The sequence below is a fragment of the Microchirus variegatus genome, assembly GCF_963457635.1.
Source record: "Microchirus variegatus genome assembly, chromosome: 16".
NCBI classification, from domain to species: Eukaryota; Metazoa; Chordata; class Actinopteri; order Pleuronectiformes; family Soleidae; genus Microchirus; species Microchirus variegatus.
This window is the reverse complement of record NC_139817.1, coordinates 9,290,071-9,864,527: the sequence shown is the minus strand read 5'-3', so window position 1 is coordinate 9,864,527 and position 574,457 is coordinate 9,290,071. Positions and strand designations below refer to the sequence as shown.

At 41.0% G+C, this 574,457-nt stretch overlaps 23 protein-coding genes across 27 annotated transcripts; 12 read left to right on the top strand and 11 right to left on the bottom strand.

The window, feature by feature from the left end:
• Positions 1–7,209: 7,209 nt before the first annotated feature.
• Positions 7,210–8,856, bottom strand: nrarpa (NOTCH regulated ankyrin repeat protein a). Its single transcript, XM_083902212.1, has 2 exons — positions 8,726–8,856; positions 7,210–8,528 (listed from the first exon to the last, which is right to left on the bottom strand). Exon 2 carries the CDS (start codon positions 8,024–8,026, stop codon positions 7,688–7,690), a length of 339 nt encoding a protein of 112 aa, XP_083758338.1. The 5' UTR covers positions 8,027–8,528; positions 8,726–8,856; the 3' UTR covers positions 7,210–7,687.
• Positions 8,857–17,682: 8,826 nt separating this feature from the next.
• exd3 (exonuclease 3'-5' domain containing 3) lies at positions 17,683–55,456 on the bottom strand (the record flags this gene model as incomplete). Its single annotated transcript, XM_083902299.1, has 20 exons — positions 17,683–18,035; positions 18,813–18,879; positions 45,748–45,879; positions 45,957–46,010; positions 46,121–46,339; positions 47,128–47,297; positions 47,410–47,593; positions 48,076–48,185; positions 48,271–48,469; positions 48,547–48,694; positions 49,371–49,537; positions 49,685–49,723; positions 49,805–49,878; positions 50,006–50,112; positions 50,194–50,333; positions 50,415–50,468; positions 50,562–50,747; positions 50,856–51,017; positions 51,942–52,006; positions 55,387–55,456. The coding sequence occupies 20 exons, from the start codon at positions 55,454–55,456 to the stop codon at positions 17,683–17,685; spliced, it is 2,700 nt and encodes an 899-aa protein (XP_083758425.1).
• Positions 55,457–56,675: 1,219 nt separating this feature from the next.
• On the top strand, positions 56,676–63,744 carry cdc37l1 (cell division cycle 37-like 1). The gene is made up of 7 exons (XM_083903279.1): positions 56,676–56,983; positions 58,661–58,960; positions 59,084–59,177; positions 59,645–59,760; positions 60,094–60,216; positions 60,326–60,493; positions 61,757–63,744. Exons 1-7 carry the CDS (start codon positions 56,876–56,878, stop codon positions 61,871–61,873), a joined length of 1,026 nt encoding a protein of 341 aa, XP_083759405.1. The 5' UTR covers positions 56,676–56,875; the 3' UTR covers positions 61,874–63,744.
• Positions 63,745–64,409: 665 nt separating this feature from the next.
• On the bottom strand, positions 64,410–70,167 carry ak3 (adenylate kinase 3). Its single transcript, XM_083902959.1, has 5 exons — positions 69,842–70,167; positions 67,472–67,591; positions 67,155–67,327; positions 66,758–66,876; positions 64,410–65,268 (listed from the first exon to the last, which is right to left on the bottom strand). Exons 1-5 carry the CDS (start codon positions 69,987–69,989, stop codon positions 65,157–65,159), a joined length of 672 nt encoding a protein of 223 aa, XP_083759085.1. The 5' UTR covers positions 69,990–70,167; the 3' UTR covers positions 64,410–65,156.
• A 1,113-nt stretch (positions 70,168–71,280) lies between these two features.
• rcl1 (RNA terminal phosphate cyclase-like 1) lies at positions 71,281–79,724 on the top strand. Its single transcript, XM_083902548.1, has 9 exons — positions 71,281–71,468; positions 72,316–72,387; positions 72,621–72,796; positions 73,797–73,871; positions 73,966–74,090; positions 74,289–74,414; positions 74,913–75,069; positions 78,190–78,293; positions 79,510–79,724. Exons 1-9 carry the CDS (start codon positions 71,339–71,341, stop codon positions 79,661–79,663), a joined length of 1,119 nt encoding a protein of 372 aa, XP_083758674.1. The 5' UTR covers positions 71,281–71,338; the 3' UTR covers positions 79,664–79,724.
• A 138-nt stretch (positions 79,725–79,862) lies between these two features.
• Positions 79,863–84,553, bottom strand: anxa3b (annexin A3b). The gene is made up of 13 exons (XM_083903055.1): positions 84,539–84,553; positions 84,407–84,454; positions 84,234–84,321; positions 83,369–83,463; positions 83,149–83,262; positions 82,531–82,621; positions 82,303–82,382; positions 81,536–81,592; positions 81,356–81,449; positions 80,845–80,940; positions 80,709–80,767; positions 80,277–80,399; positions 79,863–80,151 (listed from the first exon to the last, which is right to left on the bottom strand). Exons 1-13 carry the CDS (start codon positions 84,548–84,550, stop codon positions 80,092–80,094), a joined length of 1,017 nt encoding a protein of 338 aa, XP_083759181.1. The 5' UTR covers positions 84,551–84,553; the 3' UTR covers positions 79,863–80,091.
• Positions 84,554–87,668: 3,115 nt separating this feature from the next.
• LOC310937908 (ER degradation-enhancing alpha-mannosidase-like protein 3) lies at positions 87,669–95,145 on the top strand (the record flags this gene model as incomplete). The annotated part of the gene is made up of 20 exons (XM_083902297.1): positions 87,669–87,766; positions 88,086–88,131; positions 88,728–88,828; positions 89,311–89,350; positions 89,480–89,592; positions 89,965–90,118; positions 90,238–90,372; positions 90,510–90,615; positions 90,796–90,893; positions 91,063–91,188; positions 91,310–91,393; positions 91,512–91,595; positions 91,716–91,840; positions 91,953–92,148; positions 92,281–92,435; positions 92,517–92,634; positions 92,861–93,034; positions 93,229–93,394; positions 94,208–94,399; positions 94,907–95,145. 20 exons carry the CDS (start codon positions 87,669–87,671, stop codon positions 95,143–95,145), a joined length of 2,550 nt encoding a protein of 849 aa, XP_083758423.1.
• Positions 95,146–98,917: 3,772 nt separating this feature from the next.
• On the top strand, positions 98,918–124,699 carry npdc1a (neural proliferation, differentiation and control, 1a). The gene is made up of 9 exons (XM_083902237.1): positions 98,918–99,169; positions 111,721–111,861; positions 120,035–120,142; positions 120,233–120,454; positions 121,928–121,994; positions 122,969–123,059; positions 123,171–123,256; positions 123,387–123,486; positions 124,088–124,699. Exons 1-9 carry the CDS (start codon positions 99,064–99,066, stop codon positions 124,157–124,159), a joined length of 993 nt encoding a protein of 330 aa, XP_083758363.1. The 5' UTR covers positions 98,918–99,063; the 3' UTR covers positions 124,160–124,699.
• A 4,654-nt stretch (positions 124,700–129,353) lies between these two features.
• pou5f3 (POU domain, class 5, transcription factor 3) lies at positions 129,354–131,433 on the top strand (the record flags this gene model as incomplete). The annotated part of the gene is made up of 5 exons (XM_083902695.1): positions 129,354–130,112; positions 130,217–130,328; positions 130,566–130,696; positions 130,923–131,087; positions 131,179–131,433. The coding sequence occupies 5 exons, from the start codon at positions 129,354–129,356 to the stop codon at positions 131,431–131,433; spliced, it is 1,422 nt and encodes a 473-aa protein (XP_083758821.1).
• Positions 131,434–134,811: 3,378 nt separating this feature from the next.
• On the bottom strand, positions 134,812–137,854 carry LOC310937907 (alpha-(1,3)-fucosyltransferase 7-like; the record flags this gene model as incomplete). The annotated part of the gene is made up of 3 exons (XM_083902296.1): positions 134,812–135,897; positions 137,004–137,101; positions 137,809–137,854. 3 exons carry the CDS (start codon positions 137,852–137,854, stop codon positions 134,812–134,814), a joined length of 1,230 nt encoding a protein of 409 aa, XP_083758422.1.
• A 2,651-nt stretch (positions 137,855–140,505) lies between these two features.
• Positions 140,506–142,282, bottom strand: LOC310937906 (alpha-(1,3)-fucosyltransferase 7-like; the record flags this gene model as incomplete). Its single annotated transcript, XM_083902295.1, has 2 exons — positions 140,506–141,502; positions 142,272–142,282. 2 exons carry the CDS (start codon positions 142,280–142,282, stop codon positions 140,506–140,508), a joined length of 1,008 nt encoding a protein of 335 aa, XP_083758421.1.
• A 5,010-nt stretch (positions 142,283–147,292) lies between these two features.
• clic3 (chloride intracellular channel 3) lies at positions 147,293–150,315 on the top strand (the record flags this gene model as incomplete). The annotated part of the gene is made up of 6 exons (XM_083902294.1): positions 147,293–147,328; positions 148,052–148,161; positions 149,324–149,449; positions 149,627–149,733; positions 149,825–150,000; positions 150,151–150,315. 6 exons carry the CDS (start codon positions 147,293–147,295, stop codon positions 150,313–150,315), a joined length of 720 nt encoding a protein of 239 aa, XP_083758420.1.
• Positions 150,316–151,439: 1,124 nt separating this feature from the next.
• On the top strand, positions 151,440–197,980 carry pnpla7a (patatin-like phospholipase domain containing 7a). Its single transcript, XM_083902986.1, has 35 exons — positions 151,440–151,556; positions 152,344–152,395; positions 152,546–152,620; positions 153,038–153,125; positions 153,586–153,668; positions 153,777–153,877; positions 153,989–154,129; positions 154,221–154,380; positions 154,618–154,698; positions 155,245–155,373; positions 155,536–155,616; positions 156,330–156,459; positions 156,542–156,613; positions 156,991–157,067; positions 157,187–157,342; positions 157,586–157,663; positions 158,234–158,439; positions 159,229–159,360; positions 159,551–159,674; positions 161,207–161,320; positions 161,646–161,712; positions 161,884–162,033; positions 162,290–162,353; positions 162,578–162,746; positions 165,041–165,223; positions 165,362–165,480; positions 165,606–165,762; positions 167,168–167,284; positions 167,468–167,537; positions 167,856–167,972; positions 168,105–168,253; positions 168,415–168,567; positions 168,743–168,862; positions 197,165–197,249; positions 197,821–197,980. Exons 1-35 carry the CDS (start codon positions 151,546–151,548, stop codon positions 197,904–197,906), a joined length of 3,897 nt encoding a protein of 1,298 aa, XP_083759112.1. The 5' UTR covers positions 151,440–151,545; the 3' UTR covers positions 197,907–197,980.
• Positions 197,981–226,581: 28,601 nt separating this feature from the next.
• nsmfa (NMDA receptor synaptonuclear signaling and neuronal migration factor a) lies at positions 226,582–261,839 on the top strand (the record flags this gene model as incomplete). Its single annotated transcript, XM_083903009.1, has 15 exons — positions 226,582–226,652; positions 239,247–239,302; positions 239,533–240,444; positions 241,085–241,151; positions 243,748–243,816; positions 248,552–248,604; positions 250,761–250,850; positions 254,667–254,797; positions 255,138–255,221; positions 255,702–255,735; positions 256,356–256,426; positions 256,547–256,626; positions 256,804–256,906; positions 260,449–260,524; positions 261,742–261,839. The coding sequence occupies 15 exons, from the start codon at positions 226,582–226,584 to the stop codon at positions 261,837–261,839; spliced, it is 1,995 nt and encodes a 664-aa protein (XP_083759135.1).
• Positions 261,840–275,643: 13,804 nt separating this feature from the next.
• camkk2 (calcium/calmodulin-dependent protein kinase kinase 2) lies at positions 275,644–288,799 on the bottom strand (the record flags this gene model as incomplete). The annotated part of the gene is made up of 17 exons (XM_083902683.1): positions 275,644–275,716; positions 276,630–276,683; positions 276,888–276,991; positions 278,353–278,484; positions 278,584–278,671; positions 278,788–278,861; positions 278,937–278,990; positions 279,100–279,299; positions 280,040–280,128; positions 280,216–280,237; positions 280,642–280,678; positions 281,470–281,603; positions 281,771–281,822; positions 283,235–283,288; positions 284,223–284,270; positions 287,238–287,564; positions 288,575–288,799. 17 exons carry the CDS (start codon positions 288,797–288,799, stop codon positions 275,644–275,646), a joined length of 1,767 nt encoding a protein of 588 aa, XP_083758809.1.
• Positions 288,800–294,065: 5,266 nt separating this feature from the next.
• snrpd3l (small nuclear ribonucleoprotein D3 polypeptide, like) lies at positions 294,066–296,919 on the bottom strand. The gene is made up of 4 exons (XM_083902755.1): positions 296,815–296,919; positions 295,376–295,515; positions 295,076–295,268; positions 294,066–294,183 (listed from the first exon to the last, which is right to left on the bottom strand). The coding sequence occupies exons 2-4, from the start codon at positions 295,499–295,501 to the stop codon at positions 294,119–294,121; spliced, it is 384 nt and encodes a 127-aa protein (XP_083758881.1). The 5' UTR covers positions 295,502–295,515; positions 296,815–296,919; the 3' UTR covers positions 294,066–294,118.
• A 1,856-nt stretch (positions 296,920–298,775) lies between these two features.
• adora2ab (adenosine A2a receptor b) lies at positions 298,776–304,185 on the bottom strand (the record flags this gene model as incomplete). Its single annotated transcript, XM_083902293.1, has 4 exons — positions 298,776–299,758; positions 300,893–300,996; positions 302,727–302,858; positions 303,986–304,185. The coding sequence occupies 4 exons, from the start codon at positions 304,183–304,185 to the stop codon at positions 298,776–298,778; spliced, it is 1,419 nt and encodes a 472-aa protein (XP_083758419.1).
• Positions 304,186–313,430: 9,245 nt separating this feature from the next.
• Positions 313,431–398,077, bottom strand: bcr (BCR activator of RhoGEF and GTPase; the record flags this gene model as incomplete). The annotated part of the gene is made up of 23 exons (XM_083902417.1): positions 396,328–398,077; positions 348,038–348,222; positions 339,319–339,423; positions 338,651–338,836; positions 331,697–331,804; positions 329,870–329,930; positions 329,717–329,769; positions 329,297–329,437; positions 323,052–323,173; positions 322,566–322,731; positions 322,335–322,454; positions 322,012–322,087; positions 321,764–321,868; positions 321,363–321,437; positions 320,420–320,517; positions 319,685–319,816; positions 317,122–317,181; positions 316,711–316,820; positions 316,393–316,532; positions 315,355–315,489; positions 315,162–315,267; positions 313,616–313,778; positions 313,431–313,520 (listed from the first exon to the last, which is right to left on the bottom strand). The coding sequence occupies exons 1-23, from the start codon at positions 397,958–397,960 to the stop codon at positions 313,431–313,433; spliced, it is 4,170 nt and encodes a 1,389-aa protein (XP_083758543.1). The 5' UTR covers positions 397,961–398,077.
• A 3,447-nt stretch (positions 398,078–401,524) lies between these two features.
• On the bottom strand, positions 401,525–422,910 carry atp2a2b (ATPase sarcoplasmic/endoplasmic reticulum Ca2+ transporting 2b; the record flags this gene model as incomplete). Of its 4 annotated transcripts, XM_083902216.1 has the most annotated exons (24): positions 401,525–401,653; positions 404,005–404,125; positions 404,399–404,516; positions 404,638–404,771; positions 404,904–404,989; positions 405,339–405,541; positions 405,644–405,864; positions 405,987–406,198; positions 406,287–406,410; positions 406,496–406,714; positions 406,889–407,008; positions 407,096–407,227; positions 407,308–407,410; positions 407,506–407,594; positions 409,736–409,902; positions 410,132–410,273; positions 410,369–410,524; positions 411,014–411,099; positions 411,990–412,070; positions 417,584–417,722; positions 419,598–419,702; positions 421,715–421,797; positions 421,911–421,928; positions 422,777–422,910. In XM_083902216.1, 24 exons carry the CDS (start codon positions 422,892–422,894, stop codon positions 401,640–401,642), a joined length of 2,991 nt encoding a protein of 996 aa, XP_083758342.1. The 4 variants fall into 4 exon arrangements, with proteins under 4 accessions (XP_083758342.1, XP_083758339.1, XP_083758341.1 ...); XM_083902213.1 differs by lacking the exon at positions 401,525–401,653 and having other exon boundaries at positions 403,856–404,125; XM_083902215.1 differs by lacking the exons at positions 401,525–401,653; positions 419,598–419,702 and having other exon boundaries at positions 403,856–404,125.
• Positions 422,911–426,620: 3,710 nt separating this feature from the next.
• Positions 426,621–428,860, top strand: pus1 (pseudouridine synthase 1). Of its 2 annotated transcripts, XM_083903060.1 has the most exons (6): positions 426,621–426,838; positions 427,050–427,276; positions 427,364–427,501; positions 427,695–427,797; positions 427,945–428,645; positions 428,744–428,860. In XM_083903060.1, exons 1-6 carry the CDS (start codon positions 426,775–426,777, stop codon positions 428,774–428,776), a joined length of 1,266 nt encoding a protein of 421 aa, XP_083759186.1. In that variant the 5' UTR covers positions 426,621–426,774; the 3' UTR covers positions 428,777–428,860. The 2 variants fall into 2 exon arrangements, with proteins under 2 accessions (XP_083759186.1, XP_083759185.1); XM_083903059.1 differs by having other exon boundaries at positions 427,945–428,748.
• A 658-nt stretch (positions 428,861–429,518) lies between these two features.
• On the top strand, positions 429,519–434,081 carry noc4l (nucleolar complex associated 4 homolog; the record flags this gene model as incomplete). Its single annotated transcript, XM_083902737.1, has 15 exons — positions 429,519–429,671; positions 429,785–429,905; positions 430,134–430,240; positions 430,449–430,556; positions 430,675–430,824; positions 430,922–431,024; positions 431,120–431,154; positions 431,244–431,294; positions 431,379–431,490; positions 431,626–431,686; positions 431,790–431,900; positions 432,026–432,189; positions 432,280–432,362; positions 433,646–433,759; positions 433,860–434,081. 15 exons carry the CDS (start codon positions 429,519–429,521, stop codon positions 433,977–433,979), a joined length of 1,593 nt encoding a protein of 530 aa, XP_083758863.1. The 3' UTR covers positions 433,980–434,081.
• Positions 434,082–437,703: 3,622 nt separating this feature from the next.
• rimbp2a (RIMS binding protein 2a) lies at positions 437,704–492,401 on the top strand (the record flags this gene model as incomplete). The annotated part of the gene is made up of 25 exons (XM_083902993.1): positions 437,704–437,844; positions 443,010–443,153; positions 467,201–467,290; positions 469,437–469,538; positions 472,731–472,835; positions 473,775–473,825; positions 475,488–475,692; positions 476,835–476,992; positions 477,092–477,171; positions 477,271–477,380; positions 479,149–479,970; positions 480,277–480,300; positions 481,304–481,455; positions 482,015–482,236; positions 482,471–483,112; positions 483,286–483,441; positions 483,780–483,926; positions 485,037–485,139; positions 485,467–485,595; positions 487,080–487,249; positions 488,058–488,226; positions 488,321–488,421; positions 488,556–488,627; positions 489,422–489,586; positions 492,174–492,401. 25 exons carry the CDS (start codon positions 437,704–437,706, stop codon positions 492,399–492,401), a joined length of 4,488 nt encoding a protein of 1,495 aa, XP_083759119.1.
• Positions 492,402–507,143: 14,742 nt separating this feature from the next.
• LOC310937903 (transmembrane protein 132D-like) lies at positions 507,144–543,671 on the top strand (the record flags this gene model as incomplete). Its single annotated transcript, XM_083902292.1, has 10 exons — positions 507,144–507,213; positions 511,590–512,502; positions 520,708–520,854; positions 527,280–527,451; positions 530,392–530,535; positions 534,211–534,419; positions 538,764–538,947; positions 540,029–540,142; positions 540,258–540,452; positions 542,169–543,671. 10 exons carry the CDS (start codon positions 507,144–507,146, stop codon positions 543,669–543,671), a joined length of 3,651 nt encoding a protein of 1,216 aa, XP_083758418.1.
• Positions 543,672–574,457: the final 30,786 nt, after the last annotated feature.

The window sequence follows — 574,457 nt, the reverse complement described above, 5'->3', positions numbered from 1 at the left end:
CCTGATACAGGCCGTAGGGTGGGGAATGGCCAGGTTGCTGCGTGCATATGTGTGTGTAAGGGTGTTGTGTGGAGGGAGGGATGTCATTGGGCGGGGGGGGGGGGGGTGGGGTGTAGGGGTTGCAGGGTCCAGTCAATGGCGGTCCGTCTGGCTGGTGAATAGCGACTAAAGCAGGCCCCAGCAAGCGAGACAAAAGAGCCGGGAGGGAGGGGACGGGGTCGGGGTGTGTGAGGGAGCTGCAGGGAGGAGGGGAGGGGGTGCAAGAATGAGGCAGTGAATGGAGCGCCTTGTCACTAGCGCTATGGAAAAGAAGCACAGAATGAACTGGGAGAATGAAAGAAAAGTTCAAAAAGGAGCGGAGGGCAAGGAAAAGACTGGCCCGACCACCTGTCTCTCTCTCTTTCTCTCTCTCACTCACTTTTACTCACCCCTCCTTACTCACAGGCAGACTTTTTTTTAGCGAGGGAGGGGGTGTGATCGGTGGACGTGTTTAGTGACAGACATGTTTTGATTTTTCAGGGAGACTGTGCAGGATCAGCAGGATTTTTGGCTGCTCATTGTCATTCAGCAGAACCAGGGCCAACTGCCACCAATCCGTCACGTAAGAGCGAGAGCTGGGGGCTTTTAAATCTGTGTTTCTAAATATGTGCTGCAACATAAATGAGTTAGGAGATCATATGGAAACCTGTCATTGTTGCCAACATAACCAAATGAATAAGCCATAAACCATCACCCACCTGTCCGGAGGAAAATAGGAAGCAAACCCCACTATTTATGTGTAATTTACACCAGATTATTAGATGTAGTGTGTGGAAATATAAAGCTGAAGTGCTAAAAAGCAACCTCAGTGGATTAAAGCATGCCTACGTAACTAAGTCAAGTGGTAACTCCTGACTTATCCTGTGCCCATTTGTTGAATTCTGGACTATATTCGATACCAAAGTATGCCTCAGATGAATAATTTAATCATTTTATCGCATCAGAGAAGGAGAATAACGAGCATTTGTTTGAACTTTGCAACCGTTCATGCAGCAGACCATCAGAGCATTACATAATATTGAATTATTGTGTTAGTCTGACTGAAACCAGACTTTTACGATACATAGGAAATTTATACTAAATCAAATTTCTCAGCACAACACCCACATAATGCGATTCAGTTGGACTCGATCCGGTCTGGCCTCTCTAGTCTGCGCATGCTGGATTAAAACCAGGACATAATTGGAGGAGAGAAGTAAATAAGACAGCAGTGACAAAAACATGGCAACATTCAGGCCAGTGCATTTTTGGACTGGTGAGGGGAGCAATTTGTGCTCCATCAGCTTAAATGTATAATCGTTTCCAACCATTTCTTGAGGCTGACAGTGTGAGTATTTTCTCAGTATTTTCATATTATTAAAGGCCAAGTTTCATGTGTACAATCTAAGGTCATCGGAGTGTAATGTGAAGGACAAAAGAGAGAGAGAGAGAGAGAAAAACCACATTGTGAAGCCTGGTTCTTGATAGTGGAACGACTGTTTAACGTTTCTCTTAGTTCCTCTTTACGCGGCTGTCATCACTCAACACTTTCCCGCAGCAATCATGTCAGTACGAAGCCACTTTGAGGAAGTCACTCTCGCGCGGATCTCACAATCACAGCTTGTGTCATTGTCACACACACACACACACACACACACAGGCTGCCTTTTTTTATATATATGTATAAATATGCCCAACCGATTTAACGTGTGTTTTACACGTGTTACCACATGTTCTGTTAATCTCGCATCTAAAAGATGCAGAGACTTCTGGCGTGTAGCCCTTCAAAATGTGAGCTCGGGTATGATGAATATTTTATGAGCCACTGACTTAACGGTCTTTTGAGCAGAGATGAAAGATAATCTAACAGATGCTCTTGATTGCAGCTGCTGTTACATCAACGCTCCAGACACAGTTGAACTGTGAAATACATACACAGGAATGTAAGTATGTGCCAGTTTGGCCCCCCCCCCCCCCCGTTTTTCTCTAATGGAGTGATTTCTGATGTCGGTTTTTTTTTTCTTTCTTTTTTTTCCAGGACGCAGCTTTCGACAAACAAACTCTTCAGTCGATATTTCTGTCTCCTCTGCAAAAAATTCCTCCCCAAAATGCCTTGTATTGTCTGGCGCACGAAAGCAAGCAGCTCCATGCAAAAAAAGAAAAAAAAAGCCAGACCAAGACGAGCAAGGGAAGCCAAGGCACATGAAGAACCTATTAGGGGGCCTAGCAGCCAGCAGCAACCCTGGGAGGCCTGCCAACTCAGTGTGTGAACAATGGGAACCCAGCTCAACAAAAACATCCTGCAGAAGTGAGAGACTGGAAGGGAGGGAGGGAGAGGAGGGAGAGGAGGGAGGGAGGGATAAGCAAGCAGCAAGCCGGATAGCTCGTTTGGCCCGCCATGGTATCAAAACACAGAGGGCCTGCACTTTATAGGAGCTAACTTTCCTGGTGTTGAGTTTGTCCATCTGACAAAGAAACACACCAGCTCGGGGCGCACTCGATGTGGTCAGCGCTGAGGTCACAGATGGTTCAAGCTGTGGCCCCGCGACACGAGAGCGAGGCTTTTTGACAGCTGCTCTAACAATAGCCGCGCAAACTTTAGCTAAAAAATCCGAACTTCACGTTCATGCTATGAAAGGCTGTCGCAGTGAGTGAACTGCTGCAGGTTGACACCCAACTGTTGTTGTTGTTGCTGCAACGTGTGCAGGAGTGGCGTGTAGAAAGAGCGTGAAGACATACTGCTTTTCCCACGATCCTCGCACACAGTCATGCATCATCATCATCGTTATTTTTTTGGAGAACATGACTCAGTCCCAGGTGCTGACACTTGGGAGGAAATCTCCCCCCCCCCCAAAAAAGTAGAAGAGGAATTAAACTAAAACTGAACAACTGTTAAAGTTCATCAGGCCTCACCTGAACTATTATATTGACATTTGCTCCTCAGTAACGCACACGCACACACTTTTCTAAAGCATTCTTTAGTGAGGACACTCAGACACTCCAACTCTAACCAACAAACATGGCTTTAAACACAGTTTTACTCTCTTCTTGCCATTAGAATTGTATTTTTATGACTTGTAGCTATGGATTGTAAAATATTCACTATCTTGCACCAATGTCCATCACGGAAATCTACACTTTTATCCCATAAGTACAGTCGTCTACTGTTGCATATTTGAATTAACTGACCGGCAGCAGTGGATTACAAAGTTATTATTATTTTTACTTTGGTGCAGGGAGTGAGCAGCTTACAAGGTGTGGTTTTAAGTCAGAAATGTCTGTCTAATGGAGAGATAAAGCCTCAAACACAGTCCTGGGATATCATAGACGTGAGCAGGTCTATATTTTATGTATGCTATCTGTTTTTTTCCCTCCTCACAGCAGCCAATATTCATATCAGACTGGTTCTAAGCACCTCGTACACATAAACTAGCCACTTAAAAGTGCACATTTCACAAGGATACATCACATACAACACAATCACAGGCAAAGCAGGAGACATGCACTGCTCTTTTTCTTTTCTAATAACGCCGTAAGGAGAAAGAATAGTAAATAAAAAACATAAATACTAACAGTCGAGCAAAACAGGCCGCGCTGACATGTAGTGCAGTGCTTGTGCACAAGCGAGGAGTGTGTGTGTGTGTTTGTGTGTGTGTGTGTGTGTGTGTGTGTGTGTGTGTGTGTGTGTGTGTGTGTGTGTGTGTGTGTGTGTGTGTGTGTGTGTGTGTGTGTGTGTGTGTGTGTGTGTGTGTGTGTGTGTGTGTGTGTGTGTGTGTGTGTGTGTGGGGAGGTTTTTTTTTGAGTGTGGGGGTAACATAAAACCAGCTCTCCCACAACAGACACAGGGGAGGGGACCCTTCTTTAAAACTGCGCCTACCCACAATGCACCAGGCTCTTTTATCCCGGCAGTGAAAGGATGAGGCCAGATGAATGACAAAGGGAGAGAATGGGGATCTGGGTTGGGCCCGGTTTGGAAAACAGGGAGGGAATAGAGAGAGGGAGGGGAGGGTGGTAGGTTGTGTGGGGGGGTTGGGGGTGTTTCCCCAAAACCAACATTTTATATGAAAATGCAACTTGTGGTTTGGAGATAAGAAACGTATGCGTAGACAGCGGATTTGAGTTTAATGATTTCTTTACTGGCTTGTACACAAACGTACAAAAATAATACAGCACTCATCTCCACATGACGTCACGTCGTCATCATCATCATCATCACAGTGTTACAAACGTTCAAAAATAAAAAGAATACAAACAAACAAATGGACAAAAAAAAAAAAAACCATGATGGAACATCTGCATCACTCTTGCTGTTTCCCCCCTTGCTTGAAATGAAGCAAGACCAGAAACACAACTTGGTCCAAAATAAGTCAGCACTTTTATTTTTATTAAAAAAAAAAAAAAAAAATTCATGTACACCAATCCGGCAGCTGGCTCCTTACGTCATAAATGTTATGACCCTGGAAAAACCAAGCGACCACACACAACCGTGCAATTTTTAATCTTGTTACAATGATCTTACCATCAAATGTATTATTCCCCTTTCAAAAAAAAACAGGAAGACAGCACTTCAGAAAAGAAAGTGCCCCGAGACATCATCATCATCATCATCATCATCATCATCAGTGTCGATATATATATCCATATGTATATATATACACACACCCACATCACAGAGATACACGCATCTTTGTTTTTTCCACAAAGTTGACACACACACATTTAGACATCATCACCTGGAGCATATATTTATACAATAGTATTTTTTTTTTTGTCGTGTTTGTTTATCTTTTTTTTTTCTCCCCACCCATTCAGAGGAAGTGGGGAAAAAAAACAACTTAATGTCGACACATAAAAGCCAACGTTTCAACAACAGTCATCATCAGTGCAATATTTCAACCAAAAAAAAAAAGAAAAAAACAAACAAAAAAACATCAAGTTTAAGACAAGCGATGCATATTTCATGTGTTGCCTGATACCAATCTATACCTTGATGTCGTGGATCTATCGCTTCAGTTGCTTTGTTGTTGTTGTTGTTGTTGTTGTTTGTGGAGTTAAAATGGGGGAGTTTGTCAGTCTGCGTGACTGTAAATATATAACGGCCTCTCACACACACTTCTGATAATAAAAAAATAACAACAGCTTCTCATGAGGTGAACCTGTGCTGCTGTGAAGCTTCTGTACAACACAATAACATCCGACATAAACAACACAACAACACACACACACACACACACAAAATGAAACATACAAGCAGCATTGATACAAATGTTAGGGTGGCCATGAGTTTATCAAGGAACCAATTTTCTCTTTTTAACTTATGTTTTCTCTGTGGCCTCCTGCAACAAGTCATGTGATCTTCATCGTCCAACAGTATTAGGGTCCTGCTCAGTAGTAGTAACTATTCCCAAAGCCTTGGCTCCTGCAGTTACCCCGTAAAAACACTGGGGGCGCGCAAGGCTCCGCATTTTTTTTTTCTCTTTTTTTTTTGTGCAATAAAACTCCCTGCATTTATAAGTCATGCGAAACAAATCCTTATTTTGTTTTATTCTAATATTGCCTGATATGTTTTTTGTTTGTTTGTTTGTTTTTTAAAGAAGGTGAAAAACAGATGATGAAGACACAGAGAGAGAGAAAATAGAGCAAAATGGAGGTTTGGAGAGGAGGAAAGAGACAGAAAAGGGACAAAAATATACATATATATATCATGCTGAGAATTGGTTTGGTTGTAGTGTGTGTGTATGTGTGTGTGAATGTGTGTGTGTGTGTGTGTGTAAATTAAACTGTCCCCAATGAGGATGCAGGGGCTGCATCTTCTGATCTGTGTCTGTCAGGCTACTTAGAACAAAAATAAGAGTCAGTATAGTATAGAATAATATACTGTGGATGATCACAAGACAAACAGGGGAATCTCTTCAGACTCCAAAACAAAAACAAAACAAAGAAACGTGGCAGAGTGGTGAGACAGCTGAACAACTTTGAGAATACTTTATAGTCGAGGTAGCTGGCAAAAGGCAACCAAACAAAGTCCTTTAAATGGGAGAGAGGAGGTGGAGGTGGTGGTGGTGGTGGGGATGTGGAGTGGAGGAGGAGGAGGGGGGAGAAAGTCCTCTTGAAGGTCAACAGGCTTTAACAGAGAGGGAGGGAGGATGGGGTTTGGGCAGGTTTTTACCTCCACACAGGGGACAGTTTATATACTACGAGTCTGAAGCAGCTTGAGTCACGCTATAGATATTCTCTCACACTCATAGATATTTATATATAGTTTTTTTTTCTTTTCTTTAAAGATGAACCACAACATACTCAAAAAAAAAAAAAAAAAAAAAGCATCTTCTCAATGTACCTTCATAAATAAAGAAAAAAAAAACCCAGCCTGCTTTCACAGTGATGACTAGGATGTTAATAAAATACTGAAAGGAGATTATAAAGTGATTTCCAAATGCAACTCCCTCCCTCTCTCTCTCTGCCTCTCTCATCTATCTTTTTTTGATACAAAGCGAAAGCAGCGGTATTTTCTTTTTTTTTCTTTTTTTTTTAGTAACACAATGACCATTGGCAAAGTAGTCAGCACTGGCCTGAAAGGTTGGACGCCAGCATGGCACGATCTGCTTGCAGTAAAATAGGCACAGCGCGTCTTAACTTTTCTCTTAACCAAAAACAAACAAACAAACAAAAAAAACAAAGTAAAGCTATTGTGTACAGTACTTCACAACATCGATGAAGTCAGTTGTTGTTACATAATGATTACACATCTGGAAAAGCGTGTTGGATAGCCATAATGCCGCTCTTTAAAGTAAAAAAAAAAAAGATTCTTAAAGGAAAATAATAAGACCTCTGGTAGCCAACAGAGGGCAACCCTTCTTCTCTTGTTCATGTGTCTTCCCTTTCAGATATTCCAGCATGCAGCCATGTAGCATCAAGTGCCGTGTTTCATATACAATAACTTAAAAAAAAAAGAAAAAGAAAAAAGGATTTTACAACAAGTGAACAACGAGGAGCAAAACAGGTCAAATATGCGCCTCTTCCACAAAGACTGTAACTGAGGATGATGGGAGGTCATGGATGATAATAATAATAATAATAATAATAATAATAATAATAACACAGCACATAATAAAACAATAAAAGAAAACTGGGCCATCTGCACTCTTGAGTCCAAACACACACACATAAACACACACACACACACACACAAACACACACTCACACACTTGATTCACAGACACTGTCTGTTCTTACAGTGGAGCACACGACCGAGAGTAGACACATTCAAGAGGAAAGCTTTAGTACCAACAAACTCACCGCGATGGCGTTGAGATTCGTGTTGACGCGATGTGAAAAAGTGTGGACCATGTGTTGGCTTCACTCAGGAGTGCAGAGAGAGAGACACTGAGCCCTGTTTGGTTTTTACAGTGAGGGAAGAAGGTTATTGTGCAGGCCTGTTCTGTATTTCCTTTTTGTTGTTGTTGCTTGTGTTTTTTTTTCTTAATATAATTTGGCACATCTATGTAGATGATGGCAGTTTGAGCCTGGCTTTCCCATGTGTTGCAGTTTTATTTTCCCACTTGTGGCTGTTGTTGTTTTTGTGATTTCTTTTTTCTTTCTTTCTTTTTCTTATTTGTTTTTTTGTTGTTGTTGTTTTTTTTTTTTTTTACCTGACAGCAGAGACAGATCACCGGGCGCCAGATGAGTACTTGGCCTTGGTGATGAGGTATAGCACAATGTCTTGGTGGCCCCCGAAGGCGGCGATGTGTAAAGCGCTCCACCCTTCCCTGTTGGCCAGTCGTATATCTGCGCCAAACTTCACCAGCAGTTTTACCAGCTCCAGGTTCCCGTCTATGACGGACTGGTGCAGGGCCGTTTGTCCCTCCGGCCCAAAGGAGTTGACGTTGAACTCGCAGTTCGTCATGTTCTGCAGCAACGAGTGCAGCTCCTTGGTGTTGCCCTTCTTTACCGCCTCCTGGAAAACCCTCTGCGGCGCGGAGCAAGTCGACACATCCCCCTGGCTCATGGTTGCAGCTCGCTGAACGGTGGCGAACCAGTAATCCTGCCCTGGACACTAAAGCTGACGATGATGATGATGATAATGATGTCTTCTTCTCCCTGTTGAGCGTCTACGGTCTGGTAACAATTCCACTGTTACGCACTGGATTGTAGCCAGTTATTAAGGCACTTTTAAGAACTAGTAAAGGAGGGGGAATTAATGTATATATCCCAAAAAGGACAATAGAGGAAATAACACACTCGGTGTGCAAAAAAAGTTAATATTTGAGAGATCCTAAAATCCCTAAAACATTAAAAGGGGGCTCTCAAGTGGTCCAGGAGCCTGTAGAGTTAGTTTCCCCTTTGTAGCAGCAGCAGGTAGCCTAAGGCAGGGGATGGAGATGTCCACTATCTCCACAGGGAAGCCTCCTCCTCGGTGCTGGGTCCCCGCAGGTTTTCCTTAAACGGTCCCACCTGTTTCCTGGCTGCGCGTCCCGGTTCTGTGTCGCTGCTCCTGTGGCCAGGGGTGTCTGAGAAAGACAACAAGAACAAGAAAAAAAAAAAAAGAAAGTTCCTCGTGAATCCCGAGACACCACACATTCCGACACATCCAAGAGTAAAGAGCGCGGAGCAGCTCCGTGCGCACGCTTTTACGCACGCACTCGCCGCTCGAGTTCGCCCTGGATCGTGTGTGGAAATGTAATCCGCTGCAGACTGTGTGCCTTACCTGTGACAGATGGACGACGAAAACGATAGAAATCCACCGTGTTGGCCCTGCCTGTGTCCTCCTCCGTGCGGTCCGTGCGAGTCTCTGCCCTGCGCTGCGCTCTGGGGGAAAATTTTACGCGTCCTTTATATGCATGACAATACCTTCCCAAAGAATCAACTGTGGAGGAATGGGCGGAAACCCGGGGAGGTTATAGGCTGCCGGCTCGGCTAGTGGGAGGGGCCAGGACCCTGTGAATTCAGAGCAAAAAAGGGGGTGTGGTGAGGTTCCACTGAGGAGAAGGTGGGGGGGTGGGTTGGGGTTGGAGGGGGGTGAGAGCCAAATGTTGCTGCAGAAATATTAAACAAGCCGCCCGCAGCAGTATGATGGTGGTGGTGGTGGTGAGCTCCATATCCGATCTCCAGTAGCCCGACCCCGGGAAGTGGACTCAAAGCCAGAGGCTGATGCTGTCAGAGCAGTGAACCGCTGAGAACACGGACACCAACAACAAGAAGTTTGAAAAAACAACAAAAAATAGTTCAGTTTTTTAAATCTCATTGACAGAGGATGGAAATATGGAATCCATGGCTGCAGCAGCGAGGGTTTTACGCACAGTGTAAATACAGCAGTAATGAAGATTCTTTTTTATTTACATCCATTTCTTTAAACACCTTTAATAAACAGCTATATTATTATATTATATTGGGATGAAAGAAGGTGAAATAGGTTGAAGAGGGCACATAAATTAAATAAAACAAAGATGCTGATTTAAGTTTTTGTCAAAAAAAATGTAAATGGTTGTATTCTTAGAAGGAAGAGGCCAAAAGTTTGAACACCAGAATCCCCTAAAAGTCTCAGTGAGTCACCAACATCATGATTAAAAGCCGTCAAACGGACCGGGGGTCTCTCCCTGTGTCTCTTTCTCTCCACATAAAAACACATCCGTGGCGGCTGTTGTTGAAATCACAAACTGCGAATATATTCCAGTTGTTTTTTTTAAAATGACTAAACGACGTGGGACTTCAAAATAACAAAAGCCCTGCGCCACTTCCTTTTTGCAAGTGAAAAAAAAAAAAAAGGTGACGCTGTGCGCAGATTGACGCGCCGCTCAGCTGCCTCCGCCTGCACCGTGGGAACTGGGCGCCTGTGCGCGCGCGCGTGCGTGTGTCTTTGTGTGTGTGTGTGTGAGTGAGGACAGAGAAGTGATGATGAGAGACACAGATAGAGAAAGAGAACGCAGCTCTGCAGACATGTGAACCATGTGAACGTGTGATGTTTGCGCACAGGCAGAGGGGAAAACGGAGCGAGATGTGCGCGGAAACCGCAGCAGCAGGTACTCATGTCTGCCCCTCGCGGGGCCGTTTGCTCCGTTTGAGCATGTGTGTGTGTGTGTGTGTGTGTGTGTGTGTAACACTTCATAAACCGCTCTCTGCTCTGATGGTTTGGCAGGTTTCACACTGTCCTCCTTTTCCCACACTCTGAACTGTACATTTGGCGCACGTCTGTGGCTGAGTGTGCGTGTGCGTATGTGACAGTGCGCCGACCTGTGTGCGCGTCAGCGTGGGAGAGACGGCATCAGAGATCACACACAATCGAGGTCGCAAACGAACATATATACACGGTACAGCAATCACGTATATGTACTTTACTTTGTTGTTTATGTTTATGGCAACTTTTACTTTAACTCTAAATTTTTCTGCTCTTGATGTAACTGCTTTATTGTCATTCACAGACTTCAACATGGGGTTAAGCGTCTTGCTCAAGGACAGACAAGCAGGGCCAGGAATTGAACCCACAACCTTCCATTTGAATGACTCAAACCTTACTCCTCACTTTTGTTTTAATACTTTTACTTCTAAAAACACCTTAAAAATGACATTTCATATCAGATACTTGTCATGTCATACTTTAAGACTTTTACTGATATTATTTCTTTTTAAAGTGACTTCAACTTCTACTAAAGTAATTTTCTGGTCATATACTTGTACTTTTATATATAATAAATAAATAAATAATCGACACATTCAAGCCCAGTCATTCCTCTGCAGACTCTTTCAGTTTAAAGTCAAAAACTGTGTCACCTGAAAGTTCAAAACCACGTCAACTTTTACCACTGAAATGATTATGAACCGTGAGAAAATAAACACACACACACACAGAGTGAGAGAGAGAGTGCAAAATCTAACCATTTCCTTCACCTCCATCCTCAAAAAGAAAATCAACTTTTTGAGTTATGCAGCTCACACACAGACAAACAAACAAAAAACATACACCTCCTTAGTGGAAGTAAAGAATTATACAGTACATGTCTGCTCTGTGTTTTTAGACAATCTGCTTTTTCTCTAGGAGGCCGTAATGGAGTTGGACATATTTTACTTTGAAGGTTAAAGAATAAATCTGGCTCAAATCAAGTCATAACTGGACTCATTATGTGTGTGTGTGTGTTTGTGTTATTTGTCATATGTCCTGTTGTGATGTTTTCTCGTTTGTGTGTCGCATGTATTTGCATCTTTTTTATCATGCATCAACTATAGGGACTTGAGTTGTGCATCAGCAACTCTTTGTGCCGCACATCAGCTCCACGTGTCTGTCTTGGAACCATGTTAAACAGCATTGTCCTTATGACAGAAACACATAAAGTTATTATTTTATTGGTCTTGGAATAGGTGGGATAAAGGCACTTCCTCATCCTTCAAGACACCTCATCTCTTTTTTTTAAAGTATACTTCTGATTACATCATTCTCTGTAAGAGGACACCACAGATGTTTTTAAGTTGTCTCTGCCTTTATGAAGCAGAGGTAAAAAGACAATAACTCTAACTTGACTGTAACCACTTCTCATTTATGAAATAATTACAGTCTGAGTTATTTTACAGTGTTGCCATTTCCGCAAGCTTTTTATTTCCCCACGGCTCTTGCGTCGTATTGTTTTATATTTGTTTTTTCATCTCTTGAATGTTCCTGTAACTGTGGCTATATTTTGGTTTTGAATGCCGACCTGAGCTGAAATATCACCTGACACCTGCCTGTCAGTCAAAGGAGAGAAAATCCTACTTCTAACTAACATACAGCGTGATAGACATTATTTGTGGTCATGTAGAAATGTCCTTATTTCTGAAGGAAAATCACTTTTTTTCCCATGAATATAACATTAAATGAATCATAAATACACTCTATACATTGTTTATGTGGTAAACGACTATTCTAGCTGCAAACGTCTGGTTTTTCATGGAATATGTACATAGGTGTATAGAGGCCCATTTCCAGCAACCATCTCTCCAGTGTTCTAATGGTAGAAGGCTATTGGATGATTAGAAAACCCTTGAAAACCCTTGTGCACTGATGTTAGCACAGCTGAAAACAGTTTTGCTGGCTCTTTGACGAAAGGGCAAAATTATTATTTGGAATAAAAATCATTATTTCTAATCTCGTCAATGTCTTGACTATATTTTCTATTCATTTTGCAACTCTTTTGATGAATTTTAATGGAAAACACAACAAGAACATGGTGAATAAGTGACCCCAAACTTTAGTGTACATTTTCGAGAGGTGACTGTGAGTCATAGGTGCATCTGCAGGTGACTGTGTGTGTGTGTGTGTGTGTGTGTGTGTGTGTGTGTGTGTGTGTGTGTGTGTGTGTGTGTGTGTGTGTGTGTGTGTGTGTGTGTGTGTGTGTGTGTGTGTGTGTGTGTGTGTTCTGCCAAGATTTTGTTTGTTCCTGTATAATGAGTGGCCTGCAGCTGCAGATCCTCCAAAACAAGGACGTTGAGTGGCTTTGAGTTACTCATAGATATGTGGTGAATATGTGCAGCGACCACAGCACATGTGTGTGTTCTTATTTTTAAACAGCACAGAGGACGCTGTAGTGTAACATACTAACGTGCATGATGGTGCTGCTACTTTCAGATAATTATTGGTAATATTAGACAGGATATATAGGTGTGTACTTGTTTTTCTATCCTCCTTAGGTCCTTTTCTGTCATAAATATTGACCTTGTCAGAACCAGTCGTCCTCATGGAGACCAAAAGCTGGTCCTAAAGAGGCAGAACCTCATTTATGAATACGTTTGAGCCAATATTTGATTTGGTTATGGGTTAAGTTTGGGTTTTTACTGGTCAGGGTTAAGGTTAAGGGATAGTGCTTTCTTTAGGCTGCCACATGAATGGAAGTCACTGCAGGGTTAGTCCTTAAAAGGATAGCTGCGCGGACCTGTGTGTGTGTGTATGTGTGTGTTTAAGGTTACTGAATGGTGCAGAACATCTTCGAGAAAATTAGAAACATCTGTCCGCTATCAGAGCTTTGGCTACAGTGCGTCTGGACACTTGGAAAACATTTGCGCAGACCGCAGGAGCCAAAAGTTTCTGCGAGGGGATGAGTTTCTCCCCCAAACTCTGTGGCATTTGCGCTCCAGTACCACCCCCCACCCCTCCAACACCACCCCCACCCCAACTCTCTCTCTGTCTCCCTGTCTCTCGCCCCCAGCTCCTGGCTCCTGTCTCTTTCTAATGTTTGTCTGGAAAGTTTCCAAACCAGAAACATTGTTGAGAAATCAAATACTTTGATTTCAGATAAGTTATGCTTAAGTATCTGTTACCACGCTACTCGTGTCAGATAAACAAAAAACAAAAAAAGGAAAAGAAGAAGAAAAAGTTCACTTCTGAAGGACCAAAAACGCATTCCAAGCTGCGTAAATGCGCACGCTGTTACGACACTTTTTTTTTGGGTGACCTGGGCACAGAGGGTGCGCCAACCTAATACGCGTCTATTCTGGTTGTATCTGTGCAGTCGTATCTCCATTCCTTTGCAGCGTGTTGATAAACAAAACGTGTGTTGTTGTTTTTTTCCTGTTTTTTTGTTTCCAGCAACAAAGAAAGAACGCGGAGTCATTTTTTTTTTTTTTTTTTGCGTGTGTGTGCGCGCAGGGACGCGTTTTGGCGCCTGGAGCCGAGCAGCCTGAGCCAGACAAGCCAGGAGGAGCCTCTCCCCGTACCGTCGCGTCCCAGCCTGGGATGTTGTGAGCCTGCATGTCGCTGGAGACTTAGAGGAGGAGTCCGGGAAGAGAAAGAGGGAAGAAAGAAAAAAAAAACGTACACAGAGCACAAGATAAATGTGAAGCTGTCATGTAAAAATGTCTATTTTTCATCATTACGCGCTTTGGCAAAAATAATTTTTTATCATTCATGCCAGAGAGAGAGAGAGCGACAGAATGTGTGTGTGTGAGAGAGAGAGAGAGAGAGAGAGAGAGAGAGATGACGTTTTACCGAGTGGGCGGGGCCTATGCATCCAATTCATTCCGGGTACCACGTGTCCTCAGAGCGTGGGAAAGAGGCGAGCTTTTCTTCCCAGCAAAGAAAGAGCAAGGATCAAATAACACGGTGCTGCAGCAGAAATCTCGCGCTCTTCTCTGAGAGAGAGAGAGAGAGCGAGAGAGAGAGAGAGAGAGAGAGAGAGAGGCAGGGGCTGCGACCACCCGGACCAGGACGGGACAGGCCAAACAGAGGGGGCCTTTATTTGGGAGCTTGGGTTTCGACTCAATTCAGAGCAATAAAAATACTTACAGGGAGCTTAATGTTACTGTATTCTTTAAAAAAAAAGAGAGAGCCGTGGCAGCCAGCCAGGATGCTTTCTGTGCTCCTGTGTATGTATGTTAGAGCAAAGTACAGGGACAGGACCACTCATAAATACAGCTACATCACTAAAGAAAACAAAAACATCCAAATGCTGGGTGAGAATGCCACTTCCCCCCCCCCTTCCTCTCACACCTGGAAGTCGGATGTGGAATCACTGAAAACAGCTGGAGATCAGCTTTCCTGACATGCATGAGTCAGTTAAACAGAACTGAACTCTCATCATCACTTATTTTAAAAAAAAGTTGCCGATATTAAATTCTTGTGAAAGATGAATCAGTTATTATGAGGCTTTCATCAAACAACATCACACTTCTGTGTGTGTGTGCGGTGGAGAACACCTGTGGTGTTTGTGTGTGCACGCCTTTTTTTTTTTTTGATATTTAAAGAAATCAGGAGGAACATAGTATGGTTCCAGACCTGCTAATAACCCAGTGTTTCACATGCAAATCAAAACAAAAGAACCCACTCTGATTCCCTGCATGGTTATCACGGTAATGAATTAGTTTTGTTTTTAGAGCAGATTTACTTAGTTTCAGTGTTAGTTTGAGTTTTTTTAGGTAACGAAAAAGGTGATAAGTATTGTGTCTCTATCGTGTGTCAAATCCAACCTTTCAAAATTGTGGAAAAAAATAAATTTTCACTACAATTTTAGTTAGTTTTAGTTAGTTTTATGAACACACTATTCAGTGTTAGTTAGTTTGTTTTTTTCTCTCGTGTTTAGGGTTAAGTTTAAGGTTTTCAGTTAACAAAACATTTTTTTTCAATGTTAGCTTTCATTCACTATAATAACCAGAGCCGGACAGTAACAGAGTACATTTACTTGAGTACAGTACTTAAGTACAATTTTGAGGGATCTGTACTTTACAAGAGTATCATTTTTGGGGAGTACTCATGACTTTACTCGAGTACATTTGAGAGGCAAATATTGTACTCTTTACTCCAATACATTTCTATCCATAACAGTGAATACCCGTTACTTCTTCTATAAAAAAAAACAAAAAAAACTCCATGGTCAGATTAAGTTGAGACGGAACAAGAACTGTGGCAGTAGTAATGCAATATTTAGAAAATGTACTTGTACTTTTACTCAAGTAATGAAGCTGTGCACTCTGTCCGACCTCTGATAATGACCTTGATTTCCAGGTCAGGTTAACTCCACCAGTGAAACTAATTTGTTTGTAAAGAAGCTGCAGATAACTGTTAACGTACAACTTATTAATATTCATAGAGTCGTGCTGAATGAGAGGACAGATATGTCACAATATGCCAACCAAAGCTTGCGATTATGCATCGGTCGATGTCAGCGACAACAAATTGTTGTATTAGTGGAACAAAATTGCCACTGACGCCTCTAATTTGTCTGAATACCATCGCAGTCCAGTCTATTTGACATTTAAGAATCGTGATTTAACCCGTCATACTTTCACAGGACGAATATAAAAGACATTTTTGTTTCCCCGAGACAAAGTTGAGTTGCGACAACCTATAGATGTGAGATATGTTAGCGCAGGGATCAGCAGGTTCACACGTCTCGCCTCCAACACCGAACAATGAACAGTGAGCGTCACCGTCACACGGCCACATACGCCCACTGTTGTTACATTATTCTTCAGAAATGACAATACTTAATAATGTCTCCACTGATGACTGCATTATGGGCGGTGTAACATTACTTTCCTCAACAAGAAAAAAAGCTCCAATGCCTATTTTTTTCGACTTCAGTTCAGCTGATTCAACATTTAGAGACCTTTTTTTTTTTCACTGAAGCTGTGTTTCCATTGAGCAATGGGTAGCTACATGAATAGCATATCATAGCATGTACCACACAGTATATGGCACATTCTGGGTGAGTTATTTGAGAAGTCGAGATGTGTTGGAAAATTGCACGATACAATGTGGGCAAATGAATTTACAGTAAAAAGTAGCAGGATGTTTTTACTATCGACAGTCATTTTGGAATCCTAGGTCGGGGGTTTTGTGAGGTTGCTGCAACTTTTTTGAGTTGGAAATGCAACCTGAGAGGGTGTGCCTGTTGAAAATTCCGACTAGGAACACCGAAATTCCGAATTCTGACGACAATAATTTGTGTTTTCCCGTTCCATTCGGCCCAATAGTGACGCTTCTCTATCGACCGCTCAACAGGCTCCTATCTATCCAGCTCCACCCTTTAGGTGCCAGATAACTATACAAAAAAAAAAAAAGTGAGGCAGTAAAGATTGATCATTTTGGTTACAACGACAAATAGCTGCACTATTTGGTGGATAAATGTTAAAAAGTTTATTTCAAGACCTTCAAGATTAAACAGGAGCAAATGTTTGTTGTCCAGTGCTGGCAGATTATCCTGAGATTTACTCTTTACCTGAAAACACTCTGTGTTTCACGAAAGTTAAGCGATCAGTAAAATAACACAGAGTGCACATCTGGTTTCAAGAGCGCTAAAAAGACTCAAACCCGGCTCTCCGCTGCCGTCTCGAACAAAAACGCATACGCTTGTGTAGAATTTTTTCCACACACGACGTCCTCAAATGCTCTGAGGCAGTCTCATTTTCTGCAATTACACAAATCCACCGTGGGATTTATGAGCAAGGGAGAGTAAAGGGAAGGAAGGTATGAGAAAGTATGGATGGATTCAGGTGGTGTGTGTGTGTGTGTGTTGGGTTACTCTGTGACCTGCCAGCTCTGGAGCCTCGAGGCAGAAAACCCCCACACAGACAGACACCATCAGTGGAGCTTAAAAATGATCTCATCAGTCTGTCCACTCATAGAGTTTTTACTCTCTGCAAATGACTACATAAATGAAATCAAAACGTAAAGTTTATTGACACATATCCATCTTTCACCGAACTAATTAAAAACATACTGTATATACATGTTATCACCGGGCGCGAAGCTATACAGCACGACAAAATACAGCACGCACTACAGCTGACATCGTCTAAACAGAAGCTTTTAAATCAATGCAATAAAAAAAAAGAATGATTCAACAGATGGAACATCAGTGCATTAAACTTAAGTGTTCTGTTGAGGAACTTTTAAACTGTAAATCACAATGTTACTGGTTATAAAAATGTGATAATCACTAAAAATTAAAATAAAATAAATATAAACACAACAGATATAAAGGGTTCTTCTACTGAAGACACATAATCTGAGCCTAAATGTACAGTCTTTAAGGCTGTTTTATTAAAATGATGACAAATTAAGAGAAAACATAACTGCTGTTTCTTCTAATAATATCCAGCAGGCTGTAAACAGTTTTTGATTAGGCTGTATGAATAAGGAACTGCATTTCAGGACAGCTGTGTGCAATGTGTGCAAAACTTAACCGTTAACTCTGTATCTCTATATCAGCCGTGCTGTGTCACCGCATCGGCGTCCCCGTCCGCTATCTGCAGGACCTCCTGGAACATGGAGAGCACGCGGCCAAAGTGAGAGCCTTCCCAGAACACCTTGCCACATCTGGTGCACACATAGAAGAGCGCTATCCTCTGCAGGAGGGTCGGCGGCACGGTGTGGAGCTGTACGGGCGCCCCCCCGGGAAAGGTCAGGGTGTCGGGGTCCAGCTCTGAAAGGAGGGCCCAGCGACACTGAGGGGCATACCTTGGGAGTCCAGGGGTCGCGCCGGTGGTCAAGATGTCACCGCAGTTCTCCTCTTCCTGTTGTGAGTGGTCTGTGTTGGTGTCTGGATCCTGCAGGAATCCTGCAGACAGACAGACGGAGCATGACCATTTAGTGACTTCTTAAAAAAAGTAGGGTTAATGGCATGTAAATACATCCTGTAAACAGGAAGCTGAGTCTCTGCTCTGTAGTAGCTTAGATTAGTTTCTATTGAAATACAACAATGATGAATAAGTAAGCAAGGATTTTTTTTTTTTAATTAGACCTGAGATCGAGGTAAAACTGAAACTGAGCACTTTTTTTTGTTTGCTAAAAGCTAAGACAGTCGTGGCTGATGAGAATCAACCAGGAAGTCAGTGACGGGAACAGCATCATCGTTTCTAAAGGTCTCAGACTTTGCCTATCTTTACTGAAACTGATCTCAGGAGTTTCTAAATGAAAACAGAGCCAGGAGTGTTTTTAACCCTTTAACACCTACACCTCAAAATGTCCGTATGGACTTTGGACCTTTGGTTTGTATGGAGTAATTATTTGAACCATAAAAGGGCCAGAATAGTCCTGTGAGTAAGTGCTTTTGCACATTTTTCCAGAATAACATTCCATATGTGGCGGTTATTTACAATTTACTGCATGTTAATGATTTAAAATGAAGAAAAACTCTGTAGTTTTACACAAACACCAGAGATTTGCGTGTTAAATTTGAAATTTCAACAGTATAACACATATTGAAACCACGTACAGGCTTTTTCCAACTTCTCAGCTTTCAGAAACTGTTTTTTTTCTATACGTCAACAGAAATGAAGTCGTATGGTATGAAGCCTCTGCAGTACGACCAATGTCAAGAGAAAATTGTGCTGACCTTTCTGCCTGAGCATCTTGACCATGTCCTCCCTGGGCACTGCCACGTACTGGTCACTGTTACAGGCCTGCACAAAGAGGTGAAAACAGTCGTCAGATCCAAGGTTGGAAGAAATGTTTTCAAGAGCTTTCACAGATGAAATATGTATTTTTACTTCTTTGAGAGTGGAACGGCTGGTGTGTGTCGGGCTTCAGACACATCACACATATTGCAGCATATTGAGATGAAGATGTCCATAACACTGTGGTAACCACCTTCACGTTCAGTTCAGAGAAGGGTTAACTAGTGTTTTACTTCCACAGAGCCAGATAACTCGGTGTTGACCCATTCAGACTGATGGCAAACATACCCCCCCCCCCCCCGTTTGTTGCTTTGGTGTGAAGGGGCCTAAGTGTTAGCGAAAGATCAAATCAGTGTGTGAGTGAGTGTGTGTCTCGACAGCAGCTACGCCTCAGTAACTTTCACATGTCCGTGCCGTCCTTCTCCCTCTCCTCAGTAAAGCAAAGGTCTCCCCGGTGGGACATTAGTGACCTGTCGTTTGCCGGCCCCTAACATTGCAAACACACACTCGTCTGTAAGCCATCCTGACAGCGTGTCAGTGCTAAAAGCCTTGTCAACACACCTGAGCTCCACCCAGCAAACAACATTCCACTTAGAGGTGGGCTGCAAATCAAACCCAGGCTTCACGGGGCCTCACAAAAGCTTTGAGCTTTCACACTCAGAGCCAGTTTGTCTGTCTTTATCCAGAAAATGTATAATGACGGCGACGACGGCAAAATCAGAGGCATACACACGGCGACCCGCCCCGCTGCAGAGTTACGTCTTCGCTGTGTGTGCACATGCGGAGCGGTGTGTTTGCCTCTGCGGTGACTGAGGTCAGGATACGAGAAAGTGGCTAGACACTGGAGGTGTGGGAACGGCAGAGGTGTCATCTCCTGTCTTTGCCTGTGGGAATGAAGCTCATCTGTCCCTCAGTGGAATTCTGTGCTCTCCTCTTTTGCAGTCCGACTTAATCCCACAACACGCACACACACACACACACACACGCACGCACACAGGTTTGCACAGTTATTCTTCTAAGGACACTGTATTTAATTTCATTCATTTCCGAGATCCGAGCTTAGCATTATCCCTAACTTTAACCATAACCAGTTAATGACTAACCTTAACCACAGCCAGTTCCTCAGAAATGAGGTTCTGCCTCTTTAGGACCAAACTCTGGTCTCCTTGAAGACGAGAAATATACACACCTATCTTTGTGAGGACACTTATTACAACAGTTTTCGCAAAGCAAACAAAATATCCATCTAATCATTGCAAAATATTGTATTTTATTATTTTTACTCCCTGATTTGCGCTCTCTGATTTGGATTTGTTCTTTGCACACTATGATTTGTTCTTTGCGCTCCCTGATTTCTTCTTTGCACTCCCTGATTTGTTCTTTGCGCTCCCTGATTTCTTCTTTGCGCTCCCTGATTTGTTCTTCGTGCTCCCTGATTTCTTCTTTGCACTCCCTGATTTGTTCTTTGCGCTCTCTGATTTGTTCTTTGTGCTCTCTGATTTGTTCTTTGCACTCCCTGATTTGTTCTTTGCGCTCCCTGATTTGTTCTATGCGCTCCCTGATTTGTTCTATGCGCTCGCTGATTTGTTCTTTGCGCTCCCTGATTTGTTCTTTGCGCTCCCTGATTTGTTCTTTGCGCTCCCTGATTTGTTCTATGCGCTCTCTGATTTGTTCTTTGTGCTCTCTGATTTGTTCTTTGTGCTCGCTGATTTGTTCTTTGCACTCCCTGATTTCGTCTTTGCACTCCCTGATTTGTTCTTTGCGCTCCCTGATTTCTTCTTTGCACTCTCTGATTTGTTTTTTGCACTCTCTGATTTGTTCTTTGCACTCTCTGATTTGTTCTTTGCACTTTCTGATTTGTTCTTTGCACTCTCTGATTTGTTTTTTGCACTCTCTGATTTGTTCTTTGCACTCTCTGATTTGTTCTTTGCACTTTCTGATTTGTTCTTTGCGCTCCCTGATTTGTTCTTTGAGCTCTCTGATTTGTTCTTTGAGCTCTTTGATTTGTTCTTTGCAACATGGTTTTTTTGTTTGCGATTCTGACTGTGGGCGGGCCATAGGAAGCTGCCTGCTGATTGGCTACTGACTTTTGGAGTCACAGCTCAATGGACCGGAAGTAGTCTCTGGCTTGTAGTCACGGTCCATCTGGAACTCGTTCCCCAAGTGTTTTCCCCGTTGACATCCGACAAAATAATTGGATCTAACGTTTATAATCTGACAAACGTTAGATACTTACGATTATAAGTTCCAAAACAGATCTCTGACTTTATGAGGACAGGCTAAAATCTCCTTTTCACCTCAAAATGACCCGACTAAGGTAAAGTCTGATAGTCAAACTAGTCCGCACATAAGTTAACAAGCAAACATACAATAAATCCACAGACAAAACACTTCACATGTTCACAACTCAAGTACATTACAGTGTGCACACAAACCCACATGCATACAAATGCTCAGGGACCGTATTCACGGCTCACACATACGAGTGTGGCGGCGGCGGCAGCCAGGAAAACAGACCCAGCTATTTGCTCAGCTCAAAAGTTTCCCAGAGTTGAGCAAGCCAGAACCTGCTCTGAACTCTCAAGGCTAAGCCACGGACAGACAGGCACACACGCACACAGCCTCGCACACACGCAACCTGGATGGAAATAATTCTGATGGTAATTAATCAAAACACAGCGAGATAAAATATGCAGAGATCTATTAGACACACACACACACATACATGGACTCCAGTGTGACATTGCACAGGTCGCAATGACATATTTAGTGATGCAACACATTTGTGGTCAGACATTAATGGCTCTCGTGGAGATGACAAAATGTGCTTGGCTACTGTGGTGAGAAATTACACGTGAATGAACACAGATGGTTATCCTGCGGCTTCACCTAAGCCTGGAAACTGGGTCGCACTGGACGACACTGGCGACATTTGTTTTCCCTGTTTTTGACGTTCTGCAGAAGATAAAGACACAATTTTAGGGCATGCGATTGTCACAGCAAACACACGAGGCTCCAAGGCGATGTCGAATCCATTAAAAATGTGTCGCGACACAACAAAATCATCATGATAAAGAGCAGAATGTGGCACTCTGTGCAGGCTGGTGAGCTTTAACTGCTACCATGTTACTGATATGTGTATTAATGTGTGTTTTTTGGCGGCTCGTCCCTTCCCTTGGCATCTAAACATGCCAATTTGAAATCCAATCCTCCGCTTTAAGGCGGCGTTCTTCTCGCAAAGTACGAGCACAAAATAGCTTGGTAAAATCCACAATCGTGAATAACAAAATAATGCTTTTCTTTTTTATTATTATAATTATTTAGGCTTCCATAGGTGTTCAGTATTTGCTGTATTTCTTCATGTCCTAACTCTGTGCTTTGTTCTTTCTGCATTCTCACACTCCGTGTGGCCGCTGCAGAGAAAGAATGCTCCTTGCCGTGACAACAAAGGCTATCTAAAGTGTGATACTGTGTTTCAAAGGATGGGAGGTGGTGGAAAAAAAAAAGAGGAGAGAAAGGGGGATAGTGGAAAGGAGGTAGGAAAGAGAGGGAGGAGGGGGTGGGTGGCTCAAACACACACACACACACACACACACACAGCGCAGCGGCTCTGTAGGCAGCTCCCATGGGAAAATGTTTGAGGGCCGATGTAGGTCACATGGTTGGAACAGCCAATTGGGCACTGGTGATTTGATTCAAATTGTGGTTAGTCAGGTAAGGGGCAGCGTGGGAACAGAGAAGAAGAGCAAGTACTGCATCATCATTTTCCTTTGAAAAATGCTGTCTTTTTCCACTCCTGATGAAGGTGAAAAATATTCTATTGTCCAAAGTTGCTGTGGACTGAAGCATACACAACACAGTATGTGTATTTTTAACCCTTTTAAATCCTTATTTTGGACTGTTTTTTTTTTTTGCTTATTTTAACCATAAAAGGGCCAGAAAATGTCCCATGAGTAAGTGCTTTTGTCCATTTTTCCAGAATAACTTAATATCTGGGAGTTGTTTACAAAATACTGCACGTTAACATAGTGTAAATAGTGTAGATTTGACATTTGAACAGTAAGAAAACATAGTCAAAATAACTCATGTTTGAGTCTATGTCTCAATGTGCAAAAACAGGCCAAAAAATGGAAACTATGTACAGGCGTTTTTCCAACTCTCTCCTCTCTGCTGACAAAGATTGGCTGATTCGCCGGCTTCCTGCAACAGCGCGAGCGAAATTACCGTAAAAACCACAATGTCGGCTTTGACTTGCAACGTCTCAGACTTGCACAATTGTGTCATCTGCGATACGCTTGGTGTTAAAGGGTTAAAGAAACGACACTAAATCAAAAACACCTCGCTCTCATTAACCAATGCTTGGCATCTTTGCTTCCCTGTCGTCTTTGTTTTATATGTGAAATAATGAAGGTGTGACTCCGCTGTAAGAGAGATGGTATGCTAAACTGGAAAAACCATACGGACACAGAAATGTAAAGAGATTCAAGCAATGTCTTTTCCCCCTCGTTTTCCCACAGTCATTTTATGTGTTTTGAATGCTTTTCAACTACTAGCAATCTACTTGTCTAGTGATTTCAATTAGAAATATTTAACTTTGAGTGCTCTCCCATTTCAAGAACTTAATTTCAGTGCTGACGAGTCGTTGTTTGTGTTGTAGTGTAACATTAAACCTGAAGAGTATTTGTCAAACTGCCAGAAGCCAAAGAATCGAGAGCAGATAAGGAAATTAAGTTTTGTTTTTATACATCTCAACCAGTAAATATATACATTTGAAATGCAACTAGATTCACATTTTTAACGAAGGGCTGTGTAGAAAAAAAATGGATGTGATATAATAAGTAGGGAAATTACTCAGTTAATCAATCCAGATGATGAGAAGTTTGTCGGATTACTGAAAAAAACTAATATTCTAGCATATTTAGCAGCACAAAAAGCATAACGTTCCATCCAGTGGTCTATAAAGGCTATAATACTTTTTAAAGGGCATGTATTTGAAGACAAGGTAACTGCAACATGTGAGTGCAAGTATATTCAATTGAATCAAGTTTTTTCTACAGCCAGGTGAAACCTTTTTAAAACTCTGTTATGACATAATTATCATTCTTGTGCTGCTCACGAGCTGTTTTTTTTTGTTTGTTCTTTCAAATTAAAGTCCCGGTAAATATCGGTTAAAGGGTTTTCTCTTACTGCAGTGACCTAGTAAATGTACTTTCCCACAGGATCCTGACAGTGTCTGGCCAGTGTCTCGGCGCAAAAAGTCTGAAGTAATTACCAGCTCTGTTAACTAACCACTACCACCTGACAGCAAACCTGAACTTGGACGACCACAACTGAGCCTGTCTGGGCTTGACATCACACACACCTTCCTCTGACTCACCTCACTCACTCACACACACACACACACACACACACTTTCACATTCCACAAAAGCATGGAGAAGATGTAAAAACTCTCTCTCATACACACACACACACACACACACACACACACACACACACACACACACACACGCTTGCTTTAATCGTGTTGCACCCTGTCATTTCACCTGCATGAACCAACAAATTATAGAGAAGACATTATTTCCTTCCTGACATTAAAGTCAATGCAAATCATCCACTTAAGTTGTAAAAGTGAAAGCTTTTTGGCATATGTGCACACACACATATACATATATACACGTACACACTCCCCACTTCATGAAGGTACACCTGTTCATCTCCTTTGCTAACTCAAATTATGCACGCAGCGATATCACCTTCAGCAATTCAGTGCGTTCAGGCACGTGGAATTGGACGAAGCAACCTGCTGAATTGAGCATCAGAGCAGGAATGAAAGGTGATTTAAGGGAGGAACTTTGGTATGTTTGACAGTGGAAATATCCATTGAGGACTGCCACTTCTCTGCCTCATTTGACAGCAGAGATCAGAGGAGAATGTCCAAACTTGTTGGATATGAACTCAAACAACCACTCGTTTCCATCAACGTCTCCATAGACGATCCATGAACACTTCCTGAAGCAGATGTGTGTTAAAACAGCAGCAAGAGATCACACCGGGTGTCACTCCCGCCACTTTATTAGGTGTCTCTTTACCCAATAAAGTGGCCAGTGAGTGTTTTGTACATATATTCCAATTTAAAAAAAAAGGGTCTATGATCATTATGTCTGTCACATCCATCCTACATTGCCCCTTTTAGGTAGATAATGTCTTATTTTTGACACTTAAAGGTGCCATATGTAAGAATGTAGCCAAAAACGTTTACCACATTCAAATTCAAAATACCGAGGTCTTTTAGATTTCGTTTTCTGACATAACTGGCAACCCGTGGTTGGTTTTGCAGTCTGCAAAATATTTTTTTTCATGCAAATATTTTGGCTGTATTGTTGTTGGTGAGTTCAGTTTGTTATATGAACATTATTCCTGAGTCTCTGTGACATATTAGGAGGATTTTATGGCCAGTTGCTTTAGATTTATTAAATAATGCACCAAAAAGTTATATTCTTGGCTCCACAGTGCAGCACAGAGTTCTACACAAACTTCCAGCCTCAGAGGATTTATCTGTCCAGTGGATACATGTTATATATGACGGCAATGTGCCTGCTAGAGCCTGCAAATGATCACTTTTCCAAATGCTAACTGCTGTTAGCTCCCAGTAGCCTCTGTGGCTGATGTCATTTCCTGTGCCTTAAGTTTCGTTTTCCTTTTTTTTTCTTTAAAGAGATGCTACTAAACCGAGCGTTCTGAACAGGGCTGTTTTGGCAGGGTGATTGAACTGCTGTGGTGCTTCATCCTTAAGGTATTTTGACCAAAGCATGTCACAGACATGTTCATTAGGACACAATGGAACTAGTTTAACTTGGAGAAATAGGGGATAATATGGGACCTATAATATACTTTTTAGGTGTTTGTGTGCTGCATTGTGTTTGTTTCATGTTGGTATAACTTTAGATTGTGAAAATGAATATTGTGATTTTGTGCACATATTGTAGTTGTAACTACTGATCAACAGATGATGAAGAGATGACCAACATATTATGTCGAACAACTATTGGAAATTGAATGCATTACTTGCTCAAGCTCTTTTTGGTTTTTTTTCACCCACCACTCGGTCCCAACGTTTCTCCTCTTTTCTTCACCCCGTCTTTTCCCTCTTTATTAGAGCTCATGAGTAATGAAGAAGATAATCGTCTGGAGTCCGGCAGATAACCGTCTAGCGGTCACACAAATAGCACTAAAGCTCTCTGTTGTTTTGGCACAGTCAGTTCATTCGGATTTCTTCTTTTTACCCACTCAACCTTCAACCTTCAACCTCCACCTCTATCTCTCCGTCTCCCCAGTTAAACCTGTGTCTTCGCTCTTGTTAAATGCCGTGATTGAAGCGTTCTCTACCCCCTCCTCACCAGTCTCCAGCTCTCCTTCTCTCCGGTTGTCTCTCACCTCTAACCTCTTTCTTTCTTTCTTTCCATCTCCAAGTACTCTGTTTTTTTCGGGTTTTTTTCCCCTCCGTCTCTCTTCAGACACCAGATAGCTGGGGCCAGCCTAAGCCAAACAGCTCAAGAAAACAGCATGCTGAAAAGACCCATTGACAAAAGCGTTCAATGGGCGATGGATTTTAAAGAGGGATAAAACAGCTTGTGTAAAAAAAAACATAAAAAGCTGGATTAAACCGAAAGACAGCCTCTATTGATTTCTTGCGTTTTATGGGTTCAAATTAAAACAACCAGTCTAAACAAGTTTTACAGACGACGTGATCTGTGACACGAGGCATTCATCCCTTTGCACGACTGTTTCACAACTGTAATATTATTTGATTTCAGTATCAGTGTTGGGCTGTAAAGACTCCAGAGTTCTGTTATCAGGGGCTTAACCTCTGAATATAATGGCTTTGGAACGGCCTGTGTCCAGTCTCAGTACAGAAAATGAACCGGCAACAGTTTCTACAATTGATTAATATTAAAAAGGACAACAAGCTGTGTTTTAAATCATATATGGACCATTTCTAGTCCAGTTTACATCTTAAAAATGTAGAGAAAATGTAAATAAAACTTAACCATTTAACACCTAAGCCTCAAAATGTCAATCTGGACTTTTCTTTTGCTGATTTTAACCAGAAAAGTGCCAGAAAATGCCATGTAACTAAGTGTTTTTGCCCATTTTTCCAGAATATCCTTCAATATCTGCCAGTTATTTATAATTTACTGCATGTTGAAATAATGTTTTAAGGTTAAAAATGCTTTATTTAAAAAAAAGACACTGTAGTACATGAACATCATGTTTTGCATGTTAAATTTGAAATTTGTAACCGTACAAATCATATTTAAAATAACATTTGTTAGAGTCTTTGTTTCAATGTCCAAAAACAGGAAACTATGTAGAACTCTTTCCTCCCTGGTGACAAAGACGACAGCTTCCTGAAACAGCGTGAGCGAAATTACCGTGATAACCACTTCAACTTCTCGCGTAATTACGCTAAACGTGTCGTCTGCGATGCGCTCGGTGTTAAAGGGTTCATTTGAGCACTCTCTGGTTTGATCTTGGGGGAAATCCCATGTAATAAAAAAAACACAACTGTGGATTGTATCACACCCTGCTAACAAGGATCAGGTGAGTGGAAGTGGCACCTGCTTTACTGCACGGAGCTGTGTGAAACTTGCTTGCATCCTGTTTCCTTTTTTGGAAAACACAATTGATGAGGGAGCCAAATGGTGGGTTTTGTGCTCCTGTCATATGTGTAATAAAAAAAACCCAACAACAAGTGGTTCTCTCAAATGCAGAGCAAATGCGTCGTCACCATTTGTCTCTGTCTAGTGACGTTTACACACACACACACACACGTTTACATCCTAAAACTGTCTCATTGGGCTCGTTTTTTCCCAGGCCTTCACTGCACCCGATCAACCCTATATTACGACATCCACAACATGCGCTAACAGTTCTCAAACTGTCACTACGCCCACACACACACACACACACACACACACACACACACACACACACACACACACACACACACACACACACACACACACACACACACACACACACACACACACACACACACACACATACACAGCCCAAACAGAAATTCCTCCCACTCAACTTGAATCCATCAACCTGAACTACCATATGCGCACACATGCATAAACAGACAGTCCCGTCATGGGAGAGCCACCGGCAGATTCCTTTGCTCAAACATTTATCGCTGCTGGTGCATATTTCACCCCGGAGCCCCCATCTTTCCCTCTTCTCTCATTTTTCCATCTTTCTCATCTCCTCCTGATGTAGAGGCACGCAGGCATGCAGGGAATGTTATTGTAACGCAGGGTGAATCACCCAGTACCGTAAATATTGACAGTGCTGACTGCGGCTGCTGCTGGTTCGGTCTGTTCTCTCCCTGAAATGCGTCGAGAGAGGAAAAAAGGAAAGTGACTCTGGCACATGGTTTCTTGACAGACAAGGTGTTGGAGTCTGGGTGAGGTACCAGCAAATCGTTTTTATAAGCACGGCTTAAATGGCAGAAATTTGAATGCCTGCACAATTGAGGAAGTTCCTAAAGTACAAACACAGTGAAGTCACCTTTTAAATGTTAACACTAACTGTTCTCATGCTTACTGTGCCACAAGACTGGAACAGTTTTTCATATTGCATCATACATTTCCAACAGGAGACAGATCTGGACTGTAAATAGGACATTTAAGCGAGCACACACACACACACACACACTCTGTCTACTAAGCCACACTGTTGCAATGTGTGTAGAACAAGTCCTGGCTTTTTTTCTGTTGAAATAGACACAGGGATCCTGGTAAAAGACACAAACATATAGCACACTACCGTTCAAAAGTTTGGGCTCACTTAGAAATGTCCTTATTTTTGAAGGAAAAACACTTTTTTTCAATGAATATAACATTAGATTAATCAGAAATACACTTCTATACTTTGTTAATGTGGTAAACGACTATTCTAGCTGCAAACGTCTGGTTTTTAATGGAATATGCACATAGATGTATTGCGGCCCATTTCCAGCAACCATCTCTCCAGTGTTAGTGCTAATCGCGTTAGAAGGCTATTGGATGATTGTGCAATGATGTTACCACAGCTGAAAACAGTTTTGCTGGTGCAAAATTATTATTTAGAATTTCTAATCTTGTCAATGCCTTGACTATATTTTCTATTCATTTTGCAACTCTTTTGATGAATAAAAGTGTGACTTTTAATGGAAAACACCAACAAATTGTATAGGTGACCCCCAAACTTTTGAACGGTAGTGGATCTCTCTCCCAAATTCCAATATAAGCCTCTGCATTAATGGCACTTTAAGCAGACCACGCATGCTGTGGGCGGTAACGGACCCCCATACCATCCCATGTGTTTGTTTTTGCATCTTTCGTTGCTAACATTTGCACTTCTTTTAGTCTATCTCATCAGATGAGAACTCACTGAACTGTGCAAAATTGATATCATGGTTTCCACAGTTTCAGGTTGCATGTCTTGCTGCCAGAGGGCTCGATGTTCACACAGCACTTTCTGTCTTTTCACAACAGTATGTCCTGTAGTCCTGTAGAATTGGTTGTAATGTTGCTCTGAGCAAAATGACCTTTGACCCGACACATTTGACAGATTTCACAAAATTTGGAACCAGCCTTGATTGCAAAGACTAAACCTTTAATGTAAGCTCCTTTTATACCTAATTTTCATATCCTTGCCTGTTACCACACAGATACATGCCTACTTTTAAGGAAATGGGATTTGAAGTTGTTTTTCTACAGATGCACAGAGCGAGAATACTGTAGATGTTAAATCCCGATGTCGTTTTCCTCGGAAAGAAAGAGAGCAGCATAGAAACGCAGCAAGCACTGCAGACATGAGGTGAAATGCATGAAGAAGAAGCAAGATAAACAACACTAACATCAAGGTGAATGGCAGCTGCAAACAGTGAACCACGACCTCAGACAACACCAAAGCTAAGAGTTGTTAGACTTAAAACTTATAATCAATGACAGTCACTGCTACAAGACAGCATGCTGACAGTGCAGCAGCTGGCATGTGTTGTAAGCAATAGCAGCTATTTTACAAAGTGTTACTGGTATTTTGATAGACGTGGGGCACAATCAAAAAGACTGGTGGTCAATACAGAACAAAGGAACACAAAGCTGCGTTCAGATGTCATTTTATTAGCACCAGCAGTGGTCGACCGGCAGCGTGAGATTCTGAAGCAGATAGGAACAACATTACTGCTTCAAACATCAAACTCCAGACCACAGTGTGCTACACAGACACACATATGGCTGCCTAACACACATCGCAGGTTTTATCAGGACACTCACGCACGCACACACAACTCACAGTGGACAGGCTATGGGAGGTTGAGATGAAGGCAAATAAAAGAGGAGAAAGGGCTCGGGGTTAAGTGGCAGTAATGATGCAGGATAAGGCATCGTGCGTGAGTGTGTGTGTGTGTGTGTGTGTGTGTGAGAGTTCAAACTCACTTCAAAGCATCTCTGGCAGCCTTGTTCATGTCAACATGGGACACAGGAGAAGGACACGGCATTGGAAAGGCATTGAGGTAGAGAGAGAGTGATTAAAAAAGAAAGAGGAGTGGAGTAGTGAGGGTAAAAAAAAAAAGGAGGAAGTAGATGATGGCGAGATTGGCGAACGATGGTTGCGGAGAGAAAGGAAGACCAATAACAGGTTAAGGAGAAGTGGGTCGGAGGTGAGGGGTTAGGGTGTTTAGGCCGAGGAGGGCAGAGCACTCACGGTGAAGGGGGTTCACCTCCAGTGTGAATGCAATGAGGTGAAACCACTAGAAAGGAGGATAGAGAGAGTTCCTGTGACATACACCCTCTTTAATTCCGCTTTCCCCCCCCCCCTCCTCCTCCTCCTCCTCTCCCCTCCCCTGCTCAGTTCCCTTCCCTTCCCTTCCCCTCCCTCCACCGCTGCTCCCTCTCTGCGACCAGCCACAGCAAATTCCCTAGGGCCAGGGGCAGTCCCCTTTCAGTCTCCAGTGACACAGTAATTAGAAGTGTGGGAACTGAATCCGTCCCTCTTTCTGAGCCCCGCACTCTCTCACCCGCACACCCCCCCCCCCACTCCTTTCGCTGTGCCCCCTCCCCCCCCAAAAACAGCTCCCAGCCCCAAAGTACTTCCTTTGCCACCTCTGTTTTTGTATCACACCTCTATTTTTGATCTCAGGAAATGGTGTATGACCTCAGAATGACATAGGTGAGAAATATGTAACGGTCTTTATGACAATATATCTATAATTATAATACGCCCTGTGTCTGTTATAATGCTCGCAACTGATGTTTTTTTGGGTTTTTTTTGAGTGACACTTTTAAAAATACTGACTGACATATCACCTCCTGACAGACTCAATTAAAAACCATACATCTATCAAAGACGACGCACACTGACTCAATCCTCACGGGCCACCTGTGATGTTCATGGGAGCTACACATCACACACACTCACACACACCAACGCACAGCCCCATACCCTTCATTCACCCCCACCCCAACCCCCAGGCCCCACTTCACCCCCACCTCCCCTGCATCTACAGAGTCCCCTATCTCTTCGAACAGAGCAACGCTGTCTCTCCCGCTCTCTGTCAAGCCCACCACCACCACCACCACCACCACCACCGCTCCAACCCCCATTCGCTATCTCCGCGGCGATAACCATGGGAACAGCAGCACTGTGGGAACAGGCCACCAGTTGACCAAAATAGACAGCAGGAAAATGGAGGGAAAGAAAGAAAGAAAGAAAGAAAGAAAGAAAGAAAGAAAGAAAGAAAGAAAGAAAGAAAGAAAGGGCTCCCTACGTCCAAGGAGTCCTGTGAGTGTGTGTATGCGTGTGTGCAGGAGATCCATGGGATCATCCAGACAGACAGGTACTCAGGCACTCCAGTCACCTCTGGTTTCCACTGGCAACAAAGAGGAGACGCTGGGCGGCTTGAGTTGCTGCATTAATTCATTAATGGATATGCAGCTTTGCTGGAGGTCGGTGGGACACGCTGAAAGCTCCCCTTCTCACACGCACACACTTCAATGGTCCAAGAGTTCGCAGATAGCGCAGTGTCCCACGCAACAACAAAAAAAAAAAAAAAAGAAAAAAAGACTACACCCTTGACCACAAACACCCACACCCAAACTGCACACTAATACTACACCATCACACACCCAGGCACACCCACAAACATGCACCTCTAAACGCTCACTTGCAAACACGCAAGCACTCAGACTTGAAAGTTTTACACGACCTCAGCAGTGAGATGACTGCAGTGGTTCAAAAAAATAAAAAATCAGAGTAATGATTCATAAACGACCTCCATCCAACACAAGTCACAGAACACTCATAGCAGAAAGTGATTAACATAGAAGAAGAAAACGACAAATAGAACACGTTTAAAGATCAATAAATCCTTCATAGAGCATGACGCTATATTATGGCAGGATGTGGTTGTGAAGCAGAGACTCAGCCACAGAGCTTGTGTGAGTGCTTTGGCAGAAAATGCACACGTTTGAAGAGAGAGATTTTTTTCCCCCCACTGCAACAGTGTCACAACTGTGCAAGGTGCAGCTATAATGTTTTACAGATGTGCGCAGATGAGATCAAAATGGCAAGTATACGTGGATTGGCTGCACCGATTACTGGTGTAACGTGATATATATATATAATCTTGAGGTGGGATTACAGCAGCTGTGACATTCATTCCCAGGTTGATGTGTTAGAACGGAGAAGTCATTGCTGCATTTATTATACGAGTGGTAAACATAGCTTGGATCAAATGCTGCCTTGATTTTAATCTCAGCTGCACACATGTCAAGTTTGCGGATTGTGTCTATATTTGGTCGTCAATGCTTTGACATATCTGTGGACAAAATGTCAATTTTGCAAAAACAAACAAATAATGTTTATGATGTTACTTTCTGATCAGGGCTGGTGTCTCTTGCTGTGGCCATATTTAGAAACTAATGTTTATTTTGCTAAAAACACAACAAAATGTACCAGAAGCTGTGATTATTTTTGTTTGCTATGTTTGTATTTAGTCCATAGGCAATTCTGCGTACACACAAATATGCATGTATAAAAACATTTCTTCGACGTCACATCATGAGTTAAAATGTTGGCATGCATTTCCTATGAGAAACATCAGATGCTGGTTCTCCTTGGCCTAAAATAGGAGGAGGAGGAGGAGGAGGAGGAGGAGGAGGAGGAGGAAATGGGGAAAGACGCAAGTGGCGCATCATTGGTCTTTTTTTAAAGTACCTAGTGTCCATCTTATTTTCCATTCCATTTATATCTCTTGTGTCTCCCAGTAGAAATTACTCTTACTTAATGTCGCGTTATTAACCCAAAATGTGAAGTTTTTCCCTCTTTCTGCATTTTGTGAAAACTTGTTTTCTATACTGCACGCTTAGAAATAAAAGTGCTAAGTAGAACCATATAAGGTTCTTCGTGCTTGTCCTCAAGGGAAAACCCTTTTTGGCTCCAGGTAGATTCAGGAAAGGGGTTTTAAAGGGTTCTCTGGATCAAAATGGTTCTTACTGGAACCATTAGTGTTACCAAGAACCCTTGAAAAAGCCTTTCTTCGGGAAAGGGTTTTTCAGAACAGAAGCAAATGGTTTCAGGTAGAACCTCAGCGCTTGTAGAAGGACTCTTTTGGAACCCTTATTTCTAAGAGCGTGGACCAACCTTCCTCCCTATCATTTGCTTTATGCATGTTTTTCACATACGACCTCTCTGTATTCCTTCTGCCACCTTTAGATTTGTTAATTTAGCAATGCTATCATGGCAGTGCAACAGTGCAATTATTTCTCAATGTCTTTATTGGACTGCATCCAGAAAGTAAGGTATATGTATGCAGTTTTAAAGTAACACAAAACCTTACACTTGAACAATAACGCCACCCTCGCTCTCTTAAACCTGGAGTGGAACACTAATTAATAATATTTGTAAAACCTATTCATTCAGGACCTCTCCCCCACTTGTTTCTTTCACCACAACCTGTCTAGGCAGATGGCTGCACATGTTTGAGTCTGGTTCCGTCAGATTTCTTCCTGTTAAAAGGGAGTTTTAAATAAAATTAAATAACTCCTTACATTCTCCTTTCTCGTCTTTCCAATTTCAATCAATTAAACTACCCCTCTCAATCCATCTACACCCCCCCCCCCTTTGCTCGTCCATGCTTTTCCCAGGCCAAGTAGCCTGACCTCTCCAGCTTTCTACCTCTTTGCTCCCTGGGGGTGGATTGGGGGGTGTCTGCCTGTGGCCATTCCCACCCTGCAAAGAAACTTTCACTTTAATCTGACTCTGTGAGTAACGGAGGAGAAAAAGAGAACAAAACAGAGCAAGTGTGTGTGTGTGTGTGTGTGTGTGTGTGCCCGCTAAAACTGAGCTCCCAAAGCAAACAGACTCTTAACCTCCAGATAGCATCACATCACGCAAACTGTAGGCTTTGGGCAGCGCCACTGAAAGACATAGTTTTAGGTTTTAAGGCTGAACTGGCTCCTACATTCCCACAAGACCTACACATGCACGTACAAGCAGCAAAAACAAGGACACACATCAGACATTTCAAGAATGTTGTAGGAGACCTACATTTTAGCGCATACACTGTGGAAAACACACACACACACAGTCACAATGACACCATTCCCAGTTTTAAAACACGGGAGACGAGTAAAAAAACAGAAAACTTAATCAAAGTAGTAAAACATCATTACGGAAACCAACCTCCAAACACAACAGATGCACGCACACACACACACACACACACGCAGAGTACAGTGGTGGAGTTCACAAACCACAGACAATGTGGGGGGTTAGCATCTATTATCTCTGTCTCCAAGAGGTTTAAATTTAATTGTTGACGCAACTCGTTCTGTGAAACTTCACACACACACACACAGCGTGCACATACTGAGGGTGTCGAAAGAAAAAAAAAAATCTACTCAGCCAACAGCGGAGAGGGGTTATTGTGTCAGTGGTTCCCAGTCTAGCCTTATCAGTAGCATTAATCACATTGTCATGACACTGAAGGTGTAAATCAGCTGTTTAATGATGGCTAGCACTAAAACCTGCAGGGCTCTGATTCCCGTAGACCAGGATTTGCGATCCCTTTTTAATCATCTTACAAAATGGGGAAACATCCACCACTTATTATATCTCAAACAAAACTAATCAAACTGTTTTATATATATATTTATATATATATAATGTGTCCAAAACTGACAGAAAGACACATGTGATCACACACCCCTACTCTTGTGTGTGTGTCTTTAAACACAGACAACAGACCACACACATTCAACACTCAGAGACACGGGCAATCATGAGCTAAAAGGTAGCTAAAATTATGCAGTCAGTAACCTAACATTAGCAAAACACAGCAGGGAAGGATAAATATGATTTGCTTCCTACAACTCCTGTTACGCCACACGGGATGTTATTTAAACCCACACACCTGTCTAGGGAAAAAAGTGTCTCTTTTCGACAAATATTGTTTTATATCGGTTAAATTTCTGCTGTAGCGCTGCATCGATTAATCTGTTGATTATCTTCTCGAGAGTTATGTGCTCTGCACAATGTCAGAAAATGTTCAAAAATGTTGACTGGCGTTTCACCAAAACCACAATTTGTTAATGTTCTCAAATGTCTTGTTTTGTCCACAAACCACAATATTCAGATTTAATGATTTCGTTGTCATATGGGGAAAAGAAACCAGGAAATATTCACATTCAAGCAGCTGAAAATTTAAAAAAGGTGTTCACTCTAAAACGCCAATGAATTATAAGTTTAAAATCAACTCATTGCTGCAGTTATGTATACCAAGCTTATACATTGCTGTAGTCTTAGGCAAGGTTCAATAGCGTGGTTTTTTAACATAGTTCAACTCAAATAAAAGTCCAAGTCGCAGTAAAACCAATCAGAAGACTGACCCCAAGTCAGCCTGTTAAATTGTGAGCCTTCACAAAAAACTGTCTCTTGTGTTTTTGGCTTCAACTTACAGTAAAGTAGCTCTAAACAGCAATCAAATCACAGTATTAAAAACACTTTAACCTGATGTTTTCTGCAGAAATGTCTAATCTTTAACTTATAATTTAAGAAAGAATGGCTACTGCATGTGGAGGACTGGTATGTGCAACCACAGTGAGCCCATGTGTCACAGAGATGTGATGACAACAGCGTTAAACCTCTCAGTACTTTCTCACTGGCAGGTAGTAGCATGGCTGACTCGAGTTTTTTTTTTTTTTTATTGCACCAGTTGTGTGCAGCGCAGGTTGACTGAGCACAGGAGGTTTGCAGTTTTGCAGCGAGTGTTGAGTGTGGGAGAATGATGTACGATCCACTAAGCTGCAAAGACCGAAGATCACATTTCACTCTCGCAAGGGAAACCATTATACCATGGCCACAGAAACAAAGAAAGTCTAACCAGAAGAATCTGGAGGAGGGGGGGGGGGCATGGATGTTAGGGCTCGTTCTCACAATATTTTTTGTAGTTTCCTATTAGAAAACCATTTTATCAATGTAAAATGTGTGGTTCAGAATAGAATATGTGTTTATTTACTCCCAAGGAGGAAATCAGTTGTTAATATATACTTTCATATTTTCTCTGCATCACACATTTGACCTACGGCTCTCGGCGTAGATTAATTATATTTCAGCCAAAGTTCTGCATGTAAACAAATGCCGACAACAAAGTGAAGGATAATGCATTTTTAATGGACTAATGTCTGCATTCTGTGTGGTACTGTTGTCATTAGTTGACCTTAGCTTTGTTATTATACAGCAAAAGAATTCTGCCTCCCTTAGGAGACCGTTGAGAAGCAGAGGGCAATCGCTCTGAGCAGTGCAGTCTGGCTGTGCGGCTACTGTGCTCTGCAAAACACGAGAAAACTTCCTCTTTCTGTGTGCAGCTCGAGAGGTGGGCATCAGTAAGTGGTTCCCTCTCTCCCCTGAGCGGCAGGGGAAAGTAGACCCTCTCGAGTGCCTCTTGGCTTCCCCACCTCCCCCATGAGCCAATAACACAGTCAGTCAGAGACTGAGAGAGAGAGAGACACACATTTATACATACACACACACACACACAGTGTGGTTTCTCCTCTGGAGGGGAACATAAACAGGGCCGTCTGTCTGCAAGCGGAGAGCTAGTTCTCATGACATCACCACCCAGCAGGAATGCTCTGCTCTGCCCTGTCAAAACTCCTCCACCGGCCAGCAAATCACACACACACACACACACATGTTGAATGATTTATGTGCGTCTACATTTTCCTCAAAGAAATGTACCATATACACAACCATGTGCAGCCATTTTCTGTCTTTTGCAATTTTCTTTGTATTGTTTTTTCTCCCCCCCCCCCCCCCTCACGTCTCCCTGCTCACAGACCTCCTGTTCCTCTGCATCTCCTCCCAAATCTTAATCGCACTGTTTTTCTCATTGCTTGCAATTATTTCTCGGTCATATCTTTATTGCCTGCGCTGTTCGCAGTGTCAGACCACACGTAGACCGCAGAAACAGAGAGCAGCAGGCATGAGAGGGAAAAAAATGTGATAGCTCCAGAAAAACCGCATTGAGAATAATGCTAAGTAACCTATGAGAAACTTATGTGTGTGTGCGTGTGTGTGTGTGTGGATGCATGTGTGTGTGGGTGTGGGGTACATGGGAAATTACGCACTACTTCATTGTATTAGTGTTTGGAGGAAAAGCCCTATTGAAGCTCTCCCTCCTTCCTTCTCACCTCTCTTCCTCCCTCTCTAACTCTCTCCTCCCTTTTCCATCACTCCATCACTTTCTGCCACCTTAGCCATCTACCCCATTCCCCCCCCCCCCATTTCCCCCTTTGCTTTCTTATTATTACCCCCTTTCTTGTTTCCGTCTCTCCACGTCAAGTCTGTCACTGTCATGTTTTCTTGAAGTTTCTCTATCTTCTCTTTTTTTCCTCTAGGTTTCTCTCAGGCTTTTGGGGAAAGCAGGGCAGGAAGCAGCTTGGCTCTCAGACAATGGAACACATCAAAAAGCACCAACCAGCCTCACCAACTTCTCTCTCTCTCCCACACACACACACACACACACACACATACACAAACACAGAGCAAGACAAACAGGACATTCCAGCTGCCGGCTGCACCGGATTCCTCGCCTTGGCTAATCTGAAACGGAGAGTGAGACTGGGAGTGGAGCAGAGCAGAGAGGCAGGGTGAGAACTATGGGTGAGGTAAGGGAGTACGGGAGCGATGGAGAGTGACAGGGCAACGCAGAGCCGACATTCAAACAAACACCTTTTCGGTTTTAAAAGCTCAGGTGTTGAATGGTTTCCGTCCAGACGAGCATTCAGCAATCTCACGTTTGTGTGCATATAGCCATACAAGGAGGAAATATGACAGAAAATGAGTGAAGGAAAGAAATGTTGGGGAGCTAAAGAGGGAAAACCATGAATGGGGGGTTACACAATGCAAAGCGATTTTAAAAAATGTGTTATTGTGGTCTGTTTAATTGTGGTATAAAAGTGTTTTTTCCTGTAAGTAATATGATTTTATATAAAACTCACTTTTAACAGGAAGAAATCTGACAGAACCAGACTCAAAAATGTGCAGCCATATGCCTAGACAGGTTGGGGTGGGGGTATATGAGCTTAATAAGTTTAACGCTTCTGTCATCAGTAACCACCTCTAGAAGGAAGAAAAGTGTTGGCATGGATGCAGGAAGAACAGAGAAAGTCAACAAACACAGGGAAAGCAATGGTGGAATAAGATAGATGCACTATTTGCAATAATAAGTAAAGGTCCAGTTCAATTTCCACCGTGCAATAGATTTAAAATATGATGGAGGATTGCCACGCAACACTATCAATACATGAACTACGTTATATTCTACTGTACAAGTGAACAGAAAACATTTTTTTAGATTTGCATAAAAGAATAAAACAAAAGCAGAACATTTTTATTGTAGCCTTTGCTACTTGCCAATTAAGTAGATTCAACCCATAACTGCTACTTAGAAAGATTTCATTGTTTGTGCAAAGTATGCTTTGTCTGTCAGAGACTGAGAGAGAGTGAGGGGTGTGTTCACAGTAAAACTTTATGACAGACATGGAAGGCAATTATGTGATTGGCAAACCAATGGTACTGGGTAGAAATCTTAATCCACCATTAGAGGTGTTGTTTTAGCAATGATAATAAAGAAATGCATATTTCTGAGTCACTGTATTGGAACACAACTATAAAATATGGGAAACATGTACGCAATTCTACCTGTTGTACAGTGTGTACTTTCTCTTCTTTTCCTTCTGTATCCCTTTAACTATGTCTTCAGGCATCTGATGCTGCTTCTTCCGTATGTCTTTCCTTCCCAAACCTCACGTGTAACATCAAAAGGAAGGCGAGAAACACTAGAAGATGTTTTTTTTGAAATCAGACAAATCTTTAAAATGATGCCAGACCTTTGTTTAAATGCTACACATTTACCACAGCTGCTACCACCACCACGCCAATCACAGAAACCTCAGCAGCATTTGAGCAAATAAAACTGGCACACACGCACACACGCACAGATTCATATCATGCATGCCCACTCACACACAGGTGTCATTACACTGCTATGCTATCCTGGGGCCAACCTGACTGTGGGAAAATAGAGTAGGCATGATTTCTTTAAGCCAGACACTTGAGTGACTGATGGCTCATCATCTTCCTTATCTATTGGTGTGTGTGTGTGTGTGTGTGTAAATGCTATTGTGGCTGCTCTGTCAGCCATGAGAATAAAATTGAAAATGACTCAGGGACATCCCACAGGTTACAGGCTGCAGGTTTTTCAGGGGGATTTTCAAACTGCTTCGAAACAAAATCAAACGCCTGCTTCTCAACTGTCAGATATTTACTGCGTCGTAAAAAGCAACTTTGAAATGTAAACAAAGGTCAAATGTATGTTCAAAACGTTATTTTTTTTACATGTACAGTTGAGCTAAGACTGTAGTCTGACTAGGACAGGCCATCGGACAACTTGCAGAGTCTGATTGAAACATGCGGAGGAGAAAATGTATTTATTGGCTGTGTATGTGGCGCCGTATCTGTCAGAAGTTAGTGTGCATTGAATTAGTTTCCTATTGACCTTTAGGTCACAGAAAACCAAAAGTGAACGGTGAGATGGACTCCAGTCCAGTGTACATGCAAGAATAATTGGACTATGAATCGCATTATCCAGGTATGTTAGTCCGACTAAGACTAGCTCTGACTAACATGACATAAGAAGCATAGCTTGTTTTTGGGTAAGAGGTTCACTGCTAAGACAACATTGGAAAAATGCCTTTAGTGTATTTGATTCACGGTGCTGAAATGTTAACATGAGGACAAACATTCATGCTTTAATCTCATTTCTTTTGAGATGAAGGCTTCATTGTTCATTTCACCTAGTCCAAAGTATGTCTTTCATTACCGTGACTGACATTTTCCCCTTCGATTTCAGTGACTTTTACAGTGCTTCCCAGTGAAGCAGACAGGAGTACTTTCATATTTGCGATGAATGACTCATCTCCCCAGAAACACGACACCCTGTGTAGTTAAGTGAAAGCTTAATACTTGTGGTCATGTCTCTCTTGCGTATTCATTCATAAAGTCGTGCCTTAGAGTGACACAGCTATTATAATGGCTCCCCTGCGGACAGAAAGACAGACAGACAGCACGTCCCCAACCCTCCGGAAAAACAGACAAAGGACGTGGATGTACATGGCTGACCATCAATCACTCATAACTGTGCCCCGCTAACTGTCTACATGTGTGTAAATCAGACAGAGCGGTGGTGAGAGTGACCTGTGCTATGTGTGCCGCACCACTTTCTCCAAGCGCGTGCGTTCACTTTTCTCAAACTGTGCGAGCTCATGTGTGAGTGCGCGCACGAGTAACAGGAGAAGCGGAGCCTTCGCCACACACAGTGGGAAATATTTGAGATGGTTTCCCTCGGAATGTCTTGGCGTGCCTATGGAATGCCCTCCCCCTTCCCCACCGTTGCCTCCTCCCCCCTCTCTTGTTGTCGCTCCCCTCAAGTCTCCCGAGAGCAGGAGGAGGAGGAGGAGGAGGGAGAGTGGGAAATAGGAGGGACGCGCAAACTAACTCGACTCCTGTTTTGTCACCACAAAGAGCGGTGCATGCACAAAAGACATCACTGTGTGAAAACACACTGAAAACTTATAGAAACGGGACATTCTTGTGGTTATCTGCAAATGCTATGTTAAGGTGTGAGGAACATGCAAGTCGATAAGAAGCACAGCATCCTCTTTCTTTTCACACACACACTACTTACACCCTGATGCTGACTAACTTTAACTGCACACTCGCATACGGACAAATAGATACACACACACACACACACATGCGAGCACAGAGCCAGTGAAGGGTAACTTTAAACGTGTCTAAACCGCTCACATTCCTGTTTCTTATCCTGCGGCTCTCTTTGTAGATCAAAGCGCATACAAGTTTCTCGATCACCTCACCCTCCTCCACCCCTTGGCTCGTCGTCATCCTCCTCAGCCACCTTTCCTAGACACTCTTTCCCTCGCTCTCTTCCTCACTCGCTCGGTTAAGTCGAGCTACGACCACAGCTGTGACATTTAACTTGGACGACTGTCCTTCTTCAACCGTCCAAATATGTCCAACTCTCCTTTGCTAGGTGACAATACGTCACCTTTATTTAGGTAAAGACAGGACATGTTGGACACAATTCTGTGTCTTTCTACTGTCCATTAACTTCAAATTAGTTCGGCATTTTCTTCCTCCTCAATCTGTATTTCATTTTTTTTCTGGTTGAACATGTACATGCAACAGCCTCTGCAATAACTCCTAATCGCATTATCTGGGTGTGTTAGTTTAGACTTTGTAGTACAATTTTACATGTTTATGTGTATTTAAAAGTCCACTTTTAGTAGGACAGGCACTCTCATTGGATTTATTTCCTCTCACTCTCACAGAAACTGATCGATTCAACTCAACAGCTAATCCGTGCATTACTCTCCATCTTACCAACTTGCTCCTTTTAACTTTTTCTCACTGCTATTCACATTCTCTCTCTCTCTTCATCTGTTTTTACCTCGCTGCCTTCACCTCTGTTCTCACTTCTCTCTCCCTCCCTCTCCTTTTCCTCTCGCTAACCACTCCATCTCTCCCACCCCTCCCTCTCATGGTGTGGCGGTTCCTGTTGCTCTTGTTTTCACTTCCCCAGTAGTCTGGTGCGTGGGAACCAGCGTTTCTGCAGCAGTAGTGTCTACGAATGAGTCTGAGTGTGTGTGGTTTGTGCACTCAAGTGCTGTGTGTGTGTGTGTGTGTGTATTAAAGGTGCTGAGGAACTTGTGCGTGCATGAGCGTGGTGTAGTCAGTGTTTGTCAATTTCTGGGTTTTGTAAATAGAGCAGTACATGTGTGAGCGTGAATGTTTATCTCTGAGCAATCTCTGCTACCTCTGCGTGTCTCTATAAAAGGCCAATGTGTGTCATCTGATGGCAGAATTGCGTGTGTTTGCGTGTGAGTGTTTAAAGTATAGATGCAGCATAGTCATTAGCGGTGGATATAGGATACATCTGGATAAGGGAACTACGGTGGACGAAGCGCCACTCCACCCTCGTACCCTTCCCGTCCCTTCGCAGGAATTAGAGTTACCATACATAAAATAGTTCACAGTCACAATGTTAACTTAAGAACCTGTAGTTTTCATTTGTGCCAGAGGAGACTGAAAGCTATAAATGTAGCTGAAATCGATGAAATGAGGAGCCAGTTACATTCATGATAAGTCAGTCACCAACAAAAGGTGTCTTTCAATGTTTCTCTACGAATTACTGTGTATCCACCGTGTGCAGAAAGCCTCTGCCATGCCAGGTTGATCTCTTTTGTGGGCCTATTGATACACAGATAAACCATTTCCCCGCACGCATTCAAGTTTGCCGTTAATCTCCTCTCCGCTGTGCGCTCTTCCTTCGTGACTTTCATCAGTGGTGTATGTGCATGAGACAAAGGGAGTGAAACTAACCCATCCATTGCTAATCACAGAGCCCTGCAGTCAGATAACAAAGGGGTTAACTTCGCCTGGGTGGGCTATGGAGCAGCCCCCAGGGCAAAGCACACTCACTCACTCACTCACTCTCTCTCTGTCTGTCACTCACACCTATCGACACAAATCATCCACAACTACTTTTATAATACACACTCCTTTCCAACAACACAACATGAAGTGCATCTTTAAGATTACGTTTCTCCAATTTAATCATGTAAATGTGGCCTTAAATTCATTAAAATCTACACTTTAACATAATCATTGAATATTTAATGTATGAAAAGTGTCATATTAAGAATACTTAAAAAGCTCAAGGCAGTGGTTTTTCCACTTAGTTCCTGTTATCTTCAAAGCAGATGTTTTTTCTCCAGTTGATGGTGCAAAAAAAGTGGACATTCATATTCAAGGTGTAAAGTGATGGTAAGGATCTAAGGCTGAGCTGCTAATGATTTTTGAGGTCACATTTGTCCTTGCGTTGGTCATAATATATCAAAGAGACTTCCCCTTGAAGCGGTGTGAGACACATAGGTGGGTGACCATTTGGCTGCTGGCTGTTCCAGACTGATTTTTCTGGTGTCATCATCATCATCATCATCATCATCATCATTGTGTCAGCAGGACAGGAGGTCTAGTCTAGGTGGTCCAGGTTGTGTCTGACGCAAATGAACCCAGTGGCGTATCTTGACACATTTGTGGGCCCCCGACAAGGAGCATACCAGAACACCCAAGTTAAGAAAATGTCCTTCACTGCTACCACACACAAACACAGCCGTCGTCAAGAGTACGCACAGGTTTCCCTAAACAGCCACCCAGGGAGATGTCTACAGGTCAGATCCAACTTTTCAATTAGAACAATGCTTTACACTGTTTAAAACTCTCTTCTCGCTCCTTCTATAACGTGCACTCACATATTTTTTGTTTCCTGGCATGGTGAAAAATGTATTAGAAATCGCCTGAGGTTTAATTCTCCTCCCTCTTTGCAATTAATTTGTCTTGTTTATGCATTTATTTCTCCGTGTCAATACTTGTACAGATCAGGTTTCAGGTGGCAGGAGGGCTGAGCAACGTATTGCAGACATCCAGCTTCCCTGCCTCATCCTCCAGCTACTCCTGGGGATCCTGAGGGACTTCCATGCCAGATGGGCAATGCATTCCCTCCAATGTCTCCTGGGTCTGGCCCTGGGTCTCCTGCCGATTGGAAATGCACAGAATACCTCCACAGGGAAGCAAGGAGGAAGTCTACTAGTCATTTAGCCACTACTGGCTGCTTTCAGCATGAAGGTACAGTATATCAGGTCTTTACAAATGCGCAAGCCCAGAAATGCATTCTGCAATTTACTCACAATCATATTATTGCTTCAATAATCTGACTGTTAATCTCTCATTCCATTTTAAATGTACGAATAAATACAACCCCAAGGCAAGTAGAGGAATTCTCCACTAACTTCAACTCTTTTCAACTCTAAAAGGAGGAGGAGGGGACATTACACATCAAAAGCCAGAGTGCACCATGCCAAGACTCTCACCTTTGTCTGCTGCCTCCACTGACAATACTAAAAAACAAACAAGTGCAATAAAGGGTGTTAATTTCCCCTTTTTCTGCATTTCCTCTAATCGTATATTATTTATTTATTTCTCTCTCATTCAGGATTGCACAATTCACCGCGGCGACCACAGGCTTTGTTCTCATAATTAAGGAACTGGACCAGTTCAGCAGTTTCAAAAGCCACAGAGATATTGCTCGAGTATGGGAATGAAAGCATTCACCCTTTGTTTTGAGTATGTAATCATAGCTCTTTTGCAGTGAATACCTAAAACACTGTTATGTTTGTAACATGGAAGGATTTGGTACATACATTTTTGTACAGATGGATTTCTTTGTAACATGAATCCCTGTATTTCTACTATTCACACCATAAAAGTTGCAAAGATTTTTTTTCTTTTATGATTGCAGCTGTTCAAAATGTCAAGAGAGGTCAAATATTTTTCACAGTACAGGTGTGTAAAATGCCCACAAACTCCATTGCTCTAATTGATCTTCATGGAATGTACGTCATGCTCACTTGAGGACACACTCAAGACCTGTGGATGCAAACTTTATCCTGCGTACTGTATCATAAAGCTCCACGTCTGCATTTCTGCATGTACGTGCCTGCGGTTCTGTTCATATCAAACTGAAGGTTCAACACATGCGTACTCAAGCTCACAATCCACTCCAGAAGCAGCGATTTATCTCCTGGAGTTCACCCTCTTTCGTATGTCTTTGCATTCTGCAAGCACAGAGCTACACATGTGTGGGCACCACTGTACCTCCTCACATCACCTCAAGTTTCCATGGATACACTACCGTTCAAAAGTTTGTCTTCCCATTTTAAGCAAACATCTCTCCAGTGTTCTAATGGTACATTGTGTTTGCTAATCACGTTAGAAGGCTATTGGATGATTAGAAAACCTTTGAAAACCCTTGTGAAATTATGTCAGCACAGCTGAAAACAGTTTTGCTGGTTCTTTGACAAAAGCAAAGTTTGAAGGGCAAAATTATTATTTATAATCTTGTGAATGTCTTGACTATATTTTCTATTCATTTTGCAACTCTTCTGATTAATAAAAGTGTGACTTTTAATGGAAAACACAAACAAATTGTATAGGTGACCCCAAACTTTTGAACGGTAGTGTACGTCGTCTTCATTGATGGAAACTGGGCAGGAAAGTGCAAATGGAGGTGTACTCGTGTTTGTCCGCATAAGGCGATTGACAAAACTGACGTCACGCAGACCCTAGCGGACCTCTGTGGACACAGACCGTATGACCCCGGCTTTAATGTGAGCTTTCCTACCTGGCAACGGCTGAATATATCGCTGGGAGTGGGCTGGACATTGAAGTGTCTGAGGACTCGGACAGCCTGGTCTCTGGCCTTTTCTGAACAGTCAAGTAACAGACAGCGACCCTCGCCCACCTGGGAACGCAACTGTCGACATGGAAAGAGAGAAGCGGGTTCATGTAAAGAACACAAAGGCATATAAAAAACGATTTGTTATTACTTACACTTTGGAACGGCTGTCCACATGTGAGTATAACGCGGCCTTCCACGTGTGCCAACTAACAGACAACAAACACACACAAAAATACATTAATATTTGTGTTTGTAGAAGACTTTGTCATCTCTCAGTATGCGTTTGTTGCCTCCGTTTCTAGCTCTAAATCCTCACCTCCGCCGCTCGTCTGTGATCATCGGTGCTCTCCAACATGACCACATCAACGCCTAAGCAGCGCAGGTACCTCCCAAGTCCTTGTAGCATGTTGTCACACACCACCCGCAACTGCTGTGGGGGCAGCAGGGGGGCATTTTCAGAGGGGTTCTCGCCACACAGGAGGCCTTTCTCTGTGTCAGAGCGAGGGGGACTGACCCTCTGAGCCCCCTGACATTCCTAAATGGACAGAGACAAAAATGTGATACTTAACTGATCCCCACAGGGGGATTTTCTTTTCACTCACACCACAGTGCAGGGAGGACAAAGCACAGGGGTGAGCTATAAAAGTGCCCCCCTTGGAGCTGATAGGAACTGCTGAAGGGTCTCGGTCAAAGACATATTGTCCCCTCCCTGCAGGTTGGAGGTTTGTATTCAGAAGATCTGAGTTTTTGCATCCCTAAGAATTGTTATACATATAAGAACAATAGGTTCTTTATAAGAGAAAAGGACTGATTCTGATTCATGATCGCTGCCTGTGAAAAAAGAATTATCTCATAGACTGATCTTTAGGTTGCACTAAAGTGCCCTTTATCATAAAAAAACTCCTTAAGTTACCAACAAGTTTTCTGCAGATTCCTGTGAAAAACCCAAAACCAACACAACACTTACTCAGAGTCAGATTCAAACAGCCAAGGTCAGGTCAAAAACAGGTTAAATCATAAAACGATTCTGGTTTCCACATTTTCTTTTCTCATAAATCAAAGTTCCCACTCCTCAAATCAACCTGTCAAGCTACAAAAACATCCATCTGTCTGACATCTACCTCAAAAAAGTACAAAGAAAGACAGATTTCCTCAGCTTCATGTTCTCCTCTTTGCTTTGACCGAATAGGAAAGTTGTTTTTTTCCCCATACGACTTCACATCCTACACTTCATAGCATTTGGTGTTGATAGCAACCACATAAAACTAAATGAACCCTGTCAATAACATCATTCGCTGTGGAAAATGGCAAGAGAACCCTAACCTCTTGGCCAAGAGTCTGTTTCTTCTGTTTCTTCTCCTTCAGTGTTTTGTCTTCTCCGCTCTTTTCTGAATGGCTTGAAAAGACGCTGCTCAGGTCAGCTGGCAGCCCGAAGTGAGCTGCGTTGCTGGAAAGGACAGAGTACACATCCAGCAAACAGCAGGCATCTGCCACTGGAAGGTTTAGAAACGCAGAGGGAAAAAGAAAAAGGGTTTGTGATATTCTATTATGACAAAACCAGGGACCATCTGTCTCTGTCATTGTGCATCTTGCATAATCGCTTACCTGCATATCTAATTTGGCTGATGCGCAGCGGACGTTTCTCCCAGTTGGACATCTGCTCCATTTTGTCCAGTGGTTTTCCCAGGACCTGTTGTACCAGTAAACTGAGGCCTTTTTCTGCTGAATTCTCTCCAACAAGCACTTCTTTAGAGCCATTCTGAATCCTCCTCCCCTTACTACTCTGCATCTGTACAAAGAATTACAAAGCAAAGTTCGACATTTCTCCCAGAACCAATTATTATTTAATAATTTCCCTGCTCTTGCACGCAAGGCTCCAACAAATATACCTTTTAGTGTAATAGTCCCTTCCTATTCATGTCCAACAACAACAACCAAACATTCCCTGTGATTCTTTTTTTTTTACGAAATGTGTTTTGCATTCCTCAAGTCCTGCAACATGCAGTCTGCTCCAGCAGATGGTGAAGAAACCTCATCAGTTACTGGCCGTTGTTGCAATTTCCACATTCCTGTCCCCCTCAGAGACCGCTGTGAGCTCAGCTCGTACATGCATCTCAGACTAAACGCTGGGCTGCAGCTTCCAAATACAGCAAAGGACAACACTCACTTTAACGACAGAGTTGACATAACCTCGCATAACCCCCTAATCATTTAAAGAGGACCATTAACCTAATTGTGTCTTTCTCAGTTGGAATGACAAGATACAATTACCTTTTGATGTACTCGAAGAAGATCAATCACCCCCTCCATCTTCAGAGGCTCCTCTAAAAGCTGGTGCCAGGTGGCCAAGAGACACTTGAGATCCCCAGCCATACCATAACCTAAATTTTAAATAAAAGGAGAAAAGTGAGTGACAAAAATGCTTTAAATGAATTTGATTAGACCTTTATGGAGACTGCTGCTTACCCAGTTTAGAGATATTTCTTTGAGAGAACAAGCTCCGGATGAAACTAATAGTATCTGGGTGCTGGCAGAATCCGTTTGCACAGAGGTCCAATAAGAAAACCTGGTCAAACACTGCAAGCTGTATCAGAGCAACTTGCTGATTTGAGAAGCAACCAAATGTCGGCTGCCACTCCATGTCAACTCCAACTGTAACACCTTCCTAAAAAAGGATAAAGAGGTAGTCATTAAGTCGTGAAAAAAAAGAGGAAAGAGCTTCCCTCTCTTCTAAGAATCTACCTTCAGCAAGACGTTTCGACATCTCTGAAGATCCTCTACCGTTTTCACAAAGTGAACCTTGTCTTTGGCGAGCGGCACCTGGTAAAACCTCTGACAGTGAAGCGGAGACGGAATCCAGTCCTCGGTTTGTGCTGAATCACATATCTGTCTGAGCACAGGAGAGAAACTTATTGTGAGTTATTGTGAGTGCGCACATTGTATCACACTTGTCCCACCCTTCAGTTTGTGTCTCAATGGCAGATCAGATATGTGGCGTAGTAATTCTACGTAGTAAGTAAGTAATTCTGTTTCACACTGGTGATAACAGATTGAACCAAAGTGAATTGCAATATTATAGTTTGAAAGAAAGACGTACAGTTCAGGAATAACTTCAACTACACATACACTACCGTTCAAAAGTTTGGGGTCACCTATACAATGTTTCCAAGTTTCCAAGATTAGAAATAATGATTTTTATTCAAAATAATAATTTTGCCCTTCAAACTTTGCTTTTGTCAAACAACCAGCAAAACTGTTTTTAGCTGTGCTAACATAACTGCACAAGGATTTTCTAATCATTCAAAAGTCTTCTAACGCGATTAGCAAACACAATGTACCATTAGAACACTGGAGAGATGGTTGCTGGAAATGGGCCTCCATACACCTATGTACAATTTCCATTAAAAACCAGACGTTTGCAGCTAGAATAGTCATTTACCACATTAACAATGTATAGAGTGTATTTCTGATTCATTTAATGTTATATTCATTGAAATAAAGTGCTTTTCCTTCAAAAACAAGGACATTTGACCCCAAACGGCAGTGAACTTATTTAGATAACTTACTGTAGATGGGGTGGTAGACTCTGTTGCGTGTCCCATACCCCGAAGGGAAGCCGATTTCTGGGGATGTTGTATTTCAGTGACCACTGAGATGCTGTCCTGCGGTCACAATACTGCACCAACAACTCCACCAGTTTAATCTGCAGCTCGTGGTCATCTGACACTACAAACTAAACAGAAAGAATACACGTCTGCACCATGTACTAACACATACATATATATACATATATATATATATATATATATATATATAATATATATAATATATAAAGAGGAGTTGAGGTCATTGTCATGTCAAAACATAAGCATAAACTGACCTGTACATGGTCACTCCAGTTCTCCTCGGTCATGCCTTTCTGAAAGTTGAACATACCCTTATTATATGTCCCTCATTAAATGAATCACTAATATTGTAATTTTGCAGTAACATCCATTACCTCCACAAACCTCTTGTACATGAGGAAGCGTAAAGAGTCCAGTCTCCTCTTGTGCAGAGCATTGGGACAAAGTTCTGTGCCAAAGACACAAGATTACCATCATTTCTGCCTCACACACAGATAAATACATACATCATGAAAACAGGCACATGTGCCTCATCACACACACACACACACACACACACACACATACACACACACCTTGGTCAATGTTGAATTTCTCAACAAGTCGTACGACGTGTTTGGAGAGGATTTTGGGCTTGATCAGGCCCATGCAGTGTTTGGAGAGTGAGAGGTGAGGAAACCGCCTGGGCAAACACATGGGACATGATCATTCAGATGTTACTGTGTATACAGAGTCACGCTATGCACTCACACACATTCCATACCTGCTTATCTCCTCTACAGTGAAGCTGGGGTGGCACCAGGAGTCGAGCAGCGCCACAAGCTGTTGCTCTAGATGACGGTGGCCTGTGACGAACGACTCTGCCAACGACAGCTTATCCTGCAGGATTAATGGTACGCACATCTGCAGGAGAAAATTATGAGAGACAGTGAGTCGGTGAGTGTGCCAATAGACAATATCTCCATGCACAAATAGTTGTCTCACCTCTTCCATATCCATGTCCTTCTGTAAGTTAAATTTTATGCAGAGCACAGCTGCCTGTGGAAAAACATAAATAAGCATTTGTTTGTTTTACAGCTATGTCTGAAATATTTCTGCCGTAAAAATGTCTAAAAAAAAAGAGGCACCCACCTCTTTGTAGCAGTGGATAGTCTGCAAGCTCACAATGTGCAGCCGGAGTACTGCCGGGTCCAAGGACGCGAGGTGGTAGATGTTTATAAGGTTCTCAATAAAGCCGCCATGAGTGTCAGTCAGTAAACGCAGAGCACGATTCTGAAGCGTCAGTGCGTCGCATTCTGATTTTGAACTTAGGGTCACCTGGGTGGAAGAGACAATAATGACTACTTAACTTCATACAGAGATTAAAAGCGTGAACTCAGTGTCTGTGATACATCTCTGCAGTTTCTTTGACGGATCTCAACTAACCTGAGGATGCTCCTTCACCCACGTCTGGAATTCCACGAGTATCTGAAAGGCAAGGGTGTGGCTCCGACCCTTCTGTTTGCCCGGACAGCTTTCCAGGATTGTTAGCAGGGCCTCTAGAGGCTCGTACAGCTCTGAAAATCCCTGAATGGCTGCACAATGTAGCTGTGGGGAAGTAGAAAAAAACATATAAGGAAAAGCTGAATACTATATAAAAGCCTATAAACGTGGTATTTTCTGTTAAAACAACGATAATCTCTGGTGTCTCGTGTTTCATGAGATGGGAATCTCAAAAGAACCGCGAATGTTGTCGACTCCTTTACCTCCTATATAATTTAAGTTTTAATCAAACACATTTCTAAGAGTGTTTTCAAGAGATACCAACTTTGAAAAAGTAGACACTGTTTACAAGCTCCAAAACTAACTCTAATGTTGAAGCCTTGACAGTCAGGATTTGACCAACACCTATTGGACAATACTTGCGGTCAATCACACTGGTATCCATCCAGGACATAAAACTATCAACTTTTCAGTAAAATGTTTACTTTTTTCTCGTAAATCTTTTTCAGCAGTTGCGTCACAGTTATTGGTTGAATTAGGTTAGGTTTGGACAAGCTGGGACACATCAGAATGTGAAGAGAGAGAGCGTTTATGTCCCTCTACTGACCCTGCAGACACAGGATTATGACACATTTTAGGTCTCGGGCTTAGGACTGCAAACTCTGGCATTACGAATTTCCTTCATGAGAAAATAATATCTGTGTGAGAATGCTTCACACTGTGTCTTAATTTGCAAAACAGATGTTATCCACTCAATATCCTCCTCACACAGATCTCAAGTTCATTCGGTGCAACACAAATTCCTTCCTTCCTACTGACAGACACTCTGGTTTCCTCATTAACTCACACATGCACGCATTCACTCACACAGTGGTGAGCTTCATTTAAACATGTTAGTAAACTCTGTCTCTCTTTAATTCATGTGCGTAGTTTTCCTTTTAGTTTCACAAGGACTCTCCAATCTCTCCATCTCCACACAAACTCAATATTGCATGTGTGGAACTGATAAATGCTGTGAATGTGACTGACCGACTGCAGATCTTTCCCGTTCCATAGTTCGAAGAGTTGGTCTCTCAGCACGGCAGGGTCAAGACCTGGGGGATCATATACACACATGCACTGATGAGGTGGAGTTTCACTCCTGACCTTTGAACTCTGTCAGCCCATCAAGAAATCTAACCTCCTGGCCATTTCTTTCATTCTTTGGTCTTTGGTTCCATTTTGGGTCTCATTGATGCTCATCATTGGGATCTTCTGATTCGAATTTGAGAAAATTATTTAAAACCTCCAGAGTTTAAGCTGGAAATGACATATTTTTTAAAGATTTATGCTATAGATATCCTCCACACACCATTTTAGTTTGGAACAGATCATAACAACAATTCTAAAACTCCTAAATGGATTCACCAATGCCCTTAAAAACTGGGTACCAAAAAGACAAACTCCTGAAATACCTTGCTTTAGTCCCAACCTAAATCTTAGCTTATAGGTAATGCAATATACTTGGAAATGCTGTTTGTTAAAACGGGCATAGCTGAGCAGCCATAACGTCAAATATTATTTCTGTAACAGGCACAACAGAGCAGCCGTATCATCGGATTAACAGCTGAGGCTGGATGGATAGTAGAGGAACGCAGCATTAGCTCTGCATTCCAGCTGAATCTGCAGCCAAAATACTCTAGAGACTCTCGGGGGCCATTTTTTTGGGGAAGGCTACAGTAGGTAAAAGGGCTGTTGCAACCAGGAGATGCATGCACGTGTGTTTCATGTTTTGTGTCCATCTGCCTTTGCATATGTCTCTCTGAGAATTCCCAAAAGATTCAGCTTCATTCTCTGTCGTTCTTGCTGTGTGGGCTTCACCGTACCTGCCCCCCTACCTCCCCTCCTTCCCCGGGCTAGTTTTCCTGTTCTCCTCTCCCTCCCAGCAGCAGCCTCTCTCGAATTTTGTCTCGGATTTCCCCAGGAAAGGGCTATGCAGTGGTCATGGTGTAAAAAATACAGCCTTCCTGATGCATAGCCTGGGAAAGCCGACCAAAAGGCCTCTCCCTTACTCTACATAGGCCTCTTTTTTACTACATCTCTCTTTCATAATGTCTCTTGAAGACCATTACAACGTTTTACCTTTAAGTGCAGGGGAATGTTGTATTTATCATCCAGGTGCACCCTCTCAGCTTCGGCTACAGTAAGCTTCTCTTTTAAAAAATCACAAATTCTGTCTCAATTCCTTTTCTGTTCTTTTTTTTTACCACATTTCCCTATTTTCAATGCAACTTTCTCTGCTCTTTGTTTCTCAACTTTGAGAATGCAATCGATTTGTGCACTTTCACTTCCAAACAAGCCACACATTTCCAAATCATTCACTATTTCCAGTTCCTTTGATGTTGCTTGGGAAATCTGCTTTTTTATTTTTTCAGAGGAGGAACCTTTTCATGTTTAGCTACACTTCAGCATCTCACCATGATGTCACTGCTTTGCCAGCAACATTACAGCATGCCGTGGAAAACGGTCAACACCAGTGTAGACCGGATTTGTAGAGATTACAGAATAGACTGATGTACAAAGGACACAGCTATGTTCCAATAAAGGGTCCTTCAATTTCAAACATCTGCATGACAAAGTTGCCTTTGCTTTTCTCCATGACTCTCTGGTGATATAAACCCTACTCTAACCAATTCATTTCGGTAACGAACATGCATATGTGCACAGAGACTCACACAAAAACAAACAGCACAATCCACTTCAGTTTGGCCTCACTGTTTGTGTGAGGAGCAGACAGAGAAGTAGCAAAGAGGAGAGGAATGTGGAGCAAGTAGTTTCTTTATAATCGTGAATGGTGGGTGAATGACAGAGCTAGAGGCTCCCCATTCATTACAACATAATAAGCCCATCACTACATACAAATACATGGAGACACATACAGTGCATGGACTCAATCAACCCTGAGAAGGTAAAGGTTTCTCTTTTATTCTTTGATGCCAAAGAATTTGAAATATAAGAAAAATACTGTTTTCACTAAGTGGATTTTGAAGTAATCTGACACCACCCTTGTCTGCCACTCTTGGGGAAAAAAACTAAGAGTGACACTTAAATTTCAGTAAAATTAGACAGAGATTAAATCAACGGGCCTGGGCTAAAAACTTGTTGCCAGGCAGCTGCCAAAATAAAGGAAACACAAAGATCAAGTGTCTAAATGTGGCATTTGGTGTCACTGCCGCCACCAAAACAGCGTCAGTGTGACTTGGAAGTGGTTGTGCAAGTGGCTCAACTGCATTGGAAAAATGCCATGACATTCCTCCGCAAGTGTTTCTCTTGTTTTCTATTTTGTTGTCGGTGCTCATATAAAAAAAAGGGGGCTTTCAACAGGTGCTATTACAGATTCTTGAAAATGAGGAGAGTACCAGCTGAATTTGATTCCTATTAAAACAGTGTTTATGTGATATGTTAATTACCTCTCCAAAATCCACTCACTCACTGCAACTTGTTTTACATGCCAGTGTGGACTGACACATACCTACAAACTCGACAATGAAAAAGACAAGGATGCCAATTGCACTTTAGACTTAGGGAGTTCTTCATGTTTTGAACAAAGGCAAACAAAGCTAGGATTAAATGATCTAAGATTATTTATACAAGAACTGAAATGTCTTACTGAGAAATATAAAACATAAAACAGAGGCCAGAGGTGATTTAACTCATCAGCAGCTTAACTGCAGTTAAGCTTACACATATATAACAACTGTATAGCTATGTAATCTGATCTAATTGACAGACTTTTGTACCTGTGGCGTCTGTACATTTACACTGCTCGTATGCTTAAAAAGGGACAACTGTAATACCAACCTGTTGCCTCTGATGTAGAATGGCTCATTTCTGTCCACGGGATCTTGTGCTGTCACTGTAGGGAAAGGTATACAATACTAATTCAGTGCTGTGTAAATAGGAGATCACGCTCACAACATTTTTTCAAACTCAAATGTAAAAATATAGTTGAAAACTTGTATTTTTGCTTTTCATCTTCATCACCACTTTTGCCCAAGAAAAGGAAGTAAGGATACACCATCTGTTAAAATGGCTGAAGCTCTCAACACGTGTAGTTTTGTACATGCCTCCCGACCCAAAGGATTGTCGCAGAATTTATTTAGATGTGTTATGTTATAATCTGCACGGATCAATCGGACACTTTTCAAACTTTACATGGACATGAGATCTGCTCAGTGCCTCATTATGATTGTGAACCAGTTTTGCTGATAAGATAACTCCACAGACACACAGACAGAAACCTGTGGGAACAGCAGCCTGAGAAAGGGCAATGTGCCAGCTGGCTGTGAGAAGAGATTTCATACTGAGGATGTTTTTTTAAAGCCTGAAGTATGGTTGTTTCTCCCTGTCTGAACGTCTGCAGGCCCTGGAGGAGGGATTTGGCACTCAGCACCGTCCCAGCAAAATGCACACGATGATGGGATGGTGGAGATACCTGTGGGAACAGCAGCATGCAGAACCAACAGCACCTGCAGTGAAGTGGTTTTGTTATATTTTACCCCCATCTAGCGGTGACTAAGCGCATAACACTTCCTCTGTGCTTATCCAGCAAACCAGAGTTGGTCAAAGCCCAGTCAGGTACGAAAACGTTCTTTCCAGACACCCGAGCATACGTTGCTGTACTCCTGTAGGTATTTATTCGGTAAAAACCAACCAACCGACACAATGGAGTTAGTAGGTACACGAATTAATATGAATTATCGGGACTCATTTGAAGCTAGCTCACAGAGCTCTATGCTAGGTTGTTCTGTTTCTCAGTGCACACAGTTGATTGTATTGGTTTGTGTGTCTTTGTCACCCAGCAACATATATTTAATTCCACTACAGTAAAATTATATTAACTCACAAAAGCACTCACCGTGTACAGATTTCTTCCGGTTTAGCTTTTATCAAGTGGACTATTGCCCAGTGCATCAGGTAGTCAATCGTTTTTCCAATTTAATAATTATGCCCAACGTACAAAACTGGCAGGCACTGGCAGGCAGCGCTTCCCCTTCAAATGGTGCTCTAATTACCACAAATTTACAGTCATTATCATCTGAATCACAACGTAGCTCGAATAGACATTGATTTAGCTTATGAGAAAAGTATACACCGCACATAAAGGTGCCTGTAATACCAAAACCAGGGCTAAATTTTTAACATACTCTAGTTCTTGATCGAGGACTTGTTTTTCACAGTAGTGCAAGTTATGCAAGTTCAAAATACGCTGTTGCCCTCTACTGGTCACAGCTATTATTGTTGTTGTTATTATTATAATATAGTATAGTATACGTGCGATTGCCAATGATTTGTCTGTGACAATTTTTGATTTTTGATAGGTTTTTGTGTGAAATACAAATGTATTATGCACTGTATACAGTATATGTGTAACAAAATATCTATTTTTTTATGTTTCTGTAATGTTTAATACACCAGTATGTAGATACTTCTTAACCGAAATATACTTTGAATGTTAAAATGTCATTATTATTGTTACCCATGAACTAAAGCCGTTACTACTACTAATGCACAGTATTATGTCTTAATTAAAAAGAAATGATATGTATATGTGTGTAAATATGTATATACACATCATTTGTTTTTTGAGAGAGATTGTGATTGAGTGTGTCACGTGATCACACTTGTTTACCACGTGTTCTGTGTGTCATTTGAAAAAGAAGAAACGGTGTGCAGGGATGTTGTTATAGTTGGACCTAGTGTGTTCTGTTGTTTCATGTAAAGTCTTGCCCCCTCTCTGCCCCCGACACTCGGCGGTGCCTCGTATTCCCCCGTCGACCCTTTTAACCTTCCATATTTAACTCTGGCTCACAGCCTGTCGCTAAAAGCAGCAACTCTGTCTGAGACTCTCTACAACCACAGCCAGCTAGCATCTGCTAGCGGCTGCTGCCACAACAGAGCTAACGGCGAGTTGCCACGCAGAGATGGAGTGGCAGCCGGGCAACGGAGCCTCGTTTTACCCTGGCGAAGAGTCCAGCAGCGACCCGGCTTCCTTACTCAGGCCCCATAGTGATGTTAATTCCCACCAGCAGGTAAATAGTTCATACCAGTAGTTAGGTTGTTAGCTGAAGCATGCTAACTAGCTAAGCTTGTTTGGGGATAAGTGAAGTGAGTTTGCGCTAAGCTACATAGCTTTTCGTATTTAGCGACACATTGGTTTCTCTTTGTTTCTAAATGGTGTCGTACTTTTATTCTGTTGTTCTAATGTTTAACCGTAGCAGTGGTTAAATTGACTCTTCGGTAAGCTTGGCAGGGGCAGTTACAACATCTATTGTAAGTACCCCAGTGCTTGCTAAGGCTTCAGGTAAACTGTTGAGTGTTTACCTGTTGGCACACGTTAACAGACAAATCACGCAAACAAATCAAACACGAAGAAAAGCAGGTTATCAATTGGCTAAATGACTGAAAGTGAGAGAGAAACATGAGCAAGAAGACAACGTCAAACAAAAGCAAGTAGGAATGATTAACATGTAAATGAAAAAAACAAGATACCAACGGTTTAAAGAAGCACAACGGATATATTAACAAGATGCAGTGGCATCAGACTTTAGGAAAAGTTTGAAGGTAATTACACTGTTCAAATCACAGGGGAAAATGTTAGTTGGTCATCGAAGAATATCGAGCAGGCAGTTGTAAACACTGTCAGACACATGACACAGAATAGCACATACTTATTTACTCAATAAATAAATATTAATAATAAAGATGGGTGATGATGATGATATTTAGAAGAGCAGGGATGACGGGAAGAGATGTGAAGTCGAGTGTGGTGAGAATGGGCAAGGTAGAAAGTGTCTGTTCAACTGTCTTAAGGTTACAGACAGAATGTGACAGGCCACTTGCAATGATACATCATTATGGCTGCTAACTGCCATTAATGATTGATTGTTTAGAGTAGTCAGGATGTGCCTCTTGAAACTGGAAAGAACTTCCAGTGTCACCATCTTGTCTGGACAGCTTGCTCATGGTGGATTATGGCTTTATGTTGCATTGCTGTCTTCTCATGCACTCCTCCTTTTCCTAGAAGACCATCCATGTTTGTTTTATGGTTGTTGAGATAAAGGCTCCTTGCAGGAGGATATGAAGTTGCAGCTCACTTTACCCTTCCCTCACGTCCAATACAAATACAGTGTTCTTTGACACTGTCAGAAAAGACATTTGGCTGTTTAGGCAGCCATGAAGCCATGGACAAGATGGAAACAAACATTTCATTTATTTTTAGCACTCTTGCCCCACCCTGCTCCAAAATACAGCATGGTTGTGGTGATGGAAGATTAAAAGCCAATGGACCTGCATTTAGTTTGTGATTCAGCCGCAGTTTATAGCTGTCAGCTGTTCACTCAGGGAATAGTTAGTCATTCTATAATGAAGAGTAGAGGAAGCGCTCGGAGTGCAAACTTGTGCCAGGGCATTTCAATGTTGTGATATCAACTCAAAATCATCAATCTAAATGACAGAGGTTTGGCAAATGTTGAAATACTCCCCCATCTTGCAAAATGTCTGCCTATGGATCACCATTGACATCAGATATTAAATAGGTTGCCCTTAACAATCTCTGCTTGATTTATTTGTGAATACTTTATTACATTTGGCATGTTTTTATTACAATTTATATTACAATTGTTTAACACACTTTCTTCTTGTACAAAGCATGGGCCACTTTGATTTGAGTCAGGCACTATGTCGTTTCTCATTTCTCTCTCTTTCAGTCACTCTCATCGCCTCTTTGTGACTGTCCCATGGCGTCGCTGTGCCAGAGCCAGCAGCGCTGCATGAAGGCGTCCATCGTCTCCAGCTGGAGACTGGCCGAGGCGCAGGACCAACTTTGTTCACTAGGGGTCCACAGCTCGGAGTCCCTGGAGCAGGAACGTGCTCGGACACTTGTCTGCCCGACGGAACTCACACACACAGAGGAGGAGTGGCGTCGCAAGGAAAGCTTGCTGGAGGGTCGGGAGCCCAACCGCAGTCCTGTTCTCGGAGCTGTCGGAAGTTGGGATGTTTTTGATAAGGTAACAGATTTTGAGAATACATCTTACTGTCGTCTTTTAACATTTATTTTTTACTTATTTCTTATGTGGGTACCTGCTTTCTGGTCACTATGAAACATCGTAAACTCTCATTTACTCTTTCAGAGTATCATTAATGTCCAAAAGCAGTCTGTTGAAATGGATCAGGACAGGTGCACTACATTTCTCCAGAAGTATGACAAAGAGCTCAGGCATTTTGGTAAGTCAAACACTAAATGAGATTTAATAAATGGGCCTCTTGCCATCAGTTTCATGGTGAAATAGACATGTGCTATGTGTTGCCTTTTAGCTACACAACTTAAGGCTTGGGGATTGTTACAGGTTAAAACAGGCTTTCTCCACTTGACTTCACTGAAAGAGATCAGATTATGTTATCGCTTGTTGCAGTGAAAACAAGCCTGCAGTCCAGTTTTCACTGTGTCATAGAATTTCATGTTAATTTGGATTTAAAAAAAAGGATCTGTTGGCGACTAACTTGAATTCCACAGTGTGGAGTGATGTGTCTATATACAAAGTTAACAAATTAGTCATGGCACATGTTGGACATTTTAGAATATGATCAGTAACTCTGATGTACTCGACTTTTTTGTAGAATATGTTGCCTGGTCACGCATGAATTAGGACTCCTTAAAACAAACTAATTTCAACTTTGTGTACATTTCTCAGGTATGTTGAGGCGGTGGGACGACAGTCAGCGATTCCTCGCAGACATGCCTCAGCTCATCTGTGAGGCAACGAGCAACTATTTATTTCTGTGGTGCATGAGACTACAGCAAGAAGGGGTAATGTACTGGGAAGAGAGGGCTTGTGGGTTTTTTGTGTATCGTTGGAAAAATCTGCAATTATATATTTCATGGTGATGAACATGAACAGCTGGACAGGAAAAGCTGTGTGAATATTAACCAATGTGTGTGAGAATGTGTACTGGATTTTCATGACAATGATCCCACTTTTACTGCACACCATTTAAGTGTTAGGTAATCAGATATTGCCCATGGTCCAGGTTCCATATTCGTGTTTTGAAACACGAACCTAAAAATTGTTTTATGGAACAAAGTGCCTGTGTTGAGAGACGCGGTAATTCTGAAATCATTTCTCTGTTAATGGTTGAGCAGAAGGAGGCACTAATGGAGCAGGTGGCTCACCAAGCCATGGTCATGCAGTTCATTCTTGAGATGGCTGTGAACTCTCAGCAGGATCCCAGAGGCTGCTTCAGACAGTTTTTCCACAAAGCCAAAGTAAGTGAGCGAGTGAGCAGCACAACTTAATTGTGCACATAGTACTGGATGTTAATGGAGCGCACAACACCATTTGTTTACATAATATTGTTTCTTTAATGCTCCACAGGAAGGACAAGATGTCTACTTAGAAGTCTTCCATTCAGAGCTCAATGCCTTCAAACACAGAGTTAAAGAATATGCAGCCAGGTGTAGAAGTGATACTCCACACAATGCAGAGCAGCAGCACACAGGAGGCACAAACTACATACTTGACCCCAAAGACTCTTTACCTTCAGTAAGTGTTTCTTTGTTTCTACCCTGGCAGTTACAGCAGTAGCCCTAGACTTGATGAAGTCAAAATTAGTTTCACATTAAATGTAGTGCTGCAAGTGTTTATTGATTATTAATTTGATGTTGAATATGTATATTTTTTGTTTTTTTTAACACATAAAGATTGTCCTATATGACTAAAACAGTAGGCTAAATAGGCTGCTACTACCCTGACCTCTATGCTTGTGGCCTCTCCAAATATAATTGTTACTTATTTTGCACAATGAACATGAGCATGCAAGTTATCGTATTCATTTCACTAAAGAAGAGAATAAATAAACTCTGCATTTGAGCACAAGTAACAATCGGTATGTGTTATCAGCACTCAAATATCGTGCATCCCTCCAAATTTTGGTTTGTGGACAAAACAAGACACTTGAGGTCACCATTTGGAGTTTCAACATTTTCTGCACCAAACGTCTAATTGATTAATCAAGAAAATAATCAAACATATTCTTTGATAACAAAAACGATTGTTATTTGCAAGCCCTAATTAACCATACTAAAGGTGCTGTCTTGTGCAAGTTATGATTTCTAATCATTCTTTGATTGTGTGATATCACAGCAGTGCTTTCCAATAATGTTGGTGCACAGGCAACATTCAGATGAAGTTGAGCATCCGTTAACTGGCTCATTCCACAGGCCTCTGCTCTAAACTTGGTCTTTGTAGTTTACAAAACACTGTTGTGAGGCAGACAGACACCCCTCCCCAACCCCATGTTGGCCCCCACAGCTTGACAACCTGCCAAACTTCTCCTCAGAGAAAAGAGAGAAAAACCCTCCTCGCCCTCCTCTGCTACCACAGAGGGATTCATTCAAGCTTGAAACTTGATTCTCATCCTGGTTTGTGGGGACACATTATACTGCTTGCCTTTTTCTCCTAATGCAACGTCTTCCCTCACCTAGAGTTGAATGTACTGTCAGACCCTGAGGACTGATTGGATGAGAATATGTATCACAGCAGCTGTTAGTAAGTGTGTGCCCTCACAGGTTTTACTTATGTATATATTCATGGTTATATTAGAGCAGAGAGGTTTTGTGAATCAGAATTTGTGTCAGTTCAGATTTGAAATGTAGTTTATACCCCGTTAATCCTGTGCAGCTGTAGGTTAATCCCTACTCTCCAGCTCTGTTTGGATCTTGCTTTATTGTAATTTATGATATCTGCATGACGTCTGATCAGTCATTCTCCTCATTTGACCCCGTTGCCTTCGTCTTCGTCCACCAGGTGGCAGAGTTCTCTGTGAAGCGTTGTTTAGAGACTGGACTGTGGACAAGCACAGGCAGGTGGACCAAGGATGATGCGACAGAAACGGAAGACATACGAATGATGGAGACCTCCTAGTGAATGTAGGATGAGCCCCTGCTTTTCTTCCATCGCCATCGTCTCCCTCTCTCAAGGAACGACCTGAGATTCAAGCCCTATTTCTTCAGCGGAGCAGGCTCGTAAAAAAAACAGCATCACAGAGCAAATATAAACAAAGACGTGATGTGTTTGTAGCGCCGCATTATTCAGGGGAGACCTGTTAGAAATAGTGTTTTACTGGTGGCAAGCATTTCACAGTATTAACACGAGGAAGTCACAGGCCTCTGGCATTTGTTTCAGTGTCTTTTGCACGTATGGGTTGCCATAGCACTGGTTTCATAACTCACTCTCAATATCTGTCTGGTTATCGGAATGGCACTGATTGTAATGCCCAGATAATCAAGCAGGAGTAGACACAAGTTTTTAATCTGAATCAAGTTACACCACAAGTCAGCCAACCAAGGTTCAGGAGTGTCCCCATAGGCCTCAACATATCTCAGTCAAAAAATCTAGTCACTGTTTGATTCAATTTGAGATACTTTCCATTAATGAGTCACCAGTGTTGATGCTGAGCGATTATATCAGGATGCGTCTGCTATGTTCAATGAGCAGCAGGAGGTCGCAACTCAGACACAGGCTGTCCGATAGAAGGAAAAATAAACTGATCTCTCACACAGGCTCTGCAGACAAAACGTTATCCAGAGGACACGCACACACGCACTGTACGTGGGATAACAAATGTGCGAGTCGCTTGAACCTGGCATTAAACAAATTTACCCGATCTACTGAGTAAAAAAGACTCTTTAATGCCCGGTTGAGCTGATGTTCAAACGGCTGGTGAGCGGAAAACGGCTGACGCGGCTTGCAACGTTTCTGCTACGTGACCATGTCTACTATTTTCCATATTGCCATTGCAAAGTAGGTTTTTGATCTACTCGTGAAATCTCTCACTGTAAAGTGAGTATAATATGAAGCCTTAAATGTCATGTTAAGTTTGACAGATGCATGACTGCCAGATAAACGACTGTTCCCATCACCTGCAATGCTGACAATTGTGCATGTGTGGTATTTTGAATTAGGTTTTGAAATAAAAACTGACGTGAGGTCAAATTCATTCACTCAACTTGCTTCATGCTAATCTGCAAAGAGCAAATAGAAAGTGTACTTAAGGCACAGATAATACATTTCAACCTTGGCTGCAGGTGATTAAAGTAGGAAAAAAACTCCTTATATTTTTCTTCATGATAAGTTTTCCTAAGTCTGTATGGGCTTTGTGTATTTATTCTTCTCTGGTTCCCTTTTGTGCTAGAGTAAAACTAACTTATATATTTTTTTATCGGCTACTGTTGTTTTTTTTTTAACCCAGCATCCCTAAACAGAGTGTGAGACGGTTTGCTTTAATCTCTGTGTTCATGGATGTACACACACCTGAGTAGGTGATTTGAAAAACCTTGTGTATCAAGGAGAGAGGGGAGGAGGGGGGAAAAAAAGGGCTGCGCTTCGCTAAGAGGCTTTAACTGTATATTTGTATGCAGAACGAAGCTCTCTGCATCTGAATGTGTCCTGCACTTTATATTTCTCTTTTCAAAACGCGTTCAAGTTCTGTCACTTTTGCTGTTGTCAATGCTCCCAGTCATCTAGAATTTGTTTTACAAGCCTGAAAGCAGCTTGTGGATTAAATTGAGACATTTTTTTTTTTTTTAATTTTTCAGTTCTCATCGTTTTGTTATTTTTCTAATTAACTGTAGTCTGTATGGCTACTTTAGAATTCTTCCTTTCACAAGAGAACAAAGGAATTAGTGTCACAATTTGTTGAGCAATGTGTTCCGTTTTGTTTTTTTTGTTTGTTTTTTTTTACTGCAGACTGTGAAATCAGGAAAATACAACTCATTAAAGTACAATTCATCGCAGACTTGTGAGTCATGATTCTGCGGCGAAATTGATGAAAAGCATGAATACTGTAAACAATGCTAACTTAAATGTTTTGTTTTGCTTTGGTCCACAGTGACATCACTCAACTATTGTGCTTCAAAGTCTTCAAGTGTCCAGTTATCACATAAAACTTATTGTAAGGGTCTGTCTGAGCTACAAGCTGTTGGGAAATATGGATGTATCCATGGCAGCATTTGGCCACCATGGGTTAAATTCAGCAACATTTATTGGTGAATGTGCATATTAAATGTTTTCAGGCGAGTGCATACAAACAACCCCAGATAACAGTGCGAAAGGTCGGGGTACACCCTGGACAGGTCACCAGTCACTCACTCTCACATTCACAGCTATCATGTCCAGTTAATTTGATCCCCAATCAGCCTGTTTTTGGACTGGGAGGAAGCCATAGTACAGATAAAGAGAGAATCCACGCATACGTGGAGAACATGCTCACTCCACACAGAAATAAACAATTGATGTGAGGCAACAATGCTATCCACCGCGGTCCATATTACATTCCCCTGTGATGCAATAATACACAAAATACAGTAATTGGTGGTGAGAGGTTTATTTTGATTCATAATAAATAATCATGGTGTGGTTTATTTTCTGTGAAGAGGGAATGTGCTTTGGATTTGGTGAACATGGATTATAGCAAAGTACAAAAACAGAACTTTTTAGATTAAGCGTAAATGAACAAGATGGCAGCCGTCTGTATATTGCACTTGAGCGTGTTGAGCAGTATCTTACACATGGCTGATGGAAAAAGAAAAAATGAAGAGGCAACAGATTAAGACTTAAAGGAGGTTTACATATATTTTTACATGGTTTAACATGGTTTTTATATATATAAAAAAACTATCAATAAAAATGATTTATCAGTGTGATCAGATCACAGATCAACCAATCAGTGGTCCATACTACATTCAAACTACATTTCCAAAAAGCAGCCAAAGGCACTCGATTGCAAGTGTGTATTTTAAAGATAATCAAACATTTTCCCTTTTTTTATGGTTAATATCTCTTTGCATCAGAAACAGTCATAACAAAGGCAGTTTGCCAACAAGTGTTAAAAGTCCTCACAAACCTAAAAGTTAAAGATGTGTATTCATCGCTTACATTGTCATTCTGCTACATCTTTGTGTTCCACTGTGGAAGATCTTACTATTAAATTCACTGGTGTCTTGTAGTCTTTTTAAAGGCACATTATAGGTTCTATCAACTAACATTTAAACGATTCAACATCTGTTGTCTCACCCTTCCCACCTGTTACCTACTGCATGCTTGCTCCTCCTCACATTATACTGCTTTTTTTTTTTTTTTCAGACGGCTCTCGTCGTGGTTTTCCACTGGTAAACGTCATCGGCCTTTTTCGCCCTCGGCTGTGTTTCTATGCAACATTCTCATTGATGGAAGGTAGTTTTTTGTGTAGAAACGCCTCAATGTGTGGCCAAATCTTGTTGGTTTCTGTCCCAGAGAACGACTCGAGCACCCCTTTACTCCTGGAAAGGCAAGAAACAAAATGAAGAAATTGTTTTTACTATCACTATTTGACCCGTTTCTTATTCATTCATTCACACCTGGTATTTAATGGGAGTTCTCAACACATGGCACACAGCAATTGGAGCTATTTATTGGCCAAAAGAAGCATATAGTGGACATGATGTAGAATGTTGCAGTTGCCCCATTGGATTACTTTGTAACCTTTGCCGCTGTGTTGCAGCTGCTACTAATATTTTGCACACCCACGCTTATAAACCAGCTTGAGAAATCCCTCAAATCTCCTTCAACCTTTGTCCCGAATGATCCGATCATACTCGGACAAAGGATCGGATCATTTATTGCATGTTTAAAAAAAACATGCAATGGTTGTTTGTCTCTATACATACAGTATATGTGTGTATGAATGATTGTGGTGCCACGCTTCTGTCAGTCTGCACCAGAGCAGCTGTGACTTGTGTAGCTTACCACCACTAGTGAGAATGCGTTAATGTAGAATAATGGGTCATTTGTAAGCGCTTTGGGTGTCTAGAAAAGCGCCATTATAAATGTAAAATGCTAAATGCTCCCAATTTATCCTCGGATCTGATCACAAAAGCCACATTCGGAAGTGGTGTGAGGACACATCTTCAGCTGACATCCTCTGACCTCTGACATCCTCAGGCTGTAGTTTCACAGTATTTTTTTTTACTTCCCCTGTCTCTCCCTGTCACTCGAGCAGACACAAACAGACAGCAGACACTTCTGGTATCTACATACAAATCACTGAGGACCAATTCACTACCAGGTCTGAATGGGACCAATGATCTGCCTCTATATTTGGGCCTGACCTAGGCTACATGTAGGGCGTCTCCCCATGTCAGACCCATCTTTTTTCATCTTGGAACTCCTGCGGGGTCAAAGGCCAGAGGAGGTTTTGGATTGAGATGAAGGTAAAAGATCAGAGAAGGTGGCAGTGATGCTACTTTCTGGATAGGTGGGTTGGGTGTGGGGGCCATCAACCCCACTCCTTAAATTACCATCAAGTCGCAGACGCATTGCTGACCCTGTAGCTCTTTGAGAACATGCTGAATAGCAGTCACGTGATCCTTTTCAGAGAATCCTCTTTTCCATTAATCTCCTCCTGTATCTTTCTGTGCTTAAATTAAATCTTTGATATGTACTGTAGTAAAATTATAAGAGGGTCACTTGTTAATCATTTCCCTGAAACATCAAACATTATGATGCACAGGATCCAAAGCCTCACATATCTAGTTGCTTTTTGGTTTCAGTCATGCACACAACTGCGGTGAACGTCCAGTGCTATTCATCTGTAACTTTCACAAATTTTAATTTTATTTACGTGAAATACGTTTCACTCAGACCTGATATACAGTCAAATATCTACCCCTTTTTGCCTCTTCAATGCAAATTAAATGTTTGTAATGATGTGACGGATGAGTAGATGCGGAATGTAAGTGGTTGGTTTTAAATTTTCCTTTGTTTTCCTACCTGTAATACTCTAAAACAGGTTCTGTCTGGGTTTGATAGGACTTCAACCTCCGTGTCACTGTCTCTGGCAAGTCATCCTCCCTCTGGATCAGGGGCTCTCCCGTCATGTCATCGAAACCCTAGAGAGAGAAAACATGTTGACAACAATTTCTTCAGCTTACAAGCTGTAAGTCTATTTTTAAAATACAGTAATAGTAATGCAAGTTGCTATGAGCTAAATTACTGAGCTTGCTGCACAGTGAAGGGCAGTATGAGAGTATGTTTAGATGAGACACAGCGCTCTATCTGGAATGTAAACACTGCTCGAGAAACCCAAAATGGTGCCAAAGGCGCTCCACATAGACATGAAACCTAAAGAATATAAATGACCTAAAGTAGAGAGGATGTATTTGTTTACAGGAGCTCGAGGTGGATTAAAATCTGTGTTGTAGACTCTGCCGCTGGGAAGGTGAGTCCAGCGACTGGTCAGCCTCTGTCTGATGGTGTCGAAGGGAACGTCGAGGTTTACGACCGTGTCCACGACGAACGCGTCATCCAGCGCCTCGGCCTGGGACACTGTGCGGGGAAAACCTGGCAGAGAGAGACAAGAGAGACGTAATGTAATGAATAGTCTCGGTGAAGGTCGAGCTTCTAAGATGACAGTGGTTGTGACTACATTTATGTGACGATGACAGCGTCAGAGTTTGCAGTGGACTGGTGACGCAGCAAACCTACCGTCGAGCAGCCAGCTGCTTTGTCCCAGGGCTCTCAGGTCGCGGAAGATGAGACGGGACATGACGTCATCGGGTACCAGCTGACCCTGATCAATACAGGCCTTCAACAGCAGACCGAGCTCTGGCACACACAGGAAAACACAAACGGGGTGAGACAGAGACACTCATATTACAATGTTTTTTTTTTTAATCAGAAGATGAAACCTGATGGCCAGATATGAAATGGTATTTAGCTTATGTTTGTAATGTGTCCATCGTGCATTAGCTCAGGGTGAAAACATGGCCAAATCACCATAAATATCACGATAAATGTCAGTATTGCTGCATTGTGAGAGTTGAAGAAAGCAGTTAATTGTGGTTTTTAATGTATTCATGAGCAACACTTCTGAGGGAAACGTTCAGGCTTAAAATATAAGTTACATCTCCTTATATTGGAATACATTTTTGTAAAAATTATTATTATTATTTTCATGTCTTGATGGCAGTTTGTTAATTATTTGCCTTGTGTGGTTATAAAGCAGTTGCTCAAACAGCTAAAGGGAAATCATGCGTACACTGTGCCTTTAAGGAGGGACTCGGGCTCTTTTTTTTTTTTTGCTACAAAGCTGCTAAGTTAAAATTCAAACAGGATTATCAAGGGTTTACTTCCACTGGCCTGTGTCCAGCTGAAGAAAGGAATTTCCTGACAGGCCACACGTAAAAAAAGACCATACTACTCTACTCTTAAGTCACCCAGTCAAGGAGCAAAGGGTGACACTGGCAATCAAACTTGATCTGAAAACCACGTTATTACACAGAGAAAATAACAAGGAATTTAGCCGGAAAGTAGTTCTGACATCCCGAGAAAAATGTGTTTCTTTTCGGTTTGGTACACGATTCTGTAAATGTCAAGGCGTGTTTACAAAGCAAAGATATTGCAGTCACTGTAGCAAGGCAAGTGCTGGTAAATTAACAGATTGATGAATGTGTTTCACAGTTTCACTCATTTTGTACTCGTAAAACTTGATAGAAACACAGTAGCAGTGTAGGCCTTTTATTTTCTAAACTTTTTGTCAAAGAAATTTTAATCCCAACTTCCTCTGTTGTTGTGGTTATGAGACATGCATCTCAGATCCACTGTCCGATGATCAAATAACACATTTATCTCTGGAAATCAGTAAAACTAAACAACTGTATATTGTTTGGGTGAAGTGGCCCATTATTCATTTTCTGAACGCAGACTGTGTGACTGATTTATCTGCAGAGCTCACACCCGAAACAAAAAAGGAGCCTTCCAAGTGATAAGGCTGATGACGCAATCACGTGGAAGTGGTAGGTCACAGGTTCAGACCCAAGGAACCGTTGTGGTCGGAAAAGGGAAAGCAAGAAAAACCGCTTTAACTGCCAACTCCTCAGCTGCCAAGAATATCGAGAACTTAGTAAATTGGGCTCAGACATGTTCACAGCGTAAAAAAACTACAACAGGGAGTGGAGGAAGGAGGGAGCTGCATGTGTGCATGCATGTGCAGCAGCAGGTTTTGCAGGAGTGTAATGCAGCTGTAATAACACACGTGACACCTCTGCTCCTCACAAGGAACAAAGGTGCACTTCTGCTCCTTATCTTTACACCTCTATCAATCTCCAGCCAAGGTGTTGTGCCTCATTTCATAAACCAGGTAAATGGAATTAGGTCCATTGTTTCCTGTATAAACATTAAACAGCACCACCATAACCATTTTTGACCTTGACTTTAAGGTGCCATATTTAAGAATGTGGCCAAAAACGGTTACTACACTCAAATTCAAAATACCGAGGTCTTTTAGGGTTTCGTTTTCTCCGCCACTGTAGCTCAGACGTAACTGGCAACCCGTGGTTGCTCGGCAGCTGAGACTCTACTGACTGCAATGATTGGTAGAGGGCGGTAGGTGGCGCCACATGCCACATTATTTCAAAACATAAACATGATTTACAGTCTGCAAAATATTTTTTTCATGCAAATATTATGGCTGTACTGTTGTTGTTGGTGAGTTCAGTTTGATATATGAACATTATTCCTGAGTCTCGGTGACATATTAGGAGGATTTTATGGCCAGTTGCTTTAGATTTATTACATAATGCACCTTTAAAGGAAGAGAGTGCAGCCTGTGTGTGCTGCTCTGCCTGATTCCTCTGTGATGTAGTAGATAAGAACTTAAAGTGAAGGAGTGGTTCTCTTATCACAGCAGCCCATGAAACGAATTCAGTGAGTGGGAAAAAAAAAATTGTTTTCAGCTCAATAATTTTCATTTCAAAATGAAAACACATATGTGCCTATATTTTTACTTAAAAAAACAAAAAAAACATGCATGCTGTGTTTCAGTGAGTGTTTTCTGAGAGGACACATGTGTCTTACCAGTTTTGGCCTCGATGTTGCGTCGCAAAATGTCCCCACTTGAAAGGTGTTGCAGTCCAAAACTTTTGATTATGCGCGCAGACACAGTTCCTTTCCCCGAGCCCGGTGGTCCCATGATGACGGCACGAAACAGCCTCTGTAGAACCATCACTGCAACGAATAATGCTTAATTTCTACGATTGCAATAGTCGGACTATGTCGCTCATAAAAACCTCCCCCTTCTCAGAGCTGGATTCGCAGCCAAGTCCTGATCGAAGCTGGTTTACTTTCCTTCCCAAGAAAATGTGCGACGTAACCAAGAGTGGGCGCGTCTTTTCCTGCAAGTCTGTGGACCTTGGATTGTGTGGTTTTTTTCCCCTGCGAGTCCTTCAGAAAGCAGAAGTGAGAAGAGGAAGGCGAGGGAAAGAGGGAGGAGGGGGAGGAGGGAGCGAGAGCTTCATCGGAGCCACAGGCGGGAGATGAAGATGCAGTTCCCCGGTCGAGATGCGCCTTTTTCTGCCGTGCATTGACAAACTTCCTCGCCTGTTCGCTGTTCTAGAGAAGTCATTATTGTATAATACGGTTATGCAATTGGTCGAACCTTCCTGCCTGCAGGCGGGGAAAGAAAGCGAGCTGGCGGCGTTGCGTTGGTAAATCCTCACCGAGCGTCACTCAGCGCACGCACGCACGCACGCACAGCCCTGCAGATCTGCAGCCTTGAAGTGAAGTGTGAACAATAAATGTCATCTGCACGTATGAATTACATATGTTTTCCATATCCTGCAAAGATGTGCATAGTGCATGTATTTCTACTCACGTGCTCATGTAGTTGATTCTAGTCTATGTGCACCACCTTAAGATCAAATGAAAAAAAACATGAAAATAACAACAAAAAACCAAATTTTTTACACAAATCAATTTCATACAAAGCATAAATTCAAGCGAATAGAACTATACATACAATACTAGACTTGTTTTAATCTCCTGTGTATATATATGTGTATATACACATATATGTATATACAGGCATACATGTATATGTATATATATATATAAGAGACTAACAATTTATTTAGGGGAATCAGATCAGTTAGTTAAGACTACCCAAACAATCTGTATTGTGTCAAGACACTCAATTGCACAACCCTCTTAAACTATCTAAGTATTTTAAAAGCGTCAGTCGCCTTAGTTCATTCTGTGTAACACCTCTTTATCATTTTACAAAGCAAATATGCAAGTAATGCTCTGTGTCAATGTTGTTTTTCTCCTTGTTTACATTTTATCATCGCGCTGTGTTCCTTTAAGACACGATGCTGTTGGTTTTTTTTAACCACGCCCACTCTGTTTTCAAAAATTTGGATTTGTTGCCATCTAGTGGCAAACAGTGATAACGCGGACGTTTTAAAAAACCTTATTGGTCTTCGTGCGCTGCCGTCCCCCTCGTCTCCGCGCACGGAACGTCTTCCCGGACAAACACACGTGGATTTCCCACTGACGCCAAGCAGAAACAACAATAACATGGCAAGTCACGGACTCGTCTACGACGGCTGCAACTTCTTCAGACAGCGGCTGGTTTTGTCCACGCTCAGCGGGAAGCGTGTCAAAATCAAGAACGTGCGGTCCAGAGAGGAAGACCCGGGCTTACGCGGTGAGTCGCTGCTTCACTCTGCATGTGGCGTCGCAGTTAGCACGGAGGCTAAGTGCTAGCTGTTACGCAGTTGGGAGTGAGGTTCATCACTGGGCGTCGGGCGTGGAGGAAACGATGAGGCATCGTTGGTTTTGAATTTAAGATGAAATTAACTTTTCACAACACGACACGAAGCCGTGTGGTGTTTTATCTCATCACAGGAGACTAAACATCGATGTCGCTCTGTAAATGTGTGACTTGTGGTTTATTTTCCTAAGTTTCCAATGTAAATACTGGAACTCTTCGCTCCATATGTTTTTGGGGAAACGACGGAAAATGTAAAAACAGTGCATTCGTTTGCGTTATTCTTCATAAATTGCATTAACTTAAAGCATTCCTATGCACAAATTGTACTTGTTTCAGCATATTATCCTAAAATACAAGATTCAGGAACTACGGTTATTTGCATTACTTTTCTGTGTTTATTTAACTGCATTTATATGGGGTTGTTTTCTGTTTAGCTGTTTTATGCTAGTATATTATTAGATTTATTTTGTAGCAACGACATGTTCTTATTTTTGTTTTTTGTTTTCTCTTATATTTACGTGTGTATTTCGTAGGGATGGCACCACGACACCAATATAATAATAATAATAATAATAATAATAATAATATAAAAAACAATAGTTTATGTGGAGAACATAAAAACCAAATGCATCCTGTATTCATAATTTAAATTGTAAATAAACCAGCGTACAGAGAATCGCACTTCGCCAAATATAAACGCAGTTAAGTTTGTTGTTTATTTAAACCGATTTTGCTCTAATTTAACCTTTTATATATTGATTTTGTCTGTTGTCTTGTGCAGATTTTGAGGCCAGTTTCATCAGACTCCTAGACAAAGTGACCAATGGCTCCAGAATAGAAATAAACCAAACAGGTAAATGTTATCTCTTCAGACAATGACTGCTGTTGTCATTCTCTTTGCCACTGACTATGTGATTTATATAATAACTGTTTGCTGTGAGCTGGTAATGGCAAGTCTTAGTCATGAACTGTAAACCTGAAATTGTGTTGAGTGAAATCTCAGTTGAATGCAAGAATTGTGGCACCACAAGCTTAAATCTCCATTGTTTCTGACTCGAGCTGTTGTCATGTTTCTGTCCTCTCCAGGCACTGTGTTGTTTTACCAGCCTGGCTTGTTATATGGAGGCTCAGTGGAACATGACTGTAGCACACAGCGCTCCATTGGCTACTATCTTGAGGCTTTGCTCATGCTGGCTCCGTTTATGAAGACCTCACTGAAGGCCACTCTGAGGGGCGTCACCAATGACTCAACTGACCCGACTGTGAGGACACGCACACATCAGTCTGACCGCTGTCTATCTCAGGGGTTCTCGTACTTGTGGAAGTAATTCCTGCTGTGCTGTGAAATGACCTTTTGCCACTGATGATGACCACTCATACATTTTTTTCTCAAAGGTCACAGAAAGTCAGATGGCAGATGGTATTGTTTCTCTTTGCAATGTTGCGTCATACATTTAATATCTTATCCGACAATTATGATATAAAGGTGTTATTTTTATTTTTTTTTCCAACTTGTTTTGGATCTATGCTAAAGGATCTTGCAAACCCCTCTCTTTTTAGAAACCACTGGCGAATACTTTGCGAGCACTGTCTTTTGTTTCTCATTTTTGCACTTCTGGTTTGAGTTTGACTGTGCTGGCTCATGATCACACAGGGTGGAGCTGGAGCATGCTGCATTTTGCAAAGAATATGTAAACTATGTTGTGGTTAAGTGCACACCTCCCAAATCCAAAGGGACACTGCCCTCTTGTGCACACATCATTATGTGCAATTATATGCCAGTTTAAATGCTGCTGAGAAGAACGGGTAATTCAATAGGTGAAGACCATAATCGGGTTTATGTAACAGTTGATCAATGTTGAAGAAACACTGAAACAGTGTTAAAACATCCTCGCCTGTTCAGTTCACATTGTGAATTTTGAGACTCCCATTTTGTCTCCAAACTCCTTTGCCTCTGAGTTTGCTTACATCTTGTTACTGCGGGCCAGTCTCCAGCATTGCATCATCCATTTTGTGCTTATGGCATTGTTTCAGAGAGACTAGAGCCAATAAAATAGACTTTAGAATGAAGAAGTATGAGCTTGGAGACACTGGAGTGAGGTGTTGCCATAGAAACACCAAGCAGTATTTTAGCTTGTTACCAGGTTGACTAACGAAACATTGCAGACTTTGTCTTGGTCTTTTTGACAAATGTTTGTTTATTTTCCTAAAGATGGTTGCATTTAAAGGGGTTTTAAATGAGTAAAACGATGTCTCTTTCAGGTCGACCTGCTGAAGACCACAGCACTGCCTCTGATGAAGAAGTTTGGCATTGATGGAGAGGGTTTTGATCTTAAGGTTAGGACATGTTGGCCTTTGATAAGCTTTATATCATTTTAAAATGTTATGTATACAATATATTTAAAGACCTGTCTCTGTGTTGTTTCCTCAGGTGGTGAAGAGGGGAATGGCCCCTGGTGGCGGAGGAGAGATAGTTTTCACATGTCCTGTCCGCAGGACCATCAGACCAGTGCAGCTGACTGACCCGGGAAAAATCAAGAGGATCAGAGGAGTTGCGTATCCTTAGAGTTGATTAAGACCGAAGTGGTTTTGAAATCAATTTGTTTGGGAAAAAGGTCATAATGGCTTCAGCTTTCAGTTGAAAAATCATTGACTTGACATGACATGACATGCTCAAACTTAAGTTTCCTCAAGTTTGAGCATGTCATATTTTTTATTATGTGAGTTGCCAAAGCCTTGACTCTCTGAACTCAGATATTCGGTGCGAGTTTCTCCTCAGATGGCCAACAGAATAGTGGACTCTGCCAGGGCCGTCCTCAACCAGTTCATTCCAGACATCTACATCTACACAGACCACATGAAAGGGGCCAACTCGGGCAAGTAAGTGTCTACACTTTATTAGGACATCTAATAACGTGCCGGCACCCACGGAAGTGTTCATACTCCACCTTGGCTATAATGAGTTTGTGTTGTGTCTGTTCAGTCTCATTTGAGATAGTTCACTGGAAAACTTTTGAGATGGTTGTGAATGAAAATCCCAGAAGATCTGCAGCTTGTCTTTAATCCTCTTATGACTGTCAAGATAATAAAGCTGCCTGGATTTATATTGATTTTATGGCTGTAGTATTGTCAAGACAACTTTCACTTTCGATATGTGGCGGCAGTTCAAGCCTTCTTCCGGTTTATCCTCCACATGAGGGTCGCGCGGGGTGCTGTGCCAATCTCAGCTGACATAGGGCCAAAGGTGGGGTCACACCCTGGACAGATCGCAAGCCCATAGTTTTTGAATTTTCTAGATATCACAAACAGTCTAGGAGTTACGGTAATGAGAAGTACACATGCCAAATCCTTCAATATCTGATGTCTGTTAACTTTTAGGTCTCCAGGGTTTGGCCTGACGCTGGTGGCAGAGACACTGAACGGCTCCTTCTTCAGTGCGGAGATGTCGTCCACGCCACAAGGACAGGGTGACCCTGTGCTGCCAGAGGACCTTGGTCGGAACTGTGCCAAGCTTCTTTTAGAGGAAGTGCATCGGGTGAGAGCAGCACACGCCTGTATTTACAGTACACACATTATTGGCACACACACCTGACAATGAGTAACAATATGATGCTAATAACAAATGAGACGGCTGAAATAAGTTTTTGTTTTGTGACTCCATTGGAGGAAAAATATTCATTACTTGTGTAAGATGATATCAGGATCCTGCAAACAGCAGCTGGAGAATCGGTTCCCTGTGGCTGCAACAATTCAGAATTCTTGGGGAATACCTGACAGACACAGACAATACTCTTAATGAACCCAGCAAGCCACAATGACTTTCACTGTCTTTGTTTACCAGCATTATCTCCTCGTGACCGTTAACCTCAGTCTGGAATTCATGTGACAAACTGTGGGTAGAACCACTATGTCGATGGAAATGAAAGAGAACTTGTATTTAAAATGGTGAAATTTATTACAGTTTGATGAGGCTGTGTGTGTGTGTGAGCTTTCTGGTTTTTCTGCTTCTTAACTGTGAATATCTTCTGGTTTCTTTGCTCCATACAACAAAGAATACATCATTCACACGTTTTGTTTGATTGCTTTGTTTCAAATTGTGTTATTGTTTAGGAAATTATTAATTGTTTAGTCTTTAATGTTACAGAATGTAGAGGTCAAATGCAAGTGACTAGATGACTCCGTTCATTGGGTGGATCAGATGCATCGTGTCCCTTCATTATAAATAAAATAAATGTATAAGTGGACATTTACAGGCATGTTTGTCCACTGGGCTAAAACAAACATGTAGTGTATTAACACCTTGTATTAAGTGACTTTATTATTATAAACGCACAAAGGCACAAACACACAGCAAAAAAAAGAGCCCACTTCATCAGAATATACAATTAAATCCATTGACTCTGTGACTTCACTTTGCCTCCGCATGTTTCTGCCTTTCAGTCACTCATAGGAGCCATGTGAGTCCAGTTAGCTGGTCAGGGTAGTGCTGATTAACTCTGAAAGAGGAATATTGTTGGGTGCATCCTCTTAACTCCAAGCCACAGAGTGGGAAGCAAACGTCTCTGTTTAGCAGACTTTGAGGATGGTGAATTAATATTCTGGCAGTGTTTCATTCCGTTTTTTCCCCATAAAGTTACTGCTGGTGAACAAACGGGTAGATTTTTCATTTTGGAGAAATTGAACAGTCACTGCTGATTTTCGTACCTAACTGTGATTTCTACTTTTGCGACTAGAAGAAGACAAACATGGATATGTGACTCCTGCTTGGATTTTTAATTTATAAAAAGGAGAAGAACTTGAAAGGAAAAGAAATTGGCTGGATTCGCATGAAAGGGCATGGATGTTCTGTGTTTGAGCACACGTCTGTTTGTTCTCTGGTTAATCAGTACCGTCTTCTTGTAGTAAACCAAAGCTACATGATGGACATTTTGTTTTTGGAGGCAACATCAACATTGGACAGAAGCCGATGTAAGTGGTGCCATCTTAAAGATTTAGGAAAATTTAAGACCGTGTTTTGAGAATGAGGTTTTTTGTATTGCTTTTTTAACAGTTACATTCAGATTTACAGCTACTGTTAAATAAGGCGTAGTGGTTATTTTTGTCTGAAGGGCAAAGGTCTAAATTTTGATAGTAAGGCTTAGATTATATTTCATTACTTTTTTTTTTTTTTTCTTTATTGAATTCTATGAATTGTGATTAGTTGCTCTCACTATATTCAGAACACATCAAGTTGTTTCTCCTGCAGTAATAAAATACAGTATTTGGGCCTTTACGTCATCATATGTCAGACTAACAAATGGAAAAAACGTAAATTGCTCCTTTTTTAACAGTGTACAAGTAGCTTGATTTTGTCTGCATCCTCATTCTCTGACCGGATTTGAAAGGAGGTTGTCGTTTCCTTGAGGGATTCAAGGGACTTTTCTTTTTTCATGAGGCCTCGTGTCTGGTTGGCTGCTCCTCTCTCGGGACATGCTGTGTCCTTTTGAAAGGCAGCGTCTGAAAATTACCTGACAGAAATTGAATGAATGCATGTTGTTTTTTTATTTGGCTCAACGAGGAGGACATGTTGTGGAAAAGTTGGAATAGATTATTGTAATGTGCGTAGTCCAGATCAGCAACACGGCAGTCTGAGGTAAGGTGCTCAGGTGCAACACTTTGTCAATAGCCAGTCTTTCTAGAGAAAAATCAGTGCGGCTAGACAAAACTTTGCTTATAAATGTAATTATATTGGATACCACTTGTTTTGTTAGGTCAAATACTTTGAGTGTTAAATGCTAGAACTCTTTCATGTATCTAGACAGTTGGAAGTAAACATTTGAAAGAAATAACTCTGCAGATGGACGTCTTTATTGGAGTAAATTAGTTTATCATTATTGACTTTTTCAGCATATGAGGTGTTGGATAAATATAAAAAAGTGTTAACAACTCTCTGCTTCACCAACATTAAAAGCAGTGTCTCCTTAGATTGTTTCCATGGTCCCAGTGATTGAATTTATGTAATCGAATCATATTGGTGCTGACAAGGTTGTCACGAAAGCACAAATGGTTAAATGGTTGTCTCACAATGGATGCACACTGTGGGCATAAAATGGAGAATGTCTTATTAAAACTATGAGCAGATAAGCAGGTTTTAAAACGCTCTTGGGTGTGTCCAGTCCCGCACAGCCTCTTCATATAAACTGGGGGGAGAATAGCACGTAATTGTTGAGTAATCGTGATGGCATGTGATCACTTGGATACAGAGAGTGGATCCTCTGTCCTCTAAATATCTCGTATGTCCAAGGAAATGGTGGAATTCAGCTGAGGGGCACATTCGGAGGTCAGGGCTGAGGGAGGAGGAAAATGTATCGCAGTTGGGTAAAATTATAAAAGAAATATACAGTCATATATTGCCCACTCAAGAGAAGCTACCTCAGAGTGATATACAGTCACTGACTTGAAAAGAATAATAGCGGTAAGATCTTTTAAATTTGATTCTGCTTTCTGTTAATATCTGTAAATAAAAATAGCCTGTGTCAGTGTTTTCCTTTCATGACCAAGGGTTACTGAGTTCTCCTGAATCATCTCCACCTCTGCGACGGACATCAATGTTGTTTTTGTTGCTAAAACGCGTCACCCCCTCCCCCCCTCCCCCCTCCCCTTTCTCTGTTTTTAGGGTGGCTGCGTGGATTCGTCCAATCAGAGCCTGGCACTGCTCTTGATGACCCTTGGCCAACAGGACGTTTCGAAGGTTCTGCTCGGTCCTCTCTCCCCGTACACGTAAGTTATTTTCTCAATGAACTTTACAAAACTGCCGAGTTAATGAACACATTCACTTTGCTCCGGAACGCACATGTAGTTATTCTTCTACTAGTCCCTCGAGCTGGGAAGTGACTGTGATCCAGAGTTCTTGTTGATTTTTTTTTTCTTTATTGTATAGTTCTTTTTTGTGATTTTTTTTTTTTTTTAAGATCAAGATTCAGTCAAGTCCAAGTTAAATTTTTGACTGAAATTACAAAGGTGCTTGGTCAAAGTGTCAAAGAGATTTTTCTATAAATATGTATTTCAATGTTTATGGACAAAGGAGACGGACATAAAAGCAAAGAGCTGATTTCAGACGTGATCATCATCATCATCATCATCATCATCATCATCATCATCACCGAGGGACGAGGAGTGAACTATGAACTGTCCATTTTCAGTTATCATGGTACCGGTGCTGTGTCCCTCTCAAGTACAGTACTATGATAACTGAAGATTGGCAGTGCCATCACAATGCATTCCTCCTCTTATTCGGGTAACGTGAATGACAGAAATACGAGCTGCTAATGTACCTCTCTAATGCTGCTTTGAGAAACCTCTGTGGTGTTTGTTTAAACTGTATAACCATGTGTTTGTTGAAAAAAATGTCATTGTATAGACGACATTTGAGACCACATGGAGTAAAACCAACATAAAATGAACTGAATTTATTGATAGAGGGAATATATTCAATATAAGACATAGGAAATCCCTCTCCATGGGGATATAAAAAGTTAAAGAAAAAAAGCCATTCCATGAGCAGTAATGAATAAAAATGAAACTGAAATGTAATTTCCTACTATCGTGAATTTATGCCAGAAAGAGCTGAGGCCAGAGGCGAAACAGTTTGACCATCTGTCCCATTCTGATGAACGAGACAAAGGGTTTTTATTTTATTTTATTTTTTTAAAATTAAGAACTTAATGGTCAAGATCATTCTGGGTATCACAAATCATGTGACATGACATTAGTCTAATTGGATAAAATGTTTTATTTTTTTTATTCATTGCATACAATTGAGTAACATGTCATTATATAAATATTATTATTATTATTATTATATTTTAATATATAAAGAAATCTAATCAAAACCTCAAAAATATATTTGAAGTTATTTGATGTAATTCAGTTACAGAGATGTGAGATGTTTACAACTGTAAAATAACTTTCCCCTCTCACTCTCTTGTTTCTCCAGGATTGAGTTCCTCCGACACATTAGAGATTTCTTCCAAATCATGTTCAAGATCGAGGTCCAGAAGCCTTTAGAAGACGAAAGGAAAGGAGGAGACAAGGTCCTCATGACGTGTGTAGGAGTCGGCTACAGCAACTTGAACAAAACTCTTAAATAAAATTTATATTTTTTTATATATTTATATATAAACATCATTGTGTTTGTTGCCTTGTATCTTCACTCGCATTTAAAGTTATGACACTGGGTGTTTGTGTGCACATTGCCGTTTATTAGGACAATTTGTGATACAGTAAACGATGAAATGCATAAAAAAACCTGTGGTTACAATATTTTCATTAAGACATGAACAGCATCTTCATATGACAAGGATGTTAAGACTCCTTAAGTGTTTTCATCATTCACTTTTTAAGTTGAAACAAATGCCTGATTAAACGTTAAAAAAAAAAAAAAAATCCAGATCAGTTATCAAAGTTCAGGCAATGTATCAGACGAATGAAAGGTTAGTGACCGAGGGGGGAGGTTTTTTTTCTACTCTTCTTAGGAGTAAAACTTCACTTCAAACCATGTGTTCCTCATCAGACGAGTTTAGTCATCTTGGCCGCAGAGAGTCTTGAGGGCGTTGCCGTAATCGCCCGAAACTTCCGACTGCACAAACATAACGGAAAGGAAAAGGGTGAAAACGGGAAGACGTGCTTGTGGTTTACGAGACGTAATGATGTAAACAGAAGTCATGACGGTGACGTTTCAATCTTAGCTATGTATGTACTGACCTCTAACTGGGAGTAGAGGGTGTATCCAAACAGCTTCTTGTACTCTGCTCTGATGTCCATCAAATCGATCTCGGAGCGACTGACGATAATCCTGGTCAACACAGACTCTGTGGTCCCGGCACCCTGCACACAACAGGACAAAGAAGAGGCGTAAGTAGATCAATTGAAACACATTCTACCGTCTCAGCAATCACTACTATTGTTTACTTTAAATAAACAACCATGTATTGTGCTTATCTATTGATGTAAAAAAAAAAAAAGCCTGTTCCACAGTTCAACCAATGTTGCACTTTTAGTCAAAGCACCAGCAGCAGAACAAAGGCTTAACATTCCTTTCCACACCAGAGGTGATCAATGCAACTGTCTGCATCGCATAAAACAAACGCACTTTGCAACCAAACGGTATGTAGATTTTGTGCGTGTTCAGCTTACCGTCATGCTCTTGAAAAGCCTCTCAGCGAGGTACGCGGGGACGTTCTTCACACATTTAACTACACAGACAAATAAAGAGGGTTTTTTTTAGTGTCTTATTAGAATAAAATAAAGTTAAGGCACAAATTTCTCTCACCAATAGCCACGAGCAGCTCCTCCAGGTCTCCAGACATTTCGCCCTCGATGCTCTCCTGCAGAGTCTTTTTGCTGATATTCTTGTACTCTATCAGAGCTGTGGACACATAATAACAAAAGACTTAAACACCACTTTTATTCCCTGTTGAATCTGTAACATGGAAGTAAACATTAGCTCAGTGAGTGTGTGATTGAGGCAATGTTTACCTCTACTGCCACCGTGAGGTGAACATGTTTGTCGTTATCTTGACTCATGAGATTGTGACTCAATAACTGCGAAACTTACTAATGCTGATGTTCCCATGGACCTTTTGTGTGTTTCTGTGATGACTAATACTGTATTGTACCTGCTTTGCATCAGCATGTTGGCGCACTCACATATTTGCATGGAGCCAGAGCTCAACCTCAGAGATAGTTCACTGTCACATGATTATTATTACACGGTCTTCATTTTTCTGTCTTTCTTTCTCCCCTTAAATTCATTTCATTAACAGAGAAAAAGTGTGACCCACTCTGTCGCAGCTGGGGGACACTCCTGTGGCACAGGACGTCGATGAACTTGGCCTCGTCGGTTCCCCACTTCTTCTCTCCTGCTTCATACAACACCTGGGTGAAATGAGATGGTAAGAGTGAAGGAGGGGGGACAAAAGAACTGAGAACACAAATTAATGATTTTAATTTAGTGAATATACCTTAGCATCTGCTTTAGCCTTGGCTTTATCCACACTGGTGCTCTCATCTCTCTTCCCCTGTGAGGATAAACAGAGGGAGTTGCCTTATTGAATTTCATCTTAATCCCGTCATTGCAGTTCAACATATCTACAATGCGTCTGCCAAAGATGAACAAATATTGTAGAAAATATGGATGTCCCGATACCACTTTTTTGGGTCCGATAACCGATATCAAAAACTCGAGTATCTACCGATACCGATATTATTCCGATACAGTCATTTTAGGCCATTTCTGAACGTATGAAGCCGCTAACAACACGTGTGCTGAGTCATTTCAAATTCATAATTCTCCAACTGTCTCACAAATATTGTTCTCCCAAAGACAAAGAAATAAGCAGCCCAAACATGACTCGGCTAAAATGGTTTTGCTGATATTTATCGGACAGATACCAATACTAACCGATACCGATTCCCATCCCTAGTAGAAAATAAATTTTCTCTCGACTGCACATGTGATTTGTGTTTTTATTTGGTCTCTCATAAAACGTTCTAGTTGCAGTTCAATAGTTTTGATTTATTGTGTAGATTATTTTTGATAAATAGAAAAGGGAATGTTTATTTTTAAAATTTTTGAGCCAGGATAGGTAGTCCTGGTAACCTGACAGCTGCTACACTCCTACTATCATAATTTCTTTTGGGTCTGGATTCTTATTTTCTGGAAATAGCTTCTGATAACTCCAACACTCTTTTATATTCTGCGTCGGGTTGGTTTTCTTTGTATTCATACCTCAGCCAAGATGAGCAGCGCGTTGCCGTAATCTCCAGACACCTCCGACTTGAGGTCATCAATCAGAGATTTTCCAGTTTCTTGGACGGAAAAGCACAAGGAAAAGAATTCAGACACATAGCAGCATGAACATCTGCCCTCTGTTGTTTCGCAATAACTTGAGTCAGGAACTAGTCGGTGAAATAACATGATGATGATGATGACGATGATGATGATGATGATACAAACCTGCCTGGTATGCTTCAGACAGGGCTTTTATCTGTCTGTTGGATCTTGAGGAAAAGATTTCTGTCAGCGTGCATTCTGTGGTGCCTGCACCCTGTATGTGACACACACATTATATAAAGTGATATCTTATAGGTTCTTAGAGCAAATTCATGAATCTAGGGATGCATGATATTGGACTTTTTGCCGATATCAGATATATTGGGAGCGCTTGGTGCCGATAACCGATACTCAGTCTTGTATAAAGTATCTAAAAGGGATACTTGAGTAAAAGCATCTTACCAGAAAATGACTTTGGTAGAAGTTGAAGTCTCTTTTTTTATAATATTACTTATGTAAAAGCCTTAAAGTATATGACATTTACTGTACTTAAGTATCAAAAGTAATTTTCTGATATAAAATACTGTGAAAAAAAAAAATATATATAAAATAATACTTGTAGAAGGCACCAGCATCAAAGATAAGGATGTAACATCCTATTTTTTATTGTCATTAGTGATAATATCAGCAGATATTGGTGTGTTTGCCCATAAAGCCAGTATCTACCAATACTGATATAATGCATCCCTACTGTTTTTTAACAAAATTACACTTGTGTCTCATTAGGACAAACAGTCTCACCTTAATGGCTCTGATGACTTCACGACAGTCATACACACCAGGAGCTGTAACCAAGGCTACCAACAGGTCCTCAAACTCTCCGTGGGTCTCACCCTCCAGGTCATCTGCTAATTTCTAAAAGAGAAGGTTTGATGATGAAACACACAAATATTACTCCACCTACCTCGCGTTTTCTGCTTGTCACATGATGAATATTTGGAATAAACGTGCTCTGATTTACCCTTCCTGTGCTTTTCTCGTAGGCCTTAGCGATAAGCTGGCGCTGGGCATTGCTTCTTTTGGTCAACACCTCAATGATTATTTTTTCTGTTGTTCCTGTAAAGAAGAGGACATTCCCGAAATAAGATATATCTCTCAGAGATTTGTTTGAATTTCTTATCTTACTTTCAGGTTTTACTTTGACAGTAAATTGGACATTAAAGAGGACGGTGGTGGTCACTTCTGTGTTATTTTATGGAAGAGACAACAAACTGATTCCTTGAGAAAAAAATTATTATTAAACAATGACAAAAATAATCCCTGATTGCAGCCTGAAGACTCTTCTTCGCCTCCTTTATTCCCTTTCTCCCCCACCCCTGTGTCCCCCAATGATTCCTTTCACCCCAACCGGTCTAGGCAGATGGCTGCACATTTTAGAGTCTGGTTCTGTCAGGGATTTCTTCCTGTTAAAAGTGAGTTGTTTTTTTTTTGATCTCCACTGATGTCTCATGTTTGCTCATTGTGTGAACTGTTGAGTTTCTCTTCTCCAGATAATACTGTGAGGGTTCCTGCCCTGCTATGTACAGAGCCTTGAGGTAATGTATGTTGTGATTTGGCGCTATACAAATAAAACTGAATTGAACTCACAAAGTGACAGCGCACTCATGTGTCACACAAGGTTAGCAATTATTTTTTTCTTCCTTGCGGGCTGAACCTACACCCGCCGAAAAACATTTTGTCCAAATCTGTCCTTTACTTGTGATATGATGCTGATCATAATAAAATGCAGCCTCCTTGGCAAAGATGATGACATATTTACTCAGTGAAATGTGATTTAAAGGGCTTTACATGATATAATAAAACACCCAGAAGCCGTCGTATCTTACCCAAACCCTCGATGGCTTTTCTCAGTGCAGCCACATCCTCTTCAGCTTTGAAGTTTGGCTTGTCCTTCACAGTTCCTCTTGTATTGGACTGACAGGAGGCAAATAAACATGTCATAAAGTAGTAGCACATAACTAGAACCTCCAAGAAAAGGCTTTTATTGTGTCTCACTTACTGTCACAGTCAGAGAGGAGGGGGAATCTAAAAGCAGGTCCAAATCGCCCTACAATTAAAATCAACAAATGTGTTTTCCTCATTCTGTATGATGATTGATATACATTAAATCATCACATCACTCGATACTCACCCACGCAGACATTGTTGTGTTTGTAGAGAGAGTCCTTGAACCACAAAGAAGAAGTATAATGTCGTATTAATATTTAATAACACTGTATAGTGATGTTATATAATCCTGTCTTCTACTGATTCTGCATATCTTATCTTCATCGTCATCTAAACTTTCACTGCCGGTGTTTTAGGTTTCCATTTCGGGACAAGATAAACACATCCTCCCCGTTTTTTCTATGCGCAATTACGCAGCAAATATTTGCGTTTGGCACTTTCAGGAGGAACGCGCTGGCCAGAATTAGAATAAATCAAACCTGTGTCATCAACCAACGTCGAGTGCTGTGAACTAAAAGCGCATTTTCCCCAACATCAGCGTGGAAACAAAACAACCATAGGAACAAACAAGCATGTACGTATACGTGCGTTATTGTTGTTCGTTTTTAAAAAATGGTAATGAATGAGTTAGATTCCATCTTACCTAAACGAGAGGATCAGTGTCAAAGCAGGATTTTCACAGTTTGAGGAAAAATCGCCACACCTTTCAGGAAAAGTTAGACAGGAAACGCCCATAGAGGGGAGTAGATTCATGGAGACGTTTGCCATAAGCTCCTCCTCATGTGTACACAGTGACTGTGTTGCCATGTCACAGTTTATATTGCAACAGTGTATCCCCAGCTCACCACAAAGTAACTGTTATTTTTCTTCATTTTACAATAGAACATTGCAAAATCTTCTACTACATCCATTGGATTTCAGTAGCTTCTCACAAAGCTCTGTGACAGCGGGAGTAAAGAAGTGGTGTTTGATTATAGGGCAGGGCAATATTAACCATGACTGTCTCATTGTTTACAGTCTGATTATCACTGTATGTCTCATCTACTAGAGGCAAACCAAGCCCTTCCTTTATAGGCCCAATATATTTTAGTTTCATTATATATATATATTGCCTTTTACCACAGTTCTCAAACTGTGGTACCTGTACCACTAGTGGTACGCAGTTTTCCTCTGCTGGTGGTGCTTCGTGGAAAATACTGTTCTACTGTATATACCAGGGTATGTGACCAAAGTGGAGCTGAGGATTTTTGACCAGAGGAGGTAGAAAATGAAACAAATGATAAAAAAGAAAACAATTTCAATAATATTTAAAGCTGCAGGCAGCATTGTGCAGGCCCTTGCAGTTGCTGTCCTGCCAGCAGGTGACACTATGCCTTTGAATTAGTTTTCATGTGCTGATGAATTGACGATTGTCTCACGCATGAGGTTTCCAGCAGTTCGGCCAATGTACGACAAAGTTATAGGGCACTTCCTGTTTCGTGGCAAAATGGCTGCTACATTCCAAATGGCTGACTTCCTGTTGGGAGAAATTTATGTTCGTAGACGTGTTTAGGGTCGATATCTTGTGCTGCATATGAAGTTTCAAGCTGATCCGTCGCGAAGGTACACTGCACTTTCTGTTATGTGGGGAATATTTGAAAATTCACCCGAATTCCGATGGTTGCCGTGGTCAGGCCTTTTTGAATCTGCAATACTTTTTTCATCTTTGATGTGTCTAGTACAAATTGACAGGTTTTTTTGTTTTGTTTTTAATGTAGATACGATTCCTTTATTTACAAAACATCCAAATCGTTGCGATGGACACCAAATTTTAAATAGCTGACTTCCTGTTTAATTTAGGCAATGGTGCCAATTGAGTTTTTTTGTTTGTTTGGGCTGTGATGTTCTGCCTAGTTTCATTAAAATTTGATGCAACTTGTCACTAGCATTGTCCACCAGGGTTTCCACTTTTGGAGGGTGCTACTGAGCCATCCAACACTTTTACTGTTACCTTTTTATATATTAACACTCCCGTTAAAAAGTTTGGGGTCACCTATACAATTTTTTTGTGTTTTCCATTAAAAGTCACAGTTTTATTCATCAAAAGAGTTGCAAAATGAATAGGAAAATATAGTCAAGACATTGACACGATTAGAAATAATTATTTTTATTCAAAATGCGTGTATTTCTGATTACTTTGATGTTATTTTCATTGGGGGGAAAAGTGCTTTACCTTAAAAAAAAAATAAGTGACCCCAAAGATTTTGTTCCCCAACTCTGATTGGAAAACCTGGAAAACAGACCTGTCAAGGATGTGACGCCGTTTGCCCTATGTCAGCTGGGATAGGCTCCAGTGTGCCCCGCTACCCTCGTGAGGAGGATAAAGCTGGATGCAATGAATGAATGTATGGAAAATATGGGATTGAGGTATGTGGAAATTCATGTAGCACTATGAGTAGGAACCACACCCACTTCTGCATCGTGAAGTCGGCGACACTTGGGAGTACCACCCCATCTGTGACTACTACGGAAGTGGCTCATGTTTCCAGGGGAGGAAACATTCGAGCTACCTCTACTGTCGCCGCCGGGTAGAGAAAAACATTTTGACCGTAATTTGACAGTTAGGTAGCGGTGTCGTGTGGCAGTGTTTTTTTGACGACGTGTCAGCGAATAATGCTATGTGTGCGACACAATCTTAACACAAACGTCTTAAGCAGCGAACGCTGGTTGTACTTGACGTAACCGAGCTGACAGCACAGTTAACCGGCAGTTAGAAGGCAATGTTTAACTCACTAGCCTCTTGCTAGCTGGCTAGCGATAGCACTGTGATCGCTAGCGAGGGTTAGCACGCTGTCATCACTTTGGTAACTACACTTATTGGTTTTAAAATCTTAAAATCTATTTACATTGCGGTATTTATGAGATACATTTTAGTCCTAATTGTGCTATGTCATATAATCTCTTCTCTACAGGTTAGCGTTAGCAGATGTTGTTTACCGAGGACCAGCTGACTGCTGTGGTTTCGCGTGAGTGAACATGGATAGCGGTCAGCAGCTCTGCTCTGCTTTGTTTGGCATGTGATGATCGTAACAAGACTGGATCGACTGCAGCACGACCACAGTGGTGATATGGGACATGGAGCTGGGAGGTAGCTAGATGAGGACAGCCGACTCTCCACCAAAATGCTCTCTCTAACACATGCGGACAGCTGTGCCTGCTGTTGCACTGTGTGATTCTCTGAGGGGTTTTCGGACAAAGGATAGGAGCGTCTGTGGCCACGTAAAAGCCTGACCTGAGGCCAGAGTACACGAGGAGACAAACTTTGCAGGGTCACGATGATGATACTGAAGACCTTACTGATCACCAGTCTTCTTAGCTGGGTGGTATGTAAAGAGAGCCAGAGCATGACACCAGAGGAGATGACAGTTATCAGGTGATTATTGTTTTGACCTGTGTTTAAACACCTACTTTCTGACCTAATTCACTGTATAAATTGTAGTATGTGCATGATTTCTGACTAAAATACTGCAATTTTTGTAACACCAAATGTCTTTTTATACATTTAAACCGCCCATTTCATAGCAATGTTATGTTGAATGTTTTTTTTTTTTATTATTATTATTATTATAATTAAGATCCAGTGTATAAGAATGAGTTTATGAACAACCTCCATACCCACTTCCCACTTACAAACATATGTATAGGTAGTGTGTTCGACTTCTGATTGATTCATATTTTCCCCTTTTTTGTAGGAACAAGATAATTGAAATGTTTGATCATGCTTATGGGAGTTACATGGTAAGTGTGTCATAACGGCCTCCTCATTTATATTTGCATGTAGCTGTATTGGTGCAGGATTTGGTTGCAGCTGCTGTGTCAGCCTGGCGTAACGGTTGCCAGCAGCAAATAACGTTTCCTCAAGCAGCACAGATATGTCACATTTCAAAGAGGGTGAGGTATTTATGCTATTTAAAAGCAGGAGAAAGTAACACTGTGTTCCATAGTGTGTGGTGAAAGAGGGAAATGTGATAATTCATTTACTAGAACAAAGTCATATAATAATTCCTGTTTCCCTCTAATACCCATAAAAGTATTCTAACAAAGTACTCTCCTTGGTTGGAAATTATATTTTAGCTGCTCTGCATGTTTGTAGGTCAGGTGTCTGTTCAGAGTCCATGTTATTTACATTCAAGCCACCTGTTTATTTTTTACCAATATAGGCCGAAAATTGTAATGGAAACAAAATCACGTCCCATGTGTAATGCTGCAGTTGCGTATGCTTTGGTTTTTGTCTCTCTAGAGAATTTTAAACCCTACAGCATATTTCCTTAATGACCCCATTCCATCATCTGCAACATGAAACTTGCCTTGAAGTCACATTTTTTTTATTGCAGAAATATGCCTATCCAGCAGATGAGCTTATGCCTCTAAGCTGCAGGGGGAGAGTCCGTGGCCTGGAGCCCAACAGAGGGGACATAGACGACTCCCTGGGAAAGTATGTTCATCATCTGCTGGCATGTGGAACCTAGCTAGATCCAGCTGGATCAAGTCATGTTTTATAAATGAAAGTTTGCATCAGTTCAGACCGAACCCATTCTCAGGTGTATCTTTTTGAAGTCTAGTTAGTGGCTTTAGTTTTTGTTTCTTCTTGAAATTGTGCCTATTTTTAAACTCTTAATTTGCTGATAATAAAAACCAGACAAGTATGTCCTTAAGTTGACATTGTTTTCAGGAAGGCACGGTGTTGATGCTAAATTTAAACTTCTAAATGTGGAATTTACAAGACGACAATAAATTATGACTTGGAATTATTACACAAATAAGGATTTTAGTTGTTATTTGTCATAAGATTGTTATATTTTACAGTATGTGGTTAATTACAAATATTCAGCTGGTTCAGTAGCAAAGTGCACAACTACTCCACTGTGCTATGCCACATAGTATAATACAACACTCCTGCTCTTTCCTGCTCTGTAGGTTTTCTCTGACTCTGATTGACACCCTTGATACCCTGGTGGTGAGTATTTGCTTTTCCCGTCTGTCATCGCACATGTAGTTCTGCTTTTGTTTTGTGCATATTTCAAATGTTTCCCTCACCCTTTTTTAACTTAGATGTTATCATGTGTTTCCACTTGTGTATGAGCAGGTTTTAAACAAGCTTGATGAGTTTGAGGATGCAGTGAGGAAGACTGTGAGGGATGTACGCCTGGACAACGATGTGGTGGTGTCCGTGTTTGAGACCAACATCAGGGTTTTGGGGTATGAAATATGTTTGTGATTTATTTAGTTTGGTACAGTATCAGGATTGTTGAACCAGAGTGCTAAAGCACACTTGTGTGCCATGAGAGATAAATTATCAAGTTCACTTATTAGTCTGGAAAATTAATCTGCAAGCATATCTTAAAACAAGATGTGAATGAAATTCATACAGCTCTGAGTGACTTGTTGCAGTGCTGGTGGTAGGCCAATGGGTGGCAGTAGTGTGCCAGCCTAATCTGACATTATTAATTTTCATATATTATTTTTTTTACTCCACAGCATGTACTACTATATAAATTACTGTATCTTATTATGTCAACCAAAAACCTTCTACTAATTTGTTACTCTTTCTTCTCTGTCATTTTCTACCAGAGGGCTTTTGGGGGCTCATGTAATGGCTGACCTGCTGCGGCAGCGTGGGGACAGGATGCAGTGGTATCAAGATGAGCTCCTACACATGGCTAAAGAGCTGGGCCATCGATTACTGCCTGCCTTCAACACCACAAGTGGCCTTCCCTACCCAAAGGTACTGTGGATTTTGTGTCAGATCTTTACTAGGCAATTGTAACTGAGAGGAATGGTGAATGGTTACAGTAATAGTTATGAAGAACATATTTCTGATTGTATGACTTTTTGTTTTCTCAGGTGAATCTGCGGTATGGAATATTGAATCCGCTTTCTCGCACAGGCACAGAATCAGACACCTGCACCGCCTGTGCAGGAACAATGATTTTGGAGTTTGCAGCCCTCAGCAGAATGTCAGGAGAGACTGTGTTTGAGGTATTACTTTCTACTGCATCTCCGTTGTGTGTTTCATTAGTATAATTCCTTTTTTTATGGGATGCGTTTTCTTCTCGTACAAAAACTTTGGCTCGGATTGTTTTTATTATAAGTGATTGATTTTTACTGGTTTACAGGAACATGCGAGGAAGGCAATGGATGTCCTCTGGGAAAACCGACAGAAAGGAAGTGACTTGGTGGGAACTGTCATCAATATCCATAACGGAGAATGGGTTCGCAGGGGTGAGCCAATTCAAACTCATACTCTATAGCATTATTATTTTTTTTACTTTTGTAACCGAAAGACGAAGTGAAAACCACACATTTTCACAAACAATTGAAAAACACATCCATAGTATAACATAGTGTACACCTGAACCCTTTTTCAGTAAACTGACTGTCCTCTCACTTCTATGTTTGCAGATAGTGGAGTCGGTGCTGGTATTGACTCTTACTATGAATATTTGATGAAGGCCTACATTCTTCTCGGAGATAATGTTTTTCTGGAGAGGTTCAACATTGTAAGTTCTCCGTCACTGAATCAAAGTCTTTGCTTTTTGCACCTTCAGTACTCCTGCACCCCACTGCCACATTGATTTAGCTTGCATTGTTTGAATCAACAACCTTTTCAGTGTTTCCTTATCGGAGTTTCATGGTCTTTTTTTTTTTTTTTTTTTTTAACAACAACAGCACTACAGTGCCATTATGAAGTACATCAGTCAGCCTCCCCTGCTGCTCAATGTGCACATGCACAACCCCACCGTGAGCGTGCGCAGCTGGATGGACTCCCTCCTGGCTTTCTTCCCTGGCTTACAGGTCACACATAGATGATTCATGTCCATCTATTAGCACATAGAGTAGTACCGAAGAGGTCGATTGCAAGGAAGTGCTGACGAATGCTAAATATTTAATTCAGACATTTTTCTTTTCAACACAGGTTTTAAGAGGAGATCTGAAACCTGCCATTGAGACTCATGAGATGCTTTATCAAGTCACCAAGCAGCACAAGTTTCTTCCAGAGGTAATTATCATCTGCTAATGTTCCTCTTTAAGAATTTTTTTTTTTTTAATTAACACTGATTTTGTATACACATTATATGAAAACAATTTGTCTCTGTCTTTGCTTAATCTCCCTGCAGGCTTTTACTACAGAGTTCAGAGTTCACTGGGGCCAACATCTATTGAGACCAGAGTTTGCAGAAAGCACCTACTACCTCTATAAGGTGATGAAGCTGAGCCAAAACATTGTGATTATCAGATGAAGTTATTATGCAATAGTGTCGAACCAAACTGAATGTACAATGTCAGACATTTGATCTGAGTTTATCCTCTGATTTCTGCAGGCCACTGGTGACCCCTACTACCTCAGAGTGGGACAGTCCATTGTGGAAAAGCTCAACGCCTACACCAGGGTGCCTTGTGGATTTGCTGCTGTGCAAGATGTCCGCACAGGAGCACATGAAGACAGGTATCATGCGAGAGAGATATTATTCCAGACATATTACCTCAGGAAGGTGTTGTATATTAAAAAATGTTTTTCCCCTCTCTTGACTTGTATGTGTATGCTGACGTGTATGTAGGATGGACTCCTTCTTCCTAGCTGAGATGTTTAAATACCTCTACCTGCTGTTTTCGGAGAAGAGCCAGCTGCCCATCGACATTGATGACTTCATCTTCACCACGGAGGCTCACCTCCTCCCTCTGTCTCTCTCTACCACCCAGCCGCCCTGCCATGGCAACATTACGGGAAGCGCTTTGGATTCATCGCTAACACAGGTACACACGGTGTAGTTCAGTGTTTCATTTTGAATGATGCAGTTATAGTTTAATGTGTCTAACGTTACTACTTCAGCGCTACCGAGTGTCACTAGTGAAAATGTTTGTTTAACCGTGAGTCATGTATTCCAGACTGTTCCTGTTTTTCAAGATGAAGATCCGTTCACACACTCCTGCCCCAGCACAGAGACGTTGTTCCCCAACAACCCTTCATTTGCAAAAACCATCCGCGACAGCTACAAGTATCTCACTGGGGTGGGAAGAGCCTTCCGTCCCTTACCCATCAGGTCTGTCTGCTCACAATAAACGTTTGATTTTAGCAACCTGCCAGGCCTTCGTATTCTGATTTTCAACACATGTGTTTACAGGGAAATTGAACTGCCACTCCATGATAATGGCTTGGAGCCAGTGGAGTTTTTGAAAAGCATGGGCATTTCTCTCACTCCACTGACCGAGGTCACAGTAGGAAATGCTGGAAGTCTAAAGGTATTGTTGTTCTCTCAGTAAGACTTGATGTTTTAATTAAATAATCTTCTTAGCTATGATGCACTGTGTGTTTACTTGCCAATGGAGTACCCATTTAGCTTTTTTTTAATGGTTTTAAAGGATTACTAGCAAAGTTAAAAGGATGAAAAGTGGGTCAACTAAAATGTAGATGACTGTGTGGACTACTGCATGCATTGTTTTCAGTCCAGTTCTCTAATCTCTCCAGGAGCATAAAGGAGTGTACCGGGTAAAACTTGTGGCAGAGGTAAGCCACACACCAGAGGAAGAAGTGGTAGGGCCTCATGTTGTTCAGCTCATATCGCCCCCGTTTCTGGGTCGGACAGTCCTGACAGCAGGACCTGCCAAGTTTGGAATGGACCTCTCGAAACAGGAGCACGGGGTGAGCTTCCAATGTTAGTCTAATATCCAAGCTCAGGAAACAGTTGCAAAATGATGTAATGAAATCACATTTAGGCAGAGAGGTAATAATTGGTGAGAAGGCAAACCCAAAAATAGTTTTAACTTGTAATAACATGAACAGATTTCCTCCTAAACTGTGTAAATGTTAAATGATGCTTAATTATTGTGTCACAGGTGAAGGGCAGCATTGTGAAAGCTTCCCCCTACACTGCCTGTGGGCCAATAGACAATGCAGTTGAAATGAATGGCCACATCGCCTTGGCAGTGCGTGGTGACTGCATGTTCGCTGTGAAGGCTCGTCGGCTACAGGAGGCCGGAGCCATAGGACTCATAATTATAGGTAAGGAACTGAATTAAGGTTAATATTTCTTGGCCCAAGGAACTAATTACTCATAAAAGAGAATACAGAGTTCAGAATACTGTCACTAGACCTGACAGAAATGAGATAGTTGTAAAAAAAATGTTATGAGGTGTTCATACATCAGCATTGACTTGACAACCATGCTGCCAGTTTAGTGAACCAGCCTTGGACTTTGACATCACTCTCAGTGATTAACAAGATCTCAACAAAAAGCTTACATAATAAGATCTACACCTGCTTTTTGTCTACAATATATCTTAATATGTTTGTCTTTTCTTGCTGGAAACTGAAGGTGGTAAACTACTTCCTGTCCTACACCAAAGTCCATAGAGAAAATGAGAAAAATTGAAAATTTTAAGCTTGCAGGGACATGGTAGTAGCTGGTCTGCTGCTACCTCTTTTGGTAATTATTTCCATTAAGTAAACCCAAACAAAGGAACACTAAAGTCACAAATTAATAAAAACATGTGAATTTACTGATAGAGGCAGCCGTAGATTAACATATCCTGTTTGGCATAATGTAAAATCACTATTTTTCTTCATGGACTTTAGCGGCGGAGTGTGCAAACTTTAGTTTCCAGCAGACATATTTATTAGGTATTGTAGACTTAAGCAGGCATAGATTTATTGGGCCCCTCAGCCGTCTTATCTGTGAGAATGAGTGTCTAGTTCCCAGGCTGGTTCACAGACACCATAAAGGGCAGCATGCTCAGCAAACACAGTGCTGATAATGTGTCAGTACCTCATACCTATGCCTTCAGTTCCTGAATATTCCCTCATAATTCATTCCAGACCATCACGAGGGGAGTAATAGTGAGGAAACGCCCCTCTTCCAGATGGTTGGAGATGGAGACTCCACTGAAGACATTACCTTAGCTTTGGTCTTCCTGTTCAGCCGCGAGGGTGCCATGCTCACAGCCGCCCTGGAGGAACATCACAATGTGGACGTGCTGCTGCTGCCCAAAGAAAAGCAGATGGGACATGGTGAGCTGGGTTCAGCATGGCGGTATATATTGGATTTACCATGTTTTGTTTGGGGGGGGGGGGTTTCAACAACAATGGGGGCTATTGACAAAGAAATAAGCTGTCACTTCATTTCACAAGCAGAAAGAGAGTGAAATTGGCATGTGTCAGTTCCTTAGTTTTTGGCAGGGATTGCTCATAATCTGGGATGTAGGGAGTTTGTTGTATTTTGACCTTCTCTTACTCTTTGTGAATCAGACATTTTAATAATATTGTGTTCTGAATAATTTAAAGGCTTGTGTTCAATTTTGCATGCAGTTCAGTGCTTCAGATCTCAGAAGACACTGAATTTGTATTTGGAGATTACTTTCCCACTGAGGCCAGATCAGCCATATATTGATCCACTTGGCTGTACAAATGGTGTCTCCGAGCTCAAATTCAGAATTTAAAATTGCACTCTCTGATATTTTTTGTTCTTTCCTCTGATTTCAAGTTTGCCTTTCATTGTCTCTCCTCCTCGTTGTCCAGATAAGATAGGAAAACACATTGGCCTTAACATCAAACTCCGCCTTTCAGAGGAGGGAGAGCAGGGGGAAGGTGCATCCAGAGGCCCCACGCTGGAGTTTTTCCTGGAGAAAGCGGAGGAAGGAGAGTTGGAAGGAGAACAATCGTTGCAGCAGCAGCAGCTCTGCACAAAGGCAACAGAGAGTCACAGGACTGAATCATGTTCAGCCGATTCATCTCATTCCACAAACTCTGATCCTTGATCATGGCAGATCATGAAGGACCGTCTGTGTCAGAGAGGCGCGTGCCTCCGAGCCCCTCACTGCCCCGTATGGAGCCCTAACTGTACAACCTGCACGTTTACAGCCAATGGAAGAGAGTCGAGCACGGTGACGGCCACGCTCACATCCTGCCTCTACTCTGAAACATAAATATGACTCTGTGCTTATTACACAGTTGGACAAGTGTAGCGTTTATTCTGTGTGGCACAGGAAATAAGAGGTTTTTTTATAATCTCATGAGACTGAATTTGATAGTTTATAGCCAAAAACTGTAAGAAGAGATGACTTGGTTGGTGCCTGTAGTATTTCAACAGAAAGCATTTAGGACTGGTGGCAATGACAAACTGTAGATCAGCAACATTATTTAATATTACCTCAGTTAAGGGAGAACACACATAGGGAACAAAACATATTCTGCCGTGTTTTTGTAATGCAGTGTCAGTGGTTTTCAGTTTAGACTGCACTTTCCACGTCGAGTACTGTTCAATATTCTTTAATTATCACCACTAGGTGGCGTTTGTAACCATGAACTAATAATACGTTGTTGGACGAAGTAAGAGAAATGGGGCCAATTTGTAAATTGTATGTAACTTTTTAATTGTAAGCACATTCAGGGAATTTTACGAATGAATGCAGGTAAATGAATCAGTTGTGCGTTTGTGTGCGCATGCGTGCGTTTGAGGTGTGTATAAGTATTTCTAAAACATCATTGCTCTCATCTGTCTTTTACGAAGTTATCATGTGAAGAATCAAGATTGAATTTTTGGAAACTCTGAGTAGATTTTTATTCCCTGTATAATCAGGATTAGTTTCCCTGTTTTTTTCGTCCCACAGTCCAAAAACATGCAAATTTGCGGATTAGGCAAATTGGACACGAATTTAAGTGTGAGACGACCCTCATGTGGAGGATAAAGTGGTAGAAGCTGAGTGACTGAGTAATCATGATTAAGTTACAATTAACTGTGTCATTTAAAAACACCACAAATAATGACCAAAGCTGGTTTTCTTGAAACTCTACATGTCCAGTCACACCTTATTTAGCTCCAGATGCAGCATCCCGACTGCTATGCACTTTGAAACACGGGTATGATCATCTGTGGCAACAGAAAGGACGATTCAGCCTGATTGTTCGTTTGCTAGTGTGTGTGTATGCGTGCGTGTGTGTGTATATATATATACAGTAGTGATGTCTGTCATGGCTGGCTTGAAGGCCAATTGGATAGTGCACATTGTTTTAAAATGTTTTAAAATTAAAAAAGAAAATATACCCACTTCCCTCATTCACACTCAAATACTCAAATGGGCATTATCACACTCTCAGTTAAAAGTAGTTTTATGCAGCAGTTTATCTAATTTAATAGGTTTTCATATTAATTTGCTTAATTCTCGCTAATGTTGCATTTTTATTGTTTTGTGGTCCATGAAATGTGAGCTGAAGTTTGTGTTTCCCCTGCATCTCTGGACCTTATTCCTGATGCTGCTCAAACTGCTCCACAGTGATTTTTTTTGTTATTGTTTTCTTTAGCCATGATGAGACACTGCCTAGCCGTATACCTCAGGACTTCATTGTGTTAATGTGCTAATGAACTTTTTTTTGTTTTTACGTTACGTTCTTACTTTCCTCTGTTTTCTTAAGGCTTTCTGTTGATCAGTGGCTGAAGTTCAAACTGTGCCAAAACAGATGCATGACAAGACTCTGAGCTGAGACAGTCTCGTCAATAAAATCCCAAATTCAAACCTCTAACCTCTTTTTTTTTTTTTTTACCAAGATGTTTTTTTTTTTTATAATTTCTTTATAAATCAGGGTTTTTTTATGTTTGTTTGACGAACAATGAGGGGTAACTTGTGTCCATAAAGCAGTAGTATTTCAGTAAATGCACCACCACAACAATAATGATGACATTACTGATAATGACTGTGGTGATTCTGACAAGACCAGTGGCAAAAATGCCAGTAAATGTGAAGTGAATCAGAGTGACTGGATGTTTGTGGGGGAAAAAAAAAGATAAAGCTCACTGGTGGTGATGTCACGTGGTGCATTAAAATCCATTGTTGCGCTTTAAATCTCAACAACAGTTAATCCCTGGAGGATAAATGAACCATGTCAGCAGACTAACAGACAGAGCCATGCTTTTAACTGATGCTGACCAGCTACAGGTTTGTTGTCTGTGTTTTTTTTTAATATTTATTTTATGTCCAGCTCTGAGCAAACAAACAGTCTGGGTCCGTCACCATCTGCCTGTTCCTTTTGGATGCGTTTGGTGAAGAATAAAAGAGTTAATGGATAACATGGACAACAATAGAGAGCAATTATGTGTGTTTATTTAACATGTATTCATATCATGCCTCTTTAAGTCTCCCGAGGCATCATTTTACTGCACCTGCTTCACCTTAAAGAGTCCAAACCCTCACTCAATCTGCACATTATCTACAATGGGTTGCATTACAAGCAGCTGAGTGGCCATGCGATTTGAAAATAAATATGTCAATTATTGGTTGATAAAAACCACCAAATCACACTTTAAACTGGTTTTTCAACATCATCACATCCTGTGTTGAACCCTGTCGCTCAGGAAAGTGCTGCGTTCAGGTGCTGTGAGGAAAAACTGTCTTCACAGCGCTAGGCATTGCTCATTTTAAAATGTTGTTTGATTTTAATGTGCACATTTCAATGGGTGTTAAAGATAACAATGTTAAAGTGAAGATTGAGTACCTCACGTTTTGAAAAATTGCAGTTTATAATTTATGAATCATTTGTTGTGTGTGTTTTATCGCTTCAACTTTTTCGTAGCCTTACAAGCCTTTTATTTATAGTTTAGACAAGGGTCTTGCATTATGGAGGTTGCCATGTTATTCTCTTCAGTGTAATTGCTTATCTGTCTTTTTAATGAAATGTTGTGGTTGTTTGTGACTGATTTTGGCCATTTTCTGTATCTTTTTAGGATATCTGACAATTGAAGACTGAAGAGTGGGGCTCCTTGTGGCTTATTGGGCCCCTGCATGAGAATGTAAACACCGCTTTAGTAATCCAAAACCTGATTATGTTGCAAGCAATGTTTTTTTATCAGATAAATCAAGCGACTTTTAATGGTCTTTCTTTTTTTCTTTCTTTATGGATTAGATATTTAGATATGGATGGATGGGTCCCAATTTCGTTTCTTTTGTTTTCTTTAAGTAAATGTTTTATTCTCTCATGGATTAATTCTGTAAAATGGTATTAGGTTATATTATATATATGTATTAATATTAGGGCCAGAATAAGAGAATAAAGTCATAATATTAAGTCATTAAAACGACAACTTTTTTTCTTGTACCTGTTATTATTACTACTTTATTCTCGTAACATTACGACTTTTTCTCGTATTATTACGACTTTATTCCCGTAATTAACTCCCCCCCCCCCCCCTTAGTATGGCTCTAATACTCCGTCGTAATTCTGCAATACAAATACAAAAATGTTTTACTTTTATTTATTTATTTTCATCTTTTTTTTCTTTTTTAACTTTTCCTCTTCTTTTTTATCTATCTTTCTGATGAGATGTGCAAAACAAATAAAGATATTTTTTTCTTTCTTTTTCTTGTCTTTATAGGAAAATGTACGAGTGGACCGTGAAGGCACCAGATCAAACACACGCACACACGCACGGAGACACAGAGACACGCCCCCTCCTCCTCCTCTGCCCGGAGCAGAAGCTCCTCTATCTTTAGCACCACCTCGGATTAAACCGTGTTCAGAGGGACTGTGTTTGTTCTGTGAACGGACGCTACCCCCGGTGCGACCTGTCCTGACTTATCCTTGCTCCTGTGTGTCGCCATTGCTCTCGCATAAACTAAAAAAAAACTCCAAAACAAAAGCGATGCTGGACTGATTGACAACAACCACCCTCCGTCACACCGAGGATGCTGCTGCTCTCCAGCCCGCGGAGCGAGCACCTGCGCGGGGCCTCGCTGCTGCCGCTCACCGTGCTCCTGCTCGGCGTCGTCTCCGTGAGCCTCGCTCTCCCAGGTAAAATACACTCACACAGAAACACGACGTCGTTATTTTTAAAACAATATGGTTTCATTTCTAAACAATAACATTGTGTAACTATTGGTGGGAGAAAAGCAGCAGCTTTTTATTCTCCAGAGAACAGCACAGACCTTTTTTGATTTGTTTTGTAGAGACGCTGGTTGTGACAAGTTAAGTAACAGAGTAAATAAGTGTATTTTGGAAGGAAAAAACCCAAATTTCCCCCCCAAAAATATGTTTTTGTTTTTTATTATTAATATAATTATTGTATTTAATTATTAATTAGTAACAACTATTTAAATCATGAACAAAATATGACTTGGTTTGGTTGTTTTTCTCAATGATAAACAGTCATTATACATCAGAAAAGTGTCTAGTGTGAGTCGTGTAGTATACTTTTCCCCTCAACAGTTAAACTCTATTTATCTGTACATTCACTGGCCACTTTATTAGGTACACAGAACACCACAGGTGTGGTCTACCGCTGCTGTAGACCACAATCTTTGAATCTGCCGAGTATTTTCTCGGTTGACTGGGTAAATGTTTTGGCCCATTTAAATGTCAGCAAATATTGAACAATGTTGATCAGTTCCCAAATGGGTTTGTCCACGAACCAAAATGAGTGTTTTATTTATTATGGAGCAAAACAAACCCATTCCCATTTAAGTAGTAGAAAAATCTAAACACATGTTTAAATGATTAAGAAACCCCTTTTAAACTGATGAATGAATCATTGTAGCCCTAACTGAGTGTATGTTTGTGTAATTGTTCTCTTTCCATCATTTAAAACCAGTCCAGCCATCATCTCATCTGACTATTTTTGCCCATGAGAACTTGAGAACACTGGATATGTTCACTTTTTTTGGCCCATTCTGTGTAAATGGTAGATGTTGATGGTTGTGGGTGAAAATCCCAGTCTACCAGCAGTTTCTGATGTACTCAAACCAGTCTTTCTGGTGCCTTTTAATCACCTATATTCACAAAGCGTTGAATGGGTGTACCTAATAAAGTGGATGTTGGGTGTGCAAGCCGTTAACTGCTGCACAAATGTTATGAAAAAGAGAAATTGGTCTTCTTTGAGTAACTGTTGAATCTGGAAGCCGGACGTGCGTGTGTGTGCACATGTGAATGTGATGTGTTTTTTTCACATGAATTTATCACTGCTGCATGTTTGCAGAGCAGATAACCTTCGTCTCTCTCTCAGCTTTAAACGCAGAATTGCTGCGACAGAACCCGCATCTGAACCGTCACGTTTGTAATCCTTAGTCTTTATCCGAGAGAGAGAGATAGAGTGAGACAGAGAAAAGCTGCCTCACACAGACACTACCCTGCTTTAGCCTCCACACACATTTATTTGTGTGATTATAGATGTTGATATTTGTCAACCAGGCGTGAATCATCCGTCCCTCGCGAATGAAATGTTAAAGGTGTGCAACCTTGTTTTTGCTCAGAGGATGTACAGAGGATGTACAGGCGGTGACGAGGGTTCTGTTCTTCCTCGTCTTCGGGGGAAATCTGAGAATTCTGGGTGGTTTATCGCGGTTAACCTCCTCGTCGTGTATCGTTATTACACCTATGAAAGCCTCATTGTTTCCTCTCTCAAGTGCTGAGAAAAGAGCGTAGAGATTTTGGCGCTACATGAAAGACTGAGGTTACACATAACGATATAATAATTAAAGGTGCCATATGTAAGAATGTGGCCCAAAACGGTTACTACATTCAAATTAGAAATACAGAGGTCTTTTAGGTTTTCGTTTTCTGACGTAACTGGCAACCCGTGGTTGCTCGGCAGCTGAGACTCTACTGACTGCAATGACTGGTAGACGGCGGTAGGTGGCGCCACATGCCAAAGCATGATTTCAAAACATAAACATGATTTGCAGTCTGCAAAATATTTTTTTTAATGCAAATATTTTGCCTGTACTGTTGTTGTTGGAGACTCAGAGACTCACATTATTCCTGAGTCTCTGTGAAATATTAGGAGGATTTTATGGCCAGTTGCTTTAGATTTATTACATAATGCACCTTTAAATGTCCACTCGAGAGAATTAACTACTATTGACAATTTACAGCATTCAACAGGACATTGTGAGTCAATGAAAACGTATACAGCCACATTCACACAGTGGCTCCCAGTGATTTATAGATGATTAAAAAACATTCCCTGAGACTAATTCCTTTACGATTTAGCTGTTTTTGCAAATTGTTCTCACCGAATGAAGAGGCAAAGTTGAACCCTTTTTATTCAGTTATAGTATTTAGTTATATTAAGTATTTAGTACATAGTTATTTTTTAATTTTATTTCACCCCCGGTTAAGAATTCACAGCTCATTTGTGCCTCAGTGTAATTAAAGTCAAATTATGCCTCCGCTTTAAAGATCATTAAATATATGAGAGGCATCTACACGTTATCAAGAACCAAACATGAAGTGCGTACTTCAGTCGGGTGTTTGATTCAGCAAACATGGACACGTCATCATTTTTGGAGATCTTCCAAAATCTCCATAAAATGAAGTCCCATCTGCTGGTCAAGATACGGCGTTAATTGTCTTCACCTGGTAAAAAGAGTTTATATTTGTACGTTCATCTTTTCCGTCTCTTGCGCTAATCTAGTTCAGCCTCAGCAGAACAGAAGGTTCAGGCACCAAGTTTGTTTTTCCACAAACCAGCGATAAGATCAGTGCTGTTCCTTTTTTTTTTTACGGACTTTTAGTCTTTTTTTTTTTTTACCACCTTTACCATCTACAGTGTCACACTCTGTCGCTCTTTCACACACACACTGAACATGCAGTATCTAATAGTCCGATCACATGGCAGCAACTCAATGCATTTAGACATGGAGACGAAACTGCTGCTCTGCTGCGTTACATGCGTGTTGAAAGTCTGATTTTTAGTCAGATTAAGACAATAATTAGTTTTTCTTCATGTCTTGTAAACACGTTAGTCCGACTAAAATCGAGCTTGTCTTAGTCGGACTATACTTAGATAATGCGAGTCATAATAGGGTTACTCCTGCAGGTATACGCTCCAGAGTTTTAGTGCGTGTTTCATCAGTTTCTGTGAAGTCATTTGAATACTCCATAATGTCAATTTGCATATTTTTTAAAACAACAATCATGATATTATCTTCGACAACATATCTCGTCCACCTCTACTGTCTATGTTTTTGGTCATATCATCCCGTCCCTCAACAGATCCCCTTGTTGAATCCAGAGGTCAGAGGCGAAAGATAGAAAACCATCTCTGAAAGCACAACGTGGTGAACCACAGCACTCGGGTGCCACTCTTGAGACTTTATTAGGCCTCTTATGTACCTAATAAAGTGACCAGTGCATGTATAATGTAAATCAGATCCTGGCTTCAGTGTTTCTCACTCGCCGTTTTTTTTTTTTTTTTTTGCCCTGCAGTAAAATGAGTCATCTATGTTGCAGCGGGGAGTGAGGGGCAGTGAATATTCAGGTGGAACGGCACCTGTGTGCACACTTCAGTGGACACGTTTCCATGACTTCAGAGGACATTTACTTTGACTTACATTCATTTCCTGGAGACTTTAACCATAACTACGACTGACCCAACCCTCAACCTTAACCATAGCTGCCCTTTAAACATGTCTTTGTGTTAAAATGTCATGGTTAACATGTTGGGGACTTGCTTTCTGTCGCCGTAATGTCCAGAAAACATATGTAGTGACAGTCTGGCTGGAATGAGGAACAAGGTATTGGATTAACGAATTGGATTTTTTTTTTTTTTTTTTTTTACTAGACATTGGCATTTGCTTTACTGGCACTTACTGTAAACATTGTCAGAAATGTTAATTTATAAAATGTACTTCTTCAAATGTCTATATGCAGTGTATGTAAACTCATGTAATCTCTGTGCTTCCAGGAAGTAATTTAGAAAATGCAGTTTGAAGCAGCTAACAGGCTGGCTGGTTTCTAATGGAGCTGTGATGTTGCTCGTGTGGTCTGTGACGGGGGTTTTTGAACGGCCTGTGTGTTTCACCAGAGAGAAAAGGGAAAATCACCACAGGATTATGTGGTGATAATTTCCATCCTTTTTGAAATGATGCAACAGCCAGAAAAGATGTGCTGATGTCGCCCACTTGCTCCTCTGTGGTTTAGAGAAAAAAAGGGGTGGTCGGCCCAGGCTTTGCTGCGGTGGCTATCTCAAACCACCGGTCTCTCGCTCTTTCTTTCTCTCTCTGGGCTTCTTCATTAGAGAGTGTACAGTTGGCAGCAGAGCTCTCCTGGAAATGAGAAGGCCACATTAATCAACTTAGGGGACATTTGTCCCGAAAGCAGTTTCAGCCGGAATGAAAAGTGCTTCTGTCTTGACCACCAGCGGCCGCGTCATTGAGCACATTTGTAATGGAAACAGGCAAATCAGGAAAAATAGCCACATTACTGTGTCAGTTGTTTTCTGCGCACACACTGTTTGCACTTGCGTGTAGCCACATCCTGACCAAGAGCGACGGCGTGTGCGTAGTCTGATTTAATAGAAGCACGGATGACACTCTTTTTTTTTAATGCTCATTCTGAGAAACATGTCTGTATGTATGCCAGTAATTTGGCCAGGACAGAGATTATATCAAGTAAAGGTGAAATATGGAAGAAACGTAATTATATCAAGACATAAAATAACCGTGAAATCTAATTAAAGATTGAGGAAACATGTTAAATTGAAATACTGGCTTCACTGATGATACGCCTTTTCATTTGTAGGACACACAGCGTTTTGGTTTGGTGTTTTGATCTGTCACGCCATCCACCGCCACACGTCTAATCAAACATTGAGTAGCAGTACGAATTAGGGGATTTTAATCTAATCATCCACAATTCTGAATTGATTCATAAACTTCAAAAAACGATTTTTTGAAACCCCCCCCTTTTTCTTTTAAGTTTCTATTTTGAAAAGAAACACCAGTTTGTGTTATTTGTGTACAGTTTATTTTTGTAACTTTTGTGAAAAAAGGGCAGCTAGCCTAAGCTTTTTTTTATGCAAGTTATTTTTATAAGTATATAATAAGTAAGTTTATATTTGTTTTGAATGAATAAATGTTAACTTTTGTCTTAAGTTTGCCCTTGTGTGATCACATTATCTTATACAAACTGTATTGTTTTGATGCCTTAATTTGCCTTAACACACTATGCATTGTATCCATTTTTGAATCGAGAATCGATTTTGAATTGAATCGTGACCCTAAGAATCGGAATCGAATCGAATCGTGAACCAAAGAATTGGAATCGAATCGAATCGTGAACCAAAGAATCGGAATCGAATCGTGAACCAAAGATTCACATCCCTACCCGCGATTACAACACATTCAGTCGTATTTTAGTTCAGTGACTGTGTCAGACGGAGAAGTACTGAACTAATCGCAGCTGAGAGTGAAGTGCCATTTCTCCACAAAAATAAAACGGGTGGTGGCACAGTCACAGTATGAGCATGAACATAGTGTAACACAGAGTATAAGTGCATCTCTGTATTTCCATATTTTGGAAAATATGGCAACCGCTGTCGTGTAATTTTTTTAAATGTGGTTTGCAGTAACAGTTTTACAGTTTTTAAAGCGCATTTACAGTATACGCCACGTTCCTTTTCCCAGCCTTGTACAGTCGAGTTCAGCCATTGTTGTGTTTGCTGTGGGTTGTGCTGCTCTGTTCCACTCCAATCTGAATGTTATGACAGTCGTTATCATCCATTGTCTGACATAAGTGAAGTTACTGCAACAGAAAAGACGGATGCAAAGAGCGGTTATGCAATGTTTCCACAAAGGTAAAACATTCCACTGAGGCTGAAATTCTTTTAATTTTTTATTTTTTCAATTTACTTTCTTTTCACCTTTGCGTTTCTATACGTAGACAGCGAACATTGTCTATTTCCTGCCTGGGCATAACAGTGTGTGTGTGTGTGTGTGTGTTTAATGTGTGTCAAACCGGTGCTATGTCATGCCCTATTTTCAACCCACTGTGGCAAAAGAAATTTGCACGTAGGAGTCGCTGCGTAACACATTCATTACCCGAAACAGATTAGATAGACTGTTTCCGCTGATTGAATCTAAATCTGATTTTTGTGTGGTTTTCTGATGTAGATTAGCATTATTATTGCGAATTTGAGTATGTGGGTAGTTGTTGCAACCGTTTCCACCATGTCATTCAGTAGAGTTAACTCAGCAATTTTCCTTCTTCCTTTGGCACTTTTTATACGATGTTTTCTTTTTGAGAATTGTCAGTTAAACCTGTTTATTGTACACAAAACTTTCTTCCTGTGTTATTTAACAAGGCCTGACAGCAGGATGAAGTGACTGAGGGGCTTTTAAAACGTTTAAAATGGCAACTTTTAACATTTTTACTGATTGGTTCAAATAGAACTTCCATGATTATTCAGTGATGTATATTTTAATTTTGAGTTTTTGAGTTTAAATGTGAATATTTTCTGGTTATATATAACGAAGAAATTATTAAAACTGAATCATTTTGGTGTGGACAAAACAAGACATTTGAGAACAACGTCATTGCAAAGGTTTATGTTTTAACATTTTCTGGACCAAATAACTAAACGATAAATCATGATAATACCCCAGATTTAGGTATAGAATATCTTCAGAGAGGCTAAATAACAGTATATTCCTGTCTCAAAGTTAAATAAACATACACACAGCCATTTATTTACATAGCCATTTGCGACTCCTGTTTCTTCTCTCTCCTCTGCACTTTGTGGCCCTAAAGTCACACAAATCCCATCCCAACAGTTTTGTTGCTTTCAATAGTCTTTAAAGCTGAGATATATTGATATTCTACATATTGCCCTTGTGGGCAAAGGTTTAAAACCCCCTATCACTGTAAATCTAAGTATCTGTTCTTTTTACATAAAAGAAAAATAAATTTTTTGTTGTTTTTGTCTCATTGCACTATAATAACCACTATATTGTTACCTTGATAGACTGACCAGATTATTGTCTCTGATAAATGTTCATTAAAATTCATGAATTGAATTACAAGACAAATTTGAAATGGAAATGTCTGCGATTTTTCTGCTAATATTACTGATTTGAATTGCTGTGTAACTTAATGCTATAGTCACATACATGTTACAAATGGTCGTCAGTACAGCAGTGTTTAGAGCTCATGTAGCCCGGTGACATTCCTGGGTCAGTTTATAGCCAGACAGAGTGAGGCCGTTGGAATTTGACTGATAACACCAAGAAGCGCCTATTAAAGGTTTTAGGAGTGGAAATCTTCTGCTCAGAAAACTCAGTTGTTAAGCAGTTTGACAGGATAAATGCTTCTTGACCTGTTCGCCCCCTCAGTCAGCTCTGATAGTTTTGCTTGACATAGCCAGTATTTTACTCTTTATCCTATTGCGAGGATTAGAACTTACAGATAGTCATTTGAATTATTAATAATAATAATACACCTCCATAACTTTACTATGATGCAAAATATGATACAGCAACATGGGGTGAAACAAATGATGCAGCTGCATTAACAGTGAAATGATCGGCTGTCTGACGATAACAAAGAGCCGTGTTAATCAGCTGATGCTACTGAAAACAAAGCGGTAGAAACACTGGCTGGTTGGCATTTTGTTTGATTATGTTAGTTGAGAGTGAGACACGGTGAATAAACACAATCCACCTGGAAGCACACACACACACACACACACAAAGCCACGTAAATGCAAATACACACACTGAATATTGGTTATGTATTAGTGAGTAAGAGCTCTCAGCCCTGCACAGCTCTTTAATGTTTCCACTTGATTTGAAGTGTTTGGCTTACTTCCTGCCCGCTATCTGTGGGTCAGGAAATGCACACAATAGAGGACATGACCCTCCTGGCATAAACCATTTCCTGCTCCCTCTCTTATTCCCTCTCTCACACACACACACACACACACACACACACACACACACACACACACACACACACACACACACACACACACACACACACACACACACACACACACACACACACACACACACACACACACACACACACACGTTTGTGAAGCTGTTTTTCTAAGGACACTGTATTGACTTCGTTTGGGCAGCCTAAACAAAGAAATATCCCTGACCGTTAATGTCTAACCCACACCTAAAACTAACCACAATTCAGATCTTAGTTCTGCCTCATTAGGACCAGGTTTTGGTCTCCATGTGGACTACTGGTCCTGTCAAGGTCAGTGTGCTTACATGCATGTTAAAATTCAGATTTTAGTCAGACTAAGACAATCATTCGGTCATGTAAACATGTCAGCCCAACTAAAATGGAGCTAGTCTTAACCGTAATAGCATACATGGATAATCCGATTCATAGTCCGATTAATGCTGCATGTATACGCTTAGTCAGGATGTAGTCAGACTTGGCGTCCTACGCACTAGCTTATAGAGAGATACAGTGCCACCTACAGAGTCAAAGTCCAGCATACACAGCCAATACATCGATTTTCTCCTCTGCATTAATCCTCAGATTTGGCAAGTTGTCCGATTGCGTGTCTTAGTCAGACTACGGCCTTAGTTTGATTAAAGTGTGCATGTAAGCATACTGTGTTTATGCCAGAAAAGGTCCCAAAGAGGAAACAAATAGGAGTACACAACCACACACACGCATGCTAATGCGATTACAGCCTGGGTGACATTTGTTGCATCTCAGGAGCAGCTTGAAGAAGTACAAGTGAACGGTGACATGAAAGTGTGCATTTGCTTGCAGAGTGAGTGTAGGTGTGCACCAGGCTTCTGTTTGCTTCTCAGATCTTGCTGGCAGAGCTGCTGTCGACTACACAGCCTGGCAGCAGCAGATGGTTAGGAAAGTCATCTTTTCCACCCGTTCCAAGGACTGTAACGTCTAAGTGCCGGAGTTGCATAATGTTGTTTTTTTTTTCCCACACTTCTACTGATACCAAACAACCTGATATACTGCAATAACACCTTTTTTTTTTTTTTAAATTGTCATCTCTCTCTCATCTTTCACTCTGCCTCTTGTTTGCAAGGCCGCCTTCAATGGCAACTTCACATTGATTTGTTTGACTCCTTCAGCCTCATTCACACTGAAATTAGAATGAGTTCAGATGAAATTATCATCCTGACGCGACTCAGATATAATGTTTATAACGATCACGATCTTTGTTTAACGTCTTAACTTCACCATCCTTGAACTATGGATGTTGTTTACATAATCCTTTAAATGCTGTAGTTGATATTTGAAGTTTACTGCAAAGCTTCACTGTGTCGCTAAACCAGCTGAACCTCACAGTCCGATTAAGTCGAGGAGTGGAAGTTGTTTTGTTTGTCAGTTGCAGCTGAATCGGAAAAATCCCAACGAGAACGATCGAGGATAGACAGGAAAATGAAGATGGAAGAGAAGGTTTAAAGGTTTTTATAAAGGGCAGCAGACATGATAATGGCGCCATGTTTTAGAAGACGTCTTGAGCCTTAAAGGTTTCCTTAATTTTAAGCTCTTGCTCTTCATCTTATTTTTAATGTTATTATTATGTATTTTAACGGTATGGTATGAATATATTGTGACATGAATATCCTGACCAATATGCTTTTATTTGGCTACTCTGCATTTGTAAGCTTTCAGAAAAAAAGATCTCCATATAGAGGAATTAAAAAAAAATGCCTCAAAATTATGTTACTAATGCCACTTTTTTCAAGTCACACATTTTTCACAATATTTCTTATTAATTTAAAGCCAAAATGTGTGAAAAATTAATATTGTCCTGGCCTATGCACATCATATTCTACAGACATCTTTGTTTCTCAGAGTAATCATTTTTTAATATTTCCATTCACTCTCATATCGTGGTTCATTTAGATATTTATCCAGAATGGCTCAGCCCTATACTCGTGACTCCTCGTCACCAAGCTGACGACCTCTCTTCCTCCCGTCTCCGTGTCCTTGACTCAAACTGAAAGACAAACAAAGCTTCTCAGATTACACGAGCGTCACAGCACAGCACAGCACAGCACAGCACAGCTCACCTCCAGAGGCGTCAGTGACTTAAGCCGATGTGGACGCCCATGTGTGCTCTTCTCCGTGTGGTCTTATTTAGATGTTTATCAAAACGGTGTGTCCTTCTTGCGTGTGTTTGTGTAATTTATGTGTCCTATTTTATCCCTTGTGATTTTAAAGGTATTGGCAGATATTGAATATACTGTCTATAAGCCTTTCATATGTACTTTAGGCTAGAGCCACACTTTCCATGTTAGGTTTAGGGACGTGGATTATGGCTATTGTAGTTATGGTTGTGGAGAAATGTTAGCATCAGTCTCCCATCTTGTAGTATATACCTACGCATTGTTGTAGATTTCGATGTCAGGATGTTGAATGCACTCAAAAAAGTGTTGCAGGCTCTTGTTTCATTTCACCTTGGTTCTATGCTTATAACTGTGATTGAACTCTAGTTGCATGCATCTAAAAATTTCTAAAATTTAAAAATAAAAATAATCCCTCGTAACATAAGGAACAAAGTTCGTTCCTTATCTTTTCAATACAAAAAGTCGTTTATCTTTCAAATACATTACAAATCCTTGTTTTTTACGGAACGGTTGGTAACCCAAAGTGTGCATGTGATGCATTTGATTATATATAATTTGTTTTTTTAACAAAAATAACTGACATACTTTTTGATGTATCATTGCACCTATGGAAAGGTGCTCTATAAACACAGAATTGAAGTGTGTGGGAAAGTAAACCTACTTGATTTATAGCATCTATGTATCTATCTATTTGTCTGTCTATTTCTGTGCACACCACCATGACAACCTTGTGTTTTTGTATGCGTTGTATAAATAAAGTGGGGTTGGATCATCTCACAACATTCTACTTCCCCCTCTGTCTTCTTATCATCACCCACTGTGCTGTTCACCTTTACTTGGCCCACTCTGCTGCACCTCCTGGCTCATTAGCTGCTTTGTTAGCGTCTCCGTATCTGCTCTCCGCTACTAAATGAGCCTACTGTGAGCATGTGACCCACTTCTGCCTGTGTGTAATGTATATGTGTGTGTGTGTCTGGGCTCCACATTTCTGTTACACTGGCAGTAATCAGATGAAGAGATTATCTAAGCTGGTTAGATGTACATCTGTGTTGGAGCACCTGTAGATCATTGTGGTTTAACTCCGGCCTGTATTGACATAGAGGTGGAGTTCACCTCATTGTAAAATACAGAAAATTGCTCAGAATGTGCCCCTTTTTTTCCCCGTGCAAACATTTGTCCTATCTGACAATGTGAGGAAGGTCTGATAAGGTGACAACAACATTTACTACATTATTCAAAGGGTTGCTGGTTCAAATCCAAGGGCTGGGCAAAGTTAAGAGCTCCAGCATCAAAAGTCACTTCTGAAACTTTTTCGCTGGAGCTTTATTTCAGTCGTATTCCGACCTGTTTTGAAGCCGTAGCGCTTTACAAACACACTGTTGCTGTTGTCTGTACATTAAACAGCTTGAGAATGTTGCCAGGCAACACGAGAGCTAAACAAGGCTATACTGACATACACGTAAAGAGTCGTGTGAAACCGATGGGCTTATTCAACCTTGCGTGAACTCATTTGACACTGGTTTGAATGTAACAGACCTTTAACAGTTGTTTTAAAGTTGTTTCTAGAACGCTGTCACCAGAATATTGATTGATGGGACCGCATCACAGCCATCTTGGCTCCCATACTGTACACTGGTTACCTGTCACTTTCAGAATTGATTTTTTATTATTGGTGTCCTTTAAGGACCTGCAAGACCTTTTCCCATGTGATTTAACAGAACGTTTAATGCCATATACGTCTTGCCACTCCCTGAGATCCTCAGATGCCTCCTCAATGGTTGTTCCCACAGTTATTCTGACACTTTTTGAAACTATTTGATTAAGCTCCTGTTATCTCTTGCGTTTTTACTTTTTGTCGCTTTTGTTATTTACAAATTTTTTCTCCGCTTTGTGTTTTTGCTTTGACAGCAACAGGCTCTTCAATAATTCAGTAACACAAATTCATATCGTGATGTAATGTTCATGAATATCAGTATAACTAACATTCTCTGTACATATACATATACATATACATATACATATACATATACATATACATATACATATACATATATATATATGGTATGTATATATATATATATGTACGTATATGTATGTATGTATGTATGTATATACATGTGTCTATATATATGTTTATTCATTGTGCAGTGTTTGTTGTGTCTGGTTTCTCCAAATTTCACCCAACCCCAAATTGAATGTATAGAGCACATTTTTATTGTGCTGTAGAGAATGTCCTCAGTAAAACTCTGTTAAGTAGTAAACATAAAAACGACATAAAAATGTAAGCGGTATGCAATGATTGAACCGTTATTTATACAGATAATCTCATTGAGACCCTTCATCATCTTCTTCTTATTGTTGTTTTTTTTTTATAGTTATTATTTTATCATTTCTTTCTGTTTCTTATTTTCATTTTTGGTATTTCATCATCTCATCAAACATCAATCTCTGCAATGTGGTTGAGATACTAATGATGATACTCTTTTTCACTCTCCCCCCCAGCTTCCCCAAAATGTCCTCACCATATCGACTGTGCCAGAGCGAGACGCCACTTCTGTCGTACTGGCTCCTCCCACTGTGGCTCCTGTCTCGACCCGTTGCAGGAGAACGATGAAGGACTTTGTGTGGAGCACGAGCAGCTCGGTATGTGGGGGGGAAAATAAGATGACAAACTCTTTGACTGGATTCATGTGAATGTGAATGTCCTGTGTGTAAGAATTAGTGACTGGTGAGACAGAGAACTACGGTGGCCTTCACATATTACTGTATGTGACTACTGTCACTTATTCATACATGGTATATCTAATTTCTGCTCCTAAATGTTACAACCTGGACATTTTAAAGAGATAATCTTATCTTAAATCAAATTTAAGATGGTCTGTCCTGGAAAAACAGGAGCACTTAATGATCAATGATATTAACATATATACATTTTATTTCTCTTCGTAGGTGTTTCATCGTCAACACAACTTAACACAGGCAACATATACGCGTGTAGTATTAGATACAAAAACATAGTTGTGTTAATCACTTTGTTTTCTGACAAAAACGTTATATAATATCTATCATATAATATATTTTTTTTAATCTTGCTAATATCCTTATGAAATCAATATCGTCATTGAAGTTTGTGACGGGTAGTTGGACAGTAGGTAAAGATGCCACTTTGTGCTAAGAAATATTTATTATTAATACTTTTTTAATACTATTTCCTGACACGCTTTTGCTGAGTGAAAGTAGATTAAGCTTGTCAAGAGCTAATCGAAGACTAAGGAATAAACAAGTTGTGTGATGGTTACATTACATTAAAGCAGTAACAATTTACTACTTCTGGTTATATATATAATAAGTGACTTCGTAAACCTGTCTGACTTTCTCTCTGGGAGCCTTGAAATGCTATTTTTTTGAAAATGGGCCACCCTTGTGTGCTTGTGTTGATGATCAATACGCTACATTGGGAAAATGATGATAGCTCAGATGGTTGTTTTGAGATAGTTTTATAACTTTTATTTTCTTGCCTCAGTCACCCTGGCTTTCTTCATTCTGTCTCTTGTGTACATTTTAATGTACACTTAGTCAAATGAATTTAAAAGTGTGTAAACACTAACAGAACATATGCCATCTCTGTTGCTCACATCTCTCCTCCACTCTTTCGCTCAAATGCCCATTTCCTTTCCCTGTCAGTATCTCATAAGTATATTTTTCTTTTTCTCTTTTTTATTTTCTGCTTGGCTCTCCATATCTGCGACAGTCATGGTGCAGTCTGATCCTCAGTGCTTTTTAATCCAGTCCTACCCCTGCTGTGTCTGCACCACCCACACACACACACACACACACACACACTGCCAGCTTTAATCACTTAGATGACATGCATCTCTCTCCCTCAGTCCCTCACTCTCTCTCTCCGTTGCCCTTCATCTCCATCACTGACTCTAAAGGCTATTCAGTGAGAGCGAGCCAAGCTGCAAAAAAACGCATCCAAGGTTCCTGATTATGGTGGCGTGGCATCGCACTGCTGCTGACGCGTACACAACGTTTCAAGGCTGCGCTCCAGCAAGGATGGAAAGACGGAGAGTGTGAGAGGGTGTGTGTGTGTGTGTGTGTTGGGTTTTCTGCGCATAAATGTGTATGCATAACTGTGTATTTATGTCTGTTGGCAGGCGTGTGTGTGTGTGTTCTCTGCAGGTTTAATAATGGAGAGGGGTCTGCAGCATGAGAGGTTACTGTATGAACCCGGCTTAAGTTATTGGCAGAAGCATCAGATACAAAAAAGTTGTCATACGTAAAGACAAAAAACAAAAACTCATACTCGTACACAAACCAGTAAAAAAAGTGAGGATGAATAATAAAATGTGAAATGTCCTTGAAACCCCGTAAAAGTTTGAATTAAATAGACTAAAAGGACATGGGTCATTGAAAATGCTTGAATTGTGTGCAAGAAAAAGGTTAGTTTTAGTTGTAGTTGACGCGTGATTCCGTGCAGAACAACGAGCGAGTAAAGTTAAGCAAGAGAGCCTGGGGAATGCAAATTCCAAAGATCTCCGTCTCACCAAAGAAACTGACAAAGACTGACTTTGACCAACAACCCAAGGACAATCGCTTAAAACAAATCAATAAAAGTGGACGCCGTGGGCGAAGCGGCTCTTACAAGTTGCCCCCCCATCTTTAAACTGTGTCGGCACATTCAGTCCTTGAATTTGAGGGAAAAATGCCCTGGAAAGTCCTTGAATTTGGGGGAAAAATGCCCTGGAAAGTCCTTGAGTTTGATGATGCATGTGTTTTTTTCAGATGAGCCTCTCCGCTAAGCTCCCTATAGTGGTTACATAAACCCCCTGACAGAAATGATGAAATTATGCCTATTTCGGTCTCGTAAACAAACCATGTTGTCGTCGTGTTCTCTTTGCAAATTAAGACTGGAGAAGTGTTAATTTGAGAGGACCCCTTTTTCGCACCACTTAAAGGACATATGTAATGTAAATTATTGAATTTATCGATTATTACTTGATTATAATATAATAAGTAATCGTCAACAATCGGTTTTTGTGATTTTTCTGCTTCCGTATTGTGAATATTTTCTGTTTTCTTTGCTCCATATAACAAAGGAATCATTTTTGTGACATAACAAGACGTTTGATAACATCATCATTTCCAGATTTGGTAAACACTGATCCACATTTGTCAACAGTTTCTGCCATTTGACGGACCAAACGAGTACTCGATTAATGAAGAAAATAATCAAAATAATCAAAATAGTTGCAGCCTTACATCCTTAATTTGCATACAAAAAGATGACAGTGCAAGACGACAACCTCATAGAGGAAAATCTAAATTATTTTTTACTTTAAAGTAATTTTAACACTCCATTAATGTTACGTTTTTGTCGATCTATAAAGAAGACTGGAGAGACTTCTGTGTTTTTAGTCTTAACTCCGCAGTTGTAATTTGTTTCACAGTTTCTGTTTCTTTTCTCAAACTCTGCGTTTGCTTTGCCCCAAGGTCCTTATCTTCAATATTCATGGCTGCAGTCACTGCTGGTCCACCACATCTTCTGCTTGAAAGTAAATCGATGCTCCTCTTTCTAATTTCCTCTCTCTCTCTCTCTCTCTCTCTCTCTCTTTGTAACGGTCAGGAATTCAGGAGTACGTACACTCAGTCGAGAGAGGATGACAGTGTGCAGCGGGTAAACCAGTGAGGAATGAGTGAGCACTATTTCATTGCAAGTAGGGCCTGCTTGTATTTGACAAAGAGGCGTGCGCTGCCATTGGTAAACATACAGTAAGCCTCAAAGCTATGTTCTCGCTCCAGAAGTAGCATTAACACACGGCGAGTGGCTTGTTGTCGTGACAAACAATTCAATTTGTCACTTTGCTGAAGACAGACCTGTTTCCATGTTAGCAGGACGGCTATGGGACACAGTCATTTTAATGGGTTAAGACAGCGTTTCCCAATCCTGCTCCTCGGGATTCAATCCCCTGCATGTTTTAGACATTGCCACTGCTCCAACACATATAAATGGTTAATTATCCAGTATAGTTACAGTGTGAGGGTCATGTAATCCATAGGCTCTATGCATATTATTAAGAGGTTACATCATGGATGTTAAACAACAATGCCAGACAGCATTTCAAGCCGCAGTTTATTATTCTCACTCTCTTTGTTCTTTGTGAACAGAAATGATGTAACATTATTTCTATACTGCATCCTTCATCTGAAAATCAGGCGCTGTCGAGCAAAATTATCGCAGCTGACTGGGTTTTGCGTCAAATGTGCTGAACGACCAGGATTTTTCTGAGCCGTGGATTTGACCTCTGACACTTTTGTTGGGCGCACACAAGCTGCTGTGTGTTTTCAGTCAAACTCCGACCGTCTCGTTTTACAAGCTCGATGTTGCCGTCTGTCTTCATGTAAAACGAATCACTTGTCGCCCGGGCAACGCGCGATCTAAACACCACTATGTTGAGAAAGAGAGAGAGTCGTATTGTTCTGATTTAGAACAATCCAATTAAATATTTAAATGGCAAAGAGTGAAGATTCAGGAACGGGTAAAAAGCTAGATTTTAATTCATCTCTTAAATTCTGAGGCAGAATGAATAATAATAAAATATATCAATTTCACGGTATGATAGGACCACAATCACATCCCTGCAGATGACATTTCATGCACATTTCAAAGCCACGTCTTTACAGATTTGATGAAAGAGCAGCAGCTCTTATCACGTTCCTTCCTTTCTTAATTATCAGACGTACTGTCTGTCTGGAGGGCTAAAGCCTTTCACAACGTCTGAGGTCTGAGGCTGAGATGAGGCTTTGAGCTCGTTACTGTCCACAGACTCTCTGGACTCTTTGACCTGGTTCTTGTGTTGATGCTATAAGAGGCTTGTGGGGTTTGTTTTCAGGGTGTAGTGCGTATATTTCCACACTTTTCTGTTCACTTTCAGACTTTTTAATACCTAGTATTTGTCTGTGTGACAGACGCAGCCTCACTTTTTTATTCAGAATAGCTTTTAAACCCAGTAGTGTGGTGACAGGTTTATTCTTTTATGTGCTCTAGTTTATGCTTTTATTTTGTAAAGAACTTTGGTCACCTGTGGGTTGTTGCTTTTAGACTCAAGCTTTTATCAATATTAATATTTTTTATAATTTCAAATATACACAAGAGAACGATGTAAAACAAAATACATGTTATATTGTTTTTCCTCTTGATTTATATCTCTATATTTCACAGCTACTTGAAATTCCACATGTAAATGTTGTGCACTGCTCATTATTATGAGGAGGAGGAACTACAGTCCATCGCTCACAGCTGCTCATACAAAAACACGTGCACAGTGACACCTAGTGGTGGTGGCACAGAATGGAACAGCTGGCTCAGACAGGTATTTTGTGTTTCACTCTGCAAAAATGAGAACACTTAAGAGTTTTAATGTTGTCTCAACATAAAAAAACCTGTCCATATATTCACTACTCGTTTTTTTTGTCGATGCATGTTACAGAGAAGTCAACTACATGACAACAACACAAAAACTGTCTTTATATGACAACAGACACACTAATAAAGTCTGTTTTTAGCTGTGAACTATTTCGCTGATTTTCCTTTCAAACAGTTCAATCTAAAACCAGCGAGTTAGTGTTTTTATTTCTTAAGTCAAGAGAACTACATTGTTTGAGATAAATGACCCACTAGAGGGCAGCAGGAGACACTTTAGTGTAACTGAGTGTGAGTTGGACTGAAGCCACACAGGTTTCAGTGAGGGGAACAGACTAAAAGCTTAACATGACATGTTTTTACTACAGGTGTGGTGGGTTTAGTGGAAACAATGAATTGTTTTATTTTTGCGTGACATATGTGTTCTGTGGTTAAATTGCTTCACATTATATTACAGATAAATGAATGATTAAAAAAGTAACAATCACCAGACAGAGCACAGTGAAATCTCCCGTTCTCCAAAAGAGACACAGACTGAAAAACTGAAATGTGTAAAAGTGACTTTTATCTTTGAAGGGGAAGGCTGGTGGGTAAAGAGTGTGTGTGTGGGGGGGTAAAGTGTGTCTCCCCCCCCCCCCCCCCCCCAAAGAAATGTGAATGGTTTTTAAGTAGGACAAGAAAAGCAGCACAGATGTGTGTGAGCCACAGTCCCTGTTGAGATGTTTAGTGTTTGTTTGTTGTAACCAACAGCCCCCCGGGCGCCTCTCAAGAGGTTATGGGTCATTATCAAGCCAGTGACAAAACTCTCCTCCACACGTAGAGGTGTGCGTGCTTAGTCAGTGTGTGACAAACTACACGCCTGCTCACAATTGATCACTTTTCTTAGTTGAATTATCAGCGTCGGGCCTAGTTTTCCTTCACCCACGGCTAAGTCCTCCTCCCCTCGTTCACTTTCATTGAATTCCTTGCAGATTTTAACTTCACATGATGACTGGCAATAAATCTCTCATGTGTCCTTGAGTCACCTCTAAGAATTTAAAGCGGCGTTTTAAGACGCGCTCCTGGCTTGCACTCGGGCACGATTGGAGCTCTCAACCACCTGCAAAGTACAGATGGTGCAGCCCGCCTCCACAGACACCTGCTATGAAGTGCACTAAATGGCCATTAGTGAAGGGGGGCATGGAGATAACAAAGCAGACAGTGAAAGTGGTGGCATCTCATATCGTACACATTAGCTCAGCCAGATGGCCGGCCTTCTGGAGTGAGAGTGACACTGTAATCATTATAAAGTCATGTAGGTGGTGGCGATCATTTGGAATAATCCGATGTTCTGAGTTTCGCTGTTTTTAATGGTGAATATCTATGTTTCTTTTATCATGCTGTAACATCCTGGACAACTTAAACATGTTACAACTTACTTGACAACACATTAGTAGCAAAGAGATTAAAATATATACATTTTAACATGAAATGGGAACAGGACAACAGATATGAGCTTGGCAGGAAATACACTCTTAGAATTAAGAGTTCCAAAAGTGTTCTTCTACGAGGGCTGAGGTTCTACCAGGGTTCTTGGTAACATTAATGGTTCCAGTAAGAACCAATTTAATTATCTCAAACCAAAAAGGGTTCTCCTATGAGGACAAGCCGAAGAACCTTATATGGTTCTACTTAGCACTTTTATTTCTATGATTGTTTAAATTCAATGACAAATACATATATAACTATAATATGTGAATGTTTTGCATGTACAGGAAAGTAGAAGTATATAATATATATGGAAAGCACTGCCCACTGAACTCAAAACACAACTTTTTCAAATGGAACTGAAATACTTTTTAAAAGCTAATCTACATGTATACACATTCAGCTTTCTCTCATGATTTACAGCCTCACTGCACTGTCAATGATTTACCTGATTTCACAGGCTTTAACGCTGATAGTCAACAATCATGTACCATATTTTTGTGCTTTACTGTTTGAGGTGTAATTGATACATATAAATGCTGTGTTTATTCTGGTAAACTGGACACTCTAAATTGAGTGTGAGAGCGGATGGTTGTTTGTCTCTATGCGGTGTACCTCACCATTCGCCCCCCATGTGGAGGATAAAGCGGTAGAACATGAATGAATGATACAGTGACGTACTGTGGACGTACAGCATTCAGGAAACAGGAGAACATTACCTCCATTAACACTGAGCTACGGGATCTTTTGTGAAAACTAGTAGCAACTCGGGCTCCGTGAGGCAAAGGATTGGCTGATTGCTCCTCCTGCCCCCCCACGGTGCTTCCTCCCCATGGCCACACACACCATCACACACTCATCTCCGTGGAGACCACAGCAGAACTGCAGGAATGTGGTTCACTGTCTGGCCCGAAGGGCTGTAAACAACACTTTAGTATTGTCCCCCACTCTTTTTTTCTTCTTTTTTTTTTGTACCAGTCCACAAACAAACAAGACGCGCTCAGGCACACTCCCAGTCCATCACTTCAGAGGCAAGAGCCTGAAGAAAGGATACATGTCCAAAGCATATGGCTGTCTCTCCCCTCTGTTACAATGGTCACATATCACTTACAGTCCAGACAACAAGTTTATATGCTTTATTTTAGCAACATCTATTGGTGAAGTTGAATGTTGCAGCTGAAAATCCTTCCTTTCTAAGCGTTTAGGAGAAAAACTACGGTAACCTTGTCCATTTAAAAACATGGTGGTCCATCATGATGGCCTCCACAAAGAAGGCCCACTCCTGCTTTAGAAATAAATGGCTAATAATAATTTTATATTACAAAAACTGACGGTTTCTCTCTCATTGTGACTCTTTTTATTATTATCATTTTTATTATGGTTACACTTACAGTAAATCAGCATGGTGTTCACTATTTCTCCTATTTTCTGGTATGTCTAATAAAGGCTAAGTGAAAGTTTTGAACATTTTGAATTAGAAATGTGTATACCACTAAAAGACAAAAATAGAATATTTGAACAATTATTGTTTTTTATGAAATGACAACCTCAGTCGCTCCTGTTTGGTCCTGGTTAATGTGTAAATTATGTTTATTTCTTCTGTTTTGATTATTGATTAATCTGTTTGAAGCTTTTTTCATGATTAAAACAAATGTGAATATATTCTTCATTTCTTTGTTCCCATATAACAAAGAAATCATTAAAAGTGAATTATTTTGGTTTGTGGACAAAACTAGGCATCATCATTTCCAGGTTTGACAAACACTGATTAAGATTATTTAACATTTCCTGATATTTTATGGACGTTGTTGTATTTTAGCTTTATTCACACTGTTGCATTTCTACTAACAGTTACTGTCACGGCCAGTTCCATTAACGTAGAAGTTCATCGGTTTAACGTTGTTTCTTGTTTGTCTTTTAAAGGGTCATTCTACCGTGACCTGGATGAGGAGATCGATTACCTTGAGTCTGTCCTCGATAAACAGGCATTGACTGAGACAAAAGCCCCCAAAAATAAAACCAAACACCCTGGTGAGAACCTGCAGACTATTCTATCAACAAAAAACTTACTTAAAGAGTTTGTTTTTCATTTCACTTGCTTAATATCTTTCACTCTCTCAGCTGCCGTCGTCGCCTCTCGGACAGATCCCACCAAACAAGAACAGAAAAGCCCCGTCCTTCCCGCATCGGCCCAAAAACTCCATGCCGTCACTGGAGCTCCCAACGACCCTAAAGCGTCCGCTGCTCCTCACAAACTGACTCCAGTGCCCAGAGCCACCAAAGCTGATGACCGGAGTGGTCCAATACTTGTGCCACCATCCATGAACGATGGACTTTTTATCCGTAAGTGACACTGCATACAGTGAAATGTAAAAAAAAAAAAAAAAAAAAGGCTTTATGAAAACCAGAAAACAAATATTTGGCAGATGTAGAGAAACATTTTCTTCAATGAGCATAATAAAGAAACAGAAGTAGCAGCTTATTTAGCCTGCTGTTGTAGCCATTAGTCATATTTGTCTTATTGAGTTTGCCGATATCGGAAAATACACCTTTAAGCCAACATCTACAGATACCAATATTGTGCATCCCTGCATTTATCCGACTAAAAGCAGACTTGTAAAAGACATGGTAACATGTTAGTACAAAGGAAGCTGAATTCTGAAGTGAATTCTGAGAGTTGTGCTGCTACTACTGCACTTACATGTGCCACGCTTCATAATCCGATATCAGAATCTGAATACTTTATTAATCCTGGAGGAAGTTGTGTTCCTCCATGCCAGATTAAGAGAATACACATTTACAAGAAAGAAAAGTACCAAATAGTACAACAACATGTAAGTTATACAATATAATAACAGAGCAAGAAGCATGTATGCCATATTATGAAAAATAATTCCATGCCTTTATATAAATGGAGCAATATATATGTACACTACTGTTCAAAAGTTTGCAAATTTTTTTCCATTAAAAGTCTCATCAGTCACATTTATTCATCAAAAGAGTTGAATGAATAGAAAATATAGTCAAGACATTGACAAGATTAGAAATAATGATGTTTATTCAAAATAATAACTTTGCCCTTCAAACTTTGCTTTCGTCAAAGAACCAACAAAACTGTTTTCAGCTGTGCTAACATCATTTGCACAAGGGTTTTCTAATCATCCAATAGTCTTCTAACACGATTAGTAAACACAATGTTCCATTAGAACACAGGAAATGGGCCTCTATACACCTATGTACATATTCCATTAAAAACCAGACGTTTGCAGCTAGAATAGTCGTTTACCACATTGTTAATGTGGTAAACGACTATTCTAGCTGTATATGTATAGAGTGTATTTCTGATTCATTTAATGTTATATTCATTGAAAAAAAGTGCTTTTCCTTCAAAAATAAGGACATTTCTAAGTGACCCCAAACTTTTGAACGGTAGTGTAGGTAAAATGAAATAAAATACCCCTTATGAAACAAGCCAGGGCCTAAACCCAGAAATGATTGAAGCAGCTGGTAAACAACATCAACAATACCTTGATGAAATTCAGGCCACTATATTTTTCTCAGGATTTGTATGCTCTGTCACCTTAATGAGTTTGATAATTCCAAGACTTGGACTGGCTCTCGACATGCTAACGACGGACTAGCCTCATGCTAAACCAGAAATCACCAAATACTACCAAGCTGAAAAGAGGAGGTGACACAATAAATCTATTAAATCAGTTCCTGTGAAAACATGGGTTGTGGTTTCCTGTTGTTTCTTGGTGATGTGTTCCATTTACTGCAGTGAAATTTCATCACTCGTCTTTTCTAATTTTGCAGTTGTCGTCTCGCTGTGTGTGGTAGTGGGCGCTGTGGCAGTGATCCTGGCAACTGCATGTTACATTAAGTAAGTCGGGACAACATGAGGTCACGTTTCTTGTTTCACAACATGAGCTTGTGATCAGTCTTCACCTCACACGGCCTCTATAGCTTGTTTTTTTTTCCCTGTCTGTCATGTGCATCACATAGAAAATGTCAGCATATTTGTTACCACAGTTGTTTTATCTTCAGTTGCTGCTATGATTTCCCCAGATGTTTACACACTTTGCCCTCATTAACATGAACATTCAGACACCACTGTGGTTTTTCTGAAGAAAATAGATTGCTGTTGCTAGAATTGACAGTTAGCGAAACTAAATGTCAACAGTACGAGACGAGTACACGCATTTGTCTTCGCAACGAGCTTGTGATTAAAGACGACGTCCACATTATTGTTGTAAGACAGGGGTCTCAAACTGGCGGCCCGGGGGCCACATGCAGCCCCCCAATCGATTACATGCGGCCCCCCCCCCACTTAATATCATGTTATAATGAAAACATGGCCCACGACTTCACTGTCTTTGCTTTGCTTGCAGTGTTTTTTGTAACAGTAATAATAAGACATTTGGTCATAATTATCCCATTATTAAATGTATCATATACAACATTCAATTACATATATAAATACGGTTGTTGGGGCCAGAGCCACGAATGGCAGTAGCCGAAACGGCTCCTTGTATGAATTTTAATTACAGTTGTCCACGCTATTATTTAGGCATCATAAATAGTATTATTAAGTATATGTGTGATATTGTGAGCAGTTTTTTTTCCCACTTTTTGTTCAACACAATAGATGCGCATTGGCCCCCAGGTCATTTGAGTTTGAGACCCCTGTTGTAAGATGTTTTAAACACTTTGCCTGATGAAGATACCAAATATTCAATTGCTTACAAACAAAATTGGCCCTCGACCACATTTACTTGCTGATCCCTATGCATTGAACTCCTGAAACCAAAGGATCAGCCCAAACTCAGATTCATGATGCCCCCCCCCCCCCCACAGGTTGCAGAAGGACTCACGCCTGGCTCAGAAGGTGGACTACCCCGCCTTCAGTCAGTCAGGCATGCCGCCTGCTGCAGCCAACAGTACATCGGTAAGCACGCGTGGCCCTCGACATCACCTTTGTTGTTCCTGTTCCCTCTGCAACAACCACAAAAGTATGTATGACTTACTTCAGCTTTCATGTGTCACACATGTGTTTCAGCCCCAGACGGGAGATAAGACTCTGGCCCAGAACGCTCAAATGTATCACTATCAACACCAGAAGCAACAGATGCTCTCCATGGGAAAGTACGTTTTTTTTTGGTTTAGTCACTTCCTCTATCAACCACATCCTTTGGGCTTGTTTCCTCATCATCACAGTACCTCAGACATCTTCTTCTTTTGTGTGTGTGTACGTGACCTTTTTCTGCCTCTGCAGTCACAAACCTGAGCAGAAATCAGGTGACAGCGACCACACGTCGGATGAGGAAGAAGTGGGAGGAGACTTCACAGTGTACGAGTGTCCTGGACTTGCACCAGTGAGTATCAGAAGCCCCACTTTTCCACCGATGGTCCCAGCTCGACTCGCCTCGACTCGATTCGGCAAGGTTTAGGTTGGTCTTCTGCAACAAAATAGTCCCGACTCAACGTGGGCGGAGACATCACTGCACGGCTGCATGAAACTGCCGTGACTTCATTTACGCGCGACGCACACATAAACGAGTGACTTGTAAAGCAGTTGCTTTCAGCGCAACTGAATCATTAGAATCAGTTAATTACAAATATTTGTTAGGTACGTACTCTATTTCACAGCCACTCGCCAGTCACAGCAGTGCTGTCACTAAATACACCAGACTCCTCTGTTAAATATTGCGATTTTAGACTTTTCGCTGGTAATTGTTGGAGATTAGGACAAGGAGATACCAGGTACTATGCAAGTGGAAACGCAAAATAACCACGCGGTGCCGAGGCGAGTTGAGTCGAGCTGGTGGAAACACAACAAAACACACACACACACACACACACACACACACACACACACACACACACACACACACACACACACACACACACACAGCCTGCATATTTAAAGCTAACTTCTTGCGGTGAGACTGATCATCTATTTCTTCTTCTTGACAGACTGGAGAGATGGAAGTGAAGAACCCTCTCTTTGATGACTCAACTTTACAATATCAGGGGAACCACAAGTGAATGTGTTGGACACACACTCGTACACAAAACTACACAAACTCGTGCAGACATAAGACACAGCTTGATCAAGGCAGAGGAAGGGCTTTTTAAATTGATTCTTGTCTTGTGTAGATTTTTCTCTCGCTTCAAATTCACAGTATGAAGGATTTCCTTTTTAATTCCTGTTTTTGGGCGGCATTCCCAAAATGTTTTCCTCCTCCTCGTGTACCTTTTTGTTCTCCTTCCTACTAAACTTAACCCATGCAACTGATTTAAAATGTCTTGCCATATAAGCTGCTCAAAAAAGATTTTTACGGTGATAGTAAATAAATAAATAAATATATATATATATATATATACATGAAAATATTTATCTGAAGATATATACGTTTGTTTGCATGGTTTTACTATGTTTGAATCATGGCTAAGCTTCGAGTCACTCTGGTGACTGTTGTTTGTGTTTGTGCGTCTTTCCTCTTACCGGTACCAAGTTAACCTTGTGCTGCAAACGTGTGCATTCAAAGAGTGAAAGTGGTTCACCTTTTATAGATATTTGTACACGCACACCAAGGAAATAAACAACTTTTTACCACACGTGGAAAATGACTGTTATTGCCGCAATATTGTTTAAAAGCATTTATTTGGTCGTGATGTTGAAGACGAGATACAAGAATAAGCCAGAAATTAAGCAATACATAAAGCAACAAAACGACAACAGATAAATTACAACTGTTTTCTAATCAGTTGCATTCTGTGGTAAAATCCCCCCGTTCTTGTATATTAATACTATCCTTCTATCATAAATACAGATGTTTATAAATACAGATACCATTTATGTGCGTGTCCTCATGGAGACCAAAACCTGGTTAAATGTAGGGCTCAGATTTGAATCGTGGTTAAGTTAAGGGTCAGACGTTAACTGGTTATAGTTAAGGGCAGGGATAAGTGTTTTGTTGCTGCAGTGTCTAAACAAGAATAGCTGCTTGTGTGTGTGTGTGTGTGTGTGTGTGTGTGTTTGTGTGTTGGGGACAGGACAGGCCAGTCTCCTGTCCCTATTGAGCCACATAGGGCCATTAAAGCCCTTTGTGCTGGTGCACAGTGGAAGGAAGGCAGCTATTGGCCCTCAGATGAAAACCTGTGCGGGTGGAGGGTCTGTGAAGGTGGGTGTCAAAGGCAGGGCCGTTAGGAAGAAAATCAAAAAGCCATCAGACTTGTTTGTGGGAGACAATTGTGTTGCTCAACGGGGGGGGGGGGGTTGCGGCGCTTGAACTCCTGTCTTATAAACAAAAAAATGTCCATTTGGTTTGGGAGAGCATATGTGTTTTTTTGATTACAGTTTGATAAGGAGCTTTACAGCCTCGTGAGCAACTGAATTAAACTCCAGGTGAGCGGTGCAGCTAAGCCAACGTGTCGTTTTCACAAGTTTATTAAAAAACCTGAAGAGAAATAACTAGACATTTGAGGCAAAAGAAAACAAATTCTTGTAAACGAGTTACACCCAAAGCTTATTTTAGATCTTCAGTTAGTATCACACACACATACAGACGTACATATATCACGTATACACCCAGTAGAATTCTTCATTACCAGCACTCAGCCCACGGTACGGTCGTGACTTAACCACTCGAAGGGTGGATGTGCTAATACGGTGAAGTTGGGCATCCCCACCAGTTCAAAGAAACTTGAAAAGTCATTCCGCGTCGACAACTAATCGTCACTGAAAAACAGGAAACAAACTCGTGTTATATTATTTTACAGACCAGTCGCATGCCCATTTGGTGTATAAATACAGACCATAATACCAACATCTTCTGATTTTAGTTGGTGAGTGACGAAGATAGTTAGATGAAATGTAGTGGAGTAAAAGTTGCTGGAAATATAAATTAAGTCAAGATAGTATGACAATACTGCATTTTGCATAATGTACCTTGAAGGCCACCCACCTTGAAACGTGTCACTTAACTGTACTTTTTAAATTTATTTTAGTCTGCTTCTCTGTGACTGTTGCCGTGTCAAACCCCCCCCCCAGGATTTCTTATATCTCAAACTTCCCCCTCAAAGTCTGTTTGACGAGCTGATCTGAGGGTATAAGTGAGCTGCAGGACCTCTGAGGTGTTTTTTAAGGGAGGCCTCTTTCAAAGAACTAAAGACAAGATCTGAGACATCTGGGTTAGGGGAAGGAGGAGGAGGGGGTTCGAGCAAATCCCCTGAAACTCACACACACACACACACACACACACACACACACACACACACACACACACACACACACACACACATCCTCCTCACTGTACCCAGCTATTCAAGTCTGTCCTGCACCAGCCCCCACCACCCCGAGAGTGCTGTGCTCTGCTGTCCCTTTCTCTCTGAAGCACCTCCTAAAGTCTGTACCATCTCTCTTGCTGTCTGTCTTTTGCATGACAATCGTACCCCCAAGTCCATGGTCCAGGACAATGCTTGTAGGGCTCAGGTTTGATGTCTTTTAAGCCATTGACCAGGCCTCCCCAGGCCTTCTGGTCCTGGACACACATGGCTTCTTCTCTTTTTTTCTCCCCTTTATCTATGAGACTTTAAAATTAAATAAATAAATACATTTCCTATATTTCTACACTGTAAAAGTATTTGAGTGTACAATTGCAGTAAGTGATTGTCACATTTAACAAGTATTTGCTGCAAATGACCGTGTCCTTAATAAAATAGATAGATAGCAGTGTATTATCTTAGCTTGCAATGTCTTCGCTTAGCTAACTTTAAGCTAATAGATAGATAGATAGATAGCAATATATTCTCTTAGCTAGCAATATCTTCTTGAAGTTAACTTTAAGCTAATAGATAGATATATAGATACATAGCAATGTATTCTCTTAGCTAGCAATATCTTCGTTTAGTTAACTGTAAGCTAATAGATAGATATAGCAATGTATTATCTTAGCTAGCAATATCTTCTTTTAGCTAACTTTAAGCTAATAGATAGATAAAGCAATGTATTCTCTTAGCTAGCAATATATTCTTTTAGCTAACTTTAAGATAATAGATATATATATAGACAGTTAGCAATGTATTCTCTTAGCTAACAATATCTTCTTTTAGTTAACTTTAAGCTAATGGACAGATACATAGATAGATAGCAATGTATTCTCCTAGCTAGCAATAGCTTCTTTTATCTAACTTTAAGCTAATAGATAGATAGCAATGTATTCTCTTAGCTAGTAATATCTTCTTTTAGCTAACTTGAGCTAATAATAGCAATAGATACTGACATTGTCCAGCAGCTCTTGACATGTAAGCATAAAAACAGAGAAGAAGAAAAAAAACCTAATGGCTGCTCTAACATTTTATTGTGAATCACTGCAAAAGAATGACCTTGTGCCACACACATTACTGTGATATTGCAGTATTTTCCTCCAAAATACTAAATTTTCATTGTGAACTATCATCATCACATTATTTCAAGGGCCTGTGACAATTAATAAGATAACACTGTGTCTCCAAACCGCCTTTGATAAGAACTTAAACAGCTTAATTGTTCATCTTCCACCTTAATAGAAACTCAGATATTTTTTCAAAATCTCCTACAGCACATACTGTAGCCTATCTATTATTTGATGATTGCACCTGCAGACAACAATGAGGTCCTCAGACCTGTTTCTGGACCTTCGGGGGCTTCTCAGTGTCAGACCAGAGTGAAACTTGTGTCTGGTGTTTGTTTCAGAGGACACACACACACACAAGGGGGGAGGTGGATGAGGAGGAGGTGGAGGAGGTGGGTGTGGGTGTGGGGCGGAATCAAAGAGTTGAGACTTATTGTTTCAATCTGAAAAGGAGCTAATAGTCGACCATCGCAACCCGGGATCTGAAATCCACGGGGTGCCCCGGGGCCAGGTCGTACAATGGCACCCTCGCTCCCTCCCCGCAGTGCGTCTTCCTGCCGCAATCTGCGGCCAACGACTCGCGCTGGGGGAGCGCATCTGCGCCGGTGAATCGACCATCCAGGTCCCTTTGAATGGCCACCGATCAAGGAGGGGAGAGAGTTTCTGAGAAGTTCACCTGAAAGCTGTTGGTGTCTTTTTGTGTGTGTGTGTGTGAGAGACTTATCCATGGTGTTTGTTTTTAAAGTGTGATGCGGAAAGAGCTATAAAATAATAAAAATAAAAAGTCTAAACACACACTGATAGTGAAGTTTATACAATGCAAAATAACTTACTCTAAAATTCCTAAGTTATTTTTTGCACATATGTGCAAATAAAAACAATATATCTGTAAATATTATTAAAATTGTACCAATACTTAATCATTTACTAAACATAATAGTGGAAGACAGAACATGCACATAGAGGAGGGAAAAAAATACAACACATGCAGTTTTTCCCCCCATAAAGTCCTTAAATGAGCTTTTATGTGAAACTTGGCTGACATGAACAGTCCTTTCCTCTCCTGATCACTGTGATCCCTAATTTATGAGCAGCAGAACAAACATTCTTTGTTCCCCATTCATTTATTCAGTCACTAGTTTACTCAGATTTATTCACAATTACAGTGTCACTGTATTTTATTTATGTGGTTAAATGGATTGGGCCCACGGTGATTTTAATATCAAAGCCATGTCTTTACAGATAACTTTAATGCATGTATGAGCTGAGTTACATAGTGTTACCATGTAGTCCCTGTTTAGCAATGTAAATATGCGTTTTTCCTGAGTTTGTAATGTTGTAATTTCCCAAACAGAGAGCAAAAAAGTGGGCTAAAAAGTTTCTGTGAGAACACGCCCACCGCTTGGGTGAGAATCAAGGTCATTCACAAACTCACCGTCAGCTGTGCGTAATTGTCTGCGCCAGCCAATGAGAGGAGAGATACGGCGCACCGTAACACCCGCAGCTGTGATTAGGAAAACCTGTGGAGCCCTGGCTGGAGACGAGCGTGTGAGTTTGAAGGTGAAGGGAGTTGGAAGGCGGCGTGTGAGGCAGGATTTTCATGGAGTAGGCCGCCGCTGGTGTGTGTTGGTGTTTATGTTGTGCACCAAAAACGACAAGGCCTTTTGCGGAACTTTCCCCTAAAACGGACTCTAACTCAAACATTGGAGAACTTTTTTAAAAACAACCCTTTTTTGGTTCGTGCGTAAACCTGAAAACCACTTTTTTTTTAAAATATATAAATAACTTTCAGTGTGAGGCACGTGCCAATAGATAGTTAATAGGGTTTTTAAACCGTTTGGAAGATGTCGGAGAGATCGCAGAGTCCGGAGTACCAAAGCAGGCCGTATGACTTCAGCCGCTCCAACACTTGCGCCCAGGTCCTGGGTCAAGACGTGCTGAGCAACGCTGCGTCATTCCAACTTTCCCACGGCGTTTTGTCAGACCCGAGCATCCTCTACAACAAAGCCGCGTACGGTGCCATCACATCGGCCTCTGCGCAGACTATTTTCCCCTTCCCAACCATGACCAGTGACTACCGGGGATCTGACTTGCAGGCAGGAGATTTTGGGCAACCAAAGCACTGGTATGCCTTCGCTGCACCCGAGTACACCGGCCAGGTACCCGGCGTGACGGCACTGACCCAGCCTACAAACCTCAGCCCCCCTATAGCCGAGACCCGGGAGCAAATCAAACACCCTGAAATTAAGACGGAGAAGGACACCGGGGATGACTACTCAACCGAGATAAAGGCTCAACACTACCCGGCCCCGCCAACCTCCGCCGCGATGCCGCACGGAGTCTTCTACCCCGCGGCGTGGAACCCGTCCTTCTGGCCTGGGATCGCGCACATCACCCCGCCTGGCAGCAACAATCCGAACCCCTCGACGTCTTCCGCATCCTCCCCGTCCATGTCCCCTTCGCCCCCCAGCAACGGTCTTCCAGGAAACGCGTTTTTCAGCGTGAGCGCAACTCAAGCTGCCCCGGGGCCCCAAGCGCCGAACGTGGCCTCCTCCACGCGAAGCAGTGGCTCTTCCAGCGGCGGTTGCAGCGACTCTGAGGAGGTAAAATACTTGATGGCTATTTTGAAATTTGAGTATTAATTTTGCAGGGAATTTGAGTTTTCCATCTCTTAATTCCTTCATTAACATGTGTCTTCCTCACACAGGAGAACCTGTCCACAGAGGAACTGGAGCAATTTGCCAAAGAGCTGAAACACAAGCGCATCACATTGGGTTTCACTCAAGCTGATGTTGGCCTTGCCCTGGGGAACCTTTATGGTAAGATTTGCTGCCTTGTGTTGAGTTTGTGTGGAGCTGGTTCATGAATCTATGGGCTGACATGGTGCCAATAATGCATTGTGTCAAAGTGTGTTTGAGGTCAGTGGTTTGGTGTGAATTATTCATTTGTCATCGCAGAAATGTTTGTTTGATGACAGCTCCAGACCCCCCTCCTCCACCAGTCTCTTCCTAAGTTTGTTGTGGGTAATATATCTATTTTTTGGTGTTCTCCTGCAGGCAAGATGTTCAGCCAGACGACGATTTGCCGCTTTGAGGCTCTCCAGCTCAGCTTTAAGAACATGTGCAAGCTCAAACCTCTTCTCCAGAGGTGGCTGAATGAAGCTGAAACCTCAGAGAATCCCCAGGATGTAAGTTTGGAGCACTCACACACATCTGTCAGCTAGTTTACAAGACAAACAAGATGATCAAAATAGGATTGTTGGTCTTTGCAGGCCAAGCTGCCTGAACCATCTGCCATCTAGTGGTGGTATTGCGCACTAGTTTTAGTTGGAACTTGTGACCTTTGTAGAGCTTACTGTACCGTCCTTTGTGCACGCGACAACACTTCATTATAACTCATTTCCGATCTCTTAGATGTACAAGATTGAGAGAGTATTTGTTGACACCAGAAAGAGGAAGCGGAGGACCAGCCTAGAGGGCGCCGTGCGCTCTGCTCTGGAGTCTTACTTTATCAAGTGTCCCAAACCCAACACCCAGGAGATCACGCAGATTTCAGATGACTTGGGCTTGGAGAGAGATGTAAGTGCGACAGCAAAGACGCTCTCACTACTTAAACAAAATCTTTATTTTGGGGGCTTGTTTTTTTTAAATAAAAATTTGTTCTCGGCAGGTGGTGCGCGTTTGGTTCTGCAACCGAAGACAGAAAGGAAAGCGTCTGGCTTTGCCGCTGGATGAGGAGTGCGAATATTACGAGCAGAGCCCGTCCCCACTGAACATGGTCCCATCCCCCATTCCCAGCCAGAGCTACGCTGTTTCCTCCTACCCTGGAGCCCCTCCCCCCCCACTGTACATGCCCCAACTTCACCGACCTGACGTCCTGAAACAAGCCCTTCACCCAGGACTTGTGAGTCACATGACGGGATAAACGCATTCAAAGTCCTGGCCCAATCCACAGACTGTACCCCCCCCCCCACCCAAACTCTTTTCTAACCCCAACTCATCTTCCAACTGAAGAAGGGGGTCACATTATCCCTGAAACTCCACATCAAAATCTGGACTATTTGTTAAATGCGGCTTCTTGTATTTTTTGGATTAAGCAGATTAAATTATTCCATAGGCTTTAATAGTTGCATTTTCTTCTTACAGTATAGTCCAGTTCCAGAGTGACGATGTAAATACCAGCAGGGGTTAAAGAACCAGGGTTATCTCCTCCACTTAAGCTAAATCCTAGGTCGGTATATGTGGTGAAGATGAAATGTGAATCTGGGTTAACAGGGATTTAAAAAAAAAAATGTAAGTAATGGTTCTTTTAAATGCATAATTCCTCTTATAGTATGAAAACATTGTCCATCTGTAAAAAGCAGCTACATTATTGGTCTAAAATATCTTCCATTGAAATGGGGAAAACGTAGAATCTTTTTACGGTGAATTTTACCATGAATTTTGCACAAAGTGGCTTTTCTAATGTTGAATATTTTCTTTTTCTCTTTTTTAAAAATGTCCATGTTTGTATACCAAACCCAAGTTTTTGTAAGCGTCGACATCTTGACTGAACTTATTCAGGAGCGATCGAAGATGATCGGTGTACCAAACTGAATCAAAGGCAACATTTAAGGGAGTGTGGAGAAAAGTCTTGTTGGCGACTTAGCTGCTAAATCTGCCATTTGCACACACGGTCAGTTGAGTTTCTCTCGACGTCTCTTGTGAATGATGGCGAGAAACGTCTGGCCAGACTTGATCGGCTGTTTTTCAAGGTGATAAAAAAATGTGTCCGTGTACCAGATTGTGTTAAAGTGTTCTTTGTTATGTCGGAATAACTAAATCAAATGTTCACTGGAAGTTGCTTTTTAGTTGTATGATTTTTATTTTTCAGAAACGGGCATTAAATGTCTCAATACTTCACAGTGACTGAATTCCCTGAAGTGACAATGAGTTCTTGCACCAACTGACATGGATGTGAAAAAAATATTAAGACGTATCAAATGATTTTTTTTATATACATATATTTATATATAATGCATTGTTTTACCTGGCTATACTAGCTAAATCATTTACTTTTTGCTTACACTGAGATATTTTCACTAAATCCTAAATGTATAACTGCATCAATAACACTCATTTAAAACCTATTATTTGAGAATATTTGCAAACTACTGCATTTTCTTTTTATTATCAGTATATCTTTGCACATTTTTACAGAAACTCATTACATTCACTTGAAATTTCTGACCAGTTTTTCTGTCTAATGTTTTTTCCTATTTTTCTGAGGAGTTTCTTTCCTGATTTATCGAGATACTCCGCCGAGAGAACCTCCAGCATGCAAATGACTCCTGCCGGAGTCACCAAAGTCCACGGGTGCCTTTGTAAAAGTCAACAAACAAGATGAACAAGATCAAAGTAACACTTGATTAACCCAAACAAGCCGTTCATGTTACCATTCAAATCGAGCTCTCAATAAAGGAATTAATGCGTTTATTGTTTCAAATACTCTTAAAACTTGGCAAAAAAAATTACATAAAACAAAAAACCAACCATGAAAGAAAAAAATACTCAATACTCGACAAACCCAACATTTTTTCAAGTGAATGCAATGCTCTTCCAGTTTCTACCAAAGTAAATTATCTTTTTTTTAATTGTTTTTGTGCCTGGAATATTCCACTCAAAGTATGCAGAGACCAAGGGTAAAGGTTATTTCCTGGGTATATATATGTATATGTGTGTATATGTATGTATGTATATATGTATATATGTATGTATATATATATGTATGTATATATATATGTATGTATATATATATGTATGTATATATATGTATGTATGTGTATATATATATGTGTGTGTGTATACATGTATGTATATATGTGTGTGTATATGTATGTGTATATGTATATATATATATGTATGTGTATATATGTATATATATATGTGTATATATGTATATATATATATGTGTATATATGTACGTATGTACATATATATGTGTATATATATGTATATATATATATGTATATATATGTATATATATATATGTGTATATATGTATATATATATATATGTGTATATATGTACGTATGTACATATATATGTGTATATATATAATATATATGTATATATATATATGTGTATATATATAATATATATGTATATATATATATGTGTATATATATAATATATGTATGTATATATATATATGTGTATATACATAATATATGTATGTATGTATTATGTATGTATGTATTTACATATATATGTGTATATACATAATATATGTATGTATGTATGTACATATATATGTGTATATATATAATATATGTGTGTATGTACATATATATATAGTGTAAAAGGTAGGACTCCAAACTGTACTTAAAATAGCTTTCTGTGAATTCTGGCGTTTTTAATGAGAAAAGAAGAACATTTTAATTAAACAGTTGAAATGGCCAAGCATTAAATTACAGCCTTGGACAACCTCAAAGGCAAAAATATTTTATATCATTTTATGTCATTCACTGTGTTTGTAATCATCTGTTCTTCTACTGCTTTGTCCTCCACATAAGGATCACGAGGAGGTGTTGTTGCCAATCGCAGCTGACTTGGGACGAAAGGCGTATCTCACCGTGGACAGGTCGCCAGTCCATCACAGGACCACACAGAGACAAACAGCCATAAATGTGTACCAACACTTTTAAGGTGACACATTGGAAATTTGACACTCATCTATAATCATTGGGTAATTCCCTGTGTGGAAACGGCCAATTCTACTGTGCAAATTCTATTTGTCACCTTTTGTGCAAACTGGTAGAACAGGTTTAAGTAACATATTAGCTTTCATGATTTCAACTAGTTTCTGTTTAACCACGTTCTCACGACTCAGCATCATTTATACATAACCAGCAGCCTGCAGTTTCGTTCTCGTATGTCTGGTGTGACTGTGGTTGTGGCAGTTATTTCCCAACACTAAATGACCACATCTAACAGTTCTTGTAAATAAGATGCATACAATTGGATAAAGTGTCTGTCGGTGTGTGTTTTATTATCTTGAAGTAGCCCAGCAACAAAATAATAAATGCATGATTCGTAAATTAAATGCAAATAAATAAAATGTGTGGTTTAATTTACACTTTGTCATATAGTATACCGTTTCCTTTTTTAATAAGCTTTCCCAGCCTGCCCGGGGAGCCAGGGCCCACACTTGGGGAATTACTGCCCTACCTCAATAATGTTTGTATTTTTTCTTTTCTTTTTAGGTTCCGCTAAATCAGTAATCCAGGTTGCGCTGACTGCAAAAATGTGGTTTAAATCAGAGTTAGTTAGCATTGACCCAGTCCGTGAGACGACTGTAAACTTTATGCTGAGGTAAACTGTCGTAGTTCACGCAGGTTTTACACAGTCTCTCTCTCCATTCTACCAACCGTTTCACTTTCCAGTGTCGTTTCCAGGTGAAATATTCACTGTAGCGTTTCTTGTCCTTTGCCAGCTCCACCAGGTACCTGCCCAAATCTTTCACTGATGCAAAGTCATCGACGTGGATGAAAGAATTAGGCGGAGCCACAGCTTTATAGTCGCTCACTGATGGACCCAGGACGACAGGCACCGCCCCTCCATGATAAGCGTTCCACCACAGCTTCTCCGTGATATAATCTTTGGCCACAGAGTTCTCAAAAGCCAAATAGAAGTAGCAGCGTGAGATTGCGGGTAAGAGGTCACTGCTGGGGAGAATATTGTTTGTCCATTGGCCATAAACCTTCACAGGAACCACAGAGAGGAGCTCACGGTACACTTGGCTTCTCCTGTGGTGGCTTTGATAGTTGCTGACAACCCAACAGACAAGAGAGTTCTTGTTCAGAGTGACATCTTCCACCAGTTGTCCCTCAGTCTCCTGAGGTACCACCATGCCATACGGCAAAACGATATCAGAATCCCTCCTGTAGGTCATGGTCATGTTGAAGATGTTCGCATACTGCTGCAAGTTTCCATTGTTAGCAGGTGACTCAAGGGACAACCAGGCCCACCTCTGACCCGGGGGCCGCGGAAGGTCTAAGGGCAACTTCTGGACGCCCTGAATCAGCTCTCTGTTGTGGAAGACCACCACGTCAGCTGACGAGAACATGGAGTGCTGGTCCACCAGTCTACAGCGAGGGATGCGGTAGAGGTCCCAGCACACGTCACCCTTCAGGGGTGCTGCATGGCCAAAGGGCCAGTACCACAGCAAGATCACATTGGTCACATTGCCCTTGCGGCTATGGTTCCAGAAGACGGTGTGATTCATGGTTGTTGGAGCCTGGGATCCACTCAAGTATCCAGTGTAGACAAACAGCAGGAGGAGACAAAGAAAGGAGAGGATGATGTACTTCTTCACTGAATGTAGAGTCTTTTTGATGTTCGAGCCCTCCTGTCACAAAAGGGAATTGACAACTTTGATCAAACAACCAAAAGAGAGTTGCGTTTCTACCTACCTAACTGTATTTAGAGGGCTGATTTTATTGAAGAGCTACCCCCATATTAAGACTTAGCATCATGGAATGACCTCATTCTGACACATACAGGAACAGGAAATCCTGTTATATATTTGCTTACATTTACATATAGTTCAGATCACTCATGCTGTTGTGTTTGGGTTTAAATCTACTTTTAATCTTTATTCCAAAATCAAATTTTCCCATTTCGGGGGTTTTGTAAATTAAAGGTGCCATATGTAAGAATGTGGCCAAAAACGGTTACTACTTTCAAATTCAAAATACCGTGGTCTTTTATGTTTTCGTTTATTGACGTAACTGGCGACCCGTTGTTTGCTCTGCAGCTGAGACTCTACTGACTGCAATGATTGATAGACGGCGGTAGGTGGCGCCACATGCCAAAACATGATTTCCAAACATAAACATGATTTGCAGTCTGCAAAATATTTTTTTTTAATGCAAATATTTTGGCTGTGCTGTTGTTGTTGGTGAGTTAAGTTTGTTATATGGACATTATTCCTGAGTCTCTGTGACATATTAGGAGGATTTTATGGCCAGTTGATTTAGATTTATTACATAATGCACCTTTAATATTCTATTCTATTCACTCAGCAAATCTATATAGAATGTCTGTTTATTTTACATTTGATTACACAACGGCGTATAGAGGCAATGTACAGTAAGATAAGCTTTAAATTGTGAAAGGAATAGCTTTACCATTGTTATCAATTGTTATCAATCTCCCTAATCTCTGATGATATATCGTGGTCGTCTTAATCCAGTACATTTCTCAAAAACCTCTAAAAATATGCGGGTGATCCCATGGAGGGAATAACCGAAAGACACACACACCCCCCCTCCCCCCCCCCCCCCCCCCCCACACACACACAGTACATTTCTCACAGGCAGCTCCTTTAAACCACAACACTTTCGGAATGCTGTTCCGTGGTTGTCACACCACAAGTTTATCTTTTTTACTTAACATTCAATGATTCATTTGCCTGCCTAATCTGTGATAATCTCATGCGTCTGTCTCACTCACCATGAACCGCTCCATGTCACTCCTCGACTTTCCAGGACGACAACTCCACTCCACCCAGTCAAGTGTAAGAGCACGTTTTCCAGCTCTCAGCGCTATTCCTGTGTGAGTGTATTTCTATTTCCTAAGTCAAAAAGAAGAAGAGGAAGAAAGATTCAGAGAAACTACAAATGAGTAAATTCCACCGGTCATGGGTGTGAAGGATTTGTTTGTGGGTCCGCTTGTGTCACACAAACATTTTGTGGAATTTGACAAATGCTTCATTTGACCACAAACTGATGTCAAAGTTAATCAGAATATGATTCAACAGTGGTGCGCACAAGCGAACCGGAGAGGGTCCACTCTGTCCGTGCAGCATTACGTCCTAAATCTACTTTGTGAAGATTCATTTTCAAGGACGCATAAGAGCCGACACACAATGAACAATTCACATTTAGCAAAAAGCTGTAAGAGTTATTTGGAAAAGAAAGGTCAGCTAATAAATAAAGCATCATTCTACTCAAAGCAGAAGAGTTGCTGCACAGAAGGATAAGACTTCTCTTTACTCCATAGCAAAAAAACAAACAAAAAAAAAAAACATATGAATTATATTTGAACTTAGAAATTGAGTACATTTGTTCTGTGTTGAGCCGCACACAATTTTGAAAGTGCAATTTGAAACCCTGCATTCCTTCTTCTCCTTTATTGACCCAACAGTAGCTCTTTTGTTTTCATTTTCCTTTGAAAATGATGAATTTGCTCAGCTCAATTTAATCTCAGTTACATTTCAGATGCGTTCTAAAGTGCCGTACGAATGGACGTGTCTTACCTTGAGATATCCTCTGGATGTCTTTGGTGATGACCACAATATCCATGTGTTCATATATATACATATGTATATATGAAACATGAGGGAATCCACCTATGATGGGATGTTATCACTGCCATTTATCTTCAAGCGAGCTCAGTGTCACTGTTGAACACACAGGATGTGGTGACATAGTCTCTCCTAACTCCTCCTCCTCCTAACGACACAGCAGCATGTGGGACTGTGCTACAGTATCACTGTGTCACTACAGTTTACGTTTGTAAATTTGAACAAGTGAAGCAAACAGATTATTTCACATGTCAAGCCACGTTGAAACTGCCAAAGCTTAATTCACTTACCTTGTCAGGAGTGATTTGCACTCATTTCAGTGAGCTGCTGATATGGAAATGTGAAGCATCAAAAACCAAATGTTTTCCTCTTCGGAGAGCCGAGATATACCCTGTGATGTGATTTGATTGTTGTTATCAGCGTCCACCACCTTCAGTTCCCGGCTCTCCATCTCGCAAACATGGCTCTTTTTGGTCCTCAAGCTCTTTGGCATAATAATATGCCAAAGTATATTTTTGTAAAATATTATTAATGATGCTATGATATTGTTTTTTTAGTTTTGCTGCATGCACACGCTGCTGTAAAAAAAAGAGAAAAAGAAAGAGGAAGTGGATGCACCAGAGGAACTCTCAGATCAGGGAGTGATCACAGTGAGGCTCTATCTGTCTAATTATCTTGAAAGTCATGTTTCCATGACCAATGAGGTCATTTGATTGACTGACTCGGAAATTTGACATCCGTCTCTCCCTCTCTGCACGCTTGCCATCGTGTTGTCTAAATATTGTCCTTTTGTTTGTTTTCAGTCCAAGTAGCTTCACGATCATTGGCGCAACATCATCTCTCTGAGTCGTAAAAACACTGTTAATATTTAGCCTATATGTTGTCACACGTAGTTGTCTAACAACTCCTCATCCACGGCAAGCTTGAATTAAATAATCTGCGTCTATAGCTTCACCGTAAATAACGTTTCCGATATCATTTACGCAGGTTGGAGGATGTGTCAATATCATTCTGCACGGTGAAATCAATCATGGTAATGCAGGGGTTTGTGTTTAATCTATTTTTACATCCGTGTTGTTGCTCAGATGCCTCCCTCCCCCTCATAGACGGTCTTGCCCGATACGGTCAAAGAGTCACAAACTTTGATGTTGTTGTTGTTGTCGTCCACGAGAGTTCGGAGCTGCCCTGCCATAAAAATCTGCTACACCCACAGAGTTTCTGTTTATAAAAATATGCTTTTTCTTGAGTAGACTGCCCTTAAGGACATTATCCATAACTCACACAAGTGTTTCTTTTAAAAATGTTTAGTGGAAAAAACCTGTTGAATAAATGAATATGAATGACTGACTTGGAAAAAATACACTACTGAGACATCGTGTGAAGTATCACAGAGGAGTGATGGTGTTGTGGGATGTTGCTTATTGTGGAATTACTGATTTAAGGTAGAGATAGAGAGGTCCTGCCTCAGGTGGAGAAGTTTAATCGTGCTTTTCCACTATACAGTTCCAGCACGACTCAGCTCAGTTTGTTTTTTTGTTTTTTTTACTTTTCCATTACTGATAGCACCTGGTACGTGGTACTTGTTTTAGTACCTGCTCTGGCGAGGTTCCAACCAAGCTGATACTAAAATGTGACGTCAACAGAACTTAAACCGAACAATGCCGCACTGTAGATCAAAAATTCGATGTCTCAAAAAATTCACTTGCAAAAATTCAGTCGCAAAAAATTAACTTGCAAAAATTCAGTCGCAAAAAATTAACTTGCAAAAATTCAGTCGCAAAAAATTCACTTGCAAAAACATCAGTTAATATCCGGGTCACCAGAGAGAAGCAATCGATCCCTGTCCCTGAATTTTTTGCAACTGAATTTTTTGAGACATCAAATTTTTTTACACTGAATTTATTTCAACGTTGAAAAAAAATCAATGGCAAAAAAAAAACAGTGCTTGAAATTTGATGGTTTTTAAAATTCAAAGTCTAATTTCGATGCAAAAAAATTCAGTGTTAGAAATTCGAATTCAAACTCAGATGGCACTAATTTACTTCCATAAGATTGCCCTAAGACTTTGGATATGGGTTGATCATGGCCCGATGGTGTGTAGAGAGGAATTCTATGTTTCGCTGATTTATCACGCTACACCAGGCAGGCAGCGGCTCATCAGCAGCAGCTGCGCTGTCTGGAGCGGGGAGGTTGGGAGTGAAGAGGCTGTCCTCACGGTGGGTGAGACATTTTCACATGGTTCACCGCAGAACACGGTGTTATACTGAAACAACGAGGTGTCCATTCATGCGAGCACATATTTATTTTTCATTAGCATGCGTCTACTTTGCAGCTAACTTGGCGAACCTGTTCCCAAAGGTAAGCTAGCCAGGCTACAATTAGCATTAGCCTTGGGCTAACGTAATACAAACACTGTGCAACCTCATTAGACACAATGCAAATGTTTTGGCTGACAGTCACAAACCAGCTAGCTATCCTAATGCTAATCGAAAATGAAAACATTTGCATTGTGCCTAATGAGGCTACACAGTGTTTGTATTATGTTAGCTTTTACGTTCCTTATCATGCATTACCATAACTGAAAAATCCTACCACTATAGGAATAAAATACTTTCTACGGGCACTGCACTAGTGTGGTTTAAATCAGAGTTAGTTAGCATTGACCCAGTCCATGAGACGACTGTAAACTTTATGCTGAGGTAAACTGTTGTAGTGCACGCAGGTTTTACACAGTCTCTCTCTCCATTCTGCCAACCGTTTCACTTTCCAGTGTCGTTTCCAGGTGAAATATTCACTGTAGCGTTTCTTGTCCTTTGCCAGCTCGACCAGGTACCTGCCCAAATCTTTCACTGATGCAAAGTCATCGACGTGGATGAAAGAATTAGGCGGAGCCACAGCTTTATAGTCGCTCACTGATGGACCCAGGACGACAGGCACCGCCCCTCCATGATAAGCGTTCCACCACAGCTTCTCCGTGATATAATCTTTGGCCACAGAGTTCTCAAAAGCCAAATAGAAGTAGCAGCGTGAGATTGCAGGTAAGAGGTCACTGCTGGGGAGAATATTGTTTGTCCATTGGCCATAAACCTTCACAGGAACCACAGAGAGGAGCTCACGGTACACTTGGCTTCTCCTGTGGTGGCTTTGATAGTTGCTGACAACCCAACAGACAAGAGAGCTCTTGTGCAGAGTGACATCTTCCACCAGTTGTCCCTCAGTCTCCTGAGGTACCACCATGCCATACGGCAAAACGATATCAGAATCCCTCCTGTAGGTCATGGTCATGTTGAAGATGTTCGCATACTGCTGCAAGTTTCCATTGTTAGCAGGTGACTCAAGGGACAACCAGGCCCACCTCTGACCCGGGGGCCGCGGAAGGTCTAAGGGCAACTTCTGGACGCCCTGAATCAGCTCTCTGTTGTGGAAGACCACCACGTCAGCTGACGAGAACATGGAGTGCTGGTCCACCAGTCTACAGCGAGGGATGCGGTAGAGGTCCCAGCACACGTCACCCATCAGGGGTGCTGCATGGCCAAAGGGCCAGTACCACAGCAAGATGGTCACATTGCTGCTGCTGCTGATGTTGCTGCTGTTGCTGCTGCTGTTGTTGCTGCTGTTGTTGCCGCTGTTGTTGCTGCTGTTGCTGCTGCTGTTGTTGCTGCTGTTGCTGCTGTTGCTGCTGCTGTTGTTGGTGCTGTTGTTGCTGCTGCTGCTGCTGTTGTTGCTGCTGCTGTTGCTGCTGTTGCTGCTGCTGTTGTTGCTGCTGTTGCTGCTGCTGTTGTTGCTGCTGTTGCTGCTGCTGTTGCTGCTGCTGTTGCTGCTGTTGCTGCTGCTGCTGCTGCTGCTGATGCCTCTATGGTCATAATTCCAGAAGATGGTGTGATTCATGGTTGTTAGAGCCTGGAATCCATTCAAGTATCCAGTGTAAATAAAGAGCAGGAGGAGGCAAAGAAAGGAGAGGATGATGTACTTCTTCACTGAATGTAGAGTCTTTCTGATGTTCGAGCTCTCCTGTCACAAAAGGGAATAGACAACTATGATCAATGGGAACCAAAAGAAAGTTGTGTCTCTATCTTAAGGCCCTGGTATACATCTGCGCACATCGCATATCACGGACCCTGATATACTTGCGCGTCAGGGTCCTGTAGTATCTCACGACACCATCCAATGTTGGTACAAGTCTGGACGCAGGGAACAGGACGCATTCCTAAGAAGAGAACGATGCTACAGCTCCCTCGGACGCATGTGAAATGTCAGTCGGTTCGAGGATCGCCAAGTCGAGGCTTGGACGACTTCCGTGGGGCGGATATTCAGTTTTCCACGCGCGCTCTGTGCGGAAGTGTACCAGGACCTTTATTGTTTTATGTTAAAACCATAAAGTGGCAGCCAATACGGTGCCCGCGGGCTCACTTCACCTCACTTTCATGTCTCCGTATGATCACTCACAGTAAACTATCATTGATATTGTTTATAAAAACAGATAATCGTTAGGAGTAAGCACTGGAATTAATGTGTAAGCATAATATTAATAATTTAAATGGTAAAAAAAATATGGTAGCCCTCCATATTATTCTCTACGATTCAGGTAGCCCTGTGTTTGCGATTGTTTTTACCTAAAGGTTAGTTTACACATTTTACAGCTCCAACAGGTTGCTACCACACCACAACAAAAACTTGACTCTTTCACTCAAGTTCATTTAAGTTAACTTACTGCTGTAACATGGTTATGCATTTTATCTGATATTTATTTCCCCAGTCATCACAGCAATGCAGTTTGCACTCACCGTAATCTGCTCCATCCTACTCTTTGACTTCCAGGACGACTCTCTCCACCACCCAGTCAAGTAAGTGCCCGTTTTAACGTTAAGATTCAGAGAAACATGCTCTTGTTTGGCGCCGGGTGGTGCACACTGACTTTCTCTCTCTTCCTTTCTCTCCACCTCTCTCTCTCTCTGCCAGTCTCTTCCTCATTTAGGTTTCCTGGAAGATGCTTATGATGACTGTTTCCATCTCAGCTGGTGGAGAGAGAGAGAGAGAGAGAGCGGATTGGTTCCTGGTTGTTGAGGCAGGTGCTCATCCTCCAGGGGTTCATTATATGAGGAAGGCCTTTCTGCAGCAGGTTGTTTACAAATATAACCTTACTTTTCTTCTCCGCCCGACGCCTTGTACACAGTTGCATGGCTCCGACAACAGTTTACAACTGTCCAGACTTTTACTAACCTGCTTACTACAGCTCAGTAAACTCCCTGTTGGGAAGGGTAACCAGAACAAGTACGGCGGGATCAATTCGAGTGTCTTTATAAGGTTTTATTACTAACACTTCTTCGCATCTTAACGTCATAAAACTATCTAACAGATCATCGCCAACTGGTAACTCTTCGACGAGGAGAAAATGTCCACAACAATAGCGGCACACTTCCAATGTTTTTGCGTAAAAAGAGAAATCAAAAACAAGGTATTGGAGTTCCCGTGGAGCAGGGCTGTCAAACTCAATTACAGAGGGGGCTGAAATGAGCCAGATGAGGTCAAATAACAAAAAGTTCACAACAGGTGATTTTCCATTGCTGTATTTAAGTAGAATAGAACGGCACATACTGACCTGCAGACTGACCATGCCCTCTCTTTTGCTTCTTAGCTAAAAGAGAGGGAGCCAAATGCAAAAGAGGGGCTGTGTTTTCAAAGTCCACATATCATTTATTTATTTATTTATTTATTTATTTTAAGTGTGGTACTTGAGTTTGACAACTGTACTCTAGAGACAACCCAGCTGAAGGCCACAGTTTTCTCATGGTGCTTTTCCTGGATCAGCCATCTTCTCCCTAGAGATGATCATGTGGAACAAGATGTGCTGGTAACAATCCAAGATTATTATTATTTTTACTATTGCTTTTTTCTTGTTTCTTTTCCCAATTTTTTTGCCGCACGCATGCTCTGCTGTATAAAGAGGAAGCGTTGAACGTGGGCTAAAATGGTTACACAGAGAAATTCCACGTCAGCAAATCATCACAGTGAAGCTACTGTGCAGGCAAATGATAGTAATAATAATGTAATTTAAACAATCATGGACAAATATGACAAGAAGCTCGTTTATGTTATATCCGGGGAAGGAAAAGGAAGGTTCAATATGTTTTTAATGAATATTGTTCACACAGTTGTGGCCAGTGTTGACTCAGTTGCCACACCAACAGGATATGGCTATTTTCCAAAGCAAACCTATTTGTCCAGGTAATGTATGACATGTTGATTCCACCACGATTAACGCATTAAGAGGGTGGTGTTTGTCTAATGGTCTGGAAGTCGATTTTTTCTACTTGGTAAATGGTCTGTATTTATTCAGCGCTTTTCTATTATTGATGACCACTCAAAGCTGCCTTAACAGTTTTGACATTCGCCCATTCACACCCACGCGGCACGTTTTCTCTCGCTCATCTTTTGTACCCGTTGCCACGCATTCAGGAGCAACACGTGGTTACGTGTTCTGCTCTAGGACACATCGGCATGTAGCGGATACTGGGAATCAAACCCACACTGTGAATCCCGCAGTTGAGAGACGACTCACTCTACCACTGCGCTACCGTCGCTTATTTTTTTTCACATAAACTTGACTTTCACTCCTGTATTGGATATGTGTGAACTTGTATATGTGTGTCTTCAGGACCAGTAGTCCTCATGGAGACCAAAACCTGGTCCTAACAAAGGAGAACTTCTTTTCTGAGGAATTGGTTAAGTTTAGGGCTGAGATTTGGGCTAAGTTTAGGCAATAACTGGTTGTTGTTAGTAAGTTCTTCCAATAAGTTCGGACAGGCTAAACACTAATGCTTGCACTCCAGAGTTTGATGGTTCTTTAACACAGATTGCTATCCTTCATTCTCATCCTCCTTCTTCTCTTTAACGGTTCTTCAATCTACAAACATCTTTATCACGCCATTTCCTCAGTCTCATCCTTCTTAATTGCAGCTCAAAGCTCCTCAGTGCAGGGGGCTCAGTCCTTCACATCGATAAGCTGGTTGCCAACAACCAGTAAACCCTATCTTGCAACATGGAGAAAATGCTAGAAAAACATTTATGAGGAGACTCCATTTAGCAAATGTGGGGAAGTGACGCACTTCAAAGTTCCTCTTCAATGCAGTGAGTGTCCTAAGACACTGTGTCTGCACTCCTCCTCCTCCTCTCTATCTGTAACATAACAGAGTCATTCTTACACTCTAACATGAAGCTGGCTGAGGCTTCAGAGAAAAAATTATTTTTCCTCAAACTGCTTAGTGTCTTCAGAATATGTGAGTGGTATTTGCATGCACTTATATTTGTTATCTTCTCACATAAACACATCTTCTAACAGATGTAATGCTGCAAATCACAGTTTGAAGTTCTTTACCACGGATCATTGTCCTCCATTCTCATCCTTCTTCTTTCCCCATTCCTTAATCCATCTGCATTTGAATTCATGGAGACCAAAACCTTGTCTTAGTGAGGCAGAACTTAATCTCCGAAGGACTATTTAAAGTTTAGGATTCAGCTTTTGATTGTACTTTGATTATGGTTAGGTTTAGGTCATTGACTGGTTATGATTAAGGTGATTAATGCTTTGTTTGGGCTTTTCAAATGAATGGAAGTCAATACAAGTAGTTGTGCAAACCTGTATGTGTGCGTGTGCGTGCGTGCTTATTGTTTACATACTGTTGTTGCATAATGGTGAAGTAATGCTAATAGTGAAGCAAGTAGCTTTTGCTTGATGCCTTTGAAGTCACAAAGGTCACAAAGTTTTAAAAAAAAGTTGAGGAATCTGAAATGATTAACAGGATTTGAACATAAGGTGTCTGTAACATGAAAACACAAACCAACTGTCTAATGGTGCCATTGTGACTGAGTGAGGCGAGTGAGGCACTTTTGTTCTATTGCTCACTTTGTCCAACAGAGGGCGCTGCCAGCTTTTCCTTTTTTCTTCTCTTCCAATAACTTCAGGCCGTACACTAAGAGGTGCAATGCTGCCCTCCACAGTTTCAAGTTCTTGAATCACATCTGTGAGCTTGTATATGCAGTATATCAGATCCCTTTAAACCTTTATATATGGATATATATATCCACACACACACACACACACACACACACACACACACACACACACACACACACACACACACACACACACACACACACACACACACACACACACACACACACACACACACACACACATATATCTAATTGGAAAACGAGGTTTTTTTTCCTAAAGATTTTTGTCATTTCAGTTTTATATGATCTACAAACATAATACACTTTGCATGCTTTCTTATCCTTTATAACCGGACATAATGTAAATGATTTTATTTGTAATTTTGTATTTTAATGTTTTAATGAATTGCTTTCCAAATGGCGCTGTGGAAAAGGCCCACACAAGCCCACATCTGACAGGGAAGATAGCCAATACTGCAGGGTGGCACCTGGGGTGGTGAAACAGTATTGTGCAACAATTGGGAGCTTGGACCCCCCCCCCCCTCCCATTATTAATGGATATTTTGCACACTGTATATATATGTATATAGACCATAGAGGGGAGAACAGCAAAATGTAATACTGACATGGTGCAGCCCTTCGATCCATTTTGAGAATTCCACAGCACATAGTTTGCCTGAGTGTCACACCCTGGTGGTTGTCCAATTGAAAGTTATACCTCCACTGTTTTGCCTCATGCCGTTCTTTATCTCTTTATCGCATTCCTCTCAGCTCACATTGTTTATTTCTCTTTGTGTCAGGTGTAGCTTGGACGCGTTTCCCTTCCTCTCCTGAGGCCAGTCTCTGTCTCACACACACACACAAACCTTTACTGTCCCCAGTAAATTCCTGCTGAATGAGGAAGTCTGTTTATCTGCAGACATGAATGCTGATCGGCAACTAAGTAGGTCGTGGGATGCACACACAATCTCTGTTCAATAAAAATAGAGCGTAATGTAATATAATAGTATTGATAATTGAGATGGGGGTGTGGGTGGGGATATTTAACATCAATTTAAATAAAGATATATAAGGAAACAAATGTGGGTTTGGACGGACTGAAGAAGTAAGAGTTCTAGAGTCTCATATTTATTTGATAGAATCTACTGGAAGCAACCTGAGAGGCTGAGAGGAGACATCCGGATTTGCTGGTTGGACCGGAAAGGCCAGAGAAGGTGTAGGCCGCCTCCCGAGGCGTGACAGGTGTGGTGAGAGACAAACAAAAAAAAACAGACAGACACAGGGAAGACAGGAGAGGGAGGAGAGGGCGAGGTGAAACCGTGGCTTTTTAAATAAGCAATTATAGGCAAAGTGAGTAAACGTGAACGAGGAGACTGTAAAAAAAAAAAAAAGGAGTCATCACCCAGTTTCCACTTCATATTTCTGACTTTGCCTTTGAATCAGAGGTTACAGGGTTACAAGACAGCGACAGAGGGACAGAAAGATGGCTGAGGCCCCGAAGATTGAACTCTTTGTCAAGGTAAGACCCACAGTTATTATGTTGTGTTTTAAGATAAAAACAAAACCTATTTAAAATGTTTGTTTTTTTAAGTCAACTTGCAGTTATTTTTAACTAACAAAACCTTCACTCATTAATGTCTTTATACTGTGTCTGGCTGCTTCTAAATGTGAAAAAAACTCTAAGAAGGGCGTCTGTTGCAGTATTTTTTGCAACGTAGTTGGTAGATTATCTTTTATCTGTATCCTGATGTTGTATCAGGACACGCTATTTGGAAAGATGGAAAGATGAAAGTGTGTTTGTTGCATTATGCCAGTGTCTAAACGATTAAACCAAGTCTGTGGAAAGACACTATATGTAAGTATCTTAAGTCATTACTTAATCTGGGTGGAAAACAGCCTCAGCCCTCCATTTAAAATTCCTCAGCAGTTGCTTTCAGACTGCCACTGCGGAGCAGAGCAGAGCAGAGCAGGCTTGACAAGAATATCAGTGCAAGTAATCACAGTGTGGTCATACATACTACAGAACAAATACCAGAGTGTGCCATCTCAAAGACTAAATCTGTTTCGTTCTGATTCAAACGATACGAGTGCCACTGTCACTTTGTTCCTTCCTGTTCTTTGGGGGATTTTCTTGAGGGAGTTTGTGTCTGGGTCTTTCTGTGTGTGTGTGTGTTGATGTCCTGCAGCTTTCAGTGGGTGTGACACTTAATAAATGTCCTGTGTGTGTGTGTTTGTCTCTCAGGCCAGTATGGATGCCGAGAGTGTGGGAAACTGCCCTTTCTGTCAGAGACTCTTCATGATTCTTTGGTTGAAAGGGGTCAACTTCACCCTCACTACTGTGGACATGAAAAGGTGAGGACACTTTTTCCTTCTCCTTTTACTTCTTTGCACCTATAGGTTGTACTCTCGCAGCGCAACTTCATCAAATGCAAAACAACAGAAAGCCTTGCACCCCCCCCCCCAGCATGTCGGGGAGTGACCACAAAGCCCTAGAGAGAGAGACCAACGTCTTCGTCTAACAATTTCCAGCAAGCTGTTCACTGAGCAGTGTAATGCTGCCCTCCACAGTCCGCAGGTTTTTATCAAACAGATTTTTAATACACCACTATGGTTGCCGTGGTAACTCACATACAGCTCGAAGGAAGGTGAGGGCGGCATCTCACCTAAGCTTTGACCTGACATGCTGTCCGATCAAACCTTTCTACCCTTTAAGCTGCATTATTGGCCAGACATTGGTCGTATAATGACCTAAACAAATGTTCTTTCTGTAAAAAGGAAATGTGTGTAGTTATGGATGAGAATTGCACTCTTATTGTTGTATGCACACACAGAAAATGGAATGTTCAGAGAACACCTCACAGTTCTTTTTAATAATTGGAATAGATGTGTGTTAATGATCAAACCTTTCAGAATATACACTCGGAAGGCACAGTGTGTAAGGATTTAGGAAACATCTCCTGTAGTGGTCAGCAATTGGTGGCCGCCAGTATCAGTATCTGGGCCAATAAAAAACACACTTTTGTTGTCATGGACAGCCAGGTTTGAGGAGTAAATGTAATTTGTCCACATTATTGTTCCCTTAAGGCAGCAATCATGAGTTTTTATCTCTGACTGAAGACGTTTCTTGGCACTTTGCCCAAAGAAGATGTCATGTTTTGGCCCAATATTCAAATGCTTACAAAAACAATTGGCCCTCTACCACATTTAATCGCTGATCCCTGATCTACTGGTTATGTTGCATGTTACAGCCGAGTATCTCTCGCTTCACCATTCCTTTCCAGGCACGTAGAATGATAAGTGATCATTAAAAGTCAAAGAAAGAAGACCTGCTCCTGGTGCAAATATAAAGAGCTCATTCTGTGGTAATTCAGGCGATCACGTTGTGTTTCTGCCCAAAGGAAACAGTTTCATCTCCATCTTACACACTGGACCTTCAACAACAACAAAAAAAAAATACAGTACTTAAAAGTCCTGATGATAAGATAAAAATTGATTTCCTGCTTCCTTATTGCAGGGCACCTGATGTGCTGAGAACGTTGGCTCCCGGCTCTCAGCCTCCCTTCCTTCTCTACAACGATGAGGTCAAAACTGATACCAACAAGATTGAGGAGTTCCTGGAGGAGGCCTTAGCCCCACCACAGTGAGCAGACTGCGTCATATTTCTCAAATTTTTCACAATATCTCTCTCTCACACACACACACACACACACACACACACACACACACACACACACACACACACACACACACACACACACACACACACACACACACACACACACACACACACACACATTTTTTGTTCTTTCAACGGCAGGTATCCAAAACTGTGCTGTCGATACAAAGAGTCCAACGGTGCCGGAGAAGACATCTTCCGGACATTCTCAGCATATATAAAGAATCCCAATCCCAGAATAAATGACAGTGAGGACGTTGGTTCTAAAATCAATTTAAAGTCATTTCTGTATCATGTGTTGCCACAAATGGGAGACTAAATAACGTGAATGTCTTTCAGCGCTTGAGAAGAAATTTCTTTCCAGTCTGGTGCGGCTCAGCAAGTACCTAGAGACCCCTCTTGCGCACGAGCTGGATCAGAGCCCAAATGCCCACGAGTCCTCACGCTCCTTCTTGGATGGCAACACCCTCACCTTGGCAGACTGTAACTTGCTTCCCAAACTCAACATTGTTAAGGTAAGGAGACTTTAGCATCAGATGATATAAAAGCTTTTTATTTTTATTTTTTTCAATTAAATTTTGATACAGTCCCTTTCTGGATTTTTTTTTTTTTTTGGGATCATTAAAAGACCATTGATATGTTGCCCTCTAACATTTCACCCTCAGGTGGTGTGTAAGGAATACCGAAGCTTCAACATCCCTAAAGACCTTCGTGGTCTGACACGTTATCTGGAAAATGCCTACAAAAAAGACGAATTTAATCTCAGCTGCCCCAAGGACAAAGAGATCCTCAATGCTTATCAGTCTGTGGCCAAATACCTGAATCATTAGACCAAGAGGGCATTAATCAGAACAAAGAAGAGCAGGAACACAAATGACAGAGAAAAGGTGACAAAAATACCTCAAATAATGCATGCGATTTAGGTTTTGTGTCAAATTTAATTTGGATGTAAAAAAAAATAATCATAATTTTTTTTAGATGGACAGCTCAGTGATTTGCATTAAAAGTGCTGCTGTTATTTAAGAGTTGATGACGTTTTTTGTATTTACTGGATGAACTACTGCATGCTCTAATTGTACTGGATTTATTTTCTAAGCCCCTGTAAGAGAGAAAAAAGCACTGTAAATCCCACAGAGTTTGCTGTTGTGTCCAATTGTGCCTGTGTGTATTGTGTCGAAGCTATTATTAGTTGTTGATTGCAGTTAATCAGTTAGTGTTTAGTGGAAAAAAACCCAACGAAGAATATGAGAAAAGAACTGTTTCAGATTCTGAATTGATTGAATAAAGTGAACAATTTGATTTAATTTAATAACGAATAATGATTAAATAACTTTGGGAAAGAAATTACATGCAGGTGAGTTTTATTATAAGGCTATGTTTTATATTGTTTAAGCAAATATATGAATCTTATTATCATATTGGTTTTTTTCTGTCAAAAAGTTGTGTGAAAGTTGCAACACTTTATACATTGTTTTAGTGAATGCAAAGGTGTGTATGCACTGTGTGTCTTTACCTATGATGATATGTCTGTTCTTTTACCAACTCGTAAAAATGTGTTACATGATATGTTCCAGTGTGTACCAAAAAAGTGAAATAATATAATGGCAATTTAATAAAAGCATGAAATAAAATAAAAACAAGGATGTGTTATCATTGAATTGTGACATGAATAATATATATTTAACAACTGTGTAAAAAGTAATAGCAGATGATTTGCTGTATAAAATTAATGTACAATTTTAAATGTACCTTTGTGTGTGTGTGTGTGTGTATGTGTGTGTGTGTGTATATGTGTGTGTGATAATGTGAAAACATCTACATGAAGTCTATAGTAGATGTCGATGTAAACAGGAAGACTAAGACTTAGACGGCTCCTGATTGGACAAATGCTGTGAGTGGTTCCATGGTAACAGCAGAATTCAGGAACGCTATTGGTAGAATATAGAATAGTGGGCGGGACCAGGCACGTGAGTGTATACAGAAAACTTTGTTAGCTGACGGCTAACTTCGCTCCATCGTCTCTTCCCGAAATGTCACCGGCTTGAAACAGTCCGACACAAATGGCTAGAGAGTAAGACACGTGTTGTTTTGTACAGTATGAATGTCGTAATACTTTTATTCAAGTTGACTGTTGTTATTTGTAACTGCTGGTAGGACGGCTAACCTGAGTGAAGCTAGCTGCTAGCTAATATCGCTCCAAGCTAACCTTAAACTGTAGCTAACATTGTGGAATATGTCAGGGAAATATTCGGAAATAAATCACATTAGATGCATTTTACTGTATTGTTGGTTAATCGAGTCGTATGTCGCCAACTTGTTGCGTTACGGCGTGCTTAAATTCAGACGGGAAGTCGACGAACGAGCACAGCTGGTGGTGGGGCTGCTATTTATTATTATTATTAGTAGTATTAGTATTGTTATTATTATTTTTTTAAACAAATGCATGTGGTTTTCATTGTTTCCCCCTTTTTTCAAACAACTTCCATGTGTCCTCTTCATGAAATTAGAGCCGTTGTTTTTCAGAGAAATTGCAGTTTGCATTCAAACACTGCATTTCAATATCACAAATGACTATAACATGACAGTTGGAAATACTAGTTCCTGAATTTTTAAATATTCCTGCACCACATATAATAAATACTTTAAATCCTGTATGTTCACTCCTCACACTACATGTCAAAGAGAAAAGAGTAAAGAGAAAAATCAAGGGAGTGATTTAGAAGATTTCTGCTTGTGAATATACATTTGGCCTAAAGGATAATAAAGCTCAGGTATGTAAAGTCATACCCTGCACAGTGTCTCTGTGCTCTTTGGCCCAAATGTTGTGGCGATTCTAAATCACTATCATTATCTTACAGGATGGAGTGCCCTGATGAGGATGATGGAGCCATGTGCAGATTGTCCACTTCAGTAAGCACCTTACTTTTCATTCAATACAATATGCAACAACAGACATAGCAACTGATCATTGTTATGATAGCCCATGAGTAGTTGATTCTGTGTTATATTTATAATTCATTGGATTATAAAGAGATGATGCTAACCTAACTAATGTTTTAGATGCTGCTGAAAAGCAAAAGTGAAATTGCGGTTCGGGTGCAGCAGTTCCTGGAGGAGAGGATGCAGACCACCATGGTAAAACATATTGCTTTTGATTTCAACAAACTGAATTGTCAGAGTGGGAGACCTTTTGCCCACATGGGAACGTTTTATAGAAGTTATTTTGAATGGCTCGTGATCACATGGACTGCTCTTTATACCATTTAGGCAGTTTTCACTTCCTCCAATTAGTGAGTTCAGCAGACATGGCTCAGCATGGAACAACTGATTGTGATGACTGATCTTTTTTTTTACTCCACCTTTGTCTACATTCAAAAAGTGTTTTGTCTTAACTCAGAGACTTAGTTTGAAACAACTGATTAAGTATTTGTGGAAATAATCAGACGGATGAATCGATAATGAAAATTAGTTATAGTCTTAATTCTATTTTATTTATGTTGTAATGTATTTTCATGTAACCACGCTGTTGTTGCAATGCTATTGTCTGTCCAGCTCACAGGTGTACTGATTGGAGCTGCAGTCGCAGTGTCACTTATTGGCATTGTCGTACTCTTCCTATACAGGAGGTTCAAGCTTGCTCGTGAGTCTTTCAACCTCTCTATCTATTGAAATGCAATAATTATGGTTGTGCCAGTTGACAATGTCCACTGAGTCAGCCAGTGTGCACAGACAGGCACACCTGAAATTTAGACCTGTTGTGACGTTAATTGTTTACAGGTGATGTGACACACCATGAGCACATTTGTTATTTTAAGGGGCATTGCTCATGCTATTGACTTTTGCTAATAATTGTTGACGTCATTGTTAACTGAAACTGTACCCTCTCCACCCTGATTGTGTTCTTTCGCTGTACACATCATCGTGTGTCATTTTTGTTGACGTCGCCCCAAAATAGCAAGCAACCTTTTCTTTTCTTCTTTTTTTTATCGTATTGTGTACTTAACATGATACAGCTCTCTAAGGAAAGAGTTGTTTTGTTTTTTTCACATTGTGATCTTGCCAGAGATTAACATTTAGTTTTTGGCTTTTTTTCTTACCAGGTAAACAGCAGCCTGGTGTACCTCAGTATCGCTTCAGAAAAAGAGATAAAGTGCTTTTCTACGGAAGGAAGATAATGCGAAAGGTTTTCACCATTTCCCTTTCTGTCTGTCTCAATCTCATTGAAATGATCAATCAATGTTTGATCTTCTTCTCAAAGATCTTCTTAAATCCTACCTGTTTTTGTTTTAAGGTCCAAACATTGTCTCTGATTCCTCCCGCCACGTCCACCTCAGTATCAAAGCAACCACAGCGCATCCGCAAAAGAACTAAAGTCCTAAGCATAGCTCGCAAGTATGAACTATTAATCCTTGTTTCAAATTCTACATTTAAAATATTTCTTGAAATGTGTTTGAGACTTGTTCATCGCATTAAGTACATTTTTCTTTTGTATATTTTTAACAGAATCCTTAGGATCCGTAAAGACCCTCCCACCCTGCAGCCTAAGGAACCTCCTCCCTCACTGCTGGAGGCGGACCTGACAGAGTTTGACGTGCAGAGCTCAAACCTGCCCTCTGAGGTCCTGTACATGCTGAAGAATGTCAGGTAGACCGTGATTCCAAAACTTTCCTGCAAGATTTAGCCTTTCCATTTGTTTATGTTTGGCATTATTTCTTTGTTCTGCAATTTGCTGTAGGGTCTTGGGTCATTTTGAAAAGCCCCTGTTCCTGGAGCTTTGTCGCCACATGGTGTTTATTGAGCTGCAAGAAGGAGAAGGTCTGTTTAGGCCGGGAGACGATGATGATAGCATTTATGTGGTCCAGGATGGACGACTCCAGCTCTGTATTCAAGAAAGTGTACGTGGATAACTATCATTTTCAGTTGATTAAATTTATCTGGGTTATCCCTGTAGTCATTTTGTGCATGTTCACGTAACTCCTCTATCATTTGATTCATTGTTTGTAGGACATTTTATGTTGTTGTACATAGGCATAATTGGTGATTTTCCAAATAAAAGTACATGGACAGGCCACAAAAATGTGTCTCTACGGAAAAGCCAATAAAATATAGATTTCCTGTGTCTTTCTTTCCAGGATGGTACAGAACCAGTTGTGAAGGATGTGCTCCCAGGAGACAGTGTCCACAGCCTGCTCAGTATTTTGGACACCATTACTGTGAGTGCCTTATTTATCCTTTATCTTCACATCAGACTAACTTCTGCTGCTTCTGTCATATTTTGCTATCGTGCGTCTCTGCTTGTTATCTTTTCCACTGTCCATATTTCCAGTCATATATCTAACTTCAAGGCAGTTCTTTTAGTGATCCGTTTATCCCATTTATTTCTGTATCCCATCCTGTTCCCATCTCATACTGCCATTTGATCATCCATTCAGAGGAAACGTTCTATAGCATCACCCTTTCACCTCCAAGATTGAAAGGGTGATGTGGTAGTATTTTTTTTGAATAAAATGCTGGAAATTGAATATTTGATCACTAATCACAACATTCATGTAACTGAATCTTTTCACTTGAGCCACCACTTCAAAATTGTATGATACTACCTGTTTTATTTAGTTATATTACTCCATGGGTAACTCTAATGTGTAATTACTAGTAACTCTGAGGTCAAAAATTTAAATAAGGGTGTGGTGACTATTGACTACTATTGCTCTTTGCTTGCTTTAAAAAACAATTAATTATGTATTCATTGCCTTCTCCAGGGTTATCCAGCTCCATATAAGACAGTCTCGGCACGGGCTGCAACACATTCCACCATTTTACGCTTACCTGCATCGGCCTTTGAATCCGTTTTTAAGAAATACCCAGAGACACTTGTGCGCGTCATACAGGTAACAGATACTGTAAAAGACCAGTAATGCAGTGTTTTCAATTTACAAATTACTACACACACCTAAATCAAACACCATCATTTCTTATTTGGATGTAAGCACAGTGTGATTTTATATATTCTGTTCTGTTTACTTCAGTGTTTGACTCTGTGTCTTTTGCAGATCATCATGGTGCGCCTCCAAAGAGTCACCTTCTTGGCGTTACATAACTATCTGGGTCTAACAACTGAGCTCTTCAATCCGGTAGGAGGGTCAGACAGAGAGGTTGGCATTGTATCTCCAAGCACCAGCGGTTATGAATCCGCACATAAACAAGCACAAGCACAAGAACACACACACATAATGGGTCACACACGCGCAAGCCAATTTCACACAACATTAAGCACAGCATCATAACTCAGTCCTTCATAACACTCAGTGAAAATTAATAAAAATGATTACAACTCCTCAGGAGAACCAGCAGCCTTCAAAACCCTGTCTCTCACTCTGGGATTATTTTCCAATTATGTCCTTTGTCATCAAAATAGTTTAAGTAAAAATGAAATACTATAAAGGTTAATATGAAATGTACGGCTGAAACTAACAATTAGTTTCATTATCTATAAATCTTTTGATTATTTTCTTGAATAATCAGATAATTGTTGATGTCTTGTTTCACAGGGATAACGTCCTCAATGTATTGTCTACAAAATAAAGAGTGTTCAATTCACTCTACAGGCGAAAAAACTCATACACGTATTCACATTTAATAGGCTTAAATTGGAAAACTATCACAGATTTGTTATTACAAGTACATAACGTTGGAAAACAGAATTCAAAATAAAATCAAACCAATTACATCTTTTCCAAATATTTAACCATGCACTACAGAGATCTGATCGTAATCTCTGACTTTCTGTACTGTTAGTCTTACAAACTGAAACGCTGACACGATTGTTCTTTTGCCCAATTGACAGGACAGCCTGGCTGTGGCCTTAACCAATATAAACAGTGTTATGGGGGAGACAAACACTGGGAAGAATCCTCGTCGTCTTCACTTTCAGGATGATTTACCAGCCGGGACCACGGACAGCTCTACAGAGACAGGTCACACAATCACACACAGTTGTAATTTTGCTTAAAACTGTTATTTGTGTTCTATAACTTATATTATTTTTGGATTAAACAGAGGGTGGAAAAGACAGTCCTTCAAACAGCTACAGGAAGTTGCGTTCTCTCTCGATGCCTCTCGAGTGCACAGGTAGGTCACCGTCTTGGAACAGAAGCCACTGCTAAATGTCTTATGACTGTACTAATTTCCCTTGTGTCATCATCAGAAGGTCACAATGATAAGTTTGAATCAAAATTTCCTTCACAGCCTAGCAAAGAAATGTACTCATACACACAAACATGCCGTCAGCATCTGCACAGATGATGATGATGATGATTTTATTATCAAATAAACATGATGTCCATGTGTATATGAATACACAAGATACATTTAGGATGCATTGTAATGCTGGGTGTGAACAGTCCTACTTAAGGCTGTCTGCATATGAGAGATCATTGAGAACGGATGTTAATACCAAGTCTGAATGAAGCCACAATCAGACTGATTCATAGTCCTCCCCTTTACAGGTAATGACCTGAACATGGCCTGTGAAAGAGCTCGAGTCACGATGGACGAGTCTCCATCCGTCCCCGTCAACCTTAAGGTAAAAATCCTCCACCATCACACTGTGTTGCATTGAATCAAGTGTGAACACCATATCCCAGTATCCTCTGGGGCTTATGCTGCCTCTTGTCTCATACAGCTTGTCTTATTTTTTTTTAGTCTAGTCTGAAGAAGACTGTGACAATGCTGCACACGCCCTCTGAAGTGTTTCACTACACAGACAGTGGGGGGCACTCTGACGCCATCCACCTCAGTAAGAGCAGCACTATCCTCCAGGCTGCTAAGAAGGACCTGCTGGGAATCATCCAGCTGCAGGTGGGCGGATGATCGCAGAAAATTAAAATCCACTGGCAGAAATATGTTGGAGATTATCATTCTGTAAACAAAGACATGTTCATTTTGCCTGTACAGCATGTTGCACTCTGACATATTGTGTGGTAGGGATCTGATGGTAGATTTACACAAGCAAAGTTCTATTTAACACAGATATTCTGAGTAGTTTGGATATTTTGTGCTACAATCTCTAATACTAAGTGAAAAGCTGTGTTTCTTTTGCAGGATCCGACTCTGCTCGAGGGCAGAGTGACACTCCATCATGTCAAAGCTGGTTCTGTGGTGGCTCGGCAGGGAGACCAGGTTAGAACCACACGTTTTTATTTAAAAAATTGTAATATTCAAAGTGAGTGTTGTCCGTTTTTGCTTTAAGTTTCGGTTATTTTAATGCAGGTGGTCCATAAGAGGTCATATAAATAAACACATTTTTTGTCTTGTAATTAAGCTTCAAATAACTGTAAAACATTAATGACTAAATTTTATACCGAAAAATCTTTCATTCATTCTTTTGATATTAATGTATTATTATGAGTAATTTATGAATAATAATACAGAGCCCTTGTTTTGTGGTCCAAATACACTGGACCATTATTCAAGGTTTCAAAATGTTCCTATTGATTTGGCATCAATTCAGTATTCAATATCCAAAAATATATATATTTTTTTCAACTGTGTTGGAAACCATGACACCCTCATCCACTTGTTGGACCATGCCCTAAACTCATATATAATTAAAGCTTTAAGCTTTCGGCCTTAAAGTAGTTTGTTCTGTAAAACCAGAAACTTCTTACTGATGATTTGTTCACATTTAAAAGAAACAGAAGAAAAAAACTTACACTAAGTCTTTGGATCATTCTCTCCTCGATGCTTTAGGAGGTGAGCATCCAGTTTGTGATTTCTGGCCTGCTCCATGTTTACCAACGGATGATTGACCGCGAAGAGGAGACGCGTCTGTTTGTCACACACCCTGGTGAACTCGTTAGTCAACTGGCGGTTCTGACCGGGGAGCCACTCATATTCACTGTCCGAGCTCAGCGAGACTGCAGCTTCCTCTCCATCTCCAAGACCCACTTCTATGAGTCAGTCACACAGACATATATGCACACACATGCATAGACTGTAGACTTAAGTTGCAGTACGTAGCTTTTTGTTGTCGTCAATGTTATTATTCTTGCCTCTATTTGTTCTACATGAACAGAAACAGTGCCACAACATTATTTGTATGCTGTGTCTTTATCTGAAAACTGGTTCTGTCAAGCACTGTCAGACCTGAATGAGGGAGCATTTATGTGTATACAGCAGCAGACCAGGGGAGGGAAAGAAGTCTGTCAAACTGCTGAAAGACTGGGATCTTTGAGCAGTTGATTTCACTTCTTTGTGTTTTCAGTGATAAACCTGTTTGCAGCCATCATGCTTTACTAGTTTGCCTCCTTTGGTCCTGATATAAAATGAATCACTTCCTGTGTGGAGTGCTGAGATGTCACTGAGTAACATGAGATTGAAACACACCACTATACTGAAAAACACACAGTCGTGTGGAGCTGATTGACAGGGGCTCTGTCTCAGTGTAGTGTTTCATGCTTGTCTACTCGATCTGACGTTCCATTCCAATAGCAGTGGTTTCTCACCATGTCTCATAACCTCAAGCAAATTTCCTATGGTTATTGTCTTCTTCATTGTGTCTTTCACCAAAACGAGAGAAATTTAGTGGACTCAGAGTAGGCCTCAACCGCATTGACAATGGTTTGAATGTAACTGACGTTTAGGTTTAAAAGTTATGCATTACATTTTTTTAAACAGATTTATGCATCAAACAAAAAAAACTAAGATAGATATTCAGATTTCTTTAACTTATGTTTCTCCTGCAGGATAATGCGTGTGGAGCCAAAGGTAGTGCTGAATGTTGCCCATACAGTGGTGAGGAGAATGTCATCTTTTGTCAGACAAATAGACTTCGCTCTCGACTGGATGGCTGTGGAAGCTGGCAGGGCTGTCTACAGGTATTTTGCTGGTGACTTTGTAGATTTGGGAGGGGGGGGGGGACAACTTTTAAAACACTGTTGCTGTCACATGGGAACAGTCACTTTATTTAATATCCAAAGTGGCAGCAACTAAAATCATAAATCAGCTTTTGGGTCATAAGCTTGTTTACAGATGTGAAATGGATTTTATGTTATCAATATTTTTCAGGCAGGGGGAGAAATCAGACAGCACTTTCATAGTACTGAGCGGTCGACTGCGCTCTGTAATCATGAAGGAGGATGGCAAGAAGGAGCTGATAGGAGAATATGGACGCGGTGACCTGATTGGAGTGGTAAGGACCATGACATGGTGGGAGAGTAGGTTCTAAATATGTGTGTCTGGTATATTTTTTACGTCTATTATCTTCATAAATATTAATGACTGTATATCGGCATAATAACTGAAGTTTTTCTTTCAGTTTTATTCTATTTGAATTTACATAATGAAAGTCTCTTTACATTAATAGCAGTTAATCTTCACGTTCATAGATATTCACTCTTTGTTGATGAAACAGATGCTGTCAGATTGTTCTTCCAAAGCATAACCAATAGACTACTGCCACTTCCACTACCAACACACCTTACTGCTAAAAGTTAAATTATCCCTACAACTATATTAATCCCTTAATCTGTGCTATCCATAAGCATATAAATGTGGGGAAAACGATGGACAACACCCTTGAACTCTGATAATGAAGCACATTAATTTGAACTCGGATGATAGTTTGCACATTCCTTCCTTCATTTATTTATTTATTTATTTATTCATTCATTCATTCATTCATTCAGCAAAGGCACTTTACCTCAGGCTATCCAGACAAATCCTAACATTTACTCAGTATGCACCAGCATCCCTATGCTGAGTGGAAGTGTAGGTGTGCAATCTGCAGTGGACCAGCTGTTTCACATCTGGTTTGTCTTGATCAAATCTTTGTTAAAAGGAATTATGTTTCCAATACATGGAGTATATCTCGCAATACCAGATTTGAATGGGTTAAACTGTAAAAAAAAAAAAAATCTAATTTAGGTATCAGTGCCAGTTTTTTTCCCACTTTCTCATTGGCTGGTGTGGCTGGATTCTGCTGTGATGCTTCTAATAAGTCCTGGCTTGATGGATGCTATGGTTACTGTTACCTGGAGAAGCGAACTTGCACTGCAGCTGCTGTGATGGTGGGAATAAATGTTAAAGAGGTGGTTAACATGCAGAGACATATTTAGATCTTTGTTTGACGTCAAGTGTGAATGATGAGATGGAGAGATCTTTATTTATAGCTTCCCTCTTCTTCCCCTCCCCCCTTGGATTTAACACTGAAACTTTTTAAATGACAAAACAAGGCTCACATTAGATTCATACAGTATTTGTGTGTTCATCCAAGATTGAGCTGGTAGTACCTGGGTTTGTACAGGTGCTTGAAATCATTGTTTAATATTGTATTTTTAAAGTTTGAAAAGTGTTTTTTGGTTAAAAATGTTCATAAATTTAAGCTGTATTTTGTCTGAGTAGGTTGCTTTAGGACGGAGAAAGTGAAATATGTTGTAAAAAAATTAAAACCGCTCAACCTTTTAAGCTACTCACAGACACGTGACACATTTGTGTATGTTTTCCTTTCATTACTGTTAAGAATATGAATTTAATTAAAATAATCTACCATAGCCATAACAAGCTGAAAAAGCTTGAATATGAATATTACAAATACATAGGAAGTGCTTTAATTTGACCTAAGAGAAGAACCCTTAATTACTTATATTACATATTTCTCAGGTTTCATCCTCTTTGTTTTCAGATCAAAACAAACATGTGATGTACCCCTTGTTGTTGTTGCAGGTGGAAGCACTGACCCATCAGAATCGAGCCACCACGGTGCACGCTGTGCGTGACTCTGAGCTGGCCAAGCTACCAGAGGGAGCACTCAGCTCCATCAAGAGGAAATTTCCACAGGCAAGTTTATTTTTGAAAAGAGAAAGTCTATGTAGTTATTTTCCTACAGCTCGAGTTGAATCAATCAATCAATCAAATTTTATTTATAAAGCCCACAGTTTACAAAACGAAGTTTGTCTCACGGGACTTCACAGGGTTGATTGAATGAACCTTGCTCTTAAAAATCAACAGTTGGTCCAGGACCAGCTGAAGACTAATTATTCAGTCTTGGTTCCAGAGCTGTTTCTGCTTTATTTTGCTGGACAAAAATGACATTTTAAAGGAAGTATTGTGGTCTACATGAGAAATTACACACGGCTGCTTCTGAAATGTTTGTGCATCTCAGGTCGTCACCAGATTGATCCACTTACTTGGGCAGAAGATCCTCCAGCAGGTCAATGGTCCTCTGACAGGTGTGTGCAGTGGGACTATTATGTTTGATCTTGGCTTTCCCTGTTGTGACAGCTGCGCACATGTTGTGTTTTCTCACACTTACCGTAGCTTAGGCTTCTCCCACAGGTTTTGGTGTGTGTATCACAGCTTGTTGTTGAAGTAGAGATTGACTAATTTACACTGTCGTCCAGCTCGCAGCCTGGCTCTCCACACCCCAGGCAGTAAATGGGATGCAGGGAACCAAGCATCCAATCTGTCAACTGTGACGGTCCTGCCTGTATCGGAGGAGGTACCACTCACTGCCTTCACCCTCGAGCTGCAGCATGCACTACTTGCAATAGGTAAAATTAAATTAAGATGAATTAATTTATCAATTATATATATTAGTTGTCAGGTCTGTGCTTGGACTCGTCCCAAGAATGTTAAATGTCCTATAACATTTAACTTGAGACCTTTTAATAGGAAGAGGGACAAATCATTTTTGTATGTTTCTTGCTATGCTTGTATTTTTTTTTTTTTTAAATAAGTAGCAGCACCTTAAGACAAATGGATTGCATTGAGTGTTTGTCACCAAGTGTTGCTGTGTTTGACATACAGGCCCCACTCTCCTGCTGACCAGTGATATTATCAAACAGCGACTTGGAGCTGCAGCTCTAGACAGGTACGTTTAGAAGTGATAGTCTTAAACAAACATTTTAAAATCCTCTCTATTCCTCTTTCCTACTGTTGTCAGGAGCATTTTATGTTTTCTTTGGGCTTTCTTACTGACTCACTGATTTTATTCAATTGAAGTACACTTTATTGGCACAGGAGGGAAATGGATCTACTGTGTGCTGCCAGTGAGGCAGTGCTGTCTTTCATTAATAAACTCGTCTCTCTCTTCAGTGTCCATGAGTATCGCCTGTCCAGCTGGCTGGGCCAACAGGAAGACATCCATCGTATAGTTCTTTACCAGACGGACTACACGTTGACCCCATGGACGCAGCGGTGCATACGCCAGGCCGACTGCATCATCATTGTGGGAGTAGGGGAACAGGACCCTGCTGTTGGGGAGGTGAGGAGTAAAGGGAGGTTGAAAGGAGAAATGAGTGTTGAATTATTGACAGGTCACCAATCCATAATTGGCTCACAAGTCCTGAATTTGATTAGGTTAAGAGATGCATCTCTGAATATTAAACACTGACTAATCTTTCCTCTAAAAAAGACAGAAAGTTTCTAATCCTAATTTGACTTCTTTTTTTTTTTGTGTGTCTGATAAATTAGTAAAACCCCAAATATATTGATTATTATTAATTAAAACCAAAGCTGCAAATCATCCATTTTGAGAAGAAGTGAATGTTTCACATATTTGTTTTCATAAACTACAGACAGAATGAATTTGGGGACGTTCTTGAATTTTGTTGTTGTCAACCTAGGCTGTTGTTATCATTTCGAATTCAAGTCTCGGTGATCTCATCAAAGTCTGTGGATCAATAAGCATGCAGTATCCTGTAAGACAGTGGTCTAACAGTGCTTGTGATTGGCTGCCTCGCAGTGTGCAGGAAGTGATGATCAGAGAAGAGGAAGACAGAGTTTCATGTGAGTGTCGTGATTTGAGAAGCCGGTGCTTGTTTGTTGAATGAGAGAAGTCGAGAAGATCTTGAGTTAACGGATTTGTATTTTGTATGGAAAAATTCATAGTTATCAGATTCCAGATACAATACAATATTATAAAATGTTAAACCAATACCCAGACCTATTTTCAACAAATCCCAGGAAATTACCAAAACCAAAAATGCTGTAGTCCGTCTGTCAATCTGATTTTTCATTCCCCTTCTTTGCCAAGACCACTCGTACCTGCTTAGACCATTGTTATTCTTTTGGTGTCCATGAGTTTGGTGATGATCTGATGGGGTCGAGATAGTGAATGAGTTAAGAAAAAAAAAAAGAAGAAGAAAAAGCGGCAGCACTTGAGTATTGTTTGTGTGCTGAAGGAACATGTCACCCAGTGCAACTCAACAGTGAAAATCTATGGCACAAAGAAAAAATACAGAAGAGAATTGTTATGTAGTGAAATATTGGAATTTCCAGAGAAATCCTCATAGATATTAGTGTATTATCCATCTGCAGTTGTGTTACTAAGCATGAATTTGAATGTCTTTTGTGATATTAAGGCCATTTTCCTCTTGAATGTTGCTCATACCCCCCGAGGTCAACCGACATAATGGTCATACTGGCGGTTAATGGTTCATATTTGACCTTCGGGAATAGGAAAAATGAACAAAGACTGATGGATGCGGCGAAAGAGTGGCGGGGTCGGAGAGAAGGGGAGTTCATGTCCAGATGATGGAGGACAGGTAATTGCCTTTATGTGGAAAAATGGCCATAGAGGGAAGACAGGAATGTGAGCCCGTGCTGTATAATGGGAGACGGTGGGAGAAATGGAAAGAGGGATCAATATTAGGCCAGGCATAGAATGATTCATTGCATAGGGGTGATTTTTTTTTTATCACACACCCACACCCTCTCTCACCATGCACAGTAGCTCGACACCTTTGGCAGATGTCATGCTCATAGATCTGACCTTGCTCTTAGTCTATTCATTCTTTTTCTTATTAAACTGCTCATTTAAGGACATACGATAAAACTGCCTCAACTGGGAAATTGCACCTGTAAAATTAAATGGACTATTACAAATGTCTTTAAAATTAGGGCCACATAGCACTCTTTTTGCCTTTGCAGCAAGAAGACCTGAGTTCACGACCCGGTTGGAACAAGGGCATGAAGTTTACATGTTCTCCCCATGTGTTTTCTCTAGGTTCCCTGCCACAGTTCAAAAACATGCATTTGGCAAATTGGACACTTTGAATTGACTTTGGGTTTAAGTGCGAGAGTGCATGGTTGTTTGTTTCTATGTGGTACTGTGAAGGACTGGTGACCTGTCCAGGGTGTACCCCGCCTTTCACCTTATGTCAGCTGCAATTTGGCCCACGACCCTCGTTGGTGGATAAAGTGGTATAAGATGGATGGCATTTAAAATTAATCTTCTTGTCCATCCTGTTTTGCTGTTATTGCGCATCATTCTAGAGGTTAGCTGTTCAGATAGTTACAGTAGTAAAACTGAACTGACTTTGTGACTTGATCCTTGATTCCTCCCTGAATTTATTACAAAGGCTAAACCTGAAATTTTAATCACATATCTCTACAAGTGCTGATATTGTGCTCACTTTGACCCAGAGTAATGCAGGTATTCACACATTGTTTCCAGGCCTAGTGCTTCAAATTATCTTGATTCCTTCTATTCAACTACTGCACAATAGCCTCCCTGAAGAAAAGTAAGAAAAATCTGTGCTCATGCCTTTGCTCTAGCTGGAGCGTATGTTGGAAGGAAGCGCAGTTCGAGCCCAGAAGCAGCTGGTGCTGTTGCACAGAGAAGACGGCCCCCCACCCAAAGGAACTGTGGACTGGCTGAACATGCGAAGTTGGATCTCCAGACACCTCCACCTCTCCTGTCCCCGAAGGGTGTTCTCTAAGAGGAGTCTGCCCAAACTGGTACAGATTTTTTTATTTCTCTTATTTTTCACCTCCTGTCTGATCCCATATGTATCTCTTTATCTTTGGTATTGTCATATTTTTGTATATTCTGCTCTTCTTCACCCTCTCTTCTGACATTCATTTCCCCTTTTTCAGTTGGAGTTGTATCAACGTGTGTTTGAGAAGCCAGCAGACCGCCACTCTGACTTCTCCCGTTTGGCTCGAGTCCTCACAGGAAATGCTATTGCCCTTATTCTGGGAGGAGGAGGAGCCAGGTAATCCTCTCTTTGTTATCTTAGCCAGTCTTTCTTTCTAAATTCACATGTGTAATTGTGTACATAATGTTATAAATATATGTACATTGAAAACTGCATGTTAATTTTTGCACCTTACGGCTCAGGGGTTGTTCCCAAGTGGGAATAATGCGAGCTCTCTGTGAAGCTGGCATCCCAGTGGACCTCATTGGTGGTGTTTCCATTGGTTCCCTGATGGGGGCGCTATATTCTGAGGACCGCAGCCACAGCCGCATGAGGATGAGGGCCAGAGAGTGGGCAATGGTGAGAGTGGCAAAGCAGATGAGAGCAATTTGTTGTCTGTCTTAATTTGGCATGATGTTCCTTTCTCCTTACTGTTATGTGTTTTTCCCACTATATTAGTCACGATGAAATATAAATGTCTGAAAGCTACTGTAGGATGATGGTGACTCACAGTCACATCTTAAGGATGTTGCATAAAGTCATGCAGCTGTCAGTGGAGTTTGGACTGACAACCCACACGTGTTTTCTCCTTATATGGCCTTTTCTAATTATCTCTAAACATCCATCCAAATAATTGTGACCAAAAAAGATCAGTATTCTGTTATTGAAGAGGAGGACCTGAGTTCAAGTACCCCTTGTGTCTCTTGGAAAGGACAATTTTCCAATTTGGTCTTTCCACAGGCAGCCTGTCTTTGTGAAAATATTTTTAACATCAAATGTTTTTTCATTCTAACACAGTTTAGACTTAAATTCAGCTCCAAAATGAACTGTACTGGTTAACCTTGAGAGGAATGTTAGTGTGGACTATACATCGGTGGATGATTTACATATTAAACACGTGTGCAGGACCTTTTCAGCTGTGATATGACGTTCATATCACTTTTTTTTTTTTTAAATACTGTGACCATCCATGATGGTTAATTTGACACACCTGCTGTCTCCATGTCTGCAGACAGAGCAGGTGTACTATCTGTCCTCCCACAGTTTACTCAGTCCCTCCTCTTCTGGCTCTGCCCTTGGCCGTGAATTCTCCTTGTAGATGCAGCTGGCTAGGTTGCTGCTGCTTTAATACCAAATTATAAGAGCCACTGTTGCAGTAAAACATGGTTGTATTTTAAATGATTTGAGCTGAGACAAATTACTTTAGTGCTTTTAGGTCCAAATTGACTTAAAGGAGTTGAAAAGCATACAAAAAGGTATGGTTCAGGAAGAGTTGTACTTAGCGTCTTAATGGGCCATTTATACAGCAGGCATTTTGACAGGGAAATCACGGGTATAAATAAACAAAAATAATTAATGGCGGTGCTTCATTTAGCTTCCTTAGTAGTCATTTTGAGCTGACTTACATGAACTGAACATAGCCTAATATGATCAGTGACACCTGTGTCTTTTGTGGTAAAACACAAAATGGGTGCTGTGTAAAGGGCCTGTTAATCGTGGATTTGTTCTGAGCCTAACAAAATAAACTATTTCTAATTCCCTTTTGAAAGCCAGATAAGCTTCCATCTTGTATTCTAGTGAAGTTGCCAGGTGTTAGAATTAAGATATTTCTGAGGAACAGTTCATACAGCAGACCATCTGTCAACCCGGGTTATGTCACGATAGTAATATAGTGTAAAACAAAACAAAAAAACAGAGGCAAAAATATCAAGGAAAAAGACAATTTTTTAACCTTTATTTTTTTTATTTTTGTCTTTGCTTGCAGGAAATGACATCAGTGTTTAAGAAGGTTCTTGACTTAACATACCCAGTCACCTCCATGTTTTCGGGGGCTGCCTTCAACTCCAGCATCAGCAATGTCTTCAAGAGTAAACAGATTGAGGTGAGTGAGATGATATTAAACGAAGAAGAGAGCACATTGCACACTGACCTATCATTGTCCTATCACTGACCTTTCAGTTCCTCGTGATACAGAAAATTCTGGTGGTAATGCAGGATACACAAAGTGTTTCAAGAGCTTACATTATTTTGTTGATTTGTTTTCATGTAACCTTTTTGTATTCAGGACCTTTGGATCCCATATTTCAATATCACAACCGACATCACTGCCTCAACAATGAGAGTGCACACTGACGGTAGGAACAGTGTTCTTCCTCTTATGTATATATCTTTTTTAATGGGTCTTTAACTTTAACTAAAAAAAATGTTATACCTGAAATTAAATTAATATATTGTTGCGCCTCTACAGTACCTCGGTCAACATAAACATATTTGTTTTTAGTTAGGACTGTAGTATCCATGTTCCCGGTAGATTTTACATATAGCACCTTTAAGTGGAATCTAGCTGCCCTTCATATAGTTTCAGTTCATGTGTTTAATTTTCTGTTGCTTTCACTTTAAGACATAGCATTCACTTGAGATAATACTTAAGAGTTGACTGTTTATTTTTTGAGGCTCCCTGTGGCGATACGTCCGTGCCAGCATGTCCCTTTCTGGATATCTGCCTCCCCTCTGTGACCCCAAAGATGGACACCTACTGATGGACGGAGGCTACATCAACAACTTGCCTGGTTTGTTTCACTTCTTGTACTTAATAACCTCACTTTGTCTCGTCTAGTGTCTATTTTATATTTAAATGTTTAATTTTTCCAAAGAAAACTTTCCCTTTTTTTTTGTCACTTTTGCGCCTCGTCTTCTCTCAGCTGATGTGGCTCGCTCCATGGGGGCCAAAGTGGTGATAGCTATTGACGTGGGCAGCCGAGATGAAACCAACCTCACTAATTATGGCGACTCGCTCTCAGGCTGGTGGCTGCTATGGAAACGTCTCAACCCCCTGGCTGAGAAAGTAAAGGTAATGGATTGATTAAAAATAAAGACACAACATACTGCGCAGGGATGTGTTTAAAAATAAATGAGTTCTATGAATAACAATGATGATGATATCTTGGGAGGTGTTTTTATTTTCCTTTTAAATCAATGATACATATGTTCATCTCATCACTCGTGTCTCAGGTGTTGAATATGGCAGAGATTCAGACACGGCTGGCCTACGTGTGTTGTGTGAGGCAGTTGGAGTCTGTGAAGAACAGCGACTACTGCGAGTATATAAGACCTCCAATTGACCGATACCGTACACTGGAGTTTGGGAAGTTTGATGAAATTGCTGTGAGTCTCAGAAAGTGTTGTTTTGTGACTCGTTTCTATTTTAATTTCTACTCATTTGCAAGCTATACTCTCTCCCAACTCTTAGTTTAGCCCCTTCATGAATTATTGTTAAAACACTAATTTCACCGACTTCCACTAAGTATTCTGAATATTGCATTTTGTCTTGGTGATGTAGGAGGTGGGTTACCAGCATGGCAAGACTGTGTTTGACGTTTGGAGACGCAGTGGAGTGGTGGAGACGATGTTGAAAGACTGGCACCAGGAGGAGTTCCACAACACTCAGTGCAAGAACCATGTAAGATTGAAAAGAGAAACACCCCATGATGTTTTCTGATAGAAAACAAGAGTTGTCAATCAGTATTACTTTAGATTCTGATCACAACTTTCACCCTTTTTATCAGCAAGAAATTAAATAAAAACAAAAAAATAATGCAGGAAAAAAATCCATTAATTCAGTCAACAGTAGTAGTACCCTATTATGCCAAATAAGCATAAGACTAATGTTATAAAATAAGCAAGCACCAGACATCTTCACACATTTCTTCATGATGCATCTTCTCATCGGGATTCTGCGACCACATGGTTACACTACACTGGCTTTATTTTTCTCTCTCTGTTATTGTGTCAATATTACATACTGATCGTCTGCTGCAGTGCATCATGTTTTAGGTTTTGAATGAAGCTACTGTTAAAGTAATAACATCAGCACTATCAATCAGTCTGCAGTTTTAAGTAGAGAGAAATAGATTTGCCTGATACCAAATGTGCCCCTAGCAATGTCAAAGCACAGCAACAATGTAAAGAGAATGAAGGGAAGAAAAGTAGGATTCATACTCAAAGGCATCACGACAAAAGCCCCAAAGCAAAAAACAAGCAAATGCACCGAAACAACACCAGAGTGAAGGCTAAAGCCACGGTGACGGTTGTAGATTTGAAACAATACAGCACAAGACTGTTGTATAAATAAATTCCCATTCTTTAAAACAATAGCCCTCCCACACAGACGGTTAATGAGTCTATTTTCAGATGCCATCGGAGGGTGCAACTCTCTAGGGAAATAATGCATCTCTTCACATGATGGATGTTTCACAGCGCAGTATGTTCAACAGTGTTGCACAAAATGCAGATCAAAACTGGTGGCAGTGAGTTTTTGTTCCAAAATGACTTCCAATTTAAAGTGACAAACAGTAGCACTGTATTTGGTCCCTTCACTAAAGGCACATTTAACTTTAAAATCACTTAATTGTGATCGGATGTGAAAGGAGAATAATCTGCATGAGAAAGAGTCTGCATCAAAGCGCTCACTGATTTCCTCTCCGTTTCCTGCAATTAGTACAAAATTTTGTACGACATGCTAACCTATGATGTTTTTGACCAATTTTGGACAAATACTATAGTATGCAGTGTTGGACCAATTTTGGACGACATACCATAGTATGACTTTTTTGACGAATTTTGGACGACAAAACGTCATACTATACTAGGTAGTACGTCATTCTTATACTATGTCGTTTTTGATTCTGACAATTTTTTTGAAAAACGTTTTTTTGGTCCAAAACTTGACAAAAACGTCACACTATACTATGCAGTACGTCATACTATACTATATCTCCAAAATGTGACCATTTTTGGAGAAAAAAAATTTGGTCCAAAATTGGACAAAAACGACATACTATACTATGTCGTTTTTGATTCTGACAATTTTGTTGAAAAACGTTTTTTTGGTCCAAAACTTGACAAAAACGTCACACTATACTATGCAGTACGTCATACTATACTATGTCTCCAAAATGTGACCATTTTTGGAGAATAAAAATTTGGTCCTAACTTGGACAAAAACGACATACTATACTATGTCGTTTTTGATTCTGACAATTTTTTTGAAAAACGTTTTTTTGGTCCAAAACTTGACAAAAACGTCACACTATACTATGCAGTACGTCATACTATACTATATCTCCAAAATGTGACCATTTTTGGAGAAAAAAAATTTGGTCCAAAATTGGACAAAAACGACATACTATACTATGTCGTTTTTGATTCTGACAATTTTTTTGAAAAACGTTTTTTTGGTCCAAAACTTGACAAAAACGTCACACTATACTATGCAGTACGTCATACTATACTATATCTCCAAAATGTGACCATTTTTGGAGAAAAAAAATTTGGTCCAAAATTGGACAAAAACGACATACTATACTATGTCGTCCAAAATCTGACCAGTTTTTTGAAAAACGTTTTTTTGGTCCAAAACTTGACAGAAACGTCACACTATACTATGTAGTACGTCATACTATACTATATCTCCAAAATGTAACCCTTTTTGGAGAAAAAAAATTTGGTCCAAAATTGGACAAAAACGACATACTATGCTATGTCGTTTTTCATTCTGACCATTTTTTGAAAAAGGTTTTTTTGGTCCAAAACTTGACAAAAACGTCACACTATACTATGCAGTACGTCATACTATACTATATCTCCAAAATGTAACCCTTTTTGGAGAAAAAAAATTTGGTCCAAAATTGGACAAAAACGACATACTATACTATGTCGTTTTTGATTCTGACAATTTTTTTGAAAAACGTTTTTTTGGTCCAAAACTTGACAAAAACGTCACACTATACTATGTAGTACGTCATACTATACTATATCTCCAAAATGTGACCATTTTTGGAGAAAAAAAATTTGGTCCAAAATTGGACAAAAACGACATACTATACTATGTCGTTTTTCATTCTGACAATTTTTTGAAAAACGTTTTTTTGGTCCAAAACTTGACAAAAACGTCACACTATACTATGCAGTACGTCATACTATACTATGTCTCCAAAATGTAACCCTTTTTGGAGAAAAAAAATTTGGTCCAAATTTGGACAAAAACGACATACTATACTATGTCGTTTTTGATTCTGACAATTTTTTGAAAAACGTTTTTTTGGTCCAAAACTTGACAAAAACGTCACACTATACTATGCAGTACGTCATACTATACTATATCTCCAAAATGTAACCCTTTTTGGAGAAAACAAATTTGGTCCAAAATTGGACAAAAACGACATACTATACTATGTCGTTTTTGATTCTGACAATTTTTTTGAAAAACGTTTTTTTGGTCCAAAACTTGACAAAAACGTCACACTATACTATGCAGTACGTCATACTATACTATATCTCCAAAATGTGACCATTTTTGGAGAAAAAAAATTTGGTCCAAAATTGGACAAAAACGACATACTATACTATGTCGTCCAAAATCTGACCAGTTTTTTGAAAAACGTTTTTTTGGTCCAAAACTTGACAGAAACGTCACACTATACTATGTAGTACGTCATACTATACTATATCTCCAAAATGTGACCATTTTTGGAGAAAAAAAATTTGGTCCAAAATTGGACAAAAACGACATACTATACTATGTCGTTTTTGATTCTGACAATTTTTTTGAAAAAGGTTTTTTTGGTCCAAAACTTGACAAAAACGTCACACTATACTATGCAGTACGTCATACTATACTATATCTCCAAAATGTAACCCTTTTTGGAGAAAAAAAATTTGGTCCAAATTTGGACAAAAACGACATACTATACTATGTCGTTTTTGATTCTGACCAGTTTTTTGAAAAACGTTTTTTTGGTCCAAAACTTGACAAAAACGTCAGACTATACTATGCAGTACGTCATACTATACTATGTCTCCAAAATGTAACCCTTTTTGGAGAAAAAAAATTTGGTCCAAATTTGGACAAAAACGACATACTATACTATGTCGTTTTTGATTCTGACAATTTTTTGAAAAACGTTTTTTTGGTCCAAAACTTGACAAAAACGTCACACTATACTATGCAGTACGTCATACTATACTTTATCTCCAAAATGTGACCATTTTTGGAGAAAAAAAATTTGGTCCAAAATTGGACAAAAACGACATACTATACTATGTCGTTTTTGATTCTGAAAATTTTTTGAAAAACGTTTTTTTGGTCCAAAACTTGACAAAAACGTCACACTATACTATGCAGTACGTCATACTATACTATATCTCCAAAATGTAACCCTTTTTGGAGAAAAAAAATTTGGTCCAAAATTGGACAAAAACGACATACTATGCTATGTCGTTTTTCATTCTGACCATTTTTTGAAAAAGGTTTTTTTGGTCCAAAACTTGACAAAAACGTCACACTATACTATGCAGTACGTCATACTATACTATATCTCCAAAATGTAACCCTTTTTGGAGAAAAAAAATTTGGTCCAAAATTGGACAAAAACGACATACTATACTATGTCGTTTTTGATTCTGACAATTTTTTTGAAAAACGTTTTTTTGGTCCAAAACTTGACAAAAACGTCACACTATACTATGTAGTACGTCATACTATACTATATCTCCAAAATGTGACCATTTTTGGAGAAAAAAAATTTGGTCCAAAATTGGACAAAAACGACATACTATACTATGTCGTTTTTCATTCTGACAATTTTTTGAAAAACGTTTTTTTGGTCCAAAACTTGACAAAAACGTCACACTATACTATGCAGTACGTCATACTATACTATGTCTCCAAAATGTAACCCTTTTTGGAGAAAAAAAATTTGGTCCAAATTTGGACAAAAACGACATACTATACTATGTCGTTTTTGATTCTGACAATTTTTTGAAAAACGTTTTTTTGGTCCAAAACTTGACAAAAACGTCACACTATACTATGCAGTACGTCATACTATACTATATCTCCAAAATGTAACCCTTTTTGGAGAAAAAAAATTTGGTCCAAAATTGGACAAAAACGACATACTATACTATGTCGTTTTTGATTCTGACAATTTTTTTGAAAAACGTTTTTTTGGTCCAAAACTTGACAAAAACGTCACACTATACTATGCAGTACGTCATACTATACTATATCTCCAAAATGTGACCATTTTTGGAGAAAAAAAATTTGGTCCAAAATTGGACAAAAACGACATACTATACTATGTCGTCCAAAATCTGACCAGTTTTTTGAAAAACGTTTTTTTGGTCCAAAACTTGACAGAAACGTCACACTATACTATGTAGTACGTCATACTATACTATATCTCCAAAATGTGACCATTTTTGGAGAAAAAAAATTTGGTCCAAAATTGGACAAAAACGACATACTATACTATGTCGTTTTTGATTCTGACAATTTTTTTGAAAAAGGTTTTTTTGGTCCAAAACTTGACAAAAACGTCACACTATACTATGCAGTACGTCATACTATACTATATCTCCAAAATGTAACCCTTTTTGGAGAAAAAAAATTTGGTCCAAATTTGGACAAAAACGACATACTATACTATGTCGTTTTTGATTCTGACCAGTTTTTTGAAAAACGTTTTTTTGGTCCAAAACTTGACAAAAACGTCAGACTATACTATGCAGTACGTCATACTATACTATGTCTCCAAAATGTAACCCTTTTTGGAGAAAAAAAATTTGGTCCAAATTTGGACAAAAACGACATACTATACTATGTCGTTTTTGATTCTGACAATTTTTTGAAAAACGTTTTTTTGGTCCAAAACTTGACAAAAACGTCACACTATACTATGCAGTACGTCATACTATACTTTATCTCCAAAATGTGACCATTTTTGGAGAAAAAAAATTTGGTCCAAAATTGGACAAAAACGACATACTATACTATGTCGTTTTTGATTCTGACAATTTTTTGAAAAACGTTTTTTTGGTCCAAAACTTGACAAAAACGTCACACTATACTATGCAGTACGTCATACTATACTATATCTCCAAAATGTAACCCTTTTTGGAGAAAAAAAATTTGGTCCAAAATTGGACAAACACGACATACTATGCTATGTCGTTTTTCATTCTGACCATTTTTTGAAAAAGGTTTTTTTGGTCCAAAACTTGACAAAAACGTCACACTATACTATGCAGTACGTCATACTATACTATATCTCCAAAATGTAACCCTTTTTGGAGAAAAAAAATTTGGTCCAAAATTGGACAAAAACGACATACTATACTATGTCGTTTTTGATTCTGACAATTTTTTTGAAAAACGTTTTTTTGGTCCAAAACTTGACAAAAACGTCACACTATACTATGTAGTACGTCATACTATACTATATCTCCAAAATGTGACCATTTTTGGAGAAAAAAAATTTGGTCCAAAATTGGACAAAAACGACATACTATACTATGTCGTTTTTCATTCTGACAATTTTTTGAAAAACGTTTTTTTGGTCCAAAACTTGACAAAAACGTCACACTATACTATGCAGTACGTCATACTATACTATGTCTCCAAAATGTAACCCTTTTTGGAGAAAAAAAATTTGGTCCAAATTTGGACAAAAACGACATACTATACTATGTCGTTTTTGATTCTGACAATTTTTTGAAAAACGTTTTTTTGGTCCAAAACTTGACAAAAACGTCACACTATACTATGCAGTACGTCATACTATACTATATCTCCAAAATGTAACCCTTTTTGGAGAAAAAAAATTTGGTCCAAAATTGGACAAAAACGACATACTATACTATGTCGTTTTTGATTCTGACAATTTTTTTGAAAAACGTTTTTTTGGTCCAAAACTTGACAAAAACGTCACACTATACTATGTAGTACGTCATACTATACTATATCTCCAAAATGTGACCATTTTTGGAGAAAAAAAATTTGGTCCAAAATTGGACAAAAACGACATACTATACTATGTCGTTTTTGATTCTGACAATTTTTTTGAAAAACGTTTTTTTGGTCCAAAACTTGACAAAAACGTCACACTATACTATGCAGTACGTCATACTATACTATGTCTCCAAAATGTAACCCTTTTTGGAGAAAAAAAATTTGGTCCAAAATTGGACAAAAACGACATACTATACTATGTCGTTTTTGATTCTGACAATTTTTTTGAAAAACGTTTTTTTGGTCCAAAACTTGACAAAAACGTCACACTATACTATGCAGTACGTCATACTATACTATATCTCCAAAATGTGACCATTTTTGGAGAAAAAAAATTTGGTCCAAAATTGGACAAAAACGACATACTATACTATGTCGTTTTTGATTCTGACAATTTTTTTGAAAAACGTTTTTTTGGTCCAAAACTTGACAAAAACGTCACACTATACTATGTAGTACGTCATACTATACTATATCTCCAAAATGTGACCATTTTTGGAGAAAAAAAATTTGGTCCAAAATTGGACAAAAACGACATACTATACTATGTCGTTTTTCATTCTGACAATTTTTTGAAAAACGTTTTTTTGGTCCAAAACTTGACAAAAACGTCACACTATACTATGCAGTACGTCATACTATACTATGTCTCCAAAATGTAACCCTTTTTGGAGAAAAAAAATTTGGTCCAAATTTGGACAAAAACGACATACTATACTATGTCGTTTTTGATTCTGACAATTTTTTGAAAAACGTTTTTTTGGTCCAAAACTTGACAAAAACGTCAGACGATACTATGCAGTATGTCATACTATACTATGTCTCCAAAATGTAACCCTTTTTGGAGAAAAAAAATTTGGTCCAAATTTGGACAAAAACGACATACTATACTATGTCGTTTTTTTATTCTGACAATTTTTTTGAAAAACGTTTTTTTGGTCCAAAACTTGACAGAAACGTCACACTATACTATGAAGTACGTCACACTATACTATATCTCCAAAATGTGACCATTTTTGGAGAAAAAAAATTTGGTCCAAAATTGGACAAAAACGACATACTATACTATGTCGTTTTTGATTCTGACAATTTTTTGAAAAACGTTTTTTTGGTCCAAAACTTGACAAAAACGTCACACTATACTATGCAGTACGTCATACTATACTATATCTCCAAAATGTGACCATTTTTGGAGAAAAAAAATTTGGTCCAAAATTGGACAAAAACGACATACTATACTATGTCGTCCAAAATCTGACCAGTTTTTTGAAAAACGTTTTTTTGGTCCAAAACTTGACAAAAACGTCAGACGATACTATGCAGTATGTCATACTATACTATGTCTCCAAAATGTAACCCTTTTTGGAGAAAAAAAATTTGGTCCAAATTTGGACAAAAACGACATACTATACTATGTCGTTTTTTTATTCTGACAATTTTTTTGAAAAACTTTTTTTTGGTCCAAAACTTGACAGAAACGTCACACTATACTATGAAGTACGTCACACTATACTATATCTCCAAAATGTGACCATTTTTGGAGAAAAAAAATTTGGTCCAAAATTGGACAAAAACGACATACTATACTATGTCGTTTTTGATTCTGACAATTTTTTGAAAAACGTTTTTTTGGTCCAAAACTTGACAAAAACGTCACACTATACTATGCAGTACGTCATACTATACTATATCTCCAAAATGTGACCATTTTTGGAGAAAAAAAATTTGGTCCAAAATTGGACAAAAACGACATACTATACTATGTCGTTTTTGATTCTTACATTTTTTTGAAAAACGTTTTTTTGGTCCAAAACTTGACAAAAACGTCACACTATACTATGCAGTACGTCATACTATACTATATCTCCAAAATGTGACCATTTTTGGAGAAGAAAAATTTGGTCCAAAATTGGACAAAAACGACATACTATACTATGTCGTTTTTGATTCTGACAATTTTTTTGAAAAACGTTTTTTTGGTCCAAAACTTGACAAAAACGTCACACTATACTATGTAGTACGTCATACTATACTATATCTCCAAAATGTGACCATTTTTGGAGAAAAAAAATTTGGTCCAAAATTGGACAAAAACGACATACTATACTATGTCGTTTTTCATTCTGACAATTTTTTGAAAAACGTTTTTTTGGTCCAAAACTTGACAAAAACGTCACACTATACTATGCAGTACGTCATACTATACTATGTCTCCAAAATGTAACCCTTTTTGGAGAAAAAAAATTTGGTCCAAATTTGGACAAAAACGACATACTATACTATGTCGTTTTTGATTCTGACAATTTTTTGAAAAACGTTTTTTTGGTCCAAAACTTGACAAAAACGTCAGACGATACTATGCAGTATGTCATACTATACTATGTCTCCAAAATGTAACCCTTTTTGGAGAAAAAAAATTTGGTCCAAATTTGGACAAAAACGACATACTATACTATGTCGTTTTTTTATTCTGACAATTTTTTTGAAAAACGTTTTTTTGGTCCAAAACTTGACAGAAACGTCACACTATACTATGAAGTACGTCACACTATACTATATCTCCAAAATGTGACCATTTTTGGAGAAAAAAAATTTGGTCCAAAATTGGACAAAAACGACATACTATACTATGTCGTTTTTGATTCTGACAATTTTTTGAAAAACGTTTTTTTGGTCCAAAACTTGACAAAAACGTCACACTATACTATGCAGTACGTCATACTATACTATATCTCCAAAATGTGACCATTTTTGGAGAAAAAAAATTTGGTCCAAAATTGGACAAAAACGACATACTATACTATGTCGTTTTTGATTCTTACATTTTTTTGAAAAACGTTTTTTTGGTCCAAAACTTGACAAAAACGTCACACTATACTATGCAGTACGTCATACTATACTATATCTCCAAAATGTGACCATTTTTGGAGAAGAAAAATTTGGTCCAAAATTGGACAAAAACGACATACTATACTATGTCGTTTTTGATTCTGACAATTTTTTTGAAAAACGTTTTTTTGGTCCAAAACTTGACAAAAACGTCACACTATACTATGTAGTACGTCATACTATACTATATCTCCAAAATGTGACCATTTTTGGAGAAAAAAAATTTGGTCCAAAATTGGACAAAAACGACATACTATACTATGTCGTTTTTCATTCTGACAATTTTTTGAAAAACGTTTTTTTGGTCCAAAACTTGACAAAAACGTCACACTATACTATGCAGTACGTCATACTATACTATGTCTCCAAAATGTAACCCTTTTTGGAGAAAAAAAATTTGGTCCAAATTTGGACAAAAACGACATACTATACTATGTCGTTTTTGATTCTGACAATTTTTTGAAAAACGTTTTTTTGGTCCAAAACTTGACAAAAACGTCAGACGATACTATGCAGTATGTCATACTATACTATGTCTCCAAAATGTAACCCTTTTTGGAGAAAAAAAATTTGGTCCAAATTTGGACAAAAACGACATACTATACTATGTCGTTTTTTTATTCTGACAATTTTTTTGAAAAACGTTTTTTTGGTCCAAAACTTGACAGAAACGTCACACTATACTATGAAGTACGTCACACTATACTATATCTCCAAAATTTGACCATTTTTGGAGAAAAAAAATTTGGTCCAAAATTGGACAAAAACGACATACTATACTATGTCGTTTTTGATTCTGACAATTTTTTGAAAAACGTTTTTTTGGTCCAAAACTTGACAAAAACGTCACACTATACTATGCAGTACGTCATACTATACTATATCTCCAAAATGTGACCATTTTTGGAGAAAAAAAATTTGGTCCAAAATTGGACAAAAACGACATACTATACTATGTCGTTTTTGATTCTGACAATTTTTTTGAAAAACGTTTTTTTGGTCCAAAACTTGACAAAAACGTCAGACTATACTATGCAGTACGTCATACTATACTATATCTCCAAAATGTAACCCTTTTTGGAGAAAAAAAATTTGGTCCAAATTTGGACAAAAACGACATACTATACTATGTCGTTTTTGATTCTGACAATTTTTTTGAAAAACGTTTTTTTGGTCCAAAACTTGACAAAAACGTCAGACTATACTATGCAGTACGTCATACTATACTATATCTCCAAAATGTAACCCTTTTTGGAGAAAAAAAATTTGGTCCAAATTTGGACAAAAACGACATACTATACTATGTCGTTTTTGATTCTGACCAGTTTTTTGAAAAACGTTTTTTTGGTCCAAAACTTGACAAAAACGTCAGACTATACTATGCAGTACATCATACTATACTATGTCTCCAAAATGTAACCCTTTTTGGAGAAAAAAAATTTGGTCCAAATTTGAACAAAAACGACATACTATACTATGTCGTTTTTGATTCTGACAATTTTTTGAAAAACGTTTTTTTGGTCCAAAACTTGACAAAAACGTCAGACTATACTATGCAGTACGTCATATTATACTATGTCTCCAAAATGTAACCCTTTTTGGAGAAAAAAAATTTGGTCCAAATTTGGACAAAAACGACATACTATACTATGTCGTTTTTGATTCTGACAATTTTTTTGAAAAACGTTTTTTTGGTCCAAAACTTGACAGAAACGTCACACTATACTATGTAGTACGTCATACTATACTATATCTCCAAAATGTGACCATTTTTGGAGAAAAAAATTTGGTCCAAATTTGGACAAAAACGACATACTATACTATGTCGTTTTTGATTCTGACAATTTTTTGAAAAACGTTTTTTTGGTCCAAAACTTGACAAAAACGTCACACTATACTATGCAGTACGTCATACTATACTATATCTCCAAAATGTGACCATTTTTGGAGAAGAAAAATTTGGTCCAAAATTGGACAAAAACGACATACTATACTATGTCGTTTTTGATTCTGACAATTTTTTGAAAAACGTTTTTTTGGTCCAAAACTTGACAAAAACGTCACACTATACTATGCAGTACGTCATACTATACTATATCTCCAAAATGTGACCATTTTTGGAGAAGAAAAATTTGGTCCAAAATTGGACAAAAACGACATACTATACTATGTCGTTTTTGATTCTGACAATTTTTTGAAAAACGTTTTTTTGGTCCAAAACTTGACAAAAACGTCACACTATACTATGCAGTACGTCATACTATACTATATCTCCAAAATGTGACCATTTTTGGAGAAGAAAAATTTGGTCCAAAATTGGACAAAAACGACATACTATACTATGTCGTCCAAAATCTGACCAGTTTTTTGAAAAACGTTTTTTTGGTCCAAAACTTGACAAAAACGTCACACTATACTATGCAGTACGTCATACTATACTATATCTCCAAAATGTGACCGTTTTTGGAGAAGAAAAATTTGGTCCAAAATTGGACAAAAACGACATACTATACTATGTCGTCCAAAATCTGACCAGTTTTTTGAAAAACGTTTTTTTGGTCCAAAACTTGACAAAAACGTCAGACTATACTATGCAGTACGTCATACTTTACTATGTCTCCAAAATGTAACCCTTTTTGGAGAAAAAAAATTTGGTCCAAATTTGGACAAAAACGACATACTATACTATGTCGTTTTTGATTCTGACAATTTTTTTGAAAAACGTTTTTTTGGTCCAAAACTTGACAGAAACGTCACACTATACTATGTAGTACGTCATACAATACTATATCTCCAAAATGTGACCATTTTTGGAGAAAAAAAATTTGGTCCAAAATTGGACAAAAACGACATACTATACTATGTCGTTTTTGATTCTGACAATTTTTTTGAAAAACGTTTTTTTGGTCTAAAACTTGACAGAAACGTCACACTATACTATGTAGTACGTCATACTATACTATATCTCCAAAATGTGACCATTTTTGGAGAAAAAAAATTTGGTCCAAAATTGGACAAAAACGACATACTATACTATGTCGTTTTTGATTCTGACAATTTTTTGAAAAACGTTTTTTTGGTCCAAAACTTGACAAAAACGTCACACTATACTATGCAGTACGTCATACTATACTATGTCTCCAAAATGTAACCCTTTTTGGAGAAAAAAAATTTGGTCCAAAATTGGACAAAAACGACATACTATACTATGTCGTCCAAAATCTGACCAGTTTTTTGAAAAACGTTTTTTTGGTCCAAAACTTGACAATAACGTCACACTATACTATGTAGTACGTCATACTATACTATATCTCCAAAATGTGACCATTTTTGGAGAAAAAAAATTTGGTCCAAAATTGGACAAAAACGACATACTATACTATGTCGTCCAAAATCTGACCAGTTTTTTGAAAAACGTTTTTTTGGTCCAAAACTTGACAAAAATGTCACACTATACTATGCAGTACGTCATACTATACTATATCTCCAAAATGTGACCATTTTTGGAGAAGAAAAATTTGGTCCAAAATTGGACAAAAACGACATACTATACTATGTCGTTTTTGATTCTGACAATTTTTTGAAAAACGTTTTTTTGGTCCAAAACTTGACAAAAACGTCACACTATACTATGCAGTACGTCATACTATACTATATCTCCAAAATGTGACCATTTTTGGAGAAAAAAAATTTGGTCCAAAATTGGACAAAAACGACATACTATACTATGTCGTCCAAAATCTGACCAGTTTTTTGAAAAACGTTTTTTTGGTCCAAAACTTGACAAAAACGTCAGACTATACTATGCAGTACGTCATACTATACTATGTCTCCAAAATGTAACCCTTTTTGGAGAAAAAAAATTTGGTCCAAAATTGGACAAAAACGACATACTATACTATGTCGTCCAAAATCTGACCAGTTTTTTGAAAAACGTTTTTTTGGTCCAAAACTTGACAGAAACGTCACACTATACTATGTAGTACGTCATACAATACTATATCTCCAAAATGTGACCATTTTTGGAAAAAAAAAATTTGGTCCAAAATTGGACAAAAACGACATACTATACTATGTCGTTTTTGATTCTGACAATTTTTTGAAAAACGTTTTTTTGGTCCAAAACTTGACAATAACGTCACACTATATTATGCAGTACGTCATACTATACTAAATCTCCAAAATGTGACCATTTTTGGAGAAAAAAAATTTGGTCCAAAATTGGACAAAAACGACATACTATACTATGTCGTTTTTGATTCTGACAATTTTTTTGAAAAACGTTATTTTGGTCCAAAACTTGACAAAAACGTCACACTATACTATGCAGTACGTCATACTATACTATATCTCCAAAATGTGACCATTTTTGGAGAAAAAAATTTGGTCCAAAATTGGACAAAAACGACATACTATACTATAGGCCACATTATACTTCTCCGACTGCGTATGCGTTATCCGTCTGCGTCACCACGGAGACGCCTCGAGCATTTATACTTCTGCGTCGTGGTGACAGACACTCGCTGCAATTTCCCGCCCGATCAGTAGGGGTCGCTGCGCAAGGTTGTTGTGCTTCTGGCTACAGTGAGCAATGGCGTCCGAGAAAGAAAGAGAGAGAAAGACTGTTGTTGTTGAAAAAGTGGCCGTTTCTCACTTTTCTGTGTCACGGAACGCAGTTTTAAGATAATTTGAGGCGAGAAATTGGCCATTTAGAGTCTAAACATGTGCTGTGTGTGTTAAGATATGACGTATTTATAGTTCGGCAGCGGCGTTATCGGCGGGGATCAGCTCCGCCTCTGTCAGGACGCCCGGAGCGCACTGAGAGCCGGCACAGAGCAGCTTAGCTCGGCCTGTCCTGAGGACCAATCGCAGCTCTTGCCGTCTCCGTAGTCCCTTGACGGAGTGACGGACACTTAAAAAATATTTCGTGCAGACGGAGACTACGCAGAGGCTCTTCGACAGTCTCTGCGTCGACGCAGAGTCTCTACGTAGCCTACGCAGAGCACTTTACGCAGAAGTATAAATTGGGCTTATGTCGTTTTTGATTCTGACAATTTTTTTGAAAAACGTTTTTTTGGTCCAAAACTTGACAAAAACGTCACACTATACTATGTAGTACGTCATACTATACTATATCTCCAAAATGTGACAATTTTTGGAGAAAAAAAAATTGGTCCAAAATTGGACAAAAACGACATACTATACTATGTCGTTTTTGATTCTGACAATTTTTTGAAAAACGTTTTTTTGGTCCAAAACTTGACAAAAACGTCACACTATACTATGCAGTACGTCATACTATACTATATCTCCAAAATGTGACCATTTTTGGAGAAGAAAAATTTGGTCCAAAATTGGACAAAAACGACATACTATACTATGTCGTTTTTGATTCTGACAATTTTTTGAAAAACGTTTTTTTGGTCCAAAACTTGACAAAAACGTCACACTATACTATGTAGTACGTCATACTATACTATATCTCCAAAATGTGACCATTTTTGGAGAAAAAAATTTGGTCCAAAATTGGACAAAAACGACATACTATACTATGTCGTTTTTGATTCTGACAATTTTTTGAAAAACTTTTTTTGGTCCAAAACTTGACAAAAACGTCACACTATACTATGCAGTACGTCATACTATACTATATCTCCAAAATGTGACCATTTTTGGAGAAGAAAAATTTGGTCCAAAATTGGACAAAAACGACATACTATACTATGTCGTTTTTGATTCTGACAATTTTTTGAAAAACGTTTTTTTGGTCCAAAACTTGACAAAAACGTCACACTATACTATGCAGTACGTCATACTATACTATATCTCCAAAATGTGACCATTTTTGGAGAAAAAAAATTTGGTCCAAAATTGGACAAAAACGACATACTATACTATGTCGTCCAAAATCTGACCAGTTTTTTTGGTCCAAAACTTGACAAAAACGTCAGACTATACTATGCAGTACGTCATACTATACTATGTCTCCAAAATGTAACCCTTTTTGGAGAAAAAAAAATTGGTCCAAAATTGGACAAAAACGACATACTATACTATGTCGTCCAAAATCTGACCAGTTTCTTGAAAAACGTTTTTTTGGTCCAAAACTTGACAGAAACGTCACACTATACTATGTAGTACGTCATACAATACTATATCTCCAAAATGTGACCATTTTTGGAGAAAAAAAATTTGGTCCAAAATTGGACAAAAACGACATACTATACTATGTCGTTTTTGATTCTGACAATTTTTTTGAAAAACGTTTTTTTGGTCCAAAACTTGACAAAAACGTCACACTATACTATGTAGTACGTCATACTATACTATATCTCCAAAATGTGACCATTTTTGGAGAAAAAAAAAATTGGTCCAAAATTGGACAAAAACGACATACTATACTATGTCGTTTTTGATTCTGACAATTTTTTTGAAAAACGTTTTTTTGGTCCAAAACTTGACAAAAACGTCACACTATACTATGCAGTACGTCATACTATACTATATCTCCAAAATGTGACCATTTTTGGAGAAAAAAAATTTGGTCCAAAATTGGACAAAAACGACATACTATACTATGTCGTTTTTGATTCTGACAATTTTTTGAAAAACGTTTTTTTGGTCCAAAACTTGACAAAAACGTCACACTATACTATGCAGTACGTCATACTATACTATATCTCCAAAATGTGACCATTTTTGGAGAAGAAAAATTTGGTCCAAAATTGGACAAAAACGACATACTATACTATGTCGTTTTTGATTCTGACAATTTTTTGAAAAACGTTTTTTTGGTCCAAAACTTGACAAAAACGTCACACTATACTATGCAGTACGTCATACTATACTATATCTCCAAAATGTGACCATTTTTGGAGAAAAAAAATTTGGTCCAAAATTGGACAAAAACGACATACTATACTATGTCGTCCAAAATCTGACCAGTTTTTTGAAAAACGTTTTTTTGGTCCAAAACTTGACAAAAACGTCAGACTTTACTATGCAGTACGTCATACTATACTATGTCTCCAAAATGTAACCCTTTTTGGAGAAAAAAAATTTGGTCCAAAATTGGACAAAAACGACATACTATACTATGTCGTTTTTGATTCTGACAATTTTTTTGAAAAACGTTTTTTTTGGTCCAAAACTTGACAGAAACGTCACACTATACTATGTAGTACGTCATACAATACTATATCTCCAAAATGTGACCATTTTTGGAGAAAAAAAATTTGGTCCAAAATTGGACAAAAACGACATGCTATACTATGTCGTTTTTGATTCTGACAATTTTTTGAAAAACGTTTTTTTGGTCCAAAATTGGACAAAAACATCACACTATACTATGTAGTACGTCATACTATACTATATCTCCAAAATGTGACCATTTTTGGAGAAAAAAAAATTGGTCCAAAATTGGACAAAAACGACATACTATACTATGTCGTTTTTGATTCTGACAATTTTTTTGAAAAACGTTTTTTTGGTCCAAAACTTGACAAAAACGTCACACTATACTATGCAGTACGTCATACTATACTATATCTCCAAAATGTGACCATTTTTGGACAAGAAAAATTTGGTCCAAAATTGGACAAAAACGACATACTATACTATGTCGTTTTTGATTCTGACAATTTTTTGAAAAACGTTTTTTTGGTCCAAAACTTGACAAAAACGTCACACTATACTATGCAGTACGTCATACTATACTATATCTCCAAAATGTGACCATTTTTGGAGAAAAAAAATTTGGTCCAAAATTGGACAAAAACGACATACTATACTATGTCGTCCAAAATCTGACCAGTTTTTTGAAAAACGTTTTTTTGGTCCAAAACTTGACAAAAACGTCAGACTTTACTATGCAGTACGTCATACTATACTATGTCTCAAAATGTAACCCTTTTTGGAGAAAAAAAATTTGGTCCAAAATTGGACAAAAACGACATACTATACTATGTCGTTTTTGATTCTGACAAGTTTTTTTGAAAAACGTTTTTTTGGTCCAAAACTTGACAAAAACGTCACACTATACTATGCAGTACGTCATACTATACTATATCTCCAAAATGTGACCATTTTTGGAGAAAAAAATTTTGGTCCAAAATTGGACAAAAACGACATGCTATACTATGTCGTTTTTGATTCTGACAATTTTTGAAAAACGTTTTTTTGGTCCAAAACTTGACAAAAACGTCACACTATACTATGCAGTACGTCATACTATACTATATCTCCAAAATGTGACCATTTTTGGAGAAAAAAAATTTGGTCCAAAATTGGACAAAAACGACATACTATGACTATGTCGTTTTTGATTCTGACAATTTTTTTGAAAAACGTTTTTTTGGTCCAAAACTTGACAGAAACGTCACACTATACTATGTAGTACGTCATACTATACTATATCTCCAAAATGTGACCATTTTTGGAGAAAAAAAATTTGGTCCAAAATTGGACAAAAACGACATACTATACTATGTCGTTTTTGATTCTGACAATTTTTTGAAAAACGTTTTTTTGGTCCAAAACTTGACAAAAACGTCACACTATACTATGCAGTACGTCATACTATACTATATCTCCAAAATGTGACCATTTTTGGAGAAGAAAAATTTGGTCCAAAATTGGACAAAAACGACATACTATACTATGTCGTTTTTGATTCTGACAATTTTTTGAAAAACGTTTTTTTGGTCCAAAACTTGACAAAAACGTCACACTATACTATGCAGTACGTCATACTATACTATATCTCCAAAATGTGACCATTTTTGGAGAAAAAAAATTTGGTCCAAAATTGGACAAAAACGAAATACTATACTATGTCGTTTTTGATTCTGACAATTTTTTGAAAAACGTTTTTTGGTCCAAAACTTGACAAAAACGTCACACTATACTATGCAGTACGTCATACTATACTATGTCTCCAAAATGTAACCCTTTTTGGAGAAAAAAAATTTGGTCCAAAATTGGACAAAAACGACATACTATACTATGTCGTCCAAAATCTGACCTGTTTTTTGAAAAACGTTTTTTTGGTCCAAAACTTGACAAAAACGTCACACTATACTATGCAGTACGTCATACTATACTATGTCTCCAAAATGTAACCCTTTTTGGAGAAAAAAAAATTGGTCCAAAATTGGACAAAAACGACATACTATACTATGTCGTTTTTGATTCTGACAATTTTTTTGAAAACGTTTTTTTTGGTCCAAAACTTGACAAAAACGTCACACTATACTATGCAGTACGTCATACTATACTATGTCTCCAAAATGTAACCCTTTTTGGAGAAAAAAATTTGGTCCAAAATTGGACAAAAACGACATACTATACTATGTCGTCCTAAATCTGACCAGTTTTTGAAAAACGTTTTTTTGGTCCAAAACTTGACAAAAACGTCACACTATACTATGCAGTATGTCATACTATACTATGTCTCCAAAATGTAACCCTTTTTGGAGAAAAAATTTGGTCCAAAATTGGACAAAAACGACATACTATATACTATGTCGTCCAAAATCTGACCAGTTTTTTGAAAAACGTTTTTTTGGTCCAAAACTTGACAAAAACGTCACACTATACTATGCAGTACGTCATACTATACTATGTCTCCAAAATGTAACCCTTTTTGGAGAAAAAAAATTTGGTCCAAAATTGGACAAAAACGACATACTATACTATGTCGTCCAAAATCTGACCAGTTTTTTGAAAAACGTTTTTTTGGTCCAAAACTTGACAAAAACGTCACACTATACTATGCAGTACGTCATACTATACTATATCTCCAAAATGTGACCATTTTTGGAGAAAAAGAATTTGGTCCAAAATTGGACAAAAACGACATACTATACTATGTCGTCCAAAATCTGACCAGTTTTTTGAAAAACGTTTTTCTGGTCCAAAACTTGACAAAAACGTCACACTATACTATGCAGTACGTCATACTATACTATGTCTCCAAAATGTAACCCTTTTTGGAGAAAAAAAATTGGTCCAAAACTTGACAAAAACGTCAGACTATATATGTCTATATGTAGTACGTCCTACAATACTATGTCGTCCATAATGTGACCATTTTTTGAAAAGAAAAAATTGGTCCAAAATTTGACAAAAACGACATACTATACTATGTCGTCCAAAATCTGACAATTTTTTTGAAAAACGTTTTTTTGGTCCAAAACTTGACAAAAACGTCACACTATACTATGTAGTATGTCATACTATACTATGTCTCTAAAATGTGACAATTTTTGGAGAAAAAAAATTTGGTCCAAAATTGGACAAAAACGACATACTATACTATGTCGTCCAAAATCTGACCAGTTTTTTGAAAAACGTTTTTTTGGTCCAAAACTTGACAAAAACGTCACACCATACTATGCAGTACGTCATACTATATACTATGTCTCCAAAATGTAACCCTTTTTGGAGAAAAAAAATTTGGTCCAAAATTGGACAAAAACGACATACTATACTATGTAGTACGTCCTACAATACTATGTCGTCCATAATGTGACAATTTTTTTGAAAAACGTTTTTTTGGTCCAAAACTTGACAAAAACGACATACTATATACTATGTCGTCCAAAATCTGACCATTTTTTGGAAAAACGTTTTTTTGGTCCAAAACTTGACAAAAACGTCATACTATACTATGTAGTACGTCCTACAATACTATGTCGTCCATAATGTGACCATTTTTTGAAAAAAAAAATTGGTCCAAAAATGATCAAAAACATCATAGTATAGTATGTCGTCCAAAATTGGTCAAAAACGTCATAGTATAGTATGTCGTCCAAAAATGATCAAAAACGTCATAGTATAGTATGTCGTCCAAAAATGGCCAAAAACGTCATAGTATAGTATGTCTTCCAAAAATGGCCAAAAATGTCATAGTATAGTATGTTGTCCAAAATCTGACCATTTTTTGGAAAAACGTTTTTTTGGTCCAAACCTTGACAAAAACGTCATACTATACTATGTAGTACGTCCTACAATACTATGTCGTCCATAATGTGACCATTTTTTGAAAAAAAAATTGGTCCAAAATTTGACAAAAACGTCATAGTATAGTATGTCGTCCAAAAATGGCCAAAAACGTCATACTATAGTATGTCGTCCAAAATTGGTCAAAAACGTCATACTATAGTATGTCGTCCAAAATTGGTCAAAAACGTCATACTATAGTATGTCGTCCAAAATTGGTCAAAAACGTCATACTATAGTATGTCGTCCAAAAATTATCAAAAACGTCATAGTATAGTATGTCGTCCAAAAATGATCAAAAACGTCATAGTATAGTATGTCGTCCAAAAATGGCCAAAAACGTCATACTATAGCATGTCGTCCAAAAATGGCCAAAAACGTCATAGTATAGTATGTTGTCCAAAAATGATCAAAAACGTCATAGTATAGTATTTCGTCCAAAAATGATCAAAAACGTCATAGTATAGTATGTCGTCCAAAATTGGTCAAAAACGTCATACTATAGTTTGTCGTCCAAAAATGATAAAAAACGTCATAGTATAGTATGTCGTCCAAAAATGATCAAAAACGTCATAGTATAGTATGTCATCCTAAATTGGCCAAAAACATCATAGTATATAGTATGTCGTCCAAAAATGGCCAAAACGTCATAGTATAGTATGTCGTCCAAAAATGGCCAAAAACGTTATAGTATAGTATGTCGTCCAAAATTGGTCAAAAACGTCATAGTATAGTATGTCGTCCAAAAATGGCCAAAAACGTCATAGTATAGTATGTCGTCCAAAATTGGTCAAAAACGTCATACTATAGTATGTCGTCCAAAATCTGACCATTTTTTGGAAAAACGTTTTTTTGGTCCAAAACTTGACAAAAACGTCATACTATACTATGTAGTACGTCCTACAATACTATGTCGTCCATAATGTGACCATTTTTTGAAAAAAAAAATTGGTCCAAAATTTGACAAAAACGACATACTATACTATGTTGTCCAAAATCTGACCATTTTTTTGAAAAACGTTTTTTTGGTCCAAAACTTGACAAAAACGTCATACTATACTATGTAGTACGTCCTACAATACTATGTCGTCCATAATGTGACCATTTTTTGAAAAAAAAAATTGGTCCAAAATTTGACAAAAACGTCATACTATTGCATGTCGTCCAAAAATGGTCAAAAACGTCATACTATATAGCATGTCGTCCAAAAATGGCCAAAAACGTCATTGTATAGTATATCGTCCAAAAATGGCCAAAAACGTCATAGTATAGTATGTAGTCCAAAAATGGCCAAAAACGTCATAGTATAGTATGTCGTCCAAAAATGGCCAAAAACGTCATAGTATAGTATGTCGTCAAAAATTGGTCAAAAACGTCATAGTATAGTATGTCGTCCAAAAATGGCCAAAAACGTCATACTATAGTATGTCGTCCAAAAATGGCCAAAAATGTTATAGTATAGTATGTCGTCCAAAAATTGGTCAAAAACGTCATAGTATAGTATGTCGTCCAAAATTGGTCAAAAACGTCATAGTATAGTATGTCGTCCAAAATTGGTCAAAAACGTCATAGTATAGTTTGTTGTCCAAAATTGGTCAAAAACGTCATACTATATAGCATGTCGTCCAAAAATGGTCAAAAACATCATACTATAGCATGTCGTCCAAAAATGGCCAAAAACGTCATACTATAGCATGTCGTCCAAAAATGGTCAAAAACGTCATCGCATAGTATGTCGTCCAAAAATGGCCAAAACCGTCATAGTATAGCATGTCGTCCAAAAATGGCCAAAAACGTCATAGTATAGTTTGTCGTCCAAAAATGATCAAAAACGTCATAGTATAGTTTGTCGTCCAAAAATGATCAAAAACGTCATAGTATAGTATGTCGTCCAAAAATGATCAAAAACGTCATAGTATAGTATGTCGTCCAAAATTGGTCAAAAACGTCATAGTATAGTATGTCGTCCAAAAATGATCAAAAACGTCATAGTATAGTATGTCGTCCAAAATTGGTCAAAAACGTCATACTATAGCATGTCGTCCAAAAATGGCCAAAAACGTCATAGTATAGTATGTCGTCCAAAATTGGTCAAAAACGTCATACTATATAGCATGTCGTCCAAAATTGGTCAAAAACGTCATAGTATAGTATGTCGTCCAAAAATGATCAAAAACGTCATAGTATAGTATGTCGTCCAAAATTGGTCAAAAACGTCATAGTATAGTATGTCGTCCAAAAATGATCAAAAACGTCATAGTATAGTATGTCGTCCAAAATTGGTCAAAAACGTCATACTATATAGCATGTCGTCCAAAATTGGTCAAAAACGTCATACTATAGCATGTCGTCCAAAAATGGCCAAAAACGTCATAGTATAGTATGTCGTCCAAAATTGGTCAAAAACGTCATAGTATAGTATGTCGTCCAAAAATGATCAAAAACGTCATAGTATAGTATGTCGTCCAAAATTGGTCAAAAACGTCATACTATATAGCATGTCGTCCAAAAATGGCCAAAAACGTCATACTATAGCATGTCGTCCAAAAATGGCCAAAAACGTCATAGTATAGTATGTCGTCCAAAATTGGTCAAAAACGTCATACTATAGTATGTCGTCCAAAAATGATCAAAAACGTCATAGTATAGTATGTCGTCCAAAATTGGTCAAAAACGTCATACTATATAGCATGTCGTCCAAAAATGGCCAAAAACGTCATACTATAGCATGTCGTCCAAAAATGGCCAAAAACGTCATAGTATAGTATGTCGTCCAAAATTGGTCAAAACGTCATACTATAGTATGTCGTCCAAAAATGATCAAAAACGTCATAGTATAGTATGTCGTCCAAAATTGGTCAAAAACGTCATACTATAGCATGTCGTCCAAAAATGGCCAAAAACGTCATAGTATAGTATGTCGTCCAAAATTGGTCAAAAACGTCATACTATATAGCATGTCGTCCAAAATTGGTCAAAAACGTCATACTATAGCATGTCGTCCAAAAATGGCCAAAAACGTCATAGTATAGTATGTCGTCCAAAATTGGTCAAAAACGTCATAGTATAGTATGTCGTCCAAAAATGATCAAAAACGTCATAGTATAGTATGTCGTCCAAAATTGGTCAAAAACGTCATACTATATAGCATGTCGTCCAAAAATGGCCAAAAACGTCATACTATAGCATGTCGTCCAAAAATGGCCAAAAACGTCATAGTATAGTATGTCGTCCAAAATTGGTCAAAAACGTCATACTATAGTATGTCGTCCAAAAATGATCAAAAACGTCATAGTATAGTATGTCGTCCAAAATTGGTCAAAAACGTCATACTATATAGCATGTCGTCCAAAAATGGCCAAAAACGTCATACTATAGCATGTCGTCCAAAAATGGCCAAAAACGTCATAGTATAGTATGTCGTCCAAAATTGGTCAAAAACGTCATACTATAGTATGTCGTCCAAAAATGATCAAAAACGTCATAGTATAGTATGTCGTCCAAAATTGGTCAAAAACGTCATACTATATAGCATGTCGTCCAAAAATGGCCAAAAACGTCATAGTATAGTATGTCGTCCAAAATTGGTCAAAAACGTCATAGTATAGTTTGTCGTCCAAAAATGATCAAAAACGTCATAGTATAGTATGTCGTCCAAAAATGATCAAAAACGTCATAGTATAGTATGTCGTCCAAAATTGGTCAAAAACGTCATAGTATAGTATGTCGTCCAAAAATGATCAAAAACGTCATAGTATAGTATGTCGTCCAAAATTGGTCAAAAACGTCATACTATAGCATGTCGTCCAAAAATGGCCAAAAACGTCATAGTATAGTATGTCGTCCAAAATTGGTCAAAAACGTCATACTATATAGCATGTCGTCCAAAATTGGTCAAAAACGTCATACTATAGCATGTCGTCCAAAAATGGCCAAAAACGTCATAGTATAGTATGTCGTCCAAAATTGGTCAAAAACGTCATAGTATAGTATGTCGTCCAAAAATGATCAAAAACGTCATAGTATAGTATGTCGTCCAAAATTGGTCAAAAACGTCATACTATATAGCATGTCGTCCAAAAATGGCCAAAAACGTCATACTATAGCATGTCGTCCAAAAATGGCCAAAAACGTCATAGTATAGTATGTCGTCCAAAATTGGTCAAAAACGTCATACTATAGTATGTCGTCCAAAAATGATCAAAAACGTCATAGTATAGTATGTCGTCCAAAATTGGTCAAAAACGTCATACTATATAGCATGTCGTCCAAAAATGGCCAAAAACGTCATACTATAGCATGTCGTCCAAAAATGGCCAAAAACGTCATAGTATAGTATGTCGTCCAAAATTGGTCAAAAACGTCATACTATAGTATGTCGTCCAAAAATGATCAAAAACGTCATAGTATAGTATGTCGTCCAAAATTGGTCAAAAACGTCATACTATAGCATGTCGTCCAAAAATGGCCAAAAACGTCATAGTATAGTATGTCGTCCAAAATTGGTCAAAAACGTCATACTATATAGCATGTCGTCCAAAATTGGTCAAAAACGTCATACTATAGCATGTCGTCCAAAAATGGCCAAAAACGTCATAGTATAGTATGTCGTCCAAAATTGGTCAAAAACGTCATAGTATAGTATGTCGTCCAAAAATGATCAAAAACGTCATAGTATAGTATGTCGTCCAAAATTGGTCAAAAACGTCATACTATATAGCATGTCGTCCAAAAATGGCCAAAAACGTCATACTATAGCATGTCGTCCAAAAATGGCCAAAAACGTCATAGTATAGTATGTCGTCCAAAATTGGTCAAAAACGTCATACTATAGTATGTCGTCCAAAAATGATCAAAAACGTCATAGTATAGTATGTCGTCCAAAATTGGTCAAAAACGTCATACTATATAGCATGTCGTCCAAAATTGGTCAAAAACGTCATAGTATAGTTTGTCGTCCAAAAATGATCAAAAACGTCATAGTATAGTATGTCGTCCAAAAATGATCAAAAACGTCATAGTATAGTATGTCGTCCAAAATTGGTCAAAAACGTCATACTATAGCATGTCGTCCAAAAATGATCAAAAACGTCATAGTATAGTATGTCGTCCAAAATTGGTCAAAAACGTCATACTATATAGCATGTCGTCCAAAAATGGCCAAAAACGTCATACTATAGCATGTCGTCCAAAAATGATCAAAAACGTCATAGTATAGTATGTCGTCCAAAATTGGTCAAAAACGTCATACTATATAGCATGTCGTCCAAAAATGGCCAAAAACGTCATACTATAGCATGTCGTCCAAAAATGGCCAAAAACGTCATAGTATAGTATGTCGTCCAAAATTGGTCAAAAACGTCATACTATAGTATGTCGTCCAAAAATGATCAAAAACGTCATAGTATAGTATGTCGTCCAAAATTGGTCAAAAACGTCATACTATATAGCATGTCGTCCAAAAATGGCCAAAAACGTCATACTATAGCATGTCGTCCAAAAATGGCCAAAAACGTCATAGTATAGTATGTCGTCCAAAATTGGTCAAAAACGTCATACTATAGTATGTCGTCCAAAAATGATCAAAAACGTCATAGTATAGTATGTCGTCCAAAATTGGTCAAAAACGTCATACTATAGCATGTCGTCCAAAAATGGCCAAAAACGTCATAGTATAGTATGTCGTCCAAAATTGGTCAAAAACGTCATACTATATAGCATGTCGTCCAAAATTGGTCAAAAACGTCATACTATAGCATGTCGTCCAAAAATGGCCAAAAACGTCATAGTATAGTATGTCGTCCAAAATTGGTCAAAAACGTCATAGTATAGTATGTCGTCCAAAAATGATCAAAAACGTCATAGTATAGTATGTCGTCCAAAATTGGTCAAAAACGTCATACTATATAGCATGTCGTCCAAAAATGGCCAAAAACGTCATACTATAGCATGTCGTCCAAAAATGGCCAAAAACGTCATAGTATAGTATGTCGTCCAAAATTGGTCAAAAACGTCATAGTATAGTATGTCGTCCAAAAATGATCAAAAACGTCATAGTATAGTATGTCGTCCAAAATTGGTCAAAAACGTCATACTATATAGCATGTCGTCCAAAAATGGCCAAAAACGTCATACTATAGCATGTCGTCCAAAAATGGCCAAAAACGTCATAGTATAGTATGTCGTCCAAAATTGGTCAAAAACGTCATACTATAGTATGTCGTCCAAAAATGATCAAAAACGTCATAGTATAGTATGTCGTCCAAAATTGGTCAAAAACGTCATACTATATAGCATGTCGTCCAAAAATGGCCAAAAACGTCATAGTATAGTATGTCGTCCAAAATTGGTCAAAAACGTCATAGTATAGTATGTTGTCCAAAAATGGCCAAAAACGTCATAGTATAGTATGTCGTCCAAAAATGATCAAAAACGTTATAGTATCGTATGTCGTCCAAAAATGATCAAAAACGTCATAGTATAGTATGTCGTCCAAAAATGATCAAAAACGTCATAGTATAGTATGTCGTCCAAAATTGGTCAAAAACGTCATACTATATAGCATGTCGTCCAAAAATGGCCAAAAACGTCATAGTATAGTATGTCGTCCAAAATTGGTCAAAAACGTCATAGTATAGTATGTTGTCCAAAAATGGCCAAAAACGTCATAGTATAGTATGTCGTCCAAAAATGATCAAAAACGTTATAGTATCGTATGTCGTCCAAAAATGATCAAAAACGTCATAGTATAGTATGTCGTCCAAAATTGGTCAAAAACGTCATAGTATAGTATGTCGTCCAAAATTGGTCAAAAACGTCATACTATAGTATGTCGTCCAAAAATGATCAAAAACGTCATTGTATAGTATGTCTTCCAAAAATGATCAAAAACGTCATAGTATGGTATGTCGCCAAAAATGGCCAAAAACGTCATACTATAGCATGTCGTCCAAAAATGGCCAAAAACGTCATAGTATAGTATGTCGTCCAAAATTGGCCAAAAACGTCATAGTATAGTATGTCGTCCAAAATTGGTCAAAAATGTCATAGTATAGTATGTCGTCCAAAATTGGTCAAAAACGTCATAGTATAGTATGTCGTCCAAAAATGATCAAAAATGTCATAGTATAGTATGTCGTCCAAAAATGGCCAAAAACGTCATAGTATAGTATGTCGTCCAAAATTGGTCAAAAACGTCATAGTATAGTATGTCGTCCAAAAATGATCAAAAATGTCATAGTATAGTATGTCGTCCAAAATTGGTCAAAAACGTCATACTATAGCATGTCGTCCAAAAATGGCCAAAAACGTCATACTATAGCATGTCGTCCAAAAATGGCCAAAAACGTCATAGTATAGTATGTCGTCCAAAATTGGTCAAAAACGTCATAGTATAGTTTGTCGTCCAAAAATGATCAAAAATGTCATAGTATAGTATGTCGTCCAAAAATGGCCAAAAACGTCATAGTATAGTATGTCGTCCAAAATTGGTCAAAAACGTCATACTATAGTATGTCGTCCAAAAATGATCAAAAACGTCATAGTATAGTATGTCGTCCAAAATTGGTCAAAAACGTCATACTATATAGCATGTCGTCCAAAAATGGCCAAAAACGTCATACTATAGCATGTCGTCCAAAAATGGCCAAAAACGTCATAGTATAGTATGTCGTCCAAAATTGGTCAAAAACGTCATAGTATAGTATGTCGTCCAAAAATGATCAAAAATGTCATGGTATAGTATGTCGTCCAAAAATGATCAAAAATGTCATAGTATAGTATGTCGTCCAAAATTGGTCCTTTCTCCTTTGGGAAACGGCAGGTTTAGACGTCATCATATGCCGTAATTTCTCGCCATAATTAACAGATGAGTGAGGTGTTGACACTGGGCAGCTGGCGTAGATGGACCACAGCAACACTGATTAATTAGCCGATACTAATCAGAGTCTCTCTTTTTACAGTTTGTTGGCTCAGTTCATTTTCAGCGTTTCTTGAGTGTGAATATGTCTGTGTGACTTTCAGGTGGTGACGTGTCCCAATGCCTCCTTCACTGACCTGGCAGAAATAGTGTCCCGCATCGAGCCTGTTAAATCTGCTCTTGTGGATGGTAATTTTGACAACACACACACACACACACACACACACACACACACACACACACACACACACACACACACACACACACACACACACACACACACACACACACACACACACACACACACACACACACACACACACACTCAACACTTTCAAGCACATTCACAATCATGAGAAAACATGTACACACAATATCTGGGAGAAGATACAGTTACCATTTGTCTATCCAGTTCTCGCGTTGTGATTTTCCAATGGGTTTGTGTTTTCCCGTCACACTCTATTAAGCAAATTAATCTGTCTCACATGAGGAAGAAGACATGGATTTCTGCTCCCCCACTGCAGGGGAAATTTTGCACTATTAATTTGGTGTGTGCACTGTACACAGACGGAGTGTAAACGTGCTGATGGAAAGCAGGACCTGTGTAAATGTAACTTTTCCACATTAAATATTTGCAATGACACCGTTTGGTCAGATCTCTCTACCTTGTTTCTTCACTACACATACACAGTATTAATCAACTAATGTACTTTTATGTCATACTTATTTTTACCTGATGTGCACTCCTCTCCCTCACCAGACGAGTCCGACTACCACACAGACTATGAAGAGGAGGCCGTGGAGAGCGCTCTGTCTGACATGGAGCTCTACAATCTGGTATGGTGAACACACTGAAGGAGAAGAGACTGCTGACACGGTGTGAATCTCTAGATCTATTTGTGGGCACATCAGGAGTAATGTTCGAGATACGTTTTAAGGCTACGTTTTGATTTACAGCTGTGGTGTCGATTTTGACAGGTCACAAAACGTCAAGTCTGACTCCTGTTTCTGGGAGTCATTTTGGAGCACATACTATACTATGACATTTTTGACCATTTTTGGACGACATACTATAGTATGATGTTTTTGGCCATTTTTGTACGACATACTATACTATGACATTTTTGACCATTTTTGGACGACACACTATTCTATGACGTTTTTGGCCATTTTTGGACGACACACTATACTATGACGTTTTTGGCCATTTTTGGACGACATACTATACTATGACGTTTAACCATCAGGGGGAAACTCCACTGTTTGCAAAAATAAGATTTTGAATGGAAGTCAGTGAGAAAATTAGCCTATGTCTTAAATATGTCTGTCAGTAGTTCCTCAATAGAACATGATGTCTGTTTTGTATCTTCTAGGGATGATCGATGATGATTATCGAATTATGATCCAGTCGTTTTATTTAATTACATTTTTTTTAACGTGTAGATTAACGTTTGCAAGTATTACATTTATAATTTCCCTGCTTTTCATAGAAACGATTGTATCGTAATCAGCTTCGGAGGTCTCGGAGATCTTAGAGTATGTAAGGTCTATGGAGAAAACGCTCAATGGAAGTACAAACTTGAAATAAAACTTTTTATGTGTCACACAGGAACACAGCTTTAAGATCTTTTGAGGCAAGGAATTAGTTGTTTAGAATTATAAAAAATGTGGCTTATGTATCAAGATATGACATATTTATAGTTAGGTAAGGATTTTTAAGATTATGTTCCTGTACGGCACATTTTCAGTGTTGCTGGGTGGGAAGAGGTTCACCCTGGAGCTGGGCCAATGAATAAAACCATAAAAAAATGGGACCTAAAATTTATTAGCAGACACTATGCAGGGACCTAATTCTAGTAAAACGTTGTTGTTTTTTTGTGAAGAGACGGTGCCGGAAAAAGTTGTAGGGCGATGGCTCGTAGTCAAAAGTGAGGGGATTTTCTGTCGTCAAGCCAAGAATCTATTAAGCCATGAATAACGGTTTCTAATTCCTACAAAAATAAAAGCGCGTTCAGTTTTTTATAGCTGGTGAGAAGCCTTTCATAAAAAGATGAATATTTTTTTAATGCAACTACAATTTACAGTCTGCTTCCCAGTTTTCTGGTAATTTCAGCTGAATTGTCTGTAATTACTGTAAATAAAACTGAACTTGGGGTATTTGAACTGACAAAAATTAAATAAGAAGTTCCTTTAAAAGTTTTATCATTTCTATACTATAATTTTACGATAATGAATATGAATGGGCAAGACACTTGGACATTTAAAGTGTAAAGTGGTTCAAATGACAAATGTAAAGCCCCACATTAAGTGTTTGGCAGGATAAACTGAACCCGATTGAAAACGAAGAAAAATAGCACACATTTAACACCAGCTCTTTCCACACAGTTGGATTCATTTGGTTCTCACTGGTTTCTCAGAACAGCAGGGGAAGGTTTTTAACTCAACTTATTGCAGAGAAATGAATGTTGTCACAGTCGATTTGAACAGATGGGGAAACTCCAAACTTCCTTAGAATGAGAATACCCTGCAGAGATTTGGAGAGTGCTTTATAAATAGCAGAGCGGATGAAATTACTAATAGATAACAGAAGGTCCCGCATAGTAGCGGCATTCTAAGAGCGAGCGAGTCGCTGGGTGGAAATCCTGTTAGCAACAATTTTAATAAATTGTGTGGATTATAACTGCGATGGAATGTACTGTAATCTTGAACTGCTAACTGGTGTCTGACCTTGCTTCTGATTCCCCAGGAAGAAGAGCTGGAACTGATGCGTCAACCACGCCCCCGACCAAAAACACCGTAGCTGAAAGAAAGTAAAGATGTCCGCTATTAAACCTGGGAGGCCTTTTTGAAAAAAAAAAAAAAAAAAAAAAACAACAAACAAACAAACAGGCCATTAAGTGAATACCAGTTTAGACCTCTTCAAGCTGGTCGTCTGCCTTTCTGCCACTTATTAACCTTTAGTTTTGACCCACGTGGCTCCAAACCTGCTCCTTCCTTCACTAAGTAACAGTGATTACCTGATTAACTGAGAGGCTAACAAACGGACTGCCTTTAGAAACCATAATGTAACAACTTTGGAGTCATTGTGATAAAAATGGCTCATCGCAGGGAGATTGGGGGCCGCCAAACCCAGGGTCCCGAAAAACACGAATTGCAACACACCCCTCAGCCAGCGATGACGTTATTTTTAAAAGTTCATCATGTGTTTGCCGGCTCCGTTAAAAACAAATGTGCATGGCTAGGAGAGAGGAAAAGGAGGGTGGAGCGTCAACAGTGAGGATAAAGCGCTAGACAATGGATGATGTTCTCTGAAACTGTAGGGGGAGCTCTGTATAGGAAAAAGTGACCAAACTTGCAAAGTTCCTGCTTTAAGTCCTATGCATTCCCAGACTATGCAACAGAGCAGCTGCAAGCTCCCATTATTTTCTCATATTGAGATATTGGAGAGGACTTTCTGACGCTTTACAAGCATCATACTGGTCCAGTGAAAGATGACAGAGGTTACTCCAGGACATATCTGTCTAACCTATAAACAATTACCTCAAGTTTAGCACTCAAAATTATTTAAGTCTATTCAAAGTTTAAGTGTTATTTGTTTCACAGTAAATCAGTCATGCGTACAGTAGTGTTCAGTTTTGTAAATGTCAATCGCAGAAATACTCCAACCTGTTTGCAGCCACGAGAGTAATAGACGATATGAATAAAATCACTTCCGTCCCTTCGCAACACAAGATCAAAAACCTGCGTACCAGCGCTGTAACCGGCGTTTGTTTATATTTAAAAGTCGCACACTACGGCTTTAACTTTGAATTGACCTTATTTAATTTGAGTGGAAATTATTTGACCTTTGACCTTAGAAATGTTAGATGTGAGAAAGTTTGAAATTCACCTAGCCTTTTTTTTTTTTTCACCTCTGTCATTTTTTTTGGACCAACGGTTCCCAGAGTTGGAGTCAGGACACTGTAGGGTCTGTGGTGCTTTCTGGCGAACCACCAGTTTAAGAGGAACCAAAGTGGGAGGATGAACACCGGCACTTTTTCTCTATACTTCCTCTACTTCCCGCTCATCTTCACAAACCAGAATATGACACTCCCACTGATGATGTCATGAGAAAGAACCAACTTTTTTTCCCCCACCAGTTTGAACACATCGACTGGTTCAAAATAAGGTTCGGGAACACTGACGGTGAGAAAGGGCTCAGAGTGTGCCATAGATTCAGTCAAATCAACACTGCCCCAAGAGCTAATCAACAAAATCCTCTATTCTCATTCCCCGTTAAGAAAACAATCAAAATTCAGTCAAAACAACAACACGACCAATCAAGTTTCAAGGGTCTACACAGACGTTACACACCAATCAACACTTTTTTTTTCTTTTTAAAGAAAAAAAACATATCCACTTTAAAACACTTCATCTGTTTCCTGTTTACATCTCCCAGACTGCTGCTCTCTCTACAGTTTAGAGGCTTACTGCAGCAGCAGTGCAATTTCTTCACAGAAACCTGCTGCGACAAGAAGGTTCTTTTAGCTTCTTTTCCTCTGTGATTTGGATCAAATTTAGATTGTTTTTAAACTGCAAACTATTGTTTTTTTTTCATTAGTTACCGTAAAATGAGTGAAAAATGTAATGTTTTATATTTAAATCGAGAATGTATACTACCTAAGCCGTTTGTGATTTAATGCACAATGTTGGACAATCCGTTCCTGAAATGCAGTACAATGCAATATTATACAAACTAACTCACATGTACAACATTATATCATTTATAAAAGGTCAAAATCATCTTTGTTTTAACCGTGGCTGTGCTTAACGCTTAATTGATTGTAATAATTTTTGAAAATGAAGTGACAATGTTTGTCTTGTTTTCATTCCAAAGTCATAAAGGTTAACAAATGTAACAATATATTTTAAAAAATCAACAACAAAAAAGACATTTTGATTTTGAGAACAGTTTGAGAACTGTTGACTGATTTAAATTAAAAAAACACAGCTCTAATAGTTTTGTTAAGGAGACCGTTTGTTCGTTTGCTGCTTAAGTTTGTTTATACCAAACTAAAAAATAAAATAATAAAACTCTGCACAACCACAGTTGGCATTTGTCCTCCCACTGCCTGGGCTGTAAGTAGTTAACACAGTCTGAACAACACCGATAAGTACCAATAAAATCAAAGCTCGAGACACTGCTCTCTCTTTGTGTTTGACCAGTCAAGAGCAGTTCCGGAGGTACTCATCAACAAACATGCCACATTCAGTCACTTAAATCACCTTTCTTCTCTGTAATGCGAATGATAAGACATTTGTGTTCATACACGCAGTTGAACGGGACGTAGCAGTTTATTATTTGATTCTTTCTTTCTTTCTTTTAATGATTATTTTTCTTTTTTCCGTCCCCTCCCACTTGATATATTAACTTGTGAGTCTGACTGTATGAAGGTGCGATCATTGTAAATATGGTTGGGACTGTGCCGGCTGCTTACAAAGAAACCCTGTGATAAACACTATGGAGCTTCCATATGGTGTTGGTTAAACAGAATCTGGACACAGAACGTGTGACAAAGTACAGACAGGAAAACTGTTTTGCTGTGTACCAATGTAATGGTGTGTGTGTGTGTGTGTGTGTGTGTGTGTGCGCTGTTTGCAAGTTGGGTGCTTTCCAAAAACCTGTTATAATATAAATTTATATTGTGTGTCAAAATGAATGTTCTCTACTTTACTAAATGGGACACGGTGATGGATAAAGTGCTTCTGTAATGTGTGGAGCTGTGCCATGGAATTAATGTTACAAAGCCTTAAATGACCCAAATGGGGGAACAACCACTCGTGCCCTCGGTTGGCATTGGTTTTTGATAAATAAAATAATTAATAATAACTAATATGCCTGCACTGTATGACTTCAATGACTTGTCTGTATTTATATTATTTGATAATGACTGTACTAATAAAGCACAATTTGTTGTACTTTGTGTCTTTCATGGTTCACTGTTCAATCTATAGAAATGTGACAATTTGTGGCCACAGATAATGATTTGAGAAATTGCACATTTTGCAGTGATTTCAAAAAGTCTTTCCGATAACTTAAAGTCATTATTTCTGCAATTTCTTGAACATTAATTGTGTGGTTTATTGAAAGAGGAAAACAGATGTTGCGCTCTGTCAAAGTTTTATTATTCTCAGATTGGGTCCAAGAAGTGTGGTCACCTGTCCTGGAGACGCTGAATAAAAAGTATGTCAAATTACTCACTACACACCTGTGAAAATAACAGTGCTTCAAAATAAATGTTTCTGCTAATCATTGACCCATCTCAAGGCCCAATAGTAAGTACAATCAAATTCAATAAAAAAAACAGTGGAGTTGTGTAAACAAACTGGCCTTTAAAGGGTTAAAATTTCAAAATGATTATTATTATTTGATATGTATATTTCAGGCTGAAGTAGCTTTGAAAGACTGACTCATTTAAATTGGAAACAAATATTAACATACATATTTTTACAGCAGTTTTTGGGAAGGGGCCCTTTTCTGCCACAAGGTACAAATTAGGGAGTTTTTTTTTAAAATGTAAGAAAAACAGATCATCATAAATGAAGCGATATCGCACCTGAAAACATAGTAATGGATACACGTATCGATGTGTTCTATAAGCATTTTAATCTCCCACTCTCTCTGGGGAACGCACACATGCATGAGCTCATTATTGAGCACGCACAGGGGGGAATGTGGGTCAAAGGAGGAGCTGGGAGAAGTGGACGATCGATGCATCGTTCATCGGAAGAAGAAAAAAAAAAAAAAATCAAAGAACCAGAGAAACACAGGGTGAAAGAGTCCAGGAAATGAGAGTCTTTTGACAGGAAAGACAAGGTTGGCAGTGAACACGCGGAGCCGCGGCGCTGCTGTGTTGGCAGACAATGACCCCACTCTGGACTGAATCACCGTGACAGGAAGCAAGACGTTCTGAGACCCATTTATGGATAAATGAGGAATGGGAGACGGAGACAAGGGGAATTTTCTGACCTTAAACAGACGGGCAGTTTGATTTATAGAAGGTCATACGTAACGGTCCAGAGCCACGTCCTGCATAAATCTCTCTCTCTTCCCATCCATACAGCACTGCTCCTCCCTTCTTCCTCCTTCTCCTTTCCCCCCCTCACCTAACACACTTCATCTCTTGCCTGTAGGCGTTTGGATGAAAAAAAAAAAAAACGGGGACAAAAAGGACTTCAACAGGCAAGTGGGTCACACTTTGTGCTGCCACGATTAAAGCACCTCTGTGACGCTCGAGTGTCAACACAGGGTAAGGTCTCCTTCTTCCAGAGAAGAAATTATCACCAATATCTCATTTCTGTAAAGAAATATTCATAGCATCTGCAGTGGTGACACATCACGGTGGTCAACTCAGTGTTTTCAGGTAAAGGTCTGTCTGTGAAGGTTCATCTTCAGGTGTTAGTTTTGACTTATCACGTCACAGAAACACAGCTTCCCCCTACATCATTTTCATTTTCCTGTCAGCACCCAATCGTTTGAGGATATGCCTCCAAACACACAAACCCCGCTCTAAAGTAACTCTACATGCTGTAGTATATATGCCAGGCCTGTATGTGGTGCTGCAAACGCAACCACAAGAAGAAGATGATGATGACAGTAAATGCAAGAAAGAGCTACAGTATATCATTGCTTACCTAAGGTAGTTTACTGGTTTTACACATGAAAACACAAGGGTGACACTTTGTCACTCTGGGACTGATTCGTGATGTATGACTATAGGATTGTCTCGCAATATATTGATTATCACAGAATCGTTGTATCGTGATATTACCCTGTAAAAAGACAAAATTTCAACACTGCATTACACAAACAAAAACACTCCCGTATCATCTCACTCGTGGGTCTTTCAATCACTGTATACATGACAATGTTTGAACCTTCCACAAATGATAACAATTTCGCCTCTTGAGTGTTCAATCAGGCCCAAAGTGCTTAAGACTCTCCAACAAATCATAGGAATCACGTCCGACTGATTTTCGCAATGAGGCCTCTCAGGTAAACTCGTGGCGCCGCAGTCACTTGTCTTCACTAATCTCCCGCTCGCAGCCACCGCGAGTGTAAACCTTTCCCTCTCTGCTCGTCCATAACGAGAGCCGCGCTTTGTCGTCTCAGCGAAAGCAGGAGAAGCAGCAGCAGCTGCCCATCCCGACACCCTGTGAACTGATAGGTGAATATCATCAATCAAGAGCTAAGTGCAGCACTGAGACTCATCTGAGGTAAAAAAAAAAAAAAAACTGTTTACATGGCTGCAGACTTAATTCCCGTCACTGTCTGTCTGTCTGAGTCCTGTATTATTGCACTTAATCTGAAGTTCAGTGAGTGCGTGTGTGCGTGTGCGTCTGATGTCTCAGCCTTCAGTTTAGCACAGATGCAAACTGAATGACTTCAGGGATATTTTTGTATTTGTGTGGTGACTGACTGACATTATTCATTAATTAATTGTCGACTGCTTTATCCTCCACCTGAGAGCTGCAGGGCGGCTGGAGTCTGTATTGTACATTATATTAAATACATATATGGCATGATATTATAAGGTAGTACTTTACAATGTCATACACTATGAATATTTGTTTATTTTTTATGTATGATTTGAATTTCCTGCACAAATACAGACAGTATTATCAGAAAATTATCTTTTTGTATCATCAGAGGGCAACTAAATAACTAACATAAACTGGTTTGAATTAGCTTCCTTTGTAAATGAGAAACATCCAGATTCATCAGATCAGTTTGCCAAGTATTTATGTTCCCGATTGATTCACTGATTAACCAATCAATAAAACCAATCATCACAGAATTACAAAATCTATCAGGAAAGAATTTCATAAACCATTCAGATTTACTGTATTTATGAAGAAAAATACAGACCGTTTCGGGGGGGGGCACAGACTCTGACACAGTCAATGTACTGAAATGCGGCTGAATGGGTGTCACTAAATACACCAGACTCCCCTGTTAAACATTGAGATTTTAGGATTTCAGGATGTCAGGAAGTCTTTTAAACGGAGCTACAGTTCAGCATTGTTCGGTTTGATTCCTGTGTCGAGATGAGACGAGTAGTGCTCGAGCTGTACAATGGAGAAGCGCCAGAAATGATTATTCATTCTTCAAAAATAAAGAGCAGTTTCACTGTGATCCTGTCTTTCTTCTTTACCACACAATTTCCAATAAAGGCAAACGTTATGGTGACAAATATTGATTATTTTCAGTCGGATGTTAAGAAATACTGAAGAATTCCATTCTGATGTCTTAAACTTGACTGTATGAAGAACATCAGCTGATTTTTTTTTGTTGCCATCTAAATTAACAATAAGTAAGTATCTATCATTTTCAGGCCAAATCTGAAATGTCCCTAAAATATTCAGATAACTGTCACTTTCTTACAGAAACACAGAGAACAACAACAACAGAGAAAGTCGTGAACGTGTATCTGAGCTGCTTGAAGCAGTCAAGGATAAAAGTCATTCCAACAGCTCGTCTCATCAGGTCTGAGCTCAGTCAGTATCAGGTCCAGTGATTTGAGGTCTGGGTTTCTGTCAGTCTTAGTGTGAGTCAGCTGATCGCTGCTGCTGCTGCTGCAGCCTCAGGCCTGTACAGGATCCATCCTGTGATAAGAAGAAAATGAGATTGTCTGTCGTACCAGTGCAGACACCGTCGACACACTCAGCTGTTGCTTCCAGCAGCAACACAGAAACGCTGATTCATATTTCTACCATAGTAAAAAAAAACAAAAAAAAAAACGCTTCCATAAATGTGATGCTGAAACTGTTATGTTTGATGTGATAGAATATTAAAAAAAAAAAAACACTAAAGCACTTCTGTACAGTACATAATAGAATTACACAGTGCAGTTGCAGGCGTATCATTGTTGTAAGTGAGATAATTCAATCTTCTTTCGGCTTCTCCCTTTAGGGGTCGCCACAGTGGATCACCTGCCTCCATCTCACCCTGTGCCTCATTTCCTTCTCTCTTCTTCCTGATTCAACACAAGATCCAAACACTTAACTCTGTCACTGATCATCACATAAAACCGATCCATCAAAATAATAATTTCTCTAATTTTGATTTTGTCTCCGTTTCTGCTGCAAAAAAGGTGGGTTCTGCTGCGAAAAAGGTCTATTGTACCAGTTTCTACTGCGAAAAAGGTAAATTACACCAGGTTATGCTGCGGAAAAGGTCTATTACACCAGATTATACTGTGAAAAAGGTCTATTGCACCAGTTTCTACTGTGAAAAAGGTCTATTACACCAGGTTCGACTGCAAAAAAGGTGGATTCTGCTGCGAAAAAGGTCTATTTTACCGGTTTCTGCAGCAAAAAAGTCTATTTGACCAGTTTCTACTGCAAAAAAGGTAAATTACACCAAGTTCTGCTGCGGAAAAGGTCTATTACACCAGATTCTACTGTGAAAAAAAAATAGACCAAAATGCACAACTATGCTTCCTCTGACGAGACGTGTCAACATACACAATTATATAATAATTAAAGCAATGAACGTGGCAAGAAAACAAAATTAATCCTCCCTTCAGATCATCTCTGAATGTTCTGTCATCAAACTGGCACATGGGATTCATAAGACCATGACATTATTCTTCCTAACATCTATCACACGTCTCAACAATTAAAACAGGTTTATTTCTGACATGTATCTTGACGAGCATTGTCACTTTATTCCGGTGCTTTGCTCTTGCACCTTTTTCATGGCATTAAACTGTGTTTCATGTCACAGACTCACTGTTTTCATAGCTGTGAAAAGACGTCAGCCTTCTGAGCTCTCATTAGGAGCGTCAGTGGACGTCACTTTCATAGACAAAACATTATGTGTAGCTTTAGATGAAGAGAGCAACCACAGAGAGAGCAAACAGCCATATTTTACACAAGATATAGATCTTTTTAAAGACTTGCTCTCGTTGAAGTAGATAAATCAATAAAGTAAGTATATTTCTTAATGTATTGGTTTGTCCTTGTGCACAGAAATCAATGTCTGAATGGTTCAAACTGGCATTAGGTTTACTATGATTGATTACAATCCACTCAATGCATCAAAACCTAGGGATGCACTATATTATCGGCATGAAATCAGGCAGATACTGGCTTTAAAATGTATTATTGCCGATATAACTAATGACTGAACACTAGGCTACCTCCTTGACTTCTACGCTGCCCCTTAACATAACTGTTACTTTTTCACGTTTATTTATTTTTCTCAGTAAAGTAAATGTATATCATATATAATATAATATCATGCATCCATAATGGTGATTCATGATGATTTAATCCATCAGCTTTATCCAAAATCTCTCACCAGTCTAAATTTTACCCGTTGAGTGCAGTTTTCATGCCCGACTAAACCAAATTCAGGACAAATATCAACTTTTCATGTACAGTGCAGAAGAAAAGAAAAGTGTTTCCAACTGAAACTAAAACCACACGCTCGCAGCACAGCGGTATTAAAGTATGAGTCTGCACAAACCCAGTCAGTACAGCTACAGATGAGTGTGTGGGAGAGCAGGCCTTGTGTGCTGTGTGCTGTGTAATACATTAGCAGACACTCATCCACCGGAGGTCAGGATGAAAACAAAAACTGAGTCACAGCTGCTGGTTCATACAGTGCAAGATCTGGGCAGAGATCTGCAGCATCTTTCAGGTTCTAATAATATCCTGCTAAAACTGCTGATTGGGAACACGAGGTGAGAGCTCCTTGCTGCCCCAAGTACGTCACCAGGGTTTGCAGCTGCTAAAAGAAGAACGTTTTTTTTCGCCGTACAACGGACGCACACACTCCCACGCAACTCACTTAAGTCTAAAAACGGGCAAAATGCAAAGAGCACTGACGTGAATAATGTATTTATACGGCAGGTCTCAGGTCAGGTGTGCTGTATTTTTGGGGACTGGGTTTATATAAAGGATGATGAAGGATGTGGTGCATGACATGACAAATATAAACAGAAATACTTTGAGGGCCCTGATTCGGAAGCAAATTAGAGACACACGCCGTCATTATATGCTAATGTTACACTTATATCAATATGAAAATATCAATGTTTGTGTATTTTGGTGGCATTTTGTACAAAACTGCTTCAGTACAAAATACAGCATCAAAGCTCCTGTGAGTAATTAGGTGATTTTTGTTGTTGAGATCATTATTTTTGCCTCAGTTTGGTCTTAGTTGTGAACGGAGAAGACATAACATTACAACGCTGCGTCCTTGATCTAAAAACAGCCTCAGTCAAGCATAACTTTTAGCCCCCAAATGAGGGAGCGTTTATGTAAATACAGCAGCAGCAGCAGACTTTTGATTGGACTTTTGGACCTCGTCCCAGTATAAAAGCATGAGTGGGGGGAGAAATCAATTTATTGACTTAAGTGAACCCAGCTCTACTCTGCAAATGTGGTTAAGACAGACATTTTCAGCTTGTTAGTGTTTGTTCGCATGTTTTCGAGTCTTTCTTCACGTTCAGTTGTTTAAGCTGATAGAGAATGTAATCTCTCTCCTCGTCAGTGTAAAAAGACAAGTTTTCTGCGTACAGGCTTCTTCTATTATTCTTAGGTTTAAGCCAGACTCTGGTCCAACTGAGCACATTCATGATTAATATCTGACATATTTCTCTGTACTATAACAACGCTTTTCCGACAGTTTGTCAGCACCAGGGTTTCCCACAGCTCACCCACCCAGCGTCTCAATGACCAATCATTGATCACTTCCTTGCTTCACTTGCCTGTCGATTCAATTTGGTGTTGGATGACCTGTCAGCAGCAGCAGCAGCAGCAGCAGCAGCAGCAGCAGCAGCACCACCACCACCTGCCATCTTTCACTTCAGCAGTGGTCTTCCACTGGAATTCCACTCCTCTCTGTGGGCACAGACTCTCTCTTGGTCTCATTTACGGGTTCATTCGTGGGTTTGCTATTCCAGGCCAATGTTGTTTGCCAGCACTTTGAGATCTGAGGCAGTTTTGGCAGCACCAGCCTCAGATGCATTACGGGCCACAGTCAGCGAAAGACCCAGTCAGGAAGAAAATGACCTTTTCCAAGCCAAGCAGAGAGCCGGGAAGCAAAGGGGTTTAATCAGATCAACGTGCCCTTTGTCATCTCAACTTCTTCCTTGTCAGTCTTTGTATCTATGTTGTCTGTTTGTTCTTCACTGTTTCCATTATCTATGTGCCATCCATCCACCTGTCCACCTGTCTGTCCAACACTCTTTAACTCTCTTACCTATGAAATTGCAGCGCTATTTCGACAGTAGGGGTAAATAGTTTGGTTAAAGTATCTCATTGCAATTTAAAAAAGCTTTTAGTCAAAATAATACATACTTATTTAAGCTGTGTTGTAGATTTAAAACAAGATTGAGCTTTTTATTAACTACTATGGGTGAGAATCACAGGGTCCCTCACGTTATGATACGCGATACATGGTCCGCGATGCCAATAATATCACGTTACAACAATTCTGTGATCATCAATATATTGCAAGGCAACAATATAGTGATACATCACGATATCTGTGTAACTGAAGAAAACAAAACATCCAGGATTTCCCTACTAACGAAGTGCATTCAGTCTATTTACTGAAGGTGGATGGAGCATCTCTTAAACCTAGCTTTCTCCACCATTACCCCACTGTAAACTCCCTCTTTTTCGGCCAGGTAACTTCAACCCAAGTTTCTCTCATTAATATGAGAAGTGCCCCCATGAGGAGACATGAAGTAGCGACATGAGTGGGACTGTTTACGTTAGAGCACCTTCATGTATTAATTAAAATATCGATATTTGCTCCGGCATATCGATTATCCAAAAGGGTCCTTCTACAAGGGCTGAGGTTCTACCTGGAACCATTTGCTTCTGGGTAACACTAATGGTTCCATTAAGAACCATTTTGATCCAGAGAACCCTGTAAAATCCCTTTCCTGAATTCCAGGTGGAACCTTTATAAAAAGGTTCTACCAGGACTCAAAAAGGGTTCTCCTATGAGGACAAGCTGAAGAACCTTATATGGTTCTACTTAGCACTTTTATTTCTCGGAGTGTTTCTGCACGAGGAAGGACAACGATGTATCACCAAATCGATATTTTCACCCACTCCTATTAACTACCATACTCTAATGCAAGAGTGAGAACCTAATGATATGAATGCTTTGTCACATATATTGCATTTTTTTTTAATTTGGCACAGACTGCAGCACAATCAAAACGCAGAATTATTAAATTGCAGCCTTTTTGCAATTTGCTAATAGCTTCAAATTTCAATGAATCAATCTCTCCATTTGATGGTGTCAGGCAGGACCTTCATTCGCAGTAATGTCACGTGACTGGCTACCACACGCTTTCTCAACTTTGACTGCAACAAAGCGGCGAACCCACAATGCAGTTCAGCTGTGTTTGTGTTGGTGCCTCAAACACAGTTGTGTGTGTCTATGTATGTGTGTGTGTGTGTGTGTGTGCTCCATCAATCTATCACAGCCTGTGTGCGTTTTTCAATCTGCTCATTCAATCACCTCGCTGAACCCACTGAAGTGGCTGTGGCTCAGAAGGTCGAGCAGGTTTTCCCCACAAACACCAGCATCACTGAGCATTTGTGTGCCTGAGACACAATGAAGATAAAAACGTTGTGGAAAATGTGTCTGTGCTTTGAGACGGGGGTAATAAGGACGACAAAAAATTGCTGTTTAAAATTTAAAATTTGCCATTTTCCCTTTCTTTACGTCCGTCTGCCAGCTCGTCTTTGTCGTTACTCAGCCCTGTGCCTCTGCCAGTCTCTTCCTGTTAGAGGTTGTGCAAGAAGGAGAGTTGAGTTTGCTGCAGCACAGGACAAGCGCTCTCTGTGGCTCCTTGGCTGTGCATTCAGCCTCAGCTCACCTGCGCAACAGTAAATCTCTCCCCTCGCTGTAAAGGACACATTGTTCCTGGTTGGGTTTTTATATGCACTGACAGAAGAAAGAAGGGGCAGGGCGTTTGTGAGAGCCAGAATGAAAAAAAGAGAAGCTGTCAGGTGATGTTTCATGACATCACCGCTATCCAGTTTTACAACCTTAGCATTTCTGTCTCTCGTTCTATTCTACCCCCCCCCCCCCCCTCACACACACACACACACACACATGCAGACTACAAATGAATGAAACGAGAAGCAAGGGCACATCCGTCTGGATAAACAGAGACAAACGGGCATTCATGATTTATTATTCAACCTCAGGGAGCTCAGCCAGCGCTGGCTTCAGTGTCTCATTCATCTGCAGTGGAGTACCACTGTAGAGGAGCCCCACTCACTTTAGGGAAAGCTTTAAAGGTACCCAGTGGACCCTCCTTGAAGAACCACTCAAATTAGTTTACATTCTAATACCTGCTAACTCTGCAGGAGTTACAGCCGAGAAGGCTCCCTCCGGGGTAAACAGTGAGCACGAAGACTGCAAACAACACATCCATGCTGCTGAAGCTATTAATAATGACAAAGTAATAAGCCCTTTTATGTTGTCTAAGATTCTTTTGCAGGTTTATATGATGCAAACTCACATCCACAACATTATATTCACAACTTAGCCGAGTGTAACCATTCCATTTTTGTTAAGTTTTTACAGGTTAGCAGAGTTGGATTCAAGCAGCCTGGAGCTCAGGAGGTTTTGTTGTTAGGACATAAGAGAGCGAGGCGGCCATATCTTATTATCGTGTTTGTGCGATCAGTGACAAACATTTTAGCAATCTTTAAACTGGGACACCTCACACCTAAAGCAGCCATCGAACTCAGTCCAGCTAGTGTAAATCATCCAACTGACATCGCCTAAAAGGATGCAGTGGAGGAGGATGACTGAGGTACAGTATGTGGAGCTAGAAGTGTTTAACAGAGTGAACGGATGATAAACGAATTGATGTCCCGTTTATTCTGATATTTCCCCACTCTACAACAATAATTATCATATGAAGCTGACCTTTTCTTGCCCACCTGTGATTCAGAACTCACAGACATTTTAGCTCGCTTTAATACTAAGACTTCCTCAGCAAAACAACATAACATTACTTTCTTAGTATTCTGATGAGTTAACCCTTCTGTGACCATCCTGTTGTCACCAAAAACTATGGACTGGCGATCTGTCCAGGGTCTGACACCCCGCCTTTCACCCTATGTCAGCTGAGATTGGCACAGCACCCCGCGCAACACTCGTGGAGGATAAAGCGGTAGAGGACGGATGGATTGATACCGGAAAGCAGAGAAATAAAGCTTTGCCAGCACATTTGTGATGTCAGCTTCTCAGTACCGTAATTCCTAAACAGGTAATAATAAGATATCGAATGTGAAAGTTATCTTGTAAAAAGGGGCAGAAGAACTCACTCATTGAACATTTTTTGACAATTCTACAGCCATAAAATCGAAATAAATCCAGGCGAAGTTGAACAAAGGCAACTCAGAGAGATCAGAGTGAAGAAAGAATCACAGCGAGGTCGTCAAACCGGACTCATTGGCCAAAGATAAAAAGGAAACGGACTCCACCTGAGCTCCCAGGAGACTGGATGGCATCTGCACAGAAACACTCAAGTCACCACGACTCACTTAAGCCCCACAGAGTCGAGGCTGTATCTCTTTTCTCAGGTGCGCGATATGGGGAGATTAACATCTTATCTTACTTAACAAAGCCATTAGTCAAGTGGACCACACGCTTTTCCACGAGTGGCCACAGACCGAGCCAAAAACTACAAGAGACTGTAAATCAAACCTAACTAATTCAGCCTGTTGTTTAATCCTTTTTTCACCTACACTCTCTTCTCATCACCTCCTGGATCACATGGTCCTTTGCTTTCAGCTGCACACAAGCTACTCCTGGTTTTCCACCTTTGATCATATTCTTCCAATCCCTTCTCCCCCATTCCTCTTCATTCCCCATCATCTCCTCCTTCCCCTCCCACTAAAGAGTCACTCCTTTACCTCTGAGAGAATCAAACCACTGCTCCTCAGCCAACCAGGGAGCACAGGAATCTATTAAGAAACCATAGTGGAAATATGTCACCTAGGAGGCAATGTAACGAGTGATTTAGTGGGGAGGTAAGGATGGTGAAGAGGAGAATTGGAAGAAGGGATGAGTGTGCTGCAGTATCAAGGTGAGACAAGGTGAGGATAGTCATGGGTGTCACGTACAGAGGAGGCCTTCCCTCTTCCTCTTTCTCTCACACACACACACACACATACACTTACTCTGGAGGAACCTTAACAGCAAACACTAATGTCATTAGTCTCAGATGTGATTCTGGACCAGTAATGAGATTGGAGGACTGCCTTGTTAGAGTTATATCCCCCCGCCCCCCGTTTACAGCACTGTAAATTCACCTGCTTACTAACACCGCAGCGGGCACACACACATGGCGACGGTCCATCTCCAACGTCATCTTTTTTTTTGAGCTGTGATTTTGGTTTTATACTAAAGGTTCCATCTTAATAAAAAAAAATTAAGCTTTGATTTAAATAATGTATCCTCTTTTTAAACCTTATTGTACTACTGGGATTTCAGGGGGGTCTATATCTATCACATCTATATACACTCATAAGTCATTTTATTAGGTACACCTGTTTGCTGAAGGGCAGAGACAGAATGAGGGCGAAAAAAGGGACTTTGAATGTTTCACAGCTGATGATGCCAGACAGGCTCGACCTGACTATTTCAGAAACTGCTGATCTACTCTGATTTTCACAAACAACAATCTCTAGGGTTTACAGAGAATGGTCAGGAACAAATAATAATAATAATAATACCAAAAAATATACAGTCAGCTGCAGTTCTATAAGTGGGGAAAAAATGCTTGGTCAAAGGAGAATAATAATGCATTTAATACGTTCTGTTTATGAGGTGCCTTTCCAGAAACTGAAGGTCACCTTGCTGTACAGTAAAAACGAGCAGAAGCAGCCGCAGCAGCAAAAAGTAACCCCTGGCTACAGCTACAGTGGATGACAGTAACTCAAATAACCACTCATGGGTTACATTACAACCAGGGTATATGCAGAAGCTTATATCTGAATGTACAACACACCAAATCCTGAAGCAGATGGGTTACATATGGCCTGTGTGCCTCATAAAGTGGCATATATGTGTGTGTATAGTCATCTCCAAGTGTTAGTGGAGTTAATTTCTCTCTACACACCCCCTCCTTCTCTCAGTCCAATCACGTAGTAAAGCACCTATCACATGCCCTTTGCATTTTGTGCATGGCACATCTGAGTCACACCAGATGTGTCTGCTGGAATCTGTTCAGTGGCTTCCTTTAGGGATTTATTTGGCTGTAGTGAGAGGCAGCGGGGAAGCAGCGGTAACAGAAGACATTCTGTCAAATTAAATGTCTTATCGACGTACGCCATGAATTGTGTTTTTATGTGAAGGTCTCTGTCAGAAAATGGCTGAAAAGGAAATGTTCAGACCCAGACTCAGGGTTCACTTTATGTCATTTACTAGGGCTGCAACTAGTGATTATTTCTGTTGCTTCGTTTCCTGATTAAACGATATGTTGTTTTTGCCCCTAAGATGGTGAAAATGTTGAGTGGTGTTTCCCAAACCTCAAAGATGATGATGTTCGCAGATCTGTTGTTTTTGTCCACAAAGCCAAAAATTCAGATCTTCATTCTGTAAGAGAGGGACACAGAATCCTTGTAAATAAAGATCCAGGGTTTAAGAGCCTTAGAATAAGCCTTTAATATTTCTACAGCAACCTGGACAGACAAAGAAACAAAGAACATTCTGTCACATGACACATATGGGAAAGGAGGTGTCCTCCATTAAGTTACAATCTGCAAAAATCACCAATTCCTTAACTTAAGAGCTCAGTTACTCGTCAATTTTGCCGGCCTACTATTTACACGATATGTGCTTTCCAATATGAATTCAGCAGCTGAGAAATTGAAACTATACTTGACGGAAAAAGCTTTGTGTGTGTGAATGAACAGCGTCTGTAAGAGCACTTACAGAGGAAAGAAGTGGCTTGTTTGACCGTGTACAGCTGAAGGAGGTTTGCCCTGACTCTAATCTGCTTTGCTTTTAAGACGACTGCCTGTTCTTTTGTCTGGGAGCGTGCAGTTAACAGTGCCGACACTGATAGCTGCCTTTGAGGAGCAGAGGGCCATCTCGTCGCTGTCAGCGCCGCACAGAGCTTTAGCATTAGGTACTTGTAGAAGGATTTTCACAGTACACACAGCGTTGTAACCAATCTCCTTGAATGCGGCCGGTTATCGAGTGTTGAGTGGCAGCCGGATCTTGTCCCCTAAAATGAATGAGAAAAATATAAAAGCTCCAGTGTGGAACTTTTATTGCCCCCCGAGGAACTCTGAATAATTACCAAAGCACAAGCAGTTTCTCAACATGACCTATACCACTCTCTTTTCCCCTCTCTCTCTCACACACAAACACACACACACAAAGAGCCAGAGAGCTCGCTGTGCAGGACATTCGATTTTTGTATGTTTGTATATCAGCCATTGAGGAAACTTGGAGCTGCGTGGTGCAGGAACAGCAGCATATGTGACTGAACATGCAGACGTAGTCACATAGTTATTCAGGGGCGAACAACTGTGATTTAAATGTGATAAATCCAACCAAATGTCCAGTGGAATCCACTAATGCTTTCTTCTCATTCATCGTCTCACTTTATTAGCTCTATAGCCTCTTCCTTTCCTCAATGGGAGTCGACTCTTCTCGTTCACAACAACAACAAAAAAATCACCCGTTGTTTGTTTGCGAACAACACATCACCACATGGGGTTGATATTTATAAGGTTACACACTGCAGCTTTAAACATTCAACATTCCTTGAGGATGTAAATGGGTCGTCTATATGTAAATCTATACGCTGCTTTTCTGCTCATCTACGCATGTGCAACACATTTTTGATCACACATCTTTCATACCCACTCACAGGTTTAGTGTCATGCCCAGGGACACATCGGCATGTCGACTAATTGAGTTGGGAATCGAACCCACAACCTTCCAGTCAAAAGACGACTTATGACTCTACCACTGATCCGCCATCGCTGATATTACACTGATATTGAAGTGGCAATGGCAAAGTGGCAAATGCTCAAATAAAAGACTATGACGACAGATCAAAGGATGAGCCTATGACTTTGTGTAAAGTCGTCCACCTCATATGAATTAATTAAATAATCCTCTGCATTATTGGGGGGGTGGGGGGGGTATTCCACACCTCATTTATCACCACCCGCTGCCTGAATGTCAGAGGGGCCGTGGGTGGGCGACATGACTGCAGGGATTCCCGTTAACCAGGGAGAATGACAATTACCATTATCATGCCACCTTTGCCCAGCAGAGAGAAGAATGGACGTGGAGCGATAGTGGATGAGTCACAGAGAGAAGGACCACGATTCTGTCCCCTAATGAAGCTCGCGTACTCGCATGATAAATAACAAGGGGCTGCCCTGAGTTTGTGGGGAGGCGAGAGGGAAGTAGAAGAGGACAGCTCGATTGTGTGACGCAGGTTTATGAGGTAGAGTGAGCATATGTTTTTTAATCAGTCTGCTTCATTTCCGACTTGTCCTCCCTAAGCCTTTTTTTTCCTATTCAATTTGTTTCTCTAATCTTCCCACTTACTGTCCTCGATTTTAAACTCTGGAACTCTCCCTGTGCACATTTAGGGTCAACCATCTTTTTTCCCTCCCCAAGTCCCCGTCTAGGTCATTCCCAACATTAGTATTCAAAACAGTCATTTGCCTCTGTGCCTCTCCCTCTGTCGTCTGGTTTTAGCACCACGGAGAGCGAAACTGAAATGTTTGTCTTAAGGACACCGGACCTCATCAATAAGTATACAACTCCTTCACAGTTCAAATTTCAATCACGGACATCTAGTGACATGCCCACATGGTTAGAAGAAAAAAGGCTTTGAGCATTAATAGGTGAGGATCTCGCCGCCACACCTGGACTCCATTAGCAGATTAAAAACAATCCTTGAACAGTAATTCAAACTCACACTTTGCAATTTGCCACTCTGCTAGCGGCACTCCTCGGCTTTTCCAATTTAGAGAATAGATTAGGCGTTGCATACAGGACGCACAGCTGGGGATTTAAAAAAAAAGTAAAAGAGAATAAAACAAAATAATCATTTATATGGATGATTTTGTCAGCTAAGGTATAAAAATATAGCTACTATACTATTGGCTAATAGCCGAACACATGACTTACAGAGCGTAGGGAAACTACTGTAACACAAACTGTATTTCTTTACTACCAATTAAAGCAATGTGCAACAAGTCAAATAAAACCACAATGCATTCCATTAAACATGCAGAAAAAGTAGGATTTAGTAGAAAATGAACAATTATGGGTGAAAAAGTACTGTTTGAAATGAGGGACAGCCAAAACAATCCAGGAAGAACATTTATATTAGTGTCTGTCAGGAGAGCAAATTATAGACACTGAACAGACTTATTATAATAATAATAATAATAATAATAATAATAATAATAATAATAATAATAATCTATCCTTGCAATATAATGTCGAAACTATACAATCAAAAAGTAAAGAGAAATATGTAGAAACGGACGATTTATATACATTGGCAGGTATGACAAACCCTTTAGCATCAACTTGGCATTTTTACCACTTACAGGACATTTCCTCTTTCTCAGACTATTCTCTGGCAGTGTGTTGAAAATCCCAGTAGATCAGCAATTTCAGAAATACTCAGACCAGCCTGTCTGGCACCAACAACCAAGTCTCACATTTTTTTCCTCCCAATGCTGATGCTCAGACTGAACAGCAACAAGTCAATTTTCTACCCACATCTACGTAAATAAATGCATTATTATGCTGATGAGACATCTGAAGTAACAAGAAGTTTTCATTGCTTTTTTTTTAGTAGTTTCTGGTTCGTTATTTACATTACATACAGGAAACATAATACTCAAAATTACACCAATCAAATTTTAACACTTTAACACCCAAGCCTCAAAATGTCCATCTGGGCTTTATTTTTTTGCTTATTTTAACCATAAAAGGGCCAGACAATGTCATGTGAGTAAGTGCTTTAGCCCATTTTTCCAGAATAACTTTCAATATCTGGCAGTTATTTACAGTGTACTGCATGTTAAAATAGTGTGTTAACGATTTAAAATGAAGAAAAACAAAAAGTTTAAAATAAAACACCAGATTGTGCGTGTTAAATTGGAAATGTGAACAGTATAAAACCTATTTAAAATAACATTGACTTGAGTTTTTGTCTCAATGTCCAAAACCAGGCCAAATAATAGAAACATTATGTACAGGCTTTTTTTCCAACTCTCTCCTCTCTGGCGACAAAGACAGAGATTCACCAGCTTCCTGCAACAGCGCGAGTAAAATAACTGTAATAGCCACATGTTGTACTTTGATGTGCAATTTCTCAGCTTTCAGGAACCTTTGGATTTTTTTTTTTCCATAAGCTCGGTGTTTAAAGGTGAAATTGTCACACATAAATATGATTTTCAATTATTTATTCAAACGGACCAAACAGCAGCGTTGAGCTTCTGCTGGCAGCGTGTCTGCCCCTCTGCACACTACAATTACAGTTTGTGATAAGGATCTGCACATATGGCAGCTTTTATTCCACTGCTCGAGAAAGTGCTCATGGTTCGTTTATCAGCGTCATGAGTGTGTGTGTGTGTGCGCGCGCCGTTATAATTGTATTCACACAGCCTTCTTATGGTAAGATTGATGTGGTGGCTACTCCATGTATGCAGAGGTGAATAAATGTCGCTTGGCTGACCTTGTTTGTTGGGTTTATTTGCCACTAGCTCTCTGGGCTGTAAAATGCTTCAGACACACAGAGAGAGAGAGAGAGAGAGGGAGAGAGGCAGTGAAAAAGCCTGAATATAAAAACCCACTGTGCCACTGTGGTTTGGATTTTTCGAGAAATGTGAGGATTCTTGTGCGGCTGAGGAGCGATTTATCAGTGTTAGGTCAAAAAAAAAAACGCCACAGCACTTTAGTCCAGCTAGTGTTTACAAGGACAAGTCCTGACAAGAAAAGTGCTTCACCTTGGTAAGCTGTAGAATGAAAACATGACAGATTTACCCGTTATTGTATGTTGCAGTAATTGTGAGTAAATATGAGCTAACTGAGCCTTCCTGTCCTCCCCGATTAAATCTGACAGACACACACACACACACACACAAACGCAACTTTTCCTTACTCTCCACCCCATGGATTCCCATTATTTCTCATGTGTTTATGAAAAGTCTCTCCTATACCCGAGCACACTCCATTTCTGTGCTTCGCTCCCTGTCACTTTACTGCTGCCATCTGTCTGCTCTCACATCTCGCTGTTCTATCAGGTGAGGCGAGTCCGCTTTCATCACAAACACATATGAAGCTGCTTTTTTAGACTCTTGGCACATAAACCAAAAACACTGGTGCAGAAGGCATCCTATCTGTAAGGCTTAGTGTGCAACAATGCACTGTTTCATTACATATCAGTGAAACATTATTTTATAATAGGGACGTTAATTTAGTCGTGTAATTGTCTTTGAACCTTCTCATACAGTGTAATTAAGACTTACACCAGCGCAGGTCACACATCACAATGTAATTAGCAGGAGACATGATCAAAATGTGTGGAAGTGAAGCAAATTGAGGTCTCACAGTGGTGCAGGAAGGTCGCCGGTTTGGATCCCGGTTTGACTGAGGAACTGTGTGTAATGGTCTTGGGACATAGGCAACAAACAGCACTGAAAACGCTCTCGGTGACAAACTCTCTCCTTCCCATTGGAATCAGACGCACAACAGGTTTTTTCAGATGAATATTTTTGTACTAATATTTTGAGAGATTTCTCTGCAGCCTGAGCTTCGTTTTCAAGCAACAGCCTCAGTGTTTTCTAACGGGTGCTATGTTTAAAATCTAAATTAGGGCTGCAACTTCAATTTCGTAATATCGTAATCTGTAAATTATTTTCTCGATTTATCATTTGGTCCATGAAATGTTACAAGATTTTGAAAAAAAATGTTGCTCCGTGTTTACCAAACCTGGAAATGATGACGTTCTTGAATGTCTTTTTTTGTGCACAAACCAAAATGATTCAGTATTCATTTCTTTCTAGTTTAGAGCAAAGAAACCAGGACATATTGAGAGTGATTATCAAATAAGTAGTGATTTATTTAGTAATTCGATAATAATCTAGTAATTGTTTCAGCCCTAATTCAAGAAAGTGTGCAACCCCGTTTTCAATCCAACTCATTTTCCTGTTTCCATTCCTCCTCCTTTAATCCCCATGATCGTCTCTCATCTGCAGACAACCCTCCTCCTTCAAGAGAACAAGATTTACGGCAAAAGTCCTTGCTGGTATTATGAAGTAACTAAAGTGCTGCTGCACATTACCACGGAGGCAGATTTATCCTCACATCAGCAGTTGTATCGTTTCATAAACATGTTCAGAACCCCACCGCGTGTTTTTCTATTTGATTGATGAAAGTCACACGACAGCTCAAGCTTAGATGTGGTAATGGTGGAACTCGGCGAGCAGTGTCATCATTCACGACATGCTCACATGCCCATTTCCTTAAATCAATAGCAATACATCCTGATGTTTGTAGACAGTACAGTCATGCTAGGAGTTCTGTGAGGGTGTTCCTGGAAATTATTATGTTAATGTTGTTTCTCCCCGTGTGAGTGTGGGGGTTTTTTCCGGGTTCTCTAGTTTCCTTTCACAGTCCAAAAACATGCCATATGGGGATTTGGTAAATTGGACACTAAAATGACCATAGGTGAGAGTGAATGGTTGTTGTGTGTCTCTATATGTGTACCTGTGATGGACTGGCGATCTGCCCAGGGTGTGACCTCGCCTTTCACCCTGCGTCAGCTGAGATTGGCACCAGCGCCTTCCTCCGCGACCCTCTAGAGGCAGAAGATGGATAGATGGATGTTAGTGTCGGATTTAGTCATTATATTTAGCACGACATCTGTGCAAATAATCAAAACTTGTGTTTCAATTTATGATTACAAAAACAAAGCAATGGAAATAAAACCATTATTACGAAATGAAAATATATCGCTTTCAATGTTGTAACGGAGCCTAACTTCCTGTCCCACTCGACATCTGGCAAAAATAAAACACACACACATTCAGTGTGAGTAAAGATATTATTTTAGGCTAAATTGAAGTAAAAAGTCAACGAGCAATCATTTGAAATCATCGCAATTTCAATTTCTTACATAATTTTGCAGCTTTAACGACATCCCTTTCTTTTGAAAACATGAACATACAGACAAAATGACATGGTCATATTTAATTAAAATGCCCGAAATTGCGATTTTGGTAAGATACACTTTATTGTCTGTCCCTAAAAGTGACAGAAATGTCTCTTCAACAAGGCTCCAAGAAAAGGAAACATTTGAGGGATCCCAGACTAATGGGATTTAAATGAGTTGTACAAGATAAAATTATGAGCTCAATTAATATTTTCTATTGAACTCCTTCTTTTGTATTATGTAATAATATGTATGTGATTCCAAACCAGTGCAAAACTATCTGAAATTAACAGGATACACTTCATTGTATTGTAGTGCTTAATATATCTAATATGAATATTTTTACATGAATTTGTAGATTGTGTGAATAATCCGGACTTTAAAACTTTAATTTTAACTTCAAATGAGTTGGTGATTTTATCATTTTATTTTTATTTATAATATGTTTTATGTTTTCCTTTGAGCAGCATATATAATGTGACTATCAGAGTCCATTACCCACTCCTCAATGTCTCCTAAAAGTAGGGCAGGCTTAACAACTTGGCTTCACATTTACATATAAAGTAAAGTAAAATATCCAGACTGCCCACGAGGTAAATTCATTATCTTAGTGTCTCACTGCTTCTTTGGTCCTGTCACCTTGGACGGTATTTTTACCAGCAGGCTTTTTTTGTGCACATTTTCTCACTGTCAGGGGGAGCGATTAAGTCTCAGATGAAAGGTGTGATAATGTGCAGATTTTAACGGCTGAAGTAAAGCATGTGTGGATTTAAAGTTTCTATACTTCAAACACAAGTATGTACACATATTTCAGTCTGAATGACCAACAAACAAACAACCTGACGCAGTGAAAAAGCCACGTTTACATTCATCCATTCTACTGACATTAATACACATTTCATTAAATAGAAAACTGCGCGGGACAATCATTGACCTTGGAAGTTAAATGACATACATTATACTTCCAGTTTTTGTTTAGCAGTTGATTAAGTAATGGGTTGGTATTTTAACTCAATCTTCACACAAGAACGATCAGAAGTGAGATCATAGAGTAATTTCATCTCCCCGCTCAAAGTGACTCTTTGGCTACTTGGCCGGCTGCAGTCGTAGCCGGCGCAGACTCAAATATCGATCCGCTTTTTTCGCAAACAATCAAATGACGAGTGCTCGTCGGGGTCAGGGAGACTCTGATATCAGCTGACGTGTGATCTATGGCCGCATGTGTCTTTTATTGTCTTCCTTTCATCCACTCTGCTGCTCTTTTTTTTTTTGGCTAGACTGTAGTTATTTCTCTTCTTCCATTCATTCACATTGCTCCGCTCCCCCCTCTGCACACTGCCCCCCCCCCCCCCCATGCTTTTTTGAATTCTGGCTTTCCATTCATGCCTCCTCTTTTCCATTATCATTTTTTTGTGTGCGATGAGCTGTCCTCCGTCCCTCCCTTCATTCATCCCTCATTCCACTGCCCTGATCAGTCCACACACACACACTCTTTCTTGGTCTCGTCAGAGCTGCCTGGAATTATTTACTGCTTAATGGCCTCGAGCAGCTCACACCAGCCCAATGGTGCTTTTCTTTATTTATTGATTTTCATTCCTTTTGTCTTAGTGTTTGTGTAACCGTGTGTGTGTGTGTGTGTGTGTGTGTGCTGAAAGCAGGACATACCAAAAGATATAAAGCCCAAGGACGACATGCACATCAGGGCTGCGGGTGATACGACCTGTGGACTGGAAGATTGATTGATTGATTTGAAGTGTGAAGGATAATTCCTTTACAGTGATGAGTCTGCTGCCTCCCATCTCAGTCCGTTTATGTGATGTATGCACGTGTCCACACACCTGTGTCCACACACCACATCAATGTCCACAATATCATGATGACACACGGCATCTGCGGGGGCACACAAAATGATTATTATTACTTTTAAAATCAGCAAGATATACCTCCTACACAAAACTACAAAATCCATTTTGATGAAATCAAATGGCGGATACACGATTTTCACCACATTTCCTTGTTTTTATCATCTTGGAACTGTACGATTGGACGTTTTGGTTCAGATAATGATCAATAAATGTTGCCTGTGGTAAAAATTGTGATTTGCTTTCAGGCCTTTGTCCTAAAATGAATCATTTTCATATACTGTACGTACAATATATACAGTACGGGTGGCTCAATATGAACGTTATGTTAGATGCTATCGATACCAATATTAAATATACACAGTAATTGTACATTTTAAAGTACTATGCTGTAAACAACTATTTCAAAAACATTATGCCCCAATGTTGTAACAAATATTCTGCTCACAATACTTTTTACATACATTTGATGTGTTTATGCTAATGTTTTAATTATTCTGCATTCTATTTTGTCTGTAGCTCCATTAATGTGCTGTTGCCGTTGAAAATCTTAGTGTGGCTTTTCTGGTTAAATAAAAATAACAATAATAACAATAGACCTCACTATACTCATGTTTAATTATGCCTCTCTCGTCAGTTGTTTACTCATCATTATACTGTTTCAGAACTGGTTCACAAGCCTTTTAATTCATAATCAGCTGGATCCACTGGCGACCCTTTCACCAAAGTAGTGACTAAAATGCAGACTCATAATAAGGCAGGTTGTTGCTGAGAAGAATATTTAATGAATGCTAAAGGCTTGCAGAAACCTTCATTTGACAGGAGGGCAGACGGGTAAACAAAGCTAAACTGTAAAGTAAAAAATAGTCAAAGAGGGACACAGAGGAGACAAACACAAGTATGAGGTCAAAGACACGGACAGAGATGAGCACAGGGACTAAAACGGGAAGTAGCAGCCAACAGTTCAAACAAAGAATCCAAAGAGTCACCTTCAGTTCAACCAAAACCTAATTCTGCCTCCTCATATTTTAACATTTCAATTATTTTAAGAAAAAAACACATTTACTTACCAGACCTGACTGCAGAATGAGAAATTCTTTTAAAAGCAGAAAATGACAGCATAATTCCAATTAAACAACAGAAACAGAATATGCTCACACAAAAAAAGAACAGTAGTTTTCAGGACCAGTAGTCCTCATCACCGTATAGACTTTATATAAATGTGGACATCGACACAACAACACTCCCTTACTAAAGCCTCCAGAATCACAACTGGACCGTCACTATGTCAGTTTTTGAGCCGAAAAGTTACTGGACCTGCAACCAGATACCTGTTGGCCGACACTACCTGTCAATCACACTGGCGTCTGTCCTTTATTGTTTATTATTAACTGTCACCATGTTTTATTGAAGATGACTTGAAACAAGCGACCAAACAACCAATAACTCTTCAGCAAAATGTTGACTGAGTTATAAAACAAGTGCGAAAAAGACACATTTTCCCAAAAGCTTCCATTCAAACAGAGTCCTTTTCGCAAACCTGCACAGTCGCCCCCTGGTGGCTAATATGTTAGTCAATGAGAAGAAGTCAGTGTAATGTTTTTCCAAGAATAGCTGTGTGTGTGTGAATGTGTGTAGATCTTTATTAGGATTTGCACATCTTTGCAGGGTTTTTCAAGGGTTAAGATTTGGTTTATTTTAGGGTTAGATTAAAGGGTTAGGCGTGTAGTTGTGGTGCTTAAGATAAGGGTAAATTGCAAGGGGATGCATTATGTCTTTGAGTGTCCTCACCAAGTGTGTGTGTGTGTGTGTGTAAATGTACAAATAATAACACACACACACAGATAATGGTCCAAAAAATGAACAGGGATTTTCATACATGAATGGCACTATTATTATGTGTCCCGGGATATTACACCAGTCACGCCCCCTCCACTTTGAGGTGATGGTGATGAGGAGTATAATGATGATATCACCACACCATCCGACCAACTGAGTGGTTTTTTTTTTTCCATTTTGCGATCAATGACGGAGAGAGAGAGAGAGAGAGAGAGAGAGAGAGAGAGAGAGAGAGAGAGAGCGAGAGAGAGCTCTGTGTATTTTCAGCCACAAACTGACAGATGTGCAACTGCATCACGTAGGTGCTCATATCCGGAGACACACACACACAAAGAGGGAGAGGGAAAGAGAGAGACCGTCGTCCTCCTCTCTCCTTTTTCCATCTCTTCGATCTGCAGACTCGGACGTGACCTATAGCAGCTCCTGGATTTCCCCATCTCCAACTTTGTCTTTGTTGCGGTTTTTTTTTTCTCTCTCCCACCTTCCTTCAATTCTCCCTCTTTCTATCTCCCTCTTCCATTGTCGCAGTCCTCCTTTTTTGGGAATGAACTGTTTTCCTGCCCGCGTCGTTTCCATGTCAGCATGGGAACTGCCGTGTCCAAAAGGAAGAATTTAAGAAACGATGCGATATCTTCCGTGGCGGCAAAAGTTAGGTGAGTGACAGCGGGGATCGAGCTCTGCGGAAGAACCTGACATGTGTTCCCGTTTCCAGGTGTGTGTGCGTGAGAGAAAGAGAGAGAGAGCCTGGAGTGAACTTCAAATTAGTGTGTATGTGTGTTTTTTTTGTGATTTGCCTCTGCGTAATCCTGCCAGGCTGCCTGTGCGCAAAAATGGTTCTATCTGTGCGCTTTTCTCCGCATGGTGTGCGCGGACTGTCCCGTACTCACGGGCGTGTGCGTAAAATCCCCCTCACAAAGCTGCAGCTTTTAAGGTCACATTTACCTTGTAATTCCCTCATTTACCGCCTCCATCAGCTGTGGCTGAATGAGCTGGAGGAGCTGGAGGAGAATAATATTTGTGCTCTTTTGCATTACTGTTGTTGTGAATGAAGCATCATTGTGTAATGAAAGTCATGCAGAGGCAAAGCGCGAGGCTCACTGTGACTCACTAAACGCTCCCCAGTTTGGCAACACCTAAAATAGCCCACAGCCTATATATATATATATATATATGTATGTGTGTGTGTGTGCGCTCTAAAAATACAATCTGTCCATTTTCACTGCATTTTAAACAAAGAGATGTGTGTCCCCCCCCCCCCCCCCCTCTCTGTGTCCTGCATGGACGCATCGACCCCCAGTTGCAGACATGTAGCAGCAGCAAAGTGTCTGCTGCTGCCTTCACGCCCAGGCTGCATGACAAAAATGATCCAGCCATCAATTAATCAATCACAAGGGGAATTCGATTCGGCCGTTTGCTCTGATCACCTATCACGGCAGGTATATATAAGCGCCTGTTAATGTATTCAGCCTGGGTAAAAAAGAAAAAAAGACCCAGACTGCCTGGCAGGAGTCCAATCTGTTAAAAGCTGTTAACGTCTCTTTCTCTCTCTCTCTCATAATAAAGGAAGATACACAGTCTCCTTAAGTGCGTGTATGTACAGTCAGGGATGTATGGATTTTTAATGGTCAGATCCGCATCCAGCTGCAATAGCAGCAGCAAACAGTGTAAGCTCTCCGTGCATCATATGCTGTGCTGACTGCTGCAGTTTGCAAAAAAGCACGTGTGGCTCTGTGTGTGTGTGTGTGTGTGTGTGTGTCTACACATGAAGTGCACACCGTGGGCTGCGATGCTGAGTGAGATCTGCGCGCGGTAAAAAAATAAAAAAAAGATTCAATGTTTTTTCCAGTGCTTGGACTCGACTTTAGTCAATGAATGACCTTGACTTGGTTGTAAAGAACACACTCCAAAGCAAACAGATGTGGGCTGATGTGCTATTACGTCATGTGCAGGGTGTGCAGTGTGTGTGTGTGTGTCACTCTTTAGGACCTTTCGCTGGTATAAACACTGATCTTGTCAGGACCAGGACCAAACCCTGCATGGTCCTAATGAGGCACAATCTCATTTCCGAGTCTGAGAACTATGTCTAGGTTAGGCTTTGGTTAGGCTGTTCAGTCAATGCAGTGTCGTAAAAAAAAAAATAATATAGCTGGCCAAACCTGTGTGTAATGTGCAGTATTTCACTTGTACATGTGAAGAAAGGGCTTTTTCCATTTCTTTCTCTCATTTCTGCAAAGGAACATTTGCAAACACACACACACGTGCACAGGCACGCACACACGTTACACAATTCAGTCATTTAAATTCCCATCATCTGTCTCACTCCCTCACTGAATTCAGAGATTGATTTTTCAGACGTGATGGCAGAATGAACCTCTTCTCCTCTCCTCCCATAGATGGGGAAATGCAGCTGAATCACATCCAATATTTATCACTTTTTTTTCCCCCACCTGCACATAATCCCATGAATGAGGAATCCAACACTTTAAAAAGGGAAGGGGTTTCTCTCCGCACCCCCACCACCACCACCTTAAACACAAGCATCAATCTACATGCAGGCAGGGAGGCACTGAAGTGCTGTCTGTCGGCATCTACTTATGCTCTCAACTCTTCTCCAGTCTGTCTGAAGGACAGCCTGGACCCTGAATCCTCTGAATATTTAATGTTAGAGGTGGACTTTCCTCTTTTTTTTTCCTGCTGCACCTGTAGCATCCTTAAATGTGAACAAAATTCTGAGCCTAAATCCAAAAATATAGCTGTCTCCACCCTCCTGGAGTAAATCCAACACTTGCAACCCATCTGTAGACACGCTGTAAAACCTACTCTTGTAAGTTGTTTTCTTTTGTTTCTTTCACAGATGTTGTAATGTGTAGCCCTTGCCTATGATGTGTGGGACTTAATTTGCTTGGCAGGGTGATGATGTGTCTCACAACTGCTTGGGCATATCAAGATGTGTGAGACGTGTACAGAAGAAAAGAGTATCCTTAGAATAAGACTGCTTTACGAAGACCGCCACCCTCTAAAGGCCTGTGGTATACTTTCGCACAGTCGCATATCACGTGCCCTGGTATACTCGCGCGACAGGGTCATGTGGTATCCAAACTTCACCATCGGGTGGCGGTATAAGTAGCTGGGACGCTGGGAATTGGACGCATTCCTACCAAAAAAGAAGAGAACGCCACTCCCAAGATACGTCTGGTTTGTGCGGCTTAAAGGCCTGTCTGACAGAGGGAGTCGGGGTGTCAGCGGGTCGAGGGTCGCCAGGTCGAGGCTCGGAAGACAATCCTTGGCAATTACTTCTTCTGTTGTTGAAATGGTTTTTCTGCTTGGTGAGCAGGGCTTAATTATCCACCTATGCACTGTCCACGCGCACTGTATCCATGCACAGCCTGGATACAGTGCGTCTAAGTATAGCAGGGCCTTAAAGCAGCTGCAAATGAAGAAGAATGTCATCTTTTGTGGTCTGCAGAGGCCACCGTAGTTCCCAAATGCACCTGGGAGAGGGAGGGTCAAGCAGAGGAGTTCTTCATCTGTTACAATCTGCAGTCTCACTATTAGATGTCACTAAGTCAATGCATTCAATGTAGAGTAGGATTCATCCTCTTATTTATTATGACATTAATGTTGATATGACTACAGGACAATGTTTGTGATCAGTAAAAGTGAAATAAATAACGATGTGGTGCGATTAACTGGACGAAAACACATTAGTTCTCTCACAGATGACGTGTCGGTGATTGGCCAGGTAAGGAACGGAATACAAACACTAAAGGAGACGCAGGCAGGCGTCTTGCGCTCGGTGTTAATCTGTGCCTGTGACAGCTTATGTTTATGGATTGCTGGTTATGAAACAGGTCACACTCTCCCCTCCAGCAGCCCATGAGAAGTATTGCAAGAAACCGAGTGAGAGAGAGAGAGAGAGGGAGAGAGAGAAGAGATTACTTCCCATTTTACACAGCAGTATTCTGTGACACTGAGCGGGAAAGCAAACACTTTGATCTCTCTGTCAGCCGGAGAGAGGAGAGGCTGTGAATCGGCTGAAGGACATTGGACAACAGCGATCGCAGAGCTGTGGGGTTGAAGATGAAAGGACTGGTTTATTACTGATTGATGCAAATGAGATATGATTGTCTTAGTTCATTGAGGAAAGTGGACAGGTGCGACTGTTCTTTGCTGAGGCCGTCGCTCTGCTGTCATGAGGTCAGCATCTGTTATATAACTGTTTTTAGTGTTTGTCCCTTTTTTAAATGTCACTGATATTCAGGTGCCTTTTAACGGCACAGTATGTTTTTGATTTTCAGTAATATTTTCTGTATTTTCATTTGAGCAAATCCATCTCAGTCTTTCCCTCCTGCTTTGTTTAGTCAGACAGTTTTTTTTTTGTTTTTTTTCCTATAAATGTGCTGAATGAGGCAGATTTTTCTGAGAACAAATGATTAGGACTCCCACAGCGCTTTCTGATTATTCGGCTGTGACTGTCTGCTGTTGTGCATACGTTTATTCTGTTCTTTATTTAGTGCATGACAAAAGTATCTCAAGTCAGTCAAGCCTTTTCTCATCTAAGAAATGATCTTATAATTGGCATTTCTGCTGATAAAAGCCATGCAGAAGCTGGAGAACAAGTGTGTAGGGTTAGGGTCTGTTGCTTCCAAGGTCACAAATAGACTGGGTGCTAATGTTTTATAATATAATGTATTATATAGTATTTTTGACACACATACTGTAAAAAATTATTTTATTTACAAATAATAAAATAGATGTTTTGTTAATTAAAATATGTATTAATACACCAAGTTACTGTGAAGTGAGTATTAGGAGTTGCCTGTAATGAGGAGTTTTAAAAAAGAGCAGTGTAAATGATCAGCAAAAGCATTAAAACAGATCAGTGCTACTAATATTGAATCAGACTAGTACACTGTTTGTCTGTGGCCTGTTTTGAAAGAGTTCTTGAATCATCAGTGGTTTAAAACATATAATGACCTATAGTTCTTATAGTTTCAAACTTTTTAATTAATCAAATATGTGACTCGCTCCGTTTCTCGAGTTAATTCGAAGAACAATGCGGTCTCCTCGTCGCACCTTGCAGATCTGACACCGTCTAGTTCTTTTTGAAGGTCAAAAGCTTAAAGTGCATCATAATTTATTCACCAAGTCTCTTATTGTTGCGCTTAATCACATTTTCGGCTTTTAGTGGGACAATGATTTTTAAAGTTTCTGGCGTTTCTACTCTACGGATTATTTATGTGCAAACTTTTCATGGAAACACAAATCTCAAAAGGTCTGCTGAGAAAACACAACACTACTATAGTGTACTCTATTTAAAAGTTGTGTGTCAAATACGTGTCGGCTACAGCAGAGCTACAGAAGAGCTACAGCTGCATCGCTCAGCACTGTATGTGGTTGGGGACTTTGCGGTGAGCCCCCTAGTGCACTGACATTTTAATCAGATCCCCCGATCAGTTACCTCACTCCCACATGCCCCATAATGCACTGCACTTTCACGACTGCAATTAACATTCCAAGGTCCCTGTGGCCCTCAAAAGCCCCAACAATCCTCTCTATCTCTCTCTCTCTCTCTCTCTCTCTCTCTCTCTCTCTCTCTCTCTCTCTCTCTCTCTCTCAACAGGTCCTCATCATCCACTCCAGCTGTGCTGGTGTATGTGTCGTCTCGATGCGCCGAGTTTGTGGGAAAACCCAATTCAATTAGTCCACCTGAGAGGAGAATTCAATTAAGGCGCGTTAAGATTGGAAAAAAAAAACCTCTTTGCTTGGCAGCCCATTGTTTACAGTGGAGAGGCATCTGCCCCGATGACATTGCAGACCAGTGGGAACACTGCCGGGGGAGCGATTGCAATGTATTTCAACCATGAACAGCTCGTCCTCGAACGATATATTGTCAAGCGCTGTTTAACAGCGTCGGAATCCACAGGGGGAAAGGCATGAGATGACTGGATGTGGATCAATAATGGAGATACTGTATGTGTTGGCGCTGCAACGTGGGCCGCTGCATTGTAAAAGTAAACTGCATGGAAGCAAGTGAATGGGTGAATGAGTTGAACCAAAGAAACAAGCACATAAATTAATTCAAATATATAGAGAGACAATTGGAAAGTCTTCAATCATCAATTTAGAATTGTTCTTTTGGCATAAATAGTTTGAAGTTTTACAAAATGTACAACTATATTAACTTTAATTTAAAAAGCATTACAAGTATCTTAAAAATAATAATGAAATACTGTTGTACTAGTGTACTTACATCGGCCCGAAAGTTTCACTGAAATCTGTATATTAACAATAAAGTACTGTAGGCGTGGGAATTGACAGATACAACACGATACGATATTATCACAATATTGCAAAAATACTGAGTATTTGCAAAATAATTCATTTTATACACAACAGCTCTAGTGAGCATCACGTTGGTGTTTTTTATGCTAATCAGCAAAAAGCTTAAGTGTATTTGTTACAGCAGTTAAAAAAATATATGACACTTGGTGTCTCAAAAGCAATATATCGTCATGTGAAATATTGCGATATCTCACTGTATCAAACTTGAACTGAATATAATGAGCACCATGAGCATGAGTAACACACTCCACTCTTCTACGACTCTACCTGTGTAGCTGCAGGAATTCTGGTTACTTCCATGTCTACCGTAACGCTGATGTGCCACCAAATCATCATTTATCAGAGTTAGGAAGGAGATGCTCAGTCAGCCAGTGTGTTGTATTGCGTGTATTTGCCACTAATGAATCACGACTACTGCGTGTTCTGCTGTCAGGAGTTCTCCCTGGATAACAATTTCCATGATTCCACCTTGCTTCACAACATCATCAAATTACGTTGTCTGTTATTGTTTTGATCGAGAGACCACTAGTGGCAGAAATTACATACTTTATGTTTAATTATTGCTTGGTTCCTATCCAAATGTGGGTGGAGGTTTAACAGCGTAAACTCGTCCAGGGAAACTGCTCGACTGATGGGGGATGTGGGTGTAAAAAGTAACATTTTCAAATAAGAGGATTAAGTTTGGACGGATTAAGTACTTCTCTGCATTCATTTATGAGCAGATAACGAGAAGATTGTTCTAGCTAAATGCAGAAAAGAAGGTTGAAGGGCATGAGGTGCATCTCCCTCTCGTTGGGGATACGTTCGAGCGTCTGCCATGTGGTTAGTGAAAGAGTTGGTGCATGTAGTGCAAAGTGTTGATAAAGTGTAGTGTGTAACTGTGTCTGTCTCATTCAGCTTGTGAAACGCTATCGGTACGCCACAGTATCGGTTGAACTGCGGACCCAGACAAAGGCTCACATTCACTCATCCTCGCCCATTCACTGACAGGAACAAAACAAATCACCAGACGGTAAAGCGGGAGCATCAGGTTTCACGTTATATACCTATGGAAGTTTACGTAATGGGATTAGAGCACCTCTTGAAATTCACAGTAGGTCTGACCAAGCATCCGTATCATCCCGGCAATTAGCGAAAATGTGACATGTTTCCATTTCAGGTGACATTTCCTTTGGTTGTAGGAGTTGTTAAGTGCAGCCAGTGTTGCAAAACAAAACAACAGAAATGATTAGTTCATCAGTGATGTGTCGTGGTTTTGGTGGGTGTTTGATACAGGCTTCAGCTCAGAAAACACATTCTGGATGTAATTACGACAACTTTTTTGGGAACTAGAGCTGTGACATCCGTGTTGGCAGCTGAAAAGCACTGCACCCACCAGTGAAGCTGCCAGAGCATCTAACCTTCATGTAAGTCAAACCACAAAGCAAAAAAAAAAAAGGACATGAATTATGTGACTTTGGTCATGTCATACATTAAACACTAAACCACAAGCGTTTCTCTGGGGAGATAATGTGAAAAACATGTTTGGTTGTTAAATCCCATTTCAACCTGGCTCATAAATAGAACATAGCACAAGTTACTGCCCTTTTTTTAAGTAGCTTTAAGGTTCCTCCAACATCACTATGACAATATCTGCTTTTATCTGATCTTTAATCCAGGACTGAACTTGTGCCATCTTGCTGCTCGTGTTTAACTAATGAGCCGTTTCTTTTACACTGTCCCTGTGTCCGTCAGCAGCCTGCGTTTCATTGTGTATACAGGACATCACACTCAATGAGCTCATTTACATGTTAAATGGCACAAAAGGTTTTTCAGACTTAGGGCTGGTTTTAAAAAGATTTAGTTGGCCCAAAAGAGAGAACCTTAATTTATTCCTTTCTCGCTCATTATGTCGATCAGGGCTAGATATCACTGTAATTCACAAAGTCCCAATTCAATTGGATTTCCCATTAAATGTTAGATATTTGCATACCAACTTTGCATGGTTATTAAAAGGAGATTTTCACAGAACTAATGCTGCAAATCGTAAAAGCTTTCTCTAACCTGGAACAGCACTAAAACTATTAATGTTTGTAGTTATATTAAAACACTTTTTATTCATGAAAACCCAGTCCCTATACTTGAACCTTAAAAACTGTTTTTCGTTAAGAATCAAAACATATTTACCAAGTTGTCGAGCATTGGTCTGCATCCATTCTCTCTTTGCTAAGCTGAAAGAGAGCAAAGAAAGCAAAGTTAAAAAAAAAGTTAAGAAGTATTTCTGATTCTACACCACAAGACCATCATGGTCAAGCCAACTCTTGCTAGATTTGTGCGGAGGATACAGTAAAAGGCATATATTAAAAGTAGGGATGGGAATCTGTATCACTCAAAATCACTGGAGTGGATATCGGACAGATAAAAATGTAGAATCTGATACAATCAAAAAATCCCATATATATTACATGCTTCACTTTGTACAGACTGAAAATAAAAATTCATGTTTGGGCTGTTTATTGGGAGAACAATATGTGTTACACAGTTGGAGAATTGTGTCTTTGAAATGACTCGGCACAAATGTGTTGTTAACAGCTTCATATGTTCACAAATGGTCTAAAATATCGGTATTGCACACACAAAAAAATTGGACATCCCTCATCAAAAGACTCATATAAGGATTTTATTAAATCAAGCCTTCAAATGGAGACTGATATTAAATCAGATAACCTCGAGTGTGCTTTCTCTTCAGAAAAACATGCTCTTTCTGAAGTTTGCTCTTTTCATTTTTTATGTGTTCATGTTTTGCTCCTCTCTACTCTACTCTAATCTCATCTCCCCTCCTCAGACACTCCCTTCCTTTTAATGCATCTCTCTCCCCAAAACCCTTGTCACATGTCTGCAAGCATGGATGAATGAATGAATGAATGAATGAATGAATGAATGAATGAGAAACCTCCCTGTGCACAGCTCTCCCTCTTCATTTTCACCTGCATTGTAGAGTATCTCTTCTTCCCCCTCACACACACACCTGTGAACCCCTGATGTGCTCATATGTCATGTACAGAGTGGGTGCAGTAACATGAGGAAACGCAGCAGGGAGACAGGTTTTGTTCAGTGGATGGATTGAGACGCTCCTATTTTGCTCTATGGTTTCCAACTCAGTTTACTCTCATGTATAATGGATGATGCAAGTCGCTGGAAACATTGTTTTGTGATTCTAATCAAGAGTGGCCATCCTGTTGAATAATAAAACGGCCCGGGCAAAATGACAATGTCTGAGGGACACCTGCTGATCAGAGCGCAAGATTGCATTCATCACAAGTGTCTTTAAGTGGGATTGTTGCCGGTTACATCATCGCATCACACACGCAGTCAGAGTCAGACAAAGATTCTTTTCTCTTTGGTTTCTTCCGTAGTTCAGTACACACAGAGGCTCTCGTGCACTTGTGCAACAGAGGAGCTGAAGTTGAGAAGAGGCCGTATGCTGAAGTCGCATGGTGGTGCTGAGCTATTTTTAGACGTGTAGTGAGAAGGGAGCTGGATGATGTCGCAGCACGTGCAGAGTTTCTCAGTCACCCCAAAAATCTCTACTTTGTCCTGTTCACAGTGCACCGACTCTCACTCTTCACCAACCGGGAGTGAACACCGTCAGTGTGACGGCAAATCTGGGAAAAAAACGTTTTCATTTTTCATTGTTGCACAAAAAAAATGGGGAAAAATTAAGGCTTGATTGTCATGCAGTAAGTTTTCAGTGTTACCCGTGGAGGTTCCATCATTTAAAGTGTTACATTTGCAGTGCTAACGTGGTAATAAGAAACCCTACTTAATTGAGGCACTAACTGCTGAGGGTAATAATTGTCTGCCTTAAAGAGCACGGTCATTAGTGTCAGATAATGAATACTCTGCAGCCGTGTCATGTGCACAAAGCTAACAACTGACCAGAGCGGTGCGTGTGCCTGAGGTCTCCTTAATCTCAGTTTAAAGTTAGTAATGTAATCGTTAGTAATCGATTCTGTTCAGACTAACACAAATAAAAAAGTCGACAGCGTTAAGGCTGTAGTACGTGCTAAATATGAATGAACGTCTGTTCAGACGATGCCAATTAATCTCATCAGCTGCACGTGACTCCCTCTGTGTTTCTCGGAGTAGCAGTTTTGTCTTTTCGTGTCTGCGTCGTTGTGACATCCCCGCGCTGCACATCACTGAGCAGGTGAGCCTTCATAGCTTTGTGTGATATTGAAAATGAATGCACTGCCAACAGCAATCAACAGCTGCCTGAATAGGTGTTCAATCCCAGTTGTTGCTGTTTCCTTCACCTGGCAGCTCCAATTATGTTTCCTGAACGGAGTGGACAACACACAAGTAACCACAGCAACATCAGAAGAGCTTTAGTCTCTCTTTCACTGTGTGTGTGAGGGACAGAGTGGGTTGGGGTGGAGGAGAGAAAACTATAGGTCTTAGACCACAGGGTCTGCAGACTTTTAGTAATTACTCAGAAATCCACTGGAGGCAAAAGTGAGGTTCCTCACTGGAGCTTTAAAGTTGTCTTTATTTAGTCCTGATTTATCAGAGGACACAATGAGAACGTAACGTAGCATGTATCATATTAGACGCAAAACAAAAGCTCAGCTGCGGGGTCTGGTCACGGTGCAGTCCATCAACCACTGACTCAACATTGTTTTAATAAAAAGGCCAATCAATTATCTGCTGATTTTCACACACACCCTGAGTGACTGATCTGATTTCACGCTAATGCACGGCAGCGAGGAAAGGACCTAGTGTTAGGAGGTGCACAGCTTGCAGTTTGTAATCTGTCTGTTCACCGTGTCTGGAAACGTTGCAGAAAGGTAACTGTAACATGAAGTGTCTTAGCTGAGCCGAAGCAGAACATTTGATAAAATAACATTATCCTTAATCCTTATTCCCACAACAGGTAAATTACAGCAGCCGATATAGTAAAAAAGTAAATAGCAAGCATGCATTTATAAACACTAGGATACATAGAAACACGTTTAATATTAAAATAGATGAGTCTTGTGGAGTTAACTTGAATAAGAGCGTGATTGCCCCATTTTGCAGGACCTCAGCAATTTTCATATGCGGTTCTATAGGTCGGTAAATCCTGCTTTCTAACACACTGGGACTAAAATTAATAAATAAAAAGGCGTGCAAAAGCGAAAAGGTGGTGTGACACAGCAGTGTGAGTGAGTGTTTGTGTGTGTGCACTGTATATGCCTGGTGTGCTGGACAGGCTTGAATAATTGACAGAGCTGTGAGGTAGGAGGCATATGCCCACAGAATATCCTTTACAGGGGGGTTTCTTCTATACAAATATGGTTTCATACGTGTGTGTACTTGTGTTTGTAAACTCTTTTCTGGCATATTTAGTGACCTTGTCAGCACCAGTCCTGGTCCTAATGAGACAGATCCTCATTTCTGATAAACTGGATGGTGGTTAAGATTAGGCATAACGGTTTAGTTAGGCTGTACAAATGAATAAATGTCAGTGAGTGCTTCAAAGGATAGCTGTGTTTGTGTGTGTCTCTTTCAGCAGTCACCTCTGACATCAGCTGCATTAGGGAAAACCTAACCCCCAGAAGCTGAAGCTATTTCCCTGAGTAAATTGAAAGATGTAAACACTTAATTAGCCCCTGATAGTGCAGGTCAGCAAGTGTGAAAACATCAGGATCACATCAATGTGGTGAACTCAGTCAAAAGTGCAAAGTGCTTTCTGCACCAGATAGAAAGAAAAACCTACAAACAGCAGGGCAATTCTCCCTGCGTTGACTAGCATGCTTTGAAGTGATGAAAGTACTGAAATCTCAGTATTAAAGGTCAGTATGCAAGAGTAAATATTACGTATAAAATCTCCCAAAATGGAAATAATTATTTAAATTTACAGTTCTTCATAGTTTGTTTTTGTTTTTTTGTTTTTTACTCTGCATAAGTCAGAAGGGAAAACAACAACCTCATCGTGATCCTGGCTATAGGAATTCACTTTTTTTTGTTGTTGCATACAATGTTTGAGTTAATCACATTTTCTCATTTCCTCTCTTATTCCTAATTACTACCATGAGTCGTTATTCCTAATAGTTATTGCTGTGGCACATTTCCTCTCAGTTAGGACTCGGATTAACATTGTGAGCACGTCTACAGACTGAGTAATCTGTCTCCCTCTTACACATTCTCTCCTTTTTTTTAACTCTGTTTTCCAATCCTGTCACACACCGACTAGAGCAACATTTCGAGGCCAGTGTCATTCCACCGCAGGGCCTAGGGCCATTTTATGTAAAAGGGAGAAGCCCTATGTGATATTGGTTTGTAGTTCTATATGTGGTTTATATATGGGTTAAGATTATTTTTCTATGAGAGGAAAAGAAAGCTCAAGAGGAAAAAATAGTTAAGTGAAATAGATGCAGTCATGTGACTACGGAGCTCAAAACATCTATTTCCAGCACATCTCCAAGCTATGTTCCTCAGTTGCTATGAGGGTTAAATTGTTCTTGACATGGAGCATATATATTTATATAAAGCATATCCATATACATTCTGTGTAGGTGTGAAACAAGATAAATAAACACAACACATGCACAAAGTGAATTTACAGACTGCTGTTAGCAATTACAAGTACCAATGTGGTCATTCAGAGAAATGAAATCGTCACAAAACAGTTCTCCTCTCCTCACACTGTCCGTCTCAGAGTCTGAGGCAGCCTGAAGTGTGGAGATAAAACAGCTGCATCTTAATCTGTGGGTGGCACGGGCCTACAAAGAAAGCAATTAGGTTCATAATTTATTCCCGTGCCCCTTCTCTCTCTCTCTCTCTCGACTCCTCTTGTCTCCCTCTTCATTTTCCGTCCTCACTCATCCATCCTTTCCACACATGAATTAATGTCTTTATGCGTGTCGTGTGTGTCCCCACAGAGCAGTGCGAGCATTCGGAGAGCACCTGTCCCACTCTGAAAACCGAAAAGGATCAGGTCAGCGTCTTTGCCATCCTGTCATGTGTCCACACCTCTGTGCTACTCTGCATTTTCCTTTAATCCTTAATTCATCCTCTGCTGAAATGACAGGCTGGGATTATTATGACGTTTGATGATGATATCCTCAGTGTCTTCTTCTTCTTGCTTTTCTTTGTTGCTATAGTGTCTTGGTTTTTATTCACATTCCCTGACACTAGGTCTTTGTCCTTTCCCTCTCAACATTGTAGCTCATCTACTGTGTGAAACCTTGGTGGGGCCTGACCCAGAGTCACCAAGCGACACGACTGGCCACAACAACAACAACCACCTCCATCCCTGCACCGACACCACCAAGAGGTGTAAAGACAATCCGGAGCCCAGTCTGGTGAAACAGCCACTGGGCCTGCTCCAGGCACCTCTTCCCTCCATCACCATTTCTACCAAGCAATCGCGGTTATCCCTTGAGCGCAGCTTCTCAGCAGAGGAGGACCAGCTGAAGGGTGTGGAGTGCACCCTGCAGCCTGCCCGTGTGTACACCATCACCACCCAGCACGGTATGCTGATGAGCAGCGGCCGGAGCAGCAAGGAGAGCCTAGAACTGGACGTCTTGAAGGAGAAGTCAGGGAGCGGCGGGGTGGGATCCAGAGGCGGCTTGATGCAGCCCTCCCCATCCCCTTCTTCCGCCTCTTCATCTCCAACCCAGTACCACCATGCCACCACCAGCAGCAGCAGCAGCAGCAGCAGCAGCCGTGGCAACAGCAGCTGTGGGAGCAGCCACCACCACCACGGAATCCACCACCACCACGCCGTCGCCGGCACCAGTGTGCCGTCCAGCAGCGGTGGAAGCAGCAGCAACCAGCAGCAGTGCCTAAGCATCGCTGGGTCCAGCTCCCAACATGCATCACACCACTCCCACCACCACCACCACCTTTCACAGCCCCCACTGCAGACCTCCGTCAGTGCCCACAATATCCGCAGCTGGGCCGAGGGTGGAAAGGGGGAGGCGGAGTGCAGCGGGCTGGCCTGTGACTCGTGCAGTGGCGTCCCCTCGCGGAGTCAGGGCTCCCTGGACCTGGAGAGTGCGCCCCGAGAGGCAGGCAAGCATCACAGACGCCTAGAGCGGATGTGGAGTGTGGACCGGATGACTGGGTTGGAGAGAGGTGAGAGGGTGGACGACACAGACGAAGGGAGAGGCGACGAAATTTAAACACGGGTGGGGAGGGGGGGCTGGGACTAACGGGTTTGGTATCTGACCAGAGAAGAAATAGCAATAGAACATATTCATTATGTAGCTGCATGAGGGCAGTGAGCTCTTGCCATAAGTTCCTGTTAAACATTAAGAAATCTCCCTTTTCTGTCCGGTCTAGTGTTTGTAAAGGTTTTACTTTTTTTAAATAAGCAATAACTCTAATTGTTTTTGTTTTTAGTGAAAAAAGTACTGAAAAATTAGCTTAGGCTTTAGTGAAACCCATTGAAAGTGAGCTATAAATCTCTATTTCTTTGCTTAAATAAACATTTTCAAATCTATTTCTTCTTTGGTCTGTTGGGGATTGAGGGGTTTGATGTTGGATGTGACGTTGTGGTCTGTAGCTCTGACTCTCCGTCTCTGCTGTCTCTTCCTGTGCGTCTCCCTCTCTCCATTTGTGGAGTGGTGGACTGTGAAGTGCTGGTGCTGTCACCCGAGTTTCATGCTTTCGTAAACGCTCATTTATTTATTACCAACATTTGCCAAATGCGGCACATTTGTCTCCGTCTTTCCCCGCTTAACCTTGCCATCGTAATCTTTCTCTCTGATTGCAGAGGACACCAACTGGTTCCCCAAGGAAAACATGTTCAGCTTTCAGACCGCGACAACAACCATGCAGGCGTGAGTGTCCCTTCCTTGTCCAAACACACACATGTGCACAAATACCGTACGCATGCGAGGGATTGTTTACGATAGCCGCTGTATTGACAAAGTCAACAGACCGTGTCTGTGTTTTTGAATGTTTTAGGTCATTAACTGTAAAGTAGATACTTTACACCACCTCCAACCATTTCCCACAGCTTTCTGGATCGATCTCCTTCCTTTAAGGCAGACCATTGATTTTTCCATTGAACTTGCAGATGCTTGTGGCTTGCTCAAAGGAGATAGTCAATCATTGTTTTTAATTTTCAGGTTAATTGATTGTTTAACTTTTAGATTTACTGCTTTCAATGATCTGCTAATTGATTTGCATTACCTATTCTATACTAAGACACAGACAAAGCGAGAGGCACTGAAATATAAGCAGGGGTGGGTTCTGATGCCTTGTGGGCGGGACTTACAGGTTTGGCATCTGACCAGGGAAGAAATGGCAATTAAACATTTTCAGTATATTGCAAAAATAACACTCATTATGTAGATTCATTTCAGATTCTGCCCTTTCATCTTTTCACGTGGTGTTTGGTAGACAAAGTCACACTTTCTTCCAGTTTTGTCCTCTGTGTTTCTTATACACTGATGCCTACACTTGTTTTTTTCTATTCTCTTCTTTCTTCCTGCCTTCTATCCAATTATTCTCCGGACACTCAAACAGGATATCGTGAGTATTCTTCCCTGGCATGCTTTCTTCTTGTTTCCATATCTCGTGCAACTCTTCGTCTTCCTAATCTGCTGATCGTTAATGTAATGTCATTTAACCTTCATCCTTGGGCACAAAACACACTGACCTAAGCAGAACGGATAAAAGGTTTCAGCTTCGAAGTCTGTAGATGTGTTTTTATATGAAGTGGAAAGACAAAAAAAAACAAAAACTGTTTTTCAAAACAACCTTTTCAAAAATGACTTGCTGTTTAAAGTAATGCTTTGTCAGGTAATGGCTTATGCAGCACAAAAAAAAAAACAAGAAACAGGATTTTCATGAAAGAGAGCAGAGAGAAAAAAAAAAGTATTACAGTGCAGCTGAGTAAGTCTGCCAAGCTGGAGTCAGAAAAGACACCCCATCTTTGTGTTGGTTTGAAATAAACCCTGGTAGCTCACATCCAAGCAGTCAATTACGAGAACACACATACACAAGGGTTTTTGTGGCCATCATGTTTGCGCTCTAATCCTACTCTACATCACTAATTATCTCTGAATCTGTGCTGGCTGACTTAAACCATGTTTGGCGCCGAATGTGGTGGTCGGCTGTCGAGAAAATTCACTCACGTGATTTCCTAGTGTCCTCTGGTAAGATCGCGTAATCAGCGGTTATTTAAAAAGAAATCATAACCAAAGCGACAATAAGCCTGTTTAAAAAAAAACAAAAAAATTGTATTACTTTGCACAGACAGACAATCATTGAGCAACATTAATCACACTAATAATAATGTACTGCCAAGCCAAACCGTGACATGTCATACTGCACACCTCTCCTGCTACAACCACACCATACCTAAACTAAACCATAATGTGTTGCTAACCTGAGCTGCTCTTTAATGCTGATGTTCTAATTTGTTTGACTGAATTATCCTCCAATCAATCATCCATCTTCTACCGCTTTATGCGCCACATGAGGGTCACGGGGATCCTCTGAAACCAAGCAACGAAATATGAAAAATGTAGTTGTTTTTTACTACAACTATTGGGTAATTATTGATATTCTATAATTGCACGGACCGGGGAGTGAGGTTTTGAGAGGTGTAATAATGCAATGGGGATTTGTTCACATCAAGAAAAGATAAAGAAAAAAACTGACACGTTTCATTATTTTGGGGGAATTTTACGTTCCTCTACTTACCCAGAGTCAAAGTGCCCACAGTGGACTATTCTCAAACACACAATCTCTTGTTAATAGTCAGCTTCTTGGGATTTTTGTTTCACACTTTCCCTAGTTAATCAAACTTTAATCTGCTGAAGGCACAACCACTCTGTGAAAGTGATACATTTCACACCATGTCTGCACTTGACACACGAATGAACTCACACGCAAATCACTTTCCAGTTCCAAGTTACGCAGATCATTTCCTCGTTTCAGTGAGTGACAGTCCTCCACAACAACGCACTGTAGTCTGTACTGTAGCCAAGTAAACCTACAAACCTCTACTTGCTAAATTAAGCTCAAAACTCAACAGATCTATAAGCTAAAACACAAGTTTACTGGAGTCAAGCATCCATGAATGAGTCTGGGAAAGTATGAAGTAACATAAAATCCCCCCCCTAAAAGCCACTTAAGGTCAGAAGATCAGTGTGGATTATACCACATGCATATTGGCTCATTTGTTGCTGGGATGACACAGAAAATAAGATTAGAGCTGGAGACGTGATTTGTTTTCCTGGTTTTAACAGTCAAATGTAGCTGCTGGCTACCAACAAACCATCACCCCGGCCTTCACACGGCTAAATAAACCCTGCAGCTAAAAAAGCCCTGGCACCAGCCTCCCTGCACTATCCTAACCCCTTGCCACGCTAGCATTCTCCCTATATCTCATACCCTTTAATACTGTGCCACACATCCTGGCAGGGCTTTCCACGGATTTGTGCAGAGAAAAAGGAAAGAAAGGGAGCAGAGTTCAGCAGAAGTCATCCAGAGGTATGAAGCGTCCGCTGCCAGGCTGTGCTCGACTTAAGTGCTACTGTCACTCATTTTCCAGCCATATCTAATCTGACTGAGCAAAAGGAGTCAGAATGTGGCACTTGAAGGTGTGAGGACGTCAGTGGCTTTCATTGGGACGAAGAGGATCTACTCACCGGATTTTTTCTGCTAACCACAGAGAATTAGATTTTTATTCCTAGGCAAAACTGGAAAGAGCCAAAAATTGGTTAATTGGGCTGATTGAACTGGTTATTTAAAAAGATTGCATTTATATTCATATTTGGTGGATCATTTGTGCTCAATATTTATGAATGGCTTTGTAGAAAGTTTTGGATTGCAGAATGTGAAGTTAAAGTCAGAAGTAAAAAAAATCAACAGGAAACAACAAGAGTGCGATCCTGTGACACTTGGAGGAGTTATGACATCGATAACAAGTTTGGAGCGGAGAGAGTCGCACTCGCACCCAGATGCCCTGACACTCAGCGGCAGATGGTGAATGTGACACTAGGCAGTACATCTCAGTGCCTTTGAATGTCGGTGTCATCCATCTGCACTGTCAACTTCATCAATGTTGTGTGCGCGCGTTATTCATCCGATTAGTGGCTTGCACATTCTGGGGGAAATGAATAGGAGAACAAACTTAGGGGGAAGCACTGAAATCTCATGGGAAAACATGCCGAGTTGACCTGAAACCACTACTTTAACTTACTGCTCCGTAACAGATCCGTGCCACAGGTGCAAACACAACTGTTTATATGGACATCCTGGGGGGGGGGGGGGATTTTGTTCCGATAATCATGCAAAAGTCACAAAAAAATTACGTTTTTATTTTATTTTCGTTCATAAAAACGAGCCAAGCTATTTTTGAACTGTCCAAATATCACAAATATATGGTATTTTTGTTAAAAATGTGTATTTTTGGCTCAGGTGTGCTTATATAGCTGGTGAAAATGCCTATAGGTTGTGCTGGTGAAAATGCCTATGGGGGGGGAAGGATACAAGACAGTCTATACTGCACATTCTTATAGCCTCTATATATATATATATATATATATATATATATATATATATATATATATTAACATAGTAAAGGAAAAAAGCAGCCTAAATGCTCCGTGTTCAAAGGGTTAAGGAATAATTTATCTTATCAGGCCATGCGCACGTTTGTCAAGCAACAGGGGAGAGGAGACACAGGATAAACCTCATGATCCATGTATTTGCACTAGCTGAATTAAGATACTCTGTGTATGTACAATGTAATTAAGAATAAGTCTAAAGCCACTACAATTAGCCGATTTAATTAAAGACATTGATTATTCATATATATATATATATATATATATATATAAAACTGTTAATGCAGTACTTAAGTGTCTACATGATGTATTATTATGAAAATAAATTAACCAGGTGAATGTTAATTTGTAACTGTGACTATACCATTACTACGGGAAGTGCTGGGCAGTGAAGCTTCCACTTACTGTCACGACTGCACTCACACATGAAGGAGAATGTATATTACAGATGGTGCAACGGGGAGAGACGGAGAGAAAGTGCAGGTCTGAAACTGTCAAACGTATGGGAACATTTCACCAAAAATAAACCAATGAAAGTGAGTTAAACGCAAAAAGCGTGAGCATTCAATCTGAATTTTAAACCTCCAGTTACTACATCTTCAGTCTCTGGCTCCAAACCGAATCTTAATCAAATAAAGCCACTGGCGATACATTGTAATATTACATTTTAAAATATTCATCCCCCTTTTTATTAAATTAGTAATAATCTTTGAAGATGGAAATGTATTATCAACAGATGTTACTAGAGTAGCATGTAGTAAAGTTAGTAAAGCAATTTTATTGCATGTAAATATGTAAAAAAAAAAAAACATTCCCTCTCTCTCTCTCTCTCCGTCTTAATCTCATTAAGAATCTCAACACCTCTCATCTGTGGCAAACACGGAACACACAAGGTGGCAGTTCTGTCAATGTAATGGTGTGTTTATTACACCTTATTATGAAAAGAATGAATTAAATATTTAGCAGCACTCCACTTGCCGTCCTTTTTTATCACGATTCCGTTAGTTTTGCTCATAAAAATTGGCAGTAAAATTCTGCTGACATGTTTTACCGAGGTAAACCCAGGACAAAAGTGACTCCAAAGACTGTCCCTTTATGATTTCTTCCTACTTTTATCGGGTGTAAAGATAAACAAGGATACACTTTTCCGCTCGCACAAACGGTGCACACGAGAAGCCCCACATGCAGAGATCATTAATCACGAGTGCTGACTGGTGGCTCGGTGTACCACAGCTGTGTAGCTGTGACATGGGAGGGAGGCAGAAAGATAAAAGGATGTTTATCTGGGACTCTGCATAGAACATCGTGTCAGGATTAGGCAGCAGGTCACAGAAAGAAAAAAAAAAACAACCATAAAAATCCTATTGCTTTTATTCCAAAGTCATATATACGACATACATTGTTATTCAGAGATGTGAAAAACTATATTCTCTGCTCCTTCTTTATTATTTTAATTTGACATATTTCATCTTTAGCAAAGGGCCTTGGGCTGTGATGTCAATTATAAGCCTGTTTAAATGAATAATTTCATAATCAAGCTGCACAATATGTCGAACAGAATTATACTGCAATAATTCTGACATGATATTGTGACATTATTCATAATTGGTACCACTGATAATTTTTAGCCCTAAGAGTCACTTTACGTGAGAAGTATAACAATGATAATGGTGTGCCATCAAAACAATTTCTCATTGTAATACTTGAAGAGAAAGGATTTTTTTCAGCTAAATTTCTTAAAAAGGCAGTTTTTTTCCCCCATTTTGTCTTTATCAAATAATTGCAGTGTCGTACAATTTGAATATTGCCCCTGGTTGTATCGCATTCGTGAATATTAATTATGATTAATTAAGCCCCTATTTAATTATATAACGACAAATTAAATGATTATATTATATGTTACTTTAACTCAGCAGCAGACATTATGGAGAACACATCTTGAGGCATATCTGATTAATGAGTATGATTATTTCATGTAGGTAAAACAGATCTAACAATTACATTCGTGTTCCATCAGTCTGCGCTTTCTGATGAATATTAATACCGTACAATTGTAAAAACTCATTAGGCGATGATTCGCCTCACAAAAGAATAAGGGTTTATTTATACTTTTTTTTTTTTCCATCAATGGATTTAAACGTCACTAATGAAAAGAGAAAACAGCTTTTGTTGTACATTCAGTCTCTTTCTCAAACCATGAATGAAAAGCCTGCGTACAGTCGAACCCTGAACAGACTCAAACAGACCAAGACCGGTTCAGTCTCTGTGTATCTATCCAACTCTGCAGAGGGCAAAAACCATGTTAAAATAACAATGTTAAAAAATATATTCAATATCATTGCTCAGCAACTATAGTATCCTCCATTTCTTTACATTTCCCCCTTGATAACCCGTTCAAGAAATACACAGCACTATATACAGTGAAGAGGTCACAGCTCTTAAATAAAAAAAAAGGTTAGTATGCTAGATCTCAAATACTTCAAGGTGTTCGCTTTGAAAGGAGCAGTGTCAAGCATCACTGCACTGCGGCTCCATTGATTTTGCTCTTGTTGAGTGCAGCAGTTTCTGAAAAATGTACTACTTTCTGAGCGTCAGCCAATGAAATCAAGTTAAATGTATGCCACACAGTGCCTTGCTTTATTGTCTAGTTTCCTCTAAAAGGGAATTTACAAAATCGACACCATGTGCTGTTGAAGATGAACCAAATCTAGCTATCGAGACTCCTATGGAAAATGTTTACCTTCGTTTTAAATCAGGTGAATTATTTCAGCAAAGCTGCCCCCTGGTGGCTATTTTTTTAATAACTTTTCACATCCTATTTGGCTTCAGGTGAACCAGACTAGGTCGATTTCTTATATAGACGGTCTATGGCCACAAAAGACAGTACTCTGTTCAACTAAAATAGTATGACCTGCCCACCATCAAGCAATAACACGATACAAAACTGGCATAACACATCATTATTTTAATCATTTGAACACTTAAGAAATGTTTTCTGACCATGTCTGAGTTTAAAACCACCAACCATTAACTGGATCTATTTGACTTTTAGATCCATCTTCATTTACCTGACCATGTATCTAGGTAATTATTAATCACGATGACTGATTAAAAAATAGCCTTATAAATCAATCAGGCCTGAACGTCTTTGCCAAATCTCCCCAGTGCTCATTAGACACCATCAACAGAGCTGCGACTCGCCTGCTTGGAAAAGTAAAGAAACACAGATGTGCACCCAGTGAACTCCTTTAGCTGCTCTAACCTTTCACTTCATGTGGGTGTTTTCAAAACAGATCTTTCTCCGTCTACGACGAACACATTCCCGGGGTTTCCCTCTCGCTGCTCTTACGTGACTCATGACTCCACACAAAAACAGCTAATGAAAAGATGTCTTTGCAGCGTGGTACATCACACCCACAACACTCCTGTGACCACTATTTTCCACTCACACTGACACGGAAATGTGTATATTTACCTGTAATTAGCCGTTTTAGAAACGCAAGCTTGACACTGAACTCTCCTCTCTTTTTGTCTCGCCCTGCTTTATTTCACGCCCACCCCTTCCTTCTTTCCTCTTTCACCTCTTTTTTTACATTTTTGGTTCTTCCTCCATCCTCCGTTATCCCTCCTACGCTTTGATTTTTTTCTATCTACAGGAACTTCCGGAAGCATCTACGGATGGTGGGCAGCAGAAGGATGAAAGCACAGAGTGAGTCAGATGTTTGTGTGTGTGCCTGTGGTTGACTTGTTTGCTAAAACTGACTGCGATGTTGTTCTCCCCGCTATCATAGGTATTTTGTTCATTTATTTTCCTTTCTGGTGTGTTTGTTTGCATGACCGAGTGTGTTGTTGCTTTGCTGGCATTTTGTCAACACTCAGTTGCATTTCCTTGTGGATTACATGTTTATCAGTGTGTTTTATAAAAGCCAGAAGTATGAGTATGCGCATGTGTGTGCACACGTATGGGTGTGAACGCTTTAGTTGGTCCTTTCCTGTTGCATTCTTAGCCAGGACGTGGACGTTGTGAATGATGTCTTTAAAGAGCAAAAGCAAAGACATGGTTGGCCATAATGGAGGAGTGTTCGTCTGCCCTAATCTATATATTTGTTGGTCTGCATTCTACAGTATGTGACTAGTCTGTGAGATTAGCTAATGTTGAATAAATTCCACCCTCCCAGTGCCGCAAAAACACTGCACCTCTTTAATAACTTTTATAATTGCTATTTTTTTAACTGTACTGTCTACGTTAAGAGTAGAGTAGGATGGAAAAAACACTCCCTGAATGGGAAATCAATGACAAAAGGAGGAAGCTCCAACAGCTTTTAACTAAAATGTAACAAATATAGAATTGCGGTTAACTTTGTGCATCCCGTGTTTCTTCACCAAAGCAGCGAATCTGGAATCTGCAGAATGAGTCTCTCTCACCTCGTCTTGCATCTCCAATGTGCTGTCACTGCCGGGGCTGCCTTTGTGAAAGTCGCTCACTTTGTACGGGTCCCGCTTGTGCATAGCCGCTGTCATATGATGTGGTAGAAAACCCTCTGCTGGATCCTACGGGTTAATACATAATGGTCGATGAGACTGCAGCAAGGCTTTTTAAACAGGTCATTACAGTTTGAACATGAACTTCACACCCCACAAAACAAGTGACAGCGCGAACATAATAGGATGGAGAAGGTCGGTTCCATTTTTTAAAAGTGTAGTCAGCCGTTGGCAGCTTTTACAGACTTTTGCACCAACAAATAAAGAAAATTTAGAAAATTTACAGTAGATCAACAACAACAACACATATACACTATGTTCCAGTACATGACCCCTTACATTGAATATCATGAGATTTGGAGTTTCCCTTATTCTCTGAACTACCAGAACGCCAGAGTCAAACTGTAGTATTTCAGGTCTGTAACAAGCCTGCAAAAATTGACAGGTCATGATCACATTATTAAAATTTTTTGCGGGAACAAAAGAAAGTTGTCAAACCAAAAGTCAAGGTCCAGTGGCTATGGACTGTGTCTCGACCCCAACAAGTCTGAACTTAATTAAAACGCACCAATCACTGAAAAGACCAACTTCCCAAAATTTGTACTTTAGCAGATTATTTTTTGCTCTGTAGACATGTATTAAAATGTCTTGTTCCTGGTGGCATTAATGTCAAGTTGCTCCACAAGTTGTGTTCAGGCTTTCCCCTGCTGCAAGGAGCTATTCATGTCTTCTTTCACAAATTTTCTTCTTCTCGATTCTCTGCATTGCTTTGAAAGAACTGACAAGATCACAACATTTGCTGGTGAGCCTGCAGCATTTGATGTGTTGGTTAGTATTATGAAAACATTAAACATGAAAATAGAACTGGGCCCATGTCCGTAAACATCCAGTTGATAAAAGGTTAAAGTTAAAAACTGAACAGAGAAAAAATATGAGAGTGAAAAAAAGATGCCTTGAGGGACACGATAAACCATGTCAAACACTTTCATGTAATCTAAAGATATTCTCAGAGCACAGCGATTATCATTCTTCAAAGCAGAGCTGATTTTATCAAGTATTTGTAGCTCCGTAACTGTGAAACGAGTTGTTTTCAGCCTTACTGATAACCACACAGGTAAGAATGAGCAGCAGGATGCTTTATATGTTGAAGGTATATGGTTGTTTGTTAGCGTGCCGTACGTGTGTGTCTGTTGGACAGTTTCGGTGTGTTTGTACAGAGGAGGGATGGCCTGTGTGTTCAGTATTTGTGCAGTTGTGGTTGCATCTGCCTTTGTGTGTGTGGATTAGTTGGAAGAAGAAAAAAAAACACGCCAATTTGCGGGCTTGTTAGTGTGTGTGAGTCTATGTGTGAGAGCGTGACTATTTCTCCCCCGCCTGCACTAGCGTTCGCTGAGCGTAGATCGAAGAGTTTCAGCCGTTCCTGGAGTGACCCTACACCTGTCAAGACTGACTCTTCTCATGAACCCAAAGACAGTGAGTTCATACGGACAAGTACACCACACACGCATGAACACACACACAGACACACACCAACACACAAGACCTGAGCTGGTATAAATAGAGATTGGCAAATTAATTGGCTAAATCGGTGGCTGCACTGCCTCCTTCCATCACGTGGTGGAGATGCAGATCACCGCTCTATGTGCAGGAGCTACAGACGAGTTTAAAAGAGGTGCATTCAATGACCCACACAAAGTCAGTTACTTCTGCAAACACACACGTAGTCCACTAAAATTCTCGGCACTATTGCCATCCTTTTTTTTTTTACAGACGTACAGTGTTATCAGCTCTGTATCGGCAGATATTAGCTTTAAAATGTAAAATTGGATATCGGCAAATGCGCCAAGATCCTCCGTTATGACTAATGACTAAAATAGTAGGCTGAAAAAGCTGCTACCTCTTCGACGTCAATGCTACCGCCCGCTACTGCTATTTTTTTTTTTTTTGTTGATGCTTATTTATTGTGCACAATATAGATGTAGTTTATATCCACATCTGCTGTGACAGGAGTATGAAAATATGTTTATTTCACAACAGAAGAGGAAAGATATCGGTAATCAGCCCCAATCGCTCCCAATATATTGGCATATCGGGTATTGGCAAAAAAGTATTGATAAAAAGTTAATTTTGTGTATTTTTAATAATATTTCTGATGATTTCCTTGTGAATGGTGGTAGGACATTACCAAACTGCATTAGAGAAAAATAAATGTGTTTTAAAAAAATATTGACTGAGGAAGTGTTTTCTCATATGTCCTCAAAGAGATTGCAGTGAAAGCACATTTCAAACTATGTGTGTGTGTATACGTGTGTGTGTGTGTGTGGTCCGAAATTGCTAATACGTTCTCCTGTGTCCTCACATCACGACAGGCAGATTTATTGCAGCAGCAGCCAAAGTCTTCTTTGTGCTCACAGAGTACATTTGTTATTAATTGATTTCTATACACAGGTGGCTCATAAGCAGTTGGAAGCCACTGCAGTGTTTGACAGCCATTAAAAAAGGCCCTTTATATACGAGAATGAGCTGTAAGGAAAGCTGAAGTAACTCCCACTACAGAGGAGCGATCAGTCAGACCTGATTCAAATACTTGTGTCGGGACACTGATACGAAAGCTTTATTTTCATAATTACTGGTGATATTATTATCATCGTTATCTTGTGTGATGTTACACGAGGCTGTAGCAAACCAAACAAGCACAAAAGAAAACATAACACATAAATTCAAATGTATTCCACAGCAGTTTGTTCAAACTGCAGCTAAAGTGTGATTCACAACAGGTGTAGGAGTGATAATTGCTCTGCTGACTGCTTTAATGTTTTGGAAAAACCGGAACAAAGCAGGGATATGTTATTGGCTACTAGTATATAGATTTCTATATACGTGATTAAAAGTAATAAAATAAAGGTGTCTGCTTGGATTAGGAGAACTGCTCATTTGCATCACGTTTGGGGTTTAAAACTGCATAAATAACTATGAATTGAGTAAATTAACATCATATTATATGGAGTAATACAGACATACATTAATGTATCATCTCCAAATCTCAATAACAATGTGTAATATGTCAAATAAACACTGCATTTACATATAACAGCGATTTAAAATGTAGGGTGATCAAAGTACTTTATTGTCTACATATATTCCATTAGGTATCACTAATTTACTTTTTTCACCAGTACAAGTCGGTTAATTATTTCACATTTAGAATACATTTTAGATCAAATCAAAGTTAAAGTATCGTTTCGGGACGCTGCTTGAAAGTGAAACACTAAATTCTCAAGAAATTCTAATCATGGGGAAAACATTTTGAAGGCAAGAATAAATAAATACTTTTCACATTTTAGTAAATTATTCAAAAACCAAGACAGTCTGCAGCCTGTATGACACATAGGTCAAATAGGCCTTGTGATGTAACCCTGCCCTGAACTCTTTGTCCTATGGACCTCGACATGATAGTGTCTTCACAGCTTTACAGCTCACTTCCTGGTTCTGACACTTTAACAGCAAATAACACAATCACTCTCACTCTCACACACACACACACACACACACACACACACACACACACACACAGAATTTGACCTTGTCCGTCTGTCTCCCTGTGACCGTGGGTCTTTCTTTAACTTTGTGATGCTCTCCCTTTCGCCTTCTGTGAGTTAAGTCTTTCAAACCGGAGTGTGTGTGTACCAGTCCCTGAGTGTGTCCACCAGTGCAGAGTAAGAACCTGTGTGTATGTGCGTGTGTGTGTGCGTGTCTCTCAGTGTTTTTAAAAAGGCTTATAAACACACACTGTTTTGCATGTGCTGTTTGTCTGTGTCGATGTCCGAGTTTGTGGTTTCATGTTTTTTTGTTTTTCTTTCTGCACTTCCATCTTTAGTGTGTATCAGAGTGTGATAAAGCATTAATAAACTGTTGATGACACGGCCCAGTGATGTGTTTGATGGCTGTCCCTCCCCCAAAAGGTGTTTTGTTCTCTGGAGGAGCGCCATTCATTTTGGCCACGCTCGTCATTTCTGTTTTCTTCCTCAGTCCAATTCTCCTATTGCTACATGTCTCTGGGTTCATCCAATTCTTTTTTCTTATTACAATATAAATAAAGTCTTTAAGTTTTCAAAATAATGATTTGGTGATACATCGTCGTCCTTCCTCATGCAATACGAGAAAGCTACGTTAAGAGATGCTCCATCCACGTTCAATACACAGACTCTATGCATTTTGTTCTCTATGTTGTGAATAAACAGAGAAATCGATTATCACATAATCGTTGGATCGCGATATTATTGGTATCGTGGACCATGTACGGCATATTGTTCAGTGAGGGACCCTGTGATTCCCAAACAATTGGATATGAACATGTCCGTTAAGTTTAACAAATAGCTCAGCTCTACCAGGTGAGATATGTACCACTGACCCCGAGGCCTTTTCTTGTGACCCAGGTTCAACACAGTCATTGTTACACTAATCTGTCCAATAAAATTATGGCCAAAAATCCTCCCCAAAAAAGAGATTTAAGTTAAGTCAACTTGACAACATCACAAGTCCTCGACTGCTTAGTCGGTAATTACCGAGAAATTTGGTGTCTTGTTCCATTTTCCCCCGTTTAAAAGTGTCAGTTCTCATTGAACCATAATAAAAAAAAAAACAGAATCTCCTAAAAGACACGTATCACATTTTCATCATGTCTGTTGTTCTTCATGTTTCTGTTTATCGAACTGACACATGCATTCGAGTGTGACACTGATAAATCATGCCGAGTGTGAGATTATTCAGCAGCTGCTGATTTATTGCGCTACAGGTGCCCTTTATTTGATTTTGCAGCTTTTTTTTTCTTCTCTTCAGTGTATCATTGTGTCATGTCACATACATTGCGGCAGGATTACACGAAAGAGAAGCATGCCTTGATGCCAAATAGCACCTTCTCTTCTGAATAGCTGCCCGCTGATTCCTGTTAGGTTTTCATAACACTCCTTTATTAGCGGATGCCAGAAATCCTCCACCCCACTCACTATCAGTCATATTTTTCCTGCTTCTGCCAGCTGTCTTCGCTCTTTTCTTGTTCCATCTGTCATTTTCTCATGTCACCATCATTAACAGCTCCATCTGTTTTCCTCTCCTCCACCATCGCCTTGCTCCCGGTTTCCTGGACACAGCCCTCCTTCACTCCTTCACTTTCTCTTCTTCTTCTGTGTCCCTTTTTTTTAATGCCTCCCAATCGGATCCCAACACTTGTGCCCACGCACTATTATCTTGAAGTCACTGTCCTCACCGGTGTGTGATATTGTCTTCCAGGCGGTGACCTGCAGACCTCCTGTAGCACCCTGGATGAGGGAGGCCTTCGTGAAACTCTAGACTGGGAGGAGGAGAGAGAGATGGAGCGGCTCGCCTGCGAGGGAGACGACTTTATTCCCCCCAAAATCATGGTAAGAGATTGTGATCTTAACAATCCAAAGATTACTTATTCATCTATAATTGAGACACTAAATTAAGAGTCAGGGAGCTCATAATATTATACAAAAATATTACTTAACGTGACATATTGTCGACTATTTAGGTTTAGCACCTGAAATCTAATCTACAAAAGCACTGTCCATACATGAGCTGTATTTTTTCCCCCTTTAGGCAAAGACGTTTGATAATATTATATATACATGTATCTATATTATGTATGATATGATGATGAGTTTGTTCTTTTATGTTCTTCACCCATTTTCCCCACCAATCTGTCATCTCCTCCTGTTCCATTTCTGCTCCCACCTTTAGCTGATCTCTTCTAAGGTCCCTAAGGCAGAGTACGTTCCCACTATAATCCGCAGGGATGACCCCTCCATCATCCCCATCCTCTATGTGAGTCAAACAAAGAAACACACAGAATACAGTGAACATACCACAGGGTTCCTACGGCTTTTTAAGACTTTTTTTTAAAAAAGCTACTTTGAGTGAATTTTAAGATCAATTTTAGACTAAAAACACATTAGTTCGGGACAACTTTGCCCGGATGTTTATTTCAACATAAAACACGACTTTTTGGTCCAGTGCAAAAGTTAGAATATCTACTTCCATGTGTTGGTATATCGTGACGTCCTGAAAACTGTTTTATTGGTTATACTGTCCTAACCTGCGTGAAGTTATTGCAAGAGGCATTTGATACATTATGTGTTAACATTTTCAAGACTTTTGAAAGAGGGATTGCTTTTTGATTTAGAAATTCAATGCATTTTCAGACTTTTTAAGGATCCGTGGGAACCCTGTACCAAGAATACTATTTTGTTGTATCATATATATAACGACGTATTATCATCCCTGTCATGTTTTTTTTGTCCTCAGGACCATGAACATGCAACTTTCGATGATATTTTGGGTGAGTCTTTGTCTTTGTCATTAATGCATTTCCTACGAAACAATAGAGTCACGCAAACTTGATTGCAGCAAATACATGACTTTATAAAAAAATATGATACCAGTTCCTCACGTCTAGTCATGAATATGAACTGTGCAGCTCTTTGCCCGCGGCGTGGAATGTGAACAGGTTAATCAGGCCGTGAGAGTTGAAGGTCAGAAAAATAGAAGAAAGAGGCCGGAGGCTAAACCTCACCTGCAATCAAATTTATGTAACAAAAAAAAGAAATATATAATAGACTATTAATCCAAACACGTTGAAAATCCTGAAAAGCACTTCAACTGCATATTGAAAAGCATCTAAATGGACTCTTCAAGGTCCCAGATAATGATCTCGGAGTGGAATAAAGCTCCCTGAGTAATTAAAAACATGTAAATGAACAATGCAGTCCCTGATTTTGATATGTGACATTTTCTAGTGCTACAGTCTGGCTGCTAATTTTCAGGCCACTTCGTCTTGTTAATATTATCTGCTGCATATATAACTACACCCCACACTTTGCCTCATTCTCCAGAGATTTCCTTTAATTCTCACACTCTCGGTCTCTCTTTCATGAATACAAACATTTTGTCTTTTCTCAGAGGAAATCGAAAAGAAGCTCACGGCGTACAGGAGGGGTAGCAAATTCTGGAGGATGCTCATCTTTTGCCAGGTAAACAAATAAGGGGACTGAGAAAGAACATACGTATACTGCATTCCTAGGATGGATATACACCTTCCTTTGGGATCTATGCTCCTGAGATCCTGACTCTTCTGTGTGTGTGTTTCTTAGGGAGGCCCAGGTCATCTTTATTTACTAAAGAACAAAGTGGCAACTTTCGCAAAGGTGGAAAAGGAGGAAGACATGAGCCAGTGAGTTACCGCTGGAAATCTGGGTCTATCACTGTTAAATTATGTATAATTCTGTGGCACCCGCAGCCTCATGTTGTCAGATATAACACAATTCACAATCGAGGTCATTTTACAAGACACAAGAAAACATAGTTGGCCTATCTAAGTGCAGTCTTTCTTTGTTTGTCTTTTTTCCAGATTCTGGAGGAGGCTCAGTCGCTTCATGAGTAAAGTCAACCCAGAACCCAACCTCATTCATATTATGGGGTGTTATGTCCTGGGCAACCCCAATGGAGAAAAGGTATGTACACTCACATAAAGAAACCACCAATAGTCCCATATTATAGCAACAGATTTTTCCTCAATAATATAATAATATGTTAATCTTCAACAAAACTCATTCCAAGATAGTGTAAATATTAATGTTCTCCGCCGTGGATTGTGGTTGTTTTTTGCTAATTTCGGGTCCTTAATAGAACATGATGCATATTGGTAAAACAGCACAGCACACGTGAGTGGACAACTGTGTGCTTGGCAGCTGGTATTATTCAATAGATGCCTAATTGCAGGCATCGTGTGAATTTCCTGTTTCAAAAACTGACATCGCGCAGGTGAAATCCTCAATCTTGAAGCTTCACAGTGGGAGTTTGTGTTGGCGCTCTTTAAAAGGCTGTCTGCAGAACTGCAATCTCCGAATTAATTCTGAATTGATATGGCATTATAATCATAGCTTGTACAACACTATTTTCCTTCATTAATATGATTTAATTAAGTAGAACGCAGTCTGCCTGGTGTGGTGACATATGTACATCATGACCTTAATTTATAACATGAACAAAAGAGGACTTATTTGCCACAGAAATGGATTTAATGAATTGGGACGTCCAAGGAGAGATGGGATTTCCTCCTGGCCAATTTAGGCTCTGCCTCTCCGTGTTCACGCTTTGCCGTTTGCTGTCCTCTGCTTTCATATTAATGCTCACTGCGTCTGTTTCTATCTCTGTTTGACTGATAATCAGCGTGCGGTCCCTCCGGCTGTCTCCTTCTCCACTGGTGTCACTATTATCGCACTCTGAGTAATGTCTCTGGATGTAGCCGCAGGGCACACATGTTGAGTGATGCTGCACCTTTCTTCCCTTGGCATAACCACATATTAAAAACCCAGCCACACATAGACACAAATAATCAAAAACATACAAACAACACACAAGCGGCCAAGTACACAAGCACACAGACACATGCCATACATAACCCATGCAGTGTCTGTCTGAGCTGACTGTCTGTTCCAGTCACGCCTGCCAAAGTGCTTTGTTGTATAAACTGGATCTCTCAGGGGCTGATGGGACAAATCTGGCAGTCTGCGAAACAGACTGCACATCAGTGATAGCTCCACCCCAACACACAAACACAAATGCAGTTGTTTCAGGATAAAGCCTGTGAATTTAAAACTACTAAAATGCTATTTTTTCCCCTCATTTTAAGGGTTTGTTTAGTCCAGAATGAGAGTCTGCAGAATTTATAGCATCAGATAGATATAGCAAACTCATTTAGCTCATGTTATATACACAAAAGAAAGACAGGCATTATGCAACACAGAAGCAAATCCAAATGTTAAAGCCAGCTATACCAAGTGTCACATATACACACACACACACACACACACACACACACACACACACACACACACACACACACACACACACACACACACACACACACACACACACACACAGGTGTATGAATTTCTTATATTTGCACAGAATTTTACATTTGCATTCACCCCGTCCTTATTACACACCAGTAGTGCACACACAAACCTTTACAGGAGCAGTGCTGAGCACACAGTGGGAGCAAACCCTGCTCAGGGGTCACCTCAGCCCCTGACATTACCCCGAGAATCAAACCGGCAATCCTCCAAGTCCAATTACCTTCCACTTTGCCAAAGGCTGCAAAAACATATGCTCACATCATGCATACAAATATGCACAGGTGGGAAACGTAAAGCCTAATATAATGTGTATTTAAGTGATGAAAATGAGTATTTGCGTGAGCCTGCAGTCAAGCCGCGAGTCCCCATCTGTTTGAAAAGTAATATTATAATGTTTAATGCATGATTAAAAAAAAAGACTCAGCAATTATCAAAAGGAGTCTCATTTATGAAGTACAACAAACGCTGATTCTGCCATGTTATATCAAATCTGAGCTCTTCTCTTTTGTGATGTGCACATCGTACATCTTAGTGTTGCTTTTCCAGGCCTAGAGAAGTTTGTTATATGGAAGCGATTGTGATGGAAATTATATGTAATAAGGTCTAATAAAATTGGCTGAATAATTACAAAACCACGGCCTCACAGTGCAGCTAACAGAACAGCTGTAGGACTCTGAGTTCCTGAGTCTTAGCCAGGGTTTTCAGTAACAGCAGGCTGTTGGCTGAATGTCTGGACATTAAAATATTTCCACCCTACTTGATTGTTTCATGTCAAGTCCCCGCCACTTTATTTAACATTATACTATGTAACATTTAACTCGAAGAAGTACTTCGATGTCTGGATCTTAAGCTGTATTAAAAACAAAGCTGAGCAAACAGCTCCTCTCGCAGAAGTCGCCAGCAAGTAGGCATAAAAATGTCTGTGAGTACAGGAAAAACTGTTGTTTTTTTACTGTTTAAACTGTGAAATGAGGGTTAAAGGTGGCGTGGAAGAGTAGAGCACTTCAACAATGTGATATAATAGCTTTTTTGAAGGATGGAGGACTGGAAACAAAGGCTAGCAATGGAGAACAGCTGGTGAGGAGGTCAGTGAGGAAGTGTGACCTGGTTTCCCTTCAAAGATTTCAAAGTCGTAACATGTTTTGTTTTATCAAGAACAAATCTTAATTAGTCTCTGGAAAAAAAAAAACATCATTTGATAGCTTGTAAGACGCCAACCAGGACTGAAAGGAAAAAAATCAAAAATAAACATTAACACATTATTTGAGATTTGTTATTTGCCCTCAGGTCTCCCTGCTTTAAAAACAAAGCTTGGCAACAAGGCACCTTCTTTCATCTTTTTCAAAAGACCGAAGACACAAGGAATGAAAGCTGCTTTTTTCTATATCATAAATGTGGAAAAACAAAAGGTGCATTTGTGCTTTGATTTTTGTGACGGGGAGTTACAATCAAACTCCCTCACAAATAAATCCAAGCAAGAAATCAATGAGCTTCGGTTTCTAAATGTGCATCAGTACGACAGTTGACGGCAAGAGAGACGAGTGAAAACACCACAGTTGTTACAGAGCTCATGTGATCATGTCATTACGGCCGGAACTAATGATTTCCTGGAGCTCGCAGGGATGCCTCAGCAAATCTCTCTCATTTAAGAGGAAGAAACACTACAAATGATTCACATTTTTGGTTAGACTCTGCAAACTGAACCAATTAGATTAGCATTTACTGTTGTGTCTGCCTTCAATTTAGCTCTTAGAGTTTTGTGCTACAAGAAAAACAAATCAGAAAAACTACCATTGAGAATTTCAAAACACTTCTATTTTTGTCCAATCAGTGAAGCATTACATTTTAATCTTCTCTCTTACTACTCGTTTTGAAACAGAGGTCACATGACGCCAGACAGGATAACTGAGCACCTTTACAACTACCATTTCATCACATGTCCACCTTCACAAGGACAAAGAATGTGCGCACATCTCTGTGGCAGTAATGAGCTGCATTATTTGCCATTCTTTTGTATGTTTCTATATGCGTGTGTGTGTTCGTGCATGCGTTGTGTGTCTGCAGGCTTCCTCTCCGTTTATATCCAGGAGCAGTGGGGATTAATTGCCATTTGCTTTCTTATCTCGGCCCAACAGCTGTTCCAGAAACTGAAGAATCTGATGAGGCCTTATTCTGTTGAGTTTGAATCACCGCTGGAGCTGTCTGCACAGGGTGAGTGTGGGAATAAATAAAAAAAAACATGCAAACATGTGCAGGTCACACAAGGACAAAAGCACATGAACTGGTGCAAGTGAACACCATATGTACAGCATTAACATTAGCAATGAGGAATTTACTCAAACAGCTGTTTCCTGTTTCCAGACATAGTTTATTTTAACAGTGTGTGAATTTGCTGTGCCGTTTGGGTGGTATGTTGATAGTAGTGAGGTTTTTTCTTCTTTTTTTTTTGTAGTAGTATTGTACGTTGATCTAATATATTTAAGATTTCACACACACATGGTCAAAGGTCAAGGTTCAATCACCTGAATGAATGCCAGCACGCACCAGATCTTCTAATGAACAATGTTCACTCACTCCCTCATCGTCTACCACTTTTCCTCCACATGAGCGTTGCAGGGGTTAAGGGCTATATGGTGAGGTCTGAAAATGGGAAGGAACTGATCCATCACTCTGTATCTGTATCGTCAAAATAACAGGATACTGGCAAAAGTGAAATACAATGAGCCAAAAATCCCTAGATATCACATAAATAAGCACATACAGTAAAAATGTAAGCAGCAAAAAAAAAGCAGCAACAGCAGTATTAAACGACTCAATGTGTTGTTTTTATGGAGTAAGTATGTAGAAGGGCTTTATAGGACAGATGAGTAGATACTCTCTTCTACTATCATAGAATATGATATAAATCAAGGTATTAGAGACAATGTGTAAAATGTACGATGGAGCCGTTTGTTGTCCAAATCTTGGACTTCTTGCCGATATCCGACATACTGCACGTACTTGGGCCAATAACTGATACTATGTTTAATAAATAAACTTAAAAAATAACAATTGTAGAGGATGCCAGCATAGAATTCAAGGATGTCACAGCCTATTCATCTGACTGTTGTAGTCATATTGGTGTGTTTGCCGATATCCAATAATACATTAAATAGCCAATATCTGCCAACTATATTGTTCATCCCTAGTCTAAAAATGCAGAAATACTTTTTGCCAATCAGTTCTCTGAAACACAACCTGACTATGAACAGTGCAGACATATTCAAAAATGCACCCATGTCTTTCTGCAAGCATCTCATGCCATTCAGACCACTACGACTGCTACTCCTACTAGTTGGTTTCACATTGTGTGTAGTATTCAGTTGTGCTGGAATCAGACTGGCTGTTTGCATAATTCGCACTTTTCCTGTCTTCATTCACCAATCAAGGCAAAGAGATGATTGAGATGTACTTTGACTTCCGCCTCTATCGACTCTGGAAGACACGCCAGCACTCCAAGCTCTTGGACTATGAGGATTTTTTGTGACGAAGACACCAGGATTACGGGTGCAGCGGACCCTCCAGTGCCACGGGGAACCTGTTAAAAAACTGAATCCACTGACTGAACATCGCTCAACTGTAGTGCTCCACCCATCAGCTCAATATAAAAACAGTCACACCTGCTTTCATCCTAGGGAGGGCTGGGCGGAGGAGGAGGCGGCCAAAGACAAACTTATAAAATTATGCTGTGCCTCTGTTTTTCGTCATTCCCAGAGTGACATGTCAAAGACTAACTTAAAAAGGGCCTAAACTATATATAATAAAATCATTTTAAAAAATGAGGCAAAAAGCAGAGACATCTTGAACAGCCGTTTCTGCCTCTTGAGTGTAAAAGCAAAAAAAAGAAAAAGAAAATCTAATGTGTACAGACAGAAATACCATTTAATTCCCACCTCTGTTGTACGGGACATTCTTTTTGAGGCCAAAGTGCTTCAGGAAAAACTGCTGAAAGTCATTCTGTCACAATTATGGTTCTGTGTTTTGACTGGACCTTAAAAGACCTACATGAATACTCCACATGCCGACTGTGTGTACATATAACATGAATATACTAGCATAGCTTCAGTCATGCAAATACTACTCGACACGAGAATAATGACGCATCATTTATTTTTGATGTGCATTGTTGTGCAGTTTCATATGGAAATACTTTGGAATAACTCAGGTTTTAGCCATGAAGTAATTAATCTGTTTGTCTATCCTATCAAGATATTGTAATCTTCATCTCCATCGCTTGGAATGAATGTATTAACTCTCGTAGAAATACGTCTTCAGTTTGAAGAGTTGAGCTTTATGTTTTGGTAAGAAAAAAAAAGAAAAGTATAATGTGCTGATTTTCTGTGTGTGTGTGTGTGTGTGTGTGCGAGAGTGTGTGTGTGTTTTCCATGTAAAAAACAAAAAAATATGGTGATGTGTTGTGTGTATTTTCCTCTATCTGCTCCTGTTGAAGCAAAAAGAATAATCATCTCCATCCCTGCAATTATCCGTCAATCACACACACACACACACACACATCGACAGAGACAGTTGAGTATGATTCATGATGTCAAGAGGGATGTAACAGCCATCCAAGTGCTCCTAACCCTGTAGTGTAGGAGTTGCCCCTGTTGATCCGTCCTGCTCTTTTGCAGAGGGTTTCCGGCCACTGTCAACAGTGTCAGCTGCTCTCACCTCTGCCAAACACTCTTAGCTTCTCCTAAAGACAGCCAAAGGAGCTACTGCCATCTCCCACTTTCCCTGGGCTGCGATCCCAGTCAGAAGCCACAGCTCTCTGAATTAAAAAAGGTCTGCCCAAAAAAGTTTAAGCTGTTAACAGCCATCTGCTGCCCCTGCCAGGTGTCAGCCACTTAAAGGCCAGAAATATGTGTGCCCGGTGTGTGTGTGTGTGTGTGTGTGTCTGTGTTTGGGAGAGTCGCACAAGCCCAGAGACCTGAGTTTTCTCAAACTGTTCAACATGAGGAGAGAAGTGGGAGCTGAGCTGGATGTGCAGCTGCTCCCGCACACAGACACACACGAGCAAATCACTAAAAGCTGGGACATGACACAATTTTGCATTGCATTCATGGACTGTAAATAAAAAAATGGACGTAATCTACCAGTTTGGAAAGTGAAGCCGGTGAAATAAAGAAAGAAACAGCAGCTGGCCACCAGAGGGCCAACAGGACAGACAAGAGGAGTGGTTCTTAAAGGTTTTATGCCAAATACAACCTGAGAAAATATTCAGCTCTGGAAGTAACACCATCAACGCCAATGTTAAAATACAGTGGTGCAAATAGGTCGAGCAAAGTCAGTTACAGACACTGGTATATAGGGCTGTACGACTGAATAAATATCTAACTATTTTGACAGGAATTGTGATTGCTATACGATTCCCGATACCAGCGGAAGGGGTAATTTTTACATCATTATTGTCATTTTCATTCAAAAAACACATTTTAAATGATAATTGTGTGATATTTGTGCAGATCTTAGAATAACGTGTATAGGGCAAGTCAATGGAGCTGAAACAATTACTCGATTAATCGATTATGAATCGATCGCTACTATTTTGATAATCAACAAATCGGTTTTAATCACTTTTCCCATGATTAAAACAAGATTTCTGATTGTTCCAGCTTATCATATTCACATATGTTCTGGTTTCTTTGCTCCATATAACAAAGAAATCATTAAAAACTGAACCATCGTTTTTCTGACATTTTATGGACCAAGCCATTACTCGATGAATCGTGAAAATAATCAACAGATTAATCGATTATGAAATAATCGTTAGTTGCAGTTTTAAAAATTAATACCGTGTGATATTTGTGCAGATCTGTAAGAAACAAAGATGTTCCCTTCGGTCTGTAGAATAAGATGTCTATAGGGCAAGTGGCTAGTAGAGGTGGCAGTAGAGTTTCTGGTTAGACTATTCAACAGGATCTTAGAGAGTGCGAAGATGCCTGAGGAATGGAGAAGAAGTTTGATGGTGTCCATTTTTAAGAATAAGGGAGATGTTCAGAATCGCAGTAACTATAGAGGAATAAAGCTGATGAGCCATACAATGAAGATATGGGAAAGAGTAGTGGAAACTATACTGAGAACAGAAGTCAGCATTTGCGAGCAACAGTATGGTTTCATGCCTTCATAGCTCTAGAAAGAGCATACAACATGGTGCAGAGATAGGAACTATGGTACTGTATGTGTGACATGGACGTTCTTGTTTGCAGTGGTGATGGACAGGTTTACAGATGAGGTTAGACAGGAATCTCCATGGACTTGGACTATGATGTTTGCAGATGACATTGTGATCTGTAGTGAGAGCAGAGACCAGATGGAGGAAAAGCTTGAGAGGTGGAGATATGCTCTAGAAAGGAGAGGAATGAAGGTCAGTCGCAGGAAGACAGAATACATGTGTGTGAATGAGAGGAATCCAAGTGGAACCACGAGGCTACAGGGAGTGGAGATAAAGACGGTGGAGGATTTTAAGTACCAAGGTCAACAGTCTAGAGCAGTGGAGAGTGTGGAAAAGCGGTGAAGAAATGTGTTCAAGCCGGTTGGAACAGGGGGAGAAAAGTGTTGGGGATCATGTGTGATAAAATAGTATCAGCCATAATGAAAGGAAAGGTATACAAGACAGTGGTGAGTCCAGCGATGCTGTATGGTCTAGAGACAGTGGCACTGAGTAAAAGGCAGGAAGAAGAGCTGGAGGTAGCAGAGATGAAGATGTTCAGGTCATCTTTGGGAGAGACGAAGATGGATAGGATCAGGAATTAGTTAATCAGAGGAACAGCACAGATGTTTTGGAGATATGGTCAGAGAGGCCAGAATGGTGGTTGATGATGGTTTGGTCATGTACACAGGAGGGATAGTGAATATATTGGTAGAAGGATGCTGGGGTTGGAACTGCCAAGCAGGAGGTCTAGAGGAAGTCCAAAGAGAAGATTTATGGATGTAGTGAAAGAGGACAGAGGACAAGTACCACCAGAGGAAGCTCACATAACACAGTTTGAGAACCATGGGAACAAGGAGTTAGTGGTCTAAATTGCCAGTTTCCGCTCTTACTCTGTGTCGTAACGCCATATTATGTTTATATTTCAAGGGAAAGGGAAAGGGAAACAATGAACCACTGCACATATGAGTGCGTTTGAGGTGTCCTTGGTTACAGGTGACCTCTATAAATGCCTCGAGTCTTCACAACAGGATTTAATTTTGCAAGTGGAAGACTACGTCCATTTAATTATCTACAGTCCGTTCCAACCGTTTCATCATTCCAAAAAAGACGGCACTCGAGCTATCAAACGCTTGGTGGTTTTTCAGGTGCGAGCTGCAGTACAGTATGTGCACATCTGCTCAGTGAACTGTGTGCTCTGCTTAAGTCAAAGTAGCCATGTTTGAATATAACTGTTGAGTGAGTTTGAGCTTCACTTTTCAAATAATGCAGGGAAAACAAGAAAGAAGAGAGAAGATGTGAATTAGGAGTTTTTGATTATTTGATTTGGAGTAAATAAACAATGCTTGCATGATCAGACAGTGCAGGTGGCATAAACGGCCATTTTGTAGGAGAAGAAGAGGTCCTAAATCCGGAAAAAAGCAACTTGTTTTTCATCACCACCAAAAAACCTTGAATAAACAAAACTACGCCTTTCCCGCTTCTGAGAAAAAGAGATACAGCTTTGGCTTCAGGGATATGTTTTTATTTTTATTTTTGCATAACCAAGGATGTTTTTCCCCCAACTTTTATTTCCAACAACCATTTCTAATGTCACCGAACTGCAACAAGGTTCTTGGTTTGGAAAGTATAACAATGGGACCGAGGGATTTTAAAGGATTATGTAGTGTCTTTCAGATGACCATTTTATTTTGAAAGGATTAATTAAACCTAAAAAGAAACTCAACCACACCGAAAGACACAACCTGTGACACAGCAGACTGGAAAGAAAAGTCCAAATCCTGCATTATTTATGCACTAATCACCGCATAGATTGGCTTGCTTATTACATTGCTGATTTCCAATAGTTTTGTCTCCGTAGAATAGAAAAGAGAAAATAGTAAACCGAGGCCAGAGTATTGATTCTCTTGTGCTTTTTAGATTTTCTTCTTTTCACTGGATTTGCCCATAATTGAAGCCAGTTAGCAATTCATGTAAAAGCATACACTTGAGAGGATGATTTTGGGGTTTTTTCAATTGCTACATCATCTAAAAAAACAGCATTTTCAATTTTTTAAATCATATTTGCTGTACTGCATATCCTTATAATGATCTCTAAATAATGCCACGTTTATGAATGAGGTAGCAATTCAAGAAGTCACACTGCAAGTCACTGCTCTGACAATCACAGCAGTGAAAAATCCTGACACAACAATATTTCTGAACGTCAAAGAGAATCATTAATATCATATAATCGATTTATTTTTCTTGTGTTGTCAGCAACAAGAAAGTTTACAGTTTGGGGCTATTAACAGGTTTCACTCCGGTCAGTCAATGTAGTTACAGCTCTTAACACGCAGACACAGAAACTAATCAAAACCACACAGTTTAAAGGTTGTTCTCCATCTGTGTGAGGTTAATTATTTCTCCATTTGTCGTTATGCATTAAAATTTTATTAACAAAACCCAGCGTGGCGTTCTCTATTAAAAGGAGACCTCTGTTTTTTTTCTTTTGTTTTATTTGCTTCTGTCCTCTCTCTGACACTGCAGTGCTGGCCTACAGCTTGTCCAGCACGGACAAGTGCTCTCTCTCAGCCAAAATGAGTCATGCATTTAAACATGTTTTCACTTCAGATTTAAAATTCAAGAGCGAACATGCGCGCCATTGCGTCATTGAGCCATTTTTTTTATTCCAGCAGAAGCATTAAGCTGCCAAACTCTCAAAGATGTTGCCCTGAATAGCTGCTGGGTTTAATGGGGATATTTTTACTGGCATAATAATAATAATAATAATAATAATAATAATAAAACACATCAGAAAAATGGACACTGGTTAATTTAAAGCAAAGCAGCAATTGGAGGGATTATTTTTTTGATTCAGGGCGTTCTACATAGGAAAGGAAACCATATACCTTGTGCCATAGGAAAAGAGGAGAAAACACTTTACACAGTCTAATAGGAAAATAACTGACATTAATGTTTTTGTTTGAATTTATCGGGCTGAAATGACCATGATGTGAAGAGCAACCTGACTCAGGAGTTTGAGAGAGCTTTGTTGTTTTCCTCTTCACCGAAAATCTAATTAAAGATGCAAATATGTCCTTCTGTTTGTCTCGGTCTATGTTCTTTGACTTTTTTTGTGTCAGTTATCTTTGGAATAAATGCAATAGGTTTAATAGGACTGTAGAGTAGTCTTTTAACTCATTCAAGATTTCCAAAAGAAATCCCACTACGTGATATAGTCCTCGACTACACATGAAATACAGATCTGCGAGCCTGGATCCATCCTTATATTGGCTGTAACGTCCTGATAAAAGCAGAAATGCACAAATACAAGTCTGAAAACACGACCGCCCATGTTTACACAAGATTCTTCACATTGCACTTAAGCCAATTTAAATAAGAGAAATCAGAATTGTTCATGTTAACGTCTGAGAAGATGCCATTACAGCAAAAAATGCATTTTAAAAAAACAAAATCAGTCTATTACAAATGCTGCAATTCAATTCTGTTTTTCACTGTTCAATGCCAATTTAGTTTTTTAAATACTTCTACTCCTTGGCATTACATGATGAATGTAGCTATCCAACATGTCTTGAATCGATAACAAAGTAACTCAACTTATTTGTGGTAAGATTTCTATTCAAATTCTTGAAAAAAGTACTGCTCAGTGGTTCTGTATTCAAGTAAAGTCCCAGAAGAACAGAGAGGGATCATTTGTAATGTAGAAGACGAGAACACCCCATCATCTATTAAAAAAAAAGGTGGTAAAACACATATTTCTTTATGTACGGGACAACACTCGTGGTTCCGATTCGGTGCCAGAAATTAATTAGAAACACAGCTCGACAGAGAGGGGGATAGTATATCTTGAGGAAAACATTACTTTAATTATTTTGTCTTTGGTGAAACTTGGCATGCGAGACCTAAAGATAAAGCAGCCGCGACACCCATAAAGTTAGTTTCAAGGTGCCTTATCTCCCTGTCCCAGAAATACCTTGATCCATAATCTCCACACACACACTTTGCCTTCTTTATACTCTCTATGACTCTTGTTCAACTGCTCTATTTTTATTTCCTCCAGTGCAAACCACAGTTTGCAAACATTGCACTGCACTTCATTTAACATCTCCAGCACCACACACCTATTGTCTGATGCAGACACAAACATGGACGTGTGTTTAAATAGACTCTTGTTTGTGGACACAAGTGTCCCCCAGTAGTAAGTTGTTCTCCAGACTCTTTGAAGATCAAAAAGCATATTTTTCTATTGCATCTTGTGAGGCTTCAAACTAGAAAGTACGAGGGTGGCATGGTACTTCAATCAATATGGTACTAGGACACAGAAGTGATGTCCTACATGTCCGCAAGTTAGACAGGTTGAGAGTTAAATGTACAATATGTAGTATTTATGGGTTTATATAACCCAAAATCCACTTTTTTATACATATTATGTGCTCCTGCATTGTCTAGTCGCTGTATAATAGTTTTTGTTTCATTTTCGTAGTGTTTCAAAAAGTCATGTTAAATAACATGACCGCGGACCGCGGTTGCATAGCCACTGTTAGCAGCGGGACGCCATGTTTCTACCGGAGCCTGTAAGGACAAACGCGAGAGAACAAAACAAGCGTCTCTTTACTTGTAGCGGAAGTCCCGCCTCCTCTCTCTCCGCTTCGTCTGCTACGGCCGCGGTAGCTCGCCCTCTCCCTCGCCTCACGAACCTCATCTGCTGACATGGAGAAAGACGACGAGGACGACATTTGACCAGCTGCGGATACCGTATCGCTCAGGGAAGGGAGGGTGTGAGCAGAGCAGCAGGTCTTTGTTGTAAATTTCCTCTAGATGGCACTATAAACTACTTATTTCCCCTTTAAGTAAGAGAATGACTTGTTTGGTCCAAAACAAGAGTAAATAAAGCTTTGTGGATTGGCATGAAAGTGAATGTCCTTGTTCCACATTAGGCTGATGAAACACTGAAGATAAGATGATTATCGAAGCGTTTGAGGCAACCAGGACACCGGGTGGGGGTTCAATGACAAGATAAAAAGACGAGATATCAAACAATTCACACTGTGCATTTTTGAATCTGAATATGCTGAAGATGATTAAATTCCTCCCAAAAGAGTTACAGATTCCATCCACCAAACACCAACAAAGCACACATATTGATGTGCAGCAGAGAGCAATAAACACATTAAGTTAGGAGGCATGAATGTCTCTTCTTTAAAAAAAAATGTAGGTCAATAAGCAGCAGTAGATCTACCAACCATCAAAGTGTGTAATTACCCATCAACATAAATAACAATTTACATATTTAAATTAACATGAAGAGCAAATACTGAAATGTTAGGCCTGTATGCTGACCGGTTGACACAGGATGTCACAATATTAAACCCCAAATCATCGAGGAGAAGGTTTTAGCAGGCAGTAAACTGCCATTTAAACGTTCAAAAGACTATTTTTGATGCACATATTAAAGTCAATCACAGGTCAGTCACACGAATAAATGGCACAAAATTGTTAGTCATTTGCAGCAGAATTGTGGAGCAGCTTTTCATCCACATTAAGCCCAATGCAATGTCATTATTGAGTGTATTATTTTACAAATAACATGACACCATAACACATAATTTGAATGTCATGGCCTTGTAGAATAATTTCATAAAATATATATCGTAGATATTTTACAGCAATTCAAAACTTAAAATTACAAAACCATACTTATTTCTCTATTTATTTATATTTAATGACCTTTCACATCCCAGGCTCTGGGTAGCTCCCACATGTAAATATTAGGGGAAACGTTTAAATATTGGTATATATTTAATAACAACAACAACAACAACAACAACAACAAAAACAACGACCCAGCAAACAGCGAGCACTTACCTCAGTAAAAATCCACCTGCGTGTGTCCCGGTACAGAGAAGTCCACTCAGTGTCCAGGTGTAAACAACATACTCCAAACACGAGGCTTCAACAGCAGGAATATCCCGTTCGACCAAAACTCGGCAAAAGTTTGCATTAAATAAATAAAACAAACAAATAAATAAATAAAATAAACGCGCTGAACTGACGACAAACACGCCATTTTACTCCAAGGTGTCAAACGAGGACGAAACCGGAAGTAGTTGTTTAAATAAGCCGCCATTAGGCCGGGGGGGGGGGGGGGGCGGGGTTTGTAGTACATATTTGTGTATTTACTACAAACATTTTGTGTATTTACGACAAAATACAAACCTTATCATAAATATTTTTCAATCAGAGGACACTTTTCTTCCTCTTTCATTGACAGTCTATGATGGAAAACACTTTTAAAAATGAATAATCTCATATATTCTCTATAAATGTAAATATTAAAACTTTTTCCAATGGCTTCCCAGTGCCATGCAACCCAGTGACTCCAAGCCAATGTCAACTTATGATATATTTTTATATTACTAACTTGGAAAAACCTTTTATATATTACATTTCATCTACATATTCATATTAATATTCAAAAATCTATTTTTTAATGAGCTCCTCTGTCTACAAACCCTGAACTCTTGTTTCATTTAATTAATGAATTAATGACTTTTGATACTTGATGAGTTTTCTTACTTTCACTTTGACTGGGTGTGGGATTACTTTTTATTTCATCTAAATAAAATAAAACGATACAAATTACATTTGATCACAAGATGGTGGTGTACTATTCGTTTTTTATTTATTTAGCAGCAGCTTCCACATCCCATCCACATAAATGTATATTCAATCGTCACGCGTTCTGCTTCACATTTCTGCAGCCAACTTTAACCGAGCAAATTTGGGATAAAGTACGACATAACGAAAACATCTAACTGTACTGTTTTAAAGAAAGAGGAGCAACGTTTTTACGCATCTAAAGTGTGATTTTTCATTCTTTTCTTACACCAGGCAGCACTGAGCAGGCAAACAATAATATGAGGGTACAGATTCTGTAGCGATCAGCACTTCTCAGATGCTGATGTTGGGTTTTAGGCTGTATGTTACATACAGGACATCCCAGTGGAGGCGAAAAAACGCACCTGCTCCATGACCTGCAATGACCTCTGTATTCCCTCTATACTGTATCTTACATAATGAACATTACATTATTCTGCAGTGAACCAGTCCCACACCTGCATTTTCAATTAGTTGTATGCTGACGTTTTGAGTACATTATGTTGTTGTTGTTTTTTTTAATTCTACAGCTCTTCATAATTACAAGATGTATGTTTTGTAGACATACCAGAAGCTCTGGGAATGAATCTTTCACCAAAAAAACCTCCTGCACTTCAGCCAGAATCTAAATTGGAATCAGTCACTCCCATAACTCTTTTTCTCTAGAGACATAAAAACTGCAGTGCAGGGGATTTACCACAAGAGGTCAGTGTTGCAATCTGTTTCCCTTCATGTGTGAACCCTCCACTGAGAATGTGTAGACTAAAAACTTGTAAAAACCTGTATGCTGACACAAGTGTGATGTGGAAAACAAGGCAACATATGACAGGAGCATAATCATTTATTGACAAAAAAAGAGAAGATATTATGACTTAATATTAGTGCATGTGTGTAACATTCGGGGAATGGGCTAGATTGTGTTCACCTGCAGGGATTTAGATGTTATTAAGTCATTGGAAATTCATCTAAAACTAGGTTTTAATCCTACATCAAAATCTTGTTAAATGACAGGTATTTAAAAACTAGACGAGTTCAAAACAATGACATTTACAGTATTTATTCAAGTGGTCTAAATACAAACTACTGCAGTATTTTTAAACAACAAAAATGTGTAGTTAAAATAGTCCATCGTGTTTTATATAAAGTTGTTTATGTGTTAAGTACAAATATATTCAGTTCATAAACCACTTTCACATCAGAATGTGTTTTTCATACCCTCATGTTGTGGTGCACAGCACACCCTTGTGGTCTGTTACCGCAATTGCAGCAAATACGACAGTCATACCCAAAAAATGTGTTTTATTCAAATCATGAACAAGATACAGTGGATATAGAATAGTTTATTTATCAAAGGCCTGATTCTGTTGCCAAGGGCCTGTCATGCTATAACAATACAGTGGTGCGAGTATGTTGGCATGCATTGAGAGGAAAAGAGCCCCCAAAACTCTGGAAATTGAATAAATTACACTATAGAATTCAAAAACAAGTGAACAGTAAAAGTTAACCACCAACTGTAGCCCGGCCGTTCTGACGAGAATGGGCAAAGACTGCATTTGAAACAAACAAACAAACAAACAAACAAGCTTAAATATTGTATCTATAAAATATTTACTTTTGTCAAACTACCTGTTTTATTATCCTCACGGTAAAAACGTACAATAATCTACAGGAAATTCCAGTATTTTTAATGTATTGTGTAATGTAATTATGGTTTAAAGGTCCAACGTGTAAACGTGTTTTCATTTGGTAGACATCGAAGATAAAATAACTCCACAAATGTTTTCACTGTAGCCCATAATGGACAAACTAAAGATTTATGCTAAGTGAAGGCTACATAGGTTCTTCACAACAAGTCCGACTCCAACTGAAACTAAACTATGGGTCGTTTTGATCAACGCCTGAATGACACATAGGTACATTGCTAGCACAGGGGGATTTTTCAGTTCAATTAGGCACAAGTGTTAGTGAGATTAGGGCTAAAATAACATCCCATGTACCACACCAAAGTGCAACACTTTAACCACCAACTAACTTTCGGTGGGAACCTCAATGAAGCTACTTGAGGATGACGCACACAAGTCACCAGATTGCTATCATTTATACCACCATTAGGGGCCCCTACCGAGTGCATCGAGGACGATACATCTGTGCAATGGTTTGTGCAATGGTTTGTGCTATCGGGGAAAAATTCCAACGGTTTCTGAAAGGCTGAAGTTGCACGTCAAAGTCAGTCGGAGAGTTGGAAAAACCCCCGTTACATAGTTTCCATCTTTTAGGCCTGGACATGGAGACAAAAAAACTCAAACAAATGTTATTTTAAATACATTTTATACTGTTCAAATCTAAAGTTTAACACGCACAACCTGGCACAATCTGGAAATGTTTTTTTTTTTCAATACACCATTTTAGCGTGCACATATTGAAAGTTATTCTGGAAAAATGGGCCAAAAGCACTTACTCACAGGACATTTTCTTGCCCTTTTATGGTTTAAATAAGCCACAAAAAAAGACGGACATATTGAGGGTTAGGTGTTAAAGGGTTAAAAACGTTCCTGCACGCGACCCATAGTTAGATTTCATTGGAGGACAGTCTCGTTCTTCAACACACTTAGAAAAGGAGGGGACGGGTGAGGTGACATGTCAGAGTATGAAGCAGGCTGTGCAGTTAGTTTTATGACTAAATAGGAGATTCATTTCTCATTTACGCTGGGAGCGAGGCCTCAATCAGATCATTTATCTCAGTTTGAAGCTATTCACGTTACACCGGGTAAACAAGAAAAAAAAACAGGATCCAACAGCCGTCTCCTCATTTAGCCAGCGAGTTTGCACACTATGTGACAATCTGACAAAAGACACATCATAATGCATAGTACTGGTGATAAAACAGACACATGATAGTATGGGTAGAAAAGAAAAACCCTTAAACCCTTTTCTCATACATTCAACACATACAGTATGTGCTGAAGTTATTATTGTGTGGAAGCATTGAATGTCACATATTAAACCGTGTGAATTTTCTAGATACACGTCAAGCATTTACTTACATTGATACTGGGGGGGGGGTGGTGAGAGTAAACTTGAGGAACATCATCTAGAATTAAACATGTTTAAAAAGTACTTCAGAGTTGATTAGAAACATTTGCAGAGTGGTCCATTTTTTTTTAAACATCTTCTTACAGATGTGCATAGATTTGTACAAAAGGTCTGCAGCTGCACTATGCTTCCGTCTCAAAACAGTTTGGTAAGAACAAATAGTTTAAAGGTTTGTTTGTTTAACTAGATTTTTTTTTTTTTTTTTTTACAATAGTATACATAGTTTAAGTCGTTTTTTTTTCTTTCTTCTTTTTGGTGTCCTGAAAATGTGCGTTTAAATAACATCTATAATTGTCACGATATATAAAAACGAACAAGTGAGAACATTCACAAATCTAACTTGAGGTTTATGTTCATAAGCGTCCTTTGAGGAAATGAAAAAGATACGTTACAAATCTGATACTAACCTAAAATAAAACAATTTAACCTACCTAGTAACTTTGCACCAACCCACTGTTTTCCCTCTTATATCACACTATCTTAATTTCTCTGTGTTGCAGCTTTATGAACTGAAAAAAAAGCAAATATCTTGAAATTATATAATTGCTCACTTAATAAAGTTTAACCAGAAGCAAAAAAAATCCTATGTTGTTGTATATATCAATTCAATTATTCACAAACCACTATATCAACTGTCTGTAAAGCTTTCTACTCATTTTAAATGGGACACTATTAAAAAACAGTGGTAAGATTTGCAGAATTGCATCAAACAAATGTGCGTGTGTGTTTTTAAATAGCTTATACAGAATTGCATTGGGAAAGTAAACACATGCATTCAATGAAGTAAACATTTTACCACTGCCCTTTTTTTTTTGGAAAACCAAGTGATTCACTCCGAGATTATAAACCCCGGGCACTGCTACCGTGAGGCAGAGTGACCCAGACAATCATGGTCTTTGCTAAGCACAAACGTCTCGAGGTGACGGCGGACGGCGACCGTCCCCTCCTGTTCAACATGTGCCGTATGTACCTGAAAATGTCCTCACGCGAGGACAAGGAAACAACACAAAGTGGCTAAGAACTACATTAGAACACAGAGCTGTACATTTGGAGCCTGAGACGACGCATGCTGAAACTATACATGCATGCATAACATTAGAGGAGACTGGTTCAGGTGGTGAGAGCTGCAGACACGTTCAAGGTTCAAGGGTCAGGTGGGGTTCCTCTCTTGGAAGTTTCACATGTAATTGTCACATGTCCCGAATCCCCCACACTTAGCCTTACATAAGAGGAGAGAGTGGCGAAAAGAAGCTTATAAGTGGTTTTTCAAAGTGCCTTAACTTCTCCCTTTTGCTGTGTCCAATCCACCGCGTAGGTGTGCGCTGCCAGGGCGTAAAGGGGTGTTGTGACGTGCGCGGTGTCGTGTCGCATTGTACGCCGCCGTGCATCAGGAGAGAGCCTCGTCCTCTCCCACATATGGCAGGTCCATGCTCCTCGTGCCGTCGCCACTCTCCTGTTTCCTAAGTAACAAAGCAGAGACGCAGCGTTTGGTTTCAGTCGCAAGCCGTGCAGAAAAAGGCCTGCTGTCGTCCCTATAGGAACTGAAACCAAGCAGTTCACTGTTATATAATACAAGGCAGCAGGCACTTAGGAGGCCGGGCAAGCTGTCGGGCTGACGTCTATCATACATTATGGCGGAAAGTGGAAAAATAAGGATAAAGCATCCTTTTTTTTGTCAAGGATGTACGCTGACATTCATTTACAGGCATGTTTTTGGACGGGAGTGAACGCCTCATGCAGGGAAAGAGTTCAAACCTAAAACCAGTGTCATTTTCAACGTATTTGTCTGTACTACACGTGTTTTAAAGGTCCAGTGTGTAACATTTAGGCAGATTTATCCATACCCATACGTATGTTTGTATAAATGTCACTTTAAAAATAAACATTTGAAGGTTTTTACAGCCTTAATTAAGACTTTTATATGCACTGCAGGTGAGGGCTTTGCTTTTAGAGGGCCACCTTCTTGTGTTGCCATGTTTCTTGAAGTGGAGAACAATATCCTTTCTGGCTACCGTACTTCTTTGTTGCACTTGAGGTAAACAGAGGAGTTCTGTTTATCCTCATTAGATGTCACTCAGCTCTTACACAGTGGACCTTAATACGGCAGTCAATATAACATATACTCAAACACTTAATCTTAACTTAAGACTGTGATCATTTGCTATAAGGATATTCTGCTCTCCTCATGCTTTACTCCTCTGAGTAACACAGTAAATACTCTTGCAGATGTTGACAGACCGTTGACAAGCTCACTGCAGCAGGATACTTAACCACTAAAAGCCACATTGATAAATACAGCTGTCTCCATCATGCAAAGTGTCGATTTAACGAAACGCGTACCACAGCAGGTACATTTTCCCTGAAGTTATTTACCTTCTTTGGTTACAATGTATGTAACAGTAGCGAACATTGCCTGCTCTGCCTTTGCTGCAGGGCAGGAGATGGGGGGTGGGGGGAGAGAAAGGGACAACAGCTGTTTACTTGACAAACATTCGCTGGCTACAGCTCTTGTTGACAGCACACTGGTGAGAGCATCATTTTTCTTTTCTGTTAAAAAGTGACTTCAAATCCTGAAGGTAGAAACTGGGGGGGGGGCTTAAAGTCTGTTGTGTTTGTGTAAACAAGCCTCACATGAGTGTTTGCCCCGAAGCGCTCAAACTGCCGCGGTCCTCTTTGCGGCCCCAGTCAAAGGGGTTCCCGAAGGAACGCTTCCTCAACATGGTTCTCACAAGGATCTTGGAAAAAAAGAAAACATAATACACAATTGAAAAAAAAAAAAAAAAACTATACCAGTAAAACAACCATCATGTTTCTTTTACAGCACCTTATTTGCCTGTATGCATGTGCCGTTGTGACATAGATCATTACACACGGTGACGGCAGATTTGACATTTCCACATTTAGCTTTGTTCAGACAGTGGGTATATGAGTTGGAAATAATGAATCTGTCTGCCCTTTCGAGTCAAGCACTAATTATAGACTTTCATACAATAAACAAAGCACAAAAAAATTTAATATTTGGCAAAAAATAAAAAAGGTAGTGTAGAACTTAACCTAAACATGAAGAAATATATATTATATTTTAAACCATTGTTAAATGAGTTCCCACAATGTCGATTAACCCTATCAGCTACACCTCACTCTCTCTATTTCTGAGTAGCGCAGCGTTGGAGAGCTCATGTCGACATTTCCACGACTGAAAACACAAAGAAACTCATCATAAAAAGTTACAGAAGTGAGTTCTCCTGCTCAAAAACCGTGGTTTCACAGTAGTTTGGCCCACTCACCCCTGTGCTGCTTGGGTATAATCACAAACACATCCTTTCTGTTCATGAAACCCAAATGGGGGCAGAATAATAAAATACAAATTTTAAGTTATGCATTGCAACTTTAAATGTAACATGGAAATAAATCAAAATGATAAAGTGAGCCAAACACCTGCTCGAATAGCACAACAAAAAGATTAAATATCAGTAAAGAAGTCAAATTTAACTTTTTCTTTTTATACCTTAGAACACAGAGCATTTCGGCGTTCTAAAATGTAGAGAGGCTACGAGAATGTGCAAAATAGAGTGTCTTATATCTTTTTCAGCACAGCCTAGGCAATCAGATGGGAAAAAATATAATTTTCTCCAATAATATAAACACACCTGAGCAAAAAGTACTCAAAATGTTTAAAATCGGATTGAATTTGTGAAATACGTCATATTCGTCGTAAGTTCACTTGGCTCGTTTTTAAGAACAAAAGGAAAAGAAAAAATGGTCTAATTTGTAACTTCTACACAATTATTGACACTTTATATCACTGCTAAAAATGCAATATAAAATGAATCATAACTTTCAGCCTTAATATGTGACCTATAAACACAAACCCCCAGGATGTCCATATGAAAAAATTGTGTATGATCATTTTCAAATGACCATGGTTGCACCTGCGGCACAAATCCGTGCCGCGTGAGCACCGAGAACTAAAACGAGAATTAAAAATAAACTATGCAGCAGTAATAAGTCAGAGAACTGGGCTATGGTGTGACTGTGATTCTCATTAAAATGAGGTTTTTGTGGGATAAAAAAAAAAATGAGGTCATGAACTCACCACTGTAGCCAGACTGGGGATGTGTTTAACAGAATTCTCCACCTCCTCCTCGGTCACCTCGATGAGCATGCAACAGTTGTCGTCCTCCGGTGGGAGGGGCTCCGCGCCGTGCCTCGTCACCCACGGGTGCACCTGGACATAAATGAACAGAACGAATGAGAAATGTTTTTTCCCGCTTAGAAAAAATGTTTCAAATGAATCAATCTCTTTCTTTTAGCACTCCTCCTTTACCTTAATCTGTGCGACTGATATCCTGCTCTCTGGGTTCTTGTCCAACATTTTCATCAACAAATCTTTGAGGTCATCTGATATGTCAGTGCTGAAATAGAAAGGAAATCAAGGCTAAAAATAAAAGTTTGGATCAGATAAATAACAGAGTTACTCATAGCAGTCACTGGGCAGTGGCGTGTTATCGACAGGAGGCGCAGGACTGACCGTTCAGGTAACACCACGGGTTGTGTCTTGATTTTCTGATGAAGACTGAGGATGCGCTCATCCATAAAGGGACACTGTGAAGAAATGGATAATTATTGGTTTTAGTGGTAGAAAAAAGCAGAGTAGAAACTGTATGAACAGAGACTCACCACTCCAAAGGCAAAGCAATAAAGTGTCACTCCCATGGCCCAAACATCCAAAGCCTTTTTGTGGAAATAAATAAATACAGAATCAATTGTATTTTAAAAAAACAACAACAAAAACCTGCATTTCTAACAAACTATCCCCAGAGGGCAGTAGTGAGCTTGGTACCTTTCCAGAGAAGTTCTTTCTGGTTTCGGAGAGTGCCTCAGGTGCAAGGAAAGCAGGAGTTCCCACTGTGCTTGTCAGGAGAGCATCAGCTCCTTCAAACTGGTTACTGACACCAAAGTCTGCTATCTTGATGTGTCCGTCTTCACCCACCAACAGGTTAGAGGGCTTGATGTCTCTGTGGATAATCCTCTGGTAATGTACTGAAGAGACAGAAAAAATATTCATTATGACAAAAAACGAAGTGCATTTGCACCTTTTGACTAATTCTTTTTTGTATCTGAGAACAAATAGGACGTGGCATCAACATTTCATATGTAAATAGAAAGAATTACGCCTACGTAGTTCCTGCTAGTGTCATATGAATCAGCTCGAAATGCATTTGCAACCAAAATAATACATGGGTGTCTCTGCTGCAGAGCCTTCTCTCAGTGCTCATGGATGACACTCGATGCAAAAACCTCTTCTCCTGTGCTGAAATTAATTAAGAGCCACAGAGATGACGTGAAATGAGCTCCGTGATTTGCTACAGATCACAGAGCAGCGAAGAGAACAGAAGGGGTTATGTAAAAGGCAGAGGACTGTGGGACAAGGTTAGCCCTTCATACATGCAGTAAGAGCATACAATATAGTATATATTGTATACTATATTGTTGATACTATAATCTTGATATCTGCAAATACATTATTTAAATGTGGGTGTTCACAACTATATATGTGCCCTAATTTAGGTATGAAAATATGAACAATGCTGACGTGGGGCTTTACAGCAAGATATTATAGAGAACTGTATAGAATAGAGAAGAAACCGTTGTTTGTGTACCGAGTGACACTGTATAAAATAGACAACAAATCATCAAGAGAAAGATAAAAACAACCTAACAACCTAACTAACCCTGTAGTCACACACTGAAGGGAAGGATAACAGGAGGTTTGGACTCACAGTACTCAATTCCCCTGAGCAGATCCTGGAAGTAAAAGCGTGCCTGGTCCTCACTGAAAGGTTTATCTGTTGGCACCTCCATCACAGCTCTGAATACATGAACACATTAACAGGTAATTAGCGATCATAAGCAATGGGATAGAGCACTTTACACTTATGAAAGAGGCTTAACTTACCCTTTCTTCACCAGCTCAAACACTGTGACAGAAACACAGATGAGGTTAGTGATAAAAGCTTTTCAGTTACCAGGACACAGAAACTAAAAACATCTTTTCAAATGACCTTCATTTATGTGTCATTGTAAGACTGTGTATGTGTGTGTGTGTGCATGTCTCTAGAAGGCTGTGTGGACCAATTGTCATGCAAACCTTTCTTTGTGAGGACATTTTGGCTGGTCCACACAACTTTAACAGGCTTTCTGAGGATGAAGACCTGATTTTAGGGTGAGTGTTATAATTAGGTTAGGGTTAGGCATTTAGTTGTGATAGTTAAGGTTAGCATAAGGGGCTAGGGAATGCATTATGTCTATGAGTGTCCACATAATGACTGCAAAACCAGCATGTGTGTGTGTGTTGACGCCTGGCTAGCAGGCCATAACGTACCCATGTACAGATGGTCCTCACTGGGGTCGTCCAAAACCTGGCAACAAATCACATGCAAATGTGGATTAGTGTAACCACACACACACAACCCTAATCATCTTTCGTTTGTTGCATGCTGAGAAAAATAAAATGCACTTCCACAGATTGTACTGTGAGCGTTGCTGATGATAATCATGAGTGGAAACCAAGGCCTTTATTACACACCACCACATTACAGGATAATGATATATGAGAAGCTGCATAATTTTTCACCATTCCATTGAGATTCCATGCGTTTACAACTACTATTACTGCTGTTTTGTAATTTGAGATAATCCCGAATCAAGAACGTTCAACTGTGTAGGGCAGAATTACACCTCTCAGTGTACAGCCTGCTGGATATGAATAGAAGAATGTTGTTCTATTAGTGGGATGACAATATGTGTATTACTTTATTTAAAGGTCCAGTATAAAATATTTAGGATGGTACACTGGTCGGAAATTAATAGACTACGGTGAGGTATATTTAAGGTAAGTATGTAATCGCTTTAAAATAAAAAGAGTTAGAATATAATAAGCCTTTTATACTCTATGTACTCAAGGCGAAGGCCTTGCTTTATAAGGGCTGCCGTCTTGTGCCGCCATGTTTCGACAGTAATCTGAAAAGAAGGGATGCTGTATTACAATTTGCAGTCCCACCACTAGATGTCACAAATTCTTCCACACCGGTCCTTTAAATGAAATACAACTAGAGGTTTTATTTTGTATACTTTCACATACTTTCCACAGACTCAATTATATTTGTCACTCATGTATTGTGTTGTAGATATTTATCTTATCCACTCTCACCTCCACTAGTTTTACGACATTGGGATGGTCCAGCTTTTTCAGGATGGCAATCTCTTGGTAGACCCGCTCCAGGGGCCCTTTGGGTTGAGCTGGACCCTCGGGGGCTGCTTTGGCTCCACGAGGAGGAGGTCTCCCTGATGGAGGGGAGGGCGGGTGGGAAAAGGTAGGATAAGAAATTAAAGATACAATAAGCAGAACAGGTATAAAGTAGTAGTAAACTGTATTCATGTGCTGCTATAGAATTAAAAGAGTCTCTGTGCTCTCTGCTCTGTTAGCCGTCTACCTCTGGCTCCACACTTACGTGGGAAACCTGCCTGTCTCATCAGCCTCTTCTTGGACAGCACTTTCATCGCCTACAGGAGAGAAAGGGAGGTGGGTTTAGATGGAGGAGCTGAGAGGGATAAAGCTAGTGGGCAAGAGGTCCATAGAACATGCTAGCAGGAAGATACAAAAAGAGTCTGATGTCTGACAGTGCTCCCACTCACACCTACACACAAATATCTCAAGGCCTAAAAATGTCACCTTGAACATCCTTTGTCTGTCTGTGACTTCGAACACTATTCACATTCATCAGGACAAAAGACTGTTCGCTTGTCGTTCTGTGTGAAAGGACTGAAATGAGCATGAAATAAGCAACTCGTGTACATTGCGTTGCTCCTCATCTTGAAGAAACTGCTTTATAGATGGCAACATACTGTATCATAATATTTATAATGTTTATTCATTTACTAATTTTCTACCCGTTTTATCCTCCACATGAGGGTCGAGGGGAGCTGGTGCTAATTCCAGCTGACTAATGGCACTTTGCCACTACACAGTCCCGCCACGGTGCGACTGTGTGTAGTGGAAAGGCGCCATATAGGAGAAAAGTGGGGGTACACTGTGGACAGGTCGCCAGTCTATTGCAGGGCCAATATATGGAGACAAACAACCATCCATTCTCACATTCACACCCACAGTCATTTTAGAGTCACCAATTAAATCCACAATTGTGTTTTTGTGGGAGGACGAAAGAGAACTGCACATACTGGGAGAAATGGTAAGAAACTCCACATAGAAAGGCCTATTATTACATTTAATGTTTAGTAAAATATCACGGGGCAAACGTCAGGCTGATTTTTACTTTAGTATAATGTGAGTCATTGCAGTAACGTTCTGCACCATTTGGAGACAGTTGAGCGGTGACTTGCTGAGGTAGCAGGATAGAAAAGCACAAATCACAACCTCAGGCCTAGATACTATAGACTTTAGAGACAGGATGCACCATACAAATAATGTTACAACATTCACAGAGGCATATAATACCCCCCCAAAAAAAGAAAAAAATTACGCACTGCAGCTTTATTTTCTTAATAACCTCAGTGCCCTAAGTTATTATGGCAATGATATAATCACTGACAGTGACATGTGAGCTTTGTCACTTGGGAGGGATATTAAAATAATTCCTACGCCACTGTCAGTATTGTGCAGCTTAATAAGAACAGTAGAACAGACAAACAGGGTAAAAGCTTGAGCTGATTTGTGATTACAGCACAACAGAGGCAAAGGCACAATTAACTGCAGACACTTTTCAAATGTGGAGTTTTCACATTAAATCACACCAGTCAATGTGATGAGGGGGCCCTGACACAGACACTATGCCTCTGTGTGCATGCGTGCGTGTGTGTGTGTGTGCCTGCATCTGAGTGACAAGTGGAAAAAACACAGACGGTGTAATCACATCTGTGTCTGCGTATGTGTGTGTGTGTGTGTGTGAAGAACTCACATAATATGTGTTGTCGTCCTCATTGTACGCCAGCTTGACAACACCGTAGGAGCCCTGGTTCAGGAGGAAGTAAATGAGAAAAGAAGCCAATAAAAATGACACTGAGCAGCTGTCAATATTCTTATTTTTTTTCCTCGTTTTTTATACAAAAAATACCACATTATGTGCAGAGCAAATGTTCAAAATACATACAGATACAGACACAGGAACAAATACACAAACACATACAGACAAGGGATGTGCGTGGGCCGACAGTGAACACTGACAGAGCACCAGCTGCTTCAAAGTGAGAACAGAAAAATTCAAATCATCGTTCCCTCTCTTTCATTTTTGATTGCAGGCTAATTAAGGAAACTGGATCTGGTTTGTGTTATCAAGCTGCCCTGCCCACACGCACACATGAAATTCAGGATGAAAACTAGGCCCAATTAGAGGCCCGTGTGCAGAAATTCACACACAAAAACAAACAGAGAGAAAGAGAGGAGGGGAGGGTGGGGGGTGCAGGCTCACTTCATGCTGGTGTGGCAGATTGGAGAATCAGCACAGAGCTACAGTCCTGGAGATAATCTGATAACAGAAATCTCTCTCTAATAAACCACTTTAACACAAAATCATTAGCATGCCTGCATAGAGTACAAGCAGAAACAAACAAGTGCTGTCTTATTAAACCCTAAATCTAAACCCACAACCCACTCACTGGCTCACTCACACTCACACACACACACTTCATTCCATCCACCAAGCTTTGCACAACCCTTAGAGAGAACTATTTATACCAGCCTCTCATCCATCTTCCAACTCTCCCATGGCCTGGTGGTTTACACAGAGTTTGGGAAATGGGGACAGCCGCGAGAGAGGATATCAGAGACTGTGACTGCATGTCCTTGATGATGTGCGCTACTTGACAGACATGCAGTGGGTGGAAAGGGAGAAGGGAAATGGAAGAGTCAGTGAAAGGGAGCAATCAGTGAGTTGTCTCTGACGGTACCTTTCCAATCTCATCTTTCAGCTTATACTGGTTGAGTTGAACACAGTCCTTGAAGAGAAAGGGAGAGAGAGAGAGAGAGAGAGAAAAAAAAACAGTGAATGGCTCCAAATCAAATCCATTCTCTTACCATCCCTAGTCGAATTTGACATTTTCATATGAAGCTCCACCGTGACAAATTCTTAATCAGAAGTCCAACCACCAAAGGTAAATGTGGATTAATGAATAGAGACAGACACATTAACGCTAATCTAATCAAATCTAATCTAATCCTGCAACAGAGTCAGAGATGGATAAGATATACTGCATTGCTCTAATGGTTTTAGAAGTATATGCATTTTGTAGTGCTCGTGATTGGAGGAAACTATGCAGTCCAGTGAAAGTGTATTATATCCTGTTATTATGGTGAGGAGCAGAATTGATTTTGAACACTGAGTACCGAGAACAAACAGAGCAGAGCAGATTCATATGCAGTGTCTAAAGCACATGTCTAAATGCAGTTTTTTTTTATTATTATTATTGTTAATGTCCATTTGCTGGAAGACTTAAGTGCTTATGAAGATGGAAAAATGATCCGCATATAGAATTGGGATACATTGTAAGTACTAAGAGCATTCCATTCATTTTAATTCACACTAAATGACTTGTAGTTGTAGGATCAGGAAAGTTCACTTTGTACGAGTGACCGGCGAACGGGGTCACACGCTATCTCTCACCAGGAGGAGCCCAGACTTGTATTACTCCTCACACTTGGTCACAAAAACACAGGTGAGAATTGACACTGGAAATGAAAATGAGATTTCATATTGCTCGTTTTCATGTCTACTGGTTTTATTGCAGCAGTGATGTTTTTTTTAATGTTGTATTGGACATGGGTTTGAGTTACCACTGCCTGTGGCTGGAATTATTTCCAGCCAATATACACTACCGTTCAAAGGTTTAGGGTCATTTCTGAAGGAAAAGCACTTTTTTTCAATGAATACAACATTAAATGAATCAGAAATACACTCTATACATTGTTAATGTGGTAAACGACTATTGTAGCTGCAAATGTCTGGTTTTTAATGGAATATGTACATATGTGTATAGAGGCCCATTTCCAGCAACCATCTCTCCAGTGTTCTAATGGTACATTGTGTTTGCTAATCGCGTTAGAAGGCTATTGGATGATTAGAAAACCCTTGTGCAATTATGTTAGCACAGCTGAGAACAGTTTTGCTGGTTCTTGAAGCGCAAAATTATTATTTATAATAATATAATAATATATAAAAGTCGGTAGTGTACTTCCCCTCTAACAGAGCATCCACCATTAATGACACTAACAGCTGACCCAACCATGGGCTATCTTCTCTGCCTCTCTCCAGCTGGTTTCTTGCGTTTTTTTCAGTTCTGCCTCAGTGTCTCATCTCCAACTGTTCCTGGGCTGTTCCCTCTCCCTTTTTTTATTTTGCAGGTTCCAGGTCACAGCCTGGCGGGTGATGTTGGATGCTAGTTTATTTAGTGTGTCCAGTCCAGCCCTCAGTTTCTCCTCAGGATTAGTTCGCCAACTGTCTCTTGTTCCGCCCTTTGCCACAGCTCATCATTAATGCTTTTTTGTGGGCACCTGATGTTAAAGATGAACCTCAGATAAGTGTCAATAAAGGTCTGAATCTCCTGTTTGTTACAATAGTTTGGTTTTTCTGCAGCTCTGAGGACTGATTTGAACATATGCATGTTCTGTGGCTGTGCTGAGCTCTCTGGACAAAATGTTCTTCGGCATGACAAAGCCTTCTCGTGCTTTTGAAATTACTTCACAGTCTGTAAGAGTCTTTAGCACTGGCTTGCAGAACGTTTTGCAGACACAATTTTCAATCTTGGCCTAATTGCAAGACATCTGCAGATTTAAGGAAGCTAAATGTAATATCAAGGTCACTTGTAATGTGCACCCAGTTAACAGGTCCATCTCGTCAAGCCTTGAACATGCATTGAGTGCGAGGAGAATCTCCAAAGAGAGACAGAGAGAGAGCAGATGAAGACGCGAGCAGTCAAACTAAAAAAGCAAGCAGACTGAGCCCTCGAAGCAACCGTCATAGCTCTGCTCAATCACAGCTTAAAAGCTCCAAAGAACAGCTTTATCCTCCACTATATTTTTTTTTACCCCGAGGTTTTTATGCTCTCTATCCCTAACCCTGTGCTTGTTTATATTCCGTACACACTCACATAATAAAGTCTGATTTGCAATATGTGTACAACGGCAATTACAGATTTAACAAATTTGCAAGAGAATCTAGTTTATTGTGTCTGTGGCATTTTTCGAGACCTTTGAATGCAGGATTTATTGTCATTTATTTTTGCAAAAAGGCCTTAATTTTGGACAGTGTAATTAACGGATCTGCAGACACCCAGTAATTAACCTGTGTGCATTTTTCCCCACATCTATATTAAGTGATTAAGTCAAAGCAAAACTGTTATTGCTAATTATAGCTACAGTACAGGACGTCTACAGGTTTCTGTGTCTATTTACAACAAGGGAAACTCAAATGACCTACATCTACTGGGACAGCGAAACCCTTACCTTCACATCCAAAAACTTCAGTCTTTACCAGCGTGCTGCTGTTTTTTTTGTTTTTTTTAAGACAAAGTCACACAGAGTTCTGCTTATTTTCAGACAAAGTGTGATGCCGTTACTGTGACAAACTTACAGATGTTTTGTAGCAAGAGCCTGGCTCTGTGAGAGCATTAGTTAATGTGTTCATTCATGTGCAATGCTTTAAGCAAAGAACAAGGGAATACACAGGTCATGTGGAGCAGAATAAATTAAGGAGCATCCATGAATTATATAATCACAAAGATTATTGCACTTGATGTCACCACATATTATCTCAATCTTTGAGAATTATTGGATCAACAAAGCATATGTTTCTGTTAGCAGCGCTCATATTTGTCCACACGTGCAACACCACACTCACTCAAACGACTTCAAAGAACTTTCACATCCATAACACAGGAAGCGGATTAAGACTCAAGGCTGGATCATACCTGGAGGTCTGTGATAGAAACACTGTGGGACTCCACAGTGGGCCGTCGGGGCAAGCGGGGCGAGGAGTGCGGTGATGTGATGGGTGAGTACGGTAATGACGGGTAAATATAGCGCCCGTTGAGTCCAGGAGAGCTGCAGGGGGACGTTGCACTTGGCGAGCGTTCCTGCAGAGACAATTTCCTGTCTGACAGGTTCAATCGTCCTCTTTGCTCCTGGCTTTCGGGGAGCAGAGCCCCTGACCGGCGAACTGTGTGGGACAGCAGGTCGCAGGACGGGGTTGAGAAGGACGCCGGCTCGGGTGTCTCAGAACTGTCCATTTCTTCTACCTGAGGTGTAAAACATCCATTTTATTCACCTAATCGCATGTACCGGTAATTCTTTACTAGGTTTATATACAACAATACACTTTGTGCTTATTTCCACTTATATTAGATATTACAATGAAGAAATACCATAACGTAACATAATTAAGATAGAACATTTTGAAAAAGTCTTGAAATGTGACATTAAAGTTATTACACTTTCCTATACAATCTTTTTCTCTTTCATTGTGAAAAGTGTTCTACACACATGGCTTAATTTCAACTACTCTAAACACTGTAGTATACACAGCATATATAGCAGAGGTGTCCAAACTTTTTTTTAACAAGGGCCAGATTTGATGTGAGAATTCAAATTTGTATTACTATAATGTATATGCAAATACACTGTTTTGTAATACAAGTAACGCAGGAGTGAAAAAAAAAATATATATATATCTGCCTATTACATCTGCATAACTGAAAGGATCGATGGATAGATTTGTCTGTCATGGCTGAGTTTCAAACACGGAACTCTGGTTTCAAAGCGCAACTCCATACCAGATGAGCTAATTGGGATGCCATAAGTAATACATTATAAAACTGAAGCTGCGGGCCATACAAAATCTGACCATGGGTCGTGATTGGCCCGTGGGCTGGATTTGGACATGCCTGATATTTAGTATATGCCAGACCTGTATGTGGCGCTGTAGCGCTGCCACAAAAACACACTAAAAAACGAAGAAGACATGAAGCATATGCATGAAGCGTTTGCTCTGTGAGCAAAGGTGAGGTTAAGATTTGATAAGAGAGGTGGGGCTGTGAGGCATGATGACATCATCGTTTTCCTAAGAAATAACACTAAAACGCAACGGTTGTTGTTTTGAGTGTTTTTCACTCTGGGACCCCCATTTTTCAACAAATATAGTGTTTAAGGGCTCCCAAAAGTCTTTTCTGTGTTGATAAAAAACTGATGTGATAAAAAAAAAACTTTGACAGATTCTCTTGAACTTGTTCTCCTGTGTCTGGGCCCTTACCTCCTCCTCCCCAGTCTCAGGTCTGCTGGGTTCGTACTCGGTGATCACAATGAGGGACTCCATGGGATCCGGTGACGGCGTCTGGGGGTGGCCGGTCAAAGGCGGAGCAGGGCAGCTGCACAGCAGGTCAGGTAGAGGTTGTGAGGGGAGCACGGGGGGCGCATGGCTGCCACAAGATGCCGGTGGCTCAGCAGAGGGCCAGGGGGTTACGTGACAAGGATACATTGTGGCTTTTTGAGAAGACTGATAACCAGTGCTCCATCAGATGAGAACCACGGTGAGAATGGGTCCTAAGACACAAGAGCAGACATTTTAAGAGAAGGAAATATATTGGATAATGGATAAGGCTCCATCTAAGGCTCACTGCCAAAGGATGACACTGGAATATGTTGCTTTGGACTGTCTGACGTGTAAACTACACAGCAAGGATGATGTTTTTTTGGTAAAACATGGAAACCATTTCTGTCTGATCATTTCTACTATTCTTGCAAGTGGGTTTGTATCATAGCTGAGAATGATCTGCCCTCTCACCTGTATAAATTCAAATTTAAATTTGTTTGTGAGCCAAATGCATGATTGTTTGTTTGTTTGTTTTTTTGTCGTATGCATTTTATCTGACAGGAATAAATGCCTCCTGATTTACCCTGAACATTTAAATTAATATAATTAATATGTGGAGGTTAAAACTGTTAATTAATCCATATGAAGCATCTGTGAAAATCTGATTTTTCTTTTCTCAGCATGTTCTGTTAGGTGCTAATTAATGCAGGCAATTGCATCTCATATGAAATAGTTCACCTCTTAAAGGAATCACGTGATATTTCTATCAAAGCAATGGCTCAGTCTGCTTTTGATGCCAGTCACGCAACATGAACAAATAGACATAAACATTATCAGCAAACAAAATATAGCAGCTAAACAAAACCCTTTTTACATAATTTGAAGAGGGCCATCTCCATCTCCATGATCACTCAGTCAATTATCTGCTTATTATCTTTGAGAGGGATGGAGAGAGTGGAGACAGTGTGGAGCGAAAGAAAGAAAGACACCGAGATATTTTCCTTGGTTTTTCGTTGTTGGTTTTGACAAAGCAGTGGTGGTGGTGGCGTCAGTGTGTGGGAGCTGAGGAAAAAAATCTCACAGATGCAGGAAAACAAAAGGACGCATTAAGAAAAACAGACTCTGGGAGCTCCAGCCATGTTCAGAATAAGGACCATGTGTGGGAAGAGACACCCACTACAGGTGGCCTCTCTACCTTCATCAACAGCCTATAAATAATTATGTTAAATAATAATAAAAAGAAAGAAAAAAAACACACACAAAACGACTCATATCAAGCAATATTGTCTCATGGTCACAGTTTCCAGATATTGCAAACAGGAGTGCTGCTTATCACTAGCACAGGTCAAGAATAAGATTACTGATCTAGTTGACTTCCGAATCGAGTGCATTGAGTTGAGTCAGATCCTAGTTGATAAAAGCAGATAAAAAAAAAGGTAATGAAATACAATTAGACCGTTAAGATCCATCATCACTGCCACCAAAGCAACACTGTGTGCCTAGAAAAGTAAATTTAGCCTTGTGAAGAAACTCAGAGATGTGACTGCTGACTTGCAATTCACCAGCTACAGACGGCTTTTTATATCTACTTAAGAGCAAACTACACTTACCAAACCTACTTTGATCACAGATTAAAAAGTAAAGCACACATTAGGGGGCCAGTTTCCATTCCCTTGCAGAGGTTCATGTGCTGAGAATGATGTTTTTGACGGTATAAAGACATTTCACTTGTCTTATGACGCAAGTGCAAATCTCAATTGCAACACAGCAGAGTCGAGAGAGTATTTAACGATGTCTTCATTCGTCTTTTCAAAAATCTTTGAGCACCATGAAAGTTAGAATTCTGAGGGAAAAAGTGACATTAATCTCAGAATTCATGACGGTAATTTTATACATGTGGCCCTAATACTCTTCCATACATTTTCATGTGGGGTTGAGCGTGACAAAGTCAGAAGCGATATTTTTAGCACTTTACTCCTGGTGAGTCATACATTTATAAAACCAGAAACCTATGTTAGCCTAGCACTTATCACAATGTGCTTTCTGATATTAAAATCAGGTCATGTGACACGCCAAGTACAGGTGGGAACACTCCCAATAAATTCATCCATCTTCCATCATATCCTCTCACCAAACACCACCACATTTGAAAGGGTGGTTCGAGAACACATACATGTGGCAACATTTCCTGAATCTGTCTTCAGGACACATTAGAGACTGAGGTCAACAGGATATTTTACACTAATCTGTGCTTATGCCTTGTTTTAATTTGATTTGTAGCCATTAAATCAAATCAAATTAAAACAATAATGACCAAACAGCTGGGGAAAGTTACAAACTTCCCTGATCCCTGGTGATCACCGCAGTTCAATGAGAACTAACAGTTCGACTTGAGCCTCGTGAAAAGCCAACAGATGCTGCCGCGCTCCAGATGCCATCCTGTGGCTCTTAGGATAACAAAGGTCACATGACCCGACCTGCGCTATCATGGGCAGGAGGGGGGTGAGGACTTATCAGAGCTTGTGGGGGGTCCAAGTCCATGTAGAGCATTAATACCAACAGAGAAACGCAGTAGTACAAGTACATCACAGGGCCATCTGGAGCAGCGGAGGATGCCCCAGCTTCATTAAAAGATCAACAGGACAACCCTGTCAGTGATCTGTGGAGCTGTGCAGGAGATAAGCTGCTGTAAATGGAGGGATGAGCGTCCTTGTCTTAGTCAACGGCCGTGTTATCAGTTGACAGTGACACAAAGATTTGACCTGTAACCACAGCACTGAATCCAAAAATACCCCAAAGTTTGACATGGTCAAGGAATACTCCTTTCAATTCATAAAGGAAGTTAAAAGACTACAACATAAAAATGTCCACTGTGATATCTCAAGGTCATGTTTTCTGAATAAAATTTGAAGGTCAAAAATAACTTTCCCTTGAACGAGATTGACGAACGACTCATCAATACTATCAACACAAAAATCAAACCATTCAGTGGAATTATTGAGTCATATAAGATTAATCAAACCTTGAATATCTGTAAGATATTCTATGCCTGAGGGTCAACAGAATAAGTTCTGGGACCACCCCCTGGGGGGGCGCTGGTTCAAGTCCCACTCTCGACAGTGACCTTTTGTCAGTTTTGCTGAGTGGTCTAAGATGTTGCCTTTGGGTCCCAACTTTTTCTAGGGGGGCGCGCTATATTGTGACATAATATCAATAATATAACTGATATTATTATGTTATTATGTCAGTTTGGTCTCACCCACTGCCTTTGGGCATCAGCCTCCTTTGGGGTCGCTGGTTCGATACCCACTGACAGGAACTGTATGCCAGTTTGGCTGAGCGGTCTCAGAAGCTGCCAGTTATATGAATTTGGTGATATATCGTCGTACTTCCTCGTGCAATACGAGAATCGATATATCCCATCAAAAATAATGAGGCAAACCTGGCCAATGAAGAGGGCATTTACAGCAGGATAATGGCAGAGAAACCCCATCCACGACCAATACATAGACTTTATGCACTTTCTTCTCTATTTTTTTAATAAACATAGAAATCCTGCACTATGTGATTGCCATGCAATATATTGATTATCACAGAATCGTTGTATTGGAATACTATTGGTATCGTGGACCATGTATCGCGTATCGTATCGTGACGTAACGTGATTCGCACCGCTATTAATGACACTAATCACATTCAGTAAATGAATACAAACATTTTCAGACCACAGCATGTTGACTTTGAGTACATAACACACTGACTGGTTCCCCTTAAATAAACCTCAGGCGCCTCCACTCAGTGTGGTTGTGGTTGACTTTACTCACATTAACACAATTTGTTCTCAATAATTATCCCAAATTGACAAGAAAACGGTTAGTATTGTGCTCCACGCGGATTAGCTAGCGTTAGCACCTGTTTCTTCTTCTTCTGTCAAGATACAGATGTTTGTCCGGCAGCCGGAGTCAAGTGATGCTAGTGTGGAGGCTGAGAAACGCCCGATTAAAAAAAAAAAAAAAACAAGACCACACACCAGAGCACATGCTGTGTAAATGTGAAATAAAAATTCAACATACCTCAACGCGCTACTTCGGCCAACAATTCCCAGTTATTATGAGATTCCTTCTCCTTTTTTTAATAGCAGCCGTTGTGAGCAGCAGTCTGCGGAAAAGCGGCTCGAGCTAAAGCTAGCTGTATATGTGTGTGCGCGTGTGTGTGTGTGTGTGTGTAGCGGAGACTGTAGGACTGACCAATCCAGCGGAGAGACGCGGGTCCCGTGCCTCACATGGAGGAAGTGTTGACAAAACAAGCGGTGTGGTAATTTAACATTTTAGCATATGCGTTTACCTACAAAAACACCCACATACAATGACACAACGTACGGCCGCCATTTGTTCCCGTCTGTGTTGTACTCACGACCCCAAAATAAAACATTGTGTGCTTTTTCTTGCCGAGTTATGTCTTCAGGAAGTTTGTAGCTGACTAGCTCCCCCATATGGTGAAAGTGAAGGTTGCAATCTGAGGTTAAAGCAGCTATATGTATGTATATATATATATATATATATATATATATATATATATATATATATATATATATATATTTTTACATCGTCTTTTAAAGCATTTTAAGAGACAAAAAATATGTCAATGAGACACTGAAACCTAGTACCACTATTAATATTATTTGTTCAAAATGCAGCCCACGAGAGAGGAAAGGAATTGAGCTTGTAACTGGAAGGTTGCTGGTTCAAATCCCAGGAAAGTCCTAGGGCTGGGGTGTCACAATCCCTGTTCTACCCTGACTACTGCTTGTGTTCACGTCTAGTATGGAATACAGTCAACAATTCAACAACTTGTGAGCAAAATAATTCATTCTAATTGAATCATATATAATGTAACAGGTGTCTCATCACACTTCAGAGTTTCATTATAAATTTAAGTCATTTTTTCAATAAATGTAGTTCTATGGCCCATAAAGTATCCCATAAAATGTTGATCTGTGTTAATATCAAACCCAAAATCAACATCCCCAAATGTCTTGTCACTAAAACACAGATAATGTGTTTGTTCAAGGGTTAAAAAAAGACGATATTCAAATTCATGAAATTGAAGACTCAAGAGTTGCCATCTTCTGAGGACATAAATTAGGTTATGGACCAAGGAATAAACTGATTTAGGCAGTGATCCAGATACAGGATGATTTTTCTAAGTTGACATTGTGAGAGGTGTGACAGGATTTTTTTTGGCAAAACCATCATGAATTAGTACCTCATGTACATACTGTTATCATTTGTTATAGTATTAGTGTCATGTACAAATACAAGGTGTCAAATGGAAATGTTTATTTTCATAAAAAAATTAAAGCAAAGCAGTAAACTGCAAAGCACATGACTTCAAACATTATCCAAGATATCCAATCAAACGAAACGATTAAAAAAAAAAAAACTCGGACTATACAATGGAACAATCTTAACACAGATATAGAAGTTATCGCCTTTTCTGGAAGATATTTCCTCTTCCCATTCCACCACGGCCTCTGCCTCTTGCAGCCACTGAAAAACACAAAAAAAACAAAAAGGGTTATAAATCACAGAGACGGGATGTGGCAGCAGTCACATCAGAGGTCACAGAAATCTCAAAACAAAATCAAATCAAGCTTTATTGTCATTCAGCTCACTATAAAACTTTAGTGCAGGCAGAATGAGAGCGTTTCTCCAGGAAACAAATCTCTGGCTTTATATAGATATAATACGTTTAGTATATATAGACATATTGAGACAAGTCTGATTTTGTAGCCTTGAGACACATTATTAAGAACATCTAAAAATAAGAATTCAATACACTCCCCGACACAACAGCCTGAACACAGGTCAGCAGAAGTGAAACAATGCCTCTTTATCATAGTCCCAATGCTGGAACAGGATATGGTTCAAAGCACAGTTATTTTAAAATTACAACACACGTGAGACCATTATTGTATAAACAAATTACAGCATGTCCTTGTTTGACATTTTAATACAATTGTGTAGTTTATACTGTGGCTTTTAAGAGAAAATAATCAAATCAGCCTGCTGCTCTGCAGGCTAGTGATCCCATTGTGATAAAAACACAAGTTTCAGAAAAAGTTTCACATATAAACAAACAAAAGTAGTATAATTAAATTGCGAAAAAGTAACTAATTTGTTTACTACATGGGTGGAAAACATTTTCCCTAATTTTAAAAGATCCTCGATGTAAAATTGAGTTGAATAAATGTTCCTTTGGGCAGAAATTGTCAAATAATTATACTTGAGTGTTTTATAATGATCCTAAATTAGCCCTTTATATTTATATTAGGAGACAGGTCATCTCTATAAGAGGCCACCATCTTTTTTGTTACACCTTTTGAGTTAAGATGAGTGAAGGAAAAATAAAATATCCAGGCACTTGCACATTCCAACTCACCTTGTGCTTTGAGAATAGCTGCCTTGCCCCTTCCAGCGCCAGATCCCTGGTTCTTGTTCTTCATACTCTTTAACATAGGGGCATTCTTTAACATGTCAGGTAAGATCAGGAAGCGGATCTTGCTGCCACGAATGTAGACTTGCTCCAACTGTGCCACCCGGCCATCACGATAAGTTACAGTGATATTGGACATCTGTAGTGAAGGAAGAACATACTTAAATTTCATAGCCATAACAGATAAATTACATCCCGTTTACTTCATTTATGACTATTGTGGACAGTTTATTACTCCAGACCAACCTGGCAGTTCATATTGTCCTCAGCCTCAATCAGCTTGCCCCTGTACACTTCTCCAGTGTTGGTCTCACAGGTCACGATGTGGCCTTCTGCTTCATGCAGAACTTTGATGGGTACGCCAATGGACATTTTCACCGGTTTGCCTGAAATACAACAGTGTGAAACGTTTAACAAGTGCTTGATGTTTTTCTGCCCATACTTTAAGTTGTATAACTTTTAGTTTTTCCAATTTTCACTCCAGAACAATCAAATAAAAAATGTTTAATTTTGAAATGTAGTGTTTCGGAATTAGGCATTAACCACTAAAAAAAAATAATCTTACTGATTATACATCAATTGGCAAATATTTGATCGTTAATTTATTGAGCATATAAGCTCTCTTTATAAATGAATGTTTGGTGGGGTTTTTTTTGCTCTACGTAAAAGGAAATTAAATGAATAACTTTGGTTTGTGGACAAAACAGCTTCATTTCAAGTTTTTGGGTAACACAAAGCAACATATTTCTGGACCAAATGGCTTATTAATAGAAAACCATTGGCAGGTGAATACATTATGAAAATAAACAGTTGCAGCCCAATAAATTAATTTTGAAGAACAGGCATTACACACACACACACACACATACATATATAAATATATAAATAATTTTTCTATATATATATATATATATATATATTTCTATAATTTCGTTATATGTTCTTCTGTCTCGTTTTCTGTTTGGAATAGTAACTGCACTTTGTCTGAAATAAATATGAACATAAATATAAAGCCGAATAATGTTGGTTTATGGTCAAAACAAGACATTCGAGAACACCAACATTACCAGTTTACTAGATCAGAGACTTACCGGACAAAAGAAAAATGGTATTTTTGTCATCTCAAATTAATGCTTCCAGAATGTAAATATAGCTACTGCTGCCTGTGAAATGCCAAAAATGTTTCGGTCTTTTTGTCAACCACATTTGTGCTCCATTAACTGTAATTGCGACACTAGAACGTGACAGAATTAGCGGCTGGTATTACAAAAGTTACATTGATTTGATTAACGCTCGCATTGGATGTGGTGTGACGATAGTAAACCTATAAACTCGATGAAATTGTGACTTCCTTAAGTGCAGAAGCAGAATGCTAAGCTAGCTAAATTAGCCACATTAGCGTGCTATGCTACGTGAACAATAACCAAGTTAACTAACAGGAGCCGAACCATCCATATAACTCCGAGCTTGTTGCGTGTACAGACCAAAGTCGATCCGAAAATAAAAAAGGGCATTTTATAGCAATTGTGGCTGGTTCTATAGTATACAACTGAGCCGAGCTCAGAAAACAGACGGAGCCATGTTGGCTCAGTGAATGAATGAGCTTCTGTGGACACACAAACACCGAACATCGTTGTTAGACAAATATTTATAAATCAGTCATGTTCAAAATTACACACATTTACCTTGATTCTGTGTCGGGAGCGGGTTTCTTTGTTGTTTTACTCTGGACTGTGCAACGTGCTCTTGTCGATTTCGCGTCCCTTTTTGAGCCTTTTTCCGCCTTCCCACAATGCCTCGATAGTTCAAAGGAGTGCTTCCGGTGTCTACCCGTGGTGCATTGTGGGGCTTATAGTTTTTTTGGTGTTCTGGCCCAGGTTTCGGCCTGTCATCATTTTACAAGGAAAGTTGTGAAAGGAACAACGGTCAAAAAAAAAAAAAAAAAAAAGTTTTATAAAAAGCATGTGTTGACTGCGTGACATGACCCAAATTGTAATACATGTCTGCCAGAATAGTGTACTATGTGTACTGTTTGTGTAGTTCTTCAGAACATCATGCCATCATGGACTGAGGTCTCATCCTGAACTATGTTCTATGTAAATTATTAATTTACTTTATTATGTAGATCAGTGATTCCCAAATTGTGAATTCTTGCACCAGAATTCACAATCATAATTGTGACAAGAGCGCATTTGCCCACTTTTTCCAACATAGGCAAGTCATTTTCCTGAGATATAATGTACAATATCTTAGATGACTGAATCCCAACCTTGTGTTACCAATGTTGTTTTAAAAAATACACACACATTCATCAGGAAAAGGCTGGGAAACAACCAGGAATTAGTAATGTGTAAAAACAAACCCCCCACATCTTAAAATTAGATTATTTGTTCATCTATCCTTTATTCATTTGAATACACATCTACATCACCACAAAGTGCAAAAATAAAAAGCAACCATCATAGAGTTTTGGAATAAATACAGTGCTCATGCTGAAAACATACCCATATATGTTTTTTTTTCCCTGCAGACTCGTCTCTGGGATTGGTTTAAAGCACATTAGTGTCGCTAAATGTAGGTCTTTCTCACAGAGGAAGGGCTTTTTAATGAGGAAAGTGAAGGCATAATGGCATAATAAAAGACATCATCGTATGAACCTTCATTTGATTTCCATTGCATTAGGCCCATTGACTGGCGTCAGCAGTCAGGATACTCTGTAAACACTCCTTGCAGAGTAGTCTGTAGTCGTAAGTGTGTGTGTACACTTGTGTTTGTTACCTCTTAAGGACCCTTTTCTGGCAGAAACACTGACCGTGTCAGGACCAGGTGTCCTCATGGGGACCAGAACCTGGTCCGAATAAGGCAGAACCGCCTTCTTTTTTGAGAAACTGGTAAAGTCTAGGGCTAAGATTTGAAACGTGGTTAGGTTAAAGTTGCGGTTAGGCATTAATTGATTGATAGCGCTTTGTTCAGGTTGTGCAAATGAATGGACGTCAATACAGTGTCCTAAGAAAGATACCTTTGCAAACCTGTGTGTGTGTGTGTGTGTGTGTGTGTGTGTGTGTGTGTGTGTGTGTGTGTGTGTGTGTGTGTGTGGGGGTGTGTGTGTGTGCGTGTGCGTGTGTGTGTGTGTGTGTGTGTGTGTGTTTGTGTGCCACATTACAGGCGTATGGACTGATAGTTGAATAGATCAAACAAGCTTTGTTTTGAATGGTTGGTAACTGGGCTGTGTGTGTGTGTGTGTGTGTGTGTGTGTGTGTGTGTGTGTGTGTGTGTGTGTGTGTGTGTGTGTGTGTGTGTGTGTGTGTGTGTGTGTGTGTGTGTGTGTGTGTGTGTGTGTGTGTGTGTGCACCACTTCCTTGCTGTTGAAGCAGTAACAGACACATGTTGCCTGGCAGTTATCAATCTCACAAATCAGGTGTTCTGTAGCTTCCACGCAGTTTGAGAAAACACAGCCATTCCCACAAATTACATATAACATTATATTTTATATAGTTTTATAAACACATAACAAGATATATACAGTTAAAAGTATTTTATGCACATTTGGATGGACTTAGCTTCAAACATATGATTTTTGTCAGAACTGAGGCCTCATTTGTCCTTCTCTGTGTTCTTTTATTTGGATATACATGTATTACAAGTATCATGAGACCTCTGTAAGACCTTCTGCAGGGCAGCCATCAGTCTGTTTTGGGAAGAATGCATGAGCATTCATGAAAGTAATGCAGCTCTGACTGTCCTTAAGCTCCACTGCATCTGCTGACTCGGAGGCTGACTCTGTCTCCTCCTGCACAGAAAACACAGAGATGCACGGCAGCGATGCTGCCGCCGCGAGGTTGTCTCCTTCTATTTTGTGACCGTTGTTTCTGTAGCTGTCTCTATCCGAGTCTAACTTTATTGTCCACAGGGAAGACGCTTCCTGTATCTCTTTTGGCGGCGTTTCGTTTGAACCAGGGCCCAGAATGAAACTGTTGTTGATTGTGCCACATGACAAGCGCTCTCTACTGGTACGGGAAGAGGACGAGGTTCCAATGATGCTGCTGCGGCTGCTCCCGACGCCTCTGCTGTCACGATTCCCGAAGCCGGACCTGCTCACATCCCTCTGTCGCAGAATTTGCTGGTACAGGATCCTGCGGAATGTCAGTCTGAACTCCCGGATGCGGTAGGCGTAGATGAAGGGATTCACGACGGAGTTGGCGTGCGACAGGATGATGGCGATGTTCATTACCCAGATATGTGGGCGGGTACAGTCCCGACACAGGTGGTTGAAGCAGTTGATGATGTGCAGCGGGAGCCAACAAAAGGCAAACAAGCCCACGATGATGGCCAGCGATTTGGCAGCGTGCACTTCCTTCTGCAGGGTCGAACGAGACGAGCCGGAGGACAGGGTCGTTTCTCCCGGCGTGGGGGCTTGTGCGACTTTGAGCCCCATCAGTCGGAGCTGGTGCCGCGCAGCCATGAAGATATGGGCATAGATGACCAGCATGACCACCAGAGGTACAAGCACGCAGCCAAAGAAGTTGAAATAGATCATGTACTCCAGGGTGACCACTCCTTCAAAGAGACACTCGGTCATACCTTGAGGGCAGCTGCTGCTGCTGCTGCTGGAGTTTGAGGCCTTCCAACCTGCACAGAGGGTTGATATGGTGATTTTTTTATTTTAAACTTTAAAAGACATTTTCTCAGTTTATTTTCATTTGTAAAGCACATTGTAAAGTGAGTGCATAAAAACTTTTGTTTACAGAAATCAGGACTAAGTTAAAGGTCACATAGAGTGGTCCTGTTGCACATATATGTTAGTTATGGAGGTCTACTTACATATATTAACTTGTTTTTATGGTCAAAAGGGTTAGGGTTAGAGCCAATAGAAATCTGTCCTTTTTGAAGCACTATTTCAGACATAAATCTCGCCTGAGAAGACAGACTGTGTTGTGATTGGCCAGTACCCCGGAAGTGACATTCGGCACACCCGCTCTCAGAATCGCAGCTCCCCCTTCTGGAACGGTGGATGCACTGCTCCTCATTATCAAAACATTGTTTTACAGTGTTTAAAAATAGCTTCTTCACGACTCTGCACCGCAGTCCCTTTTATGAGTTTGACCCGGAGTCAGACCCAGAGTCAGAAGACACTGTCGCTCGTGAAACACCTCCACAACGGACGTTCTTCTTCTTCTGCGGTTTAATGTACGCAACCGGATGTGCCCGAACTAGTGCCCGGAGCAAGACAATCGGCTGTTCCGGAGAACCGCTGTTAACGTAACTATAACGGGATTTTCAGAGATCTCGCTGAGCCCGAGATTACAATAAAACACAGCGTTCTCAGCAGTGGCTGAACTGTTTGTTTCGAAACTTCAGGGCTTCATAAACAAGGTAATGGCGCAGATACACACTAAAAAACAGCGTTAATTGGAACTTCCGGTCTAGTTCCGCTTTAAGTAAAATGAAACCATAAAACCATTTCATGGTCATGCATATTTTACCCTCACATTGCATGTGCGCTCTTTTTTTAAATGGATTTCTCTAATGGGCAATGTGGAAAATGCGTCTCCTCTGAGTATCTCTTGACTTTTGCTTACAGATTCCCATCTTTCAAAGTTGACATCGTCTGCCTTTAAATGACAGTAAAAAGGTACAGGCCATGTACACCCATGGAAAATGTAGCAGAGGTCACCGGTATGTTTTTCTACAGTCCTAGGCTAAGAGCACTTAGCCGGCCAGTGAAAGCAAACATTTACATTTGCCTTGAACTGAATCTCCCACCTGTGTTCCAGCCCAGCATCGGAGTCAGGCCGATGACCATGGAGAGGACCCAGCACAGAGTGATGACGCCCTTCGCCCTCTGCCCCGTCACCACGCCGCTGTACCTGAGAGGTTGAAGAGAGCGCGTTAATACACAATGACCTGCTGCTTTATCTAATCTCATTGTCATAGTATGTGCGGCAAAGTCAATATTTGGGGATTTGAATGTGGAGAAAATGGCTGCACATTCAAACTCGACTGCGTTGATAATTCAATGGAGCAAAGAAAGACTTTCTGCTTGGTGTATAATAATAATATTAATAATAATCAGTGTTGTATCTGTATTTTACTTATTTATTTATATTTCTAGCAACTTTTACTTTGACTCCACTACATTTCCTCTATCTTTGTTACTCGTTACTGCCAAATAAAATCAGAAGAAGAAGAAGAGTCTGTACTTTTCTGGTATTGATGAGCTGCTTTACAGTATAGTGTCTTGCTCAAGGACACATATAGACGAGCAGAGCCAGAAATTTAACCCACAACCTTCCAGTTGAAAGACAACTTGCCGTACCACTGAGCTGTGAAATGTCATACTCTTTAAGACTTTTACTTAAGTAATATTATAAAGAAGTGACTTCAACTTATACTCCAGTCATTTTCTGGTAAGATACTTCTACTTTTACTCAGGTATCCCTTTTAGGTACTTTATACAAGAAGAATAATAATAATAACAATCATTTGACAATGGCTCTGTCCAGCAATGCTTTTACTGGAACAATGGTTTGAATGTAACAGACGTTTGTTTATATTCAAAAGTTACGAACTTCATATTTTAAATATATCATTCAGTGAAAAGACCTTCTGTGAAATCCTTCTGCAACTGCAACAAAGTCAATAACCTTCACACTTCTTACATTACACATGACATTCTAACATTACATTAGATCTTAATTCATCTTTTTCCCTTTTTGTAATTTTGATAGATTCTAATTTCCCCTATGGGATCAATAAAGTTTCTATCTATGATTTTAGGATTAACACTTTTCTTTATAAACAGCAGGATCTGACTTCATTTTGAATGTATTCGTAAGAAACTCCGCTCCACCTCTGCACGAGTTGCAGCTGAATGAAAATAGCAAATGATTATGAAGCAAGACAATGGGTATTCATTGTGTGTGACAGCTTTTAATGCAAATGACTGGTACCTTTCATGGGCAGGGTGCTGACCGATAGTCTATAATAAGCTCTAAATAAAATTCTAATGATTTGTTTTATGGTGTGTCAGTGCCAGGGATGTAACTCCGGTGTGTTTGACAACTCACCCTAACGCGCTGTTATACAACTGCCTATGCAAATGTGTCACCTGCTGTGGCTTAAACATTGAAATATCCTCTCATGATGGGAGAAATGTAGCTGTGACTAAAGAGCAGTGTTTTTGTTCTTTTTGGCGCTCGCAAAAACGCCTGTTGCACAAAGAGCAAACAGGGAACTTTGTTGTAAGCTTTGTCGTGAAGAAATGGCATTTGAATCAAGGACAATGACACACAAGCAGTAACTCAATAAGGCCTGTGGAGTCACATATATCTCCGTCTGCCCACAGGTGACCAGATTAGTCCTAATTAAATGAGACCTCTATGTAATTAATTGTGATTTTCTTCACCAGAGCAGACGTGTTTTAAATGCCTCTCATTTTAAATGTGTGATGTCGATGACCTGTAAGGCAGAAAGCTGCTCTCTGGATGAAATAAAACAAACAAAAAGCCCTGCTGCACATCTCAAAAATGTCTCAACCAGAGAGGAAGAAAAAAATGAGTGTGTGCAGTGAAGAGACTCCTAAAACTTTTCTCCTCACCTGAGCGGGTTCTTGATAGCGATGTAGCGGTCCACGGCGATGGCCAGCAGGCTGAAGATGGAGCTCTGGGTGAGCACAAGGACGAAGCAGGCGATGAACAGGCATCCGTAGAAGCTGGCGCAGAAGCCAGTGCTGATGGAAGAAGACATTACATATTTAGAAGGAGGATATAGTGTGTTTCCTAATCCTGGTCCTCAGAGACCCACTGCCCTGCATGTTTTCGATGTTTCCCTTCTCTTACGCAACTGATTGAAATGTAAGATCGTATCCAAGTTCTGCAAAAGCCTGATAACGACCTACGGATTTGAATCAGGCGTGTTGGAGCAGGGCAACATCTAAAACATGCAGGGCAGTGGGTCTCTGAGGACCAGGATTAGGAAACACTGATGTAGGATGGACATAAATAATACAAGAACCACATCAGACGCAGAGTCAGTCGTAATTACCTAACATTTTAGTACCTAAAACCAGTATTATAAGGGGATACTTGGGTAAAAGTACAAGTATCTTACCAGAAAATGACTTTAGTAGAAGTTGAAGTCACTTTTTTATAATATTACTTAAAGTCTATAAGTCTTAAAGTATATCTGTACTTAAGTATCAAATGTAATTTTCTGATATAAAACATAATTTTTAGAAGTAAAAAAAGCGAGGAGTTAGGATTTAGCAACCGTAGCTCAGTGGTAGGGCGAGTTGTCAACCTTTCAACTGGAAGGTTGTGGGTTAAATTCCTGGCTCTGCTAGTCTATATGTGTGTCCTTGAGCAAGACACTTAACCCCATATCTTCTTGATTTTATTTGGTAGTAACGAGTAACAAAGATAGTAAAAGTAAAAGTTGCTGGAAATATGAATAACAAAGTAAAGTACAGATACGTGAATGTTGTACTCAAGTGCAGTAACAAAGCATTACATTATATTGTTACATTAGAACCGGAGGTGGAAAGTAACAAAGTATATTTACCCACGTTATTGTAATTGAGTAGGTTTTTTGTGTACTACATTTAAAAAAAAACATCAAACTTGTTAAAAAAGTAACAAACTCAATTTTTTACTTTAACTTGAGTACATTTTAAGAGCAGTACTTTTAATTGTACGTAAGTCAAATTTGATCAAAAAATAATGGTACTTTTGACTTGAGTAGAATATTTCAGCACCACCTCTGATTACAACACTGCTTCAATGTAGGATTACACTGAGTTTGAGTGCTGTAAAAACAACAATTAAAGGTGTAATAATGAAATAGCCCTTGCACTGATACCTGACAGCGATGGCTAAGGGAATTGCCAGCAGCCCCACGGCGATATCAGCGACCGCCAGCGACACCACAAAGAAGTTGGTGATGCTCTGCAGGTTGGAGTTGAGGCACACGGACCAGCAGACCAGGACGTTTCCCGCCACAGCCAGGCAGGCGATCGCCAGCTCCAGGCCGATATAGACCAGCTGGTCATTCTTCAGCATGGTTATTTTTTCCTCTGTTTTGTTTTCGTTGCGTTGTCATCCCACACACTTTGGCGGCCCGACGTGTTTTCAGACAAAATACCTGCTTGCCAAACCGCCGCTTCGGGGGAGGAGGAGCGATTGTGTCACCGGTGGGACAGTCGAGAAAGGAAGTTCCCACCACAAACCTCACGCCTGTGCTGTTACTGATTTCGCTCGTACACTTTTACTGTAACACACAGCAGCTGCTGCTGCTGCTGCTGCATCTGCTGCATCTGTCCACCTTCCTCTTAATCTCTCAGCTGCGTTAGGCTTTGTGAACTTTGTTGCAGGCGGCGGCAGCAGACCGTCAAGAAAGGCGACCAAAACCAAGCAGAGGTCTGGAGAGAGAGAGACAGAGAGAACATGTTCTCAGTGGTAGAGCCTGAACAAACACACACATACACACACACACACACACACACACATATACAGGTCAGAAAAGCCATTTATCTCCAGAAGACAGGGGGACAGTTTATTTTCCACACAGGGCCAAAGTAGACAATCCAACAATGAAGCTTTTCTTTTAGGGGACGTTTCCCGAAAACCCTCCCACACACTAATCTTTCCCGCCACTGACGCTCACACTTTACCCAAAATCACTGATAATCGCCACAGAACAAGGCCTACACCTATAAATTTGAAGGCCATTGTGCATGCGGCACCGCATACGGTTTCAACTATACCTATAACAGCTTTCTTCCTCTGGTTTTTTGAATTGTGAGCTGATTAGAGTGTGGTCATTACAACCTGAGATAACCCTTCACTGAGGCAAGGGGTCTGAATGAAATGTAGGTCAAGTTAGTGTGTAACAGGTTAAGGGAGGATGGACACACACACACACGCACACAGATGTGTTTCCACATCATCGACTCATGCTGATTCACTTTCTTGTCTAGATGGAATCATCCATTTTTTCAGGCTGTAATCTTTCATATTTCATGTATTTTTCTCTTGTCGTCATGATAAAAAAAAAAAAACTCAATATCAATAGATTTTAATGTTGTTTTCATCCAATTATGGGATATGCCATCTGCTTTTTTTTTTTTTTTATGAGTCATGACATTTATGACCTGGCGTAGGGTTCTCGACGACAGAAGGAGATTTCACAACGGAATATAAATCAAACATTTACAATGAAACACAAGGCAAAGACATATTACTACAATGATATTAAAGAAAATATCTTCAAATACCATTATTATTGTAAGTAATGTTTGACAAATTAGGATTAAAGCAGACATGTATAACCCAGAGACAATCATGACAATTGGATCTTATGTTTTTTCTGATATGTGACCATGGATTGAAGTCATAAAGGCATAAACATTTAACACAGGAGTTATCAGGCAGATTGGCACGCCTTCATGTACTAGTCAGGGATTATTAATCCTCACAAAGATGCTCTTGTTTGAACTGTTTATTCAAAATATGCAAATAGTACAAGCCTTCCAGATCACTACTGAACAAAGTCTTTGCACAACATCATATAGAAATTAAATTGAGGAAGAAAAATAATAAAACACGGTTCAAACTGCTGCTTGGGCTCAAGTCAAGTCAATTAAGCATTGACCAGTGTATTCATCAAGCAATTGGGCATTTTGAAATGATTTAAAGGTGAAATAAACCTTTTTCTATTTCCCTTTTTGTCCAAAAACAGGTGGAATGAGCAGCGGCAAATCCACGAGAGTTCGAACACACTGTTCAAACCTGCCTCTTTTTCATTTGGCTTAAGCCTGTTGCTTCGACTGCACATTGGACCAAAATCCCCACTTCTTTTCTCCCATTGTTTTACTGGAACCTTCACACATCAGCCTGCAGGAATGTAAAACCCATGGGTTTATCCTGCTGGTTTTGGAAAGCTGCAACACAAAGTAGTTCAGCTTCTTTCTTTTTTCTCTTTAAAACCCCCGAGAAAAAAAAGAAAAAAGCAGCTTTCTGCAGCACCAGCACAAGGATAAAAAATAATGAAATAAACACAACCCATGTTTTAAAGGTTATGATGGTGTGTGTGTGTGTGACAGCTTCTTCTCCTCTTTTTTTTCCATTTTTAAAACCCTGCTCTCCATTAATAGTGATATAGAGTGTGAGCAAAGAGGCCTTGGAGGAAGTGATAAGAAAACAAACATCCTGTAGAAGGTGTTCTGTTCATGACCATGTCAATCAATGAACCAGCACAGCGTGAAGAAAACGTCAAAGAAAAGTATTATTATCACTGGCAGAAGCAGCTGTGTGTGCGTGTGCGTGTGTGTGAGAGAAGCCAGAGCAGAAATAATCATTTTAACACATTTAACTGGATATAACTCACATTATAAACTGATCCAAACCTTAAAATATGTCTCACCTTATTGATGGAGTAAAACAAAAACAAAAAAGAAGAAAAAAAGAAGTCTCTCCACACAAACAGAGTTCGTTCAAATGATTAAATCCGCTTCCAGTCCGTCTTTAATGTGAATGAAAAAGAAAAAGAAAAATAGAGAACATGTAAATGTTCGAACGAGGCATCGAATGCTGCACGTGATCCGTTAAGTTTCAAGGCGCGCACGAGAAAAACGCACAACTCACCGCCTCTCTCTCTCTTTTTTTTTTCTCTCTCTCTCTCTCTCTATGTGTCAATAGTGTGTGTGGTGTGTGTGTGTGTGTGTGTGTGGCTTTTCACTTCTCGTAAACAGTGACGTATGAATGGAACCGATGACCACCGTGTGAGCTTTAATGCGAACGAAAAGAAACCTGAAATGTGCCCGTGACGCATCACATTCTATCTACTACATCCAAACATCATGGGTCATAAAAGTTAAAAAAATAAAATAAATAAATAAATAAAAAAAACAATAAATAAATAAATCCTCTTATCTTTCGATTTCTGTGCAGCTTCATCAGGTTTTTAAACATTTCCAGGAAAACTTAATTTAACCATGACCTTAAAGGAATTAAAGGACACATATGCTCCCACTTGGTGAGATCATATAATAAAGGAGAAACATGATACAGGTCTAGGAGATAAATTCACCCAGAACATAGCAGCAATTTTGAATACAACTGTTTCACATTATCACACTGCATGGAAGTCAAGTGGAAGTCATGAAGTAATGAATATAGTACTGTAAATCAGCAACTGGTGGCTCGTGGGCCAAAACTGGCCCGCTATAGCATCAGTATCTGGTCCCGGCAGATGATTTAACAAATCTGCTTATACTGACAAAAATACTATTAAAAATTTCATATCATGTTCAGGGTTTTTATTCTGAAAAATTAATATAAATAGCAAAAACACTGTTGTTGTCATGGCGAGTTAGGTTTGGGGAGTAAATAAACTACCGTCAAATAACTCCTTGCATATGTTAGGCTCAAAGAAGAAGCAGTAATTCGTAAAATTCAAATGATGCATTAATAATAATAACAGTACGAGTATGTATCTCACATTATCCCTAATATATAAATGCACTCATATATGTGTATTTTATATGACTGTGAATGAATGTCAAGGGGGGAAAAATGAGACAAACCAATCAACAAATTGCCAATCTCCAGGAAAATGGACTATTCTATTTGATTAAAGTAATTAACCCTTTAAGGCACGACTCATCCATTTGGTCGACCACACTTTAAGTCACTATATCTCATTGAAAAATCCAACAACACTTAATGAATTATGCAAACCAGGTTTATTATGAACAGACGTCAACCGTTTGGTAGAGGCCTGTATCTGAAATAGTTTAGGGTCTAATTAAAAAAAATAAAAATAAATAAATATATATATATCTATATATATATATAGATATATATATACACATATGTTGATTGTTGTTGTTGTTATCATAAGTAAATAAAATACAATAATAAAATGCAAAGAAATCATTTTTCCTTTGCTTTTTTTTCTTGGTGCGTACCTTAAAGGGTTAATAGAGATTAACGGTACAAGAGAATATGATGTCATATGTGATACATGGAGAAGTTTATACCGTGATGAGAATGAAATTGAAACCCACAGCCAGCTTTAGTATCGGGTTAACAATGAATGAAGTTCAAACTGTTTGAACAAAAGGCTCTACATACTTTTCCTTATTTACATTTTTTTTTAAAAAGTTGAGAATTAGGAGGCGAAACGTCTGAGGTTACAGCTCATAACTAAGTCTTCACTACTTATAGACGTCTGTATCACGTCAGTCATCACAGCTTCATATACTCTTAATCTCTGAGTCACTGTAGTCAGTGCTGCATGCTTCACTTTATTAAAAAAACATGAGGGGAAAGTTTACTGTACAGGAAATGTCTTTGAATGGGGAACGTTGGGGGAATATATACTGCTTACTTTTAGGGATATTAAATATTTATAACATATAGTGCTCAACAAGGGTATTAGACCACTGTTCAAAGCCACAGCTGCCCTTAATGAACAGCATTGTTAATTATAAACATCACTTTTTTTATGTGTCTGGAATGGTTAAAACACCAGTATGTAGAAGCTCTTTCACCGAAATGTTATTTTTAATGCTAAAAATGAATGATTATTGTTATCTATGAATGTTCAAATGTAATGTTTTACAAAAAAAAAACAACACATGGTTATTTCTTGATTAGAACATCAAATTACAGTTATTTACAGAAACAGATTATAGCCAAACAAAGGTGAAATCTCTCACTTTTATGACTATACATTTGTGTATTTCATATTTAAAGGTGCCATATGTAAGAATGTGGCCAAAAACAGTTACTGCATTCAAATTCAAAACACCGAGGTCTTTTAGGTTTCGTTTTCTGACGTAACTGGCAACCCATGGTTGCTCGGCAGCTGAGACTCTACTGACTGCAATGATGGTAGACGGCGTTAGGTGGCGCCACATGCCAAAACATGATTTCAAAACAGAAACATAATTTGCAGTCTGCAAAAATATCTTTTTTTTAATGCAAATATTTTGGCTGTGCTGTTGTTGTTGGTGAGTTCAGTTTGTTATATGAACATTATTCCTGAGTCACATATTAGGAGGATTTTATGGCCAGTTGCTTTAGATTTATTACATAATGCACCTTTAAATATCAAAATATTGAAAGTAAAAACTTAAAAGCTGACTTGATATCAACTTAAAATTGTAATTTTATTTATCTTCATGCATTAAAATCTCCAAGTTACAATTACGCACGGTGTCAAATGGCAACGTTGCTCATTTACCATCTGAAATGACACAAAAGGATGACACGTGCCATTCTATGTAGATACAGGAGATTTTATTTAACATTTTTGTGTACAAACATCGGCTGTAAACGCCCTCCCAAACATGTTTGCTTTCAGAATACAGTATTCCTTTTTACAGTTCTACAAGCAGAACATTGAATATTCAACAGGAACGAGAGTCAAAAAATTCCGAGGAAGGTAAAAAGGTCAAATGTTTTTTTTTGTGGTTGTTTCGGGCAAAGTCTCCTCCTCCTGGCAGTAGAGGGTCTGCTATGAAAATGAAGTGACGCACAGTAAACGCAAACGTTCATATAGAGCAATATGTTCCATTATTTCCAGGCTATTGCACAGAAAACCCTTTTGTTGTCGTTGTTGTTGTTGTTGCATTTTCCATGTGCAGAACTAAGTGATGAGAGGAGCTGTGTGTTATGGACGTTACATGCAGTTACACTGACGATCGACAACAAACGTTCAGAGCAATAATTATTTTCCTTCTTCCTCCTCCTCCTCTTCCTCTAACATATACCGACTATTTTGTCTTTCGTGCACCGGCTTGACCCGATCTCTAACGATCACACGTCAACGGTGAATTTAACGGGGCAAACCAAATCTCTAGTATCATACATATCATACAACTCTTCACATGGAGAAGTTTAAGAGTATGTGAACTCTGCAGAATCTACATTTTGAAGTGATGGGGATTTTGCACCCGGATCCCTAAAACAGTCACAGTGCGGCCAGTCTGTTGCGCGACACAGAGGCGAGCTGACGGTTGGAGCTGTACACAGTGGTTAAACATCTTGAAACTTTAACAGCATGTTGGAAACAGGAGACACGAAACATTTAGCCACATTTAGCCCCCCACCCCCTCCCCCCATACGAAGACAATTTATCGCACGTTCATTTCGATTAGGATGACGTCACGTCACCAATAAATAGATCCAGTAGACCCTCTCGTACCACACTAGGTTAAAGGCGTTAATAAATAAAAAAATAAAAAGGCATCGAAGGAGGTGAAAAAGAGCGAGAAAGAAAGAGATTTCGTCTGTTTTTGCCCCCCCCGTTTAAGACTCGACGACTCAAACACAGCTAGACATAGAGTGGACCATGCTAAGACCATGCTAAAAAGGTACAGTGTGTAAAAGTCATTCATCTTCTATTGCTTTGTCCACATGAGGGTCAAAGAGGGACAAACAAGAGTGTCAAATTGGCCTAAATATGCATGTTTTTGGACCTCAGGAGGAAATCGGGGGGAGACACGGGGAGAACATGCAAAATCCTCCACATGAGGGGTCGCCGGTGCCAATCCCAGCTGAAAGGCGAGGTCAGAGAAAGACAGAGAGACAAAAAAAAAACACATCCGCTGTCACATTCATGCCTACCGTAAGTTCAGTTTAGAGCAGGGGTTCTCAAAGTTTTGATACCTGAGGGCCAATTTAGGAACCCAACGTTGGATTGAGGGCCGCCAAAGGAAAAAAAAACAAAGAAATCCCATTTGTAATAATTTTAATGACCAGTTTACTACAGTTTACACTTATTGGTCTGTATCCAGTAATGTCCAATAAACATTTAACAAGCTTAGTAGCTCCTGGATTAAAACTATCGACTGTAATTCACTGCGGGCCGCCAGAAATGTTTCTGCGGGGCTGCCATTGGCCCCCGGGCCGCACTTTGAGAACCAATGGTTTAGAGTGTCCAATTTACCTAATCCCCAAATCTGCATGATTTTCAACTGTAGGAGGAAACTGTGGAACCTGGAGAAAACCCAAACACACACACACACACACACACACACACACAGGGGGAGAACATGCAAACTCCATGTACAAAAGGCCAATTGTATTAATTTTGCACTTAATTTTTCTCATTTTCAGCAGAAACTGAAGATAAACGTAGACTTTTGTAAGTGTAGAATCACCACATTGTATGAATTGTTGTCTTGAGTTTTGATGCCACATACACTAGGTTCTCCTGTCCCAATTTTCACACACTGTACCTTTAAGTTTATCAGGTCCTGTCTTAGCTTTTGAGCAATGAAATGTGTGAGTGTGTATGTGTGTGTGTGTGTGTGTGTGGCTGCCCTCAGCAAAGGCAACAGGAGCTTTTTTTTTCGCAGACGCAAAAAGACCGAAGAGACCAGGCACGATAGGGTTTTGTTGTTAAAGGTGGAGCAGGAACGGACGGATGGTGGCTTTAATTCAGTCTCACGTCCTAAGAAACATAGACAACGAGGCAGTAGAAAGACATTTAGAGCAAAAACATCGGTAACAACAGGACATAATAACGGTGTTTTAGGTCAAATCTGCAGACCGACCCCCGAGTTGTAATGCAAGCTGACATCAGGTTATATTTTTTGATTTGTTGATAAAAAGACATTTGTGTAAAAGAAAGAAAAAAAAACACATGCCTTCCTGTGATATCTTAAAAGCCCTTTAGGGATCTGCGTGTTTGTAAACGGAACAACAAAGAGAACAAATAAAACATGGCCTGCATGTTAAATCAAGAAATACAGAGGTTAAAACTTTTAATTTCACCTACATATTGAGACACTTTCTTCTTTTTTTCTAACTTGGTCGTCTTCAGGGTTAAGTTAAAGTTAAAGGGACAAACAAACAAACATAAACATAAGAGAGAGGCGTTTGAGTGCATGAGAAGAAGAAGAAACAAAAACAAAAGAAGTTTCCTTCATTAAACCAACACATTATTATGCACCAGGACGGGGGGGCATAAGAACGCTGAGTGCTCAGGTCACTTGAATTGGAATAAATTACAGTAGTTCTAGCGTTGCGTGAGTGCACTTCTGTAGCCACAGACGAACACAGACACGATGCGTTTCTAGTGTGTGTGTGTGTGTGTGTGTGTGTTATGACTTTGCATAACGTCTACATGAGACAGGCGGCAGTCTCTGGAACACCCAACAGTTAAAGAGCTTGTGCCTTTTTTTTGTTTTGTTTTGTTTTTTTCTCCGCAGCAGCATTCAGGTATATGTAACTACAATATGTGTGTGTGTGTGTGTGTGTGTGTGGGTAACCTTCATGGTAATACCTAAAAGAGTTATTGACAGGCTGAGTAGTTTCTAGAAGATAACAGAAGGCTAAATCCTGCACGTTTCACTGCAAGACTTGAAGTCAAGGCTAAGACCTACTACTTCAATCGAACCCCAAAACGTTCACATCATAAAACAAACAAACAAACAAACAAACAAACAAACAATTAAATCCCCACCGCCTCAGACAGGCAGGCCCTAAAATAAATTACAGTAATAGCAACGATGATTATACTGTTAAACAAAAAAAAAAGATTATGTACATACTGTAACTGTAAATACAACTGCTTCCTTTTTTTCTCCCCCTGGAAACAAACAAACATATGAATTTGGCAAGATATCAATATGAACACGGACGATTCCTATGTTAGAAAATATATTGATTCCTGGGAAAATGTATGCAGAAAAACTACCTTAAGACGGAAAAACTAATTCAGATTGCAGTGTGTACTTCACGTTCGTCTCCGACTCCGACCCGGGTTTTTGTTTTTTACGCTGTCGACATTTGAACGTAGACGCGTTTCTAAGTGACGCAGCAGCAGCAGCGATGCACTGAGATTATGTCAGACACAAAAACACACAGAACATGGAGCAATGTTTTAACGGACGAATAAACAGATTTTTCTTTGTGATTGATGATTGTCCAAAAAGCGGAAAAAAACAACACAATTCTGACTAATGCCAAAAACACACGATTTGTTGTGTTTCATCTTCAGCGTCTTGACTTATGATCTGTAAGCGTCCACAAGCTGCAGAGGTGAAGACGTGAAAGGTGGCAGATGTACCCACAAGGAGTCAATATTTAACATGAGCAGTATCACAAAGGAACATCCTCTGAGCTTCGACGAGCCGATGGCGCCCTCCTGTGTTCAAAAGGAGCAGGCGCTCACCACCAGAGGCAAGTCCTCACTTATCCGATCAGTCAATTAAAAAACAAACTACTATGGGGGCTCACTTTGAGCCACGGTCCATCTCGTGTTTCACTAGGTTAAAGCTAAAATGTCTGCTCTATACTTCAGTGGAGAAGAGGATGCTCTGTCGTTTACTGTCGGGGGTGGGGATGGTCTCCAGCTGCAGGAAATAAAGCAGCACCTGGACCTGCACAAGTAGAGTTAAAAAAAAATAAAAAATGATGAAGAACATGCAGATAAGGATTCATAAAAATGATGAAAAAGGGCTCTACGAGTCGTCACCTGTGCCATGACTTCCAGGGACCAGCTGTCGCCCATGCTGATGGGTTGCGTGGGGTTCACTGGGATCTTGCTGTCCTTCTCCGACGGCCTCAGCAGGGTCGGGCCGAACACCGTCGCCAGGTTGTGGAGAGACATCTTGTTGATGCCTTCCTTCTCCGCCACCCTGCAGAGAGAGAGGAAGACACAAAAGTTAATAAAGTGACAAACAGAGAAGACAACAAAAACACACAGGTTTTAGAGATTATTTGTTTCAAATCCTGTGTTTTCCTATAAACCAATGCACCGTTTATTCATCATATCATATTTTTTAAAGAATTGTACTTTACCTCTTTTTATGGCAGCCATTATTTTCCCGCCTTCAGGGAATTGTTCGAGGATGATTAGGGGAATTATGATTTAACGTACAATGTGTACAATTTTACATTACATTAAATTACATTTTACATTAAACAATACATTAGTTTGTCCATTGTGGGCTCCTGTAAAAACATGGTGGTCCAAAAGAGCAGCAATCAGTAGAGTTGACATGGATACTTCTGAGGTAATGGAAAACATCAACTCAGTTGAAAAAAAACCCCCCCTAAGAATTTAAGATATTAATTAAAGGTGCATTATGTAATAAATCTAAAGCAACTGGCCATAAAATCCTCCTAATATGTCACAGAGACTCAGGAATAATGTTCATATAACAAACTGAACTCACCAACAACAACATCCATCCATCCATCCATTATCTACCGCTTTTTCCTCCACCAGAGGGTCACGGGGGGTGCTGTGCCTATCTCAGCAGACATTGGGCGATAGGCGGGGTACACCCTGGACAGTTCGCCAGTCCATCTCAGGGCCACATATAGAGACAAACAACCATTCACTCACACACTCACACCTACGGTCAATTTAGAGTGACCAATTCACCTAATCCCCATATCGCATGTTTTTGGACTGTGGGAGGAAGCCGAAGAACCCGGAGAAAACCCACGCGCACACGGGGAGAACATGCAAACTCCTTGCAGAAAGGCCCTTGTTCCGAAGTTGTTCCAAACGGGGCTCGAACCCAGGAACCCGGGTCTTCTTGCTGCAAAGGCAAGAGTGCTAACCACTACAACAACAGTGGTAAGCACTCTTGTACTGTTGTTGTTGCCCCCAACAACAACAGTACAGCCAAAATATTCGCATTAAAAAAAAACTTTTGCAGACTGCAAATCATGTTTATGTTTTGAAATAATGTTTTTGGCATGTGGCGCCACCTACCGCCACCTACCAATCATTACCAGCCTAGCCTTCATTACATTTATTATTTATAACTTTCTCATCATGTTTCTCAACTGTTTATGTGTGACTAGCCCTTAAATACATCTCCTACATGACTGTAGCGTGTGGATTTACATAATGTACAGTGTCCTTGGGTGTCCGGAAAGGCGCTTTTAAAAAAAATAAAAATGTATTATTATTATTATCATCTTGAGAGTGTGAGTTGTATTTGGTTCTGTCTGTGTTTGTGTCGACGTGTTCCATGTTTTATTTGTTTTGGATATCCGCACAGTACCTCTTCAGGTGATCCAACAGGAAAAGAAACGTGACCAGGTTGGGTTCCGGCAGTGACAGCAGTAAGTTCAACATACAGCTCTCTTTGGCGACACTATCAGACAAGGCTGAAAGACAAAAAAATAAACAAATATATATATATTTATTTACATGATACAAATGAGGATCTTTTACTCAATAACCAAGTGACTTACTGATGCCACCTGTAAAGCTTGGATAGAGGTCGTCAGTGAAAAGAGGCTCGGGCAGTTCTCTGAAGTACAGCTTCAAGGTCCCAGCGATGGCGTTGACGTCCATCTCGCTCATCATCACCGACACGTCTTTGTTATCTGCAGGAGGAAGAGAAAGTCGGTTGCGTGATGACAAAAAGAAAAAAAGGCTGGGAAAACCAACTCAAACAGGCAGCTGCCATGCCACAAAACTGTCACTGTGCACCACACGTCAGGAAGTACAACAACAACAAAAAAAACACTGTACACATCCACACACCCAGTGCAAATATACAGAAGGTTCATGAATGGGTTAGTCCATGAGTCCTGTTAATCATTTCACTGCAGAGAAAACACTTCATCAAAGAGCCGTGATCGCGATCACCTGATCAACAGGGACACAAAGATTAGAAAAAAGGACTTCCTCGCAGGCGACGGTCAACGTATCTTCTCGGCTTTCATCCCTAGAAATGCATGGCATTTACGGAATTATAACCACACAATGTGTGTAACCAAAATCGCAGTACAGTACTACACTACCTTTCAAAAGTTTGGGGTCACTTAGAAATGACATTATTTTTGAAGGGAAAGCACTTTTTTTTCCAATGAATATAACATTAAATGAATCAGAAATACACTCTATACACTGTTAATGTGGTAAACGACTATTCTAGCTGCAAACGTTTGGTTTTGAATGGAATATGTACATAGGTGTATAGAGGCCCATATCCAGCAACCAGTGTTCTAATGGTACATTGTGTTTGCTAATCGCCTTGTGCAATTATGTTAGCACAGCTGAAAACAGTTTTGCTGGTTCTTTGACGAAAGCAAAGTTTGAAGGGCAAAATTATTATTTTGAATAAAAATCATTTCTCATGTCTTTATAGTTTTCTATTGATTTTGCAACTCTTTTAATGAATAAAAGTGTGACTTTTAATAGAAAACAACAAAAAAATTGTATAGGTGACCCCAAACTTTTGAACCGTAGTGTATATAAAGTAAAGAGTTGTTGTCTGGACTCACTGGTATCAAAGGCAGTCTTCAAGGCCTGAATATCAGTGGCCACCCCCGATACTCGGTAGATGCCCACCTCCTCCATTCCCCTCCTTTCGATTTCCTCTAGGCACTGGCGGACAATGTAGGGCACCTTGGAGCGCTCTCGCCTAAGAGAGCAGGAAAACACAATTGTTTATACGCATAAACAAGCAGTTTCCCAGAGGTCAATTTGTTGTATGACATAGGATCGCATAAAAAAGGAGGCCTAAAATGGAGCCCTGAGGAACACCACTGGGGAATGGGGATGTTAAAGGTACAGGAAACTGGTCTTAAACGTCCACTCACCTGGTCACTGTCGTGATTTTGACTCCAAACACACCCATAGGTTTCCGCGAGGGCATCCTCTTCAGGCTGAACTCTCGACTGGTGAACTTTATCGAGAGTTTCACCTCGATCTGACGCAGGAACAAAAAAAAGAAAGAAGGAGGGTTTAAATTAAGTTTACAGAGTGAGATGCTGCTCCACAAGCCGAAAATCCATCTGCTGCATTTCTGTAAACCTGCTGAAATCCTCGCATGTAAAAACCATAAGGGAGAATTTAACGACTTAAGGGCATCCTGGAAATATAAGAATCACCCTCCTGTACTGGAGCTGTACTGACAAATACAAAGGAATACACACATTTTGAGGCAGTTGAGGTGACTATCAGATACAACAGTGAGAGGATAAATGTATTGATTTATGTGATGGACTCACCCCGTTCATGGGAATCACTGTTCTCTGCCAGTCTTTGCCTTGAAGAGTCTGGGGATCAAGCTGAGAGGAGGGAAGGGAAGGAAAAAGTAGAATTTATTGATTTATTTACAAGTTATTATTTCATTTCAACTAACACACTTTGTAAACATATGATCCATACAATGATGCAGACATGAGAAAGTCACCGGACATGTTTCAGATACTCGATCTTATCAACTTTTATATGATTCTTCGAGGAAAACAAATTATTTAGAAGTCTACATTCTAAATTTAGTGACGGTATATTCACTGTTCCTTTCCCTCTGCATGCACAGATTTTTAAGTCTTAATCTTTAAATCTCCTTCCCTTTACTTAACTTTATTTTAGAAACATATTAAATGTATACAAATACATTCTTAAAGGAGCTAAACATCTGCTAATTACCACTTAGAGGCCACCTAGAGTGTGTGTTTATCAGTAAATAAATAGGTTTTAGGTCTGTTGAATGAATTGTTGTCTTCCTTTTTAATTGTTATTTTCTATATAATGTGTATGTTTCATGTTTGTTGTTGTGTTTTCTATGCTAGGACCCTCCTTGCAAATTAGACAGTTCAACCCAAGAGTGAATAATAATCATAGCAACACACTTGTACCTAAACAACAACACTCAAATCTACTGAACATAACCCTTAAACATCACAGCTCAGGCCACATCCACACGGAAACAGCAGGAAATGTAAATTATCTTTTTTACATCCAACTCAAAACGCTGTAGTGCATAGGAGGAGACTGTAAGTGGCGCTGTAACGCTGCACCAAAAAACAGAGCTGTGCCAGGGGAAAGAAAGGGAAAAAACATGTCTGTTTGACATACAATTCTGCCGCATGAGTGAGATCCATCTATCAAAGCCTAACTCTAACCCTAAAACCAGATCTTTGACCCTGAAAAACCCAGACAAAAATGTCCCTACAAGGTCAAACTGTCCTCACAAAGACAAGGTTTGTACGTTGTTTGGTCCCCATGAGGATAGAGTTTATTGTATGTTTACTTATACTAACACAACATCTGGCTGTGTGCAAAGCTGTATCACGTTTATCACGACTGAATCTTCAAAGACACTAAAAACAGCAAAGCCGCATTAAAAAAAATAAAATAATAATAAATAAAGCTGTTACCCAGCAAATATTATTCTATCCTCTTCAGCCTGTAGTGGTCAAAGGTTTAGGGAACTATGTGCCGTTTAATAATGCACCGTTTTTTCTACTAAAACCACATGTCTATGAGAGCAAAGTAAAGCCTCGAAGGCTTAAAGGAAGCCAGGGACAGTTCAACACCACTGTGTGAAAACACGAGAAAAGATAACAGCAATGTGCTATGGAGACATTTGAGAGAGACATTTAATTAATCTAAAAAAAAAAAAAAAAAAAAAAAAAAATCAATATCCTCCTCTACCATCCACCCTTAGATACACATGGGGAACAAAAGAACACACAAAAGAAGTGTTGTATTGGAGCTGGTAACAATTTGGTGGTTGGTTGTTAAAAAGGCGTGATTTCACTGCCACTGTAGCGTCTGCTGAAAGACGAGCGAGGGAGTGGCCGCTTCTTGTTTCTCGGATTTACGACAACGCTGCTGAGCAACTTTCTCACTTGCTCTGTGTGGTTTGTTCAGCATGACATCATCCGTCTGAAGCGCACTGTGTCACGGGGACTAACAAAAAGGAACCACTAGGTGGAGCACGAGACTGTAACATGTCACCGTAGTCTCCTCCGTTGCTTATTAGAATTTGAGTGTGTGACACAATGGATGATGACTTTAAAAAAAAAAAAAAAAAAAATATTACAGCAATAATAATCTTCCATTTGGGTTGTAGTGTCGTTTCAGATTGCTTTGTATGTTGTTGTTTTTTTAAATAAAGAAACTCACAGCCGCACATTTAAGCGCACACCTCCGTCCTGCTGTGTCTGGAGGGAGTGGAGAGAAAGATGTTTTTGGCTGCAGCAAAGTCGACTCCGGCTGATTCTCGCTGCCGTATCCGTCTTTTTCTCCCTCGCCGAGTGACAATTGACATTATCCTGCAGGTCGGCGCCATGTTGGCTGCCTAATTACACGCTATCAACCTACAATCAACCATCCTGTCAATCACACGGCCGGATTGTGTTTGTATGTTGTTGTTTTTTCCCAGAATATATTACCTAATTATAGTATATGTCGATGGCATTTGACAGTATTGATGTGTTTTCACTTGATAACCATTATAGACCCGGAAATGATGATGAATGTTTTAAACCTGGCAGCAAAATGACCGATTTCTTGCTTAAGTGTGTATATCTTGACCTCCAAGAGCATTTAATCTCCCCACAATCTCCATTTTACTGTATATTCTGGCAATTAATCTGCATCAGCAATCCAATAGTCATGATATGGATTCCATGGCAGCAGAAGTGACATAACTGCCTTTTCAGTGAAGAATTGTAATGTGTCTGCTGAACAAGGAGGATGGGGATGGAGGGATGGAGGGAGGGATGGAGGGATGGAGGGAGGGAGGGAGGGAGGGAGGGGGGTGACGTCATGTTATTATACCGGTATCTGTCCTTTCCCCATGATGCGGTCTGCGCTCTCTCCGTCCTCTTTGTTCGGCTTGGTCTTGTTGTAACACTTCTCATAGCAGAGCAGCCTCAGGGTCTGCGAGCCCTCCAGCTCAATCTCAAACTCCTGAAGGACAGAAAAACAACAACAGATTAAAAAAAAAAAAAAAAAAGAAAGAAAGAAAATGACAGAGACGGGAGAAACAACAAGAACGACGGTGATAATGACAGACCCAGAGTTCACCCCCCCCGAAGAAAACAATATCCCCCTATATTTTAATCCATACATGCCGCCACAAAGCCCGGCTGACTCTCAGTGCCTGTAATTACGTGCGGGAGCTCCCTGCATATGGTTCGCACATTGTTCTTAAGCGCAAACTATGCTGGTTCACTTAGCATTGGACAGATGTGAGTCATCACCAGCAGCTCCTCATTAGCAGATATTATTTCCACTTTGCTGAGCAATGACTCTTTGGGCCATGGAGGGAGAAAAAAAAAAAAAAACCCAGTATTGTGCTACAGATGAACCCTTCTTCGTCTCATTGTGTCTGAGAGCTCCACATGCAGCCATATCATCATTGCGTGCATGTTTCTGTGTGCGTTTGCAGGGCCTGCATATGCTCCCACGTCACGTTCCGTTAAACATCTTTAAATCACGTACAGTTAAAAACAGTTGAGTGAATACAGCGGATTTAAAAAAAAAAAAAAAAAAAAAGCGTAAGTCTCTTACCTCATTCCATTTGGGCTCAGTGGTGTATCGATACACTCGCGTCTTGGCTTTACTTGAGAAGAAGCCAAAGGAATCGACCTCCAATGTGCAGTAGAGATCTGGCAGAGAGCACAGGGTTGGACGTAAATCAGACACATGAATACTTTGTGAGTAGTAGTAATATGCTTGTTATTATTATTATTATCAAACAAGCTGAAAGTTTAATGTTTTCTCCTAAAGACAAATCAGCAAGTCATTCTATTTAATATAAAATTAACCGTTTAACACCGAGCGTACTCTGCATTATCAGAAATTATGCAACGGTTTGTGCGGTTTCTGAAAGCTGAGAAGTTGCACATCAAAGCCAACGTGTGGTTATTACGGCAATTTCACTCTCACTGTTGCAGGAAGCCGGAGAATCAGCATTCTTTGTCGCCAGAGAGGGGAGAGAGTTGGAAAAATGCCTGTACATAGTTTCCATTCTTTAGTCTGTTTTTTACCCTTTTGTTATCAAAAGACTCAAACATAATGTTTTATACTGTTCAAAACAGGCAAAATCTGGTGTTCATGCACAACTGCATTGTTCTTCTCGATAAAACTTGTTTTTCTTCATTTTAAATTGTTAATACACCATTTTACTGTACTGTAAACTGTAAATAACTGCCAGATATCGAAAGTTATTCTGGAAATTTGAAGCCTTAGGCGTTACAGGGTTAAAAATATGCTCAGCTACTGTCACTACGTTATCGTGTGAAAACCAAACCAGCAGCTAAAGACATACAGTGCGTCACAAGAATGTACATTCCTACATATAATCCACTTGTACGGGGAAAACAACATCATTTTCCAGCGCTCCATGGTCACATCAAAACAAGACTCTCTCTCTCTCACAAGAACTCATTTGGTTTGCCTCGATCTGTGTATTTTCTGTTGTTTGCATTAAAGCTGAAGGTGAGTGACTCACTCAAGCTCTGTTTGAGGCCGGAGGCGGAGTGGACGATTACATTCAGGAACCCACAGAGACCGGAGGGTTCATCCTCTGGAAAAACAGTCAGTGAGCAGAGAGAGAGAGAGAGAAATTTACAGTGAGGGGGATTAGAAAAACATGCCGATGTCTGTTTGTTTAGGAGCAGAATCCAACATGGACATGTGGCTTAAATCTCTTTGTATTTCTCATCCACAAATATTTATTATCATTTTTTTCCCCCCAGAGCAATTTCTGACAATGTATGGCTTCCAACAGAGAACTAATACAAGAGCTGTATATAGAATTTAATAATGTTACTGTGGAATTAAATCCAGGAAAACAAACACTATCTAAAACGTAATCTAGGAAAAATAAAGGATAAAATTGATTGATTTTACCTTCTTTATTGATGCTAAGTGGAATGTGGTGGACAGTCTGAAGTTTGACACAGGAGCTGGTCAACATCTGCAGCTCCATGGAGGTCAAGGAAGATGCTTTAAAACCTGAAAATGAAGACATTTGATTTAGACTGTTGTTATTTCGTGGGTTTCGCGTTCCTCCGTCAATGGATTCTTGGATTTACGAGTTCTCAAGTGCACCCAAATCCCCCCCCCCAAAAAATGGTCATCACTTCTGGCACACTCACATTTCTTCTGCTGTTCTTTGATGATTTCCTTCCATTCTGCACGTTCGTAGTCTGACGATATCAGGAAACTGTAACTCTGAAATGTAAAAAAACAAAACAAAAAATGGCTGTTATTTCATCAAATTGTAATCTAGGAGGAGGCAGATTAACACATTGTTAACACATCGTAACAAAATATCATAAAGGAAAAAGTACGTAAGAGTCTAGGATAAAAACAGATAAAGAAGAAGGAATCCTAAGGAAAAAGGAAAAACCATACCATAAAACATAAAAAGTAAGAAGTACTGAAGAAACCGAGGGTTTAAGACGGACAGTGTGGTCACCTTGCCGTTCTTGTTGTACAGTCGGATGGGCAAACTTGGAGATGTTAGCAGGAGAAGAGACTCCTGTTCAGAAAGCTTCTTCCTGAGACGGTCGATGACTTTCGAACCTTTGTTTGCTCTCTGAAAATTACAAAGAGGAAAACTGTTGGTTTTTTTGCATGTACTTTCATGTGAAAAAAAACAAAACAAACATCAGAGGTTAATATGGCTCAGTGGCCCCCCCCCACAAACCTTCTCTCTCTGGATCTCACTGCGGAGGTGTGAGATCTTGACCTTCATGGTGTCGAGCTCTTCGTCGGGGGCTTGGGGGATGGTGAGTGGTTCCGTGTCCTCGGGACCCTGGAAGCTCAGCTCAGCCAGCGGGATGTACCACTTACTGTCGTACTGTTGGTTTTTACTGTCGGCAGCAGAAAGAGGAGGAGGAGGAGGAGGAGGAGAAAAAGAAATGAGAAGGTGAAAGACAAAAAGGAGAAAAGGAGGAGTGGATTGATAACTGGACTCAAGGAAATATATGACCTTGAGGGGAATCTTGCATTAAACAGACAATACAGTAAATAACATCACATTTATTTAGGTTTATTTTCTATTACTTTACTGCTGACAAAGAGTTCCACAAATCCCCATTCTGCTCTGCACAGCAACGATCATCGTTACGATCTTACTTCTTCTTACTTAGTGCAGAATTAGACACGGGAAAAAACCAGTCGCGCCTCTTACCCTCCGATCTGCTTTTTCAGTTTGGCGCAGAGCAGCAGATCGGTGAAGAGGAAGACGTGTCGCAGCTTCCTGGCTCCTTCCACCAACTCCACCATGAAGCTGTCCCTCAGCAGCTGCCTGTTCTGTGGAGACAAAACGAAAAAACAACAGAAAACCCAGCTGGGTCAGTCACACACACAGGCATGAAAGACAATAGTCTGATATGTCCATCGTGTCTATATATGGAGGAGTGAGGAGGACACTTTGTCTCCAGAGCCTTTGTGATGGAAGTCGCAATCAAAACCTTTAGTCCTGCTGATTTTGAGGCAAAAAAAATGGATTGGAGAGAGTATGAAGAATATCCACTCCACTCTAATTATCATGAACGAACATCAAGTGCAACCTATAAATGTTAATTAAATAATAACTACATTATTGCTCATAATGATTTCACGTTTCGGCACGTTCATAAACGCCATTGATTCTTTTCTTGTGTTCGTCAATTTCACACGGCGACGAATGGGGGGGGGGGGGGGGATTAGGGGAGAGAAGGAGAAGAATGACACTTGGAACCCTGAGCACTGACTGACGTCAGACTTTGTAATCAGATGCGTAATGCCACGCTTGGCCAAAAGGGGGCAGTGATGTAATTTTCCAAATCAGAAGAACACAGGACCATATTAAAATGGACTTGGAGCAGCAAAGCACATGAAGAGTAAATGGTTTTATTTGAACTCTATAACCGGGGGGACGGATATAAATGTTACACGCTGTGTTAACTCATTATTCGTCAAACCTATCGTCTCACATCACTCGTTTCAATTCAAAGACACAACAGACAGTAATGAGTTTAACCACACTTAACTTAACAGCATTAAAACGTTAAAGAGGGAACAGGACACATAATAGGCTATAACATTAACAGCACACATAATATACTGTATAGTATTTTACGCTCCATCGACTTCTTCTCACCCAGCAGCAAAAACAAACATAAAAGTTTTCTACGAATAACTTTTAATGTAACTAATTCAACTAATCTACACTATAAGCAACATTTTTGGGTTCCTGCACAGGACTTCATTTCTGCCCTCCTTTATGAGGAAGGTGAAAACAGCAGAGAGATAATGTGTCAGAGGAAGGAGAAGAGAGGAGAGAGAGAGAGATGCTCCCAATGGGATCGTTGTCATAGTGCTGTTTTTTCTTCTTCTTCTTTGTGTAGAAACCACGTGACACAGCAGCTCCTCTGCGCTCATCTGTTGTTGCAGCGTCTCGTCGTGGACGCACAACACAGAGAGTCGACATAAGAATGCAATAGAAATCTACGAGGGGTGTAATTACTAATCTGTCATACACGTATCCAGATGAGTTGCCTTCTCCGTATCTGGCATCTGTCGCTCGTAAGCAACCGGGATGCTACATCTGTCAGTCGGCGCGCTGGCCCCGACATGACGGCGATGATGAAATTCGAGTGAAAGACGTGTTCACATAATTCCTTCCTCTTCTCGACTGATCCAGTCGGTGCTGTAACACAGACAGACAGACTCCGCACGTCTGCACGTCGGTTTTCCCCCTCAAGGTGTTCACCAGCCTCCATCTTTGGGCTTCAACAGCTAAAATATGTCAAAGCTCCATCTCAACTCCACCTGAGTCACAGATCAGACTTCAGTGTCAAGTTTTGACATTTTTAAAACGTGTTGTTACATCATTAGCCCCTTTTTTTCCCCACCACAGGAACTTTTCTCATTTACTCGGGATTTTGAAAAACCTTGGTGTGTTTCCACTGAAATTACCCAAGGGAAGAACTTTCTCAAGACCCCAAACTTTCACCCGAAGAAGTACTTTCCTTGCAACTAAGGACTTTTGAGATTACCAGGAACTTAAGAGGGGTGGACGCCAATTGGTGGAACACCATTTGCATCAGTTTTAAAGGTCCCATATTATGTAAAAACACCTTTTAAAAATCATTTAAATCCTTATATTTGAGACTCTGGAGGCCCTACCAGTCGCCAAAATGTGAAAAAAGATGACTCACTCATGTTTTTGTGGTCCTCCTCAGTCTAAGTACAGGAGATAAAACATGGTGTTCACTTCCGCACTCACTGGGACGACGCAATGCGCAAAATTCCTGGAATTGTTGTGTCGCGGAGCTCCGCTTTGTCCGTAGAACACGCGAGAGTGCCGGCGAGGGTTCGAAAACCGGAAGGCCGTGAAAAGTTCTATTCTTGGCTCCACAGTGCAGCACAGAGTTCTCCACACACTTCCAGCCTCAGAGGATTTATCTGTCCAGTGGATACATGTTATATATGACGGCAATGCGCCTGCTAGAGCCTGCAAATGATCACTTTTCCAAATGCTAACTGCTGTTAGCGCCCAGTGGCCTCTGTGGGTGATGTCATTGACCCAGTGTTCTCTAGATGTCACCACAAGAGGGTCAACCACCAAAATCTAATATTAAGTGTCTTTTCTATCACACAGGACAGCAAATATAACAAATGAAATGTTGAATCTTATGTTTGAGACAAACTAAAATCTCCTTTAACCAAATGATTGGATTATAGGGCAGAAAGAACAGCAGCAGATTAAGTTGGTTTATTGCAGCAAATGCTTACAGCACAATCCGCCTAAGGTGTGTTATACACAGGAGCAACTTGATTGGTTTACATGTTCAGGTAAGTGAGCCGGGCTTGAAATGACCCACTCCTGCTGCTGCTGCTGCTCAAGAGTCCGGCATAATTCTCTCTCCCTCCATTGATCGCATGATGTAGTGATAAGATAACGGCAGGGATAACAACAAGATTAGGGAGTAAGCGGCGTCTTATCTGCGCGTGAGTAAACTGGGGGATTGTGTGGACAGATACAGTGAGACAGGCCACAGCAACACTGTGTCACTAAAGTACCTAAAAACTGCATATTCAAGTCCGTCATTGACAATCCTGAGAGGAAGTTTAGACTTTAATAAACTGGAATATGGCAATACAATACTTTTTAATCTATGACCAATTATTCAATAAATGACTACTTTAATTTATTAACACAATAACTAAATACCTAACATGGAAGAGTATTAGGGCGACGTGTAAAACGATTTTTTTGGAAGAAAGTAAAAAAATATAACATGCATGAATTCTGAGATTAAAGACAGAATTCTGAGATTGAATTCTAGGATTACAGACAGAATTCTGAGAAAAAAGTCAGAATTCATGCTGTTGTATTTCATTTAAAACTGTAATTTGTAGTAATAAATACTTTTTGCGTCATAAATACATCGTCATTGTGAGCATTTTATCGCTGCATGTCAACACAGACACTTTTATTTTGAAATTCTGTCAAATATCTATCTTTGCGATATCATTTTAAGCTCATATCACCCGCTCAAATGTTTTGACTTGACCGGCCCCCTACTGGCCAGATGATGGTCAGCGACCCCAAGGTCATATTAGCTAGGTCATGTATTTATTTGTCATTTAAAAGTGCAGTGTGCAACATTTAGGAGTGTTTATTGACAGAACATTATACCCATAGGTATGTTTGTATAAATGTATAAATGCTTTAAAGTAAACTAGGAAAGGAAAAATCCTTTCTGGTAAATGAAGAAAACCCCCTCCACCCCCTGGCAAGCGCGGACGTTTAATTAATGTACATTGTTTTATCTCTTGAACAGACACACACACACAGAGTTTTCCTGTCAAGGCTTCTTGCGGAATCAGTAATCTAATGAATTTAAATTGTGCTTATGCAGCAGCTCTGCTCTGCTGACAGAGGGGAGGGAAAAAAGGCATCCTTAACGAAACGGCACATCAGACGACGTATTCGCAGCACTGTCGGGGGGGGACGTGGCTCTACTATACTCTACTCTAACATATCGGCTGAGTGGAACATGAGCAGCATCAAAGTGGGAGCCGCGACGACGCGAGGCACAGAGAACACGCACGCCACAGATTAAATATTGACCATCTTCCTCGCTGAAAGCTCGTGCACGAGTAATGGCTTGAGTTTGCAAAAGATCCGTGTTTATATTTAGAACACAGGCTCCAGGGGTCATCGTCTCTGCCCGTGCATGTGTGTGTGTGTGTGTGTGTGTGAGTGTGTTTTGCTGCTGTTGCACGTGTTTATACGACGACGTGTTTGTGATATAAAAGCCACACCGCAGTGGTTGTCGGTGATGTAAACACACACGTGCGCTCACATCAGGAGCTAGATCATCCCTAAGGCAAACAGCGCCGAGCACAAGGAGGTGTGCCGAGATTTAGGGGCAGTGCCATCATTAGCTCTCTCACATTGAGCAGCTTCTGTTTGTCCCCTCCCCTCATCATCTGACAGGGCCACGGCCTCCAGGGGCCACTTATGCTCATGCTCGGCTCCAGCATCGCAAAACTAGAGAGTGCACCACAGGTTACCTGCTCTTGGAAACACAATAAATGTGATTTTTTTACCCTTTTTTGGCAAGAGATGTGAATGTAATCTATCCGTAAAGCAAGTTGCCTCTATGTGTCTGTTGGTCTGTGACAGGCATATCTCGCTGACCGTTAGTCAGATTGCCCTAAGACTTTGGATATGGGTTGAGCATGGCCCGATGGGTTAGGGGTAAATGTGTGTTATTCTGCTCACACAGATTCTGCAGTGATCGAATTTGTGTGCGAGGCATAAAAAGATTAACTACTAATACTGCTTGGATGTATACAGATATTAAACTTTTAGGAGAGTGACACATGGCGGCTAAATCCCTCTATCTTACTTTATTTGATTGTTTTGTTGTAATTACAGATTTTCGGAAAAAAAAAACAGCAAATGTTCTTTACTCGGAGAGATTAAAGTATTATTAATATTGGCTCTCTTGGTTCACGCAGACACCCTTCATCCCTGTTGGATACACGACGACTACGTCCGAGAATCACGCTCTCGTGAAGCAGCTTAAGTTGGTGAAATGCAGACAACAAAAAACCCCCCGGGCGTATTATTATTATAATTATTATATACTCTGCCGACGATAAGGTACAATATAATGAGCCCCTATTGATTTCCAAGTGCTGCTTTCATGTATCCATCATAAATATTTGATGACTGGTGTGGAGGTCTTGGCCAGACTGGGTTGGAAGTGAGGCCTGCGGGGACAGAAGAGGAGGTATGGAAGAGAACCCTATGTGTGTGTGTGTATACGTTCAAAGGCAAACAAGAGCAAGAGAATGGGTGCAGAGTGGAGGGAAGAGTGTGTGTGTGTGTGTGTGTGTGGTGAGGGTGCGGTAATGACCCCCCTGTGAGCAGAGGGCGGAGCTGACTGAGCCTTTACGTTCGCTCGCACCCGCCCTCCATTTATTAATAATTAACATGGAATCTGCCAGTCGGAGCGGTGGTGGCGGCTCATTACAAGGCATTATGTACGGCAGTGTCACGCAAGCTATCAATCAAGACGCATCCACTCATGTGCGTCAAGTCATCTCCGGGGATGGGAGAGACAGTGGGGGGTGGGTTTCTGTGTGTGTGTGTGTGTGTGTGTGTGTGTAAGCCACAGGAGAGACACAGTGCAAACAGAGAATCACCCTCCACGACACAACCCCTTGTTTTACCATATAAGGGCATGGGCTCTGCTTTAGGCTGCAGATTGGTGGCCCCCTCCACCGCCACACGCTCATCTGACAGTGACTCCAAGGTTCGGGGGCGGAGTTATAACTTCATCAATATCACTAGAATCTATATATTTAGTGTCACCTTTTTTTTTTTTTTTTTGGCAAAATCAGGTGTTATTACCCTATTACGACAATCGAGACAATGAGGCTGTGTGGATTTATATTTCTTTCTGCTCTTTTTTCCAAGATAACTTTCATTTTCGATATCCGTTCAGGAATCGCGTCTGTGATTGGACGCGGAAGTCCTGAGGATCTACTGTAATGACAAATATATGGGCACTAAAGCTCCATTTCTTTGCTTTCTGGTATCCGTCCATCCATCTTCTACCACTTTATTCTCCACATGAGGGTCGCACAGGGTGCTGTGAGGTAGATTTTTGAAAATTTCTAGATATCACAAAAGGTCTAGGAGTTGCGGTAATGAAAAGTGCGCATGTCAAATCCTGTCAGCGACGATACGATAATGACAGAAGGGTTAATATTTCACTTTTTTTTTTATATATCCACCAGCTTCCTTTATAGAGCAGGATATACTTTTTGCACACACAGTTGCAAATTCAAAGAAATCACATTTAGTATAGAAATAGTAATAGGCGCATTACAGTAATATTAACACAAGTGTCACGGAGATGAGCTCACCTCTCCCTTCTTGACGGTCATAGATTGGCGCCGCGGCGTCGTCTCCTCGTTGATGCTGGACAGGAAGTTCTGGGAGATCCGCAGGGCGTCCAGCAGGAGCGCGTGGTCCGGGTGGCTGGTGGGCGTATGTTTGAGCAAGTCCTACAACACAGAAGTGACGAGGACATACATATATATATATATGTCACAGGCCGGCACATTAAGGTCAGTCATTGACCTGAACAATAAATGGATAAAAACAGAACATAAAAACAGCTGTGAAGAGAAAGTTTACTTCGAATATCCTCTCCTAAAAGTTATTGTCCCCATAGGGAAATTTCTCCAACCTTTTATTAAAGATTTATGAGTGTATGTTTTAAATAAGATAGCATAAAGAACCTTTGGTTAAAGGGTTTGGCGTCAGTGCTCACACATACTTACATGAAGTACCAATGTGCTACGTGTCACTCTGTCCACTGGTTTGTACAGTAAAGCTGTAAATTAGAAATAATTAATTATTTACGTGACTTAATTCCAACACGACTACTTCAATTCATTCGAATAGAGCGCACAGAGTAGGATGAGGTGACTGACCCTCCAGAGAGCTCTTTACTGTCTGGTCTTTCGAATCCTTGGGACTCCTCACCTTCAGGTTCTGTTTCGAAGACAAAAAAAAGAAAGACTAGTTTAATCAGAGATATAAAAGAAAATATCTTCAAAAAAGACCCTTTTCCCAAAACCTGTTCAGTGCACTTAAGAAACACGGATGAGGTCATCTACTTTCAAATTCATAACGCCATCTGCGGCGCGGCTTTTTGCTCAGATGGCTCAGAGTCATGCGTCATTACTAAGACCATAAACAACAACCATTGACGATGAATTCCCCATCCTGCTGAAGACTCCACGGACGACGCGTCAGAAAACCGCGCCACATGCTCGGAAACATTGAGAGCTTCGAGAACGTCAACGGATGCCTGAATGTCACCGTGTTCTCTTTTATATCAATTAATAAAGACGTGAGCCATTTGCCATTCCGTCGGTGACGATGTTTAACTGCAGTCGTTACCTTTTATGTTACGTTATTGCTTCATTCTGGATTCAGTCATCCACTACTTCTACTACTTTTCCTTATTCCTTGTCTGAAAGATCACAGCGTCCATCCATTTCTGAATAAACACTTCTGGAACTATGAGAGGAAAACTGCAGAAAATGGCAGCTGCCGTCCTCTTCACTGTTCCATTTCCCCGACACCGTACAGTTCACATACTGTATATGTAGGAGGCAAAATCATGCACACGCCGGCACAAAATTGCCTCCGTCTGCAATCGTCTACACAAGTGCTCGGCAGAGCATTCACGTTTAAATGCAGTGGAAATGATAAAAGCTGCGTGGGTGAAATAATGGGAGAGCACTCTCAGAAGTACAGCACATCAGGTACAAGGCTAAAAGCAGCCGTAACATAGCCTCTCTGCAACGACACGACTCGGAAAAAAACTGTTCTTCCCCATAATAGCAGTGAGTAGTTTCTGAAGCGACGGTAGCTGCTTTCATCGCAGGCTTGATGAAGTCTGGGACATTTTCTGGAACTTGTCCTTCCGGATTAAATGTCCAAATGAGTTTGTGCGCAACAGTAAAGCAGGTTTACGAAAGTGTCTCACCCAGACAATCACCTACGGTGCTCTGTTTTTTCAGTTTTCTAAACATTTTCTACACACTGCCCGTCCACCAGAGGTGGAAAAAGTAGTAAAATATTGTACTCAAGTAAAAGTACCAATACTTTGATGAAATATTACTCAAGTAGAAGTAAAAAGTAGTTCCTTTGAAATGCACTTTAAGTAAAAGTTACTGATCACATCATCATTCGTTTGGTTCCGGCGCCTATTTTCCCCCTGTAGGTCTTCATTGTGCTGAATTTTTATTTTTACTCAATAACGGATAGGATTTATAAAGTAACTAAGTACAATACTTGAGTCAATACGTACTCAAGTAAAATACAAAATCCTGATTTTAAATTGTACTGAAAAAATTACAAAATACGCACAAAAAAGTATTCAATGCAGAAACTTGAGTAAATGCATTTCATTACTTTCCACCTCTGCCGTCCACTCGAGTTGAACAAACCCTTTAGATTATGTTTGGACAAATGTCTTCTTCCCCTGTGCTTAATGTTTGACATACTTTTATCTCAATTAGACGCAGCACCGCTTTCAAACATCACAGGCGAAAAGAATTGTGAAATTCATTCGGATAATTTGCTGGCATGCAGGGGTTAAGTGTCCGATTTGACACACTTGTAAAGCGACACCATAACTCAAAGAGAGAGAGCAGCAGCACAACAACAAGAGAGAGCTCCTGACCGACCTTCCATCCAACGTCTTTACTGACACAAAAAATGTTGTTGTATTACTCTCCCGTTCTTACCTCGGAGATTTCAGAGAATTGTGAGTTGGCCTGGCAGCACTTCTCCGCCGTCTCCACGGCCAGTTCGTAGTTGTCCACGAATGCTCTGTAAACTCCGAGCTGGCTCGCCTGAAGGAGAAGAAGACAACAAAGACAGAGTGATGAGTCAGTGGGAATAACAAAGGAGTTTGAAGTGGAGTAGGGATGGGCTCAAAAAAATTGATTTTCCAAATTCCAAATCGAGTACCACCAATGTTGGACAGCCTGGGAAATGACTTCAAACTGTCTGAGGCACTTCTATTCTGTGCATTTCTCATATTTTTTGAATGATCACATTCAACTGCACTGTACGGTTGCACTGTGTGGTCTTTCATTCATCCATTTTCGACCACTTTATCCCTCCACACAAGGGTCCCCAAGGGGGGGGGTTAGAGCTAATCCAAAATGACATAGGGCGCTGGACAGTTCGCCACTGCAAGATAGAGAGACAAACAACCGTTCAATCTCACACTGACACCTATACAGTTAATGTCCAATAAGCCTAATCTGCATGTGAGAGGAAGCTGGACGAAAACCCGCTGATTAATTCAGTGAAAATCTCCATAAAACCAAGAATATGTTGTACAGAAACTGAAATATCTCTAAATAAAAGGACAATTTGAGTGAAATCCGTTAAAAGGTCGATAGAGCCATTAATCTTTGTACGATGCACAAAAATAAACAATAATAATTAACCTTCCCTGTGGTTAAAAACAGTGATACCACAAATAAACAAAACACAATTCAAGTTAAGGAACATTTACTGTATATTTCCCGACTGAAACAACACACCGAGCGCAGTCAGCTGTGTCTGTGTTTGTGAACTGCATTAAAATCAAAAACCACCTGCTTGAAGAAACGACACACAGATGACGGTCACAACAACCGCCGCCGCCGCGGTGCCCCCGCGCAGCCAGGCTGGTTGCCTTAGCAACCGGGGAGACCTGCACAGAGCCGGGGTGACTAATTAATGATCGGTGTAACAGGAAGCCCACGAAAAGCACGTTTAGAAAGCTGCAGGGGTGAATAAAATTCCTGCAAACGCCGGCTGCCAGCGCTGCGATCCATCTCGAACGGCGAACAAAAGGACAGTCAATTCTCCTGAACAAAAGCCAGAGGAAGGAGGGGGAGAGAGAGAGAGAGCGAGAGTACAGTGGAGACGGGCGGTGAAAAGAATAGCAAATACCTCGGTGTAGTGGATGCTTGAGTGCACTGAATTACTACCTTTAAAGCTCTTTGTGACCTGACTTGTTACTGTATGTCAGCGCTTTCAGCCGCATGTGAGACAACGTGGAGTTTTTAATTTACTTTCCTTCTTCTTCTCAGCGGCCACCGAGAGCCAGAGAGATTAGTTTAGTTGACGTGAACATGAGACAATAACTAAATAAAGTATAATCAAAGCAAATCAAAGCTTTGGAGAAACATTGAAAATGGAAAATTGTGTCTTTCTCAAATGTAAAAAATCTGTTTACACATATTTAATCTACATGATTTCAAGTCCATATGGGTAACAAACTTCAATATTCTATATTTTGTTACATCTAATCTTTAAAGGAGGCAGTATGTGGCACTATGTGACTTGCTTTTCGAAGATTTCACAATAAATATTGACAAATTATTGTTATTTTCATGCTCTGATAAGTCATTTTCCGGCATGACCCTAACGTGAAATGCTCTTTGCTATTAGGGAGGAAGTCACTTAACAGTTTTATAAACAATATTTGCACTATTTACACTACTGTTCAAAAGTTTGGGGTCACCTATATAATTTTTGATTGTGTTTTCCATTAAAAGTCACACTTTTATTGATCAAAAGAGTTGCAAAATGAACAGAAAATATAGTCAAGACATCGACAAGATTAGAAATAGTGATTTTTCTTATTCCAAATAATAATTTTGCCCTTTTGTCAAAGAACCAGCAAAACTGTTTTCAGCTGTGCTAACATCATTGCACAAGGGTTTTCAAGGGTTTTCTAATCATCCAATAGTCTTCTAACACGATTAGCAAACACAATGTACCATTTGAACACTGGAGATATGGTTTCTGGAAATGGGCCTCTATACACCTATGTACGTATTCCATTAAAAACCAGACGTTTGCAGCTAGAATAGTCGTTTACCACATTAACAAAGTATAGAGTGTATTTCTGATTCATTGAAAAAAAAAAGTGCTTTTCCTTCAAAAAATAAGGACATTTCTAAGTGACCCCAAACTTTTGAACCGTATTGTATCCATGTCATCATCGCTGACAGTTTGAACACCAGTGAGGAAGAGGAGGATTCTAGAGAGTACACAAACAGAACTTTGTACCTCCACTGCTTAAAAGAAAATCGGTGTAAAAGTCCTTACTTTTCTTTATCCTTATCCTTACTCTAGCTGACAAATATCAAGCGAAAACATCGGCACACAAAAAAAAAAAAACGTCGATGGCGAATCTACAATTTAGGACGCTCGGTAACAGAAAAGTAAAGCAATTTCCCCTCACAATCCTAGAGATCCTGTGTCCTGCCTTGGGCCACACAATCTGCACCGCGGCGGAGAGCGTTCAGAGCGTGACAGTTCGACTGTGTGAGAGGAGGACGGAAAAAAGCGACGAATGTCTGCCAGCTGCATCCACACAGACACACACAGACACACACACACACACACACACGGAGGCATGAAAGGCTTTACCGAGTGTTTGGCTGCGTGTTACAGCATCATAGCAGAAAATTGCTTTATAGGTGATGAAAGAAAACTGTGGTGTTTGGATTTCTACAGTTTTGGGGGGGGATTTGTCCTATGTGAGATTTACATGTGGAATCCACAGTGGAAAACAACATTAAAAAAAAAAAAAAAAACACGGCCTCGTGAAAAGGACTTCAGTTGCGTTTTTGCGTGACAAGGCTATGTTTAGCCCGCTTTGTTTTGTAAAGAGAGCGCTCCAAAAATGGATGAACAAAAAAAAAGTGGAGCCTTAAAGGTGCAGTCTGTGACATTTGGGAGGACTTATATAATAAGTATACGTTTAAATGTGCAATCAATGATACGAATAGGAATCTGGTGGCTTTTGCTGCAGTTCACTGAAGCTCATGAGAAAGGGAGGAGTGAGCAGAAGAGGCCTCATCATTAGATACCACACATTTTTTTGTACACACTGGACCTTTAAACTGAACAAGGTTTTTCAGCTCAAAAATGCAACGTGACCTTAGATTTAGACGAAACCAATTGGATTTTTACTAAAGAGTAGATTGCTTTTTTTGTGTGTGTGATTTATTTGCACTTCAAATCCGTTTTTCAATACTGCAGCTTTTAAAATTTGCCATATGTCAAGTTTACTTTTTTCAATTTTCACTTGCGACGGGTACACATCTAAACACAAATCTTTAAAGCTCACATAGAGTGGTCCTAACCCATAATATGTGCAACATATATTATATGTTAGTTATGGAGGTCTACTTACATATATTAACTTGTTTTTATGGTCATAAACCTCCTAGTTTCTGTAAACGAGCCGATAGAAATACTCTTTTCTGACGCTGTTCCCCAGCTGCGATATTTCCGACTCAACTCCCAACTGTCTTGTGATTGGCCAGTACCCGGAAGTGACATGTTCAGCACACCCGCTCTCAGAAGCGCAGCTCCCCCCTCTGGAACGGTGGATGCACTGCTACTCATTATCAAAACATTGTTTTAACAGTGAGTAACCGGAGTCAGACCCAGAGTCAGAAGACACTGTCGCTCGTGAAACACCTCCACAACGGACGTTATTCTTCTTCTGCGGTTCAATGTACGCAACCGGATGTGCCCGGACTAGTGCCCGGAGCAGGACGATCTGCTGCTGAGAACCGGTGTTTACGTAACCGGACCAGGTTTTTTCAGAGATCTCGCTGAGCCCGAGATTACAATAAAACACAGCGTTCTCAGCAGTGGCTGAACTGTTTGTTTAGAACCTTCAGGGCTTCATAAACAAGGTAATGATGCAGATACACACTAAAAAACAGCGTTAATAGGAACTTCCGGTCTCGGTCCGCTTTAACACGTTATTATTGTTTTAAAGTATCAGAAATCCTGAAGTTCAAATAAGCCAGGTATTTCTTTATTCTTTCCTCTTATCCAATAAAATGTCTCACCAGTAATAGATGCCGACTCTACCTTGTATATTGTCTTAAATAGCCCCTTTTTCCCTCTCCCTCACAAGGCCCTGCCTTTTGCCAGGATTTGTTCTTAATCTGTCCTGTCTGGTAAAATAAAGGTTAAATTAAAACCTTTCACCGTATCCAAATTATTTGAAATAATTTCCTGCTAAGTAGGACTTGGTACAAAGGCCTTAAATCTAATAAACTGGAGGCAAATGGTGTTTAAGCTGAGGAACACAGATAATCATAAGTATGTACAGTACCTTGTAATCTAATCTTCTTCTTCTAATCACTTCTCGGAAGTGAAGAAGCTGTAGGATCGGCTGTGCGATAGCAAATGGAGTAACTCTCGAGAGTTATTCTTCTGCCTCCACGAGTTCACAGTATCAAAATACCGTGGGTTCTCCATCTCTGTGGAGCAACCGTTCAAAGGCAGTTTGTCTCCGTGTTTGTCTTCATGGTGTAAATCTTTCACCTTCCCGCTGTGAATGCAGCGTATGAAGAGTGTGTGTGTGTAGGAGCAGAAGCACGAGTGTGATTTAGCACTATTTTCAGCCTTCAAACACTTCTCGATGACACTCATGCTCATAACCTGTCATTGATTCTTTGCCTCTTCCCTTTTCTCTCTCTCTCTCCATGTCTCATGACTTCCCTTTCCTCATGTTTTATGTTTCCTAAATCCCGTCTGCTTCCCTCACAGATTTAAGCTTCCTGGCGAGACAGCTCTATCAGAGTCGCAGCAGCCTAAATCAGCTCGACTGGCCCCATTCTTTGCCTTTGTCACCTCCTCCAGCCCCCGTCTACCTCCCCTTTCCACTCCACCTCCTAAAAGAATGACTGTCATGAAGCATTTTAGCTTGGCCTCTTCTCCGCCTTTTGACTTTTATTAACTGCTGTTTGGAAGGAGGAACAGAAATGATGCTTTACTGTTCATGTTGGGTAAAACAAAGACGTTTAAATGACGTCTATTTGTCAGGCTGATGTATTGGTTAGGATCACAGAAAGAAGGTAGCGTAAAATAATAGAGCTTAAATAGACTGTTTGTTGTCTTCAGTCAAACCTGCTCAAAAAACCTGAATTTAAATGGCTTCTTGACCTGCATTTTTGGGAACGTAAGATCCAGATGAACACATTTCCTGTGCCACGCTACAATGCACACTCATAGAAATGCGGGAAAAAACCTAAATATTGCAACAAAACTGGTAATGGAAACACCTAAATTTGGAAAAAACCTCTCAAATATCGCCGAAACTTTTTTACGTTCTCATGAGGTGGTTTTTCAGATGTGTTGAAGATGAAAGTTTAAAAAAAAAAGTGTTATAAAAATACACTATTTTTACATTTTCACATCACTGGACATGACGTAGGGCACACGTGTCAAACTCAAGGCCCGGGTGCCAGATGTGGTCTGCCACGTTATTTTATTTGGCCCCACGAGTGATTAATTGGTCTTAAACATTTTGTGTTAAAATAGGTTTATGCTGCTTTAAGGCATGCATTGACCATAAACTACATTTCCCACAATGCATGGTGATTGTGCTACCCGGAAACTGACGGCACCTCCACCAGATCGCAGTGTATCATTGTATATGCATCATGCGACGAGGGAAATTGAATAACTAATAAATACAGGAAGTTATTTAGCAATATGTTACTGAGAAGTTACCTTTATTTTACATTATATTTAGTTACATTTATTCTGTATGACAGTCACATCTGGCCCTTTGAGGGTAACATTTATTTAGTTTGACACCCCTGACGTAGGGGGGTCACGTGACCATTTGAAATCAATCCCAGCAGCAGCAGTAGTAGCAGCAGCGGTAATCGAGATCACCGTTCCGAAACCATGGAAACTGCACAATGCTATCAGCCATCTTCCTTAAAGTGGAATCTCGCGGGAAGAGATTGGAAAAGAAGAATGGGATGTCACGTGACGAGAATTGCGGCTAATACGCAAAACACGTATCTCACCCACATAAGAACCGTAAAATCACATCTTAGCAGTAATATATATATATATATAGAAGAAGCCACTGCTAGAAGATTAAAACACACACAGCCAGGCTTTTAAACAAAGTACTGGATAAAAAAGACTAAGAAGGAAAATGAGAGAGGGAAGAAGAGAGAGAGAGAGAGAGGCTCCTATTAATAGCTGCTTCTTGAGACACAAAGCTCACAGAGGACTCGTGGCCTCAGAAAGGCAGCTTTGTGATGACTGCACCTCCCTCTGTAGGCATGTGTGTGTGTGTGTGTGTGTGTGTGTACTGCAGATGTAGAGATGCATGTGAGTTTGAAAACGTGGATCTGAGAGAGAGAGAAAAAAAAAAAAGAGAGAGAGAGATAAATAGAAAGAGTGAACAGAGCCAATAGTGGGAGAGGAGGATTTCAGACAGAATTAACAAATGAGTCATTGTGGCTTAATTGACCCATTGTGAGCATGATTAAATAGAGCCAGTGTACATTTGGCCTCGGCCATTTTTGGCAGCGACTGCTGCAGGGCAGAGACAGCGAGAGGCTGTTGAGGGAGGAAATGGAAAGAAACGGACAATTCAGATTCAATTTGTCTGCGTTTGAAAATGATAAAGAAGAAAAATCATTACGAAAACCAAATCTCCATTATTATTTTTTTTTTGGTTATTGGTTTATTTAATTTGCTAACAGCCTTTTGCCTTTGAAAGCCTCTTGATTAAAATATGAGATTACCTCCAATCTAGGGAAAGGAGGTTTACTCTGGATTTGCATCATAGGTCAAAAAAATCAAATCATTTTTTTGTATTTTGGGGGGACCACGTGGACCCATTTCTTTTTTTCGCTCACCAGTTTCTGGAAGAGGTCCCCGACTCGCTGGTGATGGCTCCACTGCTGCACACGAGGCAAAAGGCCGTCGTAGAAGTCCTTGTGGATCTCGTAGAGCTCAGGCACTTTGAAGAAGATGGTTTCGATCTGGGCCACAGAGAGGACGGGCTGCGACGTCGTGGCTGCAGCCTTCAGAGGCTTCATGGGCTGAATTGGCGGTCGATAAAGAGGGGGACAGCATGTTACTAAACTGTGATTATATCACAATAGTAGACAGTATTTTGTACTTGTAGCATTGTTTCCCCTGTGAGAGAGACAACTGTATGCCATTATACTATGATAATATCAAACCCGGTCATTTAAATCCTTTAACGCTCGACTAAAAATAGTCTTAAAGGGCATATTAAAAGCAACTGACTCAAGATATTCATTAATTCAATAAAGGTACGTTTAATGGGTCATTATCTTTTATTTCCACTTGAGCCCATTAGTGGCTGCTGTTCAGGAAACGTTCCATCGTCTCGCTTTACGTGTAGGTGATACTGATTTGACACATTACATACTCAGGATCGTGACGTGAGTACCTTACTACATTTGTAGGTGGAATCAAGTGGCACCAAACTAAACTAAAAAAAGTGAATAACTATTGCATATATGTGGTGGGTTTGAGTCTGGGTGTGTTTTCTCACCAGCAGCAGTGCCTCCAGATGACTGAGGTATGATTCCTCTGTGGCCAAGATCCCAGACAGGACTCGCTTCCTCATCTCCAAACCTTTTTCCAGTTCACATTCAGTCTGTGAGAAACACACACACACACACAGTCACGAGGTTACAGCAAACATCCACAAGTACGACAGTATATAAATGCACATAGATGAGTCAGATGCTGTACATGGGAGTGCATAAGTGTTGATTATCATTTTGTGTCTGGGGGTATCATTTTTCTTACTTATAGCAGCATATTAAAGGACCAGCTTAAACGTGATGGGAACTTCTTTTTTTTTTTCACAAAGAGATTTAAGAGAGACAACAACTAAGAGAGTAACCATGTGAAATTTGCTTGGCGTTACACGAGGAGGCCCCCGCCAGTACTCACACATGTACACTCCCTTTCAAAAGTTTGGGGTCACCTATACAATTTTTTTTGGCGTTTTCCATTAAAAGTCACACTTTTATTCATCAAAAGAGTTGCAAAATTAATAGGAAATACAGTCGAGACTTTGACGAGATTAGAAATAATGATTTTTATTCCAAATAATAATTTTGCCCTTTCGTCAAAGAACCAGCAAAACTGTTCTCAGCTGTGCTAACATCATTGCGCATGGGTTTTAAGGGTTTTCTAATCATCCAATAGCCTTCTAACGCGATTAGCAAACACAATGTACCATTAGAACACTGGAGAGATGGTTGCTGGAAAAGGGCCTCTATACACCTATGTACATATTCCATTAAAAACCAGACGTTTGCAGCTAGAATAGTCGTATATTCATTGAAAAGTGCTTTTCCTTAAAAAATAAGGACATTTCTATAGTGACCTAAAACTTTTGAATGGTAGTGTACATATATAAGGACATACAAATGAAGATGAACTTCTGGCATTACTGGAATGGAATCGTGGGGACCCTTGTTTAGTACGAATGGAAGCGCCAGCACATGCAGGATTGTGAAGCTGCCTTCATACTTTCTGCATCTTTGGCTCGGGTCATTCACCCCTTTCTGTGGTGGCTTCCATAGACCTTTTGGAGAGGTACACAAAAAGGTCCAGTTGGTAGTGCACTGAAGATAAGCATGGACACATGCTTCAGAGGCCCACTGGTTCCCACACATCTCAGCACCTCAGAATGCAAAAACGAGTAAGCAGATCGAGTACGCTTGGATTTGAACCCCCGGACGGTTCTTGGTGGAGCTCGAAACTCCCACAGGTTTTTGTTTTTTGTTTGTAAAATGCTCCACAGTCTTGAAAATCAAAGGGTAACAATTGCACCTGCTCGTAATCCTGCCCAGTTGTCTTTCCCTTTCCCGTTTCTCCTCTCGCCCCAGTCAGAGCTCACTGAAGAGCACAGACATGAAAGGAAACAGAGAGACGCAGCGATTCCTCGGGCTGTCTCTTTTAACCACCAACTCTGAAATAACTCAAACAGGCAGGCTCTCCTGTGGGAACAAGGTTGACTTATAAATGTGTGTGTGTGTGTGTGTGTCTGAGACAATACACACAGACATTCTTGTACAGCGTTCCTAGTGAGGACATTCATAAACATAATGCATTCCCTATCCCCTTAACCTTATTTATAGTCCTAACCTCTAAACCTACCCCCACAAACCACATAAACCACAGTCTACCCCCAACCCTGAATCCCAATCTTAACCCCCAAAAGAGCCCTTTAAAACCAGCCGAAATGTCCTCACAAGGTCAACATGTTCTCAAAAGGAGATGTTTGAATCCAAATTTGTCCTCTCTCTCACACACACACACAGATAGAAAGAGTACTCTACTTGGTACTAAGAGAAACTTGGGCCTTGGGCAGTGAGGAGGAAACAGGGAAAATAAAATAGGGAGGAAGGGAGCAGAGGAGGAGACGAGATCGATACCAGTAGATTTAGAGCAATTGAGCGAGCGTCAAGAAAGGAGAAAAAGTGGACACGGTGAAGAAATAAAACACAAAGATTGAGTCAAATAAAGGAGAAGTGATTAATGACTCCTACTGCTACTTTTTTCTTTTCTTTTTTTTTTACTAAGTGATGGAAATGGAGGAATGAGTGTTCAACAAACCAGGGGAACATAGAGAAAGAAATGTGAAGAGAAAAGAGAGATTATGGAGGTGTGTTTGGATACATGATTCTGTGTGTGTGTGACCTCATGGAGACTTAAAACTGCCATAGAGTGGTCCTATCGCACATATATGTGAGTTATGGAGGTCTTCTTACATACATTAACTTGTTTTTATGGTGAAAAAACTCCTGTAATCAAACCCCCCAGAAGACAGACTGCGTTGTGATTGGCCGGCTAACGAGAGCTTTCCAGGTACCTGGAAGCGATGTAATTAGCACGTCAGCTCTCAGAAGGGCAGCTCCCCCCTCTGGAACGGTGGATGCACTGCTACTCGTTATCAAAACGTCGTTTTAACAGTGTTTAAAAATTGACTTTGACCCAGAGTCAGAAGACACTGTCGCAAGTGAAACACCTCCACAACGGACGTTATTCTTCTTCTTCTGCGGTACAATGTACGCAACCGGATGTGCCCGGTGCTGCTGTCCAGGAGACGGGATCCTTACGTCACGATTGCAGGCTTTTTCAGCCCGACAATACAATAAACCTATAGCGTTCTCAGCAGTGGCTGATCTGTTTGTTTTCGAAACTTTTAAGGCTTCGTAAACGCGGTAATGGACGCAGATACACATCCAAAAAACAGCGTTAATGGGAACTTCCGGTCTTTGGGAGCTTTAAACCTGAATGAATGAATGTCAACCAGGGTCCTAAAAGGACAGCTGTGTGAACCTACTGTTGTTATTCTTTTAACAGGATAGGTAAATAAATTGTATTTTCAAGCAACTTCTTCATGAAGGTATACAGCGACACACAGGCATGGCTGCGATAATTGTTTCCCCTTCCAATTGGCCATAATGAGATTTCTTTTAAAAGCCATTATAATAGAGCAGATAGTCGCTCTCTGTCCAGGAATGCAATTAAGGCACAGAGAAATGCCACAGCTAATATGAGATTTTTGCTTGTTTTAAGACTTGGAAAAAAAAAAAAAAAGTGCACATCAATTTCCTACAGCTGAAAAGTGACATAATGGAATTGTAAGTTATGTCCAAAAAGCGGCGACAAAGTAGAAAAATAATCACATTTGAGACTTTAGCCCAAACTTTTTTAAATGCATTTCTCATTTTTTTAGATGATCTGCCCACGTCTGCGTGCCAATCCATTAGTAATTCTACAACTATTTTTTTTTTTTTTTTATCTGCAGAATTCAAGCATTTTATAAATATGAATGTTAAAATGATGCATGATTTTGTGAGCTGCACTGTGAGTAACTGGATGCCTGTGGGCGCATGCATTAATTTAAGAGAGAGGGTTATGAAACGGTCCAGGACTTTTATAGCCTCCATTACCTACGAGCCCATTATCAGTTACCACGGGGGCCAAATGACTGATTAACCCAAATAAACACGCGGTTAAAAAGCGACAAACAAAATCCCGCGCGTCATAAATTTAGACCGATTTCAGCAACAATTAGAAACGGCACTCAAAAATTTACAGGCCAGTGTTCGTGAATTACGGCTCAGTCACCATCGGTCCTGCATGACATCGGCTACGTGGTTGAACAAGAGATTGAACTCAGATTTAAACAAAGATGCGATGCTGTACTTTGTTGTCGTAAAAGGCTTGAAATGATTCAATTCGATGCAATATTCATTACAATTAATTTATAATAATATGAAAAAGCCATGGGCTACACATGGAATTTATCTAATTATGCTTCTTCTTCTTAAACAGATATTTCAGTTGGGTTTTTTTTTGCAATATAATTTTTTTTTTTTTTTAAAGTAAGATCAAGTTAATTATTTACAGAGTAACAGATTAAAAATATGACGGAGCATTACCACACGTCACCATCAAATCTGCAACTACTCTATTATATTGTAAGGACGAGAACTTAATCCTCAGCTTATCAGTATAATTTCCTACCTTTTTTTCTGCATAAATCTCTTAAACAACTTGATTTTCTTTTTAAATCAGTCGTGAATATGTCAAAAATTTGCCAAAAATATTGACTTTGATGCATTATTAGTTTTTGAGTAGCATCAGATTCAAAATGTACTACCTAACCCTCTTAAGTCATAAAAGACAAAAATGTTAATTTCCAAAACTGCAATCAAAGCAGTACTGATTAATATTTTTTTTCCTGCCTTTTAATTATCCAGATTTTAACCCTCTGATTGCAAGTTTGATTACATGATTGTAATATATTTTATGGTAAACACATGAAAAAAAGTTCTGAGAAGAACTGAACTAGTTTATGAGATCTATGGAGGGGAAAAAAAAGGACATTTTTGGCCTCTAATGACTCAATAGGGTGTCGTTTTTTCCCAGATCAAGAATGAAAATTTGCCCTCATGGACAAAAATTAGGATATGAACGGTTTCCTAGATTCAATTTTGCCTAGAAAATACTGCATTGTCAAAATGTGATTGATCATTTTCATTTTGAGAACATTTACGCAACTTCTCCTCCTCATTATGAGCTTGTTCGTCTGCTCTTAAATAGTTTATGCTCTAACTGTCGACTGAACGTTGCCTCTCGTACGCTTTTTCGTTCTCTCCTCATCTCTGTTTTCTCTCTTCGGTGAAGGATAACGCGATTGCTTCTGACAGACATGCATTATGCATCACAGAGAACTGTCTAGAGACCCTGCTCTGTACATTATATAACATCAGCTTTAGCTATAACTGCTAATTATATACTTAGGCTCTAAGACGAGCACAAAAGTTTTTGTCTTTGTGTACAAAATAAGATGCACATTACATTATTTAGTTTTTATAACTTGAAGAGTATTCATTTGAATTGTTTTTCTAAATTCTTCTTCTCTATTGACTTAAATGGGAAAGCCTCGGGCGGCGCGAGGGAGACGGCAACTCCCACCGAATGTTTGTAAACAATGAAAAATGAATGAAAACTCAGAGCTACGAGAATCCTCAGCATGTGCTTTGTGATTCCAGCTGGTAAAAAGAACATGAGAGGCGTGAAAATCCATTTTTGAGCATCAAAGAGGGAAAAAAAACTTGAACTTCCAGCCACATGTTCCTGCGCTGCATTACGAGGACGAACGGGAGCCATAAAGTGTGAACTCATCCTTTTTAGAGCGCAGACGACTCCCCATAGGAAGAGCCCACTTCACCAGACATATCATCTTTTATTCATCGCTATGGCAACCTAATGAGCTCATCGGTGGGGATCGGACTAAAGGGTTTGTCTTTTAGCATTTAAAAAAAAAAAAACTAAAAATGTTCCTCTGCTTCACGCATGTATCTGGGTTTGACGCCGTAGTAGAAATCAACAAAATGTAATATTTCACATTCGAGTTATACAAAACATACCGTGTGTTAACATGATTTTAGCATTTCCGGATTTCCTTGTGATTCGCTTGTGCGTGGATGTAATGTTTGCAGCAGGAACACAGAGATCAATGCAAACAGCATTTATTGGATGTAGCTCAGGAGGCAGAGATGAGACCTGACTGGGAGCAACAGTAATAACATTATTCTCCTTCTCTCTCTCCCCCCCCCCCTCCTCGCTCACATAAACACTCAGGTTGTAGAGGATGGAAGTGAGCATCAATTTTCCACACTTTATTAACCCTTTTCAATTTTCATTTTTCACATTCTAATCCGTTTAGCCTCCCGTTTCTGCCGGCCCTCGTTTTTTTATTTTTTCCGGAAACGCTTAATGAGATCGCTCCCCCATCTCCGCACGTCCGCTCCCGCGCGTAATGAAGCGTCTCGGAAAATTCCAGGTTGTTAAATGTATTTGTTTTAGTGTAGTTTTTTTTGGAAATGCAGGATTACCTTCGGGTATTTAAAACTGCTCTGGAGTCGGATGTGATGAGCGCACTGACTAACTGGAGTAGGGTGCACGCATCACGCCGTGGTTTTAGTGAAAGAAGAGTAGAGCGGTGAAGGTTGATTACAGGTGTGCTGGATTAAAACAGGGAGATTTTCATCTTAAAAAGGCTCTTAATCAACTGAAGTTGGTCATTTAGAGGTTTAGCACTCACTGATACATCATTCTGGACACAACAACGGTTTAAAGTTGGGTTGCCAACCATTTTTAATTCATTAATTCAATTAATTAAAGGTGCCATATGTAAGAATGTGGCCAACACCGGTTGCACTACATTCAAATTCAAAATACCGAGGTCTTTTAGGTTTCGTTTTCTGACGTAACTGGCAACCCGTGGTTTGCCCGGCAGCCGAGACTGTCACTGACTGCAATGATTGGTAGATGGCGGTAGGTGGCGCTACTTGGCCAAAACATGATTTCAAAACATAAACATGATTTGCACAGGTGACACAGAAAAAAACCCCACTTTCAACTCGCTTTTCTAGCAGCTTTACCCGGGTTCAAAAACCCTGAATATACCCGCTAAATTTTATTGTGAAAGAGGCTCGAGTAGAAAAGAAATGACCTCTTTCTGAGGTTCTGGCCTCAAGGTGCAATGTCAGCCAGGATGAGGGAGCACAGAAAATGAGATTTAGCTGTTTTAAGCTACAGTGGGGTTTAACAGGAGAGAGAGAGAGAAGGTCAAGGCCTACCCAGGTGGCCTTGAGGGGGTTTAAATCAGACCATGAACTGCAATATCTCAGGTCTGGTGAATCTGGAGGCCAAGGACCATGTTGTTTCTCATGTTTTATTCTCCATTTCCTTTCCATGCGGTTAAGGATTGAGATAATTGAGTGGCCGTCCTTGACTGACCTTCAAATACTGTAGCTCTCACAGCAGTACAGTAGTGCACTGAGATCATAAAAAAAGAATGTTTATGAAAGAAGATTCATTGCATCACATTCTGTTTTAAGTGCAGTTCCACCTTTTTCTTATTTATTGCCTTTCAGAGATCTACTACTGATGCCGATGCCTTGTACAGTGACCATAGAGACCTTCTACAGCACTCTGTTTGTCATACATCAGTGGCCAACTTCCAGTCAGCGACCAAACTCCAGACAGTGCGAGTCAGATTATGAGAGAGCAGGAAAATTAGATCAGCTGCTCCTGCTGACGGCGATGACTCACATCGCAGTGACGTCATAAAACCATCAGCTCCTCACGAAGCCAATCACAGCCTGTCTGGTCTCTGACTCATCACTGAGATAAGCAGAGTGTCATGTTGTTTAAAAAAAAAAAAAAAAAAAAAGGAGGGGTGGAGGGGTGGGTGGGTTTTTTGTCCAAGGGCAAACCAAGGATGATGGTAACTCCATTTTCTTGGCAGATAATGAAAACCTGTCTAGCTGCTTGGAGAATATGCTGATGAATTCATTTTGGTTATGGCTGTTAAAGGTCCAGTGTAGCAGTATTTGACACAATACTAGCCATAAGTATGTTTATATAAGATAAGTGTAGAATTACGTGAAAAGGATAGAAAATAAAGTATTTTGGCGGCTGCCACCAGACAAACCAGTTTCACATTTTAGAGCAGAAGTTTACAAAGGTCTTATATCCCATTTCTATGGTTGAATTCAAGCAATTTCATTGTCAATTTTCAAGCTTTTTCTGCCATTTACAGCTGTAGAAAAGCTCATAGAGAGAAACACTGCTGGTGATGTTTACTCAAATCAAATCGTCTTCTGTCTTTTCTAACGTACAGTATTCATTGTTCTGCTCCGAAGAGCTTTGTGCACAATGTCGCGATACGTGCGCGCACACGTGCACGGTGTACAGATTGAGAGATGCACGACACTTCCAGGCTCACAGGTCAAAGGTTGGGGTGCAGTGGAGCAATTCATCACTTATTGGCAGATGATGCCAGACATCAATCAGACTGACAGGCGCTGAGTTCAGTCTGAGGCGGCAGAGTTTCTGATATTGCGCCCATGAACACTGATGCAATTACTTCCACACTCGGGGGGCAGCACAGCGCGCAGAACTACGATTAACTTAATACATTCTCCCATGACGCTCCTCTATTTCATCAAAACATATGGCTGTAACATGTTAAAAATTCAAAATCGTCAAATTATGACGACAATTTAGATTTAGTGTATATATATATATATATGATAAATAGAATTAAAAAATATGTACATGTTGCATAAAAAAAGATCTTGGCTGCAGCAAACCATGTTCATTTTCCTCTTTGCTGACTCTGGGGTTATATGCGCGTGTGTGTGTGCTTTGTGAGGATGTGCGAGTGTGTGCGTCCTAACCACTGAAGAGCACCAGACGTCATAGATCACTGGTTTTCTCTCCGCAGACAAGACGGAGCGAAGGAAGAAGGGTAAGAGGATGAAGGCAGTGACGGGGGTGATAGGTAATTCTGCTTAATACTCCGAGCCCGACTGTTAGGGGGGGGGGGGGATGAGTTTCTTTGCCAGATGACTGGTTCTGGGCTTATGAGGCAGAAGATATTGTGTTTTATCAATCCCTATATCCTCTAATGGCAGATTTGATTTCCCATGAATTGACAGTGTTTTAATGGTGCAGGATTGCTGTTAAGAATAGATTAGCACACTTCCCTGGACTGTATTGAGGTCAAAGGAAGTATTAGCCGCTAACCAATGATACCAATCATTCAAGGATTTTCTATTATGTTTTTTTTTTTTACATAATATCAATGCTGATTCCCCAACATGCATTTTTTTGGCAAGGAAAAACACTTTCTTCTAGTGTGAATGACGGCTGGACGGCATACTGACCGATTTGGAGGACTCCAACGATCCCGACGACAGGGTGTCCCGACTGCTGCGGCTCTTGGAGCTGAGGTGCGGCGAAGACGACGGCGAGTCGTCGATGTACGGCAGGATGTCGTGGTGCCGCCGCTGCTCCTCTGCGCGGTCTGCATCGTAACCGTACGACGGAGGCGTCCCGGTGAAATGACCGTCTGTAGCAAGAGAGAGAGAGAGAGAGACAAGCTGTGAGTTAACTCCACACTGCAGAAGGAATCCCGCCCCGGGGAAACGGCGTGAAGCTTATACGGCACAATTACAGTGGTTAACATTTTAGTTAAGTCTACCATATGCAAATTATAGTTCTAGGAGAACAATATGAGGAAAATGTCTCATATTTCCTCATTAAAATAAAGCTGAATTGTTTTTAGAAGTTGAGTGTGAGAGTTAATGGATGTTTTACCAGGGTGTACCACGTCTTTTGCCCAAAGTCAAGTGAGATTGGCACCAGCGCCAGCTACCTCCCCCCCCCCCCCCCCCTCGTGACCCTCAAGTGGAAGATAAAGCGGTCGAAGATGACTGAGTGAGCAATACACACATAAAGTGTGAAAAGGGCACTGCAGTGCATACCAACATGAAAACGTCACCCCTCCCGTCTTAGCTGCCCTAAGGCCTGGACAGCTCAACAACATCATCATGGGGAAGATAAAATTCCCAAGTGAATCAAGGAATCTTGCAGGATAGTGTCATGGCAGCTGTCTACCAGCAGAAGCTCAATAGATGTTTGAAATGATTAATGCAAAAAAAAGAAAAAAAGACTGTAGAGCTGTACTATATATACTGATATGAATTATTTGTACTATAAACACATAATTAGACAAAGAATCCTAAGTGCAGAGGGGCCAATGGTCAAAACATCTCAATGATGTCATAACCAGATATGTAATGCAATAACATTGAACACAAAACTTGAACTTTGAGATATTGTTCTCTTCAAAACAAGATTAAAGCTCACTTTAACGGCAAATATTAACATCCTTCTACATTATTTCCAGAATAAGCTTAAATCGAACAAAACAAAAACCAACTCGGTTCACCTGACGTCACACCGGGCCAGGATCACAGTGAAGTTCATGCTCGCAGACATTATTCATGGATTGCAGAATTAATTTACAACACTAATTAAAGCATTTCTGGAAACTGGGGCACACAAAATGAGCCCCCCCCCCCCCACCTTCCCGAATGCATTCATACAAAAATCACCACATTCTGAGAGAAGGCACATGAAAGGGGCCGTTTGCGAATTGGGTCAAGGTTCGAATAATTTGAACGCTGACTGTATATAGCACCTCCAGGGAAATTTTCCGCAACCCGCCCTCTGACCTGCTTCTGCCACGAGCCTGAAACCGCAGCTCTGGTGTCACAAAGCACTTTTGCCAGTGACTCTATGCACGTGACACGATGAGGTGGAAGAGACAAAGACAGAGTTGAGCGGTGGTCGTACCACCTGACAAAATATTGAGCTCTCAAAGTAACACCATCGTCGCCCGTTAAAGGTTAAAATTCAGCGGCGCAAATTGGCCGAGAGAAAAGCCAGCTACGGACTTTTCACAGGAGGCAGACACACTGGTATAGAGGTTAAAATTCCTCATCTCCACTCTGATCACATACCCTGGTATATACAGTAGAACAGTACTTCTATTTTTCTTCCAAGTACCACCAGAGGAAGCTTGCGTACCACCCAGGGCCGGCCCAAGGCATAATCGATCTAAGCCGTTGCTTAGGGCCCCGTAACCACTAGAGGGCCTCCAAGATCAATTAACTAAAAAAAAAAAGAAAAAAAGTTTGGATTGCTGTAGTTTATTTAGAATTTTTCTCCCCATTTTTACCAAAGCTTTTCACAGTTTTTACATAGTTGTCAGATGCGATTATTTAACTTTATATTTTGTTTATAAATGTATTTATAATTTAAATTTTAAATAAAATTTTGTTGATTTACATTATTATTTAAGTATTTGTTTGCCATTTATTTGTTTATTTTATTTAATGCTGTATTTTTTACATATAAAAGTCAAATCTTTGTATTACAGGAGTGTATTTTGAATCCCCCTCAAAGATTGTGCTCATTTTTAGATTTTCAGACCTTAATATCTTAATATTTGATTTATAAACCGTTTGGTTGTATGTATTGATTCTCTGTGTCACCAGTAGGGGGAGTTGCTGATTTTGCCAAATATTAATTGAAAGATTTTCTGTAAGTTTGCAAATCTGGTGTCTCTCACATTTAGTTTTACAAGTGTATTCGTATTCGTAACAGAGTAGAATAAGTAGAATACCTTTAGTATAGTAGGTGTTTGATTGATCAATAATCATTATTATTGGCAGTAACGGGGGGCCCCAAAATCTAATTTTGGGCCGGCCCTGGTACCACCGGTTAAAGTTCAACACTGAACAGAATCCAAGAAAAAAAAGGCCTTGTTTTATAATGTTAAACAGAATGAGGTTCAAGTTGTGCCTTGTACTAATCATGTGCTGTTGAGTTGAAATAGTTCCAACTACCAGGAAGAGCGAGTACAGTCAACGGTTTCGGGGGGAATCCGGTGCGTAAGAGCTGAGGGGAAGACATCAAGCGTCTGTGGCCGTCACAGAAGACCTTTTTTCTCATCTCCTCCCACTCCAACGCTGACATTCAACAGAGACTCACTTCTCAGCGAGCCGGGGCCGAGGCCTCCTCTGTGCTGACTCAGGCTAATAACATGCCCGAGTCAAACACAAACACACACACACACACACACTATCCACAATGGCATCCAGTTCACACCAAATATAATCACAGTGTTGCTTTAAAAACACCAGCTCACATTTTACTTCATGCAAACCCTATAATTCTCTTGTACTTGTGTTACTACATCTTCACACATGCACAGACATATGCTCCCTAAAGTCACGGGTCATGACAGCAAAAACATAGAAGAACAATGCCAGTGTGTCCAGGGCTTGTCTGACCTTCAGCCCACCCACCGCTTGCTCCATGTACTTGCTGCTGCTGCTGCTGCTGCTGCCTGTGGGCGGGTGCTGCCAACTGAGCCTGCTTTGACCACTGGCATGCAGCCCGCCTGCCCGGCTAAGATCAACATGGGCTATATATGTGTGTGTGTGTGTGTGCTGGTTGTATGTGTAAACAATACCTTCCCTAAAAACCAAACCGAACAGTGTACGACACATTCAGTACACATCCAGTTTTATTCTTAGTCCCTACTGCTGCTGATATTTTCCAATTGCTGCACATATAATGTTTTTTGTCCATAATTTGATTTCACTGTGGTTGTTTTGTAGGTTAGATTTCCTCAAAAGCACGTCTGTACAATATTAAAGGAGCCATATGTAAGAATGTGGCCAAAAACTGTTACTACACTCAAATTCAAAATACTGAGGTCTTTTAGGTTTCGTTTTCTCCGCCATTGTAGCTCAGACATAACTGGTTCAACGCGTAGTTGCTCTGCAGCAGCTGAGACTCTACTGACTGCAATGATTGGTAGACGGCGGTAGGTGGCGCCACATGCCAAAACATGATTTGCAGTCTGCAAAATATATTTTTTAATGCAAATATTTTGGCTGTACTGTTGTTGGTGGTGAGTTCAGTTTGTTATATGAACATTATTCCTGAGTCTGTGACATATTAGGAGGATTTTATGGCGTTGCTTTAAATTTATTACATAACGCACCTTTAAAGCACATATTAGTGTGCTGAAAAAACAGTGGTGACGTTCCATTGTCAGGATAAGCATGGAATGGGGAAAGCCATTCAAATTTCAAGCGACTTGAGATTTGAAAATGCTATCTTTGAGCTAATTCCAGGACAAATTATGATGATGTTAATATTTGAGATCCTTGTTTTTCACCTGATGTTAGAAATGTATTTTTTATGTTTTTGTTATGTAAGGAACATTAGAATGTTAGGGTTAGACTCTGCCCATCTGTGAGAGAGAGAGAGAAAGAGAGGGCATTTTCCTCACAAAAAATATCATAAATCACAGTTGTTGTGTTTTTTTTTTTGACAGGATAATCATCACATTTATTTTTTATATTGTCCCATGCCAACGTTGGAAAAAAAAAAAATACAGGGAGTGGTGGAGTGGGAAATTAGTGGGTACCATCCTGGGTGGATACCATGTTTTTTTTTTATATATATATTATTATTCCTGACCCCACCTATGTGTGTGTTCATGAATGAAACAATAACAGTTTGAGCCGACGTTTGAATTAGGCCTTTCAAATCTTCTCCCAGCTGTTTCTCCAGAGGAACTACAGAGTACAGGGTGTGCTTTAATCTTCCCGTAACACCTTATTCTGGAAATATTCTGACACTGGTGTATGTTTGTGTAATGTACGGATTGCCCACACACAGCCCTTCAGGCGAAAAAAAAACCGAGCATCAAAACAACAATTCTTAGTTCCTAACCATGTATTGCTTAAACGAACGGCACGGTTCCAGAACCTAAAACCACAGCCATGAATAATAATGATGAAGCTGTAGATAAACTGAGGCTACAAGAAATGCCAAATGAATCACCACAACTCTCATCTGGGGAGTGAATGTCTTCCACAGAACAAAAACATGTATGAAAAAAAAACATACATCATACATGCTGAGACTAACATGCATTTTCACAACATCTCATGACACTGTGTTTAGGCCCATAAAGAGCGTGACCAGCAGTTTCCAATGGGGGGAGGGACTGAGCTTTACAGGTTTGTTAATGGGTCACCATAGCCTGTGGTCGTCAAACACAAGGCTTCAGTCTGTCCACGTCTGACCTCATCCTGGCCTGGATTTTGCTTGTAACTTCGCCTTCCGCTCTCTCTCTCTCTCTCTCACAAACACAACACAAATTTTTTTAATTACACACCCCCTTGCTTGTGTATTGGCTGATTTGACGCTTTCACCGTTCGCCACATCGGCCTCATGCTGCTCAACGATCAAGCACAGCAAACACAACTCATACGCGGTGGCAGTGTGACACACTCCTGAAAAAATGTTTACATGGAAACAGTGTTTGGGAGGCGTACGCACATCTATATTCCTGCTGCAGGTGGAAAACTACAACCACACTGGGGACAGCCGGTTTCTCCACAGTCGTGGCAACACACAGGCCTTTCCAAAACAATATTACAGGTCGAGCAGGGGTTTTAGGAGTGTCATGTGACACTGAATACAACAGTGTCCAGACGTTTCAGACACTGGGTGTTTTTATGGGTCCAGTGTGTGACATCTAATGGTGAGGTTGCTGCAGGAATCTACAGTGGCCTTCACGCAATAGAAAATATGTCATTATTCTTCAATTTGCAAGTTTCCATTTCAAAATGCTGTAGAAACATGGCAGCGAAAGACGAGGGGCCTCCATAAAACAAGGCCATTGCTTATACTACATATAAAAGACTGATTCTAAGGCTACAAACATCAAATGACTATATTTCATAGCAATTATACACCAATACAAATATGGTAGTACATTTAGTTTTTGCTAATAAACCCTTGTAAATGTTGCTGGGGTTTTTTTACATTTCATTATTTTTTTTTTTTAATTGTGAGACATTTAACATCTGAAAATGTAATTAATTTCCAGAATAGCAATCGTAAAGCTACAGACCAAGTAAATGTGTTCTTAGCTTAGCATAGCTTTAGCCTGCCTTTGCCCCTAAGCAGAAGCTTTAGCTCAATATTTAGCTTACAGGTACTTCAGCGGTATACATGTTTACACTTTACTATCAGCAACATAGTGAATTTGGCATATTTATAATAAAAAAGATTCCACATTTTGAGAAATACACTTGTTTTTTGCACGTTTGATAGCACTCTCAGCTACACCCCATGGCAATACTGAGCTAAGCTTAGCATTAGCTTACACAGATATGTGACTAGTATCAACCTTCAAACTTTCCACACTTTCCACAAAGAGAATTTGGCATATTTATAAGAATATTAAGACACATTCTGTTGAAAAAAAAACATGTTGATACCCGAGTCTTTTATGTAAGTTCTGTGTACGCGGTTTTTTAGCACTAGCATAATTGGTGACTTGCGGGGTGGCAAGAGACAAAGGAAACTATTGTCTACCACTATTAAGGAGCCGTTAAACGAGCAAAATAAAGCACAGATAGGAAATAAATAATTTTTCCGAACACGACGACAAGAAGATGAGAGCCGTGAAATTAGAGAGGGAGAGGGGGAGTGACTCTCAAAGGAGGCCAAAGATATCCTCGATAGTATGAGCTGCCTCTCCATCCCCCCATCATGCTTTCCCCTCAGCATGGCCGTCATAAATCTGCCCTAGCTGCTGACACTTTTATTGGACTCTGGGTGGAGGCTTGTCATCCTAACAGTGCCAATATAACCCCACCTCTCTTTCTCTCACACACACTTACCTTAACGCTCCACCCAGCCCCATAGGATCCTAACGTTACGGCACAACAGAGCCCTCTTTCTTAATCCAGCTATTTGTCGAGAGGGGGTGAAAGTAATCAGAGATCGTAATAGTGAGTTTTAATGGCTTCCTCCTCCAGCTCCTCCCCATAAATCTGATTCTCATAGAGTGTGTCAGTGGGACACAGTGGATTTGGTGACGGCTAATTGACGAGGCCAAATCTGCATTGCGGAGATAAAGACGACGCACGGACGGGCCTCTTGAATAATTGTTGCCGTTTAAAGAATCACGTTTATGCACAGTGTACTCTACTGTAAACATGACGGAGAAGGAAATGGAGGGCGAGAGGAAGGAAGAGGAAAGAAAAAAAGCAAGGGCAACCCCTTTCCCTCCCGAGTTCCACATCCCCTAAATATCCAATTTAGAGACAATTTATCAGAGAGCAGAGAGAAGGGGGGGCTGGTAGCTGTGGTGAGTGGAAAAGCTGTGGAGATTTAAGCGAAAGCCTGAGCCACAGCTTCGCTGGGGGGGGGGGGGGGGGGGGACAAAAGTGCCCATCGAATGAACTCCAGCACAACGTCTCCCTCTCGTAATCCTCCCGCGACTGCACACGCACTTGGCAGCAGTTAATTTGATAAATGCCGCTCTCTCCGTCATTAGAGGGCAGACGCTGTGCCACACAGTGAGGGGCGTTTCTATTCTTAAACTCCTCCATATCTGCAAATCGCAACTCTGAGAGAGAGAGAGAGAGAGGCGGCTCCTGTCGCCTTTCCTCAGAAGACGACCACGGAGACGGTTTAAATATGAACGCTTTCGCTTTCACTTAAGTGTCACAGTGGCCACTTTGCATCGCTCATAGAAACCAATTCGGCAGGCGCTTGACGGGGGGAAGCAAAAATGAAGACGAATTCCTAACGGTGTTCTTCACAGAAGTGCTGGAAATGATCCAGGTCTCTGGGATTTCATGTCGCAAACAATTTAAGCGCCTATTTGGCGACACAAATCCCTATCTGCAGAGGAACTATGTGCCTGGAAGAGGCTTTTATTTGATGTTTTTATTTTCATATTTCTAATGCCCATTTGAGAGAACCACACGAGCATGAAGGCAGTCACAAATGTACTCCCTTTATTTCACTGATCAAACCGACATCCCTCTGCCAGTAAATTCCTTGTTCCTGCCTTTATTAACATAGTTGAGATGAGAAATAATAATAAACCAATTTGTTTCCTGGCGGTAATCGTTTTGATCGATAATCTCTGTGGAATCAAACCAGCAGCCAGTTCCAGTTATAAAGCTGGGATGGTCGCCAAATCAGAGATACCGCTCCTTTAAAAACAAACAGTGCCCCCTGCAGTGATGTAATCATCTCCTTGTTTGAGGACGGAGGGATGAGAGAATGAAGCCACGCAGGAAGGAAGGAGCATAGCCTGAAATCACATCATAGGCGGCAGAGAACACAGAGCGACGGACGACCAGAGGAATGAGGCCATTTTCTGCATATTATGTGCCTTCAGTGCTGCTTTGTTTACAGTGTGGTTTCTCACAATGCTAATGTTTGTGAAACAAGCTTTTCTCGTATGTGCACATCGGTTTTGTAGGCTTTCTACGAACCGTTCGTGGAAACAACTCTGTCCATGTTTCTCCAAGCCACAGATCTTTGTGATGGAAAAACAAACAAGTGCAGCATGTGAGTTTGTGAGCACTGCCTCTGGCTGCATCAGCGAGATGTCAAAAGAAAACAATTCAGTGCATGTGGATACAAAAATGTAGGGCTTCGGCTTTCACAACAACAACTGTGGGGCAGCTTTGAATCAGTGGGAGAACAGGTCTTTTTCCAACTAGAGGTTTGGGTCCTAGTTAGTCACTAGTTAGCCAGAAATATATAGATGGGAATGATAGGATGGAGAAAAAGGGATACGTACAGTCAACCTGTAGGTGCCCTGTAGTGTACAAACACACATTATAGACATTATGCAATTCTGAAACCATACAGTCAAAGAGTAAACACAATAAAAGAGAACAAAAAGATGCAAAAACAACAACTAAGATCATAACTCACAGAAATCAGAATTCACTGACTGTCAATAATACTATAACCTTTTGGCATGATACGGACTCTGGGTTTTTATTCTACTTCCAAAACACAAAACATTTGGTTTGTAATGATGCACCAAATCCAATTAGGTTCTTCAGGGACTTCAAGGATTAATCAAATCAATATGTTTGTATGCTTTTTTTTGTTGCCAGGATCTCGTATTGACAAGACTTTGCAGGAGTTTATCATCAAACCATCAAATACCTTGTATCACAAGGAAAAAAACAGGTTTAAGTTATACAGGGAGCATTCAAGTGGTAAAACTGATGATAAAGAGAGTAAAAAGCAGGAAATTACCAAAAACAGACATGGATGCAAAAGATTACCTCTCTCTGTGTTTCAGTCTACAGCTTCCAAATGTCTATTTGTTTACCTATCGCTGTTTCCTTGGATCACACAGGATAGTTAAGAGTATATGGACACACACTAATCACACACACACACACAACATCTCTGCACTCAGACAAAACCTTTGATTCCATAAGCGCCTGTCGCGTCTTCGCCGTCGACTGCCGAAATCATTAAGGAAGGAGACTCATTACTCCGACCCCTGAAGCATTATGGGGGGGGAAATAAGCGTTCAAATTGCTGCGGAATCACACAGAGACTCTTGATTAATAATACAGCACGCTAAATTACCAGCTCCCGCTCTGGAACATGGCCGACGCTCATTAGACTGCGGCTTCTACAGGCAGAGATGGTAACGCATGATGTGAAATAGACAATGCTGGGCTTTTTTTTAGGGCTGTTAAAAGGCTTTCTCTCTCTCTCTCTTCTTGCGCTCTTATCTTTTAAGAACTATCTCTCATCCCCCCCTTTGTTACATCTCCTCTCATTTCTTTTTCCACGTTGGCCTTTGCAGGAGCCCAGTCCACCGTCTCACCACAGCGGTAAATCCTGAGAGCAGACCCCAGCCCAGCCCGGCGCTGACACGCTCTTTAATGCATCTTGAGCACCGAGAGAGACCATTGTGCGTACACTCAGCAGCCACTGACGCGTAATGCGCGGGGTTTGAAATGTAATGCTCTCTGCGTTAAGTAGAATGAATGCAACTGACAGAAACGCATTATCTCCATTTCCCTTATCGCTTACAGGACGTGTCAGTGGCTCTAAAAGCGGCAGATCAAAGTTTAACTCGAGTTCAATGATATATTTAAAGGCGTGTGAGAGATTGAGTGATGTCTTAAGGTGAGACCGCAGAGTGAAACAAATCACTCCTCCACTCACTCCAAGAGTGTAAGGGAACTACGGTGGCCTTCACAGTGCAGAAAATGCATTAAATATGTAAAATGCACACTGCTGTAGAAACATGGCTGCCCTCTATAAATTAAATAAATACAAACTACTGCATATAAAGGCCGTATTCTAAGGCAACAAAAACCAAACAAAGTTTATTTTAAAGCGATTATACATGTATAAAAACATACTTATGGGTAGTTGAGTAGATTGTTTATTGCCAGTAAACCATCCTTACATACTGGACCTCTTATGTCTGTCATATATCTTTATATTTATATATATGATTCTTAATTATAAGAGATCAAAAACCAAGATATTGCATGAGATACAGGGACAACACGTGACTCTGACTGCTGTAGAGATGCAGCAGTAATAACATGACAATAGATGTCTTAGCTATTTTCTGTACTGTTATGAAACTCTGATATGGAATGATGCGGTTCCTTTTATTCATTAAGTCGTTTTTCTGTTAAAACATCATCCCAGAGGCAAACAGAATAACGAATTAAAGGTTTATATAAATGCACACGGTGTCACTTTCGATCGCAATTACATTGTGCGATCAGTTTTAACATTACAATGACAGTTTAAGCCACGTATCTGTGTTAAATATCATTAGAATCCATGCAATAGCCACAATTAGAGACTGTGGGATCAATAAAAGAACATTGTCTTTCATTGTAGGAGAATAAAATGACAACACTCTGCAATATTGTTCGACAACAACACTACCACATCATCACAGGCGTTAAGTGTTGTCATGGGTCTGTCGCTGCAGTCCAGAACAAAGGTCACAGGTTAGAGGTCAACGCACTGGAGGAGAGGGAGACAGAGGTCACGAGGGTTTTGTGTTACCGTGTTTCTTTGTGTGTGTGTGTGTGTGCGTCGCTGTATCCATGTATGCTCGGAGAAGCGTGGGAGCTAAAATCCAATTACCAAACTGTATTACTCCTTCAATCAATAAAATCACCAGCTCGAAAAAAAAACAAAAAAAAAACGCACACTGGCTCTTAACAGATATTGACGAGACACGGCTCTCCTCAAAACTGCTCCAAAGTGACTCGGAAAAAAAACCGACCCACAACACACTCATCAGTTGCAAAACGAGACGTGCGAGTCGTTAAATTAAAGCTGTAATGTGCAACTAAATCTGGCAGTAATAGTTTTTGTAACTTGGAGAGCGGTCGAGCGTGGGTGTAGAAATGCTGCACCGAGATATTATGATACACTAAACGACGAGGAGGAAGAGGGTGAGAGTCTCTGCGCTGAGGATTATTTTGTTTTTCCATAAATGCCTCATCGGTGCCACCAGACAATCCAAACTAAATGTCAGCAACTCCTTTCCGTTCGGCAACTTTTGTTTGTGCTCCATGATTTCAAACACACAGCACTTACTAAATGATATTCCTTGATTGATTTAACCCTGAACCCGAACGACCCGTCCGAACACAACTGCATGATTTGTTTATTTCCTATATCTGATGTACGACAGAAAATCTCACCATTCTTTTTCCATTTTTCTACATGATGTGAGACACTCACAGTACGTTTACATGCACAGTTCAATCCAGCTAAGGCCATAGTCTGACTAAGACTAAGGCAATCGGACAGTTTGCCGAGAAAATCGATTCGATTCGGACTCGAAACACCAAGTCCGTCTCCAGTCTGACTAAGCGTACATGTGCAAGAGTAATCGGACTATGAATCGCATTATCCAGGTATGTTAGTCTGACTAAGACTAGCTCAAATTCAGTCTAACTAATGTGTTTACAAGACACTAAGAAAACCAACTACTTCTCTTAACCCGACTAAAATCAATAGTGAGCAGTGGTCATATTATTAACGACAACATCTTTATGACGATTGACATCTTTAATCATTGTTATGATTTATTTGTGTGACATCATCACATGTAAACCCACAATTACTTACTAAAACAACTGCTGCTGACCTTCTTTATGTGTTCAGTAAACAGGTGTGTGGTGTGATGCTGCACAAGTCCACAATAATTAGTACAAATAAAAAAGAAAAAAAAAAGCCTGCTTCACGTACTGTACTTTAGACGGTAACTGTGGCAACGTCGATGAGAAAGAGCTGCTTTCATCATGAGACCAAGAGCAGATAATTAAAATAATGTGTTATTTCCCCCAGGAGAAGCTTTTCTACATAAACAGTGTTGTTTTTTTTTTTTGTGCGTTTCCAGTGGTTGTAAGTGTGTAGTCAGTGTATTATGGTGTGTTCTGTGAGTCCTACAGGAGGCTTTCCATCCATGCATTGCAAAGGAGCACTCACATGCATTGTGTTTTAATGTTTGACGCTTTAAGAAATCAGTCCGTCATCGTGGAATATTCACATAACGTGATTTAATTGGCCGAGCACGGTGACGTAACTGACCCAAGATGCACTTCAGCAATGCCTGATGCTTCCCCGTTTAAAGCGAAGTGCTCCAGCTGATGCCTCCACTGCATGTGTGTGAGTCACCCTGAAGAGGGTCGGGCGGTTTCCAAACAAGAGCGCACACGCGAGTGCCTCTGCTCCGTCTCTCTGATGCAGGACTATACGCTTTAAAAAAAAAGTTCAAATGGCTCTTGTGTTCTTCAATCATTCATGAAGAAAAGGCCGCCATTCAATGAATGGGTGTGCGGAGCATCACTGCGTCCTCTGAGGTACATAACATCACTCCCCGTTCAATCCCCAGATTCACGCTGCCTCCCCTGATGTCGCTGCTGCCGATCTCTGCCAGACCTTTTTCAGCCAAACAACTGAACCTCTGCCGCCGCAATCGCTCGCAGATCACTTCAACGCCGCGACAAACGCGTTCACATTTTCCTATTCAAATACAACGGCGCAGTAGACGCGTGCATGCAAATCCGAAGCGCGCCACACCAGAATTTAATTTGTCGTCGTTTAAGAGGTTCCCGCTGATGCATTACCACCCAACCATTTCAAAAACACATTTCCCCCGATTGTGCTGCTCGCATAAAGCATAAATAAACAGCCCACAAAATGACACAGTTAAGAATGCTGCGCCATTTCTTATTTATAGTGTCGACACTCTGGTGCTCAGTGAAGCATTTATAATGTCATATTTATGGTTATTTGGATCAAATCAAGTTTTTATTATTCTGATATCTGATGCAGTCATTTTGAGCAATACTGAGTATCATATGAGCGCATCAGGTGATCTATGTCAGATGACTTCATTTAGCCTATGATATTGATCACTAACAATAAAAATACAGTTGCCAAGACAAGCTTTAAAGTCCTTTAAAATTAAATTCATCCATTTTCTACCACTTTATCCTCCACATGAGGGGTCTAGGTGGGGGTGCTAGTTTCAATCCCAGCTGACATTGGGTGATAGGTGGCGTAGAACCATTCACTCTCTCACTTATGGTCAGTTTCCAAGTTGCTTAATCCCCAAATCTGTATGTTTTTGGACTGTGGGAGGGAATTAAACAAGAAAATTGTATTTTATGAACACATTTCCAGTCAAAATGTGCCATAAACCCTGTTTTAAGAAATGCAACGCTGTAAAAAAAATATCTTTTACAGCATGCATAAAATCATCAGTTTAATAATCTATACTATTGATGTAAAGCACCTGAAAGCAGACTTAAAAAGGCTACACTCTGTTTACCTTCACTCTGTCCCCTCGCTCACAGCTCCCGGCACAGACCCGGCAGCCTGCGGTGGCGCTTATCAACGGCAAACAGCAGAACAAGCACAAAGAGCCAAAACCTGCCTAATCTCTGGTCAAACACAAGCGGCGGCATCATCGCCGCTCAGGGCAATAAACTGCTGCTTTATGCCGGAGCTGTTCAGGGCGACGCGCGTTAGGAATCCGCTAAACGGACCGGAGAGGTTTGACAAAGCCTGTCTCCAGGGGAACTGTTGCCGTGGTTACCGCAGCCAACAGGAAGAGCATTTCATTTCTGATTAGGTAACCTGTCAGGATAGAGAAGAGGTTTTTATTCGTGGGTACTTAAGCGACAGTATAAGCATCCCATATGACTATTTGATGAAGGGCTGGTTAATGTCAAATCGCATTCCACCGTAAGGTAAAGATTCAACATCCTTTAGATGCATCTCCCACACAATCTGGTTGCTATAGAATATATATGGTCCATATCGATTCTTTTCTAATCCTCCCCCCCCCCCAACACCGTCACCACCACCACTCACTCTTTACACTGGCACTGGGCCAGTCTGACTGTCTGCCAGTTTCAGGCGTCCCAGCATCAATTACCTGATCCCAGCACTCACATTATTCCCATAATGACTCTAAAACCTACACACACACACACAATGCCCACTTATGGGTATTCAGAAAAATAATAGGAATCAATTGCAACATCCAAACGGTTGAAAAAGGTAAAACGTGTGTCAAAACAGCGTTATGACGGAAATCAGCAGTGCTGCAGGAATTCCCTGCCCCCCCCCCCAAAAAAATCGATAACATGATTTTGTTTTAACTTATCATGGAGCTCGAGATGCAACAAATCTACACCCTCGAAAACCAGGATAATTTTTGGGTCTTGTAATACAACTTATTGGATATTTTGGGTCTTATCATCATACGCCGTCACCCAGGCGACCCAGCCGGGGCTGATCATCAGGCCCCAACTTGTGTCCAGATAGCTGACTTTGCCACTCTTCACCCCTCTTAATCCAGAGTCAATGGGAAGACTTTTCAGCAGCTTCCAAGATTTATCATCAAGTTTGACCTACATTACGTGTGTTGAAATATTCCGGCGTGTTTGACGTGACAACGTACCGCCCAATGAGTTATTTGCATGTAAATTAGTCGTGCAATAGCTTTTTGAAGGCGTTCTCTCTCAGCCTGCCTCCTGTCATGTGAACACTCATCATAAAATTGAGGACGCAGATTAATTAGACAGATGGGGGGGGGGGGGAAAACAAAAAAAAAACACAGAAGAATCAGTGCCTACACAGTCAGTCATTTCAATTATCTTGAAGGTTATGGGCTCAGCTCCACCACAGTGTCTTCTGGGACACAGTCATGTGGAGCTGATATTTGATTCGTCCTCCATGCAGGATCCAGCGTTCGATCCGTCCTGATTGAACCGCTGTATCTCTCTCTCGTCCACTCTGTGCGCAGCTGTGTCAATGAGGCAAGAACTATTTTTACTGCACGCATTGTAAAAACTGAAAAAGCCTCTCAAGTCCAACGGTGGCAAGTGGCCAGGTCTACCTTATGGTATTTGCAGTCTCTTTACGACCCCATTATGATATGATAAAAACGTGGAGTGTTTGAATGAATGCAACCTCTCCCCACCCGCCGCCCCTCACAGGTATTTATTGAACGCACGTCTGGTCTCCTTGGCAACAGAACCTTGCAGAGATACACAGGAAACACGAGGGAGACCTGACCGAGTGTGTGTCCCTTTATCTGCTTCCCACTGGAAACACGTGCAGGCTCAGTGTCCTCCGTGACTCAAGGACACAACTCATAATAACCCCCGGTGTCACATTGAGATTTAGCACCTATACGCACAAACACAAAACAACATAATATATGCATTTAAAAGCAAAGAAATGTAAATGTATGTGCCTGCAGGTACAAAAAGCATAAAGTATGTGTATAATAATTGTACATTATATAAAACCAGGGTAAATCACAAAGAGATGATCGTCAGTTTCCATCCAACCATCGACCATAACCAGTATAATGTGTTAAGAGTGGGAGATTCACAAGGACAAAAGGCCGCTTGGATATAGAAAAGTCAAACTTTTGACATCATTTTAATTCTTTTATGTTTGATTTTCTTACCAAAATCTGTCCAAAAAAGATTGGTGTTGGACAAAAAAAAAACCCAAAAGGTTTAAATGCCGATAGGTGATCTTATTTATTAGGTTGCTCTCACAATAATAAACTTTTTATTTTATTTATTTATTTATTATTTCAGGACAATGCACATTAATGAACATATACAAAAGTACATGTACATGCGCCAGATTATAGCCCAGAGGCTAATTTCCATTAACTTAATGAGCTGCAGTGGACTTCTTGTCCTGAATTTCACCTCAGGTGATATTACAGGGGCAGCCATCTCTTATTATCATAGTGGGAGGCTACTCAAACATTTTCCTCCACATATTTCACAATTAATATCTGAACTGAAAGGACTGAAATTAGACGTCATTAAACACATGAGATGTTAAACAGCTAAGACATATTTGCAGAATTTACCGGAAATTTACCACAGAAATCACTACAAGTATTTGGGAAAAAAACAGTAAAAGTGACAGAACAGGGTTTTACAGACAGATAGAGAGGGGGGGAAAAACAGAGCGAGGAGAGATGAACGAGATAGGAGCTTCTCAGAAGCATTAGAGACAGTGAGGGAGGTAGTGTGAATTACTCTTCCTCGGGCGCCTCGAGGGAGGAATGATACATTCAATTTGAGTTAAAAGAATGTCTTTTAGAAAGAGGAAGAAAAAACACACACACACACGCTGGCTGATCGTCCTGGTGTGCACGCGAGTTCCTGTGTTTCTCTGCCGGACGTTAATTGAGATAAAGTCAGACAAAGACGACGAGCTGTCACTGAACGGTCATGACGGCAGCTGACTGTCACTCAAAACTGTGTAAATTAATGTTAAAAAGAACACACTCAGGAGGATCGAGGCCATGTCCCTCCTTATATCATCACCCTGTGATTCTCCTTCTTTCTCTCGTTTCTCACACCTCTCTCTCTCTCCCCCCCGTCATAACTCACATCTCTGCGTCTAATAGTTTCATTACCCTCGTCTGCCCACGCTCTCCTTTCATCTCTCCGGGGGTCAAGGCTGATATTGAGGTGGCACTTACGCGGCCCCCGCTGTGGGGGAAACATTAGCCCGCTTATGTAATAAGAGGAGGAACGAGGAGGGGAGAGCATGGCACGGCGGCGGCGGCGGCGATGAAGAGCCGTGTACATGGCCGCTCGCCCACGGATGTCACTTCACCACGATGCTTTGTGAGCGAGCAGTCGAGCATATAAGCACTTTTTAAAGCTTCTATTCCAACAGGCAATCAGAAAACTAACACTGGTTTTACTCAGCTGTGCCAGACATTTTGACAATACAAAAAAAATGCACTTACTTGAATATGAGGTGCTAAATATGCAATGGAGCTATGCTGTGTGGGGTACATTTTCTGCCAGGTTTGGTGCATATAGAGTTGTTCATATTTCCTTTTTTTTTTTTTACGAGGATGCAAGACTGACACTGTAACGCTGGAGTGACACCGTTTTCCTGCAACTATGGGTCATTTTGCTTAACCCCTGAGGGTGAGGTGTCAATTTACAGACAATGACATAAGAAAACATCGGAGCCAAACCAGTGTCGACCACACCAAAGTACAGTGCTTCAACCACTAAGCGAACTCCCGGTGGAAACCTCGATGAAGCTACTTGATGACGACACACCCAACGTACCAGATTGCGATTTATACAACCAATGGGGGCGACTGTTTTGAAAAAAAAAAAACATACCTATTGGTTGCGATTCCTGCACACAAACCCATAATTATCTTCCGTTTAAGCACACACTCTATGTTTTACATTGAGTTTAACTTTGAAAATATAACATTTAAATGCACCTCTTTACTCCGCTAAACACCAGAACGCATCAGTATCGAGCTGTTTATTGGTCCAGAAAACTGAAAAGTTCGAAAAACTACCTATATTTTTTTTGCATTTTCATGGGTAGTACCAAAATAACTGGCCCCAACCTTTCCATTTTTCAGTACCCTTCCCTTGCTGTACCAGAGTAAAGTGGTACAGTCCGAGGAGACAAAAAAACTGCGTGAGTTTGACATCTTGTAGAGACAAACCGAGCAAGAAAAAATGAGCTGCTGGATTGCCTCCTTTGTTGTCTGCTGTGTTTGCGGTGCCCACTCAGTTGAAAGTCAATCCTGACGAAGGGCTTTACCGTTCCATACCGCACCATGCTGTACCAAACCGAACTGTACCATGATGGAAACAGGGCTTAGGAGCTGAAAGATCATCTTCACTAGTCTATTTTGCTGTGATATGTGCAGCAGCTTATGGGGGAAGAAAAGGGTGAGAGGTTTTATTTCCAAAAACAGTACGGGGGGGGTCGGTTCATTTGAACGGCGTTTCTGCTCTAATCTGATGTGTGACTCAATAAAAAAGTAAGATCATCCGCTGGTGGTGAATCCATTGTGGCCCTCAGCCTCAGACGTTTGACCCAAAGTGAGTTATTGGATCATATACCGTTACTGTATTACACGGATACGCCGACATATTATGGAAACCCTACATTGATGCATGTGTTTAAAGTGACGGCAAGGGCAGAGCAGGCGGGGGGGGGGGGGGGGGGTGTGTGTGTGTGGGGGAGAGCTGCTCGGTGGAAAACGGTGCACATTAGCGCTGCTACACGCTTTCTTGCCCACCAGACAGATGTGAAGAGATGCCGCAGTCCCGCATGCTTATTGCGCACCAAGGACAAGGCGAGGGACACACACACACACAAAGATGACTTCATATGAACCACAAGGACACATGAGTGCCATCTATCAAATCTGGGGCATATTTGGGTGCAACAACACACGCCCACACACACACACACAAGCACACATAGCCTACATGTACAAGCACACTAAGGCCAGATGTTTCATACCAGCCCAGGAAATATTTTAAATGCCAACTTCCTCATCATCACAGACATAAAGAAACATTAAACTCCACATGACCCATAAAAAGAAGGCAGACAGGCGCACAGCGGAGGAACAAAGGAGTCATTTTCTCGACATCATCATCCGCGCGAGGCGTCTGACGATGAATCAAGTCTGTCTCACTGTGTGTGTGTGTGTGTGTGTAGTGTGTGAGGTGCATGTCCAATACAAAAAAAAGAACACAGCAAAACTGGAAATGCCGCTGAAACGATCGCCTTTGAATACACACTTTTTTGTCGCCAAAAAAAAACAACATTCGCAAAAGTGTCGCCTTAACAAGATGTAATCACGCATGTGTCGAGCACTTGACCTCGACAGGAACAGGTGTGAACACACATTTGTCACTTATGATGAGCTCCAGACCGACTCTGGAGGTGGTTTTCGACGCACGCTTGTGTTAAAATAACATCTCGCACCTTGTCGTCCGTTTCCTCTCCACCCCCGCACACGCCGGTCACACGCCAATACCTGGTTCCTGTCTTTGTCGTCGGAATCAGATTTTTGACAATAAACACAAAATCTCACTGGATCTTCTCCAGCAAGTAAAGACTTCTGATTACTATTCATTTGTTTGCATGATTTAGAAGAAAACAGCCTTAAAGGGATACTTCGCCGATTTGAATGTGGCTTTGTATTGCTAGAATAGCAGTAGTATTTTTTAGAAAATGTGCTCCCCTCCCTCGGTTTTTGCCTGACTTGTAAAACAATCAGTTTTCCATTTTCAAAATTTGCCCTACTGTGATGCAAAATGCGTCATTTGACTCACAGTAGGGCACATTTGGATATGGGAAAACTGATTGTTTTACAAATCGGTGAAGTAACCCTTTAAAATAGGACAGGAAGTGTATTAATCAAGACATTTTACTGGTATAGGGCTGTTTTTTTTTATTTATGCTGTGCTGTAATGATGATGTTGATGATGTTGATGATGATGATGATGAAATCATTATGCAACCGAAGCACAGCGTCACCTAATTACGGAAAAGCCTAGTCAGCTGTTCATTAGCGAGGAGCTGGACTGAAGCGAGAGGATGACGGATGAATGGATGGATGAGTTTGACACATGCAGTTCAGTAAGCTGAAGAGATCGGTCGATGAGGCTAAAAAAAAAAAAAACATGGTGAAATCTCAAAATTTTACTGCAGAAAGAAGGAGCCAGTGGTGCCGGCGCTGCCCAAAGGCACAAAAGAAGGATAAGTAAAGATTAGGTGTGTACTATAGAGCACAAACACAGACTCAGGATGGACGATTACATCCAAATGAAGGCACTAATGTAACACTACCATTTCTGCATGAGACTAGAACAAAAACAAAAAGTCTGACTTAAGCTTTCTTTTCCGTACGCTAAAGAGGGAACACACATTTAACGGCTTCACTGCCGAGGCTGCAGCTTTTGGACAGACGCCGTGTCTCAAAACAGAGTCCGCGTTCGTTCTGCACTCAGAAAAAACACAGAGAGATAACCTTGCAGCCGAGTTGTTTCCTTCAAACCCGTCGTTTGAAAATAACTCAAAAGCCTCTCCAGAAACAATAGAGCATAGAGGGTGTAGTAGGCAATCGAAATAAATCACCAAACTGACTCGGAATAGATGCGAGAATTAAAGAACGAGTCTCCCCAAAGGTCCCTGAACTCCACTCTGCAAAAGCCACAAAAGCAACTATTTCCCCTGTGGGCGTTGTGCGGCACTAATATGCCCTCCAGAGCTTCTGACAGAGAAACACAGAGACATAGATAGAGAACAACAGTGTGTGTGTGTGTGTGTGCACGCATGCTTGTATTCGTTACCTCTGTATAACCTTTCCTAGCTATAAACAAACAGGACCAGTAGTCCTCATGGTGAGCAAAACCTGGTCCTAATGAGGCAGAAGCTCATTTCTGAGGAAGTGGTTAAGTTAAGGGTTAAGATTTTAATTGAAGTAAGGTTAAGGGTTAGGGTTAGGGTTAGTTGGTATAGGGTTAGGGTTAGCATCTATCAAGTTAATTACTCAACTTGATAATTGGATGGATGGATGTACTTTATTGATCCTAGATCCAGACAAGAGTTAAATCACAGTGACAAAGAAATACATAAATGCACATATATTTTGGTCTTAACCTTAGAAGTGAAAGAACAACAAAAACCAGAATGCTTGTTGTGTTGTGCATTTTTTTAACCTTAAATTATTCTATTTGGTGCATTTTCTTGTTTGAAGTGCAACGTTGGTGCAATGCAAAAACTATAAAGCCATAAAAAAGCAGCTGCTGCACCCTCACTGGACAGATATGTTGACTCATGAGACATATTGTTTGAGTTTAAAAATCACAAACACACACACAAACACACACACACACCGGGCGACTGCTTCCTGGGTGTTGAAACGTGAAACGCGCGGATTATTATTTGCACGTCTCATAAAGCTCTCGTCATCTTCTTTCTGGATTTGGTGCATCATTTTCCCCGTCGATGTCCGCGTCGTACTTGTGAACACGTGTATGAATAATCTGGTAGCACAGCATCAGGTGGGTGCAGTATGGTGCATTATGAATAGACTAAATATTTAGCAGAGAAACTGACACACACACACAGAGGCGGGAAAAAACACTTCTTATTTTATCTTATTCATCGTCCAGTTGGGAGCAGTGCAGATAACAGGCACAAAGGCGGACAGACTCTGTGTCTCTGCTCTACATGAATATTTCATGAGACAAAACACCCCCTAAAAACACAAACAACTAAAGGGGTTATGTGTCAAACTTTAAGGTATTTAAGTATTTAAAGGCAAATATTCAGCAGGTTCTGTGAACCCTAAACCCACAAACGACCCTATAATCAACCATATTATAAACACCACAGGGGGGGGAACTGTCTCGCTGACAATAGGCAGAGACGTAAGATAACATGGTGCTACTGTTAAGATATGACATGGACACAGAGGTCAGAGGCCTCCACATACCCACTTCAACTCTTTCTCTCGCTCCGTCTGTCTCATACACACACACACAGACACACACACACACACGCGGATGTAAACACACAAGTTAATGTGTGAGAAAAAGGTGCTCGGCCCACGTCTTGCCCACAGAATGATTGACTGTGTGTGTGAGGAAGAAGTGGCGTGCCTGTTTGTCATTAGACATGTCACACACACACACACACACACACACACACACACACACACACCTACACACACACACATACACACACGCACGCACACACAGCGTGGATGGAAATAGTTCACCCAAATTAGCGGCAGAAGTGTGTACGCACGTGCAATATTTATATATTTGTGGGGTTTGTGAGTAACACCTCTGTACTCAGAACAACACTTTCCACCACTCCAACACTCCAGAGCCGGAATACATTAAGGGCTACAAAGGATAACAAATCATCAAGACATGACAGTTTTACTGCAGCCAGCTCTCTACACAGGAATCCTTTTTTGTAATATAAGAAAATGGACAAAAAAAAAAAAAACCCAACCTGTTTTGACATGTAATCATCAGCTAATGGCGTGCAAGTGCATTTTCTAATGGCATTAAATGTAAAGTAGATATAAAAACATCATTTATTATGTGAAGCGTCCACCATTCATCCATTCAGAGTCACGGGGTGAGCGAATCCCAGTCCAGCATTCAAAAATGTTACTTAATTAAGGGTCTAGATTCATTAGGATGCATTAAGTGTTTTAATTTAATCATCATACTCACTGATAAATCGCTCATTATTAAGATTGTTACACTACAACGCAGTAAATGTGAGTCGATACACAAAGTCTGTCATGAATTATAGCTTTTATAGCTCACTTTTTTTTGGGTCACGTGTATAGAATTGTGTACTTTTTGACTAAAAGGTGGTGTTTTAAGTTACAAATGTTATCAAAATAGTGCTCGGGTAAATTAAGTGAAAGGAGGTTTAAGAAAACCTCTTAACTTTAACCTTATGAACCAACATTTGGCCCCATAAAGCTGACATAAAGACATGTAAGTCAACAGGCTCGCAACACAAACTGACACTGTTATTGCCAGTGCACTAACACCATCTCACTCCCGCCTCAGTTGCATGAGCCAAAATAAGTAACCTTTTAGCACAGAGTCGTGAGGCCCTTGGCAGTGAGCCTGAGGCAATACTGAGTCAACCAGTGGTCAAGGGCGGACGCACAGAGAGAGAGAGAGAGAGAGAGAGGCAGGGTGGTGGAGAGAGAACCACAGAAACCATTATCCATTGAGCAGAGAGACAAAGCACGGCGGGGCCCCGCCACACTCGAGTGACAACAAATAAAAGCTCCCCCCCCCAAAAAAAAGAAAATGGGACAAGACCCTCGAATGACCCACTTTTCACCCTGAGTAGACGAGTGATACTGCAACTGCACGCTGATCGAAAAGTCACCCATAACTGTGTGAGCATGTAGTGTGTGTGTGTGTGTGTGTGTGTGTGTGTGTGTGTGTGTGTGTGTGTGTGTGTGTGTGTGTGTGTGTGTGTGTGTGTGTGTGTGTGTGTGTGTGTGTGTGTGTGTGTGTGTGTTACAGCAGAGATAGGGAAGAGCGTGGGAAAACAGCATGCGCTTCAGTTCATCCTCAACTCTCACTCTATCTCTAAATCTGTGTCAGCTGAGCCCCCGTCAACCTTTTTCTTGCTCCCGATCGTTGCGGCATCAAGTCCTCGTAAACGATCTACAGCTCTGCCACACGTCGCCACTTGTTGTCGACTGAGCAAAAAAACTGCACTGAGAACACAAAATATCCTTTTCAATTTGCTTAATTTGTCTGGAAAAAAAACCCAGAGAGACATTTATATTACAAAGATATCCAGATCACTGACTTATTGATTCACTTTCTTTTGTTGTTGCTCCAGCTTCTCCCTCCGCACACTTGATTTAGCTGAGATTTCAGAGCGTCTTATTAACAATGAGGATTGGGTACCTTGCTCAGGGGTAAATTCGGCCCCTTTGACCTGGTGGAAACTTGAACTGGCAACCCTCCGCTCACAAGCCAAGTTCCCTTTCCACTTGGCCGTGGTCTGCCCACCGAGTTATTCATTAAATATTTATCGTAAAATATGATACCCCCTTTGATTTAATGGGGATATATCTTTAATTAAGTCCTATCGTGATCATTCATGGACATTAAACAAGTTGTTACGTTTAGGTTAAACTTTAAAACAGTCTGACTAATTGTGAATTTGTTCATGTTTAACATTCATTTAAATCATGTCTGCAAGTGCAAATTTGTAAGGGCAATTGTTATGAATTCACTTATCTTAAATCTAAACTAGTAGTAAAAGTAATCTAAAAGGTGTATGCTTGCTTGACATAATATAGCAGCTTTATAATATAACACACTGCCACAAAGTAGAAATCAAAGCTAACGGTGAGAAGCGAATAAAAACCCCTTTGTCATCATGTACTTTTGTTTCTCACAGTCCTTTCAGCCGATTCCAGTCTGGTTCACTTTCTGCCTCCTCAGCGACATTTTACATTATATCTGCGCAACCTGAGAGTAACCTGAGGGCTGTGTTACCCCGTGAGAACAAAAAAGAAAAAAGAAAAAGAGGTATTGCATGGATTGTATGGAGAAATAATAAACCGGCGAGGCCACGGTGTGAGCACCTTCTCCAGGTGGGTCAGTCTCTAATCGTCAAGTCATCAATAACACGGCGCAGAGGTCTCACAGCGATATCAAGGAGTCTGACACAACTGTCTGAGGTCCACAAATTCCTCTTTTATCAAACACACACACACACACACAGTGTATCTGTACAATGTATGGCTTTGTCACCTCTTTGATAACCCTGTTGCTGTCAGACTGTTTTTAAAAACAGCGATACATCAAGTACACGGCGTTATTATCTCCTCCTAACCCACTAACTCTTAGAAATCACAGTTTAATCTCAAGGTAAAGCAAGATAAAGACGCAATGGTTTATGTTTTTCTCCACGTCTGCGTGGGTCGTTTCCTCGGTGTGGGCAGCGTCCTCCCACAAGTCCGACACGAGATTGAGGTGAGGTTAATTGTAGGGCTACGGCTACATCCATACATTTCAATTTAAACACGGCATTTCTTTCAGATAAAAATGGTCTCTGTGTCCACATGTTACAGCTCTGTATCAGAAGTCCTTATGAACACAAATGTACATCATATAAACAGTATAAACAGTTGAATTTCACACCATGCAGTTGTTCCAATTAGACCAAAAACTTGTTGTGGCAATTAAATTACCAAATTGTAGTTGTTTGCCCTTTGTATAGAATATTCCTTGTGTTTATTTGTGTACCGAGTTTAGCCGTGGTTCCATCATGGTACAGTAAGGCACGGTTTAGAACGGTAAAGCCTTGGGTCAGGCTTGCGTTTCGACTGAGAACACTACCTTCACTTGGTAGGCGGGATATGTAGCGTGACGACATACCATTTTGACGACAACTAACAAAGACATTGAACACGACACATCAGACAACAAAGGAGGACATCCAGCAGCTCGTTTGTCTCTAAAAGATGTCAAGTTTGCTTATGAATATAGACTGCGGTCGTTGAACGAACACAGGTCGAAAGAAAGTTACGTTTCCGTTAAACATAGTTACGTCTCCTACTGGACCACACCATTTTACTCTGGTACTCCAACAGAAGGGTACTGAAAATTTTAGGGGGTTGGGGCTAGTTATTTTGGTACTATTCTTAATGGAAACACAAACTAATATGTACCGTTCCACTCCGCTTTTGTATGATATTTGAAAATGCTACTGCAACTTCTCTCGGAGAAAATGACACTAAAGCCCTTGTAACTTCAAAGGGGACATGTCAGAATTTAAATTACTGTCAAGTGTAATATCAAAAGAGCCACCACCGCTCCAACAGATGTGACTAAGGTTCAAATTAGTACCTGCATTATCCAGATTGTTTCTTCAACAACCATATGGGACCCAGGCTCGTTTCATTTCAGCAGCAGGCAGAGACCACATGCGTTAAATATGCTTTAAGAGGTTTTCGGAGCAAAATTAACTCCGCTCACGTCGTGTGACCCAGTCTGAAAATACATCACAGCACTTGTTCTTGTGGCGGCCGCACACTCAGGGCTGCGGGCCTTTTATGGCTCCTCACTTCATGACTCATCCGAAGGGGGTTCGCTTTAAAAATCTGTTTTTCCTATCTTTTCCTCCGACTCAGCTGACGTCCACGCCTTGAAATGACACGGCCATATTGAAAATAGACTTGTGAACCACGGATGATGTCATGCAAATACACAAAAACACACACTCAGAGTAAGTGATGTCCCACCCGTGCTGTCCCCTCAGTCACATATTCCACCCAACACATGCAGTCACTGTGACATCAGTGTCGGAATATAGAAATTCTGCTTACGTCTGACTTTGAAGCATTAGCAGTAGCAGTTCTGCTGTCGTCTGGCCTCAGCCACCAATAAACACCCATATAAAAAAACCACCACACTTATGGACAAAAGCCCTATTTGGACGAGATTAGTTTTACATGAGGAGGTGTGGTAAAGAAATTGAGCTTCTCAGAGATTTTAGCCCCCGTCTGAATGTGACTTTTACCGTCTTTTATAGGGGTAAAAGGATCTGGAACAATTACTCTAGGTAAGACTTATCCCTTGCAAATAGACCAGCAGTAAATATAATGTCATATACTGTTTACAAGTAGTATTCCATGGATTTTAAAGCATGAATAAAGGTGCTTTGTTTGTATATGTGTGTCTTCACTTGTAATATCAAGAAGCATTGTAGTGTAGGGGGATCACCGGGTGCACTTGTCCGCCTATGTCGGGGCCCTTGTCAGCGCCCTGGGATACTGGGTCTGGTGACAGAACATGTGCCTTGTCCGGGGGGGTCACCCGCTGTGGGAGTGCACAAAACTGGTTGTAACAGTGGCTCTGGGACTGGACCCAGTAAAGGGCTCCTGGGGACAGACTGAGCGATTTACCCCAATTTCCCCCTACCCCATTATGGGACCGTATCTATGTTCCCCGGGTCCTATGTTCCCCGCTTTGTATGTGACCGGGGAACATGGGACCCTTTCTCTAAAAAAGGGTTCTATGTTCCCTGCTTTTCACCCAAAAGGACCCGGGGAACATAGGACCCTAACCCTTACCCTTACCCTAACCCTAACCCTTACCCTTACCCTTACCCTAACCTTTACCCTAACCCTTTACCCTGGAGCTCCACACCCAGGCTTCCACAAAGTGGGGAACATAGGACCCTTTTTTAAAAAAAGGTCCGATGCTCCCCGATCGGGGAACATAGGACCCGGGGAACATAGGTACGACCCCCCAATTATGGTAGTTTTACTGAGATTTCTTATCTGTGGTAAAACTATATTACTCCACCTCACCACGTAAAACTAATCCCTTGCAAATAGCGCTAAATAGCGCTGACCACACACAAGTGTTAGCTTTGTTGTTGCTAGCTAGCTAAGCTTTTACCTCCATTAAAAGTCTTCAAAATGGTGTCAAACTAAGCTGTAATTTTTACATTAAACCCTTCTTAAAGCAAACTTTTTGACTTTTGGCCAAAGCAGCGGCTAAAGTAGCGGTGAGCGTAGTATTTTTATTCCTGTAATCGTAGACCGCTCCAGTTGTGGGTCATCACGCTAACTTTGACTCACCACCAGACTCATAAAGCTTTCCAAAAAAAACCACTTTAATTTCACACACATGGTCCCTGAGACCAAAACAAAACTGGACATAGGATGTAGCCTCCTGAAATAACTGCAGAGACAGAGAATCTATACTGTGGAAAAAACTATCCACTCATACGTCCTGGAGCCTTAGCCGAGGACATGGTAAGAGGAAAGACTCATCCCATACAAGTTGTCAGTCTCTCACAGGGATTGTCAACCTACAGCTTTATAAAAAACAATACATTTTCCTTTAATTTTGTCAGACACTATATGAAAAGAGTTTCTTTCGGTGACAAATCCGGCCAGTTTTCCCCTGACTCAGCTCTATGGAGCTCCTATAGCTTTAAAACTTATTGTTTTGTTTTTTTTCCCCTGCCTTGATTTTTTTTGCACTATTGCTGTTCTCATCGTGTTGTTTATTAGTCACGGTCACTGTTTACAGCAGAAAAGTGTCAAAACATTATTGTTATAGTTATCTGCACTACAACAAACGCCTAATGAGCAACATATTTCTTTTTTTTTTTAATCGCAAAAAAAACAAAAACAAATAATGCTCAAAAATAAATATTGAGCCACAAATGCAAACGCTATTGTTGTGCTGTAGCTGTGGTTTGATTAACTCTCACAATGTAATATTATAATGTTGTATAAAATCACTACTAACAAGTGATACATTATATTATCGGCACACCGTATAAGAGACTAAATGACCTTTGCCCAAGCGCTCCTGGTATATATATATATATATATATATATATATATATATATATATATATATATATATATATATATATATATTGGCAACAAGTCCAATATCGTGCATCCCTACTACCAACTGACATATTTCTTTATTTTCAAACAGCATGGAAATATAAAATAACCACATTCTGATGTGATTTTACCTTGATTCGTTCCTGCGTAAACAACGCGTTTCTCAGGATCATGCAGCTCAATCGGGTAAGAATTCCCAGCTGACCGATCACAACGTCAACATGGGTGGGGAAGATAACTGATCTTTAAAAATATTTACATATGTAACAAACATAAACAACATCCATTAACACAGCCATAGTCATCCAATCGACATCAGTCAAAGACATTTATAGGAAAGATTACCCCATCCCAATATTCCCTCCCTCCCTCCACTCAGGTTTGCTTCTTGCTGCGTTATGAGATGGCACTTTTTTTAGTTTTCAGAGAGTGAAGGGGATGAGATAATGGATTTTACTGGCAGATAGCTCCTTTTCCACCACTGGTCTGGCCTTGGAACGAAACAAAACAAAAAAAATGGTGAGAGAAAATGGCCAACCTTCAATATCAATCTATCCAACTGACAGGGAAAACACTTCCCACCCGAACATGGGCACTAAAACCTCCTGTGATGGATTAGAATGACATCCAGGCAAGTGCTACTTTAAGACTTTTGTCCTTTAGACGTTCAGACGTTTAACATGTCTTCTCATGTCTGCACACACACACACACACACAGAGCTGAATTACAGTGAATTAACCTGCTGGAATGATAGTATGGCTCTCGGAGCGACTATAGAGTGGAGGTGCAATGGCACACACAGCATCATTATGAGGTAAGAAGAACATGGTGGTGTGTGTTATTTGAAACACACACCACACAGGGTGGAAAGTTCCTTTTTTTTAATATATGTTATTTTAAAGATTTAGAAGTGAAGAAAGGATTTACTGCAGAATCATCTGCATTTAAGTTCACCGTTTTAAATCTTCCTCGTCTGCCGGAGAGCAGTGACATAAGCCAGCTCCGTCTGCGATCACCAACGCGCGCACATGAAAAATGAAACGCTACACTGCCAGCTAATTCACTTACATAAGAGGCTCAACTGGGACATGAATTTTGAAGCACAGTGACAGCAAGAAATATAAAAGAATAAACACAGACGAGCACGCAGTTAGGGGAAAAAAAGTGCATGAATTATTGTCCATTACAAGCCTGTGACTCTTAAATTGTGCTTTGTATTTCAGCCAAAAATGGCAGTACATTAACACGACATAAAACATCATCTACACTGTAATTACTCTCGTGTATCCTCTAAACTTCAGGCCATTTTTTTTTTTTTTTTACAACACACTGCATTTCACAAGACGTTCTGTGAAGATTTCACCCACAAATCATCTCACGGACTCTAACACACACACACACACACACACAAAGGCGCGGTCACGGCAAGAAAGAGATTTAGGATCTATGATGAACACTCAAGTCGATAGAGGAGGGATGTAATTCTCTCACAGTGTTTCTGGAAACGTGCCACTTCAGCTTTAACCTTGTTTCAAGACGTGGCCAGGCTGTTTTCGCACGTGTGTTTTCCCAGCATGGATGTACTTGTTCACCTTGTTGGAGGACAAAATAAATCGCGGACAAATTAATTCCCGTCGATAATTGTCATCTATGGTGAACAACCTGAAGTAAGACACATTCAACCCTAACCCTAACCAGGCCAAGCTGCGTTCACAAACAGCCTGATGCTCTTCTAGGCTGTGGATTTTAGTACTTTTGTACTAATAGTCATTCGTTGCGGCCCTAGATGAACACATTGGTGTAGTCTACGTGATACGCAAGTATATGGCGTATATTTTACAACAAAAGGGGCAGGATTTCCGTATAACCACTTAAAAATTGACAGAAATTGTGCCCAGAAAATGCACTTTGTTTTGTGATATAATTTAAATTCAAGCTTCAGGTTAATATTTACTCTGACATTGTACAGTGAACATAAAACAAACAAAAATAACGATTTATTTGCAGCCTTTGAGATTGTTTTAAATTGCAATTTAAATTGCATTAACGTACATTTAAAAATTCTGCACAAATTAGTGCTGACATCAGATAAAAGTAATATAAACGTAAAGCAATAGGGAAACCATGATTGGACGTTAACAGATTCTCTCCTCCAAGGTCTCTCTTGTGATATATGGGGTATTTTAAAATGTCAATGTTATTTCGTGAGCTCCATATTTTCCACATTATTTCCTGAAAACTTTCCTCATAACTTTCTAAAAGTTAGCGGTTACATGATGTGATTTTGTGGGCCAAACCGAATCACACCGTCTGTGATGTATCTTTGCCATTTAAAGAACTTAATAAAGCCAGATTTTTCAGTAATGATATTTCCCCCGGGAAAAACACAAGACCTGTAAAAGAAATCGGTCCCTAAATTCCCTTGCTGGGCTGCAGCGGCTGAAAGTGCAGCATCACAGTGGACGGCGTGTGTTTGGACGGTCCGTTGGCTGAAACCTTGTTTATATTTCCAAAGAATGTGTTTGAAAATCTAATTTATTCATTTTCTCTCGGTTTAAAAATGGGTTGAGGGAGGAGTGGGTGGAAACTAAACAGTCATCCACAGTCTGCAGACTTTATTTTGAGCGATCCAGTCAAACGTGAAGGATTTGATTTAAATCCCTCTCGTGACACATTACAGCTGCTATAACACTAAACTTCCCTTTGTTACCTGTTTGGCTCTCCAGGACAAGACAGGGAACCACACAGTGTCCTGCACTTTTAATTACATAACCTCAGTTACGACAGTCATCGTCAATTATCTTCAATTATCAGTCACGAGGCTTCTGTTTTCTGCAGGGAGGGGGGAAACGCCTCAGCAGTGAATCCAGCACATCTGTGTGCAGCTTTCTGGACACTCAAAAACATGCGCACGCTCACTTTTCACACATTCTCACACAAGTTCTGGCCCAAAAAAACACACACTTTACACACATACTTCAATAAAACTAACACATCTGTTGGCCTCAGAGGAACAGCAGGGGCCTTGAAGGGGAGATGTGCTTGACAGAGGTGTATCTGATTCTGTCTGTGCTGTGTTGTGTTTTGTTTTTCGCTGAACTTGGCCAGGTTAATTCAAACGTAAATTAAATTTCTTTGTCTCAGAGCTACAACTGCACATCACCCTATACCTGAGCAACACAGAATACCGTGTCCTTTTGTGTATTGTGTGCTGTATATTGTGTAATGTAGGATGTCTAGACTGAACTTGCAGCTTCCTACAACATCTGCAGGGAGTCAGCTCCCCGAAACCTGCAACAGACAACGAGGTGTGAAAACACGGCCTGGAAAAGCAGACTCCTTTGTCTATTGGAAGAATGCAAAATGGGGAGTTGCTCGGGTATAAACGTGGAGGGGCTCACTATGCTCTGGCTCTTTCTCGAGCTCGGATCACTCGTGTGTAGATTGACCTTTTCTTTGCGAAGAAAATAAAACCTTGTCGGCCAGCAGAAGTTCTCCATCTCATTCTTGACCAGCAGCAGAGAATTTCCACAACAATTGTCAGTGTAGAACACAGGCGTACACAAGTATGTTTCTTTCTTCATCGTCTCTTTACTCGACATCGTACTATCAAGATACTACTGTACTCCTACACCAAGGAAGCCAAGAAAGAAGAAAATGTTCCGCTCTTTTGACAAAATGCATTTTCAAATAACACAAGAAAACTAAACGTGTTTCAGCAACAGAACCTTCTGTAGCTGCATATCAAAACTGTGTAGTCTCTAGTCAGCACTAGACAATGACTCATTTATCAGATGATTGATGAACATTTTTGTATTAGCATTGATGTTGAAACTTTTACTTTACAGAATAAAGAATGAGGGGGTAAAAAAAGCAAAATGCTCTTATGATTTTCGGCTACAGAGTGAATATTTTCTGGTTTCTATGCTCCATGTAACAAAGTAATCAACATATACAAACAATCATTTTGGTTTGTGGACAAAACAAGACATTTAAGAAAATATTTTGGTAAGTGTTTCAATATTTTCTGACATGTTACAGATCAAACAAGCAATCAGGAGATTAAGTGATTATGAAAACAATATTAGTTTCAGTCCTAGTGCAGTTATATTTACAATTTACATGTAAAAATGTGATTTCCCTGACTGAATTACTTGTTTTTTTTTAAAGTAGTGTCATGTTTGTCTGTGACAGAGGACATATTTTGATTATATGTCGATTATATATAAGAATAAAGGTTATGGGCCAATGCCGGTGCTCTGGATTTGGATTAATTTTGGATTTTCTTTAAAACCAATTGCTAACCATGTGAGACAGGGATATTGGTGGCGGTTTGAGGGCTTTTTCCTACTTAATAATAAAGATAAAGGTAGAACTGTGTGCATTCTATGAATAACATCATTGCAGTAGTAGCCATCTGTATTTCTTTGCACCCTCGTATCAGTATCAGCATCAGCAAACCGAAAATCCATATCAGCCAGGTCTTGGTCACCAACATGCATCACGGCCGCCTAGATACAGGATATCGTCATATCCCTCAGACAAGGATTCAGCGATCATCTTCTGAATATTTATAACATCCACTAATGGGGTGCCCTCTCCATGGATTAATCTGAGCAATCAATAGATTAAATGAAAATCTCTCAGCATGGCAAAAAAAAGTGCTAAAATTATTCCGCTCTTCTCCGGCAGAGAGCACAGACTCAGGTCTTCCTTGTTGTTTATTTTCAACCTGAAGGCAAAATCGGCAAAAAAAAAAAAACACCACACCAGAAACACAGGGAGAAGAATTCCACCGTGGAAAAATATGCACAATAACACCGTGAGAAGAATACGCTCTCAAACAAAAGCAGACTTTCCACATGTGTGTGTTGTTTAAAGACAAAGAACAAAACTAAAAAAGAGCTCCTTTTTTTTTTTTTTTTTTTGTTAAAGCAAGATCCCGTGACAAGGTCAACAGCAGGAGGAGAAGTGTGTGTCTGGTGTAAATACTACTGGGTGTGATGTTTTCTGTATTTTTGCGTATGTGCATGTGTGTTAAGCCAAAGGGATTCCTTTTCACACCATGTCCGCTGACCATGATGTAATCCGCTGCAGAGATGGAGGGGGGGGGCGGGAAAAATCCCCGTGTCAATCATTAGTCACACAGCACTGCGGCTCCTCTTCGAGCCTCTGTGGACATTTAAACGGGTGACTGTGCTGCTCCTTCAGACGTTACCGTCCCATTTATAGATTCTTTTCTCTCTTTTTCCCCCCCCTCCTGTCTAAAAAGCACGGACAACAGCCTGAGAATCAGAAACTTATCCTCCGAGGACATTTAATCTTTCCATGTGTCCAAACAGAAACTTCTCAGTGATGGGGGGGACATAGGGCTTTGATGTAGACGCTCTAAAAAGGGTTAAATGACTCAAGCACTACCGCAATATATCAAATTACATTGGCTTCGTTTCTTGCCCACTCTGTCCAGAGGCAAAACAGATTTCTCCCCTGCTTAGAGTCAATCATAGATTTGCTTCTGTTTCGCGTGAAAAGTGACTGAACCAAATCACATCTGACAGACGGAGCCACGTGACTGCAGTTGACGCTGCTATGTACGCTCGTCATCTTCGTCTTCGTCTGCTGCTATGGCCTTTTCACAATAAAAGTAGCACAAGTATCTGGGATATTTAATAACAACACTTTTTGTCATATTTTTGGTGTCACCTCTGAATTTTGATGTCACAAAAAAAGCTTATCTTTCTAGATTTTTGGATGTAAGACTGAAAACAGACAAGTTTTCATGATTTATTTGTTATATGGTGCAAATAAACCAGAAGACATTTAAAGGTGCCATATGTAAGAATGTGGCCAAAAACGGTTACTACGTTCAAATTCAAAATACCAAGGTCTTTTAGGTTTTCGTTTTCTGACGTAACTGGCAACCCGTGGTTGCTCGGCAGCTGAGACTCTACTGACTGCAATGATTGGTAGACGGCGGTAGGTGGCGCCACATGCCAAAAACATGATTTCAAAACATAAACATGATTTGCAGTCTGCAAAAGATTTTTTTTAATGCAAATATTTTGGCTGTACTGTTGTTGTTTGTTATATGAACATTATTCCTGAGTCTCTGTGACATATTAGGAGGATTTTATGGCCAGTTGCTTTAGATTTATTACATAATGCACCTTTAAGAGTTAAATCAGAAAACAATACCTAATCAAAAGAGTAAATAATAATAATACTCAGTTAAGTGAATCATTGTTTCTGCCTGAGAATGGACACAAAGCAGCAGCTCTGAGTTACCCTGATGAAGGCAAAATGTAAAATGTAAATAAAGCACATTCATATAGTGGTTTAAAAGGCAGTGTGTCACATTTAATCAAAGACAGAGTTCATAGTGGAGGAACAGGATCTCCTGTTTACGTGGTAAACATGCCATCACCTGTTATGATAGTGTGTGTTGCCGAAGAAACAGAGGAACTTATTTTTATCATTTTAAAACAAACTGTATGTTTGATTTCATTTCAATTTTGTCTTTTGTGCGATACAAGCCTTTGGAATAATTTAGCTAGAAATGCAGACTGAAAAAACCTTGCAATCAATAGAGTTATAAATGAGTTTTTTCAGAATTAAACTGAGGAGAAACAACAGTTTTAGTTATGAAAAAGCCACCGGCAACACATGTTGACTTTAAATCACCTATAAACTCTGAATTAAGAGAATTATTGGAGCAAATAACTATTTTTTCCATATGATAAACATTTAAAACGAAATATCTATAGGATAGATTGTCAGGTAAATAATCTACACATATCACTATGGGTTCAAACTAATTGTAAATCAATTTTTTTTGAAAGATAAGCGATGGTGACAATAGTCTGAACATGTTACTATCACAGGTTGAGACCACATTGTCCCGCTGAGGAGCCCTGGGGGTAAAAGGTCAGCATTTCTCAGCTTACTACATCCATACACCATGATACCGTTGATCTATACTGATACAGGTTTAGCCATTACATTAGAGTGTGTGTTTCTACGCACGCATGTATGGCTTTGTAGACACTATGAGCCTATAGTATACGATGAGAGTCGAAATATGAAGCCCCGTGTCACGAGAGTCAGGGCTCGAGTTTTTGGCAACAAGTGGGCTGCAGGCGACATCAATAATGGACGACAGAGAAAGGGATTAGGCAGAGTGGTGCATGCACACGTGCAAACTTGCCCTTTTAACGGTCACTCGGAGTGCATGCGCACACAGCTCTGCGTGTGTATGAGACGGTCAGCTTGTTTTCCAAATGTCCATATTTTGCATTTTTGTGTATTCATGGCCGCGGCTGCGACACAGCAGGAAAAAGTGATGTATAACAGAGGCGTTACAGAACAAAGAGGTAATTAGACTGCGTGGAAATGCCTATATTATTCAAATGAGGATGAAAGTTTCCTCGGGCTTACACACACACACACACAAACACAGAGAGAGGGAGATGCAACAAGGCAGGATACTGTATACCGTTTTTCACAGATGTGACGAGAGAAAATACTTCTTGGGTTGTCACTTCAAGCCAATCACACCACTTTGCCCTGAGCAAAGCGCTGCCATTTATAGGTCTATTAAAGTGGGCCAAAAGAGAGAGCTGCGACGACAGTGACACAGGCAGAAGCGTGAAAGTGGAACAATGGAAGAAGACAAGAGAGGAGGGGGAATAAAAAAAACTGAAACGGTTAAAGAGTGAGCGAAAGAAGCAGATGAAGAAGCAAATCCTACAATAAAAGCAGCACTTCATGTTCTCTCCCACCTACTGTACGTTCACACACTTGCTACGTTTACATGCACACTTTCATCAAGCTTGCGGCCTCCATAGGTGGCGCTGTTTCTCTCTATAACTTAGTGTTATTGAATCAGTTTCCTGTTGACCTGCACGTCACCGACCTTTAACACAGATGCATGTATTCAGAAAAGTAAACGTTAAAGCTCACATAAGAGTGGTCCTGTTGCACATATATGTTAGTTATGGAGGTCTACTTACATATATGAACTTGTTTTTATGGTCAAAAACCTCCTAGTTGCTGGAAACGAGCCGATAGAACTCTGTACTTTTTGTCAGCCGCGCTATTTCAGACATAAATCTCGCCTGAGAAGACAGACTGTGTTGTGATTGGCCAGAAAAATTGGCCCCGGAAATGACATTCGGCACACAGTAACCGTGTTTGGGTCGAAAAAATATTTCTATATATCTATCTATCTATATATATATACACATGGTTGTAGCTTTTGAAAATGGGAAAACGTGAGCAATTGACGGCAGTCCAATTATCGCTATCGCTAAGTATGCTAACGTCATGATTAGTTCTTGGAACTTGCTATGCTATGATTGACATTGGGGGCGCCTTTGTTCGGCTCGCTCGTGGGGGAAAACTTTTGGTGAGAGATGTTACTGTCCTGCTAATGTTGTGAGTTTCGTGGCCTAAATATAAATACAGTCAAAATACCATTACAGGGTTCTAGCTAGCGCATGATGGCGTATCGGCCAGTTTTGCTACCATGCGCTAGCTAGAACCCTGAACTCACTTTTTTTGACGAATTGTGAGGCCGCCCTTGGCAAACATGACCCTCCCATTTAGACAAACAGAAAATTGCACAACACGAGAGTGGTTGTTACGTTGCCTCGAGCGTTGGCTACATGTTAAAGTTACTGTATTAATTCTCACTTAAAAGAAGTGCTTGCCCACAGGCTACAGGTTGGGGAAAACGCTAGAGAGTTTTATTCCTCGCCTCCTTCTTCTGCTCCCGGGGAACATTCGTAGGAGGATAATCGGGCCGAGAGCGGCTGGCTTGGATTCTGCCGCCTGTCAGACGGAAAGAGGGGTAACAATGGACTGAAACAGAAAGACGGAAAAAAGGGACAATGCAGCCGGGGACAAAAGGCTTTTAAAATTCTGACTGAGTGTGAAAAGACCCCAGACTTGTGCAGTTTCCCATTCACGTTTCTATAAAACCTCACATTCTGATTCTTCGTCCCTTTTAAACTGGAGCACATTCGAAATAATCATGATTGCGTCTGAGCCGAGAGGCAGCAAATTAAAATCCTGAAGATAACGGAGAGAGACTTCCGTCTGGTGATGTGTCTGATATGGGTTTTTTTTTCTTTTTTCTTCCAGACATTTCTCAATGAACTTGGAAATCAGTTGTCATGGGCAAATTGGGCTTAAAAAATCAGCCCCTTTATTTTGTGCGGTGAGCTCCAGGCTGAACAGGGCTGAGTGAAAGAAGCAGGAAGAGATGGAGGAAGAGAGAGAGAGAGGGTCAGGGGGATAGAGGAAAGGATATTAAGTGACATAAAAGAGATATCACAGAAGGAGGGATGTTACCGAAGGGCATTGAGGGAAAAGACAGAGGGAGAGAGAGGAGCTCGCAACATGAAATCTGATATTCCCCTGGAGCCTTCAGTTATCCAGTCCCTCTGCAACAAGCGGCTCAACAAACAACAGCCAATAAAAAGGAGCTGGAGTCAGAGAAAGCATATGGCGAGGTGATTTTTTTTTTGTTTTTGTTTGTTCGGACACAACAAATTCAGCTTCTCTAAATGAAGTTGGGTCGCAGACATTCTTTCTCCTCCACTCTGGAGTGAAATAGCAGACAGCATGCTCTGATCAGTCCTCAGCCAATTTACTCACGGGTTTGACAGTGTTTTCATAGCAAAGCTTCACCTATCACCTGCACGCTACACACACACAAACACACACACACACACACCTCCACCTGGAACAGCCTGGACAGCCCTGAACCATGTACCATTTATGGAGCAAAGCATCCAGCTGCCCAGTGCAAACAGAGTCCAATAACAAAGAGCCTGGAGGAAGGTGAGAGATGGAGGGAGAGAAAGAGAGAGGAGGTAATGGGCCCAAAGGAGGCAGAAGGTTATGGTAGAAGGAGGATTGTCTGGCTGTAAATAGTTCTTTGTTTTGTGTGTGCGTGTGTGCGTGTGTGTGTGTGCGTGCGTGCAGGTTGATAAAAACACCTGAAGGCTTTCCATCATTATCGTATAGTATGTAATCTTTTTCATGAAACAATTGTAATGTAAATAAACATTGGAATTTCATCAGATTGTGTTAGACATACTTAAAAAACATTATATACATATATATATATATATATATACGTATCTATATATACGTATATATATATATATATACACACACATATATATACACCCATATATATACAAACATATATGTATATACATCCACGTGCATATATACACATATATGTATATATATATACATATATACACGCATATATGTATATAAACACATATATGCTTGTATATATGTGTATACATATATACACATATATGTGTATACATATATACATACAAATATACAAATATGTGTATAGATATATGTATATACATATATGTATATACATCCACGCGTATATACATATATACACATATATGTGTGTATATATATATATGTGTATATATATATATATGAATATAGTTTATGAATATATTCTACATATTCATCTCATTTCAGGTTCTTCGTACAGATTTTAAGTTTTAGTCCAAATGTATTTCTTTTAAGTCAGTCAAAACCCCAAGATCACGCTGATTCCATACATTTGATAAAATTAGGGGTAGAACAAAAGCGCGGTTCAGTGATTTATCATCGTCCTTCCTCCCGTCCTGTTTAAGTCTAAGTCTCACTCGTGCAATACGATCATTGATACACCAGGGTGCTTAAGAGAACCTTGGGTGGAAATTACCTGGCTGAAAAAGAGACGTTTACAGCGGAATAATGGCGGAGTAATCTATGTTAATAGACACATTCAAAACATAAACTTTCTGCACTTTGTTATCTGTGTTGTAAATAAATAGAGAAATCCTGCTATCACTATATCAGAGAATCGTCACATCGTGATATTATTGGTATCCAAGCGCATTTATTTATGAGAGAGTCAAGAGATAAGTCGGTCCGGGCATGTGAGTGCTGTGTGGCAGAGGGGAAAAAGGACAAGGTGTCTCATCCTGTGGCTTTTCTTTCACAGCTTCTAAAAACTAATAAGGTCTGAAGTGCATCCTCTCTCTCCCTTCTGCAGCCTTTCGGCTTCAACGTGGAAATGACTGCAGGCGCTTTTCTGTCCCAGCAGGAGCTCACTGATCAACCCCCGTGCTTCTCCTCTAGCAGATGAAAAAAAAAAAAACGAGGTAGTACCCACAGTTAAAGCTCCGCACTACGAGCTCCTGAGTATTTAACAGTGAAAATGTTTGAACCATCAATGTCTTTGGTGGACGATTGCCCAGAATCTGTGCCCATGAGCAATTGTGAGCACACAATGAGCCTTCTCTGCTTCCGCTTCGAGAACTATTGTAGTATTAAGGACCACGCAAAGACGCTCGTTGCTGTTCATAAGAGCTTATTTTTTTCTATTTTGAAGTATGCTCAATACACAGCTGTTATCACAAAAAACACCTTCCACCAACTGAAGACTATTTATACTCATTTGTAGGCACAAATGCTGTTTACAGCCGCTTCATCCTTTGAAATACCCTTTATTTCTTACTGTTTGAAACCAAAACACAAACAAATATCAAGGACATTCAGGAAGTCAAGGACACAGAATAATACTATAAACACCTAGGTTAACCCTAAGTGAGCCATAATCCTTACCACTGATAGTAAGCCTGGGTTAACTATATGAAACTCAACAAAATCTAATTTTCTTTACATTATAAGCTTTTAATTGTCGCTGTCCAACCACACATATGGACAAAAAGACTCAGAATCCACCCTCAAATAAAAAGACACAAAGGTGATGCAGGGTAAGTAAAATCAGAAGCAGCTGGATGGATGAAGCATAGATGGAGAAAAGGTGATACGGGGGAATAAAGTGGGAAATGGGAAAGAAGAGAAATTAAGTGGGAAATCATAGTGCATGTGCTATGTAATCAAATAAACTTAACTTCCCTAACATTTACATACACATTATTTACTTAGTCGACCTCACGGCTGGCCTCATACTGAAACATGCCAGCTGAGGCTTGTGAATGACGATAATCCTATGTGTAATATATAGGACATCGTGCATTGGCGCTGTAATTAGTAAACTGATGGTAATAATGTGATGGTCGGCCAGTTTCTAATTCCCCGACTAAAGTTAGGGCTCATCGATGTTGACATGATGAAAGTTGCACTTTAATTAAACACTTTTAAAAAACAACAAGACGTATTGTGTCAAAAATGACAAAACTGAATCTTAACTGCAGCCTGAACCCATGTTGTTCAGGAGACTGTCTCTCTCTCTCTCTCTCTCTCTTGCTTTGCACGTCTTAAGTGTAAATATTTATTCATTCAATATTTGCACAGCTAATGCATTTCTGCACTACTAACCTGCCAAGGTTATTTTTCCCCTGCCCTTCAGACCCTGACATGGTCTGAAAATACATACTCGATAAAATACATTAAGTGCTTTTGTCAACACAACACAACACAACAGCAATGGTGCACAAATTTGCACACAAGAGCCAAAAACACTGGATTCTACGTGTCCCATGATGCACCGAGTCATGTGGTTTGAGTTGTGTCATACTTCCTGACTGATGAAAGTGGGTGACGACCCTTTAATGTCTCAACAATAGCCACCAGCACTGCGGTGTAGGTCTAATATGAATCTTCATGGACGCCATATTTCCTTGTGGTCTTAACCAGAAACCAGGTCTTTCTTTCCATCCTCCTCCTCCTCCACCTCCTCCTCCACCTCCTCCTCCCCAACTGATTAACGGCCTGTGTGCAGCTAACCTAGAATACATAGAAAACCAGAAAACACACACACCAGCGAGTATTTACACTCAGAGGCCAAAAAGGCCTGTGGTGAGTGGTTAGCGGTGAAGGCTAACTAGCGCAGTTTCCGTGCACTGTGGCCAACCCAGAGGACGGTGCTACGGTGAGCCAAGATGGCTGCCGTTCAAAGATTGGAACAAGTCACCAGAATTTATGCGAGATATTTTCCACATTTGTTTTCTTTCTTTTTTTCTTTTTTTTTGTTGTTGTTATAGAGCTGTTGGTCACCAGAGGAAATATTGTGGTTGGATGCTTGGCACGAGGGCAAAATCAAAAAGAGGAGAGGAAATAAATAGAAGCAGGGGAAGAGTTATTACTCTTTAGAGGGCTGCGAGTGTTTATGAGATTATATTAGCACTGTCCATCCACAATGTTCAGTGAGGACCAAGCAATCTGCTTTATCTGATGCCTACGACTGTCCCCAGGCCAGTACGTTTACATGCACAGTTGAATCAGGCTATGGCCATAGTCCGACTAAGACAACTTGCGGTGTCTGAGTTTACATGCGATTTATTGCCGTATCCATGGGTGTCGCTGTATCTCTATAAGCTGATGCATATTGAATGGATCGTGCTGTGGTTCTGTATGTTTCGTACCTGCTGTTGTTGATGTTAATCATGACACAAATTAGATTGAACATGGCTCTTGCCGCCGCAGCAGTTTACGTCGTCTCCTTCTACCTCTGGGTGAAACACAGGAACGACATGTTGGTGCATGTGCAGAATGCCAAGTCTGACTCCAGTCCGACTAAGCATGCAGCAGTAATCGGACTATGAATCACATTATACAAGTATGTTAGTCCAAAAACTAAATACGGAGCTAGTCTTAGTCGGACTAACACACCTGCATAACGCGATTCATAGTCCGATTACTCCTGTATGTATACACCTCGTCGGACTGGAGTTCTGCTCTCTGTGTTTACATGATATTAAGAAAAACTGAACTTCTAACATGCATTTAAACGCACCGATTAACATGTATTTATTTCCTGGTGACTTACTAACCTTAACCATAACTACTACCTACACAACCCTATCCTACCTAACCCTAGGAGGTAGTTCTGCTTAGGTCCACTCAAACCTCGCAGGAGCAGAGCAGGCTTTTCACTTTCTCAAGAGAGGAAGTTTTCTCCCTCCACGATAACTCATCCCAGCAAAAACGGAACAAAGGGGCCGTTTTGTGCCGCCACAATTGATCCGAGCAGGTTGCACCGGCCCATAGAAAAAGGCTGAGCTGAGAGCACCCAGCTGGCAAGAAAAGCAGCGCCCCCCCCCCCCCCCTCACCCTCCCTTTATTTCACCTCCTTCCTCTTATCCTTCCCATGCTTCTCGCCTCTCATTCCCACCACTCAGAGCCTGATTATGAGCCTGCAGCTCCTGTGTGCCGGCTGAGGTAACAGAGGCTTTCACTGCCAAACTCACTCAGCAGCGCACACTGAACAAGCCTTTTTAAGAGCTACAGTCACCCTCCTCCGTCCGTCCGTCCGTCCGTCCCTCCCTCTCTCCCTCTCTCCCTCCTTCCCTCAGTGTGAAAAAGGGGTCATTGTGCCACACCGGACTACTGTAAAACATGCAGCGCAGGCCTGACAAAATGTGTCTCAGTGTGTGTCGTGAGCTGTTCTTACCCATCCTTCTTTTTTCTTTTTTTTTTCATCCTCGCCCACCCAACTCTCCACACACACACACACACACACGGAAACAGATGCCGATTCACATGGTGCAAAGGACTCGACAACAACAACGCACAAGGCTCAGAGGTTGAAGCAGACTCAGAGCCCTCCCTCACAGGCCGTCATCTCCACGATTCAACTCTTAATTCTGATTTCCTTAGAAACGGGAAGCAACAAATACACAATTTCACCAATAAACACGCTGAAAAACGCAGACCGACATCAATCGGAGAAGTTCATCGTCCTTTCACCGCACAATCACTCACTGCCAACAAGGTGAAATTCAACTATTTTTGAGGACAAAGGACGTTCAGCATACAGTGGTGTAGTAGAAGTAGTAGTAAAATCACTTTTGTCTTTGTTTCAACTTATTTTAAGAAGGATCAATGACAGGGTTGCACCAGCTTTAAATGCTTACGCGGCGTGAAACGAAGGTTATACACGTAGCTCATATACATTTTAGCTCCACCCATCCATCCGTTTGTAGACGCTCTGTGTACAGATTCTTTTAAAAGGGGTAGAGTGAAGTGTAAGGACTATCTAGACTGGGATTTTTTCCCAGATTAGCATCGGTTCGCACATTGTGTCGTTATGCTGACCGCGACAAGACTTGCCAACAGTTTTGTGCATATACCATAAACAGGTCCACCAGTATTCCTATAGGTGTGGAAGACGCGTCTCAGATTTGCAGCTCTGCAAACAGCTGCTTAATAATACAACTCAGAATAACGATAGAACAGCTGACAGCAGGTTTTTTTTTTATATGATGCCATTTTGAATCTCTGGCAAAAAAATATGTTGAAGTTGCTTAAGTATCGAGTTCTTGATCATCATTTTATAGGGTTAGATATTAACTACGAGTGCTTCTAACTCATGGTAACTACTAAATGTTTTGAAATAATCTACTTATTCTCTATTTAAGTAGAAGTGTGTGTGGTAAAAACCATTTGAATTCCATACCAAGTAAATCTCAACTCTGTAAAAACCTTTTTTTACATCTTGATAACTTAGTCTATCCATGACATCTACCTTTTGTACTCTAGATTCAATTTTAAAAAACTCTACAACAATAGGTCATTTAAAAAAAAAAGAAAAGAAACATCATTAATCTATAAATAAAGCAGAGATAAATATCCCTTGAGGAGAGGAAGGAAGGAGAGTGCGGGACTTTGTACCTGCCTAAAATTAAATCCGCTGACAGGACCCGGCACAGGGAGGTGGAGGCTTCCTGGTGGACAATAAAACCATTGAAGCGTCCCACAGGCCCCCGTCCAGCTTTGGCATCGCTGCCCTCCGAGACGCAAACCCACAGGTATTCACGGGTTGTTTAGATTCAAATAAATCAATGGAAACAGCTTTTGGAGAGAGAGGGACATGGCATTTTTTTGGTTACCACCCGTCATTACATAAGGGGAGTGAAAGCTCCCTTTATTCAGTTCACTGATCTCACTAAAAACTTTCAGAGGGTGAAACTCGCGTGTGGTTCCGTTCGGTGGATTCTCGAGCCAAGGCCAAACTTGACTGTTGACACTGCTGAGCCTCAAAGGACGAGCGTTTTTATCGGTTAAACTCCATCTTATCTGAGTGAATATTATTATTCACTGTTATTTCTCTACTGCCTGCGTGTGAGAAACGTTTTTGATTGATTTGCTGGTTTCATTTTACTCCTCCTCTGTCCACAGTGTGAAATTCTGCCGTCTCTTTAAGAAAGAAAAAACATTTGTTTGATGTTTTATATTTTACGAGACGTGTCTTTACTATTCCAGAGCGTGTTTTTTTTTTTTTTTTTTTTGCAGGAAAGATAGAGGTAGATATAAAAGAGACGCGCGCCAGTCGTCTCAGCATGAATGATCAAATACTCGATGTTACATCGCCGCGCTCGTGCTTTTTCAATCTACATCAAAAGTGAAAAGTTGGCAGCTGACGTTTTTCTGCCTCCGAACCTGTTTCGCTTTTTCTTTTTTTTTTGATTTAATGAGCCAAGAAGAATCCACTTGCCAAGTGTCTCCACATTCCCATTTACTGACACTCAAGGGAGAAATCTTCATTTTATACTTTCATTCATTTTTTGCACTTTCGCTGTAAAGGGGGTCCTGGTAATCTCCGCCCAGCGCGTTAACTTTGGATCCCCGAAACCTCCTCCTACATTAGATCAACAAAACGCACGATGAAAGCAAGGAAACACGGTGTCTTTAGACACAACTGGCACACAAAAAAAACAACAATCTGGACATCATCTCCAGCTACAACACAGGAACTCGTACGCCAACACCTTTCCCTGAAGGCAAAACAGCCTCAAGGTGCACATCGAGTGAACATCGAGCACGTGTGTCTTTGTGTGTGTGTGTGTGTGTGTGTATTTCTGTTACGCAACGGGAGAGTTCTTCCCATCTGTGCCTCTCTGCAGCCCCCGCATCCCTGACCAATGAAGCGAGAAACGACAGCTCTGCCTTGCACTCTGCCTCCCTCAGCCTTCCTCCTCACAACACCCTCCCACTCTTCATTATCATCATCATCATCATCATCATCAGTCGCCCACAAAAAAAAAAGAAAAACACACACTCTTAGCTCCTCGTCCTTTACTAGACTTTCTCTGACGCTCTAGACACAAACACTACGGCTGAACGATTAAGAGAAATAAAATACCCAACTGCATTTGACATATTCTGTTTTTAAGTCAGGAAATATTGCCTATGGTGCAGGTGTGAAACATTATCACATATACGACCACACTGTAATGCAAGAACAAGCACTTTTATGTATTATAGCTGCGATTAATGATTATTTTCAGTATCAATATTTCAGTAAGGCCGGACTTATCGCGTTCCATTTGTATCGCGCCAAATCACAACATACATCATATCAAGACACCGGGCATAGACGATGCAGAGCAGAGAAACCCAACGATTCACACGATGAGCAAGCACTAGGCATCAGTGGGGAGAGAAAAACTCTCTGACAGAACCAGACATGGTGGTTTGCAGCCATCTGCCTCGACCGGTTGGGGTGAAAGAAACAACTGTATCAAGTTATGAGTTTATACAGGACAGTTAGAGTCAGTGATGACGTGTTTATAGAACTATGATATCATTTATTTAAGCATTATTTTACTGATATCAACTTTTAAATATAGCATAATAATAATTGTGATGACATACATCCATCCATTATCATACATTCCCACCTTTCTGTTTATACTAAAATAAAGGTGAACGTCGATCTACGATTTCACTTATATGCGTCGTCTCCGAGCGATGTGTCGTACATGTGTGGACTTCATGCAAGTTTCTATGGTTACCATCTTCTTCATCGTCTCTTGTGAACAACATCAACAACAACAACAACAATGTGCCACCAAACGAATGCAATGTTTCAGATACTCGTGAACTCAAACTGAAGTGTTAGCATTCATCCTCACATTGTCCACATTAGGACAAAAACGTACGCCACAAGTAGTCACGCATTTAGCGTAACTCTGACCGCACGCGGACACGGAAAGAATGACCCAGCCTTTACGTTGTTTCATCCAGAAAATGCCACAAAACGTTGATTAGCGTTTCTCCGTCCTCAAAATGACAACGTCCATAAATCTTTAATTGTGTCCAAACACCAAAGATATTTAGTTTGCTGTCATGATGGAGCAACTGCTTTTTTGTTAAATTTATTCTTTTATCAAAAACACTTTATTTAGTAAATCCATTTCCTACTGATTCAGCCCTAACAATCAAAAACAGAACAATTAAATGGCAGCCTTAACTTTTTTCTCACTGTATTTTCTGGTTTCTTTGCTCCGCGTAACAAAGAAATCATTAAAACTTAAGTTCCAACATCTTCTGTCAGTTTATGGACAAAACAATCACTCAATCGAGGGAAAAATCGTTAGTTGCTTGATTTGAAAACGAGCCGTTACACACAGACGAGGCTTCAAAAACTATGCAACATCCATCGTTACGTTCGCCTTCGCTGTCATCATCGCACCCATCTGCCCCGATCTGAAATGCAACACCGCGCTGCAGGGTGTCTAACCAACAATTTTACGTCTCGTGTTAAAATTCCAGATAATCCCACTAAGTGCATCACTGTCTAACCCCCTCTGCTCCGTCCGCCCGTCCGTCCTCCACCTCCGTCCCTGCTCTTCCGGCTCGCCTAACTCCCCACGGTGCTCATTGTTGTGGAAAAGATGATAAAACAAAGACAGCACAGACACTGCGGTGATAATCCTAAACACAGCAGCTGGGAATTAGCCACAGCCAACGTTGCTACAGGACTCTCTCACGCTCCTGCTTTGGTCTGCCACACGCGCTCCGACTCATTGTCGGAAGCACAAATGTTAGCACGGCGCTAATTTGTTGACGCCGATTACCTGCCGTTCGGGGAGGGAACGGTAATTAAAAGACAAGACGCCGATCACGTTTCACCACAAATATGTCACAGATGGTTTTCCAGACAGGAGGAGGAGGAGGATGACAATGATGATGATGATGATGATGATGGTGCACTTTGACCAGAGCATCCTGTCTGGAAAAAAAACATTTTAGTGGATCCCTCCAGGGCCAACGCTGTGTCAGTGGTTGTATTCAAATAAATGAATTATAGATGCACCGAGACCTCCTCTGTTCAGGATATTTAGGCAACGTGCGGTATATCGGGTGTCAGACAGTAATGCTACCCAGAGCGATGGTAGCAATACCTCCAGGAGTGAGTCACAAATGATAATAGCACAACACCGTGGAAGTAAGACATGTCTTTGTGCAGGTCTGTCTCACAGGCAGAGGTCACTCCGTCTGTGTGCTGCTTCGATAGCGATTCGTTGTCTGTAGTAAAAAATGTGAGCGATAACGTGGACGCGTTTTAAAAGTAAAAGTAGGAAAAAGACGAGTGAAATTGGCAGATACGGCCGTGATGCTGAGCAATCGCCACTTTTTAATCTGTCGTCCTCCTCCTAATCCTTTAATTCTCTTTCTACTCCTCTCCACTTTCACCATCTGACTTCCCCCCCCCCCCGCCTTCTCCTCTCTGTCCAGTTCATCCTGGCACCAGAGCAGGTGTGTGTGTGTGTGTGTGTGTGTGTGATGATGCCAGCACTCTGCCTGCCCGTCTGGTCCAGCAGAGACGCCAGTCCTGAATCTGTTTCAATACAGTGACGCCACTTTTCAAAAAAATGTACAGTACTGCTGCAAACTTCCATCTTACTAGACAACGTGCCATGTGTCTAAAAAAAACAACAACAACAACAGCCAAGACGTGAAATATTTGAACTGCCACGGCAGTGTGTGGTTTTTCGCTCTTGTGAGGGTGGCACGGCTTCCGCAATGGAAAGTTTTACAGTAAACTAAACCCCATACTAATGTGGTTCCCGCAGCAACACACTGCACTGCTGTTGTGATTGAGTCCGGCAGTCGGACGAGGCCAGGTCTTCTGCGCCAAGGCTTGGACATCTATCTGCCGTTCTATTACAGGTGCCACAGTTTAGTGGTTAGATAAGACTGCAAATAACTGTTCAGAGAGAGACGTCTGTACACTGGGCTTGTGTTGACTTACAAGCAAATAGCTGCAGACAAGACAGACGGACACCTGTGATTGGAATTCCATACTCGAGAGCAGCAGGAGTCGTCGTCGTCTGAGAATGAGCTAGACCTGAAGTTTCAGCTCAACCTGACCGCATCTTATTGTTCACCCACCCAACTGACATTCCAGGAATAAGCAGAGGAGGATCTTTCATCCGTTCTCCCACGCAGGGCCTTCCAAAGGACACCCTAGTCCTGTGTGTTAGCGTGCACACAGAATTAATCATTTGAACATTCTGTTGCTTTGTGGTTTTAGGGGGAAAGAGGCTACAATTGCAACAGAATAGACGCCAAAAAAACAATTCCAGGGTGATTAAATTACACACTCATCCCGACTCATTCTCTGTTGCCCACACACAACCGGACACGCTCTCATTTCCACTTTGCCCTCACCAAATATTAAAGAAAACACAACTCACCTAGGTGGTCTCCATGGTAACTGTTGTCATGCGATGTCCTTCCATGCTGCAAGAGGTCGTGATGGGCAGCAGGTGGCCAGATTTGACCGGTCTTGCGAACGCTCACGATAGTGGCCTCGGACATGACCACGTGGCCTCCCTGCTGCCGGTGGTGCCGCTTCTGAGACTGCGGCGTTGGCGGGCTGCTGCTGTCCAACGAGTGCTGGGAGTTTTGGGAGTTCTGCGACGGCGAGCGGCTCTTCTCTCTGAAGGGCCTGCGGAACGCCGTGGTGGGGCTGGGCGAGACGTGGCTGGACTGGCCCGAGGAGAAGTCCTCCTCGCTGGACGTCAGGTTCTCGTTGGAGCTGCAGTCCGGCGTGTAGCCGCCGCCGCCTCCCACATCCTCAAAGCTACCAGGGGAGTACGAGCGGCGAGGCCAGGTCAGGAGGTGGTCATCTCCTCCTCCGTGGTCTCTCATTGTGACTCCACTACCGACTCCACCGCCAGCTCTGCCATCTCCACCGCCACCTTCACCCATCATCACCCCACCGACGTAAACACTGGAGTAGGCCTGAAAGTCAGAGGGCTGCCACGGTGGGGGTGGAGGTTTTCCACCGTTGGCCCTCCCTGAATGTCTCTGATTGGGCTCGCCATCTTCGTACTCTGCATCGTAGCCACACGTGCTCTCAGTGGATCGTCCTCTGTACACCGGCCTGGCCCGGAGCTCTCCGGCCACGGTTGCCAGGTTACCTGGGAGGGAATGAAGGGATCTCTTTCGCTCCATCTGCATCGCCTGGCTGCCCAGCGAGCTGATTTTGTCCGAGACGTCGCGGTCGTTGACCCTGACCAGTCCCCTCTCGTGGTGGAATTCCATGTTGGTGTAAAACGGCGGCGGTGGAGGTGGTGGCAGCTGCTTCTCCTGGCCTTTAGCTACATCACCACCGGAGTGGGAGTTGGCCCGTTTGATCCTCTCAAAGTTGGATCTCAGAGCGGCCACGCCGAGTCCCATACCGAGTTTGTCCTTGGGGTCAGAAGGAAGCTCCTTGTCTGGGGGTGGAAGTGTGGGCCTGCGAGGAGAGACGGAGATGCCACTTCCTCTCTGCTTGGACGGCGAGAGTCCATCCAGGTTGTCGCAGGAAGTGGACTCCACTTGCTGCGGCACCTCAAACGCAGACTCCAGGCCGTCTCCGTGGGATGCCGACTTTCTGGCAGGTGGGGGTCTGGGTTTGGTCCGACCAGATCCATCTGCAAGAGGCTGAAAGCCCCTCCGATCAACAATGCCTCCACTTACACCAACATAACCTCCACCACTTATTACTCCAACTCCACCAGTCTCCTGCATGTGTGGCTGCTGGGACAGGGACTCCGCGCCGCCCTGTGTGGTCGCAGCGGGGTCCATCCCCTCGTTCAGCGGCGTCTTCCTGAAGCCCCATCGCTGCTTGTCGTAGCTCTTCCTCTCTTTGGCCAGGAGGGTCTGCAGGTAGATCATGCGGAAGCGCTCCTTGTTCACCTCCTGCTCCAGGCGCCTGATGGACGATTTGCACTTCTCCAGCTCGTGCTCAATGCCGGCTACTGACCGTAGCTCCATCTTGGGGGGTTCGGACTCGGGGAACTGTGCTTTCCAGGCTTCAATGAATCCAACAGGCTCCACCATATTGTTCTTGATCTATTTATTTCACTGACAGACCCTGAATAGGGAGAGAGATGTGCCAAGGGCGCACAGCTCGTTCCCCCTTTCCAGTCCACTTCCAACACAGAATCCTTTATCCAACAACAGAGTCCACCTCCAGCTGCAGAGCAGTGGCAGGGTTTTTTTCTTTCTTTCTTTTTTTTTTCTTTTTTTACAGCAGGCCTGTAGGTAATCCGTGCACAAACACACAGTCTAATTGCAGACACTTGTCTTGGGTTGCGCAGTCGCAACAATGCATCCCATTCTGAACAAGAGAAACCGGCTGTTCAGTCACAGGAACACCAGGGAATGTGCGGCACAAGAAAAGGAAGAAAAAACTGGAACTAATTTCGTTTTTCATCATGCATCCTTGGCACTTTTCACGTGAAGAAATCCAAACAAAAAAAAAAAAATCTCAGCCTTGACACAATGACAGCTGCTCGTCTTTGTGACTGCTGGTGTGAATGTGAAGGGCAGTGGAAATATATAATCTAGAAGAAAGTGTTTTTTAATCTCGCTGGCTTTCACTCACTCTGTTGCTTTTAAAGGTTTCTTGGTGTTGATGAAGGCTGCGGTTCTCTCTTTACGCACATTAATCCCAGGTGCTGCTGCTGCTGCTGCTCCGGACCCAGCGCCTTTGTACCAGCACGGAGAATGGATAAAAAAAAAAAAAAAAAAAAGAGCGCACAACACAAACGACGACCTCATCAGAGTTTCTCCACAGGATCGATGCTGTAGCACCGCGTTTTTTTTGTGAGCGAATCGCAACGTTTCGTTATCCCATTTTTTTTCTCCACACACACACACGACACACTGTTGTGAGGTAATTGTGTGTGTTCTGTGTGTCTTCAGCTGAGTGAGATGCTGCTGCTGCTGCTGCTGAGAGCGCCGTTCACAGGAGCTGCAGGAGTGGGCGGGGCCACGGTGACAGTGTGTGTGTGTGTGTGCGGGTTAAAGAGACAGACGCTCCTCACCTGACCAAACACACGACCTTTACTTCCTTTCATCTTTCATGTTTTTATTAAATATTCACATCAGTGGAATAGTGTGTTTGTCCCGTGAAGGATAACATAAAAATAATAAGGAAAATCATTTATATTCCAGTCTTTATCCTGAGCCTTAATTAAGACATAATATTACAACACTGATACACATTTTGATATATATCTTACCGATTTTTATTTATTTATGTACTTATTTTGCTAATTTGAAATTGACAATGTTTATTTATATTAACTCCAATCTTCACAGAACAGGATACTAGGCTATGACGTAATCTAGTTTAGGTTCTAGTTTTATTGATTATTTCTTCACTTGTTTTATTAATTGTACACTTGCTACCCTTTCTATTCACTATTTTATGTGCTTATGCAAGTGTCGATAGTTCTTGATACATTTAGAATTATCCGTTATTATTATTAAAAAGGCAACATTATTCCTTTCTACGTCACTTGAGAAAGTTGTGACTCTTCCTGTCAGGCAAATGCTGCCACCTAGTGGAGGGTAAACGTGTGTGGCTTTTATTTAATTATAATGGTAACCAACAACACATTTGATTGCAACTGTGTAAACAAATACAGGTTATTATGCATTTTGCATAATGTTTACATATGATGGATTATGATAACATGATTCTGATATAAACTGGGATTAAGTTTGTTTACTGAACAGTGTATGTACTGTACATATACATTTGATGCTTTGTATTAAAGGTCCCATATTATATCCTGTTTCTCCAAGTTAACCTAGTTCCCTGGTGTCATAATGAACATGTCTGTGACTTGCTTTGGTCTAAATAACATAAGGATGAAGCACCACAGCAGTTCAATCACTCTGCCAAAACAGCCCTGTCCAGAATGCTCTGTTTAGTAGTATCTCTTTAGGTCCACCTTAAAAAAAAAAGTTAAACGAAACTTAAGGCACAGGAAATGACATCAGCCACAGAGGCTACTGGGAGCTAACAGCAGTTAGCATTTTGGAAAAGTGATCATTTGCAGGCTCAAGCAGGCACATTGCCTTCATATAGAACATGTATCCACTGGACAGATAAATCCTCTGAGGCTGGAAGTTTGTGTAGAACTCTGTGCTGCACTGTGGAGCCAAGAATAGAACTTTTCGCAGACTTCCTGTTTTTGGATACTGTTGCCCTCGCCGGCCCTCTCGCATGGACATAAACGGAGCTCCGCGAGACAACCATTTCAGGAATTTAGCGCATTGTGGCGTCCCAGTGAGCGCGGAAGTCAACATCGCACCACAAAAACATGAGTGAGTCATCTTTTTTCACACTTTGCTGACTGATAGGGCCTCCATAGTCCCAAATATAAGGACATAGATGATTAAAAAGTTGATTTCGCATAATATGGGACATTTAAATGAGTGCTATTGTATAGTCTTATTTAAATGTGGTTCGAAAATGGATTAAAATGAAAAGATAACAGTTGGAACTTAAATGACACAACTACTCTGTACTGCACTGGTATTTATGCTTCCGTTTATGACCGTGTGTTGCCACATGCATGAAGAAAAAAAGGACTTCAAATTCAAATAGTATATTACTTTATTTACCTGAAACCACAACCGCAGTAATGCATGTATACAATCATTACTAATCATCAATAATGATCGTCTTTTTAATTATTATTTTTTTTTTATCTTACATATGGTTAATATTGTTCTTCGATCAGGAGTTGCTGAGGGGGGACGGGGGTGCGACACAGGCCTCCCTCCCCCTCACATTAGATCACAGTTTTACAGCAGTTATTAAAGATATACTGAATGATGACGGAAGGAATAACAGCAATAATTATCAGAATGACGACAACGCAGAGGCAGTAAGGAAAAAAACAAAAAACACTGTCGTATTGCAAGAATTACAAATGAGCGTCAAAGTCTGCCGACCTCACTGCAAAGGAGTTATTCAAAATGGAAATGGCTCGGTGATGATGGGCCTACGATACTTAAAGGGGGAGAAGGAGGGAAGAGGACAATCAGATAAGAGAAGGAAAGTAGAGCACAGTCAAGTTCAGCGTGAGTCGACGCTCACGGTCTAATATTGTGCAAATTACCCAAACCGTTACGTTTAAAAACAGTGATCTCCCCTCATGTCTACGATATAACTATCATAAAACCGTCTGTAAGTCGTACGAGTATTATACATTAGAATCTATACATTACAAATTGCAAAGCCTACATACAGCGGCGGAGTTGCATGCATGATTTTTGTACGCGGATGTACAGCTAAGACTGTGTTTTTAAAGAGTCTCTATAACACTACCATTTTTTTTTTTATCATGCAAGAAGGGATGTTGAGGGTGTTTGGGGGGGAAACTTCCCTGCACACAAAACTGGAAACTGGAACAGTGTGGTATTGATATAGCATCTGCACACAGAGGTATAAGTGTGTAATAAGTGTTTTTGTGTTGTGGTGAACGGCGGGACAGTTTTCCAGCTCGACAACTTCTACAACCTCTATTATGTTTGGTCTCATGACTGTGAAAACATGTCCTGTATATTGTTGGTGCAACAACAACACGCACACACACTGCTGGTCATCATGGCGTCGGAGGTGCGTGGTGTTGCGGTGAATACATACTGTGTGCACCGAGAGGCCTCGGGGGGACTCCGGCCTTTGAGTTCAACTCTTTAAATATTGTGTAAAGTTGTTTTATGAAAGCCAACCTGAAAGGAGAGAGGAAACACTTCATCAGTATAAGACAGGTACATATACGGTTATTTACATTTGCACACTTCCATTTTGTGAATAATATGCGAGTGTCAGAGTGGTGAAAAGAACAGCACACGGTGACATTCACGGTGATTGCAACTCAATAGAATCAACTCTGTCCCTTTCTAGATTTTAAGTTGTAGTAAGGTGACATTTTGTGGAGTAGGAAAAAAAAAAAGACATGATACTCACTCTAGTGACAGGGAGCCAATGGGAGGCATTGTGGAAGAAAGCACACAGTTGTTAACGCGGAAAACACAGTGCAAACACACCCAGGCTTCTCATCGCAAACAAACATGCTATAGACGAGACACACACGGGGGGGCTTGCCACACACTTAGAAAACTCCATACAAAAAAAAGAATAATAATAATAATAATAATAATAATGATTTTTGGGATTAGTGCAGTTGTCTGTACGGGCTCAGCTCCAACATACATAAACACAACCACACAGTATGGTTACCCAGCACTAAACAACCTCTAAAAGATAAGAAAGCCTGTTAAGTCAAACACACACACACACACACAACATCGGTTTCACTGTATAGTGATTATTTCCTGCCAGTCTTTTTTGTGCCAAGAAGACTCGAGCATTCGTATGTCTGAAATGATTTGTATTCAAGTATCATATGAACATACAAAAACACTTAACGTGGATGATGTCGACAACCACCGGAACCTAAAATCGTTATCGAATAAAGACAGAAAACACTTTGATTCAAAGGGTTCAAGAATGTATTTTGTTGTTTTTTTTCCTTTAAGTAAAAAAAGAAAACATTTGGCTTCTCATTTGCATTCCAAGTTCATTTGAAGTACTTGTATTGGTATTGATTTCTCAAAATCGTTTAATATTATTGTCCTTTGAATCAACATGGAGACGGAAACTGACAATGCGTCATTTCCCAATCAGTTCTGTCGCCAGAGCAAATAAAGTTAATGACGTCAAAAAAGGAAAACACAATGCAAAACAATATATATATATATTCTTAAAAGTGTTAGGCTGAAGGAATATTAAGTTGTTTGTTTTCTGCACGAGCGAATAGGGGCACACCTCAGATGTTACACATTAGCAAGACCACTCAGGAAAAGCATCTAGAGATGAGCAAAAAAAAATATCTTTTATCATATTGAGGTAGCTGTGCTCTGCCTAGTGCAGAAAAACTGGCTTATGTTCAAATCATCGTAGTAAAAAAAGAAAAAAAAGAGACATCCATGAAGTTAATTTAAACTCTTAACAATGACGGGGGGAGGGGTATACATTAAATTAGAAATAAGAAAAACCATATACAGTCCATGCTTGGTCACACGGGGCATGCGGAGTTTTGCTTTTCGTTTTTGTTTAAGCGGAGCATTCAGACGTTCGCACCCAGACCTTTCCCCGTCCTCGCCTGCCACGCACACGCGCAAGTCGTCCTTCCTCTCTCTTTGAAACACTTGTGAGTTTATACTGAAGACACAATGGTAAACATTAGAAAAGAAATCAAGGCGGTATGTCTAAGCCACGCTGGTCAAACAATTTACAAAGCCGTTTAAAAAAAAAAAAAAAAATTGCATAAAATAGTGTTCATTTTCTGTACAGAACAAGAACCTTTCCGATATCTTAAATTTTCTTTTTCATGACAAGGGAATCGAAGCAAAAAAACTAAACAATCTACTGTTGGTACTGTAGTGACATAAGACAAAAGATATTCCCTAAATCATTTAAAATATAAACCTCAAAAAGTCAATATTGACATTAACAAAAAAAAGTATTTTTTTTTTCCTTTCAAATCAACAAAACCAAGTCCACAGCTGCAGGAGTGACGGTCTTCTAACACTCGCAATTAAAGCCTCGTCTATTCACAGATCCTATTCCCGACTCAGAACAGGTTACTTCTCAATGTTAACATTTTACATTATGTGTTACATCTCATGTGTTAATGTTGGTCCTTCTCGTACACACGTGGTGGGGCTCGCACAAGCACACACTAAACTCTACAAACGCGTGCTCACACACACACACACTACCTATGCACATGGGGGTCGGGGGGGGGGGGGGGCAGAGAAGGAGGAGGGAGGAAAAGAGTGATGTGGTGGTGATAAGGAAAGGGGGGCGGGAGGAGGAGGAGGTGGGTGGAGGGGGAAAAAAAAAAGTCAAAGTTGTGCTCAAGTCAGTCAAGACCAGAACATGTCGGCCATGTTAGTGTCGGAGCTGTAGATCCAGAGGACCAAGGGGAGGGAAACGGCCACGAAGGGCCAGGAGATGCCCTCCATGCATGCAGACAGGGAGCATTTGGAGCTGGCAGGCTTCTCCAGCTCTTTACCAGGCTCCAGGTAGTTCCTGGCGGCGAACTTGAGGAACTCGTCCAGTAGGATGACGGGCAAAGAGATCTTGAGCACCATCAGCCACTGTATCAGATTCAGCGGTGTGATCTGGAATATGATCTGAGAGGGAGAAAAACGGGAGAGGAGTCACACCACAGGCGTCTCTTTCAATTCTGTCACATATACTACCAATTTAGCTCCAAGCTTGACTGCACTAAAATGGAATCATCTCATGGTAAACAGTCGAGTCATTCCCATAGACTGTTCTGGGGTCCTTGAACAAATTTGCTGAATTTTCCCAACCTTTTAGTTAAGATGTATGTTTAAAAAAAAAAAAAAGTATGATACTGTGATTTGGGAAACACTGCGTAGTCTATAAGGAACATTTCTCACTGGTAGTGGCTCCACGTAGAGGATCAGAAAGTGAAGAGACATGGAGAGGCAAATGGCTCCCAGCAGCCACACGTTCTCCCACGGAGGCATACGCAGCAGGGACTGGTTCTCTGACACACTGAGGGAACAAGGGCAAAAAAAAAAAAACTTTTGTTAACAACACCTTTGAAGAAAGGATTTGGAGTATGGGTGTTTGTTCCTGGTGACTAAAGAGCAAACACCTTGCTCAAAACACCCACCTGTTGAGGGCATTGCACATCTCAATGGTGACCAGCACAGACAGGGCCATGGTCATAGGGTAAGGAGACTCAAACACCTTGCAGTCCATTCCCTGGAAGTCTGGATTTTCTGGACCACACTGAAGGAAGTGGCTCTGTAAGAAGTAAAAAAAAAAAACAGACTTGTCATGTCACCATTTGGGGAAAAAACCTTCTGCAGATTAATTTAGGTTTTTGCTTTTGTGTATTTATGCTTAATTAACAGTTGTTTGAATGTAGTTCTTTACCAGCTGGTAAAAGGTAATCCTTGGTCCGTCCTCAGCTGCAACAAACCACCAGGCAGCAGCACCAACAGTAGCAGCACCCACGTAACCTGGTGAAGCAGAGCAAAAACACATTGTATAGTTGCACACAGTGACACAGACTCTTGCTAGCATAAACCTGAGAAGACCACAAACTGTAATTACATGTGAGGGGTTTACTGTGTGTGTGTGTGTGTGTGTGTGTGTGTGTGTGTGTGTGTGTGTGTGTGTGTGTGTGTGTGTGTGTGTGGCTCTGCATTAAAATCAAGCAAGCGTGGCAGCTGTGAGCAGGTGCCAATTGCTAGTCTTTGTACTGAACAGGTGATACTGTTGACTTGATTTAACCAGCAGACTGCTGCATGTCAAAAGACTTCAGCCAATACTTGAGTATTTAAAATCATTACAAACTTCAACCCTTACATCCAATCGCTAAGTATCTGAAGAAGAGCCACCCAGAGATGAGGGGCTCGCGGGCGTTACGCGGGGGTTTGTTCATGATGTCCAAGTCCGGCGGGTTGAAGCCGAGGGCAGTGGCGGGCAAACCGTCAGTCACTAGGTTGACCCAAAGCAGCTGAACGGGAATGAGAGCTTCGGGGAAGCCCAGAGCTGCAGTCAGGAAGATGCTGAACAGGGAGAAGAAGAAGCACAGGGTTTGTCAGAGGAACCAAATTACACAGGAAACGGATGGGGGTTTATATATCTATATGTAGACCATTAATGCTTACCAGACAACTTCGCCCACATTGGAAGAAATTAGGTATCTGATGAACTGTTTCATGTTGTTATAAATGGCTCTGCCCTCCTCAACTGCAGCCACGATGGTGGAAAAGTTGTCGTCAGCCAGCACCATCTCAGAAGCCGACTTGGCCACAGCTGTGCCCGAGCCCATTGCGATGCCAATCTCAGACTTCTTCAGTGCAGGAGCGTCATTGACTCCATCACCAGTCTGAAGGGAAGATAAAAACCAGAGCAGGACTCATTAATTATCTCTTGATTATCAGTGTTTCTCTTTATACAAGTGTATCTTAATAGGACTATGACTTGAAACCAAGTCCTTTTTTTCCTCACCATAGCGGTAATCTCATCGTAGGACTGCAGGTACTCAACAATCTTGGATTTATGTGAAGGCTCGACACGGGCAAAGCAGCGGGCCTTGACCACAGCTTCTCTTTGCGCGGCAGGTGAAAGGTCATCAAACTCTCGGCCAGTGTAAGCCATGCTGGAGACATCGTCGTCCTCGCTGAAAATACCAATACGTCTGCAGATGGCCACCGCGGTTCCTACAGTGGAAATTAAAGTACATGTTTAGAGGCATTGTTTAAGCTTTCTGGAAGTGTTCTCTACGTAGATGTTCGTCTTTCTACGCACCCTTGTTGTCTCCGGTGATCATAATTACTCGGATGCCTGCAAGACGGCACAGTCTGATGGATGCTGCGACTTCTGCCCTGGGAGGGTCCAACATGCCCACACAGCCGACGAACGTCAGATCGGTCTGGAAAAACAAACTGCTGCTCAAAAAAAATATCTCAAAAACCAAAACCTTTAGCAACAACTGTGTGAACGATTTCGGCTCTTACCTCATACTCAACGAAGCGGGTGCAGTCCTCTAATGCCAGTTCATTTTTGCTCATGGGGGTGTCTCGGGTGGCCAGAGCCAGACAGCGAAGGGTGTCCCTACCGGTTCCATATTCTCTGATCACAGACATTAGCTTTTCTTTGATACCAGGGGTCAGCGGCACCTTGTTGTTGCCGACTCGCACGTGTGTGCACCTGTCGATCACTCCTTCGGGAGCGCCCTGTTAGCAGACAAAGACAGGGTAATCAGGAGAAGTGTAAGAATGATGATATGCAGGGCTGAATTTGTTCATATGTGGGTTTCAACTGTTTTTGTTAATCAGTGGGAAGGAGATACAAGAGAAAAGCTAAATTAAATCACATCTCTGCAGTCAGTGTCAATGTGAATTTCTCACCTTTACAAACATCTTGCCAACAGAAGAGCGGGCTTTGTTCGGAGTGCAGTACACAGACATGGACTTCCGGTCTCTTGAGAATTCCAGGGTGAACTCTTTCTTCATGAGCTGCTTTATCACCTAAAATTACAGCAAGACACAATTACAATCAACACTTTCTCCTCCTCTGTTTAGAGTTAGGAGTTAAAAGAAGTCAAGCTAACATACCGAGTTACAGGCGTTGGCGCGCTCAATCTTGGACAGGCCTTTGATATCTGTATCAAATACGTTCATCTTTTCTACGAGGCACGTCAGCGCCGTCTCTGTGGCCTCTCCCACCTTCTCATACACACCTTTTGTCTGCACAAGACAAAGAGTATTAACTTAAATCAGGAAATCCGGAAGAGGTGAGTGTGTGATAGCCATCATTCAACACCAACCTCATTATAATCTAATGAAGAGTCATTACAGAGAGCACAGATAGAGGCCAGCTCCACCAAGCCATCATACTGGGAACATCTGACGGTTTTGCCCTCATGGAACCTAAAGAAAGGAGTGTTTTAGGTGGTGTACATCAAAACCAAATTTGACTGATGATTTTCATGTGAAAGCACAGGCTGAAGACATGGAATACTTACACTTCTCCATTGGGGGCATATGTAGAGCCTGTGACATTGAATTCCTTCAGTGAACAATGCTCACCCTCTGCTTGGTCAATGATAAACATCTAGAAATGACACATTTTGAGGCAAAGTATTAGTAATCAATAATATACACTTAGTGTTTCTGCATAAATGCTCACTAACCACTGTGGACAATAAGCATGGTGGCAAAGGCAGTCTGCATGCAGCAGGTGGCAGCAGACAGCCGTCCATAAAAGAAAAGAAACTTAATGCCACAAGTACATTTGAACATTTAACAGGGTAAAGCAATGAAATGCTGATCCAAAGCAGACACTGAGCTCTCTGGAGGGGAAGGTCCATAAATGTCATCTTACAGGAAGGCAGACGCAGCGTTCCAAATGAAAACACTCGGTACGGGAGTGAATCACATCAAGATGTAAATAGTTTGACCTTGATTGCTCAAATCTGTGGGGATACTAGTTATGGTCATTTGGGAGGATTTATAAAAACATGTTTAACCAGTTTCTGTTGAAATTGAATCATTAGAGGTATCAGAAGCCAAGACAGAGCTCAACATTTGAGAAAGGAGGAAACGCAGGGTTTTTAGAGGTTGAAGGACAAAGGAATGCTCACAGATTATTCAACATTTGTACAATTGTTGGTCAAAATTGGGAGGGTCAGGGCAGATTGATAAACTCGCATTACAGATGTGGTCAATTACGACACATGCATGTCTGTGCAGTCTTGTTTGGAGAGGGGGACTTTTTTGTGGATTTCACATGTGCATTAATCACAAATTTTTCTGTTTGGTTTTGGTACATGAAGCCTTTCAAAGCCACTCAAAATTAAGGATGAGCAGAAGAAGAGGAGACAGCAGAAACAGCAGAGAGAGAATATTTTAACTCAAGGTCAGTTATGCAACTCTACTGCTGGTTCTGCTGCAAGTGACTAACTACTGCATACAAATCAGTATGCTGCTTAAACCACAAGGGGGAGGAGAGTGAAACGAGCTGGGAGAACAGGAGGAGCGATGTGAAGACCAACAACATAAAAGGCTGAAGGACAGGGCTGAGAAAAGATGGAACAAAGAGCTGCAAGGTAAAGACAAACGTAAGACCAACTTACATGCTATTCATTGGTCATATAAAACCCCATCTATTTCTTCTTTGCTTTTACACAAATGTATTATTTAGTATCCTCTTATTAGCTATTTAATATCAGCTGTGCGCACTGCTCAGTAAAGTCCCAGTGTCAACAAAAGCCTGTCGTTTTATTGCCCAGTGACAAATTTACACTTGGAAAAAAAAGGAAGGATCAAATACGTCTGGAAAGTAGCCAGCCTTTGCTCCGTCTATGTATGGCAGCTGTTTTAAAATTCTATTTATTTTGTACATTTCTTCCAGTTTGAGATGCCAAATTCCCATTGCACTGCAGACCTTTCACCCGGCTAACAGCACTTTTTCCCAAAGGAGGATGTGACTGAGTCATACGCTGCCTCGGTAGCATAGGGAGCCACATAATTAAGGGACCATAACAACTTAAAACACTAATTGCTGGACTCAACAGAATCTTGGGAACAACAAACCATGATGCCAAGTAGAAAAACATGCATTTAGAAATAGAATGTTAAAAAATGGCATATGAATAATCTTAACACTGCTTACACATAAAACAAACACATCTAAGGCAGCAAAAAAGTGTCAAAGGTAAATAGATTTTTAATGACTCATGACTATTATGTTTATATAGTATACAATTAGCTAGTTAGTATGTTAATGGGAAAGTCTGACCAAGTATAATGGCTTTACAAGCTGCAAAACTACATACTGTTGAATCTTGTTGCATAAGCTAAACAGCTTCATATCAGGTGAACTGAGCTGAATGTTGAAGGTTAATGAGCCGACTTTAAATGACTGCTATCAATAGCAACAATACGCCATCAGGGACATAAGCATGTATATATAGGACTTTCTAGTCACGGATGGACTAAAAAAAAACATTACCTAAGGCAATTAAATGAAATTAAAGGTTTATTTTTAACCTATAAACACCAGAATCTATTGTTTTAACTACTCATGTGAAGGCTTGGAAAAACATGGGCGACATGTTTGTTGTGCAACCATCAAGCCAAAGGAAAGTCATTGGAGTTGAAATGTTCATGTTCCAATGTTCTCATATTAGTTTCCACATGAAAAACCCAAAAGGGAGGCGTCAGGTTTCTTATCTGTGTTCATTGTTCTCTTACCCTGCACACAGACATCTGATTGGTGGTGAGAGTGCCTGTCTTGTCAGAGCAGATGACAGATGTACAGCCGAGGGTCTCCACAGAGGGCAAACTGCGGACAATGGCGTTCTTCTTGGCCATGCGGCGAGTTCCTAATGCCAGGCAAGTAGTGATGACAGCAGGCAGACCTGGAGAAAGACAGCAACAGAGACGAAGAAGAAGCGGAAGAGGGGAGAATGAAGACGTATGTGAGAGGAGATAATCGAATCGAAAAATATGTAGACGTCCATTTATATTTATTATATCAAAGCTCTGCAAATTCATCCATATTATAAGGCTTTATAGCAATTTAGCAGCCTGGAGAGCCAAATGATACTGGGGCTCTCAGAGCAAATAGCATGTCAAGGACAGGCTTACCCTCAGGGATAGCAGCCACTGCCAGAGCCACAGCAATCTTGAAGTAGTAGACGGCGCCGCGAATCCAAGAGCCTCCATGGACAGGATCATTGAAATGTCCAATATTGATGATCCACACAGCGATGCAGATCAGTGAAATAACCTTGAAATACATTCAAATAAATACAGTCATTTAAGATTCTGAACAAAAAAAAGCATTTTGACAAAAAAAGGGAATGATTTAACTTCACAAATAACCTTGGAAAGTTGCTCTCCAAATTCATCCAGCTTTTGCTGCAGTGGCGTGCGCTCCTGCTCTGTTGCTGCCATTTCATCCCGGATTTTGCCAATCTCTGTGTTGCCACCTGTGGCTACCACCACACCAACCGCCTTACCAGCTGCGATGTTGGTGCCCTGAGAAGGACACATTAGAAAGCATTCATGTTCATTCATTAGGCTTACGGACACATGGGTGAGACTAGTATAACGACATTTGAGAAATGTGTCACAAGAGGCACAGGTGTCAAAACAAGGGGCAAGAAACAACACGCAGCATGATTAATTCCTTTCCAGTACAAATTACTGAAACAGTGGAAAATGGCCATGGGGGTGTATTCTACCTGTTGCCTGAAAGCACATTTCTTTTGTAGGTGTGTGTGTACAATGTTAATCCTTTCAACATATTAAGGACTGAAATGGCAGGTGACTGTTCAGACATGAAGAGTTTTGTACAATTAATTCACGGACAAGACAAAACTTGCACAACGTAAAAAAGGATATTCAATATTTTTCCATTGATGCTGCCATGGTAGACTCATAAAGAAGATAAAGAGGAGAGGGGGGCGGATTTAAAAAGCATAAAATAGCACTGTACAGCTGAAAATGTTCTTGTGAGTCACTCACAGAAAAGAGCATGTTCTTCTTGTCCTGGTTGACAGCACGCGGGTCAGGCACAGGGTCAGTGTGTTTGATCACAGACACAGACTCTCCTACAGGAAGAGGAAACAAAACATATGAGGGGGAGAGAAGTAGAGTTCCCACGCAGGAACGATGGTGGTTGTGGTGGTTGATTGACATTTTGGACAGATGTGTGGAAAAGATTTTAGCAGCTGACAGAACAGGCCTGACGGTTACCAAACGCTGCACTGCCACACTGCCTTTCAAACCACATGTCTGATGCAGGTTATGGGGAGCTTTCACTGTGCGCGATTGTGCAATTATCTGTGCAAGGTCTGATAGAGTGAGGCGGGGAGCATTTGACAGGGATTATGGCCATGAATGGGGAAAAGAAGAGAGGGAAAAACAGCAGAAATTCTAAAATATCCCCTGGAATTTGCTACCAATTAAGGCAGCAAAGAAAGACGAGAGAATAAAGGACGTTTCGCATAAACCCCTGCTCTCCTGCATTATCCATCCTAAGGGTTCTCCTCTTACTTTCCATTTACCTCACCGACCAATTATCCCTCCATAGTCATCTTTGTTTTGTTTCCTTTGAACCAAATCATTCATGTCTTTTAGTATATTTATGTATCGAGAGAGCAGTGATTACTGTAACACTACTAGTAGAACTAGCCGATATTCTTCATTTACACAGGGTGGATCAGAAAATGTGGGTTGTTGGAGAGAAATATGCAATACATGTAAACAGAGAAGCTATAAGAGAAACATTTCAGGATATTACAATGTGATAAGTTGTAGCTAGAAATTTCCTAGAAAGTACCTATGTCAGAATATTTTCCACTAACACAGGTTTCCAAGATGGCAGCCACTCAAATCAACAGTAAAAACACTCTGTTAGTGTTGTATTTGTTATTGAAGTCGGACAAACAACATGCAGGCATAAAAAAAAAAGAGGTAAATCATTTATGACGGGTCTTACCTGTAAGGATTGACTGGTCTACCCTCAGTGTGGTCGACTTGATCGAAGTAAGCCTGATGTCTGCAGGCACTTTATCGCCAACTGTGGACAGAAACGACAAATCAGAAAAGACGCATGACACCTTGTGTGACTGGAAAAAGTTAACAGAGTATACAAACTCATTATTCCAAGCAATAAAGAAAGAAGAGTCACATAAATCTATAAAAGACTGCTCTCATGTTAGAGCACAGGATAATGAAGCGAGAAAATACTTGAAGATAAAAAGTTAACATCCAATACACCCCACACATACATGCGGGTCTCACAAATTAAATAACCTGCTATGTTCTCCCAACTCATGGCTTTCAAGGGAGTCACAAAATGTCATGCTTAATTTATTTGCTGGGGAGAGGATGCGAGAATCAAAAAATCTTCATGTTCAACTCTTCTCCTGCACAGATTGCTGCTCATTCTTTCCACTGACGCTAAGCTTTAGCGAGCCCCCAGTTAAACAAATGTGAAATTTGGATATACACCAGATTCCAAACAAGAATTTCCTTTGCAAAAATGGACAAGCACCATTAAAGCCACTCGTGTGTAATAGCTTTGCTGACAGGAGTATCAAACAGTCCGACTGCTTTGTTAGCAACAGCTTGAGTAATTCGTCTTTGGTGCACTCAGACACCTTTGGTTTTCATATAAAACACTTCTGTGTAATGAGACAAATGCAATATTGTAATGTTAAGCGCTGTTTAAGATAGATGACAATTTATGAAATATTACCCAATATTTTTCTTTAAAAAAGTACTATAAATTCTTGTACTGTTTGTCTTCCCTGCATAATATTGTGTTATTACTGTTAGACTATGGCGCAGCTACGGGTCCCCAGAGCACCCAAAACTGATGGCTGACATTTTAATGAAATTCTTAAGCACAATGGAAAATGCCACTCTTGAAACATTACTTTCACCTTACAGTAAGACATCACAACATCTTAAAAGGCTGAGGCTAAAAGCAATAAAAAGCAATGACACACAGGCTCTTAAAAAGAGCCCTCTGTGGACAGTTGAGAGTGGCGACGGTCATGTAAACCAACCCGTGGGCCTCTGCAGTGCCCTTCTGAGTGGAGAGCAAGAGGTGGGGGGGAAGGGGGGAGAGAAGAGACTGAGAAGAGGGCTTAGATGAGTCCGGCAAAACACACGTCCAAAAATGGGAAAACTATTTTGATCAGTTAGAAACATGCTGTTGGATTTGGGGGAGGGGGAAATTATATGAAAAAAACTTCAGGTTTTAAGCAAGGAGAAACCGCTTCACGTCATACGCGCTAAAATAGAAACAGTATGATGTCTTCTTGTTCATTCATTCCCACTATTCTCATGAGTTTGTGGCCTTGCCAAGAATACAGACACTGAACATAGGAAATTCTCAGAAGTGTCTTCCATAAAACCGATGCCCCATCACTGTAGTTTCATGGTTTGCTTACACTATAAAAATATTTAAAACACCTATCTTATTACTGGAACATGTGATTATGCCGAGTGCACGACAAGTGGAGCTTTTGGACTGTACCAAGTGCACTACCAAATTTGGTCTTCCAGGAGAATAGAGGCTGTCAAAAGCATTTCATCATCACCTGCCTGCCTTCAAACTCCACCCCCCCCCAACACACAGGAGATAGTGGAGAAGATGAACAAGTATGGCACGCAGGAGGACAGAAGCGAGATAAAGAACTGCATTTGCTGGAATTAATAAAGACTCAAAACCCTGTGGGAAGATTCCTTGTCCAAGTAGTCACTAATTAGAAAACCTTCTACCACTAGTGTATAACTTGAAACAGTAGGGCAGCAATCAATCTTTTTCATTATCTATCCTATTAAACTCAAACTACTCCCTTAAACTTGTGAAATTGCCATGCAATTATCAATATGGCTGAAAGGGTTTGGTGTAAATTAGAAATCATCCTTCTTTTCGTCACAAAAACCAGGCTCTTAACTTGAGATTTATCTGGGAATGAGGGGGTCAGACTACAAGAAAAGAGGGTCATTTTGTAATCTCTCGTGAACAAAGGACTTTATCTATTTCCTTGTGTGAAGAACGAATGTCAGGGCGCATACATTGGAGTGATGACACCCACACGTCCTGTAATGCTAATGGGATACAGAGTCACACTATCCAGGGTCTATGTTTCCACCTTCACCCTAACAATGCACCAAACCACTAATCCAATGCGACTCAACACTCCTTAAGAATCTCAAGAAATATTAACCGCAAAGGGAAATTATCCACAACAACAAGAGATCAAATCAACATAACAGTAAACACTGCATAAAACAACACCCAACTATACATCATGGGAGGTCCAGTGAAAATGAAGAGGTCTTAAGGGGGTTGTGTATATTTTCTCTCCCAGAGACTGAGGCCCCAGGATGTGTTAGCACGTAGGCTTGCAACCTTCTGGGACCTTTCATGAGGTCGTACAGCCCTCAAGAGACTCTCCACCCCCTTATGAATATGGGGAAAAAAACGTAATAATGCACAAATATACAGAACATGACATACTGTAATTTCAGTTAGCTGTCAGCTGTGTGAGAGGCAGAACAGACGGAAACACAGGAAGCACAATAGAGGCATAGAGACAAATAGCATTAGTGTTGACAATAAACAGACTATCGTTTGTTTTTTTTCAGCGTAAGAGGATAATTGGCCATATGGCCATCTGGAGTACAAATTATTTATTTCTAAATGTTACCTGGCACCTTTCTGTCCCACCACTAAAAAAACACAGTAACACAAAACCACCAGGGACAACAAAGCTGATGAGCCTCGCATATGATAAGCATCGGAGTAGACTACGACATGTAAGAGAAAGAAAGCAGGAAAGGACATGCTTTTATTCTTTGTGCACAGGATGTTGATGTTAAAATGGTCAAAGGCATCACTGTAGCAATAAAGAACATTTAGCACAATGACAGACTGCACGCTGAAACAAAAGCAAGTCAAAAGGAGAGCAGAGACGAGAAGGAGCGTCAGACTCTCGTGAGCAGAGTGCTGGCAGAAATTTAAACAATGAGTCCTTTCAGGTTTTTAGCAAAGCTAAACAGTGAATAAAGGGCCCATTTGAGTTATTCTGACATAAGCAACACAAAAACAAACGGAAGAATTAATCCATTAGTTGTTTGATCCAGAAATAAAATGTAAAAAAAATGATGATTAGTGTTTTTTTCCCTGTTATATGGAGCCGAGAAACAAGAAAATAATAATAGATTTAACAATTAATCGTTCCAGCCCTAGTATGCAATAAAATCAGATAGGGATATTGCTTTAAATTATTTTCTATGACCTTTTTATGTTGTTGTTTGTAAAAAAATAAAAACAGTTGACATATTTTATTTACATTAAACTTGTTGGTGCAACATAGCCTCGAGACTCAAAGGTGACTAAAAAGAGAGCAAGTACAGAGGAGTAAACATGGCGATGAAAGGAGAGAGCATCTCGTCTTCTGTGTAGTTGAGAACGGAGGGGTATTCCAGATCTGACTTCCACTTCCACTTAATTGCTATAATGCAGTATGTTCAGCTGGTGACAGTAAGATTATCAGATCTCTAAATCTAAATGTACTCCTGAGATATAAACCATACGCCGAATCTGACAAGACATTTTACAGCCCAGCATTTTCACTCATCCATTAGCCATTCTGCAATGCTTTGGCTGAATGGTTGGTTTCGCCTACCATGGCGAACAAAAACACATAAGTAAATGTAACTGCGTAACCTCTTGCAGATGTCAATTCCATATTGTGCAACTCTAATCAACTCCATCCTCATTACTTGTGTGAGCTCAGAGGCCCATTTATCACGTTTAAGACCATATTTATGTGAACAGCTTGCTACCTAAAGCAGGTGGACTTGTTTGATTCACACACTGTCCAACTACAACGTTTAAACTGGCATACTGAACGGCCCTATGCAACTCTTTATATGGCATAATAGTTGCTGCAACACGTACGCCGGTTCTGCTTGAATTATAACAAGTTAGAAGTGTTATTGACAATGTCAAGTGCAGGTCTTGAGATTCTGCTCTCTCATAAAAGGACCATCATCAATGAGATTGGAAAATTTAAGCTTGATAAACTGAGCATTACCACAAACCTAACTTTATGCTTTATTCTTAACCACTTCAGAGTATTGCTTCCTTCAGGTAAACATACATTTATCTTTAGGACTGGAAATTACAGAAAAAGTAATCAATTATAAATGGTTAAATTGACTGCAAACTGTTTTGATGATCAATTAACTTGGGTTTCGAATAACATTCTGGCTTCTTGAATGAAAATATGTTTGGATTTCTTTGCTCCTAAAACATTTAAAAGATGTGACCCACTTGAGGTTAAAGAAACACACATTTGACTAAATTTTCGAGAGGAAATAACTCATAAATTAACTAGGAAAAAAGACGGGGATAACTTTGTCCTGAACTTGAATTCTCAATATACAGATTACATCAGCTTTCTTTATAATTTGATATTCAAGTTCAAATTTGTGCTGAGCAGAGCATAATTCAGCTGCTTAAGAGCACTCATGAGAGCCATCAGTCGGATTGCCTTCAGTTAACCAAGATTAAGAATGAGTCTTTGCTTTCATGCTGTTCTCCAGGGTAAAATCATACAACAGTGCTGCGTTTCTCTTTTTGTCTTCTTTCTTTTGTTTGATAAGGGGAAAAAAAATACCCATTGCAAATCCGCTCACTTAGTGTAGCTAAAATGCATTAACTGTTTATGACGTGAGCATCACTGCCACCTTATAAATCCTGCTGAATTTAATTCATTAATCTAGCAGACAGTTTAATAAGACATTGTTAGTAGTCTATCAAAGCGTGATGAATCGTAGAGTACTCTCTCAATAGCCAAAACTGATGTAACCGACAAAATTGTTGGTTGTTACAGCCCCGCAGCAATGACTCTGAAAGACCTTTGCTGTAGCTTCAAAAATCAATTACAGACAGAATATAAATCTTTTTTGTGACCTTTGTCCACCAACCTCTGCTCTGTGACAAAAGGCAACACAGAGCAGCATCAGTAAGAGACAGAGCGCACGAAAGAAAAGTCAACCAAAGAAATAGAAGGGTCGGTGAGGGACACTGACAAAGGCAGAGCAGTGAAGCAAACGGCATGAACACGTGTGCCCCAGTCGAAGATGAGGTTAGCCAAGAAATGTTCAGACCTCTGCTCTTGTATTACATAACTGTCTTTCTTACTTGCTGTTACCATTATGCTGAAATTGTCCTGGGAGACGAACAGGATGAGAGGATCAGCTGTGTGTCTATGTTTAGACTGTGAGAAGAGTACGTCACAACACTGTTGACGAGGTATACAGCACTGATAATCAGTGCTATGAAGCTTTTTCAATCACCGGTAGCATCTGCATGATGAATTACTGAAAACATCAACTCAGTTGGCAAAGGCTTTCACATAAAATCTTTTTTATGGGACCTCTCAAACTGATTTTTCTGTTGACCAACCCTTTCACCTGCCAGGATATCATTCAAGGAAGTGAGAACATCAGGTTTAAGAATACATTCTGTCTGAGGAGTGCAAGTCTAACATTCTCCCATCTTACCTGCCACCTCCACTATGTCTCCAGGCATAATGTCCCGAGCCTTGATTCTCTGGACGCTCTTCCTGTCCTGGCGGTACACCTTCCCCATCTCTGGCTCGTACTCCTTAAGTGCTTCGATGGCATTTTCTGCATTTCGCTCCTAAACGGCGGGACGAGAATTAGGTTTTTTATAAATGAATTTATTTCATACAATATTAAGCATCACATTGGATGGAAAAATTGGAGGCAAAGTGTCTTCCTAGATATGCGGTAAACTCTACAGCATGGTTAGTCAAAGTAGAAAGCTGAGAGCCGACTTCACTTAATCTTCACATAAGCAAATGGGAACAAAAATTAACTCAGTTCATAACGTGACATGGTTTTGGAGAGCCCGATATAAAGCACATTGTTAACGTTGAATGTTACCTATTTTAATGTTGTGGCTGACCTTTGTATACTGAACTTGCCAAAGCATGGAATCATTCCTGACAATAAATCCGAGATATTTCGTTTCCGATCATCAACAGAAGCTGAAATCTTATTTTCCTTTAAGAAAACAGTTACTTTTTTGTGTTAATGGTATAATATTTCAAATCCTGCAGCTTTGGTAACATGTTAATAACTATAATATGCCAAGGGGGAACAGATGAGTGTTTTCCTTGTTTATTATGATAGAAATGGACACGCCAATTTTCTGAGAATATGCTGCCCCCATTTGTTTGGAGTATGAATTCAATAGTTGGCCAATTCTTACAAACAGCTACCCTTTAAGCGCAAGCTTCCCCCTGTCCAACTACTTGCTCTGAGATTAGACGGGTGGCTGGCAGCACTAATCCGAACATGGCAAAGGATGGAGAACAAAAGCTCAGAATATCATTGTCTTTTTTTTTTTAAATAACAGCAGGAACAAAACGCCATTATCATGGCTGCCAGCAAGGGCGGAGGTTTATAGTCCTAAATTACTTTGTAATTCAGTTGAAGGTTATCCTATCTTGGTGACAACAGAAAAGCAGCAGATGCCTCCCTACATTTACATCACATAGGCTTTGTTTGCATAAACCAAAGCAAACAATCAGGCACTTAACGACTCCGCATTTACAAGCCTCAGTGAAACACCAAAAAGCATGTTCCGTTATCAACAAGACAATTCATCAGCAGAGATCCATCCAACCCATCAGGTCTCTCCTTTGACTAAGTACTCAAACACCAAGGGGACTGTTCTGCAAATGGGTTTATTAGACATTTATCCCAAGAGACACTTTCACTAGAAGAGATGCACTTCTGACCTTTGTCATAGTAGGAAAATGATGTCTTCATGATAGGTAGACAGCTCTTTAAACTCTGATCATACTGGCCAACAACAGGCCAAATAAATAACACTCAGGGGTTTACCAACTTAATCCATTTCCTTTTAGAAATATGTGTAATAAACTATTTTAATCCATATTTATTGCGAAGACTTTGGCTATGCTGACCCCAAAACGAGCATAAACAGACACATGGAACTGCAGATTAACGTGGCGATTTTTGGGTCAAACTTGATTGATATCTAAAATAAAGACAGTCGTCTATTTTCTGTGCGACTCCAATCATGACTTTTACTGCATTTGGTTCAAGCCCTATAATTAATGTGTATGTTGACAAATCAATACTGCTCCTCAAAGGAAGTGAAACTATAAATTCTGAGGGAAGGTCTCGACTCAGCTGGTATACGCAGTATGATTACACAGGCAAAGAAATACAGGCCACATTTCACTCCTGCAGACCAAATTTTGCCTTGCTTGGTTTCCAGGTAAAGGCCAGGGTTACTTTAAAAAGGTAGGTTAATAAATGAGGAACACATCAAGTGAGTAATTGGAGCAGGTCATGGTTGCAGCATTTCTGCAGGATATAAAGTGTGCTGTACCCTTGGCCTGAATGGGAAATGTTACATTCAAGATTTCTGTCTTTTGCTGTCATTTCCTTAAATAAGAGTCTTCAACAAAAGAAACAAAAACTCTGTAGAGATGCATTCATAAATGTGAGGTATGTTTACCTGCCAGACTCCTACAATGGCATTTGCTATGAGAATAAGTAGGATAACAAAAGGCTCCACAAAGGCTGTAACAGTCTCCTCTCCTTCCTCAAACCAGGCCAGCACCTAAAAACAAATCACAGAAACAGAAATGAACAGTTAAATACATTTACAAATGCCTATTCATGTGGAAGTGCTGGAACAGGGATCATTGCAGTCCTGACCTGGGATAAGGTCAGTCACTACACAAAGAGAAACATTTAAACAGCTATTTTACTCATTAAGTTGCATTTGTTATTTCAGCAATGAAGGGTTATTTTTTCAATATATTGACTGAACACAAAGGACTGTGTAAATCACTACAATGTGTAACAGATAATATCGGCCCACTGCGACCAAACCACACCTCGTTGTCCACATGCATGGCTCAAACACAGGGTAGAAAGGTCAAAGCTATTTTGAACTTATTGTGTACTTGTTAACTTCTAGGACAGCCAGATTGTGTGGTTTTTCCAGCCTTTTCAAACAATACATCCCCCAATTTGTAAAAAAACAACAACAAAACTCCTCCTAAATACATTTCCATTCACTTCTGTAGGATTCAATGTGAAATACTGATGATCAAACATGGCTGACTGTGTCACACATCAATGTAAAAAGTTGAACTGACATTTTATGCAGTAGGAGACGAACCAGATTATACGAGCTTCAGGCAGCGTTATTTAGTAACACTGAGGCATTGCCAACATATCACTGATCAGTCATGATTATCAGGTTTGTCTGTTTGTTTCAGAACATCATGCTATCCATCTAAACATATTTAACATAACATCCCACAGTCGCTTTTAAAAATCATTACAAAACTGGGCCCTGTACATATTAAAGTCATGCTAGGAAGACTGATAATGTAGTAGCCAGTATATCCTCTTTTTAGAATCTGTGTCAGGGGAGGATTGTCTCATAGGACTCATTTTTTTACATCAACCTATTTAATAATGGCCAATAAAATGTCAGCTTCAAAGAGTCTATCAAAATTAGTAATGCGAAATGGATCCCTGACAGTTCCTGAGCGCTGACAAAAAGTCTAATTGAATATTTGTGTCTACCTTTGTAGTGGAACTACTATCGTGCTGAAATATTAATATGAATGAAAGAGAATGTGTGATTAAGAGTATGCGTTTACTACAGCCATTGATTTAAAAGCTCTTTAACCAAAGCATCGAGTGTAGATAGAAACAGGACCATTGGATGCTGAACCCATCAGCGGAAAGTGTGAACATGCAATTACTTAAGATTTGCTTTTGTATAATTACAAATACAGATATATTATAAATATTGTTCTGGGTTGTGTCACCAAACACAGTTTCTGGGAGACTTTTTTTCCACTTTCAAACTGCATTCTTTCTAAAACTGTGATGGGCTCTCCTCTGATTCAAACAGAAAAGTTTGGTTCCTACTTTTTAAGCTCTGTTGAGAAAATAAAACTAACTGGACCACTAAATATGGAGGTGAAAAGTTCGGCGTTAACGGCGTTAAACTGGCAGGAGGCCAAGAATTTGCTTTTTTCCCACTCCACCCAGAATATTATATGATAAGATAAGAATGAATAGGCCTGGTTTCCAGAATCAGCTTCGCACTAAAATACTGTTACCCAATATGAGTTTAACAACCCACTCACAGACCTTTACTACTATCAAGAAGCGAAGTTAGCGGTGTGCAGAAATTAAAAATATGCTATTGAGCTTATGTCACTGTAACTAGCACTTTATCTATATATAAAAACTAGAGAAAGGCCCTCCCCTACGGCCTCTCAGCTTCCCACAGTATCACTTCAGATCAAAAACCAGATCTGAACTGAAGCAATACAGACATTTTTGGCACACATATTCACACAATTTTTAAACAATCCCTTATCTTAAATCTTGAATCCACATCCGTAACAACACAAAAATGTAATAATTTCATCATTGAGCCATAGCCCACATTCAAGGAATTTCATCAAAATCCTTCCTTTGGTTTTCGAGTTATGCTGCTCAAAAAACCCCCCCGACAAACATTACCAAAAACCTAACCTCTTTGGTAAAGGTAATAAAAACTTAACAACCCACACTCACACATCACTGTGTGGATATACTTACAAAGGATATGCAGGCAGCAAGTAAAAGGATCCTCACAAGCAAGTCTTCAAATTGTTCAATCACCAGTTCCCAAAGGGATTTACCTACAGGAGAAAAGTTTCATTCAAAAACACACCAGTTTCATTGGAAAAAATTATAATAATAATTGAGAGAACAAGCGACTCATTGCATGTATCATGACAAAGAGTGTACTCACCCTCCTCAGCCGGCAGTTCTGCAGAAACAGCACATTCAGACCATGGCCAAAAAAGAGGTGGACACACAGTTCAATTAGACGTCAGCAGATAATATATAACAAAAATACTTCTTCCTCTTTTTGTTAATGTGTTTGTCAACCTGATCTGTATAAATATAGTTTTTCTTTTTTTTTTTAGGTCAGTTGCATACTCACAGCAATTGCTGTATGTTCTAAATAATTACAAAATAGCCACAGACATGCAGTAGAATAGCATGTTGTGGTAGCAGTAGACACACGTGATGGAAGTTAAGCTGCTTGATGATGCCTGATCACAATTCATTTTGGAAAAAAAGAAATTTAATTATTACATTATTCAATCAAACTTTTGACATGGATTAAATATTGGCATCTGTCATAGAAAAGCTGCACGTCAGACTACTTTTAATCACATTAAAAGTTTTCTATTCAGTCGATTTCGATAATTATTGATAAATCACTATTGGATGAGTTTTGGTCATGGGTTAAAGTTGAAGAAACTGGTCATATGTGGTTTGAAAACGTATTTGTGGAACCAAAACCAACACAGATAACACATTTAAAGCAATATTGTGCTAGCACCATACATAAACAAATCGATGCCTGAACCTAAGATACATGGATAGTGAGAGAAACTAATCAGCGATATGTAACTTTAGTGAATCATTGCCCGGCCCTTTACCCAACATTTCAACACACACATCGTGACGTCAGCAGCTTCTCTATTAGCTAAGCACATCAGCACGTTACAAGCCGGTAGCCATGGCCCATTCATACATGACACAGGGGGGAGAGAGGGCAGCTAAGCTACTTGTTTTACACAAAACTGACGTCAACCAGCTCCTTACCGTTTGGTCCAAATCGCTCCCGCTGTTTCTTCACTTGCTCTAAACTCAGACCCGTGCTCTCGTTGACGTTAAAAAAGCTGTAAACTTCTTCAACCGTCTTTGTGTGTGCGTTGTCCATGGTTGACGGCCACTTGCTGGTCCCAGCCGTATAACCTCCGGTCTCCTTTTCGTCGGCGTCACCTCGTGCTTTTTAAAAACAACACAGACCACGACTGTGTGACCGATAACCGGCTCGTTAGCTAAAACACAGGCGAGCAGGTGTTTGAGGAGAAGGCACCAAATAGCGGCTCCTAAGCTAAAAGGTAGCTAAAATGCTAAAGCTAACGCTAACTGTTGGGCTCCGCTTGAATTCACCGGCTGTGCTCCGCTGTCTTTACCGTGCAACCCCTCGGCAAATCATTCATATCAACATCGCGGTCTCTGTCGGTATCCTCCTCGTATTTATTTTAAAAGAAAAAAACGTATCCCGCTCTAAATGTGTCACAGAGGACAGTTTTTACTAAACAGGTGGTAGAGTTTCAGCTCGGCTCCTCTCAACAGCTTCGCCTGTGTATTGCAGAATCACCAGCGTCCTCATCGGCACCAATCGCGTTTGTCCACTGCAGCTCTCGCGTACGTCGAATGCGGTGTTCAGTGTCCGCATGTGGAACCACCTCATTGGTTAGAGACACCGGAAATCCTTCTCTCTCTCTCACTCTCGCTCTCGCTCGTTCTATCACTCTCGAACGTGTTCTGTTCGTTCCTTTCATATTATTATTATCGTCCTATTTAATTAATCAACCAACCAATATTATATTGAGGTAGCACATTAGAGAGCCGTCTCATTAGCTACAAGCTGATAGTTGTTTTTTTGTATTTATTAAACAATGACATCCATTTAAAGTGACAATAGAGACATTAAAAAAAAAAAAAAAAAAATACAGTTTCATATTTATGTCAATTAATCCCAATTTTACTCTAAGAAATATTTCTTTTTATATTAAAAAAATGTGATTTGCCAATAAAAGAATGAATTGATACCGATGGTGATTATTTCAGAATTTAAGAAAAAGCTGCAGTAAACGAGTAAATAAGCAGATCTCATGAGATTCATTTTCATATTCATATTTATTAAATTACTAATGTCACCAACCCAAAAATACAAATCAACTATAAAAACATTAATCTGTGGTTCATAATTGTCTGTAAAAGGTAAGATATAACATTAAATTCCTCTGGACAACGTTCTCTTTTAGTTGTAAAAAAAATATATAATCAAAATAAAACCACATTGGAACGTTGTGATCATTTCAGGTTTTGGTTCCCTCAAGGTTTGGGGAACGTTAGGCTCCTACCTAACCCTGAGGGAACGTTCTCTAAACGGGTTCCCCTTAAGGTTATCTTAGGGGAATGTTGTTTGAACGTTGCGTGTTAGTCGGGCAGGTATTCAGGAAGTTTGTTCCACAGGTGAGGAGAAGAATAACTTTGAGGACCAAGAGCAAGATTTTGGAATCTATACTTTGACTCACAGGAAGCCAGTGTAGTGATCTGAGGACCGTTGTGATGTGATCCAGTTTCCTGGTATTAGTCAGGACTAATGTAGACGTCATCTGTGTCACCATTATTAGACGTGTCAGTAAAAAAATACCACTCTCTGTCAGACTGACAGAGCAGCCTCGTCTTATCATTCGCACTCCGGCCTTTTATCAATGTATCTGTTACATTAGTACTAAAATTGGTCTTGATACCCCAGAGTCACATTAGGCAGTGACTTAATTATATTTTTTTTTGCAGAAGCTGTGTGCCCAAGAAAACGGATTACATACACCTTAAAAGACGGCAGAAATACTTCATCCCCGGTGAGGGGAAAAACAGTCTATAAGACAACACTCAAAGCTACATTATCTGTTGTCTGAAAGACAGGGAGTTATTTCGAGGCTCTCTGATTCTGACTAATGTCTACTGCCACAGTCATTGACAGGTGGCAAAATCAGCTGCCACTTGCTACACAAAGTAGCTCCCCATAAGAATAAAACTACTGCTACTGCAGACTCTCTGCAAACAGCAAACATATACATTTTTTTTTTAATTTGATTTTTTTTTATACCCTTGTTTGTTCCCTTTTTTGCAGGCATACATAGGCTACACATGCATTTTGTAAATGGCACATTCAATTTGAAGATAAAATGGACCCAATAACATATATGTGGAGGCAGTGCACTCAGGTAGTGAATTTCAGACCAAGGTTGTGTTGTGTCTGATTTCTAGTTAGCATGAACGGCAGTCGGCTGGCAGGTAGGCGTGCAGGTTGAGATCTGTTGAAAGCCCTGTGAGGCCACATCACTCTCTCTGGAGATGAAAGAATATATACTGTATGCTGTATATATATTGCCATCAGATGGTTGCTGCTGAGACGAATATTGTATCAGAATAACTATATTTTATCTGACTATATAATGAATCAATGTTTTTGCTGAAGTTTACAAAGATCCCAATTAAATACACTTTGATTGATTACTTTTTACGTTTTGTTTATTATATGAGACATTTAATTTCTGGGGGATCGTTTAAAGACGTGACAGAAACAGACAAACACAGTTTTCCTGTGTCAAGTAAAATAACTCTCTCTACTTTGAGCGATTGCATAGCTTTTGAACTCTGTTGAACTATGCAGTGAACACTATAGTATACTATTTAAATATTCAAATAGTATAGTATAAATATAGTCTATTGTATCTATTATATAAATGGGTACACACGCCCTCTGTGATATATGTATTATGGCAATTGGGGCGTCTTTCCCATAACAAGCCTATGTTTGGCGTTGGGTTTTCAGCAAAAAGAAAAACCTGGTTGATCACCTTATAAGGTGCTATGAAAAAGTTCCAGCACACATGTCATCCCATGATGACAAGGTTAAAGTTTCCACCATGTTGTGGTGTCCTTGAGAAAGACGTAAACACCTGTCCAAAACATCTCTAATTAGATTTTAGCATTTACTCTCTCACGTGACCTTTATATTGTCACATCACATTACAATGAGCAGCTACCGACTGAGGCAGTAAGACTTCTTTTTATGGTCTAAACATGACGATGGAGGGCATATGCTGTGTGTGATGTCTGGAAGATGGAAGATCTTTGTCAGTTTACGCATGCAACGCACCTACACAACATTAGAACACGACACAGTTAATTGTTATCTATGAAAATTCATATTTTTTTAAAAGTTAAAACTTAACTGATGTTTGAACTACGTCATCAACTGTCAGTTCCTCTAAATTATCAACTTATCTTGAGAAAACAATTAACAGTTTTACTTCCATATTACAACAGTGTATTTGTAACATAATTTATAACTGACTGACTGTGATTTTGCTGCACTCATGTGGACAAAAACATTACTACAGATGAATGATACTAAATTATTTACAAATTGTACTTAGCCGAATTTGGTGTAGCTTGTTTTTCCCCCTTTATTCATTTATAAATGTACTACTCTATTCAACTCTAACAACTGTTATTAAGCACTAGACTGGTTTTCCTGGCAGTATTGTATTTGGAATACTGTAAATGCACACGAAATTATACATTAAACATCGACATGTTTGTATTTTTGTAAATAGTTGATGTTGTACAAGTAAAAATGTCCTGCAGTCGAATCGAATGGGACAGTCTCACTCTGTGACGTATGCGGAAAAGAGAACATGACAACTCTCGCGATATTTCCACGAAAGGTCAAAGTTGATACTTGTATTGGCCATGTGTGATTCGTATCTACCCCGGGCTAACGTGTTCTGCTGCAGTTTACTCTTTATTCAAACATATTCCTGAATATTTTTTTTGGATTAAAATATTAGTGTAAACAATGACTTATGTTTGTTAACTTGTATATTTCGTTCACGGGCTGCTCAGCGTTAGTTTCACGATAGTATCTCGTGCCTCTTCGTTAGCTTCGTCAGTTCAACCCGGTTGTATTGATGATGAGCCGAAGGATTTTTTCAACTATGACTTAGCCGAACATGTTAAATATTCGACCGCTGCTGAGTGCCTTAGTTAGTAAACCATTGACGTCAAAAACAAGCGGTAAGACAACTCAAACATTGTTATAATGTGTATATTATGTATATATATAATGTATATATCCAGCTTCTAATGAGCCTCTTCTAGCCTTCATACCTTTCTCATAACATTCCAATAAATGTCCATAATGTCTTTACAGTATTGTATAAGACAGGGTGTCATCGTACAGGTGGCAATGTATGATTCTGATTTGTTTATTCTCTCGTCTTCCCAGGTTGCATTTATACACTCTGCTGCATGATGAGTGAAACATCCAAAGATGAGCCCACAGCCAAGCTGATGAAAAGAGGCCATGAAGAGAATGAAGACTCGGCTGAGAGGGTCCAGGCTTCAAAAAGAATTAAAGCAGAAGGGGAAAACACTGAAGACGAGAAGAAGTATCCTAAAAAGAAAGTGGTCCTCCTCATGGCATACTCTGGAAAGGGATACTATGGCATGCAGGTACATACTGTAGCTGGCCTCTGTCTGTAAGATATGAACATTTTATTTTTCACATCTCGATAAATGTAGCGCGTTTGTCTATTTCAGAGGAATGTCGGAAACTCCGAGTTTCGGACCATTGAAGATGATCTGGTCAACGCACTCGTCAAATCTGGTTGCATCCCTGAAAACCATGGTGATGAAATGAAGAAGATGTCCTTCCAAAGGTGTGCCAGAACAGATAAGGTAGGTGGTTTGTACTGTGGGAATTCATTTCACAGTGGTATGACAACAAGGCATTTCTGAAGGTGAATGAGCTGCTAAAGTGTTTCTCACTGTAATGCATCTTTATTTTCGCTCATGGTGCTGAGACTAACTGTTGGCATTCATCATCGTTACTGTCATGTGACTCTTTCAAAAGAATGTTTGTGTATTTTAGGGTGTGTCTGCTGCTGGCCAAGTTGTGTCTCTGAAGCTGCGGCTGATGGAAGAAGTAACTGAAAAAATCAATGAGCACCTGCCCGCACAGATTAAAGTGCTCGGTAAGACACTTGTTCCACTTTGAATTATTGCATGCTGAGGGACAGACTTTGCCAAAAAATTTAGTCAAGTTGTTTAACAGTTAACCATTGTTCTCAGAAAACAATTTGCACTGACATTTTTTTTTTTTCTAACATTACTTCCCACAGGTCTTAAACGGGTGACCCAGAGTTTCAATGCCAAAAATAACTGTGATGCTCGTACCTACTCCTATATGCTTCCAACAGTGGCCTTTGCCCCAAAAGACTATGATACTGGAAATATATCAGCCTTCCGTTTAGAACCCGAGACACTTCTGAAGGTGAATAGTTTGTTTAGTCTGTACAAAGGCACCCATAACTTCCACAACTTCACCTCCCAGAAGGCTCCAGATGACCCCAGTGCTCGCCGCTACATCATGGAAATGTCCTGCGGAGAGCCTTTCATCTGCGACAAGTCTGAGTTTGCTGTGATCACTGTCCGGGGCCAGAGCTTTATGCTGCACCAAATACGCAAGATGATCGGTTTGGTGATTGCTGTGATGAAAGGCTATGTAAACGAGGAAGTGATAGAGAGGAGCTGGGGTCAGGAGAAGGTGGATGTGCCAAAAGCTCCAGGTCTGGGCTTGGTTCTGGAACGAGTTCACTTTGACCGGTACAACAAACGGTTTGGAGGGGACGGACTGCATGAATGCCTAGAATGGGACCATGAGGAGGAAGCAATCAAGGCCTTTAAGGAGGGTCACATCTATCCAACCATTGTTGAGACAGAGTGTCAGGAGGGTTCCATGGTCAGCTGGATGTCCACACTTCCTATCCATGACTTTAAAAACTCAGCGAGTGGAAATCGAGATGACAAAGACCAGAAACAGGTATTCATAGTAGAGACACAGCATTTATTCATAACACTAATGTTTGAAATAAGTAACATGTAATGATCTAGTCTGCCCTATTTTTTTGTAATCCTTAGGACAATGCCGATGACGGGAATGCCACAGAATAAGTCGCTGCCTGGTGGAAGAAGTGACGCTGTCTCATTTTCTTTTAGGTCTAAAGGTCCACCTTCCAAGACGGATGGATGTTTTATAGTGGATGTAATTTCTGTTACTCTTATACAAATGTTATTAAATCTATAAATAACACCAATATTGTGTGTCTCTTTTCTTTTTTCTAATGAATGTATCTTACTGATGTGAAATTTATCAGATCACTTCTGTGATAAATGAAATGAAAACATTAGGGTGGCCATTGTATGTTAGTATAATGTGTTAGTTGCCTGCCACTGCAGACTTATCTCCAAGTCTCATTAGGTTTTTTGATCAATGCCTGAAACAGAAACTATATTTATACAATATAGATAGTTCAGCCACCTCATTGGAATTTTTATGAAACCCTGCTTTACAAAGCTTGTGTCCTGCTGATGAAAAAGCAGGAAGTAGTTCTGAAGTAGTACTTTATACTCCAGTCACTAGAGGGCGATACACAATCTGTGGTTCAGTGGCTCAGAGTAATGTCGCATTCAAAACCGTTGGAGTTTCTGGCATCGACAAATGTACCCCATCGGCCGTGACATATAATAATGAAATAAATAATTAAAATTATGAGAAAGTATCAATGCAGTACCCAAACAGGCTGGTCAAATATTCCATAAAACGTTTAGTTTGTGTGCCTTCACTGTGTCTACAATGAAGTGGTGGACTTTCGTACATTTAGAAGTAACTTGAACGCATCACCAATGAGTAAACATGGCGCCGACCAAGAAACGCAACGTGAGTTCGTCAAAAACTACAAAACAAAGTGTAAAAACGCCTAAAATCGACCTCAACGACAAAGTGGAGCGCATACTTAACAGCCGAAAACATGCCAACGACGTGTTTGACCTATTGGAGTTCCTTCAGGTAGATACAGGCATATATTTGAGTAATAACTATGGTATTACTGGTGATCTTGCTATGTGTTACTTAGCATTTCTCACGGTGTGTTCTTTTTCTTCGTGCGTGTGTGTTTGTAGTCAGAAAATGAGAAGGATATCAAACGTGCTGTCGTTTCGTGCAACAAACTGTTCTGCACCTTGTTGGGGAAGAAAGATCTGTACATTGGAAAACTGCCCGAAGAGGAGGAGGCGTTGAGTGGTGAGTCCTGTATGACGATATAGACTGGAAGCTTTTTAAGATCTGAAGGAACATGATTCAATTACACGTACAACAAGAGAGGGAATGTCAATTGAAGTAACTGTTTAAACTCTCCTAGGTTGGTCCTCGATGTTGCTTGATTAAAAGTCTCCCTCTATTGATTCCTGAACCTTAAATTATGATGATGACATGGAAATTAAATAAATGCTGTTTGAATGTCTGGTTCAGGGAATTACAGAGCTGAGGAGAAGTACCACATCTTCATGAGGCACCGTTACAACAGCTGTGTGGAAACACTGCTCGACCTCCTCTGCCATGAAGTTCATGATGTCTGGGTGAGTTGATTTAAATAAAACACTTTTTGGCCTAGCTGAAATAAATGAAATTGTTGCAATTGCTGAAAGCCTTAAAAGGAAATCAAAATGTAGTTAACTGGTAGTGAATGTAAGTCTCATTATAAAGCCACATTTGTATGAAATGTTTCAGTTGTCTTAAAAAATGTATGCTACACTTTCTTTTTAACATGTAATTGTGCAAACGCAGGAGAGTTCCCTGTGCTGCTTGATGAAGTTTGCCGCCGCAGAAGGACAGTATCCTCTTGAGGACTTGGACTGGAGTGAACATTACAGCTTCCCGAGGGAACTCATTCAGGTTGGATTATGAAACATTACATATTACAGATCTAACATTGATTAATCCTGTTTCAGTCATTTCCCTATTCGTTTTGAGTAGCTTGTTTTGACACATCTTTCTGTCTCCTATCTGTCAGAGAGTGGTGGACAGGATGCTGTCCAAAACTATGGACAATTCCTTGCTGATCTCCCGGTTCCAGGAATTCCTTGAGATGGAGGACATTAGCTACTATACAATGAGCTCAATCCGTGAGGTTTTTGGCCAAATAATGGATAAAAACAAAGGGGTAGGGATGCTCTGCATAGCTCGTCTATCATTTGTATCTTTTTAATCTTTAATGGACTTGGTGCTAAACATCTCTTGGCTTGTGTTGTTTGTCTTAGGCAGTAGCACCCATATACCAGAACAATGTGTTCACCCTCATGTCCAGCATCAGTGTGCCAAGCCAGGAGTCAGAGCTAACCAACTTTATGGTCAAACACGAAGGTGAGGACTGCGGTGATGTTGCCGCAACAGCGTCAGTAAAACCAATTTCCACTTTGTGATGATGCAATTAAATGTTATATTTTTATATTGTGCAGCCAAGCATGAGGACTGGAAAGCAGCTAAACTGAATGTAAGTTTAAGAAAAATAAAATAAAAATCACGTCTCCTTTTATTGTTAAAGTTACTTGGTGAGACCTGAAACCTTGTACTTCTTTACAGGAGCATAAGCGTGTCTTTGAGAGGATGTGGCTCGGCTTTCTCAAATATAAGGTAAACTTAAAATATTTATATTCACACATTAGTCGCTGTGTCTTTGATACAAGGCTGATTAATTTCTCTTGTTTTCTGCTGTAGTTGCCAAGCAGCATGTATAAAAGGGTCTTGGTGATTCTCCACGACTCCATTTTGCCCCACATGAGTAAACCCACACTGATGATTGACTTCTTGACTGCTGCCTATGACGTTGGTAAGTTATACACGGGGATTGGTTGTGACAGTGTCTGAACAATCCACTAATGGCACGGTTCCCATTCGTTTTGCAGGATGTAATATTTGGTCGTGTGGAATATAATTTGACATGTCATATTTTTTTATTAAATAGGTGGCGCAATCAGCCTACTGGCCCTCAATGGCCTTTTTGTCCTTATACATCAACACAACCTGTGAGTATAAAAGTAATGTTTGCCACCTTTATATCATTTACAATAACTAATGCAAAAGAATTAATGGCATAAATATATGTTGTGTGTGTGTGTTTTTTTTCAGGGATTACCCTGATTTCTACAAGAAGCTGTACAATCTACTCGAGCCCTCTATTTTCCATGTGAAGTACAGAGCACGCTTTTTCCATTTAGCCAACCTCTTCCTTAGCTCCAGGTAAGCTATAGCTTGTCTGTAAAGACAGACATACATGTATCCTCTATGGTTGAACAACTCATTGTCATTGAAAGGATTTCACTATTTAGGATAAATAACCATTTAAAATTTTCATTTGCTTCCAGTCACTTACCAGTGTATCTAGTGGCTGCTTTTGCCAAACGCCTCGCTCGTTTGGCTCTTACAGCACCACCCACAGCCCTCCTCATCGTGCTGCCCTTCATCTACAACCTGATCCGTCGCCACCCGGCGTGCAGGATCCTCATTCACAAGCCCAGCACAGAGGATGGTGAGTACCATGTAATTTTATCTGTAACGTATTGTGTCCAGTCTTCTACAATCTCAGGAGCATTTTGTCTGTTTGTGTTCATATTGACAGAGCCTTTGGAGGACCCGTATGTCATGGAGGAAGAGGATCCTGCTCTGTGCCGTGCATTAGAGAGCAGCTTGTGGGAAGTGAAGGTATTTATATATATATATATATGTGACACTCGCCACAGTTAGTGTCACTGTTGCTGGAGAAATGATGATGGAGTCCACGTTAACCTCTTCTTCCCTGACCCTCTTTTTGGAGTCCCTGGTCGAAAAATGACATGCCAAAACTAAATAGAGTAAATCTCTGCAGTTACAAGCTCTATTTGAATTATCTTGATATCAAACTACAGATAACACTTGTGAGATTCCACCAGAGGTGTACGTTTCACTGTAGATGCCACTGTGTCAGAGTAAATGTATATGGAACACAGCATAAATGAAGGATTTTTTTCTCTCGCCTAAAAAAATAATGCATTTTAAACCAAATATCACCTCTAAAATATGCAGTAGGAGCTTAAAAACACATGGAGGTCATGTAACAACATGTGGACATGAGCTGTGCAAAGTCTGATGCTGCTGAAATGAAGCAGAGTGAAATTACAGATGTTTTATTAAAAAGATGTCTGGGCATCCTCACTTTTGGCACAGCTTGACATCATCTGTGCCATTTGAGATTTCTTAGGTGCCAAATTATTAAAAACCCATTTAATTTTATTTATATGTCACAACAGGTCTAAAAAGAACTTGTTTTGAAAAAAAAAAGAAAAAAGTATGATAACTAAAGCGCCATAGCTCTGCTTACCTTAGTCAATTAGGGTGACTGACGGATCGTTTTAAACCTCTAAACCGGTAGAATCAGACCCCGGTCTCAAAATGTGTGTGAATCACTTCATTGGCGAGTCAAAACGACATAAATGCATATGACGCATTTAGGCGGACATTCGCCCTTCTCTTATCAGAACGATCTAATGATCTCCTCTGTAATGATCAATCAGACCGGGATTTGTTCCCAAAGCATGCTGGAAAGTGTAGTTCTTCATTAGAAGCGGTTTTGTTCCGGGGGAAATAACTTGTTTTGATAAACAGCAAAGGTAAGGCAACATTTCTGCTTGTATTTCTTGAAAGTCAGTTGTTGTTTTGCTCTTATTTTGGGGCTGTATTCGTGAATCTTGGTCGTAGAGCGATAAAAATGGTACCGCTGGAATCTGTAGATTCTCCGCTGTCCAACTGACACGTGTTTTTATTTGTTTACATAATCACGCTGACGCTCCGGTGCCGCGTTTCAATGTGTGCGCGGTGACGTTTTTTTTCCGCTCCTGCCGTTTGATCCATCGGCGTTTTAAATGTGTTTCGTGAACACATTTAACGGGGCAACCGTGAAGAAGAGGTTAATAGACGTACACTTTATTTGCTTTGCCTGTTTTCTGCAGACTTTGCAGAGACATTACCATCCTGATGTGTCAAAAGCTGCAAAGTTGATCGGCAGTCCCCTTTCAGCGAAAGAGGAGGACATCAGTGAGGTACTGGAGATAACAGCCTATGAGGTGAGCTGACACTTCTGAAATTCAGTGGAAATTCTTCATGTGATTGGTTTGAGCTATCTTGTTACAATTACAATATTCATCTCGTCCTCTCTTCTACCAGCTGATGGAGAAAGACCTGAAGCAGCCAGGGAACAAGAACATCCCACTGGAGTTTGAGAAGGCCTCACAGTTACTAGTTGGAGGAGGGAATGTGTTAGGACAACACTTCTGTTTGAATTAAAAAATGACTCATAATGTCAACCTTTCTCAGGACCAGTTCACGCACCAGTTTGGACTGAACAGGAAATCTGGACAGACTCCCATTTAGAAAACAACCTGCCCTCCTGAGATATGTTTAAACAGGTGTTTTGTGTTCATGTGTTTTTTTTCCCCATGTCCCTATTATACATGAATAAAAACCTTTGACAAAAGCTTGTTCTCCTCATTCAGATGAATCACCACAATGGTCCACAATGAGCACACAAGGCACCATTCAAAGCTGTGGGCTCATTTAGTGACATATTTATAATGCACTTGCTGCTCAGGCTCTCTTGTGCTTTAGAAGCAGACAACCTTTTTTTTTTTTTTGCTGAAAAGGTAAATGGGTAATATTTTTTGCTAAGTAGCCAAACAACTTATAATCAGGCAATGTGTAAGGCCTGTGCGTTTTAATGAGCACAAAATAATTAAAAACAGCCATCATTCTGTCATATAGCAGAAAAGGTTAAGGATTTCTGATGACCTTAAAAGTGGCTCTTTTAATTTGAAGCTAAATGCAACTCGGTGATTAAGATATAAATGTCTGGGTCTGGGACTACGTAGTCACATAAACCTTTATGAGGTATCATATCTAGGTTATATAGGTTTTTAGATGCTCAGAGAGTTTTACAGTCCAGTCATCTACAATCTAAGGAGGAGAAATGTCACATGTGAGATGGAGAAATGCACCTTGAAATAACCTTTTTGCTTTCCTTATTTTCTGCAGACGTTGCAGAGAAAATGCTGGCGATAACCACAAATGAGGTGATCTGACGCTTCCTAAATTCAGTTGTTTTCTTCTCTTACAAGCAAAATGAAAGTTAACTCATTTAAAAAAATTATATTTTACATCTTAAACTCCTCATCTTCGGAAGAACATTAATCATTACCTTTGTTCTTTTCCCCCCAGCTGATGAAAAAAAAGACCCAAAGCCCTCTATTTCTTTTCTTTCCACGTGCTGTTCACACGTCATCCTCTTGTAAAGTGGACCATATGGACACACAGCGGGGCAGCCCGCGGGAACAAGAACGCAGTGAGAGACCATTCTGAATCCCAACTCACTTCTGTTTGAAAAGAGCAAAGTCATATCAGGAAGACTCTGTCCAATAACAACACTGACAGACACGAGGACAGACAGACAGATCCTGTATCAGGGGACAGAGACCCATGAAGGGACAGAGGCTACTGAGTAAACACTCCAGTGACTCAGTTATTTTTAAATATATCTTTGAATTTTTTCGCAGCCCCAGTGTTATGATAGGGACGGTTCCACGTGGAGACATGACACTGAACTGTGCCAAAACCTGGAAGACGAGAAGCCTGCAAAACGGCAGCACTGTGACGAGGACAAGAGGAGGTGAAGAAGCTCACGTAGATGGGTAATAATGTCTTTGATTGTTTTCTCATGATATGATGGTGTTTTATTGCACATTATTTGGTGCAATAAAAAAAGTAGCATCCTTTTATATCATTCTGCTGCTCCAGTGGGTCACATTCAGGAGGTGCTATTGGCAGAAAAATTATTATACAACCTATAAATGGGTCTGTAATGGCTTTGAAATACACATTTTGTAGTCTTAGAATAATTTATATGTGCTTTAAGCAAGGGCCTTGCTTAATGGAGGCTGCCATCTTTGCCTGAATGGACAAAACTGAGCATTTTCTCTGGTATGTTAAGGCTACAGTAGAGTAATGTGCTCGTTATACAATCTGCACTCTCACCATTAGATATCACACGTTTTATAAACACTGGACCTTTAATACTGCCGTGTTTCCAAGTTTTCCCTTTTGTTGCTGAATCTCAGACATTTGGTGCAGGCACATTAAACAGAACAGTAAAGACATTAGTAGTCATTAACACGTGTTCCCGTGCCGTCCAAAATGATGTTCCTCTTTAATTGGACTAATTAATGCTTTAAAGTTGAAATGGCGCAACAATGAGAGTCAAGCTGATTTGTTGACACGGAAGCACAGCAGTAACCCCGCTGATGTCTCCTCTCGACGTGGATGTCAAACTTTGCAAAACAAAGCAGCCATAATCGTGACATGAATCTTGGTAACTGGTGGATTGATAGATTAATTAATGGTTTGATGGCAAATGAAAAACCCATTCAGGCTTGGATAATGGTGTAGACACAGCCCTCACTTTGATAACTCTGTGTGTGTGTGAGCTTTGGGAGAACTGCAGGTTCACCAAAGTCTTGGCACATTTTCTCCATGAATCTGCAGGACGCAGGAGTTCCGTTGTTGTCTATCCTCCTCCTCCTCCTCCTCCTCCTTCCCTGGTGAGGAAATAGAAGCTGTCCAAGGTGAGTCAGTGCTGAGAAGCTGTTTGAGCATTTGGCCAAGGCTCCAGCAAAAGCTGATTAATAATACATTTTTGTTCTATTACCTGTCAGAGGAAGTGGCAATGTGGGAGAAAAAAAAAAAGTATTCCTCTTGTGCCAATTAATTGCAGTTAGATCACTTTAAAATGTGCCAATCAAGAACAACTCAGTTGTGTTCACATGACCGAAATCAGCAACTGGAGTGCAGATGATTCAAATCTGAAGCACAACCAGCATTAACCTTCTCAACTTTCTACGTGTCGGTGTTCTGCATTGCAGTCGCTGTGAATTCGGGGCATTCCTGTGTGCGAGTGTTTTCACAAAGGTACTCGGCATAGACAGAGATTTGAGTACCGATAAAAGCTTGGGTTATTTTTGCATGCTGCCCCTGTCATTGTTTTGGTTTGATACTGTAATCCTCTTATGTAACTGAGTGGAGTGCTCTCTCTCTCTCTCTCTCTCTCTGAGCACACTCGTGCACACGGACACACACACACACGTACATATCAATCATTTCACTTTGCACCTGCAAATGCATGGAAGGAGTGATGCAGGAGCAACAGTGTTCAAGTGATTTCACACATGTGACTGCACGAGTTTGCAGTCGTGATTGTGACAAAAATGATAGGAACATTGACGGCGACAAGCCCAGTGTTTTTAATCAAAGAAGATGAAGGCATTGTACAGTAAGTGCCACTGAGCTACTTTTTTTTGTTTGCTAGATTGATTTAGCGCTGTGAAATATCCCATGCCTTATTTGTTTGAGCTGCAGTAGTATGTATGTGTGTAGTAGTAGATTTATAGATATACACACATACTGTGCAAACACGCACATACACACATGTTGTACATACTTGTGTTTTCAGTGTTAATGTGGTGGTTAGCCTGGTCATTTGCTACTGAGTGCTTTGCAGAGTCAAATGAACCTATTTATTACATCCAGAAATGGAGAATTGTCCAGTAATTGGCCAATTTAAATACATTTCGCTGTGTAAAGTGCACGTATACTTGCAGTAGTTTTGCAAAAGTGGGAATTTAATCTTAAGTGGACAACATGTCTGGATCAGAAATGATGAAATAGATGAAATGCATATGGGAAACTGTCAAAATGCACGTTGATTATACATTCAGTTGTGTGTTTTGATTTTGTTTGTGTGCGGTTCGGTACTCGTACAGTATGTGTGCGCGGAGGTGTGAGGAGGGTGTGACGTTTGCAGCGAGGCCACAGTGTGTGTGTGTGTGTGTGTGTGTGTGTGTGTGTGTGTGTGTGTGTGTGTGTGTGTGTGTGTGTGTGTGTGTGTGTGTGTGTGTGTGTGTGTGTGTGTGTGTGTGTGTGTAATGTCTGGTTGTGTGGGTTTTTTTTTTTTTTGCAGGTGACAATGCGGGATCACACGTCTGGTGCTAATGTGGAGGAGCTGCTGAGGCAGTCACAGATGGAGTTGCAGTGGATCCAGAGACAGCTGGCCATGATCGCTGCCAGAAACGTACACCATCATCATCACCTGCACACCAAGGCCAAGGTACTGTAGTGCCACATACTGAAGGCCTGTGTTACTACCACTACTACTAGGTAAATGTGTTCCATTCCATGAACACCTGCGCATTAATTTCCTGTCCACAATCATCATAGTTATTGGTGAATGTTGCCCTAATCTTGTTCCACCTGTGCTCAGACTTACTTGACCCTGACAAATATACTCCTGTCTGCTGTGTGTTAAACTTTTACCGTGGTGCAAAGTTTTTGAGAACTTTCATTGCAGGTTTTCTGACTATTAGTACATTAGTACATAAAAAACTTTTTCACTTTGCTTGCTCAAGTGAAAAGAGGACAACCTTTTGTTTTCCATTGTTAATACTGTATATGCATATTAATATACAGTATCAGTAATAGCAAAACCCTTTGGCAGGTATATAAAAAAAAAACCCATGTGACTTTGTACCCAGCAATTAATAATAATACATTTTATTTATTTATAAGCACTATACGTCATTCAAAGCACCCAAGGACACTTTACAGAAATGAATAAAGATAATAAAAACAGCAATAAAACAGAGAAAAGATAAAATAGGACAAAGTAAACTAGAGATTATGCTGATTTGAACAGGCATTTTAACAATACATCACAAGTTGAGGCAGAGACTTAGCCCCTGATATCGTCCAAAGCTTGCGGCTTGTTGAAGTCGTTAAATGATGCTTTGCCTTCAGCTATTTGCATATTTAAAGGGGTCACTGCGCATTTCTGCCCAATCCGGTATCCATCTGTTCCTGAACCCCAGTCTCGCAGGGCTGCATATCATGCCTGAAACCCAATTCACTGTGAGAGTGATGCGTCTGCTGAAAGGATGGGAACAGACAGTGAGCAAGCGTTGCTAGGCAACAGAGTGGAACGGCGCGTACGTTCAGCTTCCCTCTCCTCACCCTCCGCACACTAAGTATCTCTCGTCTTTCTGTCCTCTCCTCGGTCCTTGTGTCTGCATCCCGGTGTTAAACAGAATGGCTATCGACAGAATACAGTGAGTGACTGCCGCTGCTGCTGCTGCTGATGTAGCCTCATTAAAACCACCATTCTGATTTAATTTGAGTCCACTGTTGAGGAATTCAGAGCAAGGCAAAGGGATGACTGTACATCAGGTCGGTCAGGAACAACGATGGCATTGATTCCATTTCCAACTGGAGGAAAGTTGCATGATGAGTGGTGATGGAGGAAGGATATGATATCAATCAATGCTTTTGTCAGCAAAGTAAGAAATCATTTATTCCCCCCGTCAGAGCGAAAACACAAATGACTCAACACAGCTTATTTAAATGAAAGCTGTCAGTGAGACAGAGAGAGAGAGAAAAAGGGAGGGAATGGATTTGAAGCACGACTGGTGAAAGTAGCTGAGCAGGTATAAGAGACACATTCAGGGATGGGACTGAGGCAGTGTGTGTGTGTGTTTGTGTGTGTGTGTGTGAGACCAGGACGAAGCCACTGTTATAGGGATTCTGCTCTCACTATCAGGGTGAGACCTCGAGTCGTCTACAGCTGCGTACAAACCCAGTTGGGCTCTTAAAGCTGCAGAGTGGAAAAAACGCAGATTGCGACAGCACACAGAGGCACGCATATCCACCGGCATCCACGTGCGTGCGTGTGTGTGTGTGTGTGTGTGTGTGTGTGTGTGTGTGTGTGAGTGTGTTCGCCTCTCCCTTCAGTGCCAGCTTGTGTCATAATGACGTGAAGGGAAGAGTCATTTTGGGACAAAAGGGGTGCTGCCTTAAAGGTAGGAACATGGTCATAATCTGCTTCAGGAAAAAAGCATTGTCCCACCCACCTCTTCCAAAAAAAAAAAAAGAGAGAAAAGAAATGTTAGATATTGTTTTCTCCAAATACTGCAGTGATGCACTGGATGCTACACACAGGTGCTGTGCTATTCTTTCATGGGAAATATACGTATATGTGGTCACTCTTTGGAGCATTGGCTAAGTGATGGTGAGTGATAGTGAATTTTCTTTTCTTTTTTCCTTGTGTGGTGAACTCTATAATGTAATAGCAGTGTGTGTCTGAGCACGTGCATTGCATGAGGACAGTTTTACAAGCCTAAATGGATGGGATTTGATTTGTTTAACGGTAGGTCAGTAGCTCTACCGTGTGCATCAGTATTTCACTCATACACCAGATGGCGATAAGACAATCTGTTCAAATTGCACCTTGTCAGAATAAGATTACCTTCAGGTATAGCCTGCATGGAGTCTGTGTTGGGCTGAGCACATGCTACTTAACCACAATGCCCTTGGTTCAAGCCCAACCACCACATGCTGCTCTCCTTAATCATTTTAACAGTCCCTCCACCATAAATCACCCATGAAAAAAACTGGGGAAAATGAGGATGGTGTTTTATCGAATCATTGAATAATTACAGACATGACGTGTGTACGTGTTGTGGCTGAATTGTCGGTAGCTATTAATTACTGCAAACATAGAAGGGGGAGTCTCACTGTGCAAGGGAATGTAGTAAAACGCTGCTATTACATAATTATATGCTGTAAGGTCTTAACGGCTGCCCACATGATTTGCTTTACTTAATAAACAGCCTCCACTTGCTGGTTGAAAACTCACTGTTGCCCACGGATCAGTCATCTGACAGATAGTGTGACACACAGCTTATTTATTTATTATTATAGAATTAAATTGACATCCAAGGCTGTGTTTTCATTTAAGTAAGCAACAGGTCGTGAAGAGACACCATAAGAATATGAACTCCTGTTTTAAGACCTGATTTGACTGGCGCCATGTAGACATTTTGCAAACGGACGTTGACAGACGTTTCCTCGGGACCATATCTATGTTCCCCGGGTCCTATGTTCCCCGCTTTGTATGTGACTGGGGAACATAGGACCCTTTCTCTAAAAAAAAGGGTCCTATGTTCACCCAAAAGGACCCGGGGAACATAGGACCCTACCACTTACCCTAACCCTAACCCTAACCCTTACCCTAACCTGAACACCAACCCTTACCCTTACCCTTACCCTTACCCTTACCCTAACCCTAACCCTAACCCTAACCCTAACCATTTACCCTGGAGCTTCACACTCAGGCTTCCACAAAGTGGGATCGGGGAACATAGGACACGGGGAACATAGGTACGACCCCCGTTTCCTCTTAGGTGTAACATAATTTACACAATTATCATATTCTATTGGAGAAGAGAAGAAAATAGCGATTGAGACCATTAACGCTTCAGGTGTTCACATGTTTGCTGGTGTTTTAAATCAATCATTTTATTTTGCAACCAGCCTCCCTACTGGCTATTTAATATATTCTTACACGATAGCTGCTTCACCCTGAGTAGGAGACGGCACTCGATTCGGTACAGGCCTCCTCTTTGAATGTGTGAATTAGCGCTAGCAAATCAATCTTTCTCATAAAAAAATTTTCCGGGATAATTTCCAGGTCCATGTCTTTTGGAAAGCCTTGTCGTAATAACTGCAATTGGAAGGTGGAACAGCTTTTACTGACCGTTTGTAAGTGGATGCTATTTTTCTCTTTCCTCCCCGTCCGTCTCAAACCGGAGCTTTAAGTATTTCCTGTGTTGTACGAGTGCGTCACGAATCCGATCTTTTGACATAATGTAGCTCCAGTCAGCGCAGCTTTTGGCAAGCGGACGGCAACAATTAGGCCCTGCACGACTGAGGACTAGTTATAGTCACAGCCAGCCCCCAGTTTGTGTCATTGGGGGAGTGAGTGATCTCATGTCCAACTCTAATCACTCTTGTGTTCCTTCTGATGTCTGTATAATAGGAACTGATCACCTGTATTTGCTTTTTATTTGTAGTCGTGTAGTTTCCCCACCAGTATTTTTCTGGCTTGCATATTAATTAGTTGCTAGTTGCTCTAAAGCCTTGCTCTGAATAACTGTTCGTTTTGTCTATGACTATGTAGAAAACCAACAACCCTGGTGTGTGTGTGACTGAAGGCTTGTCTGCTTGGCAGTCCTGCTGTAATAGCAGGTGGATCTGGCTGTCTTTCTGTCTGCTTGGCAGGTTCTTCATACTGGCTTTGCTTGCTCTTGCTGTCAGGGTAAACTGATATCTTGCCTGCAAATTCGTTTTAGTAGTTTGTGTGTGTGTGTGTGTGTGTGTGTGTGGAGGATGGCAGTCTGGCTTGCAGTTCTTTGGGAATTTGGTTGTTTGTGTGAGCTTCCTTTGTGGAAATGACAAGACACCAAAATGTTATTAAAATGATTGAGAGATGAATTTAGTAGAAAATATATATAAGCTGATGGTTGAGCCATCAAATTTGGTGAATGCTCGAAAAAAGACTGTCATTTACCATTTACCAACACCAGACAATGGTGTGAGCAGGCTTCAGAGTGATGCAGCGCAGGTTTATATGGTAATAATTTAGTTGGAAGGCTGGCTTAGTGAAGGTAAAAGACGAAACCTCATCCGCTTGCAGCGCTCACTTGTTCATATTTTATACATTCTATGTTACTGGAAGTATAGGCCGGAGTAGAGCGTCAAATTCATTTTGGATCAAGTTATGCGTTTCATCTTTTAATACGAGACGGAGAAAAGTGCATCTTTTTCGTCCTCGGCGGTGTGAAAATATCGGGATCCACTTAATCAAGACGACACAAAAACTTTGCACTTGGCAAAAGTCACTGAGCAAAGATTCCACTCTGTCTCTTGCAGATATAAATGCATGGAGGCTTCAAGTCCGTGAAAATACAGTTTCAGAGGATTCTCTCTATTCCGCCCCCAAAAATCCTAAAAACTGGCAAATCTTTCTGAGGCTGAAAAACCTGTTGAAGTAGCGTCTTAATTTCACCGCCTGATAATCCTTTTCCTCTGACCAGCCGTGCAGGACGGAACTAATGCCCGAGTACATCACTGTAAAAGATTGACATCCTTATTTTTACTCCCTTCACATGCCGTGCCATTTTTAAACCGGTTGGTGTCGTCTGTGTCAGTTGGAAAATCTTAGCATCTGAATTATACAAAGTTGTCCAAATTTGTCCACAGTGGACAAATTCCAATGATGTCACAGGTGTGGTTCGATTTGATTATCTAATCAGAACGTGAAATATAAGGTAGCGAATGTGTTAAGCATGAAATATACTGTAGTGCGAGTACAGTGTCATTCACTGGGATTGCTGTGGTTGACGAGAAATAAATCACTAAAACGCGTTTATTTGTGTCTTTCAGTCAAGGTATGAGGTTCCATCTCAGCAACCGACGGGCCTCTCCGCGTACAACTTGAACCGCTTCCGATTCCTGGAGGAGAGAAACCGAACTCTGAAGCTTGAAGTAGCCACGCTTCGCCAGGAAAAACAGCACTATAGGAAATTGGTAGGAAACACCCATGCACTCCCAAATTGGTCACACTTGTCTTGTTCCATACATATGTACAGTATATTCCCCGCAAAGGGCGAGGATTAAATCATGAGCGCAGCATATGAAGTCAGTGAGTGCACTGCGTTATAGTCCCTGTCGCTGCTTTTATTCCTCGCATGGCCTTGTACACACACACACACACACACACACACACACACACACACACACACACACACACCCCTCCCCACACTTGGCTGCACACATGTGCATTTATTGTGGTGGTAAATGGATATAAAGCCCAATTTATACTCCTGCGTAAAGTGCTCTGCGTAGCTACGCAGAGTCCTCTGCGTCGACGCAGAACCTGTCGAAGAGCCTCTGCGTCGTCTCCGGGTGCACGGAATATTTTTTAAGTGTCCGTCACTCCGTCAAGGGACTACGGAGACGGCAAGAGCTGCGATTGGTCCTCAGGACAGGCCGAGCTAAGCTGCTCTGTGCCGGCTCTCAGTGCGCTCCGGGCGTCCTGACAGAGGCGGAGCTGATCCCCGCCGATAACGCCGCTGCCGAACTATAAATACGTCATATCTTAACACACACAGCACATGTTTAGACTCTAAATGGCCAATTTCTCGCCTCAAATGATCTTAAAATAATAAATAATGTGGCCTTAAGGAGCGGCTGTGGTTTCCATGTGTTTATTGCATGGGAGTGTGTGTGTGTGTGTGTGTGTGTGTGTGTTTGCCGGGCGCGCCACAGTTTTGTTTGCCCTATATGCTCATCCATGCATTTGTGTACACAGCCTTAGTCTTAGGAGGCCTCCCCCAGGTGGTCTCGAATGGAAACACATGGGAGGCGTTGTCCTGGCAACACGCCCATTCGCAGGAAAGTGTGTGGACAGACTGGCAGAGAGGAACTGACGGAGCATAATGGCATAGTGTCTGTCACAAGCTCCAGTGACTTGATTTCCAGTAAGGGGGAAACCCACATGTTGCAGTTTGTGGGTTGTTGCTGAGAGTGCTTTGTCTTCGAATTTGAGAGTTGTGTGGACAAAAAACCCCAAAATAATTGTCTACTTAGTTGTCTTCTACTTGTTTCCTCTTTATATATATAAAAAAAACAGACTAATAACTCTGGTATAATAATTCCTATTTTAACTGTAGAAGACGTACTGCACAATGTTATTTCTGTTGCTGCAGTCGTATTAATGACAGCCTGGCCAGGCCTCAGGCAGACCCCGATGTACATGACCATAACAGTAACATGATTTAAAGTTACATAATATGTTCATATACAGTATATAGTCCAGCTGGGTTGCCTGCATGGCAGTCTTTTCACTGTCACACGTGGTCGTTCATGCAAAGATGACAAATTCACCTATGGATCAGTGAGAAATCACTCTTTCATGCATATTAATTCAAACAAACCCTTACTCTCTTTTTTTTTTCCTCCAAATTTCTGTAACACATAATCCACTTTATCTATTGTCTTTTTTTTTTCTCCTTTAAGTGTGATTACATTCCAAGATTTGCACACTTCGCAAACACCAGATGGCTGATTATTATTTATTTAAAAAAAACAAAACAACAACTATTCTTTAAGTTTGCATGTTCTCTCTCCGTGCGTGCGTGGGTTTTCTGCGGGTTCTCCGGCTTCCTCCCACAGTCCAAAAACATGCAATATTAGGTCAATTGGACGCTCTAGATTGACCATAGGTGTGAGTGGGTGGTTGTTTGTCTTTAAAGTAAACTCTATTCTGTGTATTTATAATAATCGCACACAGTATTTGATCATATTAACATCAGGACATATTTGTCTCTGTCTCTTGGACATAGAGAATAACTTGACAAAAGTGGGTGGAAAATAAACTTGACTAACACACTGGCTCATGCATAAATTAAGGCTGCTTAAGGATGAATGAAGTATAAATCAAGGATGTGTATTCTATTACTCCAAGTCTTCACTTTAGGCCATTTTCGTTTTCAATTTATCTCGGTAAAGATCCCAAATCAGACGGTCGGCCAGTTACACATTTCCCAAAAAAAAAGCCACCACGTCCCACAGTGTTTCCTCATCAAAATCATGTTGAGTTTAAGTTTCCTCAGCTCTCGTCTGCGTGTGTTCTTACATGAAAGTTGTTATTTTGCTACTTAAATGGCAAAAGAAGCAGTGTGAAGCAGTTGCCTGGAAACAATCTGTGACGGGCAGTCGAAGAAAGGTACCTTAGGTAAAGAATGACCTTCTGTGTGCTGCGTGACTGCTGCTAAAAGGGCTGCAGAGCTGTCTCCCTGGACACTGATCCCTATGGCAACAATTGTGTACTGCTAGCAGCTGGTCCACCAAGATGAAAGTCGTCGTGACGATATGGGCTGTCCCTGCGCAAAGAGGAACAAGCGTCTAAATCGATAACCCCTAATAGCTCTGTTGTCTCAGCTGACCCCATAATCTCCATTTTTAACTCCCTCTAATCAAAGATGCACAGACAAACCGGGGGGGGGGGGGTTTAATAATAGCCCAGTGTAGTGTAACACAATTCAGCTGGAATAATGCTGCCACCACCCACCCACAGGGAAGTCAGAAAATTTCACATTGTTTTGACTCACACGGCTGTTTTAAGTACACATATTAGACAGGGTGTGTTTAGGCTGAGCTTTCTATTCTTTCCCTAATCTAATTTATCGCAGACAGGGTTCCTTATTTTCCCTCTTTCCATACCAAACTCCGCATCTTCATGCTTCTTAAGTAAAATCACTTAGAGCTAAAAGCCACAGAAAGCTTTTTTTTTTTTAGAAAAGATGGTCTGACAAGGGAACAGAATGTCTTGGGTGTATTATGATACCACTGATGATGAGCAAAGTAAATATCCTGCAAAATGAGGGTCACATGACAGACTGTGGCCTTGTTTAAAAAAAAAAAAAAAAATCTGATTCAAATCACTGCACTTTATTCGCTCATGTAACGCCAGAACGCCGATTTACGTACCCGTCTCTTTTTTTTCCGCACAGGAATTTTTTTTTTTTATCTTGTGCTACGGAGGAGTTCTGCACTGCGACTTGACAAGGCAATTGTTAGCGAGAGTGAGATGATACACCTCCATTTTCCCCCCCCCACTGCATCTTCTTGTTTGAAAGCTGTGCCACAAATGTGGATACACCTACGTTGTTACCAAAGCAACCCATGCAGATAGGGCTGGTTATATCTAGGCACACAAATCCAAATTGCAATTAACCAGTGTCTGATTTTCTTGTCTGAACACTAGTAGTAACATTATGATCTACCTTTCTTTCTTCACCTCCTCTCATCCATGTGTGTACACTTCATTCTTCTCTCACCCCTCTTCCTACTTCCTGTCATAACCTCCTTATTGCCCACATCCAGGCGTGCAGGCGGAGGGTGTTTCTGCTCTGTGCAGCTTCACGGCTGCAGTCATTTAAGCAGATTTTGATAATGTCAGGGAGGGTCAAGCCAACCCATAATCAGAATTCAGACGTTTTCTGGTGTGTTAATTGCAGACACATTTTCAGATGAGTTATACAGCAACAGAAAAAACTAACTCCCCTATTGTGACTTCAAAAAAGCTCTAACCGAATAATTACAAAAGGTTAACTCAAATGTGTCAGTGCAGTGCATCATATCACCCCTAAAACTGGACTGGAAAACTATTTCTGTTGCATCAAAATCAAAACCGCACTCAGAAATACTCCCTCGTGGATTCCCTGAAACTCTCCTTCAACAGATTAAATCTCTTTTTTTTCGGGACTGCCCACGTTGACAGTAACACACACATGCAGGGACATGCATGAGCGGCCACAAACAAACTCATGTCAACATGATATAATTACCGAATGTTACAAAGGCAGTGTAGGCAGTGTGATGGCAAGTGTGTTGTCGTGTTGTAGTTAAAGGCTAAAAGCTGTGAAACTGCGAGGATTAGAATTGGAACAGAACGAAATTTGAATAATTGGTTGCATGGGGGGGGGGGGTGAACATTTGTGTCGTGTGGCAGAAATGTATCTTAGTGTGCGTGTCTTGGTTTCAGCGAACCCTTTTTATAGCAGCTTTTAAATGAAATCTTCTTTACGCTTGCAAACATGGAAACGCATAGATAAGCGATGAAACACTGCAGTTGAAAATGACAGTATAGAATTGTACACATTACCAAACTAACTAAATCTTGGCATAATACTGTAGTTCTGTGCTGAAATAATATTCAGCTCTGGGACACAAGAGTTTTAACTGAATGGGATACACTTAAAGGTGCATTATGTAATAAATCTAAAGCAACTGGCCGTAAAATCCTCCTAATATGTCACAGAGACTCATGAATAATGTTCATATAACATACTGAACTCAGTACAGCCAAAATATTTGCATTAAAAAATATTTTGCAGACTGCAAATCATTGTTTATGTATTGAAATCATGTTTTTGGCATGTGGCGCCACCTACCGCCGTCTACCAATCATTGCAGTCAGTAGAGTCTCAGCTACCGAGCAACCACGGGTTGCCAGTTACGTCAGAAAACGAAACCTAAAAGACCTCGGTATTTTGAATGTAGTAACCGTTTTTGGCCACATTCTTACATATGGCACCTTTAATGTATGTTTCTCTAACTGTTATTTAATGTATATAGTACAACTTGTCAATCTTTTACTTCAGACCAACCCATTACCACAAATTCTTCCCTTCATTTTTTGGAATTTAGGACCAATAGACCTTGTTTACATAAAAATATTGCCTGTTTTTGAGTTAAAATACGATGAAACAATGAACTATTTTGACTATTTGACTTATCACAGAGAAGGATATATGTCAAAGTTTAGTGACGACACTGTTTTTAAATCATTTGAATATTTTTAATAATCACATCTTACCCTCTGGGGTCATCCGGTTTGACTGTTTATAGAACATGAAGTATATGTTGTGTTTGAACTTTTGAGTCAACTTTATTCCAACTCATGACATAAAACACGTCAACATTAACTTCCAATACGTTTAACTCCCCCTGTTATCCTCAAATGTACTAACACCATTAATCCTTGGGGTCAATTTCACCCCAATTAAAACCTCCAATTAAAATTAGAGCTGCAACTAACAACTATTTTCATAATTAATTAATCTGCAGATTATTTTCATGACTAATCGATTAATCGTTTGGTCCATAAAATGTCAGAAAATGCTAAAAAAAAAAAAAGTTGATCAGTGTTTGTCAAACCTGGAAATGATGATTTTTTCAAATGTCTCATTTTGGCCACAAACCAAGATGATTCAGTTTTTAATGATTTCTTTGTTGTATGGATCAAAGAAACCAAAAACATTCACATTTAAGAAGTGAAAACAATCGGGAATCTTGTTTTAATTAGGAAAAAAAACTTGAAACTGATTAATTGATTCTCAAAAAAGTTGACGATAAATGTAGTAATCGATTAATAATCGATTAATTGTTTCAGATCTAATTAAAATGAAGTTTATGTGTTAGGTGTCAACACTATCTATATAGCCCTTTAAATAAAATAGAACCCCCTTACACTTACATACATGCAGAGTACCATATTACACAATAGGGAAACACACAATCTCACACACTGACCTAAAGTTGGAACGATATAGATCTTTATAGCGTTTAATCACTTTATATTATTTCAGATTTTTTCAGTCATTAAATATGATGAAAATTATCATTTTTTTTAGAGACGTGCAACATTGGCTCAAATTGATCCCAATGAAAACCGGAGTTTTTTTTTTTTAAGTTTCACATATTAAAGGCACAGTACGGCAAATGAGGAGGAAGGCTCCGTCATACAGGCTGCTGTCACTTCACCACATTTTGCCAGGTCCAGACTGTGTCTCTGCCGCCCCTTTTCAATAAACCATCCTTATTTGTAAGCCAGACTCCGACATGTCTGCTTCCTATTGGCAGCTATACCCCCCTTTTTTTTTTCTCGCTTAGCAGTCGACCACTGATGAAGCCGACGGTTGTAACAGTGGAGCTGGCTGATTAATTCAACAGAGTGGATTTCCGCAGCTCACTGCACACGCGTACAGGGCATGAGAGAAGGGGAGGAAATTAAGCAGAGGAAGAGAGAGAGAGAGAGAGAGGGAGTGCGGAAGAGAAGGGAGGAAAAAAAAAATGATGCAGGAAGGATGATAAGGAGGAGGGTCTTTGGGGGTGGGGAGAGAGTGAAAGCAGTGGGAGAATAGGAAAGAGAGAGTGTAGAGCGAGGGGGGGGGCGGAGGAAAAGGAGAGAGAGAGAGAGAGAGACAGGCCCTGGAGCTGCCACTAATGCTGCTGCAGCCGTTTCACAATTCCCCACCCAGAGAGAGAGCAAGGAGGAAGGGAGGAGATCAGAGCAAGGAGGAAGAAAGAGTAAGCAGCACCTCAGTCAGGATGCTCCAGTGTTAGCCAGCACACACGGTAAATGCTCCTTCTTTATCGCCACTCCTCATCCTCTTTGCTGCTGCTGCTGTTTGTCTCTGCATCAGTGACTCAAGTGTATTATAGTGTGTGATGTAGCTCTGTTCAGTAGTCCTATATATAGTGCATTAGGGTTAGCATAGCCATGCAGCTGGGGACAAACCTGTGTGTGTGTGTGTGTGTGTGTGTGTGTGTGCAGCTGCTGCTGCTGCAGCAGAGAAGAGAAAAGCAAAAACATCCCCCAAAGAGCCTGGATGAGCCACGAGGATTTGTACATTTTGTCTTTTCCCCGAGACGTGATGAGGGGGGGAAAAGGCGGCATCCACAGCTTTCTGTGTTTCCTGACTGAAGCAGAGCCACCTGTTTGGAGATGTGTGGGTGTGTGTGTGTGTGTGCGTGTGTGCGTGCGTGCCGAGGGGTGGGGTTATGGTGAAAGGCTTTAATGATTTAATGTTTTGTGGTTTGAAAAGGTTAGTATGTGCATGTGTGTGTGCAGCGCCGTTGAAGTCATAAATGGTGCGTGCTCGTACGCAAAACGTTCATTTTTGTAAGGACATGACACATGCAGACACATGTTCACATGAGCATTGGGGAGACTCAAAACGTGGTGCTTAGGCAAACAAATTGATTGTGTGTGTGTGTGTGAGTGCATGTATGTGAGCGATTTGACATTGTTGGCTCAGTAACTTAAGCTTTTTCCTGGTTCCTGCTTGCTGACGGGTTGCCAGGTGTTGGGTGATGATGTATATTTGCTCTCTTGTATTTGCACAGTTTAAGGCTTGCAGGACACCAAAATGCAGACTTGCTATTAGGCATGACGGTGCAGTGAAACAACAGGTTTTCATGGAGATGTGGACAGGGCCTGGCTAAACTCTGGTAAATCAAACTAAGGGGAAAAGACCACAACTCATAAAGAATAAGGGTTGCACAAGAAATACACACAAATGATGAGAATAACTGTAACAGGTGGAAGTAATTGGGGCGGGGCAGGAAGTACATTAACTGGCAGATGCAAAAGTGTTTTCAAAGTAAAACGGGAAATGTAAAGCTTGGTGTTGCCGGCTGCAGACAGGATATTGGCAGCAGGTGTTCGCTGGACTTCCCGCTGGGGGATCAGTAGCAGACGTAGGCGCTGACTGACAACTGAGGGTCCGGCCCGGGTGTTGCTCTCGGCACTGGCCAACTGATGCCCTTCTAATTTGGGCAACTGAGTCATTGTAGAGCTTTATAGTCAGCTTGGGAGAGTGATTTCTCTGTGACCCATGACGCTTCTGCGTAGGCTCAGTATATCCCGGGGGTCAAGCAAGTTCGCCACTAAAGTCTGCCCCACGCTAGATGATAAATGGCCAGATCTCCGTCCTGATCTGGACCTCCTGACAATCGTGGGGGACTTCCGATTTTAGGCTGATTTGAACTGATTATCTGGCCAAATTAGTGTGAAACAATTTTTCATATTTGGCACTGAACAGCGATTGGGGGTGAGAGCAGAACACTAACCAAATGAGAGTGAGTTGCCCACAGTGCGACAAGGATGAATGTGAAGGCCGTCTCCCAAGCCCGGTGGACGGTAGAGACAGAGGACAACCTTGTGGATTTATGGCAACACTATAATTGCGCGTTTAATGTGTCCTGCAAGACGTATCGCAACCGAAACAGAGACAGTCCGCCTCTAATTCTGTTTACGTTCTGCAGTCACGTTAAATCGCACACGTTTCTGTGAGATCCCAAATCCCTGGAATCTCGTCCCTGAAATCGTCTGGTAAACACACCAAGTGTGTGGTCCTGCGTCTTGATCGTCTAGTCTGTGCTTTCTAAGGATTAAAACATTGAAAATCAGTAACGTTGTGTCTGTGGTCTTTCCCATGTTCAGCAGACTTGTATACAACCCCTGATGACACAGCTGGGATCTATAGCTGGGTTGTTAGTAGTGGACTTGGATGCTGGATAGAGGCCACCAAGCTAAATGCTAGATAACCGGTTGGCAGAACGGGTTTGGATGCTGGGTGGAGGCCTGTGGTGGAGGCCATCAGGCTTGGACATTGTTGCTGTGAGCTTGAAGGCCAAAAGGTAGTTGTTTGGCTATCATATTGTAGAGAATCACACTGTGGAGGAAATGTGCACGTGTTCAGAACAGCCTGTTCTGAAGAGACGAGTCTCCGAAGCCACTCATGCTCAAAAAAGCCAGGAGATTGTGTGGCAGGTCATGGAGTTCCTTTTTCAAAAGAAGAGTGCTAGGGTCGTTTCATTCGTACAGTTTAAAATCTGTGTCAGGCAGGTGATCAGAAAGACGGGAGATGCACAAGGACAGTTAATCGGTCAACAGACAGAAGAGATCATTCGTTATTTCAGAAGGAAACTTTAGTAAGGACTGCGCAGGGTCATTGGGTACATGACACAAGGTGGAGTGACACATGGTTTCTGCAGGTCAATTATCCCAGTGTGTATGTGTGGTGCATGTCAATGTATATGTATGCTTAGGTTGCCGGGTTATAAGTTATGCCTACATTGAACTATTGCAGTCAATATTAACAAATAATGACCTATTCAATATATAAAGTTAATTTTTTTGGTGTTAAAGTAACAGCTAAAAGTAGAACCATATAAGGTTCTTCGGCTTGAGGGGTTTTTAAAGGGTTCTCTGGATCAAAATGGTTCTTACTGGAACCATTAGTGTTACCAAGAACCCTTGAAGCCCTTGAAGAAGAACGCGTTTGGAACCCTTATTTCTAAGAGTGTATGAACAAACAAGAACTCCAAATTTTTCACAACCCGACATTTATTGAAAAAAAATTTGTGCAATTTGAACAACATCATGCCTAAGTGTACAATTTACACATGCATATTACAACTTCTTGCAGATAACAGTGGATCTACATGTATCTGGAACTGAAAAATACAGTTTGTCACAAATTTGGACCCTCTGGTGGGCCTGTTCTGCCCCACGGGCCGTATGTTTGACACCCCTGGGCTAAAGGTTTGGGGATAACATGCATGAAGACCTTTGCAACTTCACTGACAGAAGAACATTCAAAGTCTTACTGTGATCTATGTATGGTAAGAAAACCTGTGTAGAGATTCATCTCTATGAGGGATTTGAATGAAACAAGAGAGAAATCAACGCTCTCACTACACTCAGTCAGTGATTCAGTAGTTGTTTTAATTTCTGGGTTAAGTGATTTGCAGTAAACCAGTGTGTGTGTGTTTATTCATATGCTTGCATCCTGCTTATGATTGAATATATGGCTGTGTGGGTGGGTACGAGACCATTGGATGATTATGGCAGAGGAGAAAGAAAGAGAACTGGTGCACACACACATATACACACTTCTGTCTCATTTTTGGCTTGTATGACTGATATCATTTTCTCCATCTCCTCCAATATTTTGTCATTTTCTATCTCACTGTAGGCAACACCAGGCAGTAAATTTGCTTTTAATCTTGCGTCTTCCTTTCCCGAACGTATCCCCACATGCTTCTTATTCCCACTACTTCATCTCCCTGCAGCAGAACAGCGTGCTGTGTCGTTCGATGCTCAGTCGGTTGCCAGAGGGCGAGAAAGGAGAAGGAGAGGGTAGTGAGGAAGATAGTGTGTGCGGGGGGGGGGGGAAATGAAAGTTGTGTTTTCAGTCTCATGGCTGATTTCTTTGCCACTCTCGAGATTTCGAGGGAGTCTGGCAGCCAGAAGACGCGGCTCCTTGACTAATCAAAATGTTCCCGGGGATATACAAGCACTGCAATAATCCGTATAGTGACAGCCTTACAGGGGGCGTGGCAGCACATTATCAATAATCACATATTATGCACATGTGAAGACAGCCTTTGTGTGTGTGTGTGGGGGGGGGGGGTGAAAAAATCCACCACTTTATAAACGTTCCCTGACATTTTCACTGTGTTATTAATGAAGTGCACATGTTCTACTGTGTGCTCTGCTGCTCTATTAGCAACAACAATGTAGTGTTAATACTGATAGTTTTTATCGCTCGTTGTTTATGCACGCTCAGCTCCGCCTCCATGCCATGTGTGCACCGTTAATTCACCCCATAGGTTTCAATGGCGAGTCAATGATATACGGTGCTTGTGGTTACAGTGTTAAACGCGAGCTCACGATCTCGACATCTCTTCACAGATGTGATAGATGTGATACTTTCTTTTACATCACGCCGACACCACATACCTGACAAAGATCAGTTTCTATAGCAACCCTATCATCCCATCCCCTCCCCTCCCCTCACCTCATCCCGCCGTGTGTGTGTGTGTGTGTGTGTGCGCGCGCTTTTTTACGTGTGCGTGAACACACGAGCCTGAATATGAGTGAATGCTCTATTGATTGCTAGCCATACATGGCACAGGTGTTGATGTCATCCAAGAAGGGGGGAGAAGCGTTTCCTCTTCACATCTCCTGGCAGCTTTTCAAGATATACAGAAGTTATATTCAAGGAAAAACACACTGCACACTGCAGAGGGGGGAAAGCAAACAGGGGAGGATGGGAAGGAAAGTGAGAGACGGAGGAAGAGACGGAATGTTGGCGGTAAAAATGGTAAATGTATCAGTGGAGTTAGCCTGTGATTTACTTAACGTATATAAAACAAGTGCATTTTTTGGGGGGATCATTTTCCAGCCTGTCAGGTTTTATGACCTAACTTTCATGTCTCCATAATTATCTGGGATCAATTAAGGACAAGTGTAGACAGAGAGTGTCCTTTGGAGGATATCATTTAACGGCCATGATCCATGCCATGTTTATAGTCTATGGCACACTGACAGAAATATGTGTTAAACTAAAAAAAAAGAACTTCATTTTGTGGTTTTGTATCACACAATTTTAATATAAAACTGCCAGGTTTTCTATTCTGCTACTTTTGGTTCCGTTTCTTCCTCCTCAAACTTCTTTCTCTCTTTCTTGTTGTTCTCTCCATTCCTTTAAAGCTCACAGAGTGGTCCTGTTGCACATATATGTTAGTTATGGAGGTCTACTTACATACATTAACTTGTTTTTATGGTCAAAAACCTCCTAGTTGCTGTAAACGAGCCGATAGAAATCCTCTTTTCTGACGGTGTTTCCCAGCCGCGAGATTTGAGACTCAACTCTCACATCCAGAAGACAGAGTCTTGTGATTGGTCCAGTACCCGGAAGTGACATATTCAGCACACCCGCTCTCAGAAGTGCAGCTCCCCCCACTGGAACGGTGGATGCACTGCTCCTCATTATCAAAACATTGTTTTAACAGTGTTTAAAAATAGCTTCGTCACGACTCCTCGCCGCAGTCCCTTTTATGACTTTGACCCGGAGTCAGAAGACACTGTCGCTCGTGAAACACCTCCACAACGGACGTTATTCTTCTTCTGCGGTTCAATGTACCAGTGCCCGGAGCAGGGGACGATCTGCTGTTCCGGAGAACCGTTGTTTACGTAACCGGATCGGGTCTTTTTCAGAGATCTCGCTGAGCCCGAGATTACAATAAAACACAGCGTTCTCAGCAGTGGCTGAACTGTTTGTTTAGAACCTCCAGGGCTTCTTAAACAAGGTAATGACGCAGATACACACTAAAAAAACGGCCTTAATTGGAACTTCCGGTCTAGGTCCTCTTTAAAATAACTTACTTAAATTAAATTGTTCCTGCACTGGTTATACTGGTGTTTTTCTCATCTCTCTTCAGTCGCTATAATCAGTCTCTAACGTTTTATGTCTGGAAGGACTTGGATAAAGGACAGAGGTCTTTGGTGGACTGAACTCCAAGGACGACTAGATGAAGGGGAACAGAAAGACAGTAGAGCGAGAGGAGTACACAGTGTCAGGCCAGCCTGTTCAGATATAGATGACATGACAGGACCTGTGCTCCTGTAACTGTCACCTTTGGCTCTGCACCACTGAGTCCACCTCACTCGAGACCTAAACTAAAACCTTGGTTGCGTGCGTCTGCTGTGCCACGGTTATAGACACCATTTTTCGAATCTGAAAGAAGGAGGAGGAGAAGAAGAAGAAGAAGAAGAAGAAGAAGAAGAAGAAAAAAAAAATCACATCAGAAACGGCAGATCCATATCAGCAGGATATTGTCCAGACATCTGTGAGCCTGATGAGACTGTGTTGAGATTAAAGTCGTGCTCTGCATCCGCTGTTCAAAGGATAGAGGTGTAGTCATGGTAGCAAGTCCCCTGAAATCCTTTTTTCCTTCATGTTGTGCATACGGATGCTGTAATCACAAGAGGAACCATTTTTGGTATAATTTGGTACTACTCGAGAGTTAGAATAGTGTGTGTGTGTGTGTTCATTTAACGTACATATCAAAACAAATAACAAGACCAAGAGCTGGTGTCGCCCATTTGAAGGGGACACCCTCTGAACTTCTGCTTACAAAAGCTTCAAACGTCTCAAGACTTTGGTGTTAAGTCTACAGTAAATATGAAAAGATGAGTTTAGGAGGGAATCGTTGTTTTATTGCACACAGAGAGCATGTATCTGCCAACTTGAGGGGACATCTCCACAGACTATAACATTTGTTAAACATGATTTGTTATAATAAAAAAGGGAAAATATTGTGAATTCCAAACTACTACACTACCACTGGCTCATAACGCACTTCCTGTTCTCTTACTCCACCATATTTTCTGTAATACACAGTACGTTCTACACTATTTAGGTCTAAATAGCGCGTTCTAAGGATGGATTGTCGACCCTTGCTGAAACCACGAGTGAGGAAACCTCTTCTGAAGGCTCTGTGAGTGTATTTCTAGCCTTACTGTACATTTTAGCAAATGTGCAGTGGGATCACATGTACATTATTTAGCACTTGTGTGTGGTATGCTTTGCTGCAGATTGGGGTCATTTGAGTGTGTGTGTGTGTGGAAAGATGAATGTGTGCATGCTTTTTGTGTGTGAGAGAGATTTATGAGCATTCATATGCAGGGGGGCTTGTGTGCACATGCGTGGGTGTACATATGCGTCCAACTTGTGTATTCCGAGCGAAGCGCGGAAGGTCCGTCCAAGCACATGTAATCCTGAACCAGCTCTTGGCAGCTCCTCATTAGCCTCACGCGGCTCTAACGCGGAACTTATTTTCCAGCCCTCTGATCTTCTCTGTGTGGCCAGAGGGAATAATAGCTCCTGTTCTAATCAAACAGGCCTGCAGCCAAAGATTGTTTTCATATAATCTGTTCATCCGTCTGTGATTTCCCGATGAGTCGGTTAGTCGTTCGGTCCAAAATATCTGGACATTCACGTTTTTTTACGGCGCAAAGAAACCAGAAAATATTCACATTTAGGAAACTGAGAGCTTGTATTGTGATGATTATAAAACACTCATATAAAAAGGTTAAATCGATGATATATGATACAGAGCACGTACATGAACTCATTATACACACACTCCCGTGCTCTAACATTCCCTTAAGGCGTGTGTATTTTCTCAGAACACCAATATTTACATTTACTCCCTGGAGGATTCCTCCATATTCAGTGCAGCTGGAGCTGTAGCTCTGCGTCATCACAAATAGCTCACAAATAAAAGTTGATACGAACACGAAAGACACTTCATCTCTGTCCCTGCACTTCTTCAGACACTTTCAGATTGGATCTGGATTCACACGTTGGGACACATTTTGGCATCAAACACCACCTTCTTGAGAAGTTAATTTTTGGTTAAAGGAGCTGAATGCAATCATGAGTTGTGCACCTATTTGTTGATCCGTCTTCATGCTGGATCTGAATTTTCTCAAACCACCCGACAACCTTCTAGTCTGCTGTGAGGAAGGCAAGGGATAAATGCTCTAGAACAGGGGTTCTCAAAGTTTTGATACCTGAGGGCCAATTTAGGAACCCAACATTGGACTGAGGGCCGCCAAAGGAAAAACAACAGAAGGAAATCCCATTTGTACTAATTTTAACGACCAGATTGCAGTTCTACAGTTTAGCGTTAAGTAATATAAGCGTTAATATAATGTAATTTAAGCGTTAATATAATAACGCTTTATAATTTACTGGGTAATTACCCAGTATTTTGGCCATTGTTCTTACCTTCTAATTACAGTTTAATACCAAGTAACACATTTCTGTTACCATATATTTACTGGGTAAATAGCTAGTAATTGGGGGCTGTAGCTACCTGCTTATTACCCAATAATACACTAAAATTCACCATATAGAAACCAGGTATATACCCAGAATTTTTGTTTACACTTATTGGTCTGTATCCAGTAATGTCCAATAAACATTTAACAAGCTTAGTACCTCCTGGATTAAAACTATCAACTGTAATTCAGTGCGGGCCGCCAGAAATGTTTCTGCGGGCTGCCATTGGCCCCCGGGCCACACTTTGAGAACCAATGCTCTCGAATATTTTTTTAAAATTTGGATTATTTTATTTTAAACTCTCATCGCTAGCTTGCATATATCCCTTAAAATTCAATTCTGGCCTGAAAGAAACTGAAAAACTCTCTGAAAACGCTGAGCATGCATCAAAATTTAAGACTAAAATTCAACAGAGGCAGCTGCTCCGGCGCCACATCTACACGCCAACCAGTCGGAAATGTGGCACAAATTGGCAGCGAACACGAGCATGAGCCGAATCGTCTTCTCACTTTGCCCTTTTCCTTTTTCTGAGAAACGTGACCGGCTTCACAGATACTTGTTCCCCTTCATTTTGTTGACGGATAATAAAAATTGTCACGGCCAAACGCTCGATTATTGTTCATTGCACCATCTGACAAGCCTCAAAACTGGCATCACACAGTCAGATCCAGACCGTGATTGAGACCATCTTGCACAGTAGGACAGAATATTCATGAATAATCACTTATTTCGTTTGTAAAAAATGGCAGGAAATAATGAATAATAACCAACACATGGTTTCGGGTTTTGTGTCGTCGCACCAAAACCAAGAATATATTCTGTATTTGATAATTAGGATCACTGGGAATCTGTTTTCTGGCAATTTAGTCACTGATTTATTCATGTTTTAAGTTGACAAGCACACTTAAGGAATAGTGAAGACACTACTTGAGAGAATGATCGCTTTAGTGGTGTAACTTTGACTTAGCAACACATAAGACGCAATTTTTTTAATGCCTGGATATGTGACCTATAAAAATTCACCCCTGTCAGGATGTCCATATAAGGAGTTGTGTATTATTCCCACGGCAAATTACCATGGGTGCACCTGCAGATCTGTGGCTCATGAGCACTCGGGGTTAACCCGGGTTTGTGTATGTCGTGTTCATAATGTCAGGTAACCTGGAATCTTTAGATTCAGATAATTTTACTAACGCTGCAAAAATTGAAAATATGTACTTGTGTAATTGACTTAAATTCAGTGTATTTATCTAATCACACCATTTTTTTTGGTCTAATTTTCTTATTAAGGCTGAATTTGACTTGTTTACTTAAGTGCCCTTTTCTCGCTGCACTGGCAGATAATTTTGCTTGAAACAAGTCATTTCTCCCTAATGGTGGTTATATTTATTTATTTATTTATTTTTTTGCAGTGCTATAAAAATAATATAAAACCTGTTTGGAGACACCAGTCGGTCAAATCATTAAAGCGTGCATGTGCTCACACCAACGCTCCACTACAACTCACACGTTTCTATGTTTGGCTCTGCCATCTGCGTCCACGGTTTACACTCACTGATGACCTTATGGGTCGTATGACTGTGACGTCTGTGTGTGTGTGTGTGTGTAGTGAGTGTACACACGTGTAAACACAAGTGTACACTCGCCGCCATCGCAAATAGATTAGTCACTAATTTATGTTTTATGAATGAGGCACCTGTTGAGTGGCATAGCGGCTCAGTGAGGAACATCCACTGACGCGCGGGGAAGAATATTTTCAACGGCAGCATTGATGAATAATCTAGTGCTGACATTATGGTGACATTTAACCGTGAACTTCTGTTTTATAAAGAAAACAGGAACAATGCTGAAGTTTGAGGGGGGGGGGGGGGGGGCAAATGTGAAGGGCAGGGAGAGAGAGAGAGAGAGCTTCCAAATGCAATTGTCCTCATGACGTAAAGGTTAAAGTCTATCACTCCAACTCTTCAGCCGTTATATAAAACCCCACAGTTCAGGTGTCAGGCCTGTGTTGTAATGTGTGGCATTAACAACGTTTACAGGCAAGGAGCTGAAAAAAAAAAAAAAAAATTGCTCTTGAAGGCTCGTGACATTCCACCAAGGAAGCTGCAGGTTTGGCTGAAGATCAAGTGCATGGGATTGAAGTCACATGACGTGTTGTAAAAACGCCCCTCAGAGGACAAACTGTATTATAGATCACCTTTTATGCTGCAGTGAAGACCTTGCTAATGCTACACAATAAATCTCCCCCCATTTTTAATCCTTAAGTAGCGGCGAGCAGCAACTTATAATGTTCTAATGTCAACCTTGAAACTGTGAATGCACGGCGGTAGTTAATTAGGTTGTAATCTTAGGTATGTAATCATACAGCTAATTTGCATGTTGTAGTATATTAACAATAATTTATACTTGGGACTGCCTGCCAAACCTTTTTGAAACTACTATACTATTTATTTTGTTATTTTTTTGTTTATTTAGCGCCGCCATTTAATCATTGGCTTCTTTCTATTTCAGTGTGACGGTCATGAAATGTGTTTTCGGGTGCAGGTGATTCATCACTGAGGACTTACACTTGTGTAATATGATATTACAGCCCCCGTGGCACTGCAGCTGCAATCAGTTTGAAAGCGGTTGTGTATTTAACTTAATCGGATTTTTTGAGAGGAAAAAACAACAACTTTTGGACGTCCTGTTCAAATTGGCTTTGCAGTGTGTTTCATACCAGGCTGGGTTTTGTTAGAATTAGGTGTTGAAGAAATCAATTTCCGTGAAACATTGCACCATGAAAATGACTTAATAGTGGAATGAAATCGTCTGAAAACAGCGACTTTCTAAATGGTGATTTTTACTCCATGCAAAACCACCAGTGCTGTTTTTTTTTTTTGCACTGGAACAGCTGTGGAGCTGTCCATGGTTCTGACTTGTGGGTGGTGCTGAACAGAGAGCTGATGCTGCTGCAGCTGCTGTTAGGAGACACCATAGACCAGGGGTGTCAACTCATTTTAGTTCAGCGGCCACACACAGCACAATTTGAGAAAAATAAGTGCAATTTCAACAATATTATGCCTAAATTAGACATGTGCAAACTACAAAGGCACACACATTTTAGACATCACATCACAGGTATCTGGAATTGAAAAATATATTTTTTTTACATTATGATTAGATTTTAATTTTAAATTTAATGTTTAACAAATTCATCCTGCTACACTCTGTCGAGCCAGTTCTGGTTTTGACACCCCTGCTGGAGTACATAGTCTTCTTGGTTATTTCGGAAGTCAACCTGGAAAATACAAATATATAGAATAACCACTAGGGGGCGATTGCAAACCAACTGTTTAAAATGGAAAAATAACTATTTCTATTATCTCAAAATGCACTTTATTCCCCATCGTTTTCTAACAAAGTAGTAGAACGAATGATGTGTTCATAAACTTGAAATAATCTACATTTGGATCAGTTTGAGAGGCTAATCTGAGCTGCACCTATACATTAACTTATACCCAGGACGGTAGACAAGGAGAAAAAGTAGGGAATAAATTTGTCTCCGCTCTCAAACACTGGCGATGAACTCCAGTTTAACCCCTGGATTTGTTCTTGCGGAAGAAACCTTCAGTTTATATTTGTCGTCTCTTCATCACGTATGAAAGTTGTGACTTTGTGATGTTCATTAATTAACAGCAGCTGTGTTTGTGTCTTCAGCGGTGCTCACATGATGTGAGCATATGTCACCAGTCTCCTCCTCCTCCTCCTCCTCCCCACAGTTGTACACTACGTGGAACAAAATGTTTCCACCGTGACACATGATTAATGAGAATCCTCCCGGGAGTTTATGGGGGAACAGGAGCAATCCTCTACCACAGGAATCCCAGTCAGCAGCAGTTATCATAAAAAAAACTTGCAATTTTCATTCTTCATGTGTACTCCATTACAGCTGCAGCAGCTTATTCTTACTCTAATATTGTTTTACCAATTATGATCAAAAACCTTCATTTCTACATGAAATAAATCCAAGATCCTGCTTGTTTTTTGTTGTTGTTGTTGTTGCCTAATCTTCTCTTGGCTCATGAGAGGCAGTATTTCAATGTTGTAATGAATTTCCATTAATAGCAATATTATTCTGTGAAGTGGCAAATCTATGATTTGATTGCGTAAACATGAACGCTTCTTCTTTAAATAAATGTAAAACCTACATTTGATTGATAAAATGTGTTATGATGTGAATATTCATAGTTACTCAGTAGTGCTTATTGATTTTAAATTAAAATCACAAACACATTAAGCAAATCACAAAGGCTGTGATAATTTCGCTTTTTTTGTATCAGTTCTATATTAAAACATAAGTATTTTTTAGGAGTTTGGAGCCAATTCATATGTATAACTTCTTATCCTTGCATTAGAGTATACAGTAGTAGTTAATATGCTGATGTGTCACATGGTGACGCGCCATCTTGTTATATAAAACAGTGAACTGAAGCTTTACTTCAGCTTGAAAATGTACCAAAAAATAATAATAAACTTTATTTTCATACAAGGATTGCAGCTCAAAGTACTAAAATAACATTTAAAAGGCAAAATACAACACAGGGTGGAATAAAATAGGATAAGGTGAGAGTCAGGAACCCTGTTTTAACTTTAAAATAAACTAAAAAATGCAGATTAAAAACACCACTGATTTTGTCGCAAATCTATTAGATATTTTACCCAAATATTCCATCCCTATTGGATAATCACTAAATAATGCAAAGGTGCATGATATTGATAATAACCAGCAGTGCTGCACCAAATCTAATAATCTAATCTCTTAATCCTGTTGTTTATTGTACAACTGTTTGTGCTGCTGCATTCATGGTTTTGATGTCAACACGGAAACCAAAAACCACTCTTTATGGATGCATGGAGTACATTCTGGGACTTCCTCGGCGAGACGCCGGCCACAGTGAGCAGAGCAGATTTAGGGCCCGCAGCTAAATTAGCAGGGGTTTGGGGAGAGAATGAGAATTATGTTGGTAATGGAAGGTAAGTGTGTGTGGGAGACACACACAGAGAGAGAGATGATGGAGACACAAGGCAAGACGGAGAAGGAAGGTGTAGAGCAAGAGAGATGTTTATTTTCTGCTTATTTGTACATATTGGCACCAAAATATGTGTGTCCCTTGGCCTTGCGGTGTAGCATTATGTTTACAAGACATTACAGAGTGTTAGGCAGAGCTGTGAATGTGTGACTCACTGGAAGTGGGAGGATGTAGAAAAAAAAAAAAACAGACATCATTCCTGAGGCTCACAGAAAGAAAGAAAGACGCCTTGGAAAGGTCATTCTTTGAGGGGATTATTTTGTCATCAGACTAAACAAACTTCAACCAAACTCTAAACAGTTTTTCCCTCTTAAACTGCATCACAACTCTTATTCTCTTTATTCTAGAAGTCTTTGCATCATTTCCATGTAAGGCTGGATTATTAAAGACATTATACGATCATGTCAATCTTCACTTGAAAGACCTCTGGTGGAGCTAACAGCTAAATCCTGTCCCACACTAGAGGATTTTCGATCCAGTCAGGTCCAGGCAACGATTTCAGGGAGGAGATTCCATTGCATGCATTTGGGATCTCACAGAATCTCACGTGATTTAACGTGACTTCAGAATTTAAAACAGACTGTTGGTGATGTGTGCCATGTTTTGTGGATGAAGTCATGGCTCAGAAGACGGGAATCAACATGGCTTGTACAAGTTACAGTTCTGAACAAAAAGTACGGCAACATCCGTTTCCCGGTCAAATCTCACTCTCATTGGTTATTGCGGGGTTCTGTTCACACCCCCAAATTGCTATTCAAGGCGTATATATCATGTTTAATACGATGACTGTGGGATCATTTAGCCAGATAATCTGTTCAAATCAGCCTGAAATCAGAAGAAACCCAGGATTGTCAGAAGGGCCAGATCAGGACCCACATGTGGCTTATTATTCTCTAGTGTAGGGCAGGCATAAGCTAACTGTTGAGTCCACATATTTGTATATTTCTGTGGTTTAGAAGCAGAACAATATCTCTGTTTGTTTCTGAGGAGCAATGAGAAAAACTGTCTCATTCTAAGCTGTATATTTTGAACTTGACCTGGTTTTTAAGGTTTGAGCTTTTCTGGGTTTCAATTATCACCTGTACTAAAAGGACATTGCTATACTTTAATATCTTTAAAGATGGATCAGGTCCAATGTTGCACAATTTCTCGCGTTAAAAGTGCATGAAAATCTCTCTCATTACTAAGCCAAATTGGTACGGGGAAACTGAAATATCTCTAAATAAATCAATATCAAATCACATGGGTGCCCAGTGAATCAGAATCAAATCAATTCAGGAAATCAATGGCCTTGCTTCCTTTCCAGTCCCCACGTTGCCTCTTTATGGTGACGACTACCAAGGCCATGTCCTGGGGAGTTCGGTGCGGAGAGCAGCTGCAGAGCTGACACCCCATGATGTGTCTTGTCTTCATAATTAACTGTCAGCAGCAGCAGCAGCAGCAGCAGAACAAGCTCATTTTGTGACTGCTACAGTGGTTAGGTGTGGCTCAGTGCACTGGCTGTCGTGTGTGTGTGTGTGCCTGTGCAGTGATGTGATGTGGCGACGGCGTTACACAATAAAAGCAGCCAGTGAACCTGGCACGCCAGTCTTTGTCTTCCTGTCCTTGTCCTGTTCTTTATCTGTGCCTCGGTTTGATTGAGTCTTCCCCACAATGGTCCGAACTGTCTCTTTTGCCTGCACATAAAGAACCTTTTCGCTCTGTTCTTCTTCTCTCTTTTTACTGTAGGCTTTACTGTCTTCACCTTGTGCTAGTAAAATGTGACCATGAGGCCCTTTGGCTGCACAGTCTTCTGAAACGCTCACACGCACAAATCTTCACTGCTTGTTTGCAGCGCATCATAGCAGTCATCATTAGGAGAGAGAATCATTTTTTACTACAGGTTATTTAGAGGGCGATTTAAGTGAACTCTCTTCTGACTTTCGAGAAAATAAACACTAGAATCAACCTGTAGATTTATCTTTTTTTTTAGAGTATTAGAGCCAAACTGAAACAAAAGTAAATCATAAACTCGATAGATTTTGTAGCATTGGTGCAAATTCGCCAAAAACGCCTCCGTTTTCGCGCTCAATCCAAAATGGCCGCCTTCCTGTAGGATTTACAGGACACTTGTCACCGACTTTTATTTAGGGCCCAACCTAATCAACGTGTGTACCAAGGTTCGTTCATGTGCGTTAAACCCGACAGGAGATGACCTAATAGGACTTTTTTTTGCGCGTCAGTTTTTAGCCCCGCCCACTTCCACGCTTTTTCATGCTTTTTCACCGAACCTTTAAAATGCGTACATTTTCACCAGGATTGATGCGGTCGCAAAAATCTGTGAGTTTTGGGCGATGGAAAAGGCCTCAAAAATGTGATTCATTTGGCGGAAGAATAATAAAGAATTATCCTTTGCGTTTCAAATATGAGAAAGTCACAATATTACAAGAAAAAAGTAGCAAATTACGACGTTTTTCCCTCATAATATTCCAAAATATGAGAAAAAGTTGTAAAATCATGATTTAATTACATTTAACATAAATGCTTCATGTTGCTCATCTTGACTGATCTGAAGATCATCTGAAAATTTGCATGAATAATAATTATGACTTTATCCTCATAAGATTCCGACATTATCGCAATATCATGACTTTTTTTTAATATCGTGACTGTATTCTCTTCTTCAAATACTCCTAATCTGTCTTAAAATACAAAAGCAGAATTGTTACTTTTCCCCCCTGCGCTTTCTAAATCATTTTTGCTGAGAATGACAATCAACAGTTAAAAGAGAGCAGCTCGGCATAAAGTGGCATTATGAGCCGGGATATGACCAGTCACAGTGAAATCACTCTTGAAAGCTCAGAGCTGTGATGGGAGAACGTTGCCCTAGTTGGAGTCTGGCATAATTATGCAATGGTTGAGTACCTGCAGCACCAGCGGCATGACAACGTCTGAATGTGAAATCTGGGAGAGAGAGAGTGGAGAGTGCAGACAGGAACTACACTCTTCTTTAAATCCCTTTTTTCATTTTAGGATTTGGGAATTTTGCCAATTTGTACTGTTTTCTATATTAGGATTCATTTATTTTTCCTTTTCCCAACTTCCTGTTCTTATTCTCATCTTTCCTCATTAAATCCCTCCCAAAATAGATTTTAACTCAGAGCGACAGACACAAAAGATGATTACCACTAAACTCACATAAAACCTAATTATTAAAATTCACCTCATGGACATTCAGACCCTGGTTGAACCCCCACTTGTCACAAACAGAACTAGGACTATAAAAAGACTTCCTGTTTTCACCAGTAACATGTTAAATAAACCATTTTAAAGTTTTTTTTTTTTTTTAAAGAACACAAGCATGAGATCTCATCATGAGAGTTGGTCAACCTCCTGTGCAGGGCCAATCAGATTCTAGGATCCACCTGAACACTGACACACAATCAGTCTATCAATCACCTGCAAGCCATCGCACACTGTTGTGACCCCGGCTTGTTAGGGAGGGGGGGGGGGAAGCAAGATTGAAAGAGGTTGTTCAAAAAATAAAATAGTATGTTAGTACTAGGAGGACGCCATTCAAAATAAAGATAGAAATAGCTTGTTATATTTCGTATGATTGTGTGTTTTGACGTTGTATTTCACTGGCTCACAGCCTGTAGTGACACAAATTTCCCTCTGGGACAATAAAATAAAGTTTATCTTGAATCTTGAATGCTTCATCTAAAACACAGATTTTCAGAATATGGCTAACAAACAATACCAACCCCCATTCCCATTCCCAACAGAAACAGCACTATACACATCAGCTCACACAAAAAAACCCCAATGCCCACTGAGTGACTCTCAGCTGCTGCTATTTATACAGGTGTGCCTGATTGGGAGGTGCGGGAGGATTGGCTGAGCTGAGCTGGAACAAACCAATCGCATCGGTAGAGGGGGGGGGGGGGGGGGGCGGGACAACTGAGGCATGCAGATAGTGGAAGAGAGGCGGGAAGGCAGGAATCGGGCGCACCAATCGGGAAGGAGGGATGGCACATGGGGAATCTGCATCATCACATGCAGAGTCTACCAACACAGTGTGGACAGAAACGAGGGAAGAGCATAATGTGCCGCATGCTGTAGATAATGCATGGTGACATATAGCTGTGGGAGTTGTCCTTCAGACAGCATCTCGGAGGAAAAAGTGCATGTAGTCACGCATAAAGGTCTGTGCGTCAAGGAAGAGAATGTATCACATAATCATAACGTATATTATATAAATATGGCCATCGTCTCTCAGCATGAAACCCCTATTGAATGGCCATCAGCAAACATGATGATTTGTAAATGAGGGTCTCATTTTATGGAAAACTACGGCAGATGTCACACATCTTCTCTTCATGGTTTAAAACAAAACAGAACGATGATGGCACTGATCGAATTGCAAAGGGGAGCAGCGATGCAATCGGTTGTCGTCACAGCGATTTAAGTTTCCACTTAAATCATAATGTCACAACGCACTAACCAGTGTTTTTGCCTCTGTTTTTCCTTTCAGAGAGCAAAGCTCCATGCTGCCCTGCAGGAGAAAAACCGCCTGAACCTCGAGCTGATCAACCACCAGCTGAAGGCATCTAAATATGAGCAGGTCAGCAGACATTCACGTAAAAAAAATAACAAACACTAGTCAATGATCAGCTGTTGACCAGTAAAACCAGTGGTTTTTGTAGCTGTTATCATGATCGATATGAGGATACTTTCAAAAATGTATAGACTGCACCATGGGGCATGACTGCCATTGTGGGGCATAACTCTGTATAATTTACCCTATATTTAACCAGATAGATGACCCATTTAGATCAAGACCTCTTGCCCAGGGGTGACCGGGGCCAAGAAAGGCAGCAGCACACGACATAGTCTATAAAAACAGGGACATAACAGTTACAAAACAAGTAAATAGACAAATAAAGTGCAGGAGTTAGGCAGAGAAACTGAAAGACGGCGAGCAGACGGGTACAAAATGTCATCGGAACATTTATTTTATAAACAGAATGAAAATAGTTGGTCAGGTCTCTGCATGTGACTGCCTTAAAAAAGGTAGGTAAATAGTAATTTACTAATATGAACCTATTCTATTATTATTTACCTATTTTTAATGACCACCTTGCAGCCAACACTTTAGTTATCACTGCATACAATAAAGCTTTATATCACTGTCATAATGTCATATGTATGTTATCATGTGCACGTACAATTCAACCCTGCAGTCGGTCTGAGTCTGACAGCTTTTTAAATGTGCGCACACAGACACAGATGGAGAAAAGGGGGTGACCGCGTGTGATGGTAGGCAATTAGTGACGCTGGCACTATTAGTGAATTTCACAGGGGGGGGGGGGGGGCAGATTTGACACATGTCCAGGGACTTCGGCTCTGAGCTCTTGCCACACACACAAAAAACAAAACAAAATGTCAACCGTGCACTGTGACAAGGTTGGGCGCAGGGATGACAAGAAAGTGAGTGACAAAAGTGAGTCCACTTCCTGCCAAGTAAACAGACAGCAGATTAGAGCATGATAGAACATGAACACAGTCGGTACATGACTGTGATGATGCTATCACAGGAAAAGTAATCACACCGGCTTCTTTGTTCAATTTACTGATAATTAAAGCATCATGAATGTATTATTTTTCAAAGGAGTTTATTGTTTTTTGGAATATTCAAATAAAAGGGCATAACAGAAGTACTTACTATTTTCTATGTCGGATTTTTCTTGCCCAACTTATTTAAAAATGAAATAAAGCGTCTTTGACAGGCTACAAAAGCGCTCTATAAAAATGGATGTTCCAAATGTAATGAAGTCGCTCCAATCATTCATTTTCTCCACATATGAATGAAATCATTGCCTTTGCAGCAGTCTAGTTTTGTGCAAGTTAAGCGTATCTTTTAGGTTTTTTTTTGTTAATTAATGAGATGATGAGCTGAGGGATGTTCTTGCTCAGTCCTGTGGGGGCCACTTTCAGAGGAACCGGCTTAGCTTAAGGCCCGGGTGAGTGATGAAGAGACGCAGAACGCTCAAGTCAGCAGCTCTGTCCGTTCAAGACCAAATGGAAATGTGCTGATTCATTTCTCTCTTCCGAGTGTGAACTCGTCATCGACCCTCCAGCCTTGATTCAAAAATGTGAACCGTATATAGGTCTACTGAAAGAACTTATGACAAAAATGATGGTTTGGCTACATTCTCAAACTCTTTAAGCATGATATTCATTGCCTCGAGATATCGCACTATTATCAGGGTCTTGGACCAAAACAAATGCCTCCTCCAAGACTTTGTCTGAGAGATTTTGGTCTTCAAATGTGAGTTTAAAGAACTAAAAAAATATAATACATATTATGACATATATTTGGGCTGCTCTCTGTCTTGCAGTGTATGCTTTTTCATCAGCCAGCATAGTGGATAGCAACTATTTTGTATTTTTGCATTTTGCATTTTTTTGGTTGCCGTATCATTGTTTAAAATCTCTAAATACAGAAAAAAAATGATATAATTAAGGTGTTTCCTTCAATTTAGCCGTGTTTTCTGTTTGACCATTTTTGGCTAGGGATGAACGATATTAGACTTTACGCCGATATCTGATATGACGATATATCACGGCTCAACTGCAGAGGTCATTTAGTCTCTTCTGTAGTGGAATTAACATCATATTTTTCGATTATTCTTTTTAAAGCCAATATCGTGCCAATATCGTGCCAATATCGCGCATCACTTATTATTAGCGTTTTATTTTCCCTGTAGGTGCGATCAGATTATGATCAGCTGAGACAAACCCTTGCTGTCGTGAGCCAGGAGAGGAGCCAGCTCCAGGGACAAGTGGAGAGCCTGGAACTGCTTTTAAAGGTGAGATGGCCCCCCCCCCCTCTCCATTTCTTTAATGTCCTTTATCCTTTATAATATTACAACATACAATATCACAAACCTGTGAGAAACAGTAACTTAAATATATCCCCCTTTTGACTTCTGTGTCTCGAGCTTGATTTGTTATTTAAATAACAAGTTTGAGTTGCTTTCTCCTAGATCATGAATCATAATCCTGTAATTGCTTTAGTGCTCCTGCTCTAGATATCTCTAATTTTCCCATAGACTTCCATTCAAAAAGACTTGTGCTTAAGTCTATTTTCCCAGTACGGGATTAATAAATTACATCTATTGTATTCATTATTTCTTGATTGTTTGCCATTTTTCATATACTGTTTATCTCAAATAATGATTTTTTTGCTGCTCTTTATGCACAATTTCCTTAAAAGAGAGATGTAATTATATTATAACAATACACAAATACACAGGACATTTTCACTCATGTGAAAAAAAAAAAACATTACAGGGAAGTTTAGGTGGCGTCAACCTGTTTCACAGTGAGCCTCTTTTTTTCCCAGCGTGTTTCAGTCTGCCAATAGTAATCAGACACAGTCTCGCAAGCGCCACGAGAAGCACTCTCATTACAAATCCTCACCTACCCTGCATCACCTATCGATTGGCTGTTTGTCGGGATATTTGAGAGAGAAATGTACCCATCTGAAAGAAAACTGGCCCCTGCCTCCATAATACGGCCCGAGAAAGATTTGTCTCACCCTCGTAGTGTATCGATTAAGATGACAAGAAGACTATCGAGAGAAAATTACACAGTTTGATGTGGATGCAGAGAGCAGAGAGTGTGAAGGAACACAGCCCTAAAACAACAGGGAAAGTGACTATATATATATACACAAAATGGTTTCGGAGATGCAACTCTGTCACCTCTGGTTTCTCAGTGATTTCATCAGGGGACTAAACACACGCTGACACCTTTTGATCATATTAGGATAAGGTGCACACTATTGGTTCTTATTCACATAAATGTGGACATTCTGGTGTGTGTGGGGGCGGCGGGGTTGTTTGTGTATTGAGGTCAGCATTTTGACCACTTGGTCCGGCTGACCTCAGTTCTGTCTTCCGATTGATTTTTTGGAGCTTTGGCACAGCGGTCCAATTGTTTATTTTCTGTCTAGACACAGATTTTAACGCCAAAGTTGAACGCGGTCCACTGCCGCCTTAAACCCATAGACTGTAAAACCCAGAAGATAGGACGTAATCTTGTGATTTCATTGAATAGTCACGAGGGGGCAACTCCGCCAGTTGCACTGTCTATGGGAAAATGTCAATTTTGTTTTTCGAGGAAAATAGACAATAAAGTGCAGCACGTTATTGTCAGGCTTACACAAAATGGCAGGCGAGAACCCAAAAGCACGACACACAAGACAGAGCAGCTGAGATCTAACAGGCAGTGTTTTTTGAAGGCAAAGTCCGCGTGGACAACCAAATCGACAAGGAGACGACAGGTCGTGATCAAAACCAGGAAATCAGTCCATGAGGCAAACAAATCCAATAAGGGGCAGGAAAAACCGGGAAGGTCCACAGGTCAGAAGCAGGTTCAGGCAATATCAGAATCAGAGAGAATAGAAACGCTGGATAACTAGGTTTGACGCTAGACAATCTGGCAGAGAGCAAGGGGAAATGAGCTGGTTTGTATGTGAGCGGAGTGATTAGCTGATGAGGGGCAGGCGTGTGACAGGGGTGGAGCCGATCAGGTGACTGGGAGTGGCAGGAGGAGTGAGTGACAGGGTCTGAAATGACATGAGAGTTAGTGATCAGGATAAAACTCAGGTGAAACTGTGTCACATAATGAGTGGACATCGGTGTGTTTGACAGCTTTTCTGGTCGGATAATTACCGTGAGGTTATCTCACCTACGGTGAGTATCATTGGTGTCGTCTACGTGAATTATACACCGTATTTCCACAACAAAAAGGCTGGGATGATTTTTGTATAACCACTTATAACTGCTATACGCTCAGTAGCACCCTCTATAGGTGAACTCTGTGTTCGCTATGTTATGTTTTTAACCGCTAGAGTGTTTCCTGAAAATAAAGGTGACTTAATCGATCAATATCTGAGTGATCAAGGGTTAAAAAAAGTACTTTTTTTTTTAGTAAAGCTTCAGTCCAGCCCTGTGCAGCTTAGAGCTTCTCTCTGATTATGCAAAGCAGTGGCACCTCAAAGCCACTCTGGGAGGAAAAAGAGGCTTTACTTTTTCTTTTTTTCTTTCTTTCTTTCAGGGAGAGAATAACTGATGAACATCAGAGCTTTTTTAAGCTTTCTTCTCTTTCTTAAGCCAGTAGAAAAAAGCTTGTGTCTTAACTCAGTTTCTTGCAAGATGTGGCTGCTGGTAGATACTGGTACAGTCATGACTCAGATGATTTGATAAAGGTTAGGTTTGGGATCAGCGTTGCCTGAGTCAGTTTAGGAGGATAACGTAGGTTGGGTATGAAATATTTATTTTAAAATCATATAAGGAGCACAAACTGTATTAAATGTTTAGGACAAAGAGACACAGTAGGTCCCAGCTCATCCTCACTTTGAAGGCTAACATTCAGTCATTTTCTGTACTTAATTGCAGTTTAACCAGTGTATGTATGTATGCGAGATAAAATCTGTATATATTTACGATCCGCTGCCTCTCCTTTGGATGTTTCTCTGCACACATACACAGAAAAGAACAATTGCCAGATATTCCTCTGCTTTTTTTTTTTTTTTTTTTTTTGCCTCTGGCACATTCTAATGACGTCGCAAAAACGCAGCTGATGACTTTCAGCGTCATGCGGTCTGCATGCCAAGTCTATTACATTCATGTCACACGGTGTGATTTATAATGAACTTACAGGATTGTTGAAGTCTCACAGTCTGTATTAGGAGGCATCAGGTTATATTCTAACATCACGTCACAGTGCAGAATCGCCTGCAGCTTATTGCCATTCAAGTGCATTGAGTTCAATTAACCTTAAAGGCTCCTTGTGAGCGTTTTTAGCACATAGTCTCCTTTAAGTGACTGGGAGTCGAGCTGTTTTGTGCCTCTTGTCCTCAACAGCGAGAGACGGAGCCTGCGGTTGGGTAATTCTTTCAGGATACTGTCAGAAATCATCTCTGAATGACATCCTTCAGCATCACCACATCCTGTCCCCCCCCTTCCTCCCTCCCTCTTTGTGTTTCTCCATAGCATATGCATGAGGCTGTCGAGCTGAAGCAGCAGCTGCAGATAGAGCATGAGCAAGCCTTGGTGGCCCTTCATACCAAGCAGAAGGAGATCAATCAACTACAAAAGGTAGTTTTTAAAAATATATATATATATATATGTTTGACATTTTGTGAGAGGAGAAGTGACTTCACGCCCTGGCTCCACGTTCATTTAATCGACGTGTCAGTGCCCAGTTTTGCGCTGAATCACTGCGACCGTATCAAGAAATACAAAGACCCCAGAAAGCTGTCCAAAAAAATCAGCAGATTTTATTAGAGAGGCTAGTTTCTGCTGCTCTCTGCAAAAAAAATAAATAAAAAAGTTGCCTTTTCGAGTTGTGGATAAATTTATGCATCTCAGGAAGTGTGTAGTCGACTTTTTTCCCCCTTTTTTTTTTAAAGACGGGGATTAGGTCGTCGTCAGCAGTGGCCTACTCTGTATCACACAGGGGGACGTTTCACACTTCCTGTGCTTTGAAGATGGATTTAAAGGTTGTTACTACATCTCATGAATCACAGCGACATATAGTTAAACATACGGTTTTAACGGTTAAACTGATGCTGTGTATAATGACATCAAAAGCTTTCCCGAAAATTTGCCTGCGCAGAATCCTCTTCTTCAAATGACTGATGTGTAAATAGTGTAAGAATATTGAGTGGATTAGCCTCAGTCACTCTGGCTTTGAAAAGGTCATCAAAGAGCTTAATTGTGACGGCCTCCTCAGTAATCTGTAATGTTTTCCTCTCTTCTCTTGGTTATTACACTGCTTTTGCACTAGTTTTTGGAAAAAATCACAAATAATTCTGAATATGACATTGAAGTTATTCTCGAAGACTGTCCCTGTTACTGCCTTCACTGGGCTTTCATCAAAACGGCAGTGACATCATCTCCTTTATTAACCGGAGAGCCTGTGCTCTTGTGACTGGGTTGGCAGTACATGTCAGCTGTGTGCTGCTTGTTTTTTTACTTCACGAACCGTGATCGTAGTGTCAGCTGCCACTGTGCGTTTCTTTGTGTCGTCTGCAGGCTCGGGTGCAAGCTGACCATGACCATGAGGAAGCAGTGCAGTTGTTAGAGGTACAGTAAAAATGACACTCACACTGATCATCCATCCATTATCTACCGCTTTATCCTCGCGGGGGGGTGCTGTGCCTATCGCAGCTGACCTAGGGCGATAGGCGGGGTCACACCCTGGACAGTTCGCCAGTCCATCACAGGGCCACATATAGAGACAAACAACCATTCACTCACACTCTCACATCTACGGTCAATTTAGAGTGACCAATTCACCTTTTTTTGCATGTTTTTGGACTGTGGGAGGAAGCCGTAGAACCCGGAGAAAACCCACGCACACACACGGGGAGAACGTGCAAACTCCTTGCAGAAAGGCCCTTGTTCCAACCGGGGGCTCGAACCCAGAGGTCTTCTTGTTGCAAAGGCGATAACAGCTACACCAGAATATCAAAATAGCTTCACCCTTGAATCTGCTGTAATATATTAAGTGTAGCATCAGGTTGGTTTTCTAATGAATTTCCTCCATCGCAGGGATATGCGCCTGAGCTTTTTCCCAGTTTCTTGCTCCACAGCAGCTCCTCAGGCATTGCCTACTGATTCAAACATATTTGGTCACTCTCCAGAAATGTCCTGACAATCATCACCCTCTTATGATACGTGATACATGGTCGTATGGAATTAAAATCCAGCATCCTTAGCAGGAGTGATCAATTACAGCAATCTGGTACCTTGGAATTTAATTTTCTTTCTTTTGCAAATGTACATAAAGGTTTCAGATGGACGACTTGTTGTCAGAATCATCACCCAGCCACAGATATAGACACATCTTGTTCTGTTTACCGTTCTAATTCTCTTTTCTAACTCCACGCAAAAGAAGAATGCAGACAAACGAAGCCCATTTTCTTGGCTGATTCAAAGGCCTGTGCAGTGAATACGGTGATGAGTGAGCGGCAGTTACCGTACACTCAAACACTTAGCCAACAACAATGTTCTCTGTCACCCCTGGATGAATGACTATCCATTTTTTAAATGACACTTTGGGTTGGAAGGAAAGGAAAAGGAAAAACAAACAAAAAACACCCCGCTCTCTCTCTCTAAGGTCAAATAAACAAACAAGCCTCTTATTCTTCACCACTTATTGTTTGGTTACTTATGTATTTCTTTTTCTTTTAATATTTACTTTTTGTTCCACTTCCCCTCTTGTTTTTTTAAATCTTAACAGAGCAATATGGACAGAATGTTTCAGGTATTTATTGTCTTTCCTGGTTAGTTTAATCTCCCTTCGTTTTCCTGTGTGAACATTTCAGCACTGAGCTCTTATTTTTAGTCTACTATGTGAGTCCACTTCCATACCCACTGTACACCCGTACGCCCTCCTCAGCTTCCTCTCTGATGTTCCAGTGATATGACGTCTTTGTACCGTATGTTCACTAATCCTCTTGACTCGGCTGCGCACGGGCGTTGTTATCAGCATTTCGCCGTGATAAATACTTATGCAGTCAGCGTCAGATAAATCTACACTATCTATATCATTATGCTGTTATAAGCTGCTATAAATTGGTTCTGTGTTCAGATAAAACAGATAAAATGATGACTATTCCTCAGAGCACTTGTATCTCTCTGTTAGAGTATGTATTTTCTAACAGTTCACTCTTTCCCCCCCCCTCATTTTCGTCCATTACCACCCTCCCCTTTTTTCTTTCTTGTCTTCGTTGTCTGTCAAAGGTCAAGGTTTGTGACCTGGAGCAGAGATGCAGGTCACAGAGTGAACACTTCCACCAGCTGTCCAAAGAGCTGCTGGGTTTCCGTTTGCAGTCGGATACGCTGGCCCTCCGTAAATTTAATCCCACCGCCGCGCTCCAATTCCCCAATTCACCAGAAAAGAAACTCTCACAGGCCGTCGTTGGATTTGATGCCCGACCGGAATCAGGTGGGTCACGAGTCCCAGTTTGTAGATTGTCTCGGACATTCAGTGCGGGAACAAGCATGTGCCACGGCTGCTGCTGTTCCTGAACCATGCAGCTCCAATTTTTATGGATACAATTCTGGACGGATATATAACGCATCGTTTACCTAAGTACCGTAGAAACAACACCCGGAGCCAACGAGTCCTATTTGTGTCTGTGTGTGTGTCTGTGTGACTGAGGAGCAGTGAGAGAGAAGTGGTACATCATGACACTGCAGTGTTTTGGTAATTACTCAGAACTCCACAGGGGGCAATAGATGTTCTGCTATGGAGATTTATGTAAATGTGATTACATTTTTAATTTTCTTACATTCAAATCCTCCTTTCAGTGGCGAAACTTGTTACATGAGAATACAGGATTAAACAGTGCAGGGAGTGGGGTCGATCCATTCTTAAAAAAGGAAGAAAAAAAGTACGCTCTCGAGACACGCTGACGTGTGATCAAGAGGCTTTATGGTCACACAATGAAATGAGAATCAGAGTGATCTAATCCCCTGACGGCTGGATCAGCTTACTCCTGACCAGAGGTGGACACCATTAATGGCAATACCCCTTATTCGCGATCGATATCTGGCCCAAGTCATCAAAGGCCTGATGTATGACATGAATGTGCTTTAACACATTAGTATTCTAACGCCACACGGGCGTAACCTGCAGAGCCAGCAGATACAGCCATATCAGCAATGTAGATTTATACAGTCTGGCGCAGGCTGCAGGTCTTTGAAGTGCTGGAAATCCTTCTGTTCACTTGGAATTCGCCGATGCTTTTGTGCTAATGCATAATATTAGTCGCTCAAATGCCACGAAAAAAAACCAATGATGCAGTGGATCCATGTTTCTCCCCCCTAATTTCCTCAAGGAATGCAGACACTTGCCTCTCTTAGACTATGTGTTTTCTTCTTCTTCTTCCTGTTTTGTATTTCCTGGAATTTAAGGACAGGTGCAATTCTGTGTTGATGGGGGGAATAGAAAATCTTTTGCCACGAAAGGGTGTTTGTTGTACACTTGCTTAAACAGTAGATCGATAGCCGCGCAATGAGAAGCAGAATGGGTGCAGAAGGAATGACAGTTGCTCTTTATTTGCTATGAAAATCAATGTCCTCCAGGCAATGAGAACACGGCGCACACACCGCTGCTGATCTCCCACTTCTTTCCCTGCTTGCCGGAGACTGGACGCCAACAACACCCGCAATTGCTGTGCGTCAAGTCTTGTACTGTGACAACAGACCGTCCCAGCAGCCCTCGACCGCTGACCTCATCAGAGGTGGGTCTTGTTTGTCACATTATAACATGCCATGGTATTTTAGGATAGGTGTACGTTAACGGTTCAATCAGCGTCTTTGGTTCTGTTGGCAATCCAAAGATGGAGGATGAGGCCGCCCCATCACCCAGGTCCAAGCCTCGCTACACAGGCCAGGTCCGTCTTTGCACTGCCCGCTACAGGTGAATAAGTTCAGCTTTTTTTGGTTTTACTGCACAACATAACATGTGTTACAGCCTCTGTATTAGTATTTAACATATTTAAGTGTTTTTCCATTTCAGTTACAACCCTTACGATGGACCAAACGAGCATCCCGAAGCAGAACTCCCGCTCGTGGCTGGGAAGTATCTGTACGTTTATGGAAACATGGATGATGATGGCTTCTATGAAGGTGAGAAAGGCCTTGAGAAATAATATCAGCGTTCAGTCACGGTTGTTTAAAATCACGTCACAGAAACCCCCCCGCCAAAAAACCTGATTGCACAACAGCAGGAGGTGTTCCTTTGTTGCTTTTTAAGTTGTGAGTCAGTGTCTGCTGCCGCAACAGAGATCGCTTGACAGTCAGAGCAAGCGTCTTCATCATCCTGCTTTAATTATCTCACAATGAGACAAATGCCCCCTCCAAAAAAAACCCTTAGGTCTGCTCACAGTTGTTTCAACGAATCTGTTCTGTTCTGGTAGTATTTTGTACACGCTGATAATTATTACAAGCTTTTTTATTTCTTTTTATTTCTTTTTTTTTTTTTACCACCTTATGTGTGTAGTAATATGACAATATAATACAAAAAAGGAAATATCAGTGTACATTGCCACGATGACCGCTCCTCCATCAAATAACTATTTTTATCTTGTGACCTCTGTGTCATAGCAGTGTGTTGGTGATTTGGTTCTTGCCATGATCTTTATCAAGAATTGTATCTTTGGAAAATGAGAGTACACCTCCAAAAATGGTCCTTCTACAAGGGTTGAGGTTCTACCTGGAACCATTTGCTTCTGAAAAACCCATTCCCGAAGAAAGGGTTTTTCAAGTGTTCTTGGTAACACTAATGGTTCCAGTAAGAACCATTTTGATCCAGAGAACCCTTTAAAACCCCTTTCCTGGATAAAGGGTTTTAAAATTGTTATTGGTGGAACCCTCCAAAAGGGTTCCAGGTAGAACCTTTATAAAAAGGCCGTGTGATGCACTGGTGATCTGTCCACGGTGTACCCCGACATTTGCCCTATGCCATGTGGAGAATAAAGCAGTAGAAGATGGATGGAAGAAAATGTGAGGCAGAGAGGAATTAAAAATAAAACATTACACGTCATAACTCTCTTGCCTTAAACAAATCACTGAAGTAACACCTCACCTCGTAGGATTCTGTTGTTTTTTTCATTATTACTTTAGTTAAAGTTTGTACATCCCCCCCGTTATTTACTCTGTATCTATATTAACTTCATTTAAACTTTATGCTCCAGTGCACCAATGTCATTAAGAGAAACTCCCATACACTTTCTATTTAAAAAAAAGTGTTTTTCTTGTGTAATCTGTTTAGAATTATGGAGGCTTCGCCATCCGTGGCAGTGCTGTGAGTCCCAGCATAGACGCACAGTTGAACTCAGCTGCAGTGATTCATTAGCTGTGGGCAGTGAGATTGCATGGCATCTTGAAGGAGCCTCGTATTTATCATATAGGAGGAAGAGTTGGGCCTGGTGACTAATCCAGTGGGGCTCAGCTTAATCATCAGCAGAGCACAAGTGACACACTCATGCACACACACGCATACACGCACACAGTTGGTCTAAAGACAGAATTTTCTACATACAGTGCAGAAAACATCTTCCACCTCTCCCTCTCTGACTCATCGCCACATTATCTTGCAAAAACAATACCTCACTGACGGTGTTTGCGGTGTTCTCACGTCACTGTATTCCTTTAGTATTTCCTTTTGTCTTTTACCAAGGCTATTTTTTGGAGTCATACTTTTACTTTTCAACTATACGCTATATTGAAAGGGTTTTCAATCTATACACCTATGTACATATTCCATTAAAAACCAGACATTAGCAGCTAAAATAGTCGTTTACCACATTAACAATGTATAGAGTGTATTTCTGATATTCATTGAAAAGTGTTTTTGAACGGAAGTGTATATCTTTATATCTGACATTTGTCACAGGGGAGCTGCTGGATGGCCAGCGGGGACTTGTTCCTTCCAACTTTGTGGAATTTGTCCAGGACAAGGAAAAAGCAGCGATTCAGGCGGGAGAGGGAGGAGACAACATGGGCCCACTGGACCACACACCCTTGGCCTTGATGGCAATAGATGGAGGGACCTCCCAGGACGGCCTCATAGGCTCAGCAGCAAATGCCTTGGTTCCCTATAGCAACGGAACAGGGGGGCCCATGGATCCTGATGACCTGGCTGAAGATGCTGTGCCTTATCCCCGAAAGATCACCTTAATCAAGCAACTGGCACGAAGTGTTATTGTGGCCTGGGAGCCTCCGATAGTGCCTTTGGGCTGGGGGAACGTCTCTGGCTACAACGTGCTAGTAGACGGCGAACTTCGCGCCAGCATACAGTACGGTGGCCGGAGCAAGTGTTTGCTGGAGAAGCTGGACCTGGACGGCTGCGTTCACCGCGTGTCCGTGCAGTGTGCCACCGACCGGGGCCTGTCGGATGAACTTCGGTGCACTTTGCTGGTGGGAGCCAATGTGGTCGTGGCGCCATGTGGTCTGCGGGTGGATGACATCCAGCGTGACACTGCCGAGCTCTCCTGGTTGCCTAGCAACAGTAATTATGGTCACACTGTGTTCCTGGATGGAGCAGACTATGCGATAGTAAAGCCGGGGAGGTACAGACTACGCTTTCACAACCTGACGCCCCTGACGGTGTACAAAGTGACGGTGGTGGCGCAGCCACACCAGGTGCCATGGCAACTGCCGCTGGAACAGAGAGAGAGGAAAGAAGCCGGTGTGGAGTTCTGCACTCAAGCTGCAGGTCAGAACCACTCAATGTTATACTGACACAGTGTTCTAATTATAGGTGTAGATCCATATCTGACAACTGGTAGTAGTTAGTAGTTCTGTTCCGCTTGATTTTTATGTTTTTAGAAAACTGTACTCTCTGTCTCTGCAGAGGACAGATGGAGATGACACGCTGCTACTACTCTGTTTATGTCAGTTTAATGTTACGGCGACTCTGATATGTAACACAATGCCATATCAATCTTTAGGTTATTGTTCTTAGAGTACAGTCTAAATCATTGTCTTACCATGCCACTGTTGTGTATTGTATTTTGTCTAGGTCCAACACCATATTGCAGAACAGGTCAGAATGAAGCATCAATCACAGTTCTGGGTTTCCCTCAAGTGATTTGTTTTCAACTTGAAAACCAATGTGCAGAGATCACATCAGTGCTATGATACTTAAGGATCATAGTTGTGAAATGGAGAATGATAAAATCCAATTAGTTTTTGTGGGCAAAATTGAAAATGTTCTACTTTTTTCTTTTTCTACAACACCATTGGTGCCCCCAAGTGTCCCAACCACCAATTATAAAATAGCTCTGAAACACAAAATATGATTAGTTTTGATTCCGATGAGTCATCAGAATAACCAGTTCTATATTAAGCAGTGCCCATCCACTGCTCACAGAAATGACCATTGTGTATCTGTGTGCATTTGTCTCTGCTTGAATGCAGTTACGCATGTTTTATCCAGTAATCCAGGAGAGTGGAAGACAAAGGATGGGCTGCAGTTAGTCTCTCTGGATTATGTCCTTGCATGCTGAGACATCAGTTTTCTCTCTGAGGATGCCCAGAAGCCTGTGTTGTTCATCTTCTACCGTATTGTTTTTTTTATCCCTCTAATAAAGAGCAGTGCATTGTGGTCATGGTGTATATAGCACTCAACCAGAGGAGAATGTTTTGCAAAAAAAAATAATGAAACTTAGTTTGATGATGCAGCATCTTAGGGCAGCCGGCAGTGTTTGCGTAGCTCGACTTATTTTACACTTGAATTACATTTTGGGAACACACATTGCATCGTCTCGTGAATGATTTTCATGGGTGATCATCACAGCATCTGCATGGTTTGTGCAAAAACGTGTTGGGTTCGATGAAATCTTTCACAAATTTAAACACGCAGGGCCAATTACGAATCATCCCACTCCCTCTTCTGTATACGGGCTCTTCTGTGCATGGTTGTGACACTGCTCATTTGTGCATCTAATGAATGCTTCACCACCCTTTTCCTTCTTCTTTGTATTTTAAGAGGGTAAATGATTGCATTTGTTTTTCCCCTCACTCGCACTCTCACTGTCACCTTCCAGGCCCTCCCCTGCCTCCCCTTGACGTGCGGGTGCTCTGTGGGCAGGCTCCGGGGGTCCTACAGGTCTGCTGGAAGCCTCCGCTCCTCTCTCCCACTGGCACTTCTAATGGAGCTAATGTCATCGGTTATGCAGTATGCACTAAAGGACAGAGGGTGAGTTCACGAGTATGAGGAGCACTATTACGAGATTTCAGGTTAGTGTCTTGAAAGGTGTGTATTTTCTAGTGGAAATTGTGTGACTTTGTGCAGCGTCATGCAGATTTAATATTCAAGCAAATGCTATCCATATCTATGTAAATGCCTCACATGCACTGTGCACCTAATGTATTTAAAACGCCGCATGAATGAATCTAATCACGTTTAATCCAGTTGAAACATGCAGGCATAATATAGTATACATCACAGATGGGATGCTGGTAGCTCCTGTCATAGACTGTGGCATTATGTCATCAAAATCTCAGCGCACACAGCAGTGCCACCTGCTTGTGATTCGGCATCAGTGCAAGTCTCAATAATGGTGACCCGTGAGCATCCACGTAAAAGGTCTCTAACTCCATCTGGTGACTGAATTATGATTTGTTTTTAATCCACACAATAGACCGAACAACTTCCATGTTGTAAAGGATACCTCATCAGGTTCTTATTTTATTTACTTCTTAAGTCTTAATTATGTAGTTTTCATTCATGTCTTTTGTTTTTCTTTGCAATCCAGATAGCTGAGGTGTTGTACCCGATGGCAGACTATGTTACCGTTGAGCTGACAAGGATTCAGTGCCTGGAAGCCAGAGAGGTCATTGTCAGGACGCTGTCAGTACAGGGAGAATCCCAGGACTCCCAAGTCGCTTTTATTCCAAACAACCTGCTTGTGCCTCTACCTGCGATTCCCCTGCCACCGCCAATGCATCCACACGCAGGCCCCCCTCCGCACCCCCATGTCCAACCCCAACTCCAATCCCCTCACCTGCCCCATGCCACGCCACAACTTCCTGCTCCACCCCAGGTACATGGACAACCGCTCCCACAGCATCCTCCACACCCACAGCATCCTCTGCACCCACAGCAGCATCCGCACCCACAGCAGCCCCCACACCCACAGCCGCCCCCACACCCACAGCAGCCCCCACACCCACAGCAGCCCCCACACCCACAGCATCCTCCACACCCACAGCAGCCCCCACACCCACAGCATCCTCCACACCCACAGCATCCTCCACACCCACAGCAGCCCCCACACCCACAGCAGCCCCCACATCCACAGCAGCCACCACATCCACAGCAGCCCCCACACCCACAACATCCTCCGCATCCACAGCAGCCCCCGCACCCACAGCATCCTCCGCATCCACAGCATCCTCCACACCCTCAACCCCATCCCCGACCACCCCATCCAGGTGGACCTCCACAACCCCAGCTTCGACCCCCACATCCCCAGCCGCTACATCTCCAGCCTCGTCCACCCCACCAAGGCCCCAGGCCCCAGCATCAACTCCCTCTGCTGCCCCACCCCCAGCCCCACCCTGTACCTCAGAGACCAGTAAGTGCCAGAGACCTGGATGCCAAAGAGCATGCGGCCCACCACGGGGGAGGTATTCCACCTGGCCAGCCCGGTTGGGACCCCAAGCGCTCTCCCTCCTCCCAGCCTCCCGGACCCATGCAAGGCCACACCCTTGAGGCCCCTCCCCTCGACAATCCACGTTCGCCCTCCCCGCAGAGGATCCTTCCGCAGCCCCGAGGCACACTGATCCCGGACACCGTGGCCAAAGCTATTGCCCGGGAAGCAGCGCAGAGGGTCGCGGCGGAAAGTGGCAAGGTCTGGTGGAACTGGACAGTCAGTCCAAACATTAAAGATTAAAGAATTTTTGATGAAAATGTGACAACATTTACATTTTTCTGACTTTGAAGTAGAGCAGATTGTGTTGACAAACTAGAATCTTATTTCCCTGTGCCAGTTCCTTACTTTCCTGGTTTGTCATACACTTTCAGGGCGACAGGAGACAGGGCAGATACGGAGAGCAGGGTCATTCATTTTACCAGCACCACTCGGATGAGGAAGAGGAAGATGAGGAAGGGTTTGCACGCGGCCGCCGGAGAGGACCCTCGGTCGATGAGTTCCTCAGAGGCTCCGAGCTGGGGAGGCCGGTAAGAACACCACGACGAGTGATGAACCTTTTGCCTTCCTACCCAGTTTCACCTTCAGTGTGTGACTTTTTTAAATGGAGCACCACTCAAAGTGTGTGTGTGCGCGCGCGCGTGTGTTCAGATCTGCGTGTGTGTGTGCCTGCATGTCTGGGTGACTGCATGCATGCACTCCTGCGCCTGCGTCTGAGCGCGTACACTCTGTGTGTTTGTTTTTTTTGCCCATCCATGTACGTTTGGTGTGTGCATGTCTGTTACGTACGTGCGTATGTCATACTTAAACAACTGAGTCTGTGTGTGTTTGTTTGTGTGTGTGTTTGTTTGTGTGTGACTACTGAAAGCCTAACTATAGTCACAATGAAGACTATCACAGCGAGAGCAGCCGGGGCTCAGACCTGTCTGACATCATGGAAGAGGATGAGGAGGAGCTGTACTCTGAGATGCAGCTGGAAGAGGGACGTCGACGCAACTCGCACAACACAGCCAAGGTGCAGTTCTTTGCACTTATTCTAAACCCAAGAGTCATAAACACCCAAATTGATTATTCTTTAGTGAACTGCACGGGCACAGAAACTTCAATTGAGTCTGCTGCCTCGATTTGCTTTTGATATGTGTTGTTAGTGTGTGTGCTGAGTTGAAATTAAAATTCATAGAATAAAGGAGACAGAGAAGGGAAAGTGGCACAGACGGTTGGGGTCTGACGCTTCAGGAAGATAGAAATAAGAATGAAGGACAGACTGGGTTTATTAAAGGTGCTTTCGTGGCTGCTTTTGTGTAAACACGAGGTTATTTGCTGCTGAGTTGATGGAGCTGACGATCGTTCGCCTTCTTTCGGCTTTTATACACCAAAGGCAGACAGAGGAACATATTACCCTACTTTTGCCAGAAGCTACACGAATTAGCAACTTTGTCAGTTTGATCTACTGATCTTGCGACAGATCAGATTAGATTTTATGGATCTCACATTGCGGAAATTCACTCGTTCTTGTGATATTGCGTCACATTTCCTTTGTTTTGTTGAGAGGATACGACACTGTGGACGGTGCAGGCTGTGAGCAGGATCTCAGAGGTCAAGGGTTGACTAAAGCTGCCGGGAATGTCTGAAGGAGCCTTTAATGTTGAGGCGTCATGGATAGAAAGAGACAAATCCACTGGTTTAAAATTGATTAAGATTGAAGTTTTCTACTCCATGGTAAGAGACAGAGATAGATTTGGATTTTGCTGTGTTTGCCTGGAGTTTAGAGTCACGCAGCTTCTTCTACATTTTGGCAAACTCAATTGAATTGAGTGGTATGTTTGTTATTGATTCATTTATTTAACGGCTTTTTTAAGACGTTCATGTGGGCTTGTGTGTGTTTGAGCGTGTGTCTAAATGTCAGCGTTTCAGTGTGCCTGTCTGTGAGTGCTGCATGATTTTGTTTACATACAATTCGTACCAAGTATGTCGATGTGAGTTGTTTGTTTTCTTTGTTTTCTTTCTTTCTTTTTTTTTTTTTTTTTTGTCACATGCTGTTTGCAATTCTGTCTGTTTTTGTCCGTTTGTCTGCTCATTAACCTCTAATGTGTGTGAAAATTTTCTGTGTTTATGTGCACTTCAGACAAACACTCCCGGTGGAGGAGGTCATAACCGTGAGACAGGTAGAAGGATTCATCACGGTGGTCCTCAACCCCAGAGACGACCTCTAATGGTCCCTTCTATTGGTCAGTATTGGGTGGCGGTGAAGAGAAAGGATGGAAAAAAAAAGTGCAGTACTGTTTGTTTTCATGTCTTCAGATCACCTCCTTCTATGAATCATTCTCATGCACTTCCCTAATGTTTGTTAGACACTGGAAATAATTATTTTGATGCCTAAATCTGGCAAACTGATGTGTTAACGTGCTCTGACGCTGATATTGTAGTTTCCCATTGCTGCTTTCCTGTCCCCATGTGTCATCACCTTGTAGGTTTTATGTCCCATCACTGGGATATAGCTGTAGGGAAGGTTGTGCTTTGTAACTGCATCGTCCTTTAATTGGTGTTTCCTGTAGAGGTAACTTCTGAGAATAACAGTGAGGGAAACCTCTCCCCCATCAACGAGGATGTTTACTATGGCAAAGTAGCTCGGCACAGGACACGGTCGTCTCGCAGGCACATGGGCGGCTTCAGGTCTCCCCATGGTATGTGCCTGTAGTCCTGTTTCTACCACCACAGCATGGCAACAAACGTGCCAACAACAACTGGCATAAGGCTTAAAAAAAAAAAAAAAAAAAAAAAAAAAAGAGTAGCCGTGGACACTTGCAAGTGCCTGTTTCTCTGTCTTAAATAATAATGATGATAATTATTATGCTTACAGTTGAACAGCATGACTGCACTGCACTGAAATGGCAGATCCACTGGCAAAGCTATATACCAGGGGTCCAGGGTGAATGTTTCCACAGCTACAGATGATAAATGATTGATTGACTGCTCAGAGAATGCATCACTCACTGCACTGAACTCCAGATGCCTGCTTTAAACCCCCCTTTCCCTTTTGTGGTACAACCACACCTCCTATACTCTTAGAATGGGAGCATTTGTGCATGACATTTTGATCGGATAAGTTTGGTAGATGTTGAAGGAAGGAGGACATGAAGACAGTCGGTTTGTAAGAGAAGAAGACACGAGGGCAAAAATGGAGGCAAATGATCCACTGTGGCGACCCGTAAAAGGGAGGAGCCAAGAGACCGAGATGAATTTGGGTAGACGTTGACGAACGACGACACTGTCACTGCTTTTTGTTTCTCTAGACGTCTGAGAGACGCACTTGTCCCTCACATTTATGTCCTGCCAACATGAAAATCAATAATAATAGAGTTGCCTGTTCCGTTTTGAAGAGATAATTGTGGTTGATGATGAACGATGACTACATTGTCACTTTTTTTTTTGCTTTTTTTTGTTTAGCTGTCGGAGGTTTTTGAGTTTGAAGCGTCAGCTGCTGGAAACGCAGTTGCTGCCTAAATTTCTGTCTTACGAACACAAACAAAAATAGGACAATTAACCAAAACCTTTATCTAAATCCTGTGATTTAAATGAATCAAATCTAAATAAACTCATCCTCAATGAACAGCTCATACATTTCTGTATAAAATCTGCTGCCAATGAGAAAGAAAGAAACTTAAATATCGACATAACATCATTACATTACATTACGTGTTATGTTTTGATATAAAGTGAAAATAGACAGAGTTCTTTGTAGCGTGCATGTTTAGTCCTGTGTGTTGCTGATGTTGTCGTGTCTCTGAATCACTTCTGTTCATTGCACCATGTTTTGTCTTGCGCCTCATTTGTCTCCCCCCCCCTCCTCCACTGCATATATGAACATAAAGACAAACAAATATGTGGAAATGAGCACAGATTCCTGTCTGCATGCTGACGAGCACAAAATATGACGAGACACGAGAGTCAAACCCGTCACGCAACACCACACAGTTGAATCAATTACCGCGAATAAGACGATAGTTCTTGTCATTGATTTCCTTTAAAATGAAGCATGGCTAATGGTGTAAGATATATAGAACGGGTTTTGTCGGGGTTTTTGTAACAGAACTCTGCGCCTTTGGTCTCGTATAAAGCAAGTGTTGTCCGTTTTAAATTCTGCTCTTTTGCATTTCATGCTTTAAAGATGGATACAGAGATCGCGATCGCCGCTCGCCCACGTACTATGATGAGTCAGAGACTGAGGAGTCCTTTAGGATCTTTGTTGCCCTCTTTCACTACGACCCCCTGTCCATGTCTCCAAATCCAGATGCAGCTGATGAGGAGTTGCCCTTCAAAGAGGGGCAGATCATTAGGGTGGGTGTTTAGCTTCCTTTTCGTTTTTATTTATTTGTCTATATATTGTATAGATTTGCTTGCAGTAACACTGTGATGGATGGATGTATTGATTATTTAAAGCTCCAGTGTGGAACTCCCTGCTCCCCCAGTGATTGCTGAGTATTTATTAAAGAAGTATTTACTAAAACAGATGTTTTACCTAGTTCTCCCTCTTCTGCTCCTAACCACTGTCTCACACATGTCTCCACATGTCTTCACATTAAAATGTAGTCATTTACATTATGGGGGCCTGTTTTTTTGTCCCTATAAGGAAGACAGGTCCCCATAATGTGACTGTGTAAACAGATTTAGGTCCTCACACAATAAGGAATAGCAGGGATACACACAGGGTGAGAAAGTAAAGAGAAAAGGTGGTGGTGTCTTCTGAGGTTGGTAAGTTATATGTCGTATATCTGTCTTTAAACACAGTGTCCAGACTGCATCCAGGAAACTGAATTGGAGCCGCCTGGTAAACGTAACAGCAGCAGCTGTTTCAATATTGCAGAATCGCAATTCAAATGTGATTCTGTAGTCCTACTGAACTTCCAGGTATAGTTTTAGAAGCAGGATTGTGAGCCTTTCCATGGGCTTTCTTTAGGCATAGTTTTGCTGTATGAAACTATCTTGCCTTTACTTGACTTTGTGCTTCTCCTCCCTCACCTGCTCAGTTGAGCCACGAAAACACAAAAAAACCTCCTGCAGAAACCCAGAGATTTGGAGATTTGACAAAGTTCTGACATGTGTTCATGTTCAAAAACATCTCTTTCTCTCTTTTTTCGGCTACCAGGTGTATGGTGATAAAGACACAGACGGGTTTTACAGAGGAGAAGTGAGGGGCCGGATGGGACTCATCCCCTGTAACATGGTGTCAGAGATTCGAGCGGAGGACGAGGAGACCATGGACCAGCTCATCAAACAGGGCTTCCTGCCTCTCAGCACACCGGTGGACAGAATAGGTACAACACACTCACGAGAAAAGATCAAAGATCCGTGGGTTCAAACACAGGATTGTGAAACCGTGTTAAAATGGCATTTTCTCATTTCTTCCAGAGCATAACAAAAGAGGCCTCCGTCGAGATCAGGCCTCGAGGAGGATGGTGGCTCTGTACGACTACGACCCTCGGGAGAGTTCACCGAACGTTGATGTTGAGGTATCGCTAACCGCTAACGACAGAGACACTCGCAAACTCATGCTATTAAAACCCTGTATGACGATGATGTGATTGGTGTATACATGACACGACACAGGAAGACAAAAATGATCGTTTTCTGTGACTTGTGATAGGCCGAGCTCACCTTCTGTGCCGGTGACATCATGGCTGTGTTTGGGGATATCGACGAGGACGGCTTCTATTATGTGAGTGCTACTGTATCTGTGGTTTCATTTGGATGGATCCATTACCACTTATATCACAACTTAAGTGTCTGTATTAACATCAGTCTGATATAGTATTTTACTATTTAAACAACTGAGATGTTAATGAGACATTTTGTGCAGATGCACACATCACTCACATCAGTATAGGATAGACTTAATTATACAAATTTGCTGTGGATTACTACAGAGCCTGCAGAACACACACATTCAGAAATACTAAAATACAACAATTAACAGCTAATACACATGTTCTCGGTGGAGTTGAGGGCAGACACAGTTACTTTTCCACATACTTGTCACATGATGGTGACTTCTCTTTACATCAGCTCAACAACTCATTTTAGTACAACACATACAACACCATTTGATCTCAAGTGGGCCGGACCAGTAAAATTATAGCATAATAACCTGTGAACAGCACAAACTCTGATTTATTTCCCTTTGTTTTACATTGAATTACGTATCTTTTTTTTTTTTCTTTTTACAAAACTTGAAATTTCACAGGTATCTCGAAGTGGAAAATATAGTATTTCACATTTGTGTTTTAATAACAGTGTGAAATTTTAACAAATTCACCTATGGTCCGGATTGGACCCTCTGGTGGGCCAGCTCTGGGCCACTGGCCGTACATTTGACATCCCTGCTTTGCCGTATATTGAGCATTCACAAAATGTATATTTCTTTTACTGATCAAGTGATTTTGTGACACAGTTCGAAATGTTATATTATATCTAGTATTCCACCGCTTGTTTACTCCTCATGTCTGTCTACAGGGTGAGATCAATGGCCACCGTGGTCTGGTTCCCTCTAACTTCCTGGAAGAAGTGCCTGATGACGTGGAAGTGTATCTGACCGATACGCCGTCCCACTACCCCCAGGAGGAGCCCGCCAACCGGGCCCCCGCCAACTCTGCCGCCACCGTCTCGGAGGGCAAACGGGTACATCATCATCGCCGCTCTCAGCGCTAGGCCCTGTGTTCCATCCATCCTTCCGTTTCCTCTTCTCTTGATTTCCGTCTCTTGCTTCCTCCACTTTTGCCGTCTATGTGCTGTTCATTGTGTGTGTTTGTCCATGTGGTGACAGTGGTGACTCTAAAACAAACTAACAACCCCCCCAACCCCCCCGTTCCACCCTCCCGTCCTTTCCCCTCCTGCTCCACCCTCACCCTTTTTGAAAAGGGGACACAAATCCAGTGCTAACACCTTTCTGAGTCTCAGAGAAAGGAAGAAGCAAAGCCTAACATGGACAGAGAGAGAGAGAGAGAGAGAGGATAGACTGTGGGAGCTCTGTGGGTGATTTTTCTTTTTTGCATGTAGCACTGGTTAATAAGGAGGACTTGAAAAAGGCTAAGCTCATTCCTGACACAACGAAATTTGGCACCTCTTTGCACTGAAACACAGAATCTAAAATATGGTTATGGTGTATAATAATCATAAGTGCTTTATTAACACAATTGCTACCCAGTGACACTGAAAAGATGTGATTTGAGAAGAGTATACTGATGGAAAAAGGAAGTGAGGAAACGCATGCCTTTTTCAAACTTGGTACATTTTGTAATAACTTTCTTGGCTCGACTGCTGTATTTCCTTGAAGAGGCTTTGTTTCTTTATGTATATTGCACACACACACACACACATACACACACATACACACGCACACACACATCAAATCTATTTTTCAGCCGTGTTGACAGTGAATATGCCATGTTTGCTCTGAGCTCAAGAGACAAAACTAACCGCAGCACTGACAGACATCCATACTGTATTGTTACAAAAGGAACAATAAAAGACAAGATTGGATATTAAAAACATTCTTTTTGTGCTCTGTGTTCATGTGTGTTGTGTTGGTGGTGGTGTTGTTGTTTTCAGTTGCCATAGTGGTGGTGTGGGTTTTTCTTTTTTTCCCCCTTTTTTTTCTTCTTCTTCTTCTTTTTTTTTTTACCAACGGTGACAATGCTGCCACATCTGATTTCCTTTTTTTCCTTCCTCACCCGCTTGGCAAAACAAAACAAACCAAAACAAAACAAAACAGACAGAAGGAGATTGTTCATTTCACATCATAAATGACGGAATGTCTGCCTTTGTACAGTAAGTCGGCAACTTGAGATACCAAACTCGTGGCGCTAATGCACACAGCTTGCGGTCACAGTGAAGGCTTTTAAAAATGCCACGGAACAGAAGCACTTGACGAGCCTTTTTCTCCTTTTAATGCTCTGCTTTCTGATGACAGGAAGTAGGGTTATGCTTTTACCAAAAGGATTAGGGTCTTTGTGCCAAAATGAGCTTTAATTTAGAGTCGGTGACCATTCAGAACTGAAACAAACCTGTGCATGACGCTGCTGCATTAGATGTGAACCCTGGTATCTACAGTTGTGTCCCTGGGTGTTGTATCGTACACGATTGTACTTTGTGTTCCCTCCCCGGCCGACTGATGGGTCGACTTTTCCTGCTCTGTGGTTTTCACTAATTCTGTGCCTGCGCATTTTTACTGGCTTCCTCCTCCTCTTCTGCTTAAGTGCAGTGATGAAAAAAGCATCACATCCCGACTGTCATTTTCAATTTGCAACAGATTTACTCTGCAGGCAGATACTAGCCTTTAATCAATTGATACATACATTTATTTTGTTATCCACGGTGAATGTCATCATCTAATTAACTACAATGTTATGACCCTGTAAGTTAAGGAAATATCGTGGATCCTGAATCTAGTGAACATGCAGCAAATCTGCTGTTCCATTTGCTGTTTTTCATACCTGAAAAGGTCCAGTGTGTAAGAATTAGCGATACTGTCGTTTAGAAATAAACAGAGGACCCCTCTGCTCACCCCTCCCTTTTCCCAAGTGCATCAGGGAACAATGGTGGCCTTCACAAACCACGAAGGATGTAATTTTACTTTGTTTACTTTGCAGGCTTTTGCATCGAAGACCTTTTTCTAAAGAACACATTAAAGGCTTTGAGGACTAAAGAATTTTAAGTGATTGTACACAACATATTTAGAACACAGAGCATTTCAGCTGCTTTTTCCCCCCCATTACTATGTTAAAACGCATAACGGGTATAAGAATGTGCAATATAAAGTGTTTTATATCCCCTTTTTCATCACAACTTAGGCAAATCATTTTCACCAACTATATCAAATTTGTGAAAGTTCAAAGTTCACCTCTATATTAAAAACGCTCTATATTGTGATTTCTGCACAATTATTGCTACATTAGAGCACAAAAACATAAGAAGACGACGATGAATATGTGACCTATAATCACAACCCCCCCAGGAAGTCCATATAAGGACAATTTGCCATGGGTGCACCTACGGCACAGGCTCAATATGACGTTTATGTCAATAAAACATTTTAATTATTACACACTGGACCTTTAAAATTAAAGCTTAACTACATCTATTGATAGGATATCACCACTTCTTCATCAGGAAGACCTGTAGACTGCAGCATAAAAGGAGTTGCTTCGTTTGTAATTTTGCCGCCCCATGCCTCCACACCTCCCACCCCACCACCTCTCTCCCTCAGGTCGCCACGGAAACGTCGGACGCGGCCGACCACAACGCCACCCCCGTCCGCGCCCCGTCCCCGATCGTCCGGCCCCTTCTGCCGGGCACCATGAGGCCCCTCAGCCCCACGAGGGGTCCCCACATCCCGCTGGACCCCCGGGACCCTCACGACCTGGCGAACAAGAAGAAGAAAGGACTACTTTCCAAGGGGAAGAAGCTGCTGAAGAGGCTTTCCCCCGTGAAATAAGCAAACAAAACGAAAAAAAAAAAGCATATACTGTATATGTACAATATGTGCACATGCCAGGCTCTGTATATTGCATCCATACAATCAACTCTGATCTTATGTCAGAGAGGACGTGAGCGTCGTCTCATGGACTATATTTGAGCCTATTTAAGTATAACCACTTAATTATTCATGTTTGACTAAAAGGAATATACGAATCAAACAAAAATATGTACAGTGCAGTGCCAAAATCAAGAGAAGGGGTCACCCACAGACAAGAATATATATTACTGTGATGTATTTTAAATCAACAGAAGAAAAAAAAAAAAAAAAAAAGAGAGAGAGAGAGCGAAAAACAACTAGGATTTTCATGACATGTATTTATTTTCTTTTTATCACGAGTCAAAGAAACTTTTATTTCATTTCTTTCGAGCAGGGTAGCTGTGAAAACAAAGAGTCTGGTTACATTTCCAACGGGCTTTTTTTCTCAGCCAAGATAGAATTTGAAAAGTATATATTTTTTTTTCTTTCCTGGAGCATACGGAGAATATCAAGACAAAGGAAGCAGAACAGTGAAACTTCCTCAATATATATATATATATATATATATATATATATATAAAAAAAGGTCTCTATTGTTCTTGAGGCATTCTGCTAAGTAATGCTGGCTGACTTCACAAAGGCTTTATTCAGTGCAATATCTTAGAGAGAGGTGGTAGCATAGTATAGTATGTCGGGGGGGAAGCATTTCCTCTTGCACGTGTGACTCAGCAGAAAATAATTTTCTGTGATGAAAGCAACGGGAAAAGAAAGAAAGAAAGAATGGCAAAAAGGGGCATTAACGTCAGAAACACCCGACGAGCTTTACTGTCTCAGTGGCCTTTTATGAAAAAAACAACAACAACAACAACAAAACAATGTGAGCTTGACATTCCTCGTCTGATTACAAGAGGCTTGACTTTACACCAGGTTCGTTTTTTTTTTGTTTTGTTTTGTTCCATGACGGGTCACTATTTGATAATTAAAAATAAATAAATAAAAAAGAAGAAGAAGAACACGTCTGGCTGTCCTCGCTGTCACACTGTCATGAAACGCCTAGTTCAAGACAAACTTTTATGTCTATCTTCCTATTGCACAAAGGTGAGTTTTGGTCTGATGAGTGGAAAAAGACATGTTTCGTGTGCCTGTGTGTGTGTGTGTGTGTGTGTGTAAGGCAATATTTGCGTCGCATTCATGTTTTTTGCACCTTTCACGTACGTTGTTCTTTTTTTTTACTAAAAAGGAGAGGCCATGTAGTTACGGGTTCTTGTGATCTAGTGATGTGCTGCTACCTCCATCGCCTGTGCACCGTTTGGTTTGTCGTCGTCGTTGCGTCGATCTAGAGGACCAGTGTTAAAAAAACGTCATAGGAACTACTCAACTCATCAAAACGACATCATTAAGTTGTTATTTGACATTTACTTGACTCAACACGTGGCGCGTACTCGTGTACACAAGGACTACGCCATGATTTTATTTTTTTCTTGTAAATTGAAAATGGAACATTCACACATCCTGTCATATTACTATCATTCTCAGTGGGAAAAGCTTCAAAGATAAATAAATAAAAAGGAATATAAAGTTTGTTTAAAAAAGGGACAGTGTGTGGGGATTTAGCAACATCTATTGGTTGAAGTTGAGTGTCGCAGCTAAAAGCGCGAGGAAGAAGAAGAACGCGCCGTAGCCTTTCGTTATCGTTTAAAAGTCAAAAGAGTTAGCGTTAATCCGTGACAAAAGGCGTCCTCGGTCGACAAACCCTGCTCCTACTGTAAATATAAAGGGCTCATTCTGTAGTTATGAAAACAACGATTCATACGATAAAAAAAACAAACATGTTATATTCCAAATGTAAATAAGTCCACCTAAATCTTACACACTGGACCTTTAAAATAAGACCTTCTGTTTGTCCTCATGTAACAAAAGGGTTATATACATTTTTATTTCCTGTTTTCTTTTCAAATCATGCTGAATAAGGTGAATAAAGGACACACAGTGACAGCACAGAACTCAACTGCATTTTAAGTCAAGTAGCCACAACACAACTTACATACCTCGCTGGCTTTTTAAACGCAACATTATGCATTGTGTTTTTGAATATGATGATAGATTATTTCTTTTTTTTTTTAAAAAGAAAACAAGCATTTTACCAAGAGGAAGAGTCTGCTGTGTGCGGTGGTGATGGAATGCACTAACTAAAGTGTCAGGTGGGGGTCGGGACATGTTGCACTAGAAGAAAAGGAGTCCGATAATGAGTGTGAAATGTTTAATTTATGTGAATTAAAATGCAATGATAAGCGAACAGCTGCCAAAAACACAGTGTAAGTCGAGTTCCACCTACAGTACTGATGATTCTATTTTGTTCCAAAGCTCTTTATGTACGATTTCTCGTTGCCGGTCATTCATGAAACAATACGGTGTCCCAATACCAAAATCGCTCACTTGTGAATGGGTGTAAGTGTCTCCAGAAACACTGTAGCTCTTTTTTGTACTTTGATCCATTTGTAGGTGATTTATAAATGTTTCTACACTTGATTTTGACGACAGCCTTTTTCTTAGTGCACTGAGATTTCTCCTCTCCTTGTAAAAAAAGAAAGAAAGAAAAAAGACTGCGAACATTCTCCATAGTGTCCTTTGAGATCAGATGTATCAGTCCACCGTATGTGCTTGCTTTGTGAATCAAAACTTTAAACAAAAAAAGAAAGAAAAAGAGAAATCAGTCGGACAGTATCTATGGTGATTAATTATGTGTGGCCGTGCATGTGTAAAAAAAAAAAAAAAAAATAGCCTACGACTTTTATAACCAAATTAAATTTGATATTTTTTAAAAATGCAGTCTGTGGTCATTTTTTATTTATTTTTGCTGATGGTAGAAGTGGGAAAAAAAACAAATCTTCTTCATGTATGACATCTATAAAGAACTACTGGGTGCAGTACCATAAAATGTTTGCAGGTGGAGCCCCAGAGCAAAACGTGTGTGAAACAGGTTTTTGTACCAAATTGAGGACCTCTGTTAAAAACAGAGTATAGCATGTTAACAACCTAAGGAAGTGATTTCAATGAAAACAAAGTGAGGACCGGCCAAAATGTCCTCACTCCGTAAAAATGGCCCCACTTTGTTGGTTAAAAACCTACACTGGTCCTCAGTATGCCACAAGTACAAGAACACACACACACACACACACATTGTATATTATACAACACAATTAAATCAAGCTTCCACTGTTGTTACTGTATCATCGAGCAAAATCAGTGTCAGTAGATTCATCTGTCAGTTGAGAAAAAAAAAATCCTGTCATTGTGTCAGATAATAATAATAATAATAATGCAAATGTACAGTGATTTAAATAATTCACGAAATTATCCTACAGTGTGGGATCTGACTTTATCTTTCATTATTATCATGTCACACAAATTACATGGCAGTTTAAAAAATGCATTTAATGTTTTATGTATGACATTATTCTGACTATAGCTGAGGAGGAATCTGAACTCCACATGCAGATGTATCACACCAGGAAGATAATTCTGTGATAGAACATGTTTTTTTTTTTTTTTAAATGTAAGAATCAATATTACACATCAGTGTCATTTTGTTTCCACTCCATCCAAAGCCACTCAGCCGTTTACGGAGCCTGAACAGAGAACAGAAAGACTTGACTGTCTATTAGTGGCCTCTTATGGGCAGAAAGCTTTTCAATGGAAGCTTTATCCTAATGGGTGTAATCGTTCCAGCTGTTCCTTTGTGAGTTTCCTGGTAATTATGGCACATAATGGTCAGTAAAGCTACACCACAAATATCCATTCTGCCATAGTATAGGTCATTATAGGACGCTCTGTGTTTCTTAAAGGTTTATCCATGCTCTCAGATTCATTAGCTATACAACAAGAAGACACTTGTGGAATTCCCTAAATCAGCTTTGGGAGTTTTCTGAAGCTGAAACAGAATGACTCCGGTTTGGGATCATGACGAGACGAATAATCATCATTTCGCTTTTAATTTGACTTTCACAGCATCGCATTGTGTCTTGTGGTACTGTAAAGATGTCACAACACTGTTTATTCTGTAAGTATTGCATTTGTGCAACTGCAACTTTCGTGCTGTTACTCCGCCATCCCTCAGGAGGGCAGCAGTGGTTTTCATTTGACAGCAGTGCCTGTGAAGTCATAATAATATGGGTATAAGACCACATACTAAAACCTATAGGTACCTGCTGAGTAAAACTGCCTTTTTTTTTATAAAAATTACATTTGCCACAAGCTTCACATGATAAAAGTCCATATGGGCTAAAAACCTCAGAAAGTCTTACTTTCTGCCCTCTGTCTTCCTTTAAAGCATTAAAGCAATGGTTCTCAAAGTGCGGCCCGGGGGCCAATGGGGGCCCGCAGAAACATTTCTGGTGGCCCGCGGTGAATTACAGCTGATAGTTTTAATCCAGGAGCTACTAAGCTTGTTAAATGTTTATTGGACATTACTGGATACAGACCAATAAGTGTAAACAAAAATAGAGTATTTAAATGGTTTCTATATGGTGAACTTTGGTGTATTACTGGGTTATAAGCTGGTAATAAGCAGGTAGCTACAGCCCCCAATTACTAGCTATTTACCCAGTAAATATATGGTAACAGAAATGTGTTACTTGGTATTAACCTGTAATTAGAAGGTAAGAACAATGGCCAAAATACTGGGAATTTACCTAGTAAATTATAAAGCGTTATTATATTAACGCTTATATTACTTAACGCTAAACTGTAGAACTGCAATCTGGTCATTAAAATGATTACAAATGGGATTTCAAATGAGTTTTATTTTTCCTATTTTTTTCCCCTTTGGCGGCCCTCAGTCCAATGTTGGGTTCCTAAATTGGCCCTCAGGTATCAAAACGTTGAGAACCCCTGCATTAAAGCCTAAATTTTATGTTGACTCGAGCAAGGAAATATATAGAAAACGACCTCAAAGACTGAAGAGCCCAGTGAGAAACACTCTTTTCACTGGGAGTTAATAAAACAGGAGACCAAATTTGTAAACCAGCTAATCTTCTCCGTGTTTGTTGCTTCTAATATATTTGCCCTATATTCTCCTCTTTCCCTGTCCTTCATCTCCTCTCCCGTCTTTCTCAGCCCCCTCTCCACTCCTCTTCCTCTCCAGCCCTCTCTTGCCCTCACTTTCCCTCCCGCTATCCAACAGATCTTTATTGAGCTGTAAGTCTCCGGAGTCCCCGAGGGGGCCAATGGATGTTTAAAATTCTTGCCAGTTGTAACCTCTCTATCGCTTATTTTCGTCGCATCTGCCATGCGACCAGAGAGAGGGGTGTGTGTGTGGGGGGGCTGCTGGCCTTTCTGAATATTTCACAAAGCCTCAGAGTCCCAGTTAAACACTTAACGTCCATTTGACCCCTCCTCGCCCTGTGAATTACAGCAGGGATCTCCCAGGTTAAATATTTTAATTTGACTTTGATATACACGGAGACCTTTTTGTCATGTGATGAACTGGAGCAGGTTTCTTTCCAAGTCTCTGGGAATGAACAGTTTTTTAAAACTTCGCTAAGATGGATGTGTGCTGTGGCCTTAATGTGATGATTATGCAAAGCAATAGACTTATAGTAACATAGTGTATAGCATTATGGACCTTATTATACTGTTTTTGTCCTGGCTTTAGTGTCTTGGGGGGGAAAAATGTACCCATGGGTTCCTCTTTACCCCCATTTCTTCACCTTTGTGTGTATATATATATATGTTCTCTTATACCCATAATGTATACAGCAAACATGGCAGCTGTATATATTAGGATGCCACTCACAGTCCAATGCCCCTGTGCTTTGGTCCCAAGGTAAATGTGTATGGTCACACAATGTGGGACATTATTTTCATTGTTTTCTTTTAATTATATATTTTTTTCACTTTTTCCAAAGGAAACACTGGAAATAAATTGCGGCACATTTTTTAATACATTTTAATACATTTAAACATTGACAGTTTTAATTAATCAGAGTAACGAAATTGGCTCTGCAGCTCTTTGAAAGGTTGCTTTGACACTCGCACATTATTCCGTTATGATAAAATTAGGTACATTTGCCAAAAAGGTACACACTTGAGAAATCAACCTGTTTTTGAATGACTGCACCATAATTAAGACTAAGATTCTGTGATAAGGTTGAATTGCAGGTAATAGGATGTCCCCGATACTACTTTTTTGTGTCCGATACCCATATCACAAACTCAAACTAGACCATTTATGAACTATGAAGCTCTTAAAGGTACAATATGTAGTATTTATGGGTTTATATTACCCAAAATCCACTTCTTTATACATATTATGTGCTCCTGCATTGTCTAGTCGCTGTATAATAGTTTTTGTTTCATTTTCGTAGTGTTTCAAAAAGTCATGTAAAATAACATGACCGCGGACCGCGGTTGCATAGCCACTGTTAGCAGCGAGACGCCATGTTTCTACCGGAGCCTGTAAGGACAAACGCGAGAGAACAAAACAAGCGTCTCTTTACTTGTAGCGGAAGTCCCGCCTCCTCTCTCTCCGCTTCGTCTGCTACGGCCGCGGGAGCTCGCCCTCTCCCTCACCTCACGAACCTCATCTGCTGACACGGAGAAAGACGACGAGGACGACATTTGACCAGCTGCGGATACCGTAGCGCTCAGGGAAGGGAGGGGGTGAGCAGAGCAGCAGGTCTTTGTTGTAAATTTCAGCCTCTCCTCTAGATGGCACTATAAACTACTTATTTCCCCTTTAACAACACATTTGTCATTTCAAAGACATAATAATCCAACTGTGCCACAAATATTGTTCTCCCAAATAGAAGAAACAATAGCATTTTTGGATTCTACATTTGTCATTTGTCCGATATCTGATCGACATAATCACGACTCTGCTTGAATGTTGTGCAGTTCATCAACTGATCGCAAACTAACTGCACCGCAATTAACCTTCAGACCCGTGGGCATTTTTCCTGGTTGGGCAGTGCACATTTGCACACAAGCACAAAGTGAAAAATAACACCTCTGCATGTCTAAAATGTCAATTCACTGTCATGTTCCGACCTTCAAAAAAACATCCCCCGAAATCAGCGGCAATGTACTGGAAGTTCGACACAAGTCATTTTTCATCTCAGATGAGAGAAATTCTCTCTCAAAAAAATAAATAAATAAATAAAGATGCTGGATCAGACTGAAAAGCTCACTTGTGTCCATCCATCAACACCAACATTAATGCTTTTACCAATGTGTAGTTGGAGGCAAGTGTTATTCTTGTCCATCACGGCACTTTGAGGGCAGAGAGTCTGCGGGAGCGCACGCCACCTGGTTGGTAACTCATTCAAGGCGTCCTGCAGAGGAGGAAAAGGGATGTTTATGGCAGGCGCGCTCTCTTCAAAGGGTATTCATTTGTCAGCGGCCGGGGGAATGTTGAATAATGTCAGTGAAGGGAAGCGGGGCAGGGCGCTGCATGGGCCTCGCCTCGGCGATTCATCTCAGATTGGATGAAGCAGGAGACGTTCACAAAAAACTCGATTTTGGCTGGAGAGACCCCGAGAGCTCCGGTGCCACTGAATAGACCTGCTGCCCCCTGGCTGCATATACGGCTAAGTGTTATTACATAGGTGTAATGACAGGTTTATGTTCACAGACTGGAGTCCAGCACTCCCTGAAGATCAGAGTAAAGAACATAGGAGCATTTTCATTCTAAAGATTTCATAAATACTTCAGGCTCAAGAGTTTTCTCTATGCACTTTTCCTGTTTTATTATTATTATTATTATTGTTAGGAAGTGATTCTTTGTTTATAAAAGTATAATTTGACTGATGGGGGAGCGATAAGTGGAAATAATAGTAGTTACATATAATATGTAACATTTCTGCATTAAAATATCTAAAAGCAATATTTTATATTTTGTCTTGACATTTACAGAAACGCTTCCAACGCTCTAAATCCATGAAAAATCCATATCTGTCCGAGGTAACACATTCATCTGCTTTACCCTTTTCTGCCATAGCTTGAGGGGCAAACCCTCTATGGAACATCCAGAACAAGGAAGGAACTATGCGGTGCTGTATTGTTTTGTGCTTTTTTTTGTTTTGTTTCCTGCATATTGTTATTCGTTTCAAGGAGACAACAATTCCCATGATTCCACACTGCTTGTTTAATCTGACACTGACAACAGATCTACACGTGACACGACGACCCTCAGCCCGAGTCAACACAGACTGGTCACAGTTGACTTTCCGGTGGAGGGTTCCTGATTGAACCTGACCTCCTTTGTTCATGCAGTCAATTTTATATTAGAACAAGCCGTTGATACTGATTGATTTGATTTCTTTTATAAATGAATGCTCTTATGCAAATCAACTCCCATCTATTTCACACATTTAAAATCATTAAATATGGAGCCAGGGATCATATTCAAGGTGAAAGTGTACACTCTCAGAAATAAAAGTGCTAAGCAGAACCATCATTCTTCGGCTTGTCCTCATCAGAGAACCCTTTTATAACCCTTTATTCAGGAAAGGTGTTTTAAAGGGTTCTCTGGATCAAAATGGTTCTTACTGGAACCATTAGTGTCAACAAGAACCCTTGGAAAAACATATGTTTCCAGGTAGAACCTCCCTTGTAGAAGAACACTTTTGGTTCAGCAGTGAAATGCATCATGGTCAAGTTTAATCACTAGACCCTTATTGTATCAAACATACGAGCGACAGATGCGTTATACAATGGCGATGCAACAACTTGACGCATTTAGACCGCGTAGAAACGGTCAAGACGACCTGTTGAAGTTCAAACCGAACATCAGAACGAGGCAGAAAAAGTGATGTGAGCTATTTTTTTTAACATGGCATGATTGTTGTTGCCAGACTGGCTGGACTATTTCAGAAAACTGCTGATCTATTGGGATCCTGCACAACCACCTCTAGGGTTTAGAGAAAATGGTTCCAAAAAAATCGAATAACAGATAATACCCAGCGAGCAACAGTTCTCTTGGAGAGAATGCCTTGTTGATACCACAGGCTAAAGGCTTTTAAATGACAGAAAGGTGACATTAACTCAAATAATACAATTACAACAAATGTAGAAGACCAACGCTGAATGCACAACACGTCAAACCTTGAAGCTGACGGTTTAAAGCCTGACATTTATTCGGTGTCCCTCTGTATCTATAGAAGTGGCTGATTGTTATATCCCTTAAAGAAGGGAAAGAACCAGACAATGATGACAGAATCACAGAGTTGCAGCAAAAAAAAAAAACACATTTATTTTCAGAAACTGAAAGTAGTGCTGCTCAACACAACACAACACAAGTGGGGGGACTTGGGGCCGCAGTTGTGCCAAACTTACAAAAACAAAAGCAGGCTCTTACTAACTTATAACTAGCTTTTAAAACAGAGAACCCAATCCTACCCAGCACCCAACTCCCACAACACACAATGACTTAATGACAGTAACACAGACCTGAGCCACATGTGGCCAGAGTAGAGAGTGAGTGGTAGCTCTTTCTTAAAGGCCCTGCTCCTCCCGCTAATTGGCCAGCTGCAGGGAGAGAGAACCAATGAGCAGCAGAAGCAGGATCCCACAGGTGTCAGTCAATCACCTCATCATTAGGCACCTGAAGGCAGCACATATATATATATGTGTCACACTTGGTGTGTTGGAACCAATCCATATCAACCGAGTGCAGCAATGGAGGAAAAAAAAAAAAGTCACACAGGATCACTTCATGATTTATTCTTCAGGGACCACGACTATCTACATTCATCCAAGAGACGTTTAAATATCCCGAGGCTAGAGTTAAGTGGTGGACGGCCATCAAACATTTACAGCTAGAGCTGTGCCATCGTGAGGCTATAGTCGTTTATTTTCCTAAATCTGTGACCAAACTCTAGAACTAATTGAGAAATTTTGAGCTAGGGGAAAATAAGAGGAAACGACAATATTTGCAAGGATTTTAGGTCTTGACCCAATTTGCTCCACATTAAAAAGACCCTGACAAAATCTTTAAGCCACCTGGCTGCAGCTTTATCTGCTGGAATCACATCTGATCATCTCTCAGCAGCAGCAGCAGCAGCAGCAGCAGCAGGCTGCGTTTATGAAACAACAACAACAGAGGATCTGGAGATGTTCCCAGACTCTATAGTTGGTGTCTTTTTTTTTTTTTTTTACCATTGACAGTCTCAATAATCACATCCAGCCAAAAAAAACAACAGAGACGAACTGCGCAGATTAAAGCTCAGTGACTTCAAAATTCAGTGCATGGACCATCGCTGCACTGTAAACATAACAGCAGCGTGTACAGTCAAATCAACTTCCCCTCCTGCGATAATACAGACTCTATTAGTGCTTCAAAGTTTTATTGGTATTCAGAGACTCCTAAAAGTGTCTCTGAGGCACATATTTATATTAATCAGCCTCCGCTGTCAGGAGAGAAAATATGTTCTTTTTTTTTTTGCCTGCATACATAATGCTGTCACCTAGGTACCGCGGCTAAGATGCAATAACACAGCCACTGTGTACTGGGATTAGTCATTAGAGGGAGTGAGTTTTGATTCAAAATTCTCAATATGATATCAGTATCTGGACTTTGATGCAGATTCCTGAATTTACCTTTTCAATGCCACCAATTTTATGAAGCGTGTTTTAACGAAAAGTTACATCACACATTTATATTCACTATATTTTGCACTTCCTGATACCTGTGACTAAATGTCTGTGCCTCTGTAGATCCACTGTGACCTGTAGGTTGCAATGCACCCGTGCAAATGGTACATTTAGAAATAAAATTATTGTAAGGGAGAGATCATATTACTAACAAAAGCGAACAATGGCTACCTGGACATATAATAATAATAACAGTAGTAGTAAAACGATCTCAAAGTGCACACAGTTTGAAGTCCGCTCCCCCATCGTGTGGGTCTTAGTCCTCGGGGTGGGAGAGGGTTGGGCACGCGGTAGGTGTTGGAAGAGCGGATGGATCGTGCTGAGGTGTGTGGGGGTGAGGAGCTCTGTTCCAATGCCAGTAGTCCAGTCTGAAGGAGACAAAGGACACATATGTTTGCATCCGTGTACCCCCCCCCCCCCTATAAATTCCAATGTACAGTAAATGGACTAAACTGTCTGTGGATGTACAGCAATTAAGTTAACAGGGGAAACGTGACACCCATTCGATACCACAAAAGTAATAAAGTTTCAAACCCCTCCCTGGGGTCACCTATACAATTTTTTTGTGTTTTCCATTAAAACTCACACTTTTATTCATCAAAAGAGTTGCAAAATTAATAGAAAATAGAGAAAATAATTAATAGAAAATGATTGCAAAAGGGTTTTCAAGGGTTTTCTAACCATCCAATAGCCTTCTAATGCGATCAGCAAACACAATATACCATTAGAACACTGGAGAGATGGTTGCTGGAAATGAGCCTCTATACACCTATGTACATATTCCATTAAAAACCAGACGTTTGCAGCTAGAATAGTCGTTTACCACATTAACAATGTATAGAGTGTATTTCTGATTAATTTAATGTTATATTCATTGAAAAAAAAAAGTGCTTTTCCTTCAAAAATAAGGACATTTCTAAATGACTCCAAACTTTTGAACTTTTGTCGTGTACATTCACATCAGAAAACAGGTTTTTTAGTTTCTTTCTGGCCAGTGAGAAAGATCAAACACGCCTGACCACGATCATTAAATCCACCCGCTGTTCTTTAACATAAAGCTAATATCAGGACCTAATCAGATGTCTCTGTGCCGAATGGACAGATGCCACAATTCTATAACTGCATCACCCCCGGCCCGCTCTTACTTTAGATACAAAACTGCTCATTTTATAGTCACCCATGGTTATAGGGCGCACAACAACATGTTTTTATTTATTCTGGGCTTTGAACTAACGCTGATGTATGCAGTGCACCTCATTATGGCGTTTATTTCAAGGCACATTAAGAGAAAAAGAAAGGAAATAAAAACAGTGTTCGGGATAAATTCCTGCAGCGAATAAATATTGACTTCTAATATATATGTTAAATCAATAAGCCAAAGAAAAGCCTCGAATGCTGCATTGACACATTGTCATGAAAGACAGTAACATGATCAGTTTGCACGAGTTAGAGTCGGCTGATCCGTTTGTGCGTCGCGACACCTCGAGGCTTTATTGCTATATGTGCCCCGCGTCCATCTGCTTCATCCTACTCACGGTAGCACAGTATGGGCCCGTGTGAGTGATGCGGAGTATGTGCAGCTGACAGCTGGAAAAAACTAACATACAGGAAACTTTTCACCCTCAAATACTGGCGAGGATATTGTCACAGCTAATACGAGGCCTTCTGAACGTGGCCTTAAGGTGTTGAAGAAGACGTCATTGACAGTGGTGTGTAGAGACAATTCAAGGGCAGCAAAATGTGCTTCCTTATGTATTTCTATATTCTATGTTGCTTCAATAACCATACACTTGTGCTGCGTATATTCAACCTTTATTTTAAGGTTCAGAGTGTAATATCTACTGCCATCTAATGGTGAGACTGCAGATGGCAGCAAACAGAAAACTCCAAACTTCTTGACAAGTAGTCAAACATCTGACGATCCGTAGTCATAGTTACGCAAAAACAGTGAATGAGTGAAAATGTGCAAAGTTTTGTGTCATGAAACTATCCATGTTCTGCTTATTTTAGCTCGTGTTTCTTTTCAAACAAGGAATCAGCCACAATGATCAGGTTACATGACACATATGGTCCTCCATTTTGAGAAGCTTTGGTTTAAAAAGTGCTGTAGATGCAGTAAATGTGCTTTCACAACTTGGACTGTCCATTCGAATTGTAATGGGAAAAAAACCCCTGCTATTCCTTATACTGCCTTCTACAGGCAATTTGATACTCTTAATAAGCTTTATTTCCTCATCAGAAACCTTCAGTTTTTTCTACTTTTGGTGTCAGAAGTGGGATAACGTCGACTGATCGTCTGGGTCGGAACAGATGCCGACTGAAAGATCATCGTGAGACCAAAATCATCTCAACCTCCAACCTCATTGACAAGGGACGGCCGACCGAGAAAATCCCTGATCTTTCACTGTTGGGATCCTACGAACAGACTCGCTGTAGTAACAATGGCGACGCAGGTACAGCAGCCTCTGTACATGTAAGATCTGGAAAGTACATATAAAAGGCTGTACTAATTGGTACTATTCTATTTTGCCAATAAACCCTCTCAAATTATTATACACACTGTACCTTTAACTAGGAGAACAGCCCATTTGAGAGGAAGAACCACTTTTTACAAGGGGAAACCTAAGACTACCAACAGTGAGGTATTATTAGGGAATCCACCTCCAGCTCTTTCTTTCCAAGTTTTTTTTCGGATGAGACTCACAAAGCTTCAAGTGCAGACTTTACAAAAGTCCACTTTTTCCTGTTTTCCCATAAAGATGATTAATAGATCTCACAAAATGACTGCATTAAAAAAATGCTGTCTTGCAGAAGTTTAAAACTCAAAAGCAATTTGAGGGGCATTGCTAGTGTTTTTGAAAATTGATGCTATGGGTCATATACGCAGTATTATAAAAGCATTGTTTATTCGTCGAAGGTTGACTGAGCCTTGAGCTTTTGTTTTACAGCAATGACCTGTGTTTGCATTCAAAATAAGAACAAACAAAAAAAAACAATAGAAATAGAAAAAAATAAAATATAATAAATGGAAATAGAGCAAAGTCTGGTCATGGTAAAGTAAATTAAATGCCACAATATACAGTGTATACATTAATAAATTAAAGATAATCATTTAAAAAGTCACTCAGACTCTTTTGTATGCAGTAAATTGTAAATAACTGAAATAACTGCCAGGTATTGAAAGTCCCCTTTTATGTGTACAATATGCAAATAAGGCCAGGGCAGACATGTTGATGCTTAAAGGGTTAAACAGTGAGCAACACACGTATCAAATAACTGAATATAATGTTCTAAAACACATCTCTTTGTAGCTTATCGGTTTGTTTTCTCCCACTTCCAGGAATAATAATAATGCAATAAAAAAGAAGATGGCATGGGGGGAGTTTCTAAAAGTATAAAGTGTTAATGAATGAAAATAAAAGAAAAAAATATAAAATCAGCTCCATCAGTGGATGATATAAATGCAACACTGAAACTTGATTTTGCTTTATATTCTTTCTCTTAACCACCACCGACAAAATAATCATCTTTGTGCTTTATCACCACCACAATCATGTGCTTAATTTGTTCAATCAACATTAAAATGACAAACCACTGATCCCCCTTGACCTCGTGTGCATTTAATTTACGCGAGGCAGCAGCAGCAGCAGCAGCAGCAGCTCACTGGAGAACCGTCGATTACCCACGTGGGTCCATTAATCTGTCAGACCCACGGGCACATGTTTACTGATTCCTATGATGGGAATAGTCGGCGCCTGTTGCCGAGTGCTGTCCTGTCCTCGGGGTGCCAGGCGGAGCCGTGCCAACACAGGGAGGAAGAGACTTGTTGTTTCCCCACATGCAACTATAGAGGAGACTTTAATGTTTTTTTTATTTCTTTCCCACTTGATCTTTTAAAAGTCAAAGGAAGCAACTTCAGCGGACAACAGACAATGCAATGACTTGTTTCCAGCGCGTTCTTCAGACAGTGAGTCACCACAGCGCAGTCTCCTCCTCGGTGCGCACTGGAGCGCGTCGGCGCTGCGCGGAGTGAAAGTCGCTGGTTCCCAGAGGTTTTAAAACTTGGCAGGAATGATGCTCACCTCTCCCCTGCGTTCACTGCTCCCTGTGGTGGCAGTGGCTGCGCTCGCAGCCGTGAAAGGTGAGCATTAAGGCAGGGTGTGTGGGGGTGAACTGATTTATTGTCTGTTATTTGTGTGTATATATATATTTATGTATTTATTTATTTATTTATTTATTTAAGAGGGGACGTGCACATTAATGAACACCAACCATGTAAATATAGCAGATCATAGACACTGGCTAATTTGCATAATGTGGTCCCCAGGCAGGGGACAATACGACTAAATAAATACTCAAGTGCATCATACACTAAACAAGAAAACTTCCTGACAACAGCAACAATATCAACACATAAGAAGAAGCAGCATATAAAGTAAGAAAATATATATGCATATGATGTAGCAACAAGGAAAACCATAAATAAGGAACTATATATATATATATATATATATATGTATAGGAAAGAAGCATTAGTGGAGATGAAATGAGTATATGTAAATGTGTGTTTTGATGAACACGCAGACCGGATAAAGCCTGCGAGATTGGATTTATGGCTCCCTTTATTTAGGCCATGCTTATGATTTCAAACATGCCTATACTGTAAGATTGTGTTTATGAGTAAGAGAAGCCCCCCTGTTTTTATTTTAGATGTGTAAATAAAGAAGTGAGTGAGCCGACCCTGCAGCTAATGGATCTACGGTCCCTTCTGTTGCACGATGTATTCACATGACAATGGTGTAGGGCTGGGCAAAAATTCAATAACAATATATACATCTAGCTTTGAATATATATATATATATATATATATATATATATATATATATATATCTTGATATAATTTCCCTCTTTGTGTCTGTATAACAAAGGTTCAGTATTAATATAATGATTATGGATCGTGCAAACACAGCCTGAGAGGGAACACATAATTGCTATTGAACATTTCGCCTCAGATTTGTTGTTTTTCTCAAAATCACAATCTTTAACTCGCGCTCAGGAGCAAAACGCAGCCTTTATTTAGATAATTATTGATCACACAGGCCTAATATAGTGTTGTGTTTTGAGCACTTTCCCTGGTACATACACACCCATGTCCACTTCATTGTCCCTCTGTCTAAAATGGAAGCAGCAGCAGCAGCAGCAGCAGCAGCATGTCCTCTAGTCTGTGCATCTGTGGGATTAAAAGGGCCTAAAGCTGAGGTTGCACAGCTGTTTCTCTGGTTGTTTAAAGATAACCTGCGTTGGACTGTACGAAGTCTCAGTAAGCCGTCTGTCTCTCTGTGATACAAATATCACGCGAACACAACTCTCCGAGATTGGCCCCCGGGTTTTAAATCTGCGAATGATATCTGTCCGCGTGCACTTTCCCATCACACATATTGAATGCGGGACGGCTGCGTTTCTACTTGTGGACGACTCGGCGGTGCAGCTGCGTCCCTTTCTTAACATCTCTAAGTGATACAGACTTTGATATCGTCTCCGCCTGGGAATCCATGAATATGCATGACACGCCTTATCTTAGTCCAGTCACAGACAAACCATCTGTCATGTCAGCAATCCCGTCTTGAAATTGAAATAACGTCTGCAAATATTCCTTTTCAATTTTCTTGCAGTGTCACAATTCGAAAACTACAGGGAATTAGGCCAGGAATCACAATATGAGATCAGAGGCTTCAGTTGGTGTTGACTTGTCTTGGGAAAAGCTCCAATCAAATCAATGCCTTTATTTTTTATACTTGTCTCGTAGTCGAGTGTGTATTGGCACAAAGAGAGACAGTGTTGCATTGCTGATGTTGTTTCATTTATGCCTGCTTTAAATGTAAATTCCTGGTTTTTGCTTAAGTGTATGAGCCATCAACTAGAAGTGGAAGCCTTAGATTTGTATCGTCACATTGAATTATGTCCACAAAGTGTAATAAAACAAATTGACTGGGTGGAAAATGCCAAATAAGCAAATAGAGAGCATAAATAAAATGATTATACAGTTGAATCACCTTTGCATTTTGTTTCACTTTACCTCTGCTAGCAGAAATCAGAGACGTAATGTGTAACTCCTCGAATTACAGAATGATCTCTGTAATATATACAGTCCTCACTTAAAAAATAAAGGAATGAGAAAGAAGTTGTAACCTAACTAGAAAAAAGTCGTAACATTACGAGACAAAAGTCGTAACTTAACGAGAATAAAGTTGTAACATTGTGAGAATAAAGTCGTAATATTACGAGAATAAAGTCAGATCTTCACAAGAAAGAAGTTGTAACTTAACGAGAAAAAAGTCCTAACATTACGAGAATAAAGTTGTAACTTAACGAGAATAAAGTCGTAATATTACGAGAATAAAGTCGGAATATTACGAGAATAAAGTCGGAATATTACGAGAATAAAGTCGGAACATTGTGAGAATAAAGTCGTAATATTACTAGAATAAAGTAGGATCTTCACGAGAAAGAAGTTGTAACCTCACAAGTAAAAAGTCGTAATATAATGAGAATAAAGTCGTAATATTACGAGAATCCAAATCCAAATGTTTTCAGAGTACGCCAAAAAAATGAAGGAACTGGCCTTGCTGTTCCAACACTTTCGGAGCAGGCTATAAGTCAACTGCATGTGTGCTATTCTTTTGATATCAACTCTGACACCTGTACATCTCCTTACCCTTTATGAACACAATTTGTGAAATAGAAGAGAAAGACTGTGGTGTTATATAGTTTTCTGGACCTCCAGGGAGGGGAAAGGTGGCTCCGTTTACAGCGTATTTGCCTTTTGGATGAGTTATTTTTGTCAGGTGCAGCGGGACAGTCAAATACACACATTAATTCTGGAGCACTTCAATGTGGAGGATGGCATATTACCAAGTGTCTTTGGCAGGAGAAAGTGGGAGCTGTCACATACAGCATCCTGGAATTTTTCAAGAGGCTTTTTACCACTCTGATGCTGCATTTGCTATTCCCTTTACTTCGCTGCATAGAAGTAGTTCATGCAGAGTGGAGAATTTAATTTTCCGCCGAGTGATAAGTACAACACCTGTTATACACGTGGTATTCCTGTGTCTTTGCGCCACTGGGATGATTAATATTATGTTTTTAATCCCCTGAGAAAGAATAGAATCTGGCTTTACGGTACCTGTAAAACAGGAATTTATAGGCAAGATTCGTTATTATGTTCCTATTTCTCGATGAGTACCATCACTAAACTATGAAATGCAAGACAGAGAGAATATTTCCTTCAACTTTTAGAGTCTGGGGGGGTGGGGGGGGGGATGGTCGTTTGAAAAGGTCGTGTGAGCCAAAATGTGCTGAGCATAAAACTATCAAAGAATGTGTTCATGTTCGTCTCTTTACACAGCAGTTTGGACTTGGCTCTTTAAAGTTAACGACGGCGATGATACCGCGAATACTTTTAAAATTTTTCACAGACGTCCGATGTCCAAAAGTGCAGATCGTCAGATCTCTATTTTTTAACACGGCTTTGAGAGACGTGATTAAGAATGTCCTGCTTCAACTTATTAAGACAATACATGACATATGTACATACAGTTCATATAAGAGGCAGAAAGTCCATATTTACTGGAGAAGATTTTAAAGCTCACATAGAGTGGTCCTGTTGCACATATATGTTAGTTATGGAGGTCTTCTTACATACATTCACTTGTTTTTATGCTCAAAAACCTCCTAGTTGCTGTAAATGAGCCGATAGAAATCCTCTTTTCTGACGCTGTTCCCCAGCCGCGGTATTTCAGACTCAACTCTCACCCGGCTTCCCAACTGTCTTGTGATTGGCCAGTACCCGGAAGTGAGTCATATTCAGCACACCCGCTCTAAGAAGCGCAGCTCCCCCCTCTGGCACAGTGGATGCACTGCTACTCATTATCAAAACATTGTTTTAACAATGTTTAAAAATAGCTTCTTCACGACTCCCCGCCGCAGTCCCTTTTATGACTTTGACCCGGAGTCAGACCTAGAGTCAGAAGACACTGACGCTCGTGAAACACCTCCACAACGGACGTTCTTCTTCTTCTGCGGTTCAATGTACGCAACCGGATGTGCCCGGACTAGTGCCCGGACTAGTGCCCGGAGCAGGACGATCTGCTGTTCCGGAGAACTGTTGTTTACGTAACCGGACCGGGTTTTTTCAGAGATCTCGCTGAACCGGACATTACAATGAAACACAGCTTTCTCAGCAATGGCTGAACTGTTTGTTTTGAACCTTCAGGGCTTCTTAAACAAGGTAATGACGCAAATACACACTAAAAAAAACGGCGTTAATTGGAACTTCCGGTCTAGGTCCGGTTTAAGGAATATTTTAAAACAATTTATAGTAGCATGTTCAGCAAGATGTGGAAAAACTGTTACATATTTTATCCCCTTTTCAACTTCTCGTCATCATGCAATGTCTGTCAGTCTGCATCTTAACAGTTTTGAAACTGAGCTAATTGTCCTCTGTCTCCTTCCTCCCAGTTGCCGAGTGTCAAAACGCTGCTGTCGACCTTGGGACGTCCTTCAGTCCAACTCCAGTTTATCCCACCATCGACTTTCAGGTCGTCAATGTGGACCATGTGTTTTTGAGGCAGGACGGTCTAAAGCCACCAGGCAACTCCAGCCTGAGTGCTCAGACTCAGACTTTTTACGTCACCGGTCAAGGAGCTTCCGGAATAGTTCAGTCGTCTGTCAATGCTTCGTACGGCGCCCTGACAGTAGACGCCCCAATCTCTCAAGACCTGCTCCTGAGCGGACGCAAAATCCTGCCAGTCATCTTGGCCCGCCAGGTTCGTTCCTCGTCTCCCGCTGTTAAGATCCTCTTCCACATGCCTTCAGAGAAAAACACCACTTTTGGGCAACAGAGGAAGGGATCTGGAGAAGACAAGGGGAGGAAAAGTGACGGAGCTCACTGTGTCACGGCCTACGCCTTCTGGGAGATGAGGGAGGTTCGTGGAGCATGCCTGGTGTCTCCCGGCGGATTCTGTGTGGCACAGCTGAAGCCAGAACCTGCCTGGTTCAGCTCGGCCAGCCGGTCAGCGAGCTCCGGTAGGGAGGCAGGAAAAGCCGATGAGATTAAGGGACACAAGGGGAATCTTGTGGAGGTGTACTTCCAGAGTCGGAGGGACCAGACTGGCCAGTGCACGCCACAGGACAGCCTGCAGCGTGTAGGTGTGGGAAGAGCAAGAGTGTCTGGGGGATCTGGGACACCCATGCGGAGGATAGGGAGTGTTAATCTGATCAGAACACCTCCAGGAAACCCCACCTTTCTTCGGCTGAGGCTGGGGGGCGCCGTGGTGATCCAGACTTCATCGAAGCCTTTGAAAACCAAAGATGTGGCCACTTTCTATGTCTTCCTAGCAAGTACATCCACCCTGGAAAATTTCACACTCAGGTCAGTCAACTTTTTTTTTTTAAACTATGTAGGTAAATTGTTTTCCCACATTACAAACTTCTCCATTGGTAATTTATTTGGCATCTGCCAAATTTGGCTCTCGTTTTTTTTTTTTTTATTCCAAATGCTTAGCACATGGTTAATGTCAGCAAAGCTTACATTATACGAACGCTATTACACACAATATTACCACTAAAGTTAAATGTTTTATTGTGTTTCAGAATTACCAGTGTTTTTATGGGCTGTTTGGTGTTTTTCAAAAGTAAATAGCCTGTCTTTTTTTTTTTTTTTTTACTCTTGATGACCATTCAAAGCACTTTACACTACTGCCCATTCACACACACATTCATGCAGCACAGCCTTATGCAGCTTCTTTTTTCTATCAACCATAATTCACACCCATTCACATGCTGTCAACACATCTGCCACGAGCAATTAAGGGCCTTGTCCAGGAACACATCAACAAGTAGGCAGGTAGAGTACCTGTACACTGGTTTTAATGTTGATTACCATGGCAACAGCTGCATCTGCAAAGGTTTTCAGGTTTATCCTTAATAGTTACAGAGCTTCAGAGGGGCTGATAGGTGGAACTGTTTCAAGCCTTAATGCTAAGACAAGTTAACTGGCTGTGACTGCAGTCTTGAATTTTTTTTTTAGACAGACAACGAGGGCGGTATTGATCTTCTCATCGAACTCTGAACAATGAAGTAAAAATCCTTCTTGTCCAAAATACAGCAGAATACTTTCAGTGGAAAACAAAGGAGCTTTTTTTTTTATTCATACATACTTTTCAAGTAGCTGTTTTTTTATTCTGAGGGAATTTTAATGCAGCTACGCACCAGTTGGATATTGACCCATCCCTTTGTATTCACTTTTTCACTCTCCTCTGGTGGTGTGCACTCATTGCTGAAGAGTTTGAAGGTCCTCTGGGGTCAAGTCATAGCCAAGCCTCTGGTTATTTGAGATGAATCCAAGTCAAATCTCAAATCTGTCAGCGTTGCTCTGAAGCCAATGCGAAGAAATGCAAATCGCTGCGAACTCGCGAGCAAACTGCAAGACGAGCTTCCAGTGCAGTCAATTAAACAAACGGAGAATTAAAGCGTCCGTTTTCATGGAATGGCTTCAGTTATACCACGCAAGTGTAGATTCATTTGCATTTGTTTTGTTGTGATAACTCTCAAATGCACACATTGTGGTGATGTCCCGAGGTTTCTTGTTAGCCAGTGTTTTCCCCCCGCCTCACTGGAGAATCGGGTTGAATGACGCATCGAGAATTAAACAATTGTGTGACGACTTGCACCGATTTACATAAAAAAACTTAATCGAGCCACAAGGAGGAGGCAGAAAGAGTCGGCACGTTATATACCGTCCGAATACCGTCCGTTGTGGAGGTGTTTCACGAGCGTCAGTGTCTTCTGACTCTGGGTCTGACTCCGGGTCAAAGTCATAAAAGGGACTGCGGCGAGGAGTCGTGAAGAAGCTATTTTTAAACACTGTTAAAACAATGTTTTGATAATGAGGAGCAGTGCATCCACCGTTCCAGAGGGGGGAGCTGCGCTTCTGAGAGCGGGTGTGCTGATATGTCACTTCCGGGTTGAGAGATTTGAGTCTCAAGCATGGATGTATTATATGAACTGGATAGAGCACCGCCCCTTGCTACCGTTCATTCCTATGAAGCTGCTCACCCAGCGCATATGCCAAAAAAGTTTTTGACTTCCGCGTTTATTTCCGGGTAATGGGGCCCATAGAGCATGCGCAGTAGTCTCACTACCATATAAAGATCTATAAAAGCCCGTGTCCATGTCTCCAGGTGTCCTGTGGACACTTTTACAGGCGTCTCTTTTACTATTGCGGTCAATGGGAAAGTTGCTTTTGGGTTCCATGGGGTTTTATGTTGCAGTACCCACAGTAGCCACCATGTAAAAATTGTCTTCAAGGCAGATGAGGCGGAGCTCTATCCAGTTCATATTATACATCCATGGTCTCAAGCCTCGCGGTTGGGAAACACCGTCAGTAAAGACGATTTCTATCGGCTCGTTTACAGCAACTAGGAGGTTTTTGACCATAAAAACAACTTAATGTATGTAACTAGACCTCCATAACTAACATGTATGTGAAACAGGACCACTCTATGTGACCCTTAAGATAACAATTCCTATAAATAAAGGATCATTTTTATTTAGTCATAATTTGCCCGTAGCTCATTTGGTTTCGATACGATGAGGCATATGCAGTGCGGTAACCGTGGCAACATCACACATGCAACTAAATAAGGCAAGAGGGTGTTTAGTGGAGACTGTCGGAAAACATTAGAAAGGTTCGCGATTTGCGTTGCTGAGTTTGCAGAGACAAGTGTTTAGATGAAGCCACATAAAATTTAACTATCAGCGAAACACGCGAAGCAGAAAAAAGGGACTGGAAACCAAATTGAATCACCGTGATGTACAGTATGTTTGAGTGTCTTTATGAGGGATAAGCTCCATGCATTTAAATGGTTACTTAAACCCCTTGAATACTGATGGGGACCGATATCAAGGCCGCACACCGAAATGCTTGAGCGCCTACATGACTTGTGTTATCTGCCAGTCTCACCGGCTTCATAATTTACTGACATGTTATACCCTGTCTACTTCAACTTCTCAGTTAGCGGGTGGAGTTATGAATAGCATTCATCCATAAACAGTGAAATAATTGGCAAATGATTCACCAGCTTTCATATCTCAACATCCCACTAACATTTCAACAAGGTTCTCTGGGTATTTGACTTCATAAATAATGCATGCGTTTAATGGAGCGGGAAAACAAATAACTAACATCTTCCTGAATACTTCGGGTAAAAGTGAACTTTATATAATAGCAGCCTTGTCACACTGAAATGCACAGATCAAGCTGTTGTGGAAGTTTTTTTTTCACGCTCGCTGCCTGTTGATGCATATCAATGAGCGGAGTGAAATTGTTTTTATCTGCGCGTTTCAGATCAGCAAAAGTGTAAAGCCGTCACATAGCGCGGCTCGCAGTCTTTACTCAGCTTAATGGTTGTGTCTGAAATGCAAGACAAATTTCTTTTTTTTTAATCCCGCGATTTAGTGATATCATGCAGGAAAACATGCCGCAGTAATCTGCCGTGGGAAGCAGTCAAATGGAGAGCGATGCTAAGATATAGAGCATGTGCATTAATCCATATGACGCGCGAGTCAAAACCTGTGGCTCATTTCATATACTTATCATCCACAAGCAATATATACACACACAAACACAAACACACAGACCCAGTAACCTGATTGTGGCAGCTTTGTTGAGTTTGCATTTGGTCCAGAGACGCTAACCCTTTAAAGCTCACATAGAGTGGTCCTGTTGCACATATATGTTAGTTATGGAGGTCTACTTACATATATTAACTTGTTATTATGGTCAAAAACCTCCTAGTTGCTGGAAACGAGCCGATAGAAATGTGTCCTTTTTGAAGCACTTGTCAGCCGCGCTATTTCAGACATAAATCTCGCCATAGAAGACAGACTGTGTTGTGATTGGCCAGTACCCCGGGAAGTGACATTCGGCACACCGGCTCTCAGAAGCGCAGCTCCCCCCTCTGGAACGGTGGATGCACTGCTCCTCATTATTAAAACATTGTTTTAACAGTGTTTAAAAACAGCTTCTTCACGTCTCCCCGCCGCAGTCCCTTTTATGACTTTGACCCAGAGTCAGAAGACACTGTCGCTCGTGAAACACCTCCACAACGGACGTTATTCTTCTTCTGTGGTTCAATGTACGCAACCGGATGTGCCCGGACTAGTGCCCGGATAAGGGCGATCGGCTTGTTCCGCAGAACCGATGTTTACGTAACTATAACGGGATTTTCAGAGATCTCACTGAGCCCGAGATTACAATAAAACACAGCGCTCTCAGCAATGGCTGAACTGTTTCTTTTTCAAAACTTCAAGTCTTCGTAAACAAGGTAATGACGCAGATACACACCAAAAAAAATCCGGTCTAGTTCCGCTTTAACGTCTGCCGTTGTTTTGATTATTTTGGGAGGGATCTAACAGCCACCTCATCTGGACTCAGAGCCCATACTGCCGAAGTTTCTGCAGCCAGGGCAATTATTTGGGTCTGTCTGTTTCTGACCCACTGCCACATACAGAATGAGGTCAGACAAGAAGAGGGTGCTGAGTCCAAGTGGAAGGCTAGCTCTGAGGAGCTCGGCACAGTGATTGATTCCTCCTGGGAGAAATCCCTGCTCCACTCTTTGGCCCAAGATTGAGTCCACTCCAGCAGGGGTAAGGCCAGATAATCTGTGGCCCTGATTGAAAATGAATCAAGAGGTTAACCCTTTGCGGTAGGACATGATCTGGGCCAGCTGCCAGGATTATCATCTGGGTGCACGTGTGCATGTGTGTGTGTGTGTGTGTGGTGCATGTGGGCCCACCTGTTAAGCACACATGAATATGATTACACGATTTTCACAAGCATTCCCATTTAATTCAACATCAAACCTTTTGTTATTTTGCTTTTAGGCACATAATCTGCACACATAAGAGAATAACTTTGAAGTATTTGAAGCCCACAAATAGCTCAAAAATAATAGGTGTCAGTTTACAGGCAAATAACAGAGTGAAGCTCCCCAGCTTTCACGGTTTTAAGCAAAGAGATTTCACGGATTCGATAAAACACAGGAGGTGAAAAAGATGCTCATGCTGAAGTTTGACATTCATTTTCTCCTCTACCTTTCTGGAGTTTCAGTCGTGAACTATGGGTAGTGACTGACAAATGCTACAGATTGGGGATAGAATTGCCTGAGATGAGGTTTCTCCTCCACAGGGAAGCTCATGTCGGGGCCTGTGGATACGAAATTCTCTTCCCCCCCCCCCCCGCCTTTTCCACGGACACAGCGCGACAGAGTGACTAATCCAAAAGTTGACCCGTGTAAATAAATCAGCAGTTGCACATTCTCTGAAGTTGTAAATGGAAACGAAATGTTGAGGTTTTTGAGTTTGATTGTGCCATTTGAATGAAGAATTCATTCAATCAAACTCAGCATCCGTTTGATTAATAGAAAAACTGCACTCTGTGTGTGTGTGTGTGTACTGACCTTGACCTCAGTCTCAGTGGTTATTGATTAGTCTGCTCGCTCTTTGATCACAAAACTGTGAGCATGTGTTTTTGGCTTGTGTGTGTGTGTGTGTGTGTGTGTGTGTTTGTATTTGTTACCGCTTTAGAACCTTTTCTGCTATAAACATTGACCTTGACATTGAATTAGTTGTGTTTTAGGCCAAGATTTTAATTGTTGTTGGGTTAAAGTTAGGTATGAACTGGTGGTTCAAGGTTAGAGAGTACGTTTGGTTTAGGCTGCATCATTAAACCTTTATTTCAGCATGAATAATGTAAATATTTTGGTTTTATACAGTCCATCTGTCACTTTTAAAATGGAGACAAACAAACAACATTATTATTGCACATTTATTTATTGCATAAACAATCACAGATTGTTGGTGGTACAGTATAAGAGCTGTTTCAAACGATACGCCAGAGAAAGCAAAGATTTGCTTCTAGGTTTAATCTATCATTACTACGAGAACCTACTGTAAAAAAAAAGTCTGTATCTGAATTTAAGAACATGATTTGTGGCAGACGAAATGAAAGTGTTATCAACAGATGAGAAATGCGGTGGCCGGTTTAATGGTACAGCCCAATGTGTTTACTGCTGCTTCAGTGCCTTGGCGTTCTTTGAGCGACTCTAAAAAGAACACAATTTGAGGACTGAGGTTTTCAAATTACTCTCAGTGTGAACATCCCACTGTCAAATCTGCAGGAGCTGAGCGATGCTCTTGATCAAGCAATCGCTGAAATCCCCCTGGAAGTTGTCCAGCACCTCACTGGATCCTTATCGCGAGGGAAAATGGGTCTGTTTTGTAAACACATGAGGCTCCCACTTTTTTTAAGTTTGCCTGTATGAGTGCAGATTAGAGAATCAGTTCATTTAAAACGTGGATCAGACGTGACCCCTTTCCCTTGTTTTACTTTTTTTATTCTGTCACTGCTGTGGACTGCTCTGTGATCCCGTTAGATGATGTTGAACGGAACAACTTATCAGAGGGTCTGCAACAAATCCCTCGCTGATTGTTGGACCTCCAGGACTTTTTTTTTTTTTTTGGTCCATTCACATCATTTATATAAAGTGTTCTAGCTCTCCTGGTAGATAGATGTGTGTGTGTGTGTGTGTGTGTGTGTGTGTGTCTGAGTCAGGCATCTGATTAACTGATCCCCAGTTCTCCCCAGGGTTAATGGGAATTTAATACGTCTGTTAACGCTCAGTCAGGCTGCGACACATCGCGCTGTCAGTGACTCACCTTGTTAGGCACAATGTAAATGAACAAACGCATACACACTCGGTACACACTGCATACGCGGCAGAGAAGCTTTCTTCAAACTTTGCAAACTTCAAATATAAAATAAATAATAACCCTTCAAAGATTTAACATGTGACAACATTATTTAGATTTACTTGCATATGTTAGTCACATAAGGTTGAACAGTCTTCTGCCGCTAAAAGTTAATCTAACAGGTCAGTCCATAGATGTGTTCTTTACTTTGTAATCTACATAATTTAGGAAAACAATGGATGGATTCAAAGGGCCAATTCCAATTCTTATCTTAACCCTCAATCTTAACCCTCAAGCTCAACCCTTAAGCCCAATTTATACTTCTGCGTAAAGTGCTCTGCGTAGCTACGCAAAGTCCTCTGCGTCGACGCAGAACCTGTCGAAGAGCCTCTGCGTCGTCTCCGGGTGCACGGAATATTTTTTAAGTGTCCGTCACTCCGTCAAGGGACTACGGATACGGCAAGAGCTGCGATTGGTCCTCAGGACAGGCCGAGCTAAGCTGCTCTGTGCCGGCTCTCAGTGCGCTCCGGGCGTCCTGACAGAGGCGAAGCTGATCCCCGCCGATAACGCCGCTGCCGAACTATAAATACGTCATATCTTAACACACACAGCACATGTTTAGACTCTAAATGTCCAATTTCTCGCCTCAAATTATCTTAAAACTGCGTTCCGTGACACAGAAAAGTGAGAAACGGCCACTTTTTCAACAACAGCAGTCTTTCTCTCTCTTTCTTTCTCGGACGCCATTGCTCACTGTAGCCAGAAGCACAACAACCTTGCGCAGGGCCCCCTTCTGATCGGGCGGGAAATTGCAGCGAGTGTCCGTCACCACGACGCAGAAGTATAAATGCTCGAGGCGTCTCCGTGGTGACGCAGACGGATAACGCATACGCAGTCGGAGAAGTATAATGTGGCCTTTAATCTTAACTGGCCCTCAAAACCAAGTGTTGATGGTTATTTCGTCACTTAGAAATGGGACACCCCTTAAATGCAGATACGTCTTCAGACAGTGGGGGGCAGAATAACGCGAAAGCTGCGTCCAGTCTGTCAACTCCAAAAAAGAAGAAGAAGAACACATTTACGTCAGGATTATTTACTACGATCCGTTTGTCAGTCAAGTTATTAGGTTGTCAGTTAGTTATAAGATGATACTCATACAAATACCACAACCACGGACATATTCAGCTGACAGTTACCACACACCACGGCTTATTGAAGGGTAAACAATAGCAAACGATCGCGTGTCCGCACCGGCCGGCTATTGACAAAAGATCGTACAATAAAAATAAATGTTACGCAACAATGACGTCAGTAATCCATAATATGGGCCTAAACTAAGATAATACAATGGTTTTCATCATTTTTATATCTCTGTTAACAAAGAAAATACTTAATTTGCATCGCACTCGTTTCGCTGCTTTCGGCGCCATCTTTGTTACGTGAAAACACGCAATGCATTCTGGGTAGCCCTTGCTCCCAAGGGTGGTCTCGGAAAATCTCAATATTGAGGGCGATACAGCCCTAAAACTTGCCCCTCAACTTAATTCTTCTGAGAATCGGGACAGCACATTTTTGAGATTGAGGGTTAAGCAAGGAATTGGAATTCACCCAAAGTGGATCTAAGGCCAGACTGTGCTCACAGCGCCCTCTGTTTCACCATGTGACGATTACTATGTCTGAAGAGATTCTAGGCTGTATATTTTGAACTCAAACGGGTTTTTTAATAAGGTTCACGTTTTATTAACTTCCCAAACAGAAAAAAATAAATTGCGGAAAATGCTCTGTGTTGATTTGACTATGCATGTTGTGTCTGTGTTTACTGCAGGGCCACAGTCAAAACGGGTCTGTCGTTCACCGCGGCGCGACCCAGCGACTCAACATTGTGGGACGTTCTGTTGGAACCTGGCAGAGGAGCGACCGCCAACACTCTCTCTGTTATCTGCCGCAGGAAGGTCGCCATCATTGGAAAGAGGTCAGTGCACTGCATTCACCGCACATGCCCACCACGGGGAAAAACAAACTAACACATAAACGTTTGTTCCTACTTGAAGATCGAGTCAAACTCTTTTCCATCATCACTTCCTCGCATCTCTTATTTCCTGTTGCGATTTTAATAACCCCTCGCACGAGAACACGATCAGTTGTCATGACAAACGTTTCCTCCGCGTTATGTCATATCTTTCTACATTGCTCTTCCACAGGAGAGGCAATCATTCGCAGCTGTGTTCTTCTGTGCTTGAGCACTACGAGCCGAGTTTCACAAAATATAGTTTCTTGTCTGTGTGGGAAAAATCTGCATCAATTTACATGTACTATAGGAGCGGTGAGAAGAAAAAAAAAAACTGCACGAGAGGAAAGTAGTTTTAAAGATTTACTCGTGTTCTGCCCTTTTGCAGAGCCCGTTTCATGTCGAAGAAAGAAACTGAATCCTTAAGGACTTAATCACGCTCATTTCTGTATCGTCAGCATGGGGTCTTATGTCTGCAGGATGCGAACATTTTATTGCAGAAAGAAGAACATTGTGTGAGGTAATGCGAGAATACGGCGAATCCATACAACAAAAATATCTTTAATTTCATTTTTTTTTTGTTTCATTCGGAGGCTTTCAATTTGGACGGATAATTGGACACTCAACTATGCAAACTTCACAATTGTGGTCCTTTGTGTTCTCAGATGGCACGCAGTTCTGGAAAAATAGATTGAATTTGACAGCGCAGCTCGTTAGTTTTCTCATTTCCTTTGATTCTCAGATGATTGCTGGAAAAAAAAAAAAAAAGAGTCGAGCAAAAAATCATTAAAATGTCTGCTTCAACTTTGCCGCAAAAAAAAAACAAAAAACAGATGAATGTGTTAAGAAAAAATATACTGTATATATATTTTAAAATGCTCTTCAAATTTAGAATCGAGTTATACATTCATAGAACTGGAATCTAAAAATGTTATTGTACCATATCTGTTGTTCTTATCTCTTTGAGTTCAACTTCGACTACATTTAAATTTTAAATTTAACTCTTGACTTACTGCCTCTATTCTTCAGCATCATTAGTTTCACTGTCAAAATTCACTGACGGATGAACCTGAAGATAAATCACAAGTAACTCTAGGAAACAACCGAGAGTACGTTCTCTCTCCTGTTTTACCTCATGCACACCATCTAGATTTGACCGCATCATGGTTTCCTGATGTGGGTGGTGGCGCACACACACACACACACACACACACTGGAGGCTACCTCTGCCCAGCAACCTCCCTGCCCACACACAGACACACACACCACCCGCTGCCCAGCCGACCCACTTATCCATAATCATCCGTAATCACGGCTACGTTATCCTGGCTTAAGCGCTTGCACGGTCAGAAGAGGAGATTAGGAAGGAGAGATATTCCAAGTTGTGTCCTTTGCACTGAGCTCCCACCAGGACACAAACACACACAAACACACACACACACAGCCTCCCACCACTGTGCATTAAAGTGCTGATGTGGATTTAAAAAAAAAAAAAAAAACCTTACAGACAGATTTCCAGGAATATAGGGGCATTAACCATGTTTCCGTCCACCTCTCAAGTGCACCCTCTTCAATCATTCAGGTTCCTTTATTTATTTAAGGTCACAGAATTCAAAGACGATGTCCAAAGTGGACAAAAACGCATCTCTCAAGGAACACGCTAAATTTTGCCTGTTTTGAGGACATTTGGCCACATTAAAAGGCACAGATCACATAAAAACAATGGATAAAGCATGAGATTACAGGCAATTATCATATAAGATTAAGGAGTGTTTATTGGCAGATGCTGATATCCATAAACGTGCTCACATAGGTGTATAATGGCTTTAAAATGGAAATGCTCTGGTTTGCATAGCCTTTGAAAAAGGTATTTTGTGTGCACTTCAGGCAAGGACTTTGCTTTACTATAGAAACGCAAACAAACGCATGAGCCGGAGCATTCATTTTGCACTTTGACGTATCACACAGATGAATAAGAATGACATTCTTTCTCATTATATACAAAGGCCACTGTAGTTCCCTGATAGCCTTGGGAAGGGGGGGGGGGAGCAAAAGACGTCAAGTACATTAGGAAAAAAAAGGACTTTTAAAATACATGTTTATGTTAGTCGCACTGTAATCATATTGAACCAAGTGTATCAAAGTCGCACTAATACACTCAGATAATGGTGGTTTTATGCTCTGCCATTTTAAAGATTCAAGTATTTTAAAGTGCTTGGATGGTAGAAAGACTTGCACTGGCGCTTGACATGCTCACAGCTAGCAGAGAGAGCTAATCCGGAAACCAAAAGTCGCGTTTGGCGAAATACGTATGTGTGATGTCGTACCACATTGAATGCGACATAACAGACAGCAAAGGAGGACATCCAGCAGCTCACTTCTTTCCTGCTCGGTTTATGGCTGTTTGTCAGAGGATAGCGTCAAAGAAACACCGGTTGCAAGGGTGTTACGATTTTCTGTTGCCCAATCGTGGGTGGAGCTGGACCGTACCATTAACTCTGGTACTGCTGACAATAGAACTGTTGGAGGTGGTTATTTCACTACTAATCCTAACTATTCCTAATAGAAATGCAAGAAACTGGTGGAAACACAGCTTAATACTAACAAGCTGAAAGTGGCAACATTGCCACCTATCATAGTGTCCGCCGGGCAATCTTCTTCAATAAATTGATACCCCACTAACGCATGTATACTGGGACAAAGACAGTTGTCCACTTAAACGACAGAGTCGAGTTACAACCATTGCTCCACTCAAGTGTGTGTGGACTAATTCTTACACACTGCGCCTTTAACGCTACATCCAGGTTTTGCTTGACATATCATGAGAGTTGCAAAGGCTACTTTCGCTTTGATTCGTTTGATAGTAATATCACCACATTGTGTCTTGTTTGTTGGCTGTGAGCCTCCTAATGGACTATCATCTCATGCTGTAGTCTCCTCTTTCATTTAATGGTCCAGAATCCCTTTTTTTTAAAATCCCCTAGTGACAAGAAACCACAACCTCAGCCCGAGAAACGCTCACGCTGAAAATACTATTAAATAATACGTTTTGATGAAGATATGTAATCACACGGTCAGCGTGCTGTCTGTCTTAAAGACGAGGGACTCAGTGGTTTTGAATCACAGTGATTGTCTTCTCATGTACTTAAATGTTACCACCAAAAAATATATATTTTGCTACTGAACATCACTGTTCCCTGGGTTGTGATATGTTTAAAGAAGACTGAGTGTTTTTTCCCTCCCTAATAATAGAGTGATAATGGATACAGCTGGACCACTCTCCACTGCTGACACACAGCTCAGGAAACAGGCCTCGCTATGCACGACTAAGCTATAAAAATACCCGAGTGTGAAACTCATAGTAATATACTTCTTGGTGCATAATGCCGTATTCATGACAAGATAGATTAGCTCGCTTGTGCTTAAACATGGACAGTAAATCATCATTTCTCATTGGAGTTAGTTGTTTAAGAAAGATTTTATTCACTAGTTTATTATTTCGATTTTTTTCAGGTCTTTTAGTGACCTCATGATTGACTGAAGTCTTTACTACCGCTCTCTTTTCCTGGTTTTCAACAATACAGTACACTCTTAGAAATAAAAGTGCTAAGTAGAACCATATAAGTTTCTTCGGCTTGTCCTCATAGGAGAACCCTTTTTTCGCTTCAGGTGGAACTTATTTATAAAGGTTCCACCTGAAACCCTTTTGGAGGGTTCTACAAAGAAGCCTTCTGGAGGGTTCCACGAAGAACCCTTCTGGAGGGTTCCACAAATAACCCTTTTGGAGGGTTCCACGAAGAACCCATCTGGATGGTTCCACAAAGAACCCTTTTGGAGGGTTCCACGAAGAACCCATCTGGATGGTTCCACATAGAACCCTTTTGGAGGGTTCCACAAAGAACCCATCTGGAGGGTTCCACAAAGAACCCTTTTGGAGGGTTCCACAAAGAACCCTTTTGGAGGGTTCCACAAAGAACCCTTCTGGAGGGTTCCACAAAGAACCCATCTGGATGGTTCCACAAAGAACCCTTTTGGAGGGTTCCACGAAGAACCCATCTGGAGGGTTCCACAAAGAACCCTTTTGGAGGGTTCCACAAAGAACCCTTCTGGAGGGTTCCACAAAGAACCCATCTGGAGGGTTCCACCAAGAACCCTTTTAAAACCCTTTATTCAAAAAAAGGGTTTTTCAGAAGCAAATGGTTCCAGGTAGAACCTCAGCCCTTGTAAAAGTACCCTTATTTCTAAGAGTGTACCTAAAAGGGGATACTTGAGTAAAAGTACAAGTATCTTACCAGAAAATGACTTTGGTAGGGGTTGAAGTAATTTTTTTAATAAACATTTACTGTACTTAAGTATCAAAAGTCATTTTCTGATATAAAATGTACTTCAGTTTTAGAAGTAAAAAGTAAAGAGCTAGGATTCAGCCATGGTAGATTGGTGGTAGGCGAGTTGTCTTCCTGGCTCTGCTAGTCTATTATGTGTCCTTGCGACACTCAACCCCATGTTGAAGCGTGTGAATGGGTGAATGGCAAAGAAGAAGCTCATCAAGACTAGAAAAGCTCCAACTCTTCGTCTACTTCTGATGTTGTCTGGTACCAGCGAGTAACAAAGACAGTAAGAGGAAATGCAGTGAAGTAAATGTACACACTCCATACTTTGCTACGACAGCCCAACTATAACTATTTCCAGTAAGCTGTCAGGCAAAGAGTTCCACAGTTGGCATCTGCAGAGATTACCACAAGTGTTCAGCGTCCAATTATAGAATTTAGCGAACTGCTGTGCACAAAGGGATACAGCAGTGCTCCACTTTTGTCCCTGCATGTAACTGCCTTTTTTTTTTATTTGAGGTCTTTTTAAAATCTCGATTGCTAACATTACCTTAAAAAGTCGGTTCCCCCTTAACGATTACTGACTGCAAGTGAAGGAGCTGGCGTGTATTTTAGCCCAAGTTCTAAGTCAGAGAGATCAGAGACACGTGTTCACCAGAAGCTTTAATCGAAATTCAGCGTCATCTGTGAGTCTAAAGCCTGAAATTACAAGTGCAAAATACATTTATTCTCCATTTTAATATGACTCTGCCATGGAGTTTTTGATATTTAACCACTAATCCGAGGCTTGTGGATGCAAACATTCACACATCTTTTCACGAGTGACCGAGTGCACCGCACAAAACCTTATAATGGCCTTTTATGTTGCTGCTCATTCATTCCGACGCCATCTTCTGTCCTTGAGTTTCTTTCACACGAGGCACGAAATATTATAAAGTAGGTTCATTCCACGTAAGCCTTTGTTTATCCATTTGGCTGCCGGGTTTCAACATTCGTGACCTTTATTAAATTTGAGTTTCGGCTGTATGGCGTCCTTGTTTGCTTTATGCAAAAGTTTTGCTCCACTTCAAAGTGCCGCAGCTCTATTCACATTCTGCTCAATTTCCCCTTTGATCTGCTCCCACCCCGACAGGTATGCCCACACACGCGCTGCAGCATCAAATGGCATTTTCTTTGACAATGCTTTGACCAGAATGCTTGGCTGAGGCCTCTGCCAGCTTGCTTAATCTTCCCTTCACACTCTCACCTTATTCTTCCATCTGCTGATGGAAATGAGATCCTGTTGTGAATCACATTCACTTTTGGGTCAAAGCCCCACAGGTTTTTTACATGAAATTCAGACCAATTCCAGCAATTTTTTCCGTCTTCAGCTGCACTCATAATAATAATACTAGTATATTAATGGTACATTTTTTAACCAGCGCTGTCATCATAAACACTATTACATCCATGTATTAGTAGCATTATTATACATATATTATACATCTGAAAACAATACACTATACCTGTCAAATTAAATTGATCTACCAGTGTCCCCCTTTTATAAAAAGTAAAAATGTCAATTTGCTACATGATCAAACTCCCTTTTGCCTCGGTCCTTTAACCTGGGTCAACTTGACTAATCAAACAGGAGGTTGAACAAAACATTTAATGATATCACACTGAAGTAATATTGAAATGGTGCACTGAAATTTATCTTCATCAAAACCCGCACTTGTTATTCTTCAAGTGAACACGTCAGTTCACCAGATTTGACGACTGAAATCTGAACCGTGCGTGGGCAGACAATGATTGAAATGCTAATTTGTTAATTTTTGTATTTTCCATCTCTTTTTTCGTGCTTCATTTAAATTCAACCGAGGTTCAACAACTGAGCGATTCATCTGCCCACAAGTGTGATACCAACGACTCTGAAATGATCTCAAAACAGTACGTCTAATATTTACAATATGGAGAGAAAACCACGCTGTGCGCCCAAATAGAATTTTTACGTCGCTGCACTTGTCTTGCAGTAGCTGTTCAGCTTTATTTGTCTAAAGCACAGTTATGTCTCCAAAACAGGGGTCTCCTGGAGGTTTTACAGCTGGACTTTGTTCCGAAAGACGTCTCAGAGCAGGTGGAGAGTCGGACCATTTCCTGGCGACTGGAGATGCCGGGAAACGTCAAGGATGTGGGCTTAATGCGGATCTACACAACCCAGAGAGACTATGTGGGACTGGCACCTCTGGTCATGGTAAGGACAAACCCTACCTACAATTTATTTTTCTTTAAAACCCCCAGAAACATTGTTTTGTTGTGTTTTACAATAAATTTGCCTTTGTGTTTAACTCTTTTACATAAATGTCCATAACATTCAAACCGTTGTCCAATTTGTTCCCATTTATTCCTGTGTTTCTCACTATAGCTGTATTTAAATCTCGTGTCAAACTGGCAACGTGTTTGCGCTGCACACAGGAAGTGATTTGTTGTGTGTCGACACGTGGAGGAACAGCGAAATAGTCTCATGTAAAGATGCAAACATGACTGGAAAAAAATGACCCAAAACTTGTTTTCACAAGTGAATTTTTACGGCTCAAAAACCTGCTCATTTAGAAAGTTTGGATAAAAAGAATTAGGACACACGGGAAATCATAACTGTTTTTTTGTCCTTGATTCTGTATTTTGTATTGATTATATGTTGTGTTTCATTCATTTGTTGTGCAGGATAAATGTATATGTCTATTCACAACATTGGTTCTCAAAGTGCGGCCCGGGAGCCAATGGCGGCCCGTAGAAACATTTCTGGCGGCCCGCAATGAATTACAGTTGATAGTTTTAATCCATGAGCTAGTAAGCTAGTTTAATGTTTATTGCACATTACTGGATACAGAGCCATTAAGTGTAAACAAAAATACTGGGTATTTACCTGGTTTCTATGGTGAATTTTAGTGTATTATTGGGTTATAAGCTGCTAATAAGCAGGTAGCTACAGCCCCCAATTACTAGCTATTTACCCAGTAAATATATGGTAACAGAAATGTGTTACTTGGTATTAACCTGTAATTAGAAGGTAAGAACAATGGCCAAATAAAATACTGGGTAATTACCCAGTAAATTATAAAGCGATATTATATTAATGCTTATATTACTTAAAGCTAAACAGTAGAACTGCAATCTGGTTATTAAAATGATTACAAATGGGATTTCTTTTTGTTTTTTTCCCTTTTTTTGGTTCCCTTGGCGGCCCTCAGTCCAATGTTGGGTTCCTAAATTGGCCCTCAGGTATCAAAACTTTGAGAACCCCTGATTTACAGTATACATGCAGTATATGTCTGTTTATATATCACTATGCGCCAAGTCCTTTCTCTTCACCAGCTAGAATAATATGAAAAATCACCAAAACTTGCAAATTGATTCCATATCCAATTATCCATATTTTATAAGACAATGTGACACCTGTGTGAAAACGTGTCTGAAAAAACGTGTCTGTTCCATTTTGAGAAAAGAAACCTCTCAAAATACTCAGGTAGATCCACGTGTGCCTGCGTCTCCGACCTGGAGATTTAGACGGCTATTTCATGCTACATTAGTCAACGTGAATCTGACAGACGCTGGGGAGCAAAATGTGCTCTATCTCAGTCACTTACTAGACTCACGTGAGTGGGGGGGGGAAGCCACTATAAAAGAAAACGATTTCATAAGAAGGCTGCAGCTTTTAAAGTAGACATCGTTGAACTAGAAAGGTTACGTGACTTGAAAGAGATTTTGAGATAGAGCTTAAAATACAGCATTACTGCAGAACTTGCAGAAACACCGGACACGTGGACGAGCGCTGAAATTGCGTTCTGATTTCATGCTCCCCCCCCCCCTCTGATCTACTGACTTATGTTTGGCCAGTGCTGCTGTCCGAATCTAGACCATGTCCATTTGGAATTGTGGTCAGCAGCTGTCAAGCCAACAGAGTTCAGAATGTGAAGCGGCACGGGAAACATCTGCCCGAGCGCCTGTCTGATAGAGCATCAGGAGGAAAAGAATAAAGAAAAACACACACACTGAGCTTCTTACACACACACACACTGCTGCTACATATACTGGATTAGAAAGATGTTTTCATAGATTTTATTAAGTAGGTGGTTGTTGTAAATCCATGTAGAAGAAGAAGGAATTTAAGTACATCAAGTTATAGGATGTGTAGAAGCTGTTGACACAGGCGTACAGTACAAGGTGGGGGGGAAAGAAGTAGACACTTAATCAGGTTTAGTGTGAATACAAGTCCTGATAACGCGTCACAGACGAGGCCTTCAGATGTCAGAGAGACAGATGTGCACTGTGTTTTACCACCAAAGAGATATTCATTTCAGATTTAATGAATCAAGTTTGTCAGGCTGAGTGTTTTAATCCCCGTTCGTCTTTACTAACACCCACTCTCTGCCTGTTATCCCTGCCCCCCCCCCACCAATCGTGATTATATTGCATAATGTATTAGTTCGGCCGGAGAGTCAAACAGATTTTTCATGTACAGTCGGTCTATTTTCTGCTCTACAGTAATACACCAAATGTTTCAAAAGTTGCCCTCCTTTCTATTTACAACAAAGCAGCAGTGCTAGAGTAATTGGAAACTTGATAGAGGCGGGTAACTTTCTTTTTTTTTTTTTTTTTATTTGCTCATGCAGATAAAAGTAGCACTAAACATGCTCCTCTTCTCAGATGTAGGGGGAATACAGCTTCTTCAGCAACCTCGGGGAAACTGAAATGAAAAATTACATCCATTACTTGAAATTGTTGGTGAATTCAAACCCACTATATCTGCTCCTGCTGCTGCTGCTGCTGTATTGTAAAGAAAAGGAGAGAAAAAAAATACATAAAATGTTGCATAAACTTTTTTTTTAAAGTACAAAAGTAGAGCAGCCATTTATCTTCGGGGGAAAAAGTTTCACGTATTTCCAAATATTGCATCTGATATCCTGCAAATGAGCTCAGGTTGGCTCATCTCACTCTCTTTGACCTTCAAACGGTTTTTAAAATGCTATATATATATATAGATACGTGTGAACATGAAGGAAAAAGGGGATGTTTTTATTCTACTTTAATGGGCAAAAAGCGTCCCTCACTTTGATTCTTTTTCATAGTGTCACATTTTTATCAGCACGCATTGCTAACCTGTTTGATACTTTTGCCCTTCTACCTGCACCAGAACACGGATATGTTGAATACTGCAGTGCTGACGGGCAAAACGGTGTCAGTCCCGGTGAGAACTCTGGCTGTGGAGGCTGACGGCTCTGTCACCGACGTGACCGACCGCACCGGCTGCACGTCGACGGAGGAGGACGTGCTCAAGGTGAGCGCTCACAACGACGCGATCTGCAGCAGGTTTTTTTAATTGTCTGCGAGTCTGCGATAAAACAATTACAATGGCTTTTTATTGTATCCCAGCTAAGTAACTAAGTATAATGAGTTACCGTCAGTCAATCTTTATACTGCGAGACCGAGGAGCTCCGTCATTGAGTACTCGCCGTGCGTGAAAGCGTTATAAATGTAATATACCTCGTAATTGTTTCAGACAAATGAAAACTTCATTTCAAAAATTCCTGTTTCCTTCTCTCACGTTTAACTACTGTATAAAGTCGTTATTATCCATGGCTCATTTGCATACACAGCCAGTTTGCCGACTGTTTGATGGCAAATTAGAATGAATTTCGAGGCATTTGATATTAGATTGGATTTTTGTGTTATTGTGCTTAACTCAGCTAATGTAATCAAATCTTAATAGATTAGCCTTTATTGTTGCGTGTGTGTGTATATACTTGTGTTTGTTACTTCTTTAGGACTTTTTCTGTCCTCATGGAGACCAAATCCTGGTCCTAATGAAGCACAACCTCATTTGTAAGATTGGAATTGTGGTTAGGTGAAGTAAAAGTACCACTATTTTAATAGGATTTTACTTTACAAGTTTAAGTACTGGTCTAAAAATATACTCACGTTAAAGTAGCTTGTTTGTAAAAGGTAAAAGGTTGGGGTTCTTTCTTGTGTCGTGCAAAAAGGACACAAAGGGGACACAGATCTCACATGAATTGTTTTTAATTAAAGGCAAACCTTTACAAATTAAAGTGCTGTCGAAAATAAAATAGGTGAACACATGAACATAATGTGTCAGTCAAAATGGGTCAAAGGTCACAAATGCTTTAAGTTTCTCACTTAAGTTTCCGGCACGTGAATTATTTTACTTATTTTATTTATTTATTTATTTACAGTGAAGTATAGTACTTCCAAAAAAACATACTTAAGTACAAGTACACCAAAAGTCTCGTCAATTACAGTAACGCGAGTAAATGTCATTAATTACTTTCCACAACTGGTTATGGTTAAAGTTAGGGATGACTCTTTGTTTAGGACGTCTAAATAAATGGATGTCAATGCAGTGTCCTGAGAAAGAATAACTGCACAGACCTGTGTGTGTTGTGTTGTATCCAGAGAGCAGCCTCTTCCATATGGCATTAGAGACTGAGCTCATGATCCGACCACTCGTTCCATAAGCACTGAGATTCGACCTTTGTGTAATGGATCCATGTCACTAGCACAGTAGGAGCAGACACAGAAAAATAGATCCATCTTCTCTCCGTCTCTGTCCTTCCAACTGTGACGCTGGGCCCAAAACACAAGAGCGCGAGTGTGACGCCTTTTGAAGAAACAACACCGCGAGAATAAGAGAAGATATGATATACGATTTTCCATTACACAACTCAGCAGCCACTGGCTTTTTTTTGCGAGCACGAGGTATAGTCGTGAGCCCGAAAGAGAGGGAGAGACGGAGCCAAAGACAGGGAGACTGTATTTGTAATGATTTTCTGTATCAGTGGAAGAACTTAATCCACTTATTATTGTGTCTCTGCTGTCTGTTGTCGGTGACCCCTCTTAGACCCGTGTCACACAGAGAAATACCCTGCACGAACATGCAAATATAGAGTAACTTTGATTTTGTGTGTGTGTGAAAAGAGTGGCGGTTTGAGGTCTACAGCAGTTTTTATTGATTTTCCTGGTCACTTGGGTGACATATTGACATTTTACTTGCATCCCATGGACACTAAGAAACCGTAGCCTTCACTTGTTGTTTTGTATCTTACGACCTGTGGCTTCGTCAGTGACTGGATTTTTGCTTTTTTTAAGACAAACGGAAACAATATATCTCTCTATAAAGCAAGTTGCGCCTGTGTGTCTGTAAAAAGTTTTTTCCCTGATTTATCATGCTGCACTTTCACTGATTTATCAAGCTACACCAGGCAGGCAGCGACTCATCAGCAGCAGCTGTGCTGTCTGGAGCGGGGAGGTTGGGAGTGAAGAGGCTGTCCTCACGGTGGGTGAGACATTTTCACACGGTTCACCACAGAACACAGTGTTGTACTGAAACGACGAGGTGTCCACTCACCAATGCGCGAGCACATATTTGTTTTGCATTAGCACGCTACTACTTTGTCGCTAACTTGGCAAACCTGTTTCCAAAGGTAAGCTAGCGAGGCTACGATTGGCATTAGCCTCGGGATAACATAATACAAATACGGTGCAAAATCATTAGGCACAGCGCAATCATTTTCGATTAGCATTAGCGTAGCTAGCTGTTGTGACCGTCAGCCACGCCAGTGGGTTGCACTAGTGTATGTATTATGTTAGCCTTTACGTTCCTTATCATGCATTACCATAACTGAAAACTCTTCTTCAGCTCCCACTTTAGGTATACATACTTCCTACGGGCACTGCACTAGTAGAAAGAAAACTCAAGTAAAAGTACTGGTCTAAAAGTGTAGTTTAAGTAAAAAAAAGTAGCCTGTTTAAAATTTGAGTACAAGTTACTTTTTAACAAGGTTGGGGTTCTTTCTTGTGTCGTGCAAAAAGGACAAGGGGACACAAATCTCACATGGATTGTTTTTAATTTAAGGCAAACCTTTACAAATTAAAAATACATAAACACATAACATGTGATCTTTGACCCACAACATGGGACAAATGCATTAACTGTGATTTAAAACCTAGTGAAGTACAGCACTTCCAAAAAAACAAACTTAGAGCAAAATTACACATTCTCATTGTTTTCCACTTCTGAACGTATTATTGGAATGTAGTCCTTATTTATGTTTGATCATTTATAATATTAATCTATAAATTAAACTCTTTCAACATTTTTGAAAGACTGCTTCTGTACGTTGTATATTAGTTGTGCCTCTCCTTTGGTCCAGGTGAGTGAACATTATTGGCTTCCTTCAACATTTCCCGCAAGAACTTCAGGTTAAGTTAGCACAGAAGTCATTCCTCCGTCTGCATCTTCCTCCACGTCGTCCCCCTTTAACCTCCCCCTCTCTCCAGTGCTACTCTCTATTCTCCAGTCTACTGCTCTCCAATTACCATGTGGAACCACTGGTTTGTTAAGATAAGTGAGGCGGCGGTGGAGATAGGCCTCCAATCTTAAATAAAAACACACACACGACTGCTGTCTCACCTCATTGCGCTCACTGGTGGGGACTAAAGCGCTTCCCCCCCCCACCACCACCACCACCAATTGCACGGCGTTACAGGAAGACAGAGCTCATTTGTATTCTGCAACAGTTTCCATAGAGAACACAGTTGTGAATTTACATGACATGAACAGCGAATGTAGTGCGATTCCCTGGCCAGACTTTGAAAGTTGTACGAAATGAATAAAATGTCTGTGTCTGCGTGTGTCTTATTTGTATTGGCGCCTGCGTTCCCTGCACCCTCTCTTTGCCAGTTTCTAACAAAAAAAAAAACTTTCTTATTAATTTTCCACAGGGCTTTACAGGGAAAAAACCTCCCAACAGTGAGAAAGTTTAATCCAAATCTCTGGATGACAGTTTTGTCCCAATTCTAGTGGTGTGATTATGAAGTGATTTTAAAAACTGCATTCTTGCCTAAAACGAACACATTTTACAGATACAAAAAGAGACTCAAACCAAGGTCATCGCCCTTTGGTTACCTCTTTTGTCTCTTTGTCTGTCTCGTGCAGGTGTCAGAGGGCTGTGACTACATGTACGTTAACGGGAAAGAGACAAGAGGAAAGAGCAGAGTGACGCTCAACTTCACGTACGGCTTCTTGAGCGCACAGCTGGAGATGAGCGTGTGGGTGCCACGGCTGCCGTTGCTCATCGACGTGGCCGATCCCGAGCTGAGCCAAATCAAAGGCTGGAGGGTCCCAGTTCATACGGGAAACAGGAGGTAAGGAGGTCCCAAAAACACAGGTTTGGGGTCACATATGCAATTGTTTTCCATTAAAAGTCACACTTTTTTTCATCAGAGTTGCAAAATTAATAGAAAATATAGTCAAGACATTGACAAGATTAGAAATATTCAAAATAATAATTTTGCCCTTTCGTCAAAGAACCAGTAAAACTGTTTTCAGCTGTACTAACATCCTTGCACAAGGGTTTTCTAATCATCCAATAGCCTTCTAACGCGATTAGCAAACACAATGTACCATTAGAACACTGGAGAGATGGTTGCTGGAAATGGGCCTCTATACACCTATGCACATATTCCATTAAAAACCAGACATTTGCAGCTACAATAGTAGTTTACCATATTAACAATGTATAGAGTGTATTTCTGATTCATTTATTTATATGTTGTATGCATTGAAAAAAAAAGTGCTTTTCCTTCATAAATAAGGACATGTAGCTTTATGTAGCGTAAGCACTATGGAACTTAACATTTCTATTTTTCCTAGGTCTGCTATTTCCCATATACATAGTCCTAAACTGACATTGGGTGATAGGCGTTGTCACACCCTAGGCAGATCGCCAGTCCATCACAGGGTGTCCAATTTACCTAATCCCCATATTGCATGTTTTTGGACTATGGGAGGAAACCCACACACACACAGGGAGAACATGCAAACTCCATGCAGAACGGCCCTTGCTCTGACCGGGTCTCAAACTGCAAAGGCTAGTGCTAACCACTACTCTCCCCAAAAATGGAACAGCAACATTATTTTTTACTTTTACCCAGGGTTGATTTTACCGATTTTACCTTGCTGTAGTATTTTATTTATGATTGTACAGCACTTTGTGATTTTTCCTCTGTGAAAAGCACTGTATAAATACACTTTGCTTTCTTACTTAGTGTGTCAGACATGGCTGAACCAGATTTTGAAGAAAGTATAAAAAAAAAAAAAGCAAACGTGTGCCAGGTTTTGTTTGTAAATGTTTCGATTAAATGTTTGCAAACTGGGCTTCACTTAAATCTGTCAAAACAATGAAAAAAAAGTGTCAAAGTCACAGGCAAACAAAAATAAACCAGATGTGGGCAACAGGAATGAATACAGGAGAATGTTGAAATACCTTATCTCTTACACCTTAATGTTGTTGTTAAAAAAAAGAAAGATGTTGATTCAACAACGTGGCAGTTCCTGTGTCTGTAGTTCACAGTGGATTGAGATGGATTTAATCATATTGACAGATATGAATCGATTGTGTACTGTACGTGCAGTCAGTCATTGTTTGGTGCATTAGTGGCCACTGAAGAGGCAACACACACACACACACACACACACACACACAACACTTGCCCTGGAGATAAAGGTTAGTGGGGTTTCACTCGATAGTTACAGTGAAGTCATTATTTTTCACTCAATACTCATGATAATGGACGACTGACAAGCTGTTTTCTCTATTTTCCCCAACACTCAATACCTAAACAGACATAAACAGATACGAGGTCAGAGAAGTCTGTGGTGTGTGTGTGTGTGATTGTAATGGCTTACACAAGCTGACGACAAGAAAGACTATTGTCATTTCTGCCGTGTCACTGTGTTGGAGAAGGGGGCGTAGCTCTGTCCTTTCCTTTTACAATGCCCACTTAAGCCATAGAGTCCAAGCATATAGTTGACGTGTACTTCAACAAAAACTCTGTAGACCGTTCTTCATTTTTATTGTTTTACTGAAAATTTGTCGTACAAAAGTTGCTCCATGTAACAAACAGGAAGAAAGAAAGAAAACTGAATCATTTTGGTTTGTGGACAAAACAAGACATCCAAGAACATCATCATTTCCAGGTTTGACAAAAATCGTTAGCTGCAGCTCTAGTGTCCAATAGACCTGTTTCCTTTTGCCTCTGTTGGCCAGACATGTCGTTTTTTTACTATTCAATATACAAAAAAAAAAAATATATATAATTCAAATTGCTGATCCTAGTCTACAAAGTTGTGGTCGATAAACCACCGTGATGTTGACTTCCGTGCTGTTTGGGACGTCACAAGACGCTAAAATCATGTCATTGTTGTCTCACGGAGCTCCGCTTTGTCCGTCAAACACACAAGAGTGCTGGCGAGGGCAACCGCAACCCGAAAACCGGAAGTCTGCGAAGTCCGTGAAAAGTTCTATTCTTGGCTCCACAGTGCAGCACAGAGTCCTACACAAACTTCCAGCCTCAGAGGATTTATCTGTCCAGTGGATACGTGTTATATATGACTGCAATGTGCCTGCTAGAGCCTGCAAATGATCACTTTTCCAAATGCTAACTGCTGTTAGCTCCCAGTAGTAATCCCAACACAACACAGACGATCCAGTCTCTTCCCATATGTTGTTCCACGCTAGTGGAATGACTCTGTTTATCTTCCAGAAGACCCAGCTCTTCCAAGACGATCCTTCTGTCCTTGCACTTTTACCTTACCTCACCCCTGTCTCCTTCTACCCTTGGATCCACCTCTGCACTCTCACCCTCTATCAGTCCACTGTTACAATCAGTTAACACCAACACAGCTTCATGAATAATGATACCGCACTGGATTCAACTGCCTGGGAACTTGATGAAAGGCACTAGGGCACACACAGGGTGGGAAAGTGCTGTAAAGTATTAATCTGCTGCATGAGCCGTACAAAACGGATTGCAGAAAAAAAAAAAAAAAAGTTTGTTTTGCTGCCTGGTTTTTTTTTGACTCGCATCGGTTTAATTCAAGCTGCATCTCCGTCACGTTAAGCTCTGACCTTAGGCTATATAATAATTGTGTGTATTTGTATTGTATTTCTTGACGGGTGATTTTTGCCTGCAGTGTAAAAGCCCACCCGTGGCGCAGTGTGTGGCAGACCACCTGTGCTTATCATAATTGTATGATCATCGCTGACGGGGGTTGAGGCCGGTTCACAGCTTAACCTCCATCACCCACAAAACAAACCACAAAGCCATCGGATGCTGGATAATTCCACTTAAATTCATTTAGAGGGAAAGGTCACACAACCAGCGTGCGTTGCGTCCCTGCGGCAGCGGCAGCAGCAGCAGCAGCAGCAGCAGCAGCAGCAGCAGCAGCAGCAGCATGCCCATCGCAGGCCTGCAGGAAACCACATTATGTGTCCAGATCACAGAATTACCTACATTGTTTGTTGCAGTGTTAATTTAATTTTAATATGCTTGACTAAATTTTAAATTAGTTTCAGCACTGTTCATGGAACAATTTGATAATTTGGTTGTAGATTGGTTAATGATTAAAATGTGTTCACCTCATACACAGGTGAAAATGCTGCAGTAAGTTCTTAACCCTTAGTGCTCACCCAGCACAGATCTGTGTGTTTCAGGCTTTAAAAAATGCGTTTTTATTTCATCTCCTTATGTGTTGTTGAGTCAAAGTTACGATTTGTTTTATCTCGCAGTTTGAGTAGTGATATAAAGTAGCAACAATTGTGCAGGAGTCACAAAATAGAGCATCTTTCCTTTTGTTTTTGTTCATAAAAATGAACCAAGTGAACTCAATGGGATTTTAAACATTTCGAGTACTTTTTTGCGCAGGTGTGTTTGTATAGTTTGTTAAAATTGTATATTTTTTTCCATCAGATTGCCTAGGTTTTGCTGAAAAAATATATAGAGTGATATAAGAAGACACTCTATATTGCATATCGTATAGCCTCTGTAAAAACTGTATGATTTTTCAGTTATGGTAATGCATAACTAGCGTGGCTTACAGTCACAACAGCTAGCTACGCTGATGCTAATGGAAAATTAAAACATTTGCGTTGTGCCTAATGAGGTTGCACAGTGTTTGTATTATGTTAGCCCTACGCTAATGCTAATCGTAGCATCGCTAGCTCACCTTTGGAAACAGTTTGACCAAGTTAGCCGCAAAGTAGTAGCATGCTAATGTAAAATAAATATGTGCTCGTGTATTTGTGAATGGACACCTCGTCTCGGTTCAGTATAACACCATGTTCTGCGGTGAACCGTGTGAAAATGTCTCACCCACCGCGAGGACAGCCTCTTCACTCCCACCTCTCCGCACCAGACAGCGCAGCTGCTGCTGATGAGCCTCTGCCTGCCTGGTGTAGCGTGGTAAATCAGCAAAAGTGCAGCATAAAAAATCAGCAAAAATTTAAATTTAAAAAATCAAGGATGCACACCATAGGGCCATGCTCAACCCATATCCAAAGTCTTAGCCCGATCTGAATAACGGTCAGTGAGATATACCTGTCACAGACACACAGAAAGACACAACTTGCTTTATAGATAGATACTTTTGTATAGCTTCATATTAACTTATACGTCGTTAAAGTTAATATCGGTGTCTTTGTGTGTCAGGTCGACGTGGGACAGTGAGGAAGACGATGACATGAGGAAAGGCAGGGGCTGCATGCTGCAGTACCAGCACTCACCACTGAGGGTGCTCACACCGTTTGTGGCTCAGGCTGCCACTGATGCTCCGCCAGACCTACTGACAAAAGAAGGAGAGTCCGTGGAGTACTTCTTTGGTCCCGATTGGCAGGTAAAAACACGGCCAGCACTCACTAAATAAAAAAGGAATCGCGGTTGCATAGTGGACAATAAAAAAAAGATATTTTCACGTTATTATGACAAGCAACCTTATCTTATGACAACATTACGATGTACTTAATTATATTAAAACTTGTATTGTTTTTGTTAAGTGAGACTTATCTTTAGATGAGGAGATTGCTTATTGTTGTGATTTGAAAAAAGTTCCTATGTTGAAATGAGTCGCCCGTCTATGCATGTGAAAAGCGTCGTTCCCTGCTAAAGTGGCGTTTCCATGGTTGCCTGACATCAGCTGCCGATGTAAAGAGCCAGGTTTCAGTTAATGAGATAATGATATGACAAGATTCTTATTATGATGTGATGAGGTTGTACAGTATATGTCAAGCTCTTCATGTTTTTCACGGATTCATTTATATTTTCCTGGCATGGCAGCAGCACGTATTGAAAGTATGTGACACCAGAATCTGTGGAATGATAATACTAATTTGAAGGGGGCTATTTAGTAAGAGCATGTATTATAATGCAATGCTCATAATGTATAGTTTCAGCAAAGAAAGATAGTAGTAACAACAGGAATCTTTGTTTGCAGCTATGGGTTAGAAATGGTGAAATTGTTACCAAACACAAAAAAACTCCTCATCTCAACCAGAGGAGAAGCAAAACAAGATCCTGCAGTGGAGATGCATTATAGCGTAGACTAAAGTGAAGGTGTAGAGAGAGTTGAAGACATGCTGGTCTGGAGAATTTTCTGCTGCATCGGAAAGCAGCTAAGTTTCAGCTGAGGTTAACTCTCGCTCTCGCTCTCCTCTCCATCTCTCATACATATAGTTGGTGGATATGATATATCATATATTATGTTTTTAATGTCTGTTATTATCTCCTCATATTGTATGATGATGAGTCTCTGCCTGTTGCTGACACACGGAAATCAATCAAATGGGTTAAATGTTGATTAAAAATATCAATGTAAGACATTGGCTACCAACATGCTGCAGTTTTACTGGTTGTATTTTACATCTATCATCCAAAGTTGTGACGTTAAGTGAATGGTTTTTAATCTTTCCGTCTCACAGGTGGACGTCACCGACCTCGTTCGCCGCACTCTAAAAGTGGTCGATCCTGACGTAGCCGTGGTACAGGACGGGGCGGTGCTGCAGGGACGGTCTGTGGGGACGACTGTTGTACAGGTGAGTCATGAGGTGTGAGCGTACGCGTGTGGTTTTAGCCGTTTCAGTACATGCTATATATACATATATATATGTGTAGGCACACATTTACATACACAGACTGTGCTCGTTGCAGGTGCTGTCCCCTCTGACGTCATCGGTCCTGGCTGCGAGGACCATCAGGGTCGTGGATGACAAAGTGAGCGTGACGGAGCTGGGAGTGCAGTTGATTTCCGGACTCTCGCTGTCCCTGCAACTCAGCCCAGGGGGGAGCAACAGGGCCATCGTTGCCACGGCAACCACGCGGGAGCAGATCACGCAGCTCAAACAGGTATAAGCCACTGGAAAAATTGTTACACACACAAAAGTGTGAGGCGGCGCAGCAGCTGGACAGTTTGAGGTGGTGCTCGTCTTTGTTTTATGGCGCTGGGTTTTTTTCTTTTTTTTTTTTTTATTGTCACTAATTTTCAACCTCTTCACAGAACTGTAATAAAAGTGAGCGCTAAATCACGTGTATTTGTACTTTATTACTGAAACGGTCAGTATAGATTTTTCATGCAATGCACACCCTGTCATAACCGGACACACTTTAAGCACTGTTTACAACTCCATTGAGCTCACCTGTCAGCAAAAACCCATAAACATGGGGTTTTATCTCAGAACGAGCACAGATAATAAATTCAGGCCGTGAACTGAGCGAGCACAATCTTTCTTTGTATTTCTTTAACTTAAAAAAAAAATCAACGTTACCCTCTTTTAGTAAGTGCTTACCATCACTGCCATTCCTCTGCCTATGTGTAAGTCAAAGTTAAAATGGTCCCGTGTGTATTATTCCTTTAGAAGTGTGAATATTTAAGAAACAAGCCCCAGGCACTGATGATTGTTCTCCTTTATTTTATTTTTTTTACTTCATGCATTACCCAGGAAACACTCCCAGCATGAATAACAGCAAATCAAAAAAAAAAATTGTTTTGATTCTCAGTGATTTAGGTTTTCCTTTTTTCTTGCCCGATTAGGGTTTTCAAGTTCACACATCTGTTACATAAGGACGTATTTAAAAAAAATAAAAAATATTCCACATTCATGTTTGCTTTAGTGAGTTTTAATTGCCTCCGCACAGGGAGCAGTAGCTTTATATTATGCCCCGCTGCAGATAACACAATTCATAACTGCTTTTTTTTTGTACACCTTTTTGTAAATGGGGAGCTTAAATTTGTCTTATTAATATGTCCCGTCCAGAAAGAAAAAAGCTAAACAAATAAAAAGATGCAATGCCGTCGGCAGCGAGCATTTGAATTATGAGAATCGCCTCAGCAGAAGACATTTATGCAGCAATGACTGCAGGAATGCAATCATATTTATTTCTCTTTGCTCTCCAGAATGTAATCTCGTTGCCTCTGCGGCTCTGACGATCACGTGTGGTTACCGTGCAAAGCGTGAAAGAGCACAAGAGGCAGACAGCGGTGCACAGATGATTGTTTTAAAAGCTCACTCACACATTTCAGCCGTGGCACCTTGCCCATTTTAATGGGGCACTGGGCAGCAATTAGCCAGCTCATAGCTAGTTTGGGGAGTGGAGAGCTCGCTTTTACCTATAACCGCACACTGCCACAGTGCCTGGTCTGCTTCTGTCAATACCACCACCCAGTCGCGGTCTGCAATAGCAAGCTGTCAATGTTCCGCTCGGGGCGATTCATAACGTAGTCGAACGCAAACAATATAGGTTATGGGTCTGTGGCAAACCCAGTAGCTCACATTAGTAACTGGAAATAGGTCACTGTGCATGGGGTCGCATTGGCTTATTCTGCTCTCATCGCTGTAGGTGTTGTTCCCCATTAAAAAAAAGGGACTTCAATTATCTCCTCTGTGTCCACTTTAGTGAAATTAGAGTTCACAGGGCTATAATTTATGGTGCCTCATCATCTTACTGAATGTAATCGTGCAAGAATTTGCACAGGCAATTTAGTGTTATTAGAGATTATGAGCATATAGATTTTAGTGAATGTGTTTCTGACATCTTTTTTTTTTGCCCTCTGTCTTGTGTCAGGAGGCGGTGGTGAGATGCTGGGTTCAGTTCAGCGACGGCGCGGTCGCTCCACTGGAGCTGTTCGACCGCAGCGTCTACTCTCTGACCGTCTCCGCCCAACACGAGGGAGTGGCCACGGTGCGTCGCACCCCGCTGTCGACGTTCGTGGTAGCGCAGGGGGAAGGTGAGGGCCAGGGGGCGCTAGTGAGGGTGGAGCTCAGGATCTGTGAGGAATGCCAGAAGTCCAAGAGGAAGAGCAAACTGGCAGTGGGCACTGGGCTCCTCCGAATTAACTTCCAGAGCAGCAGCATCAGAGCCACAACGGGAAGCGCAGGAGCTAGCGGCGTTGGCGGGGACGGAGGTAAAGATTATGATCGAGGCGCATCTGAAGTGGTTGGAGATCTGAAGGCAACAGTGACATCCCAGCGTTCTGTCACAGATATTGATAAAGGGTCACTGAGAAATATTCTACCGGACAAACAACAGTTCACGATTGCAGAAACCAATCCAGAGACCACCGCCAACACGCTTCCTACGCGATACGTGCAGCCGCACGTCGTGTGGATCGGAGCTACGAGCAGAGCCACGAGAGGGAGCCCTTTTACGGTTATCCCCAGAACTGCCGCGACAACTCTGAGCACGCCAAGATTAAACACTCCGCTGAGCCTCGCCACGCCCGTAGCAACAACGCTATCTGGCATCGTTAAAGGCGAAGGGCAGAAGAGAAGCTACGGAAACTCCAACTCACCCGGAGCAGAGGTAATACCGAAAAATGAGAATCCCAAACCTAAAACACCTAAAGTCATCGAGAGCGACCTCATTCAGACATTCAGATCCATGTCGGACTTGGAGATCAGCATGTATGCCTTAGCGGGCGTTTCCTGTGTCGCCATCTTGGCTTTTATTCTCAACTGTGCGTCATATAATCTTTGTTTCCGTAAGCACAAGACTCCCGTACAGGCAGGGCCAGGCCAAATCCACAATGGGAACCCGAAGGAACACAAGCATGACTGGGTGTGGCTGGGCAGCCCTAACCATAGTGCTCCTCCTCCTCCTGGTGGTGTCCCAACTCAAGTGTCCACACTTAAACGTGAGGCTCATTGCTCGCTCAAGTCCCAGCATTCCATGGAAACCATGGGCCGCCACGGCCTGGAGAACAGGCTGCCCACTGTGAGCGCTCCCGCCGTCCCCGAGCGCACCGCCACGCTGGGCCGCAGCAGAACCCTCTCCCAGCAGCAGTTTCAGGCAAAGGCGATGGACCCCATGGCGAACCGCTCGGCCACTTTGCTGGCGAGGCCGCACCGCAGCGAGCCGCTTCACTCGCCCACCAGCAAGAGGAATCAGGTCCAGTTCACCACCTTCACCACGCTGGACATCAAGCACTTGGCAGCGCTGAAGAAGAACGGCGTGGACTTAAACTGGGCCAACCAGCAGACGCTGCAGCACCAGGCTCCTGCTGAGCCTCAGATACCTTTACCTGACATTCCCTGGCCTGTCGTCAAACCGCTCGGAGAACCCCAGTGAGTTGGCTCATGTGTGTGTGTATATAGGAGAGATATAAATACACTTTGCTAACTTCCTTTTTTTGGGTTAAATGACCAAAAGACTATTTTATATCGATAGACACACAGTAAATACACAGCAGTGTGCAATGTGTGCATCCACAAAAACCTACATTTTACGACTAAGTATGTGCATGTCTTCTTCTACATAAAGAAAACATGCATGTCATGTACATACTGTATGCATCCATTATATCTATGATATTATTATTTCTACATTTTTAAATCAAAACTATTTAATTTCCTTTTTTCCTTTTTCGCATTTGTACTGTTGTGGTGTCGCCTGTGTTAGAAACAGCTCCAGACATTGCTCGTTGTCAGGGTAAATGCAGTATACAGGAGGGATTATTTATTGCAAGTAAAATCCATTCTTTTCTTGCCTTTTGTAAGGTTTCTTTTTTTTCTTCTTTTTCCAGGATTCCTCTAGAGAATACCTGAATATTTTCCGAGAGAATATGCAACATTTATCAAATTACTTTGAGCAATCTGTTCTTGCAGGCATGGATACTTATTCAAATCAAACGAATGTAATGCAAATATAGTCGGCACAGAGTTGAATATGGACTTAGTTTCTGAATTTTTTAACAAAGTTACCAAGGGTTTCCAGGCTTTTCCCTCAGGCCCTGGTTCTACAATTTGTAAAAATGTCTAATCTTGGTCTCCCGACTCAGAGCAATACATATTTAACTGCGAGATTTTTCATGTGTGAATAAAAAATGTTGATGATGCCTTTTTCTATGTAACAACCTCTTACATTTAAAAAAAACCAACTAAATTGTGATGTGTGTTTCCCATCAGATCCCATTAATAAAGATCAAAGAAATAGATTTGTTTTAGTTTTTAATTCGCCGAAAATAGAAAAAAAAAAGAATCACTCACAGTGAATGGTTCAGGATTAAAGGCTAAAGCTCCGCCATGAATCAGTGGGATTTAATTATGTATAATCACTATTGAATGTGATTTAGGGCTGACATCATTGTTCAACAAAATGTCAGTCTGACAGCGCCCACATTCGATTTGACTGCCTGTGGTTCTGTGTGCTGCCGCTTTACAAAACAACAGTTCCACAGAGAGAGAGCGAGAAAATGGGAGAAAGCGAAAGTAATCCTTGTTTTGTGCATTTTGACAGCGTCCCCAAAGAGCAGGTATTTTATCAATGGTGGACGCTTGCATATGATAACTCCAGGCTCATTTGTCTTTTTTTTCCCCCCCCTCCAACCATCCTCCTCCTCCTCCCTGCGTCTCTGAGGTGACCACAGCTACACTTAAAAAATCACATTCCACAGGCTGTGATGCATACACAGCAGCATCCCAGGCTTAAAGAAGCCCAGATAATCGGATACACCCTGCACCTCAGGATTTGCGGCAGCCGCGGATGTGATGGCACACATCATCGCTTCCTGCTGCACAACAGTATCAGGTGGATTTAGAGTGTTGATAAAAAGGGCGATTTTAATAACTTTCTCACAAATTCTCTACCTACAGGCCCAGCATTTTGTACGTGTATAAACCCCTTTTTTTCCAGTCTATTTATCTGTCCAGCAGCGCTGAGGGAAGTAAACAAACTCGCCTTGGAGATAAGCAGTTTCAAAGCTGTCTCAGTGGCGCATCGCAGCCCAACATCTATTGATTGTAGACCTGCCATTTCACACAGGATGCAGAATTCAGAAATGAAAAGTTCGGGGGGGGGGGGGGGGGGGAGAAAAGAAACACGATTAAGATATAGACACTGAACTACAGCGAGCTTTTCTCTCTCTGCCTGAGACACTTTATTTTGATCCCACAGACTTGGTTGATCTCTTGGACTCGTCGTGTAAATCTAAAACTATTTGAAAATCTCTTCAGTTACATCGTTACATATACACTGTGTAGGATTTAGCAACATCTAAAAAGTGAAGATGCATCTCGTTCACCCAATAAACTTCTCTTCCAAGCATCTAGGAGAACGTTCTGTTACAGCAGCCTTCAGTGAGCATTAACCCATTAACACTTACTATGCTTAAGCGTACATTATATACATAGAATGTGCAACAGAGTGTCTTATATCCTTTTTTTAGGTAATCCGATGACACATTTTTTCCTACACCTGAGCACAAAGTACTCAAAATGTTTAAAATCGGATTGAATTCGGAACATTTTTGGCAATACGGCACAGTTCAAAGTTCACGTGGCTCGTTTTTATGAACAAAAAAGTATAATTTTGTGATTTCGATTATGGCTGCTTTATCTCACTACTAACAATGTGATATAAAATGAATCACAACTTTGACTCAACACCATATAAAGATGATTAAAAAAAACGAATGTGTTAAAGCCTGAATATGTGACCTATAAACACACACCACCCATGATGTCCATATAAGGAGTTGTTGTGTATTACTCCCACGGCAAATTACCATGGGTGCACCTGCGGCACAGAGATGGTCTCCTTTAATATTTCATGGCTATTGAATCATATCGAAAGTAAAAAAACATGGCATCAAGGCCGTCATCAAAGGGCAAACATGTTTTATAAGTGATGGACTAGTTCACATCAGAACTCAACTCCAACACTGAAAAATTGAAATAATTTCATCTAAAACCCCAAAAGACCATTCAATTATGGAATAATTACAGTACGCTGAGAGTCAGTCACGAACCCCCACGATGCCGTCATCGCACATAACGAAGGAGGTGAATTATAAAACCCGTTGTGTTCGTCAGACAAAAACAACAGCAAGACAGCAGCCGAGTCCCTCAGTATCATTACAGCAGGATATTTAATCTGGCGCATCAGCTTCCCTATTGACAGATTTAAGGGATTGGGGTCATTGTGTTGGGAGGAGGATTAGTGTGCATTAGTGGACCCTTCTCCATGGCACCACTCCTGATAATGTAGGCCAAGAGAAGACAAGGTCACTTACTGTATTTCACACAAGTTTGCTCACAGATGAAAGTGGGTGGGGGGGGCGATTGCGTGGGAAGGTGTCGCGTGCACACGTATAAAAACGCCGTAAGTGGAAACAGAGGAGCAGACAAAAGAAGAGAGGCCCACACTTTATTAATAATAATTATAAAAAAGAAAACTCCTTCAGATGAAACGGGGGGAGATGGAAGTGGTGACTCATCACAGGTGGAGGGGAAACTTAGACAGTGTGGCTGCTCATTAGCAACCGAGCACCTCCTCGCGCTTCGCCGCGACAACCCGTCGCCATCGTCGTCGTCGCCTGTCAGCGCGGTGTCAGTGTTCACTGTGCATCATGTGATATAATGTCAGCAGCTTTTCAAAAAGGGAGGAGACAAAAGGCAAGACGAGCTGGTTCTTAATGTTAATGAGACAGGTTGATGAAAAAGAAAGAAAGAAAGAGCCCCCACATCCCCCCCATTGACACAGTGAGAAATCCGAGTGAGGTGTGTTGACAATATGCAAATGAAATTATACATGTATATAAGTAAAGTTCTGTCTGTAGCTAAGAGCCCGTTTTTAATAAGAGACTGCAAAAATGGGAGGAAAGGACAAAGAAAGCAAAAAAAAGATCTAGCTCAAGAGACCGACTGGACTACAAAGACAGGATGACTCATCACTGCACGACTGCCTGCTCTTCAGAAAAGTGCCTGAAATTTTAAATGATCCCAATTATGATCTTCTTTTTGTGTGTTGCCCGCTGAAGGAATTTAACAGGAAAAGAAAAATATGAAAAAAAAACAATTTTTTTTCCATGGTTAATTTTGCATAAAAGGCACTTTGTAATTCCTCCCAGACACTGACACCCACTTAATTGTGAGGTTTAGCTAAGAAGTGATATGAGACTTTCGGAGCCTTATCTTGTAAGCAATAATAAAATGGGCTAATACTGCACTTAGTGCAATTTTATTTTCATTTCAAAATCAGCACAACGGTGAAATAACAGTTTTTTGGCGATTATGTCTCCACTATACTGCCGTGTTGCTTTGTTTTAAAAGTTTGGAACACAGGAGCAGATTAAAAGAGAAGTTTCCAAACACTAGTGTGTGTCGGGGATCAGTTACGGAAGTTTTACGCTCTGCTCTCGACCGTTTTGTCAATTTGACAAAAAGACTTTTGAGGACATCGCCATTTTGAGGGTTGGGAAACGGCAATCATCCTTTTCTGTGTGACCACTGCAACAATTTATAATAATAAAAAAAGGATTTCCAATGGTTTGACAACAACACCAGTTACACCTACTGCTTCAGAAAGTACAAGCTGCACGATCGTTAGTTGTAAACAGTTCTTCCTTTTCATGGAGTTTTCTCTCGTCCATTACCCAAACTATAAGCCCCCGCACAGCTGATGCATGTTAAAGTGATAATAAATAAGGTTGTGCTGTTTCACTGAGAAACTATAATTACAAAAATCAAATGTGCACACTTTTGTGACTTTTGTGAATTTATGACTGCACTCCTCCTGCTGTTTGTGTTCACCCCGTGACATTTACTTTGCATGAAGTTTTTGCCGCATTTTACATTTAATATATAGGGATATTTATATCTATTTGTTATAAAAATCACAGCTTAAAAGTTGCCAGAGGTGTTAAAAAAAAAGAACTTCTTAGATCACACAGCATTGGCAGGGCAGATTTAAAATAACCTGCATGAATGAGGAGTGCTACATTTATAGTAATACTTCCACTGCAGATGTCAGAAGTCTTTTTGCACATCTCAGGAGAGAAGCCCCCCCTCGAGCACCTGCACTGGGAAAAAAAAATACTTTTATATGCGTTTTTATCCTTTAGAAAACATATTGGTTAATTGGTGTTTGGCCCCTATTCCTTTAGTGACACGTAGGCTGCATAGCATGCCGCCAGAAATAATAACAATAACCTTCGAGAAAAAAAAATGAAATGATGGGACTAGCATAGCAAGTATGGACTCACCACGGCGACATTAAAAAGGTGTTTGTAATGGAATAGTTGTATTCATCCCTGAGATTGCTGCAGGCGCCCGTCTGGCTTTTGCAGTTACTTTTCCACCTCATTTCACATCCGAAGAGCAGTGTGTGTGTGTGTGTGAGAAATATACACATGCACACGCTTGCAGACAAAGTCTCTGCGTGTCTTTGTGTGCAAGTGTGGGTTAAGGATGAAGGAAAAGCTGATCCGTCAGAGCCATCCGAAAGAAAGAAAAGGAAGGAAATCATGTGATAGAATGCAGGATTGCTGAGGAAGAGTTTTCCGGAAGATGTCTGAAAGATTTATTTTTGTTCAACTTAGAGCAATGTTTCATTTACAATTGTTTTGGAAAGGTATAGTCTTATACTGTAAACCTTGACAGCCATTGTTTTGCCCCCATCGCTCTCTTTGCCTCCCCCGTTTCCTCCGCTTGATTCCTCCTGATTTTCTTCTTTCTTTACGCATATGCCGCATTCATCTTGCTTACAGCGCTTAAACAAAGACTGCCTGTCAATGCCGCGTCTCCTCACCCACTTCTGTTCCCTCGCACCTGTCACTCTCACATCATTCTCTTGATATTTGTCTCCCCTCTCAAAAAGTGTTCCCACATTTTCTCTCTCAATTTTTGCTGACATGGCATTTTGCCCTGTCCCCTCTATATCTCAGTGAGAGACACATGATGAAACACCAACAGGAAACTCCAACATTCAGGATTCAACACGGAGCTGAAACTTTAACGAATCTTCAGCGTCTTTACCAGACTATAATATTGTGTAATATTTATATGATTCACTGAGGCACCTTTTTTTTTTATTTCAGGGCCTTATTAATGTGTGTGCAACTTTTAGAACCAAAAAAAAAAGATGCTTTTTATAATTATCTGCTGCATAGCACTCGTGCACCAACCTGATGCTGCAGCAGCTGCAGCAGCTGCAGGTGCATTGTTTTTTTTCTTCTTGGAATTCATCCGTCTCAGGTCACCACACAACATATTCTTCTTGTAGCTGGTGCAGAAACTATGCGCCTGACTGTGCAACTAAACGCACCGGAAATTCTATATTGTCTTAATTATTGCTACACATTCAGTAATTAGACTGTAAATGAGGAGCTTCTTTCTTTCCTTTCCGTTAATCTCTTTCTCGCTCGTCTCCTCCTCCGTTCTCTCACATTCAGCTGGAGGCCATTATGTTGATTGTGTCAGGGTGCTAAACTCGTCTTATCCAGGCCAAGAACACAGGGCGATTTCTATTTAGATAATACATATTTAGCAATAGTCTGTTTACTGCAGCAGTTGTCGTGATTAATCCCCCCCCCCGCTGCTGCTGCATTGGGGTTGGCTGTGCAGTTCCGTGGAGGCAAAGGCATCATTTCACACGACACCTACAGCGTTGTGTGCGCGCGTGGAGCTCAGCGAGTTCAATTCACTTCATTTTCAGGGAATGATTTTGTTGTGACAACATTATTATGATGACGCGTGTGACAATTAATATGCACATTTCATTCGTTTTAGTTGCTACCGTCTTTGCACATAGCAGCAAATCATAGCCATATACTGACTAAAACAGTATATCGGGCAGCTGTGAGAACATAAAAACTCATCCATCCATCCATCTTCTCTCATTTTAACCCCCACATGAGGGCCGCTGTGCCAATCTCAGCTGATCACTCCGGACAGATCGCCAGTCATAAACATTAAATTAAATGTATATGCGTGACGACCCTGGCCTCATTAGGGGTGAAGAAGCAACAAAATCAACCATATTTAGATATTGTTTTAATGAAAAGGATTCAATCAAACAAGAACTGCACCCCTCAGTCTGACTAAGCCAGACAATACATAAAACCCAAGTCACAAAATATGGTGCACAGCCCATGCAAACATTTCTAACAACCCAAACTAACTCCCACATGCCCTAGTCAAAATACAAGCACATCACAGCAGTTCACACAAAATCCCAAAACCCACTGAATCACGCTCAGCTGCTCCTATTTATACAGGTGGTGCTTGATTGCTAGGATTGGACAGGTGAGCTGGAAACTGGGCAAAACCAATCACTGCAATGGAAGGCAGGAAGCAGGAGCACCAATCAGGAAATAGGGATGGCACACAGGATTCTGCATAATCACAGAGCCGATCAACACAGTAACACACACACAGGAAAAGGAGTATAGAATAAAAATACTTTATTCATCCCCGAGGGGAAATTGCTTGAATACAAAAAGTAGACAATAGACAATTTGTACCTATATACTACTGTTCAAAAATTTGGGGTCACTTAGAAAAGTCCTTATTTTTGAAGGAAAAACACTTTTTTCGATGACTATAACATTAAATGAATCATAAATACACTATATACTGTGTTGCAAACGTCTGGTTTTTAATGGAATATGTACATAGGTGTATAGAGGCCCATTTCCAGCAACCATCTCTCCAGTGTTCTAATGGTACATTGTGTTTGCTAATCGCGTTAGAAGGCTATTGGATGATTAGAAAACCCTTGAACACCCTTGTGCAATGATGTTAGCACAGCTGAAAACAGTTTTGCTGGTTCTTTGACGAAAGGTCACAGTGATTATTTTGAATAAAAAGCATTATTTCTAATCTTGTCAATGTCTTGACTATTATTTTCTATTCATTTTGCAACTCTTTTGATGAATCTCAATTTTATCAAGAAACCCAACAGCTGAGTGAGGACTAAGCATCAGTGGAGAGAAACAAACGTCCCTTTTTCAACAGCAATACATCTCTGACAGAACCAGACTGCAAATGTGCCTCGACTGGTTGTGGTGAAAGGAAAAATTGGACGACAGCGGAGAAGTGGGGGGCTGTTGTTTGAAGTTATAGGTTTAAACAGGACAGTTCTGAATCAGTTGTGACATGTTTATAGCACTACAATGTCATTTATACAGGGTCGTACCTATGCTCCCCGGGTCCTATGTTCCCCAATCGGGGAGCATCGGACCTTTTTTTTTTTTAAAAAAAGGGTCCTATGTTCCCCACTTTGTGGAAGCCTGGGTGTGGAGCTCCAGGGTAAAGGGTAAGGGTTAGGGTAAGGGTTAGGGTTAGAGTAAGGGGTAGGGTCCTATGTTCCCCGGGTCCTTTTGGGTGAACAGCGGGGAACATAGAACCCTTTTTTAGAGAAATGGTCCTATGTTCCCCGGTCTCATACAAAGCGGGGAACATAGGACCCTTAGGGTGAACAGCGGGGAACATAGGACCCTTTTTTAGAGAAAGGGTCCTAAAATAGGACCCGGGGAACATAGATATGGTCCCATTTGATTTCAATAGTACGACTGCTTACGATACAACTCGCCTGAATGTACCAGTACCTTTGGAGCGTTGTTAAATCCCGATTTTTATACATACGGCTGTTCACTTTGTCTAATTAAATCTGCAAAATGTTGTGGTGCAGCTATGAAAAAACATGCTGGCATGTTCCAGTCAGCTCTATTTACATGGCACCAAATCATAAAAGTAAGTTATGTGAGGGCACTTGGTCTGGAAGATACAATATTATTCACAGAGAGACCCAACATCACCACATGAGCAAGCACTTGGCAACAGTGAATACAAAGCCAGGCTTCTATATCAGGCAGTATCTGCATCACTTTGCTTGTCAGCAGCACTGATGGGCTTTTGCACTGCCCATGACAGCTTTGAGATCACAAAGAAGCCGGTGTCACTTTGGGACATGGGACTTTGATTGTCTCTCTGCACGTCTGAAACAAGCGCAGGACTGGTTTTGCTGATCCAGCAGCGATGTGCGTGGGCGCTCCCAGCGGGTGGTTGACTTCCTCAGCTTTCTGATGTCTTTGACACCCATAGGACATCTGTGAGCCGGGGTACGCCGGTTTCAAACAGTGCCACCTTGGGTTCCACAGCATAGAGATGTAATTACATTGTGTTGCATGAAAAATGAAATTGGAGAGAGAGAGAAAGAGAGAGAAAGAGAGCAAGGGGGAGGAAAGTTGAGGAAGGAATAGAAAGTTATTACCTGGCCCCAGTGAGCATCTTATCTATGTCAAATTGGAGCTCTAAGGATATTCATGAGTTTACATCTCTAATGCCTATTGACGAGCTAAGTTGTTTGTTTTGTTTGCCTTCGGGCCTGTATGGTGGTTAAATTGCTCCTGAATAGTGGCTTTCATCTGCCATTGTTTCAGGTTTTATTTGGCTGCAGAGGGAAGGAGTTGTCATTAATTCATTGTGTTCCTTATAGTCTCTCATTTACTGTCTCCCATTGTTCCCTGTGCCACAGACATAACCCCCCCCCCCCCCCCCCCCGCTCGTGTAGCGCCGGCGAAAATATACAAGTCAGTAATGTGTGTGTCTCATTTAAGAGCTCACTTGAGGTAGGATGAGATGGCCAGAGGCATCGCAGTTTGTGGAAATGTAGGTTACAATATTTTTTCTCTGCTATATTATACATTTGAATATGACTGTTTATGTACAAAGAAGGTTAACCTTTTTAACACCGAGCGTATCGCGGACGACGTGTTCGCGCAAGCGCACTTTTGCATTACCACAATTTCACGGCGGTTTGTGCCGGGTTTCTGAAAGCTGAGAAGTTGCACGTCAAAGCCAACAATGAGGTTATTACGGTAATTCCACCACAAATCAGCGTTTTTGTCACCAGAGAGGATAGAATTCGGAAAAAAACACCTGTACATCGTTTCCAGACATTTTGAGACTTCGGTGTTCAAGGGTTAAGAAGATCAGAGGCAGATAAGTGAGGACATTTTGTTCATATTCTGCATTACACCGTGTTTTATTGTAACTTGGATGAAGTCTTCCCTGACAGAGTGAAAGTTAGCAGGATTATTTAATGTGCCTGTATGTACTTTCTTTTTTAAATCCCCCCCCCAGGATTTCTAATGAAACATGACAAGTGGGAGCAGCATGCCTTTTGGGATGGGTTGTTGAAAATCATGCTGACTTACAGTAACTCCTGTAACTGCTCTGTCTGTCTAAGTGGGCAACACTGGCTTCTTTCTTTTTTTTCTGTCTTTTTCTTTTTTTTTTCTTCTTCTTCTGAAAAAAGGAGGTTCACATGTCACGATCAAACAGCTGAGATCTCAGAACACAGCACGATTTTAATTGCTGCTCTTCTTCGTAGTCTTTGCAGCATTTCTCTGCGGCAGTTATCTTTTCTTTTTTTTTGTTTCTGGAGCCGTGATGAATTTATACTTGAGATGCAGATTTCAAGTCACATCAGCAGTGGTCGTGATTTCACACCCAAGGTTTGAAATCTGTATCAGCAATGGTTTGGTCCATGTTCTGCTGCCTGGATAAAAATGCCACAAATCGAAATATGACAAGCTAATATCATTGATGCAAATCAGTAATTCAATTTGTCAGGTGACTCAGAAGTTGTCTCAAAATTAAAATTGTGTATATTGTATTTTCTTGCCAAGCAAAAAAAGTTATTCATCTTCTCCTCCTTAGTTCGCATTGTGCATTTTTAAACAATTGCTATAGCAACCAACAGTACATTAGATCACATACTACTGAGATGTTTGCATGGGGCGTTTCATGCATATTAGCTGCGATTCCTGCGAGGAATGTCAAACTCAATGCTATATCATTTAAATCTCATCACACAGACATCACCGCCCACACTGGTGTTTTTCAATCACTTCTCCTCGTTAGATGTTTTCTCGGGAGTGCGAAGACGTCGAGAATCTGCCTGATTGACGTCTCACTCGCTCTCTTGTTCCTCAGCATTGTTCTATTACAGGTTTAACCTAAATGACTGAACACACCTGTGTGTGTGGTTATTGTATTATATATTACACTTACGGTGCTTTTCATGCAACAAAAGCCTCTTCTTCTAATTCTTTGAAGCCACTTGATATCAGTCGTTCCTACTACTTGTGCCGACTCATTAGAGACTGCAAAAGAGAAGCACTGGAACTAAGTTTATAGCTACTTTTTCTTAATAGTCAGTGATCTTTTCAAACTCGCCCTGCTTGTGTCCTTCCGCGGTTGTTTGAGCTTTCTGTTCAGGCCTCTCTGCTGTTGTCAGTTCATGAAGAAATGGGCCCCTCACCATTTGGCAAAGGCATTAATTTGTCTGTCAGCTTCCTGCAAAATGGCCCATTTGTCTCGCCAGCTTTTTGTTTCCCCGAGTAGAAAGATTTCGGTGGCAGTGTTTTTGTTGCTAGGTAGCCAACAGAGCAATGGTAGCAACCGGATGCTTCTTCAGCTGGAAGCAAAACTGCAAAAACGGCAACTCATTAAACTGCTCCACTTTTATCCAAGCGAGGCATAACTGGACAAACAGGAAGGGACTAACAAAGATAATTTAAGATTAAAAATACTGAACGTTTGAATCAGGGTCTGTCAGCTCCCAGGCTACGCTGCCTGAAGGGATTACATTAATGTTTTTATCTTCTGCTCATCTTAAGTCTGTCTTTAGATGCTCTGCCAACAACATTACAAGGATTAAGAGGCAACAAAAAAATACATAGATAGTTAGTTAAAACTGTGCATAATCTTTTAAATACAAACTAGTGTCTCCAAAGAGTTCACACAATACTGATTAAGCCTATCAGCTCCACACGACACAGTACAGCAGTGCCACAATCTAATTTTGCACCACAACATTCATGCACCGCACAGAGGAAGTGATTTGTTTTATGTCGAAACAGACGGAGGCGACGGCGACATCGCGCAAGTAAAGTGAGACGGCTGCGAACAGGTTGGAGTATGACTGAAAACAAATCGAAAACAATGTTCTTCATCATTCTCCCTCAGTCAGGTCTGATAGTATTGCTTGACAGAGCCTGTTTTCGGATAAAGGACACACATTGTTTCTGTTCACAACAACCACACAGAGACAGAATAATGACATTAAAAAAAGGTTATGCACTGTTAGACGAGTTAAGACTCAGTCAGCAGGTGAATATAACTTTCAAATCTGTGGATTTAAGAGTAAGGATGAGTCATTGTCTGGAGCAGTGAGCGTTCCATGTTGGTGCTGACAGGTACTGGTCTGACAGGTACTGATTTACACCTGACATCACAGTGAAGCCTGCGCCTGGATATGTGATCTGGATTAGGGAAAAGCAGATGTTAATGTCTGGTGTAAATTCATGCAGAAAACATAGGGAAACGTAATTTCAGACTGATGATCAGACTCAGCCAGGTGTAAATGCACGGGATTCTGAACCACTCCAAAACATGGCAATACGGCAACATAAAGTTTGTATTATACATAATAGTGATGTGTGTAGCAGACCAAATACAGAAACAGCAGACTGAAACTTCCCAAAAAAGGCAAAATAGTTTTTTTTGCGATTTGCACAAAAGAGAAGTACTTGCTGCCACAAAGAACAATGATAAAGCATTCACATTTAACCTCTCTGCAGAGTCTTAATTCATGCATTTAGGTCTTTATCATTCAGACCTAATCCTCCGTCACAGCTGCCAAATGTCCTGCTGAGCTCTCTCTGACCGGCTCATCTAAGAACTCCAGCCAAGCAGAGGAACCAAACTGAGAGAGCGAGCACTGTTGGAATAAGAAGTAAGGGGACATGTGAACCAGTGGACTTAAAAATGTATAAATGAGAACAAGGTAACACAATAATGATGTAAATCTGACACACCCCCCCATCCCCCGCCCTCTGCTCCATTGACTCCCAGAGAAGCTGAGCTTCCCTGGAAGTGACACTTTTATTGCCACATTTCTCCAGCCAGCGTGTAGCTCACTGCAGTGAAAGAAACCTATTCTGTTTTATCTCGTGGAGATCAATTGAAGCTGAGCTTTTACTGGTTTTAATGCGGCACGCTTCTACAGGAATGAGGTCTAGCAAACTTTTAGTAATGAAATATAAATACAACAGTAGATATTTGACCAAGTGGAACGACAAGACGTAAGAAAAACACCAAATGTATAACATAAATCACTACTATTCTCCACCAACATGGTTACAGTATGGTAATGCCATCTTATTTCCAATGCAATTTCCACTTGGGTAACAACAATGGTAACAGTGTGGTCATAAGGAGATATTTTACTCCCAATATCTGGCAGTTATTTACAATTCACTGCATGGTAAAATACTGTTTCAACAACTTAAAATGGAGAAAAAAACAAAAAGGTTTATTTAGAAAACAGATTTTGCAAGTTAAATTTTAAATTTGAACAGTATAAAACCCAATTTTATGAGTCTCTCAATGTGCAAAAACCAGGCCAGAAAAATGGAAACTATGCACAGGTCTTCCCACTCTCTCCTCTCTGGCGACAAAGATCCTCCACCCGGCGTCAATCCCCACTGGGCGTGTTAAGGCAGCGCAGTGGTATTCACGGAAGATCACGCGAGTTTGCGAGATCCCACGATAGACCGTGTGTATAAAGGAAACAACAACACAGTTTCTTTCAGTCTCCGACGTGGAAGAACTGTTGATCTGGCCATCTATCCTCAATATTGTGCTTCTACCATGGGTGTCATAAATGATGGTTTCTCCACTTCAACAATCAGTCTCTCGTCGTCCATCGTGACTCTCCGAGTCCCTCTGATCAATTGATCGATCAAATAATGTTGATGTGAAGTTGTGATAGGCTATATCACCTGCGTATTGTGTTTTTATTTTGAAATGGGGGCTCACTTCTGGGACGCTGCTGAGATCTGGCACGGCACACCCGCTGGAAATGCTCACATTGATTAGAATGGAAGCGAACAGCAACGGTGACCACGTTGCTGACGTTCTGCTGGTAATCCAGGGTGATTCTCCAGCTCCCTGAAACAGCACGAGTGAAAATACCGTAATAACCACACGTTAGCTTTTTACATGCAACTTCTTAGCTTACAGAAACCGCTGGAATTCTTCCGATAGCACGAACTATAGCGTAACTACCATCATGCGAAGTGTGCTTGTGCAAACGTGTCGTCAGCTATGTACGTTTGTCGTTAAAGAGATAATTTAATTTATTCTGATTATTACTAACAAGATCCAAGCTATTATGTGTATTATGTGGTGATCACCACATAATACAGTCTCATCAAAATAAGACATGTCATTATGTCCCTATTACAAATTATTGTCACACGATTACCACATTGTAACAGTACTGTAATGTAAAGCATGACCCTCAAATCCACGGTGCATAACCAGTTCCTTTGTTTCTTATTAGTATTTAATTTTCCCGTGTGTCACTGATGTAATATCTACTCAGTAGCCGACAGCTGGTTCTCTTTATCCCTCGGTGCAACTGTGGACTGACAGTATTGAACCTATGGCATCTGGATGGATGAAAGCAGGAGGGCAAGGAGAAGGAGGAGGAAGAATTTGCTCCTGTAATGGGTCTGTTGTGTCCCCACATGCTCCTTCCCTTCTCTCTAGTGACTATATGAGGCATGTGTTGCGCTGGGAGACAGATGGTTTGAAGCAGATTTTGTTTAGAGCCAGGAGGAAGACGCAGGGAGGTAGGGTGGGGGGAAATAAATGAAAAAAAGAGGGAGGGCAGAGGAGGAGGAGGAGGAGGAGGATAGAGAGAAGTGAAAAGATTATGCTCTGGATCCAAAAACTCACTGCTGGAAATCCTTTGGCTTAAAAACAACCGAGAGTGAATGTGTTTGAGATTGAAGACTGTGGAATTTAACTGTAGATTTTTGATTTATTTTTTGTCTCCTCTCCTTGTAATTAGAAGGTTTAAAGACACATTTGTCCCAAACAAGGTGACTAATGTGGAAATATGTCGGTGAGGAGTGGATTTACATTAGCCAATAATGTTTCCGATGCTTTTTAAATACATAGATATAAAATAAATCCATATTTCTATTCAACTTTTGTGCCATACGCCCAATGATAGTAGTTACTCAATGTTTGCGTACGTCATTAACTACTTATCCATGAAGCACAAACACACTGAAGAACCAAACACAAAGACAGCTATACCCATGATCGCACGCTACTTCTCAACATCATCAAGCAAATGATGTTGTTATTGTTTTGAATAAGGAGACCCCTGGTGCCAGAAACGACATACTGCTCGTTTTAAGACTCGATATTTCATTCACTGATATTCTACCCCTTCGTCCTCCACATGACGGTCATCAGGGAGCTGAAGCCAAATTCCATCTGACAAAGGGTGAAAGGTGAGGCTACAGCCATTCAATCTCACACTCACACAGTCAATTTATCGTGTCCAATTAACCCGATCTGCATGTTCAGGGACTGTGGGGAGGAAGCCGGGAAAGGAGTGACAGGAACGAGCCCACACTCGGGCACAGAGGAAACATGCAAACTTCACACACAGAAAGGCTCTCGGTCAACCTGGAATCCAAACCAGTGACCTTCTCGCTGTGACGCGAGATTTAGATAGTATTTCAATGATTAAGTCAGTAAAAGGTTGCAAAATCTGGCAACAGTACGATATTATTAAAACACTTGCTTTGGACAGAGATGACTAGGTATAAATTTTTCAGACGGAGATTCAATAGTGGCTTGTAAGAAGCCGGGACTCTGACCTTTACTTGAGTTAATATCCAGACCTATTCTGGCCATCAATAATAGTAATTTGAAGTGAAAGGCGATAACTGTTGCCAAGATAAAACAGTACTTGATCTAAAAGCTATCACCAGCCAGTATCAGCCTCCCGATTCATTTGGAAAGCTGCACACTGGACTGATTTAGCCTCGCGAGTCACTTAATTGTGCTCTCATTTGCTGCATAAGTAAAATGACATTGCCCCCACGTTCTGCTCCGTCCCAGGCAGTTGCTAAAATGGCACCCAGAATTATTCCCACATTAATAATACTTTTTAATTGAGCTGCCAAGTGCTCCACAAAGTGCTTCTGTCTTCCTGTCTGCTGCAGAAGTTCCGCAGGACTAGCGAGGCTCCAAAGAGAGAGGTTAAGCGTCTGGCTGCGATCTGAACTGCCCACTGTAAGCGGGTTAATTAAATCAGTAATCTATTTACACTTTGCCCCCAATTACTGAGTTAATCAAATGCTGAATCACAGTGGACATCAGCTTATTACTCAGACGCCTACCACTTAAGTGATTCCCAAACTGTGGACCCACTTTGTAGAACTTTCTAGCAGTTATTCAGCGCATTCTGTACGGAATCAGAGTGGGATCGTCATCAAAGCGATCGCAATCAAAGCCTTAGCATCCAAGGCGCTTCTCACATATAACCAACCCCTTATTTGTGTGTTTTCATCTGTAACTGATCATCAGAACCTGTATGCTTTGCCGGTTTACAACCTATTAAGTAGTGTATTGAATTGTGTTTAGAATAAAACCTCTTAAAGACACTCGAGTTGTCCGCCATACTTGTTCTGGTCGCCCTTTCCAGAGGGTAGTTTATTGAGCTGTAAGAAGCAGCCGATAAAAATCTGGACAGTTGTAAACCGTGGTAGGGATCGTTGTCGAAGAACACGGTGCCGAGCGGGGAACGCCCGTCGTTGAAGAACATCGTCGGGACCACAAAAACGCCACCACAACGAGCAAAAAGCTAAGAGCCAACAGGGCCGTTAAAGGGCTAAAGCAGCCACCGCGACGGAGCAACCGAAGGCGAGCTAACGAGGCCGTTGAAGGCAAAAGAAGTACCGCAGCTGCAAGTAAAGCGGAGCTGCGCCAACTACTGGTAAAGGAACCAATAGTTACTGAGCAAAGTAAAGTGGAGCCGTGTCAACTACTGGTAAAGGAACCAATAGTTACCGAACTAACCACCAAAGAGTCAACGCTTGGCCGTCAAAGGAGACAAGCCAACGCTGCTGAGACTCAACGCAACTGCTACCACAACATCGAAGAATCGACGTCGCAGGGCGGCCGTATCGTTTATCGTTGTTACCGAGGCCCAACTGCTAACCGTCTTTGATCTCTTCAGTTAAACTGATCGAGAACCAAGAGGGAAGTAAGATGGCTGGCAACGAACTAGAATTGGAGGACCAAGAACAGGAGTGGTCCAGAGCGAGAAAAATCCTCACAACAAACATGCACCTTCTCATCGCCACGACCAGTTTACCAGGGAGTGAACCGGTCGAAAGAAGTATGGAAACGCTGTTCATCAATTACAAAAACTTCCTTAGCACAAGCTTTGAATATACCGCAACACTAGAGGAGATGGAAGACTCAATGGATGAGGATGAGTTCAAGAGGCGACAGGGCAACACCCTAGCAAAGAAAAACGCCACCATACGAGAGTACCACACCACCATAGAAACACTGTGGTTTACGCAAGCAGAACCCAAAATAGACGCTTTCATTACAGAGTTTAAATCAACTTTTGACAAGACTGAGGCACTCAGTAGAGACAAAACAACACTGCGGGCACAGCAGGAGTACCAAAGTACCAAACTTGACCAAAAACTCGATGAAATCAGAAACGCCGTGAGTACCTGGAAAGACTACCAACCACATGGAACAAAGAAATGGAGATTCCTTTCGTCATTAAAAGAAGGCAAGGAAGACCTGATGAAAGGATGGGCACATCCATGGAACAAAGACGAAGATCGCGACAGCAAGGTCACCAAATACCAACGGGAAACCTCCACCAGTACACCACAACCACCGAAACCCAGTACTCCCCCTGTCAACTCCAGTATAAGACAAGGAAGTGGTGCACCACATGGTTCCTGCATGTCCTGGACTAGAACCCCAGTACAGCGGAACTGTCCCCTTGGCGAATCACACCACTTACAAAAAGTGACAACAAGCAGGGCGGTGAGAGCAGCGGCTATCAAAGTCGAAGAACACTCCACAGGGAAGGCGAGAGAAAAAGGCAGTGAGGAAGTCCGAACAACAGCAAAGGCAGCAACAGAAGCCGCAGCAACGACATCGGTGGAAGGGCACAAGTCAGAAGATGTAACTGACGCAGATGCTTGTGCGGAATCAGAGCCCGCACCGAGTGAGGACAGCTTTGCTCAGGCCGAGGCTGAGACTGAACCAGCGTGCAAAGCTGCAAAGGCTGAAACTGAGCCAGCGTGTGAAACTACAACTGACCCTAGGGCAGGGCCTGAACCAAAGCCAAAACCAGAGGCCAAGGTAGAACCAGAACCGGAGCCCGGGGTCAAGACAGAGCCTGAACTAGAGGTTAAGGCAGAGACTGAAGATGACGCCAAGGCAGAGACTAAAGATGACGCCAAGCCAGAGGCGGATGAGGATTCCGGGCCAGAGATGGGGACCGAATCGTCTAAACCCACCCTGGACGTCGATGATGATAATCCCCTGGGACATGTAAGGCCTCCAGGCTCAGATGCTGAGAAGGCCACTGACGAGGTGATGGCCTCTACTGAGAAAAACCCAGGTTCAAATGCAGAGAAGGCCGCTGACGAGATGGTGGCCTCTGCTGAGAAATACCCAGATGCCCTCAACCCCATTAGAGCAGTTCTCCTCAGATTCAGGGAGGGTGACATCTCCAAGATGCACAATTCAATGTGGCCGGAAGAACAAGAAGTCTACATGCATCAATTCTTGTGGCGAGACTCGCCGCCTGATGAGATTGATGACCACACTACAGTGAAAGTGAACATGGGAGACAAGCCCACTTCATACATTGCACAGGCAGCTATGAGCGAGACCGCAAAGTTACCCCAGTTCACTGACATCAAAGAGGAAAAAGGAGTAATAGAGGAAAATGCCTCCCACAACAACCTACAGCACCAAGATGAGATCCTGAAAGCAGTGCAAAAGACCCTGAAAGGAGGGGTTTTTTACCTTAAACCCTGGGTCCAGTTAGGTCAAAGTGGGAGGAAGGACGAAACAAAACAAACCCAGACTCTGGTGCCATCCAATCAACTAAAGGGAGAAAACAACAACCTTGTGCAAGGAGGATTGTTTCCCTTAATGATGGCCCTTATTAACTCCCCCAAGAGAGGGGAGAAGAGGGGAACTGAAATTGACCCCACTGAAGAAGAAGTGGAAATAGAGACACCAGGACCCCGGAGACCTCGTTGTGTCCTACTGAGCCAGATTGCCGGGCGGAACAACCCCTGGGATAGAGGCAGGTGGTACAGGGTTAGAATCATCCACCACGTGATGTTTCCAGATGGACCCCCACTAGCGGAGAAGTGGTTGGCTCATACACTGAGAGCCCCTATTCCAGCAAAGTGGGAGGCAACACTGACGGTGAAAGAACTCAAACTAGACCTGTGCCTGGCCACTCAACAGGGAGTCCCATTTCCTGTAACAACGCTTAACTGGCTCGTTGTCAGCAAGGACGAGGCCTCAGGATTGCTGTGGTGCTACGGCAGAGTCCAGAGTTTCAGCCAGGGAGAGCCCGGCGTGCCCCCCGGAGTGCCCTTGGCCCCCAACAACACCTCAATTAATCATGAGGGCGTTGCCTCACCCTTTGAGTTAATGGCACTTAACCTCTTCGGGCCCTACGCTATCAGAGACACTGTCAGACGGAGAAAGAAGAAGACGAAAGTGTTTGGTGTAGTGTTCAGCTGTACGGCATCAAAAGCAATTCGCGCTGACATCGTAGAAGACTCGTCGACAGAAGGGTCCTTGAAGACGTACCAGCACTTCGCAGCTCTCAGGGGCCACCCAAGGAAGCTTTGGTTAGATCAAGGGAATTTTGTAGGCATCAGGCCAGTGCTGAAGGAACTTTATAGGTTTCTAAATAATGTCGATAAGGACCAGATCCGGGCAAAGGCGGCAGCCACAGGAACCGATTGGACTTGGGTGTCTCACCCAGCAGACTCTCTACACCGGAACGGAGCAGCTGAAGCAGCAGTCCGCGTGCTCAAAAGAGCACTGAGTAACATTGGTGAGGAGGGCAACCTGACAGCGCTAGAGTTCCAAGCCCTTCCCTACATAGCAGCCAGCCTACCTAACAAGAGGCCCGTCGGTGCCAGGGCTCAGGTGCGGGACGAACTAATCGGGGTTATCACCCCTAACACACTCTTGCTTGGCCGTTCTGGGCCTAGCGGGGACACTCAAGGATTCGAGTACCCAACCTACCCTGTTGTAAGACTGAGGGCGATTCAAATTGAAGTCAATGAGTTCTGGAAGCGGTGGAGCCAGCTGGCGGGCCCGAGCCTTTTCGCCCGACGGAAGTGGCATACACTTACTAGAAATGGCAATTGGAGGCTTGGTGTGGTTGGCCGACCAGAACGCATTGAGAGGCCAATTCAGGCTAGAGCGAGTCGTAGAAGTATATCCCGAAGCAAAAGGCGTGGTACGAGACTCGAAAGTAAGAACTTGCCGAAGTTGTCCAGTCTCTGGCGGGCATTGCGAGAGAGGCCAGGGGGTAGAAAGTTGCCCCTTCGCCATCCTCCACAGGGATGTCAGGCCGCCGGTAGTCCTACTACCAGTGGAGGAGCAGGAGTAAACCATCGCTGCAGAATACCCGACCTACCCCTCCACCAATTGGTGGAGTGTTTCGGTTAAGGATCAAGACCCCCCCCCCCCAGGATACCGTGAGGACACTTATTCATTCTGGACTGATTGACATGTAATCAATGTACTTTGTTTAGGGAACAAACCTTTAATTACGCACATCGTGTGAAATGTGTAATGCGTTGATGTGGTAGCGCGTTCCTGTTTAAGGACGTGACTTTATGTACTTTAGGTAAACGTTACATCTGCTTAAGTCTTAATTATTATCATTGATGAATTAATTGTAATCTATAATCTCTATAACTGTTTGAACCGTTGTTGTGGCTTACTTGGGTTCAAGAACCAGGAAGCCAAGTGGGAGGTGTAGAACTTTCTAGCAGTTATTCAGCGCATTCTGTACGGAATCAGAGTGGGATCGTCATCAAAGCGATCGCAATCAAAGCCTTAGCATCCAAGGCGCTTCTCACATATAACCAACCCCTTATTTGTGTGTTTTCATCTGTAACTGATCATCAGAACCTGTATGCTTTGCCGGTTTACAACCTATTAAGTAGTGTATTGAATTGTGTTTAGAATAAAACCTCTTAAAGACACTCGAGTTGTCCGCCATACTTGTTCTGGTCGCCCTTTCCAGAGGGTAGTTTATTGAGCTGTAAGAAGCAGCCGATAAAAATCTGGACACACTTTTTTTTTAAAGATGACAAACTATTGTGACCCATTTTCCAACATGAATCATAACAAGACCACATTTGCATTTTAAGTCACGACAGCAGCTACACAGCTCAAGTAAAGATGCGAGAGAGAGATGGTTAGTTGGACTATGTTTAAAAGACCCGAGAAGTGCTCCCAAAATAGAGGGCATTCTACTACTAAAAATAAATCTGGATGTCTACTAAATCACGATGTTGCCTTCTCGCTAAGGGGATTATCTGATATTGAAAATACATGCTCTGCCAGTACAATGCCAAGCAAATCGAGCCCTCCCTACATGTGCCGGTAACAGCTGCTGCTGTTTCCTTCACCGAGCAGCTCCAATTAGGTTTCATGGATGTTTTCTGAACCAAAAAAAATGCACAGCAGACTGGTTTATGGCTCAGTTAGGTCATATAGTGACTTGGTAATATGTTTGTTTGTTGCGTCTGTGGTCTCCCACATTTTTAAAATGGGGCAGACATTAAGGAACTCTTAATTCAGACAGAACTTTTAATGTGTGAAATACTACGAGTTGGGAGGGTTTAAAAAAAATAAAAAGCTCACTAGAAGCTGGCTTTTGTCAACAATACTAAGCACTCAGGGTCAACGGGTTAGTGTGCAGGCCGACTTGAATCAGCCGTGTTTGTGACACAGTAAGCCCGGCTCGCTGACACAGAGGCCTTGACAGGGTATGTCAGGGCAGCGGATAAATGTTTGAATGGAATCGAAGAGTGGGCCCAATGAAAGGGAGCCGGAACTTGTAGACATGCTGACACAACCCAGATAATGGAGCTGCCAGAGCCTCCCCTACAATACAATCTCACCTCACCGAAAACACAGTCGCACACAAATACCTGAACACACACACACAAACATATATATAACAGAAGGCTATTCAGCACATGTACGCGTGAGCACAAATGTGATTGGGGATAGGTATGAGTTACGAATCCTTCATTGATTACAGGGTAAAACACAGGGCTTCACTGGAAGAAAAAAAATACCTCTCTATTTCAATGTCTGGGTAATCTTCCCTGTCAGCGCTTCGAAACAGGCTGTAATTTGATAAATCGCTAGGCTGAGATGAAGTGAAAATAGGCTCGACAGTGCGGGGGCCTCCCGCACTCTGACAGCAATCATCTGATCCCTTTTTACAGCACATTAAATATAGAGCCCCCTTTCTTCCTGGGCTTCACGTTAAGAGACATATACTAACACTCTGTGTTCTCTGAGGAAGAGAGAGCATAGGATTAAACATCAAGACGGCCTGGTTGTCACAACAGAATGATTGGAAAAGTACAGGCCTTTCAACACAGGTTAAATTGGTCTGAAGCAATTCACAACACAGAAGCCGCTTCCTCTGATCGGCGATTTGAACACTCGTGTTTCTCGTGTCATCGCGGGGTCTCCTTTAATATAACACGCCGTCTCTCGGGTGGTCAAGTGGTCGACTCATGCGAGGATGTGATTGAATGTTTAAATACGGAGGAGGGGATATCGAAAATCACAGAATGTGACATTTTAATATTGCAATATTGATTTTTTGGGAAAAGGAGGATTCAATATAAAAAAAATATATATCAGGAAACCATGCGACCGTGTTGATCCACAAAATATCACTAAAGCCAAACATGGTCTTGAATGTGCAATTTGCAGGAGTATTGACACCAAAGGTTGTTTTTGACTTTGTGAACAGAGCTAATATGCAAAATGCAAAAGGTTGATTATCTGAAGTGGAAGTTCATTATTGTTTCAACAACACAGTGTGGCTACAACACTTTTAAAACAAAACAATTACACGAAAAAAACAAAGACTCTGATAAAAGAACAACATGACAGTGTTCATTTAAGCTTCTTGTTAGAAACAAAGCTTCAAACATATGCTCTTTCTATGAGTAGTGATACCACAACACAGAAATGTGTTTGTGTGTGTTTGTGTATGTTTGTGTGCGCTTTCCCCTGCTGGCATTGTTTATTCTGCCGATCTTTCCCTGGAAATGTGCAGGCTTGATATTTTTCTGTCTACGACTAAACAATACAAACACACACACTTGTATAATACAGCGCATGAACACACACACACCACACACACCATCACACATGTATGCACAGTGTTTGTACACTGTTAAAACAATTAAATCCTAACCCCACAATTAAATCCTAACCCCAAAACCAAGTCTTAATCCTCACTTTTCCCACAATGTCCTTAAGACCCAAGTTTTTTTTTGTCCTCGCAAAGGTACACATTCTAGAACACAGTGACTCCCATTGACCAGTACCTACACCACTGCCGGACTATGTGCCTGAATGTGCCAGTAACAGATGCTGCTGCTGTTTCCTCCACCAAGCAGCTCCAATTGTGTTTCCTGGATGTTTTTCGGACCCCCAAAAAAATGCTACTTCTATTTCATCCTTACTGACCGCCAGAGGCGGTGCTTTAGCACTGAATATCTCCATCTCGCGCATGTGCAGGTCGAGTGTTTATACCAACAAAGTCACCCATGACCCCTGATGACGCCGGCTAGCCTATATCTTCCGGTGACATCAGAGGATCTGTTCCTTTTCATCTTCTCGCTATGCAGGTAGACGCATGTCAGTAAATCCTAGCTGAATTAAAGCGTTCATCGCCGCTTTGTCGCCGGTAGCCTTGTGACAATCTGTCGGAGCTGCGAGCTGCTCGCCCTCCAAGGGCTGCGACGAGCGGAGACGGAGTTTCGTCGCGGTTCGCCGTGGACACTCCGAAACAGAAGTTTGGATCAGCCAACGCTACAACTGGCTGAGTATACCCGGCGTCTTTCGCCTCCTTTGAGAGTATATCTTACTTTGCTAAATAAGTCGGTGAAGGCGTTGGACTCGCTCCCGCTCCCGACATTTTTCTTTGTGTTATGGTTACGGGCGCTAGCGGTTAGCATTGTCTGCTCGACCTAGCGTCTGTGTAATTTGTAATCGGTACACAGTCGGTAGTACCCGCCTTTTGTTGTAGTTTTTTATGTTGGAGAAGTCAGTGTACTCGCTCCCCTCCCAACATCAGTACTTCTACTGTCCGTGAGTAGTTGTACAGCGTTTATCGCTTTCGTTTTATTTTTCCAGTGTCGGTGAAAACAGCGCGCGTGCTCTCTATCCCGACACTTGTCCCTAATTACGGCGCTAGAGGTTTGCATTATTTGCTCGACCTGGCGTCCACTAATCGGTACACAGCTAGTTGTAACCGTCTTTTGTTGTAGTTCTATACGTCGGTGAAGTCAGTGTACTCGCTTCCTCTCCCGACATCAGTACTTCTACTGTCCGAAGTGAGTAGTTGTACAGCGTTTATCGCTTTCGTTTTATTTTCCGGTGTCGGTGAAAACAGCGCGCGTGCTCTCTATCCCGACACTTGTGCCTAATTACGGCGCTAGAGGTTTGCATTATTTGCTCGACCTGGCGTCCACTAATCGGTACACAGCTAGTTGTACCCGTCTTTTGTTGTAGTTCTATACGTCGGTGAAGTCAGTGTACTCGCTTCCTCTCCAGACATCAGTACTTCTACTGTCTGTGAGTAGCCGTGCAGCGTGTATCGCTCTTGTTTTATTTTCGAAGAGCAGTGTGGGTGAAAACAGCGCACGCGCTCTCTATCCCGACACTTGCGCTTAACTACAGGCGCTAGAGGCTAGCATTTCTGCTCGACCTACGTCTACTAATCGGTACACCGCTGGGTGTACCTGTCTTCAGTTACAGAAGTTACTACCGCTATCTGTGAGTAAATCTGCCATTAAGCTAACTGTATTAAACGCCCGTTGGTGAAGGCAGTGTGTTCGCTCCCTCTCCCATCACAGGTGTATACACTACCCTAAAAAAAAACTAAAAAAAAAAACGAGTAGTAACAGCCGCATATCGAGCTGTGTCGCTCTGTGGTGACCGTCCGTATTCTGGCGCAGCAAGCTGATCTTTGCCGGTGAAGGCAGTGCTCTCGCTCCCGCTCCCAGCATAGGTGGATGCTGATGCCCTCATAGTTAGCGTGAAGAAACCCACTAATCCTGTGTGGTGTGTTCGCCCCCTCTCCCAGCATCTGTTGTTTTCCCACTCTACAGGTGCGACTGTCACCATGCTTGGTGACCACTCCTGCACGACCTGTATGGCCTCTCTGCAGCCAGAGGATGGTCATGATAGGTGTCCTCCGTGCCTTGGCCTCGAACACCTGAGGGAGGGGCTTTCGGAGGATTCGTGCATGAACTGCAGCTTCATGCCCCGGGCAGTGCGGGTTGCCAGACTAGCCGAGGTCGAACACCTGCTGGGTCATGTTCCGGGATCAGACCAGTTGACCCCAGCCCAGCGACTGCCTCCAGCACAGCCTAACCGGCCTAAGCGATGGGCTGCAGAGGCTGTGGGCGCCTCCTCCGGAAGGAGGGTCAAGGAGTCTAGACTGGCCTCCAAGGTGGACCAGTTGACGGAGGAGTTAGACCATATGAAGACCCTCTTCCTAGCCATCCAGTCTGGGACCAGTGTAGTGGACGTGGGCGTTTCCGCTTCCCCTACCACAATGTTTGAACCAGACGAGGATGTGCTCTCTGTGGCAGCTTCAGCCACTGAGTTCACGGACTATGGGGCAGACCCAGTTCCCCGGGATGCTGCCTCTCATGCCTCTGGGGGGAGCTCCTGCTCCTCAGCCCGCAGTCGCGGTGCTGGGTCAGGGGATGACTCTATGGGGGCCATCATTCGCATGGCCCTTGCCCGCCTGCAGGTGGACATTCCGCAGGCTCAATCGGCTCCCGCCAGTGCCTTTTTCAGGCGTGAACCAGCCCCTATCGCCTTAACTGTGCCCCCGTCGGATGAGTACCTGAGGGAGTTGCATGCATGCTGGAGAGATACCAGAGCACTCTCCCACGCAACATCAGATGGCCGGGCGCTAGCAGCCATGCAGGATGCAGCCAAGTTTGGCCTGGCCCGCATGCCTGCGGTTGAGCCAGCTATAGCGGCTCTCATTGTCTCACCCGATGAGGCTCTGAGACCGGACGCCAGGTGTCCGCGCCCCCAGTGTCGGGCTACAGATGACCTGCTCTCCAGGGCCTATGACGCAGCAGCACGCATGGGACGCATTAGCAATTCCCTGTCCCACCTGATGCTTGCTCTTTCAGCATCCCTCCAGGGGGCTACACTGGACTCTTCCATCCACAGCTTTAGCGATGCATCTCTACAGGCATTTGCCCTGATGTCCAGAGAACTCGGGCGCCTGATGTCTACACTCGTTCAGACTCGCCGCCAGGTATGGCTGGCACAGTCACCTCTCACTGAGGCGTGCCGGAGAACCCTCCGCAGCATCCCAGTGGAACCTGGTGAGATTTTTGGGTCAGCTGCTGTAGAGGCGCTTGAACGTACAGTCCAGGCCAGGCAGACTCGACAGCAGCTCTCGGGGCTTCACAGAAGTATGCCTCCCCCAAGCAGGCCTAGGGTCTCTCTAGCTCCCCCCAGGCGCCACTCTCAGCCACCGACTCTCCCCAGTGGCTACCTTAGGTCTCGGCGGTCGGTTCAACAGCCGGCTCGACGAGGCCCTGAGGCCTTTCGAGCCCCCGAAAGATTGCCCCCAAGACGTCCTCAGAACTTCGACGCTGCCCGTCGTCCCCCTAGGGCCCCTAGAGGCCGGGGGAACAGGCGCTGAGAGTCCGGGGCCGGTCGTCGGCTGTTTCTCCCAGCAGCAGCTCAGCTACTGGACTGCTTCCACCACGGACCCCTGGGTGATTTCCACCTTAACCCACGGGTACAGACTTCAGTTCCGACGCCGGCCCCCAAACTATGGCCAGGTCAGGATGACCATCATACGCGACCTGGCAAAAGCCCATGCCCTCAACCAGGAGTTGTCCACCCTCCTGGACAAGAGTGCCATCAAGCCGGTAGACCCCCTATCATCCGGGGGTTTCTACTCGACCTACTTCCTAGTGGAAAAGAAAGACGGCGGACTCCGCCCTATCCTAGATCTGAGGGGACTCAATAGGTTCCTGAAGGCCCTGAAGTTCCACATGCTCAGTACCGCAGAGGTTCTGCGTACTGTTGCCAGGGGGGAATGGTTTACTTTAATAGACCTGAAGGATGCATACTTCCATGTCCCCATAGCACCACACCACAGGCAATTTCTGCGGTTTGCTTTTCAGGGTTGCCATTATCAGTTCAGGGTTCTCCCATTCGGCCTCTCCCTTTCACCACGGGTGTTCACCAGGTGTGTGGCAGCAGCCCTCTCACCCCTGCAGGCGCAGGGCATGAAGGTCCTGCCATATCTGGACGACTGGCTGGTCTGCGCGTCATCCCGGTCTCAGGTGACCCGAGACACGGCGGCTCTACTTTCACATGTGGCCCAGCTCGGGCTCAGGGTGAATTTTACAAAGAGCTGCCTGGTTCCCTCACAGAGAATACTCTTTCTGGGGGTGACCCTGGATGCTGTTGCCATGAGGGCCTACCCATCACCTCGGCGTGTAGAAGACATCCTCCGCCTCCTTCTCCTCTTTCAGAGGGGCCGCTGCTTGCGATACGTCCAGTATATGTGCCTCTTAGGCAGGCTGACAGCTGCTGCCACTGTGGTTCCCTTAGGGTTGCTGTCAATACGCCCCCTTCAGAGGTGGCTGAACAGTTTCCACTTAGACGCCGAGCGACACCGGCACAAGAAACTCAAGGTGTCACAGCGCTTCCTCCTTGCTCTGGCCCCATGGAGGGAGAGGTCATTTCTCCTCCAGGGCATGCCCGTGGGCTCTATTGCATCCCGTCGAGAGACTGTCACAACAGATGCATCCCTCACAGGGTGGGGTGCTGTGTGGCAGAACCGGACAGCCCGAGGCCTGTGGAACGCACAGGACTGCTTGGACCATATAAATGTCCTGGAGCTACGGGCAGTGCACATGGCGCTACAGTTTTTTCTTCCATTCCTAAGAGGGAGGAATGTGCTGGTGCAGTCAGACAACGTCTCAACCGTCTCTCACATAAACCACCAGGGGGGAACCAGGTCCGCACGGCTGCTGCAGGTGTCCCGGGACCTCCTGTTGTGGGCGGCCCCCCGCCTAGCCAGCATAACGGCGATGTATTTGCCTGGGGAACGGAACTGGGCGGCAGACTCCCTATCACGCTGCAAGCCTCCACCAGGGGAGTGGCGGCTTCACCCAGAGGTGGTGCTCAATATCTGGGATGTATTCGGCAGGGCAGAGGTGGATCTCTTTGCCACGGAAGAGTCGACCCACTGCCCCCTCTGGTTCTCACTGATGGAGGAAACCAGCCCTCTGGGCCAGGATGCTATCGCCCACGATTGGCCAGAGAGCCTACTCTACGCCTTTCCACCGATGCCTCTGATTCTTCAAATACTGCAGAGGGTCCTACAGCAGGGCCACAGGCTGCTACTGGTAGCCCCCTTCTGGCCAGGGAGGGCATGGTTCCCTCTGCTACACAGGCTCTGCCACGGCTCACCGTGGCGTCTCCCCGACAGGTTGGATCTCCTGTCTTAGCTAGGGGGCCAGGTCTGGCATCCCGAACCTCATCGCCTCCAGCTCTGGGTGTGGCCACTGCAGGGCCCGACCCGCTGCTGACAGAGTGTCCAGACACTGTCCAACATACCATACTGAATGCGAGGGCGCCTTCTACCCGAATACAGTATGAGAATAGGTGGAAACTGTTCTCTGCCTGGTGTTCAGACAGGGGTGAAGACCCTGTGCACTGTACAATTACAAAAATTCTCGAGTTCCTACAGTCACTCCTGGACAGCGGACGGTCCCCCGCTACCCTGAGGGTATATGTGGCGGCCATTTCTTCTCAACACACTCGAGTTGATGACAACACCGTGGGGTGCCACAGACTTGTGTCCCTTTTTCTAAAGGGAGCCTTAAGGTTAAAACCCCCAAGGACACTGAGAATTCCAGCCTGGGATCTGCCCCTGGTGCTGGATTCCCTGTGCCTGCCCCCCTTTGAGCCCCTGGCGCAGGCGGAGTTGAAGTGGGTGTCTACGAAGACTGCCTTTCTCCTCGCCATCACTTCAGCAAAGCGTGTCGGGGAGCTACATGCTCTCTCCGTGAGTGACTCGTGTCTGAGGTGAAACTCAGATGGCTCAGGGGTCGCTCTGTGGCCGAATACGGCTTTTCTAACTAAGGTTCTGTCAGCGTCAAACCTTAATCGACCTATTCACCTGGCACAGTTTATTCCCCCAGCAGGGGAGGAAAGGTCAGGACTCCTGTGTCCCGTCCGGGCCCTGAGAGTCTATATAGAGCTGACCACAAGCATTAGACGTTCAGAACAGCTGTTCCTCTGTTACGGAGGCCCTAAGGAAGGCTGTGCCCTTTCCAAACAGCGGCTCTCGCACTGGATTGTGGATGTCATCACCCAGGCGTATAAAAACAGTGGTCGCCCCCTACCATCCGGGGTGAGGTGCCACTCTACTAGGGCCATTGCTACATCATGGGCGGCACTGCGCGGTGTGCCCCTGGGGGACATCTGTGATGCGGCATCGTGGGCATCACCAACTACCTTCTCCAGGTTCTATTGGGTGAATGTGGCCACCCCCCACCCACTGGGTGTGGCCCTGTTGCCCGCCTCTACTGCTCCCTCTCACTGAGGTACGTACTGGCATTCCTCGTGACTTTGTTGTTATGGTCATCCAGTGCTAAAGCACCGCCTCTGGCGGTCAGTAAGGATGAAATAGAACGAAAATTACGTATGTAACTACGGTTCTATGAATCCTGGATGACCGCCAGAGCGTTCCGTCACTCAGAATACGCGTGGTTTCGCGAGAAGATTCTGCAGGAACAGATCCTCTGATGTCACCGGAAGATATAGGCTAGCCGGCGTCATCAGGGGTCATGGGTGACTTTGTTGGTATAAACACTCGACCTGCGCATGCGCGAGATGGAGATATTCAGTGGTAAAGCACCGCCTCTGGCGGTCATCCAGGATTCATAGAACCGTAGTTACATACGTAACTTTCGATTTAAAGACAGATATACAACAACATACAACTGAAAATACCAGAGGCATTAAAATGGTGAGTGAGTAATTACTCATAGATCTAAAGGGGGTAACATAAGTAAAACAAAATTAGGTAATTCTTCCACGACCTAATTAATTACTTACATAAGTAATACATACATAATACATACACTGAACTTAACCTAACCACACTTCAAATCTTAGCCTTAAACTTAACCTTATTTCCTCAGAAATATGTAACAAATTAAAGCACAAACACACATATTCATCCAAATAAACCCAGACTGTTCAGGTTTATTTATTGCAACTAAAGTAGCAGCAGCTTTAGTGTTATTTGTGTTTGTTTACATAATAGCTATAAAACACAATCTGTGTTCCAGGGATGTTCGTAATTTACAACCCCAGTTTTTGTTTTGTTTTTTCCACACAGCACCATATAAACATGGCAGCGCTGCAAAATACAATATTTTTTTGTGCTTGACTTGGGCATGTCATTGTAAAAATGATTCACCAAATTAGTTCTGTATTCATTGGTGGAGGATTTCTCTACAGTGGCAGCAGTCAGATAAACTGGGACAAATGCCAAGGGGTCCAACACAAAAGAGTTGCAATCAAGTGCAAGCACTCAAACTACTCGACTTTCTCTGTGCTTCCTTGTGACAAAATACCTCATTTAAGCAATGCCGGGCGCTCATAGCTGACTGTGTTGTTTTGCGCAAAAGGTGGTTGGCTGAGATCTGAAAAAAGGCCAGGCAGGAAATTTTAAAACTTCGAGGAGACAACTCTCAGACTCTGGTCGTAAATCCACACCTGAGGGGGAGGGAATTTCACGGGCAGATTAGGGAGTGAGGACTTTAAACTTGTCCAACAGTTAAGTGCCGGCATTTTAAGGACACAATCACTGACCCGCGATGAAATCTTTTTTTTTTTTTTTTTTCTTAACAGC

Excerpts from the sequence above, each read along its gene's own strand:
- rcl1 (XM_083902548.1), top strand. The coding sequence starts at position 71,339 with ATGGCAAGTCACGGACTCGTCTACGACGGCTGCAACTTCTTCAGACAG. Across the intron at positions 73,872-73,965 it reads GAGAGGGTTTTGATCTTAAG|GTGGTGAAGAGGGGAATGGC; the intron begins GTTAGGACATGT and ends TTGTTTCCTCAG. Across the intron at positions 74,091-74,288 it reads AAGAGGATCAGAGGAGTTGC|ATATTCGGTGCGAGTTTCTC; the intron begins GTATCCTTAGAG and ends CTCTGAACTCAG.
- pnpla7a (XM_083902986.1), top strand. Across the intron at positions 157,343-157,585 it reads TGGGAATCATCCAGCTGCAG|GATCCGACTCTGCTCGAGGG; the intron begins GTGGGCGGATGA and ends TTTCTTTTGCAG. Across the intron at positions 161,713-161,883 it reads GGTCAATGGTCCTCTGACAG|CTCGCAGCCTGGCTCTCCAC; the intron begins GTGTGTGCAGTG and ends ACTGTCGTCCAG.
- snrpd3l (XM_083902755.1), bottom strand. The coding sequence starts at position 295,501 with ATGTCCATTGGCGTACCCATCAAAGTTCTGCATGAAGCAGAAGGCCAC. Across the intron at positions 295,269-295,375 it reads AGGACAATATGAACTGCCAG|ATGTCCAATATCACTGTAAC; the intron begins GTTGGTCTGGAG and ends CCTTCACTACAG. Across the intron at positions 294,184-295,075 it reads AGCTATTCTCAAAGCACAAG|TGGCTGCAAGAGGCAGAGGC; the intron begins GTGAGTTGGAAT and ends TGTGTTTTTCAG.
- anxa3b (XM_083903055.1), bottom strand. Across the intron at positions 83,464-84,233 it reads AAAAGCCATCGAGGGTTTGG|GAACAACAGAAAAAATAATC; the intron begins GTAAGATACGAC and ends TCTTCTTTACAG. Across the intron at positions 82,622-83,148 it reads AAGTCATCAGAGCCATTAAG|GGTGCAGGCACCACAGAATG; the intron begins GTGAGACTGTTT and ends TGTCACATACAG.
- nrarpa (XM_083902212.1), bottom strand. The coding sequence starts at position 8,026 with ATGAGCCAGGGGGATGTGTCGACTTGCTCCGCGCCGCAGAGGGTTTTC.
- pus1 (XM_083903059.1), top strand. The coding sequence starts at position 426,775 with ATGTTAAATATTCGACCGCTGCTGAGTGCCTTAGTTAGTAAACCATTG. Across the intron at positions 426,839-427,049 it reads ATTGACGTCAAAAACAAGCG|GTTGCATTTATACACTCTGC; the intron begins GTAAGACAACTC and ends TCGTCTTCCCAG. Across the intron at positions 427,502-427,694 it reads GGTGTGCCAGAACAGATAAG|GGTGTGTCTGCTGCTGGCCA; the intron begins GTAGGTGGTTTG and ends TGTGTATTTTAG.
- ak3 (XM_083902959.1), bottom strand. The coding sequence starts at position 69,989 with ATGGTTCTACAGAGGCTGTTTCGTGCCGTCATCATGGGACCACCGGGC. Across the intron at positions 66,877-67,154 it reads TTAATCCACCTCGAGCTCCT|GGTTTCGATGACATGACGGG; the intron begins GTAAACAAATAC and ends TTCTCTCTCTAG. Across the intron at positions 65,269-66,757 it reads CCTGTTTTAGAGTATTACAG|GAGTAAAGGGGTGCTCGAGT; the intron begins GTAGGAAAACAA and ends TTGCCTTTCCAG.
- cdc37l1 (XM_083903279.1), top strand. The coding sequence starts at position 56,876 with ATGGAGTGGCAGCCGGGCAACGGAGCCTCGTTTTACCCTGGCGAAGAG. Across the intron at positions 59,178-59,644 it reads CAAAGAGCTCAGGCATTTTG|GTATGTTGAGGCGGTGGGAC; the intron begins GTAAGTCAAACA and ends TACATTTCTCAG. Across the intron at positions 60,494-61,756 it reads CCAAAGACTCTTTACCTTCA|GTGGCAGAGTTCTCTGTGAA; the intron begins GTAAGTGTTTCT and ends TTCGTCCACCAG.
- npdc1a (XM_083902237.1), top strand. The coding sequence starts at position 99,064 with ATGCTGCTGCTCTCCAGCCCGCGGAGCGAGCACCTGCGCGGGGCCTCG. Across the intron at positions 99,170-111,720 it reads CGTGAGCCTCGCTCTCCCAG|CTTCCCCAAAATGTCCTCAC; the intron begins GTAAAATACACT and ends TCTCCCCCCCAG. Across the intron at positions 123,060-123,170 it reads CTGCAGCCAACAGTACATCG|CCCCAGACGGGAGATAAGAC; the intron begins GTAAGCACGCGT and ends CATGTGTTTCAG.